The 576,716-nt window shown below is 44.4% G+C and overlaps 6 protein-coding genes and 1 long non-coding RNA gene across 20 annotated transcripts; 5 read left to right on the forward strand and 2 right to left on the reverse strand.

Moving 5' to 3' along the window:
* Positions 1–3,884: 3,884 nt before the first annotated feature.
* MTA1 (metastasis associated 1) lies at positions 3,885–73,150 on the forward strand. 4 transcript variants are annotated; one of them, XR_014222300.1, is made up of 20 exons: positions 3,885–4,163; positions 24,274–24,341; positions 26,685–26,778; positions 28,740–28,866; positions 28,995–29,058; positions 31,051–31,168; positions 33,354–33,456; positions 38,495–38,594; positions 39,471–39,659; positions 42,375–42,449; positions 44,460–44,518; positions 47,847–47,962; positions 51,393–51,544; positions 51,681–51,870; positions 52,698–52,787; positions 53,506–53,658; positions 55,295–55,330; positions 62,518–62,587; positions 62,708–62,739; positions 70,765–70,889. XR_014222300.1 is itself a non-coding variant. In XM_082234395.1 (20 exons), the coding sequence occupies exons 1-20, from the start codon at positions 4,136–4,138 to the stop codon at positions 72,672–72,674; spliced, it is 2,085 nt and encodes a 694-aa protein (XP_082090521.1). In that variant the 5' UTR covers positions 3,885–4,135; the 3' UTR covers positions 72,675–73,150. The 4 variants fall into 4 exon arrangements, 3 of the variants coding, with proteins under 3 accessions (XP_082090521.1, XP_082090523.1, XP_082090522.1); XM_082234395.1 differs by lacking the exon at positions 62,518–62,587 and adding an exon at positions 72,536–73,150 and having other exon boundaries at positions 70,765–70,916; XM_082234397.1 differs by lacking the exons at positions 62,518–62,587; positions 62,708–62,739.
* Positions 73,151–96,760: 23,610 nt separating this feature from the next.
* ENOX1 (ecto-NOX disulfide-thiol exchanger 1) lies at positions 96,761–393,850 on the forward strand. Of its 7 annotated transcripts, none has more exons than XM_082234427.1 (18): positions 96,762–96,863; positions 170,138–170,241; positions 251,881–251,966; positions 260,849–260,940; positions 280,023–280,137; positions 280,615–280,752; positions 302,929–303,102; positions 304,233–304,439; positions 310,052–310,285; positions 318,398–318,610; positions 331,261–331,367; positions 337,898–338,018; positions 365,286–365,470; positions 375,116–375,223; positions 381,555–381,614; positions 388,087–388,189; positions 389,985–390,070; positions 392,956–393,850. In XM_082234427.1, exons 5-18 carry the CDS (start codon positions 280,128–280,130, stop codon positions 393,085–393,087), a joined length of 1,878 nt encoding a protein of 625 aa, XP_082090553.1. In that variant the 5' UTR covers positions 96,762–96,863; positions 170,138–170,241; positions 251,881–251,966; positions 260,849–260,940; positions 280,023–280,127; the 3' UTR covers positions 393,088–393,850. The 7 variants fall into 7 exon arrangements, with proteins under 7 accessions (XP_082090559.1, XP_082090553.1, XP_082090557.1 ...); XM_082234431.1 differs by having other exon boundaries at positions 280,618–280,752; XM_082234432.1 differs by lacking the exon at positions 280,615–280,752.
* On the forward strand, positions 384,258–386,282 carry LOC309538970. Its single transcript, XR_014222563.1, has 2 exons — positions 384,258–385,472; positions 385,798–386,282. It is a non-coding gene; the product is annotated as an uncharacterized lncRNA (long non-coding RNA).
* Positions 393,851–416,795: 22,945 nt separating the features above from the next.
* On the reverse strand, positions 416,796–437,621 carry DNAJC15 (DnaJ heat shock protein family (Hsp40) member C15). 2 transcript variants are annotated; one of them, XM_082234700.1, is made up of 6 exons: positions 437,451–437,621; positions 428,272–428,323; positions 427,608–427,681; positions 425,295–425,371; positions 421,040–421,110; positions 416,796–417,046 (listed from the first exon to the last, which is right to left on the reverse strand). In XM_082234700.1, the coding sequence occupies exons 1-6, from the start codon at positions 437,544–437,546 to the stop codon at positions 416,976–416,978; spliced, it is 441 nt and encodes a 146-aa protein (XP_082090826.1). In that variant the 5' UTR covers positions 437,547–437,621; the 3' UTR covers positions 416,796–416,975. The 2 variants fall into 2 exon arrangements, with proteins under 2 accessions (XP_082090826.1, XP_082090827.1); XM_082234701.1 differs by lacking the exon at positions 437,451–437,621 and adding an exon at positions 437,083–437,101.
* Positions 437,335–475,509, forward strand: EPSTI1 (epithelial stromal interaction 1). 4 transcript variants are annotated; one of them, XM_082234627.1, is made up of 13 exons: positions 437,335–437,401; positions 438,413–438,596; positions 452,972–453,030; positions 454,515–454,598; positions 456,851–456,924; positions 457,768–457,851; positions 459,161–459,234; positions 465,743–465,836; positions 465,998–466,081; positions 467,608–467,681; positions 468,764–468,866; positions 472,531–472,579; positions 475,076–475,509. In XM_082234627.1, the coding sequence occupies exons 1-12, from the start codon at positions 437,350–437,352 to the stop codon at positions 472,546–472,548; spliced, it is 984 nt and encodes a 327-aa protein (XP_082090753.1). In that variant the 5' UTR covers positions 437,335–437,349; the 3' UTR covers positions 472,549–472,579; positions 475,076–475,509. The 4 variants fall into 4 exon arrangements, with proteins under 4 accessions (XP_082090753.1, XP_082090754.1, XP_082090756.1 ...); XM_082234628.1 differs by lacking the exon at positions 465,998–466,081; XM_082234630.1 differs by lacking the exon at positions 437,335–437,401 and having other exon boundaries at positions 438,556–438,768.
* Positions 475,510–519,629: 44,120 nt separating this feature from the next.
* FAM216B (family with sequence similarity 216 member B) lies at positions 519,630–528,290 on the reverse strand (the record flags this gene model as incomplete). Its single annotated transcript, XM_082234717.1, is given in 5 exon segments — positions 519,630–519,716; positions 519,719–519,768; positions 522,052–522,172; positions 525,852–525,987; positions 528,081–528,290. Coding segments are annotated over 4 exon segments (357 nt in total). The 5' UTR covers positions 525,951–525,987; positions 528,081–528,290.
* Positions 528,291–534,180: 5,890 nt separating this feature from the next.
* On the forward strand, positions 534,181–547,203 carry LOC309538782 (snaclec coagulation factor IX-binding protein subunit A-like). Its single transcript, XM_082234684.1, has 6 exons — positions 534,181–534,288; positions 535,560–535,645; positions 537,518–537,744; positions 540,321–540,458; positions 544,879–545,014; positions 546,834–547,203. Exons 2-6 carry the CDS (start codon positions 535,585–535,587, stop codon positions 546,914–546,916), a joined length of 645 nt encoding a protein of 214 aa, XP_082090810.1. The 5' UTR covers positions 534,181–534,288; positions 535,560–535,584; the 3' UTR covers positions 546,917–547,203.
* Positions 547,204–576,716: the final 29,513 nt, after the last annotated feature.

Below are 576,716 nucleotides of genomic sequence, written 5' to 3' on the forward strand. Positions count from 1 at the left end.
AGGGAGGGGGTGAGGGAATTTCAGTGTGTTCCAGTTTGTTTCATTTTTGTGCTTTGGCATGGTTCCCGGACAGAAAGTTGCAATATGGTTCTTTAGCAAGGCCTGCGACAATGGGCTCTGTTCTCGACCTTGTTGCAATCTTTTTGGTTACAGCAAGTGGAATATGCTTGAAGCGAAAAAAATATGCTTGGCTAGTGCCTTTTAGCTGCTGAGAAAAATGATTTTAAAAAAGCTATTAACAAAGAAATATCAGAAATAAGAAATGTAGTTCTTCAACATCATTATGCTTTAGATGTGATCCTTGCTTCTAAAGGTGGAATTTGTGCCTTAATTCATTCTCATTGCTGTATGTATATAACTGATCAATCGACCAATATCTCTGCTACTATTGATTATATGGAACAAATGATAGCCCATAATCCTTTGAATCCACCTGAAGGTTTTGATCCATGGGATTGCTTATTTTCTTGGTTGCTGTCAGGGGTTCAGGAGCAGAGACGCAGAGAAGGGAGGAAACAGAGAGCGAGGGGGAGGAATACGAAGGAGGGATGAGTGGGGATGACGACCCGAGATCCCCGAGCCTGTCCAGTGAGTCCGGGGATTCCCAGAAGGGAGCGCCAGCGGTCAGAGCAAGGGGGGAGAGCAGGGGGAAACCCCAGGCAGAAGGACCCAGAGACGTTAAGGAGAGGCGCAGGAGATGGAGCAAGGCTAGGGTATTAAGCTGGTGTGCTAGAGGCGGAAACTCAGAGACGTAGGGCTGCACATTGCAGTTTGAAAATGGAACCTGTATAACGTGAACGCTGGTAGCGTGGTCCTATGTGAGCTGGGACTGGGTAGCAGCCCTGACAGTTGCCTAATGGATTATGGTTAAGAAAAATATTATTGATTGTAATTGCATGTATTGCTGGTTTCATCATGGTGTGTTGTTGCATTCAATGCATACCCTCTTTGATTTCCCAATGCACTGCATGGTGGTACCGACCACGGCCCACCACAGGGGTTACAAGAGGAGTTTATGTTGCAAAGTGTAGACGCTTAGGCAATGAAGTGTACGATTTGGACTAATGGTCCCTCTTTTCCTCTAATAATATAAACAAGAAAAGGGGACATGTGGGAAAATGATTGCTTGTACATGAGAGCATGAGCAAAGTTCTTATTGTTGCAGGGTGATTTCATAGCTAGAAGCATCCTTGGAGCATGAACAGCGCGTGAACAGCTCGTGCTGTCCTATATGATTGGCTAACGTAGCATGGCCTGATGCTAGTGCGAAGGTCCTTATCTTCTGGCTTAGAACAAATTGCTTGCTTGTATTTTGTATCTTTCTGATTTCACACAATAAAAGCTGTGCTGCATTAGCCCTAAGAGCAGCCATATTTCGGAACCTATCATGGTGTGAGACTGATTTTTCTTTGGATGCCGAGCTGCAACTCGACAACCCACCCAATGTTCAATTTCCTAGGAATGAAGGAGACTGTAGTGCCTTTAGGATATGTGGCTTACTTGCACACATATACACATCCTGAGCCTAGAGTGGAAGGGCTCGCAGCCTTAACTCCCCATATGGTCTTGCTTCATCCATACAGTCATACCTCTTGTTACATTTGGTTCAGGTTACGTTTTTTCAGGTTGCGTCCCGTGGTGCTGTAAATAAAAATATGCCCTTTTCCCTTATGGGGTATCCAAGAGCCCATATAGAGTCCTTACATAGGTTCCCTATTGGTAGGAGAAAATAACAGAGGTCAACCAGAGAATATTGAGAAGCAAAGCAGCTAGTAAGCTTGATCTTTATTAATCTGTTGCAACAGGGTGCTCCCCTCACACGCAGGAGAGGAAGAGGACCCCCAGAATTGCTGTGCAAGGGCTTATAAAGACTTTTGAAATTCCCATCCTCTAGATCAAGACCACCCCCAGAAACATTATGCATACATCACAGAAGGGGTGTAACCTAAGACCACCCCTCAGATACATCCCACCTACATCACAGAAATTTAAATGTTGTTTTTCTCCTGTCACAGTTTATCTCCTGTCTGGCAAGTTGCTTGATTGGATTTCCTGGGGAGCCTGGCCATTCTTTTGTAGTGGTAAAATACTTATTTCCTGGGCCAGGTCACAGGCTCACACCTTATTCATATCTTTGAGACAGGATTTGTGAGGAAAGAGACAATGGGGAGGCTTTTCCAGTTTAACCTTGCAGAGAAAGGATTTGGTCAGTTTAGGAATCAAAATGGTTTCAGGTTGGTCTTCCTGTGTTGATCTATGTATGTGCAGTTATGAACATTACCATATATCTAAGACCATAAAATTCCTATCACAGTGGCGACCCGGAAGTAACAGAACGGGTTACTTCCGGGTTTCGCCACTCTTGCATGTGCAGAAGTGGCAAATTGCGACCTGCACACACGCAGACACTGGTTGTGTTCTGCTCATGTGAACGGGGCTCCGGAACGGATCCTGTTCGCAACCAGAGGTACCACTGTATATGCACAGCTTCGGATTGCAGCGGAAATCAAGCATGGCTCTTCGTCTCAGGCTTCTGCCTGCCTCCTGCTTTTAGCCCAGCTCATCCACACCTCAGCTCTGGCCTTTGTCCACCTAACTACTAGCCAGGTGAGGGAGGGGGCTCAATCACCCACCTATTTGGTCCCCCACAGCACAAAGCAACCTCCTTTCTTAGACTAAGGGTCCCTAACCGTGGCTCCTTTGACAATGGAATCCTTCCCCCCACCCCAGCCCAAATTCACCACCTTACATTTATGCAGTGGCGTAGCGTGGGTTCTCAGCACCCGAGGCAAGGCAAGTAATTTGCGCCCCCTAACCCGTGGATTTTAGCACTCGAGTCTCTTCCGCGCCCCCCCAGATGTTGCGCCAGGTGCAGGAGGCCCCCCTGCACCCCCCACGTTACGCCACTGCTCCCACCACAAGTCTTCAGGACAGCCATCCGAAGGCTGGCGCGGGGAGGTCTCTCCGCCCCACTGCCAGGCTTCGGAGCATCCTTCCGAAGGCTGGCGCGGGGAGAAGGTCTCTCCGCCCCACCGCCAGCCTTCGGAGGAGGTCCGAGGACAGTGGGGTTCCTGCTTCCTCTAGGAGGGCCGGCCAAACATGCCCCCCCAAATGTTGCGCCCGGTGCGGCCGGCACCCCTGGGACCCCCCACGCTACGCCACTGCATTTATGTATTGCACCCCACTGCTTTCCAGTGAATCAAGCACAACTGAAGAAACAAGGCTCGATGGCTAAATGCAGACACCAAATGGAACACTTTTAATACATAACAGTGTAATTTTTTTAATATTTAAGTTGTCTGTTTTTTTGTGCACCACTTAGAGATGTTTTAAACATATTAAGCAATACAGAAATTAAACAATCAAATGGCTAAATGTCGCGATCCAGGCTGTTTTTGGAAAACAGAGGTAAGGCCAATGCTTTTTTTTCTGGAGGGACGCAGGGCTACGCGCACCCCTAAACATATTGTGAATCTAAGTTTGGCCTCATTGAGGGGCGGTATTTCAATATGGGTAGGAAAATGAGAATAACCCTAAACATTTTTTAAAGAAAGAAAGCACTGGGCGAGGCCATCTTGGAAGCACCCAGCAATCTTCCAATGCACATCCTGGTTCCGAGGACGTTTGCCCAGGCCCTCGGGATTGTGCCTGGGGTTTCCATGGGCCTCAGCCCACCTCAGGACCCCATAAGTAACTGAAGAGAGGGGGAGGCTTGGCCTTCAAAAGTGGCCTTTTGCCGGGGAAGACCCTCGACCGAAGAAGGCCGGGACCCGGCAAGGGGCCAGCCACGACCCCTTTCCCCCAGGGAAGAAGCCCTTCCCACGGCAAGGGTGGCTGGGGGCAAGCGAAGGCGCCCCGCGGGGCGACACTCCCGGCGCCTTCGCAGCGAAGCGCCTTCCCGAGCCGGCCTGGCGGGCGGGCGGGGAGGGCCTGGCGGCGTCGGCGGGCTCCTCCCAGGCCCCTTCCCCCTCCTCCTCCCGACTGGTCTCCTCCCTCTTCCCCGGTCTCCATTTTCCAGAGGATCCGGCGCCGACGGCAGCGCAAGCAGCCGAGGCAGCGGCGGCACCGGCAGCAGCAGCGGAGGCTTCAGCATCACCGTCGGCGCCTGCCGGGCCTTCCTCGCTCCGCCGCCGCTATGGCTGCCAACATGTACCGCGTCGGAGGTGAGGCCGGCGCCTTGCTCCCCCGACCCTCGCGGCGCCGGGGCCTGGCGGGCGCGCCCTCGAGGGAGGCCGGCGGCGGGGTGGGGGGCAGCGAAGCCCGTCCTTCGCCCGGGAGGCTTCCCGAGGCGAGGGAACCGAGGGAGAGGGCGAGGCAGCCAGAGGGGGCGCCGGCTCCTGGCTTGCATCCCCCTGGCCGGTGCGAGGGATTGGGACCCCGGGGCGAGCGGGGAAGGAAACGCTGCCTGCCCGCGCTGGTTTGCCTTTCTGGGTAGGGCCCGTGTCAAGCCCAGAGAGGGAAGGTGAAGACATGCGGGGAGTAGGTCCAGCAAGACCAGGCTCCGTCTTCCCTGGGCATCGCCTGGGAAGAGGGGCCAGCAGGCGATCTGCAAGCTGCAAGGCATCCCTTCGGGCTCCTTCTCAGCTCCCTCGCCTGCCAACCTGCCCTTGCAGAGCTCCAGGCCCCCCAGTCCATAATACAGTCATAGGTAAAGGTAAAGGGACCCCTGACCACTAGGTCCAGTCGTGGCCGACTCTGGGGTTGCGGCGCTCATCTCGCTTTATTGGCCGAGGGAGCAGGCATTCAGCTTCCAGGTCATGTGCCCAGCAATGACTAAGCCGCTTCTGGCGAAACCAGAGCAGCACACGGAAACGCCGTTTACCTTCCCGCCGGAGCGGTACCTATTTATCTACTTGCACTTTGATGCGCTTTCGAACTGCTAGGTTGGCTGGGACCGAGCAACGGGAGCTCACCCCGTCGCAGGGATTCGAACCACCGACCTGCTGATCCACAAGCCCTAGGCTCTGTGGTTTAAATACGTTTCAGGATAAGTATTTTCGGGTTGTGTCCTGCGGCGACCCAGAAGTAACGGAGTGCGTTACCTCCAGGTTTTGCCACTCGAGCATGTGCAGACGGTCAAAATGACCCCATGGCAGAAGCGACGAAATGCGACCCGCGCAGACGCGACGCCGCCTCTTACGTTCCATTTGGGATGTGCACGGGGCTCCAGAACGGATCCCGTTCGCATCCCGAGGTACCACTGTATTGTGCTCAGGGTGAGATGGCATGGGAGACAGAGGCAGCTGCTCTTCCCAACCCACCAACTTGCCTGCTTTCCTAGGCGTGCTTCTTCTCTGGCGATCACTCGTAGTCGTCCATAAACCCGGTTTTAACAATGAGTCCGCAAGTGACTGTGGAGGCCAGTTCTGGATCCGCACGTCCTTCCACAGTGGGGACATTGCTTTCTAGGCAGGAGTTGATCACGGTGTGGGTTTGGCAAGCGTGCTTTCCTCTTAGCATGTTTCTCCCTTGCGTCCTGAGTTTGAGTGTCTTCAAAGCTCGTGACACCTTTGGTAAAGGTCCAACGAAGTTGATGTTGAAGTGCAGGCAGCCTTTGCCCTCCTTGGAGGAGGTTGGGTGAGGGGTAGCATTGTGCAGGACCCCCAGAGCAGGGGATACAAAGCAAAGGGCTCACACAAGTGCAGCCTGGGGGGGGGTACTACACATTACAGTGGTGCCCCGCAAGACGAATGCCTCACAAGACGAATGCCTCGCAAGACGGAAAACTCGCAAGACGGAAAACTCGACGAAAGAGTTTTCTGTTTTGGAGGTGCTTCGCAAAACGAATTTCCTATGGGCTTACTTCGCAAGACGACAATTTCTTGTGAGTTCCTGCTGGGTTTTTTTCCTCCCCCCCTTTTTCTAAGCCGCTAAGCCACTTATCAGCTGATCCGATCAGCAGATAAGCCGCTAAAAGCGCTAATCCGCTAATCCGTCAATGGGCTTGCTTCGCAAGACGAAAAAACCGCTAGACGAAGATAATCACAGAACGGATTCTTTTCGTCTTGCGAGGCACCACTGTAGTAACAAGTTTCCCGCACCCACACGAATATACCAGGCATCGTTGAAGCCCTGTTTTATTTTTCCACATATTCGTGGTTGTTGTAGACAAGGGTATCTGCCTAACAGTGGGAGCCTAACCAAGGCTCCTCAAAAGCTAGTCCTGTTGAATTCAGTGGGGTTTTCTCCCAGGTAAGTGGGGTTCAGATTGTAGCATCAGTCACACACTGTGTAGATCCACTGTAGATAAACAGGGTTAAATTACACACATCAAAAGTCCATTGATTTTATAGGTCTACTCTGTGTGTGAGTTAGTCAGATAACACCCAGGGCCTTTTTTGTAGTGGGACCAAGGCAGGGATTGCCCTGCCAGAAGCTGGCCATATTGCTGCTCACCTATTTAGAAATTAGAATTTTGACTGCTGCTGGCTTCTACATCAAGGTATTCAGCTAAGTTTTACTGAGAGCAGACCCACTGAAATTATTGGCCATGACTAATTTGGATCCATTAATTTCAATTTATCTACTCAGAGAAAAAAGTTAGTTTACCTTTTGTTTTGATTTGTTATTAGCTGTTTGTTAAATTTAATACTTTTTTCTCTTTAAAAAACTGTGTTTTAAAAGATTTTTTACAGAAATGTCATTTCCCTAGTTAGAGAATATCTATTTGAAGGAGTGTGAGAGATCAACCTGTTGTTAGCATAAGAGTTTTCCTGTAATACATACTGGAGGCAGACCCTGACTTGAAATTGTTTTGGGATGCAGCCAGAACATTGACTTCTGAGATCTGCCTTATGGCCCAGGGTCTGTTGAGACACTTGCTTTTTTGCAGTCAGGTAGAGAAAGCAAAGTAGGTGGGGCTGGAACTCTTATCCTGCTTTTTTCTTCTTTCATTCCTTTCATATTATCTGCTTTCATTCTGTTCTGACACTGTGTTGCATTTATTTATTTGTTTGTTTAGTATTTATATGCCACTTAATCATTAGCATCTCTAAGCGGTGTACATAAAATTACAAAAAAGTGTGTTGATTTTATGGTAATTGTTGAGGGTGTATGAGTGGGAATGCTGCTGAACTGTGATTCTTTAATTTTATTCATTTATATCCTGCCTCAATACCAGCATGGCTCACAGTTAGGTTTGTCATATTCTAGTTCTCCAGATCCTGGCAGCTTGATTTATATATTATGTAAATCAAGTGAGGATTTGGGAAATTACGCTGCTTTTCTACTCCAGAGTACTCCTTCCAAACTCTTTATAACAAGGAAACAGATCATTTGGCTTATTTCTGTATATATCTTGCAGGTGAGAACGAGGGCTGGGCGATATCTGGTTTTCAACATTGCGATATATCACCACCCAAACATTGTTTTTTAGTGATATATCACAATGTCTGAAACATGGAACTATGTAGGGTGTGTGTGAAGTTTGGGCGAAGGAGCAGTCATTGGAGAACATGTGGGTGGGGTGGTGGAGATCCTGCGAAGAAGCAGTCAAGGAGATTAACAGGTATGTGCTATGTGCACTGTGGATTCCTCCCCTTGCTTGCGTTTGGAGGGCAAACTCCTTCCACTCCTCCTTAGACAGAAGAAATCCAACTTCATTGCCTTCATTGCATCTCCTAGGAGCCACCCACTAGAGCTGTTCTGTATGGTCCAGAGGTTGATTACTCCTGACTGTGGGGGTGAACCTCTGGAGCACACAGTAACTAGCTGTAACTGAATGGCTAAATACTTCACTGATAAAGTTGCTCGGTTCTGTAGTGATTTAGATGCTGCTATTGTAACAGTACCAGCTGAGATGTCCAATGCAATGTCAAGTCTGGTGTGTGATCATTTCAGTTGATGTGGGCTGAAGATGTGGACAGAATACTTTAAGTGATGTGCTTGATCACCTGCTCATTAGATCCTTGTCCAATCTGGTTTATTAAAGCTACCCAGGGTCAGGTTGGTGATTGGTGATTGCTGCTCAACTATCCCACCCTAGACCCAACAGAGTAACAACTATAGACCAGTCGCCAACACCCCTATCTTGGCAAAGGTGGTGGAGAGGGTAGTTGCAGAGCAACATCAGGTATTCCTGGAAGAGACTGATTATCTCCACCCTAATCATTCTACCTGGACACTGAGGTCCAGCGCCGAGGGCCTTCTGGCGGTTCCCTCATTGCGAGAAGTGAGGTTACAGGTAGCCAGGCAGAGGGCCTTCTCGGTGGTGGCACCCACCCTGTGGAACGCCCTCCCACCAGATGTCAAAGAGGAGAACAACAACTACCAGACTTTTAGAAGACATCTGAAAGCAGCCCTGTCTAGGGAAGCTTTTAATGTTTGATGGATTACTCTATTTTAGTATTTTGTTGGAAGCCTCCCAGAATGGCTGGGGAAGCCCAGCCAGATGGGCGGGGGTATAAATAATAAATAATAATAATAATAATTATTATTATTATTATCGGCAATCTGGGTTCAAACCTGGTTTTGGAACTGAAACAGCCTTGGATGACCTTTATCGTGAGAGGAACAAGGGGAGTGCGACCCTATTACTTCTGCTTGATCTCTCAGTGACTTTTGATACCATCGACCATGGTATCCTCCTGCATTGACTCAGTGAGATGAATATCTGAGGCACTGTTTTACAGTGGTTCTGTCCCTGTCTTCAAGGCGGTTTCCAGAGAGGTGCACTTGGTGAATGTTCCTTGGCCTCCTGGCATTTGTGCTGTGGGTGTTCTGCCGGGTACTGTTTTCTTTCCAGAGCTATTTAATATCTGTATGAAGCTGTTGGGTGTAATCCTTAGGAGTTTTGGAGGGAGGTGTCACCAGTATGCTGATGACATGCAACTCTACTTCTCCGTAACACCCAAATCAGGAGACACTGTGGAAGCTGTGGGCTGGTGTCTGAACGCAGTGATGGACTGGATGAGGGCCAATGAACTGTGCTTGAATTTTGGGAAGAAAGGCTCTTTGGGTGGGTGGTTCCCATGTTTGGGCAATTGGCAAGTTATCTGTTCTGGATGAAGTTTCTCTCCTTCTTTGTCCCTAAAGGCCCAAGTGTCCCGTGTGGTTAGGAGACCTTTTACCAGTTTCCTGTGGTTCACCCAACTATTGCCATTCCTGGACAGGGATAGTCTGACCACTGTAGCTCATACATTGGTAGCCTCCAGGCTAGATTACTGTAATGATGTCTATGTGGGGCTGCCCTTGGGTCTGGTTTGGAATGCTGCAGCCAGAATGCTGTTGGGACTTTTGGTCAAGAAAGTGTGACACCATTGTTAAAACAGCTTCATGGGCTGCCCATCTATTGCCAAGCCAAGTTCAGGGTTCTTGTTTTGATTTTCAAAGCCTTGGACAACTTGGGTCCAGAATATGTTAGGGATCTCCCGAACCTTTATATTCCAGGTCGACCACTGAGATCACCTGCAGGAGCATCTTGAGTGAAGTGGTGAGGCTCATTTGACAATAATGAGAAATCAAGTCTTTGGTCCATTTCTGTGGAATGCCCTGCCAATATAGATTCAGTGGGCACCTTCTGTGCCACTTTATGTCTGCTGAAAACATTTCTGTTCCTCCATTCCTGTGCTGGCAGTTAAGAGCACACCCCCCCCCCCCGTGGTCTATTTAATTTCTTTTACTTTTAAACTTCTCTTTTTAACTTCTTATGAAGTTATTGTTTGGTTTCATGTTTTTATACTGTTGTAAACTGCTGTGATATATTTTTTATGATACAGCAGTGTGTGTGTGTGTGTGTGTGTGTGTGTGTGTATATATATATATATATATATATATATGCTTTCGTAGATTTTCACGGGTACAGGAATGCAGGTTTTGGTGTCTTCGGGTGTCTTCCCGTGTAAGAGTCGGGGTGTCTGTGCGACGTTTCGACGAGGTCTCACTCGTCATCTTCAGGCTGGTGCTTTCGGCTTCTTGTTACTGGAACAGAGCAGAATCTGGTGTTTGAGTTCCTATAAATACTGTTGAGGGGTGTGGTGTATAGCCTCCAACGTTCTGGGCAGAGAGGAAGTTCCTAGATTAGTGTGCCTCTTCTTCTTTTGTTCCTTAATTACTTGAGGGATATCTTGAGTGATTTCATGAGTGATATTCTGAATACCACTGGGTGGGTCATTAAGTGTAGATTAGTTGCTAAAGCTTTTGTGTCTTGACCTCTTGAGCTTGTGAAGAGTTTTTCTGAGAAGATGGCTGTGCTGCATTTAGTTGTGCTCTGGCTTGGCTTCGTGTATAGGGGCGAGCTGTGGTTTTGTGCCTTGTGCCAGCCAGATCTGTGTAGGGATTGCAGGGGGGTGCAGCATCCGGAGGTGCCACTATAGTTTGGCTACTGGATGGAGTCTGTAATATGTCTGTGGAGAGGGTCTGGGTTTGGGTCTGGTGTGGTTGATTGGTGACGGCGTTCTGTGTGCCTCTGGTTCTGGTGTCGGTTTTTGTGGGGAGGGCTAATTTCCAGATGTCTGGCAGGCGGGACGTGTCGTCACGCTTGTTCATGTTGTGAGGGTGTTTCTCTATCTCGATGGCTTCCATGATTATTCTCTTGTGGTGATGTTCCATGTTAAAGAGCAATTTGGAATCTGCAAAATTAATTTCGTGTCCTGTTTCTTTCATGTGTTGGAAAAGAGAGGAAGTTTTTTCTTCTTTTTTGACGGCATTCTTGTGTTCTGCGATACGCGCATTTATTCGTCTGTTTGTTTGTCCAATGTACGTGGCTGGGCAGACTTTGCAGGGTATTTCATAGACCCCTTGGTTTTCCAGCTGGATTTTGTCTTTTGGGTTTCTGAGGATATTGGCTATTTTTTGGTTGGTGCAGAAGGCTGTTTTGATATTGTGTTTATGGAGGATTTTGCTGATTTTGTCTGTAGTGCCCTTGATATAAGGAAGGAGGGCCATGCCATTGTTTTCTTCTGTGTCTTGGTTTTTGGGGGGTGTTTCTTTTTGGATTAGCTTCGTAACCCTGTTTTTCTGGTATCCATTGGCGATTAACACATTTGAGAGATTCTGTGACTCAGTTGTCAAGTGGTCTTTGTCAGCCAGGCGTTTGGTTCTGGAGATGAGAGTCTTGGCTACGGAGTTTATTTGTGCAGGGTGGTGGTGTGATTGTGCATGTAAGTAGCGGTTGGTGTGTGTTTTTTTCCGGTAGATAATATATATATTATGCAGGTTTTGGTGTCTTCGGGTGTCTTCCCGTGTAAGAGTCGGGGTGTCTGGGCGACGTTTCGACGAGGTCTCACTCGTCATCTTCAGGCTGGTGCTTTCGGCTTCTTGTTACTGGAACAGCCTGACTCCAGCTTCTTCGGCTTCTTGTTACTGGAACAGCCTGACTTCAGCCTGTTCCAGTAACAAGAAGCCGAAAGCACCAGCCTGAAGATGACGAGTGAGACCTCGTCGAAACGTTGCCCAGACACCCCGACTCTTACACGGGAAGACACCCGAAGACACCAAAACCTGCATTCCTGTACCCGTGAAAATCTACGAAAGCATATATATATTATATATATATATTATATATATATAAAACTTTTAAGTGTGAGGCAAAAACATTCCTCTTCTCCCAGGCCTTTACGTAATTGAACAATCTGTGGCCTTTTAAACTTTGTGATTTTGTGTATGTGTATGAGGGTTATTGCTTTGTTTGCTATTATGTTACACATTTTTGTGTTTATACTGTAAACCGCCCTGTGATTCCCAATTGAAACTTGATATATAAATTTAATAAATAATAATAAAATGATATACTGGTGAAATTACCCCATGTAAATTGTTGCCATTAAGAGGACTGCTGCATGTTAGGATTGCTGTCAAAACCACTTGTGTCTTCATAGCAGATGAATAAAGTTCAGGATTCCCTGACAAATGTGTTTACTGCAGAGTAATTGTAGCGTGTTTTATTTATTCAGGTGCTTCTTCCCTGGTCTTCAAAGATAAAAGCCGTCACAAGGTGACTTAGAGTATTAAGCTAGTATAAATGCAATGCAAAGCAATAAAAATTCAGGATAGAAAACAATTGCAGTAAAAACAGCTGTTTAAAATAGAAAAAGAAGACAGTCAAAAGGTCTTTTGAAGACCATACTTAAAAACCACAAGGGAGGGGGCTTTGACAGATCTGCTGTAGAGTGAGTACCACAATAGCAGTGCTACCACCAAGAAGGTCTTGGCTTCAGTGTATCTCTCCACTCCCTGTTTTTGTCCTGCAAACTTTCAGAGATTTTCTTGATGACATTTTTCTTTGTGCTGCAATGACAGCTTGTGGAGGAGACCAGATGCAAGAGCAAGCACTTAAAAGTCTCTTCTCTCATGTTCAGTTACTGAGATGAAGCATTTTTTGATGTGTGTTCCACAAGAACAAGGCCATCGCCTTACCTTCCTCCAAGCATTTGGCAAAGCTATACTCCTATATGATCATTGCAGATGGTGACAGCAGCCACGGAATTAAAAGACGCCTGCTTCTTGAGAGAAAAGCAATGACAAACCTAGACAGCATCTTAAAAAGCAGAGACATCACCTTGCCAACAAACGTCCGTATATTTAAAGCTCTGGTTTCCCCAGTAGTGATGTATGGAAGTGAAAGCTGGACCATAAAGAAGGTTGATCGCCAAAGGATTGATGCTTTTGAATTATGGTGCTGGAGGAGACTCTTGAGAGTCCCATGGACTGCAAGAAGATCAAACCTATCCATTCTGAAGGGAATCAGCCCTGAGTGCTCACTGGAAGAACAGATCCTGAAGCTGAGGCTCCAATACTTTGGCCACCTCATGAGAAGAGAAGACTCCCTGGAAAAAATGTTGGGAAAGATGGAGGGCACAAGGAATAGGGAACGACAGAGGACGAGATGGTTGGATAGTGTTCTTGAAGCTACCAGCATGAGTTTGACCAAGCTGCAGGAGGCAGTGGAAGACAGAAGTGCCTGGTGTGCTCTGGTCCATGGGGTCACGAAGAGTCGGACACGACTAAACAACAACAACATACTCCTATATAGTTGGAAGATGTAGTGGCTGGGGAAACCCAGTCAGATGGGCGGGGAAGAAGAAGAAGAAGAAGAAGAAGAAGAAGAAGAAGAAGGCCTTGATTGGTTGATTTCAAAGCTGCACCTCTATCTGGACAGGGATAACCTAACTTCCATTGTCTATGCTCTGGATTACTGCAACACAGAAGTGGGACTGTCTCTGAAGATGGTTCAGAAACTTCACCTGGTGCAGAATTCAATGACCAGGTTGCTCCCAGGGCAAGACGGTTTGAGCATATAACACCGAACCTGGCCTGACTGCGATTCCAAGCCCAGTTCAAAGTGCTGGTTTTGATCTATAAAGCCTTAAATGGCCCAGCACTGGAATACCTCAAGCACTGCTATAAACCAAACTGGACCCTGCGATCATCATCTGCAGCCCTTCTTTATGTGCCCCCTCCACAAGAGGTCCAGAAGGTGGACATGAGAATGGGCCTTTTCTGCGGTGGCTTTCTGTTTATGGAAGCTCTCCTAGGGTCTCCTAGGCTCATCTGGTGCTTTTGTTACGTAACTTTAGACACCAGGCAAAAATATTCCTCCTCTCCCAGACCTTTGGATGATAGTGAGGAAGTAGAAGAGTAGCTGAATTCTGGTATATAGAACTCTGTAACTAGTATTTGAGTTTACTTTTTTTCTTACTCCCACCCCATCCTTTTTTCCTTTTATGTAGTGTCTTTTGGATTGTAAGACTGAGGGCAGGGACTCCTTTATTAATCTGTAAGATGCTCTGGGAAACTCCTCAGATGTGGAGTGGGATAAAAATGCTCTAAATAGATAAGTAAAATAAAGTTCCTTTGTCTAAGATCTCTAAGGTTACTGTAATACTTTGAACAAAGAGGGGAGTGGATTTAGAATTGGTAGTTAGAATTTATACACTCTGTCAGGGAACTGACATCGGAGGAAAGGGAAGTGTTAAGGCTCCCAGAGACTGGGAGAGAGTCAACAGCCAAAGCAGGGACCAGCAGGGGGAGCGCCGGGTCTCTGGAGGAGGGTCTCAGTAATGCTGGGAGAGACGCAGCAGCCCAGGCAGGAAGCAGCAGGGGAGAGAAAGGGGTGAGAGACACTTCGAGCGAAAATAGCGGGGAAGTGTCAGAAGCAGCGGCAGGGAGACCCATGCTGCGCCGGAAGCTGCCACGTCGTGAGTCCAGGAGACGCGTTTCCGTTAAGGAACTTCTTTGCTGGAAGCGCTTCCGCAGACAGCCACTGTCAGACTCTACTAGTGACTAGAGCAGACATGTCTGAGGAGCTCTGTCACACACAGAGGTTTGTGGGGTCGCACAAACTCTGAAGGGGCACCATTTTAAGCACAAGCAGCTAACCATCCCCTGATAGCAGTCTGACAGTCTCTGTACGCTGCCTGTGCAGGAGAAAGCATCATGAGCAACCCAGTCGGAACCGGAGACGCAGGGGTTGGAGCTGGTCCAAGCTTGGAGGAAAGGTATCAAGCTCTGGAAGTCCAACTGGCGCTGCAGACGGCGAGGCTCGAGGAGAGAAGGGCTCAGGATGCTGACAAAAAGGGGAGAACCACTCAGTTCCCCAGAAAGGTACCAGGATTGGTGCAGAAGTTTGGGGGGGACCCCAAGGATTACCATGCCTTTAGGACTGAGATGCAATATGCCCTGAATGTGCAGTTTGATGAGTTCCCTGATGAGGAATCGCGAGTTGCGTTCGTAATTGGGCATCTTGAGAAGGGGGCGCGGGACTGGGTTCGACCCCTGATGGCAACGCACAACGATATCCTAAAGGACACTGAAATTTTTTCGTGCAATGGATATCATGTTTTCCAGCGATATTGAGGAAGGGTTGGTACGCAGACAGCTAATGGCTTGCAAGCAGGGAAGCAGATCTGTCCGTGAGTACTGGACTGAATTTACCATGCTGATTCACAGATTGGGGTGGGATTTATCGGTGGCACCCATTCAGATGCTATTTGAAGAAGGTCTTTCTTCAGCTGTGAAAGATGAGCTGGCCAGGAGCCCCAGGGCGGGGTCTATGGATCAGTTGACCAAATCTGCGCTGACCATTGGAGCGCGCCAGGAGGCAAGAGCCTTGGAGAGGCGGGAAGGGAGAGGGGAACGTTGGAAGGAGTTACGCATTCCAGACATTCCTGAGCCAGCTTTCCCGCCGGCAGAGCCGATGGAAATCGGAACAGCCCGCGCGCGCGCAGTTTCAAAGCCCAGTGAGGGGGCGAAGAAGGAGGGAAAGGGAGCCCGGAAATGCTATCTCTGCCAACAGCCAGGCCACTTTGCCAGAGTCTGCCCCCAGAGGAAGGAATGGCAAGGGATGGTGGGAGCTGTTGAGGGGGAAGAGCAGGGAGAAACGGAGCAGGTAAAAGCCAACGCCTGGTTGCCAGCAGGGCACTGCAGCCGGGCCAAAGAGCAGTGAAAGTGCCCCTTCCCCAAGTGCCAGTGCCAGAAGCTCCTCGACCTGCTCTAGTGATTGAAGTGTCGCTAGAGCTGCAAAATGGACACCCCCTAAAAATAAAGGCGCTGTTGGACTCAGGCAGCTCCTGCAATTTCATGAGCAAGGAGTTTGCTGCTGAACACCAGATACAGACTATCCCTTTAAGCAACCCCCTGCAGGTGACCACGATTGATGGCAGGGAACTGTTGGGAGGAGGCGTCAGCTTGCAGACCGTCCCAATGATAATGAGGGTGGCAAGGCACACAGAACTGATAGCGTTTAATGTGGCCACCTTGGGAGGCGCTCCCATTATTTTGGGAATGAGCTGGCTAGCCCTACATGATCCGCTGGTGGGCTGGCATCAAAGAGTGGTTTCCTTCGGTTCAGCACATTGCTTAGAACACTGCAGGGGGGAAAAGGGGTCAGCAGGGGCCCAAGCCACCCTGGCAGGGACTGAAGTAATGGAGAAGGGGAAGGTGCCACCACAGTATGCTGATCTCAGCGACGTGTTCAGCGAGAAGGAAGCTGACCAACTACCCCCGCATAGGCCCTTTGATTGCCAGATCAACTTACTCCCTGGAGCACAGCTTCCTGTAGGCAAGTTGTATGCCATGTCAGACAGGGAGATGCAGGAGTTGCGAGCGTTCATTGACAAGAACCTGAAAAGAGGCTTCATCAGAGAGTCCAAGGCAGCGGGGGGTAGCCCAGTGTTTTTTGTGGATAAAAAAAACACGGACAAGCCGAGGCTGGTATGTGACTTTCGGGCCCTAAATGCAGTGACAGAGCCGGCGGCTTTTCCTATGCCCAGGATTGATGATATTTTGACCAGGGTGCGAAAAGGAAAGATTTTTACAAAGCTGGACCTAAGGGGGGCGTACAACCTGATACGTATAAGGAAAGGGGATGAATGGAAGACCACCATGTTCACCCCTTTGGGGGCATTTGAATATCTCGTTATGCCTTTTGGATTACAAACAGGCTCCGCGTGTTTTCAAGCCTTTATGAACCATGTACTGGGGCCTTTGCTCTACAAGAATTGCGTGGCCTTCTTAGATGACGTGTTGGTGTATTCGGAGAATGAGGAGCAACATGTGAGAGACGTCAGAGAGGTGTTGAGCAGGCTGCAAGCCAACAGACTGTGGGTGAAACTGGAAAAGTGTCAGTTTCATACCAAGGAGGTGGAATTCCTGGGGTACCGCTTGTCAGACAAGGGGTTGGCCATGGACCCCGGCAAGGTTCAAGCGGTGCTGGAATGGAAAACACCCAAGACCAAGAAGGATGTGCAGAGGTTCCTAGGGTTTGGAAACTTTTATCGTAAGTTCATCCGAAACTTCGCCCACCTGACGGCGCCCATCACGGACTGTCTCAGCAGCAAAAAGAAGTTTGTTTGGACGGGGGAGGCGGAGCGAGCGTTTGAGGAACTGAAAAGGGCCTTCGCCTCTGACGAACAACTTCTACATGTGGATTTACAAAAAAAGCTGAGGGTCGAAACAGACGCTTCGGACAGAGCCATAGGGGCGGTGCTGCTTCTGCAGCCGGGGAAGGAGGGGTCAGAGTGGCGACCGTGTGCCTTCTTTTCGCGAAAGCTGAACAAATCTGAGAGAAACTACACGGTGTACGACCGGGAACTTCTTGCGATTTATGAGGCCTTCCGGAGATGGAGGCATCTACTAATTGGTGCACAACAGAAGGTGCAAGTGTGCACGGACCATAAGAATCTAGAGTATTGGAGAACTGCGCGAGTGCTCAACCAAAGGCAGTTGAGATGGGCCCAGGAGTTCTCCAAATTTAACTTTGAGATTTGTTACGTACCAGGCCCGGAGAACGTTAGGGCGGACGCTCTCTCATGCAAACCTGAATATTTGGAGGGAGAGGGTGCACCCGAAGAGACCCATGTTATTCCCGAGGACCGCTGGGTGTGTGGGGCGGCTTTGGTGGGGCAAAGGGAACTGGTAGAGGGAACGGTGCAGGATGAATACGCCCAGGACAAACTCAGGGGTCTCAGGAGGGAGGGAGACAAACCCGGGGGTTTTGAGGAGAGAAACGGGGCGTTGTACTACAAGGGAGCGTTATACATACCTGAAGGGGAATTGAGGGAAAAGGTACTCAAGCAACTGCACGATAGCCCCACAGCAGGGCATTTTGGGCAACACAAAACCATGTGGCTGGTTACCAGGGAATTCTGGTGGCCCAAGGTCAGGGAAGATGTGCGTGAATATGTGAGAGGGTGTGACCGATGTCAACGAGCCAAGGGGGAGAGGCGGGCACCGGCAGGTTTATTAGAACCACTACCCACGCCGGAAAGACCATGGGAGGCAGTGGCAATAGATTTCATGACTGATCTGCCCAGGTCCAAAGGGAAGACAGCCATTATGGTTGTGGTAGACCTGTTAACCAAGATGGCCCACTTTATAGCCTGCTCACATGCGGTCACAGCAGAAGAAACCGCTAAATTGTTTGTGGAAAATGTGTTTAGGTTGCATGGTGCCCCCTTGAGGGTGGTTTCGGACCGAGGGAAACAATTTACTTCCAGGTTCTGGAGGAAGCTCATGAGCTTATTGCATGTAGAGGTGAATTTTTCCACTGCCCGTCATCCAGAAACCAATGGGCAGGCGGAAAGAGCTAATGGTGTCCTCCAGCAATATTTGAGGTGTTATGTGAATGACAGAGAGAATGATTGGGTGGAGAAGCTGGCGTTGGCAGAATTTGCCTATAACAATGCAGAGAACGTGTCCACGGGGATGAGCCCTTTTTTGGCCAATCACGGGTGTCATCCCCGAGCCTTCCCAGGGGGGGAGGGGGAGAACTGGAGCGTTCCTGCCGCAGAACAGTTCGTTGAAGAAATGGAAGCGATCCATCGCCAGCTCCAACTTAATTTAAACAGGGCGAAGGAGGAATATAAGAGGCAGGCAGACAAAACCAGAAGGGAAGGGGAAAGCATTAGGGTGGGGGACCAGGTGTGGCTGTCCACCCAGGGGTTACCATTTAAAGGAGGTTGTAAGAAGTTAAGACCTAAAAGACTGGGCCCATTTGAAGTCACGCAACAGGTCAACCCAGTGGCTTTCAGACTCCGGTTACCGAACCACATGAAGTTGCACCCAGTGTTCCACAGATCATTGCTGTCACCGTATATAGGGGACAGAGAGGGGAGGGTCAATAGGGGACCAGCTATGGAAGAAAAAGAACACAGCTACCATGTAGCGGAGATTCTCGATTCCAGGTGGAGGGGAGAGCAAGTAGAGTATTTGGTAATGTGGGAAGGGGAGCCGGAGTCGGAAAACACCTGGGTCAGGGCAGAGGAGGTAGATGACGAGGTTTTGATTGAAACTTTCCATCAGAGATTCCCTAGAAAACCCCAGCCAGTGGTGAGGTTCCGGAGGGAATACTTCGCCACCACCGACGACGAAGAAGAGTTGGAGGGGTTCGCTGATTCCGAGGTGGAAGAGGATTCAGCGAGTCGGAACGAAGACCGATGGAGGGAATTGTTCGAGACGTCGGAAGATGAAGAGGATTCTTTTAGGGGTTTCAGCTCCTCACCGCCCAGAGGAGAAAGTAGGGGCGGGGAAGAGGGGGGCCCTGGAGGGGAGGTGGATGTCAGGGAACTGACATCGGAGGAAAGGGAAGTGTTAAGGCTCCCAGAGACTGGGAGAGAGTCAACAGCCAAAGCAGGGACCAGCAGGGGGAGCGCCGGGTCTCTGGAGGAGGGTCTCAGTAATGCTGGGAGAGACGCAGCAGCCCAGGCAGGAAGCAGCAGGGGAGAGAAAGGGGTGAGAGACACTTCGAGCGAAAATAGCGGGGAAGTGTCAGAAGCAGCGGCAGGGAGACCCATGCTGCGCCGGAAGCTGCCACGTCGTGAGTCCAGGAGACGCGTTTCCGTTAAGGAACTTCTTTGCTGGAAGCGCTTCCGCAGACAGCCACTGTCAGACTCTACTAGTGACTAGAGCAGACATGTCTGAGGAGCTCTGTCACACACAGAGGTTTGTGGGGTCGCACAAACTCTGAAGGGGCACCATTTTAAGCACAAGCAGCTAACCATCCCCTGATACACTCTTTTGGGTGTTCCAGGTTCTACTTAAGGCATGTAATTTTCAACACTCAATACTCTGATAAAGTTCTATGTCAATTTGTAATAAATTTTGTTTTTATTGGTATCTGTGATGAATATTTTAGATTATTCTTTGTATACTGCTTAGAGGCTTTCTCTCAAGTAAGTGGTATATAAATTTGGTTAAATAACTTTATATCCATGACCAGTAATACAGTTCTGACAGTATTATTATCCCCATATTGCAGGTGTGGGGCTGACCGGTTGACAGACAGCTAGACATTTTCCGCAGAAAGTCACCTTAACCATCAAAGGCAAGATTTCATGTGGATGTCTGTGGATCTTTTATCTTGCTCCCAGAGACAGCCAGGCAGCTCCTGTTTCAAAAGAACACTTCACTCATTACATATAAGTTGAAAACTATATATACTCTCACCATAAACACCACATCTATGAATAATGATTCCTGATTTCTTTCTAACTTTCCAGCACTAGACAGATTTAAATTTTTGGTGTCTCTCCAGTCCTTTCTGTGAGGACAATCACTTTACAGCACGCTAATGGTCTGGTCAGGAACAAATTGCTAGGGGTTCCAGAGCCAGGATAAATAAGAAGGGAGACAGTGGGCATACTTGTTTTGTGTGGTCAGGAACAAATTGACAGAATTTCAGCTACCCACTGTCTTCTGATTTCCTTTGTGCTCGAATTCCTGCATTTCATAGAATCATAGAATCATAGAGTTGGAAGAGACCACAAGGGCCATCGAGTCCAACCCCCTGGCAAGCAGGAAACACCATCAGAGCACTCCTGACATATGGTTGTCAAGCCTCTGCTTAAAGACCTCCAAAGAAGGAGACTCCACCACACTCCTTGGCAGCAAATGCCACTGTCGAACAGCTCTTACTGTCAGGAAGTTCTTCCTAATGTTTAGGTGGAATCTTCTTTCTTGTAGTTTGGATCCATTGCTCCGTGTCCGCTTCTCTGGAGCAGCAGAAAACAACCTTTCTCCCTCCTCTATGTGACATCCTTTTATATATTTGAACATGGCTATCATATCACCCCTTAACCTCATATCATATCACCCCTTAACCTCCTCTTCTCCAGGCTAAACATGCCCATTTACCTGAGAGAATTCCATAGGAGTTACTTCTGAGTAGGTGCAGTTAGGAGTGCAGCTTTGGTCCATTTGTTGCCCAGTCTACTCTAGCAGAACATGGGTTATGTTGAGAGAGTTTTGTATGATGAGGTTGCAGGGGCAAGAGAGCATTTCAATGGTTGAATCTGGAAGTTTAAGCCTTGATAGTGTGTCAGGCCTGAAGGTTTATCTGCAACTGGTGTAACCTCTCTGTATCGTGTACGTGTACAGTGGTACCTTGTTTTGAGTCTGGGATCCGTTCTGGAGCCCCGGACACTCAACGAAAGGGATGCTCAACAAAGCGCTGCTCTGCGCACACACGCGGAACAGTTTGTGCTTCTGCGCATGCTTGAAGTGCGATTTAGTGCTTCTGCACGTGCGCTAGCGGCAAACCTGGAAGTAACCTGTTCCGGTACTTCTGGATTTGCTGCGGACGTTCGCCAAAATGGACGGTCAACGGAGTGAAGGTTTGCAGAGGTATTACTGTATCTAATACACACAGAGTTAAATAAGTTCATACTGTAGTAACAATTTTTTTTTTATGGATCAGCACTGCCGGAGGAAATTAATTTAGAACAATTTATTTAAACTTCTCCATTTCTCTTATGGCTAATTCTGTATAAAACCACAAGCTATATCTTCAATATCATTTTATTTGTATGTTGCCTTGCTTTCTGCCGTGCTTTATTATTTACTGCTTGAAAGAAAGGCAACGCTCAAGGTGGCTTACAACATGACAAGATTTACATAATTGCCAACATAACAAAAATCATAAACAATAAACAAAACACATCAAAAGGTACGCAACCAAATGGAAAACAATTTCCACATAAATCACAAAATCTAAAACTAAAAATACATCTAAAAATAAATATATATAATATATATAAGCATGGCATGCACAGCAAACAAACACAGCAACTTCTTTATTCAGGGATCTCCTCATACACTACAGAGCAGAGGATTTCTTCAAAAGCTGCACTTAGACTCACCTATTTGTTGCTTGCTTGCAGGGCTGTCCCAAAACATTTTGCTGCCTGAGGCAAAGGACAAGATGGCAACTCTCCCATTCTAGTCACAAAAGCTGACCTGACTGGTAGCTGAACATGACTTCAACACTGACAACACTACTGCATGATTTTTTCCTGTTTTTCCCCCAAACAGCTTTGGGGAAAAACTGAAAAAAACTGGTTCCCCCCCTTCCCCCCCCAGTTTTTTTCCAGGCCTTCCCATCTCTAACTGCACCTAAGGGCAGTTTCAGATGTGGCAGCAGAGGCCACCTAGCATACAAAGATTGGGGGGGGGGGGCTTCCTGTTGGTATATGCTACCTGAGGTGGTTGTCTCATTTTGCCTAAGGATAGGGCTGTGACACAGATTGCCTGGCTTTTGGGACTTTCTGATGCATAAGTGACCAAAATGAGCTAAACGATTTAGCATGGAATAATGAAAACATTATAGTCAAACAGCAGGTTGGACATCCGAAGGAGTGTGCAGCTTTTTGAAACTGTTTAGGCACCTAGCACATTATTTTCTTAATCTACCATTGTATTCTACAGCATTCTTATCTCCTGCTTAAATTGTTCTGCTGTGCTTTATTATTTACTGCTTGAAAGAATGCTTCAGGCACTTGTGTGTAAACCTCCGCACCCTGGCAACTTTTCATTGCGTGTTAGTGCTCTTAATGTAATCTTTGTGGCAATTTGTAAACTTTTGATACCCCTTAGTATGTGCCAGTGTTAGGTATGTGCACACTGCAGGCATGTTCTGTGCAGTTCGTCCTGCAAATGAATACATGCCAGTGGTTTTGATGTCTATTATAGCCAGTTTCCATGGAATTATAGCATTGACTCTTAGGCTCTAGGTGAATGTTTTCTTGTAACTTGGATGCATGAGCTGCCACTAGGCATGTGGCATGTCTTTACATCAGATATGTAATGAGACTTTAAAAAATGATGACCTATTCCTTTTTTAAAAGGCCCTTTTATTACAAATTGATATACTGTATTTTTCCATGTATAAGACTAGGTTTTTAACCAAAAAGTTAGGTTTGAAATTGGGGCTCGTCATATACATGGTGTTTTCTTAATTTGGAATCCCCCAAAATAGGGGGCGTCTTATACATGGGAAAATACAGTATTTATTGGTTTGTCTGGCTTACTGTTCATGGTTTGTTTAAACCAGGGTGGGGGAACCAATGAGGAGGGGAGAAATAAAGTTGTCTTTTGAAAACATTGCAAGTAACTGTTGTTTGCAAAAGACACCTTTTGCAAACGGCTTTCAAAAATTCCCTCCACCCCTGTAAAATGGGGCGATGGGACAATTTTTGCCAAAGGGAGAAGTCTGGTGTGCAGGCAGTGCTTTCAAAGGGCAGTCTTCTTTTGAAGCCTGATCTTGCTGTCATCTCAAAGAGGAACAGATTCACAAAGGCTTTGGGGAGTCTCTCACACCAACTCCATACCACCCTGCCTCTGAGATGGCAGTGGGATTAGTTTTAAAAGGGAAGCAGGGGAGGAGCTCACTGTATTCTCAAAGGTTGGCAGAAAGAAGCAGTCGATTCGAAGCACCGCACCACTCACCCCACGTCGCTCTGGATCCCCGAAACCGGGTTTCCCCGCGAGTAGGGGAGGCGCAAAAGGTGCCAGCCGAATCCCACGTCCACAGCCTTCTCCCGCCTGTGGTTTTTAGTGGGTCTCCGCCTCGCCGTGGCGGTCCAGACCCTGATTTCCATGGAGCGGATTCCTCCCGATCAGAGGAAATCTGTCATTGCTGGAGGCGCTAACCCGGGATTCCCTTTAGGAGTTCCCTCCCTTCTCTTTTAAATCTCCCCTCTCCCCTTAATCTTTATTCACAAACTACTGTATTTTTCTATGTATAAGACTAGGTCCCCCCGCCCCCAATATGTCAAAAATCACTGGGCGTCTTATACATGGATAGTGCCGAGGGTGGACTGGCAATTGGTTGTTGCTCCCAAAATAGGGGGCATCTTATACATGGGGGCATCTTATAGACAGAAAAATACGGCAATTTAATCTCTCTCTTTAGATCCATTCCTGGAATCATCCTCTAAAACCCACACATCTGTATGGGTTTATTATTATTTATTATAAGTCTTTTTATATGGTCTGTCAATGATATTCCCATCGCAGTATGCAAAAGCAATCCAGCAGGTTTTTTATTTATTAAAAATAAAAAGATTTATGCTGAGTTGTTCTCTGCCAAGAATGGTTTTTGACCTGGCAAATGGGCAAAAGTGTCCGTCTGAGTGAGAAGGGTGGGATTTTGAGCCCTCCGTTGCTGGTCAAAGCATTCATGCAGACTGGCTGCTGTTTCTCTCAAGTGATATCACTGCCTAACTGTTGTGGGAGGACCAGAAGAGGGCAGGTCCAAGCTAAGCTGCCTGTAGACCAGAATCGATGAGTGCGGGAGCAATTTGGGGAGGAATATGGGTTGGAATGGATTTAATGTGTCATTACTTCCTGACGCCATGGGGAGTGAGTGATGCATAAGTATTGGTAGCGGGGAGGATATAACTGCATTTGATGATGGCACAAACAAGCTATCTTTAAAGGTGGGGTGAATGTGTGTCTCTGGGAGGGGGTGGGTAAAAAAAAAAGGTATTCATTTTTCCTTATTTATAAGCTTTAGGTGTCTAAAACTTGTACTTCAAGATTGGTTTTTTCCCCCCTCCCCAGATTATGTCTACTTTGAAAACTCTTCAAGTAATCCATATTTGATAAGGAGAATAGAAGAACTCAATAAGGTAAAAAAAAAAAAAACCAGTGCACTCAGTGACTTTTGAAGGTATCGGCTGTACTTGTTAGCTTTGCTAACAGTTTTTATAATTTTCAGCTAACTCTCAATTACCTTTTTGTAAAGTGATAGGATAAAAAAATATATTGAAATAGGGGGTCAGCACATGGAAGGAAGAAGCAGGCAAACTGTCCCTAACCCATCCCCACTAATCCCCCTGGCTCACCACCCAATATTCTGCCACGCAGCACAAAACTTCCAGATAAAAACCTGGCAAACCAAAGGCTTAGGCCGCCTAGCAGACATTTACAAAAATAACAAACCCACATTGACACAAGAAATACAAGACAAACTAGGAGATACCCAGATACCCTGGCTAATAATAATAATAATAATTACCCAGATACACCACCATTTACATGCCTTCTTAAACAATACAGTGGTATCTCGGGTTACATACACTTCAGGTTACATACGCTTCAGGTTACATACGCTTCAGGTTACAGACTCCGCTAACCCAGAAATAGTACCTCGGGTTAAGAATTTTTTTTCAGCATGAGAACAGAAATCTCGTGGTGGCGGCAGCGTGGCAGCAGCAGGAGGCCCCATTAGCTAAAGTGGTTCTTCAGGTTAAGAATGGTTTCAGGTTAAGAACAGACATCTGGAACGAATTAAGCACGTAAGCAGAGTTACCACTGTACAGTAGTGCAGTGGTGTCCAAACTTTTTTCAAAGAGGGGCAGATTTGATGAAGTGAAGGGCCATGGGGGCCAACCAAAGTTGTTAACCTTTTTTTAGGATTGAAGTTTTTTTTGGGATTTTACCCTAAGAAATAAACTGCCACAGAGGCCGGATTAAACTGACCGGCGGGCCGGATTAGGCCCCCGAAACGGACTTTGGACATGCCTGCAGTAGTGAAGTCAGCAGCAGCTAGGCCCATGATAATCTTTGGAAACCTCCTCCTAACAGCAAAGGGGCACGGCAAGGGGATGGTATCCACAATATACAAAATACTGCTCCAAAATCCCACAAAACCCATCAACATAATCAAAAAACAATGGGAGGATGACGTAGGCCCCACCCAATGGACTAGCATGTGGTCTAAACCTCCCTTTAAATCCATCTCAGCTAAAAGGAAAGAACTCAGATTGTACCTAACACAAAGGAAACTAGTGCTGATACGCTCAGGAGTCTCACCAAAATGCTGGGGAGGCAACGCCTCCACAGCACATACCTCTCCATGTGGTGGGATTGTCCTGAAATCCAAAATCTTCTGGACATCAGTCATGCAAGAAATATGCAAATAACTTTGCGGCTGCTTTGGGGTTATTCATTGTCCTATTTTGAAGTGAAAGTGTCTGCCACATTTAAAAATGTTTCCCATTCATTTCACTTGGACATGCTGCTCAGTTTCCCTTGTAGGAATACGAACAGCTATAGTTGTATATGGTTATAGCAAGACGAAATTAATCCGTTCCGCGAGTCTCTTCGTCTTGCGGTTTTTTCGTCTTGCAAAGCACGGCTATTAGCGGCTTAGCGGCTTTAAGAAAAAGGAAACAATCTCGCAAGAACTCGCAAGACGTTTCGTCTTGCGAAGCAAGCCCATAGGGAAATTCGTCTTGCGGAACGACTCAAAAAATGGAAAACTCTTTCGTCTTGCGCGTTTTTCGTCTTGCGAGGCATTCGTCTTGCAAGGTACCACTGTATGAAATAATTGCATAAATATAAAAAGTCCATAGTGCTGACTCAGATATATGACAAAAGCTTGCTTTAAGTAAATCCTGTTCATAGACAGTCCTATAAATAGCCCTGTACAATGGCAGCTTATACATAGTATAAATATTATATCAATTTCATTGAAAACTGGCCATTTGTGTGATTCTTAGTGCCTTTCATAATTTCATAATGATTAATCGAAATGAGTAATTGAAGCAACCAAAACAAGAGGTTACCGGACAGCATGGATAACTGTAGGAACTCTGTAACTCTCCAGTTCAGGTTGAAGTTAATGTGTCTGATTTCCCCCAGAGCTGATCTCTAGGTTTTAATTAGAAAATTGTCTTAAGATCTATAGTAACAGAATATAGTTTGATGTTTAGAATATTACATCGGACCTTTTTCCTTCACTCACTAATGATCGTGTGTACTAATACGCAAAGAAAATTAATCAAAATGAAATCATTTGGTTGCAAAGTACATTATAAATTGAGTATTATAAAATTTGCATTCTGCTTCATTTTGGTTTTTAGTATTGGTGTTCTGTGGTGTAGTTAGTAATAAAGCATTTATATGCCTACCATTTAAGCTTCCCACCTGAAATTAAATTTTTATTATTATTTTGCTCACTATGACAGACAGCCAATGGAAACGTAGAAGCAAAAGTGGTGTGTTTTTATAGACGGAGGGACATCTCAAGCACATTAATTGTACTGGCTGACAAACATGCAAGTAAGCTTTCTATATTATTAACTTAAATTATAAACTGTTTACTTAGTTTTAAATAACATGCTAAAGGGAGCTGCTGGATGGAATGCAGTGTTGTGCTCTTCCAATTGTTTTGTCTGCACAAATGTTTAAGCATGCCAGACAGAATGATTCCCCCCTCCCCACTCCTCATGTTCCACCCTGGGGCTTCTCTCAGAGACTCTGAGATTACATCCACAAGCTCCCTTGGGGGCAGCTCATTAGGCCTTGGAGATTTGAATTCATTTAAAGTAGCTTGGTTATCCCTTACCACCTCTATTCCTGTCTTGGGCTGCAGCTCCTCCCTTCCATCATTTATTCTGTTATCACCAGATGGGCATTGCTTTCCTTTTGGGTGAAGACAGAGGCAAAGTAGGTGTTGAGCTGTTATCTGTTACCCAATCGCATTTCTTCGTCTTTTCCACTACTCCTGCTACTTGCTTGTTCTTCATCCTGCTTCAAATACAGCTGAAAAATCCTTTGTTTTTAACTTCTCTTGCAAGTCAGAGTTCATCCTGAGCTTTGGCCTGCCTGACATCCCCCCTGCAACTGTTGTCTACTTGCATATACTCCTCCTTTGTGATTTTTCCCCCTTTCTTCCATTTCTTATACATGCCATTCTTAACTCTCAGCTCATCTGTAAATTCCTTATTCAGCCACACCAGTTTTCTAGATGCCTCCCCCTTTTCTTCTTGTTGGAATTTTCTGCCTTTTTGCCTTCAAGATTCCACCTTTAAGAAATCCCCATCCATCTTGGACTTCCTTTTCTTTGAGTATTTCTGAGTATGGGATCTCACCCAGTAGTTCCTTAAGCTTTCTGAAATCGGCCTTAAAGTCCAGAGTGCATATCAAACTACCCTCAGCTTTCCTTTGGCTTTGTATCATGAGACCCAGGAGAACATGATCACTTTCTCCCAAGGCTTCCAGCACTTCCAGTTCATCAATCGGTTCCTCTCTGTTGATGAGGACCAGGTCCAAGGTAGATGATCCCCTTGTTGCCTCTTCAACCCTTGGGAAATGAAAATTTGTCAGCGAGGCAATGGAGGAATTTGTCAGACCCTACATTCTTGGCAGAGTTGAGTTCCAACAGATAATGGGGAAGTTGAAGTCTCCCATTACTAATATATATCTCTTTTTTGAATGCTTGGTAATCTGCTCTAGGAAGACATCATCCAAACCTTCAGTCTGTCTTGGTGGTCTATAGCAGACACCTACAGTAATGTCACTGTTGTTTCTCTCTTCTGAAATGTTCACCATTATGCTCTCAGTCTGCCTTCCATGCTCCAAGTCTTGGATCTCTTCACATCCTTTACATATAATGCTGCTACTCCCTTCCTGTTTGGTCTATTCCTTTTGATAGGTTATACCCATCTCAATTTCCATATTCCTGCTAAACTGACAGGACTTGCTTCTGAGTAAACTTGCATGGGATTAGACTGTGCATGCATAGATCTGTCACAGTGTCTACATGTCTGTCAGCTTGGTGCCACAGCAGCTGCAATGAAGCTGTAGGCAACTACTATGTTTTCAATAAGTCCTAGAAAAAGTGGTGAAATAGGATTTCTGTTGAAGTGGTTGGGCTCTAGGCTTTAGCAGCTGCTTGATTATGTCAATATCTGATGCCTCCTTTGAATGACAATCTTTTGGGCATGTCCTAGCCCAGTAACCATGAGACCAAGGTAGTTCACAAATTATGCAGTGAGTTCACTAATTCTACTTTCTTTGCATCCCTAGAATGCACATGCAAATCATGACCTGAAGCAGGAGATAACAGGGTTGCATCTTTTTTTTTTTTTTAAAGGTGGCCATTTAGCAATGTTCTGTTACAAGAATGATCTGATGCTATGCTGGGTAGTTAAATTTAAATGTAAAAATTGCATCTGGCAGTGCATTGAAGTACTATTTCAACCGTCTTCACAGATTAATGTTCTTTCATCTTCAACTAGGAGAAATGGAAGAAGAGATGGAAAACCCAGAAAAGATTGATTTACCAGAGAAACAGAAACATCAACTGCGACACCGAGAACTGTTTCTCTCACGTCAATTGGAATCCTTACCAGCCACTCATATTAGGTCTGAATAATTAAGTATAATTTTTGTGTAATGATTATTAATAAACCCAAGAACATATTTGTATTTTACGTAATGCAGGCATTCCAAATGCCCTTTTTTCTCTTCTTATTTTTCTTTCTTTTTTTTAGAGGCAAATGCAGTGTTACACTCTTAAATGAAACAGAATCCCTTAAATCCTATCTGGAACGTGAGGTAGGCACACATATATGAAACTGAAAATCTTCCAAGTTGTTTTGCCACACTTGTTTAAAGCACTTGTCCACTGTTTAAAAGGTAAAGGACCCCCGACAGTTAAGTCCAGTCACGAACGACTCTGGGGTTGCGGTGCTCATCTCGCTTTACTGGCCAAGGGAGCGGACGTTTGTCCGCAAACAGTTTTCCTGGGTCATGTGGCCAGCATGACTAAGCCGCTTCTGGCGAAACCAGAGCAGCGCACAGAAACGCCGTTTACCTTCCCGCTGGAGTGGTACCTATTGCTCTACTTGCACTTTGACGTGCTTTCGAACTGCTAGGTTGTCAGGAGCTGGGACGAGAGCTCACCCTGTCACGGGGATTCGAACCGCCGACCTTCCGATCAGCAAGCCCTAGGCTCAGGACCAAATGGCATGCTCCACCTTCCTCCTTGGTTTCCTGGTTCATAGCCCTTTGCTGTGGCATCCAAACTGCACCAACTGTGGCGTGTGCAAATCATAGCTTGCCTCTAAACGAGAATTAGAAACCATGGTTTGAAGGTGGCTTCTGCCTTTCTAAAAAAGCAAACCATAGTTTGTTCGATTCAGATGTAATGGCAAACTGTGGTTTGTTTCAAACCAGGAAGCTGTGGCGGAGCACAATGTGCAGTGGCTTCTGGGAGCACAATGACCAAGTCATGGTCTATAATAATGCTCTGAAGTGGGACTGTATTACCACCATCTTGGGATCGTACTATGAAGAAATACCACCTAATTTACAGGTGGGCATGGCTGGGAGTTCTCTAGTGTATTTCACTTTTTGTAAAATATAAAGTTCTAAGATACTACTTTCGTCTTTTCTGAGGCTTCAGGAGCTGTGACGGAGCTTCTATAAACGTTTAGACTCCCATGTAGTTTGTTTCGGCATAACTTCTTAGTGTTGCATATGAAGGCAATTCTTTAAATAGTCTATTTGGCATTTCTTGAACATCTCTGGTATATTTGGTACATTCATGAACATCTCTTAGAAATCACTCTGCAAATGGAGTGATGTGGTCTCCTAGGTACGTTAACTTAAAGGTGAGGCTTTATGAGGGAGGAAGTTCTCTTACGATAAGCAAGGTTGACGCCTTGTCTAAAGGAGAGAGGGATTTTTCCATAACAAAAAGTGGAAATGCTAACTGATCAGAGGTATGGGGGACAATGTAGAAGGGACAGAGTTAAGGAGCAAATGAGAGGTTGTCTGCAAAACCGAATAAGGAACTTTAGTGCCAAGTGCAAAACTGGAGTGCCAAAATGTCCTAACCTGAAGAAATGGAAAAGAACAACCAGTTGATTAGGTGCCAAATAGAAGTGTGTGCCTGTGTTGGCAAATGGAGCAAGTGTCGAAGTGTTTGTATCCTACTGCTTCTCTCCATAGATGAGAGTCAATTTAATTCATTGATGATAGTAGCTAGGCATGCTTGCTCAAGCATGCTTTGCACAACCACCCATAGAGTGAAGTTTGAGGAACCAAGAAATGGAGAAACAAGTTCAGGGGGGCCAGCAGGACTGTGTAACCCCACAATATTCTGCAATTTTTCTGCCATTAAGTGCCAGCAATCTGTTTCATTTCGCGTCGAGTAGAGCTCATCGTTTTTGGTCAAATGGTTTTCTGGTGCCTGCATAGCTATATCTAGCTGACTCCAAACATGGAACAGGTAGCATTTCTGAGAATGCTACCTTGGAGAGCTTGGATTGGAACATCCTGCCTAGCAACTTAAATTTTACTTTCACAATACACACCTGCATTTCCCAATGTATTTGGTGCACATTGCTGTCTCCTTCCTAAAATGGTAATTTGTAAAAGGTAATTTTTATTTTTTTCATGACTACATACTTTATATGCATTTGATTTCTCACCACCAGGTTTTCTGTTGTCATTTGATGGTGCAAAAATTGTTAGGAGTGGCGCTATACTCACGATTCAAGTGGTTGGAAATGCTATAATTTTTACTTCCCTTCCTGTCCCCAGGACTTCTTTTTTTATTCACTGGTATATGATCCACAGCAGAAGACTCTTCTAGCTGACAAAGGAGAAATCAGAGTTGGAAACAAGTACCAGGCTGATGTAACAGACTTACTGAAAGAAGGTAGTTTCATTTCTGCATAAATCCATAAAGAATTCATGTTGTGTTGTGGAAGGTTTTGGGAACTGTTGGGCTCTAAGGTTTCTGTTTGAGGAACTGCGGAATGCTCTCACAGCCTCTATATCCCATGATGTGTTACACTAACTAGTCCTTTCATGTTGTCCAAACATACATAGTTTCTGTAATGGGACGTGATCTTGGTTTACCTCTGTTAAAATATTTTTACTGTGTAGTGTTTTTCTAAAATGTTTCACAGCAGCTTCCAGCATTTTAAAATAATTCCAGAATAAGAAACACAGACATTTAAAATTCAGATTCAACTTTACACTAAGCTTAAATCTGAAAAATTCGGAATAAATTATATGGAACACTCTTTAAAAAACACAAAAAACTTTTGGACTGGATGACATTCAGTTAATAGGATGGCACCTCCCACTGGAGAAGGATATGCAGCCCCCTTCAAGTGTTTTGCTTGGGGAGAAGCTATTCCACCCTCCAGATCTTCCCTGCCTCTAGTCAGGTCGGTTGGGTCCTATGTTCTAGGCAGAACTTAGCATTTGTTCACTCTTGAAATGGTTTTTGTTTCATCTTGAACTTTTTCTGCCTTGCCTTAAATCCTCTTCTGTGTATGTTGTTTATCTGTCTTCTTGATCATCATCATCATCATCATCATCATCATCATATCATCATTGTTAGGTTAAAGAAGGGTGTCCTTTCTTTAGCTTCCTTTTCCTGTAAGTCTGCAGATCTGCTGTGTTTTTCTTGTGGTTTTTCCCCCCCTTTTCTTTTCCCTGGCACTTTTTACCAGCATGAGACTTCCTCTCGTGGCACCTAGCACCCGGGGCTCGCAGGGAATGGAGCTAGCACAGAGAGTTCGCTAACTCAGCCTTCCTGTCAGGAGGGTTCTTTTGACTTCTCCCCTCTTGTGTTATTAGCCAGCAGTTTTTTGTGAATGAGGGGCGGACATGACGCATCGCAATCTTAAATTCATCTCTGCTGCACAAGAGAGGAGGAGAGAGACAAATCAGGAACACTCCTGCATTCTATCTCTCGGACCACTGTACTATTCTGCAAAGTTTGTTGCTCCAATAGCAAGCTTGCCTTTGTTGTCATTCTCCTTGTCAGGGAGTGGGATCTCATTTAAAAGATCAGCAGGTGTGGTCAGCTCTTTTTTTGGATCGGAACTGCCATTTTTTGTTCACTTTGAGCAGGAGATACCTAATGGTTCTGTATTTCCAAAGCTTTTGTGTACATGAGAATTAAGTGGGTTCTTTGGGGAAATGGGGCTGGCATATGAAGTGCTGGATAGTTGGATGTGTACTTTTCACTCATGTTATAGAATCATAGAATCATAGAGTTGGAAGAGACCACAAGGGCCATCGAGTCCAACCCCCTGCCAAGCAGGAAACACCATCAGAGCACTCCTGACATATGGTTGTCAAGCCTCTGCTTAAAGACCTCCAAAGAAGGAGACTCCACCACACTCCTTGGCAGCAAATTCCACTGTCGAACAGCTCTTACTGTCAGGAAGTTCTTCCTAATGTTTAGGTGGAATCTTCTTTCTTGTAGTTTGGATCCATTGCTCCGTGTCCGCTTCTCTGGAGCAGCAGAAAACAACCTTTCTCCCTCCTCTATGTGACATCCTTTTATATATTTGAACATGGCTATCATATCACCCCTTAACCTCCTCTTCTCCAGGCTAAACATGCCCAGCTCCCTTAGCCGTTCCTCATAAGGCATCGTTTCCAGGCCTTTGACCATTTTGGTTGCCCTCCTCTGGACACGTTCCAGTTTGTCAGTGTCCTTCTTGAACTGTGGTGCCCAGAACTGGACACAGTACTCCAGGTGAGGCCTGACCAGAGCAGAATACAGTGGCACTATTACTTCCCTTGATCTAGATGCTATACTCCTATTGATGCAGCCCAGAATTGCATTGGCTTTTTTAGCTGCCGCGTCACACTGTTGGCTCATGTCAAGTTTGTGGTCAACAAACAGAAGGTTTACCTTCTGCGGAGGTAAACTCTTCTTGGCAATACTACAAAAGAGACAACCGTAGCATTTTTCACCAGTGAACGTTAAATGTTTTCTGTAGTTTCCAAGATTTGTGGAAGGCAAGCTCCTCATCAGTACGCTATTTGTTTTGCCAGATTGCCTAGATAAACCCTTTTTTTTATTTGAATTTGTTTAGGTGAAGATGATGGCAGAGACCAATCAAAACTTGAAACAAAAGTTTGGGAAGCATTTAATCCACTAATAGACAAACAGATAGATCAGTTCCTTGTAGTAGCACGGTAAGGAGAAAAACACCACAATTTGCGTCTTAATCTGGTTATTCCCCCGCTTTCTGATTATACTGTTTTGTTTGCCGTTGCATCATTATGGTAATTATAATCTTAATGTTTATATACCATTGTTTTGGGATTGAGTCATTCATTAGCAATGATTTGATTTGCTAGTAAAGCAGATAATTCACTGATCTCTTCCACTGTGTCCCCAAATGTTCAGTAAGTTTGCACAAGGGCGGTCTCTGTACTAAGGCCGTGTCCTGATCGTTAATGATATAGTCAACATTAATAATGTCTTCACTGCAAGCTTTTTGGAAGTTGTTACTGAGTTTTAAATGTATGGCTTGTAGCACTTGCATGCATCGGATTGGGTGGTGTGGATACTTCCCACATGGAGGAATGAATATAGGTATATTGCAAATGATACTTGACTGAAGGAGGCAAATTTTCATTCTTCAGCTTGCTGCTGTTCTAAAACCATTTGTGAATGGAAATCCTCGCAATAGCAAATATTTGCTCTGACCTTTCCTGATTCTGTTGATTTGAAAGACTGCTAGTGGTTTTTCTGTATCCTTCATGCAAGTGTGAACATTCAGTTAGCAATAGTTTTCAGGTGTGTGGCATATGAAATAATTAGAAGGAAAGGAGATGGGAGTTGCAGTCAGGCATGAGACAAGGAAGTAGCATATAGATGTAAAGCAAGATGTTTGGAGAACTGTCTTGAGGGCATTAGACTTCATCTGATGCAGTCCCTGGTTGTTGAGTTCTGTCATTGGCTTTATAGAGCATTGTCCTTGTATGGCATGAGATTGATATGTGCTTTGAAGAGCATGGGCATCATGAGCATCACAGAGGTCCTTGAAGGAAAACAAACAAATGTTAGCAAATGGTACTTGGACAGAAAAGTGTATTCATCAGTTGCTAGTACCTTTTTTGGATTCCCTGATGGCAATTCAACTTGCTCTAGGCATAGGCCTCTAGTAAGGTTTAAACATGCGATAGGTGCCTTATTCCACATTTAGGCACTGATTTTGTATATTCTCACTTCTTAAACTGTGATTTTCTTCAGGTTTCAAGCTCATGAAAATGAATTTCATCAACTTGGGGGAGAACTTAAAATGAGGTTACATGAGATAAATAAACAGAGGTCCTCCTTTTCCCTCTGGTAGTGGTAAACAAAAAGGTCAAGGTGTACATCCTGTACAGAACTCATTGCCACAAGCAGTGAATGCCAAAGAAGTCATTTTGTCACTCCGGCAAGTAGTGTGCATAAGCCATCATATTGGAAGACAAGATGACGGTTTTGAATTAAAATTTTGGTCAATATTTCAATCCGCCACCTGGGTTAGAAACCAACATTGCATGAACTAAGGTGATAGTCACACTGGATTCAAAAAATTTATGGTCACGTTACACAATTCTTCATTATTACATAACCAAAAGATGTGCAAAATTGCTACATCAGTTGTGTTCTGTTTTCAGATTACTTTGACATGAAAACCTCAGATGGAGCTGATAAAAGACTCACACTTAAGCAAATGTTTCGGTGGAGCTGCTGGCAGCATGGAGTCCAGCAAAGCAGAGGAGGTAACGACTTGTAATCTACGAACCTACATCAAAACATAAATATGCCTGCTAGAAATGTGCACATAGGCAATCATTTAACACAGGACAGTTGCTGAATTTGGCACATTTCTGGCATTCTGATTCTCATGCTAGTTATTCATCCCTGATAAAGCACAGAGTATATTGACTTCACTTGTGCGTTCTTCCTCAAGTTATGGAAGCAGTATGAAAATCAATGGGAGATGCAGCAAGAGTTCTTTAGCCACATTCCTTCTTGCTTTGCAGACATCATTTCTAAATGCAACAGCTTTGTTGCATTGATTCAGTGTTCGATAGCATCAGAATCTGATTCTTTGCTTGGACTGAGCAGCCACACAATGAAGTTATCAAAATAGGCCATGCATAGTGGTGCAATATTACTTTCAAAATATCGGTGTAATCTCTTCTGAAAAGAATAGAAGTTTGGAAGTGGCCGAGATCTGACCAATCTCACACAATACAATACAGGCAACACCCAATTTGTGCGGGAGTTGCGTTCCAGGTCCTTGTGTGCAGTGGCAGAGACTTACAAGCCCACCCCATTCTGGTCCCTTCCCCTTTTCCTGCCACTTCTGGGTTTGCGGTGATGCGCGTGTGCACGGTTGTGCATGCTTTGAACGTGCGCAAAACGGTTGTTGCCTATACAATGCCGGATTAGTCATTATGGCGCTGCTGTTGTCTGAGGCAGTTGTTTCATATCATACAATGGCTGCCCAAGTGGGATTCCAGCTGGATGACTGTGAGAGTGTTTGTTTTGAGCTCATTGGATATATATATATATATATATATATATATATATATATATATATATAATGTTGCAATTGACTCAGCAGTCCTAACGGCTGGGTATTGAGCATATTTGCCTTATCTTCTTTTACATTAACACAAAAGGGTTTTATTTTGTTGGAAGCTGTCCAGAGTGGCATATAAATAACAGACATTAATTAATTAAAATTAATCTCTATTAACTGCAAGATACAAGTTTCTGGCTGGGAGTCCATAGTCGTGCAGAGTCTTTTGGAGTTTTAAGTTCTGAAAACCAATATAGCACACAGATATTCATCATCTCAATAACTTTTCTGGCTTACCCTGAGGATGAGCTAAGCACCTAGATTTTGAATAAAATAGGTAAGGGTCCACCCGCTCTCCCACCCTGAAGTAAGAGGACATTGAAGGACAGAGCGGAAGAGCCTGAGGCTATGAGCCAAGCACTTCAGAGAAGCCCTCTGTGTGTATAACCTGGAGTTGCAGGTCTTTACTATACAAGGGTATGAGAAACAGGGAGCACCACTTGTATCTGAAAATGTTTCACATGTTAGACAAAGAAGACAAAATAAAATTACAAGCTTCTTCCCCCGAGGGATGAAGTAGCTGGCAGTGAACGTACATCTCAATCTCCAGCCGCCAGTCTTGTCTATATTGACTACAGGGGTGCAGCGCAAGAGGCTAATTGGGGATAATGTGTCATTAATCTGGCCATGGAGATGGCTTTGGCTGAAAACGCACTAGCTGCTGGTAGGATGCAACCAGTGGAGCGAAGGGAGCTATTAGATGATCTCATGTTAAAACAGGTGAATGAGCTGGCAAAGTGCCATACTCAAGAGAATGAGACTTCCCTACCTAGAGTGGAGCAGAGGGAGGAGAAAGGCATTAACTTACTATTTCAATGGACCAAGTATATCACAAAGGAAGAGGAAGTATTAGAATGTATTCAGTATACTGGATGAAAATTCTAGAAGAGTGTCAAAAGCCTGTAAGGAAATGTGGCACCAAAAAAGGGAATAAAGTCTCTATATATGATCAACATACCTCTGTCTCTCCCCCAGCAAAAGTTGATAAGGAAACGGCAGAACTATCTCAACCGCTGTCACAGCCGTCAAGTCTACAATATTATGCTGATTGGGATTTACAACTAATATGTCAAAATAGGGCTTTTGTATCTACCCAAAAGAAAGTGGGCTGCTCTCCCAGAGTGAACAGAATCTTGTCTAACCAATATATCACAACCAGCAATCACTGGCTTATATATGACTATCCAAGTGGTGGTGTTCTGCTTGCACAACTTTCCTATTTCTCACAGTTTGGAAGATTAGTAGCAGAAGAATTGTATTTATTTGGTGCTTAAACAGTGGTTGCCATGAAGCTTGTGCTTTTCAAGGGATGGCTAACACCTTCATCTTTCAAGTACATTGTTCAGACTGTACACACTTTCAATGTAAAATAGCACCGTTAGCTCACGTTATAGTATTATGTTAAGAAAAGACTGTCTTCTTGCACAGTCTCCACATGCAGATAAAAACATACAACTTCTACTTCTTCCTCCTGCCTTGCTTAGGATGATAATGTGCCTCAGCAGCTATTAGATCTCATTCTTCTCTGTCAACTGGTATTGCACTGAATGATTCAAATGACTCATATTCAAATGACACTTTTAACTGCCTTTATAGCGAGCTGCTGGAGGTATTTTTTTTTTTTTTGCTTGATAATGCTTGTTCTTTTTTCACTTGATGATGAAGAAAGGGTTTCACTTTCAACTTGTATCTTGTATGAATTTCTTAGTGATCTCTAAATGTGCGTAAAATAATTGTAGCAAAACCACTGGCCATTGAGGCTTTTGGAATGTTGCACTGTAGGATTAAAACACCGTGAAAGTTGATGGAAAATACATTTATAGGAATTGTTGGTTTCAGCAGCTGTCCTTTGTTAAACAGATTCCTAGTTTTCATCAGTACAATTCCAGCAGGTATGCTGAGGCTGGTGGTTGAATGTGATCGTACTTCACTGACACCATTATGCATGTTGTAGATTCTGAGTCGTAGCTCCCATGGTTCACTGGACTCAGCGATGCTACATGACACATGACGTTTGCTAAAGAGTGGTGAGGGCATGTTTCGTACTGACAACCTGCATTTAAATGTTTTCCTTCTGAGGGAATCTCAAATGGAATAAAGTTGATGTAGCAAATTTCCATTCTTTTGGAGTATGCAAAAATGAATAATAAAAAAACATTTGCAGCAGCCATCTGTGAACCCAGTATAGCTGTGATGATGGATACGATTGGTCTTCTTGGTTTCTACAATGTTGACGTTGTCATCTAAATAAGTTCCTAACCTGATGAGGGAGTGAGCTGAAACATGGCATTTGTGACATCTGTCTTAGATTCCGGTACACACACTACTTATTTTCCCCAGATAAAGGTAGACAGTTTTCTGCGATGACAAAATTGAGAGGGGTTAGGCAACGGTCGCTACTATGTGTGGGGAAAATGTGTATTATCATTGAAGTCAATGAAAATGTAGCAAAAATGTTTTTTCCCCTCGTACAAATAAATGATACATACGAAATTGTTTTTGAAAGTGCTTGCTGTAAACTTGTTACTTTCTTCGCTTTGTGTGTGTTTTCTTGCACGGAATGTCAACCTTCTCTTCGTTTTTTTTAGCTCTGTGGGTACATTTGCTCGCGCTCTAGACTGCAGCAGTTCTGTTCGGCAGCCAAGCTTACACATGAGTGCTGCAGCAGCATCTAGGGATATCACACTGGTAAGAATTTAAGAAAATAAATCCTAATGCTGGATTTTCAGTTAAAAGTAATACCTCTATAGCATAAAGGCACAAAGAGAGTAATATATCAGTTTGAAAACACTGGAAGAGTCCTGAAGCATTTTACATTGGTGTCGGTTGTGTGCTTAAGAGACAGTTCACTTAGGAGCCAATTGGAGCTGTGAATCTATAACACACACAAAAAATCTACGATGTACATAGTAACTTTTAAGCTTGTGATCATTTACAATGCTTATTTAAATGATTTGTATGACTGATGTGGAGTTTATTAATTGGGAAGGGGTTTCCTGTACCAGTTCAACAGAATTTAATCCCTACTCATTGGTGTTCACCGGGTGGTTAAATCCTGTCCAGTTGGGAAGTTCAGTGCAAACCACTGAACCACTGCTCCAGTGAAGGTTTCTTCCTTAGTTTAAGCAGTACTTTGCCCATGTTAAAACAAGGGGGGGGGGGCTTTGTTTTAGCAGCAACTTTGGAGTCCTGACCAGATGTCATTGTGACGTTGGGTGATTTCGCCACCCACCTGTCAAATTTGGCCTGGTAAGGATTTGGCCTGTGGAGCCAAAAATATTCCTCATGCCAGCATTAGAGGAGGAGGAGGAGGATGATGATGATAATAATAATAATAATAATAATAATAATAATAATAATAATAATAATAATATATTCCTTCCAGTAGCAGGTACTCTGGGTGGCTTACAGCACATATAAAAACATAATAAAACATCAAACAGCCCCCTGATATGTATCAGTCCCCTAGTTTCATTCATAGCTTTTTATTTTGAAATGTGGTGCATTTTTTTATGTAGTGGGAACTTCTTTTTTTACACTTTGTGTTTGGTTTGTTTTATGTAGTTCCATGCCATGGATACTTTGCACAAAAACATCTATGACATTTCCAAGGCAATTTCTGCCCTTGTGCCCCAGGGTGGGCCTGTCTTGTGCAGGGATGAAATGGAGGAATGGTCTGCTTCTGAGGCAAATCTCTTTGAAGAAGCCCTTGAAAAATATGGAAAGGATTTTACTGATATTCAGCAAGATTTTGTAAGTAGGCAAACGGCATTGCACATCTAGAAAATCGTGGACAGCATTCTCCAGTTAAAGGAATTAGGGCAGTATTCAACTAAAAAAGTGTGTAAGCAGAACATCTTCCATTTGTGCAGTGGCAAATTCTCTTCTCCATGTGTCCCATGCCATTTCCAAATTGCTGCTATAGTTTAGGGATACTGAGTTACATGCTTGGGGAATAAGCCGAATGCTGTGGACATAGCGCATCTTGATTTAAGTAAGGCTTTTGAAAACGTCCCCCATGATATTCTTGCAAGGAAGTTGGTAAAATGTGAGCTTGACAATGTAACCGTTAGGTAGATTTGTAGTTGGTTGACTGACTTAACTCAAAGACTACTCATTAGTGGTTCATCCTCATCCTGAAAAAAAGTTAGAAGTAGGGTGCTGCAGGGTTCTGTCCTGGGTTCATTGTTGTTCAACATCTTTATAAATGACTTGAAGGAAGGATTTGAGGGGCTGCTCATCCAATTTGCAGATGACACCAAACTGGAAGGGGTAGCTAATGTCACAGAAGACAGAATCATAATTCAAAATAACCTTAACAGATTGGAGAACTAGGCCCAAACTAACAAAAAGAGTTTCACTAGGGACAATGTAAGTTTCTGCACTTAGGAAGGAAGAATCAGCTGTACAAATATAAGATGGAAGACTCCTGGCTTACCAGTAGTACATGTGAAAAGGATATAGGGACCACAAGCTTAGCATGAGTCAACAGTGTGATGCAGCAGCAAAGAAAGCTAATGCCATTCTAGGCTGCATCAACAGAAGTCTAGTGTCCAGATCAAGGGAAGTAATAGTACCACTATTCTCCCTTGGTCAGACCACACTTGGAATACTGAGTCCAATTCTGAGCACCACAATTTAACTCATAGAATCCTAAAATCCCCCTGCAATCCAGGAATCTCAACTAAAGCATCCATGACAGATGGCTATTCAACCTCTGTTTAGAGTACTGTGTCCAGTTCTGGGCACCACAGTTCAAGAAGGACACTGACAAACTGGAACGTGTCCAGAGGAGGGCAACCAAAATGGTCAAAGGCCTGGAAACGATGCCTTATGAGGAACGGCTAAGGGAGCTGGGCATGTTTAGCCTGGAGAAGAGGAGGTTAAGGGGTGATATAATAGCCATGTTCAAATATATAAAAGGATGTCACATAGAGGAGGGAGAAAGGTTGTTTTCTGCTGCTCCAGAGAAGCGGACACGGAGCAATGGATCCAAACTACAAGAAAGAAGATTCCACCTAAACATGAGGAAGAACTTCCTGACAGTAAGAGCTGTTTGACAGTGGAATTTGCTGCCAAGGAGTGTGGTGGAGTCTCCTACTTTGGAGGTCTTTAAGCAGAGGCTTGACAACCATATGTCAGGAGTGCTCTGATGGTGTTTCCTGCTTGGCAGGGGGTTGGACTCAATGGCCCTTGTGGTCTCTTCCAACTCTATGATTCTATGATTCTATGATTTTTGAAACCTCCAAAGAAGGAGAGGTTTGACTCACCATCTTCTGGAAGGTGTGCAGAGGAGGGCAGCCAAGATGATCAAGGGTCTGGAAACAGTTGAAGGAGCTGGATATGTTTCGCCTAGAAAGAGGAGACTGAGAGGACGTATGAGAGCCATCCTCAAATATCTAAAGGGCTGTCACATGGAAGATGGAGCTAGTTTCTTTTCTCCTGCTCTGGAGGGTAGGACTCCGGCCAATGGCTTCAAGGTACAAGAAACGACTAAACATCAGGAAAAACTTTCTGACAGTAAGAAGAAGAAGAGGAGGAATTTGGATTTGATATCCCGCTTTATCACTACCCGAAGGAGTCTCAAAGCAGCTAACATTCTCCTTTCCCTTCCTCCCCCACAACAAACACTCTGTGAGGTGAGTGGGGCTGAGAGACTTCAAAGAAGTGTGACTAGCCCAGGGTCACCCAGCAGCTGCTTGTGGAGGAGCCGAGACGCGAACCCGGTTCACCAGATTACGAGTCCACTGCTCTTAACCACTGCACCACACTGGCTCTCAGTTGGTGTCCGACAGTGGAAAGGTCTTCCTAGGGAGATGGTGGACTCTCCTTCCTTGGAGGTTTTTAAACAGAGGTTGGATGGCCATCTGTCAGGGATGCTTTAGTTGAGATTCCTTCATTACAGAGGGTTGGACTAGATGAACCTCGGGGTTGCTTCCAGCTCTTAAGATTTTAGGATTCTATGAGTTCTGACACCATTTCCCCAGCTGGAAATGCATTGTGAAAAGCCAATGGTGATCAAGGCTTTAAAGGTTTAGTCTTAGGAGGCTGGAACAGATTAGACATTGTACTTGTTTCTAACATCATCTAGAACATTGTACCTGAGGCATGTTGGAAATCATATGACTATGTGTGAGATGCAGCCCACAGGGCCTCCATACTGGGACTGAAACCACCCAAGTTTGGCTCTGCAGTACATCCTTGCACAGCAACTAGGTTGATAAAAACAGCTTTCACTGGTGTTTTATAAGCCTAATTGCAGCATGGGGAAGGTGAAGGGGGTTGTACAAAGCTAGATAAAGAAGAGTTAACTCACTTCTTCAACATCTAGCTTTGTGGCAGTTGGGTAGCTATATGCTTGGGAACTTCTGAGTTCTGACTTTTTGCTATTAAAGTCTTTTGTTCCCAGGATGATGTAGATTTGAGACCTCATGGGCTTTTTTGGGTTTTGTTTATACGTGTTCTTAGCTTCCATGGAAGTCCTTAACCAGCATAATTGAGTACTACTATATGTGGAAAACAACAGATCGATATGTTCAACAGGTAAGAACAATGTAGTTACAGTTCTCAAAACAGATGCTTCTAACTTCTAATTGCAATCTATTGTAGTAGTCATTATAATCCTATATACTCAGTTTTGCTTTGATGGATGATTTGAAACTTGTAACTCCTTTTTGAGTGGGTGAACATGACTGACAGATGTCTCATTAAGGTATTAATGACTTTGGGTGGATCTCTCCTACTCAGAGATCTCTTCTGGAAAAAGCATCGGAGGGTCATTTGCCACTGAGACTAACAAAAAACTATTGTGTTCAGTATGTTTTTAATTAGCTGTTTCTTACCTATTTTCTTATTATTGAAACTTCGCAATGGAATTCGATATTTTCCCACTGTCTTAGCAGATAAATTATTTGAAGTCTTATGGTTACATGTGTCTTTAGGAACATGCATATACTGTATTTTTTGCTCTACAATATGCACTTTCCCCCTCCTAAAAAGTAAGGGGGAATGTGTGTGCGTCTTATGGAGCGAATGCAGGCTGCATTGCTTTCGCTGAAGCCAGAATAGGAAGAGGGATAGCCGCGCAAAGCCTCTTCATCAACATTTGATTCAGAATATTTTTTTTCTTGTTTTCCTCCTCTAAAAACTAGGTGCGTCTTATAGAGCGAAAAATACGGTATACCAGATCTACACATGAACCCCCAAGCACAGTGTAGTGTAATGGTTAGAGTTTTGGACCTGGGAGACCAGGGTTTGAATCCCCACTCAGCCACGAAGCTCACTGGGTGACGCTGGGCCAGTCACCATCTCTTAGCCTAACCTACATCACATTAGAATCATAGAATCATAGAGTTGGAGGAGACCACAAGGGCCATCGAGTCCAACCCCCTGCCAAGCAGGAAACACCATCAGAACACTCCTGACATATGGTTGTCAAGCCTCTGCTTAAAGACCTCCAAAGAAGGAGACTCCACCACACTCCTTGGCAGCAAATTCCACTGTCAAACAGCTCTTACTGTCAGGAAGTTCTTCCTAATGTTTAGGTGGAATCTTCTTTCTTGTAGTTTGGATCCATTGCTCCGTGTCCGCTTCTCTGGAGCAGCAGAAAACAACCTTTCTCCCTCCTCTATGTGACATCCTTTTATATATTTGAACATGGCTATCATATCACCCCTTAACCTCCTCTTCTCCAGGCTAAACATGCCCAGCTCCCTTAGCCGTTCCTCATAAGGCATCGTTTCCAGGCCTTTGACCATTTTGGTTGCCCTCCTCTGGACACGTTCCAGTTTGTCAGTGTCCTTCTTGAACTGTGGTGCCCAGAACTGGACACAGTTCTCCAGGTGAGGTCTGACCAGAGCAGAATACAGTGGCACTATTACTTCCCTTGATCTAGATGCTATACTCCTATTGATGCAGCCCAGAATTGCATTGGCTTTTTTAGCTGCCGCGTCACATTGTTGTGAGGATGAAATCATAGAATTGTGGAGTTTGAAGGGTCATCTAGTCTAACCCCCTACAATGTGGGAATCTCAAATAAGCATCCCTGACAGATGGCAATCCAACTTCTGCTTAAAAACCTCCAAGGAAGGAGAGTCCACCACCTCCAGAGGGAGACAGTTCCACTGTCAAGCAGCTCTTAATATCAGAAAGTTCTTCTTGATATTTAGTCAGAGTCTCCATTCTTGTAACTTCTGCCTTCTGTGTTCTTACATCTATTGCCTTAACTAAGTGGTGTGCAATTGGTTCAGTTTCTTTGCAGGGCTCTAGCCATGATTAAAATCTGTTGCTTTAATTTCTTATGGTGTGAATTCATTTCTTTAATGTACTGATTGATATTTTCAGCCCTGCTGATCAGTAATATTCAGAAACTACTTTATAAATCCATGATGCTAACATAAAGGGATGAACTGCAGCCCTTGTTTCCTCAAGGTGAATTGATTTTTTGTATACCTAGAGAGGTATTTGTTGAGAACAGGAAAATGTATCAGATTTAGTTATAATTTGTATGGATTGCTTTTATGTTCTAATTTTATTTTATTGTATTGTATTCAGAAAAGGTTGAAAGCTGCAGAAGCAGAAAGCAAGCTAAAGCAAGTATATATTCCTAATTAGTAAGTGCCTGTTCTTATATATATTTACAGATGGAATGCAAATATTATAGCCATTCTTACTTGTCTTGCAAACTTATGTATGTGAATTTTTAACCATGAAATAGATGTTACATTCTCTAACAGGGCAATCCAATGCATGCCTACTCTGAAGCAAGTCTGATTTTCTTCAAGGGATCTTAGTCCCATGGATGTGTGTACAGAACTGCAGCATAAATTTTGTAATGTTTGTTTCTGCTAAAAAGCTACACTTGTCTCAAAACCTCAACCAAAACAGCTTTGATTCTCCTAGGGATCCCAAGATGGATTGTACAAATGCAGGCTATCATCTCTTGTGAGACAGGGCATTGTATTTGTTCTGTACTAAATCGAAAATGAAGCTATGGTTAGAGAGAGGAAAACAAATTTTTGATCCATTGCTGTACATGGGTGAGGGTGTTTTCATCCCCTCCCAGATGTGCACAAGGGTGGGCTGTGTTTGTGACAGTGGCTTCACATTTTAAACCATTAATATGAACATTCTATTAGAGATTCAGGTAGTAGTAGTAGTAGTAATAATAATAATAATAATAATAATAATAATAATAATAATAAATTTTATTTATATCCCGCCCTCCCCAGCCAAAGCCGGGCTCAGGGTGGCTAACAACAATAAAACAGTACAACACAACACTCTAAAATCATTCATTATAAAATTAATTCAACCATTGGGCCAGATAGGTAGGTAGCCGTGTTGGTCTGACGCAGTTGAAATAAAATAAAAAAATAAGAAAATTATCCAGTAGCGCCTTAGAGACCAACTAAGTTTGTTCTGGGTATGCACACTTCTTCAGATACCCGAAGAAGTGTATCTGAAGAAGTATGCATGCACACGAAAGCTTATACCCAGAACAAACTTAGTTGGTCTCTAAGGTGCTACTGGACAATTTTCTTATTTTTTTATACTATTAGAGAAGAGCATAAGGAAGGACTGCTCTTCTCTCGCTCTCGCTTACTCTCACGCAGGGCTGCAAAGGCAAACACCAGCCAGAAGCTCTCGATCCTTGGGAAGGGAAAAGAGGAAGAACTAAGCAGGAAAATAACTCGGAAGGGGAAAAGGTATCCAGGAATTTCCGGCACGTTCGGGCTGTTACAGGTTCAGACATTGAATACATTAGAAAAGAATGGAGTGGCTCTAGAATGATGGTTTCCAAACACGCAAAGCTTGTTTTAAAAAGCCTAGTGCTGTCCTCCATGAATTTGTCTTATCCTCTTTTAAAGCCATCCAAGTTGGTGGTCAGTTCCACGGTTGAACTAGGTGCTGCACAAAGAAGTATTCATGTCAAGCTCACTGATCAGTAGTTACCTGGTTCTTCTTTCCCCCCTTTTTGAAGATGGCTCAGCGCCCAGGGAATTGGTGTTGGGACACTGAGGAGAGGTCATAGGGAGAGACTTGGGGGGAGGAGCTGGATGTTGAAGGAGCAACAGGGTTTAGTGGGCAGGAAGAGACAGGGAGCAGCAGTTCAGACTCTGAGGCTGAAGCAGAGGAGGGAAGTCAAGAGGCTGCAGAAGAATCCATGGAGTCTCCCCCTCCTGCTGTGACAAGCTCCCCTTCCCCTTGGTATCCCAAGAACACACAGGATGAGGAGGAGGGCAGAACAGAGGCCAGAGGTGCATAGACACAGCTTGAGACTGCATGGGAAACATCTGGGAGAGGAGAAGCAAGTTTCAAGTTTTATTGCGGCCAAAGCCAGTAACACTAAACACCACAAGATCAAACAACAAGAAATCAACAACAACCTCAGAAAAAGAAAAAAGAAAGAAAGAAAGGTTACACAAGGGAACTTTGCGGTGTGCCATTCAACAGAAGAGATTTACGCTTCCTAATTACTAAAGTACAAAATTTAGCCACCTCATATGATATTGAGCTTGAGGAATCTTCCAGGAGGTATTTTCAAAGAATTTCGGGGGAGGATTCCAAATAATATTGAAGGGGTATAAATTTTGATAGAAGCGGTAAAATAAGTTGAACTCGTTCTTCACTATAAAATTCGCAAAATAAAAGAATGTGTGTGACAGATTCTACCTTATTAGACATACAAGGGCAGAGACGCGCATGCATTGGAACCCGCGTGAATTTGCCGTACAGCACTGCTGATGGCATTGTCTCAAAGTGTGCTCTAGAAAAAGCCCATCTGTAGGCTTCATTAGTGATGTTAGTTAAATAAGGGGCAGCTGCAAAATTAGGCCAAGCTAATTTTATAGGAGAGGAGAAGCCTTAGAAAGGGTGGAAGGCAGGGACCTTCAGTCCTGGCAACTGCTCCATAGGAGGAAGACCTGCTGGGGAGCGTTGTTGAGTTTTATGCCGTTTCCTTGAATAAAGAGTCAACTTCACTGACAGCAGAGCCGTATGTCTTTTGTACTGACCTCCGTCTGACTCCAGCCCTGACAGTTATTGTTATTATTGCTTCAAAACTAAAACTAAAATTCAGGAATGAAGATAGCTATTGGTTTTTCTGTAAATTGTTGATCTTCTGTCGCTCTTTGAAAAATGGATCATGTATTTAATATACTATAATGTAACACTGGTGCAGTGTTTACTATTTATTTCTTTATTGCATTTATTTATATCCCGCTCTTCAGAACACAAATCTTTCCAAACCAGGTTATAGGAAGCATTAAACATTTTTTAAAAAAAGCACAAATAATGAAAGCCAATCAAATCATTTCCAAAGTACAATTGATAGTAGAACTGCTGGAAGGGAGGATATTTGCATTTTGTGAAGAACAAATAAAGTTTGATAAAATATAAGTAAACAAATGTAATACATTGTTTTTCTGAGATGTAGATGAAAACTCAATAATGGCTGTGGAACTTCTGCAAGTCTAAACTGCATGTATAGCTTTTAGACACCTGTTCCTTCTCAATTATGTAGTTCTTGAACTGTTTAGCACTAAGAGATTTGACTGGGGGATTGACAGTTTCATTTGGCAGAAGGGGGGGGGCTGGGTGCACTACATTCTTCTCTAAGTTAGTGAAAATATTTTATGTTAGAACTATTTAGAAATGGGAGGTACTCAATATTTATTTACCATGTCTGAAGTATCAGAAGGTTGCATGTTCCCTTGGTTTTTGGCATCCGTCTGTCTCAGGAGACAGTGAAAGAGTGCGCCTTCGGGGGTGAAGTCAACCCATTGGAGAGTTACAGTACCTGCTGTGGCTGTAGAGGCCGATAAAAGGAGAGACATGTTTTGTTGCAGCGGGGGCAGGTGAAGGCATTTCTTCAGGTGGTGCTGATGGCATTTCTTCCCATAAACTAACCACCCATTTCCTGTTTTTCATTTCTTTAAGTAACAAGCCAAACCCCAACCAGATCAATGTCAATAATATCAAGCCAGGAGTGGTAAATGGTACAGGAGTTCAGGCACAGAACACGGGAACGGGACGAGCCTGCGAAAGCTGCTATAGTAAGTGATTTGTGAATGTAGCCCTGTGTGCAAGAAAAAGAAGCCCATGAGGGTATGCAAGTCCAATCTTATGTGCCCTTTTCTTTTTAGAGTAGACACATACAGTTGTACCTTGGAAGTCGAACAGAATCTGCTCCAGAAATCCGTTTGACTTCCAAAACGTTTGGAAACCAAAGTGCGCCTTCTGATTGGCTGCAGGAAGCTCCCGCAGCCAATCAGAAGCCGCAGAAGCCCCGTCGGACGTTCAGATTCCAAAGAAAGTTCACAAACTGGAACACTCACTTCCAGGTTTATGGCGTTCGGGAGTCAACACATCCGAATACCAAGGTGTTTGGGATCCAAGGTACGGCTATTTTAAATCTGTGACTCAGGGCCAAACACTTACCACCTCCCCTCTTGTCTTGCTTCCTGGAGAAGCCTGGCTTATTGACTATGCCAAGTTGCTAAGAAAAGCACCACTAGGACAGGAAGTGGTTGTATGATATGGGACTGGTCCTATCACCATGTCTCCTGGCATCATTTGGTGCAGTAATGGAGGAGACTTAAGGACAGGGGGGTTGCCATCTGAAGCCAGGAGAAAGACTACACTCAGATATCCCAGAAGGAAGAGGAAGCTGAAGATGCTAGAATCCCAGCATATCTATACCCTTAAAGCAAGCCTGGCAGGTGCAGATTCCTCTTAGGGAGAGCATATGGAGATTTCTAAATCTGACATATCTGGGACCTGAACTGAACTGGCAACCCTTATCACAGAATAGTAAAGGTAAAGGGACCCCTGACCATTAGGTCCAGTCGTGGCCGACTCTGGGGTTGCGGCGCTCATCTTGCTTTATTGGCCGAGGTAGCTGGCGTACAGCTTCCGGGTCATGTGGCCAGCATGACTAAGCTGCTTCTGGCAAACCAGAGCAGCGCACGGAAACGCCGTTTACCTTCCCGCCGGAGTGGTACCTATTTATCTACTTGCACTTTGACATGCTTTTGAACTGCTAAGTTGGTAGGAGCAGGGACCGAACAACGGGAGCTCACCCCGTTGCGGGGATTCGAACCGCCGACCTTCTGATCGGCAAGTCCTAGGCTCTGTGGTTTAACCCACAGCGCCACCCGTGTCCCTTTTATCACAGAATACTATCAAGCTATTGATAATGAGAGGATACTGAATGAAAAGGAGGTTTTACCTAGGAGCAAAGCTTTGGCATAATTTCTTAACTTGTTTAGTTTCATTTATATGTATTTCTTAACCTAGAGTGGATCACAAAGTGCCCACAGGGAAATACCGTATTTTTTGCTCTATAAGACTCACTTTTTCCCTCCTAAAAAGTCAGGGGAAATGTGTGTGCGTCTTATGGAGCGAATGCAGGCTGTGCGGCTATCCCAGAAGCCAGAACAGCAAGAGGGATTGCTGCTTTCACTGCGCAGTGATCCCTCTTGCTGTTCTGGCTTCTGAGATTCAGAATATTTTTTTTCTTGTTTTCCTTCTCCAAAAACTAGGTGCGTCTTGTGGTCTGGTGCGTCTTATAGAGCGAAAAATACGGTACATAATCTAAATCAGTATCGCTTGGTCAAAATTGGGTTGGGGTGGACAGAGAGTTCAAGCAATGTTTTAACTTGACAAGCACAACACTCCTGCTTTTGTTTCTTAAAGCATCCTAGAATAGAATCATAGAATCATAGAGTTGGAATACCATCTCCTGACATATGGTTGTCAAGCCTCTGCTTAAAGACCTCCAAAGAAGGAGACTCCACCACACTCCTTGGCAGCAAATTCCACTGTCAAACAGCTCTTACTGTCAGGAAGTTCTTCCTAATGTTTAGGTGGAATCTTCTTTCTTGTAGTTTGGATCCATTGCTCCGTGTCCGCTTCTCTGGAGCAGCAGAAAACAACCTTTCTCCCTCCTCTATATGACATCCTTTTATATATTTGAACATGGCTATCATATCATATCCTTCTGCATCCCTTTCTCACTCCCTTTTCCCGAGGAACTATAGCAGGCTCTTGACCTCTGCACAGAAGATTCTCAGGTCAGGGTTCCTTACTCCACTGCCCATGCTAGACATGGAAAGATTTCCCAGCCCATTGTACCATTTTATACTATGGGGTGCTCACTCTTGCCATAGAGCAGCTAGTCCAGGTTTTTAAAAAACCACAGCCAAAACCACATCCATTGTCTCACTGCTGAATTATTTGCTTCTTATCTGAGATTATAGATGCGCCTTTAGAAGTAATATTGATTTATCCCAGCACAGACCTTCCAGACGGTGGTGCCATGACTCCACAGTGAACATTGCCTTCAAATTATAAAATTGGTGCAATTATCTTGCAAATAATTATTAACGGGATGGTTGCTCGCCTTCTGTACTTATCTCACCACAGTGGTACTGTGAAATAGCTTCTAATCTCTTTATATACCAGTTTGCTGAGTAAACACACAAGGGGAGTAGAGCGAAGAAGGTAATCTTCCAGAGTATTATGCTAAAAATAGGGCAGTACTATGGAGGCTGCACTTTCTCACTTCTTGTTTTGAAAGTCAGTAATCCTTTTTTGTTATTAAAAAGGAGGCACTGCAGAAAATGTTGTTCTTTGTTTCACATAATGAAGCTGTGTGGTTACAGGTCTTGACTGGTTCTTCTAGTTTTCATAGAAGATTGAGCCATAAATTTATTTGCTAGACTGCTGCATCTACGCAACGCAGTGCCACAAAGTCTACCCAGCTTTCCATGTAGCTGTGGGAATAATAATAATAATAATAATAATAATAATAATAATAATAATAATAATAATAAATTATTTCTACCCCGCCCATCTGGCTGAGTTTCCCCAGCCACTCTGGGTGGCTCCCAGTCGAGTGTTAAAAACACAATACAGCATTAAATATTAAAAACTTCCCTAAACAGGGCTGCCTTCAGATGTCTTTTGAAAATAGGATAGCTGCTTATTTCCTTGACGTCTGATGGGAAGGCATTCCACAGGGCGGGCGCCACTACCGAGAAGGCCCTCTGTCTGGTTCCCTGTAACCTCACTTCTCGCAATGAGGGAACCACCAGAAGGCCCTCGGCACTGGAAAGAGCCTTCTGAAGACCAATGCAGTTTGTCCTGTAGGTATGGGGGGGGGAGTATTGCTAGTCAACCTGGGAAAGATGGCACAGATTGAGCAAAAACACTTGCAGAAACTGATCCCCATTTCCAGAACAAGCTTAAACGTATCATTTTCTAAATGTGCTATTAAAATTAAGACATTAGTATGTTTCTGAACATGGCAAAATACTTTTCCTATTATAACACAAAAGTAAGCCTTTATTGCCATATACTGTAAAAGCAAGCTGCTGTCATATATTGGAAAGCTAGGTTGTTTATCTTTTGCAGTGGCAAAGAGTCTCAACAGATATGGCATGCAAAGGAGTCCTAACTGATATCTGCTTTTGCTGTTCCCAGTGACGCAATCTCACCAGTGGTATTCTTGGGGTCCCCCGAACATGCAGTGTCGTCTGTGTGCATCTTGCTGGACCTACTGGAAGAAATACGGAGGCTTGAAAATGCCTACACGGCTAGATGGAGAACGGCCGGGGCCGAATCGAAACAATTTGGTAGGCACATTCAACCATATTCCGTTAGTAAATCAATCCGCAGTTCACCACTGTGGTTCCTTAGGCCAAAAACAAAAAGATAAGGCAAGGTCCAAGGTGGACCAAGGCTCCTCCTCACAAATTTTCCTTTTCCCAGAGTCCTCACAGTGGACCCTTGAGGAACAATGGGAGCCCCAAGTTTGCCATGAAAACGCGACAAGCTTTCTATCTCCATACCACAAAGCTGACCAGACTCGCCAGACGATTATGCAGGGACGTCTTGCGTCCGTGGCACGCGGCACGACACCCTCATTTGCCTATCAACAGTGGAGCAATCAAAGCCGAATGTGAGTCTTTCTCGTCCTAATTGCATGATGTCAGCTTACATGCCTGACAAGAGTTTATGCTATCAGAATTGTGGTAGGAGTTGAGTTGAGCTGAGTTGAGTTGAGGGAAATGGGATCTAAAGAAATCAGGCAAACTCTCTGACTCTCTTGACCTCTCTATGGTTAAGAGCAACTGGGGTAGCAGAAGGAAGAAAAATGGGGGAAGAGAGTAAAATAGCTTGTCAAGCCGTTATAATGCTGTAACATGCTCACAATTGGCGCTGTCAGCCCTGTAGCACAGTAGTGGGGGTAGGTGAAGAAAACTCCTCAGTTTGTCCTCACCAAGCCTGTAAAAGTACATTCCATTTTTTTCTTTTTTCTTTTTTTTATTATAAAATTTTTATTGGTTTTTCACAGTTTTTATAAACACAAACAATACACAATACATACAAACAAACACACAAACAAACATGTATAATTTCATATCCCTTTTTCCTAAACCTTACTTCGCCGACTTCCCCATACCTCCCCTTTCTACATCCCAATTTCCAAAATTATTTCAGCAAATCCTAACACTTGGTTTTATCAAATTTTTCCCTTATTCTTTTCTTTTACTTAATCTTTGTAAAAGTTCATTCCAAGCTGGGCAAGAGTACTTTTTTTAAGGGCTGGGAATATACTCCCAACATTGTGATTTAGGCCTAATTTGTATTAAATATTACTTTTTGTGCATTTCTTTTATGTTGAAATGCTTCAGAAAACTCTGGCTTTGTTATCAAGAAGGCTGTTTGTTAGGTTTTTTTGTTAGCATGTAAATGAAGTCTTATTTGTTCCAATATTGTCCTCAGGTGCATCTCGTTTACCAGAAGCTTCAGAAGATTTGTTGCTATTAAAACATGTTGTCAGAAAACCTTTAGAAGCAGTACTTCGGTATCTAGGTATGACCCGTATACATGCATTTTGGTGGCTTCAGGTATAATATTATTCACTAGCAAAAAGTGTCATATTTGACAGGCAGAAGAGGGTTAACCCAGTCTCCCTTCCCATGCTACCAACTCTGTTTCACCAGCTAATTCTGCCCACACCACAACATTGGCCCTAACTTTAATTTTCTCCATAGGAATAAACGACATTTCGCTTGTACTGTATGGGAGAAAGTCATGGGATGCCCATAATATACAGATTGCACCTTACCACTATTGATCCCAGTCACTAAGCCAGCAGCCCTTGTTTGCATGTTCCCTGGGCTGATGTTTTTTCTTGCTCGTGCTAGATGGAACAGAATGTCAGGATATAAATATCATACAAACAGAAGGATATAAGTGACAATGAGAGAGAGAGAGAACCACACACAAAATAACACAGATCTTGGAAGGACACCCTTGTTTTCAAAAGCTTTATTTCCTTAATATCTGCACATGAGGATGTCACTTTCTTGGCCTAAGTGTCTATGCGCTGCTTCTAAGGCAACTGTAGGGTCTGATTCCTGATTCAGCCTCTCTCACCTGCTCACATATTTTGTTCTTTTTTAAAAAAAACGTGGCACCCCTCTTCTTCCTGCTTTATTCATGACTGGGTCAAAGTTGGGTTTAAAAACAACGGAATCTGCCACTGTCCTTTGTAATATGCTCCTAATATGCTGTTCTCACCATACAGAATCTCATCCCTGCTCTCTGAAACCTGATCCTGCTAAGAGTTTGTCCGGCTCCCTCAACAGTGTGCCTTGTGCTAAGTTTACGCCAGTGATTAACAATGGATCTCCAACGATCTTGGGGAAAAGGAACTACGAACAACAAAATGGGATGGATGGTGAGTATTTTCCGGTGCTAATGTGTTGCCAGTGTTTGCAGGTTAATTTTTAAGTCTGCAGGACTAATTGTCTTGGTGGCTTTTCATTTTCAGTGTTGCTAATATTGCATTTGTCAGAACTGTTTAATACCTACCGTACTTTCTGTTTGAAAAATGTGTTCTTCCCAATTGCCATTGCCAGATAGTGCTTCAGAGCTTTCCACTTTTTGAATATATAGAAATAGCTATAGGGCAACTCCTGTGTTTTATCCACCCTTAAATATCATGGCTTCTGATCTTTAAAATCTAGCCTAGGATTGTTTAATTCATCGGAGAAGAAACAAGTTAGTAGTGTGGAAAAAGAGAGCACCGAGCACACTTAGACTTCATTGTGCTGATAGTAGTTCAGAATCCTTTTCTTTGCTGGAAAAAAATGTGTTCCTTTTAACTATATACAATTTGCCTTAACCAAAATATGAAGGTGGGAAGAAACTTATGTCTAGAACAATGTCCCACAAAACATGGAAAACTGACTCCTTTACACAAACATAAATTTGCCTCCCTTTATTTGCTGGTGGCGGCTTTTAGCATGATCTGCTTGCAGGTGTTACAGAGCAGTTGCATGAGAATGCTCTGGCCAAACAGGCTTGAGTGGCCAGGATTGCTTGGCCAGACCCCCAAAGGGGGCCACAACATACTTAGGTATGTAATATGCAGCACAATTTTAGTGGGTTTGACTAGTGTTGAACATTGCGAATGCTTTAAAGTAATCTGCAGTAGTTCTAAGAGAAATACTGTAGTGGACTCTGCGCTGACGTGCAGCGGGGGGGGGGGGGAGATGCCACGGAAAGCAATTTTAATGTGTAAGTTTGTTACATTGATTGATTGATGAATCACTTGATAAAATTGATTGCTAAAACATCCCAAAATTATTTAGCAACCGAAACCTATATTAAACCAAGTCCAAGTCCAATACAGACTTGGATAAAAGCTCTGCTAAAAAGCTTTGTTGGAAAAGTAAGCCATCCAATTTAAGGTGCTAAAACGATTAAGTCAGTTGTTATGCATAGCGAAGCAAAATTCAGCTGAATTCTTTTCATGGAATTATAGAGTTGGAAGGGACCCTCCCCCCCCCGAGGGTCATCTAGTCCAACACCCTGCAAGGCAGGAATCTCAACTGAAGCATCCCTGACAGATGGGGTGAGCTCCCGTTGCTCGGTCCCTGCTCCTGCCCACCTAGCAGTTTGAAAGCACGTCAGAGTGCAAGGAGATAAATAGGTACCACTCTGGCGGGAAGGTAAACGGCGTTTCCGTGTGCTGCTCTGGTTTTGCCAGAAGCGGCTGAGAACTGTCTGCGGACAAACATCGGCTCCCTCGGCCAGTAAAGTGATGAGCGCCGCAAATCCAGAGTCGTTCGCAACTGGACTTAACTGTCAAGGGTCCTTTACCTTTACCTTTAAGAATATGGAAGTTGTTGAACGTTCCCCCCCCCCCAACCACACAACCATAGCTTCTGCTATCCTAGATGTGCTATCCTGTTAAATTTTTTGACAAAGCAAGCAAACACCTGCACAGATAACATGTCATTTGTTTAAGTTAAGCTTGTGAAATAATGCAAATCTGATTGTTGATCTTTATGTTCACTGTGTTCTACCAGGCCCCGTGAAGAAGCGCCTTTTGATGCCAAGCAAGGGTAAGATTACGGAGTTGTTCTCGGCTTGTGCTTCGACAGTGTAACCTTTTCTCGATTCATCCGCTGACTTTTCAAGTTTGCTTCTTTGTGCTTGTGACCACCCATTTCGTATTGTGTGTACATGTTGTTTTTGTGATTTCTAAATACATCGCCTCCCTTCATAGTTTCCCATGCGGTATTAATGCACCATTATCAGTTTAACTGCCGCTGATAAAAATATCCCGATTTAGCAACCCTTCTGACGTATGTTTGAGTTTTGGAAGGTCTCTAGAGGAAGGGTTTTTCATGATTAGAGAGCAGCCACCCAAACCTTCGCTGTACACAACCTTTTGCACAGAGGTGGGGAACCGTTTTTTCGACTGAGGGCCACATTGCCCCAGTTGAAAGCTGTTGGGGGCCTGACCTGGATCCAAAGTGGACAGGGCCAGACACGGGCATTATTGCATGCTGTTAACACACAACCAGATATGTACACGCACATACAGTCTTAACATATGCACAGACATGCACAGTTAATACAGGGCTGCATCTTCTTCCCTGCTCCTACAGATTTTTTTAAAACCCTCCTACTGAAGCCAAGAGGAGTCGTCCCCCCCCCCATCCTAAATATGGAGCAGTGGGGTCTAAATGTAAAGCCTAAATGTGGAGCAGGGTGGAGAGGGCGGTTGCAGATGCAGAGATAAAGTTTAACCCTTCCTTACCCAGCTACAACTTTCCCAGTGCCACCTCGCACTTAAGCTTCATTGGTAAGTTTTTAAAAGCCTGACTGTGGTGCCAAGATAAGGAGGCTTTGGGCTGTATCTGGCACACAAGACTGGTCGTTCATCGCTCCTGCTGTAGTTTCTTGGGAGATGTGGTAGCTTCAGGCATCAGTGATATTTTCTGAGGTGTGCAAGGCCAAAATTATTTAAGACTTTATAGGTGAAGAGCAGCAACTTGAATTTTGTCCAGAAGAAAATCTGTATAGGTGGAATTCTGCCTTGGGTGACTGTTCTGACCAAAAGGGTGAGATGTACATTTCAAAATAAAGAGTCTTGCAAGAGGATAGCCACGCTTGTCTGTTGCAGGACGGTTTGGCAAACCTATTACAGTGGTGCCCCGCAAGACGAATGCTCGCAAGACGGAAAACTCGCTAGACGAAAGAGTTTTCCGTTTTGGAGGTGCTTCGCAAAACGAATCTCCTATGGGCTTGTTTCGCAAGACGAAAATGTCTTGCGAGTTCCTGCGGGTTTTCCCCCCTCCCCCCCTTTTGCTAAGCCGCTAAGCCGCTAATAGCGCTAATCCTCTAATCCGTCAATGGGCTTGCTTCGCAAGACGAAAAAACCACTAGACGAGGAGACTTACAGAACGGATTCTTTTCGTCTTGCGAGGCACCACCGTATAGCACAAGCTGCCATGGATTCCAGTGTACTTCGCCTGATGCATGAAGATTCATCCTCAGCTGGCAGGAATATGTGCATATAGGTGTAGAAAAAATGTACAAAAAGAATAGTAAGCATTAATCAAGCTTCCATTCTTAACAGCTTTAATCAGCAACTAAGCTGTCATTCCTTGGTGACTCATCTTGGTATGACACTTCAGAAGAAGTCTTCATTTCTTTCTATCAAGAGTGTGTTGTGGTAGTAAAGCCTCAAGAACAAGCAGTACGAAGCGTAATTGTTTTTGCCAATAGGCAGCGTATGGCATAATTGCAACCCAATGATTCAGTAGCCCCATAAGGCCGAGAAATGCACTGACTAGGAAAGGGATTGCTTCTCACTTTAGGTTGGAATAGAATACGCTCATCATGATTACCTCATCCATTCCTTGATTCTGTTTCACTGACTAAATGAGATGAACAAGGTCTCATAGAATCATACAATTGGAGAGCTGGAAGGGACCCCAGGGGTCATCTCGTCCAACCCCCTGCAATGCAGGAATCTCCGCTAAAGCATCCAACCTCTGCTTGAGAACCTCCGAGGAAGGAGAGCCCACCACCTTCCGAGGGAAGTCCGTTCCACTGCTGAACAGCTCTTACCATCAGAAAATTCTTCCTGGTGTTTAGTCGGAATCTCCTTTCTTGTAACCTGAATCCACTGGTTCAGGTCCTACCCTACAGAGCAGGAGAAAACAAGCTTGTTCTTCTGTGAGAGACAGTGTGGTGTAGTGGTTAAGAGCGATAGGCTTGTAATCTGGTGAACCGGGTTCGATTCCCCGCTCCTCCACATGCAGCTGCTGGGTGACCTTGGGCCAGTCACACTTCTCTGAAGTCTCTCAGCCCCACTCACCTCACAGAGTGTTTGTTGGGGGGGGGAGGAAGGGAAAGGAGAATGTTAGCCACTTTGAGGCTCCTTAAAGGGAGTGAAAGGCGGGATATCAAATCCAAACTCTTCTTCTCTTCTTCTGTGTAACAGCCCTTGAGATATTTGAAGATGACTGTCCCATCTCCTCTCAATCTCCTCTTATCTTATCTTGAATTGCATAAACTCACTTTTTAAACTTTAGCCACCTTTTGTGCAGGAGGGATATGCAACTCAACATTAGTTTTAAAAGAATTAATTAGAAATTTATGCGCGCACACAGTATCACAAAATATCAATCATATAGAGGAGTAGCGCTAAAATAATAAAACAGAAAGAGCAATCAGTTAAATTCTTTGAGCAGGTGTCTCTTTAACATCTGAAGGCCTTGATACAAGTTCCACGATCGAAGAAGATACCGTGGGCATCTACTAGGAGCAGAAAAGTTAGACAAGCTATATTCTTTACAGTAATAGATCCATGCTTGGTGGACTTTGGGAGGTCATTTTGCATTGTGGGGGTCTTACAAAAAAAGGAGCCAGCTCCTAGTAGCTACTCGCCATCGATTCCTCAGCTGTGGATGGACCTACGGAGGAGAATATTTGAATGAGAGATGCTTAAGATACCCAGATGCCAAGTTTAGGGCTTTAAACTTTAAAACCAGAACTCACCATCAGATTTTGTGGTCTAATGCCTTCTGCATATGCTAGGCATGAAATGAGGTTACCTCCAGAAAAAATGGAGTTTTGTATACTTAAGCGTTGCCACCAGTATGGGAAAAACAAAAAGACCCAAAATGGCCTTACATAAGATCCGTGTTTCTATAACCAATGGAGCATTGAGGGCAGCTGAGTATATTCATTCATTTATTTATTTCATTTATTTTATTAGTTTCTATACTGCTCATCATCTGAGGATCACAGGGCGGTTTACAGTATCAGTTGTGGGAAGCCCAGTAACTGAGTTACTGGCAAAACTAAGCCCTTTTTAGTCCAACTGATTATATCAGAAATTGGGGTTTGTCCAGTAGCATAATTTAGGACTAGCCTGTAAGGGAGTGGAAGGGAGCCCCAGCTGAAAATGCACACTCCCTCCTTGGCAGCAGAGCATAAAGGAAAACAGGAAGCAGCGGAAAAAAAGTTTAAAGTTGATGGAAGTTTAGCAGCTGGAAGAGGAGGCGAGGGCAGTACAAGATGTTCTGGAACATAACTGGGGCCACCCCATCCCATCTGGGCAGCAGGATCTACACGGACGGCACATCTGCCCCCCCAAGGGAACGCATTGCCTTTCACCACTGCTGTGGCAGAGGCAGCTGTGATGCTCTTCTTGAAGGCTGGATCTGTGGCCTCTGCTGCTGCCATGCACAGGCGCACCAGCACTGCAGTGGCCATCCTGTGTCCCGTGCCCGAGCTGTGGTGAGATAATTGGGAGAAGGGGCAAGATGGCACAGGCTCACTGAGGCTCCAGCCGATACTGGAGCTTAAGCAAGGTGGAAGGTACTGTTACAAGGGAGGAGGAGGAGGAAGCTGGAGCTAAGCGGGGCCAGGATCTATCACGGCTGAGCCTCTTTCCCTTCCCCTCCCAACCAGAAGTGCTGCTTCATTTCCGAAGACACATGTTACTTCCACAGTCAAGGCAAAGGCTGCCTATTGGAGAGACTGAGATACATTCAGCCTGGGGAAGAAATTTGAGCTGCACATCCACTGGCAGGTTTGGGGTAGGGAGAAGAGTCTCAGGTGAAAAGCAAAGTTCCCAGGGAGATTCATAAGGGACGAGGCAGTTCTAAGATAGTCTGGTTCCAGGCAGTTTAGGTTTTGATCAGCATTCTGGCTTCGCTTGCATTCAACCGTTTGAGCAATGGGCATTGTCTTTTGCACATGCTTGGGTCTCATACATTGTACCCCTCTCTCCTGGGGCCACCAGAAGTCCCTGAATTGTTGTTGTTGATGGATTGTTCTGTACACTCTGAAATGCCGCTCCATTTTTGGAGCAATCCATCAGCACACCAAGAGATGTCAAAATCTGCCCAAGGAACTCTGTTCAGTCCACGTTGTTTGATCTAGCCACTAGAGGACAACTTGCTTAGCATGGAGCTGTAGCGTGAGTGGGTTTATCAGAATATTGTCCAGGTTGTAAATCGTGAACTGCTAGAACACTTAAGAGGAGTGACGGAGGCCTAGCAGCCTGAGCGTGTATTTGAAGTAGCCGTAGCAGGTTTGGAAGGCCAGTTTTCACCCATCGTCATGCTCCTGTGATCAGTGTATATGGCGGCAGGATGTAACTGGTCAAACAACCGTTGGATGAGAGGCAGCCTGTGGTCTTCTTTAGTGCCTGATGCAGAGATGTAATTCTCCGGATCTGCTCTTGCTTGCTGGAGATATCCTTGTGTGAGATGCTAAGGATCTGATGAACCATCCAGAATGGGGCTGTATCACCAGCCAAACATCACAATATAGTGATACATTGGGAGGTTGAAAAGTGGAGGAACAAGCTGCATTGGCTCCGGCGCCTTGTTAATTCTCCTTGACCTCACAGTTGGCTTTTTGATACCATCAGCCATTGTTTCCTTCTGGAGCGGCTGTCTGAATTGGGGGTAGTGGTTTCCGGTGGTTCTGGTCCTACTTGGATGGTCGTTCCCAGAGGGTGATGCTTGGGGAGTGCTCTTCAGCCCCGTGGAGCCTTCCAGGTGGAGGTCCTCAGGGCTCAATTTTATCCCCCGTGCTGTTTAACATCTACATGAAACTGCTGAGAGGGGTTATCTGGAGTTTTGGAGTTTGGTATGGCAGTGGAGTTTTCTTGCCTCCGTGATGGACTGGATGAGAGCCAATGAAACTCAATCCAGATAACACAAAGGCACTGCGGATGGTTCCCTAGACCAGATGGCTGGGAGATTGCCTGCTCTTGATGGGGTTTCCCCTGAAGGAGCAGGTATGTGGCTTGGGGGTCCTCAGTGGGGTTGCATGCCTTCTATCAGCTTTGGCTGGTAGCCCAGCTGCACCCCTATCTAGACAGGGACAGCCTAAGTTCTGTTGTCTATGCTCTGATACTGTAACCTCTAGGTTGGATTACTGCAAGGTGTGACACATAGGGCTGCCTCTGAAGGTGGTTCAGGAACTTCAGCTGGTACAGAACTTGGCAGCCAGGTTGCTCACCGGGGCAAGACGGTTTCAGCATATACCGTATTTTTTGTCCTATAGGGCGCACCAGCCCATAGGACGCACCTCTTTTTTTGGGAGGGGAAATGAATAAAAAAAAATTATTCCTCCCCCGCCGCGGCTGCCGCCCCAAGCCTTGCGCACTCCTGCCCGAAGCACGGGGCACCCTCCGGAGGGCTCCGCGTGCTTTGGGCTGCAGGCTGCCTCCCCAAGCCTCGTGTGCCCGGCAGGACCTCCTGCCGGGCGCGTAAGGCTTGCGGACACTCGCTGGGGCTGCAGGCTGCTGCCCGCAAGCCTTGTGAGCCCGTGGGAACTCCCGCCGGGCTTGCAAGGCTTGTGGATAGCTTCCTGAAGCCTGGAGAGTGAGAGGGGTCGGTGCGCACCAACCCCTCTCACTCTCCAGGCTTCAGCGAAAGCCTGCATTTGTCCCATAGGACGCACACACATTTCCCCTTCATTTTTGGAGGGGAAAAAGTGTGTCCTATGGGGCGAAAAATACGGTAACCCCAATCCTAGCCCAACTGCACTGGCTACCAATTAGTTTCTGGGGTGGCGTTGACCTATATAGCCTTAAACAGCTCAGGACCACTATACCTCAAGGACCGCCTATCCCCATATGAACTGACCCAGACCCTGAGATCCTCCTTTGAGGCCCTTCTTCGTGTGCCTCCTCCACATGAGGTCTGGAGGGTGGCAGCACAAGAACGGGGTCTTTTCTGCAGTGGCTCCTTGTTTGCGGAAAGCTCTCCTCAGGGAGGTTCATCTGGCACACTCGTTATATATCTTTAGGTACCAGGCAAAAACCATTCCTCTTCAACCAGGCCTTTGGCTGATTAATAATCTACAGCCTTTAAAATGTGTTTATGGGAGGGGGAGTTTTTGTTTTGTTTTAACTATTTATGTTGTGCTTTTATTTTGTGAACCACCCTGAGGGCTGTTCATAAAGGGCTGTATATAAATCTAATAAACAAATACATACATACCTTTATACATACATAACTGTATCTGTGGAGAACTGCTACTTCATAAACCCCCAGAGGCATCTCACAAGACACTGTTAGAAAAAGGATGCTGGACTAAATAGATCTGATTCAGAGGAGGGACGGGCATATATTTGAATCAGTTGGTAGGTTGCTATGTGACTTGCAGTAAATTGCCAAGGCTCCCAATTCTTTGACAATAGCAAAAACAGAAAGGCTCCCAGTGAAACCAGGAATGGATTGTTGTGTGAAAGGAATGTGAACTCAGTTCTGGTACTAAACACCTTCCTTATGTCCAAGACACAGACTGAAACACAGTAAAGATTTCTGCTCCACTCCCCAGACTTTTTTTTTTTAGAAATAGGATAATTCTTCACTGATAAACCACATATAAAACTGATTTTATGTCCAACCAAGAGAGAGAAAACTATTTTTAAGAGGGCAGGAGTTGGATTATTAATTCAGATCCCTCATTTAACAATGCCTCAGAGAAAATGGCTCAATGCCTGCCTCCTTTTGAGGCTGCCTTGCAAATGGCAGGATTTTCCCAATGTTTCCCAGAGGAAAATGTGAGTCTCTGTTAAGCTGAGCTGAGCTAAACCTCAGCGTGTCAGATAACTAATGGTAGGCAGGCTGGTTGGTTGGTTGGCCGGTTGGCAGGTAAGGAAGCCAACAAGCGCTTTCCTATAACAACTGCACACTTTCTCCTGCTGCTTTCATTGCCATTAATAAAGATGGACAGTATATTTAAATATTTTTGCAATTATTTTTAGATCACTTAAGGAGCTAATCTCATACATTTACCAAAGAAAGCAAATGTGAAAGCGTTTCCTGTTTTGGAAAGTGAGTCATTTTCAAACATTAGCCATGCTGTTTTTATTTTTGTGCTTTCTTTCTTTTTATTTTTTCTCTTTGGAAAAGCAATGGTGTCTTACGAGCTCTATTCTCTTTCCTGTTTGTTAGGTCTGCCCAACCACGGACAAACCAGACAAATGGTAAGAGAATGTTCATCTAAAAAAAGATACAGTAGACCACCATCCCAAGCAGAAAGCTCTAAGGCAGGGGTAGCCAATGTCGTGCCCTCCAGTTGTTGCTGGACTACAACTTCCATCAGCCCTAGCTACCACAGTGAATGGTCAGGGATGATAGGAGTTGTAATGCAACCTCTCGAGGGTATCTCATTGGCTACCTCTGCTCTTAAGGTGCACTTCTGCCACTGCTTTTCTTAGCTCTTACTGCATTCTTTTTTTAATTAAAAAAATGGCTCTGTCTATTAAAACAAGGAAGGAACCAAATAAACAAGGAAGGGACCAAATAAAATGATACACTAAAATGGATAAACACCTTATGTTTGACGAGATCTTTTTACCTAGAAAAAAATTATGAAAGTGATTGATGTTAGTACCTGGGCAAAGTGTTCAGCCCACATATTTTTGTAAGTTTTACAGGGGGGATGCCCCTCCCCCAAGATTGTATTAATTTTTATAGAGTGTGTAGTTCTAATTTTGCAGGGGAGGGGGGGATCTTATCTTTAAAATCAAGGTGACCAAGGCTTTGTTGGGAAACTGTGTACATGCAGCTACTCACACAGAGTCAGTTAAGATAAAAAAATTCCTTCCAGTAGCACCTTAAAGACCAACTAAGTTAGTTCTTGGTATGAGCTTTCGTGTGCATGCACACTTCTTCAGATACACAGTGTGCATGCACACGAAAGCTCATACCAAGAACTAACTTAGTTGGTCTTTAAGGTGCTACTGGAAGGAATTTTTTTATTTTGACTATGGCAGACCAACACGGCTACCTATCTGTAACTAGAGTCAGTTAAGGTTTGGCAGACAGCCAGAAGGCAATCTGAAGGAGTAAGTCTGCCTGGTGATAACAGAGGCATGGGTACAGCTCCATGATTGGTCAAGCTCTTTCAAGGGAGTGATAATTAATGGCCTACTAACTGGGATGTGTTCAGTGTTCAGAGGTTCAGTGGTTCAGTGTGTCAGTGAGTGTAGGAGTTGTGAGTCATGTATGAGAGAGCTAGCAAAAGATCCGTAAATAGTCCACTGTATATAATAAACACCTAACTATAAGTTCCTGGTTCCTGCTTCGTCTATCCTGCCTGCAGCCAAGTTGCCAATTTCTTCTGTGGATTCTGCGTGTACTCTGCTAGGTTTGGCTAAGGTCCTGCAACTAGTCAGAAAGTTGCGAAACACCCAATAGATTTTGCCAATAGGCTTTTCTTCCTTCCACTAACAATAAAAAGCCTTGCCACCATTTCAAGCAGTGGTAGCCCAGTGTCATTCCTAAATCAGAATTCCCAGGAAATTACCGTATTTTTGCTCTATAAGACTCACTTTTTCCCTCCTAAAAAGTAAGGGGAAATGTGTGTGCATCTTATGGAGCAAATTCAGGCTGTGCAGCTATCCCAGAAGCCAGAACAGCAAGAGGGATTGCTGCTTTCACTGCGCAGCGATCCCTCTTGCTGTTCTGGCTTCTGAGATTCAGAATATTTTTTTTCTTGTTTTCCTTCTCCAAAAACTAGGTGCGTCTTATGGTCTTATAGAGAGAAAAATACAGTATGTTATGACGTAGAGCTTGCTCACCCATAACACTAAGGCAAACCATGGATTAACACAAATGCACGGGTTCACGGCCTCTTTATTCATTCTCTGGTCCTTGCCACTGCTGCATTGCTGTTGACTAAGCTGTGGTTTGACTTAGTGTGTCAAAGCAGAAATACTAGATGTTTGTTAAAAAGGGGAAAAATACCTAGTATGGATTTGGGTTATTTAATAAAATACTAGAAAAAGGAGATTTGCCTAAATCCTGGAAACCAGGCAGAGTATTTGTGCTGCTCCAACTGAGAAAGGATTTAGTCTCAGAAAGACCCATAAGCTTAATTAACCAGGAAATCAGCAGTATTGATAGCTAGGTTTAAGTCCATAGCTCATTATTTATCAGAAGAGAAGGCACTTAGCAGATTCTGTGAGACAGGTGTTAAAGTTTATTTGCGGCCAGCAGATCATTATAACATTTTTAACAATTAACAATAACATCAGTAAAAAGTCACATTAATACAACTGAATTACACAGAATTATAATACTGAAAAATATATGTATCAAGCAACCTTAATAGATCAAATAAGGATGGCCATATTAAAAAAACTTTGCCGCTTGTCTCATGACTGACACATTGGAACCCCGAAGGAAAGTGATCATAAGAGAGTCAAAGCAGATACAAGGGTTGGGCTGTATAATAGGATATATTAGGTCTCTCCTAGCCACGTGATAAAAACTACAGAAAGAAAGGACATCAGTGCTACCTCAGCATTGTTACAAGGGCAACATCTATTGTTCATTGGAGTTTTATTGTATCTGCCATCTAATAAATTAGAAGGGAGGGATTCAGCCTTGGCACAGAGAAAACTTTCCTATAATTCAGGGCATTTCATCTTTGCAGGGGAAGTATGGTAACCCCAATGACTGAGGGGAGCAGGGTCTCTATGCAGTAGTTTTGTAGCCTTATTGGGGTCCACCGATTGGGTCTGCGTTGTTCCCGGACAGGAGGAAGGAAGTCAAATGACACCGAGGGTAGGTTCAGAGAAAGAGTTCTTTATTTCTGCTCTCCGGAACAGCAGAAAGGCACTTGCGTGGTCAGTCCACAGCAAGTCCAAAGAAATGAGAAATTTCATGCAGTATATATATCCTCCAGGCACCCTCTCCCTCCTTCCCCAGGAATCCAACCACGTCAGCCTATACACGCAGGTTGACATCACATATGTTCCTGCTCCGGTATTCTTAACCATAAAAGGGTATTCCTTCCTGTACTTCTGACCATAAAAGGGTATTCCTGTTCCTACTCTTATCTTGGAGCAAGAGGTCACCAACTCCTAGAACACACTCTGGCACTGTTCCCGGACTAGGTCTGTGTGTCAGAGTGTGGTAAGATAAGACCCAGACATGTCATCCCTACTCCACTGGAACAGCCAAGGTCATCCTTGCCGTCACAAACTGATAAAGGAGAGGGCTCTGAGCACTTGTTTATACAGCCGGGTTTTTGTTTATACATTGACTCAGAGCTCAAGTTAATGGATTTTAGCCAAGGAAAAATAGGGATTTTGGTGCCCGTTTCAAACTGCCTGCACAGTCAGTTTTTGGGTTTGGGAAACCCATTCCTTCAGTTTTTAGTTTTTTCATAGAACTGTGGAGTTGGAAGAGACTACTAGGGTCATCTGGTCCAACCCTTGGAAGCTCCTGAAAACCTACATCCAAAATCCTCTGTTTAACCACTGATTTGGCACCCTTTAGGTCAGGGGTCAGCAAACTTTTTTGTGGGGGGGGGCGGACTATATTTTTTTTGGGGGGGGATGAACGAATTCCTATGCCCCCACAAATAACCCAGAGATGCATTTTAAATAAAAGGACACATTCTACTCATGTAAAAACACGCTGATTCCCGGACCGTCCGCGGGCCAGATTTAGAAGGTGATTGGGCCGGATCCAGCCCCAAGGCCTTAGTTTGCCTACCCATGCTTTAGGTTCATGGTCAACAGGTAAGATGGTTATAGATCTGTTGAGGTGAAGGTGTTAAACATCATTCTCATACGAGGCCAGTATCGGTTTTCACACTGAATGCTATAAAGACTTTGGCAGTGGGCCTTCCTACCTAAACCACTGACCGAGATAAATTTTGGAGCCAAATTTATGATTTTGGTGAACCAGGTGTCTTCACCATAAGATGGAGTTTGTGTCTATGGCTTGGGTTTCCAACCACTAAGTCTCACTAGAGGCAGCAGGAAAATGTCTCCCTTGTCGCCAGCTTTGTTATTGACTATGGTGGTGGAGGTTTTAGAAGAAGCAATTTACAGATCAAAGGAAAAGCTCACAGTGTCAGTATCTTTGCAGAGCCTGCCCTGAGCAATTTGAAAAAGGAAATTAAGGAACCTGAAAATCCTCTATCGTGATTTATCCTCATAGCAGGTCTACATGCAGACGAAGATAAATCAGATCTCTGTTTCAGCACCCCACGAGCTGAAGTTGGTGAACTTTGGAAACATTCAGGGCTACAAATACAACAGCATTCTCAAGTTTTAGGGAAGAAATCTCATTGTGGGTTTCAAACGGCTGAAAAAAGGAAAGAAAATATTGATCCAATAATGGAATAAAATAACTCTTTCATAATAGAGGAAGATTACTACCACCAAAATTACATTACAGTGGTACCTCAAGTTACAAACACCTCAGGTTACAAACTCCGCTAACCTGAAAGAGTTACCTTGAGTTGAGAACTTTGCCCCAGGATGAGAACGGAAATCGTGTGCCGGCGGCAGCAGCAAGAGGCCCCATTAGCAAAAGCGTGCCTCTAGTTAAGAACAGTTTCAGGTTAAGAACGGACCTCCGGAACGAATTAAGTTCGTAACCAGAGGTACCACTGTATTGGCAAAAGTTATTTTCCTGTTTCATACATTACTGATTGAAATTTATTCTGACAGGCCTTTGCTGCTGTATTAATTTTTAATTAACCAGCCACTTTAATTAGCTGTATTTTTATTTTTACATGATGTTGTATGTTTTGATGTTGAACACCACCCCAATATTTTGTTATTTTGCGTTATAGACATGCTTTTATAAATAAATAAATAAATAAAAAATTCTAGGGTGTGATTAAAAGTGGAAAGGAAAGCTTATGGAGTTTAGTAATTCTAGCAAGAGGTCCAGAATTTGTGTGTGTGTGTGTGTGTGTGTGTGTGAGTGTGTGTGTGTGTGAGAGAGAGAGAGAGAGAGAGAGAGATGCATATGAGCTGTGTCCACCTATAATAGTTTACCTGGGATTGGGGAATGATTTCATTTGTTATTAGACAGCAACAATATTGTTGGCGGTGTGGGCAGGACTGGGAAATCACAGTTGACTTCCCACATCAAGCATGAGGTTTCAGGTGCACTCCCTCTAATTTGTGTAATGCACATTTGTGGCTGGCACCCACAGCACTTTCTCAAAATTTGAAGTGTGTCCACAAGTCCCAAAAGGTTGGCAACCCTTGGAGTATACTACTCAAATGGTTATTAAGCCTAATTTAGAATCATAATTACATCACATGAGTTTCCGTGGAGCTCACTTTCCTTCTTTGAAAACTATCCCTTTTATGTCTGTTATGCTCTATTCTTTCAAGGATTAAAAATTCCCTTTTGAATTCTGGGAAAGGAAGCAATTGATACGGATTTTACCACTGCTTGTCTCATCATTACTTCCTTTTTCAGACTATCCTCAATTCATCCATGCACATAAATCTCAATATTTGGTCTAGGCTGCACACAGAATCGGAGATCTACATGTGAGGAACCAAGTCTAGCTTTATGAAGCTAGACTAATGGAACTAATATGAGAAAGGCAAATTGGTTTCAAAAAGTAGCAGACTTTACACAAACAGTATTTGCCACAAGTGGCGCATGATGCCCACAGAGAGATAAGACTTGGAGCAATCTGCCCATACAAATCGCATCAGCCAGAAATTGGCGCACCGAGCACCTCTGTGAAATTGCATTACATGGGCGGCAACATGTCTTTTGTGCTGAAGAGGGTATAGAATCGGAGAATCTTTCTTTCACTTCTGGGCTTGTCCACTAGGTCAAGCTGTCTTCGAGCAAATATTATAGCCAGATCCAATGTTTGCACTCCTTTTCTGAACTCTGACAAAACAGTTCTTTCATAATAATTTTGTCTTAATGCTGTTAGCAACTACTTGCAGGGACTCCTTGTTCCCCATTTTGCATTTGCGCAACCTGTTATTCCTAAGTGCAGAACCTTAAGATTTGTCCCTGTTGAAATTTGTGTTGTTAGTTCTGGCCCAGTTCTCCAATCTGTGTTGTTTTTTTTTTTTTTGTGAATTTGCATTTTATTTATTTGTTAACATTCTTATATTACATCAGTAAAAGTTGCCATATTACATTACAGGACTTACTATAATATAATTTCCAACATGTATACAAAAATTATATACAAATATTATATACCAAGAAAGAAAATGAAAAAGAAAAAGAAAGAAAGAACAAAGAAAAAATAAAAACAAATTCCCCCCCAAAATCATATACATACCAACACACTAGACTTCCTGTCTATCCCATTGTATATTCCTTTTTTACAAATGAATGTACTCTTATTATTGTATATTACTTTACATTTTATCTAATACATTCCTATATCAATATGTGTACTTAGTCTTATTTCTCAACTCAGTCTCACTCCAGCATCAATCAAATGCTAGCATAGATAGCGAACCTTTACTGTATTTTTGAACATATGTTTTATATCTATCCCACTTTTCCATACATTTTTGTTTTGAATTGCCTCTCAGGGTATTTGTTAACTGCTCCATTTCAGCAAATTCTTGTAGCTTGTAATGCCAATCCGTTATTGTCGGGGCTTCTTGTTCCTTCCACCCTTTTGCCACCAAAGTCTGAGCTGCGGCCGTTGCATATAAGAACACCTCCCTAAAGGCCTTCGGGATGTCCCTGCCAACAACGCTTAACATCATCTCGAATCCTGACTCTTGTCCTCTGTGGCATTAGTTGCTCCTCATTTTAAAAGTCTTACTCCTCTCCTACAGGGGGTGCCCCCCAGCTCTTCCGACCAATAAGATCTAGAATCAGTTGGCCAGGTTGATTCCCTCTCCCAGGTGGGCATTAGCCTGGCTTAAAGAAATGCTGGGGTACATTAGAGCCTTTCTTCACAGTTGTGACCTTAGATGTGACACCCCCAACTACGAAATGTGTCAATGCTGTAATTTCAACACCCAACCGTGTTTTTATTTCCACCAGCTTTTAAATCTTCTGTATGTTGCTTATATGCTGAATGCTGTTTGTTTTCTGTGCTGCCGTCTACTTTTATACAGTCAGTAGTGCAGGAGTCTCTTAATCTCTGGGTCATAGATTCAGGCCCCAAGCTGGGGAAAAGATTCCTACATTGCAGGGGTTGCGATCGTCGTGGTCCCTTCCAACTCTCAATTCTGTGATTCTACACCAGGAGGGCACAATGTCTCTATGGTGCTACCTATTCTTTTGCTGCTACTTTTATGCTTTTGCTTTTCTAAACTGTCCTGGGAACATGATGAACACATATTGAGTACCCTTCAAACTACATGAGAGAAAACAGTATTTTTTCTTCTTCTTCCCATAAATCTCTGCATGCAAGGGAGGCAGGAGGTTATTTTACCACTTCAGCTGTTGGGGATTAGAATTGGTTCACCCTTCTATTGACAGTCCGCGATGGAAGGCGAGGTAGTGCCCCCTTGAATCCAAACAATCTTTCTTGGTGAGCTTACTGGGGTTGGTACTGTTTGCACACCCAGCAGCCTTTCGTTTATTTTTTCCGTAAGATTTTATTCAAGCTTTTTCATAAGAATGTCAGATGAAAAAAATAATGTGAATAAAAACAAAAAAACAGAGAAAGGTCCTCTCTCAAAGGTCCTCTCTCAAAGGTAGCTCTTTAATGCTTGTCACCCACAGATAGTGGTGGACCCTCCCAACACCCCCCCCTTTATATAGGGTCTCTGCTGTGCTCCAGTACAGTCGGGAGAAATTGGACCCCTCCAACTGCTAAAGCTTTGCCTCCTGTCAGGGATATCTCACATGATCCTGGATGTTCCCCTGCCTCCCACCAGAGCAGGAATTTACAGCAAGAAAAGGTCTCATTTTCTGTCCATTTAAGAGATACAGTGGTACCTCTGGTTGCGAACGGGATCCGTTCCGGAGGCTCGTTTGCAACATGAAAAGAGTGCAACCCGCAGCGATGCGTCTGCACATGCGCGGGTTGCTATTCGCAGCTTCTGCGCATGCGCATGACATCATTTTGCGCTTCTGCGCGAGCGGCGAAACCCGGAAGTAACCCTTTCCGGTACTTGCGGGTCGCCGTGGGACATAACCTGAAAGAACGTAACATGAAGCAAACGTAATGAGGTATGACTGTACTTGTTCCTAAAGTGGTTTCTGCAGGGACCCATAACGTTTTTGTTGTTCTTTATGTATTGCGTTAGGGACCAAGTCGAAACTTGCTACTCAATGGGAAATCATACCAAACAAAAGTCCGGTTAATCCGTGGTGGAACCATGTTTCCAGTGAAAAGGAAGAGGATGAACTGGATTGACGCTCCTGACGATGTTTTCTACATGGCCACCGAGGAAACCAGGTAGCATGTGCACGTCAGTAAGAGTCCGTTCTGTGATTCTATGAAGAGCGATCAAATGTAATTTACAATTGGTTAACGACTGAGCTTCTGAAAAGATGGAGTAAGATTGAAATGAATCAATAGTTTCTTCATTGAAAAAATTAGACCTGGTGAAATGGCTGTCTTCAACCAAAAGTTGAGTCCTCCTTAGCCCGCTGTGCTGAATTTACCACTTACAGGTGAAACTCGAAAAATTAGAATATCGTGGAAAAGTTCATTTATTTCAGTAATTCAACTTAAAAGGTGAAACTAATATATGAGATAGACTCATGACATGCAAAGTGAGATATGTCAAGCCTTTATTTGTCATAATTGTGATGATTATGGCGTACAGCTGATGAAAACCCCAAATTAACAATCTCAGAAATTTAGAATATTGTGAAAAGGTGCAGTAGATATTCAATCCATAACACCTGCAATGGGTTCCTGAGCCTTTAAATGGTCTCTCAGTCTGGTTCAGTCAGAAGCACAATCATGGGGAAGGCTGCTGCCCTGACAGTTGTGCAGAAAGCCATCACTGAGACCCTCCATAAGGAGGGAAAGCCTCAAAAGGTAATTGCAGAAGACGTTGGATGTTCCCAAAGTGCTGTAACGAAGCACATTAATGGAGGGTCTCAATGATGGCTTTCTGCACAACTGTCAGGTCAGCAGCCTTCCCCATGATTGTTCTTCCTACTGAACCAGAATCTGTCCATCATGACAGATGGACATCCAACCTCTGCTTAAAAACCTCCAGTAAAGTTTTACGAAACATACTTTAGCAAGCAAGCAAAGTTAAATGAGAATTGGATAGTAAAACAAGTGCAATATAATACATAAAACACATATCTAAGTGGCACATGTTGTGAGGCCAGACACACAGGTTTTCATGAGTTAGGAAGCTTTTGATGCAAACCTAATGCTGTATTGAACATAACAGGCTTATCCATGCTAGACAGCAGACCTTTCATTTTGTCAATGTCACTAAGGATGGCAATCGGCTCTAAGAATTTCTTTAATAATTTGCCATTGGAATTCAATACAGCTTTCAGCATAACATTGCGGCGGAAGACAGAATTGGGATTCAAGTTAACCTTAATGGTTTGAAGAACTGAGCCCAAACTAACAAATAGAATTTCAATAGGAACATCTGTAAGGTTCTGCCCTTAGGCAGGAAGAACCAGATGGACAAATATAGAGTGGGGGACATCTGGCTTGCCAGTAGTACATGTGAAAAGGATCTAGGGCTTAACTGAGTTAACTGATGCAGCAGCCAAAAAAGTAAATGCTATTCTAGGCTGTATCAACAGAAGTCTAGTGTCCAGATCAAGGGAAGTAATAGCACCATATATTTTTTAGGACCCACCCTATTTTGGTGATTATCGGTTGTTTTAAACTGCTTTTACTGCTGTATTTTAAATTATTGTAACCCGCCTTAGGGTGAAAAGCGGAGAATAAATTAAAATAATAATAGAACAAAGGAAACAGCATGTTTATGCAGCCCCCTAACTGAACAGATCTTGAAGCAACTGATAAAAACAGGAAAAGAAAGTTACAAGTATCTAGTCTCGTGACAAGGTTTTCTTTTCATTCTCTGCCAGGAAAATCCGGAAGTTGCTTTCTTTCTCTGAAGCGAAACAAGCTGCAAGACGGCCTTACAAGCCTATTGTCCTCTGGCCAGTAGCAGGTTTACATCTACAGCAGCCTGTGAATGATGAGCCAATAATCATCGAGGACTAAAACGAACCTGACTAGCCCTTGAAACACTGATGGAGTTGCCAGAGAACTTTTCCCAACTCCCACATACAGTGCTGTAAGTTCTGTGGCCACAGAATGGGAATCCGCTGCTGATGAAAGAGAAGGAACAAAACTGTGCCAAGACGGGTCCAAGACGGAAGTTGGGCCTGCTCTGATTCTTGATGGCCACAGATGACACACGCCTGCTCTTTCTCCTTTAGCAGATTTTCTTTTGCTTGTAGTTTATTCTGCTCTTTTTGTAAGCAAGTGGGAAGCAATGTAAATGTAACTTATTGGAGACACGGATATTCCACATATTCTGTTTTTTCTCTTTTCGTAAAGCAAGACCCTCCATTTTATGAGACGGTTGTGTCGTGTTCGTGTGTTTCTGTCAACAGTACCATTTTGTGTTTATTCCTTTGTAGATAAAAGTGCCAATGTGTGTCTGTTACACCTGGAAATATAGGATTTAGAAACCAGCTACAGGTTTGGTGGGCTTTTTGCTCCTGGTTCCTTTTGGTTTTAGGAAACTTGTGGCAGTTTTGCCTCTACATGGACGCATGACAGGGAGTTTCAATGGACAGTAGGAGTATTCTGCTACAAGGGGCCCCCTGTGCATTTAAAGCTGTCCCTCATCCCAAGTAGGAATATTATTCTTGATCTCTCTGCGGTTTCATGTATAGCATGGGTGGGCAACCTAAGGCCCGGGGGCCAGATCCGGCCCAATCGCCTTCTCCATCCAGCCCCGCGGACGGGCCGGGAATCAGCATGTTTCTACATGAGTAAACTGTCCTTTTATTTAAAATGCATCTCTGGGTTATTTGTGGGGCCTGCCTGGTGTTTTTACATGAGTAGAATGTGTGCTTTTATTTAAAAGGCATCTCTGGGTTATTTGTGGGGCATAGGAATTCATTCATTTCCCCCCCCAAAATATAGTGCAGCCCCCCACAAGATCTGAGGGACAATGGACCGGCCCCCTGCTGAAAAAGTTTGCTGACCCCTGATGTATAGGATTGATTGCAGTCACAACAGCAGCCACACAGGGAAATCTAGGGGGATCTCTTGTCATGATGGAGTTTTTTTAGTCTATTTTGCGGGTAGGGAGTTAATTACAGAGCCTTTACTTTTAAGTTGAGAAATACAGTGGTACCTCGGGTTAAGTACTTAATTCGTTCCGGAGGTCCGTTCTTAACCTGAAACTGTTCTTAACTTGAAGCACCACTTTAGCTAATGGGGCCTCCTGCTGCTGCTGTGCCGCCAGAGCACAATTTCTGTTCTTATCCTGAAGCAAAGTTCTTAACCTGAAGCACTATTTCTGGCTTAGCAGAGTCTGTAACCTGAAGCGTATGTAAGCCGAGGTACCACTGTACCTCACTTTCTGTGTTCCAGTATTTTCCCCAGCATGGCTGCAATATAGCAGGCATTATTTAAGTCAGTGTTTTTCAACCTTTTTTGGGCAAAGGCACACTTGTTTCATGAAAAAAATCACGAGGCACACCACCACTATGTGCGGAGAGGGAGATGTCAGAGCCCCGCTGTTCTCTCTGGGGAATCGGATGAGAGCAGACCGCCTGTCCGCTCTCATCCGATCCCATCCGATCTGATCCCCACCCAGGACGGATGGAAAATAGGGTGGACACAGTCCAGTGCCCTCCTAGTGGGCGAAAATTTGACTTTTTTTTTTTAAAAAAAAAATCTTTCGGATTTTTCAATTTTTCCCACGGCACACCAGGCAACATCTCGCGGCACACTAGTGTGCCGCGGAACAGTGGTTGAAAAACACTGATTTAAGTGTCCTAGTTATAGGGGTCTGGTTTTCACCTTGGAGAGAGGCACTGCCATTCTCCAGCAATTTTGGGTTATGTTTGGAAAGTTTTCTTCCCAGCAAGAATGATACTAAGGTTTCCTCTCAGCTTGTCTTGCTGACAGGCAATATCTGGCTATATCAATTTGAATTTTACTTCAGCATCTCATTTAATTTGTGAGAGAAATGCATGCTTTCAGGCAGGGACTCATTCCATACTTGTTTGTACACTGACCCAAATCCTGGACAAAAAAGTTTCTTGAGGAGAGAAGGCCTTCACCTCCAGCTGGAGCTTCCATGGCTTTGCTTCTTCCTTCTTCACCAAAGTTACCAACAACTGCTATATTTAATAGATCTGGACCTCAGTGGTTTTACATCCAGAATAAAAGGTGTTCCTCCTCTGAAGGAGACAGCATCTCTCTCCTTTGAAAGCCTGTGAACATTTCTAGTGAACCCTCTCACTTCATCATTATATGAACCAGAAAGACAGCTCTGACTTTCTTTTATAAAATTATACAAGATTAATTTAAATCTAAGCCAAATCTTACTGCTAGAATTTCTGCCCATGACTTGTTAAGCATCCTCGTCACATATGGAGAACATTTGCAAGAAGAGCATTATACTTCTTACAAATAAATTGTGTTACAGGAAACTTGTTGAGCCTCATGGGCACAAAACAAAATAGATTTCAAAACGTAACATAAAATTCAGTCACACTTTAAAAGGTTTTAACGTATATACATAAAGAAATAAAATAAAAGCCTTAAAATATATACCCAAAATTTAAGTTGTCACAGATGTCATCAAATTTTTAAAAATTCATGAATTATTCAGAGAAAGAACACAGACAAAACTCGGATTAGGACCAGGCCAAGATATCTGCATTTAACCAAGCAAAATGCCCTACCCACTTCACTATACTACAGTGGTACCCCGCAAGACGAACGCCTCGCGAGACGAAAAACTCGCAAAACGAAAGGTTTTTTCGTTTTCGAGTTGCCTCGCAAGACGAATTTCCCTATGGGCTTGCTTCGCAAAACGAAGCTTGCCCCGGGGACAGCGGGTCTTCTCTTTTGAAGCAAGGGGCTGCGGGGAGATCGCTTCTCCCGGTGCTCCGAAGCCAGGCGGGGGGAGGGAACACCTGCCCCCACCGCCCGGCTTCGGAACGCTGCTTCGAAGCGAGGTGGGGGGGGGCGGGAACACCTTCTGAAGGTGGGCGGGGGGCAAAAGTCTTTGTCCCCCCTGCCTGCCTTCCCAGGGGCTTTTAAATCGCCCCGGACAGCGGAGAAGTCCTCCGCTGTCCTGGGGTTTTTTAAAATGCTGGGGGTGGGAAGAAAAGCCCTTGTCCCCCCCCCCCTTCAGAAGAGGTCCGGGGACAGACTGTCCCCGGACCTGGTCTGAAGGCGGTTTCCCTAGGAACGCATTAATTGATTTTCAATGCATTCCTATGGGAAACCATGCATCGCAAGACGAAAAACTCGCAAGACGAAGAGACTTGCGGAACGAATTAATTTCGTCTTGCGAGGCACCACTGTATAGTAATCTTGCTTGTCACAGAGCATAATAGTTGTGTTAGGTTATTGTTTATTCTTTGTTACATTCCTTGGAAAATCAATAAAAAGAGTTTCAAAAAAGAAGACAATTTTATACTTAGAAATATTAAAACCAGAGCAAAGTCTCTTCACCTGAGCTTGCCTGTTTCCCTGGCACATCCCCGTCAACTGTCGGTTGTGATGGTCAAATCAGAGATCTGCATATCTATACCTTCGGGTATAGGGCGGTATTTAAATTAAATATCTTCATGGTATCAACAGTTGAATACTTCCATCCACTGATGAATTAATATTCTTAATGCCTCCAAAGTAATATTTATCATAATCCATGTGAGAAGAAATCCTGAATCAATTAACCACTTATTTGATTTTGTATCACAGTTATTTAAAGTTAGACTCTTCCCGTGCAAAAGAAAATAGCTTATTTTGATTCCCTTGGGTTGCTTTAGTGAAGGGGATTTTGCTGGGTTTGGGGCTTCACAACAATTCGATATTTGTCCTCCTTCATTACATCTGAAAGCCTTGGCTTTTTTCTGAAATTGGGTTTTTCGTTCCTTTCTCAAACGAACAATGACATCAGTTAGGGTTACTTTTGCCTTTGTTACTCCAAAAAGTAGCAGACTCTCAGTACATCATCCACTTTAAAATCTGCTTGTTCAAGTTCCTCAATAATGGCTAGGAACTCATGATTGTTAGTCTTTCTTGGACTCAAGCTTTAATTTGAATAGTTCCTTCAAGCTGGATGAGAATGTGTGCTTGTAAATACGAAAGACTGGTAAATTGTCAGTCATCTCGGTAGCAGTATCGCAATGTTTAGCGTGGACCATCTGGGTGTCTGAAAAACTATCCAAATTAATAGACACTGCTATGTCATTCTGCTGTTCCCATTTTATTAATTCTGCACCAGCTCTAGGCTTTTCTTCCTCAATGCAAGCTATAATGCCTCTTACTTTCATAATGGTTTCCAACCTGTTCCACTGAGTAAAATTAAGCAGTCTGCAGCTTTGAGCAGCAACAAGATTTTGGCTGTCTTATCGTAAAAAGAGACACTTCTAAAAAAATCTCCAACAAAGAAAAAAAAACTTCTGCCTACTGCAGAAGAGGGAGAAAAATCTTTCTCCACTCTAAAAAAACAAGTTTTTAAATTCCTTCAACAAGCTGAAACCCTGCATAATATTCCTCACTAGAATCTCAACAAAAGATTCCACATTCTGAGCCCATAACCTGTGTAGTTATTTGATTAGTTTAGTAAAGAAGAATTTGCTGGATCCCTAGATCCAAATGTAAGGCAGAATACTCCCCAGTAAGAGAGAGCCCCAGGAGAGGTTTTAAAGCAAAACATGCAGCAAAGCATTTACAGACCCTTTAAATATCCTGTTTTAATGCACTTTTTAAATTGTTCATCACTAAAGGTGAGGGGGCGTAACCTAGCTGAGTCTAGGAAAACAGCTTACTCTATGGTCTTAACCCCTTCATGCATTAACTAGAGCTAAGCATGCTGAATGAGGCTGAACTTCCCACACCAACTTCCTAAAAGCCAGGAACTCTGGAGACCAACACACCCTGAGTTTCTGAGACAGTTACCTTATAAATTACAGTGTAAAGGCAGCCCAAACTCCCCAAGTCTCCCATATCTCAGAAGAGCATGCTGGACTTTCACAACACTGGTCCGAAACTTTCAATAGCATGGACTCCATGTGTCTCGGTACAAGGGGATTCTAGAACCCTGAGGTTGGCAGACACACACACACACACACACTGCAGTGGTCAGATTAGGAAACTATATTGAAAAAAGTAGGGGGAAAGCAGGCAGAAGGTTGGAACAAGACTACGCAATAAACCAGAGCCCTGTGGCTCTAAAACTGGACTAATCCTAGCCTATTCATTGCAATATAGCTGTTCGGTTTACTCATAATCAGCAAAGATGGCCAGCTCTATAAAAAGTCTGGTCTGGATTCCAGATGTTGGGAGGGATCAATCAAGGCTCTCTTCCCCTCTCTTTGGACCCTTGACCCTTGTTGGAGAGTGGAAGGCCAGAGCTCAGGTCCTGCCCATCTCTCAGGTATGGGGTGTGTGGATATGATATGATATGTCCAGTCTCTTTGTTTTCAAAAGAACTTTACTTTCAAAAACATATAACTGAGAAGAACATATCTACAATCTCCTGCTTATTCACTTTGTTCCTTATAGAGAGCACAGGTTTCTTCCTAGACAGACCATACCGCCCTCGGAAGCATCCAGGGAAACCTCTCCCGGTAGCCATTCTACTCACATAGGCACACCCAGACGGAAGAAACAGAAAAAGCTGATAAAAACGACAGTTCCTGGAATAAGAGTCACAACAGAATGGAATGCCTCTCCCATGTGACTCAGCCAATCACATGAGAGAGCTACTGCCAAAAGAAAAATGCCATGCAATAAAATACACAGCAATTCAATAGAAGCAAACATCCCCATTTCAGGAAATTAAACTATTATCCTAAAAAGGTGGGCATTTGATGAGCCTGTTTTGCATTTGAAGAGGAGATATGTGACAAGTTGGCTTAGAGAAAGCACAATGTAGTACTACAGTTCTTGTTTGGCTGTTTTGGTCTGTTTGGCATATTGTACAGGCGATGGAAATCAAGATATTTGTTGAGTATTATCCTGAGGCATTTCTGGGTTGGGGGCACTCAGGAGTTATCACCCAAAGCAGGTGACTTTAACTCTAACCTTGACACTTGACACCTAAGCCTGATAGTGATCTCTCATCCCTATACCTTGACCATCAACCACTGTCCCCTTGACCATGGCCGAAACCATAACCATAAACCCTAAGTTTGTTTCTGACCCTAAATCTAACCTGAACCCTGACCCTTGAACCCTAACCTTTAACCCTTAACCCCCAGATCCTGACCCCTGACCCTAACATTGCAGTGTCTCAGATATTAAGCTGATGGAATATGGGTTTCTCAACTCCAAAGTTTACTGCGTATTTATAGCTGTTTGCCTTCCCATTTAATTTGCATAGTCCATATGACATTACCCTCAAACATCACTAGTCATGCTGCTTTATTGGGTAAATTCAAGTTTACCCAATAAAGGGACAATGCAATAAGGTGGGGAAATCTGGGGTGACAGATTATTTGTTTCAATGTTTTGGGAGGATAGATTATCACTTTTTGCTATTCCTCTTTTCATACCTACTGCTTCCTCAGTGTTTTCATTTCTTTTTCATCCTGCTCATAACTATTTCAGGGTCAGGGATAGATAGATAGATAGATAGATAGATAGATAGATAGATAGATAGAGATGTCTTTAATCCCTCAGTTTTGCACAAAAACAGAAAACTGCCAAGGTGTGTGCTGATTATTTATATTAATTTGCATACCACCCTATGCCCATAATTCTCAGGGCGGTTCACAGAATTTACAGCTGGGCCCTGAACATTTGTAAGAAACAAAGGGTGTGCACAGTTATCTACATGCAGGACCCATTGATACTTAATTGGCTTAAAATAACTCACAAGTGAGAAAGTGGGAGAAGCACAGAAGGGAACACCCGCTGGCAATGAAAGGGGAAATGGACGAAGTTGCTCCTCATCTAGGAATTAGAATATTATTATTATTATTATTAGTAGTAGTAGTAGTAGTAGTAGTAAAGAAAGAAAAAGTTTTGCTGTTGCAATTTGTATCTTGGGCAACAGATGGCAGTGTTGTGTTGTAATGCTGCTGAGTTATTGTGGAGGGATTACCTTTCAAATCAGTACAGGCAGGATTTTTGGAATTGTGATTTTTGCATCCTGATAATGTTTGAAATGCTAGCATTTTTGCATTGTACTTTTTTGAGGGGGGAAGCATTTTTTAATGGTAATTTTTGGAAGGGTTTTTTGGGGGGAGGTTGGGGTTTTTGATTTTTAAAATGGCTAATAGCAATTCAGTTGTTGATGAAAGCCCCCAATTGCCTAAGGTAACCCAAGGCAATTGCAGCACAAGAAGATGGAGGTGGGGGGAGCAGCTTTGACTGACTATATGTCTTAGAACACATTAAGAAAGCAAAATCCAGTGAAGGTAAGGCCTCAAAATTCTGGCAGCAGCAGAACAAATGAGCAGTGTCTATCTATCGTCTTAGATAATATCACAGACACCTCCCAAAGAAGGTGAGGCTGTTGATCAGATGTACCAAAACTTAGAAAAAGCATATGGATTCTCCAGCAAGTGTGAGAGATTTACATTATCTGAAGCTTGAATCCAAGAAACATTGTAAGGTAAGGTAAAAGGTAAAGGACTGTTAAGTTCAGTCAAAGGTGTCTATGGCAGGGGTAGGCAACCTAAGGTGCATGGGCCGGATCCAGCCCAATCACCTTCTCAATGCAGCCTGTGGACGGTCCGGGAATCAGCATGTTTTTACATGAGTAGAATGTGTGCTTTTTTTTTTTAAAAAAAATATTTTTTATTAACTGGCCAATCACATCAAATTAAATCATATCACATAAATTCCGAATTACAAAGCCGAATTTTAAATTTTGTTGGGGGGACCCATATTTCAAGATCCGAAGGGGGATTCTGATCATCTTCTTGCTGCTGCGTTAATGTCCCAATCAGTCCAAATCAGTCCAAACAAAGTTCATAGTTCTATCCCATCTTATCTTGCTGTTTCCACATCACACCTTGTTCATATATTTTCTCTTTTTTCTTTATGATCTCTTCTGATAGTCTCCTTAAGCCGATAAACACCAATAGTAATAATAGTCCTGTGTGAATTTTCCATTCTTCCAATCCTCAAATCGAGATGGTTTCCATTTTTCGTCTCCTTCATAGATAACATCACTCTTTCCATCATAGTCTCGTAAAGCTGTCGCTCTTAAGTCCCACTGAGGAGTTTAACCCACAATATATAAACAGCTCTATTTCTCTCTTTCTCCTCCCAGACTCAAGACCTCCGACAGAACTTCCCAATATGGCGACGGCATTTTTAACTGCGTCATTCCCAAGCTCTTACACATTCCACGCTCTTCTTAAAACGTGCTTTGGTTCGAAAGTTTATCTCCACACAGCCTTAAATCCACAGCTTAAGTCCTTAAAACGACATTTCTGACTCATAAGGGGAAGGGATTCTTGTTTAATCACATAGGGAAAGAAGGAAGAGTTTTCCCCCCCTCCCCCATCAGTCATTTGCCGTACCTTGTCTTGGTGAATCTTCTCATGTTTTATTCTTATCTTGTTTTGTCAGAGATCTCTTCTGTTAGCAGTCTTTACTCCCCCTTCTTTCTTGAAACATGTGCATAGAATGTGTGCTTTTATTTAAAATGCCTCTCTGGGTTATTTGTGGGGCATAGGAATTCGTTCATAATTTTTTTCCCCAAACTATAGTCCAGCCCACCACAAGGTCTGAGGGACGGTGGACCTGCATATGGCTGAAAATGGTTGCTGACCCCTGGTCTATGAGGTGCGGCACTCATCCTGCTTTTCAGGCCGAGGGAGCCGGTGTTTGTTCACAGACAGTTTTCCGGGTCATGTGGCCTGCATGACTAAACTGCTTCTGGTGCAATGGGACACCGTGATGGAAAGCAGAGCGCACAGAAACGCTGTTTACGTTCCCGCCGCAGTGGTACCTATTTATCTACTTGCACTGGCATGCTTTCGAACTGCTAGGTCAGCAGGAGCTGAGACAAAGCAACGGGAGCTCACCCCGTTGTCGGGATTCGAACCACGACCTTCCGATCAGCAAGCCCAAGAGGCTCAGTGGTTTAGACCACAGCGTCACCTGCATCCAACATTGTAATAAACATGTGACACAGTTCCTGACTGTTATTGAAAAGCTAGACATTTCAGAATGCAAAATGGATGAGGAACACAACATTTGTTATCTACTAGGATCCCTAGGACATAAATTTAGTATGTTTACAGCTCACATGGACACTTTACTAAACTAATCACTCAGTTATGTCAATGGACACCTGAGGGGAGAATGTGTGGAAAGGAAAGCACATTGTCCAATTAGGAACGACTCCCCACACAGGAGTCGTTCCCAACTTATCCTTTTGTTTGGTGCAAGGCAGGGATGGCCTAAGAACTTTTGCTGCCTGAAGTGAACCAGAAATGCCCCCCTCACCTGGTATTCAGATATAGACTGCCCCTGAACATAGGGGTTCCATTTCAGCTAGGCCATTTAACAGGCTTTGCAAGACAACCCTGTGTCTGTATGCTTCTTGCCTGCTTTTAAAGCTGTTTGACCTAGCAGCCAAATCTTTCCAGTTGGAAGTAGACAGATGCCCTGTCTTGGCCTGCACAGGATCTCCTCTGCCCGTCCCACATGGAAGAGCCACATGGTTGGGAGTCTTGGGTTGTTAAAAGCCCAGCCCCCCTCACTCTGGCCCACCTTGAAGGGGGTCCACCTTGCCTTCTAGCAAAGTCGGCAGCATGAATTGGGGGTGGGTGACCTGGGCTGAGATTGCACGCAGACAGACAAGGCACAGTGGGTCCCTGGTTTTTATTTTTAGGGGGTGCTTCATGACTCCACATGCATCCCTCTCCAAGTCCACAACCTCCCTCCTGCCCTTTGGCCCTTGCTCCCCTGCCTTCCTCCACCCATCCCATCACCAGGAAGGCTGCCTTGCCCCAGGAGTGCCATGGGGAGTTTTGTGGCCAGCTCCTCAGCTGCCGGGCTCACTGTGGGGGCTGCCACCTGCCCCTGTGAAATGTACTCGGAGTCGTGTGGATTTCATGCTCTTTATTCAGCTCAGAGTAGTGAGGAATGGAAGTTCCCCCGAAATGTCTGCTTTATATACAGTGGTGCCCCACAAGACGAATGCCTCGCAAGACGGAAAACTCGCTAGACGAAAGAGTTTTCCGTTTTGGAGGTGCTTCGCAAAACGAATTTCCTATGGGCTTGCTTCGCAAGACGACAATGCCTTGCGAGTTCCTGCGGGTTTTTCCCCCTCCCCCCTTTTTTCTAAGCCGCTAAGCCGCTTATCAGCTGATCCGATCAGCAGATAAGCTGCTAAAAGCCGCTAAAAGCCGCTAATAGCGCTAATAGCGCTAATCCGCTAATCCGTCAATGGGCTTGCTTCGCAAGACGAAAAAACCGCTAGACGAAGAGAATCACAGAACGGATTCTTTTCGTCTTGCGAGGCACCACTGTACATTATTTACACAATGAGCCCCACGTGATTGGCTAATTCCGGGATTCTCCTGTAGGCCAATCAGGTTGCGGATTCACTTCCACCCGGAGTTGGATTGGCTGGCTCCTGCGAACCAGTCAGACTGCTGCATTCTGAATCCTATTGTTCTAGGACCAATCAGACTGCTGCATTTTGGATCCTCTTCAACTCAGTACATAACACCCTGCATCCATCTCAGCCTGGCCAGGTAGCAGCTGAGCACAAGACAAGGAGTGCAAGGCAGTGGGGCTCCCCCAGACTGGAGCAGAGTGACAGGTCCCAAGACCAATAATGGCTGAGCAGGCAGACGTACCTGGCCCCACGCAGCCAATCTGTGCCTGGGGGGTGGGATTTCCTCAACTGGGCCTCAACCCCTTCCTTGTGCCCAGGTGTGCAAAGGAACCTCCTTTGAGAAGGTGTCAGAGTCTGTCTACTTAGCTCCACCCCAAAAAACATTCTTGAGGGTGCAAATAATATTATAATTGAACTGTTTAACCGCTAGTTTTTATTTCTTGGGTGGGGGAGATGTTTTCAAATTTTGACATAAATCCAGCAGGAGAAATTAAATTAAAAAATGAGATGTTTTGCAATGCTAGCTTAGTCTCTTCTGGTGCATTTCGACTTTTAAATCTAGACCCGTTCTCAAAACTGAGCAACATTGAGCATCTTAACCATAATAAAAGACAGAAGTTTGTTACAACATAATTAAAAGAGATAGTAAACCGCAAATGAACCTGAACAGAAACATTGCATTCTAATAATTGCTAGATTAAAATGCCATTTCTTTGCATTAATTACCTTGTTATTCATGCCACGGTTCAGAAATATGCTTTGTTTTTTTTGTTCTTTTATTCTTCTGTTTCACCCTTCCAATATGTAATACCAGTATTTGTTTAGCCTATATTTTATAAACTATTGCCTTAGGTAACTGACCTTATTTTCTAACATCCTCGTTTTGCTTTGTAATCTTCCTGTTTATACATTTTTATTTGCATTTTAATAAAACACCAAAAGATGCTTGAACCCAGCAACTAAATTTAAAACTAATTATCATCCTGATGATTCTTTATAACAATTCAGGAGTAATTAGCTACAGTAGTGGGTAGTACTGTGAGATGCTTGGTACTTTAGTGGGAAAGAATAATGTAATAAAAAAAGGATTTAGAGGTCCCACTCTGTACAAGATTCACATAAGGCAAATCCCACTTCTTAGTGGTTCTGTAAGCAACAGTAATTTGGCTGTTTATCAGCTATTTATTTCCCCAGGACATATTCTTACATTATTTCCTACCTAGCCCCCTGAGAATTACAGATGAAGGGTGGTATACAACTTATATAATAACAACATTTATTATTAATTCTGTTGGGAGCCACCTGGAGTGGCTGGGGAAACCCGGCCAGATGGGCGGGGTATACGTAATAGATTATTATATTATTATAACAACAATAATATTCTAATTTCTAGACGAGGAGCAACTTTGGCCTTTCCTATTTGCAGCATCAATAGGTTGGGATTGAGGGGTGCATGGCTGCCGCATTTCCACACTGCCTTCCCTGACCGGCCTTGCAAGGCTCAGATCTGGGGAGGGTGGCGTGAGGAAGGTGCAACAGTCATGCCGCTCAGTGCTTGTGCTGTTCAAGTGGCGATGGGCTCTTTTCTTACATGCACCTTCCCCCTTTTGCCTACTTAAAGCTTCTTTAATAAACATCTTTAAATTGGCTATCAAAGGGACCGTCCCCCCCTCACATAGAATCATAGAATCCTAGAGTTGGAAGAGACCACAAGGGCCATCGAGTCCAACCCCCTGCCAAGCAGGAAACACCATCAGAGCACTCCTGACATATGGTTGTCAAGCCTCTGCTTAAAGACCTCCAAAGTAGGAGACTCCACCACACTCCTTGGCAGCAAATTCCACTGTCAAACAGCTCTTACTGTCAGGAAGTTCTTCCTAATGTTTAGGTGGAATCTTCTTTCTTGTAGTTTGGATCCATTGCTCCGTGTCCGCTTCTCTGGAGCAGCAGAAAACAACCTTTCTCCCTCCTCTATGTGACATCCTTTTATATATTTGAACATGGCTATCATATCACCCCTTAACCTCCTCTTCTCCAGGCTAAACATGCCCAGCTCCCTTAGCCGTTCCTCATAAGGCATCGTTTCCAGGTCTTTGACCATTTTAAGTGGAGAGGCTTAATGGCCCTGGACCCTTTGGCTTCATGCTATTGCTTTCCCAAACCTGGTGCCCTCTGTAGGATTTAGACTACTGCTTGCATGAGAAGTTTTTAATGTCTGATGCTGTATCATTTTTAATATTCAGTTGGAACCCAGCCAGATGGGTGGGGTATAAATAAATTATTATTATTATTATTATTATTATTATTATTATTATTATTATTATCCAAAACACTGGGAGACAGGGCTGCATTAACTATTAGGCAAAATAAGCCCATGCTTAGGGCATCAAAGGAAAGGGGGCATCATATAAATGTTCCATTGCCAACTTTACCATGGACCATAAAGTGCAGATGAACAAAAATAAATATTATTTATACAAATATACAAAAATAAAGATTTTCCATCTTGCTGTAGGTTTCATTTTTTTAATTATTTTATGGCTTGCTGTTGTTTATGTTTTGAATTAGATATATATGAGGGCACCAAAATCTTGTAAGTGCCATTGGCCTCTAAACGTCTTAATCCGGCCCTGTTAAAGGTAAAGGTAAGGGTAAAGGGATCCCTGACCATTAGGTCCAGTCGTGGCCGACTCGGGTTGCAGCACTCATTTCGCTTTATTGGCCGAGGGAGCTGGCGTACAGCTTCTGGGTCATGTGGCCAGCATGACTAAGCCGCTTCTGGCGAACCATAGCACCGCACGGAAACACCTTTTACTTTCCTGCCGGAGTGGTACCTATTTATCTACTTGCACTTTGACGTGCTTTCGAACTGCTAATTTGGCAGGAGCAGGGACCGAGCAACGGGAGCTCACCCCATCGCGGGGATTCGAACCACCGACCTTCTGATTGGCAAGTCCTAGGCTCTGTGGTTTAACCCACAGCGCCACCCGCGTCCCCACCCGTGTAAAAGAGATTTGACAAAGGAAATCAAGCTCCCCCAGGAGAGCGCTAGGAATGTGAAGGATGCTCCCTCATCCTGGGAACTAAAATAAATCCCTTGGAGCCTTAAGAACTGCCCTCAACTCAGGGTTAGAGCAAAAGGAGGGCTGGGACAGCAAATTTCAGTTTCGGGACACCAGAGCTGTTCCTGGTCTCTGTTCCTCTTTTACAACACACACTTGGTACTTTTAGGTATTTTGGATTCACAGGCTATCCACTCTGCTCCTGCCCCATTCCTCTCCTTTTCATGATGTCTTTATGACGTTTTGGGGCTACTTCCAGGTTTGGCACTATGCGCTCGTGCATGATTGCGCATTGTTCAGATGCACCTAAACTGGGAGTTGCCTGTATTCAGTTTGGGAAGACAAATAAGGGATTAAGCTGAGGAGATTGTGGTTTTGCCACAACTCTATTTGTCATAATATGTCTCCCTGTTGCTCTCATACGCCTTCATCTCAACTGAAGACGGACGTTGTGTACATCCATTCAAGGAGCAATGGGGATCGGTTCAAGCTGGCACATTTCCATGCCAAGAGAAAAGTATGGCAGGTTCTTAACTGCAAGATGTTTGGTTTTTGTTTTTTTTGCAGATGATGCAGCCTTGACAGTGCACTCTGAGGAAGCTCTACAGAGACTCATCAACCATTTTGCCCAAGCCTGCATGGAAATCAGCTTCCCAATCAGCGTAAGAAAGACAGCGTAAGAAAGCTGGTCTGCTGTAGTCAATCTTGGGTCGGGATATCACCAGCACCCCATGTTTCACCACTGGTGACCACATGCCTGAGGTGGTAGATGATTTTGCCTGTCTGGGCTCCACCATAACCAGCAACCTCTGCATTGATGCTGAGCTGGAGAAGCATATTGTTCAGGCAGGTATAGCAATGGTTCACCTCTCTAAAAGGTTATGGAATGCTAATGACCAACACCACAATGAAGTTCTACCAAACCTATGCACTGAGCACGCTGCTTTATGGAAGTAAATTGTGGGCAACTCGCATATGCCTCAATGCCTTCCATATGTGCTGTGTCAGGAAGATTTTGGGCACCATATGACAGGACAGAGTCTCAAACAAGAAGGAAACAGGTGGCCTGGAGAATTCTCAATGGACAGGAGATTGCTTGGAAGGAATGGGTAAAAGTGCCATTGTGTTATGATCTATTTTATGATCTGTTTTAAATGCCCTCATTAACTTTTATGGTATTCTTTTACACATCTATGATGAGATGCCTCTTTCTAAGGGGGGGTGATGTTATGAGTTTGTGGGCTGGGACTAGATCCCCTTAAATGTTTTATGATTTAGTAAAAGTTAGAATTAGTCAATGTTTGATTAAACACAGAAACCTCCTGGATTTAGTTGACACCCACTCTTTATAGAGAAGCCATCTGAGGAATGAGCCATCATACTGGACAGTGCTGCACATGTTCTTGTGGAAGAACACAATCATCTTGTGGAGCTTAGATGGGCATCCTATCTAGTTGAGCAGTGTGAAGAGTCATTTTTGTCTGACGAGGTCAAAGGTCTTCATCAGGTCTATGAATGAAACAGACAAGGGGTGCGTCTCTGCTCTCTGCATTTCACCCGCAGCTGGAACAGGGAGAAAATCATGTCAACTGTTGGCCTCTGGGCCCTAAAGCCACAATGTGAATTGGGATAGACCGTGTCAGCGAGTGACTGTAATCTGTTGAGAACTACACAGGCAAAGGCTTTCCCTATGGATTCCACAGTAGTTGTTAGAGTCGTGGCGGCCACCTTTGTTCTTGTAGAGGGTCACAATGATGGAGTTGAGTGTGTCTTGTTGCATGGATCCTGTTTCCCCAAACTGCTAGAGGTGCTCATGAAGGGGTGTTATGAGGAAGAAACTGAGGCTGACTTTCAGTTCTTCTGTTGCGATTCTGTTCTTTCCTGGGATTTCACCACATGCCTGAGAGTCGATGGCATTGTCGAGTTAGGTAGGTACAGTACATCCAGCTCTTCTAAGACAGGCAAAGTCTGGATGCTGTGACGAAGACCATGGTTTTCCACAAGGACTGTTCTTGATAGTGCTCTGCCCATCACTTCAACTGCTTGCTGAGGTCTATAATGATCTCTCCAGACAAGGTTTTGGGAGGTGGAGTTTTTCTGACTGTTGGTCCAAAGGCTTTCCTCACACCTTCGTACATTTTGCAAGTGCTGCCAGGGTCAGCAGCAAGTTGAATGACACAGCTTTGGCCAGTAGTCACTGGCACATCATCTAGCAATCTTCTGGACATCCCTTCTTTCATATGGCAGCAAGTGTCTTCTCACAAGGCGCACACCTGTAGTTCACAAGAGCTTTGTGAACTTTGCAGTGATAACAGGCTCCATGTCCTTCATGCCAGCCTCAAACCAGCTGGGGATCTGCTGCTCTCTTTTGGCCAAAGAGTTCATAGCTGTGTTGTAGGTTTCCTCTTTGAGGTGGTTCCACCTTGCTTTGACTCTGCCTCTGGGGCAGTAGAGGTTTTTTTAAAAAATGTATTTTTATTAAAGATTTTCTTGGTTTAAAAAAGTATGTGCAATCTCTCTCTCTCTCTCTCTCTCTCTCTCTCTCTCTCTCTTTCCTCCAAGTAACATTTTTTACAGATCAGTTTCATTTGTTGAGACATTAGGAAGAAGAGGGGGAAAGGGGGGGAAGATGGGTGGGGGTGGGATCGGGTGGCGATGTTTGTATTATACTTAATATATGTGGGGTTTTGTGCAGGTTCTCTGCTATTCACTTGTGTTCCTTTGGTGGTGAGAGAGGTTGGGGTTAGCCTAGGGTGTGGTTGTTCATTTGTGGTTGGCTGTGGTGGTCTTTGTTTTCATGCATGAGGTGGGTGGGTGGGTGTTTTGGATCAGGTTAGCCATACTGATTTGTATGCTGTTGGTGGATTTTTGTCATTGTCCTGTTGGGCTGTGTATGTGATAAATGAGAGCCATACCGGGGTGAAGGCGTTTATTGGTTTATTGGTTAATTTTTCTAGTAAGGCTATTCGGTACCATTGGTCCATGCTTACTCCTGACAGGTCTCTCCAATGTCTGGTTATGGCATTTCTGGCTGCTGAAAGTAGGTGGGTTATGAGTTCTTTGTGGTGTAAATGGGAATTATTGTCTTGGAAGATGTTTAGTAAGGCCAATTCTGGGGTGATTTCTAATACTTGCTTGGTTATTTTACATATTTCTCATATGGCTGTTGTCCAGAATAGTTGGATTTTGGGGCACTCCCACCACATGTGGAGGTATGTGCCTATGGAGGTGCTTCAGTAGAGTTTGTTCAACAGAATCAGAGAACTGTTTACAAAGTTCAGGTATGACTTTTCTGGCAGTGCTGATTTGAGGCTGCCACTTTCTGCTTTGTGATATGGGTCCTCTTTGGCTGGAGAAGGGTCTTGCTCGCCACCAGGGAGTGATCCATGTCATAGTTGATGGCCTGTCCCTGTAGCCCTGCCTCTACCTTGCTTACTGAAGTTGTGCGGCAGCAGCTTCTGGTGAGATCTTGTGAGAGTCCCACAAGCTCTTGCCGGAAGCCACTGCTTCTCTGGCAACAGGGGTAGTTGGGGTGCCCTACAAGGGCATTTCTCTGTGGGATTCTGCCACCAGGGTGAAATGGTCCCTGCTTGTGATGATACTTTCTGCAGATTAGTGGAAGGCAGAAAGTTTACCTGAGAAGACTTTAATCCGCCTTCTTATTCCCCACGGCTACAGAATTGCCTGCTAGTAATGGTTTTTGTCCGTGCATGTGTGTGTAAATAACAACATGGGTTATTTATACTGTAATTCCCTGGCCTACTTGACAAGTGGATTAGGAAGGAAATGAATGAGAAATTAAGTACCTCCAAATGTCCAGCCCTTCCCCAAGCCCATGTAGGATGATAATGAAATTAGTCTGTTAGTTTTATACTTAGCAATTTGGCTTGCCTAAGTTCCTCAGGAAAGATAATAGTCTGATGAAGCAGGAAACTAAAAACAAAACCTGAATGTGGAAGTTCAAGTAAGCAAAATTAAATGCGGTGAAATCATTAATTTATGTACCGCTATAACACCTGCACCCCCCGAAATAAAGACATTGGTAATTAAAGTCTCATCGCCCCAAGACAGCAGAAACCAACTAAATAAGTGACAATTTATCACTCATCCCTCCAGGTGCCCTGAATCTGCAGGGGGTGGGAGGTGGGGTGGGGAGAGCTGTGACTTAACACTGGACAAAATCTGTGCTGAGTACAAGTTACTTGTGGGTAAACAGTATAAGGTAAAAGGTAAAGGACCCCTGGATGGTTAAGTCCTGTCAAAGGTGACTATGGGGTTGCGGTGCTCATTTCACTTTCAAGCCGAGGGAGCCAGCGTTTGTGCGCAGCTTTCCGGGTCATGTGGCCAGCATGACTAAACCGCATCTGGCACAATGGGACACCATGACGGAAACCAGAGCACATGGAAATGCTATTTACCTTGTCGCCGCAGCGGTACCTATTTATTTACTTGGTGTGCTTTCAAACTGCTAGGTTGGCAGAAGCTGGGAGAGGGCAACGGGAGCTCACCCCGACGCGGGGATTTGAACTGCCGACCTTCCCAAGAAGCTCAGTGGTTTAGACCACAGCATCACCTGCGTCCCTGTAAACATTATAGGACGATCTTGTCCACGGGGAAGGGCACGGATGGGGAATATGGTGCTATTTTAAGTTGTATAAGGAGCCACCTATTTAATCCCACAAACAGTTCATTGCAACATCTCAGCAGCACATAGCAGTTCTAGTGTGGAAGCAACTTATATGTGCCATGGTTATTATGACTTATACATATTCCTATAGATTTATGACTTCCATCAATAAAATGTCCCCCCAGGAGACAGCTGCTTTTCAGCTGAATATATCACTATTTATAGCATATCGTTGTTTACTGTTGCAATCACATTCCTACAGTAATTATTGCGGCAGGTTTCTTTTTCTTCATTTTGCAGTGGAAGCCAGGAACATAATTCCGAACATGGGACAAAACACCGATGTTGATCTTCACGTTTTAGCAGTTCTCAAAGTGAGGGGAAGAGATGTACAGTGGAAGTTCAGAACTTATTGTTGCTTGCATAATGAAAGCTATAGTTCTGTGTGTGTGTGTGTGTGTGTGTGTGTGTGTGTGTGTAAAAAGAAAGACAAAACTCAGGAAAAAGGTGGGGAAAGTAAAGCTGTTGGTGTATTAGCATGCGCTGTGCATAACAAGCAAAATTTAAATCATGACATTAAAACGTTCTCTGACAAGCTGTCAAGATTATTACTAATTATTATGAGCACACCGTGTCTAAAAGCAGCTAAGTAGTTTGCAGGCAAACATACATTCAAAACATCTCAGCAATCTGAAGAAAGGGAATGGGCGCTGTTACAAAAACACACAGAACTACTTTGATTTTGATGAATCAAAATTCCTTTTGGACAAACATGCAGCTTCAAGGATCTGAGCAGACAACTTAGCAGCTCTCCTATTCTTGTAATTCTGATTGCTGTAGAGGCCCTTTTTCTAGTGCCCTATCCACTCACAGTTCTGTCTCCTTCCCCTTGTTGACCATGTACATGCTGTGGCTTTTGCTAGGACAGGATCTGCCTTGATCAGTGTACGGTGTGGCAGTGCCACTTCCATTCTGCTGGAGCTTCGGCCGTCAGTATTTCTGCCTTTGGGTTAATGCTTACTATTTATCGTCCCAAGACTGCACTCGTGGGGCAGGGGAGAATAAGTTGATTCTCTTGGCATGGACAGGGTCACATGATTTTGCTATTCTTTTTTTTTTCTTGGTCCATCTCGCCCGCTCTCATGTCCAACTTGCTCAAGACCTGAATTTCTTTGCTAGTGCAACATTACGACTCACAATGTTCCACTAGTGCTACTGACCCGGTTCAAATTTTGCATTGCACGGAGAGCTATGGGAACAAGGCACTGGTGATTCGAAGGGCTAGTTAGCTGAAATAAATTATCTTTCTATCTCTTCACTGCCGGAATATGCAGAGCAGTTGAAGATATTAGACAACCATCTATATCAAGGCACATTACCACAGGAATAAGAGTTCACCAAAGAAAATGTGGAACTTTGTTGTTATAAGTGAATGATTCAGGTCTGCTATTTTCTTGGCGCTATACTTAGTTCCACAAACACTTGCTTATTTTGAAAAAGGAGCAATTGATTTTACAGTTAATTTAAGTATGTCTCACATCTTTCGGAATGCTTGATATAAAGTTATATTCTGGTGTGTATTAGCAGGACAGGGTATATGGTTAAGTTGTGTAGGATTATTTTTTCTGGTACAAAGAAAATGAATTTGCATGTCTAGTAGCAATTGCGCCTTGTTTTCAAAAATCAATTATTCAACTTGTCCCCCCCTTTTAACAGTAAATGGATGAAAACTGACGTGAGTCTTTCCGTCCTGCACCAATTCACCTTGTTTCTGACAAAGAAATGCCAAAATGAAGATTAAGTGGGTCCCATTGTGCCTAGCAAGGGGTTTCCTTTTCCCTCCAGAGCATAAGCAGTTAACTCACACACCTTAAAGCAGTGAATTAGGTTTGAACGCTTTGCCCTTTACATGGATGTCCTTGAGTTGCTCAGTGTAATTTGTGTCAGTACTGTTCCGTTGTCACTGCACCAACTGAAGCCGTGACACGTAGCTCTGCCAGCCAGCCAGAGGGAAAAGCCACACAGAGAGAGGCAAGACAAGCCAGTATGACTTAAATCAGGGAACCCAGTAGCATGAAAATTACTTCGGTTGCAAAAGGGTGGGGGTATAAATCAGTTACCCAAAATGTGTGCAACTTTTCTGACTATGTTTTAATAATGCTATAATACTAAACCCACCCTCTCCCTGCAAAATACCTAATGGGAATACAAAACATAAGTATTATAATGCTCTACCAAATAAGCCATCACATAACCATAAAAAAGCACATTATGGATTCAACACAATGATCACAAGTTGTGCCAATAACCGACATAAAATATTACTGCAGACATACATAACTTGTGGAGCCTCATTTTTGGAAAACTAGATGTTGTATAGTCAAGAGAACCTGTAAAACTTTCCCCCCTCCTCCTATTAAAATAGCACAACACCTATGAATATACTCCTAACCAGAGGTGATAAGAACATACATATCTTGAATTTTAATATACTGCTTTAATCTCCTTTTTTTAAAGTTCAGAATGAGTCTTGTCATCCTGGCTTTCTGCTGGACACAGTTTGTATTATGCTGTTGCCACTCACCCCAATCTCTGAGCCGTGTGAGATCCCAGGGGTTCCAGGCACTTACCTAGGGTTCAGGGACACAGGTGGCACTGTGGGTTAAACCACAGAGCTTATGGCTTGCCGATCAGAAGGTCGGCGGTTCGAATCCCCGCGACGGGGTGAGCTCCCATTGCTCGGTTCCTGCTCCTGCCAACCTAGCAGTTCGAAAGCACGTTAAAGTGCAAGTAGATAAATAGGTACCGCTCCGGCGGGAAGGTAAACGGCATTTCCGTGTGCTGCTCTGGTTCGCCAGAAGCAGCTTAGTCATGCTGGCCACATGACCCGGAAGCTGTACGCTGGCTCCCTCGGCCAATAAAGCTAGATGAGCTGAGCGCCGCAACCCCAGAGTCGGCCACGACTGGACCCTTTACCTTTACCTAGGGTTCAGTTTCCTTGGAAATATCACAATATATATCACAATATATGGGTCATTAACTGGAAGCGTAGGTAACCTGAAGCGTATGTAACCTGGGGTACCACTGTATTGGTGTCAAGTACTATCGAGAAACTAAAATATTAGCCACAACATGGATGAGCAACAAAACTGTGGATGAGCAACAAAATTATCATGAAGTGGGAGTATAGATAAGATGATATGGCAAAGAGCAATATTGGAGAGAGCACAGTGTGTCCTTCAGGCAGTTAATACTAAATCCTGGCAGCGGACTTATATGAACATAAGCATCTTACAACTTCCTTGGCATTTATCTTCCCTTTCTTGTTCCCTTTTTTCTTTCTGGACATATAAGTGAATGTGGGAGAAACCTTACAATACCAGTCAACACAGCAATCCACCAACGAATCAGTTTTTAATTCCACAAACTTAAATGGAGATTGTCGTTTGGAAAAGGAGAGAGATATTATTTATCGCTGCTTCAACCCAAGAAGCTTTGTTTCCCAGCTGTGTTTATCTGCTCGTGGTGTCTTGAAATGTGCTCTGCTTTGAGATCCTTTTATTGTGCGCAGGCCTGAGACTGCCAGACGGAAAGGAGCCAGAAGAGGGACAGGCAGATTCTTTGGCACTCATCGCCATCTCAGCCCTTTCCCCCTTTCCCCCTGTGGGATCACACCGCCAGACTTCCAGGATCCCTCCCTTAGTGCCTCATCTATAATTTAAGACATGATTTACACTGTAACTCAGCCAACAGAACCCAGAGCATCTTTTACCTTGCTTATTAGCTAATGAAGCCTCACTTTCCCTTTGTTGCTGTGGTTCTGCTTGGCTACATTGGCCACGGAGTGCCTGGCTTTTATGCAAAGACTAAGCAAAATGCCAAGAGTCTGTATTAAGGAAATACAAAGTAGGAAGACTCAAATAATAATAATAATAATAATAATAATAATAATAATAATAATAATAATAATAATTTATTATTTATACCCCGCCCATCTGGCTGGGTTTCCCCAGCAACTCTGGGCGGCTTCCAACCAAATATTAAAAACACGACACAGCGTTAAACATTAAAGACTTCCCTAAACAGGGCTGCCTTCAGATGTCTTCTAAAAGTCTGGTAGTTGTTGTTCTCTTTGGCATCTGGTGGGAGGGCGTTCCACAGGGCGGGCGCCACTACCGATAAGGCCCTCTGCCTGGTTCCCTGTAACTTGGCTTCTCGCAGTGAGGGAACTGCCAGAAGGCCCTCGGTGCTGGACCTCAGTGTCCGGGCTGAACGATGGGGGTGGAGACGCTCCTTCAGGTATCCTGGGCTGAGGCTGTTTAGGGCTTTAAAGGTCAGCACCAACACTTTGAATTGTGCTCAGAAACGTACTGGGAGCCAATGTAGCTCAAAGCAATCTTGGAGACTAAGTGGTGTCAAAGAAAAGATCAGAGTGCTTCCTGCCCCTCACTCTTCTGCTTCCTGATCTATTAAAGAAGCTCTCACATGTCATTCTCGCAAGGTCTCTGCATCTGCTACTGAGTGAACTACCTCCTCTTCCCCAGCCTGCTCTTTCACTATTGCTTTCCCAAACCTGGTGCCCTCTGTAGGATTGGGACTACTGCTTGCATGAGAAGTTTTTAATGTCTGATGCTGTATCGTTTTTAATATTCAGTTGGAACCCAGCCAGATGGGTGGGGTATAAATAAATTATTATTATTATTATTATTATTATTATTATTATTATTATTATTATCCAAAACACTGGGAGGCAGGGCTGGATGAACCATTAGGCAAAATAAGCCCATGTTTAGGGCATCAAAGGAAAGGGGGCATCAAATAAATGTTCCATTGCCAGATTTACCATGGACCATATGGTGCAGATGAACAAAAATAAACATTATTTATACAAATATACAAAAATAAACATTTTCCATCTTGCTGTAGGTTTCATTAAAAAGTAATTATTATTTTATGGCTTGCGGTTGTTTATGTTTTGAATTAGATATATAACAGGGCACCGAAATCTTGTAATATGCCTCTAAATGTCTTAATCCGGCCCTGTTAGGAGGGCTCCAAATTGGGGAGGGCTGCTTTACTAACTCCAGCTACTGAGATTGCAAGGGCGTGGGGTCCCACCTTTGGAAAGGACTATTGCTGGGGAGGGAACGGGGAAGCAATTCCCAAGGCAACTTGTTACCCCAAGATTTTGCGTCCGCCTCACCTGCCCTCTGGGCAGACTGGAGGGCTGGAGACCAGCTTCCTGCAACCTGGCAACTGCCCGGCGGGGAGTTCTAGCCCGAACCATCTGGCCGCCTCCCGGGTACCGGAGCCCGGACGGGGAGCGCACGCCAGGGGGAGCCGCGCGCTCGTCTTGGGCGGCCTTCGGCGCCCCGTATGCGGTGTCTCTCTCTCGTTCCTCCCTAAATCCAAGCCCGTTTTACTCCCTTCTCCGGTTTTCTCTTCCACAAACGAGGCAGGGAGTTTCCTCTGCGCCCCCGACGCATTTCCAGCCCGATGCCGAGCGAGGGATGCTCGCCTCCCGCAACCCGGTGGGCGCTCCCGCCAGGTGCGCGCCTCGACGGCTGCCCTTCCCACGCCCCTCCTCTCCGCCTGAAAGTGCGCGGCGGCGGCGCGCAAGTCCCTCCCCGGCTGCGCGGACTCGCCGGGGCTCCTTTGTGTGCGCTTGGCCGCCGCGCCGGAATTTCGCCCCGCTCCCTGGCAGACGGCGAGCCGGAGAGGGAGGGAGGGAGGGAGGGAGCGGGGCCGCCGCGGCTCCTCCTCCGGCTCCTTCGCCCAGCCTCCTGCTCCGCCGACCGCCTGCCTGCCTGCCCGCCCGGCCGCCCGCGCTGCCGCCGCCTCCACGCGCGTCGCCGGAGCCTGGCGGGCGGCTGCTCGGCTCCTGGTCGCCGGATCCCGGAGGCGCCGCGCCCCGCGGGGGACCCTGCGCGCAGGTAAGGGCGAGGGGCGGCCGGGTGGGCGAGGGGCATCGTGCCGCGGGGAGAGCGGCGGCGTCCCGCCTCGCCCGCCAGGGATGCTGCTGCTACCGGGCGGGCGGGCTGGTGACGGGGCGGGCGCCTTGCGCGGGGACAGGCGGAGGCAGCGCGCCCGGCAGCTTCTCTGCGCCGGGAAGGCAGGCAGGCAGGCAGGCAGGCAGGCGGGCAGCAGGCCGGGCCGGGCAGCGCTCCGCAGCGGGCCGACCCCGGACGGGAGCCTCTGGCTGGCTCTCCGCGTCCCTTGCGCTCCTGCCTGCGCCCGGGCGTCTCCAAAAGTTTCTTCTCTCGCGCGCTCCGCTCCGAGCTTGGCGTGCGCCCCTGTGCGCGCAGCGGAGACGTCCGAGGTGCCCGAGCTCTTGCGCGCTAGGAGGCACCGTCCCGGGAAGGGCTCCTGCGCTGCGCAACCGGTGGCGCCGCCGGGCTGCTCGGTCGCTTGCCTTGGGTGGCGGGAGAGGGCGCCGCACCTGCCCGGCAGAAGCAGGCGACGCGGGTCCGGAGGAGGAGAGGTCCGGGCTCGGGGAGGAGAAGCCGACGGGGGCATCTTCTCCCCCTCGAGCGGAAGGTTCTAGGCTCTGTTCTGTGCCGCTCAAGTTCGACAGTCCTGGGATGCGGGGCGAGGAAACATTATTGGAACTGTTGCCCATCAGAATAGACCATCCTGGGCTAGCCGACCTGACCTGCTAGAAAACAGCTTGCTCAGTTTCTGTGTTCTCCGGGCTTCCAGAAAGCAGTGTTTTAGGGCTGCAGCCAGGAACCCAGATGCCGAGGTGTGTTACACTGGATGATTGTCTAATCTGGAATAATGTAGGAACACGGAAAGAGAGAATCCGCAGGACGCATAAGGAGGAACTTCCTCCATTTCTTCCCCTTTCATGGAAAGATGCCCAGTGGATGGCTATTGCTTGGCTTCAAGAAAGGACATCTGAATTTTGGGGCTGAAAGATTTGGCACAATCCTCTGCTACTTGAGCTCTCTGAAAAATTACTTAGTTTTTTTTTAAAGGTTACATATGTGCACCCCTGCACGTCATAGCTTTGTTTTGCTTTGTTTAGAAAATGCTTTGTTTAGAAAAGGCGTTATTTGTTTCCCCCTCTTGGATTAGATTGCAGCAATAAAAACCTAAAGTACTAAGTATTCATAACAGGAAAAAGCCTTTGAAATGGCAAGAAAAGTGCCTGGCAGCCAGCTCCAGAAATTATAGGTTTCGTTGGAGTGGAGCTCTTTCTGAAAGTTGGGAGGTGAGGAGGCTGGGTGACGCTTTCTTTGGATGTGCTGAGAGGGCTCTAAGCTCCCTAGCAGAGCACCTGCTTGTATGTAAAGGGCCCTGTGGATCCGTACCATGTCTGATTAAATGATGATGAGATAGCTGGGTTAAAAAGAAATCTCTACCGGAGACCAGATAACACTTTCCTTTTGAAAGTCGACAATATTGGGCAATGGACCAGCTGTCTGGCCGTGTGGTGGGCTTATTATGTTGTTAAACCCTAACGTGTAGTCTTCTCCTCTAAAGGAGACCCTATGAGACTCTAAAGTCCCATTGAAGCTGGTGCACCTAAAGCAACTGTTGCCAAATAAATGCTTAAAGCTGGCAGACTTGTGCAAGGTTCTAAATAATAATGTAATTCTGCCCTTGCAGAATAAAGAAGAGTTGGCCAACCATATGCTTATGGACAGCACACTAGCAGGACATAAAGACAACCATGCTCTCCTCCTGTTATTTCCCAACAACTGGTGTTCGGAGGCATGTTGCCTCTGATCCTGCAGGTGGCACATAGACATCATAACCACGGATTAGTAGCCCCTTGTGTACTTTTCCATCATGAATTTGCCCAGTACTTTGTCGGTGGCCATCCTCACAACGTGTGACAATGCATTCCCCAAGTAGGTGTTGTGTGGGCAGCACTTCTCTTGTCTGTCCTGAATGTCCAACCTTTTAGCTTTACTCCTTCACCCTCTGTTATATTGTATGAGAGAGAAAGAGAGAGGAAAGCACTTTCTAGCTGCTGCTTCTGCTCCTCCCCTCCCCTTTCTTGTCTTTTTGCTAAACCCCAAACCCCTCAACATTGCAAGCTTTCCTTGAAGGGCAGTTCTTTACCATGTAGATTATACTTTCCCTCCTCTACTGGACAATATTTTGCATCTTTTGAGGATCAATGTTCTAAGGAACTCAAATTTAGGTAGAATGCTTTAACCAGCTATAAGCTCAAGAAAATCTCTGCTTGGCATTGTTATCATTTTCTGTGTGATATTTGCCATCGTGTGGGTAAAACTCTACACTGCTGATCAGGAGCGGACAGGTGTCCCATTTTGCCACTTGAAGTGACATGAGAAAGTGCCCCCACCACTGGTGGGGAAGTGGCGCTGCCATCAGCGCACCAATTTCCAGCGAGCTCTCGCACACGGCTCCCAAAATTGCTGCTGATGTTGGCACCATTTCTCCAGTGGTGGTGGGGGGCAGTAGGGAAAGGTGGGGTGCCCACGAGTGACCCTCAGGGCCTTTTTGGGCAGCCCTTGGCAAATTTTGGCCACCCCCCCCCAGTGATGGCCAAACTTGGCCCTCCAGCTCTTTTTGGACTACAACTCCCATCATCCCTAGTTAACAGGACGATTGGTCAGGGATGATGGGAATTGTAGTCAGCTGGAGGGCTGACTGGCCATCACTGTCCCAAGTGCTCACAAATGATTGCAGCACTGCTTCCAACCACTGTAGGATAGAGCAGTATTCTCTTCATTGCCCCATTGCAGATCTGTAGGGAGGAGAACTCACCTAGTGATTTTGTGGTGAAGCTGAGATATTAACTTACTGGCTCTGCTTCACACACTCTCGGCCTCACCCATCAAGTTTTGACCCCATTGTAGACTGTATCACTGCCTTGTTTGAAATAATTATTTGGTCAGTTGTGGTTGGGAATGTTGACCAATCTAAATGGCATATTCTGTGGATGCTGTTTCACATCCAGTGTTGACCACTGTCTTGATGCTGGCTGAATTGCTTATCTTATTTGATGCCTACTGAACGTGAAACTGTTGGGAGCGTTCAAAACTAAACACAGCAACTCCCATTTTCAACAGGCTTGTATTTAATACTTGTATCATGCATTCATTTATATGTAACATAGCGTGGTTATAAGGAATAATAGAAAGCAATAAAAGGTTTGTGCCATGCAAGGGAAAGAAGAATTCCGTTTCCTTGGACAAGTTAGGAAAAGAGATATATTGGCTCTTTAAAAATGTATCGCTGTTGGTTTCAGTGACCTTACTTCCAGATATTTCTGAGCTTCCCGGTTACATTTCCAGCTCCAGGGAATTATCAAGTTCTTATTTAGCTTACGATTTTAATAATGTTGCCCCATCTTTCCTCACCCGCCTCCTCCAGTGACCCTGTGTTGAGTTTTAGAAAGAATCATTGCCAGACAAGCTGGGCGATAGTTCACAGGATGAGGTAATAGGATCTTGTTTCTTAGTAACCACCCACTGAGCTCAGAAAGCAGAACAATGCAAGGTGAAGCCCACCCTCCTCCTCGCGGAGTCTGAGATTTCCAAAGTCAAAGCTCATCCTCACTGGACTGAAGAAAATTGGCTGAAGCAAAAGGATGCAGGGAACTTAGTGCCACAATTAAACAGCGAAAACTTCAGCTAGTTAAAGCTCAGTCCATAATCAAAGTGTCAAATTCAAAGCTTGAAACGTAAACATTTGCAGAGTTATATATTTTTCTCCAGTCCTGCACATGGAAACAAAATTAACACTGTAGGTACGCACGGGAGATTCATGTATTATAATAACATTCGTATTTAAAAACAAACTGAAGTATCAGCTCAGGAGAAGGAATTTATTTACTACCTGCGGAAGTGAAGTATATGTGCATTGGAAATTCATAACATGCATTCTGTCCCTGTTACCAGGTGCCGGTTTATTTACAATGGTGTTGCGTTCTGCTTTCTTTTCGGTATACCCCTCCGGCACCCTCTCTGTTAGCCCCTGTCACAAACTCTGTGTGTCCCTGTTTTCCTTTCCCTCCATTCTCCTCCCCCTGACATGGAGCTGTGGTTAATACTTCAAACCTGGTACACATCTTCCACCATTTGTGGGTGCATCTTCTTTGGTACTTCCGTGTGCATTGGGTGTTGAGGGGGGGCTCTCCCATTTCTTCTCCTTGCACCTGGGCCCTCTTACGATACGATAATCTTTATTGCCATTGTCCCATACAGAACAACAAAATTGAAAAAAACTAAATCTACCTAAGATATTCAAAACCAGCAAGCCTGCTCTCCCAGCTATCCCAACCTGGTTAGTCCCCTAAAAACTCTGATACCCCATTTTTTAAATACAATATACTCCCATAGAGCAGTGGCGTAGCGTGGGTTGTCAGCACCCGGGGCAAGGCAAGTAATTTGCGCCCCCTAACCCGTGGATTTGCGCCCCCTAACCCTAACCCCCAGATGTTGCGGCCGGTGCGGCCGGCCCCCCTGCACCCCCCACGCTACGCCACTGCCATAGAGACTCCTTACACTGCGTTTAAAACCAAAATCTCATTTGGATAGAAACTGTTTCTCAGGCGTCTAGTCCTAGTCTTTATAACCCTGTACCTTCTTCCAGAAGGCAGAAGCTGAAAGAGAACTGTGAGCCCACCATGATGGCCATGGATCCAGCCTTACCAAGGAGCTGGTTGGAGCAGGGGTCAGCAACCTTTTTCCGCCATGGGCTGGTCCACCGTCCCTCAGACCATGTGGTCAGCCAGACTATATTTTATGGGAAAAGAGAACAAATTCCTATGCCCCACAAATAACCCAGAGACGCATTTTAAATAAGAGGACACATTCTACTCATGTAAAAACACGCTGATTCCCGGACCGTCTGTGGGCCAGATTGAGAAGGCGATTGGGCCGCATCCAGCCCCTGGGCCTTAGGTTGCCTACCCCTGGGTTGGAGCGAGGGAGGCATTTGGGGTCGCATCCGGTCCCCCCCACTTTAAATGTTAGGGTCTGGTTTGGCTCCTGCTTTAGTCAGTGCTAAAACTCCAACCGGATGAGACTTTGATCCTGAATCATGCAGGCATTTGATATAAATCATCTGTTTTCATTCTTTTATGTCTGAGGCTTGAGATACTAACCAGAAAAATGTTTCTTGGCACTGGGCTGTAGGTTAACTTCACATGCATTTAATGTGCATTGCTATTGATCATGAAGAACAAAGGCAGGCATTTCATACTATGTCCTGTCAATCAAGCCCAGCAGCTGAGTTTTCTGGTTGCCAATTTGCAGCTGCTTAATGGTCCTGAGACTGTAACCTTCTAGGGACCTTGCGCTTGCAAGCGGAGCTGCTTGTTTAAGCAGCGCTAGAAATTCCCCAGGCGTCTTTTGCGACTTGCCTGGGTCCAGTCGTGACTGTGGGGGGATCTCTGGATGGCCATGTTGACGACAGACATCTCCACCTGGCTGACCCCTCCAGCTTTCTTAAGCAAGTAAGCAGAAGAGTTTATTTACAGCATTCATATCCCACCTTTTTCTCCAGGGAGTACATGGTTCAGTGGGTCTCCTCTGAGTAAAACAACGCTCTTTACTTTTATCAGAACTGGAACTGTGCCTTCTGTTCTAATGTCTAAATAGCCGTCCCAGGAGTCTGCTGTTCAGTAATCACCCAGTTCAAAGTTGGAGTCAACTCTTTATTAGCAAAACCACAGTCTCCACAGACTTGGTGGAGTGTCAGGCCTAATGAGCAGAGCAGCTTGTTCCCGGCGATCTTGTAGAGCTTTACACACCACTTGAGCCAACTGCTGCCAGGGAGGCATCGCTTCTAAGACCCACCATTGAAAGGAGAAGATGTTCCAGAGCTGGAGGCATCTGGAAGGTTCTCCCCTTCCATGGTGAGTGGTCCATTCTGAAGAGCTGAGTGCCTCTCATGGCTGCCTCTGTGCTGCCTAGTCGTCCTTCAGTTTTCTGCGTGCTGAAGAATTGCCACAGGATGTCTTATCCACAAGAGGGACCGAACTCTTAGGAGTGCTGAATTTGCTTGGACTAAGCCACCACTGGAGCAAGATGCCTGCATTGCAGGATTAACAGGGTTCCTTCCAGGTCTCTAATTCTATGATTCAGTCTGTTTTTGACCCCAGAGATACCTCTTCTGCATCTCTCCTGCGTCACTTTATTTGATGAAAAGGGGGGGAAACGAGCACGGTGTTTTCACTATGCTGTTAACATTCCACCTCAGATCCATAGATGATTTAATTCAGTGACTGTTAAGCAGCATGGAGGTGGACAGGGGTGGCAACTTGAGTAAAAATATGTGTTTTTTTTGGGGGGGGGGCAGGTGAGCTGCACCTCATGTACCAGTAATTGATCGCATGATGTGGTCCATGCACACCATTTCAATGGCAATGCCACCCAGACTGGCTGTGGCAACCCAAGTGAGATTCATATTTTAGCATTTTCTTTTTCCTGTCTTCTCCTTTATGCCAGATCGTTCCAGAGATCCTTTCCAATGAAAGCATAGCCTCTCACACCACAACCTCCACTGGTTACAAGTTTCTCACCTTGAAATATTCTACCTGAAGGAGTGCCTCACCCCCATCCTTCAGCCCGGACACTGAGGTCCAGCTCCAAGGGCCTTCTGGCGGTTCCCTCACTGCGAGGTTACAGGGAACCAGGCAGAGGGCCTTCTTGGTAGTGGCACCCACTCTATGGCACACCCTCCCATGAGATGTCAAAGAAATAAACAACTATCTGACTTTTAGAAGACACCTGAAGGCAGCCCTGTTTAGGGAAGTTTTTAATGTTTGATGTTTTATCGCGTTGTTGTTATTATTAATTATGTTGGGAACTGCCCAGAGTTGCTGAGAAAACCTAGGCAGATGGACGTGGTATAAATAATAATATATCACCACCACCACCACCACCATCATGAATTGGACTGCAGTGGTCAGGGGTCAGGGCCCAACTTCATCTGCTCCATGGAAAACCATGAGTAGCCTGGAGAAGAGGAGGTTAAGGGGTGATATGATAGCCATGTTCAAATATATAAAAGGATGTCACATAGAGGAGGGGGAAAGGTTGTTTTCTGCTGCTCCAGAGAAGCGGACACGGAGCAATGGATCCAAACTACAAGAAAGAAGATTCCACCTAAACATTAGGAAGAACTTCCTGACAGTAAGAGCTGTTTGACAGTGGAATTTGCTGCCAAGGAGTGTGGTGGAGTCTCCTACTTTGGAGGTCTTTAAGCAGAGGCTTGACAACCATATGTCAGGAGTGCTCTGATGGTGTTTCCTGCTTGGCAGGGGGTTGGACTCAATGGCCCTGGTGGTCTCTTCCAACTCTATGATTCTATGATTCTAGGACCAGCTTACAGATGCCCCGTGTTGGACCCCAGCAGCAACATAGTCCTTGCTTTCAGTCAGTCACTTAAGCAAGTGTGCCGTGTTGGTGAGGAGCAACAGCTGCTTGCTCATCTGCGTTCCCTCTCCCTTGGTGTGGAGGATGTGGAGCTGCTGCCACAGGTGATGGCATGGTGCTGACTGCAGGGGCTATTCAGTCCTTGTTGCCGCTCAGAGAGACTCTAATGGCAGCGGAAGCTCTTCAGTCTTGTAGTGCCTGATGATCCTGATCCTAGTCCTGAACGCTAGGTCTCTGGGAAATAGTCTGCATGTTGAAGGACAACTTCTGCACATCTCAGATGATGCCACTGCCAGAGTTTCATCTTAATAAAAGCAACAAGCATGGTATTCTACACAAGCAGAGGTGGATCAGTTATGCTAGTTTTAACAGTTTTGCTCTTTTACATTTCCCACAAAGTTCTTCAGGTATCAGGATGCCGAGTAATGATGAAACCAAGGAAATAATGAGCCGCATGCTGCTGTGATGGCCTCATCAATTGATTGAAATTATTGAATGTTTTTGCTGCAGCAAAAGAGGGATCCAGTATAAAAGGATGGGCAGCTGTTTCACGTGGCAACACCCTGCTTTCCTGTATACACAAAAGCATGTACAATGTCAGGTATAAAATGCAGTTTTTTCTTTATGGAGCAGCCACACATTTTCCTACATGACCTGGCTTTGATGCAGTGTTAGAAACTCAGATATATAAGCTATTTGCCAAATGGCACCGTAAATCTAGATTACGGTCGCCACAAAAGAATGTCTAGGCACCATTATTGCTATTATTAGTAGTATTTTCATTTCTATTCTGCTTTTATTTTGTAAAGAAAAAAATCTCAAGGCGGTTTACGACGCATTAAAACACCGGATAAAACAATCCAGAATAAAACAAATTCAAGCTTCAAGGAAAATATTTGAGCTCCTCCTGCTTTCCCCATACTGATTTACCTGCTCAATTTATATAGCTGCCCCATAGTACTCCCAGAAGCCAGGGTGGTGTATTGGTGAGAGTGTCGGACTAGAAACTGGGAGATCAGGGTTCAAGGCCCCACTCTGTCATGACACTCACTGGGAGACCTTGGGCCAGTCACAGCCTCTTAACCTACTTCACAGGGTCGTTGTAGGGATCAACTGAGGAGAGGGTGAACCATGTACTCACTGGAGAAAAGGGTGGGATATAAATGCAATAAATAAGATCTTCTGCTTACCTGGAGAGGCCACCAGAGATCTCCAGGTGGTTGTAATTGGACCCATGCCAGTTGCAAATTGTGCCTGACGCCTGGGAAATTTTGAGCAGTGCTCTGATAATAGCTCAGAAAGAGTGATCTAGACCTATGGCCCAATGGAGGACCAAGCAGAGGAAGAACCAGCAATGACTATGTCAGACTCTCAGTCTCCTTTGAACCTTTGCTCAGTTAACAGACCCTTTTGAGAGAATGAATCTTCAGCCCTTTTTCAGCTCAGCACCTGATCTAGTTTCAGCTCGGACTCAGGTTCCAGCCACTACACCAGCTGTGGCCTGGTACATGATCAAAAAATGGGGATCAAAAGCATTACAGTAATTCAGCCTGGAAGTTCCCAGAACATGGATCACTGTGCTCAGGGTCTTCCTACCCATGAAAGGTCTCAACCGAAGCTCATAAGAAATGCTGTGTGACTCCTCCTGGGTCAAGTGATGAGCCTGTTCCTTCCAGGGGAGTGCTGCTCCATCCAGAACAGGTAACACACCAACTTCCTGGACCTTGGAACCACCAACATACAGTGCCCTAGTTTCTCACTATTCATCCTCAGTAGGGGTACTCGTGTTTGTGTGAGTAGAACAGGCTTAACAATATTTTGCTATATTAATTAAATCCAAATATAAGATAATGGAAGTGGTTTAGCAGAACCATTCTTCAAAATTTGCCGTACACGAAGACAACTCTGAACGCCTTTCAGAGATGACGCTTTTTCAATTAACTCTGTGTGCCATGATGAACACTCAAAATCTTCGGTGAATAATGTGTGACACACGTGACTTTGTAGCCACGATCTCTTGGATGAGTGGTTCACTGTAATGAACACTGTACTTCTAGGGAGGAGGCACATTCATCTGTATAAACAGAAAGAGGGGCCGTAACTCTTGTTGACACGTGCTGCACAAAGCAAAGTTGTGACACCAGTCAAGCAGTGGCTCAATGCCAGGATATAAATATAATCAGTGCGGAGCTATAATTTGCATTTTTCGCTCCTTGATGAGAATGCCACTCAATAAGTCCTCGTTCTTGTGAACAATGTGCCTATGATTGCAGGCTCCTTTCCTGGAATCTATGCTTCCTTATCTGTTACCATGAGACATGAGCCCTAAGGGACTTGGGTTGGGAGCCTCTTCATTGAAGAAAGGCCAGCAAACCTATACATCCAGACAGTGCGAACTCCATACAGCTATTGTACCACTCTGTTCCATAACTGCTTAATCATACGGCACTCTCAATAAGTTGAGTGTTGCCACTATTCTCAAGTGGAGAGAGATCCACTTTGTTGTTATTTCCCATTAAAAGGTAAGGGGTAAAGGACCCCTGACAATTAAGTCCAGTCGCGGACGACTCTGGGGTTGTGGTGCTCATCTCGCTTTACTGGCCGAGGGAGCCGACGTTTGTCCGCTGATAATTTTTCCGGGTCATGTGGCCAGCATGACTAAGCTGCTTCTGGCAAAACCAGAGCAGTGTACGGAAACGCCGTTCACCTTCTCGCTGGAGCAGTACCTATTGATCTACTTGCACTTTGACGTGCTTTCGAACTGCTAGGTGGGCAGGAGCAGGGACCGAACAACGGGAGATCACCCCGTCATGGGGATTCGAACCACCAACCTTCCGATCGGCAAGCCCAGAGGCTCAGTGGTTTACACCACAGTGCCACCCGCGTCCTGGGTTCACATTAACTGCAATTGACTCTCCCATGGATGGGAAAACAGTTTTTTTGGGGGGGGGATGAGTTTGGGGGAACAAAAGGCAGAAAGGGAAATAGTTAAATAACACTCCTCCCTACCATTCTCTTGCTCTTGCAACCTTGAGGATGTTTTTCTTTTAAAAATTGTGAACAGTTTCCTTTTGTAAAAAAGAGCAAAACACCCTCCGTTGTACGGAAGGAATCATACAAGGGAGCGCCATGTGTAGTTTGGCCCTGAGTTGAAATGTTAACGAGGTTCCTCCACCCTCCCTTGAAACCCATTTAAAAGTTATTTCATAAAGATTGTTTAACTAATTGGCTTAACAGACAACATCTGATCCTGATAAATGGGCCATTGGCAGGTGATAGAACTGTTACTGCTGCACAACATAAAATGGTTTTATAATCCCTTAATTGGCAGGCCTTTTAATTTAGGCTGTGCTGGTATTTCTCCCCATATCTCCCTGTGCGCTGTGGGGTGTGTGCTCATGGGGCGTGGTGATGCTGCCTCCATAGAGCTAAAGATTGAAGGTGTGAGGTGGGGCTGCAGATCTGTAGACTTGGGGCAATACATTAGGCATTGGGTCAAAGAAGTAGAACTCAGTTTAGTTGAGGGTCACTGCAGCATGCCTTAGAACAGGCAGCCCCAAACTCGGCCCTCCAGATGTTTTGGGACTACAACTCCCATGATCCCTAGCTAGCAGGACCAGTGGTCAGGGATGATGGGAATTGTAGTCCCAAAACATCTGGAGGGCCGCGTTTGGGGATGCCTGCCTTAGAAAGTAGGAATAAAGCTATAATTCTGTGCACCAATCCTTAAATTGGGAAGTAAGCACCACCGAATTTAGTGGTACTTGCTTCTTAGAAAACATACTAAGGTTTGGGCTCCACAGGATGGCATTTCTGACCCCTTCCTGTTGCAGCTGCTTGGAAGGGCGGCAAGCAGTGGTCCTTGTATGGGATTTCAAATCTTTGCAGTTCTGCGCCGAAGTTGAATGGACTTGTTTCGATTTCACCCTATTTGGGGCTTATTTGATCTCTGCTTTGACTGGGTAATGGCTTATTTCATTTTTATTGTTTTATAATACACATAACTCCTTGAAATTTGCACTCACATCTATTGTAACATGACCTTTTTTATTCCATACCTCCCATGTGTACAGTGTTCCTGTCTTCCTTTTTTTCTTGACATGCACATGATTAGTCAATTTAGCCATCGCTGGTACATTTCTGTTCCTCTCCTTTCATAGTTGCCATAAAAAAACACTTTTGCCCTTGTGAAAATGATATATGAAATAATATTCCTATGCTTTAGCTTAATTTTTTCATAACTGATAGCAAAAACAACAATGGGTCCATTTTTAAATTAAAATTAAATCAAAACCAATAATCCAATAATTTTTGAGAGCTTGCAAGTCCAAAACTTTGACTCTACTGGACGTGGCTTGTACGCTATGTCCATGTGAGTTTGGTGCTTCTTGTATCAATGCTCGGTGCATCTCCTAGAAAGTGTTTTGGGGAACCCCTAAACCTCTTAGGGGTTTGTCTCACCTGTGCTTTCTTGGACTTGCCACTGCTGACCCGCCTTGCTATATTTCCTTAGCGCCATTCACACACCTGCTCCCAGAGAGTGGAATTCAAATAAGCATTGCTTGCAGCAGACCCACTAAGCCAGGTCAGGTCATTTAAGTGGGTCTGCTCCCAAGTAAATCTTCGTTGAATACCACCCAGTGTTTCACTTGTTTCTTCCTCTCTCTGGTTAGTGGAGCTCCATACGGCTAAACGGCCTTATTGTGTAGAGACCAGAGCGCACGGCATTCAGGGAGGCATTTATTATGATAGATGGCTGTGTAAATTGTTGAACAGGGAAAGGAAAACAAAGGGAGATGTCGACAAGGCTTAATTATAACCATTTAGTTCCTCCAGTGTTTGAAGAAGCTCCTAATATTTCTGAAGATCTGTGATGTGTTCCTGCTAGGTGCTGCAGAAGACCTTGGGGTTAAAAGGCTTTCTGACTTTTGTATGGACTTTCTCAGGGACGCGGGTGGTGCTGTGGGTTAAACCACAGAGCCTAGGGCTTGCCGATCAGAAGGTTGGCGGTTCGAATCCCCACGACGGGGTGAGCTCCCGTTGCTCGGTCCCTGCTCCTGCCCACCTAGCAATTCAAAAGCACGTCAAAGTGCAAGTAGATAAATAGGTACCACACCGGCGGGAAGGTAAACGGCGTTTCCGTGCGCTGCTCTGGTTCGCCAGAAGCGGTTTAGTCATGCTGGCCACATGACCCGGAAGCTGTACGCCGGCTCCCTCGGCCAGTAAAGCGAGATGAGCGCTGCAACCCTAGAGTCGGCCACAAATGGACCTAATGGTCAGGGGTCCTATGGACTTACTCAATGACCACGACTTACATTACATTTGCTGTGTCCCAACTAATGGACCTATTTATGCCGAAGTGACTGACGATGTGGACGTCATGTATTGGCAAGATCCACCTAATGTACCCCATCAGTGGAAGACCTGCACAAGGGGGCTTCTTCCCTCTCCTCTCCTCACCCCTCGCCCAAATTGGCTCTGGCAGGGAAGAGTGCACCAAGGAGGGGTCTCTTTCCATGTAGCAAGCTGATGTGCTTGCGCAGACAAAATGTTCCATCTTCTGTGATTAGCTTGGATGGACCTTATTTTTTTTTAAAAAAGGTTTTGAATTGTATGATAAAGTTATGCTTTGCTGGGACTTAAATTTTTATAAATTAGCTTGCTTCTGCTCATCGTCGGTTACACTGGTTTCACGCTGTTCAGCCCAATGTGTCTGATATCTCAGGAGGAGGTTGAAAAAGCTAAGCTGCTTGCAGGCACAAATATAGCAAGCCCATAACTTCTGCCAAAATCTTCTACCACTGTTAAGAATCAGAAATTCTGGTGATGATGATGATGATGATGATTCATTATTTACACCCTGTCCATCTGGCTGGGTTTCCCCAGCCACTTTGGGCAGCTCCCAACATAATAATAATAATAATAATAATAATAATAATAATAAAGCGATGAAACATTAAAAATGTCCCTAAAAAAGGCCTACCTTCATGTCTTCTAAAAGTCAGATAGTTGTTTTTATTATTATTATTATTATTATTATTATTATTATTATTATTATTATTATTTCCTTGACATCTGGTGGGATGGTGTTCCACAGGGCGGGCGCCACTACCGAGAAGGCCCTCTACCTGTTTCCCTGTAACCTCACTTCTCACAGTGAGGGAACCGCAGAAGGCCCTCGGTGCTGGATCTCAGTGTCCTGGCTGAACGATGGGGCTTGGAGACGCTCTTTCAGGTATACTGGGCTGAGGCCATATATTTGGCTGGCCAACTTTTGTTTGTAATGCCCTAGTTTGGTTTATATTGGTGTGACCCGAAACACATGGAAGTTAAGCCCGTTTATTCAATATTAGGGAGCACTCAGGCAAGTGAGAAAGGTCTGTTGAGTTTGCACACTTCAGACCCCAAACTGGTGTGGAACAAATCCACCTGTGACTGTTACTTCATTTTGCAGCTGTCGCCTCCTTTTGCAGCGTTTGGGAGTGTTTTCGGGCTATTCTCAACAAACCTGAAATGGTGACAAGAGAGAGGCCTTTGCAGTGGTGGTTATTCGCTTATGGAATTCTCTCCCCAAAGAGACTTGCCCTGGCACTGCCATATGTTCATTGCCAGGAAAATGGCCTTTGGGTGACTTCTGACATCTGTTCTGCTGCTGCTGCTGCTATCTGATCAGTCTTAAAGGTTATCATGTTGTCACTGTTTTGCCTTACTTAAGGATTACAATTCTGCAGCTTGCCTCTTTGAGGAGGGCAGTGTTATTACCTGAACAAGGTATTACAGAAACTTAAAACAAACAAACACCTGGTGGTTTTTGGAATAAAGCATTGTAACGTGGTTTTAAATGCTTTTGTTTTTTCCCTGGGCGAAACCAAATTAGTAGTTGGTGTAATTAACGCATAGTAAATCATCTCCACGCCAAGAAAAAAAACCCCCGTAGTTTTTATTCCCCAAGAAACCAATTTCATGTCTTACTGTTCATGTGTTCAAAAATAGCTTCCCTGTTCGCTCAAGATGCTTGTGCAATGTTTTGCGAAGGGCATTTCAATTCCAGCGTAGAAGCGTCTCGCAGACTTGTGGAGCGGAGGACCAAGGAGGACTATTTCGACTTGATGGACTAAATTTGACACTTGGGTGAGACTGGTGCTGTTCGCCTTCGAAAACCCCTTTCGCTCCAACCTTAAAAGGGAAGTGGGAGGAGGCTTGCAAAGTCCCCGAGACTGGGAACATAAAGGGAATCTCCTCCCTCGGTTGCCTCCGCTGAGTGATCCCACTGGGAACAGGTATGCACAGCCAAGGCAGTCCATGTCCACTGAGTGATCCCACTGGGAACAGGTATGCACAGCCAAGGCAGTCCGTGTCCACTGATGAAGGCTGATGGGTGGGTTTGCATGGTGCTGGGAAAATGGCCTGAGGGGCCAAAAAAGACCTCTCTGGCACCATGAGCTAGAAAGGCAATGGGGATGGGCACCTGGTTAGCTACCCAATATTCTGATGAGCGGGATGTGGGTGGCACTGTGGGTTAAACCACAGAGCCTAGGACTTGCCGATCAGAAGATTGGCGGTTCGAATCCCCGTGACAGGATGATCTCCCGTTGCTCTGTCCCAGCTCCTGCCAACCTAGCAGTTCGAAAGCACATCAAAGTGCAAGTAGATAAATAGGTACCGCTCCGGCGGGAAGGTAAACGGCGTTTCCGTGTGCTGCTCTGGTTCTCCAGAAGTGGCTTAGTCATGCTGGCCACATGACCCGGAAGCTGTACACCAGCTCCCTTGGCCAATAAAGCGAGATGAGCACCGCAACCCCAGAGTCGTCCGTGACTGGACCTAATGGTCAGGGGTCCCGTTACCCTTTACTTATTCTGTCCCCAGCTGTCCCCACTGCTTACCACTCTCTCACCTGTCCTGCCGCACTCTGTGCTCCCCTGTTGCCGCTCCCACCCTCTTGCACTGCCGGTCTGTCTCCACTGCCATTGGACGCTGCTCAGTGTCTAAGCAAGTGGCTTAAATGCCGCACATAAACAAAAGTCTCTTGCCTATTCTGCCGCACTTCCAACAAACTAAACATTAGTTTTGCTCTCTTGTGAATTATTTACCCTCTGGGCAGAATCCTAAGTGGGGTTGCCTTCAGTGAGGCAACATCAGAAAAGTTCTGCCTTGTCTTGTGTCCAGAACATGTGTGTTTTTGCGCTACTTGCGCTCTTATTTTCGGAGGGAATTGGTTCTTCCTGCAGGGGACTGCAAACTGTCACTCTCCCTATGCAAAGTCATCCTGTTTTCGTCTGCTACGTGCAATACCCCAGTTTTCTTGTGTTGGAGGAAAGAAGAGTGGGTTGCAAGTTATGTGATGTGTGAAATAATAAGCAGTTGGTTTTTTTTTAAAAAAAGAAAATATAGCATGCTTAAAAAAAAGTCAGGACATTTTGCTATATTTGGAAAGACTCTTTGTTTTTGTCTTAAACTTTTTTTATCAGTAAAACTGTTAAATAGAACTGAACGCTGACATGAAGGGTAAGGGGGAAAGTGAAGTTGCATTTGGAGAAAATGGAGTTTTCCTCCAAATAAGTTGGGTAAACAACACGACTTCCATTTTCCCCCTCCTGAAAAAGCTGTGATCTTATCTCTATAATTGAAAATAATCCTCCAAAGGCACTTTTTAACTGGAGTTACACAATCGCCTTTTAAATCAACTGTTATCTTCCACTGAATTTCACCGCAAATGCTACTGCTTGCACTTGGGACTTGTAGAACAAGCCAGGCCCAGCGACCGAAACAGGTAAAATCCTTATGCTAGACATAGCGCCTCTTCCCAGTCCTGGAGTGTAGACAAATAGTTTTGCCGGTGTTGCCGTTATACGTTGAATTTATGTCAGCATATCTTAATTGCTAGTTCTTGCCAGGCAGAAACACACGGAACTCTTCAGTCTGATATTGATTTTTTTGTGCTTTGTAAGATTTTAGTTAGAAAGGCAGTACTGAGTCCTAGAACATCCAAAAGTTCTATTGGTTTATTTGACTCTGATATAACTTGTGAATGTTCATCCACGTCCCAAACACTTTGCGTTCCCTGGAAATACCGTATTTTTCTGTGTATAAGACGCCCCCCAATGTATAAGATTACCTCTATTTTTTTAACCCAAAATTAAGAAATTAAGTTGTTTAGCTTTTGGGGAGGTTGGGGGAGGTCACTTCCGCCAATCGCTCACCTGCCTGCCTGCCACTGCCGATCGCTTGCCACAGCCACTGCTGATCTCACACCTTGCCGCAGCCTCCAATTGTCTGCCCGCCTTGCCACAGCTGCCAATTGCCTGCCCGATTGCCGCAGCCACAGCCAATCGCCAGCAGGCCTTGCTGCAGCCACCAATCACCCGCCCAATCGCCACTGCCAATCTCCTGCTTGCTGCTGCCATGAATCGCACCCCCCCTGCATTCACTATCCGTGTATAAGATGACACCCAATTTTTGCCTTTTTTTATTAAAGCAAAAAGCATCGTCTTATACACGGAAAAATACGGTAGTTTGTTAGGGCGGCATTCACACAAGGAGCTGATGATTTCCTTGAGTTCCTGTGGGAATATTTCTAATCCATGCTGTGTCCGTTCTCTCTCCCTCTATGGTTTCTTCCCGAAACTGGTGCAGCCAACCAGCAAAAGACAAAGGAAGATCTGATTTGTCCTGCTCCTCCATTTGTACAATCTGTCTTCCTCCCTCCATGGTTTCCAAAATTGCTGCAGCCAACCAGCAAAACACAAACAAGTGTGGAAGTGGGCAAACTGGCTGTTCAGATATTTGAATCAGCCAGACTGGATTCACTTAACATGCAGCGATTGCTATGTCTTCGTGTTAGAATCACTTGCTTCTCTTCTGTTTTTCTTTTTGGTAAAATAATAGAAGTGATCCCATAAATAGTGGCTGTCTGGCAATGAAGGTGTGAAGCCAAGGCGGTTCCTACTTCTAGAGTAGGCCCACTGTAATTAATGAACAGGTTATTTTTCAGATTTTGGAATTCCATTGCATCCTGCTTCTATTGCACGCTGTGCTGAGTTTTGTCCTCTGTGTCGCTGAGAACTCTTGCGCTCTCGGTCATTTGTTCTCAATACCCAGAGATGTAGTAAAATTTCCAAAGGTAGGATTCTAACTGTGTTATCTTGGTATGACTGCTGCAGAGTGCAGATCTGGCTGCCTTGGACTGTGGTAAAAATGAATGATTGTCAAGGCATGTTCTTTAGCCATTCATGAAACTGTAGAACAGAGGCCTTCTGTTTTATGATACTGGCGGATAGACTCACATTCTCAGTGATGGTTGCATCTATTGCAATCGCCTGTTGGAATGAAAAGTGGGGAAACCTATTGGGTGCTTTATTCAAGATGAAGTCTTCTCCCCAGGACCTAATTTTGAAAAGAAAAAGCTTACCTTGGCTTCATGGGGAGTGCTACTTCCTGATTTTCTGAGCTGAGGTGCTCAAAAGAAGAGATGCCTGCAATGTTGTTTACATGTGCTTGGGAGGAACATCTGTTTGGGATGGAGGGACATGCATGATATTACCCCAATTTCAGTGATTGTAGGATGCAGAGACCTGGCCATGGGGGACGAGTACATTTCCGAGCACAATACAAAGTGTTGGTGTTGACCTTTAAAGCGGCCTTGGCCCTTATACCTGAAGGAGTGTCTCCACCCCCTTCGTTCTGCCCGGACACTGAGGTCCAGCGCCAAGGGCCTTCTGGCGGTTCCCTCACTGCGAGACGTCAAGTTATAGGGAACCAGGCAGAGGGCCTTCTCAGTGGTGGCACCCGCCCTGTGGAACACCCTCCCATCAGATGTCAAAGAAATAAACAACTACCTAATGTTTAGAAGACATCTGAAGGCAGCCATGTTTAGGGAAGCCTTTTTTATGAATCATTGTATTTAAATATTCTGCTGGAAGCCGCCCAGAGTGGCTGAACAAACCTAGCCAGATGGGCGTGATATAAGTAATAAATTATCATCATGATTATAAATTGCCATGGAAGAGGAGGCTGTTTATACATGGCTTTTTGTCCCTAGCCAAAGGCGGGGTTCCTGGGTACTCATCTCCTTTGTGCACTCATCTGCTGTGCATTCCGTTGCTCAACAGCAAATCGGTGCATAATAACACCAGCCCCCCCCCATGATTTGATTACGGGTGAGGATATTGATCTGGCATGTATTACTGGGACCTGGGTGGCTGAGCTTGGAGATGTTGAGATGACCCAGCTGTGCCCACTCCAATGCTCAATGCGGCATCAGCAGCGGCTGTGATCTGTAGAAAGTCCAGCTGTATCCCTAGGAAGCCCCTCTATCTTGGAGCTGGCTGTTATTGTGTTGTGGTAAAAAGGTAAAGGGACCCCTGACCATTAGGTCCAGTCGTGGCCGACTCTGGGGTTGCGGCACTCATCTCGCTTTATTGGCCAAGGGACCCGGCGTACAGGTCATGTGGCCAGCATGACTAAGCTGCTTCTGGCGAACCAGAGCAGCGCACGGAAACACCGTTTACCTTCCCGCCAGAGCAGTACCTATTTATCTACTTGCACTTTGACGTGCTTTTGAACTGCTAGGTTGGCAGGAGCAGGGACCGAGCAACGTGAGCTCACCCCTTCACGGGGATTTGAACCGCCAACCTTCTGATCGGCGAGCCCTAGGCTCTGTGGTTTAACCCACAGCGCCACCCGCACCCCCTGTGTTGTGGTAGTTCCTTTGAAATGCTTCATGGGAAATGATTGATAAATGAAATAAAGATTAAATAATGTGAGCTTCCTGAATAGAGATCAGGGAATTATCCGAGGCTCAGCTCTTGTGAAGCCAAAAGGAAGGTCTCATGAAGTACCTTTAATTTATGTGCATCTTTTGCAGATCTGTGAGCTTTTAACTTGGATTCTGGAATGGGTGGCATAAAACATTCCCTCATAGAAAAGTGATAAACTTGCTCCTTTTTTTGTTAGTACTTCTGTAGGAATAAGCCTGGGTAAGACCAGCCAATGAGACTTCCCTTAACATGAGAATTATGTACCAGTGAAATCCTAAGGTGTGGTGTTTGGGCTTTTGTGACTAGGATAAGGAAGAAGAAACTATGTAGGAAAATGCTTTTGGGCGCCTACGTTTTGAGAGATTCTTTCTTTACTTCTCATGCAGTTGTATTTTGAAAGACAACACGATCAAATTCAAAGTTGCATTTTTGAAGGCTCAATGTATTCATCTTGGATGGGGAAAAATATTAAAGATGCCCATTTCTTCTTTATTTTTGCATGTTGCATACGGCAGATGGTTGAATTATCCCAGAATGTGTTTCTTTTGATTTTTCTCTGCAAAAGGTCACTGGTAATTGTGTGTGGGTCATTGTTTTTAATCCTTTTAAATAGAGATGGTAAGTACCAAGCTTGTAACAAACAAAGTTCAAGTCAGGCTAGCAGTTTTTAAATTCAGAGCAAGCTACAGAAATGCTAGGAGTAATCTTTTGTGCCCATCATTCATAAATTGCAATTAAGTAGTATATATGGTATATCCCCCTCAAAATTAGACTAATCACACTGGGTAGTTTAGCACCATGGAGAGCGATTTCATGACTGAATATGGGTTCAAGGTTGAGGTTAGTTTCTTTCTATTAGGCCTCAAGCCTATTTTGGCAGGAGCTGATTTCTTAATGTATGAAAGGAATGAATATCTTTTAATTTAATAATGAAAAAGTACTGAAGGCTTCAGAGTCAGCACTGATAACTCCTTTGTTACAAGCATAATTAAATGTGAACTGACTGCTGTTTGTCCTCTGTGAAGCTCTGAAGTAGTAAGAAATGCCATTTCAGAGGTCATCGTTTTAGAGGACAAATGTGGTCATTTAAGTCTGTTCCACCATAGCCATCCACTTTAATCCTTACTTAAAACAATTCCAATATATTGACTAGTATTTCAGTGGACACATGCAGTCCACAATTATTATTATTTTTAAAGTGAACATCATCACCATGTTTAACGTGGAAATATAGTCAACTAAGTTTAACTCAAGAGTAGACCACTGAAATGAATGATACTGACTAAATTGGGTTTGTTAATTTCTGTAGGTCTATTCTGAGTAAAACCTCCTCAAATAACACCTCGTGTATATTGTACCCAAACATGGAATCTATTTTCTGTAAAAGTCCTCATAGGTTTACAGCTGCGCCAGACATTTCTGCTGATTTTAAGGTTTTGAATGCAGATATCGTCTTTCCTTCCCAGTCCTGCACCTGCAATTGACGACAACCAAGAGGTCTATTTGATGTTAAAATACAATTGTCTGTTTTTGGGGTTGCATGGGCCTTATGTTCTTATACAGTGGTGCCTCGCAAGACGAAAAGAATCCGTTCTGTGATTCTCTTCGTCTAGCGGTTTTTTCGTCTTGCGAAGCAAGCCCATTGAAGGATTAGCGGATTAGCGCTATTAGTGCTATTAGCGGCTTTTAGCGGCTTATCTGCTGATCGGATCAGCTGATAAGCGGCTTAGCGGCTTAGAAAAAGGGGGGCGGGAGGGAAAAAAACCAGCAGGAACTCGCAAGACATTGTCGTCTTGCGAAGCAAGCCCATAGGAAATTCGTTTTGCGAAGCACCTCCAAAACGGAAAACTCTTTCGTCTAGCGAGTTTTCCGTCTTGCGAGGCATTCATCTTGTGGGGCACACACTCTCCCCAAGGAAGGAGATTGACACCTGTGGTCCTTTTTTTGGTAAATGGAAAATGCCTCTCTCATCCCTTCTCTCTTCCTGTGCATCTCCAACTTCTCTGTTGAATTTGTAGGTAATTTTTAATTAAATAGAACACACACACACCCCAATGTTCGAAATTAGTCCAGCACAAGGTTCATTTTGCAACTGAGGATTCCCTGATTGCCAGCACTTCCAGAAGTCTTGTTGCATTATATAGTGACTGACCGAGACTCAGGATCAGGAATAAAATTGCCACTGCTGACCTCTGAGGAAGCAGGAGGAGAAATGTCTCCCTGCCCAACTCCCAAGAGAGATTGATGCTGCGTCAGGCCGGCTGAGAGGTGATGTGGGGCAGGCCGCCTGTCAGCTGGCCTTGCAGATCAGGCAGGCGGGAAGCCAGCATTCCACAATGCAAAGTACAGGGCTGCTTCCTGCTTGCTCATCTGCAAGGCCAGCTGACAGGTGGTGTGCGGCATGAGGGCTCTCATATATATATATGTATGTATGTATATGTGTGTGTGTGTGTGTGTATACAGACACACACACACACACACACACACACACATATGTATGTATATATGTACAGTGGTGCCCCACAAGACGAATGCCTCGCAAGACGGAAAACTCGCTAGATGAAAGAGTTTTCCGTTTTAGAGGTGCTTCGCAAAACGAATTTCCTATGGGCTTGCTTCGCAAGACGACAATGTCTTGCGAGTTCCTGCTGGTTTTTTTCCCTTCCCCCCCTTTTTCTAAGCCGCTTATCAGCTGATCCAATCAGTGGATAAGCCGCTAAAAGCCGCTAATAGCGCTAATCCGTCAATGGGCTTGCTTCGCAAGACGGAAAAACCGCTAGACGAAGAGAATCACAGAACGGATTCTTTTCGTCTTGCGAGGCACTACTGTATACGTATATGTATATATGTATATGTATATATATATATATATATATATATATATATATATATATATGTATATATATGTGTGTGTGTGTATATATATATGTGTGTGTGTGTGTACACACACACACACACACACACACACACACACACACACCATTTCCAACAATCATTTAACATAACTTCTTATCTTATACAGTGGTACCTCGGGTTAAGTACTTAATTTGTTCCGGAGGTCCGTACTTAACCTGAAACTGTTCTTAACCTGAAGCACCACTTTAGGTAATGGGGCCTCCCGCTGCTGCCACACTGCCGCCAGAGCACGTTTTCTGTTCTCATCCTGAAGCAAAGTTCTTAACCTGAAGCACTATTTCTGGGTTAGCGGAGTCTGTAACCTGAAGCTTATGTAACCCGAGGCACCACTGTACAATATTTTAGACTTCTGTCAACAACCTCTGAAGATTTCCCATTCTTTATCACTTGTTCTGCATTTCTTAATTTCTCTCTTACTTTTAATTATCATAGTCTTCCTTGCAATATTTCACAAAACCCTCCTTACAGAACTTGCAATCCTACTAGTGTAATCTGTTTATTACAATTGCTTTTCCAATAGTTCAAATATTTACTCCAGTCCTCTAAGAATCTCTGGTCCCGCAGGTTTCGAATCCTTCCTGTTAATTTATCCAATTCTGCACAGTCCATTAGTTTCATTTGCCATTCTTCTTTCGTCGCTAATTCTTCTTGCTTCCATTTCTGTGCCCATAATATTCTTGGCACGAGGGGTCTCAAGTAGCTCTGTAGCTTGTGATCCAGGGAAGCAGGAAAAGATAGTCTAAAATGGAGTGAAATTCAGTTTACCCCTCTACAATTGGAGAGGATAAGCGAAGGAAAGGAAACAGTGAACATGAAAGAAACCAGATCGGAGGGAAAACCAAGTGTCTGACATTTCCGAAGGGCGAGACGATTCCCCAATGACTTGCAAAGAGCTCGCTAAGGTGCAAAGATCAGGGCTTCTAGCCCTTTCGCCACTTTCTAGAGACCCAGCATAACAAAAGCAGAAGCCAAGGCACGCTGATCGCCTGATGGCGAAAAAGAAACATCTTACTTTGCTGATTGGAAATCTCCCTTCCCTCAAGCTTTGGGAAAGCGAGTTACTCGCAGACAAAGTGTGTGTGTGTGTTTTAAAAACATTGCATCTCTGCAAGAGTCTCTGTACAATCATCTCCAAAGCAAAGCTTGGCTTTCCAAGCACTTCCAAGGTGATTTCCACAAGAAGCACAGCGGCTTTGCAGATTGGGCAGACAGGAAGCTTGCCTTCATATTGCACTCAAAGGACGCAATGGATCCAATAGTAGAAAAACAACCCATTTCTAGTGTGAAAGTAACCTTAGGGCAGTGTTAATAATTTATTCTCTATATAAATATTTGCACATATGTGCAGAACACATGGGAAGACCTTCCTGGTGAAATTGATTTATGTACAAGCACACAGAAAACCGCATTAGTCCACACCGATGCCTGTTACTACTGTTGAGGAATTGACGATGGTCCAGAGGAATGGTCTCAGGCTGGAGGATTTCAACACTGCAAACGCAATTAATTTGTGGTGAAAGGATGTTGCTATAGGACATATTAGAATACTGGACTTAACAATAAAGAGTAGAGTATTTTTGAAAGCGGAAGTATTTTATTTATTTATTTATTAAGTGTACGTACCGCCCTTCATCGTAAGACCTCAGGGTGATTCGCAGAAGTATAGTCCCAAGATCTTTATTGCATAAACAAATTTAAACATGCAAGTTCAAATCTAGCCCAACAATTTACATAATTATAATACATATACACATATATGTATACATATACGTATACATGCCGGTGTTTCTCGGAAAATTCTGGGAGAGAGAGGAGATCCCAGCAGGATCTGTTGTTGTTTAGTCGCTTAGTCGTGTCCAGCTCTTCGTGACCCCCTGGACCAGAGCACGCCAGGCACTCCTGTCTTCCACTGCCTCCCACAGTTTGGTCAAACTAATGCTGGTAGCTTCGAGAACACTGTCCAGCCATCTTGTCCTCTGCCGTCCCCTTCTCCTTGTGCCCTCCATCTTTCCCAACATCAGGGTCTTTTCCAGGGAGTCTTCTCTTCTCATGAGGTGGGCAAAGTATTGGAGCCTCAGCTTCAGGATCTGTCCTTCAGTGAGCACTCAGGGCTGATTTCCTTCAGAATGGATTGGTTTGATCTTCTTGCAGTCCATGGGACTCTCAAGAGTCTTCTCCAGCACCAGAATTCAAAAGCATCAATTCTTCGGCGATCAACCTTCTTTGTGGTCCAGCTCTCACTTCCATACATCACTACTGGGGAAACCATGGCTTTAACTATATGGACCTTTGTTGGCAAGGTGATGTCTCTGCTTTTTAAGACTTTTTAACCTGGAGCAGGAACCGGCAAGCCACTCCAGTATCCCTGCCAAGAAAACTCCATGGACAAAGACAACAGCAGACTTTAGGGATGCCAAAACTATAAATCTTTTTTTATTTTTATTTTTTAATAAATATTTTTATTACATTTTTCCAGATGAAGATATACAATACAGAAAGATAAAGAAAACAAGAAAAGAGAAGAGAGAAAAAGAGAAAAAGAAAAAGAAACTCATTGTTTCCAAAGCTTGTTTCAGTCTTCCATCGAACTTCCCCACATCTCCCGCACAATGCAATCTTAATAATAAATTTGTCAGCAAATTATAACCTTGTTTCATGTGTTTCTTTTGTACTTTCAATTGTATTTTAAGTTTAAATTTCTTATTATCCATTTACTCTATAAACACATCTATTATCCTTTTTAAACATTTAAACATTGGTTCTTTCATTGATATTATCTAATTTCATATATATTCCACTCTCATTGCTGGGGCTAACCTTCTAAGTCATGCGAAATAAAACTATAAATCTTTTTTTTAAAAAAAGGTGATGGTACAGATTGCAGTTGAGTTCCAGGTTGAATTCCACCGTGGCGTCTCCGGGGGGGGGGGGGGCTGGGAGAGAGCCCTGCCTGAAATCTCGGGCAGCTGCTGCCAGTCCGTGTAGACAGTACAGTGGTACCTCGGGTTACATACGCTTCAGGTTACATACGCTTCAGGTTACAGGGGCAAGGCACGCTCAAGTTTCCTCTAGCTTACATATGACATCAGGCACTGGAGACTTCAAGCTGCTCCTTGAAGGAAGAGTTCGTACGGCACACACTGTGTCCTTCTGAAGCTCCCTTTGCTGCTAGAAGTCACGTTTTTATGATTTTAGTGCCTTTTTCTGCCACCAGATTTAAAAACTGCTAGTTTTTAAGTGGACGCGGGTGGCACTGTGAGTTAAACCACAGAGCCTAGGACTTGCTGATCAGAAGGTCGGTGGTTCAAATCCCTGTGACGGGGCGAGCTCCCGTTGCTCAGTCCCTGCTCCTGCCAACCTAGCAGTTCAAAAGCACATCAAAGTGCAAGTAGATAAATAGGTATCGTTTCCGTGCGCTGCTCTGGTTTGCCAGAAGCGGCTTAGTCATGCTGGCCACATGACCCAGAAGCTGTACACTGGCTCCCTCGGCCAATAAAGTGAGATGAGTGCCACCTCCCCAGAGTCGGTCACGACTGGGCCTAATGGTCAGGGGTCCCTTTACCTTTACCTAGTTTTTAATAATAATAATAATAATAATAATAATAATAATAATAATAATAATAATACAGTCATACCTCGGGTCGAATACGCTTCAGGTTGAGTGCTTTCAGGTTGCGCTCTGCGGTGACCTGGAAGTAACGGAGTGCGATACTTCCGGGTTTCGCCGCTTGCGCATGCGCAGGTGGTCAAAATGACGTTGCATGCATGCGCATAAGTGGCAAATCGCAACCTGCACACGCACAGACGCGGGTTTCGTTTGCTTCAGAATGCGAATGGGGCTCCGGAACGGATCCCATTTGCATCCTGAGGTACCACTGTAATAATACAGTGGTACTGTCTTTTTCGCTCTATAGGACGCACTTTTCCCCTTCAAAAATGAAGGGGAAATGTGTGTGCGTCCTATGGAGCGAAGAAGCCATAGCCCCGCGACCCTCTCCCAGCTGGAGAGGTGACGTGCGGCTATGGCAGGAGCCTCTATAGCCGCGCGTCACCTCTCCAACCGGGAGAGCGCGCGCGGGGTTAAAGAAGCCATAGCCCCACGACCCTCTCCCAGTTGGAGAGGTGATGCGCGGCTGTGGCAGGAGCCTCTATAGCCGCGTGTCACCTCTCCAGCCGGAGAGCGCACGCGGGGCTAAAGAAGCCGTAGCCCCGCTACCCTCTCCCAGCTGGAGAGGTGACGCGCGACTATGGCAGCAGCCTATCCGCTGCGCGCCTTTCCGCTTCTCCCCAACCTGCTCTTTGGGGCTGCTGGTGGGCTTCCCCCCGCCAGCCCCAAGGAGCAGGTCAAAAGGAACCTGAAGCCTGGAGAGGAGAGGGCTCGGTGCGCACCGACCCCTCTCCAGGCTTCCAAGGTAGCCGCCTGAAGGCGACTGAACTTGTTTTAGAGGGGGAAAACAAAAGGGAAAAATTCTCCCCCTCTCTGTGCAACGCCTCCTGCCGCTTCGCTGAAGGGGCGCTGGGCAGAGAGGGGGAGAATTTTTTTTCTTGTTTCCCCCCCTCTAAAACAAGGTGCGTCCTATTGTCCGGTGCGTCCTATGGTGCGAAAAATACGGTGCCTCGGGTTACATACGCTTCAGGTTACATACGCTTCAGGTTACAGACTCTGCTAACCCAGAAATAGTGCTTCAGGTTAAGAACTTTGCTTCAGGATGAGAACAGAAATCGTGGTCTGGCGGCACGGTGGCAGCAGGAGGCCCCATTAGCTAAAGTGGTAGTTTAGGTTAAGAACTGTTTCAGGTTAAGAATGGACCTCCGGAACGAATTAAGTACTTAACCCGAGGTATAATAATAATAATAATAATAATAATAATAATAATAATAATAATAATTATTTATTTATTTATTTATTTATTTACACACCCCGCCCATCTGGCTGGGTTTCCCCAGCCACTCAGCAGCTCCCAACAGAAAATTAATAATAATAATAATAATAATAATAATAATAATAATGAAGCGATGAAACATTAAACATTAAAAACTTCCCTAAACAGGTCTGCCTTCAGATGTCTTCTAAAAGCCAGATACACTCTACCTCCGCTTACGTATCCCTCTGGGTACGTAAACATGGGGATGCGAACGTGGCAAACCTGGAAGTATTTTTCTGGGTTTCGCCGTGCACGCATGCGCAGAAGCACTAAACCGTGCCATGCGCCATGCGCAGAAGCGGTCCTCTGGTTGCAAATTCCTCAGGATGCGGCCAGACCTTCGGAACGGATCCCGTTCGCAACTGTAGGTACCACTGTAGTTGTTTATTTCCTTGACATCTGATGGGAGGCCATTCCACAGGGGGGCGCCACCACCGCGAAAGCCCTGCGCTGTACCTTCCCCAACTATTACTACTGCTATGGCCGGCATCAAACCCATTTGGACACTTGTCTGGCTGCAGTTTGCATTGGCCTCTCTTGTGCTGCAACAACGCAAACCGCTTTAAAGGCACACAGTGTAGCAATACTTGCTGCCTGTGGAGCTTACAATTAACTTTGTCCCCTGCACAGGGGCAGCTGTTAATATTTGTTTTCTTTTCTCTTTGATTCTTGCCAAAGACATTTTGACTTCACATTTACAAAAATATATATATTTTTAAGCTATTATGTGGATTTTTGCTCTTAACCGCACATCAGATTTCCAATACATATTTGGAGAGTAATTATGTGATGTTCACGCTGTGGCGTGGGTTTCTTATCTCCTTGCCCCAACTCCAGAGCAACCAGTGGGTTTTCTGCTATGACACTGGCAGGCAGCAACCAAAAGCCATGTCCCTGGCCGCCAGCCACTAGCAGGGTGGCTCAGAAGCAGGGTGAATTTGATTTAAATTAAATTGATTTAAATCACTATTTAAATCATGATTTAAATCACTAGTCAGTAAGACTTGATTTAATTTTTTTTATTTTTTATGTAACAGAAAGACTCATTCTTGCTGGTATAATCTTAATATTTACAACCAGAGGAAGGTTTCATTTTTGGAATATTACATTTTCAGAGTAGTTTTTACAGTTATATCAAAAATTACTGATTTGGTTATACTGTTAGAAATACACTGACAGAGAATTATGAAATCACTGTGAGGTTTAATAAGTTAACTGTTTATATTTGGAGAACTTTTCTGCTGTACTTTATTGGAAGGAGAAAAACAACCATTTTCTTAATAACAATTTAAGCAATTTATTTAACTAAAGCAATAACATTATTGCATATGCATCCGTGTTTGTTAACTGATGTGGTTAAACTTTTTTTTTTTAAAACCCTGTTTAGATTGAAAAACAATTCCTTATTTCCTGATGAATAGCCTTTGGACTATAATGTAACTTAAATAGAAAACTATCTTTAGAAAGATTTTTTCTCCAAAAGCATTTTATATTAAAAATCTGATTTAATTTTTTTTATAAAAAAACCCACACCATAGATTTTTATCCACCCTGCTCAGAAGCAGTGGAAGATTCCTTTTATGTGCTCACAAGCAAGGCCAGTGGGTGGGGTCCCAGTGGGTCCCAGACATCTGTGGGGCGTCCCATGGAGGAAGCACTGAGACAGAAGAGCAGAGAGCAAGGTGAGATATCTGGGGCACCCCAACAAAAGCCGGCTAGGGGGACAAAGTAAGATTCCTTGTGGAAGTGTCACAACTAATAATAATAATAATTTATTATTTATACCCCGCCCATCTGGCTGGGTTTCCCCAGCCACTCTGGGCGGCTTCCAAAAGAATATTAAAATACTGTGATACATCAAACATTAAAAGCTTCCCTAAACAGGGCTGCCTTCAGATGTCTTCTAAAAGTCTGGTAGTTGTTGTTCTCTTTGACATCTGGTGGGAGGGCATTCCACAGGGAGGGCGCCACTACCGAGAAGGCCCTCTGCCTGGTTCCCTGTAACTTGGCTTCTCGCAGTGAGGGAACCGCCAGAAGGCCCTCGGCGCTGGACCTCAGTGTCCGGGCAGAATGATGGGAGTGGAGACGCTCCTTCAGGTATACTGGACCGAGGCCGTTTAGGGCTTTAAAGGTCATCACCAACTATTTCTAAAATGTCTGTTGCTTTTAAGTGCGGCACTTCTTGGCTTCCCAGTTATATTATCCTCAGTAAGTACATCATAGATCTTAGATGATAGTCATCTTAGCACTGGACTGTGAGGTCATTCTTTTTTATATATAATCAAGTTAGATTTCTGTTTATTACATATGTCACTGAGGTTTTTAAGATACAGTATCTTATCTGAAAATGCTTATTAAAATAAATGTCCATGCCCTCCCATTTTATTACAGATTTCACCGTATTGCAGAATTTGATTAATGCATGGGAAACCCAATGCAATTAAGAACCAAATGGTTTCCAAATATCATTATCACTGAGGAAATGCCTTCAGATCATATTTCTTTTTGTAAAAAGCAATGACATTAAAGGCAAAAACTTAGAACTTGCTCTGTGTGGCTTAGTGTAGCATACTCTTGATTAATAGGGTTTTTATTCATCTGGTTAAACCTGGAGAGAACTGTTATGGCAGAACTATAATCAAGTGGTAGCATGTTAGCAGCTCCATGGAACTGGAGGATATTCCCCAAGCATCACCCTCTGGGATCGACCATCCAAGTGGGAACGGAGCCACCACAGATCTGTGCCACCTACACCCAATTCAGACAGCCTCTCCAAAAGGACACCATGTCTCTCTCCCAACAGAAGTCATCGTACAGGGTGACCAAAGCAGTTTCTGTGCCAAAGCTAGGCACAGACGCTTGATTTAAATGGATCTAGAACAGGGGTTGGGATGCGGGTGGCGCTGTGGTCTAAACCACTGAGCCTTGGGCTTGCCAATCAGAAGGTCGGCGGTTTGAATCCCCGCAACGGGGTGAGCTCCCGTTGCTCGGTTCCAGCTCCTGCCAATCTAACAGTTCGAAAGCACAAGCACGTCAAAGTGCAAGTAGATTAATAGGTACCGCTCCAGCAGGAAGGTGAATGGCGTTTCCTGGCACTGCTCTGGTTTACCAGAAGTGGCTTAGTCCTGCTGCCCACATGATCCGAAAGCTGTACGCTGGCTCCCTCGGCCAGTAAAGTGAGCGCCGCAACCCCAGAGTCGGCCATGACTGGACCTAATGGTCAGGGGTCTCTTTACCTTTACCTTTAGAACAGGGGTCAGCAACCTTTTTCAGCCGTGGGCCGGTCCACTGTCCCTCAGGCCTTGGGGAGGGGGGGGGGTCTGGACTATATTTTGAAAAAAGAAATGAACGAATTCCTATGCCCCACAAATAGCCCAGAGAGGCATTTTAAATAAAAGGACACATTCTACTCATGTAAAAACATGCTGATTCCTAGACCGTCCGCGGGTTGGATTGAGAAGGCGATTGGGCCACATCCTGCACCCGGGCCTTAGGTCCCTGATCTAGAAAAATCAGCTTCTGAAGGTCACCAGTGGAGATGTCAGCCTATCAGAAAAAGGAAAATAATTTTAAAAATAGGTTCAGGTAGGTAGCCGTGTTGGTCTGACGCAGTCAAATAAAAAAATTAAAAAATTGTCCAGTAGCAACTTAGTTGGTCTCTAAGGTGCTACTGGGCAATTTTTTAATTTTAAAGGCCGAAATATTGGGAAATTCTGGAACAAGAGGGAGATAAATTGAAATTGCAGAGCTTTGAAAAATTAAAAAACAAAGTGCGAGATTGGCTTCACTATCAAATAATGGAGGCATACAATTTGGACAAGAAAATTGGCTTCCAGGTGGAAAAATCAAAACTGGAAACAGAACTGTTAGATCCTAAAGTTAAGAATTTGTCAAGAATGTATAACTTGCTGTTGAAATGGAATACTCAAGATGAAACAGTGAAATCTGTTATGATTAAATGGGCACAAGATGTTGGACATAACATTATGATGGCTGACTGGGAACAGTTATGGACCACAGGTATGAAGTTCACGGCATGTAATGCCTTGAGAGAGAATATTATGAAAATGATATACAGGTGGTACATGACCCCAGTCAAGCTTGCAAAAATTTATCATTTGCCCGATAATAAATGTTGGAAATGCAAAGAAACTGAAGGTACATTCTTTCACCTTTGGTGGACGTGCCCAAGGATTAAGGCTTTCTGGGAGATGATCTATAACGAAATGAAAAAGGTATTTAAATATACCTTTCTGAAGAAACCAGAGGCCTTTCTCTTGGGCATGGTCGGCCAAATGGTGCCAAAGAAGGACAGAACTTTTTTTATGTATGCCACAACAGCAGCAAGAATACTTATTACAAAGTACTGGAAGACACAAGATCTACCCACCCTGGAAGAATGGCAGATGAAGATGATGGACTATATGGAACTGGCGGAAATGACTGGCAGAATCCGAGACCAGGGAGAAGAGTCGGTGGAAGAAAATTGGAAGAAATGTAAAGACTATCTACAGAAATACTGTAAAATTAATGAATGTTAGAATGATGTTGGAATGAAGCTAAGGGGTTTTTAGCAGCAAGGTTATAAGGAGTATGTAAAAATGGATTGTTAACAGATGAGAATATACAGTTATTACATATTAAGACAAAGGTTTAAGATAAAAACAAAGAGGGAAAGGATTTGCTGAATTAACTTACTGAACTGGAATACAAAAAAGGGGAGGTGTGAGGAGGTCAGGGAAACAAGTGAATGAGAGACAAGATATGGAAAGATTGATTTGTTTTTAATTGTTTTTCCTTTTTGTATTTTGTACTCTCTTTTTTCATTCTTTTTTCTTTTTTTACTTTTTCTTTTCCTTTTTCTTATTATTACTATTGTCATCAACCTTTTATTCGACCGTCAGTCAGAAAAAAGTACAATTGTCAATACACAGTTAAAACATCCAAGAAGATTTTAGAGCTTAGCCAACACTAAAATGGGCTAAACAGATAGCCCCATATCAATACAGTCAATTATAGTCTTGCGGCGCTTAAAAGCTAAAAAAAGAAATTTGGCCACCAAGGAAGGTGTAGCTCTGGCGACATTATTCAGCAAGTGTAAAACCTGGTTTTCTCCAGGTAGGGAGCTAAATTGACGTAGAAGTGGGTCTATAAAATTTTGTCTAAGCTCTACATAAGAAGGGCAAGTCAAGAGAATTTGTTCAGTGGACTCAACTACACCCATGGCACAATGACAGGTTCTCTGGGCGTATGGTACTCCCCTGTACCTTCCCCACAATATCGCAGAGTCGAGGACATTTAATCTAGCCGCTGTAAAAAGTCTGCGGTATTCCACATAGTGGATTTCTGCAAGGTAGGGGGCTGGTATGGTCCGATAGATCTGGTCCCCTAGGAACATCCCTGGTTTTATCTGGGCTATGTCCTCTTGTCTAGCAATGTCACTCAGTCTCCGGGAGATCACAGCTCTAGCTTGATTGTACGTCATAGACTCAAAATAAAGATGAGACAATCCGCAGGATTGTACCTCGTTAGTGACCTCCCTTTCCCACGATGATTGGAAATCATCCCTCAATATCAAGGGGGCAATACCCGCTGGTTTAAAACAAAGCTTGAGCCATAGCCAGAGCTTCGTCTTCAAGGCCACATACCGTAGAGCTTGCCAGCCAACCTCTAATCTCATAACTGCACCCGCTACCGAGGGGGGAATCCTAAGGATGGCTCTAAGGAATCGCGTTTGGATAGAATCCAGTTTCAAAAAGTCCCTACGGGAGCCTAAAGAGATGCCCACCAAAAGAAGGGGGAGGACTTTCATTTGAAAGAGTCTCAAAGCTATCTTCACTGAATCAGCCTGATTCTTAGCATATAGAGATCTAATCTGGATGGCTGCTTTAGATGCATTAGTTGTTATATAGTCTCTATGGGCCAGAAAAGACCTATTTGACCGTATTACTTGTCCCAGATATTTAAAGCAGTTAACCTGCTCTAGGGGGATCCCGTTCATCGACCATCGATGGAGTCTCGGTCGGGCAGAGAAGACCATGATCTTGGTCTTAGCATAGTTGGGTTGGAGCTCATGCTGATCACAGTATTCATGTAGAGCTTGCAACATTCTCCTCAGTCCAATAGGGGATCTAGCAAGAAGTGCGGTGTCATCCGCATACAGAAGAACATTCAGAGATCGGCCTGCTAATTTGGGGGGGTGGAAAGCATCGTTGGCCATGTGAGTCACCAGTGAGTTAATGTAAAAGTTAAACAATGCTGGGGCCAATAAACAACCCTGTCTTACCCCTCTAGTGGTGGTAACGGGGTTGGAGACTAGGCCTTTATTGTCTAGCCTGATTCTCAGAAAGGTGTTTGTATGGAGGCTGATAATCAGATGAAGGAGACAACGATCGATATTTGTTGCAGCCAGTTTTGTCCATAGCTGCTTTCTAGAGATCCGATCAAATGCCTGCTTAAGGTCAATAAAAGCCACATGAAGAACCTTTGGGGCTTTGCCGGCATACTTTTCCGCCAGGTGATTCAAGGTTAATATTTGGTCTGTAGTAGATCTTCCAGGGCGAAAACCCGCCTGTTCATTGGCAATGATATTGTCGTCCTCCATCCATTTCGATAGTTTGTTTAGCAGATACCCCGAGTAGATCTTCCCAATGACAATCAGCAAGCTGATTGGCCTAAAGTTGCTCGGCTCTGTACATGGGCCTTTCTTATGTATTAATACAATCAACGCAGAGCTCCAGCTTGAGGGAAATTTTGCTGTTTTGTTTATATGCGTATAAAGTGCTGCTAAAAGTGGGATCCACCAATCTTTATTTGCTTTGATGGCATCAATGGATATAAGGTCATCACCGGGGGCCTTGCCTGCTTTAAATCGATCTATGAGAGTTTCAACTTCAGGGCATGTAACTGGGTCCCAATCGGGCAGTGCTTCTGGCTCCACCGTATCTCCGCAGGCATCATGGGCTGCATACAGATCGGCAAAGTATCTTTCCCAAGTGTCAGCTGAGATGTGGGGTTCTATTCTTGCAAGCGGCCTACCCAGGTATCTGGAAATTAACTGCCTATTGCAACTTCTTTTTTATTTTTGAAACTTTAATAAATATCTTATAAAAAAAATTAATTTTAAAAATAGGTTTTTGTGAGGTTTGCCAAAAAACAGTCCATGCAGCCCTACTCATTGCAGTAGATCTGATAGTCAAATGGAAAATTGCCCCTTTGCAACCATGTGTAGGAGGCTTCTTCCGTACATCAAGCCCCACCACTGGTCCACTTAACGGTGTACTACTGTTTCTAACTGACGGTGTTCTGCAGGGTCTTTCCTAGCCCTGCTAACCGAGTTCTGTTTTACTAGCAATTCCAGTGACTGCCGCTAGGACCCTTCTGCTTTCAGAGGACACTTGGGATCCAGATTCCTTTCTCAAGGGGAGCAGTTGCCATGAGACTGATGTCTGGATCTTGCCAAACCATTTAATAACAGCAGCTTGTTCTTTGCATGCACACCTGCAGTCAGCTTGACAGAGAGCATCGCTGCTGTGTTAGGCAATATTGCTGTTTTTATTGTCTAGGGACAGTAAAAACTTTGGACCAACTTGTGTTGATTTAAACGTTTGTGGATCTGTGGGGCTCTTCAAAGGCTTAGTTGGACAAAATGCCCAGTGCATGCTGCAAAATCTAAAAATGATGAGTACCTTTGATTAACTGAGCTGTACTCTTGCCTGGAAGCTGATTGTAATAGGAGCTGGGCATGGCTGAGTGGCTTCTTCATTTTGGTTTTATTTCTGCTAAATAAATCCTCATATGGTGTATTACACCATGTGTTGTTCATCTGAGGTTGTATTTACCTAATTTTAAGACCTGCTAAGGAACAGATGATTGTTGTTATGTAAAACTGCTAAGTTGTGGGTGAACATGTCAGACGACACAGTGATTCTTCAAACAGCTCTTGTTTATTCACAGGCCAGAACAGAACTGAACTGAAGGGTTCAGCCGGCCTCCTTATATAGAGCTCCACTACAACGCAACTGTAACACTTTCTGTAACTATCCAATCACTGAACGTCACTTTCAATCCCTTATTTGCATATGTGGACCTGAGTGAAAACTATCTACAGTATCCCCCTGCTGGCCCAGGGGGAGAACTTCAGTACATAGCAAAAACCACAGAATTCAAAGAGGATGTACTTTCTTTTCCCCATATCTGCATACAAAAGTTCAAATTTGGAGGACCCAGCCATAGTGCTTGGGGACTGGAATTCAAACAGTGAAATGCTCCGGTTCTCCATAATCATTCTGGCGCAAGCATTTCTGAGTTCCAAAATCATTTCTAATAAATTGAATGTTCTAGCAATCTTTTTTTATAAAAAAAATAAGGAAGGAAGGTAAATGGCATTTCTGTGCATTCTAGCACTCGTCATGGTGTCCCGTTGCACCAGAAGCAATTTAGTCATGCTGGGCACATGACCTGGAAAGCTGTCTGTGGACAAACGCCAGCTCCCCCCTAGGCCTGAACGCAAGATGAGTGCTGCATCCCATAGTCACCTTTGACTGGACTTAACCATCCAGGGGTTCTTTAACTTTACCTTTACCTTCATCCTTCTATGAAAATATGGGCCACAAAATAGAGACTTTTAATCATCTTACATAAACCCAGAAAACTGAGGTCAGTGTAAGATAAAAGTTGGCAATTAGGACCGATAATTAGCCTGCAAGTTATCTTGCTGTTGCATATTATGTGAGCGTCCAAAAGTGTAATGCGTGATTTTTTTACATATATGCTGCAATCCTTGGGCAAAATGGGGTAAGCTAAGGACAGCATGTCAGATATAATTCTCATCCTTAAGTCTGATTCTGCCTGCTGTTGTGGATTTGTCAGACCTTTAATACAAGTATTGTGCTTTTTGAATTTTAAAGCATTTTTTTATTGGATAAAATCTGCTACTAAAAGACAGTCTTTGCCTTCTGTGTATTTTAAAGTTACAATTTTCACATTAAAGAAAACGATTGGCATGGTACAACGATCACAAAAAACAATTTTAGTGTCCTTTCATTTTTGACAAATACTACAACGTGTCTTGTTGGTTGCAAGTTCGGTGGAAATAATCAGTTGGCTCAACTTGTATCTGTGTAGCTCTGTTTCATTAAAGGTCAACCTTTTTACCAGATAATAATCTTAAATGTCAAAATCGCATATAAGTGTTGAGTATTACCTAGATTTCAGTATCTGGCTGAATGAATTTTGAAAACTGTCCTAGCCTCTTTGAAAAATGCCTACCATGCTACAATCCAGGACATAAACTTTGCAGGACATAAATCGTGGCATGCCATGTGTAGTTCCTATGTATCAATTAAATTGTAAAATGTGGTACATCTTACATTGAAGACCAGTGCTCAGATGTGTTCCTAAATTCATATTAGATAGATTTGCAAATAAATTTACTCTCCAGTTACCATGGAAGGATAATAGCAGGTCTGCCTCTATGGGCCAAACTAGACTTGATGATGGTTTGGCTGTCAACCAGATATTGCATCTCATCTCTGTTGAACTTCACACCTCTGGTGTGGGCACATTCAAGTATTTGTGTATACGGCCTAGGACCCTTGTACCTACGGGACCGCCTCTCCTGGTATGTCCCACGGAGGAACTTACGATCTTCAAACAAAAACATCTTGGAAGTCCCAGGCCACAGAGAGGTTAGGCTGGCCTCAACCAGAGCCAGGGCTTTTTCGGCTGTGGCTCTGATCTGGTGGAACGCTCTGCCACAAGAGACTAGGGCCCTGCGGGACTTGACATCTTTCCGCAGGGCCTGCAAGACAGAGCTGTTCCGCCAAGCCTTTGGCCAGGGCACAGCCTGACTCCCTCCTTTGGCAATCTTCACAGAACTCTAGCCCAATGGTTGCCATCAATTTGATTTGAATTAATTTTAAAATTAAATGATTTTAGAATGTTGTATTATTTTATTCTTGTTAGCCACCCTGAGCCCGGCTTCGGCTGGGGAGGGCGGGATATAAATAAACAAATTATTATTATTATTATTATTATTATTATTATTATTATTATTATTATTATTATTATGTAATGCTCTATGCTGTCTTGTCTGCAGCAGCTACGATCACCTGCTATGATGTGGACACCCAGGATGTCTCCAACAACCCCAAAATTATTCTGCAGGAAGACCTCAGTGGCTGATTAAATGCCAAAAGGGAGCAGATTTAAAACCACAATGTTCCTATGGTGTGTTCACCATACATAGTTCAGCTGCCTGATGTGTTGGACTGGGGGCCATTTGAGAGAGACCCATGGTTGTGTGTTCAGGTCCCCTAGCCACCCTCTAAGTAAATCACAACTCACACAGAGATTCTTGTTTAAGGTTTTTGGCATAATTTTGGCCACAACTTTTATTAAAATACATAATGTGAGTGTTTGCTTAGACATTGGTTACGACTATCTGTCCGCAACCCTGCGAAAGTCAGTAAGGGAAAACATTTTGGGGAGAGAAAGGAGCTGGGCGCCAGACCCTCACCTCTCCCCGAATGCTCCCAGGGGCTTGCGCGGCCCAAGCCCCACGCCAGGGATTCGGACAAAAGCATGGTGAGCCTCTGGATTCCTTTAACGGAATACCCTTGCAGCAGCAGCATTGGAGGGGCAGGCACAGCCAATCCTTACCTCTCCACCAACCAATTTTTAACCAATGCCTAACCACAACCTTACAAGTTGTGACGATTTGCTACACAGTAGGCAAAAACCAAATGGCACCAGCCAGTCTGCCAAATGGACAAAATTCCTACCAGGCCCCTGCCCCAAAAGCAGACGATCCCACAAAAGACCCAAATTAGGGAGGGTGGCCGGGTGACCCGATGCATGCAGCGAAAGAGAACGCACCACGCTACGTGCAAGAATATATAACCTACGGGCCATCTCACAAATTGGTAACATCAAAATCTCCCCAACAACCCAAAATAGCCCAGTCACAGGCATGGCCATCTAAACGAACCCGCCCAGCAACCAAAAGGGGGTGTCCTGCTGGACCCCACCGCAACACGTGCTCTCCATGAAGGAGAACATGCTTGGTCGGAGGATAGGGCTGGATGATACCTGGAGTAAATAAGGTGGAGAGGAAGAAGCAGCTGAGATACATTGCCCAGCCCTATCTCCTCTCTCCATATTGGCCCCGCATTAGCCAGGTATCCTCATGGCAGGGTTCCCAGCCCCCACCGTGCACAACACAGCACACAACCCTGCCTCTTCAAGGCAGGTTTTCAGCCTCCCGGCAGCCAGCCAGCCAGCCCTCTGCAGCCAGCCAAGCAGACGACCAGCAACACTGTCAGCAAGCTGTGCCGCCCCTTACCCTGCAACTCCCCGCTTGAGGACCGTCCAAAGGATCGTGCCCTGATCAGAGAGGCACTGCTGGCCTTCCCGGGCAGTGCCCCCGCCTGGAGATGTCAGCTCCGGCTCACATCAAAGTGTGCCCCTTGTCACTTGCACAGCCACTGGGAGCCACCCTCTGGAGCCCCTGTCCGTTTAAGACCCTGGGGTGTAGCACCCACCCTGGCGTGACCGGAGGTGAGGAAGAGAGACTTGAGCACACGAGCAGTCTCTCTTCCCCCTTGTGATTCCCAGAAACTAAATCTCAAATTCTGTAGACTGTTAATTTGAAAGACAAAATCAAATGTGACTTGAGTGTTTAAACATTTAGCCCAATTGATTACTGATAGGGCTATTGTCCATTTACGTTCAAGTATGGCAATTTTGGCTGGCTGGTGGATCAGGAGGAAAATAAACTGATGTCTGGCTAATCCATAAATTTTGAAATTTTAGGCACTTAACAAATTAATGAGGCGAGACAAATGCAGCATCTTTAGACTTACACGCTATTAAGAAACTCTTACCCAGATTAGAATTTCATTAATTGTCAATTCAGCAAGACCTTCTTAAATCAAGCTGTTTCTAGTCTCCTGAAGAATAAGCCTCAATAAAGAAAAGTCACTGAGAATTATGTAAGCCACAAAGCAATTTCAATGGTAGACCATTTCTTGGGTCTGAACCTTCCAGACCTTCCAGACCCGCAAGGGTGTTTTTCTTGTGTCAACAGACTGCGCCAAAAAGTGCCACATTCTGAACTCATATCAGAAAAAGGAGAGGCAATCACATGCAGCCACATAAATTACATTCAATTGCACTGCAATAAGGGTTCCCAAATTTTTTACCCCCAGGGCTCACTTGCATAGCTGTCAACCGTCCCTTATTTGGCGGGAAAGTCCCTTATCCCAGCGCTGTGTCCCGCTGCTGTCCCTTATTGATGATGTCCCTTAAATTTCCCAAGTTTCAAAGGAAGCAACTCCTCTCCCTCCCTCCCTGCCGGCTAGGGAGGAGGGAGGCTCCAATTGTGTTGCTTGGCTGCGTTGCTCACCCAATAAGGAGTCTAAGAATGACTGGGGGGGGGAGCTTGCATGCCTTGTGTTGATCAAATCGGCCACATTGCCTGGGGACTCGCCTTTGCTCAGCGCTTCCCAGCGGAGAGGTGACGGTGGTTTTCCTTGCTGCATCCCCTTTGCTGGGTTGCTGCGCTGTGGGAACCACCACTTGAGGCTTCGTTTGGCTGCTGGTTGACTAAAACCCCTTATTTTGGCTGCTGGTCCCTTATTATTTTTGAGGCTGCTGGTCCCTTATTTTCAAATCTGTAAGTTGACAGCTATGCTCACTTGAAATGGCTGAAAATTTCTGAGAGCCACCAGTCACAAAATGATGCTGCAAGGACAGAACCATCCATAAAATGGTGGCAGACCCAGGCGGAGTTTGGCATAATCAGCTACTAATTACATATACAATTTTCTACCAATATCTAATCCATCTTTGGAAATTGCTTATGGATGCTTATGTAACCATTACCAGTTTTTGGAAAGAATTACATTTATATTGAAAGTAATTAGGGGACAAGCAAAGAATGATCCCCCCCCCACCTTTGTCAACGATAAAACTCATTATATGTGGGGCTGTATGATTTGAAGTAAACTACTTTTTTGATAGATGTACTATCTTTGGGTATACATTATGAGTCGTGTTGAAAATTGTTATTCTACCGTACATGGGGATATCATTTCAGAACCCAGAGTATCCAGAGGAGTCCAGGTCCAAATGTCTTGTTCCTTCAACAAGAGCAACAAAAATTCTGCAGTGGATCAGAGTGACATCCAGGAAAATATTTCAGATTCAAATGGCCAAATTTAGCATTCGATTTTAAGAAATAAATTTTAATGCTGGTTAAAATAGAATAACTAAAATCCACCAACTGGCTAATAATACCACGTTCTTATTATTTAATCCCTAGCTTCTATGTTATTAAGATATTACAGTGGTACCTCAGGTTAAGTATTTAATTCGTTCCGGAGGTCTGTTCTTAACCTGAAACTGTTCTTAACCCGAAGCACCACTTTAGCTAATGGGGCCTCCTGCTGCCGCCGCGCCGCCAGAGCACAATTTTTGTTCTCATCCTGAAGCAAAGTTCTTAATCTGAAGCACTATTTCTGGGTTAGCGGAGTCTGTAACCTGAAGCGTATGTAACCTGAGGTACCACTGTGCATGCTTCTTAAATGAAGACCTAGGTGTCAACTCTATGGGGCTGGGATGTTCTCAGCTCCCTCATCACCATAAGTTGGGATGGAGCTGAGCTCCCCCAATCTTGAGGGGTTGGACCTTGCTGGGCCTCCCTGTTCTGGTGCCGGGCTTCGCCAGGCCTTGCAACCTCCTCCCAATGCATATGATGGGCTCCCCCAATGTGTGGTAGAACTCAGCATGCTTGAAGGAAGATAATTTTTAGCCAAGATAATTACTGACATCACTTTCTACTGATGTCTAATCCATTTCTGGAAAATACTTATGACTGCTCCTTTAATGACTATCAGATTCTGGAAAGATTTAAAGGGTGCCATGTTGGACGTGGGAGAGTCTGGGGGTTAGGTTTAGTGGGAAAACTTGCATATAAATTGAAAGTAATTAGGGGACAAGCAAAGAATGATTATTTTGCTACTTACTGTACCTTCATTGGAGGCTCCTAAGTAGAGTCTCTTGCTTTAGTTGAGACTCCTGCACTGCAGTGAATGGACAAGGTCTCTTCCAACTCTACAAGTCTATGGTTCTACTGCGTGAGGAACAATGGGACATCCTTATGATACTTGGAACCAAAGAGTTGGTTGTGGGGGATAACTTCATGTTGCAAGGGGTTATTGGGTGGGTTTTTTTTGTTTTGTTACTATGGTTATGTGTTTTTGTGTTATTTACATTGTAAACTGCCCCGTGATCCTCGGATGAAGGGCGGTATAGAAATAAAATAAAATTGTTATGTACTGAAGTTCTCCCCCTGGGCCAGCAGGGGGATACTGTAGATAGTTTTCACTCAGGTCCACGTATGCAAATAGGGGATTGAAAGTGGCGTTCAGTGATTGGATAGTTACAGAAAATGGTTACTGTTGCGTTGTAGTGGAGCTCTATATAAGCAGGCTGGCTGAACCCTTCAGTTCAGTTCTGTTCTGGCCTGTGAATAAACAAGAGCTGCTTGAAGAATCGCTGTGTTGTCTGATATGTTCACCCACAACTTAACAAAAATAATAAGGTATGTGCCTGTGTTTATTATTCTCATTGTGTTAAAAGAGGGGGATAGACCTTTGCTTGTGGATATGATGCAGAAGAGATAAGTGGAAGCAGAGCTTTGAGTTATACAGCGTTGTTTGGTGCAGATACAAAGGATGACAGGTTCCAAAGAGCCCAATTTCTGCAAGAGGATGGGGAGTTTTTCAGTGTCTGCCAGGTCACTGCTGAGGTTGATAAACAAAAGATAAAAGTTGTTACCTGCAAATCTGAGACCTTACTGTGCTCCAAAACAGAATGTGGCTTATGAGAGACTTATGTTCTTCTCCAAAGATCAAATGAAAGCATTTATCTTTATGTCACAGATTTAGAGATGCTTGTACAAATTTGTTTTGGGAGCAAAAGAGACTCTGAATCCATGTAAACATACATTGGTTTGGTCTAGAAGTTGCCACTTGACTCATTATCTCTGTTTCACATAGAGAGGGCTAAGGCTGAGAAGGCGAATTGCCCAGGTTGTCCCACTGAAACAGTGACTCCGTTGGGGTTTGAACCCAGATCTGATTGTTTATTCCTGTTATCGAACACAGCATTCGGATGATCCGTCTCAAGCAGAGTGGTTTCCCTTCAACATGCAGAGCTTTTATTGATTCCTCTTTCCCCAGGGGCTCTTTCCAAAAGCTTGGGCTTAGTTCACCCAAAGTGATTTATTAAGAACCAGCATGATTTGGTCAGAAAGATTTATTGAGAGATAATCTGATAGCAAATGACATCTATTTCGAGTAGTACAAGAATGGTTTTGTCGTGCTGCTGTGTTTGCCCTGGGCCTTTAAGCATTTTATAAACTCTCAAGATAGTTATCTCTTGCTCCTTCATTTATTATAAATGTGGGTATTTGTTCCACACTTTGATTTCTGGTTGTAGAATTTAGCACACACGAACCAATAGGGGGTTGTTTTTTTCTCCCTTTAAAAACATGTTGAGGCTGTTCTAGGAAAGATGCCTTTCTTCTGGACCAGGGTGTGAGGAGGCTGTGGTCCTACACATGTTGCTGAACAGCATCTCCCATCAAGCACCCTCAGCAGGGCTGATGGCACCTGGAGGGCCATGATTCTCCCATCTTAGAGAATTATGACAAAATGTAAAGGTAAAGGGACCCCTGACCATTAGGTCCAGTCGTGACCGACTCTGGGGTTGCGGCGCTCATCTCGCTTTATTGGCCGAGAGAGCCGGCGTACAGCTTCCGGGTCATGTGGCCAGCATGACTAAGCGCTTCTGGCGAACCAGAGCAGCGCACAGAAACGCCGTTTACCTTCCCGCCGGAGCAGTGCCTGTTTATCTACTTGCACTTTGACATGCTTTCGAACTGCTAGGTTGGCAGGAGCAGGGACCGAGCAATGGGAGCTCACTCCGTCGCGGGGATTCAAACCACCGACCTTCTGATCGGCAAGTCCTAGGCTCTGTGGTTTAACCCACAGCGCCACCCACGTCCCTTCTATGACAAAATATATTAGCGTCAAAATTACCTTTCATTGGACTTTGCCTTATGTCAGCAGAATAATCTGTGGCTATGGTGCAAATTTGGTAAGTCCTGCATGCATTATGGGGGTTATAGCTTCTGGGAGAAAATTTTGGAAACTCGTTTAGAAAGAGATCTCAAAGTAGAGTTCCGTTTCCCTCACACCTCTTTTAGCAAATCTTGGGAGAGCGTATTGCATCCTGAAGTGAACAGTTGCCTTCTCACTTGTCTTAAATCAAGCGATCTACTTGCTACCTTCACCCGCCTCTCAGTTTTCCTTCTCTCCTCCCTCCTTCCTATTCCCTCAGCACATTTTCTGCCACTTTGTCTCCCCTCCATCCCAGCAAACACCAGCTCCACTCATTCTGAGTTTTAAGCATTTCCCCCTGACCCTTTCCTCAGTCTGTTTACTGCTTTCTCACTTCCAAATGATCTCACTTTTGACCGATAGCCACTGAGAGAACAAGGAAGGCACTGTCCCGGGTTAGGAAACTGCTCATGATCACAGAGGTGGAGCCTGAGGGCTTGCCCTGCTTCCCGCATGCGAAGACAGGCTCTGGTGGATTGAGCAGAGAAGACCAATTGTGGGTCAAACAGCGAAGAAGGTGATTTCCGCACCTTCACTGGAAAGGAGGGCAAATGGGGCTTGTCAACCTGGGAAGGTTGCCACCAAGGTTGCCACTGATCCTAAACGTCTGTCTCCTTAGTTAGGGATAGCCTAACTAATGTTGTCTATGCTCTGGTAACCTCTAGGTGAGATGACTGCAATGCATTAAACGTAGGGCTGTCTCTGAGGGCTTATGAGAGCCTTCAGCTGGCAGCCAGGTTTTCAGTGGCCAGGTTGGCTCACCAGGGCAAGATGGTTTGAGCATATTACACCCATCCTGACCCAACTGCACTGGCTGCCAATTTACTTCTGGGCCCAATTCAAAGTGCTGGTTTTGACCCATAAATCCCTAAATGGTATGGGACTGCAATACCTCAAGGATTGCCTCTCTCTATATGAACTGACCCGGACCCTGAGATCATCCTCTGAAGTCCTTTGTGTGCCTCCTCCATGAGAGAGCTAGAGGGTGGCAACATGAGAACGGGCTTTCTCTGCAGTGGAAGGCTTTCTATGTCCTTTTAAATGTCTTTGTGGGAGTGGGGTTATTGGTTTGTTTTTGAATTCATTTTATTGTGCTTTATGCCTCATTTTGTATTTTTCTCTTGTGAACCACCCTGTGGTCTTAATAGCAGCAGCAGCAGCAATAATAATAATAATAATAATAATAATAATAATAATAATAATAATAATAATTGATAGATGGTCAGGGAAGGGAAGGATGTTTAATTGCTGGAACAGGGAAAAGGCAGGGCAGCCAAACAGCGACAATTTCAACAAAACCCTTGTATCCACCTGCATTTCATGGTAGCTGCACTTAGATTTGTGCATCTGTCTCTCCTTGAATTATCTCCATTATCTGATACGAGTATGGGGCACTTCAGATTCCCCTCAAACCCTCTGAAAAAAAATGATGGGGGAAGTGATTAAAAACTCATTGAAAACAAGGAGTGGTTTTATACACAACAATTTGATTTATTCTCAGCCTTCCCCTCACCCCCAATGAGACACAAAGTAGCTTACTGATAAAAATAAGAACCACTGAAAACATAGAATAAACCAATTTAAAAACTAATAAACATATATCTTCTAACACATCTGTTAAAACCATGCCAATAATTACAATAAAAACAGCATGGCACTAGCCTTTTCATTAAAAGCATTCATTTCCCAAGAGCCCGTTGGAGCAGGAACATTAGGAAGAACTTCCTGACAGTAAGAGCTGTTCGACAGTGGGATTTGCTGCCAAGGAGTGTGGTGGAGTCTCCTTCTTTGGAGGTCTTTAAGCAGAGGCTTGACAACCATATGTCAGGAGTGCTCTGATGGTGTTTCCTGCTTGGCAGGGGGTTGGACTCGATGGCCCTTGTGGTCTCTTCCAACTCTATGATTCTATGATTCTAAGAAAGTCTTCAGCTGCCAGCAGAAGAACAGTGAGGAGGGATCCAGTTCTGCAGGGAGGAAGTTCCAAAGTCCGGGAGCAGCCACTGAGAAGGCCCTCTCCAAAACTGGCTTTTGCATTTCCCAAATCAGTGATTTGAAAGTTTTATCTACGTTAGCTCGGTTTGATATAATGGCCCGCTTCTATGCGTGCAAAGAGCGCAGGAGTGGCTCAGAGAAGTAGCTGTGTCATGTCTGAAGGTTCAGAGTCAGCCAAGGCTGCATGTCCATAGACTGCAGTAACTATGGCAACGCAAATGGAGAAGTTCATCAAGCTGCAAAGATCACAGACATGGAGAGCTGAAACCTAAGACAGCCCTGCTAATGCGTCCTACTCCCATGACAGCTTGCGGGTGGTGTCAGCTCCCACGATAGATTGGCCCTGACCCTTGCCACAGACCTCATGGATTAGATTCCAGTAATATATTCCAGTAATATAGGATGGTGTAATAGTAGAAGCAGAGGACGGCTTGTGGATCTGAGAGACCGTTTGTGATGCAGAAGCTACTGGGATCTTAAATGCTCTCGCAGGCTATTATAATCTGGGGTCACTGCTGGGAACACATCTTCCTGGTGTTTAAAGGAGTTCACTGGCTCCTAATCCATTTCCAAATATATAATATTAACCTATTAGCATACCTTCATTGCTGGGGGCTGGACTATATGCCTCTTGGGGTCCCTTGGTTGCCCTGGAGATTTGAAATCATTTAAACCCTGAACTGTTTAATGCAGCCAGAGTTAAGGAATTGGAGAGTTTCAATCATAGGATCGTAGAGTTGTAAGGGACCCTGACGGTATTCTTGTCCCAATTCATATTGTGAAATTTAATGCATCCATTCACTAAATAATATCTTCCGTCTCTCAGCACCAATCTGGAGCTGACCATGGTTGCTTTTAAATGAAATTTAAAATGTCGAAAGATCCTACCACCTATCTCTTGTGTCGTGTGTACATTGGCCAGAAAGGCAAAAGGAAATAGTTCCATTGGAAGGTATTTGAGAAATAGCTGGTAGAACACAATCCAGCATGTGATAACATTTCAAAACAATATTCTAACCACCAGTGTGCTCCAATGCATTTTTAAAATCCTAGTAGCTTACAAAAACTAATCTCGCAATGTGCCAAAGTAATTAAACCAAAGTAAATAATCTCCAGTGTTCTTATTCCCCACAGAAATTGTTTAATATCTTATCTTTCAAAGCGGGTTTCCTGTTTATTCATGATGTCTGTGAAAAAGGTTCTTCAGTATGCAAGGAACAAATCTTGTTCCAACAGGGCAAGAATGTCTCTATAAACCATTCTTGGGTGACTAGTTCGCTTTGAGAATTGCCTTACCTCCAAGTATACTGTTGGCAGGGACAGGCAAGGGCAAAGGAGCCTGGCCCACGGGGAAGAATCTTCTTTTGTGCAAGTTCCATGGAAATGAATGGGACTGAGCCACACTTTTGTGCTGCTCCCACTCATATCTGTGGAGTTTGGTGCCAGAAATTGCCACTGGATGTCCATCGTTTTGGCACATATTCCCAAGGCCAACATTGAATGCCTTACCCCAACACCCATGGATCAGTATAGGTACAAAAATGTATAAGGTTCTACCCATCTTGTGGTAGCAATTGTCTGTCAATGAATAGCTATATTTATGATGTTTAACTTTTTTTGTTTTGTTTTTATTTTTATTTTTCTCCACTCTGCCTTGCAGCCCATAAAGAACTCCCAAGTTTAGGTGGGAAGTTATACAGCAATGAAGTGTACAGATGGCCATTGAAACAAAACCAGTTAAAATAATTCCTAAGACAACATCATCATCATTATTACTATTACTGTTACTATTAGTAGTAGCAATAGTAAACCTCAACCAACTCTATGGATGTACAGTGGTACCTCGCGTTACATATGCTTCAGGTTACATACGCTTCAGGTTACAGACTCCGCTAACCCAGAAATAGTGCTTCAGGTTAAGAACTTTGCTTCAGGATGAGAACAGAAATCGGGCTCCGGCGGCGCAGCGGCAGCAGGAGGCCCCATTAACTAAAGTGGTGCTTCAGGTTAAGAACGGACCTCCGGAACGAATTAAGTACTTAACCTGAGGTACCACTGTAACTCAAATCAGATCTGATTCTTATTCAAGTATCTAAAAGAGAAGAATATGCTTTCAACTTGGATAGTACTTTCAAGTAGTCACATACGTTATTTTGTTCCAATTTGCACAACAATACTATAAAGTAGGCCAGTTTTATCACGCAGCATTTTTTTTGGGGGGGGCAGTGTCTTAGGAAAGGGACTCTAACCTACCAAACGCATTCATAGTGGAGGTGAGTCTCAAATCAGTAAAGCATGTTCTCCTTCATGGAGAACATGGGTTGCTGTGGGGTTAACAAGACACCTAGCTGTTGCTGGGCAGGTTAGTTTGGATGGCCACCATTGTGATTGGGCTCCTCTGGTTGTTGGGGAGAGTTTGATGTTGCCAATTATTGATTGACAGGTTTTAAATTTCCTGCACGCAGCGTTGAGCTTCCTCTTTTCTCCACGTGCGCCAGATCACCCGCCCACCTCCCTACTTTTAGGGCTTTTGAGTTTGACCTTGCTATGCCTGTCCTGAAGGAGCGTCTCCACCCCCATCGTTCTGCCCGGACACTGAGGTCCAGCGCCGAGGGCCTTCTGGCGGTTCCCTCATTACGAGAAGCGAAGCTACAGGGAACCAGGCAGAGGGCCTTTTCGGTGGTGGCGCCCGCCCTGTGGAATGCCCTCCCATTGGATGTCAAGGTGATGGACAACTACCTGACATTCAGAAGACATCTTAAGGCGGCCCTATTCAGGGAAGCTTTTAATGTATGATATTTTAGTGTTTTTTGGTTTCTGTGGAAGCTGCCCAGAGTGGCTGGGGAAACCCAGCCAGATGGGCGGGGTACAAATAATAAATTATTATTATTATTATTATTATTATTATTATTATTATTATTATTATGATGGTGTCATCTGCTTTTGGGGCAGGGGCCTGGTAGGAATTTTGTCCATTTGGCTGATTGACTGGTGCCATTTGGTTTTTTGCCTACTGCGTAGCAAATCGTCACAACTTGTAAGGTTGCGGGTAGGCATTGGTTTTAGAAAATTGGTTGGTGGAGGGGTAAGGGTTGGCTGTGCCTGCCCCTCCAATGCTGCTGCTGCAAGGGAATTCCGTTAAAGGAATCCAGGGGCTCACCATGCTTTTGTCCGCACCCCTGTCAGGGGGCTGTGTTGTTCTTGTTGTTTAGTCGTTTAGTCGTGTCCGACTCTTCGTGACCCCATGGACCAGAGCACGCCAGGCACTCCTGTCTTCCACTGCCTCCTGCAGTTTGGTCAAACTCATGCTGGTAGTTTCGAGAACACTATCCAACCATCTCGTCCTCTGTCGTCCCCTTCTCCTTGTGCCCTCCATCTTTCCCAACATCAGGGTCTTTTCCAGGGAGTCTTCTCTTCTCATGAGGTGGCCAAAGTATTGGAGCCTCAGCTTCAGGATCTGTCCTTCCAGTGAGCACTCAGGGCTGATTTCCTTCAGAATGGATAGGTTTGATCTTCTTGCAGTCCATGGGACTCTCAAGAGTCTCCTCCAACACCATAATTCAAAAGCATCAATTCTTCGGTGATCAGCCTTCTTTATGGTCCAGCTCTCACTTCCATACATCCCTACTGGGAAAACCATAGCTTTTACTATACGGACCTTTGTTGGCAAGGTGATGTCTCTATTTTTTAAGATGCTGTCTAGGTTTGTCTAGGGGCTTGGGCCATGCAAGAGCCCCTGGGAGCATTTGGGGAGAGGTGAGGGTCTGGCACCCAGCTCTATTCTCTCCCCAAAAATGTTTTCCCTTACTGACTTTGCAGGCTTGTGGTACAAAGGGGGAAGGAGGGAAAACGGGGCTGCAGTTTAAATAGAGGTGGGGACCAAATAGATGCTGTCTTTAGGGGTGGGCAGCAGCTGACTGGAAAGACATGGCGGCAGTGACAATTGTGGCAATGGGCTGCCCTGTGGGTGGCAGATGGGGGCCAGGCAACCTTCTGCCCATAGCTGTCAACTACAGATTTGAAAATAAGGGACCAGCAGCCAAAATAAGTGATCTTAGTCAACCAGCTGAAATACGAAGTTAAAAGGGAGCAGATAATTTTGGAGAGCAGCGCCGGTTTTTAGCCCTTCGTTTCCAGAGGTTGCTGCTCAAGACACCAACTGATGAAACCCTGCAATTAAATAACTACAAGCAGCAACCACTTTTCACGCAAAACGAAGCCCAAGCTACAAAGATGCTGCTGTAGTTCTGTATCTTTTCTCTCGTGCTCCATCTGCAGCTCTCAGTTCCATCAAGCGGAGCGGGAGGAAGAGGGGTGGGGAAAATAGCGCCCAAAGTAAACCCGCAGATCAGACCATCTACGCTAGACTACCACTACAAATCTATGGGAGAAGCGCTTGCCGTCCTTCCTCCGCTTTCCCCCTCTATGGTTAGCCCTTGGAACACCTGCCCGTGCCTCCGCCTCCTCTCTCTGAACTGCTTTCTCTGTGGTTGCCCTCGCTCTCCTCTCAAGGCTCCTCAGTCCCGGTGGGGAGGGGCTCCCGGGGGCCAAGGCTGGTGAGAGTAGGCCGGAGGGGGGTGGGCCAGGCAGCCAAGCAACACAGTTGGAGCCTCCCTCCTCCCTGGCCAGCAGGGAGGGAGGGAGAGGAGCTGCTTCCTTTGAAACCTGGGAAATTTAAGGGACATCATCAATAAGGGACAGCAGAGGGACACGGCGCTGGGATAAGGGAGTTTCCCACCAAATAAGGGATGGTTGACAGCTATGCTTCTGCCCCTCCTGAGCCACGTGGCTCATTCTTGTCGTCTTCACTGAGGAGGTTTTTACAAGCCATAACTCTGGCCCTTTGCGTTGCACGAAAATAAAAGGTGCTACGTAGACCTTGACTGAGTCTGACTAGAGCTGCCAGTTTTCCTTCTGTGAGCATTTCAAGAGAAAGAGCTTTCACTTTCTCGTGAGGCTGTTTTCGCTGCTGAATTTGCGGTTTGTGGACAGCGGTAGTTTGTCATAGAGGGAGTGAGTGGAGATGAGGAGCCGGAAAATGAACCTGTGTTTTGCTATTGTCAGCTGTTGTGTCTGGTCAGCAGCAATGCAATAATGCGTAATGGCTGCAGAGAGCAACCCTTGTGGGCTCCAGTCCTCCTGCCTGTGAAACAGCAGATTTGGGGGCTGGGAAGGAGGGCATGGTAAACAGCAGGAAAGATGGCCTTGGGGTCCGCAGGAAACACTCAACCTTCTCAAGAGGCTATTTTAAATGGTTGGTTCTAGACCAGCTTTTTTCCGTCTTCTTCTTTAAATTGACCCATTCTTTGAATGCTGTGGAAATAGCAGAACCAAAGAATCATCTGAAGACAAGTGAAGCAAATGGATTTCTGGCAGCTTAAAGTGTATAGATTCTTATTTTTTTTTATATACTACTTGGAAGTTTGAGACTTTGGAATTTGAAATTTCCAAGTCTCTATGTCTTGATGAAGCTTGTAACTTTGGCTGGTTTGTGTCCACTGGTACCTTTCTGTGTATGATCATTTGAAACCATGTTACTAAAGCAATATTGCATTTCCTGGGTCCAGAGAGCAAGAGACTGCTGTTTGTGGCAAGGAGGCAAACAGTAAGAGGAGAGACTTTTAATCCTCCCGTCACCTACAGCTGCCCCCTCCCTCCTGCTAGCCTTGAGCCTCTCACCATTGGGCAAGCCAGCCCCAGTCTAGTGACTGCTGTACCTGCTGCCAATCTAAATCTCCTGGCAGCAGCAGCGGCAGCTACAAGTTCATGAATCAATACCAGCACCTTCAGTTTGAACTAGTAGCCTTTAGACCACGGGTAGGCAAACTAAGGCTCGGGGGCCGGATCCGGCCCAATCGCCTTCTAAATCCGGCCCGCGGATGGTCCGGGAATCAGCATGTTTTTACATGAGTAGAATGTGCCCTTTTATTTAAAATGGGCCGGATTTGGCCCCCGGGCCTTAGGTTGCCAACCCCTGCCTTAGGCAGCAAAACATCATGGGCTGCCCCTGGAGCTCACTTGTCTTTGCTGTGATATTAAGATGTGTTGATTATTGTATTTCTTGGCTCATTCATCACCCCTTTGATTAATCTGACTTGCTTGAATTGCACAGCAGTTATTGGAAGCAGCAGAGGTGGTGAATCATTGAAATGTCTTTTGCAATTGTTTTATGCACTTTCAAGGACAATAAATTAGATTGCACCCCCACCCACCTACCACCACAACATACACAGTTATTAGATCCCATTTTAGAAAGAACATTAAAACATGACAAACAATATCAACAGCTTCAGAAAGATTAATTTTTGTAAAAAATCTATCAGGTTTCTGAATGCCTCTACCCATTGTAAGGGCCTCAGACTGTCCATATCAAGTTCTTTAACGTCTCAAAAAGATACAGACAGCTATGTTGTATCTTCTCCTCTCGATCTTCCTTCTTTTTTTCTTCTGTATACCTTTCCCTTCAACACATTGTATAAAAAATTTGCGTAATCTATTTTACAGATACTATCTGCATCTGTATCCACTAATCCATCATTTCCTAATAATCTTACAATGTATTTATCTCTTGTTTTAACCTTATTGTTGTCTAATTTCCCCCGGAAAATTGCTCATTCTGTACATGTAAACCAAAATGTTCTGATATTAAATTTTCTTCAAAATGAATAGAAAAGGTACTTACAAAAAAGAAATATTCCCGTAGGAAATAATGGAAATTGTCAGCTCGTTCTGCGAATGCTTGTCTGATGAATGATTTCTGGGGAACACCTTGTGTCAGGAAAGTGAGACTTAGAGAAGTTGTGGAGGATACAAAATACCTGGATATAATAGCTGGGCCTCACCTTCCCTCTTCTTCTCCTCCTCCTTCCTCCAGATGTTAGGCAACTGGCCTGTGAAGGGAGTTGTGAAAATGAAGTGATTAATCTTTTAGGAAACATTGTAGTGTATAGGAGCTTTTATGACTTGCATGTTGTGTGGGTGTAGAGTATTTGCTAAAAGGAAGAGGACTTTACACTCTACCATATATCCCAGTGACTTAGGACCGCAAACCATATTGGAACATTATATTTCCCCAAGCTTACCTTGTTTCTTAACCTCCCTAATCCTGTCCTTCCATTTTGACTGATTTAAAATATTGGAAGTATAAAAGAACAATATATATCATATTTTTCGCTCCATAAGACACACCTGACCGTAAGACGTACCTAGTTTTTAGAGGAGGAAAACAAGAAAAAAAAATATTCTGAACAAAACAGTGGATGTATGATTTTTGTGGTTCATACTATGGCCACAGACATGTGATTTGATGGTGAGTTTGGCGTAGCCCAATGCAAAAATCCTGAGAATCCATGTGGATCTGTGCTTTGTAATCACGTTTTTGTGCCATTGCGGCACCACGCAACAGTAGATGCGTGGCTGTAGCCATGGACATGCTATGTGATGTGATGGTGAATTTGGGGTGACCCAATGCAAAAATCCTGAGGGGTCCCTGTGTCACAAAACACAAACAACACAAAGACCCACGGGATGTGAACATTCATTTTGTCAATCGCTTTGAGGTTTTTCTTTACAACAAGCAGTATATAAACTAATAAAATAAATGAAAATATACTATAATGTACTCAAAAGGCATATAGAAAAGAGAATAAATACTGATGCAGATAAGACAATAAACAATACATGACAGAACAACTGTTGTGGATCCATTTCAACGAATGCATCTTTTTCAAATATGTCCCAACAGATGTTGTCAATAATGGAGCTTCCAGAATCCAACAAAACATCATTGTAGAGATAGGGAAGAGGTTAGCGTGTTCTCATACCTCCTTCAGATCCACCCTATCTCTGAATCCATAACCCAACATCCGCTGGGTGGGCCCTGCCTTCCAGGAACCCCCGGGAATAGAAATTCAAGGTAAGAATTTCCATTTTCCCTCAGAGGTTCCTGAAGGGCATCACTGAGAGTGTCTAAGGTTATCATAGCTTGAACGTGCCCAATCTAGTCTGATTTCAGAAGGTAAGCAGGTTCAGACCTGGATAGTGGTTCACGGTAAGAATTTCCATTATGTTTGTTTGTTAGGGAAAATATTATGACCTGTATCAAACAGGGGTTGGAACGATAACTCTCTCCCTTTCTTGGCCCCAGAATTGCCTATAAAGCATTGGCCTTTAGGGCACAATCATTTGGCAAGACCACCTGAGTTGAGTGGCTTAGGATACAGCCAGCATCAAGTCCCCATCCCTGCTCACCTGGATACACCAATGTAATTTGCTCAACTGGAGCTCAGCAGATGGAGCTGAAGGTAAGTTTCACAGAAAGAGTGTTCTGGGATCATGGTGAGAGCAGGATCAAAGATGGGGGACTTTGGCTGGACCCTAAGCCCATGTACCTCAATAATACCCCCGCCATATTGCTCTCCTTAGAGTTAATTGGATGCACAGTTGAAATTACAGAGATTACAGCATTTAGCCACCACTTAGTAAGCCTAAACACGGTTTATTTTCACTTCCCCTTGTGATAACTTCAGAAACCACTTGCAAAACGAATTAGTTTCCATTTCCCAGACTATATAATAGAAGGGTATGTCAAGCTCATTTTCTAAATGTCCTCATTCCCTGCCCATTGTAATTAAATTTTAAAAATTAATAAGAGTATTAGTGCAAGAAACCTAGTGCATCAATCCTCTCATCCTTTTCTTGAATTGCTTCGGAAGATATATGTAAGAACGTTTTTTTTTTGGTTTCTAAATCTGGATGAAGGAAGCAGAACTGATGCACACAGCCAAAAGGAACGCCTTTAATTATGCACAGATGGTCCCATTATTTCCATTAAAAACGTGTTTCAGATTTCTTATTCCATGCAGTCCAGCAAACAGAACAGCACTGCCAAATCTGTTACTTTCATATATTTAGATATTAATAAATGGAGAAGGTAAATCTAAGACTAGATATGGAATATGTGGCACTTGAGAAACAGTGCAGTGCACACACTACTATACATGTGTCATCTGCTGAAATAACCTATGTGGAAACATAAAAACGGGCTAAATAATAATAACCAGGGCTTTCCCCCCTGGGAGTACAGTACTGTACTGGCACCTTACTAGAAGAAAGCACCAATAATAACAATCGTTTTGTATAACAGCATTATTATACCTTTAGTTTTATTTTCCATTCTTTTCCTCATGCTCCCCAGCATGGATTTTGCCTTTCCTGCTGCTGCCACACGCTGGGTTGCCTTCATTTCCGCCCTCCCCACCAACCTGCCGTGATCACTGGCTACTTCTGTGGGAACCATGTTTGTCTTTCTTGCTTGCCTTGTTCACATACAGTGGTACCTCGGGTTACATACGCTTCAGGTTACAGACTCCGCTAACCCAGAAATATTACCTCGGGTTAAGAACTTTGCTTCAGGATGAGAACAGAAATCATGCTCCGGCAGTACGGCGGCAGTGGGAGGCCCCATTAGCTAAAGTGGTGCTTCAGGTTAAGAACAGTTTCAGGTTAAGAACAGATCTCCGGAACGAATTAAGTACTTAACCCGAGGTACCACTGTATAGAGGTGGGGGGAATCTGATTTCTTTTATATACATTTTTATTGGTGTTTTTTTACATATCATTTCCAACAATCATTTAACATAACTTCTGATCTTATACAATATTTTAGACTTCCGTCAACAACCTCTGATGATTTTCCATTTTTTATCACTTATTCTGCATTTCTTAATTTCTCTATTACTCTTAATTATCATTAACTAATCATTCTCTTCATAGTCTTTCTTGCAATATTTCAAATACTCCTCCTTACAGAACTTCTTGCAGTCCTACTAGCGTAATCTGTTCATTACAATGGCTTTTCAAATAGTTCATATATTTACTCCAGTCTTCTAAGAATCTCTGGTCCCTCAGGTTTCAAATCCTTCCTGTTAATTTGTCTAATTCTGCATAGTCCATTAATTTCATCCGCCATTCTTCTTTCGTCGGTAATTCTTCTTGCTTCCATTTTTGTGCCAATAATATTCTTGCTGCTGCCATTGCATATAAAAACAACTTACAATCCTTTCTGTTTATATCATCTCCTACAATGCCAAGTAAAAATGCTTCTGGTTTCTTAATAAATGTATAGTTCAACATCTTTTTCGTCTCATTATATATCATTTCCCAGACGTTTTTCACTTTTTTACATTCCCACCACATGTGATAGAAAGTTCCTTCCTTTTCTTTACATTTCCAACATTTATTACTTGTTTTATACATTGTAGCTTATTTCACAGGGGTGATATATACCACCTATACATCATTTTCATCACATTTTCTTTCAAAGCATTGTGGGGGGAGTCTGTTTTCTTGCACCAAAAGCGGGCATCAGAGAGCTCCCTTTTCTCACCTCACCATATTCTGCCACTTTTGGTCCCCAGTCTAGATTGGTGCCATTATCAGAGCTGAGCTGGGAAGAAAAGTCCATGGAGCAATGGATCTCAGAGAGGGAAAAAAGCCAATGCAATTCTAAAAAAGCCAATGCAATTCTGGGCTGCATCAATAGGAGTATAGCATCTAGATCAAGGGAAGTAATAGTGCCACTGTATTCTGCTCTGGTCAGACCTCACCTGGAGTACTGTGTCCAGTTCTGGGCACCACAGTTCAAGAAGGACACTGACAAACTGGAACGTGTCCAGAGGAGGGCAACCAAAATGGTCAAAGGCCTGGAAACGATGCCTTATGAGGAACGGCTAAGGGAGCTGGGCATGTTTAGCCTGGAGAAGAGGAGGTTAAGGGGTGATATGATAGCCATGTTCAAATATATAAAAGGATGTCACATAGAGGAGGGAGAATGGTTGTTTTCTGCTGCTCCAGAGAAGCGGACACGGAGCAATGGATCCAAACTACAAGAAAGAAGATTCCACCTAAACATTAGGAAGAACTTCCTGACAGTAAGAGCTGTTTGACAGTGAAATTTGCTGCCAAGGAGTGTGATGGAGTCTCCTACTTTGGATGTCTTTAAGCAGAGGCTTGACAACCATATGTCAGGAGTGCTCTGATGGTGTTTCCTGCTTGGCAGGGGGTTGGTCTCGATGGCCCTTGTGGTCTCTTCCAACTCTATGATTCTATGATTCTGTGATTCTAGGAAAGTGGGAGGGCTGATCTCTCCTCATCCATGCACAACCTTTCTTCAATAAAATTAACCGCCCTCCCCCATGTCCTCGAACAGGACAAAATGGTCAGTTAACAAATGTAGCTGCCTCCTTATATTTCGCGAGGCCCTTTCTTCCACAGAGCATAAGGAGTTTTGTATAGATGTCCTGTCCTGAGGAGCAGTTTGCTCTTAGTGCTTTTCTTGACACTCATTGGCATTTGAGCTCCATGAAGCTTAAGCAAAAATCATGATCAATACCTGTACGACCTGAGGTCATTTCTCTCTCTCGTACTGCTATTTGTATGAGAAGAAAGAGCAATAGTGCAATGTTGTTATTTCAACAACCAATTGACTATTTTTTAAAACATTGTGGTTGTGGCAGGCTTTTCATAACATACCGTATTTTTTGCTCTATAAGACTCACTTTTTCCCTCCTAAAAAGTAAGGGGAAATGTGTGTGCGTCTTATGGAGCGAATGCAGGGTACGCAGCTATCCCAGAAGCCAGAACAGCAAGAGGGATTGCTGCTTTCACTGCGCACTGATCCCTCTTGCTGTTCTGGCTTCTGAGATTCAGAATATTTTTTCTCTTGTTTTCCTCCTCCAAAAACTAGGTGCGTCTTGTGGTCTGGTGCGTCTTATAGAGCGAAAAATACTGTAGTTTGCAGTCCTTAGAGTTAGAGGAGTGTGTTTGATAGTAAGCCTGTTTCATTGCTTCCTCCTTTCTGAAGAGTGTAGATAGGACCAGGCAACTCTGTGTAGCACTAAGGGCTACACCAGTAATATGCAGCCCTTACCAGCAAGACCAGGGTGGTACATACTGGGGTGGCAGATGACTCCATTGTGGCAAACTGTCCATATTGTGCTAGATTTTCGAAAGGCAGTTTAGCTGCCAAAATGGCCAACCTAAAGTCAGTGCTTTCTTGCTCCTTGTGGCTTAATTGGACAAATTCCATTAAATCACCCAGAAGCCTCTAGCTTCTGATTTTCACAAAAAGGGCCACGATGGACAGTCAAGTAAGAGTTCTTTATAGTTTTGGAATTTGTTCCTGTTCAGAATTTTCCTAACCTGAGTATTTTTGAGTGAAGGTTCATTCTAATAAACCTTAAGTTTCCTAAACATAAAATAATTCTGTTGATTAAATTATGGGGGGGGGGGGCTAATGGGTTGTTGTTTTTATTTTTATTATGTATTTTGTGGTTTTATATCTTGATTTTATTCTGTGAACTGTCCTGAGACCCCCGGGTATAGGGTTGTATATAAATTCAGTAAATAAAAATACAAATGATGATGAGGAGGAGGATGAGGATGAGGATGATAATAATAATACCTGCTACATTTGTTTTAAAATGATGGGAAAGTATGCACATATAATTACAGTATATAAAATGTGTTAGGGAGTGCCTAGTTTAAAACCATAGATTCCTCAATACAATTAATTGCTATCTTCTGCTATCCATTCGCATTCTTACTAATTAGTAAGTGCTTTAGGTGGCATAAGTTTCTAGTTGATTTCATTTCCTCTTAAATATTTGCCTTTTGGATTATTTTCTCTCCAGATGCATTAGTCTGGCTTTCCAAAGCGGAATTTTTCTTCCAGTTATTCTCCTGCTTCGCACCATTACATGGTTGGTTTAAAATGTGATTACTCCAATTCCTTTAGTTTGTGGCCTCATTCAAAAGGCATTACAGTTAAGTAGAAAGTGTGAACATACTTTGGAAATATTGTAAACTTATTTCTTCAACTATCACCAAAGTGAAATTGTTGCTTAAGTCTACTGGGAAGATTTGCCATGTTCAGCATTGGAGCTGTGTTGGGCCATTCTGAAATCAGGGACCTTGTGACAACGGCCCAAATATGCTTAGGTTTTTTGTGTGTGTTGGGTGTTGAGGTTTTGCTTTTCTGGAGTTGCTGTTACATAAACACTGGTGACTTGTTCCTGCCCTTTGGTTTTCATTTTCCTGCTGTTGGAAGGGATTGTAACACCCTTGCAAATATGTCTGCAAAATCTCCTGGCCTGCCTACCACACATATCAGTGTGAGTCATTTGACAACAGGCTGAAAGGAGAAAAAGAATCTCATTTATTCCCGTTTATCGTAACTTCCATGCCTGACCATCTAGAAGCAATTGATAAGCCAAGGGTGAGTGTGTTTATTATTCACACTAGGGAAAGCACAAATGATTTTTTCTTGCCTCAAACTTGATGCTTGGTTTTATAATATATTTCTGCCCTCCTTACTGACTCTTGCACCATAATATTTAATTCTGCATATGCCGCTTCTTCCAGGAATTAAGGCTGCCAGTACTTTTCTCTCTTGATAATCAGCCATAAAACAGAGTTAAACAGCATGTCTGAAAAGTAACACTGTTGTTTGCAGGGAACTGTAGCTCTGTGATGTCAACACCCTTAACAAACTACAGTTCCCATGATTCTTTGGGGGAAGCCATGACTGTTAACATGGCATAAGAGTACTTTACATGTACAATGTGGATGTGATTCAGTTCTCTGTGGCCCCTAGCCAAGGTCTTTTTCCCTACTACTGTGTGTTTATACTAAATATTGCATTATATATCTCCTGACACACACACAGAGATATCTATTAGATAACACCTTCCAGGAAAAATATGTCGAAGTTACTGCTTGGTGACAGTAATACAGCCATTTTGCATTTTTGAAGCAAGAAATTTTCCTCAAATTTTTAAGGTAGTCATACTGGTGGAATTTATTCTCCAACCTCCTGAAGTATTGAAACTTCTATCAGAGCTTCCTATCACACCATTTTATTTATCTTTGCCTACTAAGTTTACTCTGGGAGATGTTAACAAGTGTGGTTCACAACATAAAAATACAAAAAGAGCATACAAAAGTACATAATAAAACAGAAACCAACACAGATTCACAACATTTATCTGTTGAAATTGTACTCGGTTCAATCTTCCTATCTAATGTGTCCTCTTGTTGCAGTGGGGGTGAGGCATCTGATCAAGGCCTGTATTTTAAAATGAGCTTAAAGTTATATTTGCAAATGTTTGTATGTCTCATGCCAGGCATAAAGCAGCTGGCTAAGTACTTTGGCAGCTGTTTATCTTCCTGCTCTGCTGGACAAGGGCCCCCCTGATTTATAGCAGTAGCAGGAGACAAATTTCTCAAAGTTGTAAAAGGGAACTACAGGCTGGGAGCAAAGGTTACACTGACCATACAAATTACAGAATACAATCAAGCTGCAAAAACACTAATTAAGAGTTGGTAAATAGTAAGATTTATTGTTTAACAGAAAATAATACCATGTGCCTCCCATCAGACTCTAGCCATATCTTCCTAAGGTTAAAGGACAAGAGCTAATGGGAACAGCAGCTGGCTGGGAAAGGGGGTTGTAAATTGAAGAGGTTGCTTTTGAAGCTATTTACTGAGTTCCTTTTCTTCTATAAAGCTATGTTATGTATGAGATTTATTGGCTTAATGTAATTATGCAAATGATTTAGAAAGTAATAAATGTTAGATTCTTATGTTAGATCCTTATTTCATTGATGGTGTGTGAGAATGTGAACCCAAGATCTCGGTTACCATGAGCCATCTGTTTTAGCCATCTGTTTTGGAGTGAAGGGGCAATAGGGCAATAGGGCAAAAGGTGATCTGGTAATTAAGGTGCCTTGTCGAGGCAAATGTAAGATATATGGCTACTTGTCTGCCATTTATAGATAGAAGGAAATATAGCTCTTTGTCTCCCATAAAATGTAATAGGAAATGGGTGTATCTTTTATGATTGGTTCTAGCAAACAGCCAATAGGAATTTCAACCAGGCTGATTGGACAGAGGCAGCCAAAGGAGGAGCAAGGGGGCTGGGCTGAGGAAATATAAGTGCTGGCCATCAGGGCTGGAGTGGGCAGAGCTTTTGGTAACCATATACCACTGTGCCTATCATTTATTTGTCTGACATATAAATTATTATTTTAATTTCTCTATTGCTGCGTTGAATATTTCATTCCAGCTAAGCGTTAACCACAAGCAGGGTGCTACAGGGGGACTTTTGTTAAAGTGTAGCCCAGTTTGTAGAATTCAGAGGCAGCAAGAAAAAGGAAGTAGAATGGCTGTTCCCACTGAAGAATAGTTTGTTTCAGGTGTGCAGTCAGGTAGACCAGGGGTCAGCAAACTTACCACGCCTCGGGCCGGTGTCTCCAGCGGCAATCGCACGGCGGGCTGGAGGGCGGGGGAGCACATGCCCATACGTGTAAGCACACGCTATTTCTGGTGCACTTCCGGGTCGGAGGAGCACTGGAAATAGCTTGTGCGCATGTGCGCAGGCCTCCTCCGACCCAGATTTGCATAACGCTTGTGCATGCACACAAGCTATTTCCGGTGCTCCTCTGACCCAGAAGTGGGCAGCCACGCAGCACAGCGTCGGTAAGAGCGGGCGGCAGCAGCAGGCGGCGGGGGTCGCCATGGACCGGATAAACGAGTCCCTCAGGCCTTGGTTTTGAGACCTCTGAGGTAGACCATTGGAGGTTAAAGCTGCAACACCTACAGACATTCCTTGTTTTTCCAGAAAGAGGTCTGCATAACCTGAAAGCATTAAAATGTAAATGACTGAAATTTCCCAGTGTAAGATGGAAGGGCACACAACCCACCAGTATGTTTTCCTCTTCCGCCTCAATAAAATGAGCAACTATACTCTTGCTTCTTTCAGTGAAGCTGAGGCATGAGACATTTCTGGAGAATTGTCTGCAAGCATCTCCCCAAGTTAACTCAGACATCTGGAGGTGAATTTAGGCCAACTTACAAACCCATGTGGAAAACATCTGCTGCGCTTTCTCTCTTGGCAACTGTTTATGCCATTGTCTCTTGCTCTGAAAAGTCTTGGCTGTGTCTGCACCATATATTTAAGGCACACGACTTCCCCTAAAGAATTCTAGGAGCTGTGGATTGTATTCTTTGAGATTGTATTCTTTGAGAAGGGTAAGCTGTCAAGAGGTATAGAGGCAACACCCTCCAGTCTTTCATGCAAATTTTGATGACATACATATAGGAACCCCACTGCATTGATTTCCTTAAATATTCTATATTACAGCAATGTACCAGAAAATATGTATTAATGCAATGATCTTTTCTTTGCAAATAAAAGTAAGCCTTTTCTTTAGAAATAAAACAACAACGAAGGGCAGAGAACAGCTTCTACATGTTCACTTCCTGCCTGTGACTGTAGTGAAATGCTTATAATCTTCCCTTCTAGGAGACTAAAATACTGGTTCACTGTTTTGTGTAATGAAATTATCTTGAGAAAACCAACAAGCTTTATTTCAAAAACAAATTGGATTGCTGTATCTCTATAGATTTCCTCCTAAGTCTGTTCCTTACTGAAGTGGTCCCAGGCATTTCCTATAATCTAGCAATTTGCATACATTCATTAAGCTAAGTGACGGGGGCATTTGAAGAGGTTTTTGTTCGGTGCCTTACTGCATCTTTATGCCAAGCAGTGTTTAAAGGATGTGGCCTTCAATTTGCCAGCATTTATTTTTAAAGTCCAGTAGAGGCGCTTGGTAGTTGAACATTAGAGAACTGGCGCAGCATAGTGGAGTAAGAGACGGAGCTATGCATTAGAAAGCTCTTGGTCTGCATCGGACCTCTGCATGTTCTGGCTAGACGGCTTATGGCAAGCTGCTCATTTATCCTCAGACTCCAAACTTCACTTTGGAGATAATAAGGTGAAGGTAAAGGGATCCCTGACCATTAGGTTCAGTCGTGACCGACTCTGGGGTTGCGGCGCTCATCTTGCTTTATTGGCCAAGGGAGCAGGCGTACAGCTTCCGGGTCATGTGGCCAGCATGACTAAGCTGCTACTGGTGAACCAGAACAGCGTACGGAAACGCCGTTTACCTTCCTGCTGGAGTGGTACCTATTTATCTACTTGCACTTTGACATGCTTTCGAACTGCTAGGTTGGCAGGAGCAGGGACCAAGCAACGGGAGCTCACCCTGTTGCGGGGATTCGAACCACCGACCTTCAGATCGGCAGGTCCTAGGCTCTGTGGTTTAACCCACAGCGCCACCCTTTTGGAGATAATACTCACCTTCTATACATGGTTTTATGAAGCATTTGGAGCACTGGAAAGCACAATGCAAATAGAGCTTTTAACAACATTAGTTTAGAAATGGAGAAGAACATTAATTCTCAGCCGGCTTCATGCCTAGCTTGGCATGCCAACCACCTAGTTGTTTGCTCACAATGGGAGACCTCCTGGCAACTGCATCCAGTTCAAGTGGCCTCGTTCTTCCACAGACTCTTTGGTTGAAACACTTCTTCACCCAGCATATAGTTCAACTGGAATTTGCTACTATATGAGGGAGTGATGTCCCTCAACTTGAGTGACTTTAAAAGAGCCTTAGACAAATTCATGGAGGATGCTGTTGCTGGAAGTGTGCTTCTGAATACCAGTTGTTGGAAACCACAGGAGCTTGTGAGCTTTCCATAGGTATCTGGTTAGCCACCGTTAGAACAAGATGTTGAGTGAGATGAGCACCAGCCTGTAGCATGGGCAGCTGAATCCCCAAAGTGCTTCCACTTTGAACCATGGTAACATTCCCCCCATTTCTGACCAAACTGCAGGAGGCAGTGGAAGACAGAAGTGCCTGGCGTGCTCTGGTCCATGGGGTCACGAAGAGTCAGACACGACTAAACAACAACAACATTTCCCCCACTTTCAGCAATGCAGTGATTTTCTAGTGGTCTTAATGACCCGGGGTTTATAAAGCTGCTTGCAGAATAAAACCAATTAATACTTAATACAATGGTTTGTTTTTATTCCTACTTGTATCTCACTCTACCCCCAGGGCTCAGAGTGATTAGCATGAACAAACGTGTTTCCCCATGTTCAAAGATGGAATTTGCTGCCAAGGAGTGTGGTGGAGTCTCCTTCTTTGGAGGTCTTTAAGCAGAGGCTTGACAACCATATGTCAGGAGTGCTCTGATGGTGTTTCCTGCTTGGCAGGGGGTTGGACTCGATGGCCCTTGTGGTCTCTTCCAACTCTATGATTCTATGATTCTATGATTCAAAGATGAGGCCGTGGACTCCGCAGAAGTCGGATGGGGGAGACACATTTCTTCTACATTAACTCTACTTTCCCAGAGGACTCAGCACAAGAAAAGCCCATCTGACCACCATGTTCCCAGCTTGAGAAAGTCATGCTGCCATCATGTTTCCACACCCTCGTGTTCCCACTGGAACCCTTTTCAAGGCTTGTGTGTGTGGACCATGCTGAATAGTAATATAAAATCAATCTAATACCCTTGTGGCCTGGATCTTCAGCACATCTGAGATGTATCTGAGATGCTGCCTGCAGGCTAAAGAGGAGGGATTGACCTGAGAAATAGGCATGAAAAGAAATGTTTGTGCTGGGGAGGGGGAACAGGCCAGCCTAAGTATTATTGTTACTATTATTATTTTATTATTTCCCACCCTTCACCTTAAGGACCCAGGCCAAGTTACAAGATGGAAAGCAATTTAAAACAATTAGGAAAAATAAAAAATAAGATAGGCCCTAAAAACATGCACATTGAGTATCAAAAGCCACTTAAGAGACTGTTGTAGTTAAGGGGTATATAAATTGCTTAAATAAATCCATGGTGAATTGAGGAGTGTCAATGAACAAAGGACAAAGGTTTGTGGCTCCCAGTGAGGGACTCCATTGATTCTCTGAACCAAATAGCTACCGCACGGCTGAGCTTTCTGTAGGCAAATGCCTTTCTGCTTTTCATGTTAACTTCAATGGAATTCTCTTTGTAGTCCTTATATTTCTCATCTGTGAAGTTCTGTCACTGTGGGGATTCTGTAAAAGGTGCCACAAGGTATTCTGTCGTTTTTGTTTCTCTCTGTGACAGTTTTTGAATGTTGATCTGAATTCAACATTAAACCTGGAAAAATGGTAAGCAGGCATATGGGTTTTATCATCACTGAAGTACAATCTCAGATTTGTGTTCGCAGTGACTGAGCATAGAAGTATAAACTGGGGAGGAAGATAATCTGTAAGCACAGCACCACCGAATGTCTTGTAGCTCCTGGAATGTTTTCTAGCCTTGGTAGTTCTAAGGAAGTGTCCTATCCCCCAAAATTAGATCAAGATTTGTGGAGCCTTGGGGGGGTCAAATAACTTTTCACTCATGCCTACATGCACCATTCTGCACTCAACCACTGCAGATATGGACTGTACGCACATAAAAAAAATAAGTTGGAATTGGCATGCCCAGTCCTATAGCTAGGATCAGACCAGAGGGTTATTTTTTCCTGATTGCCCCCACCCAGTGTAACAGAAGCTGAGTGAAGAGGGTAAAAAAAAGGAAACAGTTATTTCAGATACTTTTGGCCTTGGCAGGTTAACCCTGTCCACCCCTTCCACCATTTGACCTTATCCCGTATTTGAAGAATCTTGTCTCTTTCCGTCATTGTCAGATGGCTGGTGTGGGGAAGAGAACATTGACAATATGGCGCAGTGGAGGAGACCCAGAGGGAAACTGCTCTGTATAGATCCTCTAAGGCACTTTATTTTTCACATACTCTAGGGGAAACTGTGGTGTTATAATAGAGGGCAGCTTGAATTTTGGTTTGCAAAACAGGCATAATTTTGAATGTGTAGTTTTCTATCCTTTATTCAAAAGCAACATTTCATCTCCTCTTTTATTAACTTTTCAGTTGTCTTTGAGAAAGGCTGGAATGTTGTTATATTATTGGGTGGTAAAGCTAAATAAATAACTACTAGGAGCTTTGTGCAGGACATATGTGAGGTGATTTGGTTCAAATCCAGATTTGGTGCCTTGTAAATCAGCCCCCACCCCAGATCTGAGGTGCTTTATAGGTTGGCTGAATTCCTCTCATCAGTCTGAGCCCATATCTTCCTCCTTCATCCATTCCTTTCCTTTCCTTTTGACAGAAGTGGAGGAAATTTGCAGGCCTGTTAGCACCTCTAGAATAGATATAGCCTGTTCAATTACCAGCAAATAGATCCAGGGGGTTTGTGCTCAACACATTTAAATTAATTTTTTTAAAAAAGAGAAGCCTCTCTAACATTTTGGGGCAGAATTAGATGAAATTTGTGGGCATGAATTGTGGCAAATTTCAGAAAAATGTCTGTTGTGGTTTTCCCACATGGACCGTCATTATAGTTTTTGGGATCTACTCAATTGCCCCCTTTCATTATTGGGAAATTAAACATTAGCTATAACTCTTGTTTTATTTTGACAAAAATGGATGAAATTTGCAGGATAGCTGCAGTGTTTTTTCTGCAAGCTTTTTGGGGTGTTTAAACAAAGGTTCACTTTCAGACAAATTTCCTACAAAACAATGAAGGAGCCCCTGGGGCTATTTGTCTGAAAGTAGCATGAGAGAAGGTACCCTTAGGGATGCAGTCAAATAGCTCCAGGGGCTAGGAAGTTTCTAGGAATTTAGAAACTTGACCTGTCAGTCACAATAGAGATTTCACATTGACCTCTACCCACCCTGTCCTGGTATATTCCTTAGGCTTAAAGGAGACCAAGTATTTTTGCTCTTTGAAAACTGTCCCTGTCCTCAAAGCACTGGGATTGGTACGTGCTGGTAAAACCATCCCTTCTGGTTACAAGCTAGACCTGTCAGTCACAAAAGAGGTCCCTCCCACTCTTGATCCTCCTTAAGGCAGAGTTGTAGATTTTGATTTGGCAAACTTCTTACATCTCTCCACATGTCCTAGCCTTAACAGTTAAGCTGAGAAACATCATTTCACTATTCACATAGGCTTGTCTGTAGCTTTTTTTATTTCAAGAGAAAAAGTCAGGATCACCGAGGCTGCAAAGTGCTGAGGGGTTTCTGCCACAACACATGCCTGGCCTGTACAGATTAGCCCCATTTTGTAGAAGTCCCAAATCTTCCCAAAGCACCCCACCTTTGCTCATTATTTAGGGTTCATATCAATCTTTTGCACATCTAATATGTAGCAAATAAGGAAGAAGAGATGTTGCAGACTGGCTTGGATTGAGTAGGCTCAGTGGACTCAATGGACTTACCCAAGTGTAATGGAGTGTGTGAATGTCTCTGCCACTATTTGTACTTGATGTACAACATGTTCTGCTGTAAGAAAGGATGAAGCGCAAGGAGAGATTATCCAGTCTTTTTAATTCAAAAAGGATTTTAGGATCTAAGTAGCTTCCCCTCTCCCCACATAGATCTAAAGAACAGGTGGATTTGATCACATTCATTTGATCTCTAGAAGCTTAAAAGGGCCAAGAGTTTAGGCGGAATGGATTATTTGTAAGAAAAGACTAGAGTTAACCAGACGAAATCTGAGATTAGGTTTGTTCGTCTTTAATAATATCGTTTATATTTCGCCTTTCATCTTGCTCTCAGAGATCATTGGTGTAGGAATGTATCTGGTTTTTTTTTTTAAAAAAATGGGAAAATAAGTGGAATAGAGAACTTATCAGGAAAGGTAGTTAGCTTCAGTCATTCTTAGATTCAGCTGCTAGCTTGACCCCTGTTGGGCACCTCAAAAAAATGAAGTTGGATTGTCATGTTTTCCTCCTCAGGCAGTCCCAAATCAAGGGATGTAGCTATTGTGGTTTTTTTTTTTGGGGGGGGGGAGAGCCTATTTATTTTGAATTACCAATTTATTTTGAGGAGGATCTATAGGAAATATGAAACTTACGTTGGCATCATTGAACTACCTAAATTTGGATCAGCTTTCTTTCCTCACCTCCCAGATTTGTTTAACAACATCATTCTGGACAGGACAGTCACAGAGATCTTGCACAAAAGTCACCTTGTGGTTATCCCAAAGCCAAATAAGAGCCTGGAACCTCAGGGTGAGGTTAGATGGATTTGTAGCTTGTTGACTTGACTCAACCCAAAGAGTTCCTTATCACCCTGGAGAAATGTGGTCAGAATACTGCCTGTCCATTTCCTACCAGGGCCAGAGACTTTTTGTTACTGAAAGCTTAAAATCTGGACCATTTCATGCCTAAAAGGATGCATGCGTCTGAAATCTCAGCAAAATCTGGTTATTTGGGGGAGCGCTGAATTGTCAGAGTGTCCAGATAGTTCCTATTCCTAAATGTTTGGCATAAGATTTGTAACAGAGTTTGAGCAGAACAATTGAACCCTATGGGCTACCGTACATCCTCTGGAGCGTTGGGAAAAGGGATGTGTTGTACAAAAGATAACAATCATGAATGCATTTTTTCCCTAATCTTTAAAAATATGTGTTTAGCAAATTTCCAGACATTTGAAAGCCACTGGAGTTATGCAGTGGCTGAACTGATGTGAAGCTATATGTGGGTGGATTTCGTGAGGACAGGTTTATTTAAATTCAGAAAATAAGATATTTTCCATCATCTCAGCATTGTCAGTCAGGTAAAAATTAACTCAATTATTTATCAGTCATACATCTGCTAATGAGTCCTGACAGTCTAAATTGACTCTCTGTCAGGAACTCTGTCGCCAACTATTTTGTAATACCAGCAATTACCCCAGAAGGACGTAGTCACTCTAGTCTTTATAAATGTAAAGCAAATGCTTTTTTATTTTTGTAATGCTTTCAATTCTAGGCTGCTATCAACTTAATTACATTTAATTAGTTTGACAATAAAGAGCCACTGTCTTAATTCCCCAGCCTAGTTCTTGAAATTCTATTCCTAAGAGAAATGGCTCGGGCTGCTGATTTACAGCTGAATAGGTTTTTGCGTGGGATAGTGGATGTGGAGCTCACTCTTCATGGCTGCCATCTCATTGTTCCACAACTAACATAACAAAAGCAAAAGTCTCTGTATTCTTGCTTCCCGCACGCACTACACATTTTCTCCAGAAGCTATTGATTACTAGTGTGAGATGGGCACTTTGCAATATGCTAAATTTGAAGGAGTTTCCCAGTAGTGATGTATGGAAGTGAGAGCTGGACCATAAAGAAGGCAGACCGCCGAAGAATTGATGCTTTTGAATTATGGTGCTGGAGGAGACTCTTGAGAGTCCCATGGACTGCAAGAAGATCAAACCTCTCCATTCTGAAGGAAATCAGCCCTGAGTGCTCACTGGAAGGACAGATCGTGAAGCTGAGGCTCCAATACTTTGGCCACCTCATGAGAAGAGAAGACTCCCTGGAAAAGACCCTGATGTTGGGAAAGATGGAGGGCACAAAGAGAAGGGGACGACAGAGGAGGAGATGGTTGGACAGTGTTCTCGAAGCTACCAGCATGAGTTTGACCAAACTGCAAGAGGCAGTGGAAGACAGGAGGGCCTGGCGTGCTCTGGTCCATGGGGTCACGAAGAGTCGGACACGACTAAACAACTAAACAACAAACAACATTATCAGTAAAAGAGTTTAAAATAATCATGTTCTAAAATCATGCCGAAAAACTAGGATACAGGGAAAGGGGGCGGGGGATAGCTTGCTGAATAAGACAGGAACAGAGCTAAGGCTCTAGTCCCCTATAGGAAGGTAACCAGAAGGGCAACATGGTCAGGCACGAGGCCAGTCCAGACGTTTGGCTGTAGGGGGTGAAAGTGGTACCCAAAGGAAAAGGGAAGCCAACAAGAGCCACTTACTCTAGGAAGAGAAGGTGAGGTGGTCAGAAGAAGAAGGGAGTTTGTAGAGCTTTGTAAAAGTTCCAAGAATCAGAAGAAAAGAGGAAATGGCGAGGATAAACGTTTCATTTCGACATTGAGTTGCTGTGGATAGTGAGGGAAGGAGAATGCGAGATTTGGGACTGAGGCGGCCAAAGAAGAAGAAAAGAGCATCGCGTGGGGAAGAGAGAGAAGTGGTCTCCTCAGGAAATGGGGACATGACTGAACTTAAAAGCAAATGCTAGGCTAGGGGAAAGGGAGAAGAAAAAGTGGGGATTTGGCCAGTTGATGGACTTGCTAGAGATGGGAGATTTAATAATACAACCATAGAATGGTAGAATTGGAAGGGACTCTGAGGCTCATCTAGTCTAACCACCTTCAATGCAGGAATCTCTACTAAAGCATCTGTGACAGATGGCCACCCAACCTTTGCAAAAGAAAACCTCAAATGAAGGAGAGTCCACCACCTACTGAAGTTGTCCATTCCACTGTTGACCACCAGGAAGTTCTCATGATGTTTAGTCAGAATCCCTTTCTTGTAACTTGAAGCCCTTGGTTCAGGTCCTACTCTCCAGAGCAGGAGAAAACAAGCTTGCTCCATCTTCCACATGGCAGCTCTTTAGATATTTGAAGATGGCTATCATATATCCTCTCATCCAGGCTAAACATACCCAGGAACCCCCAGCTGTTCCTCTGTGGCTTGGTTTCCAGACCCACGATCATCTTGGTTGCCCAGTTTTCCTGTTCTGTGAGGTCAGGGAGAGAGAGGAAAGAGTGATATTTTAGGTGATCATATTTTGGCTTAACATTTCCAGAAAGGAGTCTAATGCTCTTTTGTTTACTTTAAATTTACAAATGATAATGGAAGATAGCATAGATTTGATGGGTATTAGTAAGAGGGTATATTAATTATAATTGATCCTCTACAGAGCCATGTGGCGGGGTGAGGGGTTAGCACAAGGGGAAAATGGCCAGCATCTGTTTTTTTAAAACACAGGGCTTATACATAAAGAGCCCCAGTAGCAGAGTTAAAATGCCTTTTGTTAGGCAGATTTACTGAAGCATTGGAGTTGGTTTTTAAATCTTCTTTTGATAACGTTCCAGCTCCTGAAGGCAGCTGGCTCCCTTTCCCCCCTTTTTCAATAAAACGGACCACAGACTGCAAGGTTAGTTTAAAATGCTTTACTCACAGTTACTAGGTCTCTGACTTGCATTTTCCTTAATAGCAGTGATAAGAAATGTATGTAAATGTTCTTTGTTAAAAATGCAGCAGAAGCTGCCTCTAAAACATATCTAAAGCAGAGAATGCTATGTTAAGGCATGTCTGCTCTGTTCCAATGTTGCTTGAGAGAGATCGGAGAGACCAAGAAAAAGTCTCACATCTTCCCCAAAGTTGAGTGTGACCTAGGCGAGTGTTCTCTAGAAATTTACAGCTCTGTGGTCCTTAACCTCTTCATTTACTAACTAGCAGAAGCTTGCATTGTTAGGTTTGCCAGGCAATCTTCCACAAGATTCATGTTGAAGGAAACAGTAAGCAATGGATTCACCAGGAGCGATTGCAACTCAACTTGCTTGGAGATGCCTGTGTGGATTCTTGTAGCGGGAGGAGTAGCTGAGATTTTATTATGATTTTATATGTCCAAGTTTTTTATTCAGGGTCTCTGGGCAGAGTCACAACAAAGGACTTATGCAGAGGTAAACAAAGTATAAACTCAACTACCTTAATGATAGGCACATAAATACAGTCATACCTCAGGTTGAATGTGCTTCAGGTTGAGCGCTTTCGGGTTGCGCTCCGCAGCAACCCGGAAGTAACAAAGTGCGTTACTTCTGGGTTTCACTGCTTGTGCATGTGCAGACGCTCAAAATGATGTCACACGCATGTGCAGAAGCTGCAAAACATGACCCATGCATGCGCAGACGCGCCGTCACATCGTACGTTCCATTCAGGATGCGAACGAGGCTGCGGAACAGATCCCGTTTGCATCCCGAGGTACCACTGTATGTGCATAGCAGCTGGAGGCCGAGGAGAGGACAGAGGGTGAAGAACTGAGAGCTGGGCCTTTTCCTATACAGTGGTGCCTCGCAAGACGAAATTAATTCGTTCCGCAAGTTTTTTCTTCTTGCAAATTTTTCGTCTTGCGAAGCACAGTTTCCCATAGGAATGCATTGAAAATCAATCAATGGAGACCGTCCGGGGACAGAGGGGACGCCACGGGCCTTCCCCTCTGTCCCTGGACCTGTTTTAAAGCAAGGGAAGGGGCAGCGGGTAGAATCGCTTCTCCCCGTTGCCGCCCCTTGGTTCAAAAGGGGTCCGGGGACAGAGGGGAAGGCACGTGCACGCCTTCCCCTCTGTCCCCGGAGATTGCGGGGCTGGCAACGGGGAGAAGCGATCTTCTCCCCGCCGCCCCTTGCTTCAAAAGAGGTCCGGGGTGCGGGGGCAAGCTTCGTTTTGCAAAGCAAGCCCATAGGGAAATTCGTCTTGCGAAGCAACTCGAAAACGAAAAAACCTTTTGTCTGGCGAGTTTTTCGTCTCGCGAGGCGTTCGTCTTGCGGGGCACCACTGTACTCTGGAACACCTGGGAAACTCAACAAACCTGCTTAACTGGGTGTAGGGAGGGCAGCTGAGTGGGACATAGCGGGGGGGGGGCAGCGTGAGCAAGGACCACCCACCTTGGGCCTGCCCATAGAAGGCAAGTTTCCAGGAACTCTTGTCGTCGTTAGACTTTTGTGGGTGAGCTGAGAGCTTGTTTGGACCCTGGTGGCCGAGAGGGAAGGTGTGTCAGAAGGAAAATGAATTGAGATTGGGATATAGATAGGCAATTTTGTTTTACTGTAACATTTTTATATGTAACTATATTTTTTAAATATTTTGTCAGTTGTTGCTTCAGCTTTTTGTACACTGCTTGGGGAGATATTTTTTAAATATATTAAGCAGTATAGAAATTAAGCAATGAAAAATAATCAGTCAATAGATAAGGGGTTTACATAAGTGACCCAAAGCAGTAAACCGGGGCACTGTCAGTGCAAAGCCAGTCCCAGCAGAACCTCTCCGCTGGCTCACTCTCAACACTAGCAGGTCTCCCTGAACCTTGATCTTGCTGTCAGCTGCAGAGAGAAAATTGTCTCTGTTCATTCACCTCAGCTCTACAGCAGTCTTCTCAAAATGGCTGCCTGTGCCAAAAACTCTGTAAAAAAATAATAATAATGGAAATTCTCAGTACAGTGGTGCCCCGCAAGACGAATGCCTCACAAGACGGAAAACTCGCTAGACGAAAGAGTTTTCCGTTTTGGAGGTGCTTCGCAAAACGAATCTCCTATGGGCTTGCTTCGCAAGACGAATATGTCTTGCGAGTTCCTGCGGGTTCCTCCCCTTTTTCTAAGCCGCTAAGCCGCTTATCAGCTGATCCGATAAGCTGATAAGCCGCTAAAAGCCGCTAATAGCGCTAATCCTCTAATCCGTCAATGGGCTTGCTTCGCAAGACGAAAAAACTGCTAGACGAAGAGAATCACAGAACGGATTCTTTTCGTCTTGGGAGGCACCACTGTACCCTTATATCAGAATGCCCTTGTGAAGTTTGCATCACAAACTAGGCTTGATTTTGGGCCACTGCAAATTGGACATAATTCCCAGGAATCTGAAATATTTCCATATTAGTTTATGGTGTGTGGGGTAGCATCATAATAATACAGAAAAGGGAGTTAGTCACTTTAGGCGAATATTGCACACACCAAAGAGAAAGTATCTTGCAGTGGCAGTAGGAGTTAATTTCATTCTCATCACGAGAGTACTCAGAGGGAATAGCGCCTTGCCTTAGCTCCTGTGTTATTTCCAATAAATATGGAAATAATGTCTCAGTACTTCAACCTGTTTGGAGATCTCATGGGAAATATCACAAGATTACGTGATGAGTTTGAAATTAATCCATGGAACACACTCTAGTCCTGTTTCTGTGTTTGCTTGCAGGGGACAGTAAATACCTTTGTCCAAACTTGGCATTGCACTTTGCCTACAATAAGAGTATTTATTTACATAAATAATGGAAAAGTAGAAAATGTAGCTTTACAAAATCAACGGACAACATCACATGGCAGTGTGCTGGTTTTATTTCTCTATTTGGGTAGCTTTGTTACTACATTGGCCAGCCTTCCTTTTTTAAGAGCTATTCCTGATTTGTTGGTTATTTCTTAGGTTGTGTGTGGGTGTGGGTGTTTCACGACAAATGAATAAGAACTATAGGAGAAAAGAGAGAGAGAGAGGTTTTTGTATGAATATATGCTTCCAGGAGGTGATGGTATCTGCTCCTGTGCTGTTTCTGGTCACACACACTTTTCTTAAGAAATGTTCTTTTTATTTCAGGTTTCACTGGAATCTTGGGTGGTTTCTCTTGCTGAATACAAAAATATATCTTGCTGAAAGTAACTGGCTGAGAAATATCTTCACCTTAGAGCCAGCATTGAAAAGTAAGTGGTCAGAATTATTCCTTCCAGTGATGGCATTTAATATATTAGTACTGTTGCTGTTGTCACCAGCATTGTGAAATGTGTATCTGTTTCACAGCACAGGAGTTATGCCCTTTTAAGTAAATGGCTCTGTGTTGTTTGACAGAAAAATGAGGTATAAGTTTTGACAACCATCACCACCACTCCCTCCCCACCGAAAACATTTTTGCGTGCTTGCAGGAGGCCTTGCTCAAGGTCATCCTCCAATGGCACTGGACACCAGTCAGGCTGGCAAAAATTAATCCCTCCCTTTCCCCTTTATGTTGGGAGGACTGTGGAAAGCTTGGTTCATTTGTTCATGTTTGGTGAGAATGCCCTTACGTTACAAACTTTTGGGATAGAGTATTCTCCATGATATCTGCAACTGCAGCCCAACCCCTTTCCCCAAATCCTGCCTTCACCCAACTATCTTTGGACATAGACTTAGTTTCCACCTTGTGCCCCAATGAACTAGTAGGCTTCCTACTGACCGCAGCACGATTAGCGATAGCTCAGCAATGGAAGAACCGGACAGAAATACCCTTAAAGATATGGAAAAATAATATCTGGGATACAGCAATGTCTGAGCATCTCATCAGAGACAGGAGGGCAATTGAAAGGCATAACAAATAGAGACACCTTCCAAGAAACATGGACCCATTTTTTTTTATTATGTTAATGGCCAAAATCAAGACCTTCTTATCCCAAGTGCTCCATATTCTCAGTGGAGGGGTTACTTAAAGTAATATGTTTGAATGCTGAATGTGTATGTCCAGAGACAATGGATAAAACAAACACTGCTGGATAAATGTTGTATTTGTGTAAAAACCAGTACAAAATTGTTTAACATCAACCACCTATTAATGGAAGATGCACATTGTGAAAAATGGTTTTGAACAACTACACAATGTTTCCAGGGTTGTATTATCTTATGGCTGAAATAGCCAGAAAAGTAGAAAAAATATGGCTGGTTGTGAGTGAATTCTTTGCCACAGAACAGCTTGCAGTCGTGGTTTTGCTCAGTTCCCTCTTCTTGTGTATGCTAATTTGCCCTTCCAAGCATTTTTATGCCAATCTGCCTTGTATGTTCATCTCAACAACAATAGCATTTTGGAGTGAAAAGGAAACCGTGCTTGTTTCCCCATTATAGCAAAAAGATTAAAAGAAAATCTATGCATATTTCCCCCAATCAAATTTGAGTCTTCTGTCTGTAGGAAACAGACATTCTGTTACAAATGGGGTAAAACCCATGTTGAATTGCACTGATAAAAACATCTCGGCAAAAAATGGATCTTGTGAATAAGGTTGCAGTTCTCCTAGCTTCATGTGCTATATGTGGTTGTCTCCCATACTTTTGCAAACAGAAGATTATTTAGAGCAGAAAGAAACCAAAAAGTAAATGAAAAGGCAGGGATTGACGGCCTCCTTGGAAAGCCTGCAAGAACAGGTTATTTTTAGTTGTTGACAGCTTTCAGATGCCTTTAGGGTGCTGTAGGGAAGAGGGAGACCAAATGTGCCAGGGAGCCATGGATCTGTGTTGCAGAGAAACAGATTTAGGATGGCAGTGAGAAAATACTGCATGTTAAAATGAAAACAGAATGTATTATGCAAGGTTGCAAATGGGAATGGCACATTTTATTTTTAGTAATTAAAAAACTTAAGATTTTGTTTTCTGATTAGTTTTAGTGAATGATGAAAGCTAGCTTATGCTTTTAAATAAAGGGGCTGCACAGAACTATAGTTCAGTAGTGGGGGCAGCACTTGGGTCTGGCTGATCATGTTGGTCAGCTCTTATCTATTGCGTTTTGCTCATTCTTTCCCACATTTTACCCTATGTCCGAAAACGGTACCTGTGACTGTCAGGCAAGCAGGGAGCACACCGCCTGTTCCCACATTTGCGGCGGGACCCCCACCCCAAATCCCTACAAGACAAACAGCTGGACAACTAGCTCTTCTTTGCCTAGTAAGCAGTGGCGTAGCGTGGGTTGTCAGCACCCGGGGCAAGGGAAGTAATTTGCGTCCCCTAACCCGTGGATTTGCGCCCCCTAACCCGTGGATTTGCGCCCCCTAACCCGTGGATTTGCGCCCCCTAACCCCCAGATGTTGCGCCCGGTGCGGCTAGCCCCCCCTGCACCCCCACGCTACGCCACTGCTAGTAAGGATCTCAAAACTAAGCAGGTCAAGGATTGTTCTAGCCCTCCATTCTGTGCCTCACCTGTGAATTCAGAGGATAAACAACTCAGGCCTCTTATACCTGGAAGACCACCTTCTTCCATACAGACCCTCCTGGGCCGAGGGCACCCACCTGGTTGTTCCACTACCCTCAGGTGCTCAGTTTGGGGGGCAGTAGAGGACATTCTCTGTGGCTGCCCCTAAGCTGTGGAACTCCCTCCCCACAGAGATACATCAGGCATTTCAATATAAAGCTGTCGCCGAATGCTGAAGACCAACATACACACCTCTTTGCTCTGGCTTTTGACCCTTGAGATGTATATTTTAGGACCTGCCTTCTTTCTTTCTTTTTTTTGCTGATACAGCAAGAAAAGAAATAAAGAGAAAACGCAAATAACAAATTACACACAGAAATAACAATAGATACTGAATTTTCTTAACAAACAATAAGACATAAATTGGTCTTAACACTAAAGACCCAACCTCCCGTCTGTTCCATATTTTGATTTCATATAACTTATTGTCAGTACACACTTTTATCATTATTAAACTTTTTCTTAATATATCTTAATTCTTATATCTGCCCTGCAACTGTTACTGAAGTTCCTCGAATGCTGCAACCGAATTTAAACTACTATATTTCAAATATTCTTTGAAAACCTCCCATTTTGAAACAAATTCCTGTTTTGATTTATTCTTTATTTTTTCCAATAGACCGTCTAATTCTGCATATTCTGTCAGCTTTTGGATCCAGTCTTGCAATCTTGTATAGAGGGAATTTCATTAACTCTTATTTCTGTTTTTAACATGGTGTTTAATGGTTGCAACCTGCCCTAGGACCCTGGGGTGGAAGGTGAAGGATGGGGGAAATCACCATGTCCGTCCTCTTCCTTCAACGTAGGCAACAATTTTGTTGAAGGAATTAGGCACCTGCTCTACTTTATCAGTGATGTGTATTAAACAGACATCGTTTCTCCCATCGTGTTTGGCTTGGCTGTAATAAATTGCAGACAAAGGAAGGGAACGGTAATGAAGCCATGTGAGTGCTGTGGCTTTCGCTGGAGGGGGAGGCCAGCTTTTGTAGCCTGAGAATGATGGCTCAGGCAGGTGGTGACCTGCGACCAGGCTCCCTCACTGGCATAGAGCTTGCTGGCTAATTACTTGTTTTGTGTACATCCCATTCTTCCTGCCGAGGGCAACGACGTTTTCCCTTCTCTTTGGCCTACCTTACGGTGTGTAAGCTGAAGGAGGCGGAAACAATTCCTGCTTTCAGCCTTCGTCCACACCAGTGTTATTTATTGCACTGTACAGCGGGGTCTGAATAGTGTTGCTGAAAAAAAGAGATGATTATATAGGATGTCATTGTCAGCATGTTTACAAGGTCAGTGTGTCAGCTCATTATTAAAGGAAATTCAGGATAACAATAAAGGGACATGGGTGGCGCTGTGGGTTAAACCACAGAGCCTAGGACTTGCCGATCAGAAGGTCGGCGGTTGAAATCCCCGCAACGGGGAGAGCTCCCCTTGCTCGGTCCCTGCTCCTGCCAACCTAGCAGTTCGGAAGCACGTCAAAGTGCAAGTAGATAAATAGGTACCGCTCCTGCGGGAAGGTAAACGGCGTTTCCGTGCACTGTTCTGGTTCGCCAGAAGCTGCTTAGTCATGCTGGCCACATGACCCGGAAGCTGTACGCCGGCTCCCTTAGCCAATAAAGCGAGATGAGCGCCACAACCCCAGAGCCGGTCACGACTGGACCTAATGGTCAGGGGCCCCTTTACCTTTACTTAAGGATAACAATGAGCAACAAGCTCAGGTGAGTCCACTTTCATAGGCCTTGGAGAGGATCCAAAGGAGCGATAAGCTGATGCAAGTAAAATCATGCATGCAAGCAAGCCATGGGCATCATAATTAACACAAAACAGTGTTGTTGTTGTTGTTTGTTTGTTGTTGTTGTTTGGTGCTATTTTAGTGCCCTAAGTGCAAACAATGTAGTACACATCTGTTGAAAAGATGGTAGTGATACCACTCTTGAATTTTCATACTTTTCCGTCTTGCAGGCCAATCTTATAATAATAATAATAAAATTTTATTTATATCCTGCCCTCCCCAGCCAAAGCCGGGCTCAGAGCCCCTTGGGGGTTCACTTGGGCCCCCCTGGTTCTTTCCCCCAAACCACACCTGGCAGCCCGTTACCAGTGATGTCAGATTATGGGCAGGATGACAGGGTTTAATCCTGCATGGGCTACACTGCCCAGTTCTCAGCTGGGAACAGGACCATACTGCCTATCAGCTCATCATTTAAAGAAGAAGCACAGCACCATTTGAAACAGCCCCCCCTCCTTTAAAGAGGAGAAGAGGCTCATTCAAAGTGTCATTTTAAGTCAGCCACTGAGCTTCCAATGTTTGCAAAGTGTCATTTGAACTATCCTCTTCCTCCTCCACCCCTTTTCAAGGGGACTTTGCAAAACAATGGAGGGGCGTTTGACAGGTGGGCAGGCCGGTCCCACAGCTGCCTCCAGACCTGGAGGAAGAACGCACTCTGCACGCGCTCAGGAGCGCATCTCGACGCTGCCCACCCACCGGCGTTTTTGTTTTTTAAAAATATTTTTATTAAAGTTTTCTTGGTTTACACAGGTATGCGCAATGTCTCTTTTTGCAAGTTACATTTTCCATAGGTCAGTTTCATTTGTTGAGACATTAGGGTTACATTAAAAAGAAAAAAAGGGGGGAAGGTGAGTGGGAGTGGGGTCAGGAGGCGATGCTTCTAATTTACTTAATGTATGTGTGGGGCTTTGTGTCAGCGTCCTTTGTGCGGGTTCTCTTGGCTATTCGCTTGTGTTCCTTTGGTGGTGAGAGAAGTTGGGGTTGGCCTAGGGTGTGGTTGCTTGCTTGTGACTGGCTGTGGCGAACTTTGTTTTCGTGTGGGAGTGGGGCGGGTGGGTATTTTTGAATCAGGTTCGCCATATTGATTCGTATGCTGTTACTCGCCGGCGTTGTTGATGAGCAGCAGCCGTTCCATCAGTCCATCCCCGCAGAGCTCCCAGGTGGCAGGCACCACACGCTGCGGCCTGTCATCCAAGGCCAGGTTGGCAGGCAGGCTGCGCATGTGGAGTGCTAGGCAGGCGGCACACAGCTCGCCCTCCAGCTGCTCCAGTGCGGCCTTCGAGCATGCCATCAACAGCAGCGTTGAGCCGGGCGCCGGGCAGGCTTGCCAAGCAATGGCTGAAGCCCTGCGACGCACCCGTCACGATGCCCATGGCACGGCTCAGACCAGCCTCCTATCCGCTAGCCTCTCCATCCATGGCCACAACGTGTTTACCTCAGCGCACAGGCGGCGAGGCTTACGGAGCCAATCTGAAGCTATGCCAGCGCTGTGGAAGTCAGTCTCCGCATGGCGAGGCGTCCGTGGCTTCTTTGCAAGGAAATGCTGTGCCGTGTCGGTTTAGCTCAGTGCGGGGACTGACCAAGCGGGCGGCAGGTACGCGGGCAGGATTTACGAGCCCGGTGGGCCACATCCAGCCCCCGGGCCGTAGTTTGCCGACCCCTGCTCTAGTATTACCGTGGTCTTGGCCACACCACATGCACCCATTTACTGGCCTTGTTGTGCCCCTCATGTCCCAGCTTTTGCAATGGACCCCTTTGTCAGGGCACCATCTGGCTTCAGAGTAATCTGGCTGAATTCCCAAAGGGTCAAAATTTTGATGAGTGTGAAGAGCTGTCCACTCTGTGGGTACTTCCACAGACTACAGGAAACATTCGCTGGCTGAGAATTCATTCCACACCTCCCACAGTTCGGCAGACTGAATTTTAATAGCGGAGATGTTCAAAGCCCTGAGCTGACCTTGTTGAGACATAAGGGGTATATACTGAAACCTCATTATAGTGGAATTATCAGGGAAGTAAAGAAATCTAGTTTCAGATATTTCTTGTTCTGCCCTTTGCGATAAAGGGGTGGGGACGGGGACTGAGTAATAAGATTCCAGCAGAATTGTGTTCTGGCTGCAATGTTTTCTCTGCATGTCTTAGTTTTTTAAGGCCTTTTAAAATGGTCCTGTGGAAATAAGCATTTCATGTTCAGCAGCTTCCCTCGATGTGATGTTCTGGTGGAGTTCTGGTGTGTCTTGCATTGCAGGCCACATTTACTGTGGGAGGAAAAATCCTTTCCCTAAAGGTATTTTCCATGACAAGGATTGCATCAGTTTAGAAATAAGAAACCATACTTAAGCACGCAGTCCAGTTATTGGGGGGGCTTTTGCAGCACTCTTCTATGCAGGCCTGTGGTTTTTCTAAATTTGTTTTGTTTTGATAAAGATATGTATCCCAGTCACCATTTTGAAAAAGTCAGAGGCAGAAACAGATTCCATACTGCTTTGGATAGAACGGAGACACACTTAAACTGAAAAATACAATATATTGTGATCCTTAATGGTATTGGCATCAGGTAGAAAGAATCAAAATTGATTAAAAAAATAATATTGGGCTTGCCTCACAATAGGGGAGGGGGGCATAACTTATTAGTAGGGGACATATTTCACAAGTAGAAGGTTCCAGATCCAATCCCTGTGATCTACAGGGCTGGGAGAGATCCCTGTCTGAAATTATTGAGTAGATGTGAAGCCTTATTTACCTAGGGATCCATTAGCCACGCCACCCCCGGACCTCGGAGGGAACAAAAGTACCAGGAAAGCAAAATCTTCTTTGGAGAAAAAGAGTTTATTGAAAATCTGTGCACAGAGATAATCTGTACCCAGAGACAACCAGCTGGATAGCTCCTGAAAATATTCTGGCTGTAGAGCAAGACACTTCAGCAGACTTTCTTATACTTGTCTGAACACTCTTCCCCCTCCCACACCTTCCCCAGACTTCCCCTATATGGAACATCCATATTGCTTGCTAAACACATTTTATTGCTTGCTAAACATTCCTGTCTTTCTGCTAACCAAGCACTCCCTCCCCTCTCCTTCATACACGTGTCTTTTCTCATTCTTGCATTAGTAAGCATAAGACAGGAAAAGGGGCCTCTTTAGCAACAGGTCTGGTTGGTTATTGCTTACAGTAGCAGCTTCTGCTAGCCAGCAAGGCAGGAAATGAACTTTTGTCCTGCCAACCAAATTTAGCAAAGAGTCACTGGCGGCGTGCTAACTGTCTGGCCAAAATTTGCAGAAGTTGCAGAAGCACAGGATTAGCACAGGAATTTACTGCAGATAGTATTTGAGAGCAACCTTTCTTAGGTACAGAATACAAAGCACAGAAAATATTGAGAGAAACCTTTCCCATCTCCCTTTACTCCCTCCTCTTCTTTTGAACAATCTATCACTTAGATTCGTTCTGGGGTAGGGGTCTATATTCTCTCATTACAGCAATCACGCGAGGTCCCACCATGCGAGACATCATCTTTCCCATCATATTCTGCAAGCATTGCATCAAGCAGGGAATACAAAAGCAAAGAAGCAATAGAAGCATTATTGGGCCCACCAGCATGGTAAATATTCTCCCCATCCATCCACCTGGGAAGATGCTATCCAACCAAGACATATCCCAGCCCTCCCAAGTTTGTACAGGGACATGTGCCACCTTTTCAATGTTAGCCGCCATATCACGGATAGCCTCGCCATGGTCTGAAACGTTGAAGCAACATGCTCCATTTCAGCCATTTGTAACCACCTATTGTAGGGGTTATGGGCACCCCACTTAGTCATCAAACGGGAAATGTCGGCAAGGGAGGTCGGGGGACTTTTTCCTGCCTGTGCCAATACACATGTGGGCTCTCCAACTAAAAAGAAAAGGAGAGTCATCAAAGGTATAGATGGATTACGTTTCTTCCCACAAATACGATACCGTTCATGCCAACAGAAATACGAGAGCATCCATATGACAAGGGCGGGACATATCACTCCTACCCACCAAACCCAATATCTCCATGGTTCCTCCCACCAATACTCGGGGTTCATTTCTAGTTTTCTTTTACTGCTGAAGGGGCCCACTGATATTCGTATTCAATTATTTGCCGGGCCTCAGGGGTGCCTCTCTACCTTACTTCGGAAGCTCCTACCACGTGGAGCAACTTCCCAACTGAATATATCCACCCCTGCAACGGCCTGACACACGGGGTGACTATATCAAGGGGTTCTGGTACCAATATCAAAAGTCCTGGTGGTGCCTCTAATTGGCTGGAGAACAAGTGTCTACGTTGGGGGCGCTGCCTGCGGGCGCCCCTCCCATCCAATTCTTCACCGTGCGTAGAGATACCAGCCTCCGGAGTGATATCAGCAAGGCAGTTGTCACTGGAGGGGATCTTCAGGATGCTGAGACACAGTCCAATTTGAAGCAGCTTTCTTCACTTGAATGTGGTGGACCCAAGGTGTGACGCCAGCGACCTTCACAGCTGTGGGTGTGGAGAGCAGATGGGCCCTTCCAGCACGGTTGCAGTGGTGCCTGGGACCAGTCTTATCCACACCTCGTCACCTGGCTCAAACTGGTCACGCAAGGAGTTCGGGCCTGGGTCCACCTGTTGAGAGAGAGAATCTCGAGAGAGAGACTGTACATAATTGTTTAATTCCACATCTTGAACAGGGATAGGTGAAAGCATGCGCACATAAGGAACCGGTCTTCCAAACATCACTTCAAAAGGGTGACAAGTGAATACGTTTCAATGGGAGGCTACAGACTCTGAGCAAAGCCAAGGGCAACATGGACACCCAATTAGACCCTGTTTCTTGGGTCAATGGGTTTTCAAAGTCCTGTTCATCCTTTTCACTTTTCCAGAACTTTGGGGCCTATATGCGGTACCCACCATCTTCCTTCTTCCCTGGCAACAGTGGGGTGTTTCACTGTGATTGGCATTGTTTCAAGATTCCATGTTGAAGCAATCGCTTCAAATGCACCCACATTCCTTCAGCTGCCTGTTGTGGGATGGGGTATTGGTTTTTTATCCTCCGCCCATAATCCAGGGTCAACATCATGAAGCAGGCTAACAGGGAGGATTCCCTCCTCTTCTTTTACCATCATCAAGCGCCAATGGTCTCTCAGGGGCATTTCTAAAGAAAACTCTCCTGCTGGTCCAATTGTTATCATTACTTCCCCCATTGGTTGGAAGGAAATCTGGGCTTGTAATTTTGTTAACAAGTCTTGGCCCAAGAAAGGAATGGGACACTCTGATATATACAAAAATTTGTGCTGGACTATTTGACCACCTAAACAGCAGGTAACAGACTGCATTGTGGGTTTTGTTACAAGCACAGGTAAGGCTGAGTGGGCGGCTCCCTTGGTCACCTTCTCCTACCTGTAATAAGGTAGCTGGGTTAAGGGCTATGGTAATAACAGCATCTGGCACTTCCTCATTTTGATAGGAAATAGGTGCCTTTCATGTCAAGCAAGGCTGGGACACAGTGGTTTTATTATCCCTACAGCTGCCGCCCCTCTTTAGGAGGCTTGGCTTACATTTTACCTATCAGAGTTACCATAATAAAACCACAATACATGCAATTATAATCAATAATATTTTTCTTAACCATAATCCATTAGGCAACCAAGAAAATAACCAATCTCATGGATCAAAACCTTCAGGCAGATCCAAAGGATTATGGGTTATCATTTGTTCCATATCAGTTATATACATACAACAATGAGAATGAATTAAGGCACAAATTCCACCTTTAGAGGCAAAGATTACATTTAAAGCATAAAAAGTTTATAAAACAACTTCTCTTATTTCTGACATTTCTGTGTTAATAATTTTTAAAGCCAAGATAATAGAATTAAACAAGGCTTCGGTCGAATTTGCCAATCTATCCAAATCACGGTAATTCATCCCTACACCTAAGGAGGGAAAAAAAAAAATATCTAGAGATGGCTGTTCCTGTATAATGAGAAATAGGTGATTATACTTCCCTTCTGTTACGCAAACGAACCTCTGGGAGCTTATCTATTTTATATATCAGGGATATCAGTATGCCTAGAGTGTAGGTTCCAGAAAAGGCAAAGGGGATTTCTTTGTAGGCCCTTGTGCCACAGAGTAACCATATATCAGATTGAGGCAAATATGCAGATTTACTGCTCTTTCTCATCCTGTTGAACCAAACATAAAAATCTCTACAAACAGCCTGTTGTTCATAAGTCTTGTAGGTTGTGACATTATTAACTAAAACTTTTGGCCTATCACTCATAGTGGTAACATTAAGACAACAAGAAGATCCATTAACATACTCATATGTCCAATTACAATATGGATAATGACCTAAAAATATACTTCTATTATGATTAAAACGAAAACAAAGAGACGCTATTTCAAGAAGCGATAAAGACATAGGAGGTGAACTTGTACGATCGTCCTTCATATTATTGCTAACCTTATATGAAGCATTTACTGGAATGCTAGAATACCACCACCAAAGGAAAGGTTCAAAGCTTTGAGAAGCCTTTTTTTTTTTAATCATTTTTTCTCAGCAGCTAAAAGGCACCAGCCAAGCATATTCCGCTTGCTATTCGCCTAGTTTTTTTTTCTGTGGTTAGCAGCGCATCCATCAAATACTGCACATCATTAAAGGTGGGATTATAAGTTTGTTTGTTTGTTTTTTTTTTTAAAAATCCCTTCAAACAGCTTTATGATCTTTGCTGGATTCCCCTCAAAAGAAGGGTTCTGATTTCTCCAATTACAAACATCTGCACTTGAAAAGGGCACATGCTGGACTGTGTAGGTCCGTGGTGCCCCCGCTTGTCCAGCTGGGACAGGGGCTGGCGGGTCATAAACCCTCCGAAGGGGCATTACTCCGGCTGCCTGATCCTTCCTGGTTTTCTCATACTGTCTGTGAGACATAACTTTCTTCGCCGCCTGTCCCCACTTCCTCTTTTCAGGGGTGCAGCATTTCTGCTGCCTCAACTAACAAGGGACTCACATCCAACTTCTCCCTCAAATGGCTTTACAAACTGCTTTAGTCTCTCTTTCTGTTTTTCTGTCCACATTTTTTTTTCCCGCAGGTCCTCCTCCCCCTACACCAGCACCTCCCTGTGCTTCTTGATTTTGGCCTGGGGGGGGTTGTTGGAGGGGCTGTCGGTGGAGTGTAAGGTGGTGGCTTAATCACTCCCCTCCTCATCTTCTGGGTCTTCTAACACCAGAGGCTTCACTGTACAAATCCTGTTCTGTGTGTTGCTGTCACAGCAAGACTTTAGCCATGGCAGATTCTTTTCTACATTGGTCTTCCATGTAGAGATATAGGGGATCTGGTCTGGGTGGACATTTAATATATTTTGCCACAGGGGGTTGATTCGCCACAGGGGGTTGATTAATTGCAAATCAAAGCCACGCAGTTCCCTGGGTCGGCAAGTCCACCTCACATAAAGTTCTGAGTCTCTGTTTTTTCAATTTGAATCCCCAAATCATCACTCTTCGTGGCCGCTTTCCAGTTATTTAAAAAACATTCCAGAGGAATACATTGGCTTGCTCCAGACCCTATTTTTCAGATACTCCGCTCCTAACCGGGTTTCAAAATTCTCTCACACTCCACATGCTACAGATTGTCAGAAAATGCACAACCCTACAATCGCTCGGCCAAGGGGACACTAAGCCTTAGCCCTCATTCAACAATTCATCCACTAGAGTATCTGACACACAACATGCCAAAAAAAACACACACACATACAATTCCCTCTGCCCCATTCCCTTTCCCAAACCTTACTGGCACCCCATTCCCTTTCCCAAACCTTACCAATTCCTTTCCTGGTGGCACTCTTACTGCCGGGCACTTGTACTGCCACGACCAGGTGAGGCTGATCAGGCCTCTGGCCCTTTCCCTCGGGCCCCTAGCCCTTTCCTTCGGGCTTACCTTTTTCCGCTGCGGACCTGTCCCCTCGGCGCCGTCCTGTCCTCTTGTTCTCCCTCAACTAGATGTCTCCACTCCAGAACAGTGTGGCTGGCTCCCCCCACGAAACAGGTGGGGTGCGCACGGGAGCCTGCAAACGCTGCTGAGCTGTTCACCTTGGTTGAGCCTGGCCCTCCGGTCCGTATTGGGGAGGGGGCTTATCCCGGACGAGCCCCCAGAGAGATGAAGCCTTATTTACCTAGGGATCCATTAGCCACGCCATCCCCGGACCTCGGAGGGAACAAAAGTACCAGGAAAGCAAAATCTTCTTTGGAGAAAAAGAGTTTATTGAAAATCTGAGCACAGAGATAATCTGTACCCAGAGACAACCAGCTGGATAGCTCCTGAAAATATTCTGGCTGTACAGCAAGACACTTCAGCAGACTTTCTTATACTTTTCTGAACACTCTTCCCCCTCCCACACCTTCCCCAGACTTCCCCTATATGGAACATCCATGTTGCTTGCTAAACACATTTTATTGCTTGCTAAACATTCCTGTCTTTCTGCTAACCAAGCACTCCCTCCCTTCTCCTTCATACACGTGTCTTTTCTCATTCTTGCATTAGTAAGCATAAGACAGGAAAAGGGGCCTCTTTAGCAACAGGTCTGGTTGGTTATTGCTTACAGTAGCAGCTTCTGCTAGCCAGCAAGGCAGGAAATGAACTTTTGTCCTGCCAACCAAATTTAGCAAAGAGTCACTGGCGGCGTGCTAACTGTCTGGCCAAAATTTGCAGAAGTTGCAGAAGCACAGGATTAGCACAGGAATTTACTGCAGATAGTATTTGAGAGCAACCTTTCTTAGGTACAGAATACAAAGCACAGAAAATATTGAGAGAAACCTTTCCCATCTTCCTTTAGATGAACTAAAGGACTTACTCAGTATCAGATAGCTTAATAGTGGCACCCTAACTCCCTCCGATTGGAAATAAGGTTGTCTCTACCAGTACAGTCATACCTCGGGTTAAATATGCTTCAGGTTGAGCGTTTTCAGGTTACGCTCCGTGGCCACCCGGAAGTAACGGAATGCATTACTTCCGGGTTTCACCACTTGCGCATGCACAGACACTCAAAATGATGTCACGTGCATGTGTAGAAGTGGCAAATCACGACCTGCGCATGCGCGGTCGCGGATTGCATTCTACTCAGGATGCGAACGGGGCTCCGGAACGGATCCCGTTCGCATCCAGAGGTACCATTGTACTTACATTTCAGTGGCAATGGAAGGTGTGCTCCGTGTCCCCACCCCGGTCTTTGGGGATGAACAGGACAACAAGGCTGAATGACTCCCACAGGAGGAAGCTAACTCAGACTGAGTTGGGTCCATCTATCTTAGCACTGTCCACGTTGAATGGAAGAGCCTGTCCAGGATTTCAGGCCGGGCTCAATCCTGCATGCAGAACAGATGGTCTCCTAAGCTTTGGGCCTTACCAGATTCCAAGATGTTCTTATTCTGCGGTGTAATATATTTTAATCCGATTTCTAAATTGTTGCATCGGGATTTGATATGATTATTTATACACTTTAAAATTTCTCTCTTCTCCCAGGGATTTGATGAATTCAGAACTGATGAATTCTGGTTGATAGCCTATTGGATGAAATGTTCTTGCTGTTGACCTTTTTGTTGTTTTTTTTCCTGCTGTGTTGGTTCATTGAATGGTTTTATTGGGATATATTTTATGTGTGTTAATCTTTTTTTAACAGACTGCTGTCTGTAATGAGACAAATGAATAAATAAATATACTGCCCTGAGATCTATATAGCTGAAGCCTTCCATCATCCCTAGTTAAGAGGACCAGTGGTCAGGAATGATGGGAATTGTAGTCCCCAAACTGCTGGAGTGCCAAGTTTTGCTATCACTGCCTGATGGGCAGCCTAGGAATAAAATGAAATAATCTTCAGTCTATAATAATTAAAGCCAAGATAAAATTATCCTTGAGGCATGTGACTGAAGGACAACACTGACAAGATTGGCTGCTTTTAAACAACCTTAACTTTAGAAAAAACGCTTTGCAGCTGGACTAGTATCCAAATTTAACTATCCTCTAATTCATATACAAGCTGATTAAAACAACTGTTGGCATAAAGGTACACACACCATTGTCCCACACAAGATACAAATATCCAGAAAGGCTTCCTGCAGTACATCTGGTTTTCTAATCTGTTGGCTACTTTTCAGATTTGGATGAAAAAGCCCATACGGCTAACTATGATAATTAAATCCTCTATCAGACAGCTCAACTAATATTTCACACAATAGCAGCAGTGTAAAAACCCTGGTAATTCCCAGACCTGGTCATGTAATTGGATTAAAAATCTTGTTAATTATTATTATTTTTGAAAGCAGCTGCTTTTTGAAGTTTGGTGCCTTCTGGTGACTGCTGTTACCCTTTCCCTTCCTGCTAATGCAAATAGCCAAGAAGTATTACAGCTTCCTCGGAGTTCTCACACCCACATTTCAGTCTGGATAGCTATATTATCCAAACAGCTGCGCCTCTTTTATTTTCCACGCTAATTCAGCTGAACAGAGCAGGGTGGACACAAGAGTAATGTTTAGCAAACAATGACCAGACTCAACAGGAAAGTATTGGCCTGCTCTTCCACAGCCCCCTTTTAATAAGTTTTTCACATGAGAACCTCATGCACCTATCTAAATCTCTTAAGTGGACTTTTTAAACCTTTGACTCTTTTCCTTAGAGGATTGGGGACAAAGAACGCTCCAGTAGCCCTTAACAGCAACAATTTGTTGCATAAGCATTTCTGAGATGTTACATCACTAGAAACTCCCTTTTCAGCTGTTGTTCTTCAGTTTGTGGGTTCTGTTTCCCAGAAATAGTGAATAAACTTCCGAGGCTGGAGGCCCTCTGTGGGTTTGTCTTAAAGCAGCAGTCAAATCGACCACAGTGTCAGGGGCGGGCTGGACACTGAAGAGCGGTGGCTGGATATTGAGAAGAGGGCACCAGGAGAAGCAGGGGTGGAGACTGACATGGAAGACGGGATCTTGAAGAGGGAGAAGCAGAAGCACACAGAAGCTGAGGTTGGGAAGATGGCCTCTCTGTTGCTGCAACTGTCTCATCAGATGCGCATCTAGGGGTAGCTGAGAGACGTAGGACTGATAGACTGAAGCCTTTCCCTGACTTGTAAGTGTACTTTTCCCTATAAAGAGTTACCGTATTTTTTGCACCACAACACTCACTTTTTTCCTCCTAAAAAGTAAGGGGAAATGTCTGTGCGTGTTATGGAGGGAATGCCTACGGGTGGCATGCCTACGGATTTTCCTCCTCTAAAAACTATGTGCGTGTTATGGTCAGGTGCGTGTTATAGAGCGAAAAATACGGTAATTCCTTTCTCTCAACATCCCTTGTCTGACAGCGCTAGGACAAACAGGTATCTGAAGCTCCTGAAGGTTCAAGAAGGACCAACAGGGTGTCTTCTTCTTCTCTCTTGATGCAACAGATCCATCCCATTTGTGTCCCACCCTTTCTCCACGGGGCTCACAGACATTTATGGGGAGTTATTCCCCTTCATCCTCACAATGGCCATCTAAGGTAGACAAGATAGAGACACATCAGCTAATGGTCACCCAGAGAGTAGAGAAGTAGTGTATGACCATATGACTTAGATTTTGGATGTCAAGGAGATGAGTAATTATATAACATTTAGGAAACACCTGAAGGCAGCCCTATATAGGGAAGTTTTTTAAGATTTATTGTTTTGCTATCCTTTTATATATGCTGGAAGCTGCCCAGAGTGGCTGGGGCAACCCAGTCAGATGGGTGAGGGACAAATTCTTCTTCTTCTTCTTCTTCTTCTTCTTCTTCTTCTTCTTCTTCTTCTTCTTCTTCCCCTTCCCCTTCCCCTTCCCCTTCCCCTTCCCCTTCCCCTTCATTCTGACCCAGATTACTACCATGGTGTGATCTTTTGATAATCCAATGATTCTGTTCCCCTTTTAAAAATGGCAATAACAAGCCTAATAACTTGTGAGGCTTATGATTGTAAAATGAACAGTAGTGATTCGAAAATGAATAGTAGTGTAGTTCTGAATAGAATAGTAGTTCTGAATTAGGCCACTTGTACCGTTCGGCAGTAAATAAGATCCTTTCTTTTAACTATTTTAACATGTTTGGAGTAGTGTGAAATCTATTTTGCATTTAAGTGGTTCATTTTGCGGCTGATTTTAATTGGGAGACATTAAGACAGTAGCAAGATGGCTCTTAAGAAACCATCTGGAAAAGGTACGCCCAGCCCTTCCTTTGACATCTGTTTAGTGGCTGGGGGAGGGACATCAGCTTGTCAATCTACCAACCCCACAAAGGCTGCTTTCCATCTCTTTCGTTACGTGCAGCAACAGTTTTGAATTCATCAGGAACAGAACTTAAGAAGAACTGGAGGTGGGAAGAGAAGATAAAATATAAGAACAATATGTAGAATATGAGGGAAATGAGAAATGTGAACAATTTCATTTTTTATATAAAGTGCTTTTTCCCATAGATCTAATATCTGGAACTGGTTTCACAGCAGTGAGAAATGTGTTGGCATTTATCCATCTTTGTGGAATGATGAATCTGCACTGTCCCTTCTGGAAGGTTTTATTGGTTTCAGCTTCATTTCCTCTGGTGAACAAAGAGGCTGAACCTGGACTTAAAGGCTTGCCGTAAGAAAGTCACCTCTATAATTCCTGTGGATAAATCATGAGAGGCACTTACGTTCTTGTCTTCAAACTTGTCCCAGAGCTGTAGAAACAAACAATCATGGGTTTGTGTGCTGCCCCAGGGTTTGTGATGTCCCAGTAACCAAGACTTCCCTGCTCAGTGAAATCTGTGTCAAAACCTCATGGATTACATTTGCAAATATCCTTAAATCGACTCTTTTGGTGTGCCATAGCTCTTCTGATTGCTGGATATCACAATATAACGCAAACTGGGGCTAATCCCCAGTTCAGGAGCCTGAGACAGCTCCAAGCCAATTTTGTTGCCCCCTAAGATTTGGGAAACAGGAGCAAAAGGGTTTTCTAAAAAGTAGACACAGTGGTGCAGTGGAGAGTGGTGCAGTGGAGAGAGGGCACCAATTACCCCCTCCTAGGTCATCAAATTGATAATCTGATGAGTAGAAAGAGGGAAATAATCCCCACTCCTCAGTTAATTTGTGCAGATCAGCTGAGAAGGGGGACTGTGTGTTGCACGTGTGCGCGTGCGTGCATGCACAAATGTGCAAGAGAGTATGGGTAGCTGCACCCCCTTTTTGCTACCCCTGCTGTAAAGCATTCTCCTGCTAAGAATCACCTTCCTTCCAAGATGGTACACATGTAGAATTACTACTAATAGACCACTGTCCGATCATATTACTGATACAGTTAACATCAGTGCACACATCTTGAATTAAACAGGTAAGTTAATATAAGCCCTCTAGATATCCAAATAGGGATCCACATGAAACCATCCTGAAGGAATGGGTTTCCCAAAACCCAAAACTGACTGTGCAAGCAGTTTTAAACTGCACCAAAATCCCTATTTTTCCTTAGCTAAAATGCATAAACCTGAGCCCTTGAGCAAATGCATAACAAGAACACAGCTCTCTCCTTTATCAGTTTGTGACGTCAAGGATGACCCTGACTGTACCAGTAGAACAGAGAAGACACGTCTGTGCCTTATCTTACGTCCTGACCACAAAGACCACAGATCCGGTCTGGGAACAGCGCCAGAGTGCGTTCTCGGAGATGATGACCTCTTCCTCCAAGATAAGAGTAGGAAGAGGAAGATCCTTTTATGGTCAGAAGTACAGGAAGGAATTCCCTTTTATGGTTAAGGATACCAAAGCAAGAACATATGTGATGTCAACCTGCTTACATAGGCTGACGTGGTTGGATTCCTGGGGAAGGAGGGAGAGAGTGTCTGGAGGATATATATACCGCATGACTTGCTGCATATACTTTGGACTTGCTGTGGACTCACCACGCAAGTGCCTTCTGCTATCCGGAGAGCAGAATAAACTCTTTCTTGGAATCAACCTCAGTGTCATTTGACTTCCTTCCTCCTGTCCCGGAGCAACGCAGACCCAGTTGGTGAACTCCAATAAGGCTACAATCCTATTTTGGGATGCAGCCAGGGCTGTGAGGCCCTCAGGCCGTTCTGTAATAGATGATCCTCACAGGCTCAAAAGTATAAATCTCTTGGCCACCATAAATTATCTGTCTATCTCGGAAGACAAACCATTGGAGAGTTGCAGAGCCTACTGTGGCTGTACAGGAGAGACATGTTTTGTTGCAGCTGGGGCAGGTGAAGGTGCTTCGATTCAGTCATCTGCAAGGGATTCCCAGCCTCCATGTCATGTTTGCAGACATCTTTGTAACAGAGAATTGGTCTGCCAACGGGCCTCGTGCTTGAAGCCATAAAGCATAAAGGTAAAGGGACCCCTGACCATTAGGTCCAGTCGTGACCGACTCTGGGGTTGCGCGCTCATCTCGCTTTATTGGCCAAGGGAGCCGGCGTACAGCTTCAGGGTCATGTGGCCAGCATGACTAAGCCACTTCTGGCGATCCAGAGCAGTGCACAGAAACACCATTTACCTTCCCACCGGAGCGGTACCTATTTATCTACTTGCACTTTGACGTGCTTTTGAACCACTAGGTTGGCAGGAGCAGGGACTGAGCAACGGGAGCTCACCCCGTCGCGGGGATTCGAACTGCCAACTTTCTGATCTGCAAGTCCTAGGCTCTGTGGTTTAACCCACAGCATCACCCGCGTCCCTTTTCTCATAAAGCATATCCTTGGGGAATTGGCCACCATAATGGTTTACAAAATCCACTTTCGTTGCCCACCTGCTAATGCTCATATTGCAGGGATACAATTTAAAAGTACGCAAACATATGCAAATAAAAAGGATTGCGCTACCAAATTGATGTGTGAAACAACTTCAGACCAAAAGCAATTTATCGCATTGTGCCTCAAAGAGGAATCCTCAGTGCTATAGCTTACTTCCTGTGCAAGCACTGCGGAGTTCAATATATTCAAAATATTAATTTTTGATGAGTCAATCTCAATTTCAGGTCCATGGGAATATTCTGAAGCAATTTGCCATTGTTTGGGCTGTATAACACCTTCTAACTCTCTGTTCCACATTTCTCTAAGTTCCTTACCAATGTCCATTGGACATTTACAGACTGTAGTTATTCGTTTTGTTTTCTGTAAGGATCCAATAATCTCTCCAACAGAATAGAATCACCCAAAGCAAATGGGCTGTAAATAGACGCCAGCAGATGTTTGTAACCAAATATATTGCCATTCCGCACTCATTGGAAATTGATACTTAAGCTGTAGAAAAAGAAATGATAAAAAGCTTGGTTCACTCCAGAATGGTTTAAAATATGCCAACTCTGCAACACACTAGCTGGTCTTGCACCTAGATTAACACCTAGCTTTTTGTATATGCATAAACATGAGCTCTACCATTTGAACTTTCACCTCCTAAAGAAAAGGGAGGGAAATACAAGATGGGCGACACCTGGCTTGAGAGCAATATATGTGAAAAGGATCTAGGAGTCTTGGTTGACCACAAACTTGACATGAGCCAACAGTGTGATGCGGCAGCTAAAAAAGCCAATGCAATTCTGGGCTGCATCAATAGGACTATAGCATCTAGATCAAGGGAAGTAATAGTGCCACTGTATTCTGCTCTGGTCAGACCTCACCTGGAGTACTGTGTCCAGTTCTGGGCACCACAGTTCAAGAAGAACACTGACAAACTGGAACGTGTCCAGAGGAGGGCAACCAAAATGGTCAAAGGCCTGGAAACGATGCCTTATGAGGAATGGCTAAGGGAGCTGGGCATGTTTAGCCTGGAGAAGAGGAGGTTAAGGGGTGATATGATAACCATGTTCAAATATATAAAAGGATGTCACATAGAGGAGGGAGAAAGGTTGCTTTCTGCTGCTCCAGAGAAGCGGACACGGAGCAATGGATCCAAACTACAAGAAAGAAGATTCCACCTAAACATTAGGAAGAACTTCCTGACAGTAAGAGCTGTTCGACAGTGGAATTTGCTGCCAAGGAGTGTGGTGGAGTCTCCTACTTTGGAGGTCTTTAAGCAGAGGCTTGACATCCATATGTCAGGAGTGCTCTGATGGTGTTTCCTGCTTGGCAGGGGGTTGGACTCGATGGCCCTTGTGGTCTCTTCCAACTTATGATTCTATGATTCTATGATTCTATGAAAGCTTCTCTGGAGCCTTACTTTTAAAAAATTGGCAATGCTGGAGATTGAATCTTGAGCCTGCTGCAGACCAAAGTTGTTTTCTGTCACTAGGCTATGGCCCCATGGGATCCAGCTGCGTTTATGCGAATGGCTATAAATATTTAAAAACCCAACCAAATTTTATTGGTTTACCTATTAGCCTGAGGCAAATATGATTGTCATAATGGTGGGCTATGTGTTTTCCTTTCTTAATTGTTTTTTCACAGTAAAACTGTTTTAGAGTCTGCTTTAGCATAATGTGAAATGGCATTGTGTGAAACAGATAATTCATGGCACTGAGGCACTGGAAGAAAATTCTGCATCTCTCTTTCCTGGCGCATAGAGAGTAGCTTTCCTTTTTATGCGAGACAGCAATGAAAATGTTAAGCAAGATTAAATAGCTGCAATATGGTGAGTGGAATGGCTGTCAGATTGTTTCGAAGGGTACCAAGGTGGATGCTTAAGCCAGAAATAAGGCTTTCTTCATTATCTCCTCCTGTTTTGCACTATGACCAAATAAAGCTGTTTCTATTCTATGGCAAATATTTTGTAGCACAGCTACAAAATTAACTACATTTTGTGATTTATTTTTTAAATACATAATGCTCAAATTCAACTGATATTGCCCACACATTTTCAAGTGTATATTTGCTGCTAGAATGGATAGATCAGGCATAGGCAAACTTGGCCCTCCAAATGTTTTGGGACTACAACTCCCATGATCCCTAGCTAACAGGACCAGTGGTCAGGGATGATGGGAATTGTAGTCCCAAAACATCTGGAGGGCTGAGGTTGCCTAGGCCTGGGATAGATACAGTGGTAACTCAGGTTAAGAACTTAATTTGTTCTGGAGGTCTGTTCTTAACCTGAAACTGTTCTTAACCTGAAGCACCACTTTAGCTAATGGGGCCTCCCTCTGCTGCCACGCCGCTGGAGCACAATTTCTGTTCTCATCCTGAAGCAAAGTTCTTAACCTGAGGTACTATTTCTGGTTACAGATAGGTAGCCGTGTTGGTCTGCCATAGTCAAAATAAAAAAATTCCTTCCAGTAGCACCTTAAAGACCAACTAAGTTAGTCCTTGGTATGAGCTTTCGTGTGCATGCACACTTCCTCAGATACACTGAAACAGAACAGAAACCCTATTTCTGGGTTAGCGGAGTCTGTAACCTGAAGCGTCTGTAACCTGAGGTACCACTGTACTTGATTTTAAAAGAAAGAAAAAGCTGAGGCTCTCAGGAATCTGAATTCTGTTCCCAGTGGGAACAGCTGGGAGTCCCTCATGACCCATGGCTAATAGAAGTGAGGTCTGACTTGACTTAGCAAATACAGAAGCCTGCAAATAACCTTCATAGCGTCGCTGTGCATTCCTCCTGGATGTGTTCCACTGCGTTCCACTTGAATTTCAAGACAGGCACTCCTGCGAGTGCCACCTTGGTGGCAAATGCCCAGCAGCAGAGATGCTAATTCGCAGGCATTTCATCCGTCATTTCAAAGGAGAGGTCACTCAGATAAGAAAAATGAACAGCATGCTGTAGGCAGAGCTGTGACATTCGATGAGTCCTTGTCTCTGGGACCCATTAGCATGCAAGTTGGTGTGGTTTCTGTCTGAGCAGTCGGTGAGCATTGCTTGACCCAGGCAGTGAGCCTTTCAAGCAAGTGATGTAGCAACTAATGCCATTCAAGCTGTGTGTGTTTTTCCCCCCTTTGGAGCAATGCTTGTGTACGTGTTTAAACCTCTCTGCGCTTGTGTGCCTCTTAGAATAAGCAGATCACGGTGTTTAGATGCAGAAGTAACGGAATGACTCAGCCGTATCTGTAATGAGGATGGTGTAATATTTTTGTGTCCCCAAGGCATGAACTGATTGCATATGTCAACTGGAAACCTTTTCTCTAAGGGATACCTGGATAATTATCTTTAGCAGCTGCCAGAACTTGGATTCCATGAGGACTCAAACAACCCACAGCGGATTGAACCTGCCTTGACATCACCGTTGCCACAGTGGGAACCGCAGCAAGGGCTGCAGCTGAAGTACTGGAACTTTTTCTTTCCCCAATACAAAGGCCAAATGTTATGCATGCATCTTTCTCTCCCCGACATTCCTTAAACAAAGAAGACAGTCAGAAAATCTCTGCTGGAGCTCCAGCATCCTGTTAGCAACAATAGCCAACCAGATGGTTTTTGGAGGGTTTATGAGCAGAGCATGAAGGCAGCAGCCCTCCACTGCTCTTTGTCTCCTAGCAACTGACATTTAGTGGCACATTGGCTTGGAGCACCGAGGCCTTATTTACCTGTCATGTCTAATAGCCCTTGATAGACATCTCCTCCTCTTCCTTCAATTTCTGTCATGCCCCTTTAAAGGCATCTAACAGCGGCCACCACTATTTCTTCTGGTAGCAAATTCCACAGGTTAACTAAGTGCTCTGTGAAGAAATCTTTTTTTTTTAATTTGCCAACCAATTTTATTTGGATAACCCCACATTTTAACATTACAAGAGGCAAATAAAAAATAAAAAAAATTCACTTCCTCCTCCTTGTGCATCATTCTATAAAAGCTTTTGCAGAAGATAAGCCTTGGGTGCTGGTAGGAAGACCTGGAAAGTAGCAGTGGCCAAGGAAAGGGGCTGCTTAACCCTTTCCCTTCCTTCCATTTTCCTGCTCAGTCTTTGCATTTGCTGCTCCACATCTTCCTCCAGGGATAAAAGAAAATATCAGAATAGGAAAATCTCTGTTCTATTGGAGAAAATAAGTTTGGTCAGATGAACAACTGGGGGTGGGGGGAGGTCTGGAGGATTAAGCCATCCCTTGCATGGCCGAGCTCATTCTGACCTTCTGTTTGCAATTTTTGGCTGCTAATGTATACTCGTCTTTTGGGATTTCTCCTTTCTTCCATTTCTTATACATGCCCTTCTTAAATCTCAGCTCATCATACAGCCTCACTGGTTTCTTTAGGTGGCTCCCACGCTTCTTTGATTACTGGAATTGTCTGCACATGTGCCTTCAATATTTCACTTTTAAGAAACTCCCATCCATCTTGCACTCCCTTCCCTTCGAATATTTCTGACCATGTAGCTCCTTAAGCTTTTTGAAATCAGCCTTCTTAAACTCCAGAGTGTATGTCCTCAGCTTTCCCTTGCCTCTGTATCATGAGATTCCTCCTGAGGTGGAGGAACTGTAAGTAAAGATAAAGGGACCCCTGACCATTAGGTCCAGTCGTGACCGACTCTGGGATTGCGGCGCTCATCTCGCTCTATAGGCCGAGGGAGCCAGCGTTTGTCTGCAGACAGCTTCTGGGTCATGTGGCCAGCATGACTAAGCCGCTTCTGGCGAACCAGAGCAGTGCATGGAAATGCCATTTACCTTCCCGCCGGAGCGGTAACTATTTATCTACTTGCACTTTGACGTGCTTTCGAACTGCTAGGTTGGCAGGAGCAGGGACTGAACAACGGGAGCTCACCCTGTCATGGGGATTCGAACTGCCAACCTTCTGATCAGCAAGTCCTAGGCTCTGTGGTTTAACTCACAGCGCCACCCGCATCCCTGGAGGAACTGTACTGTATTCATAATGACGGTGGGTGTCAGGTGAAAGACTGGATTACGGCTTTTGAGGTTTTGTGGCCTCAAAGTTGTGCAAGTGTTACTTCCCACTTTGCCCAACAGAGGAGTCTTTGCTCTGGACAAATTTGCATGTGGTTGTTCAGAATACAGTGGTACCTCGGGTTAAGAACTTAATTCGTTCTGGAGTTCTGTTCTTAACCTGAAACTGTTCTTAACCTGAAGCACCACTTTAGCTAATGAGGCCTCCTGCTGCCGCCACATGATATCTGTTCTCATCCTGAAGCAAAGTTCTTAACCTGAGGTACTATTTCTGGGTTAGCGGAGTCTGTAACCTGAAGCGTCTATAACCCGAGGTACCACTGTATGTGCAAAGGCAGTCTTGAGAGCATGAATGCAAGTATGCATGCAAAGCTGAGCTTCTTCCTGAAAATTTTCTGCTACAAGGGGCGGGAAAGTTTACTGATATTGGAAAGACCAATCAGTGCACTCACAAGACTATTTTGAGTTTCATTGAACTGAAAGCCGACAAGTGCCACGGCTAGAAAGAAATGTTTACTTCTTTTGATATGTTATATGTTTGAAAATGCACTCTAAGATGCGTGCCGTAGGCATTTCAAAGAGAATATATGGAATATAATTGAGGAGGCATTCCTTTTATCCTTTTCAGTTGTGCATGTATATGCTTCTCATGCATCAAAACAATTTATGGAGGCCTCTTCAGGCAGGAGGTTTTGCCTTTGTGTTTTCTGCCGTTGGCCCTAACATGATTCCGAATGCTTATTCTGGTGGCGGCAGGGTGGGGAACCATTGTGCCAAATTCTGAATACTGGCCCCAAAATGGTTACGTTATTCCCATAATGTCACCAGATGTACTGATCCATGGGTCACACTTACGTAATTCTTCTCCTGGATTTAGTAAAACTGTGGAAGAAGTGCAAGATTCTGTAAGACTCTAGCACAGATCTCTGTGTGCTCAGCTTTTTGGTGCACAGCTGAACTGTGGCAATTCCACCCAAATCACCATTTCCTATGCCGAGTGCTGGATTTGCGTATAAGCTAAACAAGCTATAGCTTGGGGTCCCACTCTCTTGGGCCCCCCCCAAAAAATTGAAGGAAAAAACCCTGGATGTACATTTCCAAAATATAAGATAAAAAACAAATAAAATAAAACCTACATACAGCAACAGTGTTTTGTGTTGTGTAGGCTCCTATGATGTAAATAATGGGCCCTGCCTTCTAGCCTGCTCCCTAAAATATCACTGGTTTGCTCATTTCTATATATAGAATGCCTACATTCTGCATGGACTGGTTGCATGGCAACGTCTGCAAATGGCTTGAGATATCTATTAGGTCCATAAATTACCATATAGCATAGATTCAACACAAAAACAGGGACAATTTGATGTTGACAAAGGGCAGCTGGACATATACAGTGATACCTCAGGTTAAGAACTTAATTCATTCTAGAGGTCCGTTCTTAACCTGAAACTGTTCTTAACCTGAGGTACCACTTTAGCTAATGGGGCCTGCCGCTGCTACACGATTTCTTTTCTCATCCTGAAGCAAAGTCCTTAACCCAAGGTACTATTTCTGGGTTAGTGCAGTCTGTAACTTGAAGCATCTACAACCTGAGGAACAACTGTAAAGGGCCCCTTTACCCTCAGTAGCTTGGGGCCTCATCAAACCTAAATCCGGCCCTGCCTCTGCTTTTTCCAACGCATAATTAGTTACCTGTTAATAACTCTACACCACACGTTTCTATAATATATGATAACCAGCTATTGTGTACATAAACTCAAACCCTGCAAAATGCACAAAGACACCCTTGTGTGGGATGGGTGATGAACAAATGTTGGAGCACTGTCTTCTCTGGGATGTCCCCACTTGCTTGTTCTGCGAATTTGCCCTCTTTCGAAGTTAATCTTGGTTTCAGAGAAGTCTTCTTCGTTTCCTTCCACTTTGTTGGTCCTTGTTTGTTTTCTCTCTGTTCCTTCAGATCGATTCACTTTGTTTCATGGATTCTAGCAGGTGACTGGCTTCCAGCAATGGAAGGATTGCATTTAGGCTTTTTTTTTTGGGGGGGGGGGTTGTAACTGTTAGAAGAATATTCTTGAGGGGGTTGAGAGTATAAGAGAAAAAAGAATTGCGTACCTTTCCAACATTGCTCCGATGAAAATAGGGACATCCTAAGGAAAAGTGGGACATTCCGGGATCAAATAAGAAACCAGAATGCCTTCTCTAAATCAGGGACGTCCCTGGAAAATAGGGACACTTGGATGGTCTGGAATTTATTTTTATTTTAATAGACCATAAAAACAAATGGAACACCTCCTGGAGCTTCTGACTTGGAGGGAAACATTAGTTTCCACTATTTTTTCAAGCAGTTCCTTCCCCCTGAGGTTGTGGTTTTTATTCTTGAGAGTTGTTTTTTCCTTTTTAATTCATTCATTTTGTGTGAGCTAATTGTTTAAATTAGGGTATATTAAAAGAAAATGCAGTAGAACTATTTTTTAAAAATCTGTTGTACATCTCAGTGAAATATTTCTTACACACAGGATGTTGTTGTTTCGTCGTTTCATCGTGTCCGACTCTTCGTGACCCCATGGACCAGAGCATGCCAGGCACTCCTGTCTTCCACTGCCTCCTGCAGTTTGGTCAAACTCATGCTGGTAGCTTCGAGAATACTATCCAACCATCTCTTCCTCTGTCATCCCCTTCTCCTTGTGCCCTCAATCTTTCCCAGCATCAGGGTCTTTTCCAGGGAGTCTTCTCTTCTCATGAGGTGGCCAAAGTATTGGAGCCTCAGCTTCACGATCTGTCCTTCTAGAGAGCACTCAGGGCTGATTTCCTTCAGAATGGATCGGTTTGATCTTCTTGCAGTCCATGGGACTCTCAAGAGTCTCCTCCAGCACCATAACTCAAAAGCATCAATTCTTTGGCGATCAGCCTTCTTTATGGTCTAGCTCTCACTTCCATACATCACTACTGGGAAAACCATAGCTTTAACTATACGGACCTTTGTCGGCAAGGCGATGTCTCTGCTTTTTAAGATGCTGTCTAGGTTTGTCATTGCTTTTCTCCCAAGAAGCAGGCGTCTTTTAATTTTGTGACTGCTGTCACCATCTGCAGTGATCATGGAGTCCAAGAAAGTAAAATCTCTCACTGCCTCCGTTTCTTCCCCTTCTATTTGCCAGGAGGTGATGGACCCTTGTCACATACTTTTTTAAAATTTCAATTCAATACTTGAAACATTTAAACATTTTATCATTAATCCCCCCCACTTCTTCATTCCCCATTAGCTGTACACATCCCGATTCCTTCTTAGACTTTTACTTAACCCTAACATATTTCCAAAATGTCAAGTAGAGTTACTCTCCACTTTGTCAGCCCACAAAAATCGTTAGTTATAAATCAATAATTGCACAAATACAACTTATCCCTCCTGCCGTTTTCCTTGCGCAAAAGTCTTGACAGGTGATAGTAAATAAGAAATTAGTCTAAGTGTGCCTTTTACCAGTCCCAACTAGAGCCATATCTTGGTCAGGATAACCTGGCCATGGTAGTCAGCTCAACAGCTTTGCCAAAAAGAAAGCTCAACACCTTTTCTGCCCAGATATTCGTTGTTTGGAATACGGCAACCCAATCTGTGTGGGGCTATCCTTCCCTCTGATCTGGAAGCTCCAGCTAGTGCAGGATACAGCAGATGGTCTGCCCCAGATGGCTGGCAGCATGTAGCAGCCTTGCTAAAACATAGGCCCATATGTCACCAGGACAGGATGAAGGTTCTAGTATTAATATACAATAAAAGGCCCTGAGCAACTTCAATCCAGGATACTTCCTGAGCCCTTATTCCGCAGCTTGATCACTGATATCGATAATCCACAGGAGCACTATAACTTTACCCCCCATCACCACCACATTCACCCCCATTTCTTGACTAATAGTCAGTCACTTTATTGCACATAGCCAATGGCTACTGCAATGTACACAGAATCGTTCAACAATTAAAAGAAAATATTGGATTGATACAAAAAACTTAAAACCTTTATATTATCAAGACATTACCTACTCTAAACAGAGCTAAAAAGCATCTTAATATACAAGTTGACGTTAAACAATAAAATTTATAAGCTATCACATGGCCACTAATATATTAAAAATAATGTTAATTAGTATAATGCATTTCTCAACTAGAAGTTGAGCATTTAGTGCCACCACTCCCATTCTGTAGAATATTCTTCCAGCAGAGATTCAGAAGGCATCCTCATGAATACTTTTTGTGTGTGTTGACAGGCCTATTCAGGGGTTTAAGCTTTTTAACAACCTGCATTGTTTTTAATGGTATTTTATCTCTTTTGTAAATCATTTTGAACACTGCCCTGGGATTTTTTTAACGAGAGATGGTCCATATATATATATATATATATATATATATATATATATATATATATGCAGGTTTTGGTGTCTTCGGGTGTCTTCCCGTGTAAGAGTCGGGGTGTCTGTGCGACGTTTCGACGAGGTCTCACTCGTCATCTTCAGGCTGGTGCTTTCGGCTTCTTGTTACTGGAACAGAGCAGAGTCTGGTGTTTGAGTTCCTATAAATACTGTTGAGGGGTGTGGTGTATAGCCTCCAACGTTCTGGGCAGAGAGGAAGTTCCTAGATTAGTGTGCCTTTTCTTCTTTTGTTCCTTAATTACTTGAGGGATATCTTGGGTGATTTCATGAGTGATATTCTGAATACCACTGGGTGGGTCATTAAGTGTAGATTAGTTGCTAAAGCTTTCGTGTCTTGACCTCTTGAGCTTGTGAAGAGTTTTTCTGAGAAGATGGCTGTGCTGCATTTAGTTGTGCTCTGGCTTGGCTTCGTGTATAGGGGCGAGCTGTGGTTTTGTGCCTTGTGCCAGCCAGATCTGTGTAGGGATTGCAGGGGGGTGCAGCATCCGGAGGTGCCACTATAATCTACACTACACAACTAATCTACACTTAATGACCCACTACACAACTAATCTACACTTAATGACCCACCCAGTGGTATTCAGAATATCACTCATGAAATCACCCAAGATATCCCTCAAGTAATTAAGGAACAAAAGAAGAAAAGGCACACTAATCTAGGAACTTCCTCTCTGCCCAGAACGTTGGAGGCTATACACCACACCCCTCAACAGTATTTATAGGAACTCAAACACCAGACTCTGCTCTGTTCCAGTAACAAGAAGCCGAAAGCACCAGCCTGAAGATGACGAGTGAGACCTCGTCGAAACGTCGCACAGACACCCCGACTCTTACACGGGAAGACACCCGAAGACACCAAAACCTGCATTCCTGTACCCGTGAAAATCTACGAAAGCATATATATATATATATATATATATATATATGCAGGTTTTGGTGTCTTCGGGTGTCTTCCCGTGTAAGAGTCGGGGTGTCTGGGCGACGTTTCGACGAGGTCTCACTCGTCATCTTCAGGCTGGTGCTTTCGGCTTCTTGTTACTGGAACAGAGCAGAATCTGGTGTTTGAGTTCCTATAAATACTGTTGAGGGGTGTGGTGTATAGCCTCCAACGTTCTGGGCAGAGAGGAAGTTCCTAGATTAGTGTGCCTTTTCTTCTTTTGTTCCTTAATTACTTGAGGGATATCTTGAGTGATTTCATGAGTGATATTCTGAATACCACTGGGTGGGTCATTAAGTGTAGATTAGTTGCTAAAGCTTTCGTGTCTTGACCTCTTGAGCTTGTGAAGAGTTTTTCTGAGAAGATGGCTGTGCTGCAAACTCTACGGTCTCCCCAAGATACACAAAGAAGGAACACCACTCAGACCAATAGTCAGCTCCATAGGCTCACCTCTACAAAATCTCGCTAAATTTCTCGCTAAGCAACTTCAGCCCTATGCAGAATCCATCGCTTCACACGTTACTAACTCCTTCCAGTTCATAGAAACAATAAAGAAGCAATACCTACATCCCGATGACCTTCTTGTGAGCTTCGATGTTGTATCTCTCTTCACTCAAGTACCCATTAATGAAGCCTTGACAGCCATCCAAAACAAATACAATCCCCCCAAATACATCCTGGACCTGACCAACCACTGCCTAACCAACACGTACTTCATCCACAATGGACAAAGATACAAACAGATAGAAGGAGCACCTATGGGATCACCCCTCTCACCAGTCATCGCAAATTTGTACATGGAACACTTTGAAACCAATGCTTTAGACAAGTCAGAACACAAACCCAAACTTTGGCTCAGATATGTTGACGACACCTTTGTAATTTGGCCACACGGGAAAGAAAAACTAGATAGCTTCCTCACACATCTCAACAGCCTACACCCCAAAATACAATTCACTATGGAAATAGAAGACAACAACCAACTCCCCTTTCTTGACGTCCTAATCTACAAAAAACCTGATGGCTCCCTAGGACACACTATCTACCGGAAAAAAACACACACCAACCGCTACTTACATGCACAATCACACCACCACCCTGCACAAATAAACTCCGTAGCCAAGACTCTCATCTCCAGAACCAAACGCCTGGCTGACAAAGACCACTTGACAACTGAGTTACAGAATCTCTCAAATGTGTTAATCGCCAATGGATACCAGAAAAACAGGGTTACGAAGCTAATCCAAAAAGAAACACCCCCCAAAAACCAAGACACAGAAGAAAACAATGGCATGGCCCTCCTTCCTTATATCAAGGGCACTACAGACAAAATTAGCAAAATCCTCCATAAACACAATATCAAAACAGCCTTCTGCACCAACCAAAAAATAGCCAATATCCTCAGAAACCCAAAAGACAAAATCCAGCTGGAAAACCAAGGGGTCTATGAAATACCCTGCAAAGTCTGCCCAGCCACGTACATTGGACAAACAAACAGACGAATAAATGCACGTATCGCAGAACACAAGAATGCCGTCAAAAAAGAAGAAAAAACTTCCTCTCTTTTCCAACACATGAAAGAAACAGGACACGAAATTAATTTTGCAGATTCCAAATTGCTCTTTAACATGGAACATCACCACAAGAGAATAATCATGGAAGCCATCGAGATAGAGAAACACCCTCACAACATGAACAAGCGTGACGACACGTCCCGCCTGCCAGACATCTGGAAATTAGCCCTCCCCACAAAAACCGACACCAGAACCAGAGGCACACAGAACGCCGTCACCAATCAACCACACCAGACCCAAACCCAGACCCTCTCCACAGACATATTACAGACTCCATCCAGTAGCCAAACTATAGTGGCACCTCCGGATGCTGCACCCCCCTGCAATCCCTACACAGATCTGGCTGGCACAAGGCACAAAATCACAGCTCGCCCCTATACACGAAGCCAAGCCAGAGCACAACTAAATGCAGCACAGCCATCTTCTCAGAAAAACTCTTCACAAGCTCAAGAGGTCAAGACACGAAAGCTTTAGCAACTAATCTACACTTAATGACCCACCCAGTGGTATTCAGAATATCACTCATGAAATCACTCAAGATATCCCTCAAGTAATTAAGGAACAAAAGAAGAAAAGGCACACTAATCTAGGAACTTCCTCTCTGCCCAGAACGTTGGAGGCTATACACCACACCCCTCAACAGTATTTATAGGAACTCAAACACCAGATTCTGCTCTGTTCCAGTAACAAGAAGCCGAAAGCACCAGCCTGAAGATGACGAGTGAGACCTCGTCGAAACGTCGCCCAGACACCCCGACTCTTACACGGGAAGACACCCGAAGACACCAAAACCTGCATTCCTGTACCCGTGAAAATCTACGAAAGCATATATATATATATATATATATATATATATTAAATAAACAACCTACTTCACAGCATTACTTCAATGACATAAAAAAGCTAATATTGTTAATCACTCTGCACACTGGAAAACCCTGTAGAAATTATTGTTCATTTCAGCTGGTCCCAGATTTTGCAGCTGTTCACAAAAGCAAGGTCCTGACAACTACTGGTTTAGGAGTCGCTGTCACTGTGCATTCTAGAAATCTTTCCATGAACAGACTGCACATTCCAGGGCCTTATCAGCCAAGAGAGGCATCGATCCAATTTGCAGGTTACAGCCTGATTCTCTGTAAGCACTTGGAAAGTCTGACTGAGTGACACTTGCTGAACTTGGCACAATAATGCACTTTCTCTGTCAAGCTTTTTCTGCACTGAGTTTAAGTGAGCAAACCCTTTAAAATCCAAGTGTCACTAGAGCTGGAGGACAGTCTTTTGTTTTATTAACAGGGACATAGCTGCTTGTTCCTGCCTGATGCTTCCATCATACTATATTCACTGCATTACAATCCAGTGTGGTGTAGTGGTTAAGAGCAGTGGACTTGTAATCTGGTGAACTGGGTTCGATTCCCTCTCCTCCACATGCAGCTGCTGGGTGACCTTGGGCTAGTCACACTTCTTTGAAGTCTCTCAGCCCCACTCACCTCACAGAGTGTTTGTTGTGGGGGAGGAAGGGAAAGGAGAATGTTAGCCGCTTTGAGACTCCTTACAGGGAGTGAAAGGCGGGATATCAAGTCCAAACTCCTCCTCCTCCTCCTCCTCCTCCTCCTCTTCTTCTTCTTCGTACGTTGCCATTAGAATCTGCCCCCCAACTTGTGTAATAACACACATTTAGCTCAAACAAATTTGATGATTCCTCTTTTATATTTAGTTGTTGTTTAGTCACGTCCGGCTCTTCGTGAGCCCCATGGACCAGAGCACGCCAGGCACTCCTGTCTTCCTTTTATATTTACCTGCCTTTAAACCCACTTTCATATTCATGTTTAAGAAAAAGATGAAATTTGAAGTAATATTATGTTTGAATTATAGTGATAAGTATTGGACAAAAATTATTTGAAGTTTGAGACATAATACTTGAGAAGCACAAATTAAGAGTTGAAACAAGGTAATAAATTGCTGTTTATAACTTTAATATTGAGAATGCAGGGAAGGGAGATGTGAGGAAGTCCAGTTAGTTATGCAAAAATGTGTTATGAATTGTTATGATGTTTTTTATTATAGGTTCATGTTTTTGCTTTTGTATGTTTTTTCTTGTTTGTTTTTGTCTGGTGAAGGGATGGTATATGTTTGGTGACTTTTTTTGTTGGAAATTTGCAATAAAAAATATTTAAATAAACCCACTTTCATATTCAAACAAAATTTGGGGTCCAATTGCAAACCACAATTTAAGAAGGATGTTGACAAACTGGAATGTGAGCAGAGGAGAGTGACCAAGGTGATCGGGGGTCTGGAAACAAAGCCTTATGAGGAAAGGTGGAAGGAGCTGGGCATGTTTAGCCTAGAAAAGAGGATACAGTGGTACCTCTGGTTACTTACTTAATTCATTCTGAAGGTCCGTTCTTAACCTAAAACTGTTCTTAACCTGAAGCACCACTTTAGCTAATGGGGCCTCCCACTGCTGCCGCACTGCCGCTGGAGCACGATTTCTGTTCTCATCCTGAAGCAAAGTTCTTAACCCGAGTTACTGTTTCTGGGTTAGCGGAGTCTGCAACCTGAAGCATCTGTAACCCGAGGTACCACTGTACTGGGAGGAAATAGGATAGCCATCTTCAAATATCTCAAGGGGTGTCACATGGAAGAGGGAACAAGCTTGTTTTCTCCTGCTCTGGAGGCTAGGACTCGAACCAATCAAATTATAAGAAAGGAGATTCCAACTAAACATCAGGAAAATCTTTCTGACAGTAAGAGCTGTTCAACAGTGGAACAGTCTCCCTCAGGAGGTTGTGGACTCTCTTCCTTGGAGGTTTTTAAACAGAAGTTGGGTGGCCATCTGTCATAGATGCTTTAGTTGAGATTCCTGCATTGCAGGGTTCTGGACTGGATGATTCTCAAAGTCCCTTCCAACTCTACAATTCCATGATTCTACAAAATCTTAATTTGTTTTTGTGTTACCTATTAAAATGTTTTGTTCATTTCCCTGCAACGTCAATAAAAGGGGTGTGTGCCTTTTGTTTGAAAGCCTCTTTGTGGTTAAGTAAGAACAGAGACATCATAGTGTGGCAAGCCATCGACTGTTTCCATTACGGATGGAATTTCAGTTGCCACAAAACGCTGTGTTTTTTCAAAAGCACTTCTAGTTTTTACCATCTATGATATCTGCAGCAAACAGGATGTCATCTGCTAGCTCCATTGACACAGCCTTGTGCATATTTACTGCCTTGCTCATTGAGAATGTGTTATGTTGCTGAACTGAGCTTCTCCTCTCTCTGTTCCCATTTCCCCTGCTTTTTTGCCAATGATTCAAAATGCTAACCTGTCTAGCATTTTGTTTTGTGCTTCGAGTTTCCCTTTGTAAACCAATTAGGTCTTTGCAATTTAAATGGTGTTTTATTTGCCAATGGGGAAGCATCTTCCTTGGTCGACTAAGGTTTTCTTCATCCTGCAACTGCTGCTTGATATAATGATTTATTAAGGTACTAGGAGAAATATTGATCTGGCTAATAGCTTCTTCCTCGCTGCATAATGTTTTACATTTTACTCAACTGAAAGGGCCCCATATTCCTTCTCTCATCCTCTGATTGACCATAAATGTTTTGGCCTTTCCCCCAGCAATTATCACACTTACCAAAGAGGTAGGTAAAAGTCAAGTATCTGTAGGCTAAATTAAAAGAGTCAGTGCATCCAAATAATGTCCTGTGCATAAGGGATAGAATCCTTTGTAAGATTAAATAATGTTTCTATAGCATTCCAAAAAAGAAGATGTTGCTTTCAAATTACCATATTTTTTGCTCTATAAGACTCACTTTTTCCCTCCTAAAAAGTAAGGGGAAATGTGTGTGCGTCTTATGGAGCGAATGTAGGCTGCACAGTTATCCCAGAAGCCAGAACAGCAAGAGGGATTGCTGGTTTCACTTCGCAGCGATCCCTGTTCCGGCTTCTGAGATTCAGAATATTTTTTTTCTTGTTTTCCTCCTCCAAAAACTAGGTGCGTCTTGTGGTCGGGTGTGTCTTATAGTGTGAAAAATACGGTACCTTAGCACTAGAAGGTGTACCAGTGCAGAATGAGGCCTCGGCAGGGTTGCCTGGAAAAGAGCTTTGTAGGCAGAGATCTGAACATCTTTTTCACTCCAAGAAGCAGCTATGTGCTCAAGTCAGTATGCTGGCTCAAGACGGCTCAAGATGTTTAAGAAGATTTATGCTAATCAAACTTTGGTCTACAAATCCTTCCCGCTTCCCCAATTTTCAGAAAATTACTGGTTGGCAAGCCGCCATGAGGAGGCTCAGTTCTTAAATCTGCACAAGAAATGAATTTGGGGAGCTTAGGAAGTGAAATATAGGATTGGAGGTTCAAACCACCCCTCTGTTTTCTAAGGACCAAAGTGTACATTACATGCAACTTTGGGATAGGTTTGTTTTGAGCAGAGGAATGTGGTATTTCCTGCTGACCATTCGTCCACTCCAAATTCATTTCCCCGACATGCCTGACACCTCTTGGCACAGGGAGTGGGGACAACTGGGGTGTGTGTGGCGATTTGAAATTGGAAAATGTCCCATTGGGAAAGTATGGGCCCTTGGAAGATAAAGGTAGTACAGTAGGACCCCTGACCATTAGGTCCAGTCGTGGCCGACTCTGGGGTTGCGGCGCTCATCTCGCTTTATTGGCCGAGGGAGCTGGCGTACAGCTTCCGGGTCATGTGGCCAGCATGACTAAGCCGCTTCTGGCGAACCAGAGCAGCGCACGGAATCACCGTTTACCTTCCTGCCAGAGCAGTACCTATTTATCTACTTGCACTTTGACGTGCTTTCAAACTGCTAGGTTGGCAGGAGCAGGGACCAAACAATGGGAGCTCACCCCGTTGTGGGGATTCGAACTTTCCTAGGCTCTGTGGTTTAACCCACGCCGCCACCTGCATCCCAAAGGTAGTACAGTAAGGTAAAGGTAAAGGTACCCCTGCCCGACAGGGCCAGTCGTGACCGACTCTAGGGTTGCACGCTCATCTCGCTCAAGAGGCCAGGAGCCGGCGCTGTCCGAAGACACTTCTGGGTCACGTGGCCAGCGTGACAAGCTGCATCTGGCGAGCCAGCGCAGCACACGGAACGCCGTTTACCTTCCCACTGGTAAGCGGTCCCTATTTATCTACTTGCACCCGGGGGTGCTTTCGAGCTGCTAGGTTGGCAGGCGCTGGGACCGAAGGACGGGAGCGCACCCCGCTGTGGGGATTCGAACCGCCGACCATGCGATCGGCAAGTCCTAGGTGCTGAGGTTTTACCCACAGCGCCACCTGCATCCCTATAGGTAGTACAGTACATGCATATAAAGTAAGTCCATGTATAGGACAAGCTGAGCCTAGGAGCTAACCAGGGTTCTGAAACAATCAGCAACCAGGAATGGGGTTGATTGGAATTAAGTACAGTATGATATGTTTGTCCACATTCTGTAAATGAAATTCAATTCATTTTTCTGCAATAAATACTTTTGGCAATTTGTAATAAATAATTTTCTTTTGAAAATATTCATTTGGTTCCAGTTACACTTTAAAATTGTTGCTGAGTCTCAACAGGACCATTCAGAGCTGTGTTTTATTGTGGAGTGGATTGTAGCTCTGAAGAGGCAGTCACGTGGGCTCATGAGTAGCTCATCTGTAGCTGGTGGCCTCCTTAAAAGGGCTTCTGTCTGGGGTCATTTGGGAGCCCCACAGCCCTTTGAAGCCTTTTCTCACTTCTGGTTTTAACCCACTGTCATTCCAGATTGTAATACCAGCCACTTGCCAAACTTGTTGTTTTTTTGATGTTCTGCCTCAGTTACGTTTGACCTGACGTGGAATAGTTTCCTTTTTGTAAAGCTCACCAGAAGAAAATGTAATGAACAAGTCCCTGTAGGGTGATGTGATCTAAATCAAATTCTTCCTCTGAGTGCTTCATATGGAGCAGCTAACACTAACACAGTCACATATTACTTCCCCCAAAATATTGGGTAATGTTGGTTTTAAAAAGCAGAGGACAAGCAGTGAGTACTGGGACATAAATAAATATTAAAAGTACATATATTGGCAGTTGTGATCATATTTCCCGTGTGCCCAGTGCATAGTTGCCTAGTATGTTAACTTTTATTTTTGAAAAGTTATTATTGGGGGGAAATTGTTACGGTGTAACAGGTCTCCCTATATGCAGACACATTCCGGAGTGTGTGTGTATTGGGTTAAGGCTGCAATTTTAACCCCACTGGGAGGAAGCCCCAATGACTTCAGTGGGATTTATTCCTCAGTATGCATGGATGGGTTGGCACTATAAGTCAATAGCTTCCCAGGGAAGAAAAAACAAACCACACCACTCCAGGCTAATCCTGTGAAAACAAGCAGCTCACAGGCCTCCGTTCTGCTGCTCCTTTCTGACTTTTCAATATGGATGATTGTCAGCTGCCTTCTGTTTGTATCTCACCTGCAAGAGGACAGAATCCTGATGGGCTTCTGCATCTTTACCAGAAGGAGGCATATAGCAGCTGCTACACATTGGTGCATGTTGTTAGGAGCGTCTGCTTTTAAATAAAATAAACACTGAGAAATGCTTTCCAGGCTGCCCAAAATCTGACCTAAAGAATCTATTGAAAAATCTCTCTGTTCCCACCTCAAGACTGCAGAGCCTTAGAAATTTATTTTTCCCTCCCTTTGAGTTTTGTGTTGTTTACCATCAATCCTGACGGAGAATTCTATGTAATTCAGAATTGCATATGACACCAATGAATTTTCGTTTAGCCTAATATAGTTTCAATATCTTTGGATATTTTACAATGGATTCACACAGCTACCTGGGATTTTTTTTTTTTAAGGTAATTTGGAGACTGTCCACAGGCCTATTTGGGCTTTTAAATTTTAGGTCATTTTGGCATATATCTAATGTTTTAATTGCTGTTTAACAAACATCAGCTTGGCTTTATTTGGAAGGCGTATTCAGAGACGTATGAAATTTTGCCTTGTCCCATCTTCTTGGTTCTTAAATAACCCTTCGGACATGAGGTAAACAACAGTGGCAAACAAAGGAAGCTGTAAATCTTCCTGAGCTAAGTCTGGTGCTCCTAATTGCTTCGAGGTAAAATCAGGCTTTTCTCTGCTGTTCATAGTTGACCTAGCAAAAGATCACTTAATTTTTCTATTAAGACTGAGTGCGGCATAGATTTTTGTTGTTCCTAGCAATTTTTTAATGGACCTAAGCAGCCAAGAAGGCTTTTAGGCAGGTATGTTCTAGCCCAAAGGCCTTTGAGATTAGCTTTTAATGCATTCAGCACATAACCTTCCGCATGACATTTCGATTTCTGTTAAGTACAGCAAGCGTTCAGAGGTGAGGCTTGTCTTTCTGCAAACTATTCAATACTCTAAGCAGTCAAAGATATCAGACTATGGGCACAACTAGCTATGCTTCTGTTCAGCTCATATTTATTTCAATGGGACTTGTGCAAGAGAATTTCACAGAGACAAATGTTCAGTTGTCTTGCTTTGTGAAACCTTCAGAAAGCAAGGGCTTAGCCACACTTACTTTCCAGGCACAGTCTGCGCTTCAAAGTTCCGTGTCTGAGCATTTTATTTTGTTTATTTTTTGCTCCAGAGCTTTCCCCATGAAAACCCAGTCTTTAAAGCTCAATCAGAGTAAACAGCAACCTGCAGAAAACTTGAGTGGACATTTGCGCCGATTAAGCTTTTCAGAGTAGGTTTTCATGAGGAAAGGAGCTTTTGAACATGGATCTGTGCCTGGAAAAAGTTCAGCAAAAGGTCAGTGTGGAAAAGCCCCAAGTGATGTCCTGTGAATTTCAAATGCATTTGGGGAACAGGGGTGGGGCGCTAGTATTTTCAAACTGTGATGCTTGCTTCATTCTGTATAACTGTGTATTATAGTTAGAGACTTTGGAAGACTATATAAATAGGCTTGTTGGGTATCCTGATAAGCTAGAAAACACGGCGGAAATTAGCTGTCTTCCACTGTGTCAGGCCACTAGCACATTGGCCTGGATAGTATCTTGTGTGATTGGCAGCAGCTGTCAAATTCTTTCGGTTGTGCTGCCAGGGGCTAAAGCAGACATTTAGCACACAGAACAGGCATTCTGCTACCAAGCTATGGCTTGCTCCCAACTCTGTAGATTCTGTCTCTCTCCCCCCCCCCCCATTTTCTTTCCTGTTGGCATTAGGTGGTGTCACACACATACCCCATTTCCCAGTTCATCTTAATATTTTTTTTTAAAAAAATTAAACTTTTTTTCAATTTAGCCCTTCATTCTTTTTGATTTCACAGTATCGTTGTTGTTTAGTTGTCTTAGTTGTGTTCGACTCTCCGTGATCCCATAAACCAGAGCATGCCTTGGAAACTCTCACTTTCTTCTCAAAGCTTCTCCTTTTTTATGTCCATGGAGTTTTCTTGGCAAAATACTGGAGTGGTTTGCCAGTTCCTTCTCCAGGTGGATCACATTTAGTCTAAACTCTCGGCTATGACCTGTCCGTCTTGGGTGGCCCTGCAGGGCATAGCTCATAGATTCTCTGAGTTCTTCAAGCCCCTTCGCCACGACAAGGCAGTGATCCATGAAGGGGTCACAGTATCATACAATTATATATATATATATTCCATCAGATTAAAATGCCTTTGTAACCAAATGCATTTTACCCTAGTACTAAAAATCTGAACCTCTCTCTTGGGATCAGGATGTTCTATAGCTGGAACATAAGCCCTCCAGCTATTGAATGCTGCTAATAAATAATAATAATAATAATAATAATAATAATAATAATAATAATGATTTTTATTTATACCCCACCCTCCCCAGCCAAGGCTGGGCTCAGGGCGGCTAACAAGCAATAATAAAAACAAGTTGAATGAATACAACTTAAAAACAAGATTAAAATACAACATTAAAATATTGAAACATTAAAATATTAAAATGCAGCCTCATCACAGGAGGAGAAAGGAAAAAGAAAGAGGGGGAGGGAATCAGATTAGCTCCGAGCCAAAGGCCAGGCGGAACAACTCTGTCTTACAGGCCCTGCGGAAAGAAATCAGATCCTGCAGGGCCCTGGTCTCATGAGGCAGAGCGTTCCACCAGGCTGGAGCCAGTGCTGAAAAGGTCCTGGCTCTGGTTGAAGCTAATCTAACTTCCTTAGGGCCCGGGACCACTAGGGTGTTGCTATTTATGGACCTTAAGGTTTCTCGATAAAGTTTTCAGCAGAAGATGTCAAAGCATTGATATGAGGAGAGGCACTCATGGGGCATCTTGAATTGGGCCCAGAAACAAGCAAGTCAGTCAACTGAATTCTTTCAGATTGTAGACCTGGCTGTCATAGTCAACTTGCCAGGACCTGCATTTTGCAGCAGGTCTTTAGTGGCAGCACCATCTACAACACAGAGCAGATACCAAAGTAGGAGGTTACAAGAGCATGGCTCATCAGGGGTGGTTGAAGCTTGCTGTCAGGGAACTGACATCAGAGGGAAAGGAGGTGGTAGGGCTCCCAGAGACTGGGAGAGACTCAACAGCCAAAGCAGGGACCAGCAGGGGGAGCACGGGGTCTCTGGAGGGGAATCTCAGTAATACTGAGAGAGACGCAGCAACGCAGGCAGGAAGCAGGGGAGAGAAAGGGGTGAGAGACACTTCTAGCGAAAATAGTGGGGAGGTGTCAGAAGCAACTGCAGGGAGACCCATGCTTCGTCGGAAGCTGTCACGTCGTGAGTCCAGGAGACGTGTTTCCGTTAAGGAACTTCTTTGTTGGAGGCGTTTCCGCAAACAGCCACTGTCGGACGCCACCAGTGACTAGAGCAGACATGTCTGATGAGCTCTGTCACGCACAGAGACTTGTGGGGCCGCACAAACTCTGAAGGGGCACACTTTTAAGCACAAGCAGCTAATCAACCCCCTGACAGCAGTCCGACAGTCTTTGTACGCTGCCTGTGCAGGAGAAAGCATCATGAGCGACCCAGCAGGAGCCGGAGCAGGAGGAGCTGATCCAAGCTTGGAGGAAAGATACCGAGCATTGGAAGTCCAACTTGCGCTGCAGACGGCGAGGCTGGAGGAGAGGAGGGCGCAGGATGCTGACAAGAAGGGGAGAACCACTCAGTTCCCCAGAAAGGTACCAGGATTGGTGCAGAAGTTTGGGGGGGACCCCAAGGACTATCATGCCTTTAGGACAGAGATGCAATATGCCCTGAATGTGCAGTTTGATGAGTTCCCTGATGAGGAATCGCGAGTTGCTTTCGTAATTGGGCATCTTGAGAAGGGCGCGCGTGATTGGGTTCGGCCCCTGATGGCAACGCACAACGATATCCTAAAGGACACTATGAAATTCTTTCGTGCAATGGATATCATGTTTTCCAGTGATATTGAGGAAGGGTTGGTGCGCAGACAGCTGATGGCTTGCAAGCAGGGAAGCAGATCTGTCCGTGAGTACTGGACTGAATTTACCATGCTGATTCACAGATTGGGGTGGGATTTATCGGCAGCACCCATTCAGATGCTGTTTGAAGAAGGTCTTTCTTCAGCTGTGAAAGACGAGCTGTCCAGGAGCCCCAGGGCTGTGTCGATGGATCAGCTGACCAAGTCTGCGCTGACCATTGGAGCGCGCCAGGAGGCAAGAGCCTTGGAGAGGCGGGAAGGGAGAGGGGAACGTTGGAAGGAGTTACGCATTCCAGACATTCCTGAGCCAGCTTTCCCGCCGGCAGAGCCGATGGAAATCGGAACAGCCCGCGCGCGCGCAGTTTCAAAGCCCAGTGAGGGGGCGAAGAAGGAGGGAAAGGGAGCCCGGAAATGCTATCTCTGCCAACAGCCAGGCCACTTTGCCAGAGTCTGCCCCCAGAGGAAGGAATGGCAAGGGATGGTGGGGGCAGTGGAGGGAGGAGAGCAGGGAGAAACGGAGCAAGTAAAAGCCAACGCCTGGTTGCCGTCAGGGCACTGCAACCAGGCTCAAGAGCAGTGAAAGTGCCCGTACCAGAAGCTCCTCGACCTGCCCTAGTGATTGAAGTGTCGCTAGAGCTGCAAAATGGACACCCCCTACAAATAAAGGCGCTGTTGGATTCCGGCAGCTCTTGCAATTTTATGAGCAAGGAGTTTGCTGCTGAACATCAGATACAGACTATCCCTTTAAGCAACCCCCTGCAGGTGACCACAATCGATGGCAGGGAGCTGTTGGGAGGAGGAGTCAGCTTGCAGACCGTCCCAATGATAATGAGGGTGGCAAGGCACACAGAACTGATAGCGTTTAATGTGGCCACCTTGGGAGGCGCTCCCATTATTTTGGGAATGAGCTGGCTAGCCCTACATGATCCGCTGGTGGGCTGGCATCAAAGAGTGGTTTCCTTCGGTTCAGCACATTGCTTAGAACACTGCAGGGGGGAAAGGGGTTCAGCAGGGGCCCAAGCCACCCTGGCAGGGACTGAAGTGATGGAGAAAGGGACGGTGCCACCACAGTATGCTGATTTCAACGATGTGTTCAGCGAGAAGGAAGCTGATCAACTACCCCCGCATAGGCCCTTTGATTGCCAGATTAATCTACTCCCTGGAGCCCAGCTTCCTGTAGGCAAGCTGTATGCCATGTCAGACAGGGAGATGCAGGAGTTGAGAGCGTTCATTGACAAGAACCTGAAGAGAGGCTTCATCAGGGAGTCTAAGGCAGCGGGGGGTAGCCCAGTGTTTTTTGTGGATAAAAAAAACACGGACAAGCCGAGGCTGGTATGTGACTTTCGACAGTTAAATGCAGTGACTGAGCCTGCGGCTTTTCCCATGCCCAGGATTGATGATATTTTGACCAGGGTGCGAAAAGGAAAGATTTTTACAAAGCTGGACCTGAGGGGGGCGTACAACCTGATACGTATAAGGAAAGGGGATGAATGGAAGACCACCATGTTCACCCCTTTGGGGGCATTTGAATATCTCGTGATGCCTTTTGGATTACAAACAGGCTCCGCGTGTTTTCAAAGTTTTATGAACCACGTGCTGGGGCCTTTGCTCTACAAGAATTGCGTGGCCTTCCTAGATGACGTGTTGGTGTATTCGGAGAACGAGGAGCAACATGTGAGAGACGTCAGGGAAGTGTTGAGCAGGCTGCAAGCCAACAGACTGTGGGTGAAACTGGAGAAGTGTCAGTTTCATACCAAGGAGGTGGAATTCCTGGGGTACCGCTTGTCCGATAAGGGGTTGGCTATGGACCCCAGCAAGGTTCAAGCGGTGCTGGAATGGAAAACACCCAAGACCAAGAAGGATGTGCAGAGGTTCCTAGGGTTTGGAAACTTTTATCGTAAGTTCATCCGGAACTTCGCCCACCTGACGGCGCCCATCACGGACTGTCTTAGCGGCAAAAAGAAGTTTGTTTGGACGGGGGAGGCGGAGAGAGCGTTTGATGAACTGAAAAAGGCCTTCGCCTCTGACGAACAACTTCTACATGTGGATTTACAAAAAAAGCTGAGGGTCGAAACAGACGCGTCGGACAGAGCCATAGGGGCGGTGCTTCTTCTGCAGCCGGGGAAGGAGGGGTCAGAGTGGCGACCGTGTGCCTTCTTTTCGCGAAAACTGAACAAATCTGAGAGGAACTACACGGTGTACGACCGGGAACTTCTTGCCATTTATGAGGCCTTCCGGAGATGGAGGCATCTACTAATTGGTGCACAACAGAAGGTGCAAGTGTGCACGGACCATAAGAATCTAGAGTATTGGAGAACTGCGCGAGTGCTCAACCAACGGCAGTTGAGATGGGCCCAGGAGTTCTCCAAATTTAACTTTGAGATTTGTTACGTACCAGGCCCGGAGAACGTTAGGGCTGACGCTCTCTCACGCAAACCTGAATATTTGGAGGGAGAGGGTGCACCCGAGGAGACCCATGTCATTCCCGAGGACCGCTGGGTGTGTGGGGCGGCATTGGTGGGGCAAAGGGAGCTGGTAGAGGGAACGGTGCAGGATGAATACGCCCAGGACAAACTCAGGAGTCTCAGGAGGGAGGGAGACAAACCCGGGGGTTTTGAGGAGAGAAATGGGGCATTGTACTACAAGGGAGCGTTATACATACCTGAAGGGGAATTGAGGGAAAAGGTACTCAAGCAACTGCACGATAACCCCACAGCCGGGCATTTTGGGCAACACAAAACCATGTGGCTGGTCACCAGGGAATTCTGGTGGCCCAAGGTCAGGGAAGATGTGCGGGAATATGTGAGAGGGTGTGACAGATGCCAACGAGCCAAAGGGGAGAGGCGGGCACCGGCAGGTTTATTAGAACCACTACCCACGCCGGAGAGGCCATGGGAGGCAGTGGCAATAGATTTCATAACTGATCTGCCCAGGTCCAAAGGGAAAACAGCCATCATGGTGGTGGTAGACCTGTTAACCAAGATGGCCCACTTTATAGCCTGCTCACATGCGGTCACAGCAGAAGAAACCGCCAAATTGTTTGTGGAAAATGTGTTTAGGTTGCATGGCGCCCCCTTGAGGGTGGTTTCGGACCGAGGGAAACAATTTACTTCCAGGTTCTGGAGGAGGCTCATGAGCTTATTGCATGTAGAGGTCAATTTCTCTACTGCCCGTCATCCCGAAACCAATGGGCAGGCGGAAAGAGCCAATGGTGTCCTCCAGCAATATTTGAGGTGTTATGTTAATGACAGAGAGAATGATTGGGTGGAGAAGCTGGCGTTGGCAGAATTTGCCTACAACAATGCAGAGAACGTGTCCACGGGGATGAGCCCCTTTTTGGCCAATCACGGGTGTCATCCCCGAGCCTTCCCAGGGGGGGAGGGGGAGAACTGGAGCGTTCCAGCCGCAGAACAGTTCGTTGAAGAAATGGAAGCTATCCACCGCCAACTTCAACTTAATTTAAACCGGGCGAAGGAGGAATATAAGAGGCAGGCAGACAAAACCAGAAGGGAAGGGGAAAGCATTAGGGTGGGGGACCAGGTGTGGCTGTCCACCCAAGGGTTACCGTTTAAAGGAGGTTGTAAGAAGTTAAGACCCAGAAGACTGGGTCCATTTGAAGTCACGCAACAGGTCAACCCAGTGGCTTTCAGACTCCGGTTACCGAACCACATGAAGTTGCACCCAGTGTTCCACAGATCGTTGCTGTCACCGTATATAGGGGACAGAGAGGGGAGGGTCAATAGGGGACCAGCGATGGAGGAAAAAGAACAAAGCTACCATGTAGCGGAGATTCTCGATTCCAGGTGGAAGGGAGAGCAAGTAGAGTACTTGGTAAGGTGGGAAGGGGAACCGGAGTCGGAAAACACCTGGGTCAGGGCAGAGGATGTAGATGACGAGGTTCTGATTGAAGCCTTTCATCAGAGATTCCCTCGTAAACCCCAGCCAGTGGCGAGGTTCCGGAGGGAATACTTCGCCACCACCGACGAAGAAGAAGAGTTGGAGGGGTTCGCTGATTCCGAGGTGGAGGAGGATTCAGCGAGTCGGAACGAAGACCGATGGAGGGAGATGTTCGAGACGTCTGAAGATGAAGAGGATTCGTTTCGGGGTTTCAGCTCCTCACCGCCCAGAGGAGAGGGAGGGGGCGGGGGGGAAGGGGGCCCTGGAGGGGAGGTGGATGTCAGGGAACTGACATCAGAGGGAAAGGAGGTGGTAGGGCTCCCAGAGACTGGGAGAGACTCAACAGCCAAAGCAGGGACCAGCAGGGGGAGCACGGGGTCTCTGGAGGGGAATCTCAGTAATACTGAGAGAGACGCAGCAATGCAGGCAGGAAGCAGGGGAGAGAAAGGGGTGAGAGACACTTCTAGCGAAAATAGTGGGGAGGTGTCAGAAGCAACTGCAGGGAGACCCATGCTTCGTCGGAAGCTGTCACGTCGTGAGTCCAGGAGACGTGTTTCCGTTAAGGAACTTCTTTGTTGGAGGCGTTTCCGCAAACAGCCACTGTCGGACGCCACCAGTGACTAGAGCAGACATGTCTGATGAGCTCTGTCACGCACAGAGACTTGTGGGGCCGCACAAACTCTGAAGGGGCACACTTTTAAGCACAAGCAGCTAATCAACCCCCTGACACTTGCTAAAGGCACTCCATGCCACTGGCAGAACCTGGACTTCTGTTAATAAAACTGGATGTAGGAGTACTCTCAAACTCTGTGCTTTCACAGGCAGCACAGTCACTTCTAAAGCAAGACATGGCTCAGTTTCCTGGACTTGTGCCGCAGTGCCTCTGTTTCGTCAAGGTTCAGTTTCCTTTATTAGCCGTCATCCAGCTCAATATAGCATCCAGTCAGAGCTCCAGTATCCCCATAGCCTTACCTGATTCAGATTGTAAGGAGAAACAAAGATGGTGGACAAGGCCAGTTTCTTCGCAGGGTTGCCATATTCCAAGGATACTGCCCCACTCTTCGCCTGTATACTTGTTGCCAAGCCCCATAGCAGTAACATCAAACAATTCCCCCCCCCAAGTGCAGGCATTGTGCTCAAAAGTCAAAACAGGGTCGACCTACCTACCTGTAGAAACAGAAGCACCTGTCTTTTATAATATTTCTTTATAATATGGCACCATCATTGGCTGATTGGGACCCGATCCCAGATCAGCTGTTTTGCATTGGCAGCAGTAGAAGGAACATGGGGTGCAAGTCAGGCCTCAGGTGCAGAAACAAGAGCAGTCTAAGGATGTCCACAAGAATATAACAAAGCTTTAGCTTCCTAAAGAGGAAGGTGAAGTAGAAGAGTTTCTGGCCCAAAAGAAGGAAGGTATTATTTGGGAATTTTAAGTATGGAAACTGAATGCATTCTACACTTATATGTGTATGTTGATGCTGTCTGTTGTTTGAAGCAGTGTTAGAAACTGAGATATGAAAGCTAGGAGCTAAGTGGCACCTTAAATCTATGTTATGGGCACAACCACAGCATAGCTAGGAGTGCTTTTTTAATAACAAGAATACAAAGCTGAAAATGAATGAACTGCAGCTAAAATATTATGTTCATTTTTCACATGGTCTAGTCCTTCCCCTGCCCACTCACCTAATATTCTCAAGAGGGTCTCTTCTCCAGTCTTCAGAGGGTAGCTGGAAGTGGGGAGGCAGAAAAACGCCCTCCTTTCCTTCTACTTTGCAGTTTTAATCTGAAATCTTAGGTGCAGAACTATGCCCAAAGCTCAGAAACTGCTCGTGCTAATGAAATTCCCTGTCGCAAAATGCGCCTAGAATAATATGAGTTTCGAACACTGGTTTTAAGTGCAGTGGTACCTTGGGTTAAGAACTTAATTTGTTCTGGAGGTCCGTTCTTAACCTGAAAGTGTTCTTAATCTGAGGCACCACTTTAGCTAATGGGGTCTCCTGCTGCCATTGCACCGCCGCCACACGATTTCTCTTCTCATCCTGAAGCAAAGTTCTTAACCCGAGGTACTATTTCTGGGTTAGTAGAGTCTGTAACCTGAAGTGGCTGTAACCAGAGGTACCACTGTACTTCAGTACCAACGGCATAATTTGTTTTCTAATTACATGCTAAAAAAAACTTGGAGTGAGATTTTCATGTGAAATCTTGGCTGTTTCATGGGGAAGAGCAGGAGAAGGCCACCATTACTGAGCAACAAATGTAGCATAGCGTAGAATACAGGACAATAAACCAGCTCAGCCTTCTTCAGCTCTTTCTACCTCTGCCTGTCTTCATACAAAGCGTGTTCTCCTTCATGGAGAGCATGGGTTGCGGTGGGGTTCACAAGACACCTCGCTGTTGCCGGGCGCGTTAGTTTGGATGTCCACCATTGTGATTGGGCTCCTCTGGTTGTTGGGGAGAGTTAGATGTTGCCAATTATTGATTGACAGCCTTAGGTTATATATTCTCTGCGTGCAGCGTTGAGCTTCTTCTTTTCGCTGCGCGCATCGGATCACCCTCCCACCCTCCCTAATTTTAGGGCTTTTGTGTTTGACCTTGCTATGCCTGTCATGGGGTCGTCTGCTTTTGGGACAGGGGCCTGGTAGGGATTTTGTCCATTTGGCTGATTGGCTGGTGCTATTTGGTTTTTTGCCTACTATGTAGCAAATTGTCACAATTTGTAAGGTTGCGGTTAGGCATTGGTTTTAGAAAATTGGTTGGTGGAGGGGTATGGATTGGCTGTGCCTGCCCCTCCAATGCTGCTGCTGCAAGGGAATTCCGTTAAAGGAATCCAGGGGCTCGCCGTGCTCTTGTCCGAACCCCTGGCAAGGGGCTAGGGCCGCACAAGAGCCCCTGGGAGCATTTGGGGAGAGGTGAGGGTCTGGCACCCAGCTCCATTTTCTCCCCAAAAATGTTTTCCCTTACTGTCTTCGCAGGGGTGCGGATGTCAGTTCTGTCCCTGGGCGGGGACAGATAGTTGCAACCAACCAACTTACATTTTGTATTTTAATAAAGTTGTGGCCAAAATTATGCCAAAGACCTTAAACAAAAATTCCTGTGTGAAGTGTGAATTCATTTGGGGGTGGCTTGGGGACCTCAAAATGGAATAGAGGTGTCCTGCTTCCCAGTTTCCAATCACACGGGCCTTGCTCCACACTGTTAATGTGGACTCGGACCACCTTTGGCCTGTGCAGTTCTACAGCAGGTAGCAGAGAAACAATGACATTAATTAGTCAGAGATCTTATAACCGAATCTTAGATTTATATGATTCATGTAATCCCATGAATTCATGTGATTGATGTAATCACAGCAGGCTAAATTACACAGCCTTCTTTAAAAGCAGCAGGGAGCCAGCAGTCTGAGTAGCAGACCTTTAACTATGGTTGAGACCAGATATTATTTAAAGTAGATATATACAAATGCCAAAAAAAATATTACTTTTTCCCCCATTGGAAAGGCTATAAAATGCATATTGGTCTCTAGCCCCATTCATCAATGTCTTTATAGTGTAATTACAAATCCTGTGAATGTTGGGATCACTAAATTGAAATACAGAGAGGCGTTTGGAAAATGGTGCCCTGTCAGCACTGTTAGTGCAATAAATATGAGCCACAAAGTAAACGCAGACTTTGAAGCTGCCTAAGCAGGCGTCATTTTTCTTTTTTCTTGACATATGGTTCTCTGCCCCCTTTCTTTATCATTTCAAGGTTATATTATGTCTCAGTTTCGGAGAGTTGAGGAATTACCACAGACCAAGGGGGATTTTTCCCCCTTTTGTTTTGCAGCTATTCTAAGCTTTATTTCTGCTCCAGATTGCTCCAGTAATCCCTATCAACGTGTTGTCATCTCTCAACTTATAGCTGACATAGGAAGCAAGGAGGAGGATCACCTTCTGCCAGAGGTCATGGCTATCACTGCAGAGAGAAATAGGTGGTGGTTGTTGTTTTCCAAAACAGGCATCCTGCATGTAGCTCTCTTCAGCTAAGCCCTTTATCCTATAGTGTAGCTGCTCCAAAGGCTGGTATAATTTTGCTCCACCCTGTTGCTTCAGGCCATTTTCTCTCTAAACTGAGAAGCCCAGCACTCTTCCAGGATTGGTGCCTGGTCAGAAGGAAGGTTCCTGAGCAAGGGAGATGCAGGGGGCAGGATCCTGCTTCTTTCCCCCATGTGGCCTTTTCTCCTAGAAGTTAGGACCTACCCTCCATTTTGTATATGAACAAGGAAGGCACGTGAACGCCAGAAATCTAGGTTGACTCATACAAAATTAGGCACGGATTTTGGGCACAACTTGGTGTCCTACTCCATTTGGAATCCTGGCCATCTTTATTGTAAACTTTCACTAAACTGACAGGGCTCAAAATTGGCAGGGTTGAGGGTGAAGAATGGGCAGAACGACCTCCCTTCGTGTCCTGCTTTTAAATCGGCTACTAGCAAAATGTCAATCCTTATAACAGATCAGGAAGAGACGGGTGCAAAGCCAGTGTGGTGTAGTGGTTAAGAGCAGTGGACTCGTAATCTGGTGAACTGGGTTCGATTCCCCGCTCCTCCACATGCAGCTGCTGGGTGACCTTGGGGCAGTCACACTTCTCTGAAGTCTCTCAGCCCCACTCACCTCCCAGAGTGTTTGTTGTGGGGGTGGAAGGGAAAGGAGATTGTTAGCCGCTTTGAGACTCCTTCGGGTAGTGATAAAGCGGGATATCAAATCCAAACTCTTCTTCTCCTTCTTGTTTCCAGTTCCAGTTTTGCTTTACTTTTCTCTTTCTGGCAGGAGTATGTTTTCCATATGATGGGGAGCTGCCTGCATAGCAGAACTTACCTTGGAGCCAACTAAAACAATCAGTTCTTATTCGTATAGCTCCGCCTTTCATCTGCTTAGCCCTGGCCAGGTTTGAATTTCTTGACTCATGCTAGAGGAGCCCTGTTCAGAAATTTGTTTTATATAGAGAAAAATGCATGAAGGGGGAGTTGGAATTGCACTTCCAGGTCCCACTCTTCCATATTTCCCTGTAACTCCTTCACAGAGAGCTTTATGCACAGACTCTGTGTGTCCAAATTGGACCCAATGGATACCCATAGAGGCCCAGCACAGAAAGGACCATGAATGTGTGGAGTTGAGAGGGCAGAGCCAGTATGTGATGTTCTGATTTTCCCTTCCATATAAATATTCATAACTACAGTGATACCTCAGGTTAAGAACTTAATTCGTTCTGGAGGTCCGTTCTTAACCTGAAACTGTTCTTAAGCTGAAGCACCAATTTAGCTAGTGGGGCCTCCCGCTGCCGTATCACTGCTGCTGCGCGATTTCTGTTCTCATCCTGAAGCAAGGTTCTTAACCCGAGGTACTACAGTGGTACCTCAGGTTAAGTACTTAATTCGTTCTGGAGGTCTGTTCTTAACCTGAAACTGTTCTTAACCTGAGGTACCACTTTAGCTAATGGGGCCTCCTGCTGCTGCCGTGCCGCCGGAGCACGATATCTGTTCTCATCCTGAAGCAAAGTTCTTAACCTGAAGCACTATTTCTGGGTTAGCAGAGTCTGTAACTTGAAGCGTATGTAACCTGAAGCGTATGTAACCTGAGGTACCACTGTATTTCTGGGTTAGCGGAGTCTGTAACCTGAAGCGTCTGTAACCTGAAGCGTCTGTAACCCGAGGTACCACTGTACAAGGATGAAACATCTGCATAGAGTTGGTGTACAGGAACCAATGGTTTTGGTTTTTCTAATATTGCAAAACACTGACCGTTATTTATTTGATGCATCTGTTTATGTGGGGACTGATAGGGAGAAGCTGTAGGTATGTGGGAAAGAGGGGTGAGTTCAGCTCTACCCCCATCTTTGCCCCGTGTCTGGCTTCTTCCTAGCAATGGTTTCAGTCAAGAGACTGACCCTTTTGCTACCAATTTCCACGGTTGGCATTTGATGGGAAACAGCGTTTGAGTCAGCCAATTCAGTTTTCAGGGGTGGTTTTTTTTTTTTGTCTCCCTCCGAAACCTACAAAAAATTCTAGACCAAATATGTGAGCACGCCACTAGGATTAACCAAGTATCTGCTTCCTGGAATTTGGCTTAAAAGGTCAAAAAGATATGCATTGTTACCCCATATCTGCTAATTACATGCAAAGGCAAACTCAAATCAGCTTTTCTCCATGTGATCTGTCATTCAAGAGTGCATTACAGCTGATTTGGAATTACTGTATTTTCACGAAAGGCCTTTGCAGGTCAAAGTAATTGGCAAGCTTTGCTGGCTGGAAAAGCTGGGAGGTCAGGGACTGTCAGCAGTTAAGAAATATATGTTTCTGGAGGAAGAGGCATTGCCCCTTGAAAATCTTTTGGGTGCATGAAAGTAAATTGCTCCTTTCCCATTCCTTCTATCTCTTCATTCTTGCACAGCCCAGGCATTAATTCTAAAAATACCTTCAGTGTCTTTCAGGCCTTATCCCTTTAGCCAGCTAAGAGTGCCATGTTCAGGAAGGGCACATTTTCAGAATCCTTCTGAATAGAAAACTGGCAGTGGAAATATTTCATCCCCCCCCAACTCAGTCTAATTTTAGGTCTGTCGGTGTTGTTGTTTTTCAAATCACCTGGGATTCAACCTAGTCAGTAGAGACAAAACCGCATTTTCTCATTAGACCTTTTAACAAAGGCCTTTCGCTTCCCAAACTTTTGTCTGGACAAAAGTAAGTACCGTATTTTTTGCTCAATAAGACTCACTTTTTCCCTCCTAAAAAGTAAGGGGAAATGTGTGTGCGTCTTATGGAGCGAATGCAGGCTGTGAAGCTATCCCAGAAGCCAGAACAGCAAGAGGGATTGCTGCTTTCACTGCACAGCGATCCCTCTTGCTGTTCTGGCTTCTGAGATTCTGAATATTTTTTTTCTTGTTTTCCTCCTCCAAAAACTAGGTGCGTCTTGTGGTCTGGTGCGTCTTATAGAGCGAAAAATACGGTAAATAAGAGTTGGAATAAATAAGCAGTGGCAATTAGGCTCTTTCAAATAAGTTGTTGGTGGACAGTTGGGAATAAACAGGGCAGTCACTTAAAAAATAGTCATCACCTTCATGATGGAAGAGTAATAATAATAATAATAATAATAATAATAATAAATTTATTTATACCCTGCCCATCTGGCTGGGTTTCCCCAGCCACTCTGGGCAGCTCCCAACAGGATATTAAAAATGGAATCAAACATTAAAAACTTCCCTAAACAGGGCTGTTTTCAGATGTCAGATAGTTGTTTATTTCCTTGACATCTGATGGGAGGGCGTTCCACAGGGCAGGCGCCACTACCGAGAAGGCCCTCTGTCTGGTTCCCTGTAGCCTCACTTCTCACGGGGAGGGAACCCCAGAAGGCCCTCGGAGCTGGACTTCAGTGTCCAGGCTGAATGATGGGGATGGAGACATTCCTTCAGGTATAGTGGGCCGAGGCTGTTTAGGGCTTAAAGGTCAATACCAGGGGTCGGCAACGTGCGGCCCATGGGCCGGATGTGGCCCACGAAGACCGTTTTACCGGCCCAAGAGCCGCCCCCAAACCAAGCTAAAACTAAAGTGAAGCATTCCTTAGTGTTCAGTGTTCCCCAATACTGAAAAAAACAGTAAGTTTATCTGTAATACATTGTTTTTGACATAAGGGACAGTTGTTGCCAGCTGAAATGGGTTTGCCTTTTAAATGCTGTCATTTTAAGGAAGGCAGGAAGCAATTACTTTTTTCTCTTGTAAGCAGTGACCTGCACCAGCTCATTTAGGCAATTGACACCTCTGCAGACAACAGCTTATACTTTACACAGCAAATGAGTTTGGATTTTTCAGTGAGCCAGAACATTTGAAGGGCTGGTATTCGCTGGGAGCTACTTCATAGTTATTAAAAATGGCAGCTGAATTTTTACAATGTCATTTGTAAATCAAGGTGGAGTTGCACAGGGCATGTTGTTGCTTGTGGTGGTTTTTTTGGTTTCCATCCACACGTAGCTCGTTTATAAGAAGAGGGTGGAAACCTGAGATTTACTTAGTTTATGCTGATAAAGATAACATGGGTCAACAAAATACAACAGAATAAGGCTGTCTAGGGTGCTATGGTTTTCCCAGTAGTGATGTATGGAAGTGAGAGCTGGACCATAAAGAAGGCTGATCAACAAAGAATTGATGCTTTTGGATTCTGGTGCTGGAGGAGACTCTTGAGAGTCCCATGGACTGCAAGAAGATCAAACCTGTAATGTGTATGGGCTGCTCGTGCGTAAGTTGCCGCCTCTCCAGGCATTGTTGCCTTGCTAAACCTTTCAGTCTGGGCAGCCCTTCACTTCGTGGCTGCCTCAGTCGCTAGCAGGATCCGTCAGTGGGCGTTTCTTAAATCTTTTCCAACATAAAAGTTGTTTGACACCCAGTCTCCTCCTACTTTCTCTGCGCGGAAGTCTTCTGTGCAGGGTGGGCGTGGGTAGCGGAGGACCCGTGCTCTCCCCACTGGTGTCCGGTGAAGAGTCCTGGAGCCCTCTCGCCGATTCCCCATCAGCCCCTCTATATCCCTGGTGTTGCGCTGATTTGCTTCCCCATCTGCGGAGCTGACTCTCTCCCTGCTGGGCCCTTCTCCAGCATCATTTGAGAGCCTTCCCTCCACCTCTAGCTCCGATGTCAGTTCCCTGACAAAACCTATCCATTCTGAAGGAAATCAGCCCTGAGTGCTCACTGGAAGGACAGATCCTGAAGCTGAGGCTCCAATACTTTGGCCACCTCATGAGAAGAGAAGACTCCCTGGAAAAGACCCTGAGGTTGGGAAAGATGGAGGGCACAAGGAGAAGGGGACGACAGAGGACGAGATGGTTGGACAGTGTTCTCGAAGCTACCAACATGAGTTTGACCAAACTGCGGGAGGCAGTGGAAGACAGGAGTGCCTGGCGTGCTCTGGTCCAGGGGGTCACGAAGAGCTGGACACGACTAAACGACTAAACAACAACAACAGGGTGCTTTGAACTTCTGTACAATGACCAGAGGGACGCGGGTGGCGCTGTGGGTTAAAGCCTCAGCGCCTAGGGCTTGCCGATCGAAAGGTCGGCAGTCCAATCCCCGCGGTGGGGTGCGCTCCCGCTGCTCGGTCCCAGCGCCTGCCAACCTAGCAGTTCGAAAGCACCCCTGGGTGCAAGTAGATAAATAGGTACCGCTTACCAGCGGGAAGGTAAACGGCGTTCCGTGTGCTGCGCTGGCTCGCCAGATGCAGCTTTGTCACGCTGGCCACGTGACCCGGAAGTGTCTCCGGACAGCGCTGGCCCCCGGCCTATAGATGTGAGATGGGCGCACAAACCCCAGAGTCTGTCAAGACTGGCCCGTTCGGGCAGGGGTACCTTTACCTTTACAATGACCAGAAAGCTGAATTGAATCAACTTTTATTTCTGGACTAAAACTGAACCTGGGCCATTATTTGATTATTTTAATTTAGTCTGAACCAAAGAAGAAATCTGGTTGTCGGTTCAGAGTGTAGGATTGACAATACTAATGAGATGCAAAAATCTTTGTGGCCACCCAGAAGGAATGATGAGCGCATAAACCTGATATCCGGATAGGCCTTTCATGGCGTATTGTCCTTTGCTTTTGTACTCTCTCCTCTGGGAATCTGCAGGCAGGAGAGAGGCTTGTTGGTTTAAGGCAGTGTTTCCCAACCACTGTTCCACGGCACACTAGTGTGCCGTGAGATGTTGCCTGGTGTGCCGCGGGAAAAACTAAAAAATTCGAAAGATTTTTTTAAAAAAGTCAAATTTTCGATTGGGGCGCCGTCACTAGATGACCCCTGGGGTTCCCTCCCTCCCTTCCTCTCTGCGCCTCCCTCCTCCTCCTCCTCCTCCTCCTCCTCCTCCTCCGGGGAGGCCCTTCCTGGCTCTCGGCCAAGGCTTGGCGGCTGCCACTCACTCACTCGCTCGCCCACCCGTCCCTCCATCCCTGCACCCGGCCTCTCCCCCTCCGTCCCCGGCGCGGGGGCTGCCGGGATCCGTAGTCCCCTCACCCTTGGGCTCCGCGCCCGCGCGGGGTGCGCGAACTACGTTTCCCAGCGTGGCCTGGCGGGCCGGGCATTTTGTTTGAAGCGCTCTTCTCCCGGCCATGGAATGAGCGCAGCGGCGGCGGCCGGGCGGGCAGGGGCTCTTCCGCACAGACCCCGCGCAGCCTGCCTGCGCCCCCGCAGAGATCGGGCGGCAGGATGGAGCCCGGGGATCCCCGCGGAGGCGGAGGCGGAGGCTGCCCCCCAGGTAGGGCTGCGTTGGGGGGGTTATTTTTGCAATGCTGCATCCGCGCCGGAGGGGACGCATCGGACCGCGGGGAGACCCCTTGGCGGGCGTGCAAGGCAATGCACACGTGCAGGCGTTGCATGGAGTGCAGTGCAATGCAATGGCAACGCGGCGCCCTGCATGCATGCATGCAACTTCCACCGGCGCTCCGGACTTGGCAGGTGAGGGGGGTCCCCAGTGGGTGGCAGAGAGAGCCGGGAGGGCGAAGGGGAGCCGGGGGGGAGTAGCGCTGCTCCCCGAGCCGAGCCCGGGGGGAAACTTTGGCGTCGTTGCGCCGGGTGTTGGAAGCGGAGGCTGGCGGGGGCCCCTCACCTGCAAAACCTGGTCGCTTCTCATATATTTCGTGCATTGCATTCATCGCCCGCTTTCTCCTCCAAGGAGCTCCCGGGGGCGTGCGTGGTTCTCCCCGTGTTATCCTCGCAACAACAGCCCTGCGAGGTGGGTCAGGCGAGTGGCCCAAGGGAGCACCCAGGGATTGTCCTGGCCAGGTGGGGTGATTTGAACCCTGCTCTCTGCCCGGTCTTCGTCCTCATTTAGCCCCCACATGTGCATGACTGTGCATGACTGAGGTTTCCCCCCCTCGTCTTAGCTATGGTGTGAGTCTGTGCTGTTAATTAATGGGGTTCTGCCTTCGGAGAAGATGAGCCAGCCCTCAAGGAGGTGATTATGTAATTTGCTAGCAATTCATGTCCCTCCCGGCGTGACGCTGCGCGCTGACGTCACGGGGCTGTAATGGTGGTGTGCCTCGAGATTTTTTTCATGAAACAAGTGTGCCTTTGCCCAAAAAAGGTTGGGAAACACTGGTTTAAGGCTGCATTTCAGAATAGCAGGCTGATTATAAACTACCTGGTAGTGGAAGGGGGTGGGTAGGTAATATTACTGTGCACAATAGGTTGTCTTCCCCATAGCCTCTCTGTAGCCATCAAAAGTGTGGCGAAAACCTTTTCTTCCTATTGCAAGTGGTGTGTTTGTGTATGTATGCAACATATGCATGCACACTATATGCAGTTCCTTGCAGACAGGAGGTGGCATTGGTGATGGCTGATCCTGCTGAGGGCAACAGTCTTCCAGTTACCGTATTTTTTGCACCATAACACTCACTTTTTTCCTCCTAAAAAGTAAGGGGAAATGTATGTGCGTGTTATGGAGGGAATGCCTACGGGTGGCATGCCTACAGATTTTCCTCCTCTAAAAACTACGTGCATGTTATGGTCAGGTGCGTGTTATAGAGCGAAAAATACGGTACCTAATGGTGAAGAAAAAGAGCTCCATGTGACTTGCTCCCCTCTGCTTCTACAAATCTGCATCTTAATATTCATGATAGTTACATTTTCCCACTTGATTTGAAGCTTAACCAATTTAGATACAGTCAGGGCTGGATTTAGGTTTGATGAGGCCCTAGGCTACTGAAGGTAATGGGGCCCTTTATATGTCCAGCTGTCCTTTGTCAACAACACATTGTCACTGTTTATTGTGTTGAATATACAGTGGTACCTCGGGTTGAGAACTTAATTCATTCTGGAGGTCCATTCTTAACCTGAAACTGTTCTTAACCTGAAGCACCACTTTAGCTAATGGGGCCTCCCGCTGCCGCCGCACAATTTCTGTTCTCATCCTGAGGTAAAGTTCTTAACCCGAGGTACTATTTCTGGGTTAGCGGAGTCTGTAACCTGAAGCATCTGTAACCCGAGGTACCACTGTATGCTATATGGGAATTTATGGACCTAATAGGTATCTAAAGCCATTTGCACATGTTGCCATGCAAACAGTCCCTGCAGAATGTAGGCACCCTATATATACAAATGAGCAAACCAGTGATATTTTAGGGAGCAGGCTAGCAGGTGGAGCCCATTAGTTATATCATGGGAACCTACACAATACAAAACACTGTTGCTGTATGTAGATTTTATTTTATCTTATATTTTGGAAATGTACATCCAGGGTTTCTTCCTTTAATTTTTTGGGGAGCTCCAAGAGAGTGGGGCCCTAAGCTATAGCTTGTTTAGCTTATACGTAAATCTAGCACTGGGTACAGTCATACCTTGGAAGCTGAATGGAATCCGTTCCGGAAGTCCATTTGACTTCCAAAACGTTCGACTTTCAACGCGTGGCTTCTGATTGGCTGCAGGAGCTTCTGCAGCCAATTGAAAGCTGTGGAAGTACCACCAGACGTTGGGCTTCTGAAAGAATGTTCAGAAACCGGATCACTCACTTCCAGGTTTGCAGTGTTCGGGAGCCCAAACATTTGACTGCTAAGGCGTTCGTCAACCAAGGTTTGACTGTATTTAAAACTAATTTCTGACCTGAACGCAATAAAAGTGGAGCAGTTAACTTGAACTGAATCCCAAAATATACCGTATTTTTCGCCCTATAGGACGCACCGGCCCATAGGACGCACCTAGTTTTCAGTTGGGGAAATCAAGGGGAAAAAATATTATTTCCCCCCCACAGCTCTGGGAGCGGAAAAAGTGCGTCCTATGGGGCGAAAAATACGGTAGTTGATTTACCTTGATTGCTGCCACCTTTTGGTGGCTGAAAAGGGGAACATGTGATCCTTTTTATTTTTTATTCTTCTGCATCTCTTCCATGCTCAGATAAGGTGGACACTATTCTTTCTTATGGGACTCTGATCCCACAAAACAGGGAGCTTATTAAACCCCCAAACTGCTTGGGTTTCTCCCCCCTCCCACAGTTCTTTTTACCAATATTTCCTCCAAAATCCAATATTTAGAAATGTTTAGCCAAGGATCTAAATGGCAGCATAAATATATGTCTCTGATCACCACAGGACGATAAACGCATCAAGTGGCCTTTAAAAGGCGATTTAACATCCAGCAATTTACAGCTCCAATAAGGTAATGTTCCAGGGACTACGAGGTCCAAAAAGCAAAATTGTAAAACTTGATTTAAGGGAGGAAATAAATAGTATCTGTTCTGAAGCCTCAGACTCTGAAATGGCAAGGCGGGGGGTGGGGGTGGGCTACATCAGCAAAAAGGCAGGAAATCAATCAGCTCTCGATATGGAGGCTGATGGAGAGTCAGATGCTTACATGGACAAAATCCAAAAAGCGCTAGTCTTGGACTGGGCAATTGCTCCAGCCCCCTTCGAAAGACGATTTGGCACACCACTGGCAGACCTTAAGGAAATCTCCAAAACAGGCTAATGAAGCTACGAATTGAAAATCAGTCTGAAATTCAGTTGCTTCAAAAAGCAACTGATGACCAGTCACTTAAGCCAGAAGAAAAATTGGACGGAGACAGGCAGAAAAACCTTAAACTTAATGGTTTACCTGGAGAAATGGAAGGGGGAAGATAATGGTTTCATTTATAACCGACTAGCTACTGACCTTGACACACAAGGATTTTGCGTGGACGCCTAGAGTCCCAGTTACGAAAAGCAGAGCAGGTGAGGTCCCAAGGGACATTGTGATGCAGTTTGAGCACTCCAGGCTCAACGATACAGTCTTCAAAGCCCTTGAGAATATCCGGAATATAAAATATAACGATTCCACAACTGAAATCTTCCAAGATATTAGCCTTGCTACTCTCAGCAGGAGTTTGAGAATGTAAAAACGTCCATATATTCTGGACCAATGGGGTCTTTGATATCATTGCTAAAACCATTAAACACCCTCTCCCTCCAAATCCAGCGTTAGCCTTGCTTTCATTTAACATAGATTCTGACCTCACTATTCAACATAAATATTTAGTTTTCTTTCTACAGACGGCTATCTCAGAGTGACAAACTGGGCTTAGAAGGGTAGCAGAAGGTGTTACAAAGAGAGATACCTTTGTTGAAACCTAGGCTCCTTTATTTTCATATGTAAGGCAAGAATCTAACAATTATCTCTTGCCAACTACTCAAATTTGTATATGGAGAGGCTATATTGAAGGTTAATGTCTTAAGAATATGTTTGAAATGACACTACAAACTGAATGTAATTTTTTGTGTGTGGAGATTGTATTATATAGCTAGACTTGTACCCAGTTATTCTTGTGAAAAGTTTTATTATTTTGGACAATAAAAAATTTACTGAGAAAAAAGGGTTTAGAAAACACAGCAACCTGCACTGGAAGCCACACCCTTTAAGCTCATAACAATAAGAAAATATTTTTCCAGTGGTTGAACTAAGTGGTTGTTGATCTTTTCTATAAAAAGCAATTTAGTTAGCACAGGTTTTTTTTAAAATTGTTTTGGCCATTCTAGAATATAAAAATCTGTAAGCAAAAACCGAAAGAACTATTGGCAACTACTTTTCATATGTTTAATGCATTTTCTGTATCTCTCTACAATTAATTCTGGCAGACTCCCCTTTCCTCTGTGTTGCTGTTTCTTTGAGTCCCTTCCACTGCAGTATTTCCTGCTGTCTGCCCTGTCATGCCTGGAACCTATGACATTTTTCTGGAATTGATATTAGGCGAACAAATTAGCCCACACAGATTAGTTCAAGAGCCCCGTCACTGTTTTCTCTCCCCTGGCCTTGATAAGGAAACCAATTAAAAGCCATGAAGCATGCTTAACGACAGTGCTAAATGGGCCACATCACAAATTAAAAATTCACCATGTACAAAGAAAGTTATTTACCGTGGTTTACTTAAGAAAATAGTATCCATTATTTTTATTCCTGCTTTTAAGGGCCACAACCAGGAAGACAAATAAAACCAGGAGACAAATAAAAGTGGAAGAACCCTGTTTTTCACCTTACCTGCATGACCTTCCATTTCCCCTCTGGATTTCTTCCCAAGAAGCCCACCTGACTGATAGACTGCAATTGCGGACTGTCAGGCAGGCATACCTTACCACCCATTGCACTTTGCTCTTCCCCAGTTTTTCTGTGCCAGATATTGAAAGGGATCGATAACTTTCCAGCCTTCAGTTCTGCCAGTCTCTCAACAGTGTCCCTAACTGATACAGTGGTACTTCAGGTTACATATGCTTCAGATTACATACGCTTCAGGTTACAGACTCCGCTAATCCAGAAATAGTGCTTCAGGTTAAGAACTTTGCTTCAGGATGAGTACAGAAATCGTGCTGCGGCGGCGGGGCAGCAGCAGGAGGCACCATTAGCTAAAGTGGTGCTTCAGGTTAAGAACAGTTTCAGGTTAAGAACAGACCTCCAGAACAAATTAAGTACTTAACCCGAGGTACCACTGTATATTTATTCACTTGTCAGTTTTTTTTATGTGCAACTTTTCTCCCAGTGTAGAACCCAAGGCAGCTCACAGCATAAACAAAAACAAGGAATTTCACCCATCCACCCATGAGACGCCTTTGCCATCTCATGGGCAGAGACCAGCAGCTCCAAAAGGAATGGTTTGGGGCTGGCTCAAATGGGGAGTGGCTCCAGCCGACGGGGGGTGGGGAATGTATCCAGGTGGATTATGGGAGGCTGTGTAGAACAGGAAAGAGTGTGGCTTTGAGATTTTTGGAGAAACTTTTATTATTATTATTACTTGGTAGGGTGTGCCCATGGGACGCGGGTGGCGCTGTGGGTTAAACCACAGAGCCTAGGGCTTGCCGATCAGAAGGTCGGTGGTTCGAATCCCCGCGATAGGGTGAGCTCCCATTGCTCAGTCCCTGCTCCTGCCAACCTAGCAGTTAAAAAGCACGTCAAAGTGCAAGTAGATAAAGAGGTACCGCTCCGGCGGGAAGGTAAACGGTGTTTCTGTGTGCTGCTCTGGTTCATCAGGAGTGGCTTAGTCATGCTGGCCACATGACCCAGAAGCTGTACACCGGCTCCCTCACCCAGTAAAGCAAGATGAGCGCCTCAACCCCAGAGTCGTCCGCGACTGGACCTAATGGTCAGGGGTCCCTTTACCTTTAGGGTATGCCCTGGGTGCCTTAATTCTCATTGTGTTGGAAAATAGAGAGTTTTTTCTGTGGACAAGGGAGTTCCAAGTTATTATCTGTCTCTCAGAGTGGACCTGTACTGTAACACCTCCATGAACGTCCGCCTCATCTAGCGTGCATTCCGGCGAACGTTTGCGGCAAACCCAGAAGTACCGTGCATGCGCAGAAGTGCAAAGCGCTCCGCACACATGCACAGACACGGCACTTTGCCCTGCGTCCTTTTTGGCTAGCGGCCGGGGCTCTGGAACGGATCCCGGTCGCAAAACAAGGTACCACTGTAGTATCATTTGGGTCAATGGTTTCTCTATAAATCTATTCCAACCCGGTCTTTACCAATTGATAATTCTGTTGATTAGTAGCTCAGTTTTGCAGTAGCAAATGTGGTTCTAATTACAAGCAAAATATGAGTCTGATCTCATGTGTGGGAGATATGCAATCAAATCTAACAAAGCATCTTTTTGCTAGTTAGCATCTGAAGGGGTTAAGACCATAGAACCGTATTGCTTATAGGCAGACTCGGACCATAGAAACATAATTGTAGAGAAGGCTCTCTGTGATGCTGTTTCTCCTCCTCTCCATATTTTTTGCTCTATAAGACTCACTTTTTCCCTCCTAAAAAGTAAGGGGAAATGTGTGTGCATCTTATGGAGCAAATGCAGGCTGCGCAGCTATCCCAGAAGCCAGAACAGCAAGAGGGATTGCTGCTTTCTCTGCGCAGCGATCCCTCTTGTTGTTCTGGCTTCTGAGATTCAAAATATTTTTTTCTTGTTTTCCTCCTCCAAAAACTAGGTGCATCTTGTGGTCTGGTGTGTCTTATAGAGCGAAAAATACGGTATATGCCTGAAGCTGTTTTTGCTGTAAACACAAGTCTATTACCAGCATTGACTAATAATTCTGTTGTTGCTAAGGACAAATGCTTGACTGTGAGTAAACTATATGTTTTAAACTTACTTTTCAGTCTGTAGCCTACTTCTTTGATAAATGGGGTGACAAAGGGGCAGACCAGTCTAACTGCTAACTGTGTTGCTTTCAGTTAAGATGGGATTTCAACTTAGCTCAGCCCCGTGCTTTTAAACGCAAACTGTAAGCTGATTCTTTTGTCTGTTAACCCGCATACATGGATCTGTAAGAGGGATAAAAAAACCATCATCACAGACATGCGAAGCGAGAAAAGGAGAGGATCGAACCGTAATAGTCAACACTGCGCTTTGGTCAAATCCTCACCTTTTTGAAAGAGCTTTGATCTCAAATTTAGAGAAAACGAATGGAAAATTTTATCATTTGAAATGTGTCAGAAAAAGGGCCCTGCAGTTCCTTCTGCAATTCCTGAGATGATCAAAGAGATATTTTTAAAAAGACACAAAATAAGGCCCATTGCTGGCTGAGGCCCATTCTCTGTGATGTGGTAAACCTGTGGTGAGGAAAGCAGCTTATGGAGGACATGGAGGCACTTGTCTTTTTGATGTGCGTATTTCTAGCCAGGACTTAGATAGGAAGCTTTGATTCTCCACCTCCTGCCACTTCCAGGAGAATCCTCAGAGCATCATTGTACACTTACATCAGAATATACTGGCCAGGGCTGTTGCTACCAGAGCTCCAGCACCCTCCTGACTGGCAAGCCTCTCCAGGGCTTGTCCTTCATCCTGCCTCCTGGTACCTTGATCACAGACTCTGACTCTATAGTCCCATTATTATTACCCCCAAGCACTGCGGGTGGTGCTGTGGGTTAAACCACAGAGCCTAGGACTTCCCGATCAGAAGGTCAGCTGTTCGAACCCCCGTGACGGGGTGAGCTCCCGTTGCTCGGTCCCAGCTCCTGCCAACCTAGCAGTTTGAAAGCACGTCAAAGTGCAAGTAGATAAATAGGTACCACTCTGGCGGGAAGGTAAACAGCGTTTTCGTGTGCTGCTCTGGTTCACCGGAAGCGGCTTGGTCATGCTGGCCACATGACCCGGAAGCTGTCTGTGGACAAACGCCGGCTCCCTCCGCCAATAAAGTGAGATGAGTGCCGCAACCCCAGAGTCGATCACGACTGGACCTAATGGTCAGGGGTCCCTTTACCTTTACCTTACTGCGTGCTTCCTCCTTCAAATCCCATTTCTTCCACCTTCAGATCCCGTTTCTCCTCACATTTCTCACCATCTCTATCCCCCTGTGTTGCTCACTCCATAAGTGTAATGGAACGCATCCCAGCAATTTCTCTTCTGCTTCTCTTTCTCTTCTGCTTCTCTCTGCTTTCCTCTTCCTGATTCCTAATCAAGGTCGTACCTCTCTCTCAGCTCTTCTACACGGTCTCACCTCTTCTACTATTTCAATCCTTTTTTTATTGGGTTTTTGATAATTTTATACATATAAAACAAAACCATTTCAAACATTAGAATACAAGGTTCTTTTGAACTTTCAGACTGTTAGGATATTTCCGTTCCACCTTAAAAGGAGGCAGGATGTTTGTGTCACAGCCTGCGTATTTCCTGTTCACAGGATGTTTATGTTTTGCTATTGCTTTCATTTCTCTGTCGGTCGGAGACACTGACTCAGAACGGTCATGTTTTTCTTTGTTCTGATCAACGCTAAATAAAGTCTGTAAATATGCTCTCCTGCTGTGCATCTTCTGCTGTGTGCATTATCTGCTGATAAAGAGTGTGCACAAGCCCTGGAATGTGGCAAGGTATTTCCAGGAAACTCGTGTTGCTAGAAGCTGCGTGACTACAGGGATCGATGGATCGTCCGGCAGCCGGCTTGGGGCCATGATGGACTATATCTCCCTGGCAGTTTCCCAACCCTCCCTCCATGGGTTCCATGTTTAAGTTAACCTCATCTTTTACCTTTATCCATCTATTATATAACCATAATTCCCATAGCCTCCTTTCATCTTTCTGGTTACCTGCCACCAGCCAGACCTTGTTTCTTGCAAGTGGGGTTTCCTAGGGCCTCCCAGAGGCACAACACAATCACTGCTGCCTCCTCACAAGGTTTACTGCAGGGGTAGACTACCTAAGGCCTGGGGGCCGGATCCGGCCCAATCGCCTTCTAAATCTGCGGATGGGCCGGGAATCAGTGTGTTTTTACATGAGTAGAATGTGTCCTTTTATATCAAATGCATTTCTGGGTTATTTGTGGGGCATAGGAATTCGTCCACCCCAAGAAAAATATAGAGTTCTGCCCCCCACAAGGTCTGAGGGACAGTGGACCGGCCCCCTGCTGGAAAAAGTTTGCTGACCCCTGAGTAAAATGGTTGAATGAAATTATTTCAGAAATAAAGGAGTGCTCTTTCAGATTTTTGAAGAACCACACTTCCCAGGTTTTTCAACCACACACAGAAATATGAATCACGTGGAATATGGGAGCAGTGTGTGCTTTAAGAATCTGCTGGGACTGTCGCGTTCCCTGACCTTGACCCACACTCAAGCACAGAATAGGGCACTGATTAAAGCTTTTTATACCTACCGCCCACTAATGCATCTTTCTTGATGGTAAAATTTCCTTACCGCCCACCAGTGCTCAATGGAAGGAGGATTCAGCTTGTGCCAGAGAACCCCCTACCGCCCACCTAGAATCCTGAAACGCCCACAAGTGGGCTGTGTTAAGTTGTGGGTGTACATAGCAGACGACACAGTGATTCTTCAAACAGCTCTTGTTTATTCACAGGCCAGAACAGAACTGAACTGAAGGGTTCAGCCAGCCTGCTTATATAGAGCTCCACTAGAATGCAACAGTAACCACTTTCTGTAACTATCCAATCACTGAACGTCACTTTCAATCCCTTATTTGCATATGTGGACCTGAGTGAAAACTATCTACAGTATTCCCCTGCTGGCCCAGGGGGAGAACTTCAGTACATAACAGGCTGTAGGGACCAGGTTGACAACCCTCTGGAAGGGCCACTGCCTCCCACTCCAAGTCCTTCCAGTCCAGAGGACATTGCTTTACTCCTCAAATTTGGAAGACTTGCTCACAGAGTAAGACCCCATCACCCCCATGCTGCTAGTAATGTTTAAATGTTTAAACACATGTTTAAAAACACACCGTGTAACCTAAAACCTCCTTGTTATTTAAAACTCTCCATTCCCCCCCCGACCCTTAAGAAACTTGAGCAATTTACTCGTCACTAAATATTTAAATATAAAAACGTGAGGAAAACACACATCTTTTCTGCTAGACAAAATGTTTATAGTTCCATGGCTCTATTGGACATGGATATGGAGATTGGTTTATTTTGCTATATTTCTGCGATTGCTGGCGGCTGCCTTGAACATGTTTTGTCAGAAGGATGGGAAACAGGTTTAACTTAATAACTAATGTTAAAGTACACCTCTCTTGGAGATATTTCTGTTAGATCACTGTCCTCCTGAGGGATGGATGGGCCTGTATACCTGAATGGAATGAAAGATTATGAGTTCTTGGGAGGGAGGGATGAGTGGGTTTGTGTGTGTGTGCAAGAGAGAGAACAGTGTTTAGCATAGTTTTAGATGTTATGTTGCTAATATTGTTTTATTGATTATAATTTTTTTATTGATGATTTGTTAATTATATAGTAGGACTTGCACTGTTATTGTGATGTATAGCCTATTTTTTTAGTTGCTGGTTCACTAATAGTGTTTCATAGAATGCAATTATTTTATTGATGTTTAGTTAATTATATTATATGATTTATGGGGTACTTGTGGTGTTTTGTCAGGTTATTGTTTTTAAGTTGCTTTGGGATTCATGTGAATGGAAAGTGGTGTATAAGTGCAATCAATCAATCAATCAATCAATCAATCAATCAACCAGACACAAACATTTAGGTAAAGGCAATGGCCAATTTGTTCCTGACCCCTGCATATTCACAAGCCCACTCTGCCCTTCACACCCCATTTTGCCCCCCCCCCCCACCTTACCACTGTTAGGATATTTCCGTTCCACCTTAAAAGGGAGCAGGCTGTGAGTCACAGAGTCTGCGTATTTCCTGTTCACAGGATGTTTATGTTTTCTGTTGCTTTCGTTTTCTCTGTGTCGGAGACACTGACGCAGGCAGTCATGTCTTTCTTTGTTCTGATCAACGCTGAATAAAACTTGTAAATAGTGCTCTCCTGAGTGCGACTTTTGCTGTGCATTATCTGCTGATAGAGTGTGCATGAGCTCTAGAATGTGGCAAGATATTTTCTAGACACTCATGTCGCTAATTGCTGATACTGTGTGCCTACGGGAGATCGATGGATCGTCCGGCAGACGGCTTGGAGCCATGATGGACTTTGTCTCCCTGGCAGTATCCCAACAACCACCACCCCTGTCCCACCCCCTTTTCCAGCCATTTCTGGCATGTGTGCGATCCCACGTCAATTGGACATGCGTAAATCGGTTGCCTATACTTAACTACTTTCAAGGGATGGGTGGTCTCCTGTGGAGACAGAAGGGACAGGATCCTACCATTCTTCCATAAGGCTCTCCCACAAACTAGAAGGCCAGTTTGGGACAGTGTCTAGGGTGATTCATTCACACTTTAAAAACATGTATTTTAGCAGTTCTGCATCTCCATTCTTTCTATCAATCAGTTATATAGAACCCACAGCTGCTACATAATAAGCATTCTTAAGCACACTTCCTACTTAAATTTAACATAAAAAGGATTGGGAGTTTTGTTCACTTCAAAGGAGTTATTCTGACAAAGGCCTGAAAACTGAATTTGTGAATCAAAAAAAGCTCCCCAGTGTCTTTCCCCCTATTTCTAATGCAAAGCAGTGTGATAGAGCTGATACTGTGACAATCCTCAAACCTTTTCCTTCAAAAGGAAGTCAAAGGGAACCATTCCAGAGTAAGAATTTAGAGGATTGCTGCCTAAAGCAGTTAAACTTATTCTGTGATGAAAAAGAATTTAGATTAGCATAAAAGCAAGTAAATGTTTAAGCAACCCAAGGAAACCTTGGGTACAACTGTATCTGCAGTGTCTCATTATAAAGCCCTAGTGAAAGAAATATAAGAAATATAAATGCACATTCTCTCTTATCTTGAACTCTGTTTAGATTTTTCCCAAAGACCCATCAAGACTCTGTTGACACAGACAGCGTTCCTTCTTTATCTGGCAAAAATATAAGACTCACAGAGCAATACTTGCAATAGTCCCACCACATCTGAACTACTGGAGCAAGTCAAACTACAGTGACTTTTGGTTGCAGCAACGACATGATGGATGTTTGCTTGACTCTCTCCCAATGCATTGAAGGAATGCACGGAGAAGCTGAGGTTTGCCCTGCCTTTTGCCACTGCCATCTGCCATCTGCACATGTCATGCTGCCCACCAGTTGGTTCATGTGAAGATGCAACTGTGTCTGCACAGTTCTCCGTAACAGGGGAACACCATCAAACACACTTTCAGAATATAATGGGGAGGGAGGTGTTCCAGTAAACCAGGGGTCAGCAACCTTTTTCAGCCATGGGCCGGTCCACCGTCCCTCAGACCATGTGGTGGGTCAGACTATATTTTGGGGGGGAAATGAATAAATTCCTATGTATTTGGAATCCTGCCTCTTAGTGACACAATCAGTCCTTCACAGCTGTTTATTTCTGTTCAAACTGCAGATGCAGTGCAGATAGAAGATGTGGATTTTGTTCATTATTTCATATCATTGAAATTATTCCGTAGAATGCAGTTTAAAAGCTGCTACCATTGCATCTATGATGAGTTACTTCCAAGTGTCTATAAAGAAATAATAATAATAATAATAATAATAATAATAATAATAATAATAATTTATTTGTACCCTGCCCATCTGGCTGAGTCTCCCCAGCCACTCTGGGGGGCTTCCAACAAAGATTTAAAATACATTAAAATGTCACACATTAAAAGCTTCCCTAAACAGGGCTGCCTTCAGAGGTCTTCTAAAAGTCTGGTAGTTGTTGTTCTCTTTGACATCTGATGGGAGGGCGTTCCACAGGGCGGGTGCCACTACCGAGAAGGCCCTCTGCCTGGGTCCCTGTAGCTTTGTTTCTCTCATTGAGGGAACTGCCAGAAGGCCCTCGGCGCGGGACCTCAGTAGAACGATGGGGGTAGAGACGCTCCTTCAGGTATACTGGACCGAGGCCATTTAGGGCTTTAAAGGTCAGCACCAACACTTTCAATTGTGCTCGGAAACGTACTGGGAGCCAATGTAAGGTCTTTCAAGACCAGTGTTATGTGGTCTCGGCGGCCGCTCCCAGTCACCAGTCTGGCTGCCACATTCTGGATTAGTTCCGGGTCACCTTCAAAGATAGCCCCACATAGAGTGCATTGCAGTAGTCCAAGCGGGAGATAACCAGAGCATGCACCACTCTGGCAAGGCAGTCTGCAGGCAGATAGGGTCTCAGCCTGCGTACCAGATGGATCTGGTAAACAGCTGCCTTGGACACAGAATTGACCTGTACCTCCATGGACAGCTGTGAGTCCAAAATGACTCCCAGGCTGCGCACCTGGTCCTTCAGGGGCACAGTTACCCCTTTCAGGACCACGGAGTCCTCCACACCAGCCCACCTCCTGTCCCCCCAAAACAGTACTTCTGTCTTGTCAGGATTCAAACCAGCTAGCACCCCCGTCCTCAATTTTTGCCTGTATTCTCAGTGAAATAAGGTGGTTAAATGTGAATATTGTGTTCTGCTTACTTAGTTTTACTTCCAAAATTTGCATGGTCGGAGGAACTTCCAGAAGAGGCTGGTTCAAATTCTGACATTTCTAGAGGATTGTCATTTGTAATCGGGTGGCTCTCACTCTCATTATTCAACAGCTAAACAGGGGTGGAACTTGAAGTCTCAGACAAGTGATGGAATGAAAAATCAATTACCAAGTGAAAAAATGCTTTGGTTGTTTCCCAGTCAACGTTGCAAAGAAGTTTTGGTGAAATGTCACACATCGGATATTCCATCTGCACTGAAAATAGGGCATGTTTTCTCGGCCAAGTGTAATAATTGAAAGTATCCTGCGTTTTTTTAATCGTTTGCCTTTTTCTTCCCTGTCTGCCAATGTACATGTAACATACTCCAAATGACTTAATTGCATTAGAAGATGTGTTCTGCATTAGGCAGCAGCCTGTGGGCTTTCATTGAAGAGAGACCCACAAAGAGCACATTTATTGCAGTTATAACACTATGAATTACAACTGCCGGTATTGGACCAGGGGTGTGAGGATTTGTTATGTTAGAACCAGCTAGTGTCCCTCCTCTCAGATTTTGCCAATACTCTCACCAAAGGGATGTGGTTAAAGTTTACTTTATAGCTTTAGCTGGAGAAGATATTTGAAGCCAGTGCATTTCCAAACCTGGCCATTTAATTCCCTGATGCAGCCAGAATATTCAAAATGTCTCTGTAAGAGACAGGCACTTTCATAGCTGTTAAACGTCAAGTGGGGAGGGGAGTCTTCCAGTTTTCTTATCTCCAAGAGTTGGTGAAATTCACTCTCACTCCCTGTAGCAACTTTAATGTTCTGGGTTCACCACTGTGTAGTATTCACTTAATCCCCAAAGACTGCAAAACTGAGAAAGAACAAGTGCTTTCTGTTGCTTTTACTGCTCAGCCAAAGTCCCTATCAGTGAAATAGACGTATGGTAATCTCCTCCAGTATCCTGCATATGTGATAATGCGCTAGAATGATCATTCCCAGCCAGAGGGGCTGTTCCATAAATTGATGTCAAAAGGTGTTTGTGTTCTCATTTAATGGGGAAGGCTGCAGTAGTCCTAAGTGGAACATGATCTAGAATGCGGGTGGAAAGCTGCACATTTGTAAACAGTCCATAGTTTAGCATATAGAATCATAGAATCATAGAATCATAGAGTTGGAAGAGACCACAAGGGCCATCGAGTCCAACCCCCTGCCAAGCAGGAAATATGAGACTAGGTGGGCAAGGAGGGTAATAAGAGATCATTATTTATTGTAAAAGGGACATGGGTGGCCCTGTGGGTTAACCCACAGAGCCTAGGACTTGCCAACTAGAAGGTCAGTGGTTCGAATCCCCGCGATGGGGTGAGCTCCATTGTTCGGCCCCTGCTCCTGCCAACCTAGCAGTTCGAAAGCACATCAAAGTGCAAGTAGATAAATAGGTACCACTCCGGCGGGAAGGTAAACGGCATTTCCGTGTGCTGCTCTGGTTTGCCAGAAGCAGCTTAGTGATGCTGGCCACATGACCCGGAAGCTGTACGCTGGCTCAGTCAGTCACAACTGGACCTAATGGTCAGGGGTCCCTTTACCTTTATTTATTGTAAAGAAGAAAATAATGCTCAGGTGAAAGAGCTTAGGGCAGCTTTGGTTGATGTATGAAGGCATGTGAAATCCAGCTGGCCCCTTTGCGGAGTCCACCTGGCTTTGCAGCACTTTGCAATGGCCACCCACATTGCAAGCACCTAAGAATAAGCCATAAGCACCTCCCTCTTTTGGCCAATAGCCATAGTTGTACAGGAGGTAATGTTGGCTGCCAGAACCTGCACCATGAATACTGTAGTGCAGCCAGCGGGGGTGAAACGACAGCCCTTCGTGGGGCTACCTTTGAAGGTGACCTGGAAAGTACAAGTAATCCAGAATGCGGCAGCTAGACTGGTGACTGGGGGTGGCCGCCGAGACCACATAACACCGGTCTTGAAAGACCTACATTGGCTCCCAGTACGTTTCCGAGCACAATTCAAAGTGTTGGTGTTGACCTTTAAAGCCCTAAACGGCCTCGGCCCAGTATACCTGAAGGAGCGTCTCCACCCCCATCGTTCTACCCGGACACTGAGGTCCAGCGCTGAGGGCCTTCTCGCGGTTCCCTCATTGTGAGAAGCACAGCTACAGGGTACCAGGCAGAGGGCCTTCTAGGTAATGGCGCCTACCCTGTGGAACACCCTCCCATCAGATGTCAAAGAGATAAACAACTACCTGACATTCAGAAGACATCTTAAGGCAGCCCTGTTTAGGGAAGTTTTTTATGTATGACATATTAGTGTATTTTTGGTCTTTGTGGAAGCCCCCCAGAGTGGCTGGGGAAACCCAGCCAGATGTGCGGGGTACAAATAATAAATTGTTGTTGTTGTTGTTGTTGGTCTCTAAACTCCCCTCAGCCCCAGCCAGCAGGGTCAATGGTCAATGGTATTGGGAGATACAATCCGCAATGTCCGATAGACCACAGAAGCTCCACTTCTGCTTCATTGCATGCTGAGATTTAAGTCTGGGGGAAAATATTTGTGCGACATCTGGACTGCAACTATAGAGGATGACTGGAAGCAATGGGCCTTGAAGTATTTGGCAACACTTGCGCAAATTAAATCTGCATCATAGGGTGGCAAGGGAAGCAAGGAGAAACAAAAGCACATTTCTCTGTGCTCAAACACCCACATACACCCCCCCACTGTTTCCACATTGGTCTTTCTCGTGGTTTCAGCCCCTAATAATTGTACACAAGAAGAACAAACCTCTCCATTCTGAAGGAAATCAGCCCTGAGTGCTCACTGGAAGGACAGATCGTGAAGCTGAGGCTCCAAAACTTTGGCCACCTCATGAGAAGAGAAGACTCCCTGGGAAAGACCCTGATGTTGGGAAGGATGGAGGGCACAAGGAGAAGGGGAGGACGGAGGATGAGATGGTTGGATCGTGTTCTCGAAGCTACCAGCATGAGTTTGACCAAACTGCAGGAGGCAGTGGAAGACAGGAGTGCCTGGCGTGCTGTGGTCCAGGGGGTCACGAAGAGGCGGACACGACTAAACGACTAAACAACAACAACAACAACAATTGTACACAGGGAAATAGAAGTTCTAAAGTAATGAGAGAACATACGGCTTGTTTACACTTCCAATCCTAGAAACTATGGGTCCATGTGGTTTTCCGCTTGACCCACACTTTCTAGGCACGAGTCCAAGCAGTTTTCCCCTTGCCCCACTCCTTTCCCAGGGAAAAACCGCTTTTTAGCTCTAAATTGGAGCAAACATCAATCTGGAGAGAACCCGCATTGCCATTTGTTCCGACTGAGTGCTCAAGAGCTCTTTTCCCTGGAGAAAGCAGCGCTACACAAAGAAGTGTGCATAAGCACTAACTTGAGAAGCACTTCAAACAGAGTTCTCTTAAAGTTGTCCTACTCAGCCTATTAGTATGTATTAATTTTTGGTGCGACTTTTAAACTTACCTCATTATAATAATTGCTCTGCCTAATGTGCTGGGAGATCACTGGATTTTCATATTATTGTTCAGACCAGGGTGCAGAAACTACCTGCAGCCATTTGACTTGTTTGCATGATGCTCTGCTGATGTTTTTACATCAAATTCTTGGGTGGTTTTGGATTGGACCCCTTCCAGCTGATTTCTTGGATGCCAACAAGCAAGAGGCGTTCTTTATCCTTCCAAGTCAGTCTTACTCTGTCCAAAGCCAGAAAGAAAAGGTTGCACTTTGTGTGGTTGTGTTGGGTGTGTGTGTGTGTGAAGAGAAAACCTGAAGTAGTTTTCCAGGTACAGTGATACCTCGGGTTAAGAACTTAATTTGTTCCTGAGGTCCATTCTTAACCTGAAACTGTTCTTAACCTAAGGTACCACTTTAACTAATGGGGCCTCCCGCTGCCACCATGCTATTTCTGTTTTCATCCTGAAGCAAAGTTCTTAACCCGAGGTTCTATTTCTGGGCTAGCGGAGTCTGTAACCTGAAGCGTCTGTAACCTGAAGCGTCTGTAATCCCAGCATAAAGGGATGAGTAGAGTCTGCCTCTGCCTCTGTTTGTGCCAGTCACCTCTGTGCACAAGTCACGGGCTTCCCACAAGCATATGTTTGGGCACCATAAGAACACAGTGGCGTAGCGTGGGGGGTGCAGGGGGGGCCGGCCGCACCGGGCGCAACATCTGGGGGTTGGGGTTAGGGGGCGCAAATCCACAGGTTAGGGGGCGCAAATCCACGGGTTAGGGGGCGCAAATTACTTGCCTTGCCCCGGGTGCTGACAACCCACGCTACGCCACTGTAAGAACAGGTTGGGACATGGGCCTGATCCAGCAGATACTTACCATATTCTCATGTTCTTATGACCCTTGTGGCACCACATACCGTATTTTTCACTCCATAAGACCCACCTGACCATAAGAGGCACCTAGTTTTTAGAGGAGGAAAACAAGAAAAAAAATATTCTGAACGAATCAGTGGATGTATGATTTTTGTGGTTCATGCTGTGGCCACAGACATGATATGTGATTTGACAGTGAGTTTGGGGTAGCCCAATGCAAAAATCCTGAGGATCCATAGGGATCCGTGCTTTGTAACCATGTTTTTGCACCATTGTGGCCCCACGAAACAGTGGATGTGTGGGGTTTTTTGGTGCAGGTTGTAGCCATGGACATGCTATGTGATCTGATGATGAATTTGGGGTGACCCAATGCAAAAATCCTGAGGATCCATGGGCTTTTACCTCCCCCCTTCCAGGCAGCCTCCTTTATCTCCCTTATCTCCCTCCCGATCGCTTAGCGATCAGCTGCTTCCTTTCAACACTCCCTTCCCTCTTGTTTGCCTTAAGTGTCTTTTCCTTAGCTGGAACAGTTTTTTTGCTCCTCCTTTTCTTCTAATTCCTCTCCTCATTGCTTTAGTCTTCCTGTCTCCTCTCCTTGCAAGTTCACTGTCCTTACCTCCCCCCTCCCAGGCAGCCTCCTTTATTGCTAGCGTCCCTTATCTCCCTCCCTGATCGCTTGCCAATCGGCTCTGTTTCAACACCCACTTCCCTCTTTCACAAAAAAAAGAGAGAGCATGATCTGCTTTTTACCCGTGGGCAATTAGGCTCCAGGGATCACGCATTTGCTCCATAAGACTCACGGACATTTCCCTTTACTTTTTAGGAAGAAAAAAGTGCATCTGTAATAGGTATGAGTTACTTGTGCGTAAGCTGGTGCCTTTCTCGGTTAATTTTGCCTTGTTAAACCTTTCTGACTGCACAGCCCCTTCTCATCGTGGCTGCCTCAGTCACTGGCAGAATCCGTCAGTGGGCGTTTCTTGAACCTCTTCCAACATAAAAGTTGTTTGACACCCAGTCTTCTCCTCCTCTCACTGCGCGGGAGTCTTCTGCGCAGGGAAGGCGTGGGTAGCGGAGGACCTGGGCTCTCCTCACTGATGTCCAGTGAAGAGTCCTGGAGCCCTCTCTCCAATTCCCCTGTCTGCCCCCCTTCATCCCTGGTGTTGCGCTGATTTGCTTCCCCCTCTACTGAGCTGTTTCTCCCCCTGCTGCTGTGTCCTTCGCCAGCATCATCTGGGAGCCTCCCCTTCGCCTCTCCCTCCGATGTCAGTTCCCTGACAGCATCTTATCGAGCAAAAAAATATGGTAACTCTTTGGCAATGGTGATAGGTACACCAAGTGCCCCATCCGCACATAACCGCCTCAGAAGTCCTCAAAACTCTGAGCCTGTGTGTCTCTGGTTTACCAACTGCACAATGTCACTTCCGTGACGCCACCTGAGTGAAATGCACATGGAGAGGTTCTGGGTTCCCCAGCAATCTTCCTTCTGTGTGGCAAATGTTAGCTCGCCTCCGTTGGCATCACTCGAGTCCTCGCCAGTAAGAATGGTGGCTAGGTGGGCATGACCCATACTATGCAGGCTGTAATCTCTGGTCTCTGTTTGGCCGCAGTTCAGAAGTAACTTTCCTTCACTCGCAGCCTTTATCAAATGTACATTGTTTTATGTCCCACAAACATCCTTTGTACACAGCAATGAATGATCTGTATATGTGCACAAACTTAGGAAGTAGTTTGCTAAAATTAACATTTAGGAGGCAGGCATCACTAGTTATTTCACACGTTATTAACTTATATTACAATTCAAATAAGCTTACAGCTGGCAAAAGGAAGTCTCTTTTGTAAAGTGATCTCAAACATAATAGGCTTAATCAGAGATAAATTAAATTAAGCAGCCATGCATACTGCAGCATATTAGCACTGAGTAGGTATTAAATACACTTTCTGCTATCAGTTGCACAAGCGAGGATTGTAAGCAAACAGAAGATAACAGGCTCCAGTAAATAAAGTTTGTTAGAGAAGCCCTATTCCTGACAACACCTTTTCTCTTTTCTTCTTCTCAATGTGTAGCAGGGTCTTTGCAACTAATGTTCCCTTGTATCTGCAGCTATGCTCGAACTTCACTCCCAGGCAATTAGCCAAAAGCAGAGCAGACAGAACTAATGAATACCTAGACAACAGATGTTCAGCATGTTTCCTGAACGGGAATTTTTTCCAAAGCAGTTTTTTAAAATGCATGAACGAGTCATAGCTACTGATGTGGAAGATGATCATGGCAATTTGCAATTGTTCTGAAAAGGGACTTAATGATTAAGCCTTTGCAATGCAAATAGTCCTAGGGGTTGGGAGATCCCCTTTATGGATCCGTCCTCAAATCCAAGCCATGGCAAGCGAAAGGGGCTGCTGCCATGTGAAGCTGCTGCCATCTGAATTGGTTTATCACTCCCAGCATTGTGTGTTTGGCCAAGCACTGATTTCTTCTTTTAACAAGAGATGCCAGAGAGGGAACATGGGACCTTTTGTGTTCTATGTGCCACAGGGTTATTAGCTTATTGTGTCTGCTGTGGACAAGCTTCACAGATATAAATATGCTACTCCAAAAGATAAGGATTTATAGATTTAGGCCATCGTGACTATGGGCAACTCCTAGTTTGCGTGGGAGTTGCGTTCTGACACACTGCGCATGTCGGTGGGGCTGGTATAAGCCTGCCCCATTCTGCCCCCTTCCAGGGCCGAAAACAGTGTGTGTGTTGGTGGTTGAGTGTGTGCTGGGTGCACAGGAGCCTTGGTCTGTATTACGGACTGTTAAAGAATAATAGAATTGCGTGTCGAGGTCCCCAAGCCACCTCCCTAAATAAATCACAATTCATTTTTTTTTAAAAAAAGATATTTATTAAAGTTTTTAAAGTATAACAGTAAAAATGAAAAATAAAAAGAAACATACAAAATAAAAACAGTTAAAAAAAACAACATTGATTTTCCATAACATATCTTTCTTACACTTATTTCCCCGGACCTCCTCATACCTCCCTTTTTTGTATTCCACTTCTGTTTGTTAATTCAGCAAATCCATACCATTAAGCTTTTACCCTTTTGCAAACCTTTTTTCCTATCTCTTAAAGCATTACAGCTGGAAACCACTTAGTTTCTATCCAACATTCTTCTAGCATTCATTAATTTTACAATATTTCTGTAAATAGTCTTTAAATTTCTTCCAGTCCTCTTTCACCGACTCTTCTCCCTGGTCTCGAATTCTGCCAGTCATTTCTGCCAATTCCATGTAATCCATCACCTTCATCTGCCATTCTTCCAGAGTGGGTAAATCTTGTGTCTTCCAATAAATCACAATTCACACAGAATTTTTGTTTAAGGTTTTTGGCATAGTTTTGGCCACAACTTTATTAAAATACATAATGTGAGTGGTTGCTTAGGCATTGGTTCTGACTATCTGTCCCCGCCGAGGGACAGAACTGACTTCCAGATTCCAGTGAAAGCAGTAAGGGAAAACAATATTGGGGAGAGAATGGGGCTGGGCACTATACCGTCACCCCTCCCTGTGTGCTCCCAAGGGCTTGCACGGCCCTAGCCCCTTGCTGGGATACGGACGAAAGAATGGCAAACCCCTGGATTCCTTTAACGGAATTCCCTTGCAGCAGCAGCATTGGAGGGGCAGGCACAGCCAACCCCTACCCCTCCACCAACCAATTTTTAACCAATGCCTAACTGCAACCTTACAAGTTGTGACGATTAGCAGAGTGATCGCCACAGATGCTGATGGAGGCAGCAATAGCATCTCCTTGCTTAGTTAGAGCATCTTTTTGTGAGAAAGAACGAGACATAGCATCACTCAGGCCTTCCTGACAGGAAAAAGACCGTATTTTTCGCTCTATAAGACGCACCAGACCACAAGACGCACCTAGTTTTTGGAGGAGGAAAACAAGAAAAAAAATATTCTGAATCTCAGAAGCCAGAACACCAAGAGGGATCGCTGCGCAGCCTGCATTCACTCCATAAGATTCACACACATTTCCCCTTACTTTTTAGGAGGGAAAAAGTGAGTCTTATAGAGCAAAAAATATGGTACATGCGTGGCAGGATTCAGGCAGCTTGCCTTGCTCATTCATCCATCTCTTGGAAACCTATCAGTTGTGCATTGAGAGCTGCTAAAAGTTCCCGAACGTGACCTTAAAATCTTTGGAAAACATCTGACATTCTGTTGTGTTGTGCACACTTAAAGCTCAGTGTAAGGTGACAAGAGCATTAAGCTGCCCACAGAGCAAATTGTGTAAGTAATCTTTTATCTGTGCTGAGCCACAGGTACAATGATTGGAAAATTAAAGTGCCTGTGAACTATGCAACGTTTTGAAATGATTAATGAAGTCAAAGCTATGCAACTATTTCTGTCAACATGCACTTCAGACAACATGCACTTCAGAAAACTGTAGAGAAAGGGTAGCGTTCTGCTTAGCGCTTATTTGACTTGAAAATTCCCCACTTAAAATTATTCACAAACACTTAAATTATTTAACTGGTGCCCTGCCTTATTTCACCCTAATGTAGAAGGAAACCCTAGCAATGCTAATTACAGTATATCAGCTGTCGATGTTACAGAGTAAAAGTCATATTAGCAGTAATTTTTGCATGGACTGCTCAGTATTATGGCAACAACAGATCAAACAATGTGAAACAAGATGGTTCTGGGGCACTATTAAATACTTGCATGAAATACTGGTGAAATATTTTGGCCCACCCACCCACAATACTGTGTTGTTGCTGTAGATTATTAATTAATAATATACAGCAAATTTAAATAAATATATCTGTCACAAGAGGGCCAGTAGCAAGTTGATTTCCATACTGAAATGTCTTCATGATCCAGGAAAGGTCCTAAGACAGATAATGGAACAACTGGTCTGTGAGCACTTAGAAAAGGATGCTGTGATTATTAAGTCCCAGAATGCATTTCTCGAAAACAGTCATGCCAGACAAGTCATATTTCTTTTCTTTTCTTTTCTTTTCTTTTCTTTTTTTGATAGAGTAACAAGTTTGGTGGATCAGGGGAATGCTGATTCCAGTAAGGGTTTTGATAAATTTCCCATGATATTCTTGTGGAGGAGGATGTAAAATGTAGGCTGGATGACGTAGCTGTTAGATGGATTTGTAACTGGTTGAATGACTGGACCCAAAGAATGCTCATTAATGGTTCCTTGTCATCCTGGCAAATCTGACAAGTGGGGTGCTGCAGGGTTCTGTCCTGGGTCAGTTGCTGTTCGACGTCTTTATAAACGACTTGGGTTAACGATTTGGGGGTGCTCATCCAATTTGCAAATGACACCAAACTGGGAGGGGTAGCCAATGCCATGGAAGACATAATTGGGATTCACGTTGAACTTAATAGATTGGAGAACTTATCCAGAACTATCAGAATGAATTTCAGTAGGCACAAATGTCGGGATCTACACTTAGTAAGGAAAAACCAACTGCACAAATATTAAGATGTGGGACTCCTGGCTTACCAATAGTACGTGTGAAAATGATCTGGAGGTGTTAGTAGGCCACCAACTTAGCATGAATCAACAGTGTGATGGAAAAAGATAAAGGTAAAGGGACCCCTGACAGTTCCAGTCGCGGATGACTCTGGGATTGCTGCGCTTATCTCGCTTTATTGGTCAAGGGAGCTGGCGTACAGCTTCTAGGTCATGTGGCCAGCATGACTAAGCCGCTTCTGGTGAACCAGAGCAGCTCACAGAAACACCTTTTACCTTCCTGCTGGAGCGGTATTGTCTACTTGCACTTTGATGTGCTTTTGAACTACTAGGTTGGCAGGAGCAGGGACTGAGCAATGGGAGCTCATCCCGTTGTGGGGATTTGAACCACCGACCTTGTGATCGGAAAAGCATTAGCAAAAACTAGTGCTATTCTAGGCTACATCAACAGAAGTGTAGTGTCCAAATCAAGGGAAGGAATGGTACTGCTCTATTCTGTCTTGGTCAGACCACACCTGGAGTACTGTGTCCAGTTCTGGGCGCCTCAATTTAAGAAGGATATTGACAAGCTGGAACATGTGCAGAGGGGGGCAACCAAGATGATCAAGGGTCTGGAATCTAAGCCTCATCAGGAACAGTTGAGGGAGCTGCATATGTTTACCCTGGAGAAGAGGAGACTGAGAGTAGATAGGTTGTTGTCATTTAGTCGTGTCTGACTCTTCATGACCCCATTGACCAGAGCACGCCAGGCACTCCTGTCTTCCACTACCTGGTCAAACTCATGCTGGTAGGTTTGAGAACACTGTCCAACCATCTCGTCCTCTGTCGTCCCCTTCTCCTTGCGCCCTCCATCTTTCCCAACATCAGGGTCTTTTCCAAGGAGTCTTCTCTTCTCATGAGGTGGCCAAAGTATTGGAGTCTCAACTTCAGAATCTGTTCTTCCAGTGAGCACTCAGGGCTGATTTCCTTAAGAATGGACAGGTTTGATCTTCTTGCAGTCCATGGGCCTCTCAAGAGTCTCCTCCAGCACAAGAATTCAAAAGCATCAATTCTTCGGCGATCAGCTTCTTCAGCTCATTTCCATACATCACTACTGGGAAAACCATAGCTTTAACTAGACAGACCTTTGTTGGCAAGGTGGAGACAAAAAGCAGTAGATAGGATAGCCATCTTCAGATAACTAAAGGGGTGTCTCATGGATGATGAAGCAAGCTTGTCTTCTTCTGCTCTGGATGGTAGGACCCGAACCAATGGATCCAACATACAATAAAAGATATTCTGACAGAACACCAGGATGTACTTTCTGACAATAAGAGCTGTTCAACAGTGGAACAGTCTCTCTTGGGAGATGGTGGACTCTCCTTCCTTGGAGGTTTTTAAGCAGAGGTTAGATGGCCATCTGTCAGGGATGCTTCATTTGAGACCCCTGCATTGCAGGGGGTTGGGCTAAATGACCCTCGAGATCCCTTCCAACACTACAATTCTGTGGCTATAAAATTGGCTTAAGTAGATTCTTGCAGCAGTTGTACTGATCAGATGCTAACAGTCTCAAAAGCCCATTATATGAATTCATTAAGTACTGTTAATGTACAATGCAGCACAAGATATTCAAGGCAGAGGCTGGGAGTGTTTATATAACAGTCTTTTATTAGCCAGAATAACATACAAGATGTGTTTTAAGGTCGCAAGGTTCTGTTATTTCCTTGAAGGCTGTCCTCTTCCTTGCAAAAAGCAAAGAAGCAACCCCCGATTGCATGTACAGAATGTTAATTTCAGCCTCAGTTTCACTCGCATTATTGAGCCTCCCTCCTCCCTCTCTGCCCCCGGGCCTTAATTTGTTTGAGGGCTCAGCTAGTATTCATAAAGCAAAGAAAAAGAGTTTAAGTAGCTCTAAAGGAAAAAAAAATCCATATTAGGGCAATATCCTTATTAGGCCAACCATACAAGTGTTCGAGTTCCCCAATACCTAGACTAAATGTTAAGAAAAATGGCCAGGGGAGGGGAGGAAGAGGCTGCTAACGATAGTTGGGTTTAGTAAGCCATCTCTGTCTGTCTCTGGTAACTTGGATTTGGGGAAGAGCTTGTAGGCATTCAGATGAGATGCTTGCAGGTTTCATGACTGATCTTCCATGCACATTTACTGCAGCTAGCTTTTACTAGCCTCTGTCCTTAGGCGATACAACTTTGCTAAGTGGAGAACAGGAATAAAGAGAAACTAGGCAGCCCTTAGATAAAGAGAGGCGGAAGGCAGCACAGGTTTTAAAAGGTCCATTTCGAACACGATTGCAGTTGTACTCACTCTTCACTCGACCGCCGCTAAGGAGCCACTCGATGAATTACTTTTAGATTTACCTTTCCCACTTTTCCATTTAACCCTCTTGGTTTATTGAACCGTGGCAATGTCTGGTGACGTTATCCATAACCTCCGACATTCCTCAGATGAAAATGGGGACATTCTGTTCTACATCAGTAAAAGTGACGATAATAATAGGGTGAAGCACACCAGAAGCCTGGCGCCCTTTTGGGGGGAGACAGAGGAAGTAGATGAACCCATCTTTTGAAACCTTTTCAGCATTCACCCATTTTATTCTTTATTTTGGGGTGGGTAGAGCAACCGCCCACACAGGACGACACTGGAAAGCAGTTGCTCATGACAAATCTCCTTAGATTTTCCTCTTCAACTCAGCAGGAAACTGAGATATTTCTTTCACAGTTAGCTATTTAAATGCTTATTGTAGAATGTTTTCTTTGCCTCTGTATAGTTAACATTCTACAACCCATATCAAGGATGGCTTTAAAGCAGACGTAGGCAAACTCAGCCCTCCAGATGTTTTGGGACTACAACTCCCATGATCCCTAGCTAACAGGACCAGTGTTCAGGGATGATGGAAGTTGTAGTCCCAAAACATCTGGGGGGCCGAGTTTGCCTATGCCTGCTTTAAAGAGAAGGATTTAGGATTTTTCCAACAAACCTAACATTTGTATCTTTTTCTTTTCCCATAGATGCTGCAATTGCAAATCCAAAGACTGCGCTCATCCCAAAAGAATGCCCAGAAGTTTTCACGGCCAAAAGGAAGAAATCTGTGTAGGTAGGTACTGTGTAATGTTTTTGGAACATTCCATGGAACAGCCCCTGCAGGCAAGGGAAGAGACTAATAAAGAACAAGAGGAATTCCTTCAAAGCAGGTTGTGTGTAGGGAGGAAAGGAATTTATGCAGCATAAGAAACCTAGCTCGGGTCTGCAGTGTTAACCGGTGTGGCTGCATAAGGAGCTTACAGATGAGCTGAGATTTAATAAGGGCATGTATAAGAAATGGAAGAAAGGGGAAATCACAAAGGAGGGGTATACACAAGTAGCCAACAGTTGCAGGATGAAGATCAGGCTGGCTAAAGCTCAGAATGAGCTCAGGCTTGCAAGAGAAATCAAAAATAATAATAAAGGTTTCTTCGGCCGTGTCTGAAGTAAGAGGAAGAGTAGGCAAGTGGAGAAGACGGAGTAATTTTATTGGGTAACAGAGAGAAGGCAGAACCGCTCAACACCTCCTTTGCCTCTGTCTTCACCCAAAAGGAAAGCAATGCCCAACCCGGTTATAACAGAATAAATGATGCAGTGAGCGAGCTGGTAAGGTGTTGCTGTTTAGTCGTTTAGTCATGTCCGACTCTTTGTGACCCCATGGACCAGAGCACGCCAGAAACTCCTGTCTTCCACTGCCTCACGCAGTTTGGTCAAACACATGTTGGTAGCTTCGAGAACACTGTCCAACCATCTCGTCCTCTGTCGTCCCCTTCTCCTTGTGCCCTCCATCTTTCCCAACATCAGAGTCTTTTCCAGGGAGTCTTCTCTTCTCATGAGGTGGCCAAAGTATTGGAGCCTCAACTTCAAGATCTGTCCTTCCAGTGAGCACTCAGGGCTGATTTCCTTAAGAATGGATAGGTTTGATCTTCTTGCAGTCCATAGGACTCTCAAGAGTCTTCTCCAGCACCATAATTCAAAAGCATCAATTCTTTGGCAATCAGCCTTCTTTATGGTCCAGCTTTCACTTCCATACATCACTACTGGGAAAACCATAGCTTTTGCTATACGGACCTTTGTTGGCAAGGTGATGTCTCTGCTTTTTAAGATGCTGTCTAGGTTTGTCATTGCTTTTCTCCCAAGAAGCAGGCGTCTTTTAATTTCGTGTCTGCTGTCACCATCTGCAGTGATCATGGAGCCCAAGAAAGTAAAATCTCTCACTGCCTCCATTTCTTCCCCTTCTATTTGCCTGGAGGTGATGGGACCAGTGCCGATGATCTTTGTTTTTTTGATGTTGAGTTTCAGACCATATTTTGCACTCTCCTCTTTCACCCTCAATAAAAGGTTCTTTAATTCCTCCTCACTTTCTGCCATCAAGGTTTTGTCATCTGCCTTTTACTAAAATAGCCTCAATGTAAAAAGCGGGCCTGTTATTTCCACAGCCTGTTGGTAGCAATGTTTAAAATAATGCTGTTCAGAACATAGTGCTGTGTGAGCAAGAGACATACTATACAAATGAAAATAACCTGCCAGAACAGTGATCCTGAAAACATAGCCTCATAGTTCTCTCCGTACTGTCACCAAACTGTAAGTGGAATAAAACAAATCTCGTGGATTTAAAAGGTCTGGGTTGCTCCTTGATATTTTCCTCATCTTTACTTGTCAGTTTCTCCCTAGCTTTTTTCTAAAACCTCTCCTATATACCAGCATTATTCTTAAAGCCAACACATTGCATTACTGCCCTTACAGGACAGATGAGATTATCTCTCACAATTTCATACCAAAAGAAAGTAGATTTCCGTTTTTCAGACCATTCATCCTCCCCTTGATTTCGATGTCTGTTCTTAAAATATTAGTTCACTCCTTGTTTTCATTCACTGACACATAAACACACCTTTGTGTATAATTTGTTTCCTTTCATCAAGAAATCCATCTCAAATCCATACCACTTTTATGTTGTTGTTGTAGTTGTTGTTTGTTGTTTAGTCGTTTAGTCGTGTCCGACTCTTCGTGACCCCATGGACCAGAGCACGCCAAGCACTCCTGTCTTCCACTGCCTCACGCAGTTTGGTCAGACTCATGTTGGTAGCTTCGAGAACACTGTCCAACCATCTCGTCCTCTGACATCCCCTTCTCCTTGTGCCCTCCATCTTTCCCAACATCAGGGTCTTTTCCAGGGAGTCTTCTCTTCTCATGAGGTGGCCAAAGTCTTGGAGCCTCAGCTTCAGGATCTGTCCTTCCAGTGAGCACTCAGGGCTGATTTCCTTCAGAATGGATACGTTTGATCTTCTTGCAGTCCATGGGACTCTCAAGAGTCTCCTCCAGCACCATAATTCAAAAGCATCAATTCTTCGGCGATCAGCCTTCTTTATGGTCCAGCTCTCACTTCCATACATCACTACTGGGAAAACTATGGTTTTAACTATACGGACCTTTGTTGGCAAGCTGATGTCTCTGCTTTTATGTTAGGATTGGCATTTGCCACTTCCAGGCATCTTTGTCTCTTTGCAACTGATGTTGCATTTTAAGCCCTTTGACAGAGCCAGCTATTTTCATTTGCTGGCTGACAGCTTCTCCAGTTCCAGATGTCACAGATGTATGTGGGTTGCAGAACTGAGACCATTGCAAGGAAGAATTCTGCCATCCTCCACAGACATGGCCAGCGGCAAAAGATATGCAGCACACACTTTCTGTAAATGTTGCCCAAGGACCACTTCCAACCACAAATTTGGTCCTCCCTTAAAGCGGGCACGTATTGCAGTGAGACCTGGAAACCAACGCCCTGTGTTGTGGGTGGGTACGATTGGTCAGCCACAACACCCGATTGGTAGGTCCCTCGAAGCTGGGTGCAATCTGGCCAATGGGACGTTCAAGGGACCTAATTATGCCCATGCACGTGACCCAGAGCTTTCTCTTTCGGCGCGTGCATTCGGAACACCCGCCCACCTCTCCCTGCTTTTAGGGCTTTGCGCTTGACCTTGCTATGCCATCATGTGTCATCTGTCGTTGGGACAGGGGCGCGGCAGGAATTTTCCCCACTTGGCTGATTGGCTGGTGCCATTTGGGTTTCGCCTGCTGCGTAGCAAATTGTCCCAACTTGTAAGGTTGTGGATAGGCGATAGTTCAGGTGATAGGGATGGGAGAACACCCTCGCCATCCTTATGTGAAGGGTATTCCATTAAAGGAATCCAGGGACTCGATGGTTTGGTCAACCCCTGAGAGGGGCTTGTGCCCATGCCTGAGTCCAGGGGGACATTTGGGTGGCAGAGTTAGCCTGTTCCCGCCTTTCTGCTTATCCAGGTGTTCACCCTTGGCTGACCTATGCTGGTGCCCTGGGTCAGTGCTACTTGCAACGGTGCAGGGAGCTAGTCAAACCAGAGCCTATGCAACCAGTCACTTTCTGTAATCAATAATGTTGTGGCCTAAATTCTGCCAAAACCAAAAACCAAAATTAGAGTCATGTGTGAATTTATTTAGGGGAGAGGTTTCTGGGTCTGAACATGCAAAGGTTCCATATGAATCTGCCATATACATTGTTTAAGTCAATATATATATATACCCTCACAACATGAACAAGCGTGACGACACGTCCCGCCTGCCAGACATCTGGAAATTAGCCCTCCCCACAAAAACCGACACCAGAACCAGAGGCACACAGAACGCCGTCACCAATCAACCACACCAGACCCAAACCCAGACCCTCTCCACAGACATATTACAGACTCCATCCAGTAGCCAAACTATAGTGGCACCTCCGGATGCTGCACCCCTCTGCAATCCCTACACAGATCTGGCTGGCACAAGGCACAAAACCACAGCTCGCCCCTATACACGAAGCCAAGCCAGAGCACAACTAAATGCAGCACAGCCATCTTCTCAGAAAAACTCTTCACAAGCTCAAGAGGTCAAGACACAAAAGCTTTAGCAACTAATCTACACTTAATGACCCACCCAGTGGTATTCAGAATATCACTCATGAAATCACTCAAGATATCCCTCAAGTAATTAAGGAACAAAAGAAGAAAAGGCACACTAATCTAGGAACTTCCTCTCTGCCCAGAACGTTGGAGGCTATACACCACACCCCTCAACAGTATTTATAGGAACTCAAACACCAGATTCTGCTCTGTTCCAGTAACAAGAAGCCGAAAGCACCAGCCTGAAGATGACGAGTGAGACCTCGTCGAAACGTCGCACAGACACCCCGACTCTTACACGGGAAGACACCCGAAGACACCAAAACCTGCATTCCTGTACCCGTGAAAATCTACGAAAGCATATATATATATATATATATATACCGCTTGGTTGCAGGAAACCTCAAAGTAGTTTAGAGAACACAACTCAACTGCTGATGGGGAAATGTGTTATTGTTCAGTGCCAGCACTAACGAAGAGTTTAAACGAATGCAAGCCCAAATGTGGGCAATTTAAACAAGAAAGGAAAGTGGGAGGCATCTAAAGAAATTGGTGTGGCTGCGTAAGGAGCTTATAGATAAGTTGAGATTTAAGAGGGCAATATATGAGAAATGGAAGAAAGGAGAAATCACAAAGGATATCACAAAAGAAAAACAGAGCCCAGTGTGGTGAAAACAGAATAAACAATGCAAGGAGGAACCTGCAGCCCATGATAAGAAAAGAAGCAGTAAGGGAACATCCACCTACTTTGAATGAATTCAAAACTCCAAGGGTACTAAAGGAGCTTGCGGATGTAATCTCAGAGCCTCTGTCTACAATCTTTGAGAATTCTTGGAGAACAGGTGAGGTCTCTATACATTGGAGACTGGCAAATGTTGTTCCCATCTTCAAAAAGGAAGAAAAGAAGACTCCGGTATCTACCGACCTGTGAGCTTGAGATCGATACCAGAAAAGCTCATAGAACAGATAATTCAACAGGTGGTCTGTGAGCACTTGGGAAAAAATGCTGTGATTACACTGGTACCTCAGGTTACGTACTTAATTCGTTCCGGATGTCCATTCTTAACCTGAAACTGTTCTTAACCTGAAGCACCAATTTAGCTCCTCCCGCTGCCGCCACCGCACAATTTCTGTTCTCATCCTGAAGCAAAGTTCTTAACCTGAGGTACTATTTCTGGGTTAGTGGAGTCTGTAACCTGAAGCATATGTAACCTGAAATGTATGTAAGCCGAGGTACCACCGCACTGAGACCCAGAATGGGTTTCTCAAAAACAAGTCATGCCAGACAAATCTCATTCCCTTTTCTCATTTCCTGCACCTATTGACCTCCTACTTTGCCACATGCCTGCTGTGTACCAACCTACATGCTGCCATGTGTCCACCCGCAGTTGCCTGTGAATCTAGGAAGCAGGCATGTTGGTGGCACATAGCAGAGGAGGATGTGGTGGTGATGGGGGACATTTTCTGTCTTGCCTCTAGTGGCAAAACATCCTGGGCTGGCACTGATCCATTCCCACCCCACACCTCTCTCTCTCTCTCTCTCTCTCTCTCTATATATATATATATATATATTACCATGGGATCTCACTCAATAGTTCTTTAAGCTTTTTGAAATCAGCCTTCTTAAAGTCCAGAGTGCACATCTGAGTACACTCAACTTGCCCTTTCCACTGTAGAACGAATCTCAAGAGGACATTATCACTTTCTGCCAAGGTTCCCACTACTTACACCTCACTGATCAGTTCTTTCCTGTTGGTGAGCATCAGATCCAAGAGAATCAATCCACTCGTCATTTCTTTCACTTTCTGGGGAATGAAATTGTCAGAATGGCAGTTGAGGAATTTGTTAGGCTTCCCAATCTTGACAGAGTTTGAGTTCCGATAGAGATCAGGGTAGTTGAAGTGAAGTCCCCCATGACTACTGTATCTCCTTTTTGAATGTTTGGTAATCTGCTCAAGGAAGGCAGTCATACTCCCGTAATGAAGTCACTATTGTTTCCCTCCCTCACAATTTTTACCCCAGTGCTCTGTGTTCTATGCTGCAAACCATAGATCTCTACATATGTATACACATCCTTCCTGTTTTGTATACCTTCTGAATAGATTATACTGCTCAATTACTACCTTCCAGTCTTATCCCACCAGGTTTGTAATGCCTAGTAGATCATATTTGCCACCCTGTGTTCAAGAGATCAAGTTTGTCTTTCTTATTTCCAATGCTCTGTGCATTAGTATAGAGACAACAGAAACAATGTGCCATTCCTTCCAGCTGTTTCCTTCTTGTTTTTTCCTGTCCATTAGTAGGTTCCTTTAGCAAGACCTCAGTTTCCAGTACATCAGTGAAGTTATTGCCCTCAGTACTTAGTGCCCCCCTATGCTCTGAAATATTGTTTTATTGGCTTTCATCTCCAGGAGTTGCCTCCTCAAAGATAAACTATTTTTTCAACTTATTTCTAGCTTTGCAATTTTGAGAATTTACCCCAATTAGCTTTTGCAATCTTTGAATAAATACTTCAGGTTTGAATCTGTGGGTAAAGCACTGAAGCAGTTTGTGGGACGTCATTTCCCCCTATTGCTTCAAATTCAGGGTTTATGAAAAGTAGGCTATTGTGAAAAATAGCTATATTTTATCAGCTTTTAATGTGTTCTTAAAAAAACACTGATTACAGAAAGGTCAACAATGTTTGATAGCAAAATCTTAAAAGAAAAGAGTGTTATCCCAAGGTAGTTAACACAAAAAACTGAACTCCCTTTGTGTTTCATAGTTTAAACTGAAGAAATTATACAGTTAAGGAATTCATTAATCCAACTTTCTATCAGATGATTGTTGATTAACATAGGCTAATTCTTCCCATAGTAACTGAAAGACAAATGGGGCACTCTCTTGAAAGGATTAAATAGATGTGATATATTTTAATCTCCAGAAAGGATTGGATAGATTAGAGAACATTGGTTCTTCCCTCTAGCTGGCTCTACTGCTCTTCAGAAGTTGATAAGGTATCATTGAAATAACAAATAATATTGAATTCACGCTTTATAAACTGAGATTGCACATTAGCAGGGGAATAGATTTGAATAACATTTAATCCATCTCCTCTCTTGTCACATGTAATAGTAGTAGTAGTTTTATTATTTATATCCCGCCCATCTAGTTGGGTTTCTCCAGCCACTCTGGGTGGCTTACAGCATATATAAAAATATAATAAAACATCAAACATAAAAAACCAGAATATCTTATATAGACTGTAAATAAACCAATAAATCAAATAATAATAAGCAGTTTACAGTTATACCCAAATTAAAACAACTGCCAACCCCAACTAAATATTTAACCAACAAAAACAAAACAGAGGAACCAAAATTAAAACCATTTAGAACATTTTAGCCAGTTGCCTCAACCCAAGAGTTGTTCCAGCAATGTCCCAGGAGCCTCATTTAGCTGTTCAAGGTGAGTCTGGGCATTGCCCTTTAGGCTAGATGGAAACAGGACTTGGAGCAGGAAGCGGTCTTCCTTCCAGCATTCACGGCAGCAGTATAGTGAGACACCATCTTTAATACAGCCATAAAAGGTAAAGGTACCCCTGCCCATACGGGCCAGTCGTGTCCAACTCTAGGGTTGTGCGCCCATCTCACTTAAGAGGCCGGGGGCCAGCGCTGTCTGGAGACACTTCCGGGTCATGTGGCCAGCGTGACGAAGCTGCTCTGGCGAACCGGCACCAGCGCAGCACATGGAAACACTGCTTACCTTCCCGCTAGTAAGCGGTCCCTATTTATCTACTTGCACTTAGGGGTGCTTTCGAACTGCTAGGTGGGCAGGAGCTGGGACCGAAAGACGGGAGCTCGCCCCGCTGCGGGGATTCGAACCGCCGACCATGCGATCGGCAAGCCCTAGGCGCTGAGGTTTTACCCACAGCGCCACCTGCGTCCCTCAGTCATACCTCGGGTTAAAGATGCTTCAGGCTGAGCGTTTTCAGGTTGCATGCCGCAGCAACCCGAAAGTAACGGAACGGATTACTTCTGGGTTTTGCAGCCCACGCATGCACAGACGTGCGAAATGACGTCACGCGCATGTGCAGAAGTGGTGAATTGTGACCCGCAGACACTGGTTGCGTTCTGCTCAGGATGCGAACGGGGCTCCAGAAGGGACCCCGTTCACATCCAGAGGTACCACTGTAACAGAAATACACTCAAGGGCATCACAACTGTGCCAGTTAAGATAAAATAAGAGATAAGATAAGATAAGATATTCTCCATCCCACTAACACATTTAAAAGGCTAAAACGTTAATTGGGACACGAGTGGCGCTGTGAGTTAAACCACAGAGCCTAGGACTTGCTGATCAGAAGATCGCGGTTCGAATCCGCGTGACGGGGTGAGCTCCCGTTGCTCGGTCCCTGCTCCTGCCAACCTAGCAGTTCAAAAGCACGTCAACGTGCAAGTAGATAAATAGGTACCACTCCGGCAGGAAGGTAAATGGCATTTCCGTGCGCTGCTCTGGTTCGCCAGAAGCGGCTTAGTCACGCTAGCCACATGACTCGGAAGCTGTACGCCGGCTCCCTCGGCCAATAAAGCGAGATGAGCGCCGCAACCCCAGAGTCGGCCACGACTGGACCTAATGGTCAGGGGTCCCTTTACCTTTTAAAACGTTAAACATCCAAATGGCTGCTTGGAGAGAAATGTAACGAAGGTGGCAGGAAAAAGCGGTGCACCAACAGGGGGCCACCACAGAATCTGGTCCACCACTACCTGCTCAAGAATCTTGCCCAAGAAGGAGAGATCAGCAACTGGCCGGTAGTTACCGGTACTTAGATTTTCCAAATCTAGGGAGTGTTTCTTAAGGTGTGGTCTTATCCCTGCCTCCTTCAAGCAAGCAGAGACCATCCCTCTTGCAGGGAGGCATCAATCACCTCCCTGGCCCAGTTAGCTGTCCCCTCCTTGCTAGCTTTTATCAGACAAAGGGGCAAGGGTTCAGAGCGCTGACCAATCCAAGCACCTTGTCCATATTCTCAAGCCTTTCAGCTCATTCTCTGTTATTGTTTCAGGATCATCTGCACAGAAACAGAGAAGCTGTAATAAAGCAGCCCCTTTTCATGGAACTCCTGAACTGGAATTGATGAAAAAAACTTGGGAAAAGGTAGGAATTGAAGTAAATAACAGTCACAATTGTATCTTGACAGTGCATTAAATGTTCTTTTTGCGCTTTTCACATTTCATTTATGGTGTACACTTAATCTGATTGCCTTAGGTTACCTGTAGGTGGTATATATTAATGTCCCAACGAAATTTCTGCACGAAGAATTATTTTGGAAAAGAAATTTTTTTGCTTCAAAAAGTGAACATGCAAATCAGTGGAATGCATGCAAAGTCCTATATTTTTAGTTTCCTGATGTGGATTTGTTATATTGCGACCAGGGACGAAACCAGTCTGGTCTGGGGCTATTAATTTGTGTAGGAAATTTTTTTAGGCGGCTAGCCAAGATTGATGTGAATATCTTGTAGTCTTGGTTTATTAATGAGATTGGGTGGTATGAGAAGTCCTATATTTTTGTAAACATTTATTAACTTTGCAAAATTTATTCAAGCTACAATATATGAAATGTGGCTGAACACCCATGCTCCTCTCCTAGGATATGTTGACAGACATAGTTTGAAATGCATCTTTACAAACATAAATACTTGAAACTGGTTCTCCCCAAAAAAAACCCAACACTGAATTCCTGTGAACATTTTATTGAGAATAAATGCAATTGTTTCAGTGAGATTGCCTAAAAATTTATATATGAATGGGCCATGAGATACTGGGAATTCCTGATTCTGTCCCACTTAAACAGTTTCACATAGAATCATAGAATCGTAAAGTTTTTTCTTTGCAAAGTTGTTGTAAACGTTTAACAGCATATTTATTAATGTGGTGCAGCTGCACACTTTACCACTCTCTCTTAATATGACCTCAGGAAGAATCCTATACAGTGGTGCCTCGCAAGACGAAAAGAATCCGTTCTGTGATTCTCGTTCGTCTAGCGGTTTTTTCATCTTGCGAAGCAAGCCCATTGATGGATTAGCGGATTAGCGCTATTAGCGGCTTTTAGCGGCTTATCGGCTTATCGGATCAGCTGATAAGCGGCTTAGCGGCTTAGAAAAAGGGGGGAAGGGGAAAAAACCAGCAGGAACTCGCAAGACATTGTCGTCTTGCGAAGCAAGCCCATAGGAAATTCGTTTTGTGAAGCACCTCCAAAACGGAAAACTCTTTCGTCTAGCGAGTTTTCCGTCTTGCGAGGCATTCGTCTTGCGGGGCACCACTGTACAGTCATACCTCGGCTTGAAGTAGCTTCAAGTTAAGTATTTTCGGGTTGCGCGTTACATCTGGGTTTCGCCGCTCGCGCATGCACAGGCACTCAAAATGACGTCACGCGCATGCGCGGAAGTGGCAAAACGCGACCCACGCATGCACAGACGCGCGGTCACGTCTTACGTTTACTTCAGGATGCGAACGGGGCTCCTCCCGCTCATATCCAGAGGTACCACTGTACAGTCATACCTCTTATTACGTTTGGTTCAGGTTACGTCTTTTCAGGTTGCGTCCCGCGGCGACCCGGAAGTAACGGAACAGGTTACTTCTAGGTTTCATCGCTCGGGCATGCACAGATGCTCAGAATGAAGGCACATGCATGTGCAGAAGTGGTGAATTGCGACCCGCGCACGCGCAGGTTCCCGTTCGCAACCAGAGGTACCACTGTATTAAGATGCACTGGGATTAGCGGGGTTAGGATGCAGAAATTCTGCAGCTGAGTTTCCGGGCTCTGCCAGCTTAACTCCTTCCTTACTGGATCATCCAGAGATATTCTGGGTGTCGCCCCATCCCATCCCAGCTGGGATCCCAAGCCTGTTCACTTGAGTCACATGAACTGAGACCACAGCCAAAATTAAGCTAGCCAAAAGCGTGGTGTTCCTTGAGTACCGTTTTAAAGGCTTGCTTTTGCCCTCTGCCAGGCTTAAACTGACTCAGCCAGCCGTTGCCCCGCTCTTGAATGGAGTTTGGATATGCTGGCTTTATTTATGCTGGCTTGCTTTACGCCAGCTTCTTGTGTATAGGATTCCTGCCTTAATGTGCTACACAGCTAAAGATGCAAGGTTACTGTAATGGAATCGCGAGACCGAAAATGACGCTTAGCCATTTACAGGTCTTTAAAGCTAACTATGCGTTACATAAAGGTCCGTATAGTTAAAGCTATGGTTTTCCCAGTAGTGATGTATGGAAGTGAGAGCTGGACCATAAAGAAGGCTGATTGCCAAAGAATTGAATTTGGTGCTGGAGGAGACTCTTGAGAATCCCATGGACTGCAAGAAGATCAAACCTATCCATTCTGAAGGAAATCAGCCCTGAGTGCTCACTGGAAGGACAGATCGTGAAGCTGAGGCTCCAATATTCGTTTGCTACTTTGCATGAAACAAAAACAAAAGGAAGCCAGCCAGCGCTTCTGTGCATACATGTGCTTAATTTAAAACATAACTTGAGGAAGCTGCCTTCACTCTCTCTTTACTAACCATTTCTTTCCTAAATGTGACTGGGGCTAGATCTACATTGATCTGTAAAAACACTTTTTAAAAAACCCGTAATATGGCTCTCAATGCAATTTTCCATTGATGATGGATTGCTGCTCTGTAGTGCCCTCTGGTGCCACATTTTTATAATGCATTTTAACGTTATAACTGACCAGTGTAGATTATTCCTGGGTAGAATCTCATTAGTCAAGGGGAGTAGAGTCCTCCAGATGTTGTTTGACTTCAAATCCCACCTGTCCCCACTCCCAGTGACCAGGGATGATGAGAACTGGAGTCCAACAAAATATGGAGGGCACCATGTTGAGAAATGTTGCCCCAGACGCTTTTGTCTCTCTTCACCAATTGCTTTAAAAAATGGGCCATGTAAAACATGAGCAAAATGCTGTGTATGATTTGAATATTATTATGGTGAAGTTTCTTGATTATGTACTTGTGTAGTGCATAATTTTTATTTCCCCCCTCCAAATCTCTGATATTGAAAATCTACCCCTTTTATCGCCCTGCCCTCCAGCTCTTTGCTCAAGTTTGTTTCGGGCAAATTATTGTTCGTAGTCATCACTTGTAGAGCAGGATAAATGTACTAGCCAAGAAACTAGCCAGTTTCTTTTTTAAAAAAAGTCATTTGTCAAGGGGTGATTGTTGCGTTACAGCTTCTACATCCTGCACAATCTTTTTTGAGTGATTACACAAATGGACACAGTAAAAATAAATTGCGTGCATATATTGTGTGAGTTCAGTTCGGTGTCGAACGTTTTATACAGGTGGAAACGGAGAAGAGGGGGAATTTAAAATGGGGATGGGTTTGGTGTTGTCTCTGTATTCTTACAGAATTCCCAGGTTTTTAAAGAAAATATACAATAGCATTTGTTCTTGCATTATGTAGTCAGATAATTGAGGGCCTGAGGAGGAGCTGCATCCTGCTCATCTCTTTCGATAGGCTGAAAATTGGAATTGCGGTTTGTTTCTTAGGCTGGGCTGCTGTGCTCCTTCCCTTTCCTTGGACAGATTTTTTCTTGTGTGCATTTCTGAGCTTTCTCCGGAATGCTTCTTGCTGACTTCCTCAGTGCCCACACATTTTCATTTCCTTCTCTCTCACTTCCTCTTACTTTCCCCCCCATAAAATGTTAAACCCCAGGGGGCCCAAGCCTGTTTTTTATCATCAACCCATCCAAAGACTCTTCTTTCTTCGATCTAACTTATCTATATTTATAAGGTTACTTCTTCTCAAAGGCAAATTTGCGTCTGGCTAATGCCTTTCCTCAGCAGTCTTTCGGAAGCAATGATAAATAGTACGCTGTGTTAAACCTCCTGCTGATCTTCAATGGTTGCTGTTTTGTCAGCCTTTGGGTTGCAAATAGTGAAGGATAAGGGATGGACATGAGGTTTCTAGGCAGATAATCTGATAATCTGAATACCTGCATTGGGGCCCTGGTAACACACTGAAACCCTGATTTATCCGTGAAACAAACACAGTTCTGAGAGTTAAGAGCCAGTCCTATGCATGCTCACTCTGAAGTAAGAACCACTGGTTTTGGTGAGACTGTTGTAAACAAAAATTGCCCTTTTCCCCTATGGGGTATCCAAGAGCCCATATAGAGTCCTTACATAGGTTCCCTATTGGTAGGAGAGAATAACAGAGGCCAACCAGAGAATATGGAGAAGCAAAGCAGCTAGTAAGCTTGATCTTTATTGATCTGTTGCAACTGGGTGCTTCCCTCACACGCAGGAAAGGAGGAGGACCCAGAAAAATGGTGTGCAAGGCCTTATAAAGACTTTTGAAATTGCCACCCTGTAGATCAAGACCACCCCCAGAAACATCATACATACATCACAGAAGGGGTGTAACCTAAGACCACCCCTCAGATACATCATACCTACATCACAGAAATTTAAATGTTGTTTTTCTCTTGTCCTTGTTTATCTCCTGGCTGGCAGGTTACTTGATTGGATTTCTTGGGTAGCCTGGCCAGTCTTTTGTAATGATAAATACTTAGTTCCTGGGCCAGGTCACAGGCTCACACCTTATTCAAACACAGACAGGATTTGTGAAGGAAAAGACAATGGGGAGGCTTTTCCATTTTGACCTTGCAGAGAAAAGATTTGGTCGGTTTAGGAATCAAAATGGTTCCAGGTTGGCCTTCCTGTGCTGATCTATGTATGTGCTTGGTTGATACAGTGGCGTAGCGTGGGGGGTGCAGGGGGGGCCGGCCGCACCGGGCGCAACATCTGGGGGTTAGGGTTAGGGGGCGCAAATCCACAGGTTAGGGGGTGCAAATTACTTGCCTTGCCCCGGGTGCTGACAACCCACGCTACGCCACTGGGTTGATACACTTATGAACATTACCATATATTTAAGACCATAAAATTCCTATCACAAGACTCACTGTAGAATTGAAATCTAGCAGTGAGAGGCTTGTTCCATCTGATGTATATTTCTCTGTTGTCTACCATAGTTAGGCATTTGTGGATAAAATCATTTGCATCAATTGTGGTCAATAAAAATACAAGGATGTATTCCTTGTGAAATTTCTGTAAGAACCTGGAGCTGGGGGACTTGTCCTCAGAGGCGTACCTAGTGGTTGGCGAAACCAACCCCCACTGGGGGCGCAGATCCAAGGGGTGTGTGTGCAAAAACTCACCCCCCCAAAAAAATAAGGGACTTGTTGATTCTGTGTTACATGCCCCTCCCCAAAAGTAATAAATAACCTTCCCATGTTTACAAGATTTTGTACTCTTATACAGTGGTACCTTGGGTTAAGAACTTCATCTGGAGGTCCATTCTTAACCTGAAACTGTTCTTAACCTGAGGTACCACTTTAGCTAATGGGGCCTCCCACTGCTGCCACGCCGCTGGTGTGCAATTTCTCTTTTCATCCTGAAGCAAAGTTCTTAACCCGAGGTACTATTTCTGGGTTAGCGGAGTCTGTAACCTGAAGTGTCTGTAACCCGAGGTACCACTGTATAGGATTTTTGGACTTCTCCTAGAGCAAAGCACCATTTATCCAGCCTGGAGTCAAGAAGAAAAGGAGAGATTGTCTAATGGGGAGGAGGAGAGTCCCTGCAGCCTTTTGCTCCTTCTTTGGGTTTTGGGACTCCAGCAAGCAAAGCACCGTAGCTCTGGGCAGAGTTAAGGGGAAGGGGAGATGAAGGAAGCAGCAATAGCACCAGATCCGGAACCCTGTACAGTGGTGCCTCGCAAGACGAAAAGAATCCGTTCTGTGATTCTCTTCGTCTAGCGGTTTTTTCCTCTTGCAAAGCAAGCCCATTGACGGATTAGCGGATTAGCGGATTAGCGCTATTAGTGGCTTTTAGCGGCTTATCTGCTGATCGGATCAGCTGATACGCGGCTTAGCGGCTTAGAAAAAAGGGGGGACCAGCAGGAACTCGCAAGACCTTGTCGTCTTGCGAAGCAAGCCCATAGGAGATTCGTTTTGCGAAGCACCTCCAAAACGGGAAACCCTTTCGTCTAGCGGGTTTTCCGTCTTGCAAGGCATTCGTCTTGTGGGGCACCGCTGTACTTGGGGAGTGGGCGGCGAGGCCATATTCAGCCCACAGGGCAGGGGAAGAAGCAGCAGCAACTGTGGCTGGCAGAGTTGCAAGGCTGCCTCGCCTTTGCTGCAAAAGGAACCGCTGCCTTTGAGGAGCAGGTGGTCTAAGCAGGTTGTCAGCTGAGAACTCCCAAGCAGGGCATCCCCTGGGTCCCTCCTTCTACAATTGGGTGAGCAGCATGTGTGCCTCTCTCTCTCTCTGTTTGTGTGTGTGTGTGTAAGAGAGGAAATGGCGAGGATTTCTCCATCCCATAATCTACTGTAGTGGTTGGGAGTTACTCGTGCGTAATCCTGCTCCATTTGAGCATCGGATTGCCTGGTTAAACCCTCCGGACTACGCAGCCCATATTAGCGTGGCTGCCCTTAGTCACTTGTAGAATCTGTGGGCGTTTCTTAAAGCGTTGCCAACATAAGAGTTGTTTGACGCCCAATCGTTTCCTCCTCTCACTGCGCGGGAGTCTCCTGCGCAGGGTGGGCGTGGGCAGCGGGGTGCTTGGGCTCTCCTCGCTAACTTCCAACGAAGAGTCCTGGAGCCCCTGCACCTCCCTGTCCCGTTGCTCTCCTGGATCCCTGGTGTTACACTCATTCTCTTCCCCTTCCTCCCGGCTGAGTCTCCCTCTAGCGCTTGGACCTTCCCCTGCAGAATCAGAGACCCTCTCCCTCTCCCGTGCCTCTGATGGCAGTTCCCTGACATCTACACACCACACATTTTAGGCAGCTTGCAAAAAGGGATGGAGAAGTATTTATTTCATCATTTACCACATTTCTCTTCCAAGGATATCAAGGTGGTTGGTCACATGGTTCTCCTCCTCCCCATTTCCTCCTCGCAACAACCCTCTGAGGTAGGTTAGGCTGAGAGATGGTGAGTACAGTCATACCTTGGGTTACAGATGCTTCAGGTTGCGTTTTTTTGGGGGGGTTACGGACCGCCGAAACCTGGAAGTACTGGAACGGGTTACTTCCGGGTTTCGGCGGTCGCGCATGCGCAGAAGTGCTAAATCGCACTTTGCAAATGCGCAGAAGTGCCAAATCGCAACCCGTGTGTGCACAGACGCACCGCTGCGGGTTGCGAACACTGCGGGTTGTGAATGTGCATCCTGCATGGATCACGTTCGCAACCTGAGTGTCCACTGTACAGTGGTACCTCAGTTTAAGTACTTAATTCATTCCGGAGGTCCGTACTTAACCTGAAACTGTTCTTAACCTGAAGCACTACTTTAGCTAATGGGGCCTCCTGCTACTGCCGCGCTGCCGGAGCCCGATTCCTGTTCTCATCCTGAAGCAAAGTTCTTAACCTGAAGCACTATTTCTGGGTTAGCGGAGTCTGTAACCTGAAGCGTATGTAACCTGAAGTATGTAACCTGAGGTACCACTGTATCTCCAAAGTCACCCGGTGAATTTAATGGCTGAGTGGGGAATTGAACCCTGTGATCTCCCGGATCCCTAGTCCATCATTCTCATCTGTTCTGTAGATGAATGAGCCAGTGGAGGTTTTTTTTTTGCAGCTTTTGAATAGTTTGGAATCGTTTTCTGAAAGAAAGAGCAAGCTGTTTCTGAAGAGAGCCGAAGTCCATCTAGGACACAGCAAAGGCATATGCTTATGTAGGAATCTGCTTCTCCGACTGAACAGGTCCACCTTGGGGTTGTGGTGCAGCTGGATGGTGAGTTTGAAGTTTAATGGGTCAGATCCTGAGGCAAGAAGTGCTTTGTTCCCCACCCCACTAGATGGGTAGATTGAATGCCCACTGGCAGTGGACTCTCAGTGATTCACGTTGAAGAAAATGGAAAAAAATTAAAGATTATTTACAGAAATATTGTAAAATTAATGAATGTTAGAAAAACGTTGGAATGAAGTTACATGGCTTTAGTAGAAATGTTATAAGGAATTAAGTATAAATAGATTAATAGAGTACTAAAGGAAAAAATAAGGTTAATATGAGTTAAGATAATTATAGGATAGAAAACAGAGGTAGATGGAAAGGAATTGCTGAAATAATTAACAGAAGTGGAATACAAAAAGGGAGGTGTGAGGAGGTCGAGGAAATAAGTGAATGAACGATGGGATAATGAAATTTGATTTATTTTATTGTTGTTAGTTTAATGTATTGTATTGTATGTGTTTTTTCTTTTTTTTAGTGTTTAAATTTTTTGGAAAAGTAATAAATATTATTTTTTTAAAAAAATAGATGGGTAGATTGAATGCCCACTGGCAGTGGACTCTCAGTGATTCACATTGAATTTGGGGAGGTGGCTAAACATTTACTGTCCCGTCATTCTAGTTCGATTTAGGTAAAAAGTAATGCGAAGAGAGCTGCTCTTTTGTTCTTACGGTTTCTGATACACAGAATTAGGAGTGGGTGGTTGAGAGTCTCCTCTGTCTAACTTCTAATTCAGAACTACCCCAGCGCACGGATTCTGGCATGCAGTATCTGTTGCTATTTCTGAATCTGCGGGACCTTGAAGCTTAGAGGAGGAGAGGGCAGAACAAAATATTTGAAAATTGTTGTATTACACCATTACCTAATATCAGTTACAAAATGCCCAAAGCTCATCACTTGAAGAAATCTTTACTAATCAACGTGTCCTTAGAAAACAGACAGGTCAAGTGCTACCTGAGTATTGCTAGGTAACAGACTTGACATTTTTCTTCGTCTTGTGGCAGTTAAGGAGAGAAATGCTTAAAATACCATTTAAGTTGCTCCCTGTAGCGTAATTACAGCCTTTTCAGTAAGTGAAGTAATTTTTAAATTATAGATTAGTCCAGTCATTTAATTTGATGGGAACAATTGTGGTTAATTTTACAATTCCTTATGCTACCAAAACAGTGACAAAAATGGTTTTGCATCCGCCTGCCTTTGCTCTAAAATGTCTACTAAAACAGGTGGTTGGTTGTGTGTTGTTGTTGTTTTCAAATTAGAAAAAGTCAAAACTTACTTTTATTGAACAAACTTCTTAAGAAAGATTAATTCGGGGAGCACAGATCAAAAAAGGGAGGCAGAGCCTGCATCTCGTCCTGCTACTACAGACTTGAGAATGTGCAAGTGAAGCCATCTTGGAAATTTTGAAACGCTTTAACAAAAGGACTTGTGGAATGTGTGCGTTTGCTGTGCAGCACCTCCTATCGAAGACAAACGCTGAGTGGTAACCCTTCTTTCTATTTGCCAATCTTATTTATTTATAAAAGTATTAATATATCACAAACTCATCTAGAAAACATCTAGATGGTATGCAGCCTATATAAAACTACAATAACCATAAAATGGGATAAGGAACCTGCCAGTTACATAAAATTCAACTGACTTAAAAGGTCTTTTGCAGTCAGATGTGCAGGTGATCTATCCATAGTAGGCAAAAGTCAACAACAACTACAAATAGGCTGTCAAATCTGCAGTTTTGTAATGCTTGTTGTAGTGGTGCTTTCAGTAGTGTTGAAAACTCTTCATAATCGATGAATCCAATGCATATAAGGTGTTTTTAAATCAATATGTTAATTGATTATCTGTTGTGGAATATCTTTTTCTAAATGCTGTTTGTTCATTGGGTTGATATTCATCTAATTCTTATTAATTTCTTGGTTAGTAATTATTTTGGTTAGCAACTTGTGTATATGCAACAAGAGGCTTATTCTTCTGGAGTCATTGGAGACAGCACTTGTCTTTTGCACATACTCCGTACACAATCAGGAGCTATTGCATTTTCTCCCCCTGGTTTCTCTCTGGTCTTCAAACAATGTGTGCGCGCACACTTGAGACTCCCACCTCCTGTTGTTTTCCTCCCCCTCCCTCCCTAGCAAAATCTGCTTTTGGATGCTACCAGTGTCTGTTCAGTGAGTCAACTAATGGCAGGTGCCTCCTTTGTAGGCTGAATGCTCGAAAGAATAGGCTACGAATTTGCCGTGTCTATTTTACTCTTCAGGAATCAATTGCAGCAGGAACGGTAACCTCGTGAGGTGAAGGTGATACTGAAATGAAACTGTTGTTCCCGTTCCGAATTGCCATCTGCTTCTCTTATGGTACATTGAATTTCTGTTCTGCGTCTCGGCTTAATTACAGTACATTTAACACAAACATGACCTGGTTCAAGCAGATATTGTAGGCTTTTACACCCTGAAGCATCTCTACCTGCCCTGTAGCACAGCCTAACGTTTTCCCAACTCCTTGCACGTTTTTCAGACAGTTTGCATGTACAGTGGTACCTCTGGTTGCGAACAGGATCTGTTCTGGAGGCCCGTTCGCAACGTGTAAAGCCCACAACCTGAAGCACCGTAACTGCGCAGCGCGATTTGGTGCTTGTGCGCATGTGCGAAGCGTGATTTAGCACTGCGGCGCATGCGCGAGTGGCGAAATCCGGAAGTAGCCCTTTCTGGTACTTCCAGGTCGCCGCGGGACGTAACCTGAAAAAACGTAACATGAAGCAAATGTAACAAGAGGTATGACTACAACCACTGGCGGAGGAAGGGGGGCGGGCTGCCCCATGTGCCATCAATGAGGGGGGTGACAAAATGCAACTCAACGCTGCCTGTGGAACTGAGCACGGTTGAGTTGCATCATGATGCATCCCCTTCCCAGCGATCAGCCAGGCTCTCCCTGTCCGTCTCGTCCATGTCCCGCCTTTTCCTCATGAGGAGCAGCACAGCTTTGAGCATAGCTGTCAACCGTCCCTTATTTGACGGGAAACTCCCTTATCCCAGAGCTGTGTCCTGCTGCTGGCCCTTATTGATGACGTCCCTTAAATTTCCCGGGTTTCAAAGGAAGCAGCCCCTCTCCCTCCCTCCCTGCTGGCCAGGGAGGAGGGAGGCTCCAGCTGTGTTGCTTGGCTGCGTTACTCACCCAATAAGGAGTCTAAGAATGACTGGGGGTGGAGCTTGCATGCTTTGTGCTGATCAAATCGGCCGCATTGCCTGGGGGAGGGAGAGGAGCTGCTTCCTTTGAAACCTGGGAAATTTAAGGGCCTTTGCTCAGCGCTTCCCAGCGGAGAGGTGACGGTGGTTTTCCTTGCTGCATCCCCTTTGCCGGATTGCTGCGCTCTGGGAACCACCGCTTGAGGCTTCGTTTGGCTGCTGGTTGACTAAAATCCCTTATTTTGGCTGCTGGTCCCTTATTTTCAAATCTGTAAGTTGACAGCTATGGCTTTGAGTGCGGCCACACGCACGCACTAAGGGGGTGACATTCAGCACGCCGCCTGCCCATGACTCCCAAGCCTACCCCAAGCTGTCGGTGGAAGGTGGGGAGCTGTGCTGCTTTGCTGGTGGTCTTCCCCCTTCGTTTTGACAGCCTGGGGGAGGCTTGAGAGTTGCAGGTAGGCGGCGTGCTGTTGCCCCCCTACTCCCGGGCTGCTGGAGGAGGGCAGGGCACGGCTTTATTTGACGGGGGAAGGAGGGAGGGGGAAGAGGCGGGATCTACATCAGATAGCTGCCTGTGTGGGAGGAAGGGGGAATTTCAATGTGGGAGGGTGACCAAAAAAAAATCCGCACCGGGTACCACCTGACCTTGCTACACCACTGTGTACAAGGGGCTGAATCAGTGGATTGTAAGAGCTCCAGAGAGTCCTGTTGGGATGGCCCTTCTAGTTTGTCAGCAGATTCTGACCAAGGGCAACTGCTGTTTGTGATTCAGAAGCGAGAAGCACATTTTGGGGGGAAAGACTGCGCATGTACAGAAGACTATTCGTGTACAGCGAGAATTACCATAGAGCAGCAGCACATAGCGAGCCTACTTTTGAGCATCAAGCACAGGACTAGCCTACTTAAAGCATATGAAAGCCTCAGCTGCATAGCTAGACTACGCAAAGTCTGATTAGCTAAGTCTGGCTACTATTTGGAGGTGTGCATACATAATAGTACAGGAAGAAACAAAGGCTAAGAGGGTAAAGCTAAGCCCTCCCGTTGGAGTGCCCTCATCTCACCAGTGTGCCCAACTTTGGCTCATGGGATGCCAGGCAAAGGTAGCCTGCAAGAGGCCCTGTAACAGCAGCCTGAGCAAACTGTAGAATGAAAAGCACCGTATTTTTCGCTCTATAGGACGCACCAGATGATAGGACGCACCTAGTTTGGGGGGGAGGAAATAAGGGGGGGGGATTCTGAATCCCAGAAGCCAGAACAGCAAGAGGGATCTGGCTTCTGGGATAGCCTCTTGCTATTCTGGCTTCTGGGATACACGCTGGGATAGCTGGTCTAGCTTTGCGCGAAGCCTCCGCAGGGCACGGGGAGCCTTCATCCCCATGCCCTGCGGAGGCTTCTGGGACAGCCGGCGAAGCAGCGCTCCTTCTCCCTGTTCTGGCTTAGCCGTGCAGCCTGCATTCGCTCCATAAGATGCACACACATTTTCCCTTACTTTTTAGAAGGGAAAAAGTGCGTCTTATAGAGAAAAATACGGTAGCGATTTTTTTTAAAAAATCAGATTTTGTCTGAGAAGACAGAAGCTTTGCACGCTTATGTAAAAGGCATACCAAGAAGATAAGCAGTGAGCTACTGCGATCTTTGCAGCTGGGTTGCTTGCCATTGGCAGCTGAGAAATGCCTTTTTATGCTAGCTAGACAATTGCTCTTGGGAGATGCCTCTGTGGCAGAAAGTGAGAAGGTGCTGCAGGGAACACATAACAGGATCCTTCATGTGATATGCAGATCCGGCTGCTGAGTAAACACTTCGCAGGAGAGACAGCAAGAGGTACCTTAAATCACTGAATAAAGTTCCAGAGATTTTTTGATTTTTTAAAAAAATCATACCCAGGAATAGGAAAAATACAGACAACCCGTGAGTCCCTCCTCTCCATTTTTAAACTGTTTTAAGTTTTAGCCTAAGCTTTTAACTGTGATTCATTGTTGGATGACTTGTCCTTTACTTCAGCTAATTTTCTCTGGTGATGGATAAACATTGCTGGGTTTTGTTTTGTTTCTGGAGCATTCAGAAGAATTTTGAGAAATAGAAAGGACTGCTTGGCTCAGGACAGAAAAGTGAGATCTGAGGCAGTTGTGAAATTTTACCTAGTTCTTAGAGCACAGTAACACCCAGATCTCAGGGTTGTAGTCTTGTTTTTGTAAAAAAAAGAATAAAGGCAGTAAAAATATATATGAAAATTTACTATTTTGAGCTTCACTACAAACTCAAAAACATTTGACAGTAACATGTAGAGTTCTACTTAATTTATTCATCCTGATTCAGGTATGTGCTACTGATCACGCAAGTATGCACTACTGCAAGTCCTGCATTGCAGAGTATCATGCCCCCGTGCATTCCTTAATTTTTTAAAAATGTGAATCAACCATATTTCAAATAGAGCATGCATTCTTAAAGAGAGAGAGAATGTAAGTATGCTTGCCCTTACCTGGCCCAGTGGTGTTGCGGACTGGTGCTTCCAGCCCAACGCAACCCAATGATGGGTGCCCCTTTGGGCAGCAGACACCATCTATCAGAGAATAGAGTGGTACTATTAGTATTGTTACTATTACTATTATTAATCTCGCCTAGGAAGGCATCGTCCAAGCCTTCAGTCTGTCTTGGAGGTCTATAGCAGACCCTCACAGTAAGGTCTCTGTAGTTTCCCTCTCGTATAATTTTTACCTATATACTCTTGATCTGCCTTCCATGTTCCAGGTCTTGGATCTCTTCACAAGTGTATTCATCCTTTACATATAGTGCGACTCCTCCTCCTTTCCTGTTTGATCTATTCCTTTTGAACATTCCAGTCATGAGTTTCATCTCACTAGTTTTCAGTAATGTCTACTAGATCATATTTGCCATCCTGTATTAAAAGCTCTAATTTGTCTTGCTTGTTTCCCATTCTCTGTGCATTAGTATAGAGACAACTGAAACCATGAGTCATTCTTTCCAGCTGCTTCCTTCTTGTAGTTTCCTACCTTGCAGGTTTCTGGAGCACCACCTCAGTTTTTTGTGCATCAGTGAAGTTCTTATCCTCAGTGCCAGGTTTTCCCATGTCTCCTTACCCCCTAGGATTCAGTTTAAAGCTCTCCTGATCAGGTTTGTGAGACTCATAGCAAACACAGTATTGCCACCCACTGTGAGGTGCAACCCATCTCTTACCAGGAGTCCTTCCTTTCCCTTCTGTTTTTTAACAGAGGCTTTTGTATGTATTGTATTTGGAACTCTAAAGATAGAAACCAAAATGTTTATTTAATATTCAAAAGGAATCAAAACATAAATCCAGCCACTGGTGATGCAAAATGATACAGCTATTTTCCCCAACAGGTGACAATTACCACCTGACGGTTTTTCTATTCCAGTGCTATGTTTTCTGCAGTCATGTTTATTCATAGCTGTTCCATCCAGAATTTCCACCTCTGGATTGGGACCCATGGCAATAAGTAAGATGAACATGTGAATGCCATCCGTGGGCACAGCATTGCTTCCAGTGGCCTGTTTATCTGGTGCACAAGTAAAACTGGATTGTGGCAAGTGCGTTCTGTTTGTTTTGTGGCAAATCAGGGTATTTGACATGCTTGGCTTGCGTTATATTAGTTACTGTAGATATGCCATTAGCCCAGAATTTTTGAAATCTTGATGGAAAACATACATGTAAAGAGACACAAATGTACATGGCAAAGCCCCTGGTGGTTTCTATTCCAAAATTATTGTTTCAAGAGAGTTTGGGGTGAGTGGGGGAAATGTGTTTTTCTCTCTGGGTTCTGTTCAGACTTCTTGTCTGTTAAATGAGAAAACAGTATAATTTATTCAATGAGCATCCTTTACCTTCAAGATTGTAGAGTGATGCACATTTTAGAACCAACTTCTAGGCAGAATGAAAAATGGAGACATAGTAGTTGAGATATGGTGGCATTTTGTGTATGTGCAATGACGGGATCTGCTTTTTTTTTATCACCAGCACAGCGACCAGCAGGCTTGCAAACCTACTTCCCTCTGGGTGATGATTTTGTACTGCATATGCTTTTGTTATCACTATACTGGACTTCCATAATGCATCATGTAATGGAATTCCAAATTGTGCTATTTTTAGATGCAGGTTTAGTCTGACTGCAGCTGCCAGCATGATAAAATAAAAATAAAAAGAGCCGCACATTTGACACATGTTGAGCGCATCCACCAATTAACAGTGGCCAGGATTTAGTTTAAAATAGTGCTGGAATAATATTTAAAGGAGCACTCAAGGCAGCAGCTATTTTATCTTGCAGGTTGCTGTTTTGAGACTTTTTATGTCTTCCTGTGTTCTGCTTCTTGAAGGAAGTTTGACTTACATCTACATTATCAGTGTTCTATTCAGAAACTGGGGCAGTCATACGGCTTTGCTGGAATTGAGAATAACACATCAACACACAACTTGCTGAGAACTAAATTGCTATTTTGTCTCTGGAATTATGAACACTCTCTATAGATTGTGTGTACCTGTTGCCTACATTACAATATTGGCAAAAACTGCATAACCCTGTGCTTTGCTAGGCCATCGGGGGTAGCTTGAGCTTGCGCGAGTCATAATGGTAATGATTCTCTGGCAAATTGATGCATGCTACTTGCAAATGGAACATGGTTAGAAGCTATTTCCCTGGGGATGCCGTGATGGACCAAAACTGCTTTCAGCTTTGCCACTTCCAATCTGAATCTCATCCCTCAAGGGCCAATAATAAGGTGAGTGGAGACCCAAAGATTGGCTCTTTCCTAAATCAGAGACGCTGTTAGGTGGTGAGTTAAGGGAGCCAGAGCCTCACGATGTTTGCGCTGGGCTCCAGATCAATCCTCTCGTCTCCCATTTTGCATTTATACACTTTGTTTAACAGGGCAGGGGGGTGCTATACAAAGCCACTTGCCATCTTAATTTGCCCAGAGGTACTTCGTTTAGATTTAGTATGTACATTAGCAGCAGTTGTTGCCGATAGATTACAGGCGGGGCAGAGGGCCCAATCCACATATCCTATACTGGCCCCAGAAAATCTTGTTGATACCTCAGCAAGCTGCCAGCAAGAGCCAGTTTCTTTTTCTTTTAATTTCTGAAAGCCTGAACTAAATTGGTGGCTGAAATTTTGTTCATGGCCCTGTGCCCAGAATCATTTGAGTACCCGTCAATGCCCTCCCCCTGGAAAACTCAGAATATTCCCTTTTCACTTTATTAAGGAGACTTTCTGGTTTCACACTGGGCTTGCCAGCTCTCAACCAAGAGCTCAAAAGTGTACGGTCACCTGCCGGTCTTCTGGCCTGTTGAAGTAATACGGAGGTGGATGGGTGAATTGGGCCACCCAGGCCTTAGCTTGTGGTTGTCAGCTGACACAGCCCCATTGAGTCTTCGTTTCATCCCGAGAGCTTTGGTTTGAAGCCTTTGCTGTCTATAAAAAACCAGCAAGGTAAAAGCTGTGAACTGCGCCGCATTTCTAGCTACAGGCCAAATGCTTTATTCATAATGCTGCAGAACGTTTGTTTAAAGAGTAACTAACACGCTGTTTGTGACTCTTGTCCTAAAACAGAACATGCTGTTGGCTTATGGTGGTTACATTCTACAGTGTGTTCCCCTTGCAGGCATGCTGATGCAGATTTAGTTTTCTGCCACAAAGAGGAATATAGGTACCTAATTTACAAAGGTTCATCATTCTTTACTTCAAGGCTGACTACTCACCTTTGCTAGGGATCATTTACCCTCAGCTCACCAGCGACTGGGGACACATTGACTCGGCTGGGTTGTAATTTTGAATCTTGCTCTTTCCCTAACAATAGGATCTGTACAGCACAAATTTAGGTAAGCATGACATTACACATGTGCAGAGTGTCATTATCTCCATACTGAAGATCATCTGTTACTCTCTGCACATCTGTGGTCCGAGAAAGAGCTTCTGCGTAAGAGAATTCAAGTACGATTTTCAGACAAGATTGACTCTGTCCCTCTTATTTAGAAAAACGCCCGTTTATGTTTAGTGGCACTTACTCCCAAGAAAGTGTGCATAGAATTGGTTGGTGGATGATAAAAAAAAAGCTTGATGCCCCCACCACAAACCTAGCCTTTGGTCCTGAAACAAAAACCAGTGGGACTGATAAATTAAAAATACAAAACTAACCCAATGGCAGGATTAGGTCTGCAGGACAGCACTCTGAAAGTAAGACCTCTAAGGCTGCAATTCTCAGTACGCATGTGAGACCAAATTCAACATAATGGAGATTACTACGGAGTCAATACATACAGGGATTGGACTGAACTTTACAGCAAAAGATCGGCTTGCTTAATTATTCCATTGAAATCAACAGGAGTTGAAATGCTTTAATTGATATCAAGGTCACCTCTTTTTCTGCCCCAGCCCTGTAAGTTTGACTCTGGGGAGATTCAAAGGCATCTATGTGAGCAAATGCAGCCTCACTGACTTCGTTTAGGCTGCAGGTGAAGAATGTGTGTGGATCTGTTTTTTTACTGAAATGGTGCATTTGAGGAGACACTTGAAGAAAAAAAAAATGTGTAACAGTAGCTGCAAGTTGGTATTTTGGAGAATGGAGTGAAAAATAAATAAATCTTCTCCTGAATTGAACTTCCAAGAATATCCATCTGCTTTCTTTTGACAGAATGGAGATGAGAATCCCTTTGAGGATGCAGATCCACTGATCCCAATCCACTTCTATCAAACCAATCTTGTTGCTTTTAAAAAGCCCTGCTATAGAGTGGGACTTGCAGCCAGGGCCGTCTTAAGCGTATCCAGCACCGTGGTGCAAAGATCCCTCCGGCGCCCCCTTGGCAACTCCAAAACAAGGGAGGGGGCGGTGGAAAATGTCCTCTGCCTCCCCCACCACCCTGATCCCCAGCATGGTGGCAGCGATCAAGCAGGAAAACGTGCTGGTGGACATGCTCTCCAGTGTTGGGGCACCCAGGAAGGCTGCGCACCGCCTTTTGCCAGGAAGCAGGAGAAGGACAACGACCGGGAGCAGGGCTGACTTTAGAAGATGCAGAGGCTTGTGAGGGAAGCAGCTTCCATTCTAAGCCTCTGTGGGGATTGCTCTCTGCCTACGGAGGCTTGGGAAGGAAGCTGCACGTCCGCCAGTCATATAGTTGGTGGGGCGCAGCTGGTGGGCGTGCAGGGAAAGGGGAGGCTGCCAGCAAAGCAGCTCCCCCACTGGCTAGGGTGCCCCTGAGAGGCCGGCGCCCTGGCGTGATGCACCACTAAGACCAATGGGAAAGACGGCTCTGCTTGCGGCCAAATCCTATGAATGCTTACCCAGCTGCAAGTCCTACTGAGTTGAAAGGGATTTGCAGCCTGATCCTGTGCAGGCTTACTCGGAAGTAAGTTCAAAGGGATTGCAGCTTGATCCTAGTTCAACTCCACACTGTTTCACAGGTCCCTTCCACTGCTGCCTCCTCCTGCCCCCCCCATCAACCGCTGCTCCGGAGGAAGGGGAGCTCAGAGCCTGGTCTGCCGCTGAAGTGTCCGCCTCAGCCAGGCACATGGTACAGCCAGCTTTGCACCCCACTGTTTTTTCCAGGGCTTAAGATTTGCCAGGCTCAGTAGTAAGGCTGGATGAGACCCAGCTGAGCAGGGATGGGGGAGCTACACCAGTGTTAAATGCAGTGGGGTTTATTACTGGATGCAGATGCCCGGGACTGCACTGTTCAGGTTTTTATGCAGTACAAATACCATTACGATGCCAGCGTATTTAAAAAGAAACTGGCCGTCGGTCAATTGTGTGGCACCCCATCCTCAACTCTAAAGGATGTTAAAAGTTATCCCAAGGTGGTTTTCCCTTCCTCCCCCCCCCTCCTTACTGTGCTTAGCAGGCAACAGTTTTCTTCAAGCTTTCAGTATCAATTAATATTTAACTTTTTACGAAAATTCATTTGTGGCCTCAAGTCCGCCCATCCAGTGTAAGCCAGCTCGCTAAGGCTGCTGTGCAGGTGCTGATAAGACGTAAACTGCTGAGAGGTTGCTCAGCCCAGAGGCTGCGCATTAAACAAGTTATTATATAGCACTATTTGTTCTGTTCTCAGGCAGCAAAGCAGGGGTGGGGGTGGGGGTTGTTGCCTTAACATCCTTTCTGATGCCTTCGAAAGGTGCGTGGTCAAAACTGCTCTGGAGACCCAACTTAGACTGGAAGGTGGATTGCCCACCACAATCTGCCTTGAAGAGATATTTTAAAGCAGTATTTAAATTGTTGTTTTTCTTTTTCTTCTAGAGCATACCCATTCCAGGGATGAAGAGCGCTTACATTTCAGGATGTTAAAACAATAGCAGGTGAAGAAGTGAAAGTGGAACTAGCTGAAGAAAACCTTCTAGAACCATGGCCACAGGTGAATGCCTCCATGTGATCATCAGTGGTGTTTTGTGTCTGATTTTATTCATTGCCTCAGCGCTGGATTTCAGCGTTTCTGCTCTTAATCAGAATGTGGTATCTCCCTGAGATTTGCCATCTTGACCTGGCTCTTTCTTCCTGGCACCTTGCTAATGTCTTTATTTTGGTGCGAAACTGAAAAGCATTCTAAATTGGTTATTCTTGCAAATGCATCAATGTCCTTGGGAATTTGTTTCCATAGGAACCTTTGCCCTTATTGGATTAGGTTTCTTTGTGCACTGGTTTTTGTTGGTTGGCTGCTGTGCTGCAAGTTTCCCCACAGATGATCAGGAGAGAATGACTAACAAGAAGTCCTAAAAGCCCTACGCTGCAGCAATCGGACAGATTATTATTTTTGTTTTTTTGCTAATTTGCAGCTTGCCATCCTTGCTTCTTTGATTATGAACTAAGAAGGTGTTTTTACCCCCTCCTGCAGCAGCAGATGGTGTGGGCAGCATAGCTATAGATACCTCGCAACTTAACATGTCAGTCACTGAACCAGCAGCCTGGGCAACTGCAATGAATAACCTGGGGATGGTTCCAGTGGGACTGGCTGGACAACAGCTGATGACGGGTAAGATTTTCATTGAGATCTGTTGCACTGGTTTATGGATTTTTTTAGAACCCTAAGCTAAATGTCTAATTGTTTTCTGAAGGTGCATGCTTCTTTTTTCAGTGTGCTTCTGGAACACTCTCTCCCCCCCCCCCAGGCATAGGTTCCCTTTCTTAATATTGTGAAGAAAGTGTTTAATCTCTTGGTATTAACAGCCATCTAATCCACGAGACATCTTAAAGTTGGTGGAAGCTGACAAAAGCCCTTGGGGAAATTTGAATCTTTAAAGCCTCCAAATAATCTCTAAGACCTGTTCTGCATTGAATCCGAAAGAGAAGCCTCATAACAGATAGATATATTTAACATTTTTAAAAGCTGTTTCCCCACCCCCACATGGAAGCCTTTGCTAATATTCTGCCAAGGAGCAGCATGGGAAATTGGCTAAAAGCTTCTGCAGAGAGAGGATGAGCATTGTTAGGCTGACACAAGAAAGTACAGCTATAAATAGAGACATTATAAAAATCTGAATCTCAGATACCTGCCTACACCATCAGGTGAGTGGACCTGAGAAAGAAACCCTTTTCTTATTCACTCTTCACTGAGACCTTTTTCTTCACACGGTAGCCTCTGTAGCTTGACATTCCACTAGTGTCTTCTGCAGGAAACACGAGGGAGGTTGAAATCTCTTGACCTACAGTGGTCCCATGATGGGTTCCTGCAGCACTCACTTCTCCCTGCACACATTCCTGTACTTGGCATTGCACACGTCCCCTTTATACTTCGTGCATTTACTGCAATACACCTTGGCTCTTTAACATCCCCAGACTGCATGACTTCAGTTGTGAAGTGCTTTTGAGTTTCCAGTAAAGGGCAGAGATTGGGGAACAATCAGAAGGAAGATTTTCATTTCTGGCTCTCTGACTGCTTATGAATGGGTTTGGGTTCACTGGGAGAAGAATGAGAAGATCAGGTTCCTAGCATCTCCAAGTTACAAAGCTCTTGGGTACCAGGCCTGGGAAAACACTCCTGTCTTACACTTTCATAGAATCATAGAATTGTAGAGTTGGGGTCACCTACTGCTGATGGCCATCCAACCTCTGCTTAGAAACCTCCAATAAAGAAGAGTCCACAACCTCCCAAGGAAGACGTTTCCACTGTTGTGGCGTTTGCCCATTCTTTTGGAAATGTCTGTACAGGGGGAGAGAAAGGGTTAATTAGGTAGACCAATAGAAAAACCCAGAGGTGGAGCCTACCTGTTTTAAAAAAGGCTTAGCCAGAGGTTTAGACAGTTGGGGGGGAAGCAGTTGGAAGACAGATGGAAATAGAGAGACAGCTAGTGCAGGTGGTTCTTGTGTGAGGGGAGGTAGAAGTGTTAGAGAAAGGATAAAATAAAGCTAAGAGGGTAAAGGATAACAGCATTTCAAATGCATTTAAAGTTTATTTGTGTTTGCAATAAACTACAATCTTTGTTGTTAACTTGAGAACCAGACTGAGACTAAGTGTTTTACCGGGGAGAACCTGGTTGGTGGTAGCGGATTAGTGGTAAGAACAGAGATCAACTATTACAGAAGGATATTTTCTTCATTGGTACCACAGAAAGGTTTTCAATAGGCGCTTAAAGATTCAAACAGAAGGTGCCTGATGAATCTCTATTGGCAGAGCATTCCACAGGATTGGGCCAATGGCCCTAAAGGCTCAGTTTCTTTTACTTTTTTATTGAAAAGAAAATTACAAACTGAACACCTGCCTCCCTCTCCCCTCCCACAACCCAAAGGCATAGTTCAGATGCAAACAATAATAGTTTATACAAGCACTAAAGTGAGGAGAGATGTGAGTGTTGCTCATATTAAAAAATGTTAATATAACTAGATATTATGGAAAGTAGCTTAGTTTCTTGTTCCTGTCGTATGAGTCTTGCCATCTTGAAAGATGAGCAACAATGCTTCTGCAGATGACCTCCACATTTGAGCTGAGATATAATGGTTCAGGTGTTCCCTAAGGTACCCTGGACCTAAGTTGTGCAGGGATTTGTCTATTAATTCAAAGACCTGGAACCTGACTCAGTATTAGATGAGCAGCCGGTACAAACGTTTTAACTGTTGTGTCACACTTTGCCAGCCCCCATCAGCATTCTGCATCAACTGGAGCCTTTGAACCAGGCCCAAGGGCAGCCCCACATAGAAACCGTGGCAGTAATCGAAGCTTGGGGGATTGCTGTCAACCGTCCCTTATTGGGCGGGAAACTCCCTTATCCCAGTGCCGTGTCCCACTGCTGGCCCTTATTGATGATGTCCCTTAAATTTCCCGGATTTCAAAGGAAGCAGCTCCTCCCCCTCCCTCCCTGCCGGCCAGGGAGGAGGGAGGCTCCAACTGTGTTGCTTGGCTGCGTTGCTTACCCAATAAGGAGTCTAAGAACGACTGGGTTGTGGAGCTTGCATGCCTTCTGCCAATCAAATCGGCTGCGTTGCCTTTGCTCAGCACTTCCCAGCGGAGAGGTGACGGTGATTTTCCTTGCTGCACCCACTTTGCCGGTTTGCTGCGCTGTGGGAACCACCACTTGAGGCTTCGTTTGGCTGCTGGGCTGGCTGGGCTTTCTGCCTTTGGCTCGGGAGCTGGTTGACTAAAATCCCTTATTTTAGCTGCTGGTCCCTTATTTTCAAGGCTGCTGGTCCCTTATTTTCAAATCTGTAAGTTGACAGCTATGGCTTGGGGTTCCCGATGCATGGACTGCAGTGGTCAGGCTGTTCAACCTATCTGAGAAAGAATGGACTTCTGAAATTTTATTTGCTGGTCTTTTAGAGTTGTATCCAATTAATTCGTTGCACTTGCAGAATGACTTTCATTTATGTGGTGGAAGTTCTTCTGCCCTTGCACACCCCCAAATCTGTCCTGGGGTTTTCCCCAACTCTCCAAAGTTTGATGTTTGCAGCGAGAATGTGAGGAGAAGAGAAAGGGAAGTTGTCTTGTGCAAACACAAGTCATTCTGCAAGAACCATGTCTTTATTAGATTCAGCCACTAATTTTTTTTCAGTTCAGGGTGTTTGATTCAGTAATAATTTAAGTGCTATATTTTGAAAGTAACAATCCAGAAGTGAGCATGGTGTGGTGATTATAATACATGTCCCATTCAAAAATTAATGTTTCATGATATTGAAATTCTTGACCCTGGGTCTGGGATTTATTGCTAGTTAATTGTAGACAGTGGGTTAGTTTGTGCAATTGTCTAGTTCTCGATGAGTCGATAAATTTGTTTCTGGGCAGAACCACTTCAGGCAAGGGTGTAGCCAGGATTTTTGTTTGGGGAGGCAGGCTGTTTGTTAGAAGGGGCAGGCCTTCTGTGGGGGTGGGGTTACTTATTGGGGGGAGATACACCCCTGCCCCCCTGGCTACACCCATGACTTCAGGTGAGGGCTCACTTGAACGTTTTCTCCCTGGATACTATTCTATTTGTTCAGCTAAAAACTATTAAAATAATATCAAGTTAAAAGCACAGGAAATGGGCAGCTAAGGCAGAAGTAAGTAACTGAAACAGCGTGTGTGGTGAAAAGTTGAGAGGCACAAGCAATGTTAGAATTCCTGCTCCATGATTGCAGTCATGGGATTGTTGTCTATTGACGGAAGTCCAGCCGTCATTAAATGGTGCTGTATAGCATTTGAATAAAGACACAGTGAGACAGCAGTATTTTCAGGATGGTATGAGCAGCTCCTTTCGAACTTCTCTCCTCTCCCGTAACTTTTATTATCCTTTGTTCTCTCCTCTCGCATGGCCGTTTGCCAATGTCTCACATTACTTACATCCGGTCATGGCTTAAACCCACCCATCGCCATATAGGGTAATTACTGCCCAGAGGGGGAACATAACTCCATATAAGGCTATGCACTTAATACACTGCAAGGCACGGACATGCAGGTCACCGAGGTCAGCGAGGGACCAGGTGGCGCTACAAGCCTTTGCTCCCACATGCCCTCTTTCTTTATTTTATTAATCGGAGTCGTATATATCAGTACCAATATGGTTATATCGAGCGCGATAGGCGACTCTTTTGAGGCCAGATGCAGGCCGCTGACGGGAGAACCATGCAGTACATATAGAAATTAAGGAAGGAATACATTGGATACAGCAACACAAAATAATACAAATAACTACTATAATGATCACTAAAATCAATAAATGTCGAAGCCAACTTCCATCCGGAAGCCAAGAATATAAGAATTCTGATTCCAAGCTGCATGGTAAGCTTTCTTTCTAGTTTATTAGCCATGCACTGGTGTCACTCCTATAGCACTGAGATTGGTCACTGTATGTTCCTGTAAGAGAACAAGAGCTATTAAAAGTGAAATTCAATGCATATTGACAGTTTGGATATATGCCCCATGATTCTTTTCCCTCTTTAATTTGAAAATAAATGGGGGCAGGCTCATGGAGGGTCAATTGTACTGGAGGCCAAAAAGTTTGCTTAGGGGATATAATATTAGTAGATTAGCCAAAATGCTGAGTTGCTGAGGTCTGTTACGCATGATGCGCAAACTCTGTGGATCCCTAAGTGTGCCGGTGTCTGTTGGCATCGGTCACTGTGATGTTCAGGCTGAAGAAAGCTTTTGAAGCTCCCGAATGATCAGCCAGGAGGGAGGGAACATGCCAGTCGGGCATGTGTCTCTGTCAGGGTCCTACTCAAGTGTAGCAAAAGGCATGTTCCTGGAGTTCCAAACATGGTCTGGTGTTCTAACCAAACTAAGTCTTCAAGAATTAGAGGATGAGGCAAACGAAGACCACTTTAGAGAAAAATTGGTGTGTTCGAACCCTTGATGCCACACACATGCAGACTCAAATCCTTAAAAAGCCATTCAGCCAGAAGGGTTTTGAAAGTGTTTATTGCAGCTGATCACCTGGTTCCATAAGGTAACAACATATGGTGGTGTAAAATTGTGCCCATATCATGATACCCAGCTAAGTCATACTCTGAGTAGATCCATCAAAATCAATTTTATAGGACAAAATAAACTCTAACACCACATACGTAATGTCTGGAATGATGGCTGTCACCTCTTCTGTAGTCATAATTTGCAATGAGGATTAAAATCCCCACTTCATCCATAAATAGTCATTAAAAGGAACCCCTGCCTGCCCTGTATGATCACATATTAGGGGATAATTCTTCTGTGTTACATGATTTCCACCCATTTGGATGTACATTTAAAGTTTTTGTCTGCCAGCCTCTGTCAATGCAGCAGTAGCTTGATCACTTTATAGCCTACAAGGGAAACTCTCTGAACAATGGAAAGGCTTTAAAATGGTGTGCAACTTCTGGTTTGTTTTTCTATAGCGCTCTTGGGACATAGTTTGCTTGGCCTTGATGGCGAATCAATTTCCAGCACTGCTAGCCTTCCAGGACTCAAAGTACCCTATATAATTCCTTATTTATTAGTGCTGTAAAATTGGATTTTACATCTAAGCAAATGTCAAGGTTTTAAATGGTAGCAAAGTTTCCGATTGTATAGAATCTCTTTTGCTATTTGCTCTGTCGGTTGCTTTCTTCTTTATGTTGCGTACCCTCTGAAGTTGCCACACATTTAGTAATCAGTGTATGCAGTTTAATGCTAGAATATGATTTAGACCAGTGTTCCCCAACCCCCGGGCCGCGGCCCGGTGCCGGTCCGTGGATCAATCGGCACCGGGCCGCCCGAGGAACTTCAAATCATTTCACTGTGGCGGGCGGCCGAGGCGCAGAGCATAGCGCCCTCTCAAGCCCGCCCATTGTGTGACAATAGCATATGAAAATTCGCTATTGTTACACTGATGCTCCTCCTGGCCAATCAGGGAGCGGGTCCTCCCACTTCCTGATTGGCCGAAAGGCAAACCTCACACCATTGGCCGAGGAGGAGGCGCCACGGGAGGACTGAGGACTTGAGGTCGGAGACGTGGGGACTGAAGAGAAGCTGCCGTGAGGTAAGTGCACGGGGGGGGGGGGACTCAGCTCAAAATAAGTGGGCCACGGAAAAATTATCAAACATTTACCGGTCCGCGGCGATAAAAAGGTTGGGGAGCACTGATTTAGACAACGCATAGTTCCTTAACGATGTAGTTCTTAGAACTGTTAAACGCTGATTAGTATATCGTGCCTAAAATTAGGGTTGCATAGATGAAGTTTATGTATGGAAGTGAAAGCTGGTCCATAAAGAAGGCTGATCGCCGAAGAATTGATGCTTTTGAATTATGGTGCTGGAGGAGACTCTTGAGAGTCCCATGGACTGCAAGAAGATCAAACCTCTCCATTCTGAAGGAAATCAGCCCTGGGTGCTCACTGGAAGGACAGATCGTGAAGCTGAGGCTCCAATACTTTGGCCACCTCATGAGAAGAGAAGACTCCCTGGAATAGACCCTGATGTTGGGAAAGATGGAGGGCACAAGGAGAAGGGGACGACAGAGGATGAGATGGTTGGACGGTGTTCTCGAAGCTACCAGCATGAGTTTGATCAAACTGCGGGAGGTAGTGGAAGACAGGAGTGCCTGGCGTGCTCTGGTCCATGGGGTCATGAAGAGTCGGACACGACTAAACAAGAACAACAAGATGAAGTTTTATTAAATGGAGATTAATGAGCCTAAGTTACCTATGTCCATTAATTTCCGTGTGTCTGCTCTGAGTAGGACTAGTGTTAGCTACAACCCTAGCTTACACACAGTTTGATGTTGTTGTTCTAAATTAACTTCAGTGGCTGAAACATTTTCTGGCAGGTGGCCGTCTGCCATGGCTGTTTTAGCATTCCTGCATTTCATGGGGTTGGACTAAATGACTCTCAAGTCCCCTTCCAAATCTGCAATTCTGTGAATGATCGAAGTAATAAAAAATATTTGACACGCATTTTTGTTAAATATTAGGATTTGTTTCCTTAGGCTTCATAGTTGTACAGTGGTGCCTCGCAAGACGAAATGAATCCGTTCCGTGATTCTCTTCGTCTAGCGGTTTTTTCGTCTTGCGAAGCAAGCCCATTGACGGATTAGAGGATTAGCGCTATTAGCGGCTTTTAGCGGCTTTTAGCGGCTTATCAGCTTATCGGATCAGCTGATAAGCGGCTTAGCGGCTTAGAAAAAGGGGGGGAAGGAAAAAACTCCGCAGGAACTCGCAAGACATTTTCGTCTTGCGAAGCAAGCCCATAGATTCGTTTTGCGAAGCACCTCCAAAACGGAAAACTCTTTTGTCTAGCGAGTTTTCTGTCTTGCGAGGCATTCGTCTTGCGGGACACCACTGTATAGGCTTCATCTGGCATTCAGCTGAACACGTGAACAAAGTGTGGGCCAGGGCAAGGGTCAGTGCCAGACTTACATATAAGCTAAACAAGCTATATTTTCAGGCCCCACTCTCTTGGGGGGCCCCAAAAAAATTAAAGGGGGAAAAACACTGGATGTGCATTTCCAAAATATAAGATAAAAAACAAATAAAATAAAACCTACATACAGCAACAGTATTTTGTGTTGTGATGGCTCCTATGATGTAAGTAATGGACCCCGCTGCTCCCCTGCTCCCTATAATATCACTGGTTTGCTTATTTCTATATATAGGGTGCCTACATTCTGCAGGGACTGGTTGCATGGCAACACGTACAAATGGCTTTAGATACCAATTAGGTCCATAAATTCCCATATAGCATATATTCAACACAGAAAACAGTGGCAATTTGTTGTTGACAAAGGACAGCTGGACATAAAAAGGGCCCCATTACCTTCAGTAGCTTGGGGCCTCATCAAACCTAAAGCCGGCCCTGGCAAGGGTAGACACCCAAATCCTGCCCTCCATGTTCTCTTCCATGCCATGCCCCTCCCCATTGCTGGCATTCCCCATGATGCACATGGAAGGTCTGTAAGCAGGTTCGCTTTGTGTTTGCTTGAGCAGAAGTAGACCAGCTTTACCTGCTGAGGTTGATTTGAGCACATCATTGGATAACATAAGTGTCAAGTTGTGGGTGAACATATCAGACGACACAGCGATTCTTCAAACAGCTCTTGTTTATTCAGAGGCCAGAACAGAACTGATCTGAAGGATTCAGCCAGCCTGCTTATATAAAACTCCAGTACAACGTAACTGTAACAACTTTCTGTAAGTATCCAATCACTGAACGTCACTTTCGATCCCTTATTTGCATATGTGGACCTGAACTATCTACAGTATCCCCCTGCTGGCCCAGGGTGAGAACTTCAGTATATAACAGTAAAGCCAAGGAGAAGAAGGCAAAGAAGGAACTTCTTTGTGGTGCCCACAGGTCTTCTCTAGAGAGGTCTGCTGTAGCCCAACACTATGGGTCTTTTGGAGATATATTAAGATGGTTTTGTTGTGAAGCTGATTTAATAATTTGTGTAGAAAAGCAGGTGCTGACAAGTGTTTTTCGATAGCAATTTATACATCCATGAGGAAAGTCTTCTAACCCAACAGCAGCTGAAACCCAATTTGGATTATATCAACCTCTCTCCCAAATCTGTCCTAGTGAAAACTGCTGAGACGTCGTTGCTCCTAGATTATTCACATGGTTTTCTGCTCGGTTTTTTTGCTTGAAAATTGCTTTTTAAAATAAGCAAATATCCTTATATACTTGCAACAAATGGTGCACACATGCTTCACTGGCACGGAATCATCAAATCCTTTTAACTCTAATGATGTTACTCTTGTTTCTGTACTCTTCTAATTCTGTTTCAGCAATGTCATCTGAGTTTTTGTTTGGCCTTCCACTCATTTGTATACATTATGTGAGGAACAAAAGGAACCCTCCAAAGCATTTTTATTTCACTTGTAATCCATTTACAGTTGGGAAATGGCTATCCTTTGTTTGCCTCTTCCTGGAGTGCAGATCCACTCTACAGAGCTGAGGAGAACATGTGTTTTTGGGTGTCACAGTAACTGTATGAAAAGCATAACTTTGTTTGGTTTTTCATAATCAAAAGAACTGGTTTTTAAAAAGCATGTGCTGGCTTTTTAACCTCTTCCCAAGATGGAAGAAACGAACTTGCTGTTTATACAAATATGAAGTTTAAAGCCACAAAAGAGCAAGCAGATTCTCTGAATTAATAGCAGCCAGGAGGCACTCTAGCAATGCTCAAGGGTTTTGCTATGTCTCTTGGGGGGGTTTCCTTACTGTTATCTTGGAAGCAGCAGAGCCCATCTGCCAGGGCACAACAAACAGCTTTTGAGCCCTTTTCTCTCTTGCGAAAGGAGCCTGTTACGTGTTGCTGCTGTTTAAGTAACGAAAGAGAAGTCAGTTGCGCAGTTCTAACTAGAATCTTCGTTGTAAACCTTTTTGTCGCTCTTGCAGAGACCCTGGTGGCCAAGCCATTTGCTCCAGGATTCCCTCAAACTAAGACACTACTCTCTGCCCACCCCTCACCCCTGTAGCAAGAGGAGTACATTTACTCAGCTCATTGGTTGCTAAGTGCAGAAAATAGAATCAATTTCTGAGCTCTGTACTAAGAAAGACATTTGCTGGGTGGGTGTGTATGTCTGTCTGTCTGTGCTTTCTCTCAGTTCCACTTCAAAGACTCGAGTGCTGAAGGAAGCACAGTCTGTTAAGACACTGATGTTACCTGTGTGAAACCTTGCTCAGAAATTTTATTATTTATTATTTGTTTACGAATGAATGAATGATAGCAGGGACATAGAAGTCCTGTTCTAGCAATAGGGGAACTTATTATAGGGGAACTTATTATTTTCACCTCTGTGAAAATAGAATTCTTGGTTGCATTATTTATTAATGTTAATATTATTATTTATTAAATTACTGTACACCCATCCTTCCTCCAAGGATCACAGGGCGGATAACAATAGAAAAACACAAAAATATATACAGTAGTAATAAACAAAACAACAACATCCCAGGAACTTCCGGGGAGGAAGACGGTGGATTAGTCATTGACCGCTGACACTTCTGTCAGCGGAAATAATTATGCAGTGATCAAAAGCAACCAAGGCATAAATCTTGATTGTCAAAGCTCCCTTTTGAGATAAGCAGGGCATCATGGATTAACCTCTTATGCTCAGAAGAAGACATTCATCAGGATACAGTATAATGGCCAACAAGAAATGGGACTGGAGTATATGGAATTGGGTGTGAAGATATAACAAATAATTATGGACTACCACACTGTTGGGATTTGTTGGAACCCTTGTAGAGAAATTCATAATACTGGGTCAGATAAGAACTATGATTGACATTTAATGATAATAAAAAATGAAGAGCTTCTTTTGGACTTTTTTTTTGGGGGGGGAGGTAGATGCAAAAGGACTGGGAATGAAGATTGAAAAACCTTCGTCTAGCAGATGGAGAAAGAGGTGGACAATAGTACAGCCAGATGTTATCTTGGAGTGCATATTCTGAACATTTTGAATAATTGTTACATACATAATTGGCAGACAGAGAATTGGCAGCTCCTCTTATTTCTTTTTCATTAATTCCTTTTCTATCTTCCTTTTCTATGATTTTCCTTTATACTTACGTTTTGTTTTGTAAATTGAAGTTCTCTATCTTGGAATAAGGAAGATAACACCCATCGTCAACAGTTTTATGCTCCCATTGTGAGTTTAACTCATATGTGAGGTTTCTAATTGTTAACCCTTTAGGACATTAAGGAAATAAGAGAGCAGGCTAAAAATTCTACGCTCTAGTGGAGAGCTGCAAATTGGTTGCAGATTTTGTCATTGTGATGATTTTTCACAATACTTGGGTTCATCATCTTACTGACCTATACTTTAAGTCTTTTACATGCAGATTTCAGAAAAGTGTCATGATGAACCTCAGGCAGTATTTTGGAGAAAATACTGCTCACCAGTTTGGTGGAATATATGTAGTTTTAAGTGTTTTTAAATAATGAAACACTCCAGTCACACTTCTGTTTCTGTTTCACAACTTCATATATGCTTTATTTTATTCCTATTCTTGCTTTCAAACTACCCTTTTCTTTTCTTCTTGTAATTGTGCTACTAAGATGAATGTAGATCAGCTTAGTTTTGATTACCATAAATTCAAAATGGCAACCATTTTTGCATTTATTGTGAACACAAAAAATTGGAAACTCTTAAAATGTAACAAACCCTTAGGTAAAAATGTAGTACATTTATATGTATATGTATATGTATATGTATATGTATATGTATACAGTCATACCTCGGGTTAAAGTTGCTTCAGGTTAAGCATTTTTGGGTTGCGCTCCGTGGCGACCCAAAAGTAACGGAATGCGTTACTTCCGGGTTTTGCTACTCGCACATGCGCAGACGCTCAAAATGACGTCACGCACATGCGTAGAAGCGGTGAATCGAAAATCGACCCGTGCATGTGCAGATGCGGGTTGCGTTCGCTTCAGGATGCGAATGAGACTCTGGAATGGATCCCGTTCACATCCAGAGGTACCACTGTATGTATATGTATATGTATATGTATATGTATATGTATATGTATGTAACAGTGGTATTAAATTGAGGAAATGTTGAAACCCTACCCCTCTGAAAACCCTAAACGGTGATTCCTTAAACGGGCACAATTCACGTTAAATATATATTGGTCAACTTCCAGAACATAGATTGCCACTGGGAGCAAACCGACACCTGCAGAGGCCTTCTCTGGTACCTGTGGGGTCCTGTGTGTCCCCCGGTCAAATTAGGCTCAAAAGAAGCCCCTTTCAAGTCTAATTGTGTGGGGGGGGGACAGTTTGAGGAGGAGGTCACAGCTGGGGAGGGAGAGTTCTTTGAAAATGTCCCTGTGCCTCAATTAGGCTTCAAAGAAACCTGTTGGTTATATTACAGTGTAGATTTCAGATGTCACAGCCCAAAATGGCCCCCACTGCAATTAAACTTGAAAGAAGCCAAGGTCTACTCTTGACTACAGCTCAGGGTCATAGCTGTCAACCGTCCCTTATTTGGTGGGAAACTCCCTTATCCCAGCGCTGTGCCCCGCTGCTGTCCCGGATTGATGATGTCCCTTAAATTTCCCAGGTTTCAAAGGAAGTAGCTCCTCTCCCTCCCTCCCTGCCGGCCAGGGAGGAAGGAGGCTCCAACTGTGTTGCTTGGCTGCGTTGCTCACCCAATAAAGAGTCTAAGAACGAATGGGGGGGGTGGAGTTTGCATGCCTTGTGCTGATCAACTCGGCTGTGTTGCCTGAGGACTCGCCTTTGCTCAGCGCTCCCAGCGGAGAGGTGACGGTGGTTTTCCTTGCTGCATCCCCTTTGCCAGGTTGCTGCGCTGTGGGAACCACTGCTTGAGGCTTCATTTGGCTGCTGGCTGGGCTTTCTGCCTTTGGCTCAGAGGGGCTCAGAAGTTGAAAATACCTGTGGTTGGAAAATCCCTTATTTTGGCTGCTGATCCCTTATTTTCGAGGCTGCTGGTCCCTTATTTTCAAATCTTAAAGTTGACAGCTATGCTCAGGGTTAGAGAGGAGAGCGCTTCACCATGCCAAGTCAAGTCCAGGGTGGAACGAAGCAGCTGTGATCCTGCACATTAATGATCTTACTTCCAATGTATGGTCAAACTCTGCTAGAAAGGGTTGCAACATTGCACTCCCTGGCCAGCTTTTGGCCTGTCTGGTTAAAAAGCTGAAAGTCAGTAGATACTGTTTACTTATCTTTCTGTGTATAGATTGGGTCTTCTTCTTCTTTGTTTAGGGATTAATTTTGCTCTTTAAAATTGTATTTTATTGATATAGTTTTTATTAAATATTTCAAAGATTTCTGTCCTGTCTTCCTATAAATATGCTAATTATCCATTCTGAGCCACTTAGAGCATCTGGGAAATAAGTCTTTAATATTTTAAATGCAAATAAAGACTTATTGAAGCATTTTTATTATTATTACAAATAATTAAAAAGGCATCCTTATGCAACAAGACAAATATGACAATACTCATAAGTGACACAAATACATTTTTCTTTAAAAGAATTGTCTGCCAAATGAAACCTCTGTGACATAATTTGGTTTATTTTTTTATATAAAAATGGTATTAGTAATTGCATTATAAATTGGTATTGTTATAATGAGGCTACTATTGGATTGTAATTGAAAACTAATCAAAATTATTATTAAGAAATATTTTTTTAAAAAAACCTGCCCCATTAAAGTGGCTAATAGTTTTTTGTTGCTCATAAAATCAGCACGTTATTGAAATCACTGTCAAAGTGAATCATATATAAAGTTTCAGAACCAACGGGATGACAAATAATACTTTTTATATCAAATTATTATGCGTTGTAGTCCTGGGGGATGATGAAGACAGACAAGTAGGGAGGATACCAAAATGAAAGAAAAGAGGGACATTCTAACAGCAGTTTTGTACATCGAAGAAATAATTAAGTAGAAGATGTATCATCAACATGCTGCAATCCAATCAGGATGAATGCTCATTGATGTATAACCTCCCCACAAAAAAATATCAGAATTAATGCTCAATAAAGACTGAATAGAATTTAACCTACATGTATGCTTTGAGTGGGCAAATCAGGAGGACTGCTCAATAAATAGGTTGTCTGGAGTCTGGATTTAGCAGTTACTGACAGAGAGCTAAACATATTTTAAACCTAGCATCACAGCTGTGTTCTTCAAAATATGCTGTTCTGTTTTAAAGTTAAAAGATTTTCCTTCTGTGAATAATGAATAATGAAACCATTTGTTGTTGGAACATCTAACTGCTGCATTTTAAAGAGGTGATTTTTCTGCTGTATGGCTTACTTTTAAATCCCATTGCAGAACCTAAAAATGAACTTCGAGTGAGCCATTTCTCTTTTTTACAGATATTTATCAGTTTTTCTATATCTATGCAAATAAAAAAAATATTTTGTGTGTGAACAATGTAGAATATGTACATTCCCAGGCCAAGTTTGCTAAGGTGGTGAAGTAACTTCTTTCTTCTGTGCGTCCTTCCTTGCCTACACAAGTAACTTCTTCTCCTTGCTGGCCTTATCCTCTGTGTTCTCACTTCCCCCTCTTCAGCCATTGCAAATGCCTCACTTTGCTTGTGAACTGGCCAGTGTGAGCTGAAGTCCTTCCAGTTGGAGATTTCGTCCATTGTCAACACCAGTCTGGGAGATGAAGAGGAAGCTGAGGTGGCAACTGAGTCTTGATTGTGTGTTCCTTGTGTTGTTTGCTAGCGATGGCTTGGGGATTCTCCTGGTGCGCTTTCTATGTGAGCCTGGAGAGGTGGTCTTGAGTCTAGGATTTTAGGTTTCCAGATTCACTGCTGTGAAATTGCTACATCCATGTCAAGTCCTTCTCCAGCAGCCATTGATTAGGCCCAACGCATAAAAGGTCACATGTGGAATTCATGTTTCTGCCCTTCTGAAGTCATTCAAGTGAACGGTGTGGTTGTTTCCTGCAGAAGCAAAGAGCTCATTTGCTTGGTGAATGTAGAAGATTTTCCTTAAATTAAGTTCCAGTGCCATACTTTGTGTACCACTAAGGCAGCATATCTAAGAGCTGCAATGTATCACCTAGAGATACCACCTGGGCAGGTTTATAAGCTTCACCAGCTGGCTTAACACATACCCTCCAAGTGTCCCTATTTTGCAGGGACCGTTCTGGATTTACTAATGGTATCCCAGCTTCTAATTTTATCCTGGAATGTCCCTATTTCCTCTGCCAGTGCTGCCACCACAAAGGTCAGGGAAGAGGATGAGTCGGTGTCACGTTCTGGTTCACGGGCGATCGAAGTCCTGGCAGGGGACATCAGGACCGGGGGCAAGATGGTGGGGTGGGAGCAGGAACGGGGTCCAGAAGCCAGGAAGTCAGGAAGCCAAGAGTCCGAGGGTCAGAGAGCCAGGAGTCACAAAGTCAGGCGTCCGAGGATCGAGGATCAAGAAGAAGGAGTCAAGAAGCCAAGGTTCAAGGATCAGGAAGCAAGAAGCCAAACGCAGCAAGGCAGGAAGTGTGTTGCTGTGGCAAAGAGCCAATGGGAAATGCTGACCTTATATCCCTCCCCAGCTCTTGCCTCCAGGTGCTGTGAGTTACCAATCAGCCTCACCTGTGAGGCTGGCCTTGCCTCTTCAGAACAAACTGAGGAAGGCCCCAGTCCTGCAAAGTCCTATTGGTTACAAGGCCTGGCTCCTGCACGCACTCCTGACAGTCGGTGCTTGTTCTGAGCTGCAGATTGGCAGTTGCAAGGGAGCAGGTGCCTGTCCATGGCCGTTGGTGCCAGCCTCTTCTCTTGGGCAGCTCATAGTGGCTGCTGGAGAGCAGGCGAGGAGGAGAGGCTGCCGGCGCTGAGGCCCAGTCCCGTGTGACGTGCCGGTTTTGAGGGGCACGCAGAGGGCAGGACCACCTTGCACCCACATCTAATCACTGCTTCTGGAATCTGGCCTTTGGACTAGACTGCTTGCCTCTTGCTCATCTGCTCACCGGCTCCCGATTCTGGAACCTGACCTTTTCTCTTGTCTTTTACTGCGTTGCTTGCCTTTGACTCATCTGCTCATTCTCTTTCACCTCTGAAACCTTGACACTTGCCTTTCTGGGACTACACTACTCTGGCTTGTTCCCATCTGACATCGGGTCTCTGGTCTTGGAGTACTCACCTCTGGCAGAGCATGGCACATTGTGATGCAGATGTGAGTCTAAAGCTGGGTTGTCTAGCCTCCCTCTGTGCATAGATATCTCGTGCTGGATTGAGTTGAAAGGCTGGCTGTAGCCAAGGAGATGGGAGAAGGATGTGGTTTATTAGATGATAGTGTTGGATGCTGAGAGATGAAGCTTGGGAGAACTAGCTCTGCCAGGAATTGCTGCCTCTCACTCATTGTCAACTTTTAAAAGAATAAGCAGATATGTATATAATTTCACATTGTGGCAGAATTTCTCAGCAGAGGCTGTTCCTGAAGAGATTGCTCACCACTTCCCACTTCTTGAAAAAGATGAAGCAAAGCACTGAATCACGTTGCTGTGGAATATCTGAATCATGTTGCTGTGGAATATCTGCTTGATCTATTAAAAGCGTCCCCTCTGCCTGCAAATAATTGGGGAGATGTAATCTAGAATTTTACCTCAACTCAAAAACTTTAAATTGATGCAGGTTTTCCAAACTCTCAAGAAACTCCAAATTCAATGTCTTTGCATCAAGAAATAGTAACAGTTGCTAAAGAAAACAATTTACCATCTGGAAGCCGAGTCGGTTTCCTTTGTGTGTTATTTTCGAATAGAACATCCAGAGACAAAAATGTATTGTCAGTACCAGCAAGGCTGAGAATTTCACCATATGTTAACGTCTCACTCAAAGGAAAAGGAAGCAGCTCTCATTATTTTGCTGCTTACTCAAGATGCATTTTTAAAAATTATTGATGGAGAAAGGCAAACATGGGGAAAAAATTAAGAAAAGATGTGGAACTTCTCATTAGACCAAACAGCAGATAGAATCAAAACTTGCTCATTCTGAATTTTGATCCAAGTGTGCCCAATTCTACAAATTGGTCTCCAAACTGGTGCCTTCCGGATGCTTTGCTTTAACTCCCTCAACATGGCCAATTGCCAGGGGTGATGGCAGTTGCAGTCCAAAATCATATCTGGATGGCACCTGTCTGAGGATGGCTAGACTAGAAGCTATTCTGTTTCCTTGATCAGCTGGTATTCATGGGACCATAGCAGGAGTTTAGGTCCTAGGCAGCTGGGTGCCACAGACCAAAGCAAACTACCGTATTTTTTGCACCATAACACTCACTTTTTTCCTCCTAGAAAGTAAGGGGAAATGTCTGTGTGTGTTATGGAGCGAATGCCTGCGGGTGGCGGGGGGGATCTGCTGCAGTCGTGAGCAGAGGATCCATGGTTCCCCTTCCTTCCCTCCCCCGTGGTTACAAAGCATGGATCCACATGGATCCTCAGGATTTTTGCATTGGGCTACTCCAAACTCACTGTCAGATCACATGTCTGTGGCCACAGCATGAACCACAAAAATCATATATCCACTATTTCGTTTAGAATATTTTTTTCCTTGTTTTCCTCCTCTAAAAACTACGTGCGTGTTATGGTCTGGTGCGTGTTATAGGGCGAAAAATACGGTACCAAAATATGGTATATGCATGGGGGAAGCAGTGAAACTTAGGCTTAATGCTTGGGTTCAGATAACAGGTGTGCCATACAGTTCAGTCAAAACTAAACAGTTGTGAACCCCATCAATTTCAAAGGGAGAGATTAGCATTTGCCAAATCTCCCACAATTCAGTAGGACAAGAAAAGTGCTTGCTTTTGGCTGCATTGCGTCCTATGTGAGTGGTGTGTCACTTCAGAAAAGTGGACTTGTGAATATCTGCTTGTGTTAATGGAAATAAAAAGTATGGACACTGAAGTCCTTTCAAGTGTAATGGAGTGCTTGTTACTATTTTGCTTAGAAGATTCACTTTGCAATGGAGAAGGTCATGTTTCATTTTTAAACCTGAATGAAGTTTGTGGCATCAAGGAAGGTTCATAAAAGTAGAATCGTAGCTTTGGCTCAGCCAGAGATCTCCCGCATCCTAACTTGCTTATTTTGGCTGATCTCATGTTAGGGTTGTGTCCCCCCCCCCACTTTTTAAAAACAGGAACCTTAGGTTTTAAAATGTGAATGTACAAATACAAATGCTCACTTCCAAAATGTATTCTAGGGCTTTTTAGAGTTACTACATTATAGGGAATCATAGAATCATAGAGTTGGAAGAGACCACAAGGGCCATCGAGTCCAACCCCCTGCCAAGCAGGGAAGAACACTGTCATGTGGTTTCAGGACAAGGCATAGTTTTTATTTTCAAGCTTTGCTCTTTTTTGTTGTTTATTAGTTCAGCCACAACTCCCAGGCTGCCAAACCCTGGATTTTTCATGTTACCATTAAATATTGCTGCATTGTGATCCGAAAGCTTTTGGGAATGCCCAAAGAGCTCGCCATTGCCTCTGAATAATTGATGGTATCAAATTGCTGCAAAGTGTTGCCAGCAGAAGGATCCGAAAGGATTGTTTCTTAAGAAAGAAGCAAATTTCATTTTTCTAACCCCCCCACACACACAAAGAAAGGGCTCATGAAGTTGCCTTTATAGTATTCAAAAATATCTGCTGTTTTATGTTTTATCGTCGTATAGTTTTTGCTGCTGTAGAGCAGACATCTGATTCACCTTTGTAATGATGGGGGAGGGGGGAGAAGGGAGGGGGTAGGAATGACTTTCATGCAGTAAAAAGCACCCGCCCTACTTCTCATCAGTCTCCCTGGCAGTTATGACCAAGGTTGTCTCAGGTGTGGTGTTGGGGGTTTTGCGGTTTGGGCCACTTCAACATCCACACTGAGAATTCTTCAGGTCCTGCTCAGGTATGCATGGCCTCCCCAAATGATCATTGGTCTAATGCATGGATAGACAAACTGTTCGGTAGATTTATTGCTTTATTGTTCGGCCCCCAGCCACGCTTCCCCTGCGAGCCTCTGTAGCTTCTGTTTACGCAGGGTGGCTTTGTAGTGGTCGTAAAGCAATTAGCAGAATTACGCAGCGGTGTGTGTCGAAAGAGCAGTAATCAAGTCCCACACGTTTCTTCTGTCCTAATATCCCTTTATTTGCTCAAATCAATATCTGCCATCAGAATCAAGCTGCATCTTCTCCCTCTGTTTGCAGCTACACAACAAAAACTGCTTTCACTTTTTCACTCAGCTCACAGCCTTCCAAGCTGCTTTCGTCACATCCTGGCATACTTCCCTTGTACGCGCCTCCTCTCAGCCTCGAGACACAGAAGGTTAACCCTTCACTACACCCAACACAAACTAAGGCCCAGGGGCCAGATCTGGCCCAATCGCCTTCTAAATCCAGCCCGCGGACGGTCCGGGAATCATCGTGTTTTTACATGAGTAGAATGTGTCCTTTTATTTAAAATGCATCTCTGGGTTATTTGTGGGGCATAGGAATTCGTTAATTTTTTTCCCTTTCAAAATACAGTCCGGCCCCCCACAAGGTCTGAGGAACAGTGGACTGGCCCCCTGCTGAAAAAGTTTGCTGACCCCTGGTCTAATGCATAGAGCAGAGCTTTCCAGACTTTTCACGTTGGTGACACACTTTTTAGACATGTATCATTTTGCAACATTCAGTTTTGCATCATTCTGCGACACAGTTAATTTACTAGCAAACTGGAGGTTAAACTAACCCCTTTCCAGCCCTGGGAGTTGTGTTTGACACACTAACGTGTCGTGACACATGGTTTGGAAAGCTCTGGCATAGAGCAAGTCATGCCCTTGATTTTGTCTTCACTCCGGGCGGGGTGGTCCTGGAAATTGGAGGGTGGGTTAATATCACCCCATTGTCATGGTCAGACCACTTCCTGGTGAGGTTTGGCCTTTCAGCAATGATTCTCAACCTGCAGGATTTGGGAACCAGATATATAATAATAATAATAATAATAATAATAATAATAATAATAATGGCTTCCAACTAAATATTAAAATACAATGGTCTGTTACACATTAAAAGCTTCCCTAAACAGGGCTGCCTTCAGATGTCTTCTAAAAGTCTGGCAGTTGTTTTTCTCTTTGACATCTGGTGGGAGGGCGTTCCACAGGGCGGGTGCCACTACCGAGAAGGCCCTCTGCCTGGTTCCCTGTAATTTGGTTTCTTGCAGCGAGGGAACCACTAGAAGGCCAGATAGAATGGTCCACCTTTGGAGACTGGTCAAATCTGATGGAGTCCTGACTGCTCCGGGCAATTCTAAAATGGATAGACCAGGTGATCCTGTTGGGGCCTTTGTTTCACTATGGAATGGTGAGACCCATAGAGCCCTTGACACGACTGAGCACTCTCTGGTGCCGTGGAGTCATTTTGCCTGTTGGTATCCTGAGGAGCTGCGGTAGATGAAATGGACTTTAATTTCAATTTTTTGAAAAATTTAATAAAATATTTAAAATCAAGGCATAGATCTCACTTAGGAACTGATTGATCACAACTTCAGAGTTGTGGCGCTGAGGACAGTGAAGAGATCCTTCTTCACTGCCTCCATTGCAAACTTGGGGAACTATCCTGCAGAGTTGTTCTGTGTTATCTGGAGGCTGGTTTCTCCTAACCAGATGGCTAAACACTTTGCAGATAAAACTCCTCAGATGCCGCTGTTCTAACAGTGCCAGCCGAGGTGTCTTAACGCAACGTCAAGCCCATTGTTGTCGGATTAGTTCCAGTTCATACAGCCTTAGGATGTGGACAGGATATTTGCAGCAATGTATCCAACCACATGGGATGCAGGTGGCGCTGTGGGTTAAACCACTGAGCCTAGGACTTGTCAATCAGAAGGTCGGCGGTTCGAATCCCCGCGATGGGGTGAGCTCCCGTTGCTCGGTCCCAGCTCCTGCCAACCTAGCAGTTCGAAAGCACGTCAAAGTGCAAGTAGATAAATAGGTACCGCTCCGGCGGGAAGGTAAACAGCGTTTCCGTGCGCTGCTCTGGTTCGCCAGAAGCGGCTTAGTCATGCTGGCCACATGACCTGGAAGCTGTACACCGGCTCCCTTGGCCAGTAAAGCAAGATGAGCGCTGCAACCCCAGAGTCGTCCATGACTGGACCTAATGGTCAGGGGTCCCTTTACCTTTTTATCCAACCACATGCTCATTAGATTTCTATCCTTCCTGGCTTATTAAAGCTGGCCTAGATGGTGTGAATGGGTCAGAAGAATGGTAAATGGATACTTGCAATGATGGAGTGATACCCACTGTTATTAAAGAGGGTGGTAAAAGCCTACTCTAGACACCCAGTGAAGCGTAAGAACAACAGACCGGTCACCAACACTCCTTTTTGGGCAAAGGTGGTAGAGAGGGTAGTCATAGGGTGAGCAGCCTCTGGGACCTCATGACCAGGACATGTCAACAGGGCTGTTTTCAAGGGTTTGGTGGAGGAGACTGTGTCTTTTGGATCAAGGCTGGTTGCTTATCTTTTTTTAAAAAAAAATTTATTCAAAATTATAACAAGACATATTATCCAAAAACATATCATCCTTGTTTCCCACCCCCATTTTTCCTCCCTCCTCCCTCCCACACAAAACCCACCCACCCCCACCCCACCCCCTGACTTCCCTCAGTTCCAGTCTTTGGTTTCTCTAAGAATGCTGTTTTCTGCATGTTACAAAGTTGTATAGATCCTCAAACTATTTAGCTGATTATTATCAATTAAAAGTTTGTGAATGTTTATTCAAAACCTGCCAAGGTGTCCAGTTCGCTTTGTTGCGTCTTCAGATACTTTGTAAAGGGTTCCCATTCATTCTTAAAGTCACAGTTATCCTTGTCCTGCAGCTTATATGTCAGTTTTCCCAGTTCTGCATAGTCCATCAATTTTTCTTGCCATGATTCTTTAGTTGGGGTTTCTTCAGTCTTCCATCCTTGTGCTACCAGAACTCTTGCGGCCATTGTCGCATGCATGAAGATGTTTTTCAACTTTTTGGGCAGGTCTTTCCCTACAATCCCTAATAAAAATGCAAGGCTGGTTGCTTATCTGAGCTGTTTGCGTGGGGTGGGGAAACATATAGATCACCTGCTTGCTTTTGTGACTTTTAAACTCTTGTTAGGGAGTTAGCACCATGCAGCTGCAGACCTCAGAACACTCTAAGGTGGGTTTGGAAGGTACAGTGTACAGAACGATTCCTGCCATTCCCCAGAGGGGACAGAGACGAGTGGTGGTGGTAGTTGACTCCCTTCTGATCGAGATAGAGGCACCAGTGTGCGGAGGAAACAAGATGTCCCGGGAGGTGTGCCATCTCCCAGGTGCAAAGATTCATGATGTGACAGAGAAGATGCCAAGTCTTATACACAACCCCTTCCTTCTGATTCATGTGGGTACAAGCGATACTGACAAAGATTATCCATCTAAACCTTTAATTAAAGCAGTGATACAGTGCAGGATAAAGTTTAGCTGGACGTTTTCCCTCATAGGCACCAGTGAAATGAATTGAACCTGTACAAGAGTAGCGCCATTTTTTTACACAGCTGTCAAGAATTTCGCAGAACCATGACCATTAATTGTACTATCCAGTACTATCCTAAATTTATATACACTTTCCTTCTTCCTGCATATTTGGGTTTTCTCCCCCCCCCCCAGCCTCTTGCCTCAGTGCTTGGCTGAAACGCCGAAGGGGGTTAATGTAAGGTTTAGGTTTTGGGTGCATGTGAGCAAACAATGATTTCTTAACAATAAATCTAAAGCAAGATGATCTCCGCAAGAAGGCCAAAAGTCATTTCAAAGGGGCTAAAGCAAATATTTTATTTTCTACGTTTGCAGATTCAATTTGTGTACGAGGCTTTGATCCAAACATCAACATGGTCACCGGAATAACTCCAGTTAACCCCATGTTGTCAAGTATGGGATTAGTAGCCCAGCCGCCACCAGCGGAGGTGCCTGTCATCAAAGAAATAATTCACTGCAAAAGCTGTACGCTCTTCCCTCCAAATCCAAGTAAGTGTGCTTGGTTAATTTAATTATTGCTCCAAATTGCTAGTCCAGTTCAGGCTGTCCCAATCAGTTTTTACCCAGGGTAACAATGGCAATTTAGTTATCCCTTCACTTAACGTTTCCACAGGGAAAAAGACTTCACAATTTGGATAACATGAGGCAAACTTCCTTCCTTCCTTCCTTCCTTCCTTCCTTCCTTCCTTCCTTCCTTCCTTCCTTCCTTCCCTTAGCACAGCTCTGATATATTAGCATCCCACAACATAGGGAGCGTTCACTTTATACAGTGGTACCTCGGGTTAAGTACTTAATTCGTTCCAGAGGTCCGTTCTTAACCTGAAACTGTTCTTAACCTGAAGCACCACTTTAGCTAATGGGGCCTCCTGCTGCCACCGCGCCGCCAGAACACGATTTCTGTTCTCATCCTGAAGCAAAGTTCTTAACCCGAGGTACTATTTCTGGGTTAGCGGAGTCTATAACCTGAAGCGTCTGTAACCTGAAGTGTATGTAACCCGAGGTACCACTGTACCTTGGTCTATGTACCTCAGGGCTGCCAGCATCTCTCCAGGGCTTCACAAACAAGGGGACGCTCCCAGGCCTACCTGGAGATTGAAGCTGGCTTCGTCTTCTGCACACCAAGCCGATGTTCTGCCACTGAGCTGAAACTTCTCTGCAGGTCCAATATTTGCCCCAGTCCCCGTCTAGGGAATCCTCCCTCGCTTATTGCTGCAGCCACGGGTTCAGTCTTCACCCCCTTTTAGTAGACTCTTCCCCCTCCCCCGTCAGGTTTTTTGTGATAGGACTTTTATGGGATAGGTCTTGTGTCATTTTGATTTTATTTTTTTTACCTTTTGTTCATTGTGATGATCTTCACCTGAACAAAAAATGCTTTGATTAATTGGGAGCTGATAAAGCAAACAGCACTGAGCACATAAGTTCCTGTCTTAATGGCAGAAATGTGTGGTGTCAGCTGATTAATATTTTAATAACCAAATAAGTTCTGTGAGGACTTGATCTGATTAGATGCCTTTCTGATTATTCAATGTTAAACTTTTATTTAAGCAATTTATTTTATGTCTGAAATGACTTATGGGGCTGAATAGGAAAGCAAGTGAGAACTTTAATTTTTCTCTTAGATCTTCCGCCACCTTCCACAAGAGAGAGGCCGCCTGGATGTAAAACCGTGTTTGTTGGAGGATTACCAGAAAACGCTACTGAGGAGATTATTCAGGAAGTCTTTGAGCAGTGCGGTGACATCACAGCAATTCGGAAAAGCAAGAAGAATTTTTGTCATATCCGTTTTGCTGAAGAGTTCATGGTTGATAAAGCCATTTACCTTTCTGGTATTTGTCACATTCTTTAATGGGTTTTCTTTGCGGCTTCTCATTTGCATTTTGCGATGTTGATTTGCTGTTATGTTCTTTAACCTTTATCGTAGCAAGTGTTTGCAAAGCTCAGGAGTTTGGGACAGAAACTGCAAGGGCACAGGCACAATTCCTCTATCCCTAATGTATGGTCAAAATAAAAAAAATTCATTCCAGTAGCACCTTAAAGACCAACTAAGTTAGTTCATGGTGTGAGCTTTCGTGTGCATGCACACTTCTTCAGATACACTGAAACAGAAGTTGTCAGATCCTTCTATATAGTGAGAAGGTGGGGAGGGGTATTACTCAGAAGGGTGGTGGGAATGGGAGATTGGCAGATAGCTGAGATGAGCCTGTTGACGACTCTTAACGACTGTAATAGGTCTTACAGGAAAAGGCAAGGGGTGAGAAGGTGAGAAATGGCTTAGTCATGTATAATGAGATAAGAATCCAATGTCTTTGTTCAGACCAGGTCTCTCCATGGTTTTAAGTTTGGTAATGAGTTGCAATTCAGCAGCTTCTCTTTCCAGAAGTCATTTCTCACCTTCTTACCCCTTGCCTTTTCCTATAAGACCTATTACAGTCATTAAGCAGGCATGAAAATTGCCGTGTAGACAATGGATCAGAACTGGGTCATTGATGCAAGTGGATAAACCAGGCACGCTAATGAGCAAGATCAGAAGAGACGAGGCTGTAAACATGGGGTATAAATATATCACTTTGGGATATGTCCATCCGTACTTAATGTGCACATCTGTGGTTGTGTTATTGAATAGGTAATGACCCCAGTGTAAGACCTGGTTTGCACGTGCAGCAAAATGAATGGGAATGAGGTAAAAGTGAGTCAAAAGGACTGTACCACTTAAGACATCATCATCATAATACCTTTATTGTCAATGTACAACCTGTGTACAATGAAATTAACCAAGCCTCCCTCCCCACCCCACACAAACACTCAGTCTCATTGCACTCTGTGTGCTTGTCGCACAACACACCAACCCCGAAAGTCAGTTGCACTATATTATTTGCCATTCAGCACCCTAACAGCCCACGGATAGAAACTGTTTTTTAGCCTGTTGGTACGACTGGCTATACTTCTATATCTCCTGCCTGAGGGTAGAAGATTAAAGAGCTGCTGGCCAGGGTGTGAATCGCCCCTGAGAATTTTTCTCGCTCTCCTAAGGCATCGATCCCTTGCGATGTCATCTAGCGGGCTCAGGGGACAGCCCATGATACCACCCTCTGTAAAGACTTTCTGTCCGTGGACCAGTAGAAGGAGGTCATCAATTGTTGATTAACATTGTTCTTTCGCAAGACCCTGAGGAAATGGAGTCTCTGTTGGGTCTTCCTAACCACCTGAGTTATATTGTTTTTCCAAGTGAGGTCTTCACTAAAGTAAACTCCCAGGAATTTAAAGGAAGAGACTCTCTCCACACAACCCCCCCCCCAATATACAATGGGGCTAGTTCCCCTCTCTTCCTCCAAATGTCCAACACCATCTCCTTTGGGATGCTCCTCACACTGCACATGCAAACCAGGTCCTACAATGGAATCATGAGGAGAACCCCTCATAACCTATGTGAGGATCCCAAACTGTTACTGCATCGTATTACGCTAGAATACTCATTCCATCATATCTCAAACAATACCAGAAAGAGGAAAATAGCTTTGTATTTACTGGGTCTCCTCCCAGGCTTAATTTTCGTAAAATAATGTAGCAAAGTTCTAGCTTCTAGTGTGACAGAGAAGCTGCTGTGGGTTTGGCAGATGCTTTGTTTTAATTGCACTGAATTACTGTTTTTCCTAGATGATCTTTATTATGTTTTCAAACATAAAACATTCTGAAGAGTGTAATTTTTCAAGCCTGTAATAGACAAGAGACATAAAAATAGAATACATAAGTTATTGCGACTACAGTCTTCATGTTACATGAGGATACAGCCCTGTTGCTGTCGTTGACAGTATAAAGGTGGATCACACACCACTCCCAGATATGCTCTGCTCACAGAAATCCCACACACGCCATTGAGGTTTCTGATGTAAACAGGGCCACACGCAGTGGCGTAGCGTGGGTTGTCAGCACCCAGGGCAAGGCAAGTAATTTGCGTCCCCTAACCCGTGGATTTTAGGTAGGGGCAGAGAGCTGCAAGTGTGAGCGCCCCCCCCCCGATGTTGCGCCCAGTGCGGCCGGCCCCCCCCCCTGCAACCCCCACGCTACGCCACTGGCCACATGGATTGAGTTCTCACTACGTCTTTCATTTACTTGCCAATTTATGCGATCGTATGTGGGGGGAAATCATCAAAAAAAGGAAGTAGCAGGCTTGCTCCTTCTTCATTGTGACAACCCTTTCAATATTTGAAGATGGCTCTCATATCTCCTGTCAGTCTCCTGTTTTCCAGGCTAAACATACCCAGCTCCTTCAATCGTATTGGTTTGTAGACCCTTGATCATCTTGGTCGCCCTCCTTTGCACATCTTGCAGCTTGTCAACATCCTTCTTAAATTGTGGTGCCCAGAATTGGACACAATATTCCAGGTGTGGTCTGACCAAAGCAGAATAGTACTATTACTTCCCTTGATCTGGACATTAGGCTTTGGTTGATGCAGCCTATAATATCCCTAGCTTTTTTGCTGCTGCATCAGAAGGTTGACTCATGTTAAGCCTGTGGTCCACCAAGACCCCTAGATCCTTTTCACATGTAAGCCAGGTGGTCCTCGTCTTATTTTTGTGTATCTGGTTCTTCCTTCCTAAGTGCAGAACCTTACATTTGTCCCTACTGAATTTCATTTTGTTAGCTTGCGCCCAGTTATCCAATCTGTTAAGGCTATTTTGAATTCTGATTCTGTCTTCTGTGGCATTAGCTACCCCTCTCAGTTTGGTGTCATCTGTAAATTGGAGGAGCATCCTCTCAGTTCCTTCAACCAAATTGTTTATGAAGACGCTGAACAACAATGGGCCCAGGACAGAACTCTGCAGTACCCCACATGTCACTTTTCCCCAAGATACTGAGGAACCATTAATGAGTACTCTTTGGGTTTGGTCAGTCAACCAGCTACAAATCCACCCAACAGATCCAACAGATCCTACAAATCCACTCTTCCAGCCCACATTTTACCATCTTACTCACAAGAATATCATGGGGGACTTTGTTAAAAGCCTTACTGAAATCAAGATACACTATGTCCACAGCATTCCCCTGATCCACCAAGCTTGTAACTCCATCAAAAAAATAAATAAAATGAGATTCATCTGACATGAGGTATTTTTGAGAAACCCATGCATTCCTGCAGAAGATTTTAAAGGTTAACATTTCATTGAAGACAGAACTTTTCCTGGTAGGAATAATGGAAATACAACTAGAAAAGGACCATGGAACATTATTTCAATATATGATCACAGCAGCAAGACTTATATACACAAAAGTAGAAGGGTTCATCATGACCTACCATGGAGGAGTTGATATGTTTAATTACAGAAAAATCAATGTTGATATTTACTAAAGATTGGAAACCTCTTGTGGACTTTTTGCATGAAAAAGAAAAAAGAACTTGTTATATCTGGGTTCTAGGAAGAAAATAGAAAGTGGAATCATTGGTTGTTACATTGGAGTGGGTGATTAGAGTATATGTAACTGGCAAAGAATCAGAAGTTCTCGTTTTTTTCTCTTTTCCAATTTTTACTTATTTCTCTTTTTTTCTTCTTTTCCACTTCTTGGTTTGCATTTTATGTAGATTAGGGTTTTTTATCTTTGATATATTAAAAAGATTCTAGGTATTTGATATTAACTTTTGTATATCCTTTTTCAAACTTTAATAAAATATATGGGGGGGGATAAGCAAAGACTGATAAGTAAGCTATTAGGCAGCAATAAAAAGTTCATTTTAATCAGGGGTGTCAGTTTATTGTGGAGTTGTTGCTGCTCCTGAAGGCAAGTTTTATGCAGCATCCACATGTTTTCCTCATTAAAATGTACCGTACTGTTTCCCCATTAAAACCAGTACTGTTTCCACAAAGAACCATACAAGTTTTTATACACACACACACACACACACACACACACACACACACCCAACAAGTGGTGAATCTGAATTAAAGATGTGGCATTTTGATGAGGACGTTGTGTGGATGATGCAAAAACTTGCATGGGTGTGCAGCACCAAGTCCGCAATAAACTGCTGTGTGGAAGCACAGGGATCACATTCACAATATCAGTCTGTTTTCCTCTATTATTGACAGCGCATTTGGCTCAACAGAAGTGTTATGTGCCTTCAAAATGCAGATGGGTGCATTTCTTTATTTAAGCCATTGTTAACCATTTTTTAGTCCAATGCAGGGTTTCCTAAACTTGGGTCTCCAGTTGTTTTTGGACTACAGTTTGCATCTTCCCTGACCACTGATCTTGCTAGCTAGGGATGATGGTGTTGGGATTTTCCATTTAAGTTGCAGACGTGTGAGATTGTTACATGTCACATGTCTGTTTCCATTCCAGCACAGTTTGCTGGAAACTTCCGCTGTGTATCGCTTTTGCTTTTGACTCTCTCTCTGAGGAGACGGAAAGAGAGACAGCATGTTTCTTTGTCCTGATTTATGCTTAATAAATCCGTAGCTTGTTAGTATGTTTCCACAAGCCTCACACCTCTTCTGTTTGCGCAGTTGGCTCTGCTGATAAAGTGTTCTCAGGCTTTGAAGCCTGAGTCGCTGATTTACGTCGCGCCTGAGGTCGGGGGATCGTCACGGCTGGAAGGGCATGGTCCAGCTGGGGGTTAGCCAGCTGGCTTCTCGACCCCCGAAGGATGCCAGCAGATGGGAGTTGTAGTCCAACCACAACTGGAGACCCAAGTCTGGGAAACCCTGGTCTAATAGTTACAAATAGCAATAAGAAGGCAGGCCCCGCTCTCAAGTTAACAGTCTAAAATATGACATAAATGGTGAAATATACTCAGAGTCAAGAGTGGATTTCATGCTCTTTCTTCAGCTCATAGTGGTGAGGAGGAATGAAAGTCCCCCCAAAGTATCTGCTTTATATACATTATTTACACAATGGGCTGCACATGATTGGCTAATTCCGGAATTCTTCTGTAGGCCAATCAGGTTGTGGATACTTCCATATGGGGCTGGATTGGGTGGCTCCTGCAGACCAATCATACTGCTGCATTGTTCTAGGACCAATCAGACTGCTGCATCTTGGATCCTATTGTTCTAGGACCAATCAGACTGCTGCATTTTGCATCCTATTCAACTCAGTACATAACAAATGGGAAAAGGTGCTGAGAGAGAGGAGGAGGTGAGAGAGAGGAGGAGGAAGACATCAAACTCAGACAATGGGTTTCACATATGGAGTATTTGTAGCAGCCAGTTCAAGGAGTGAAGCAGCTAAGCTAGCTGAGAGAGCCTACAACCCTCTCTTCTTCTTTATATCTGGATGGAGTGCTGTTGACTTCTTGTTTTCCACATAATGAAACCACTGTTTTAATAGGCAGGCTTCAAGCAAACCAGCAAGAATAAATGCTAACTCATTGACAGGATGCGACACGTATGGACATAAATAAAGGAAAGGAGACCTGACGTGGTTTTTGCTTGTTGTTTCCAGGTTATCGCATGAGATTAGGATCTAGTACGGACAAGAAAGATTCAGGCCGACTTCATGTTGATTTTGCACAGGCAAGAGATGACTTTTATGAATGGGAATGTAAACAGCGGATGCTGGCCCGAGAGGAGCGTCACAGGCGCAAAATGGAAGAAGATCGGATGCGGCCCCCCTCTCCGCCGGCCATTATGCATTATTCGGAACACGAAGCAACTTTGCTGGCAGAAAAACTGAAAGGTAACGGGACGTTTCCCAGCCATGTTGTCGATAAATCTACAACTCTGTCACAATAAGTTGTGTGCATATTAATGGGTAACAAAACAGGTCTCGCTCTTAACTTCCCTATAGCTGTTCAGGTGTGATAGTGCAGGCTGTAAAGGTAAAGGGACCCCTGACCATTAGGTCCAGTCGTGGCCGAGTCTGGGGTTGCGGCTCTCATCTCGCTTTATTGGCTGAGGGAGCCGGCGTACAGCTTCCAGGTCACGTGGCCAGCATCACTAAGCCGCTTCTGGTGAGCCAGAACAGTGCACGGAAACGCCGTTCATCTTCCCGCCGGAGTGGTACCTATTTATCTACTTACACTTTGACGTGCTTTCGAACTGCTAGGTTGGCAGGAGCAGGGACCAAGCAACGGGAGCTCACCCCGTCGCGGGGATTCAAACCGCCGACCTTCTGATCGGCAAGTCCTAGACTCTGTGGTTTAACCCACAGCGCCACCCGCACCCCTAGTGGAGGCTGTGGCCTGTAGCAAAAGAAGCAGGCATACCAAACAAGACACTCTGCCTCCTCTCTCCCACCACTGCTGCCACATGGGTCTCTCTCAATTTGTGTGTGTGTGTGTGTGTTTTAAAAAATAAGTCTGGGAACAAACATTTAACCAAATGCATGTACCGTACTTTTCTCTGTATAGGACAATGTTGTTGTTTTTATTTTGAAATTATGTAAAAAATTTGGAGTTGTCTTATACATGGATAGTGCATAGAGGGGATGTGGGATTGGTTGCTGCTGCGAGCCGGAGATTGTCAGTGGCTAATGGGTGTGTTATTGGTGGGTGCGGCAAGGGCGGGTTTTGATTGGCTGTCGCTGCTGCAATTGGGCGGGCGACTGGCGGTCAGTCAAGTGAGCGAATTTTGGGCAATCCCCCTAAAGAAAGCTCAACAACTCTGGGCAATCTTCCCCACAAAAAGCTCAGCAACTCCATTTTCTTAATTAGGACTTATACACACACGGTGTGTGTGTGTGTGTGTGTTATACATGGAGAAATACGGTACATGTGCTTAAAAATAATGGCAATGTGTTTTCCTTTCGCACATGATATCCTGAATGCACTTAGGGGTGAATAATGCAAAGACAGTCAAGATGTTTGTAACAGTTCTTGTTTATTATATGCTATCTATTGTAAAATTACATAGAACGAAATAAAAATATAAGAATAAGAAGAATAAGAATAACAACTAAAGATGCACACCTGGTGGGTAGGTGTAAGATAATTAACTGCTCAGCTTCCAGATTCTTGTATCTGTCACTGTTGTTCACAACGTGGGAGGCAGTTGGGTTCATCCCACAAGGGATTCACTGCTGTCCTCCTCCTCCTTCTCCTCCTCCTCCTCCTCCTCCTCCTCCGAGGTTGCTGATTTCAAATACTGTTAAAAATCACACAGCACCTAGGCAGTATGGTAACATTTCTACAACAGACAGAAAAATGTTACATGGTCCGCCAAGTCCCTCAGCAATTTTCAAGTGGTCTCTGGTGGAAAAAGGTTTGGGAACCGATGCTAAGCTCATACAGAACAAGAGGCATTGTCCAGGGTCATGCGGCCAATGAGATGGCTGCAATAGGGAATACCCAGCTTGATAAATGCGCAGTGCCAACTTTGTAGGCAGAAAGGACCAATGGGTTAGTTCATATTTGTGTGCTCAGATTCAGAAAGCTCCCCCCTAAATAAATTCACACATAACTCATATTTTTGGTTTGGTTTTTGGCAGAATTTAGGCCACAACTTTATTGATTACAGAAAGTGTCTGGTTGCATAGGCTCTGGTTTGACTAGCTCCCTGCACCTTCGCAGGTAGCGCTGACCCAGGGCACCAGCATAGGTCAGCCAAGGAAAGCCGGGAACAGGCTATCTCCACCACCCAAGTGTCCCCCTGGACTCAGGCACGGGCACAACCCCCTCACAGGGGTTGACCAAACCATTGAGTCCCTGGATTCCTTTAATGGAATACCCTTCACATAGGGATGGTGAGAACATTCTCCCATCCCTATCACCTGAACCAGAGCCTGTCTGCAACCTTACAAGTTGTGACGATTTGCTTTGTGGCAGGCGAAACCCCAATGGCAACAGCCAATCAGCCAAGTGGGGAAAATTCCTGCCGTGCCCCTGTCCCAACGACACACGACGGCATAGCAAGGTCAAGCGCAAAGCCCTAAAAGTAGGGAGAGGTGGGCGGGTGTTCTGAATGCACTTGCCGAAAGAGGAAGCTCTGGGTCACGTGCATAAATAGGTCCTTCGAACCGTTTGGACTGCGTCCCATTGGCCAGATTGCACCCAGCTTCGAGGGACCTACCAATTGGGTGTTGTGGCTGACCAATCATACCCACCCACAACACAGGGCGTCGGTTTCCAGGTCTCACCGCAATATGTGCCCTCTTTAAGGGAGGACCCGATTTTGGTGGTGTCTCCGCAGCCCCTGCCCCAGAAGGGCTGCTGTTATTCTATTGATTTTGGTGGCTATGCAAAGATGTTGGATCTAACAAATACAGCTTCTCTGAGTGTCCCCCAGCAGTCACCCCTCTCAAGAGGGTGGGGAGTTGCAACATGAGAACTTTATCTGCAAATTTGAAGACCTGAGGTTCAAACATTTGAACAGATATTTTACATTGGACACCCAGATGGTTGACTTTCATCAGCTGATGGCATTCAAATATATAAATCATGACTTTCAAGATAAGTCGGACACGGAGCAATGGATCCAAACTACAAGAAAGAAGATTCCACCTAAACATTAGGAAGAACTTCCTGACAGTAAGAGCTGTTTGACAGTGGAATTTGCTGCCAAGGAGTGTGGTGGAGTCTCCTTCTTTGGAGGTCTTTAAGCAGAGGCTTGACAACCATATGTCAGGAGTGCTCTGATGGTGTTTCCTGCTTGGCAGGGGGTTGGACTCGATGGCCCTTGTGGTCTCTTCCAACTCTAGGATTCAATGATTCTATGATTCTAAGTCTGTGTTGCAAGGTTTTAATGGCACTTCCCATAAATATGTGTATGCTTGAGTAATTGACATGCTGCCATCAGTGCAATAATTTCCTCTAAAATATATTTTACAGTTGGAGAAGAATGACTTTTTTAATATAAGAAAGTGCTCCAGTATACTAAACAACAACAAAAAGATCAGTTATGCAAATCAATTATACCTAAGAGCATTTATATAAGCAACAAAGCATTATATATTTTTTATTTTCGTTCCTCTGAAGTAATATTTTTGAACAGTGTCAGCTTGACTCTGAAGGAAAGGCTGCAAAAGGCTGGAAACCAAGCTTAGCTTTTAAATTGGATTCTATTATTTGCGTTCCAGAAGATATCTCCAGCAGACAAAAAATAAATTTACTGTCAGGGATCCAGGTGAACTTACAGAAGCTGAGGAGGAGGTCTGCGTTCTATTTCCAACGAAGATAATTATTTCAGCATGTAAGCCACTGGGCAGTCGGCTCATCAATTTAGAAAGCAAGGAGTGAAGATGAAATTAGGATTTTAAAAATAACCTGTAGAGAGGGCATTATGTTAGGTAATGTAGTTGAGCTGTGAATAATTTCCCTCTAGCACTTGTTAAATTGTTAGCAACTTGTATCTCCTAATTACAGAACCAATGAAGATTTTTCTCCTTGTACAGAACCGTCAATTAACTGTTAATAGGCTTGCAGGCCCATGCAGCTTGCCGGTGATGTGGACCTAGATTTTCCTGTGAGCCCTCAGGGAATTTTCCCAACCCTGCAATGTTGCACACACAATTGCAGCCGAGCTCAGCAACAACAAATGCTGTTTCCATCCAATTAAATGGTTTTGCAACTGTGGAAACTTTGCTACCTGTTTAGTGATGATTATGGGTTTTTTTAAAAAATCTCATTTTTTAAATAAACAGTTGCCTCTTGAATGTTACTACTGAGTGTCCTATAGTGGAATAAGAAATGTGTGGAATTATATATATATAATTTTTATTAATTTCAACATACCAATTATTATACATTCCACAGAACTTCACATCTTATACAATCTTTTTGGACTTCCATCAGCACCTCTGATGACCCACCATTTTTATCATTTCTTCTGCATTTCTTAAATTCCTATTGCCTTTAATTATCTTAACTCACAATCCACCTCTTTAACCATTTTTGCAATAATTCAAATAATTTACCTCACAAAACGTCTTGCAAACTGACAAACGTAATCTGGTCATCACAATTACTTTTCAAATAGTCCGTAAATTTACACCAGTCTTCTGTGAATCTCTGGTCCCGCAAGTTTCGAATTCTTCCGGTTAGTTTATCCAATTCTGCATAGTCCATCAATTTCATCCTCCATTCTTCTTTTGTCGGTAATTCTTCTTGCTTCCGTTTTTGTGCCAATAATATTCTTGCTGCCGTCATTGCATATAAAAACAACTTACAATCCTTTCTGTTTATATCATCTCCTACAATGCCAAGTAAAAATGCTTCTGGTTTCTTAATAAAGAAATGTGTGAAATTTTTAATATGTTGACTTTTGAAATGTCAGTGTCGTGACAATTCTTATTTAAAAGTCTACTGCAGAATTAGAGTTCTCTTATTAAATTACAGGGATGGATCTCATGCTCATGGTGGTTCCCGTTGGGAAATGACACATGGTTAAATTCTGTTGTGTTGGGTTTGAAGGTGGGGTTGCAGCTGTGAGTGGTTGGCAGCGAGCTTGAGTGCTCGGTGGCGGTTAGGCATTGGTTTATGGTTTGGTTGGTTGAGGGGCATGGATTGGCTGTGCCTGCCCCTCTAATGCTGCTGCTGCAAGGGATTCCGTTAAAGGAATTGGGGGCTAACTATTGCTTGTCCACTCTGTCAAGGGGGCTCGGGCCATAGCAATGAGCTCCTGGTTGCATTTTGGGTGAGGGCTGGTTCCCTGCTCCGCGTAACCCCCAAGTGTATTCCCCCATTCTGACTTTCGCATTGTGCGGAATGTCAGTCTGTCCCCCATGGTGGGGGCAGATAGTCGCAACCAATGCCTAAGCAACCACTCACAAATGTGTATTTTAATAAAGTTGTGGCCAAAATTATGCCAAAAATCTTAAACAAAAACTTCTGTGATGTGTGAGTTATTGGGGTGGATCTGGGGACCTCGACGCACAATTCTTATTTAAAAGTCTACTGCAGAATTAGAGTTCTCTTATTAAATTACAGGGATGGATCTGGACAGAAACACGCAAAAGATGTGCTCTTTTGTTCAGACCCATTTCTACCATTCTCTGCCTTTTAGTCTGCAGCCTTCAGGTTGTTCCTGCAAAGACCAACTTGATTGGAAAGCGCTGTATAATAAAGATACCTATTATAATAATAAAAATCACATTTTCTGTTCACTTTAACCTCATTTCCAGCTTAATTTCCTCAGTTTACATGTTACTCTGTGCAGCAAATGTCACATGAGAATAACATTTCTGAGTTTTTGTTTTTGAGAAAGAAAAAGCAGCTTTAGAAGGCTGCAATTTCAAGTGATGTAGTGGTTCGACTCATGTTTCCCTTTAAAATAGCTTCCCTGTTTTCTTTCCTTGGGCTCCAGATGAGGAGGGGCAAATGGTGAGGTAGAACGAGTCATTTATAAGGAATACAAAGCTGCCGTCACTCCGTGTCACTTTGCTCCATTTTTCTTTGAAAACCGAATGGAATGTTTGAGGTATTGCTACCATGTGGGAGCTCCTCCCTCCAGATGGGCGCATGAGGCAGTGGTGCAAGGAACATAGGAAGTTGCCTTGCGCCAAGTCAGACTCTTGGTCTGTATTGTCAGAGGCCCTCCAGTGTGGTGTAGTGGTTAAGAGCAGTAGACTCGTAATCTGGTGAACCGGGTTTGATTCCCCGCTCCTCCACATGCAACTGCTGGGTGACCTTGGGCTAGTCACACTTCTCTGAAGTCTCTCAGCCCCACTCACCTCACAGAGTGTTTGTTGTGGGGCAGGAAGGGAAAGGAGAATGTTAGCCGCTTTGAGACTCCTTAAGGGGAGTGAAAGGCGGGATATCAAATCCAAACTCTTCTTCTTCTTCTCCAGGATAGGGTTGCCACCCATCCCTTAAAAACAGGATTGTCTAATTTTTGAACATCAGTGTCCCCTGTCCTATTTGGGGTGCCTTTTGTCCCATTTTCAAAGTCATGAAAAAAAGTCACCTCCGCCAGTGGCCTGGTCCACCTTTATCTATGTCATCCTGGCAGGGTTGAAATCATGGGACAGGGAGTTACAGCTAGTCCTAGTTTTCCATTGAATGTCCAAATTACCTTTCCTGTTGGTACCAGTGTGCCCAGTTTGGTCCGAACTTAAAAATGAAAAGCATAATGATGGTGGTCAACAAAAGAGGCTTAAAGATTGTCTCAAGGCAAATCTAAAAAAATGTAGTATAAACACTGACAACTGGGAAACACTGGCCTACGAGCGCTCCAGTTGGAGAACAGTCTTTATCAAAGGTGTCATGGGCTTTGAAGACACTCGAACTCAGGACACAAGGGAGAAACTTGCTAAGAGGAAGGTAAAGGTAAAGGGACCCCTGACTGTTAGGTCCAGTCGCAGATGACTCTGGGGTTGCGGCGCTCATCTCGCTATATTGGCTGAGGGAGTCGGTGTACAGCTTCCTGGTCATGTGGTCAGCATGACTAAGCCGCTTCTGGCGAACCAAAGCAGCGTACAGAAATGCCGTTTACCTTCCCGCCAGAGCGGTACCTATTTATCTACTTGCACTTTGACGTGCTTTCAAACTGGTAGGTTGGCAGGAGCTGGGATTGAGCAACTGGAGCTCACCCCGACACGGGGATTCGAACCGCCGACCTTCTGATTGGCAAGCCCTAGGCTCTGTGGTTTAGTCCACAGCACCACCTGGTATGCTTGCCAAATCCACACCGTGATCAAATCCCGCCCGGAAACCAATGACCCCACTGTGGAAGGACGTGTGGATCCAAAATTGGCCTCCAAAGTCACTTATGGACTCATTGTTAAAACCATGTTTATGGAAGACAATCTTACTCGGCTACAAGTGATCACAGAAGAAGAAGAAGAAGAAGAAGAAGAAGAAGAAGAAGAAGAAGAAGAAGCAGCTCAGTTTGTAAAAACAGTCTTTCAATTTGTGCTAAAATTTTCTCCCTGTTATTTTTTAAAAATGAAATATTTGTGGAATTAAATATTTAAATGAAAAAGTGATTTAGTCAAGTTAAAAATGAGTTAAAATAGCCCCACTTCCTTTTTGATCAACACCAATTTAGTAGCATGTTAATTTCCCCCACCCCTGCAAATATTTTCATTAGCACTGGAAGACTTTTTTTTACCCACCTTTTAAAATATTAAAGCCAAGTGATTATTCAGTGGTACCTAAATAAGATGTCCTTAGCACAAATTAAAGAACCAAATTATTAAAGGCAATTGAAAACATTGATTAAAAAGCTCAGAATTGTCCCTTCCCAGTGCACATGCCAATGTCATGCTCATTAGTGAAGATAGCAGCGCGCGCACACACACACAGAGTTATCCCCCCAGGAAAATCAATTACGATTTGGCAGCTCAAGACATTTGGGCACCTGAGGTGAACTACAAATTGCTGCCCACTCCCCACCAGGGAAGAAGGGGTGAGTGAACAAGGGAAAAATAAATATATTTATTAAGATCTGCTGCCCCTGTGGATCCTGCTGCCTGAGTCGGTTGCCTCACCTTGTCTCATGGGTGGGCAGACCCTGGCTCAAAGCTGCAAAGCTAGAAGGCTTCAGGGTCAAAGCACTTGGTCACTGAAAGCGCTATAGACAAGATAAATTAATAGTTTACATTTAAATGATTCTTCATCTTACTCTGACTGTGAGCAGGGAGAGCCTTAAAAATCCTTATCATATAATTATTCCCAGAGTGAAGCTGTTTCATATTGCTTTATTGGATGAAAATTCAAGCCACAACATTTTACAAGACTCGTAGTAATTAGGACTTTGGATGACAATTTATAAAGTTTTATGTTAGGGTGTTAAGTGAAGTCTAGTGTAAGAAACATCATAAATGTTATTTATGAGACGATTAATTCATAAGGGCAGAAGTGTATTCATAGCACAAAGCATGTAACTGTAATTTAACTTCTTGAATTGATTGTAGATGACAGCAAATTTTCAGAAGCTATTACAGTGCTGCTTACCTGGATCGAGAGGGGAGAGGTGAACCGCCGGACGGCCAACCAGTTCTATTCCATGGTGCAGTCGGCAAATAGCCACATCCGCCGACTCATGAACGAAAAGGCAACTCACGAACAAGAAATGGAGCAAGCCAAGGAGAATTTCAAAAATGCCTTAACGGGGATCCTCACTCAATGTAAGTAACACCCGTTAGTCTTCTGGTGGTAGTGGTGGGGTGTTAGGTAATCGGTGGTGGTGGTGTTGTAACCCTGAGGGTAAGTAGTTTTGATATAGTCCCTTTCACTGTGGAAGATCAAGGACCATTCATAAGATTTTACTTCTCAAGGTGAGCAACGTTATCTCAGTGGTGCTGTTGTCGTTTGTCAGTAAACTCGAAGCAATGGGAAATGTAAGGAGACTGACCGGGCGATTCCTCTGTCATCTGCTGTGAGCAAGCCCAATTATTTTTGCATTGAGATTCATCTGATAGCATCTTGGAGTTTTGTAGGAAGTGGCACTTGTTTTCACTCTTTTGGGAGGGGATTGCAACTAGACAAACAATAAAAAGATGTCTAGCTTTAGGAAACAAGAGTATATCACAGAAAACCCAGCCGCCTTTACTGAGCATCTCAGCTGAGGCCCAACTGCTCTCTTTGCCCTCAAAAAGTAGAAGGACCTCACGTTCTGCTACGACAAAGCGGTACCATATTCCAGAGGAGGTGGAAGCCGTCCCAGTTTACCTGTCAAAGCAGGTCTCACCTGATTCCTGTGGATGTGATTTGTTTTAACTGTTTTTTAGTTTTGTATTGTAAATTGTTGTCACCTGCTTAGGGATTTGCTGGTGAAGAACAGGTGGTATTATTATTATTATCACCACCACCAACAACATGATATTTTATATATATTGGGGATCCTTATAGATTGCCAGGTGGCAGAAAAATCTGATAAATTGGCAGTACGAATTCTGCCTTGTGTGCAACAATTAATTATCCAAGGGGTTTGTGTGTGTAAAATATAATCAGTTCCATAATCTTAATGGGCCTTCCTCATAAAAAATAATCAGAATAATTTCTTGGCAGATTCTTTTCTCCTTTTTTGTAATAAGAAGTACTTCCTGCCCCTTTAGTTATGAACATTAAAGCCAACTTTTATTTCACTTAGACCATGTGGAAAATAGCTTGGATCCAGTAAAATGGTAGACAAATCACCTCAGTAAAAGCTTCTCCGTTATCCCAGCATGGAGTCACCTTTTCAGAATAGCAGAGGTTAATCCCCTGTTTCCACTGTTCCCCCCACAGAGAAAATGTGATAACCAAGATTTACCGTATTTACTAGAGTCTAATGCGCCATCAAATCTAATGAGCACCTCAATTTTCAGAAACTTGAAAGCAAAAACAGAAGAGTAGTTGCTGGCGAATGTAAATGTGCCATCAAATTGAATGTGCACCTTAATTTTTGCAACATAATTTGGCCACAAAAGGTGAGCATTAGATTCGAGTAAATACAGTATAACTTAGCTATCATTAGTCACCACATAATTATCTTTGTCGGCAGAGTGTCAACAAGAGATGTCTAGTGTGCCACCTTCCCTCCCTGAAAGTCCCCCCAAGCCTATTAAGTGTGCCATATCACCAGTGTAAGGCATCTTCCAGAGTTTTACTAAAAGATTGCCTATCTTCAAGAAGCTCATAGTCAGAAGGACATAGCCAGACAAAGGGACATTATTTATTTCAAGACATTATTTCTTTCAAAAGAATGATGAATATGTGTTAATGTTTTTACTAATCAGTATTTAATTAATTTAGCAATCAGTAATTAATCTTTCTTAGGTTAATTATCTGTAACTTCAACCTTGGTATGGTTTAGAACAGTGTAGAATTTGTTTTTCTCTACCAGACCCCTTTTCTTGAAGCTTTGCCTTTGTAAGCTAGGCTGAATGGGAACAATAAAGTACAATAAAAACAAAATAATAAAGATTGAAAACGTTTTATATCTAGACTCTACCTGCTTTCTTTAGTGTGTTGGTTAGGTGTTAGATTCTTGTTCCCTTTTTTAAATGTAACATGGGAGTTTAATGGTCTTGCTGTGTTTGAGATTTATCTGATGGGAAGAGTGTCTTCAAAGCCTTGTGTGACACCCGCCCGCCCACTGCTTTTGTTGTAAAATGGAGCACATTTTGTGTTGAAAGCATTCCCCAAAGATTTTCCTGGGGACATCCGATACTCCTCTCTCTTTCCTCGTTATCCTGTTCTTCCAAAGTGTAACAAGAACCGCCACTTCATTTCTGGTCGGAGATGCTTCTGAATTATTGATCTCAATCCTCAGAACATAGGATGGTACATGTTTTGTTATGGAGTCTGAGGCAGATGGAAGGGAAAGTATTCCCCAGATATCACAGAGCTATCTTTGCCATTGTGCTTTCTCATTCCATGAAAAGCCAATGCAGAGAACAAGCTGTATCAACGGATCAGAACCGTTCATGCAAATACCTTGGAGTGGTGGGTTAGTCTGTGAGCCAGAACTCTGATATTGGGCTGACTGGTGCCAAGCAGAGATGAAACAATGTTTTTTTTCTTCTAAAAGCTTATTGCTTTTATAAATATGCATGCTGGATTTCTATAACTTTCAACTTTATGAGGTGCTCATTTGTATTCGAGCCAAATAGCTAACTATCCGTCAATTTCCCAGTTATTTGTTGGGTGCAGGGCACTGGCAATTTTAGGGCACAGTGAAATCTTGTTGAAATCTGGGTCCTGGTTTACAGATTAGGCTCTTGCAAGATCCAAGGAGTGTCAGTTTACTCACTTGAGTAATGATCCAATTGCTAGGTAGATGGAATTGCATGGATATTCCCAAGAAAAAATGGTGGTCATTGGTCTCTGCCCATTGAGCCCTCCTGCCAGCCTTTCCCTTGAAAAAGAGCATTGGGCAGGGGAGCGCCCCACATGAGTCCAATACTTCCTCTCTCCCACCCCCTGGCAAACCTGGTCTTTCCCAATGGTGTGCACCCTATTTGACTTGGCTGCTTAAAATCCAACAGAAGGGCTGGGCAGTGCATCACATTGGGCACCCATTAGGCCTGGGCAATCTATCGATATATATCGCTCAGAACTGGTATGAGGACTGCGGTGTCAGCTTCACTCAGTGGTATATTGCTGGTGAAACTGCCACAGCTGCTGAGTCCCTCTGCTAGCAGCGTCCGCTGGAGGGACTCAAGAGTTCCTGGCTATTCCCCCCTCCCCACCTCCTTCTCTCTTTCTGTCAATCACACATCCTGGTCCAAACTGCAGCAGGCTTAGTGAGTTTTGCAGGAGTTCCAAATGATATTATTATTATTTTGCAGGAGTTCCAAATGATGATATTATTATTATTATTATTATTATTATTATTATTATTATTATTATTATTTAAATTTGTATACCACCTTTCATCCACAGATCTCAGGGCAGTTCACAACATAAAAATACAGTATGAAAGCACAAAATGCATGATAAAAGCAAGAACAAAAAAATGCAAACAAACCAAAACCCTTTCCCTCCCATTTCTTTCTCTGGCCTCCACTAATGCCAGCAGTTTCTCATAGCCATATGGTGTGTTCACATGAATCTGCACATTCACCTAGTTCCCAGAGAGTTGGGGAATTTGGAAGTTGGGCCAAGCAACAAATGATTGAGAAACGCTGACTGCACTGCAATATTGTGTCACTTCACCTGAGGATAATTGTAGACTTGGGACTTAAGATTTCCACACACTCTGTCACCAAATAATCTCTGTTGCAAAGCCGTGTTCTTTGGAAAACATCACCCTTTCTGCTCCAAAGCTGGCCTGCAGACACCAACTCATTAATTATCGTATCTCACCTTGACTGCTATAATTCTTTCTGCCAATTCGGTTGTCAGGCTTCAGCTTTTTCAGAACTCAGCCGCCAGCTTCTGACTAGGATCAGATTGGCGGCGTAAATCCCCACTTTCATGGGATCTGAACCTGGGCTGCCATGGAGAAATGAACCTGAGACTTCACAAGGCGAATGACGTCCTGACATTACCGCCACCCTCCACTCTCTGATCAGAGCCCCATTTCTGACCAGGGCTTGGTCAGAGCTCAAAGCAAAGTATAGTGGCTCTGGGTCTCCCTCCTTCAACTGTCAGTTAGAAAGACAAAAGGCCAGAATGGAGAACTGAGTTATGTGAGCTGGATGCAAAAGCTACAGGCTGGGAAGGCAGAGAGAGAGAGTTGGAGAGAGGCCTAATTTCTGCTAGAACACAAGCCGGTGAGCTTGGGAGAAGCAAGACCCTCTGGCTCAGGTTGTATATATGTCTAAATAAAGATCCTAAAGACGCCACCGTCCCTGCTGTACCTTAAACACAGACCCTGAGTAAGCACCTGGAACCACTGGAATCTGGCACTGCTCAGAGATTGGGGTGGCATGCAATGGTATCTTGAAAAGGGCTTGTTTTAGGTTTATTTTATTTTTTTAATATTTTATTAAGTTTTCGCAATAGAAAAAAACATTCAAAAAAGTATGCAAAGACAAAGGGGGAAAAATCACAAAAAATACAATACAAAAATACAAACATTGAACATATCAAAAGGAAAAGAAAAAAAAGAAAAACACATATAATAACAAAAAACAGAAAAAATTCCCTCTTTCTTAATTTCTCATCTTCAATTATTTTTTTTTAAAAATATTTTTATTGCTTTTTTCCCCAGGTACAGATGTTAAGTCAGATATATAAAAGAAATAACAGAAAAAGAAAAGAAAAAGAAAAAGGAATCCATCTTTCCAAGACATTTTTTTCATAACCAACCGGACTTCCCCACATCTCCCGCACCCTGCATTCTTTTCTTTTTTAAAAACATTTTTATTGCTTTTTTAATTTCTCATCTTCAATTAACTTATTTTCCTGACTTCCTCACGTCTCCCGTTCTTGTATCCCTTTTTAAAAATTAATTTAGCAAATTCATATCCTATTAATTTATCTGTTATTAATCCAATCTTACATTTTACTTTATTGCTAAAGCCCCTGCGATTCATTTCGATGTCCTCAACATTCAAAGATTTTACAATATTTCTGCAAATAAATTTTAAATTTCTTCCAATCTTCCTCCACCGACTCCTCTCCCTGGTCTCGGATTCTGCCAGTCATTTCCGCCATCTCCATATAGTCTATTAGTTGCATCTGCCAGTCTTCCAAGGTGGGTAGACCTTGTGTCTTCCAATGCTTCGCGATGAGAATTCTTGCTGCTGCTGTCTTTTAGGTTTAAACCAGAGTTGGCAGTGGCCCCTGTCTTTTGTTCACTCATTTCCCCACCCACATATAAAGAAATTAGAGGAGACATACGCCCTCTTCCTTTTTGTAAGGAGATGCAGGCCCTATGCTCTGTCACGGAAGGTTCCTTTTCCTCAGCCCAACTCGCTTCTGGTAAATTTCCTGAGGTGTTCCTCTCGTCAGCTTGGAGGAAGAATTGAAGTGCGAATGGACAAAGCTCCTTTTAACCAGAAAAGGCAGGAGTAGAGTTAACCACCCAGACAGAGCTGCAGCTTCCATCAATCTGGGGTTATCTGTTTCTGAAGGAATGCAAGAAATGTGCTATAGCCTGCTCTATACATGGCGCTGGCTATTCCAAATGCCTCTCTGCTAGAGCTACCCATTGGCGCTGAATGGTGGCAAACCATGGTGAAGTTATACAGGGGAGAGTTTGTTTACACATGCATACAATCGAAGCCTGTGATGGAGGGGTTAAGATCATTAACACCCCCCAAGAGGGTATTGCTTCTTGCCACAGCCTTGGATTCATGCAGAAATCAGTCACAGCTCTCTCTCTCTCTCTCTCTCTCTCTCTCTCTCTCTAGTTTCCCAGCCTGCAGAATTCTTCCAGCTTCTAGTTCACCCTCTCCCTTCTCAACTGTGGCTTTTGTCTTTCTAACTACCATCCATTTGCATCTGGCACCAAGCCACCATCTTTGTTCCATTAGTGGCTCACCAGGTAGCTAGGCATTAGAAATGTCTCAGCATTCAGCCTGCCTACCCCCCAGCAAGCCTATCACAATACAGTTGTGTATTGTGTATTTCCATTTATCCATACAATTTACAGAAAATAAAGTGGTCTTCATGAGAACATATTCTTGCATCTTCTATCTTCTCAGGATACTCTAAGGGGGAAATTGCCTTTCAGTGCTTCCGTTATTGACAGCAAGACAAAATGTTGCATCTGGCTAATGAAAATTTTATATGACGTTAGATTAATCAACAGATGCTTGTTGATGAATATTTAACCATGCTTATTGCATAGCACTTCTGCTGAGTGATGCTGCCCCTGCGCCATTCTCATTAAGACTCATTATACCCTTTTCCCTTCTGAAGCTTGCATTCGTGTGCGCATCACTGTTTTCCTTGCCCAGAAACCCTTGAGATCTCTTACTGGTTCAAGACGGGTGTTGCTTCCTTCAAACATGCCAGTTTCCCCCCTCATAACACAATATATTCTGTGAGTCACAATCCAGTTTGTGAAGCAAGACTTTATTGGCAACATGAAGGCGAAATGCTAATAAAGTAATGCACTGATGCTGCGATGTGTGCATTTAAAATGCAGGTGAGATGCCAAAGGCAGCAATTCCCTCAAGTCATCTACTAAGGTATCCAATCTCTTATCTCAGACAGGGCATGGCTGGACCCTGACTTTTCCCAAACTGCTTAAACCTTTCATTCCTCCTTATCCTTGTGTGAAGTTCTTCATCAAAATAACATATTGCTATTGTTCTGATATGCTTGGAACTGAAACAGCTGCTAGAGATCAAAGTGGTCTTTAGAATAGAAAATAAATCATAATGATATAGACCTTTTCAACCCAGCACTGATGTGCAGGGTGTTCTATAAAAAGCATTCTCTGTAGCATGAGGGGCATTTTGCAAAAATCTTAGGCAGTAACGTAAGAGGCAGCCTTTTTTCGGCAGTCTTGGGGGATCCACGTGAGAAGGCTGCAAATGCGTTCATTCGGTGATCTCTGATTATTTGTCATATTTGCCAGCATTCCTCTCGCTGTGGATGTATCTGAAACAACATCAGAAAATAGCATAATCTGATTTTAGAAGTGAAAACAAGCACAAAATGCTTGAGCGGTTCCGTTCCTTCATGCTCTGGTCGATATCATGTTGTGAAGCCATCAGTATGTGGTACCTTCCTGCAAGGCTGAACTACCAGCCTGCCATACCTTTAGAGCAGGGGTAGGCAACTAAGGCCTGGGGGCCGGATGCGGCCCAATTGCCTTCTAAATTTTGCCCGCGGACAGTCCGGGAACTTTTTTACATGAGTAGAATGTATCCTTTTATTTAAAATGCATCTGTGGGTTATTCGTGGGGCATAGGAATTCGTTCTCCTCCCACCCTTCAAAATATGGTCCAGCCCCCCATATAGTCTGAGGGATGGTAGACCGGCCCACGGCTGAAAAAGGTTGCTGACCCCTGATTTAGAAAATGCCCACCAGACCCAGGCCCAGTTTAGCACTGCCAACAACATTGGCCCTTGCAGAAGTGGCGGAGAGGGAAACAAATTAAAATTACATGCAGGCAGGACTAATGCCTCTGTTTGCATTAGTATGATCTTTAAACCAGGTGTCGGTGCTGGTAAGGATACTCTGCAGCCCCCAGCAGGCTGTCACTGGCAGTGAAATTTGCAGAGCACAAGAAATAGTAAGTCTCTTCCGCTGTTCATTGCAATCAAGCCTCAGCATAAGACTCCACCTCCTTCACTTTCGGTTGCTGCAGGGATTTTCTCTCAGCTGCAAGAGCCTTTTGCGTGATTTCCAACTCTCTCCGGACCTCAGTGCAAATGAGATAGCTCTGTTACACTGGGGCACGTTGAATTTTTCAGCTTTCAATTTCCAAAAAGGAGAGGTGCCAAAGGGTTGTAACTTGACTTGGGATTTCAAAGTATTTTTTTGCTAAATTAATATAATTTAGTTTTGGTTGGTAAAGGGCTACATAAAAATACTGACTTTTAAACATTTTTGTGGAATTTCTAACAATTTTAAACTTGTTCATGAAAAAAATTATGTAAAATTGCATAAAAATCATTAGAAACGATTGCCAAGTACCTGCAGTTATCTTATATATTAATACTTTTTATTTTTATGTATTATGCATATTTTATATTAAATTGCATGTTGCACACACACACACACACACACACACACACACAAACTTGCTTTCACTGAAGGCCAGAAGACAGTTTCTACTGGACCACATCAGATTGGCTAGCCAGACCTGCCAGAGTGTAACAGACAAGTCAAAAAGCACAAGCGTCAAGAAGACGGGAGAAGGTGGCTTTCTGAATGTAAGCAGAGAAGAAAGCAAGCAGGATGCTTCAGTGCCATCAAATGAAATAATTTTCTATGCTCATGAAAATGAAGAACAAATAGCTGATGCCCAAGGTGGAAATGATGGAAGTTATGAATTGGCTTTAGGAAAACCAAGAACGCCTTCCATAAAAAGGCCAACGCAATAGAAATACGTAATGTTGCTATTGCGTTTGCCTTTTTATGGAAGGCGTTCTTGGTTTTCCGTTGCAGGATTCTATTAGCGCAAAATTGGAAAACCCCAAGTATCCCGACTATCAAAGATTGGCAAATTAAATTATTTGAGTATATGGATTTAGCAAAAATGATGCAGAACATTAGACAGCAAAAAGGTAGAAAGTTTATTGATGAATGGTCTAAATTTATAACATATACAGAAACAAATTCTAGAGATATAAAAATCACAGTAGGCGTAATATAACTCTTGCGATGTGCAGATGTTATATAATGAAAAACTGCAGATTGGATTTAACATTTACATAACCCAAGACCGAGATGGAGGGAAGTCAACTGTTTTTTATTGTAATGTTTGTTTTTTGGTTGGTTAAGGTGTTTCTGATTTGGCTGATGTTTTCTTTTGTTTTTGGTATATGTTTGTTATTGTTCCTTTTTTGTTGTTGTTGTTTGGTAATAGAAAATGAATAAAAAGAACTTTTTTAAAAAATACATAATGTTGCTGGGCAGAGCATCAGATATAGCGTTGGCCTCCGTGCTACAGCTGCCGTAATCACAGCCTCTTTTATGGATGCTGACTTGATCACTGAAGAAGGCAAAAGACTTGTAGCTGATCACAATAAAATCAAGAAAAAGTTATGATACCCCTGGATCAAGACTTTGATGGTCTTTGTCAGAAGCATGAAGTTTGATGATCTTTGTCGGAAACGTGAAGTTGACGGCATCTTCTTTGATGACCGCACACCATCTCAGAACAGCTTTGTTCTGTGTGCTATGAGCCAGCTGGAAGATACCTCTCTCTACCTCTTCCCTCTAGAGCAGCAGTTCTCACCCTGTGGGTCCCCAAATGTTATTGGACTCCAACTCCCATCATCCCTGAGCTCTGGCCTTGCTAGCTAGGGGTGATGGGAGTTGTAGTCCAACAACATCTGGGGACCCACAGGTTGAGAAAGGCTGCTCTAGAGAAAGGCTCAAAGGGAGAAAAACCATCAGATGTTATTGCCAATAATCTTGTAGATTTCATGAAGAAGGGCATTGATAAGCACCTGTAGGCGATTGGAGGTGATTCTACCAATGTTTACACTGGCTGGGAAGGTAGAGCCATGCATTGGGTAGAGGTCAAGCTTGGTCATAAGCCGATCTGGTTAGTTTGTGCCCTCCACACCAACAGGTAACATTGGCAAGATGCTAGATGCAGCTACAGACCTTGAAATTGATCATTCACCAAATCAGAGAGCTAATAATAATAATTTATTATTAATACCCCGCCCATCTAGCTGGGCTTCCCCAGCCACTCTGGGCGGCTTCCCAAAGAATATTAAAATACTGTAATACATCAAACATTAAAAGCTTCCCTAAACAGGGCTGCCTTCAGATGTCTTCTAAAAGTCTGGTAGTTGTTGTTCACTTTGACATCTGGTGGGAGGGCATTCCACAGGGAGGGCACCACTACCGAGAAGGCCCTCTGCCTGGTCCCCTGTAACTTGGCTTCTCGCAGTGAGGGAACTGCCAGAAGGCCCTCGGTGTTGGACCTCAGTGTCCGGGTAGAACGATGGGGGTGGAGACGATCCTTCAGATATACTGGACCGAGGCCGTTTAGGGCTTTAAAGGTCAGCACCAACACTTTGAATTGTGCTCGGAAACGTACTGGGAGCCAATGTAGGTCTTTCAAGACCGGTGTTATATGGTCTCGGCGGCTTCCCCCAGTCACCAGTCTAGCTGCCGCATTCTGGATTGGTTTCTGGGTCACCTTCAAAGGTAGCCCCACGTAGAGCGCATTGCAGTAGTCCAAGTGGGAGATAACCAGAGCATGCACCACTCTGGCGAGGCAGTCCGCGGGCAGATAGGGTCTCAGCCTACGTACCAGATGGAGCTGGTAAACAGCTGCCCTGGACACGGATTTGACCTGTGCCTCCATGGACAGCTGTGAGCCCAAAATGACTCCCAGTGAACTCTTGCTTCACTGGGTTTCATGTAACATGTTTGACATGCCTGAAGGCAATTCCAAACCAGGTTGTAAAGGACATGGCTTAAGCTCCATACAAAATTCTGTGAGTACAGAAGTGCTGCTTCCATGGAGCAAGTCTCACTGAAGTCAGTAGGACTCACTTCTAAGAGGCCATTCCTCTTAGAAGTGCGGCTGGAAGTACATGTAATCTTATGCTTGTTCAGCATTTAGATTCACACTTCATATTTGACAAAATGTGTCATAAATGAATTCCTTTTCACATGATTTTATTTTTTTGAAAAATTCTGTGTAAGGTTTGATTTGTGGTTGGTTTATCCTAATATATGAAAAATTGGGAAAAATGAATTTCTTTTGGTCTAGTGCCTTAGGCATGGGTTGAATTGCACATTTCTATACGGTAAGGCAAGGTATCCAATTTTAAATTCAGCTCCATAGTGTGGGGTCAGTACTATTTGCAGTTACTTCTCACAGATAGTGGAACTCACTAATATTTGCATTAAAAATTGCTCTCTGCAGAGCTGAGAATTAGTGGGTTGTCTTTTCAGCAGATGACTATTCTAGTTTCATTAGAAAAAAAAATTTCACAACCAGAAGTTTGGCCACTACATATTGCCAAGCAACTCTCTTCAGGGCAAACATGGAAACAACCATCTGTCTATGGTAATTAAAATACTGCAGTATTTTATTTTTCTACTTTCATGCATTGAAATCTTTGAGTGATCACAGAAGTATTTATAATTAATTCTAACACCTGTAGAAAAGAGCTCTCAGCCATTTTCATAATCAGAAATTTCAAAGTTCAAGGGTTTCAGCAGAAGAATCATAATGTTCCAACTTGAACATTTCCGTTCGGAAAATGGTAGAATATCATTTCCTTGCATCTTCAGGAATATTTTCTGCTTGAATCTTCTGTCACTAATTAATTACACACAGATTGTTGATTAAGTTTAGTGCTCTTTGCACTTATGATAGACAAAACAGAATTATGTCTGGAATCTAAATCTCCTTGTTAATAAACTAGATCCCTTAATGACAACCTTTCCACATTTTCCTATACTTCCAGTTTAATTCAATAAAGCTGTGAAATAAATACAGGCCACTAAAGCAGCTAAATGCACTGTACCAATCACTGGAAAGTGTTGCTTTTTTGTTTTTGTTTTATTTTTACTCCGTGTTGCAATCAAATTATCTCCTAGACTGCTTGCAACGCATTGCAGCAAAGCTAAAAGCTACCCAGCAACACCTTGACCAATGGATGAGGCCAGACTTCTCCCATTGGCGCGCCAGGCAGGGGCTGGCCAAGCCCACAGTTACCTGGTGGGTGGGGCCGCAAACTCCGTCCACCTGTTGGGAAGGGGTGAGCAGGAATTTCTGCTTCTTCACTGGCCAATGGATGGAGCCAGGTTGGTCTCCCCCTTGCTACTGGTGTTCTTCTTGGGAAACAGGGGGTTAAGTCTCCCAGGACCCCTCCATGCCCTGGTCAGACTGTGCTTCCCTGCAGCTCCAGGCAACTGACAATTGGAGCTGAGCCTTCTTTCTGGCTGCAGCAGATGGGGAGTCATTTGACCAATGGCTGCAGCTACAGGTAGTCTTCCTATTGCTATAAGGTTCTTCCTGGAAGAGGGAGGGATGCAACTTCCCCGGTTGGTGGTAGAAGCCAGAGTGTCTTTCACCTCTCTTCCGAAGTCCCAGGGCAACTCACAGTTTTGTCCGTGAGATCATTTTGCTCCCCTGGCTATCAGGTTTGACATTCCAGAATTTGATTTGCAGCAGCACATTTGCTTGGCAGTCACAACGTTTCCTCTCTGGAAAATTAAAATAGGATTTGAAAGCTCTGCTGTCCCCGTGTCTGCAAATATCCCTCATGTTTAACTCTTAATGGATCCCTAAATCCAACTCATAGTGCCTGCATTGTGCAGCTTCGTTGTGTGGAATGATCACTTTGGTTCCTGTGTTAAGTAAGATGCTCACAAAAAATGAGAAGCCGTTTTTTAAATGGACAGGTAACGTCCAGGTGAGAGGTAATGTCACGAGGTGGTTTCTGTGGCCTAGGCTCAGGCGGCAGCCTGGACAACGTCTGTTTAGAGTATAGTCAGAGAAATTGCATGCTTATCTTTCAGTAATCTGTGTACAATTTGTGTAGACTTAAGTTATGGAGACAGACATGAAGGGGGACACCTCCAACAATTCTGAAATGTAAGTACAGAAAGACACTTGATTGGATGGATATTGGTGATGTCGTATCAGCAGTGACATCATCCATAGACTCCTAGTGTCTTTGCTTTTGCCTTTCTCTAGTGCTCACAACATAAATTGCTTGTCTTGTTTGACTTCCTTGTTCACCAAAGTTGAGCAGATTGTGGCCGTTTTCAACGCCTCCACCAGACAAAAAGCTTGGGACCATTTCTCGAAAGCTCAGCGCAAGAACATAGACATTTGGCGAAAGCACTCTGAGGTGGGTGAATTTCTTCTCTTTTATCTCATAGCCTGGACTAAAGCAAGTGGGGAAGCAAGTTTGTCTCCAGTTGGTTGTGTTGCATTCAGCAATATCTAGTTGCTGCAATTTTAGAGAAAAGCAATTAAGAACTGGCTAGACAACCTCTTAAGAGAGTATCTGTGGGTCCTGTTCACCTCTGTAACGATGTAAGTTGAAATAAAACTACAGTTTTATTTCCTCCAAGAAGCCTGAACTGCCTGTAGGAGCATATTTACCACACCAAAACACTGAAATGATGGAATTAGCCAGGCCACTTTAAAATTATTGCTTTATCTCTGCCCATAATTTACAGGTATATTGAAATTTTATTCTATTACTGAAAAGTGTTGTGACAAAACAGTTTTCTCATTTCTCATTACTTTCCATATTAAAATGGTTTTCCTGTTGAGATATATCCAGATTTCTTAATAATCAGTCTAGACAAAGCGAAGGACCTGTCAGGTCTGGGGGTGGTTGCTCTTGAGTAACCAGGCAGAACCCTGACCTGTCTTTTACAGGTTTTATTGGTGCAAACTCTTTACAGTGCAAACCCCCAAAGTTCATGTCCGTCTCAGTCACTTGCAGATTCTGGGGGTGTCCCTTTCCAGTCCCCCCCCCAGCATAAGAACTTAGACACCCAAATCTCCGCCTCCCCTCCTTATGTTTCACCCCTCTGCGCAAGCAGGGTGATGGAAGCAGCGTGTGTGTCTCCTGGCCAAGCCTTCGAGCTCTCCCTTCACCCAGCTACCCCTCTCCCCCTCGGCTCCAGGGAAGGTGTGGCTTTCTCCACTGCCGGACGAAGAGCTGCTTCTCAGAATCACCGGAGGCTGTCTGTATCTCTCTGCCTCCCTCCCCCATTCCAGTGGCAGTCCCCTGACAGGACCCATCTCCCATTTATTTTTTGACAAAATAAAAATAAATCATTTGCATTGGCCACAACCTAATGAGCTATTTGAGGTTCACCCACGGCCCTCATACTATAGAAAATTCCAAACTTTGTTTCTTTAAGAAGCAGCCTGGCAAGGTTGCATTAAAATATTTTGTGGTGGGTCTTTTTTCCCCTTCCAAACTTAGAAAGCAACAAGATTTTCTAGCATCCAGGTAACAGGAGAGACCAGCTTCTTTTCTCTGCAACAACCCAGCTACCGTTTCCAAGTAGGGTTGCCAACCAACTTGCAAAAAAAAAAGAAGGGGGAAAAAAAAGGCTGACTGGTTTGGGGGAGTTTCCTCTGTCCCAGAAGGTAGAGCTAATTTTCCTAACTAATTAAAGTTTGTTTTCCTAATCAATCAATTAATTGAACACCTGCAAACTGGGTAGGACCATACAGTGGTGCCCCGCAAGACGAATGCCTTGCAAGACGGAAAACTCGCTAGACGAAAGAGTTTTCCGTTTTGGAGGTGCTTCGCAAAACAAATCTCCTATGGGCTTGCTTCGCAAGACAACAATGTCTTGCGAGTTCCTGCTGGTTTTTTCCCTCCCCCCCCTTTTCTAAGCCGCTAAGCCGCTTATCAGCTGATCCGATCAGCAGATAAGCCGCTAAAAGCCGCTAATAGCGCTAATCCGCTAATCTGTCAATGGGCTTGCTTCACAAGACGAAAAAACCGCTAGACGAAGAGAATCACAGAACGGATTCTTTTCGTCTTGCGAGGCACCACTGTACACAGAAATAGAGGCTGTGCGTAGCACTAGTTCACTTAAGTAAAATTCAGCTGGTTGGCCTGTCTGCTCATTGTTTGCCTGGGCTCCCTGGGAGTAGCATCACGACAAGAACTTTGTTTAAATGGTCATGCTTCGTTTGCTTTAAATTCAGTATAGAACGCTATGAGACTTTTTTTTGGTAAAGTAAGTACCACAATGTTTGTTTCTTCTCAGTTAAATCTTTTGAATAGTATACATCAATTTGCTTAGCACTCTGTTAGTTCAGCATGTCAGTTATTAACATCACAGTCCTCTTAATGTTTCCTTGCCTAACAACAAAAAAGTTTAGAAGGTAAGATGCATTTATTTAATTATTTTATAATATATTTGTAAAAGAAGTGTTGCATGTTTATAGCTTGAAAAGGAATAAAATTATGCTGTGATCTAAATCATTTGGGTAACATTTTAAGTGCCCATTAACAAATGCTAAATTGAACAGTGGATGCAACAAACGAATGAATAAACGGATCCCTTATTATCTCTGCTGTTATGGTGCATATCAAATGGCTTCCTCATAATGGGGTCCTTCATATATAATGGTATCCTTGATTTATTAGCAAGGGTAGCACTAAGAATTCATACAAGGGGCAACAATGGCATCAGATTTTGTTAATCTGGAAGCTGCTAGTTGTTGCTTTTCTAATCTGCCACAGATATATAAACTATGAAGTTTGTTTGCTTTACATATTAGCTGCATTGGCAATATTCAAGAGGGAATTAATTTGTTAGCATCCGAATTTTTCATGCGGCAAAATGCACTGAAAAAGTCTTTCGAGTAATGTAAATCTACAAAACATCTTTGCTTAGTTAACAATGATGCTTCTCCTGTCTTTTGTTGCTGTGTTATCTGAAAGCAATACAGAGTTTTGGGGGGCTGGAATAGCACCTTAGGAGGAGCCCGTGGTTTGGATCTATAGATCCCACAGCATGAGCAGAAAGCCGCTGGGTTTGCATGCTTGGGAAGCTGGTAGTTTATCTTCTGCTCGGAAGCGATCTCTGACGTTCTGCTTTTCAGAGGGCACTGGGAGTTTGAAGAAAGGTGGGGCGGTGATCCTCACCCAACAAACAAAACTGCCTTCCAGTTGCTCAGTGGGATCTTTTCATCACAGCCAATCTCTCCAAGTCAATATTTACGTTTCTTTTAGGTGACTTCTTGCCTTTCTGGTGTCTCAGAGGAGACCCTGTTCCCTTTGTTTTCCCCGTCTTTCTCCTTGACATAAATGTTTCATGGTCCGATCTGGTGGCCAGCTGTTCCACCCAGGCACATAATTGGCATGGTCCTCCGCTGACAACCCAGCCAGAAGGCCAGGGGGGATCTGGAGCTAGCCTTCATTGGTCTTGATTCAGCACCTCGAATTATGTGATGCCAGCATATTGTTTTAGTATTCGGCTGCATTAAATAATTCCTTATTTTTGTTCGAACTTCATCACATATATTACCTCCTAATTGGACTTCTTCCTGGCATTGATTAGGGTTCAAGGACATACTTTTGACATGTCGTATGCCCCTTCCCAAAACACTGTATCACAAACTGAGCAGGCCCTCAGTGGTAAAAGGAGCTTGCTATGCGGCAGGGAAATGCCAACCTCTTTATCAGGATACCTTTGACCTGGGATGTAGAGCAAATGATTTGCATGCAAGTAATTCCAGGTTCAGGGACGCGGGTTAAACCACAGAGCCTAGGACTTGCCGATCAGAAGGTTGGCGGTTCAAATCCCCGCGACGGGGTGAGCTCCCATTGCTCGGTCCCTGCTCCTGCCAACCTAGCAGTTCGAAAGAACGTCAAAGTGCAAGTAGATAAATAGGTACCACTCCAGCGGGAAGGTAAATGGCATTTCCGTGCGCTGCTCTGGTTTGCCAGAAGCCGCTTAGTTATGCTGGCCACATGACCCAAAAGCTGTACGCCGGCTCCCTCGGCCAATAAAGCGAGATGAGCGCCGCAACCCCAGAGTTGGTCATGACTGGACCTAATTGTCAGGGGTCCCTTTACCTTTACCTAATTCCAGGTTCAAAACCTGGCATCTCTAGTTAAATAATTTCTGAACAGCAAAGACCCTTACATAAGACTTTGGAAAGCTGCTGCCATCCGAGGAGACAATACAGGGTTAGACGGAGCATTTTTTCTCATTCAGGATGAGGCAGCTTCATTTTGTTAACCCCTTGGGGAGGGCTCATAACTCGGGAGTAGGGCAAACCTTTGCATACAGAATATTCACTCCCCTTCTTATCCACTTAACTGCTCATAGGCCGCAGATTTGAGAAAGGCCTATGGTCTGAGACTCTGCCAGTCAGAGTAGGCTGCCCTGCCTAAGTGGAACACTTGTCTAAGTGTAAAGACAACTTCATATTTTCACTAGACTGATTCCTCTTGGGTGCATAGTATTCCTTGAGTAGTTATGTGAATCCAGCGCTTAATGAATCTGGTTCCCTATGAGGGTAACATCCATTCTTAACAATATGCCTATCACGATGCAGATATCGGTGCATTATTCCAAAAGGCCCTTCCACAACTCTCTCTGGCTGTTGTTTGTGCATCTTAGAATGCAAGTGTGGTTCATCGCAGCAGAGATGGTTAAGCTGCTGCCCTCCAGATAGTGCTAGACTGCAGCTGAACAACATCCTTGACTATTGGCCATGCTGGGGGGCCACAGCTGGCCCAGCCCTGCCTTGGGCCCCCCACTTGCTGTTTTTACAGTGCCAGAAACATTCTGCAACATCCAGGTATTTTTATGTAAAACATGCATCAATCCACGTCAGAGCCTTTGCGGTGATTACTACTCACACCTTCGCTATAATGGGTTAGATTTATTGATGAACTCTGGGTGCGTCTCTCAGAGGAATTCTCTCAGCTTCTCATTAACGAATAAATAGCATGTTCTTTCGGTAACATTTATCCCCTGAAAGTGACTTCTCTTCCTTGTTTCAAAGATTTCAGACCACCTCTGTGGGAATTGGGCTCTTTGTTGATAGAAAAATTAGCTGTCTGCCGACTGAAAAGCGCTACACTAATCACTGGGCTTGCATCCTTGTGTTGCGCCTGACAGTATTATTAGGATAAAATAGAATTCCCTCAATCTTCCTTTTGCTGCTGTTAAGGAAGGCAGCCATTACACATGCTCTTATGCTTTTCTGTGAGAACAAAAGTGATCTGAGCTTTTCTAAAGCCATACATTTGCTGACTGCATTCCCTGCCAGCCTTTCCTCCCAGCATCATCTCTGCTCAATCAATCCCGCATTTATTCCAACCCCTTTCGGCGATATTGGCTGTTCAACCTCACATTTATTCCATAAATGCACACGGTTTCCGCAGAGGATTAGGGGCTCCATCTTTCTACTTATGGTGCACTATAATCTGTCTGATACGGACAAAATTTTAGAGATACATTATGTGGAAGATGGGATCCTGCTTCCTCAGTATGGAGAGCATACAAAATAGGTGAGGCAGTAACTCTTATTGGAGCACCTTATGTCAAAAGACAATGGAAACTTTCACATTGCTCAGAACTACCAAATACGACCCTAGTATTCAACACAGAATCTGGTAACTGTCACAATATCCCAAAGATCTGAAGTCTGTAAGCTTCAGGAGGACTAGGATGTTGTGGTGGTGGTGGTGGTTTAGTTGTTTAGTCATGTCCGACTCTTCATGACCCCATGGACCAGAGCACGCCAGGCACTCCTGTCTTCCACTGCCTACCGCAGTTTGGTCAAACTCATGCTGGTCGCTTCGAGAACACTGTCCCACCATCTCGTTCTCCATCGTCCCCTTCTCCTTGTGCCCTCCATCTTTCCCAACATCAGGGTCTTTTCCAGGGAGTCTTCTCTTCTCATGAGGTGGCCATAGTATTGGAGCCTCAGCTTCACGATCTGTCCTTCCAGTGAGCACTCAGGGCTAATTTCCTTAAGAATGGATAGGTTTGATCTTCTTGCAGTCCATGGGACTCTCAAGAGTCTCCTCCAGCACCATAATTCAAAAACATCCATTCTTCGGCGATCAGCCTTCTTTATGGTCCAGCTCTCACTTCTATACATCACTACTGGGAAAACCATGGCTTTAACTATGATACAGTTTGACTAGGATACAGTTTACAGTTCTTTGACTAGGATACAGTTTACTAAACAGGTAGTGGGAATTCTCCCACTCTGGGTACCAGTACTTGTTTAACTTCTTTTATAACTCAGAACAAATTGTTGGTTATTTGGGCAAGGATCCTAAGATTTCTGGTGCAGAATTCCAGAACCCTTGGTTTGATGGACAGCAAAGTCAGTTACTATGAACAAGCACAACACACACACACACAAACAAACGAACAAAAGTTGAAACTGCAGCAAAGTATTTGGCATAGAGCAATTTTCCCTCCCACGGCACTCCTGGTGTATGCCCATCACAGACCATCAGCTGACACTCTGAAGAGATTGGCTTGTGCCCAATATACTTGTGGCAGGAAAACTATTCAAATAGCTTTTACTCATCATTTAACTGAAGTGCTTTAAACGTATTTATATGTTTATGTTATAACTGATTTTTATATTAAGATGTATTATTGTTTCGTGTAACATTTTGATATCTTCTTGAAAAACAATAAAATTAGCTGACTGCCATTTCACATTACAAAACATAAAATGACAAAATGAAAAATTACCACTTAAAACCACATATCAATGTGTGTGTCTCAATCTAAATCACTTTTAAGTCCTTCAGTGTTTTTTGTGGGGTTTTTTAAGGGTCTTGTCCTGTTTATAATCGATGAGCTGTCCAAGAAACCAGTATAACTCACCAAGTGAGGTTTGGGTCTTTGTCATTTTTAGGAACTCAGGAATGCTCACAGTGAACAGCTCATGGGGATCCGGCGGGAGGAAGAAATGGAAATGTCTGATGAGGACAGCACTGACAATCTCAGTAGTAAAAAACTAAGAGTGGATGAATCAGGTAAAGCTGCAAACAGTTTCTTGCAATATCAAAGGGATCTATTCAAATTGTAAATGCTGTTTCTTCTGCTGCAATCGCGGTGGGCTAATACTGTTTGAGAGGAGCCAGCAGCACCTTCCACAGGCCAGAAAATATGACGGACACTTAACGTTTTTGTCAAACCCTGACATTTCAGCTGTACAAACTGGCACCAGACTTTTACCCCTCAGCAAAAGTCTGCCGAAACAACAGGTAAAGGATTCCACTTTCTGAGAACATTTGTGCATGATTATATAGCTAATTAAGAGGCGGGCAAAGTAGAAAATGGACTCTGGGACAGCCTATTGATTTGTGAGGAAATGTTTGTGGGAAGTGCCTTAATGGTAATCGTTCCTCAGGTTCCTGCACATTTGCCCTGTTATCAGCTTAACGACTTGGGAGAGATGCATCAATACTGAGCCTTCCAACTTTCTACCCTAAAAGACAATTCCTTGCTAGAAAGTGATTTTGTGTCTTCAAATCAGAGCTGGGCTGTATATGTGATGTGTCCAAAAGTGCAGTTCTGTGATCCCTAGGAGAGTGGCCTTAGGACAGATTGGATCTCTCTCTCTGATGTCAGAGCCTCCCTTCCTACGACCTTCTCTGAAGTTCTGGACTAACCAATATTAGAGTTCTAACACTGGGAGGCCCCCAAAGAGAGAGCGTTGAGGTTGTGCCAGTAAACAGTGAGTCTCTGGGAGGCCTTAAGTAGAAGAGTTTGGATTTGATATCCCACCTTTCACTCCATTTAAGGAGTCTCAAAGCGGCTAACATTCTCCTTTCCCTTCCTCCCCCACAACAAACACTCTGTGAGGTGAGTGGGGCTGAGAGACTTCAGAGAAGTGTGACTGGCCCAAGGTCACCCAGCAGCTGCATGTGGAGGAGCGGAGACGCCAACCCGGTTCCCCAGATTATGAGACTACCGCTCTTAACCACTACACCACACTGGCTCTCAAGTCATTGTCCCATGGCACGCTGGCTAAGCATGGGGGAGATTTCGGCACACCCCTTCCCGAATTGCTCCCTCCCTATCAGCATATATATCACTCTGCACAATCATTTTAGGATGGCCCTGCAAAACAAGGCATTGCACTGCTGCTTAAAAACAACAATTGAAACTTGCGAAATGAAAAACAATCTCCAATGAGACATTCATTTGAGGCTCACGTGCAATGCAATCTCCACCGGCATCTTATGCCTGCAGTTGGGTAGTTGTGCTGGGGTGGGTGTTGAGTTTTGGGGTGGGTGGGGTTTTTCCAGTGTTTTTTGCCTTTCTGATTCATTTTCTGTTGTTTGCATTTAGTCTTTCCTAGGAAGAACATTAGTCTTCTAATACTTCTGTAAGTAGATTAAGCAGAGAGTTTGAGATTTGCCCAGGGCTTTTCAGAGAACATCTTAACTCAGCAGGTATATAGATTCTATTAATAATAATAATAATAATAATAATAATAATAATAATAATAATAGCCCTGCATTTCCCACCTGAAATCCATGCCCTTGGCATGGCATCCATGGTGGTGACATGGTTAAGATCAGCAAGTGCCCATTGGAAAGTTATCACTTGATTCCCACTTTTATTTAAACTAAATAAATACTATCCCTTAGTTTAAAACATACTTGGCTCACCAAGTTAAGGGAGCTGAAAGCAGATGTGAGAGAAGCCTGCTTGGCCTGGTTCCTTTATGACCAAGATTTCAAACCTAGATAGCAAATTATATTTTAGTTTCCCCTAGTTGCGTCTCAAGGTCCCCAAGCCACCCCTCAAAAATAATTCACAAATCACACGTAATTTTAGTTTAAGGTTTTGGGCACTCCCTCACTGCGAGAAGCCAAGTTACAGGGAACCAGGCAGAGGGCCTTCTCGGTAGTGGCGCCTTCCCTGTGGAACGCCCTCCCACCAGATCTCAAAGAGAACAACAACTACCAGACTTTTAGAAGGCACCTGAAGGCAGCCCTGTTTAGGGATGCTTTTAATGTTTGATGTATCACAGTATTTTAATATTCTTTTGGAAGCCGCCCAGAGTGGCTGGGGAGGCTCAGCCAGATGGGCGGGGTATAAATAATAAATTATTATAATATTATAATTATTATTATTATTATTATTATGGCCACAACTTTATTAAAATACAACATCTGTGAGTGGTTGCTTAGACATTGGTTATGACTATCTGTCCCCCCGCCTGGGACAGAACTGACATTCCAAACTCCATCGGACGCCAGTGAAGCGAAAACAATGTTGGGGATCAGTTGAGCTGAACGACAGTCCCTCACCGCTCACCCAACCAGCTCCCCAGGGCTTGCCGGCCCTGGTCCCATTTCAGGGATTGGACGAAATCGTGGCAAGCCCCAGGATTCCTTTAACGGAATTCCCTTCCAGCACCATTGGAGGGGCAGGCACAGCCTATCCTGACCCCGCCACCACCAGTTTATTTATAACCAATGCCTAACCGCAACCTTACGAGTTGTGACGAATTGCTAAGTAGTAGGCAAAAACCAAGTGGCACCAGCCAATCAGCCAAATGGACAAAATTCCTACTAGGCCCCTGCACCAAGGCAGACGACCCCATGGCAGGCAAAGCAAGGTCAACCGGAACACAGGGCAGGCGGGCGGGCGGGTGATCCGATGCACTCAGCGAAAGAGAAAGAGAAACCAGAGTGCACCAATATTTAAAGACTATGGTCCCACCCACCCAATTTGTTACATGCAATTTGCCCCAGCAACCTGGTCAGCCAATCGTTGCGCCAGGCAATACCCATGAACCTGCCTGACAACAGAGGGCTGGCTTGGCGGCCCACACTGCAACACGCACTCTCATTTTATGGAGAACACGCTTTACCATCAGAGCTCATCCACACTTCCTTTTGTGTCGCCCTGTCTAGGCACAGGTCCAGGGTTTCCAGGTCTGTGTCCAAGCAGATTTTTCTTTTTTGCCTTGCTGCTTTCCTCTTGGCAGCCCGCCAGAAACCTGATTGCTGTTTGCTCTGATTCAGCAGTAAAATGCAGATTTTCCCGGAGATGATAGCGGCAGAAGATGAAGAAGGAATGCTCAGACAGAGACCTGGAATGAACCCCAAGAGAGGCTTAACTGTATATTTGACAGGTCTCTAATTCTGAGGTACAAATCCGTATGGCTCAAATTGAATTCATTTTTAATTTTATACTTGCAGTTGCTTCACATTCTAGGAGAGAAGCAGAACAAAACTAGCGTATTTTTTGCTCTATAAGACTCACTTTTTCCCTCCTAAAAAGTAAGAGGAAATGTGTGTGCGTCTTATGGAGTGAATGCAGGCTGCGCAGCTATCCCTCTTGTTGTTCTGGCTTCTGAGATTCAGAATATTTTTTTTCTTGTTTTCCTCCTCCAAGAACTAGGTGTGTCTTATGGTCTGGTGCGTCATATAGAGCGAAAAATACGGTATATTTTTTAAAAAGTGAGAGCAAAATTATTCTTCCTAAGCAAGCGGAAACAAAATAAGTATGGGATTATATTCATTGTAGAACTAACTACAGAAGAATATTCAGGCATGATAAAAATATTATGCTGTATTGCTGCAGTTCAGGGATCTCCTACAACTGAGTTTAGGTTTTTTCCTAATCCCCTGGGCACCATGCACGAATCATCTCCATGCCGCACCTTCTCTAAATTTGTAAAGTTGAAATCCTAACTGATGATAACAGAAAAATGTAGACCCAAACAGAACTGGGAACCTGGCCCTCAGTTCAGAAGAACCTGAGGAATCCCATCTCTGAGTAAATAATATCATAGCGCTTTCTGCAGTATCAAATCTTGAGATTTATTATCTGATCACAACAGCTTGTGGTTTTACCAGTCAACTGAGACAAGTTTGTCACATTATTACTTGATAACTCGCCCCCAACTGAATTTGCTCTTAGGCATTGACAATCCTAACAGCTGTTTGCCACATCTTATTACCACATGGAACACAGGTTTATTGGATGAGATCCTAAAGTCCTTTGTTATCTCTCACACAGCTTATGTTCCCTATCGTGTTTTTAATATTCTGTTGGGAGCCAGGTGGATGGGGTATAAATAATAAATTGTTGTTGTTTGTGGTTGGGGAGAGCAAGAAAGAGGCTATATCTTTTCCCCCTCTGGACTTCCCCTCACCTTCTGTCTTCAAATGTTAGATGCCCGTTCAGTTGCGCTAGGTGCAGAGCCTTGGGGGCATCTCAGGGAGCGCTGCAACTATGATATAGAATGGACGGTGAGATGTAGGGGACACCGGATTTTGGCATTGCACAGGACACCACTGAAATTGGAGACCCCAAAGTCCGTAACTGATGCTGATCTCCTGAACCCCCTTTCCCCCATGTTTCAGGCAAGCTATTCACATTTCCCCTCTCTTTTTAAATAGCTTATCATTCTTATTCTTCAAAGAGTTTTATATGTTTGAAAGTATCCATGAGCTAATTGGGAGAAGGCTGCTTCTCGGTTGTCACAAGGCCCTTCCAGTAAGACCTTTCTGACCACAAACTGGTTTCTCTTCGGCTTCAAGCAAAGGTTGAATGTCTGACCCAAATGGGCTGTGAGTGTGGTGCTAGAAGAACTATATTTAGAATGTAGATTTCATATTCATTCTGCATGAGCATTTCTAGGGCATCATGCAAGCAGTTCATGGTGTGGACATCTTTTCTGTAAGGACTTGTCCTTCATTGGGCAACGTGTTTGCAGCTCCTTTCATGGCAGAGTTCTTGGTTTTCTCTTTCAGTTCATATCACCTTGTTTGTTATTATGCCACACAGTTAACCTTTACTGGTCCTTGACTGATTTACTTAAAGATTCAGGTACCTGTTCTGTGCTGGGTCACTAATCTAGACCTAGGACAGCTATTTAGGTTGGCCTAAGGCCATTTTGGGACGTGGGTGGCACTGTGGGTTAAACCACAGAGCCTAGGACTTGCTGACCAGAAGGTCGGCGGTTCTAATCCCTGCGACGGGGTGAGCTCCCGTTGCTAAGTCCCAGCTCCTGCCTACCTAGCAGTTCAAAAGCACATCAAAGTGCAAGTAGATAAATAGGTACCACTCCAGCGGGAAGGTAAACGGCGTTTCCGTGCGCTGCTCTGGTTTGCCAGAAGTGGCTTAGTCATGCTGGCCACATGACCCGGAAGCTGTACGCTGGCTCCCTTGGCCAATAGTGATATGAGCGCCGCAACCCCAGAGTCGGCCACGACTGGACCTAATGGTCAGGGGTCCCTTTACCTTTACCTAAGGCCATTTCGCCCAAGACAGGAAAAAGTCAGGTCTCCCAGCTTGCCAACATGTCTCTTCTGTAATTTTATTTGGAGGAGAGATCTCTGTGTTACCCCTGGAAAGCCCAAACTCTGGGGGCCACGTATAGCTGTAGCTGCTGCCAGACAACTGTCTTCTACATATCTGCATGCATGTGTCTCCCTTTGAAAGTGACACAAAAGGTGGGACTCATTCCATTGTGGAAATGACAGGGATTATCTTGTCTGCAACAACGGAACAGTCCTTACCATAGTAAAGGCATAAAGAATGCCAGGTAAAATATCATTTGTGTTTGTGTAGAAAAAGCGAGTTAATGTGCCGTAACAATGGGCTATTTGGGGTGCATTCATCTATTTGGGGGGACGACGACCCAGTTGACCATTCTTTCTAGATTTGCTTTCTTTCATTGCACATGGAGCCATCTAGTTTGCAGAACAGACATTCATAAATAGTTGGTCCTGATTTAGCAGCAACGGATTGGATATTTTTTGTGGGTGGGTTTCCAGAGTGTGACCACAATGCAGCAGCTTCTACAGAGCTAAGGGTATTCATTTGTAGGTTTGGAGCTGCAAGTCAGAGGTGATTCCCAGAGGGAAAACATCCCATTTGTCTTTTTTCATTTTCACCAACGGCATGTACTTAGCTAAAATGGTGATTGTCATAACAGAAATTCTGCCTCATTTCCATTGCTGCTGATAGAGAGTGGAATGAAAAACAAAAGTGGCTGCTTGCATAGAAGACTTTGTTTAAAAAGAGAAAGAGAAAAGAATGGGCCGCCGACCAAATTAATTTATATAAAAAGGGAAAATTAAGGCCTGGCTACAGAAGCAATTATTCTGGAAGGAAGAAAGTCACGCCAGCCATAAAAACTGTAGATCAAATACCATCTTGTAGGATCTCGCTCCTCTACCTTTTGGCACTGAGAGCAAAGATCTGGAAGTAAGAGACCCTGAAAGTAATTTTAAGAATTATTGAAGTGCAGCTGTGTGCAGGCAGCAAACCAGAAAGATTTTTACCCCTAGGATATATTTCTAATTTCCCATGTCGTGGAAGGGTAGTATTCTTATGTTCCTAATGTAGCAGAGGCACACGGAGGTCGCCTATTACAGCTCCAATAAGTGAAATGCTTTAGCAAAAAAATGGTATTAAATCGTGGGGGGGTGTGTATTTTCTAACAGAAGGCCACAAAATGAAGAGCCAAGAGCATCACTGGCCATGAACTTGCTTGACCACTGTCAAATATTTTGGGATAAGCCCCTGGGTTATTTTATTATGTTCAGAGCTTGGCTGTCGGGTGAAAAGTGGCTACATGCAGGTATCAACAAATCATCATCAGTCCAAAGTCGACAGAAAAAAATTGTATGAGTTTTGCAATAACAGTAATAATAAATCCCCTGACGTAATGTATTTGTGTGGGGTATTTTCCCTAAATAGAGGCACGACTTTACATAATTTAATTCATTTTTGTATGCTATGTTTGGGTCACAAATGTCAGATGATAACTGCATCACCCCTAATTATTTCACTGTATTAAGGAAGCCTTGGCCATCATAAGTAGATATGTGGGGGTTGTTTTTTTCCATTTCTCCTGTTCAGCACGGTTGCATTAGCCTTTTATTAAATGAAGGGGCATCTGGCTTAGACCTAACTATAGGCCACACTACCTTTTCTACTTGGTTCACTGAGAGCAGAGGAAGGGGGGGGGAGAGAAAGAGAGAGAGAGAGAGAGAGAGAGAGAGAGAGAGAGAGAGAGAGAGAGATGGGCCCGTCCACAAAGAGTGGGGTGAATGTATGAGGCTGCCTTAGTGAGTTCTACTGGCATGTACAGTGGTACCTCGCAAGACGAATGCCTCGCAAGACAAAAAACTCGCTAGACGAAAGGGTTTTTTGTTTTTTCAGCTGCTTCGCAAGACGATTTTCCCTATGGGCTTGCTTCGCAAGGCGGAAACGTCTTGCAAGTTTGTTTCCTTTTTCTTAACACCGTTAATACAGTTGCGACGACTTCGAGGAGCAACTCATAGAACGCGGTGTGGTAGCCTTTTTTTGAGGTTTTTAAAGACTTCGGTGATTTTTGAAGCTTTTCCAAAACTTTCCCGACACCGTGCTTCGCAAGACGAAAAAAATCGCAAGACGACAAAACTCGCGGAACGAATTCATTTCGTCTTGCGAGGCACCACTGTAATGTCTCCTGAATGGCACAGCTCTCCAAGATCTGAAATGAGGGGTCTTTCCCAGGAAATTGCAGAATGCACAAAGAAGTATACATTACGTACAAAAGAGACACAAAACTTTTGATTCCTGAGTATGCTTTCTGAGATTCCTTCACCTGGATATGCCAAGAACTGAACCTGTGACTTTCTATAGGACATGTGTATTCTATGTTTGTGGTTCCTCCCCATGGAACACAACAGAGAATACAATCTAAAACATGCAGGGTCCAGCCTGCTTAGATTTGTACTCTGGATACTAATCTTGGACTCTTGAACCTTGGTCCTTCATCTTGGATGATTTCTTGCCAACACATAGAATCATAGAATCATAGAATCATAGAGTTGGAAGAGACCACAAGGGCCATCGAGTCCAACCCCCTGCCAAGCAGGAAACACCATCAGAGCACTCCTGACATATGGTTGTCAAGCCTCTGCTTAAAGACCTCCAAAGTAGGAGACTCCACCACACTCCTTGGCAGCAAATTCCACTGTCGAACAGCTCTTACTGTCAGGAAGTTCTTCCTAATGTTTAGGTGGAATCTTCTTTCTTGTAGTTTGGATCCATTGCTCCGTGTCCGCTTCTCTGGAGCAGCAGAAAACAACCTTTCTCCCTCCTCTATGTGACATCCTTTTATATATTTGAACATGGCTATCATATCACCCCTTAACCTCCTCTTCTCCAGGCTAAACATGCCCAGCTCCCTTAGCCGTTCCTCATAAGGCATCGTTTCCAGGCCTTTGACCATTTTGGTTGCCCTCTTCTGGACACGTTCCAGTTTGTCAGTGTCCTTCTTGAATTGTGGTGCCCAGAACTGGACACAGTACTCCAGGTGTGGTCTGACCAGAGCAGAATACAGTGGCACTATTACTTCCCTTGATCTAGATGCTATACTCCTATTGATGCAGCCCAGAATTGCATTGGCTTTTTTAGCTGCCGCGTCACACTGTTGGCTCATGTCAAGTTTGTGGTCAACCAAGACTCCTAGATCCTTTTCACATGTACTGCTCTCAAGCCAGGTGTCACCCATCTTGTATTTGTGCCTCTCATTTTTTTTGCCCAAGTGCAATACTTTACATTTCTCCCTGTTAAAATTCATCTTGTTTGTTTTTGCCCAGTTCTCTAATCTGTCAAGGTCGTTTTGAAGTGTGATCCTGTCCTCTGGGGTGTTAGCCACCCCTCCCAGTTTGGTGTCATCTGCAAATTTGATCAGGATGCCCTTGAGTCCATCATCCAAGTCGTTGATAAAGATGTTGAATAAGACCGGGCCCAAGACAGAACCCTGTGGCACCCCACTAGTCACTCTTCTCCAGGATGAAGAGGAACCATTGATGAGCACCCTTTGGGTTCGGTCAGTCAGCCAGTTACAAATCCACTGAGTGGTAGCATAGTCAAGACCGCATTTTACCAGCTTCTTTACAAGAATATCATGGGGCACCTTGTCAAATGCTTTGCTGAAATCAAGGTAGGCTACATCCACTGCGTTCCCTTCATCTACCAGGCTTGTAATTCTGTCAAAAAACGAGATCAGGTTAGTCTGACATGACTTATTTTTCAGAAATCCATGCTGACTATTGGTGATCACAGCATTCCTTTCTAGGTGCTCACAGACTGTTTGCTTAATGATCTGCTCCAGAATCTTCCCTGCTATTGATGTCAGACTGACTGGGCGGTAATTATTTGGGTCCTCTCTTTTCCCCTTTTTGAAAATAGGAACAACATTTGCCCTCCTCCAGTCTGCCGGGACTTCGCCTGTTCTCCAGGAATTCTCAAAGATGACTGCCAGTGGTTCTGAGATCACATCTGCCAGTTCTTTTAATACTCTTGGATGCAGTTCATCTGGCCCTGGAGACTTGAATACATCTAATCTAGCCAAATATTCTTGTACTATCTCCTTAGTTATTCTGGGCTGTGTTTCCTTTGCTGAATCATTTGCTTCAAATTCTTCAGGTCGGGCATTGTCTTCTTTATCGGAGAAGACTGAGGCAAAGAAGGCATTGAGGAGTTCAGCCCTTTCTGTGTCCCCTGTTTGCATTTCACCATCTTCTCCTCTGAGTGACCCCACTGTTTCTTTGTTCTTCCTTTTGCTACGAACATACCCATAAAAGCCTTTTTTGTTGCTTTTAACCTCTCTAGCAAGCCTGAGTTCATTCTGTGCTTTAGCTTTTCTGACTTTGTGTCTACACGTGCTGGCTATTTGTTTGAATTCCTCTTTGGTGGTTTCCCCCCTTTTCCATTTTTTGTACACATCCTTTTTTAATCTTAATTCAGTTAAAAGTTCTTTAGATAGCCACCCTGGTTTCTTTAGGCACCTTCCATGTTTTCGTCTCATTGGTATTGCCTGACATTGTGCTTTTACTATCTCCGTCTTAACAAACTCCCAGCCATCATGAACTCCCTTTCCTTTTAGTATTGCTGTCCATGGGATCTCACCCAGCACTTCCCTAAGTTTTATGAAGTCGGCTTTCTTAAAGTCAAGAAATTGAGTCCTAGTATGCTTGGCTGCTACTGTCCGCTGTATAGTAAACTTCAGAAGAGCATGATCACTCGCGCCTAATGATCCTTCCACATCTACCCCACTAACCAGGTCATCAACATTGGTTAGGACCAGGTCTAAAATGGCTGTTCCTCTTGTTGCTTCTCCCACTTTCTGGACAATGAAGTTGTCTGCAAGGCCAGTGAGGAATCTGTTTGACCTTATGCTCTTGGCTGAGTTTGACGTCCAACAAATATCCGGGTAATTGAAGTCCCCCATTACTACTATCTCCCTTCCTTTTGCATGCTTGGCCATCTGTTCCAGGAAGGCATCATCTATGTCCTCCGTTTGGCTTGGGGATCTATAGTAAACTCCCACAATGAGGTCTCTGTTATTCTTCTCTCCCTTAATTTTGACCCAAATGCTCTCACTTTGGCTTTGAGGTTCTAAATCTTGGATCTCTTCACAGGTATACACACCCCTGACATATAACGCCACTCCTCCTCCTTTCTTGTCTGGTCTGTTTCTCTGAAATAGATTGTATCCCTCCATTATTACATTCCAATCGTGGGACTTATCCCACCAGGTTTCAGTGATGCCTATTATGTCATATTTAGTTTGCTGTACCAAGAGCTCAAGCTCATCTTGTTTATTTCCCATGCTTTGCGCATTAGTGTACAGACATTGAAGTCCATTAATCATTCCCCCGTGTCTCTTATTTAAGGATTTTTTCCTCCCTCCACTAGGTCCGCGTGCTGTTTGCTCCATTTGGTCTATGACATTTGGATGATCATCTTCATTAATTGATAGACTCCTACCTTCAGGAGCACTGTCTCCCTCCCCCACATTAGTCAGTTTAAAGCCCTCCTGATGAGGTTTCTGAGATTTTTGGCAAAAACATTTCTCCCAACCGTTGTGAGGTGCAGCCCATCACTTGCCAGAAGTCCATCTTCAAGAAACTGCAGTCCGTGATCTAAGAATCCAAACCGTTCCTGTTTACACCATTTGCGAAGCCAGCTGTTCACTTCCACTATTTTCCCCTCTCTCCCTGGGCCACGTCGTTCAACTGGGAGGACAGACGAGATGACAATTTGTGCATTTAGTTGCTTCAATTTCCTGCCGAGAGCCTCGTAGTCTCTTTTGATCTTCTGGAGGCTATTGCTTGCAGTGTCATTGGTTCCCACATGAACCAAGAGGAAGGGGTATTCGTCAGTGGGTTTTATGATTCCTTGCAGTCGTTCAGTTACATCTTGGATCTTAGCCCCTGGGAGACAGCACACTTCCCGAGACATCTTGTCAGGCCCACAGATCACTGCTTCTGTTCCCCTCAGTAGGGAATCCCCTATCACCACTACACGCCTCCTCTTGGGTTTGGTCGGGGTTCTTCCGTGAGCTGTCCGTTCCAAGGTCGCCTGCACATTCCCTGAGGACTGACTTTGCTTGCACATTCCCTGAGGACTGACTTTGCACCATGCATCGTGCATCATTTTATTTGCATGCCGCCTTTCCATACTTCAAACCACGTTCAAGGTGACTTACAATCTGAAAAAAATTACAAACATCGCAAAAGTGGTGTTGTTTAGTTGTTTATTCGTGTCTGACTCTTCGTGACCCCATGGACCAGAGCACGTCAGGCACTCCTGTCTTCCACTGCCTCCCGCAGTTTGGTCAAACTCATGCTGGTAGCTTTAAGAACACTGTCCAACCATCTCGTCCTCTGTCTTCCCCTTCTCCTTGTGCCCTCCATCTTTCCCAACATCTGGGTCTTTTCCAGGGAGTCTTCTCTTTTCAAGAGGTGGCCAAAGTATTGGAGCCTCAGCTTCACGATCTGTCCTTCCAGTGAGGACTCAGGGCTGATTTCCTTAAGAATGGATGCATTTGATCTTCTTGCAGTCCATGGGGCTCTTAAGAATCTCCTCCAGCACCATAATTCAAAAGCATCAGTTATTCGGCGATCAGCCTTCTTTATGGTCCAGCTCTCACTTCCATACATCACTACTGGGGAAACCATAGCTTTAACTATACGGACCTTTGTTGGCAAGGTGATGTCTCTGCTTTTTAAGATGCTGTCTAGGTTTGTCATTGCTTTTCTCCCAAGAAGCAGGTGTCTTTTAATTTTGTGACTACTGTTTTAATTTTGTGACTGCTGTCACCATCTGCAGTGATCATGGAATCGCAAAAGTAGTCACAAACAATAAATAAAATGCACCAAAAAGTACACAATGACCCCCGCCCCTAAAAATACCCCAGTCCAAGAGTCTGTTCAGCAGCCTCAGCTTTGGCAGCTGAAGTCAGTCAGAGCCCATGGGAAAATGGAACTTCCAGGACTCACAGCCAAGATGGTCAAGCATCTCAATACGATATTGAACCTCCTCTACCGTTAAAAGTTTCCATTTTTGAAGAGGCTGGTGGACATGGCTCAGTCTGGGACCAAACAACCTCCTCTTCAACCATCCCTAGTTGTACTACTTCAGACCACAGTCTGATGTGGTCCAGCCCAGTCACAGATATCTAAGACAGGGACTTGGGTTCTCCTTTCTTCCCCAGAGAAGTTCTGAGAGCTCCAGCCAAGTGCAGGGAGGACATCAGTTCATGCACCCATATCCAGTCCCATCACCAGTTGCCAGCTGGTGTTCCAGGCTAGAGCAAAGGCCTTCTAGAACCTCCTCTTTTCTGTGGGGTGGGAGGAGGCTGCCCCAGGTGTCCCCTTCAGGAAAGGGAAGTGCTGTAGGCCCTGTCAGTAGCTAAGCCCTGTTCAGGCATTTACCTGCCCCACCCCACCCCACAGAACTAAATGAGGCAGAGGGCAAGGCATGTTCTCTCCCACTGCATTCCCATTGCTCAGCCCCATCAACTTCCATGAATCGGAAGGGTAACTAGAGGAGTTGTACTGGGAACCTGCTCTCCTCATTGGGCTCCCCATATGATTTATAACCCTGCCCAGTTAGGTTTTGCATTGTGCCGGGAGCTTACATGGGTAGAGCAGACTTTAATCCAGCAAATGGCTCAAAAATTACTCAAGGGAAATTATTCATCGACTGTAAATAACGGAGATTGATGGATTGATTTTCAGGGAGCTCACAGGTTGGAGACAATGTTCTGGTTCAGAAGGTTAAAGAAAGAGAAAGAGACTTGGCTATTTTTTTTTTTAAGGTTCTGCTCTAAGAAGAACTGACAGAGAAAATGAGGGTAGAAGAGGAAACATATGTGATAACTGGGGGATAGATGAATATTAAATTATAGAGTTTGAGATCCTAAAGCAGGCATGTCCAAAGTCTGTTTCAGGGGCCTAGTGTGGTTGGTTTAATCTGGCCACTGTGGCAGTTTATATCCTGGGGTAAAATTCTCCCCAAAATCTCCACAACTTCAATCTTAAAAAAAAAAGGTCAACAACATTGGTTGGCCCTTCACTTCATCAAATCTGGCCCTCTTTGAAAAAAAGTTTGGGCACCACTGAAGAAAGAGAGTAGCGAGACAGAGTCTAGGCTTTAGAACAGCAGGAGCCTAAATGAAATAGGAGATAAAGGAGGAAATTGAGATTTTTGGCAGTGCTAAAACAGTTGTTTTGAAATGTGTTTTCTTGAAGGTGTTAAGAAATGTGAGAGTGGCCCCTGTCTAAAATGATTTCAACAAGGGACATCCTGTTTTGGGGCAGGGAATCAGACTGCATCATCCATCCAGCTGCGGGATCCTTCTAATCCACTCAGAAATGCAAAAACCCTCCAGTAGAAAGTTGTCATACTTTGGCAGGCTGTTTTAGGACTAATTCTAATACTTTTCATGGTCAGTCAGTGACCGCTTACATATAGAAAATGAGCATTAGCTTGAATTATTCATTCAAGAGTGCAGGATCCAGGAGAGAAGATAACAGCTACTTCACTCCTCTCTGGTTGTATTGCACTGAGCCAAGCCTTGGTTCAACTTCATGTGTCATCTCAGCCAAGACTCCCAGTTTAGATCCTGGACAAACCACAGGTTGGAAATCGCAGAACACAGAGCTTGCTTACAGCTCAGGGTCCGTCTGGAGAGAGCTAAACCTGGCTTTGAGCCAGCACAGCAGCAAAATCACCAGGGAAGAATGAAGCAGACGCAATCTCCACTCCCAGAACTCACATGCTCGTTCATTCACGTTAAGCTGTGGTTTCGCTTAGTGTAACACGTGAACCAAACCAATGGGAGTTTCATTTGAGAGTAAGTTATTAATGTTAAATAACTTCTGTGCGGGCAGCTACAAAATAGCTGACTTGAGGCATCTGGTCTGCTAAATGTGGATATATTTAACATTCTGAGCTGAAAGAGAACATCTGCGGGAAACTGCTCAGTTTGTAATTTGAGTGTTATAAAATGGATGCATTCATATATGAATCGTATTTATGAACGTTGGCGATATTACGAGCAGAATCAAAAAGGAATCTCAGACTTGGCTCATGAGTTCTTACGAACTAACATTACAAGTGCAATCCATTCTCCATATTTAGAATTTGGTTATTAGACTATAAATTGTTGTTAGTTTCTAACTTTTCATTGTTCCTTTATTTTTTGCCATGTAGGTGTTATAAAACCATTTTTTAAAACAACAGCTTGTCCATATGGATGCATTCATGGAATGACAATTGGGGTGGCAGTGGCAAAAAAATATTTTTAAAGAAGAAGTAGAGGAAGAGAAGAACAGGACACTATCCTGATAAGGATGTGAATTGTTACTTCCCCAGTGATCAGATTGATCATTTCATGAGTGGGGAGGGGGCAAGAATCAGCTGTGGAGGAGGGGCTGTGTGCAACCGAAAGGGTGAGGCCCTTGGCAAGTGAACCTGGCCCCCAGGTCAAAGGGGGCTAGGCATCCTTGCTTTGAAATTAGGTGCTCTCTATTTCAAGGTACAGGGGACGCAGGTGGTGCTGTGGGTAAAAGCCTCAGCGCCTAGGGCTTGCCGATCGAAAGGTCGGCAGTTCGAATCCCTGCGGCGGGGTGTGCTCCCGTCGTTCGGTCCCAGCGCCTGCCAACCTAGCAGTTCGAAAGCACCCCCGGGTGCAAGTAGATAAATAGGGACCGCTTACAAGCGGGAAGGTAAACGGCGTTTCCGTGTGCGGCTCTGGTTCACCAGAGCAGCGATGTCACGCTGGCCACGTGACCCGGAAGTGTCTTCGGACAGCGCTGGCCCCCGGCCTCTTGAGTGAGATGGGCGCACAACCCTAGAGTCTGGCAAGACTGGCCCGTACGGGCAGGGGTACCTTTACCTTTACCTTTATTTCAAGGTACATATCACAAAGCAGGCAAGGGACACAAAGCACACAAGATATTTAGGGCAAAGCAGAGACGGCTCTTCAGTGAAGAGCTTTTGTTGTGTAGCAAAGTTCCTGACTTCAGCATATCAAAGGACACCGTCATACTTCAATTCATCACAGCAATGAAAGGTTTATTAACCTTATTCTTGTTTTTTTAGAGAAAGGGAGAAAGAAAATAGAACTTTCAAGGAGACATATTTAATAAGGGCTTTGGGAAAATTGACGGCCTAACTACAAACTGTATTGAGACGCCTGTGGTGCTTTGATGCCTTTGAACTGCCAGGAAAGCCATTATCTAGATTACATTTTATTATGTTTTCTGCTTTTTCATCCTGATAAGGTTTAATGCAGGATCATTACATATGAGAATAGATTTAATCCTGTTTTCTTAGCAGGCTTTAAGGACACCAAGGGGATTATTCATATAATAAGATGCAAGGTTGCTATGGAAAACTCTATAGCAACCCAACATCTTCACAAAAGCAAGCAGCCACTTGTGACAGCAATCTAAATGTACATTTATTTTAGTGTCATTTTTATCGACACTCTTAGTCTCTCATTTTGACAAGATGCTAAAATATATTTTGCTGCCTTTGCTTGAACAAAATTAACACTGTAGTCCTGGAATAGAAACAGTTCATAAAAATATTGGGAAATAATAATAATAACAGTGGTTTAGCAAAATAAAATTCTAAACTAACATAAAAAATGCTTTATTTCCCCCACAAGAAAATATTGCTACTTTTTCACAAGTATTATCATTTATCATTTATTATTTACCTTGCAGTGATTTACTTCATAATGAAGTGTGATGTAATAGTCAGAAAACCTGCTACTAAATGTTTGTGCTGGCTAAATTGCCTGGCATCAGTGGCATCAATGCATACGGTTTGAAATTAAGAGGCCCTGGTAGTTATATACTAGATACTCATAGTTAATAATACATCAAGCCTCAGGATAGGGGTGTAACAGATCACATCAGCAAGGCATGCTCTATCTAAAATAAAGCACTGATTTTCAAGGTATGAAAAAGTGACTTACTTTGACAGAATCATGCCCTAATTAAATGGCTTTCTTCTTATACCATGAGCAGTGTGTGGCAAAATATTTTAATGAGGAAATGAATTGTAATGGATTTTATGCACTTCTGAAATATATGGTTTCTAGCTGTATTCCAAGTTAATATCCAGCTGTTCCCCATTATGCTAGGTGATGTTTTCCCAGTGCTCAACCCCACACATCCCCAGTTAATTCATTCTCCTTTCCACACAAAAAGTCCAAAAGGGATTCTCCAGTTGTTATTATTGTGAAATGTTAAGAATAGTCTTCCTCCAGTCCAGTATGTCGAATTTATCTCCGAAAAAAATCCAGCATCCATTATTAGCATAATAATCCATAGTTATTTACTAGTTGTATATTAATTCCTACCCAATTCCATATCTTCCAATCCCTTTTTATGTTGGCCATGATTTCCCATCCTAATTTAACAGGAGAGAATGAGAAAAAAGAGACTCCTCTTTCTATTTATTCCATTATTTTTCCAAGTATATCACCATCCCCTCCCTCTAAATTCACTCTAAATTGTGTACAGAATCCTTTCTCTCTCAGTTCTATCTCTGCCATTTCAAAATGTTTCTTAATGTCTCTGTCAATGGTTTCATTATCATCCCCTCCATTTCATCATCTGCTGCCTCCCGTTTTACTATTCCACTCTCATGTTCTGGCAGATGTTGATCAGTACACACCCACACACACCCTCCGCAAAGGCTCTGTGTATTCTTTGGTCTGGTCTTTCTCCGATCAATTTCCATTCCCCATTTTATCCGTCTTATCTCTGAGGTCTTTCAGTTGCTCATCCAATAATTGCTGCACAATACCAACAATCAGTGGTGTGTTTTGTTAGTTTGTTAACAGTCTCCACCTTGAAAACTTGCATCTGTCTCTTTCAGAAGTGCCTTCTTTCCGCAGATGAAGTTTCATTTTTGCCAGCACTGCACAAAAGGGACAGAGAGTTAAAAGTAATATAAAATGAAGATTCTTAACCAGAACTCTATTATCCATTCATGATCTTTCTAAGACAGAAAAAAATTAGAATAAGCTTTTTGCTTTATTTTTCAGTCTGTTTGTTAATGCCTCTTCTTATGCCAGCAGTCAGTCTGCATTCCAGTTGAACTATTAATTGGCAGACCAATCACCACAGTCGTAATTCATCCCAATCTCCAAAGTAATTAAAAGAAGGGAAGTTTAGCTGACCTGATGGCCTGAGGCTATTCAGGACTATTATGTGGTGTCTGGGCATGATGGTAGATTGGGAGGGAGAAATGGTTTCCACTGAATGGAAACCTTCAATGGCGCAGACTCATATCACCCAACTTACCACTGATGGGAATGTGCCTGGCTCCAGTAAACACACCATTGGTCACCCATGTTAAACTTCCTTTGAATTCCTGCCCTTACCCGTCCCACCCTTGGCATGATGTAGGCTGAAAGGTGTAGGGGAGGGTGCCCGTGGCTGTCCCAAAATGGCCTGATAGGCCAAATGGGGAGGTCTGCTGGGGCAATATTGCTCTGTGGGGTGGAGGTTCCCCACCCCTGTTGTAGTGGGGGGTTGAAGCCAAAGGTGCTGTGACTCTGCTAGAAGGCAGACTAGTGCACTTCTGTCTGAAAGCCAAAACGGGCCGGGCATTATTTCGGGCATGTCCAAAGTCTGTTTTGGGGGCCTAATCTGGCCCGCCAGGAGGTTTACTCCCGCCCCTGTGGCAGTTTATTTCCTGGGGTATCCTAAAAAAAACCAAAAAACCTCAGCAACTTCAATCCTTAAGCCTCAACAACTATGGTCGGCCCTTTGTTCGGCCCTCACGACCCTTCACTTCATCAAATCTGGCCCTCTTTGAAAAACGTTTGGACACCACTGCATTATTAGATTTCTCTTTTTGTTAAAAGCAGCTACAGTGGTGCCCTGCAAGACGAATGCCTCGCAAGACGGAAAACTCGCTAGATGAAAGAGTTTTCCATTTTGGAGGTGCTTCGCAAAACGAATCTCCTATGGGCTTGCTTCGCAAGCCGAAAATGTCTTGCGAGTTCCTGCGGGTTTTCCCCCCTCCCCCTTTTTCTAAGCCGCTAAGCCACTTATCAGCTGATCCGATAAGCCACTAAAAGCCGCTAATAGCACTAATCCGCTAATCCGTCAATGGGCTTGCTTCGCAAGATGAAAAAACCGCTAGACGAAGAGAATCACAGAACGGATTCTTTTCGTCTTGCGAGGCACCACTGTATAGGGGATATCATACTCGACTGGGACTGGGACACAGGCTGTGGGAGTTAAACTCCCCCCTCCTCAGTGCCATTTCTCTAATTTTATTCACCCCTCAAAGCTGCTGTTTGATCAAGGCCAGAATATCTGTGGTGCAACTGGAGCAATTGTTTTGTTATTAGGATGGTTTGTCTTATTACTGCACTTCATAAGCTTTTTTAGCTGAAAAGCTCTGTCTATTGCAGTTGTATAGTATACAAAAAAAAATTAAAATACTGATGCTTCAGGACAGTGGAGGTTCCTTCGCCCCTGGTGGCTACAAGCCTAAAATAACTCCTTAGGAATCAACTGCCTGGGCACACTAACCTGAGCATAAGCTCAATTGAACACAAGTGGGATTTATGCATCTGGAACATGCAGTCATCAGGCCAGATTCAGATTGGTTCAAGCCTTGAGGCTGTACTCATTTGGGAGGAGGCAGAAGAACATGACTCTGTATCGTACAAAGATGCATCGCTCCCGTAAAAGGAACCATATTATTATTATCATTTATTTATTAGTTCATCAATTAAATCTCCACGCTATCCTTCATGTGAAGATCACAGGCCACTTTATTGTAAAGGGCAGTTTACAGTATGGCACATGGTTTCTAGCGATTTCATGCTCCCTTAGCTATCTTCACAACAGGAGAGGAGGTGAGCAAAAACAGAGATGAATTAAGTGAAAGAAAGTTTAATCTGTGTAACGACACATGTTCAGAGTATTTTCGTTTTTGTTTATTAAAGTTGGCAAAATGCTGCTTCCTGGTGTTTTGCTGAGAGTTGTGAAACTCTGCCAGCTCAAGAATATTTTATTGTAGTCCACAAAAGCTTATGCTGTAATTAATTAGTCTTTAGACTTGCTATGTGGAACCTTTGGGGGGAGAAAGAGGGCCTTTTGGGGTAATTGCACCAGGGCCCCCAACCACTGCATTTGACTTCCTGGAGAAAACATACATTTAAAGGTGGACATGTGTCCGGCTTTACAGAGGATAGTCCTCTATTAGAAGGTGCTCTGCATTTAGTGTAGTTTCAAGGGAAATGATGCTAAGAAGGGGAGGCAGGCAGGACTCGGAATTTGCCCGTCAACCGTTTGCACCAGGACAGGCCAAGCAGGCAGTCGAGGGCACCTGGTCACAGTGTCTTCTCCTATCGTATCTCTCCCTTTGGCCAATGGGAGCTGTCACCCAGAAGATCTGGAAGGCACCAGCTTGGAGAAACCTGATTTAGAGGAAGGCGTTTCTGGTTTTCAGGGCATTTTATCTTTTTATCTCTGTCCTGGCAGCAGGGAAAAAAAGAGAGAGGTGAATTTGGGCCTCTGGTGTGCCTTAATGTACCGTATTTTTTGCTCTATAAGACTCACTTTTTCCCTCCTAAAAAGTAAGGGGAAATGTGTGTGCGTCTTATGGAGCGAATGCAGGCTGCGCAGCTATCCCAGAAGCCAGAACAGCAAGAGGGATTGCTGCTTTCACTGTGCAGCGATCCCTCTTGCTGTTCTGGCTTCTGAGATTCAGAATATTTTTTTTCTTGTTTTCCTCCTACAAAAACTAGGTGCGTCTTGTGGTCTGGTGCGTCTTATAGAGCAAAAAATGCGGTAGTTTTAGAACTGCATATGCCCTAGCCCAGGGGTGCTCAAACTTTTTTGAAAGAGGGCCAGATTTGATGAAATGAACATGCGTGAGGGCTGACCAAGAAATAAACTGCCACAGGGGCCAGATTAGGCCCCCAAAACGGACTTTGGACATGCTGGCCCTATCCGTATTTGAGAACAGCTCTGAAATCCTCTAAAGATTCCACCATGACTTGAGATGACGGGAGGCTGTGCCTTTGTTGTGCTCTCCCTATCTCTCTCTCTCTGCCTCTATTCCTTCCATCCCTCTAAATCAGTGGTTCCATTTGGTGGCCTGGGGGGGGGGTTGCCTATCCCAACCAGGGGGTCTGCGGCACCATTCACATAGCAAAAGCTACCATAGAGAAATCAAGAATGTCAAAAGTAGGGGGTCCACGGCTTGGCTTTTGAAAAACAGGGATTTACGGACCCTGACGGTTAGGTCCTGTCGCGGATGACTCTGGGGTTGCGGCACTCATCTCGCTTTACTGGCCAAGGGAGCCGACGTTTGTCCACAGTTTTTCCGGGTCATGCGGCCAGCATGACTGAGCCGCTTCTGGCGAAACCAGAACAGCGCACGGAAACACTGTTTACCTTTCCACCGGAGTGGTACCTATTGATCTACTTGCACTTTGACGTCCTTTCGAACTGCTAGGTTGGCAGGACTTAGCTAATTGGGAACCACCGCTCTAAAGCACACAAACACACACCCCTTAAGACCTTTTAATTCTGCAGATGTTCTTAAGAATCTGCTGTTCTTTCCCCCTTAATAAATATTTCTTCCCCCCACCCTTCTCTTTAAAAATATTTGAATAATTTTATGTGATTTTGGTATTTAAAAAAATGTTCCGGGAGTCTCCAGGGTATTGTTTGGTCTCGTAAAATACCCTAAACACCAACTGTTGGGTAGGCATACATATATATATGGCCTGGATCAAAAGCATTGCATCATTTGAGATGTGGGGGGCTCTGCTATTTAGAGAGGGGGAATTAAAATCCCAGAAGACCTCGGGCATGTCTAAAGCAGCATTTTAGATCTTCGCCTTTGGTTTCAATCTAGGTAAAATTGGTTGAACTGAAGTCCCATTCAAGTGGGCCAGAAGTTTTCCCACGGCAAGTATTTCCAGCTCCTTAAGAAAGCTTCCCACACAGTTGGAGATTTATGGGTTTAAGACAACAGAAACATAATAATTAAAACAAAATACACTATAGGCTTTTTTTAAAATTCACTCCATTATTAATCACCTCATGAGATGGCCCCAAACTGCTCCATTTCTCAGCTGAAGAGAGGCAAAGCACTTTATGTTTGATTAATGGCACTTGAGAACTTGAGGAAAATGTTCATGTAATTTCTGGGTGAGAATAAAACATTACGATATGATGAATTAACCTTCTAAAGAAATTGTTTAAAATCATGCCAACAAGTGTGGGAAATCTTTCTTTCTCTGTCTCTCTCTTTTTTTTAACCAACCACAGAAAATTATATCAATTATGAGGAACTAATGTTTCCATACTTTACAAAAGATATTCTCAAGTAATTTTATTATCCCAAAATGTCTATTCTTTTCCAAGCATAACTTCAAAAAAAGTAAGCAGGCCAACAGGGAAGGAAACTAAAGGCACTTCCAGGCCCTTGCTATATTTGAGGGGTTGAGATTCAGTTGTATACCAACCAATTCAGATTGCACAATTAAAGGGCCTTCTAGACTGGTATTTCACTGTGGCACATTAGAGTTAGTTGTGGATATATACTGATTAATAAATTATTCCATGATGTGTCCCTAACACAACCACATTATTCCTGTCATATAGCATATAGCACAAAAAATGCAGGACAAAAAAAACCCCAGCAGTGTAGGTGGTATGACTTGTTACAGGATTTCAGCAGGAAATTACAGGATATGGACTGACTAAAAATGAAGCAATTATATGCCTGCCCCAACACATTTGCAGGCACAAATAATATTGAAAGTGGGGTTGTATATGACTGCCCTGATCCCACTGTGACCACAAATAATCATGAATGTGCAATAGAAAGAACGTCTACAGGGGCCGAAATTGGATTTGGTGCTCTTGTGCAACAAAGTGGACTTTTTGCAGTACAGAAAGTGATGGAAAAGTGCAAGAGAAAGTGTGGGATAACAATGAGGAATACAGGTGATCAAAAAATAATATTTAATTCAAAAGAATGGCAAAGTTAGCCAGGAATTTCAGAATGCATCCGTGGTTTTTTGAATTCTTTTCTCTTTACAGTACCTCATCTTCTATATAACATTTGTACCTGGGCAGGACATCTATGACCTGTTGTTGTACATTATGCAGTACTCATCTTGGCACTGTAGATTGATGGCCTCTTCTGACACCATGTTGCACGACATTATGACATTGTGTCCTTTGTTGAGACGGCGATGGTATATTACAGTGTCATCTCTGTAGTCACTATAAATATTTATGCGTGTCAGCTTCTGAACATCTCCTCTTGGCTCTTTTCTCATATTTTTGTGTTGATAACACCTGCTTCAGCTTACTCCTTTTTGATGGGCTGGCTCTGATGGGGCATTTGCAAATATTATTTTACTCTGGTTCAGGTTATCATACATTTTAATACACATGCATGCATCTTTCTGAGTGGAGACTACTAAACTGAGGATTAAAACTTGTTAATTTCCCTGTCATTCCATGAATATTTCATTGGCAGGATCTCAGTCCCAATCAGAGCGCCCGGGGATTCAGACTTGATGGCAATTCCTGCTCCTGCTCCATCTCTCCTGGGTGCCTGAGAGATCAGTGTAGCTATAGGGTGTGCATCACTCGGGTGTCTCAATCTGTCCTTGGGGTCCCCTGCATTAGCTGACCGCTGCCCTTTATCTCACAATCCCTACCCCTCTCCTCCCCTTGTGAGCCAGTGCGCTAACCTGCCCCCATCCCCCTCTTCACCTCCTTCCAAAAATGGAAGTCCTTGAGAAATTGCCTGCTGCTAATGAATTGCGATGGTGAGGAATTAATTTGAATCCCTCATACATACTAACCTATGTATGTCACCACATCCTATTAGCATTGCTTCCCTGAACTGTGATCGCTGCTTACAGCTTCTGTTGTGAAAGTAATTTGAAGGGTGGCTCACAAATATCTTCCTGTGCTGCTTTGTACAGTGTTCCAGGCAATTATTTTCCACCAATACTTCCAGGGATGCAAAACTGGTAACCATTAATAGCACCGTGTTCCTTTGTTTTGATTTTCTTTCTAATAAGAAAGCTTGTTGGCAATATTCAGCATGTTTAACAAAGAAAGTTGATGTCATTCAACATGATGTTTCTGGATCCGTGCTTAGCCACAAGGTTCAGGCTTCCAAGGACCTCACATGGGGCCTCGGAACAAAATAAAGACAAATCTCACATATGGCCCTAGGGGCATGGTAGCATGATATGGAAGGCAGTCGTACCTTGGAAGTCGAATGGAATCTGTTCCGCAAGTCTGTTTGACTTCCAAAACTTTCAGAAACCAAGGTGTGGCTTCCAATTGGCTGCAGGAAGCTCCTGCAGCCAATGGGAAACATTCCCGGATGTTCATGTTCCAAAGAATGTTCGCAAACCGGAACACTCACTTCAGGAGCCAAAACGTTTGACTCACAAGGCATTCGGGATCCAAGGTACGACTGTATACAGGTTTTATCTGTATGTTGTTGATTATTTTACTGTTTTATGCACATAGCTAAGAGATTTTATTTTTATTATTGAGCAGTTTACTGCATTCCTTAATTGAATAAACGTTGGTCTGCATGCTCCTCTGACCGGAAAGGAAAATAGACATTGGGAAGCAGATAGGCTGAAGGGCCAAGAAGAAAGAGATATTAGGAGGCAGAAGAGCTATGGAAGAGGTACACACAAAGCAGAAGTAGCTAAGAGATGGAAAAGTAAGCAACTTATTTTAACATGCCACCCTAATCTCGGCTGAGCGTCTGCACAAGATTCCAGGAGGTTCCAGACTCGCACTCAGAATTGTATTTCTGTTGGGAAATTGAGGCACAGCGGAGATTAGCATCTTTAAGAAATATGGTCTATTTACACATATTTACTATACCTAAAGCCTTCAATGGAGCAGGTGCAGAACACCCCAAGATTGTCTCTCATCGCCGCTTCCATAGCTCCAGCAGCCAGTCCTGCTCCCAGGTCTCTCGGGGCATCTTCCTCCAGGCAGCACCGCATGAAGTTGTTGTCCTTTCTCCTCCCCTTCCCAGCAAACTTTGTAGAAAACAGCTCCTCCCCATCTGTCCACTTGTGAGCGTCTTGCTAAGCTACTGCACTTGGTTTTGGAGTTTCCCTATGGAAGCAAGTGGGTGGAGCCATCCTCCCAACACCAGACCTACTGCTTCTTACCTTGATGGGTCTGAGCTGGTGGTGAGGTCATCTCCACGTGACCTGCCCTGCAGGAACCCTAGGTTGGTAGGCACTGCTCCCACCAGGGCAATTGCCCTGCCCCAGCCCTTTGCAAGTAAGCAGCAGAGATGTTGGTGTCATGGAGGCAGTTGCATGTGTCTGTTGTGCCCCACTAGGGCTTACCACCTGCTTTCAGGCGTGCCTGCAAAGCCTTCCCAGTTTGTCGTAAGAAATACTTCAGCATTCAGCTTTATGGTTCTGCAAGGGGAAATGGACTATTTTCTGAAGTATGTTCCCATGCCTTTTGAAGTTCCTGCTGCCTATAATTCACGTATACTGCTCCTGTCAGATGACAATTAAAGATTCCATAATATAGAATGTGAAAATTACGCCATCACTGGCGTGAATCAATAACGTGCCCTTACTTATGAATGCTCATGCAATTGTTTGCAGTTATGAATTTGATTACAGCTGCTTTATAGTGATGTGAATTCACAACAGTACCAGAATAAATAATGTACAATATTTATTTACTAAGCCAAACAGTCCTTGATGTTGCCAAAAGGAAAGTTTTTTTCTGGAGGAGCGTAGCAGTGTCCCTAAAATGCTAGATAACACATTTGCTGTCCTGTCTATATTTATGCTCAAATAATTTATTTAAATAATGTTGCTGCTGCGATCTTTATAGCTTCCTGCATTTTGCCACACAAATTTCAGTCTACACTGCAGACGGTGCAATTCATTTGCTAAATGTAATTTCCATCTCTGCATACTAATCGATTTCCTCACAAACACCTGCTATCTGTTATGATAATAAAGCTGCCATTCTAAATTGAAAAGGGGCCAAATTCAGCTTCCTAAGGAAATGACTTAAGTGTCTTTCAATGCTACTAATGCAGTAATGCTTCTGTAGTGCCAACATTTTTTTCCAGAGCATTTGCATTTTATATCACTTGGTTCTGTTCCATAATTTCTCTGTCTATGCATAGCCCAATGCTGAGGAAAGAATCCAAAGGGGGAAAATCTTAGTTTTCATCTGCAGGCTTTCACTCTAGTACTGACCCGCAGTGTGTGTGCAAATCGGAAACAAGGGCACGTTTCTTGGAGACTGGATACTGACCAGAAAATCAAGATATGCATATCCCCCAACTGCTGTTTTAGATTAGGCATATTGTGCACATTCTCCATGAGGTCTGGGGAATGTGCACAACGGCTGGTTGTTATGCACATTAACCGCTCACATTATTCTCAACATATATGTGTATAGGGCTGTTTTGCAGAAGATAGAGAGACTTGCCGTATTTTTTGCTCTATAAGACTCACTTTTTCCCTCCTAGAAAGTAAGGGGAAATGTGTGTGCGTCTTATGGAGCGAATGCAGGCTGCGCAGCTATCCCAGAAGCCAGAACAGCAAGAGGGATTGCTGCTTTCACTGCACAGCGATCCCTCTTGCTGTTCTGGCTTCTGAGGTTCAGAATATTTTTTTACTTGTTTTCCTCCTCCAAAAACTAGGTGCGTCTTGTGGTCTGGTGCGTCTTATAGTGCGAAAAATATGGTGTTTTGTTGCTGTTTTTGTTGCTTCAGAGGGCAAGATTAGAGCCAATGAATGGAAACTTCAGGAAAGCAGATTTCAGATCAACATTAAGAGGAACTCTCTAACATTAAGAACTTTTCAGTAGTAGAATGGACTGCCTCAGGAGGTGATGTGTAAGCAGAGGCTGGATACTCATCTGTCAAGGCTACTGTAGTTGCATCCTGAACCACAGATCCTGCACTGAGCAAGGGTTTTGACTAGATGATCTCCTTGCTTCCTTCCAACTCTATGGTTCTATTATTTTCCCCAAAGATGCAGCTGATAGAAATTATCAATCAATGTCATTTTGGGAAAAGTTTTGTTAAACTTGTACAGCAGAAACCACGTGAAAGTTTAACCTGTGTTCATAGCTATTGTCTATTTTTCTAGCGAAAGAGGTGCAGGAACGCCTCCCACTTTCTCTTATAACGGCAGTGGCGCTCACCTGTGAGGTGCCAGGACTGAGCTCCACTGAGCTCCAGCTGGAAAAGAAAGCCCTTCAGATTGCACAGTTCTCTGGTTTTCTTTCAGTTTTGTGCTTGGAGTGTGTGGATGGGGTGGAGATGTCCCTCCACGTAACCCGAAATGCTTTTACCGGCACCCTCCTAGAGAGGGATGCTGGGTTCAGCCTTCCAGCATTGAGCCCCATGTTCTACCTGCCAAACGTTGAGGCGGGACAAAGTATCGCAAACCATGCTGCAAAGACCCTGAGCCAATCCAAGTGGGGCTTGAAGTCACCACCAATCAGCTGATCAGTGCTGACTTCAAGCACCGCTGAGACCAATAAGCGATTAGGAGCTCCCGAGTGGAACCAATCCCAGTGGAGATTGCATCTGGCACCAAATCTAAAATACACCAGCCCCACTTTCCAAGGAACAATTTGGAACACCTTTTGAGGCTGTCTGTTGCAGAGGAAGGAAAATGAAGCAGAAAAGCAGGCCTAAACCATGGTTTGCCTGGTGTATGCTTGAAAGCTCATACCAGGGTTTGAGTTCTAATCTGTGGTTGGCAAAACCATGTTCTGTTGTGATGTCTGAATTAAGCTTCTTTCATGGTGCCCATCTGCGTTCCGCTGCAAATTGGCTTATGTAAGATTATCTGCTGGCCTGCCAAGCAAATGAATTTCTTGTTACCTGTTGAATGCGATCCCATTATATTAACTCGCAGAGTGTTTCCCTTCTTTCAGCCTTAGCTGCTCAAGCTTATGCACTTAAGGAAGAGAACGACAGTCTCCGATGGCAACTGGACGCTTATCGAAATGAAGTTGAACTCCTGAAACAAGAGAAAGGGCAGCTCTTTCGAACAGAAGAAAGTTTGACAAAGGACCAGCAGTTGCAGTTCTTGCAGCAAACGTTACAAGGCATGCAGCAGGTATTCCTTTACCAGAGGTTTGAACTGTTTTTAAAATAATCCTCCCAAACTGACGCATGCTGGGGGGGCATACGTGCAATTGAGAGCAGTCACCAGAAAGCCCCTGCCAAATTTGGTGCAGTGCTCTGGAAGAGAACTGATTATTACTTCTGTAACCCAAACAATGGAGAAGCTGGGTGTGCTCATTATTTAAAATTTAACACATAAAATTTCAAAAGAAAAAACCTTTAAAATTATCTTTCTTTTCTTTTCTTTTCTTTTCTTTCAATATGTGTATGTTCCCCTCTGGGGTACAGGGAGTGTGCATTCACAAATTAAGATTTTAAAATGAAGGGGTGTCAAGTGTAATTAAATGCCAGGGCGGTATTTCAAAAGAGGAAATAGACTGGCTGATATTTATCCATCTGTACATGTTATCAGACACGTTTTTTGAAACTACATGAATTCTGCCGTTGGAGCTGTGCAGCAGAAAGCACCAAGTCACTAAAATAAAGGTGCAGAGAAAAGAATTCAAAATTGCTGAAGCATCGGAGAGTGTATTCCTAGTTGTTTGTGAACGTGGAAGTAGTAACCAACAAATGCCCATTGACACTTGTTGTCCTCCCATTCTCTGTGGCAATTTTAAGTACAATGGGTGGCCTAATAGGTGGAGAATTGTGCTTTACTAGGAACAAAATAATGCTTGAGTATGGGGGAAATGAGATATCCCTACAACCAAGTTCCAGCTGGGAAAAATACATTTGTATTCCTCTGCCATTTTAATTCCTCTGCAACTGCTGGGATAAGGATGTTTGTATCTACTTCAGCTGCACATAAGGACTGCACATTATTTCTGCAATTATCTAATCTTTTGGAAAAGCCCTCTATCTGAGGAAGAAGCCTATCAGCGAAAATAAGTGCATTTTTTTCTGTTGAAAAATAAGGTAAATATGGCAAAACTGGCTTATTTGCAAGCTACTGCTCCCAGCTCTTCTTTTCTCTCTCTTTTCTTTTCAAGATTTCTTCCTACATTTAAAGGACTAGGCAATCAAAAATTGTATTATCATTTTTTTCCCTTGGGTATAAAAATGGCAACCCTTGCAATTGATATTGTCTGGAAATGAAAATCCATTTGATTTAAGGGCAGTTCAGGCGTTGCACTTATACTTTTTTGAGATAATTCTCCTCATAGAGCTACGTTACAGTTTAATTTCTCACCCAGTGTGAGATCTCTAACAAACAAATGGAAATAATGTCCTGTATCCATGGGAACAAATGAGATATGCTTTACCTGATCTCATGATGGAACTGAATGAGGAAACTACAGAATTTAGCTCTGAAAAAAGCATTCGAGGCTTATCTGAGCCATTCCTTTGACCTTAAAAACAGGTATTCCATCCAGCTCACATCTAAATTAGGAGCAAATTGTTTTTGGCATCTGTCTCAAGAGACAATAGAGGAATGTGCCTTCGGGGGGGCGGGGTGAAGTCAAACTGTTGGAGAGTCACAGCGCCTGCTGTAGCTGTAGAGACCAATACAGGAGAGGCATGTTTTGTTGCGTCTGGGGCAGGTGAAGGCGTCCAGTTTCACTGGTGCAGAACAAAATTTGCAGCAGAAGGTTCTCATGTCCCATAACCCCTGTGCTTTCACAGGTGGTTATTATTCCTTATTACCCAAATTGTGGTCACAAAGTTCAGGTAAAGTCAAATCGCCACTGCATGAAATTCAGCACCTCCTCTTTGACCCCAGCCTTCTGCCTCCAAAAATCTCTCTCTCAGCCATCCACTGCTTGCCCAGAACTGTACAGTCCCTTTTGGTTGGGTTTGTTTCTGTTTTTCTCCCCGTCTTCTCTTCTCCAGGATATTCTGCTTCCGCTCTAACAGGCTCCTTCCATCTCCTTGTCCCTTCCACGGGCTTTGTCTCTCTTAGGGGTCAACCTGTTGCCCCAAGCTCACAAGAAAACAGAGTACTAATTCCTGCAGTTTTCCGCAAAGTTTTTTTCTGTCCCTACTGCCTTTTCCTCCTTCCCTGCCAACACAGCATGCCTAATCCAGTCCCTTGCCCTTGAATGAGTTTTTCACCTGCGCATGGGAGATTGCATTGCAAACTCAACTGGGTTCTCAAAAAAGAGTCATCTGCACTGCCCAATATGATAAATTTATAGAAAGATGGCCCTTTTGGAAACGAAATGTGGATTATAATATTCTTTACCTCCCTCTAAAGGTAACTTTGCAAAGGTGGGGAGGGGGAGAATATACGGGTTTTTTTTATAAGATTTTATTTTTCCTTTCCCATTTTGCAAAAAGTCTAAATAAGAATAAGAGTGCTTTTAAAAGAATGGCATTAAGGAGAAAATAATAGTGGCTGGGCTCTGTGAATGGATCTGTAAGCTAAATGGATTGTGGGGGTTGTAATGGGATACGGAGATTATTGCCTCCCGGTTTCTGATTCATATCCTGCTCGAGGGAAACAGGATTCAGGAGAGGTGACTCACCTGAATGAGTCCTTCAAGGACTGCTTTAAGAACCTGATGGCAAGCTTTTCATTTAGTGTCCATTCATAATGGCTTTTGAGAGAGTGAGAGAGAGACAATATAAGGTTGCAGTTTCCTATATCTCATATTGCTACTCCAAAAACTGGGAGCAAATCTCAAAATGTAATGTAGAATTTTGTTTTGCTACTGAATAGCTGGTTATATATTATTATTAAACCCAGTTACCATTTCCCTCTCAAATTGGATCATTTCACATGAGGTGTCATCTATAACCTGACAGTTATTAAGATTCTCAGGTTCTGTTGTTCAGGGAAAAAAACCTTAAAACACTAGTGACAAAAAATGGCAACAAATCATTCAGTATGGATTGCAGAATATTTCCAGAATAAATGTTGCTTCAGCAGCACATACACTAAAATTGGAATGATACAGAGAAGATTAGCAGGCTAAATGTCATGCAGGGGAAATGCATTATATTCTAAGCTGCTGTGTTATTCTGTAGTAAGAGATGCACATTTCAAGTCAGAGTTGGCAGATAGGCGTTTCTTGAATTGGGGCAGGAATGAGGCAGCAGTAGCAGAGCAACTTAGGGTGGCGCTGTGGGTTAAACCACAGAGCCTAGGACTTGCCGATCAGAAGGTCGGTGGTTTGAATCCCCGCGACAGGGTGAGCTCCCGTTGTTCAGTCCCAGCTCCTGCCAACCTAGCAGTTCAAAAGCACGTCAAAGTGCAAGTAGATAAATAGGTACCACTCCGGCGGGAAGGTAAACGGCGTTTCTGTGCGCTGCTCTGGTTCACCAGAAGCAGCTTAGTCCTGCTGGCCACATGACCCGGAAGCTGTCTGCGGACAAACGCTGGCTACCTCGGCCAATAAAGCGAGATGAGCGCCGCAACCCCAGAGTCGGTCACGACTGGACCTAATGGTCAGGGGTCCCTTTACCTTTACCTAGCAGAGCAACTTACTGTCATGATGTTTACTGGACTCATATGTGAGCCCTGGATTTAAATCAGGTGAATGGAGTCCATAGGGGTGGGGTGAATTGAGATAACGCAGGATAAGACAGATTGGCAATAAGGTATATTATTATTACTTATTCAATCTGCATACCGGTCTTCATCCTAAAATCACAGGGTGGCCCACAACATAAAAAATACAAGTTGAGAACACAAAATACATCATAAAAATAGGAACAAAAATAAACCAATAACCCCCTCCCAGAAACACATTTAAAAGGCTATATATTGAGGATGAGGCAGTTCTCTTGCCCATAGATACTCATGACTTTTTTTATCAATGCACAGTCAAGTTGTGACCTCACTTATTTTGTATATGCTAATAATTTCATACAGTGGTTCTAGGACTGCTGGTGGTTCACGGTTCATTAAAGGTCCTTGAAACTGCTGAGAATATTGGGGGAGAAAAATTCTGTGGCATGTCCACTTTAAGTATTCATATTTATTTTTAATTATATTTATACTGCTTCTAAGTGGACTCCGGAGGCTCTCACAAGATTTCAGATGCCCCCCCCCGAGATTTTGTAAGAACCTCCCAAAGCAAAGTAAGCAACCCTAGCACTTAAAAGCTCTCTGCCTTGCTTAGGGCAGGGGTGGGGGGGGGGTAAGAACCATTCAGTGTGCCTTCTCTGAAATAAAAGAAACAATACTGTTAAAAATTATGGCATCTAGCACTGCCATTACAATTACTAGAACAGGCAGAAAAAATTATTAAGTCCACTGAAACACTTGAAATTTTTCAGTTGGTTCATCGGGGGGGGGGGGAGTTTGGGAACCACAGACGTATTTGATATACGGCGCTGTGGGTTAAACCACAGAGCCTAGGGCTTGCCAATCAGAAGGACAGTGGTTTGAATCCCCACGGCTGGGTGAGCTCCCGTTGCCCGGTCCCTGCTCCTGCCAACCTAGCAGTTCGAAAGCACGCCAAAGTGCAAGTAGATAAATAGGTACCACTCCGGCGGGAAGGTAAACGGCGTTTCCGTGTGCTGCTCTGGTTTGCCAGAAGCGGCTTAGTGTGCTGGCTGCATGACCAGGAAGCTGTACGCCAACTCCCTCGGCCAATAAACCGAGATGAGCGCCGCAAACCCGGAGTCGGTTATGACTGGACCTAATGGTCAGGAGTCCCTTTACCTTTACCTTTACATGCTACACAATATGGGGACGCGGGTGGCACTGTGGTCTAAAACATTGGGCTTGCCAATCAGAAGGTCGGCGGTTCAAATCCCCGTGACGGGGTGAGCTCCCATTGCTTGGCCCAGCTCCTGCCAACCTAGCAGTTCAAAAGCACGTCAAAGTGCAAGTAGATAAATAGGTACCGCTCCAGCGGGAAGGTAAACGGCGTTTCTGTGCGCTGCTCTGGTTGTGCCAGAAGCGACTTAGTCATGCTGGCCACATGACCCGTAAAAACTGTTTGCGGACAAACATCGGCTCCCTCGGCCAGTAAAGCAAGATGAGTGCTGCAACCCTAGAGTCGTTCCCGACTGGACTTAACTGTCAGGGGTCCTTTACCTTTACCTTTTACATACCACACAACAGACCACAAAATCTCAGAATCCTGTGTTTAATATATATTAGCGAGAGGGTGCCCTTGTGTCTTTCATTGAGGCTGGTCTGAAAGGGACACTGCAGATGGCGGGGAGAGAAACGTTGGTTTGTATTTAAAGGTACGCATTTGCCTAGTTCTGAGAAGCTGCAAACCACAATATGCCACCAGTTCAATGAAATATTCTTGAGAATGGCAAGGCCTGCTATCAAATCAGTAGGGTATGCAAGAGTAATTCAAATGTACCTGGTCCAGTACACCCCAAAGCCCCAGATTACTCTTATTCGGTTGTAGCTTCCTATATAAGTGGATTGTGTTTGCTCATTATGCGTACCAATTATCAGATGAACTTACACATTCTCGTGTTTAGAGGGGATAAGACATTGTGGCAGAGTGCTACTAGCAACAATTCACACAATCCTGCATTGGCCTTTGGAATTTGTGTATGCTTGGGAGCATTGCATGGGTGTTAGCATTCTGGGCCATGCTGACAATATTCATTGCAGAGGCTTGAGCAACCCAGCTTTTGTCTATAGTGCTTTCTATATTTAATGCTTCAAAAACACTCAAGATTGGTTTTGAGATGGTGATGTTTCTGTGTTGTATTTATGAGATCTGAGACATGGGATGATGGTTGCAGGAAGATAATGAGCACAGGGTTTCAAGAAATCAGCTAAAGATAATTTTATAATTTCTAAGTGCTATTGTCACCTTTTTGAATTACTCTGTAAACAACAGCAGAGACTTGGGGGGGGGGTGTTTTCTATTCATCTTAGAATCCCATTGCAAGAGCTTTAGCTCTAACAAGGCTCATTCAATCTACCCATCCTGTGGCAGCATCCAGGATCTACAGCTTACAGCCCCCGGCCTTGATTTGCTTCGCTTCTTTCCGCCCTTTTCCTCCCCCCATCTGCACTTCATTTGAGCGTTGGCGAGAGCATTAGTATTGCAGCACCCCCTAATCAGCTGCTCATTCACCAAAGGCTAAGTTCCAGTGAAATCGTTGGGGATTACTTCCCAGTAAACCAGCGTAGGATAATTTAAGTAACTTGAGAATTGTCCGTCTTTGACCAAATACTTCACCATACATTAAAATCAAAAACATTAAGAAGCTTCATGGTTCCATATTCTGTGAACAGCCCTGAGAACTGCAGGTATAGGGTGGTATCTAAATTCTAATGATGATGATGATGATGATAGTTGAAGGCAGTGGATTTTGCTTTCACTTCCTTATTTGTAACAATTGTCCACTCATTAATAGCTTTGAAGCTGACCTTTCCAAAGGCTTATCTAAAGGAAGTGGTGTTGGGGGGGGGTGAGTGTTTGGACCCTGGGCTCTCACTTGTGGGTGTCTCAAAGCTCCGTCCTCTCCCCAATGCTTTTCAACATCTATATGATACTGCTGGGAGAGATCATCAGGTGGGTTGGGCTGGGTGCCAGTGGCGTAGCGTGGGGGGTGCAGGGGGGGCGGCCGCACCAGGCGCAACATCTGAGGGGGGGCGCTAATCTAGTGGAAGAGACTCGAGTGCTAAAATCCACAGGTTAGGGGGCGCAAATTACTTGCCTTGACCCGGGTGCTGACAACCCACGCTACGCCACTGCTGGGTGCCCACCAGTATGTGGATGATACTCAGCTCTACCCAATGCTATTTTTCTAGAAAAAGAGGTGCCAGAGCTCACCATTATTCTCCTAGAATGGCAATGGTGCCCACCTGAGAGGTGCTGGAGCTGAGCTCCGGTGAGCTCCGACTGAAAAAAGCTCAAGTTCTACCTTTCTTTAAAATTGGAACCAGTGAAGGTCCTGTGTGAGTGCCTGGAGGTGGTTGGAGGATGAATGGCGGCTAAAAGATTGAGGTTGAATCCCAACAAGACAGAAGTATTGTTTTGGGGGGACAGGGGGCCAGTGGGTGTGGGGTACTCCCTAGTCCTGAATTGAGTAACTGTGCCCCTGAAGGACCAGGTGTGCAGCCTTGAGGTCATTTTGGACTCATAGCCGTCCATGGATGCACAGGTCAACCTGTGTCCAGGGCAGCTGTCTACAAGATCCATCTGGTACTCTGGTTAAGGCCCTACTTGCCTGTGCACTGTATCACCAGTGTAGTACATACACTGGTTATCTCCTGCTTGGGCTATTGCAATGCGCTCTACGTGGGGCTACCTTTGAAGGTCACTCGGAAACCACAACTAATCCAGAATGCCGCTGCCAGACTGGTGACTGGGAGCAGCCACTGGGACCACATAGCACCTGTCCTAAAAGGTCTTCTTTGGCTCCCAGTATATTTCCAAGAACAATTCAAAGTGCTTGATGTTGACCTTTAAAACCCAAAATGGACTCAGCCCTGTATGCCTGAAGGAGCATCTCCACCCCCATTGTTCAGCCCGGACACTGAGGTCCAGCTCTGAAAGCCTTCTAGTGGTTCCGTCACTGCAGGAAGAGAGGAGAGGGCCTTCTCGGTAGTGGCACCCACCCTGTGGAACACCCTCCATCTTGGTCTCACTAATGTGGACCAAAAGAAAGCAGAGCAAGACATTTTGCACCAGCTTGGCTGCAGGAATTGCTGGAAGAACGCAGTACAGGGCACCATCCAACCGTCTTAGGGCTCCACTCCAGATTTGTGTAGGGTTTACTCCTCAGCTTTTTACTTCTCCTGAAGATATCCCACAAGGCACTGGAGGTTTATGATTAGAATTTTCCTTCTCCTGCATGGGCTACATTCCCAGGTTGAGAAGCCCCATCTTCTTGGCCATTGCATCTGCTATTGGTCTCATCCGCTCAAATTGCTGACGCCTGTCTTCACATGCAGGGAAAGTCTCTAAGTCATTGAGGGTTTGAGACCCATTGGCTACCCTCACCTGGTTTAGATGGCCATTCCCAAGGTGTGGCTGCTATCGCATGCTGACAGCTTCTAGGAGCCACAGGTGAGAGGTGAGTGGAGGGACCAAAAGTGGATAAACTACCCCAGATGGAGCATGGGTCCCTTGCCAGAGGTACCACCCCTTCTGCTAACACCCCATACACCCCATATCTACATGGGTCTTTGCAATACACACAAGTTGGCTGCTTCATCCATGTTCAAATGGCACAAGCAGCACCATCAAGGTGGAGCTCTGGCTGGCAGGGCAGCCCAATAACTCCTGGGTTCCCAAGATCCCCGTGGCCTTGAGATGCCCAACCTTTCTCCAAATCTGGTCCTACCATCCTCAGTGTGTATTTCTCTATGCCTGTGACTACATTCACTGGTACACCCTGGCACCCTCCACTTTGCCATCACTGCCCAGGCACATACTGCCCCCCTCGTTAGAATACCATTGTGGGCTGAGGAATGTGTTTTCAGGGAAACCACGTGATAAAAGTCTGCCTTCATCCTGTTATGTGGTTCCATACTGGACTAGTCAATATGACGCCCTTTTTAGAAAGCTTAAGAGTTCCCATCATCAGTAATCCAATCTTTGGATAATTCCCAGCAGCAGTTTCCTTTTTTGCAGGCTTTGTTCTCAATAGCAGCTCGGGAAGAAAAGCCATATTTGCCTTCTTGGCAACTCGGCATTGATAATAAATATAATAATAATAATAACAATTTATTTATACCCCGCCCTTCCCGGTTTAAAAACAGGGCTCCGGGTGGCTAACAGCAAATATAAAACATTGATTAAAATGCGACTTAAAAACAGCATAAAACAGCATGGAATACAACATAAAATGCAGCATCAATATCAATAAAATTCAAAAATTCAGGGGACATTTTCTGGGGGAGGGGGAACCCCAGACAGTAGACATCAAATGATCACCAGGGCTAACTGGCCAAGTTGGTCCTACTAGGGCCAGCAAGGAGACCAGGGAAGAATTCAAATGTGGGGTCCCAGAAAGCGTTTCTTCATAGAAGAGGAAAGGGGGAAAGGGAATAGAGGATCAGGCTAATTTAAATTGAAGGCCAGGCGGAATAGCTCTGTCTTACAGGCCCTGTGGAAGGAGATCAAGTCCTGCAGGGCCCTGGTCTCATGAGACAGAGCATTCTACCAGGTTGGAGCCGTCACTGAAAAAGCCCTGGCCCTGGAGGAGGATAGTCTGGCTTCCTTAGGGCCTGGGACCTTCAAGCTATTATTATTCATGGACCTTAGGGTCCTCTGTGGGACATACCAGGGGAGGCGGTCCCAAATGTTGCATTTCAGATGCAATTGATGCATTTCAGATTATGGCTTTGGACAGAATGATGTGGCTGTGGCCCAGTGACTAATTATATTAAAGGACTGCATTAGTAAATTATTTAGGGGCTGAAGTGTTTACCTCGGTATTATTAAAACCAGAGTGTCTACAAATAAGGCTTTGGCTCAGATGGATGTGACAGCTTCTCTGCAGATGGCATATCCAACCAAGAGTTTGTGTTCTAATGTGTGGTTAAGCTATTTGTTACATTAAGAGAAGTGCCTTTCTCTGCTGAGTGGCAGAAAATGCAGACAGAGATAATTTACGTCTTGTTCAGCTTAGACACAACAGTCACAGCAATAAAAACAGAAAATGAACAGTGTTGCTTGCATGAGACTCTGCAATCGTGAATATTTATTCACAGGCTCAGGCATCAGTAATCAGAAACATCTTTTTTATTTTTCCCGTGCAGCAATTGTTGAAAATCCAGGAAGAATTAAACAATAAAAAGTCAGAACTTGAGCAAGCAAAGGAAGAGCACACGCAAACCCAGACGATACTGCAAATTCTCCAAGACCAGGTGAGTGTGAGCTCTCTTAGCGGACTTGGGTTCATTGTGCCTCGGTACTGAAAACCTGGCCCAGTAGCACTTGAAATTAGTGCAACACAGATTTCATTGTCTCTCTCTTGTTAATCACATACGATCCATGTCCTTACAGTTGTTTGCATATGTAACTGGTTTTAAAGGAGCACACAGTAGAGTTGAAGAAGACAGCGTCGAAGCATAATGGAGCCCTGCCTCTGTGGCAGCGGGAGATCTTTAATCTCATCCCTTGTAGCACATTTTCCTCCGCACAGATACCAGCAATGCCTGAGTGTTTTTCTATCTGAAGACAAATGGATTTGGGGAAAGCTAAATATGCCGGAAAAGCAAACGTATTTCAAATAAAACAGCCATTTCTTTGAAGACCAGTAGCGGGTAAAATGAGTTTAGCATCTCCTGTCTCATTCATGCAGATGCATGCGTGCAGGAGAGTGAATCATGATGACAGCAAAAGATCCCCAGTGTTTCTCTACACTTCCCCAACAGTGGCAGGAAGCAAGCCTCTTATAAACTTAAGGATTCTGTTGGAGACAGTGTTCTTTGATGCTGTATGATGCTGAAAAGCATGCTCCAGGGTGAGATAGTTAGAATCATAGAATCATAGAGTTGGAAGAGACCACAAGGGCCATCAAGTCCAACCCCCTGGCAAGCAGGAAACACCATCAGAGCACTTCTGACATATGGTTGTCAAGCCTCTGCTTGAAGACCTCCAAAGAAGGAGACTCCACTACACGCCTTGGCAGCAAATTCCACTGTCAAACAGCTCTTACTGTCAGGAAGTTCTTCCTAATGTTTAGGTGGAATCTTCTTTCTTGTAGTTTGGATCCATTGCTCCGTGTCCGCTTCTCTGGAGCAGCAGAAAACAACCTTTCTCCCTTCTCTATGTGACATCCTTTTATATATTTGAACATGGCTATCATATCACCCCTTAACCTCCTCTTCTCCAGGCTAAACATGCCCAGCTCCCTTAGCCGTTCCTCATAAGGCATCGTTTCCAGGCCTCTGACCAGTTAAGTCTGTAGTAAGGGGATAACCTAATGATTCTGGAATAAAGTATTGAACACAGTTACGTACAGTGGTACCTCGGGTTATAGACTCTTCAGGTTACAGACTCCGCTAACCCAGAAATAGTACCTCAGGTTAAGAACTTTGCTTCAGGATGAGAACAGAAATTGCGTGGCGGCGGCAGTGGGAGGCCCCATTAGCTAAAGTGGTACCTCAGGTTAAGAACAGTATCAGGTTAAGAACGGACTTCCAGAACGAATTAAGTTCTTAACCTGAGGTACCACTGTACTATGTTCATGTGCTATATTGGTGTTGGAAGTTTAGAAATGCTTATACAGTGGTGCCTCACAAGACGAAATTATTTCGTTCCGCGAGTTTTTTCGTCTTGTGGTTTTTTTCGTCTTGCGAAACACGGTGTCGGAAAAGTTTTGGAAAAGCTTCAAAAATCACCAAAGTCTTCAAAAACCTCAAAAAAGGCTACCACACCGCGTGCTATGAGTTGCTCCTTGAAGTCAAGTCGCAACTGTATTATCGGTGTTAAGAAAAAGGAAACAAACTTGCAAGACGTTTCCATCTTGCGAAGCAAGCCCATAGGGAAAATCGTCTTGCGAAGCAACTCAAAAAACCAAAAACCCTTTCGTCTAGCGAGTTTTCCGTCTTGCGAGTCATTCGTCTTGCGAGGTACCACTGTATTGTCAAGATTGCCATTGTCCATATTCTTTTCTCTCTCCAAGACGGTCAGACTAGCCAGGGAAGGGATAGCCTGCCATGTGTATAAATGTGTCTGCCCCACCCTAAATCTGGGTGACAGGTATTTTAAAAAATAAAAACAAAATGTGCCTCCTTCAGGCAACTTTCACTAGTCTGGCCCACTTCCATTATCTGAGCCATGCCGGAAGAAAAATGTGTGTGGTGACAAGAGTCCAGGAAGGTACATTGTGGAAGAGAAAAGGTTCAGCGCATTCCATTGTCAATAATGGATCCCACCCACTGCTTTAGGGTAGGGACCAAATATGGCTGCCTGGTTCACAAAGACTCAACAGAAACCCCTCATTTTATGCTGGGAAGAGGTAGTCATTTGCCAAAGGTGTTTTGGCTAGCAATGAAAGGCAGCTGCGTCTTTGCCAGTTTGGTGCCAGAACTCAGGCTACTGATTACTTTCAGCATTTCAGAAGCCAAACAACGTTTACCTGGCAACCATGTCCCTTGCATGGAAGGCCCTCTATTTCCCAGCGTAAAATCCAACTCAAGTTTGTCCTGTCACCTTTCAAGCCCTTTGCTGCACACCTTAAACTTTTAGATGACACACTCTGTGATGCACAAGAAAGGTCCCACAATCAAAAATATTGTAATTTAATATCATCATCAATCTTTATTACAGTCCAGAGACCCAACAAATCGTTACAAAACAATGCACAATTCATACAGCCTACCTCCGGGTTAAACAAGCATTTTTGTTCAAAAGATAGGGATCATTGGTTCTTGCAACCACCGATAAAAACTTTGCAATTCTAATGTTCTATCATTTGTCTGGTCTTCCAATAGGAACCTGACATAGTGAGCCTCTGATTTTCCCGGGAAAGGTACCAGCAAGGGTAATATCCGTTCAGCCCTGGCTTGCTCGTATTTCGCACAGTGCAGCAAAATATGTTTTATGGAATCGATGTCTTGAGCACATGAGCAAAGTCTTTTCCTTTCCTTTCCTGAGATATTCCTTTCCTGAGATTTTCATGTTTTGTGTTCCAACCCCAGGGGGAAACACATGCCCATGTCCCTCCCCAGAGGAGAGGATGGCAACCCCTAAACATTCTTCTCCTGGCTTGTTAATCTGAGATCAATGTAAGTTGTTCGTTGCAGGTGTTGAAGTCTTAAGTGGGTCAACACAAATCTTGCCTGTTACAGGCACTGAACAACATAACAAGAGCTCTGCAAGGTGTGTTGCCTATTTCCAAAGCTTGAGGAAAGAGACGACAGATTTTTTAAGACAGCAAGGAAAGCCAGAAACTGCACTTCCTTTAGGCAACCTCATTGCCTCACCATATAGCTGTGGTTTCAGGCAAGTTGTAATTGGTCAACTGAGAAATTGCCTGCATAGAAAAGGGCTGGGAATTAAACATTATGTCATTGTAGTTGGAGCCATTTTAACTGAAGCTGATAAAGCTTTGTAATTTTGGAATCTAATTGAAGTTAATTCATTCTTGATTATCGAGAGATTAAGCAGCTGCCTGAATTAAACAAGGGACCATGTTTGATAACTTGCCTTAATGACGCAGCCGAGAACTTTCACACGTGCTCTCAGCAAGGCTTAGTGGACTCTTGCAAAGATGCCGTTCCTAATACTGAAATCTGAGCATCTGCAGCAATGAACCTTCTATACTATCTAATATTCCACAGATTTAGGCAGGGGCATTCTTGCACATATTTAACTACAGGATATGCAATATTTTTTAATTGCTGTCCATTTATTCTCCTTGTTAAGGATCTCAATTGTTTTGTAATCTGTTGGTTAAAACCACATTCATTATACAATCCATTTGTTAGGATAAACAGTCTGGGGGTAAGTATTGATCCAGCACTGAAGTGCATTTTCTTTTCTTTGGTTAATATGCCAGCTGGGACCTTTTTTGGATGGAGACAGCTTGGCCAGTTGTCTAGACTACTGCATCGTATTGTACATGGGGCCACCTATATAAATGGTCCAGAAACTGACATTGGTCCAGAACAGGGATTCAAGATTATTAACGTATTTTTCACTCTATAAGACGCACCAGACCACAAGGCTCACCTAGTTTTTGGAGGAGGAAAACAAGAAAAAAAATATTCCGAATCTCAGAAGCCAGAACAGCAAGAGGGATCACTGCGCAGTGAAAGCAGCAATCCCTCTTGCTGTTCTGGCTTCTGGGATAGCTGCGTAGACTGCATTCACCCCATAAGACGCACAAACATTTCCCCTAACTTTTTAGGAGGGAAAAAGTGAGTCTTATGGAGCAAAAAATACGGTAGCTGGAATGGGTGTTTTGACCATATGCCACTTGTGCTTTTTACCAGCACTGGCTCCCAGTCGATTACTGGACTGCCACCTAATTTAAGCCGCTGAAAAACCTTAAAGCCCTAAACAGCTTGAGACCAGGTTAGCTGAAAGGGCATGTTCTCCCATGTATACTTACCCAGACTTAATACTGTTGCTTGAGGGCCTGCAGAGGCAATCCTAATAGCCCCAAGATGGGCTGGAGATTTTTAGTATGCAGACCTAGTGAAGCTGGTGGCTGGGAAACATTTCTTCACCTCCGCATCCAGCACCAGTTTCCAGACTTCCTGAAACTGACCACTTGAGGACTGAGCAGGAGCTGCTAGCCCATCAGGTCACAAGGTTGGCCTCCAGGAGAACTCTAACAGGATTTACCAGCTTATCTGGTAAGCTAATACAGTGGTGCCTCACAAGACGGAAAACTCGCTAGACGAAAGAGTTTTCCGTTTTGGAGGTGCTTCGCAAAACAAATTTCCTATGGGCTTGCTTTGCAAGACGACAATGTCTTGCGAGTTCCTGCAAGGTTTTTTTCCTCCTCCCCCCCTTTTCTAAGCCGCTAAGCCACTTATCAGCTGATCCGATCAGCAGATAAGCCGCTAAAGGCGCTAATCCGCTAATCCGTCAATGGGCTTGCTTCGCAAGACGAAAAAACCGCTAGACGAAGAGAATCACAGAACGGATTCATTTCGTCTTGCGAGGCACCACTGTATACTGGTAGGAGGGCCCAGCAGCAGCTAGGGAGGCTGACCACCTAGATATTCTGCAGGATGGATTAGCAGCACTGGCAGAGGAAGAGGAGTGCGGGGGGAGCGCACCGCCCCCAGCAGCCCGATCCCAGTGGGGCGCCATCGCAGCTGCCCCCCCATCCACGCTGGGTGCCATGCCCCCGGGACGCATGCCAGCCCCGCCCCGCCACTGACTAGAAGTGGGTCTTCAGCCAACAAGAGAGAAAAGCAATATACAAAATCACAAAATCTTCCTCATCCATGATCATTGGCCGTGCTAGCAGGAGCTGCTGGAGTCCAGCAGTACAGTGGTACCTCGGTTTACAGATGCTTCAGGGTACAGAAGCTTCAGGTTACAGACTCTGCTAACCCAGAAATAGTACCTCGGGTTAAGAACTTTGCTTCAGGATGAGAACAGAAATCATGCTCCGGCGGTGCGGCAACAGCGGGATGCCCCATTAGCTAAAGTGGGTTAAGAACAGATTCAGGTTAAGAACAGGCCTCCAGAACGAATTAAGTACTTAACCCGAGGTACCACTGTATCTGGAAGGCTACAACATCCCCATCCCTGCCCTTTTGCCTTCCCTGAATGGCAACCCTGCTTCCATGGTGTGGTGTGGTGTTTTCTTTTATACAGTGGTACCTCGGGTTAAGAACTTAATTCGTTCTGGAGGTCCTTTCTTAACCTGAAACTGTTCTCAACCTGAGGTACCACTTTAGCTAATGGGGCCCCTGCTGCCGCTGCACGATTTCTGTTCTCATCCTGAAGCAAAGTTCTTAACCCGAGGTACTATTTCTGGGTTAGCAGAGTCTGTAACCTGAAGCGTCTGTAACCCGAAGTACCACTGTATCACCATCGTATTATGGTGCTACTGACAGAATTGCTTTGGCTGTCCATTCTCTACCAGACTATTTTCAAGGTGCTGTTATTGGTGTACAAAGCCCTACATGGCCCATGACCATGCTAATATCTATAAGATGGGTTGATTTCCCTCTCTCGCTTTCTCTCTCAACGTCTTGTAGTCACACGGAATCTGAGAGATCATTCTGTTTGCAACCGTTTGGGAACTAAATGAGCTGCTCTTTCTTCCTGCAGATGTTCCCCTGAGAAGGAAGCCTATCGTAGCATGTCAGCCTTTTGAACCAGCCAAAATATATTGCTCAAAAGTAATCATTAGCTAACTGCAATTTAGCAAGCAGCAACTTGCAACCACAGCAAAGTTTCAAATTAACAGCAAGAGGAATGGAAAATGCAATCATTTATTACTCATAAAAGCCAATTTTACATACTTTTTATGCCCTGAGACTGCTTTCTAATCTTATTATTTAAAAAATAATGATCCTGTCTCAGAATTTGCTTCCTTTTATTGTTTTTATTTTCAGCTAACCTATTAGCTTCAAACTAGTTCCAGCAAAAGCTGAAACTATATGTTCCATCTGTTTTGCTCATTGGGAGCTGTATAAAAAGCAGTGCTCCAAATAAATCAACGATAAGTATGTGAAATACTCCAGTAAAAAATTTTTTTTATTATTTTTTTTGTCTTCACAGTTAAAAAAAAACACCAAGGAGTTTGCAGAAACTAATGGTCGTGACGAATCTCAGGCAAATGTAGGTACAACTTTGTATTTCTTTGTCAAGATCCCATGCTTACTATTTGCACTCTGAAATAAAAGTAACTGCATTGAGTTAATGGCTAGGGAAACACCTGCCTTTCCTTGGAATCATAGGTTCACTTCCAAGCATGCTTATTTCAAGACAAATGAACTGAATTTCCCAATCTGCCTTTTGGAATTAACACGTCTCTGGTAAGAAATGGCTGTCCTGCTTTGTAGCATTCATCACAACAAAGCTTTCTTGTTTTTCACTACTGAAAAATGTATGGGACCTAGAAGAATTGTGAAGAATGAAAAAAACCAACCTGCAGCTTTCAACATTGAGTTTTCAGAATCCTAGGGTCCCCTCTTTAATTCTCACCCCCCCCAAGCAGCTTTCTAGACCTCATAGTAGCAGTGAAGTTTCAGGGCCTAGTTACATTTTAATTATTCTGGTAAAGGTAAAGGTAAAGGGACCCCTGACCATTAGGTCCAGTCCTGGCCGACTCTGGGGTTGCGGCGCTCATCTTGCTTTACTGGCCGAGGGAGCCTACATTTGTCTGCAGACATCATCCGGGTCATGTGGCCAGCAGGACTAAGCCGCTTTTGGCAAACCAGAGCAGCACACAGAAACACAGTTTATCTTCCTGCCGGAGTGGTACCTATTTATCTACTAGCACTTTGACGTGCTTTCGAACCGCTAGGTTGGCAGGATGAGGGACCGAGCAACAGGAACTCACCCCATTGCGGGGATTTGAACCGCTGACCTTCTGATCGGCAAGTCCTAGGCTCTGTGGTTTAACCCACATTCTTTCACAACTTTCTCAGGGCAGTTTACAATAATGCAGTAAAAACAATAATATAGTAATGAAATACAGGCAAGAACACTTACAAATCTAAAGCAACAAATGGCAGAGCAGAAAATGGCTTGTGGAAGCCATTGGGAGCAGAGATGTGCTGGGATGTCTTCCCCTTCTCCATTCCAAATCCCTCTCCCCAAATCTGCCTTTCCCAGGAAAAGGATTGATTTTGCAACATGCAGTCCTACCCTTAAAATTGGTTTTCTAAAGACCCTGAGCTGAGTTGCTTGCCATCCATACCTGATTTTCTGCGCAGGGGGATTCCTGCTTCCCGTTTCTTCCTTCAGCTGCTCCCCATGTGACAAGGACTGAGGAAAGCAAGAGTGAAGACGAGTGGGACTCTCTTCCAGGAGACTCTGTCTGGGCTTGTCAGCAAGTCACAGATGAACATGATAGCTCTGCAGTAGCACCCATAGTCCCTGAGGAAGACAGAAAATCTGGTCATCTCAAACCCTTCATCCTCCGCTTGTAGGGATGATGATGATGATGATGATGATTTATTTATACCCCGCCCATCTGGCTGGGTTTCCCCAGCCACTCTGGGCAGCTCCCAACAGAATATTAAAAACAGAATCAAACATGAAAAACTTCCCTAAACAGGGCTGCCTTCAGATGTCTTCTAAAAGTCAGATAGTTGTTTATTTCCTTGACATCTGATGGGAGGGCGTTCCACAGGGAGGGCGCCACTACCGAGAAGGCCCTCTGCCTGGTTCCCTGTAACCTCACTTCTTGCAGTGAGGGAACCCCCAGAAGGCCCTCGGAGCTGGACCTCAGTGTCTGGGCTGAATGATGGGAGTGGAGACACTCCTTCAGGTCTTCCTTCATCTAGGAGCTGGGAAGAAGAGGGCGGTGGGTCTGGGGCACAATCTCTCTCCTGCTTAGCTTCACAGCATTTTCTGCCTTTGCACTCTAAAGAGAAAGTGCTTTGTTGCAGATTTAGAAGTGGTTCCAGAGAACTATAACTGAGAAATAGGGGACATAGGCTCCAATAATAATATTAATAATAAATAATGCTGAAGGTTTCATTTGCTACAGTAATGAGCATCATTGATGGATGAGAGCCCTGTAAAGAGCATTTCAAGATTAATACTTCTTCTAAAATGGTGGTTAGTTAATATGCAACAGTGACTTTTTGGGGGAAAGCTTTCAAAAGTACATTTATTACTAAGGAAAGTTTACAGTTCTTTTCCCCTCGAGGCTAGTCTCTAAATCTGAGCAGATCAAAATGCCCTGAGAGGGAAGGATTTGGTGGCTCGTGCTTGGTTATTAGTGGTTTCTGATGCATTTAATGGGATTAGTACCTATTTGATACAGTTGACAAGTTGGATTTAGCAAATACCCTCATATTCAGCGCAAGATCCGTGTGGTGTTGGCAAAGAAATGCAGAGATGCCTGTCCCATATTTTAAAACATCTGTGAGAGGGTGTTACTTAAACTAGTATAAAGAAGTGCATTCCAGACAGGGCTGACAGCCAAACTGTCATCGTGTGCACAACAAAGATGCACTGCAAGAAATGCTGATCTTTTAGCGTTGCTGTGCAGAAAATAATCCTCCTCAGGACCTGTGAAGCTCCTCCTAGCTTGGAGGTGGCTTTGGTAAGCATCTTTGCAGGGCAATCATCTTTGTTCCTTTTCCTGTTTAAAAAAATAAAATAAGATTGCAGGCAAATGAGACAGGCTTCTTTAGAGAAGCACATAGTTGCCAGGGGAGATGCTATTGCCCTTTCGCTTCTGCTGGACCAATTTGCTCCATTACCCTACCCCCAAGTCAAGGCAAAGTGGAAAAGGAAATGGTTTGTATGTCTTTCCCTTGTTTGGTGGTTGTTTGGTGCTGAGAGCTAGCAGCGCAACATCTCAGAGCAGGCAAATCTAAAAAAATGTAGTATAAATAACTGGGAAACACTGGCCCATGAGCGCTCCAGTTAGAGAACAGCCTTGACCAAAGGTGTCATGGGCTTTGAAGACACTCAAACTCAGGACGCAAGGGAGAAACGTGCTAAGAGGAAGGCATGCTTGGCAAATCTACACCGTGATCAACTCCTGCCCGGAAACCAATGTTCCCACTGTGGAAGGAAGTGTGGATCCAGAATTGACCTTCACAGTCACTTACGGACTCATTGTTAAAACCGTGTTGATGGAAGACAATCTTACTTGGCTACGAGGGATCGCCAAAGAAGAAGAAGAAGCTCCCCAGATATTGTTGGATCCCAGTGTTCCTCAGTCACAACCAACATGGCAATTTGGGCATTGTAGTCGGACAGTATGAGAGGCCACCTTGACTGAGAGGATTTTAGTATATAGCAAAGGGCTGTGGGTACAGGAAGTTCTGTCTCTTTCTCTTCTTGCCTTTGGTGCCAGAGTTTTTCATTTGATATGAAAATCCTTCATCTAGACTATTTCATGCTCTATTTGTTTTGTTTCATGATCAATTTTGACATCTGTAGTTTTAGATTAGAGTGTTGTGGTGGTTCTGGTTTCCCATGATGAGAGACAAGGAACAGATAAAACAATAATAAGCTTTTATCTATAATATGGTCCAGCAGAGTTTCATCTGGCAGGTCGGGCGCCCCTAGCGCATCACGGCCTGATCCAAGGTGCGTCACACCAGGAGCACTACCACCATGCAAATACATGGGGAAATATTGAGAAATGAGTCCCCTAAATGCATGTTTGGGTTAGAAGGGGGTCCTGAGTTTTAAAAAGGTTGAGGAATACTGTAGTAAAGAAAAGAGGAATCTTTGAATCTCTGTATTTCTACCTTCATTTTCACACCACAGGTTCTAGCAAGGTGGAACATTGATAAGGCAAAACTAAAATGTTAGCTAGTTTGAGAGTAATTTCTAAAACACCCCAAGTAAAAATGTGGAGGCTCTGGCAATGATCATGGTTTGTTCTGAGAGGAGCCACATGATGAATTAAGTCAATCTGGACATGAGCTGGTTGTGTTGAAAGCTTTGATCCAGTCGGCTCAAGTTGTGACCCATCGAGCCCAACACTGCCCAGCAGCCATAAAGGTAAAGGGACCCCTGACCATTAGATCCAGTTGTGACCAACTCTGGGGTTGCAAGTTCATCTCACTTTACTGGCCGAGGGAGCTAGCGTAAAGCTTCCGGGTCATGTGGCCAGCATGACTGAGCCGCTTCTGGTGAACCAGAGCAGCACACGGAAACGCCGTTTACCTTCCTGCACTTTGACATGCTTTTGAACTGCTAGGTTGGCAGGAGCAGGGACCGAGCAATGGGAGCTCACCCCGTGGCAGGGATTCGAACCACCGACCTTCTGATCGGCAAGTCCTAGGCTCTGTGGTTTAACTCACAGCGCCACCCGCGTCCCATATAGTGACCGGCAAAATGCTTAACTACTGCCATGTTCTTTGCAGTCCAAGCTGGGGGGGAAGGGTCGGGTGCAGGATGTTGTAACTGTGATGTAGTGAACTGAGGAGAATGGAAGGCAAGAGGTGGGAAGGGGCACTGAATTTTAGCCTTGCACAGGGTGCCACTGAAATTTGAGACCCAAGTCGGCTCCACTTCCTCATACAGCCACAACGGTTTCTTTAGATGCCTCCCACTTTTCTTTCTTGTGGGCCTTCGATATTTCACCTTTAATAAACTCCCACCCATCTTGGACTGCCTTTTCTTTGATTATTTCTGACCACGTTGGGATATCCTGTGTTTGGGCAATATTTTTTACAATGCAGTCAATAAATTAGAGATTTATAGAGATGCCTGTAAATTAGAGATTTCTCGCCCTTTTACTGGACTACAGTTCCCAAGATGCTGTAAACGGGAACCTTGCAAACTAAACAAGTTTCAAAACTGTTTTTTTTTTTAAAAAAATGTAATATAGACTATCCTAGACATCAACATTGATTTAACCTGTTGATTCTGTCGTTATATATATGAGCCATTTTCTTGCAAAAACAGCTTTTGGTAAATGCCTTTTCTCAACTGAACGCTTTTCAAACAGAGGTGCTATAGTTTATTCAGTTTGTTATGGAATTCTGAAGCTATGACCATCTCTACAAATACAGGTGCTTCAGTGTTTGGGGCGGGGGGGAGCCCATATTATCTCTGCAGCAAAGGGAGCAAAGACAGATGACAGATAGGTTCCCTTGAACAACTCTTATTTATTTTAATGGTGTGCAAAAGAACTTCCCGGTGGATTGGGCTCAGCGTATGGTAATGCTGAGTCCGTGAGCAGCAGAGCAACAGGAACGGGGTTCTTTGCTTGCCTCTGCTGCGTATTATTCATAACAGAGCAAGAATAACTTAAGTTCAAGGCTCTGCCTGACAGTTGTGAAGCTATTTCACGAATGGCTGGCCAGCTGCATATGGAAATATTGGTTCCAGCTAGCTGCTTTTCACATTGTTTGAAGCAGCCTCTCACCCGTTGCCTTCTGCAGCAAGGAAAGCTAAACAGAAGGGGACTCTCAGGCCTCCTGGAGTGGATCTCAGGCCCCTGTGATGTTGCTCTGCTGGCAAGTCTGAGCAAGTAACCAACCCCCCAAACAGCACATGTAGGAGAAATTGCAAAGCACAACGGCCAGGTCACGTTGGTGCTGACCTTTAAAGCCCTAAATGGCCTCGGTCCTGTATACCTGAAGGAGCGTCTCCACCCCATTGTTCTGCCCGGACACTGAGGTCCAGCACAGAGGGCCTTCTGGGGGTTCCCTAACTGCGAGAAGCCAAGTTACAGGGAACCAGGCAGAGGGCCTTCTCGGTAGTGGCGCCCGCCCTGTGGAACGCCCTCCCACCAGATGTCAAGGCAATAAACAACTATTTTACTTTTAAAAGGCAACTGAAGGCAGCCCTGTTTAGGGAAGTTTTTAATGTCTGATGCTGTATTGTTTTTAATATTCTGTTGGAAGCCGCCCAGAGTGGCTGGGGAAACCCAACCAGATGGGTGGGATATCAATAATAAATTATTATTATTACTGCTACTTCATACTCCATTTGAGGATGGCTTGGCTGGAGTGGCTCCTTGTTCTTAGTGTAGCTCCAATTGCAGCTGCTTAAGCCAGGGGTGCAGATCATCTGGCCCATAGGTCAGTCGTGGCCTGCTAGGTAGTCCAATTTGACCTGCAAGGCCATTTTCCCCAAGCCATGCTCACCAGTCCATCAGCCGACGACATGGGTGACATCAGCGGATGGAGGCAATGCAGGATTCCTGCATTGGCTGTACAAACCTGTTGCCTCAGTCAAGGCAGCAGGATTTCAGGGTGGATAATAATCTGCATTGTTTTGCTGCTGCAAGAGCAATGCATGAGACAAATTGAATTACATTCTTCTTACTTGCCTTGATTGTGAAATCATCCATGGTAATCTTGAGGTCTTAGCTAAATTTGCTGAGGAAGGTAGCAAATCCTAAAGAGACGATCACACAATCTGGACCTTTTCCTTCCTCACCTCCGAGAAAGAAAAAAAAGAAGAGACAAAGCTGACCTAGTTTGCAACTGGGAACAGAGAGCTTCCGGAAACAGATCAATAACTTATAATTATCTTTCCTGTAGTTGTAAATTAAAGTAATGATCTTTTTTTATTGAGATGAAAAATGCCAGCAATACTTATTGAAATGGATAAATCCTACATAAGCACCTCTTTTATTTAGTTTTGTTTGTAAACTTTATAGGAAATCAATGTGTTGACGGTACCAGTGGTCAGCCAAGACAGAGAAAAAAATCCTGAGAAGCGAAGCCAGCCACTAAAATCAGAAAAAGAGGCCCTGTTGATAGGTAAGGTGACCTGGGCTCCATTTCTGAATCATAACATCGCCTGCAGCAAACGAGGGGTGGCTGTGCAGGAATTAGCGGCCTTGAAACTATGTCTTACTGTGTGAGAGACAAAGAATGTCATTGTGACCAGATACATTTGGTGACAGTGAATAACACTGCAAATGAAAACATCGTTGCAACATTAAGCATAAGTGTAAAAGAATTAGATCAGTAGAAATGGCACAATCAGTGCAGAGGTCACAGGCGTGTCCTAATAGTTTGATTCACCCATTGCTTTTTTTAAAAGGATAAGTATACCCTACAGCAGCAGCAGTTCAGGTTTTAGTGGAGACTGGGCAAATGCAAAATGACAGCAGAATAGTTTTGCTTCCTTCCTTCCTTCCTTCTTTCCTTTCCTTTCCTTTCTTTCTGCATATACCCTTTGGCTTCTCAAACGCGACCTGTCCCTGGCTCTTTTAGATTTTTAAAAAGGTGGGTTAAGAACCACAAAATGCTTGTAAATACCTAAAACTTGTTCTACTCTCTGATAGGTAAAGATAAAGGAACCGTTAGGTCCAGTCATGACCGACTCTGGGGTTGCAGCGCTCATCTCACTTTACTGGCCGAGGGAGCCGGCATACAGCTTCCAGGTCATGTGGCCAGCATGACTAAGCTGCTTCTGGCGAACCAGAGCAGTGCATGGAAATGCCGTTTACCTTCCCACCGGAGTGGTACCTATTTATCTACTTGCACTTTGATGTGCTTTTGAACTGCTAGGTGGGCAGGAGCAGGGACCGAGCAACGGGAGCTCACCCTGTCACGGGGATTCGAACCGCCGACCTGATCGGCAAGCCCTAGGCTCTGTGATTTAACCCACAGCGCCACCTGCGTCCCACTGACTCTGTTACCAGTCCTCAATAGTTGAGGTCCTCTCTCCTCTTCACCAACTTGCCCGTACAACATCCCTTTGTATGTCCTCAGCAGTTTGGAGCCAGGCAGAATAGGTGCACATGCATACAAAAGAAATCCAGAAGAAAACCAGTTTGCGTCAGAGAGATCCCAGCATTTTGGCCAGGGAACCAAATGTCAGATAATTCAGGAAGAGTAGCCATTTTAGTCTGAGGCAACATCATGACAATAATCTGGTGGCACCTAAAAGATGCAACTAGTTTTTATGTGGACTGTATCATTTGATGTGGAGAAAGATAAAGGCAGGGAGAGGATCTCTCTGGACGAAAGCACATACTACCAGCTTCTTCTGGTAAGATGTGATTCTTTTTTCTTTTTCTTTTTTTTACTAAGAAATAAGTAATACAGATAAGACAGACAAAATGGGTAGTTTTAAAATGGAAAAATAGAAACCCGCCTGGAAAAAATGTTTCTGTTTGCCCACTAATCTGGATTAAACACAATCCATGCTGAAATTATTAGAGCAATTCAAGACAGTGCAATTTTGGATGCATTTGGTATCCAACATTTTCATGACAAGAACAACTGAAGAAGAAAATGCACAATATTCTCATTTCCATGCCTACAATTTTTTATTGGCAAATTAAGCATTAAACTGAGAGCTGAAACAAATGCTTCCAGAAAGTATTTGCTGTGAAATCTTCCCCTTCATCTTGGTCAGCTGGTTGGGAACCGTAGTCATTGTTGAAAAGTGAGTGATTGCTTTTAAATGTGGTCGTCCTAATTGTTTAGCAGATATAAGTGACCTAATTTTAGTAAGAAGCAGGCATGGTCATATGCAAACCTTATTTTGTTTTGCCATGTTCTGTTTGGCCTAAGGAAATGTTTTGTGTTTGTTTTAATACAGGTATCATCTCTACCTTCCTTCACGTCCATCCTTTTGGAGCTAATATAGAATATCTTTGGTCTTATATGCAGCAGTTGGATTCCAGGGTAAAATTGAATTCACTTTTATCAGTTTTGGGGTTATAGAAATATAAGATTGCGTGTAACTGTGTGGAGCAGATGCAGGACAGAGGCAGAAATCCTACCCATTCTTGATCAAAGAACTGTCCAAAAGATGTATTGAGTCTCATTCTCTACTGTTTTTGCTGTAAAAGCAAATTGATTAATGGGCACCCTTACATACTTAGCCAGGAGCACCATTAAGATGATTCAATCTGTCTACACAGTCCAGCCAAACATTTGTCACAGCTGCCCAGTGAACTTGCCCCTAGGGCAGGGGTCTGCAACCTTTAAGACAAAAAGAGCCACTTGGACCCGTTTCCGAAGAAAAAAAACCTGGGAGCCACAAAACTCGTCATTATAAAAATAACTTTTTTGTCACTTTTTTATTATTTCTTTGTTTGACCCCTCAGAATTACGCCTCCTCATAGAAATAAACATTAAATTAACAAGTTACCTTTTTTTGTGTGTGTGTTCTTCACTCCCCTTCAAAACAGTGACCAGCGTACATGCCCCCTTTCAATGCAGTGACCAGTGTACATGCCCCTTACAATGTAGTGGGCGGGAAGGTGACGTCGGGACAGTGCGTGACTAATGCACGCACCGCCCCCATGCGACGTCACAGCCAGTACAGCGCCCGCCACAGTGGGGGGTGTTGGGGCGCACAATGCCGCAACAAAGGTGTAAGAGAGCCCCGGAGCCGCAGCAAAGGTGTAAGAGAGCCACATGCGGCTCCAGAGCCGCGGGTTGCAGACCCCTGCCCTAGGGGGATGAGCCACACTACCTGCTGAAGGGAAGGGAGGAACACCCCCGACAGCTGCCTCTCCCAGTCTTGCCATTTTGCCACCATCCGTTTTAACAGGAGTAGCCAACATGGTGCCATGCTGATGCTATGAAGCACAACTCCCATCAGTTTCAGCCAGCATGGGCAATGCTCAGGGGTTGTGGGAGTTGTGCTCCAAAGCAATTGGATGGCACCACATTGGCTAGTCCTGTTAGACTCAAGTTAGGTAAGATTTGACTACCAAAAGTGTTACCAGGATATCTGTTGCTCCACTCCCTTCAGACACCAACCTAATTTAGATACAGTGGTGCCCCGCAAGACGAATGCCTCGCAAGACGGAAAACTCGCTAGACGAAAGAGTTTTCCGTTTTGGAGGTGCTTCGCAAAACGAATTTCCTATGGGCTTGCTTCGCAAGACGACAATGTCTTGCGAGTTCCTGATGGTTCCCCCCCCCTTTTTCTAATCCGCTAAGCCGCTTATCAGCTGATCCGATCAGCAGATAAGCCGCTAAAAGCCTCTAATAGAGCTAATAGCGCTAATTCGCTAATCCTTCAATGGGCTTGCTTTGCAAGACGAAAAAACCGCTAGATGAAGAGAATCACAGAACGGATTCTTTTCATCTTGCGAGGCACCACTGTATGTGCTTCCAAGCAGGAATAGCTTTCCCCACTGTTACCAGGACAGGGATCTTAAATCCATCCCTAGTTCATTCACAGATAAATGCCAAGTGAGCCAGTGTGGTGTGGTGGTTAAGAGTGGTGCACTTGTGATCTGGTGAACTAGGTTCGCTTGCTCCTCCACATGCAGCTGCTGGGTGACCTTGGGCTAGTCATACTTCTCTGAAGTCTCTCAGCCCCACTCGCCTCACAGAGTGTTTGTTGTGGGGGAGGAAGGGAAAGGATGTTGTTAGCCGCTTTGAGACTCCTTGGGATAGTGATAAAGTGGGATATCAAATCCAAACCCTTCTTCTTCCCTGCACTGTTTGCTGCTGTTGTGACGGGTGGAAAATATATGCATTTCACAACAAAATAAAAGCGGAGGTGCAGCCATTAAGCCCTGGCAGAATCGGCAAATGTCACGAAAGCTTTTGAACCGTGTTCTCCTGGCGGGAATTTCTGAGCGTTCAGGCTAGGACAGCCAGGAAAAGGTTCCCATGTGTCAGAGGCAGCAAACGTGGCTACAAGGTCCCTTTCAATCTTACTCAAAATTAAGGTGTAATGCATCAGAGTAATATCTGCACTGGGTGATTTGCAGAACTGCCCACCTCTCTGCATGAATTCTTCCGAGGGCATTCAAGGAGGGCAGATGAGAGAATGTCAGTGATGCAAACAGAGCTCTGCCTCAGCCATTATGGCAAGGGTCCCCAACTTCTCTGGGTTCAGGCGTACCTGGAAGTCTATGAATTGTGACGGCAATATATCTAATTAGAGCTACACAAAGGGCAGTCCCGTTCTCAAGTTGCCACCCTCTGGACCTCTTGAGGAGGTACATGGAGAAAGGCCTCAGATGACGATCTCAGAGTCTGGGTGGGTGCATACGGTTCATTGATCTGACTAAATGTGCTCATGAATGCAGTTCTGCTCCTCTCAGCTTCCCAAAGGTACTTAATCTCTTAAACTATTTTGCCTGTTCTCCCAAACACACCTGGCCAGTGGTGGGAGCAGCCAACAGCAACTTGTAGAGAGAAGAGAGGAGGGAAGTCCATTCCTCACCACCACCACCACCACCACCTGAAAGGCGCAGTGGCTTTTGCAATTTGTATTCTTCCCAGGAACTACTGCAAATGTTTTCATCTGAGCTGCGGAAGAATTTTGGGGCTTCAACCCTTGCCTCTTTTCTGAGGCAGGTTTTAATGACCTCCGAAGTTCTTATTCAGACCTGTCTCAAGAGCGTTCCGTAGACATCTCCTAAGAGAAATACAAGAGATATCCCTTAATTAATGGGCTGGGGAGATGTATCAATTAATGGCATAAATTGCCCTAGACAAACGATCATGAGAACCCACCCCTGGCAGGATCTGAGCATATCCATCAATTATTTGAGATCGCAAATGGAATGTCTTTTGCTGTGTTTTCTTCCTTTTCCTAGATCTCTGCAAATGAAATAGAAATGCTTTTGATGAGGCTTCCACGCATGTTTAAGCAAGAATTTTCTGGAGTCGGAGCAACACTGGAGAAGAGATGGAAGTTCTGTGCCTTTGAAGGAATTAAAACAACTTGACTGTGGACGGGAATGGAACTGTGTCGGGGGGAGACTGGTGGGCATGGCAGGGGCGAGCGGAAGTATTAAAGGGCAACCCTTAGGTTTGGCATACACCTTCCCAGAGTGCTGCAAGCCTGGTTTTAGTTGCATTTGTGGTGTCCTCTTGTGAAAATGTAGTTGTGTGCCAGTTCCAATAAAAAAGGGGAGGGGGGGAACAAGACTTCTGAAATGTGACAGTTCTGTTTCCTATGAAAACTCGAAATTAGCTCACTGAGCAAACGGGAAGAATTTTCGGTTACTAAGCTCAGCGATATAAATGTAATATGTAGTAGATCTTCCTCAAGTTCCATTCCTGAGAGTCTTTCTGTTTAGTAAGAATACAAAAGTGATTTCACAGTAAGAGAAAGTATACCAAAAGCAAACTTGAAAATGTGTCTCAACGGTTATTGTATTTTGTAAATTAAGTTATCTCCTGTACCAGGGACTTTTGCCTTATTGCTAGAGGCCTGAAAAAAATATGTGATTGGATTCCTTGAGAATGCTTTATCCAAAATATTATTTTTCTATTGTAACTATTCTCCGTTCTAAGTTCATTTAACATAGATTGCATATCGATTTTCATAAACATGTAAATAACGGAGGAAGTCAGTGTTATTGTATTGTATTTGGTATGTAACATTCAGGGTTATTGCATCCAAAAATAAGTATCCAGTTGCATTACTGTTATGGATTTTATAGCAAATATATTAATTTTTCCCAATAAATAGGACTTCTACCATAATGCCTTTTTCACGAGCTGTTATTTGATCCCATCTTATTAAAAATCCCAGTTCAGTGTAATACCATTGCTGTCTTTCTGCTGCAGCAGAAGCCAGAGTTCCCATTCATTCTGATGCTGTGTGTTAGACGTCTGTGTTCTAGTAGGGACAGAATAAAGTAATGTGAGACAGGATCCGGGGAGTGAGAATGGTCACCAAAGAAGCCTTCACATTACCTATTTTTTGCTGAAATGAACAAATTCTATCTTATCTAGCATTCATCATTCATTTAACATATATGCTGCTCTTCATCCGAGGATTACAGAGCAATTTACAGCATAAAGGTAAAGGTAAAGGTACCCCTGCCCGAACGGGCCAGTCTTGACAGACTGTGGGGTTTGTGCGCCCATCTCACATTTATTGGCCGGGGGCCAGCGCTGTCCGGGGACACTTCCGGGTCACGTGGCCAGCGTGACATCGCTGCTCTGGCGAGCCAGAGCCGCACACGGAACGCCGTTTACCTTCCCGCTGGTAAGCGGTACCTATTTATCTACTTGCACCCGGGGGTGCTTTCGAACTGCTAGGTGGGCAGGCGCTGGGACCGAACAGCGGGAGCGCACCCCGCCGCGGGGATTCGAACCGCCGACCTTTCGATCGGCAAGCCCTAGGCGTTGAGGCTTTAGCCCACAGCGCCACCCGCGTCCCTATTTACAGCATAGAAACACACAAATACATAACATAATAACAGGATAGTCCCTATTTACAGCATAGAAACACACAAATACATAACATAATAACAGGATAGTAACCCACCCATCCCCACAGTTTAAAAGGCCATAGATGGTTTAATCAGCCAAATGCCAATGTTGCTTTAAAACTTCATCATCCAGATTTCCTTTTTAACTTAAAAAACACAGTATGAAGCATATACATTGCCACATTATGCAGGATATCTAGAAGACCATCAATAGTTGTTTATAGCCTTTTCAAAGTAGGCTGAAGAAATATTTTTGTTGCCTTAAAGTAAGAATTGTCTTTTTCTGAAAGCATAGTGTATTAGAATATTCTATTCAGAGAGAGAAAGAGAGAGTGAAGTCTCACTGAAAGGTAGAACCTTGTTTTGCAAAAAATAATTAGAAGTGAAAGACCCCCCTTCCCTCAGTAACAAAAGGATCGTTACAAAAGGTCTGCAAACATGTTTGTTTATGGTAATTTCCATGTGAAAATTATAGGGAACAACTTATGGCAGCCAGTTACATCGGTTTCTCCTTGCAATTATGACAGTAGAGGGATGTGTTAGTTTCTATTTTGAAAAATGTCCATATGGAAAATTTACTGCATTTTGGCCTCACACATTTGGAAACACCTGCATGTGGCATCCCCACGACTGGACTCGGCTCATTAGTTCTTATTTTAATCAGCAAAGGGAGGGGACTATGTTTCAGGGGCAAGAGACAGCAAAAAAAATTACACTACAGGCATATTTGCTGAAATGATGCCAGGTGGTAGCTGAGAATCAGCAGAAGAGTGACAGTGTTTTCATTTTCTTTTTCCCCCTTTTTTTGGCAATGTGCAGTTTGGAAGCTGAAGTCTTATTTGAACATGTGCCATGCGGTATAAGAACACAAGGCACACTTCTTGTCCCCACCACCTCATGCTACCATCTGCTGTAGCTACAATAAAATATCTGTTTTATTGGACTCCCATTGCCATGGAACCACGGGAACCGCCCATTTCCAAATATATTTATTTCCACCCATGAAGGAGAAAGGGAAGCGTTACTGTGATGGGAGATTTCTACAGTACAAAAATCTAGAGGAAACTTCCACTTCCCCAGTGACTTCCCATCAAGTATTTAGTGAGCCACAATATTGTGAAATCAGCTCTCAGTATCCCTCCAGGCCTACTAAACCTGATCTATTTTGCATCTGAGGAAACAACATGGGTGGGCTCGTTCCATATTGCTTGCTCTCAATGGGAGGGGGGAAGGAAACTGGAGGAAAAAGAATGCCAAGACATGGCTAAAAAGCAACACGGGCAGCTGGTGTAGTCTTTGTGCCAAGACGATGAGGTACAATCAGCTCACCCCTGGCTCACATATTGCCCACCTGGTCTTAGGCAAACCACTTTCAGCACAACTCCTCCCGTCTGCAGCGCAAGTCTCCTCCACCTGCTCAAGGTGTGCTGTGCCTGTGTCAGGCATTTCGGAAGAGATGCTTGCTTAGCAGAGTCGCGCACGCACCTGCCCTGTTCCTGCCTCTCAGTGCTGAGTGAATAACTACTGGGCTCACAGACAAAACGGCTTATTTATAGATTGAATTGAAATACTTTATTGTCACTTGTACAACTTGTATACAGCGAGATTACACGATTGGGAGCTCAGAGCCACAGCGTAGGAATGTGCCGCCATCTTGGAAGACAAACGGGCTATAAAAGTAATGGTTATTTTATTAACTGTCATGGCCGCCCCGAAATCTCCGTTTCAAAAGAGAGAAACTAGTGGTGCTCAGAACCCCCTACATGAAGCAACAAGCAAAACACACACACACAAAACCAATAAAAAACAAAGGAGTAAGCAAACACACACACACACACACACACACACACTCTTAAAAACAACAACGGAAGGAGCAAGATGTCTGGTGTTACCATGTTGGAAACCCCAAGTTAAAATCCGAAGACTTTATCAAATAAGGGAATCACTGTGGAGTGGAGAGCTCCTGTGTCCCCTTTACGTGGCTGGATCCTTTGGGCCTTTGCTCCAATCTGGAACCCGGCCTGACACACATTCCAAACCATCCCTCGAACCTTACACAAATGCTGAGTTTCAATAGGTTTATTCCTCGGCACAGAGGAAGCTGCTGGGGTCAGACTATTTGAGCATTCGCTTTGGCTGGCAATGGCTCTCCCTTACCCTGAAAAAATGGAGATAATTTTTCCTTGCTAGCTCGCTCCCAATTTACAATATTGTAAGAGTGTTTGTTCTGCTCATGGTTTTATTTCTTCCATTTCATACAGATAAAAGAAGGGAAATATGAGTCAAACTGCTTAGTCCGAAGTAAAATAACTTGCTTTCATCTTCTCTGGGAGTTTCTGACCCAACTCCTTAAATCCCTTCTTGCCCCCATTGCCTCCCAGTCCAGCAAGACTCATGTAAGTCATTCAGCTGCTTCTTGTTCTCCTCTGCGTCAGGTGCCTTTAATTAGTTTGTTATGTAATTTGTTTTCCTGGAACTCTTATGAGTAAAATTAATTGCAAAGGAGGGAGGATCATCTTAACCCACATAGTAAAATAAGTAAAATATGTATAATGACAATGTTCCATGTACAACACATTTACATGCAAATGACCACCCATATAATTTACAAAGAAAGCCAGAAGCCAGCAATTGCAGGGGGAAACCCATAAACAGGGATATAAATTCACAACATGAATTAGCCCAGAAAGATGAAAGGCAACTTGCAGGCGGTTATTTAACTCCTGAGAGAAGAGCGGCTACCAGCTCACCGGCATATAGATTTGCATCCCGATTTCTCCTATGTGAAGGGGCAGAGGGAGTTCAGCCCAGCGCATGTGGCTCTCACTCTGATAGCAGCCACAGAAAACGTCTTTGGTCTTAAGACAGATGGTTGGCATCAGAGAACTGCGTTTCCCAGCTATTACAACACTCTTTTTACATCCGTGCAATCTCATCCTGCCGGCCTCGCACATTTGCATAACAAGGAACGTCAGATATCCAAATCTTAAGAGACAGTTTCAAGTCAGCAAATTCTGTGGTTTGCTTTGTTTTTTGGGGGAGGTGGGGGCTGAGAGACAGATATGCTGAGCACCGCAGCATGTGAATGTATGTAGCAGAATACACACTATGGACCTTGTATGGATGGTTCCAGAAAGATGCTTATGGACAAGGACACCAGCAATGAGGATTCAGGGCAAGCCCAAGGCAATCTTTCTAATCTCTTGGTCTATTTGTGAAATTTTGGCAACGTGAACACATTGAGTATAACTGACAGTGAACAGATTTCTGTAGTTTTGCATCAGTTGAAGTCCTGTTGTGAAACATTTTGTAACCAAGCTACTGTCTGAAGTGACGAAAAGATTTGTTTCTAAATAGGCAAGAGTTTGTATAATTCAAAACTTTGCATCAAGGAAAGTTGGTCACCCAGCTGTTTTGTATCTGGCAGAATTAGGCCCCTCATGACAACTGAGAAAGCATCACCTCACTGAGCTGAGAGTAGGATGGGAAAAGTGACAGTCACTGAAGCCAAAGGTCAGCACAAAAATATTTTAAAAATTGGTGCAAATACAAAATATCAGGGGCAAGACAACCAAAATATATTTACTTAGATTGGTCACCTCAGCGCAATACAGCACAGTGCCCAATGGAAATCCTCTCTCTTGCAGATTTATTCAGAAGCTTTTCTAGGTATTGCATAATTGTAAGATATGTATTTGTCCAAGTCAGCAACACAAAGCAGATCGTATCAGAATCAGATAATTAAACATTGCCATGAATCAGACTCCTAAAACATTTTTCTCTAGGAACCTGACAAAAAGGACAGAATACTACACAATGGACTGCTAGTGTATCGTGTCCACAGTCACAAAAGTATCATTCTAGCTGTATACATCCTTACATCTGCTGTCTGCGTATATGTACTGGAAATGTCTAGAAATGCAGTTTCAAGGTGTGGAAGGTCATCTCCTCTAAGTAACATTGTGGGGCATCATCAGCCCAAAACAATGGCTAATGTGAAGCAGGAGGGAGGGGACAGGAAGTGTTAAAAAAAAAGGACATGTCAACAACTGGCTGGCTAAGGAAGCCAAGATGGAGATGGACTCAGAGGAGGAAAGGATAAAGCCCTGCTGCTGAATGGATTTTTGATGCCGTGCAACTCAATGTCTCTTCAAGTAACACCAGCTTGCTTCTTGTGTTGCTCCCTTCATTTGTTACAACAAAACAAGAATGGAGTTGATTTCCAGTCCTTGGAAGTGGAAGCTATAATAAACCTGCTAATCGTTTAGGTGCCACAAGACTTTCTGCCATCTTATTGAAATTTTCGTTAGTTTCTTTCTTTGCATCCCTCAAAAGTTTTCTTTACGTGAAAATGTATGGCAATTCTAGCCTCAGGTCTTAATAACTTTATCGACTGTGTTTCTTCAACAGCTCCAGTTTTTCAACAGAACATTTTATGCTGGTGAGAGAGGATCCCCACAGTAGAACTTCAATTTCCCCGCTTTGGGTCCCATAAACAGCTCTTCAGACGCCCCTGAAAAATGCCCTGAGTCATTCTGAAATGCTTGCTTCCTTCGCAGGCCCTTGCTTGCTCCACCTGAGTAGCAACTTCCTCTTCTTCCACTGCCTGCAAAACCCAAACTACAGTGACTATCGTTGGCAAAGACGTGGCAATCCTGAGGCACAATGGCCTCCAGACCCAATTAGGAGAACAAGAATCCCGTGAGCGATCAATTAGAGAACCTGCAGATGCAAACAACCTGGCAGCCGTAAATCCCTCCATTTACAGGCAGCTGTTGTGTTTTAATTTTTTGTGTATCATAAAAAATACAAAGAAATGGATCTAATATTGATCTGGCTTAAGGGGTGAAGGCTGGTTCAATTGAAGAGTAATGAGAAACTCATTTGAACTCAAGTGGGTGTTTTTTCACGTTCTTCCTTTGCAAGCAGTATTTACATAGCAGTGTTCGTAGGACTGGCTCGGAGTAAAGACTATCTACAGGAGGGTAGAGAACACTGAGATATTGTGAGTTGGCTGGCTTGATCACAGTCCCACGTTTTGTCATCTCCACGGGTCGCTCAAACACATGCAGCTTCCAAAACCCGTGGAGAGTGGAGACCAGTGAACGCATTCTGCTGCAGACATTACTCCTCCATCCATGGGCGTTGGCAGGGACCATGCAAGTGTGTGGAATTAGGAGGCCCAGTCTCACTCTCCCTCATCGAGAGAGGGGTTTAGAGTGCCTGCATAGAGCTTCTGTCTCTCTTTCCGAGTGTGTTGCTATGGAAGTGTGATTCCCTCCCTCCCTCCCTCCCTTTCTTATAAGGGAAAAGGGAGTTTGAACCTAAGATCCAGCACTGCCACTTCTTCTGAGCCAGTGTGGTGTAGTGGTTAAGAGTGGTGGACTTGTAATCTGGGGAACCGGGTTCGCGTCTCTGCTCTTCCACATGCAGCTGCTGGGTGACCTTGGGCTAGTCACACTTCTCTGAAGTCTCTCAGCCTCACTCACCTCACAGAGTGTTTGTTGTGGGGGAGGAAGGGAAAGGAGAATGTTAGCCGCTTTGAGACTCCTTCGGGTAGTGATAAAGCAGGATATCAAATCCAAACTCTTCTTCTTCTTCTGCATCATGGCGATTCAACTCCTACCAGCTTCCGTGACTTTCTTGATTCCACCCCTAATCTAAATGTTTTCCCTAATCTAAATGGCATGCCCGTCCTCCATCCCAAAGCACACATTAATTTGTATGAAAGAACTGTCACTGCCAATTGCATCTGACTGAGGTTCTCTGGCCTTGTTTGATTTTAGTGAATTCTCAGGTGCATGGGAGATCTCACGGCCTCAGTGGTTTGAGGAGCCCCTCCATGGATCCCCAACCCGACCTCCTGCAGGCAAGGCTCAAATCCAGCATGCTCATTAACACTATCCACGGATGGATAAACCAAACAGCATCAAGGCCTGAAGTGAATAAAGGACGCAGAGTGGGGGCGAGCAAATGGAAGGAACAGCATGTGGGAAAATCACAAATGTTAAGCAGTAGCACCAAGCAAAGCTGGGGTTTTTAAAAACTGCTCATACTCTGTTTTACAATTCCATCCACTTTTAATGAGGGTGAACTTCTGCAGGAAATGTGGCAAAAACATTTTTTTAAAAAACCTTGCCATCACAATCAACCCAATTATTTTTTAAAATGGTAAAAGTAAAAACAAAACAAAACCCTCAATTTATTTTACAAAAAAAGAGACTCACTGTTTGTCCAGTGGAGCTCACTCACACAAATATTGAAATAATGAAACTACAAAGCTGGCCCAGAGCTTTGCTAGTGTGCAGGTGTGGCCTTCAAGGAAACAGATCTGAGCATGCCCAGAACAGACGTATTGGTTCCTGGGTCTATCAGGATTGTCATCATGACAACAGGAGGCTGGGGAAAACTGCTAAGAGGCAGTAGCTCCATTAAGCAAGGGTGGAAAAATTTGTGGCTATCCAGACATTCTTAAATTACAACCCCACCATCCCTGACTGTTGGCCATGCCAGCTGGAGCTGATGAGAACTGAAATTCAACAACATCCGGAGGGCCACAGGCTCCTCATTCCTGCTGTAAATAATGCCTCATACTAGGGGCACACAACGGCAGTTTTCATATTTCCTAGAGATGATTTAATTTTTTAGAATTCAACACACGGGATAACAAACTAATGGAGACTTTGCCAACTCAGCAAATCCCTCCCAGCAGGAGCAGGAGGAGATTTTATTCTGCTCCGTTTTACTTGAGATGTTGTCATAGTCTCAAAATCCTTCCAACTGATTTCCCTTGGGACTTTTAGAACTTGTAATCCTCTTTATCTAGCTCCACTCTAATTACTTCTGTTATATATTAGAAATTAGGTTGTGGTTTGAAATGGACATTTTTTTGGTCAACTGCTCTGAATTAAATGGGAAGAAAATATGGCTTCGTTCTAGCTTCTCTGCAGAACACCAGGGGGCACGAAATGCTAAACTGTCCATTGGCCAGCTGCCGCCACCCACCCGCTTTTTCTGGTTGTGAGTTGATAAGGTTGTGAGAAGCCCCAAAATGGAGAGTAGACTGAAGCTTTTAAACCAAAACCCTTAATCATCTTGGTCTGTGTGAACTTATTTTTTATATTGCATTTATTTATTGATTTTATTTCATGAAATTATACACCCCTTGATTGTAAAATCGTCAAAGCGGGTTACAAAAAAAAAAAAACAACCCACCCACCCACACACTAAAATTCAGAATGACAGGAACATGGCTGTGATTAATGTAGCAAACTGAAAATGGCCAGCCTTAGGGGCTCCTTGTCTTCACCTCACAGCCCTTGGTATGGAGACCTTTCATGACAAAATCCTCCCCACTTCCATCCTGTTATGTACTGAAGTTCTCACCCTGGGCCAGCAGGGGGATACTGTAGATAGTTATGCAAATAAGGGATCGAAAGTGACGTTCAGTGATTGGATAGCTTTAGAAAATTGTTACTGTTGCGTTCTAGTGGAGCTCTATATAAGCAGGCTGACTGAATCCTTCAGTTCAGTTCTGTTCTGGCCTGTAAATAAACAAGAGCTGTTTGAAGAATCGCTGTGTCGTCTGATATGTTCACCCACAACTTAACACATCCCATGCAACCAGATGATGTTTCTCTGTGCGGTGGGGCATGAATTCAATTCAGTTTGCATTAAAACAATATGGGAACTTAAGCACAGCCATGCTTTGAAATTCACACTTCTCCGAATTTTGCACTGCCATTCTGGAACCAAACAATGTTTACAGAAGAAAAACAATACAAACTTAAGGCCTTTGCAGATGATTTGGTTTTGACATTACAGGAGCCAGAAACCAGTACAAAAAGAGCTTTAGAGCTAATTTCTGAGTTTGGTCGGGTGGCGGGATTCAAGTTGAACAAACAAAAAACTAAGGTTTTGGCAAAAAACTTGACATCTTCAGAAATAGATGGGTTCCAGAAGGAAACAGAATTAAATGTGGTTACAAAAGTGAAATACCTAGGAGTTAATTTGACTGGGAGAAATTTGAATTTATTTAAGGACAATTATGAAAAATGCTGGTCGGAAATTAAAAAGGACCTAGAAACTTGGTCAAGATTGAAACTTTCCTTGTCAGGAAGAATTGCAGCAGTTAAGATGAATGTATTGCCAAGAATGTTATTTTTGTTTCAGACCCTTCAGATCGTGGACAGAGTGGAATGCTTTGGAAAGTGGCAGAGGGACATCACGAAGTTTGTCTGGCAGGGCAAAAAGCCCCGAATAAAATTTAAGATATTAACAGATGCAAAGGAAAGAGGGGGGTTTGCCCTGCCGGACTTAAGATTGTATTATGAAGCTGCATCCCTCTGCTGGATGAAGGATTGGTTTTTGCTAGAAAACACTGATGTCCTAGATCTGGAAGGGTTTAACAATGCTTTTGGGTGGCATGCATATCTTTGGTACGACAAGATAAGGTTTCATAGACTGTTTAAAAACCATATTGTCAGGAAAGCTCTATTTATTGTCTGGACTAAATACAAGGACTTACTTGAAAGTAAGACCCCGAGGTGGTTATCACCGACGGAGGCTAAGGCCATAAAATTACGCAACATGGAGAGTGGCTGGGTAAAATACTGTGAGATAATAGAGAGAGATGGTGATACTTGGAGGTTGCAGAGTTTTGAAAAACTGAAAGGAAAGGTGCGAGACTGGTTTCACTATGCCCAAATTTTAGAGATATTCAAAAATGACAAAAAAATTGGTTTCCAGGTGGAAAAATCAAAATTAGAGACAGAATTACTTGAACCCAAGACGAAAGTGCTTTCAAGAATGTATAACTTGTTGCTTAAATGGAATACACAAGATGAGACAGTTAAATCAGCCATGATAAAATGGGCACAGGACATTGGGTACAACATTATGTCTGAAGACTGGGAAAGGTTGTGGACCACCGGTATGAAATTTACGGCATGTAGTGCCTTAAAAGAAAACATTATGAAAATGGTATACAGGTGGTACATGACTCCAGTCAAACTTGCAAAGATATATCATTTGTCTGATAATAAATGTTGGAAATGTAAGGAGGTTGAAGGAACATTTTTTCACCTCTGGTGGACATGCCCGAGGGTGAAGGCCTTTTGGGAAATGATTTATAATGAGTTGAAAAAGGTGTTTAGGTACACCTTTTGTAAGAAACTAGAGGCCTTCCTCCTGGGCATTGTAGGCCAGAGAGTGTCAAAGAAAGATAGAACTTTCTTTTTATATGCAACTACAGCAGCAAGAATTCTTATAGCCAAATATTGGAAGACACAGGAGCTACCCACGCTGGAAGAATGGCACTCGCAGCTGATGGACTACATGGAATTAGCTGAAATGACAGGCAGAATCCGAGATCTGGGAGAGGAGGCAGTGGAAGAGGACTGGAAAAAATTCAAGGACTATTTGCAAAAACATTATAAGTTATATGAATGTTGAGAATTTGCTAAGCTTTCGGGAAAAACATGCTTCAGTACTGAGATTGGTGAATGATGGAAATTAAGTTATGGCTTTGAAAAGTATAAATTGCAGAATATATAACTAAATGAAAACACAGAAACATACAAAATAAGGTATTAATTTGCTGTTTATTTTTATTGCAAAGAAATCAGGGGATGGAGGACGTGGGGAAGTCCGGTTGATTATGAAAACTGATTTGAAAAAGTGAATTTTTCTTTTTCTTTTTATAATTCTTTCTTCTTTCTGTAAAACTGCTTTTGTTGTGTTACTGACGATGTATTCTTACCCTGGAAAAATAGCAATAAAAAAAACTATTTAAAAAAAACAAATAAAAAAACAAACAAACAATGTTTACAGAAATGCCTATATTAAGGGGGAAGTGTAAATAAAAATGAATAATTGAATGATAGTAAATGGTATACAAACATGTGCTTATTAGGAGAAATTCACATTAAAATGCTGGTGGATTCTGTAAGGATTTTTTTTAAAGGAGATTACTGCAGATATGTGGACGACAATTAAAGATTGGAAAAATGAGAAATTAAGAAAACCTAAATTAACAGATGCATCTGCCCCACATTTCAAAGAAGTGCGTGTCCAGCTTCTCAAATCTCCGGACAGGCCTAGAAAAGACTCATTTCTGACAATCTGGAGAGAGTTGGCACCAGGCAGCTTCTCTGTCCTTATCCATGTGTCAATGGTCCTTTCAGTACGGCCACACAAACTTGCTGCCACCCCAGCACCAACATGCAAACCACGCTGCTAGTTCCTAGAGGGCTATAAAAGACTCTTGTACACCTGTAAAGCCTGGAGTAATAGCTTTGATTTAATAGAATCAGGAGCTGGAAAGGAGAATTTGCTGTTGCTGGTGGCTGCCTCAAATGTCCCTTGTCGGAAGGACAGGTCACAAGCTTAACTTAATAACTAAGAAGTACACCTTACTTGGAGGTCATGAATGAGACATTTGGAGGAGCAAGTGTGTGCGTGCGTGTGCATACATAATTGTGTTAAGCTTATTTTTAGTTGCTCTTTTCTTAATACTGTTTTATACTTTTACATGCTTTGTTGATGATTCATTAATAATATAATAGGATTTATGCTGTAATTGTGATATATAGACTATTTTTAGTTGCTGGTTTGCCAGCAGTGTTTTTATACATGGCAATTGCTTTATTGTTGTTTCGTTAATTATGTCATATGATTTGTGCTGCACTTGTGATGTTTTCTTAAGTTATTGTTATTTATTGTTTGTCAGCTGCTTTGGGACCCATGTGAAGGGAAAGCAGCATATGAAGTCCAGGACCCTTGTACTTACGGGACCGCCTCTCCTGGTATGCCCCATGGAGGACCTTAAGGTCCATAAATAGCAACACCCTAGAGGTCCCGGGCCCTAAGGAAGTCAGATTAGCCTCAACCAGAGCCAGGGCCTTTTCAACACTGGCCCCAACCTGGTGGAATGCTCTGTCTCATGAGACTAGGGCCCTGCGGGGTCTGATTTCTTTCCACAGGGTCTGTAAGACCGAGTTGTTCCGCTTGGCCTTTGGCTTGGAGTCAATTTGATTCCCTCCCCTTCTTTCTTTTTTCCTTTCTCCTCCTGTGATGAGGCTGCATTTTAATGTTGTATTTTAATCTTGCTTTTAAGTTGTATTCATTCAACTTGTTTTTATTATTGCTTGTTAGCCGCCCTGAGCCCGGCCTTGGCTGGGGAGGGCAGGGTATAAGTAAATTTTATTATTATTATTATTATTATTATTATTATTATTATTATTAACCACCAACTCCTTTGCTACAACCTGTTCTGCATAAAAACATTCCATCTATTTATGGGTTTAGTTCTACTGGAATAAGGCTAGTACCATGGTACCTTGGGTTACATACGCAGCGGGAGGCCCCATTAGCTAAAGTGGTGCTTCAGGTTAAGAACAGTTTCAGGTTGAGAAAGGACCTCTGGAACAAATTAAGCTCTTAACCCGAGGTACCACTGTACATCGTTTCCTTAGAAATCCTCACCTAGGCTCCTCTTTGCAGCAGTGGCGTAGCGTGGGGGGTGCAGGGGGGGCCGGCCGCACCGGGCGTAACATATGGGGGGCCCGCTCGCACTCGCAGCTCTCTGCCCCATCTGGCTCACTCTCTCTCTCTCACTGCAGTGCTGGCTGTGCGAATCCGATCCGAGCCACCGGGTCGCTGCCCACTGTGGAGGGGGTGGGTGCCAGGCGTGCGGTGCGGAGAGAGAGCGAGGGACTATCTGGGGGAGGGACAGTGCAGCGGCCGCCCAGCGCAGCGCTGAGTGCGGGAGAGAACCACACCAGACCAGACCAGGCAGCAGCAAGAAGAAGCTGGCAGCTGCGGCAGGTTAGGGGTTTGGGGGGGCGCAAATTACTTGCCTTGCCACGGGTGCTGACAACCCACGCTACGCCACTGCTTTGCAGTCTTTTAATAATGAAATATGGAGGTTTATTTTAGGCTTCCATATCTTACGGAGCTGCTTCCTTCTTTTCTGAGCTGGTTGCCTTTTGCGTTTTCCCTTCCTCTTTCTGCCTGTGTACCCATAACTCATCCTGGTCTTCTCCACATCTTGGGGGACATCCCTTCAGCAGTACCCTGGCTGCCAATTGTCACGGAGGGGGAGGGTTTTTGTTTTGTTGTTTTATTTAATTTATTTATTTTATACCCCCCTTCAGCTGAGGATCACAGGGCAGTCTGTAGTCTAAAAGCACAAGAATGCTATGGCACAGTAACAAGAAGGCCATAGATTGTTTAATTGTTGATGTTGTTTAGTCGTTTAGTCGTGTCCGACTCTTTGTGACCCCATAGACCAGAGCATGCCAGGCACTCCTGTCTTCCATTGCCTCCCACAGTTTGGTCAAACTCATGCTGGTAGCTTCGAGTACACTGTCCCACTATCTCGTCCTCTGCCGTCCCCTTCTCCTTGTGCCCTCCATCTTTCCCAACATCAGGGTCTTTTCCAGGGAGTCTTCTCTTCTCATGAGGTGGCCAAAGTATTGGAGCCTCAGCTTCAGGATCTGTCCTTCCAGTGAGCACTCAGGGCTGATTTCCTTCAGAATGGAGAGGTTTGATCTTCTTGCAGTCCACGGGACTCTCAAGAGTCTCCTCCAGCACCATAATTCAAAGGCATCAATTCTTCGGCGATCAGCCTTCTTTATGGTCCAGCTCTCACTTCCATACATCACTACTGGGGAAACCATAGCTTTTACTATATGGATCTTATTGTTTAATTAGCCAAAGGCTAAATAAGTGGCTTCTTTTTGCCGGGTACCTAAGGATATGTAACGAACACACCAGGCATACCTCTCTTGGGAGAGCATCCTACAAGTTGTAGCCCCAGAAAATCTGGAAGGCATCAGGCTGACAAAAGCTGCTGTTTCTGAAAATGAACAGTTACGGTCTCAAGTGATTTCTGGAAGTAGTGTTGACCTTTACAATGAAAAGAACTTTACCCATGACTATGTATCTCTGTATCTCTGTATCTATGTCTATATCTATCTTCTAGCTGCTAAATATTTCCCCTATGGAACTAGTCATTTGTACTCCCCTCTTTTCAAATGTCTCGTAGTGATATAAATGGTTTGCTTATCATTAACAAAAGCAATAAACCTCTCAAGAATTGGTTGTTGACAAACACACTGCTATTCTGTTTAATATTCAGTAGCAAGTCCTAAGTGCTGAAAATCACCAATTTATTGCAGATTATTGCCTGAATACATTTCAGAAGCAAATGCAGATCATTAGAGCCAACAAGATAAAGTTTAAAATTTAAAAAAGCTAACTAAAGCTACTGATTTTCACTGAGCCAACTAGTGACATACATTTTTTTTTATAATTTGAATGTTAAATGAAGCTTTGTTCATTTAAGGATTGCTGTTATCTACAAAAAATAAGCTCTAACCCCTTCCCATTTTTCTTCAGCAGTAGAGAAAACAGTTATGCATTTTAAAATGGGTGAAGATTTCACATCTATGTGTGTGTTTGTATATGCATATATCACAAGAGAAGCATACATCTAACGCAGTCTGCAGTATGCTAGTGAACTGCACTTACTTCAATAGCAAAAATATATTCCGATGGATCGTGCCATGGATGCCACCTTTTCTTGCAATGAATGGCAGGGACCTTCCTCACCATAGCAACTACGCTTATCTCCAAAGAACGTTAGTCTCCTGCATTAGCAATTTTACATCCTTAAATATAAGAAGCAGTTGCATGGCATTTGCCTAGATTATATTGTTTAATATATATACAGTGGTACCTCGGGTTAAGTACTTAATTCGCTCCGGAGGTCTGTACTTAACCTGAAACTGTTCTTAACCTGAAGCACCGCTTTAGCTAATGGGGCCTCCAGCTGCTGCCGCGCCGCCGGAGCACGGTTTCTGTTCTCATCCTGAATCAAAGTTCTTAACCTGAAGCACTATTTCTGGCTTAGCGGAGTCTGTAACCTGAAGCGTATGTAACCCGAGGTTCCACTGTAAATATATATATAATATAGTGTGTGTGTTTTCGCTCTCCCAGCACTTACTAATGAAAAACTGAAAAATACGGTGAGATAATTGAAGAGCTAAGAACATACAAATCACACCACCCCATCATTAATGGGGGGGGGGGCGAGGAACAGAGGCCTTCTCTCACTCTGATGCTCTCTTTTCACATCTGATCTCCCTGTTGTTGAGAACATTTGCTAAGTGTCTGACTTTTTTTTTTTTAAAAAAAGGCTGTGAGCGGGGAGGAAAGCAGGAGGAGAAAAGATGAAAGACTGCAGAATTTCTCCTGATTGGCATAATATCTCATTTTGCATGGCAAATCTGAATAAACTCTTATGGTTCACTCTGCCAGAAAGCTTCCTTTGCGCCAGAGGTTCCCAAATACCTAAATACTGTGGACCTCCGGTTTTTCAAAAGCCAAACCATCGACTCCCTACTATTGCTATCTCTTTGGCAGTTTTTGTCATGTGCCGTGCACCCCCCGGGGACCACTGAACATCCGTTGGGAACCAGTGCATTAAAAGAAGCTTGTAGACAAGCACGGCAGGCCTTGTCTCATCATCCACCGTAATCTCAGTAAATGTCCAAAGGGCCATGGATGGAGGGCATCAAGTTTCTCTTGTTCTTTTTGCCCTAAAGTTTCCTCTCTCGGAAGCCGCACCTCAAGGCACAGAACAAAAATTGGGAGATAATCGGGGGGGGGGGGTTGAGTTTGGCGAAAGCCCCACTCAATGCCATCATGTGGCTGTGTGCTTCTTTGTGGCAGAGCACATCTTTCCACCCCAGCGACGGGGGGGGGGGGGAGAGAGAGAATTGATTTCCTTATTTCCTTTCTCATACCTTCCAAGTGTCCCAATGTAATGTGCTTGGATTTTTCTTAATCAGCTGAAATGGTGCTTACTATGTATCTATGTATCTCGATTTTCCTGTAGCTAGTCTTTCTTTCTTTTTTTCTGGCAATCATTCGTAGCCGAGTAAGATTGTTTTCCATAAACACAGTTTTAACAATGAGTCCGTAAGTGACTGCGGAGGCCAATTCTGGATCCACACGTCCTTCCACAGTGGGGACATTGGTTTCTGGGTGGGATCTGATCACGGTGTGGATTTGCCAAGCATGCCTTCCTCTTAGCACATTTCTCCCTTGCATCCTGAGTTCGAGTGTCTTCAAAGCCCGTGACACCTTTGGTAAAGGCTGTTCTCCAACTGGAGCGCTCGCAGGCCAGTGTTTCCCAATTGTCAGTGTTTATACTACTTTTTTTAGATTTGCCTTGAGACAGTCTTTAAACCTCTTTTGTTGACCACCAGCATTACGCTTTCCATTTTTAAGTTTGGAATAGAGTAGTTGCTTTGGAAGACGATCATCAGGCATTCGCACAACATGACCAGTCCAATGAAGTTGATGTTGAAGAATCATTGCTTCAACACTGGTGATCTTTGCTTCTTCCAGTACAGTGGTACCTCAGGTTACATACCCTTCAGGTTACATACCCTTCAGGTTACAGACTCCACTAACCCAGAAATAGTACCTTGGGTTAAGAACTTTGCTTCAGGATGAGAACAGAAATTGCGTGGTAGCTAAAGTGGTGCTTCAGGTTAAGAACAGTTTCAGCTTAAGAATGGACCTCTGGAACGAATTAAGTACTTAACCCGAGGTACCACTGTACGCTGATATTAGTTCGCCTGTCTTCCCAAGTGATGTGTAAAAAATTTCGGAGACGCCGTTGATGGAATCTTTCGAGGAGTTGGAGATGGCGTTTATAAGTGGTCCATGTTTCACAAGCATACAGTAAGGTTGCTAGTACAATAGCTTTGTAAACAAGCATTTTGGTTTCCCTGCGAATGTCCCAGTCCTCAAACACTCTGCTCTTCAGTTGGGAGAAAGCCACACTAGCAGAGCTCAGGCGATGCTGGATTCTGGCATCAATGTTGGCCCTTGTGGAAGGCATAGCTGTTAACCGTCCCTTATTTGGTGGGAAAGTCCCTTATCCCAGTGCTGTGTCCCGCTGCTGTCCCTTACTGATGAGGTCCCTTAAATTTCCCGGGTTTCAAAGGAAGCAGCTCCTCTCCCTCCCTCCCTCCCTGCTGGCCAGGGAGGAGGGAGGCTCCCGCTGTGTTGCTCACCCAATAAGGAGTCTAAGAATGACTGGGGGGTGGAGCTTGCATACTTTGTACAGATCAAATCAACCGCGTTGCCTCGCCTTTGCTCAGCACTTCCCAGCGGAGAGGTGACAGTGGTTTTCCTTGCTGCATCCCCTTTGTCGGGTTGCTGCACTGTGGGAACCACTGCTTGAGGCTTTTTTGGCTGCTGGCTGGGCTTTCTGCCTTTGGCTCAGAGGGGCTCAGAAGTTGAACATACCTGTGCTCTGAAAATTCCTTATTTTGGCTGCTGATCCCTTATTTCCGAGGCTGCTGGTCCCTTATTTTCAAATCTGTAAGTTGGCAGCTATGGGAAGGATAACTGCCTAGGTAGGAGAAGTGATCGACAGTCTATAAATGGACTAAATAAAGCAAGTAATGAAATGCACCTTCATGTCAGTAACTGCAAAGCAGCTACAGGAATGTATGGATGCAGATTGCTTCAGGGCCTTCCAATGCTATCCATATGTTCCTCTGGTCAAAACGTGTTAAATCAATTGGAATACACGCAGCACCTCCTCCTGCCTTGGTTTGTAATAATATCCAGCCTGAAAGGGATGGGGCATTCTGGTAACATCTGCAGAATGGTGCTTATTATTACGTAGGTGGGTAGGTAACCTCGACTGGCTAGACGCAGCGCAAAAAACAAAAGCCTAATTGTGTGTCATCAACATACATAGGTTGCAATTGAGCATGAAAACTACTTGCAGATGTTACATCTTGCCGCCTTCACACCTGGTTTGCAGCAGCCTACAAATTCCCAGGGCCTTTGCTGAAGTGCTGTCTTCATGCTAGAAACGGCGTTTCAACACTCTGTGGAGAACACAATCAAGAAAAAGCAGCACCCTACCTTACTCCCAAGATCCAAGGAGGCCTTCAGCTGTTGAGCACTTTTGTATACAGGGAAAATGTAGTATTAATTCATCTATTTCGGTTCATCTGGGCAGGTGTTTTTCTCCCTTTTAACGTATCAGCACAAGCCGCATTTGCGCCCTTTGGTTCTCATCCCCGCTACCAGAACTGGATCTGCAATTCCCCATGTTAAAATCCTGAAGTTCTTCCACTGGAAAATGTAAATTAAGAGGGCATGCAGAGGGTCAAGTGGGGAGGCCTCTGTTGGTGCAGACTCCTTAAGGATGCTGCTGTTGGGAATTCCATTCCACCCTTTGCTGCAGATATGTGGATTGTTGCATGTCACATGTCACAGATTGCTGGTGTGAGCAGAACTTCCGCTCTGTATTGCTTTTGTTTCAGTCTCTCTCCAAAAAGATGGCAAGGAGAGAAGCCATGTTTTCTTTGTCCTGATTTATGTATAATACAGTGGTAGCTCGGGTTAAGAATTTACCGTATTTTTCGCTCTATAAGACGCACCAGACCACAAGACACACCTAGTTTTTGGAGGAGGAAAAGAAGAAAAAAATATTCTGAATCTCAGAAGCCAGCAAGAGGGATTGCTGCGCAGCGATCCCTCTTGCTATTCTGGCTTCTGGGATAGCTGTGCAGCCTGCATTCGCTCCATAACACACACACACATTTCCCCTTACTTTTTAGGAGGGAAAAAGTGAGTCTTATAGAGTAAAAAATACGGTAATTCATTCTGGAGGTCTGTTCTTAACCTGAAACTATTCTTAACCTGAGGTACCACTTTAGCTAATGGGGCCTCCTGCTGCTGCCATGCTGCCCCCACATAATTTCTGCTCTCATCCTGAAGCAAAGTTCTTAACCCGAGGTTCTATTTCTGGGGTAGCGGAGTCTGTAACTGTCAGTGTTTGTAAGAAGCAAAAAAGGTTCTGACCTCCCTTTGTCGCCTCAGCCTGGTCCTCGGACCCTTGTCGGCTTAAAAGCGTCCACGAGAAAAATATCCTTGCAGAGTACTTTCTGCTTTTATTATTAAAAGTCTTTCTGCAAAAGCGACTGATCAACACTACCAGCTTTCACTAACCAACCAACCCAACCAACAAACTAACATTTCTCACTCTATATATACAACCCGGTGCAGGCCGCTGACTCATGCTGACCAAGCTTTTTTAAGCATTAAAGAAACAGTGGCCATTTTAGCAGTGACAGTAACCTGAAATGTCTGTAACCTGAAGCATATGTACCCCGAGGTACCACTGTAAATGTGTAGTTTAGTATCATGTCCACACCTCAAGCCTCGTCTGCTGTGCAGTTTACACTGCTGAGTAATGTGTGCTCAAGCCTGCTCTGCCGCTTGAGTCACAGATGCACATCAGGGAGGATGACTGATGGATCTCTGCAGCGGCCAGGCTGAGAGGGGAGACACTCCAGCTGGGGCTAAGCCAGCTGGCTTTTCATCCCCCGGTTCCGACAGCTGGGGACATCACCTCTAGGTGAAACTGTTTTCTGTGAATGCAGAATGAAAGCCAAGGAGGAGCCACTCACATTCCCTAATGTCTCATCAGACTGCTGTTTCTCCTAGTCTAGTGGAGGAGAAGCTGCATTCATGGAAGCCATGGGATTATCTGGAAGCATCCTTTGGCCGTCCCTAATGAGTATGGAAGTGAGAGCTGGACCATAAAGAAGGCTGATCGCCGAAGAATTGATGCTTTTGAATTATGGTGCTGGAGGAGACTCTTGAGAGTCCCATGGACTGCAAGAAGATCAAACCTCTCCATTCTGAAGGAAATCAGCCCTGAGCGCTCACTGGAAGGACAGATCGTGAAGCTGAGGCTCCAATACTTTGGCCACCTCATGAGAAGAGAAGACTCCCTGGAAAAGACCCTGATGTTGGGAAAGATGGAGGGCACAAGGAGAAGGGGACGACAGAGAATGAGATGGTTGGATGGTGTTCTTGAAGCTACTAGCATGAGTTTGATCAAACTGCGGGAGGCAGTGGAGGACAGAAGTGCCTGGCGTGCTCTGGTCCATGGGGTCACGAAGAGTCGGACACGACTAAACGACTAAACAACAACAAATGAGAATACCAGAATCTGCCAATCCTGGTTTCTCTCTTTCCCATTTCCCCCGTTCTTCCCATTTCTTCATATTTGTGGATTTTCTTTTAAAGTGCTGATGGAAATTTGTCAGCATTTTAGTGCCAGTTTCTCCAGATATAGAAATTTGGAAATGAGGCTTTGCCTAATGTATACATTTTTGCAATTTCTCCTGATGTTAAGTGCATTATATATGCATTTTATGCACACTTTCCCCTAACACACACATTTTGTACACATTATTTGGTTGGAGAAGTGAATCACACAAGATGGATACGTGCAAATTTTGAAGGATACCTGCATTTCACTATGTGTATTGTTTCAGGAAGTGCAAATCTGGTAGGTTCACATTAATATCCAGCCCAAATCTAATTTATCCTCAAGATCTAGCAATGGGTAATAAAGTTTCCTGCAACACAGTTTGCCCATTTATCTCTCCATCTTCCTGCAAAGCCACAGAGGTTGTGGGGATGGATGAGAGACAACACACAGATCACAAAGGGTGGTGTTTTATATGAACAACCTTTTCCTTAGGATACTCAGGAATTCTTTGTAACTTGCAAATAAGTTGGTGTGGAAAGGGTGCCTTGAATGCTGCAAGTCTGAAAACCTTTAATCCATTGTGTTGCACTGCTAACCCCATGTCAGAGCTTCCCCTGTGTTTTCTGCCATGTTATCAGAAAAATAAGTACTGTAAGCTTCCTAGCTGAAAAAAACAAGGGGAAACAGCTTTCAACTATTCTTCACAAGCTGCTAGAAATGACTGGCAGAATCCGAAACCAGGGAAGAGAGATGGCGGAAGAAGATTGGAATAAATTTAAGGATTATCTTGGGAAATATTATAAAATTTGTGAATGTTAGATTGATGTTGGACTGAATTTAAGCGGTTATTAGCTGTAATGATTAGGATAATTGAGGAAAAAAAGAAGAAAGAAAGGTAAAATTAGGTGAAAATTAAGGGAGAGGATTTGCTGAAGGAATAATCTGAATTGGAATACAAAAAGGGGAGGTATGAGGAGGTCCGAGAAATAAGCTAAAAGAAAACAAGTGACTGAGATTATATGTGTTTTTTTATTTTTCTGTATTTTTGTTTTTTGTCTTTTTTGTATAAACTTTGAAAAGTGAATACATATATTTAAAAAAAAAATATTCTTCACAAGCTGCTATTGCAAAATAAAGTAGCCCTCTCTCCTGGCATCCAAAATATGACCACCCAAAATATGTATGTGCATTATGCATCTGGGAACCATACAGAAAATATAAAAAAACTGGAAAAAGTGTGAGCAAAGCATCCTGAAGGCACATATGCCAGGAGGCAGATAAGCTTCCTTGACCCTGTTAAGTATCCCTCTAAGAGATAGAGGGACCCCTGGCTGCCAAAGTGTCAAGGCCAGTTAGCAGATGGGCAAGTTCAGCAGCAGGGCGAAGAGGCCACTCTGCCCAACAAAATCCTAATCCCAAAAACAATTATGGCGGTAGAAAGCCAACAGGGTGTGGGCAGGGGCAGCCCGGGATGTTTTGCTGCTGTAAGCAAAATGCCCCACCACTGGCCTTGCAGATCTGGGCCCCCTCCCTGGCCCTGCCATCATGAACACAGAGTTTGGGAAGTTTAGGAAACTGCAGAATTTCTTGGGGTTTTTTAAGGCTATATTTTCTGCCATCAACAATATCAGCAGCTCTTTTTTGAACAGAATCTGGGTGGCCAACAATTAAAGCAAGAGCTTTGCTCAGTTAAAGTATATATATTTAAAAATACTACTATGACTATTGAGTGTTTTCCTGCTCTGTGCTATATGGAATTGGGCAATAACCAACTCTGGGAAGCAGCTTATCAAGATGTTTTAGACTATTCTCATTTTCCAGAACTGAGCTCTGCTTTGACCTTGAACAGGTGTCAACTAAGAGGTTGTCTCTTCTGGGTAGACTCCAAAAGGGACCTGCAACCCATTAGAAACACCAATTCTCTCCCCCCGCCCCCGGTATCCAATCTTGAGAACAGAGCATTTCAGAGCTAGTTAGCTGATCAAACTCACCAGCTTCCCTAATAAATGACTTTAGTTAGCTGCGTTTCCAAAAGCTGCCCATTGCAGTCTTGCATGGCTGCTACAAGGTCTTTGCATTTGTGGTCAACCTCAGTTGGAAGACATCACACATTATCTGTAAGTGTGCTGGAGTGAACACAAGTTTCAGAAAGCAGTACAGTGGTAACTCGGGTTACATACGCTTCAGGTTACAGACTCCGCTAACTTAGAAATAGAGCTTCAGGTTAAGAACTTTGCTTCAGGATGAGAACAGAAATCGTGCTCCGGCAGTGCGGCAGCAGCAGGAGGCCCCATTAGCTAAAGTGGTGCTTCAGGTTAAGAACAGTTTCAGGTTAAGAACGGACCTCCGGAACGAATTAACTACTTAACCCGAGGTACCACTGTATCTATATCGCTCTCTGAAGCCCTTGTTCACTCCACCAGGCAGGCACACCCCAACAGAAACCGTCTGTTTCTTTGGAGTGACAATAATACCTTCTTGACACACAAAGTGGCACTCTATGCACTGGCTGCAAAAACAAAACCATGAAAAAGGAGTTAGATAACATCACTATAAATTGTGGTGATTCAGGAGTTCTATTTGAAATCAAGCTAGATTTGGCTTTGCTGGTGTCTCTGGTAACCTCTCTTACATAATAGATGCTGGCTCATCGATGCTGGATGTTGTTTTTATCGGTACAGTGCTGCAGGTTTAGTATGGACTTTGGCTAGAATAATAAACTTATACAGCGGAACCTCAGGTTAAGAACTTAATTTGTTCCAGAGGTCCGTTCTTAACCTGAATCTGTTCTTAGCCTGAGGTACCACTTTAGCTAATGGGGCCTTCCGTTGCTGCTGCTGCGCCGCCGTGCGATTTCTGTTCTCATCCTGAAGCAAAGTTCTTAACCAGAGGTACTATTTCTGGGTTAGCGGAGTCTGTAACCTGAAGTGTCTGTAACCTGAGTACCACTGTATTGTACCACATTATCTCATAGGGGAGGTCTTCCTCACCCAGGCTGCCATTGCTGATGTCTCTCACTGTTTTGGCTCCTAGAGGCAGATGCAAGGGCCGGGGGGGGGGGGTTATTACCCATGCAAATATACTTCCTACAAGAACGGCACATGTGAGGTTTCTAATACTGAAAGTGAATTTTATTATTAAGTGCTTGGAATTACAAATTCAACTTTCTGAATACACTGTAGCTGAAGATCAGATCCAACATTAGCACCCAACACAAAACAGAAAGCTGCTTTACAGGAGTAAGCTGAATGATCTACAATGCTTCCTAACGAAACAGAATCCTGGAGCCCTAATGTTTACTGCTTGATTCCAACAAATCTTTTGCTTCATTGATTTTCGTTGCCAAGTAAGGAGAGCCACCTAAATAAAGAGAAGAGAGAATAAAGTGAAGACTACATAATGCTGGATTTAACAATAAGCCTACTCCGCAGTTATGGAAAGCAAATTTCACATGTCATCTCACCAAGTTTCATTAACTTTCTAACAAGAAATTGACACAAGTATCACAATGAACCACAATCCTAAGGGCAATTAAACTGCTTTTTCTGCGCAATTCTATCTCTGTCTACTTGGAAATAAATTCCATTAGAGTCCACTAGGGTTCAACTTACTCCCACGTATAGTATAGCATATGACACAAGACAACTGACTTTCCTAAATCTATTGACTGGCTAATGTCTCGTTTTGTTAGGTAATGGGTTCTCTGGAATATCCACAAGCAAAATTTTGGAGTGTTGCAGTTCAGAGCCTTCTCAGCGGTGGCACACCATTTGTGAAACCCTTCCCAGTGAGGCCTACCTGGTGCCAACACATTTTCAGCACCAGACAAGATGTTGTGTTTTCCCAGGCTTCTTAATAAGCTGCTTGTGTTTTGTCTTAGCCGACCCGGAACTTCTGCTGAAGAGCAATATAGACATCTTTTGAATGAATGAATGACGTGAAGCACTGATTTCTTCAAAGTCATTCCAGTCCAGTGCTGGGCTTTGAAGTCTATGTCAGGGCTGAGGAACACTTAGAACCCGGGGGCCGTATTCTCTCATGGGAAGCCTTTCAGGGGCCGCATGCCAGTGGTGGGCAGAGCCATGGATGAGGCTCTTCACCAGGTGCTGAAGTTCCCCACTCCTGACCTAGAGGCAAGGAAACACTGCTCTCCATCATAAGAAAGTTAGGATTGCTTTCCCAAGATCAATTCCACAAGGACAGATATATCGTTGTGCAGTAACAGCATCAAATCCTCCGACCACAGGCAGATTAAGGTACCGCACCATGTTTAATTTATTTTTGACAGCATGCTTTGAAGGAAACTCCAGCAGGAATATTTTAACGTAGAATCATTAGGTGTGCACTGCAAACATGCCCCATTTTTCAGTTAAGGCACAGGCATACCAGCCAAATGCGTCACATTAATGCTGTTAGGCACAGAATACTGCCTCCTTCTTCCCTGTCCTCAACGCTGCCACTGCTTTCCAGTCCATCTAACAATCTGATTACAGTTCAGCAGCCTCGATGTTTGTTTTTTTCACTCTCCTCGAGTGCCAACCATCTGCCTCCTGCCACTGAAAATAACAACCAAAGGTCTGTTGTCAGGAGCTCACCGTGCAGCAACAAACACCTAGATGTTTTTCTGGGACAACGTGCTTTCCGCTGCAGAACGTTACAAACAACCTTTTCTAAGCATCTGCTCGGAGGAATCACATACAATAGAAATTCCATCTACAGATTACTATGCTATGAGAACCCTGCACTCGGTTCCCTTCTTTTTATAGTTTTTAATCCACGTGCTGACCCCTCTGCATTTGGGGTCTGGAGGGAAGGAAGGAGCAAAGTTGTGCAATGCTACATGCATATAGGCCCCTGCATAGAATAAACACCATCTGAAGCATGATGCCGCAGGATACATGAAACCTTGCATGGGCAAAGACATTTTGTACACCCCACATCTTATATAACATTATGTTAGCATCAGAGAAGCAAGAAGACAAGTGGGAAAGATACAAGACACTCTGCAGCACTTTCACAGCAGGAATCTGAGCATGCACACAACAAAATCCTAACATGCATTCTGAAATGAAGTCCATAGTGCCTTTACACCATTTAACAGGAACAGAAAAAACCCACAAATAATTAGTACATGTCGACAGGATACAGCTTCTCAAAGTGAGGTGTCTAGATCACCTTTGGTTAATGTGGGGAGGGAGAGGGGGCTAGAAAATTGGGCGGATGTTGCTATACAGGTGGGCTAAGGGAAAGAAGAGAAAAACAAGTGAAAGACGAGGAAGGAAACTATGCTCTGGTGAGGTGGAAGTGGGGTATCTTGTGGGTAAAAGGAGAACCCTGAAGCCCCAAACTCTGAAGAGGGGCAGGGAGTGTTGCATTGCACATGCTCCTGATAAGGATCTCGACAAACAGGAACAGAAATACCTGGTAGATAACAAACATATCGTGGAATACGGATGTAACAGCAACAACACTTGTGATTCTTTGATACTGTATTATGATCTCCCATCAGGAGATTTTACCGTAGTCACTAATCAATATATTTTTATCTGTGTCTAGGAACGTGTAAATATGTACGCCAGAAACTTGCCCCAACGTTTATTCAGGTATATAATGCCTGAATACACAATATTACTCTGCCAGAGCAATGCTGTAAATTGGCTGGTCTCAAATCTCATTGCTGAAAGTGCAGTAACTGGGAGAATCCCAAGCAGATGATGTTCCTTATCTGTGTTAGCCTTGGAATCACTAAAGAGCAGCATATAGCTTACACAGCATAGAGATTATTACCACAGCCTCTCAAAATGTCCCATGCAGGCACATATTACAACTGGCTATAATACGGCCTCCGTCAGAGGATAATAGGCATGGAGACAGAACAAAAATACAAACTAGGCCACAGATATGAAAACATGATATTATCTACATTTGTCAGCTGTGTATTTTCAACTCTTCTAATATTTGCATCTAATGTTATTTCACCGTTGCAATTGCTTTTTCAATTTTTCAAAGCAAACCTCCATTAAGGAAATTGGCATTGTGCAAGACATTGTACCTGCAGCATTCCCACGGCTGCTCTTGGAGCTGCCACAGCTTCTGCTGATGACAATGATTGATGTCTAGGAAGTTGACTGATGCCAGCAGAAGTGTCATAGTCAAGACCCACCCCCTAAAAATGATCAGAATGAGCTTGACCTCCTGTGGGAAACTGGAATGGAAAAATCCCATGAAGGTCGCTTGGACAACTGAAACTTCAAGCTGGGCCAAGAGATCTGATACATGTCCAGCCCTTTTATGTCTTGGAATGATGGGTGGGCTGGATGTAACGGAAGGAAGGATTGTGCCCGGTGCTGTCTCAAAAGCATTCTGCACATGTGTAAGTGGGTGCTGGGGAGCCATTATAGCAATTCCCCCTTCACTGCAGCTGAACTGCAAACCTCTTCCCTTTGCCCGTGATTCTCCAAGGTTTTAAGCAGCAGTGTTTTGACCACAGAATTACACTTGTTTGCCTCCAAAAGCATTTTCTTCCATCACTGTCTCGTTCCTGCATCTACAGAGTAAATCCAATTTTATTGATTTATTTAATGAATAAATTACTAGTAAAAAGAGGGGCAGGGAGAAATAAGAAATGGCGGGCTCCACACCTTTCACCTTAATGAGGTCAGAATTAATTTTATACTCCTGAAATGAGAAGGAATAAACTATAAATCTGTCAACGAGATATAAACGTCTTCACTTCCCCCCTTTTGGCTTTTTAAATACTGTGCAACTCTATACCATCTGTTGTATCAAAGTACAAACAGCAACGAACATATGGGCTTTCCTTCTCAACCAGCTGTAGTGTAGTTAAAGTTATAATAAGAGCTTTTTGGGGAGATACATACATTAAAAACCTGGCTAGTCAAAACATCTGTGTCTGGTTTTATAGTTTTTAAGAGCGCTAAAATCTAGTACATACATTTGTATGACATTCTGCTCAAAAATGTGTTTGTCTATTTATGGCTGCACATACTCTGTTCATATAGACATGGATTTTTGCAGCTTCATGGTTAATGTTTCCCCTTCTTCAAAAGCAAGCTACTTCACACAGTGGTTCTTCACGCTATGTTTGACAGCTACTTAGTTTGTGATCAAGTAAATGACCACAAAGGCAGCTATGCATTCCTTCCTTTGGATCACAGAGACCAGATGCAAATCTGTCTCATACTGCAGGCAACACTTCCAAGATATGTCTTGAAATGCACTGCAGTGAATTTGTGAAGTTAGTGATTAGCGTTTTGCTTCATACACATGTGAAGAGAGAAGGTCTGGCAGCACGTTACCTATCAACTAATATTTATGAAACGCAAAGCTTACCTTTATCAGGGTGATTCAAAAGCATGATTCGTCTGTGAGCATTTCTAATCTTGGCCTTCCCAGCGGATGGACTGTAAAGATCAATTTAGAGTGTTTATCATAAATAAAGATTCTTGCGGGCTCTAAATTAGCAAAATTGTTTTCTTCTGATAAACAACATCTAGAGGTAGTTACAGGTAGGTAGCCGTGTTGGTCTGCCATAGTCGAAACAAACAAAAATCCTTCCAGTAGCACCTTAGAGACCAACTAAGTTTGTTCTTGGTATGAGCTTTCATGTGCATGCACACTTCTTGAGATATCAAGGTATCTGAAAAAGTGTGCATGCACACAAAAGCTCATACCAAGAACAAACTTAGTTGGTCTCTAAGATGCTACTGGAAGGAATTTTTATTATTTTGTTTTAACATCTAGAGGTATTTGCCATCTGGTGGGGAAGCGACAGTATTACATCCTTGAAGAATGAAGTTTCAAAGTAATCCATAGCTTTGCGTTTTGGGGATCTTTTGAGAGTGGTCTACACACATTTACACATGAGTATTCGCCTGTGCTGATCAGTGGTATGAGACACCTGCAAGCAGTGCCAACAGTCAAAACACACGGCACTGACAGAAAGTGTCTTGCTGGAGCATGAGATGGAGAAATCCCCTCCTAGTGGTGCAGCAATAAAACTGCTAGCACATTTGCAAAGCTAAGCAGGGTTTCAAATTGGATGGGGGACCGCGTGTTGAGATTCCTGCATTGCAGAGGTTTGGACCAGACGACCCTCGGGATGCCTTCCAACTCTTACCATTCAGTGGTCAGAGTGGACTATCAAATCAGGCTGTAAGAGTACATCTTCTTCCCAACAGGTCCACCAGCCTGGGCACTGCTGTGTTGCAGCAGCCCTGTTGGGAATATCCAGCCCAGAGATCTATGGCAGGGCCTCATCCCCTCTGTCTGTTGTTCGGATAGCTGCTGTTTGTGGGGGGCAACTGGTGTATCCTCTTCAGTGAGGCCATCACAAAGTTTACTCCAATCTGTTTGTCAGAGCTCATGTTTGCGGAAGAGTAGCCTGGCTGGGGACGCAGGTGGCACTGTGGGTTAAACCACAGAGCCTAGGACTTGCCGATCAGAAGGTTGGTGGTTCGAATCCCCGCGACGGAGTGAGCTCCCCCCTGCTCCTGCCAACCTAGCAGTTCGAAAGCACATCAGAGTGCAAGTAGATAAATAGGTACAGCTCTGGCGGGAAGGTAAATGGCGTTTCCGTGCGCTGCTCTGGTTTGCCAGAAGCGGCTTGGTCATGCTGGCCACATGACTCGGAAGCTGTATGCTGGCTCCCTCGGCCAATAAAGCGAGATGAGCACCGCAACCCCAGAGTCGGTCACAACCTGCCTTGTGAATTTCAGGGAAAATCCTTTACCTTTAGCCTGGCTGGGAGTAGGGCTGATACCCATAAATCCAGGTCTACATGCCTGGTGTGTGGGAGACTGAGTGCTTGTTATAATGTGCTTGTAGGCACTGGGCCGTGTAGTTTAATGAACTGAGCAGAATGAATGATCATGGGCTTGGAGGAGGAGGTTGGGAGGCTGCTTGGCAGGGCTGGCCTATCAGGTAAAATATTGAGGGGTGGGAGGGGGAGGGAATGGGTCACATGTGCTGCCGGGGGGAGGAAATGTCCCCAAATGACTGGTTGACCCATACAGAGGCTATACATTCAGTCTACACAGGACTCCTTTTGACTAGCTCATGTGCACAAAGCATAGATTTTAAGTCATCCAAGTTCTGAATCATGTAGCATTAAACATGTGCAAAACTGCAGAAGTATTACTGAATGTTTTTAATACGGGAGAATTAGTACCCAAATTTGCTAATTTCCCCCTTCCATCTTCATCCTTTTTTTTTTTTTTTAAAAATGATATTTATTGAAAATTTTTGAAATTACAAAGAAAAAAGAAAACAAAGAAAGAAAAAAGAAAAAACAAAGAAAAAACAAACCACATCAAGCAATACAAATTCAAAAAAACAAAAATACACCGCAAACAAACAAAAATAAATCCATCATTCTCAAATCCTCAACTCTCATTACCTTCTTTCTTTGACCTCCTCCTCCTCCCTTTTTTTGTATCCTGGTTGATAATTATGCAGCAAATCCTTTCCATATTTCATAGTATTCTGTCATTACATTACCTTGATCTATTTTCATCTTATCTTATAGAAAACCTTAAAAACCTAAAACTTAAATCTTATTTTTACCGACTTCTCACAACCACAATATTCTTACCTAATTCTTTAAACATTTTTGCTAGAGCCAAGTAATTTCACTCCAACATTATTCTAACACTCCTCAATTTTATAAAACAATCTTGGTAATAAAAAATGAAATAAAAACAATCCAGTCTTCAATCCAGCGTCCCTTCCTCCTGGTCCCGGGTTTTGTCAGTCCTTTTTATCCCATCGATCTAGCGCATTAACCTGGTAACCTTATATCCGAGGCCCTTAACTCTATTCCATGTCCCTTCCGCAGCTCTTCTTCATATTCTCCTTTCACTCGTGGGAACTCCAGCTTGGTGATGTTTTTGACCCTTTTCAACAAATCAGCCCCTTTTCCATAGTCCAGACTCAACTCCATGTGGTATTTAAGAAGATGTTTCAGAATCCCTCCAAAATTGAGAGCCCCCACAGCTTCAAATATCTCACGGCCCATTGCCAGACTCGGAAAGTCCAAACATCCCTGCATAGGGGGGTCTATCCAACCCCCCATTTCCAAACCAATCCAAACTTTATCTTTCCAAATCTGGCTTTTTCCAAGTTCATTTGTCAAGTCCAAAAGCTCTTGTTCCTGCAAGGCCGCAACTCCCTCCATCTCTGGCGCCCAAGATTCAGCAACGTCCTCTTCTCTCATCTGCTCTATCAGGACACACTCCTGATCTAATTGCTGGGTGGGCTCCACATAGTTTCCCACTGCCTGTTCAAAAATTCTGGCCGCATTAGTCATCAAATCCATCTTCTCACTTAACTGTTCCAGTAGGGCACTTGTTTTACAGAGAGCACACAACAGAGCCTCTGAATACATTGTCCTGCAAGGTCACAAGTCCATTCCCACGATTGTAATCAGAGACAGCTGAGAGCTCCCTGGAATTGGTTACAGTTTCACAGTCTCCCTCTACGGGGAGAACTTCTATTTGTTCTTGCAACAAAGTATCCTTTTTGAGATATTTTGTCAATATTTGTTCCTTTAAAGTGTGAAAGGAAACAGTGTAATCACTATGTTTCTCTTCCTTTAACTATCTGTCAAAAATGTTTATCTCTGGTCAATGAGCTTCAAACGTCAGTCCTGACACCCCACTCCAGGATCAGGATGGTGGAAAGTTACTTTACTTTAAACTCACTTCTGCAGGTTTAAACAGTCCAAAAAAGATCCCCCTTCTTCTCCTGCTGCCGAAGGGGGGTTCAACAATTTTAAATGATGAAAGCCAATCCTTTAGAAGCGATTTTCTGAGCTCTAGTTTACATTGTCTTTGCTTTATACTGTCTACAAAGAAACGGAAGGCTGACTTCCTGTTTAGACCTTCCCGTTTCAGTGCCAAATTAAAGTAAATTTTTAAGTCCAATTCCTTTCTGCTCGCAAGTCTTTATTTAAAGTCCAATTGTTCAAAGTTTAAGTACTCACGGGTGCTTATTTTAAAAGCCAAATTGTCCCAGGAAAAAGGCAGCGCTCTCCGGCAACGGCTGTGCGGCTTCGCTCCACGAAAATAGCAGTTGACTCACAGCACAGCGCCACTTCCCCCTCTTCACTTCGGAGCCCGTTAGTGGGTTCCTTTGCGGGTTGGGGGGGCGCTAAGGGTGCCCGCCGAGTCCCATGGTCACAGGCTTCATCTGCCTGTGATTTTTAGCAGGGTCCCCGCTTCGCCGTAGTGGAAAAGACCCGTTTCACGCAGAGCTAGTCCCTCCAGTTCAGAGGGAGTCCGCCATTGCCGATGGCGCCACCCCGGAAGTCATCTCCATCCTTTTTGTACTGTCCAATTTAGTATAAACCACTTATTTATTTTGTAAACTATTTTGAATTTATTGGCAGAAGTATACAAGTATATAAAGGTAAATAAATACCAAGAGTTCTTTCAACAAAGCAAACTGGGTAATTTTTGAAGGCCACTTCTTTGAGTGTTTTTTATCTTTAATAAAACTACTGGATAAGATGGGCCTACCCCACATTTCACACCACTTTTCTTTCAGGCTTTGGCACAGAATAGATTCTGTTTCAATGCAAAACACTTACCTTGTGCCTAAAATAAGACTAGCTTCTCGATGATTCATTTTCTGTTCAAATCCGCCTTTATAATAGGAAGAAAGATTCTGTATGGGAGAGACAAGATGAAGTAATTTGATCTGTGTGTGAGGTATAATGACCTTGATTCAATTTTGTAGCCAGGGCAAAAAGTGGCAGCTAGGCATCTCAACGTTTTGTCATGCTGCAGTCGCACGCCATTGCTCTCAAACGAGCTGCGCTGCCTACCAATAACCGATTGGGCCAAGTTTAAGGTTTTGGTCCTCACCTGTAAAGCCCTAACACAGGCATAGGCAACCTCGGCCCTCCAGATGTATTGGGACTACAACTCCCATGATCCCTAGCTAACAGGACCAGTGGTCAGGGATGATGGGAATTGTAGGCCCAAAACTTCTGGAGGGCCGAGGTTGCCTATGCCTGCCTTAACAGTTTGGGAGCAGGTGATGTAAGGGAGCATCTTCACCTCTCTTGTACTATTCAAGTGTTACAGTCAGAGGAAGAGGCTTTTCAGTGATGGCACCCTTCTTAATAAATCACCTCCCCTCTGAGCTCAGGCAGGTGCCAACACTGATGAAGTTTTGATGCCTACTAAGAATATATCTTAGGGGGACGTGGGTGGCGCTGTGGGTAAAAGCCTCAGCGCCTAGGGCTTGCCGATCGAAAGGTCAGTGGTTCGAATCCCCGCGGTGGGGTGAGCTCCCGTCGTTCGGTCCCAGCTCCTGCCCACTTAGCAGTTCGAAAGCACCCTTAAGTGCAAGTAGATAAATAGGTACCGCTTTATAGCGGGAAGGTAAACGGCATTTCCGTGTGCGGCGCTGGTGTTGGCTCGCCAGATGCCGCTTAGTCACGCTGGCCACGTGACCCGGAAGTGTCTCCGGACAGCGCTGGCCCCCGGCCTCTTAAGTGAGATGGGCGCACAACCCTAGAGTCGGACATGACTGGCCCGTACGGGCAGGGGTACCTATACCTTTTAAGAATACATCTGTGTTCCCAGGACTTAAGTGTTTAGTTCCAACAGACTGTTTATGTTTCAGCTCTGCCCTGTGTATATTGATTTTAATGTGAATGGTATATTTTATATATGGAGGCCTCTGCCTCCAGACTGATGTGGCAAGTGGTATGGAATCATAGTTAGAAGGGGCCCCAAGAGTCATCTAGTCCAACACTCTGCAATGTAGGAATCTCAACTAAAGCATCTCTGACAGATGGCCATCCAACCTCTGCTTTAAAAAGATCAGATTTGGTTTTGAAATATGATCAACGGAACAAGACTTTTGCTGTTGTTGAAGAGTTATCATTGCTAGAGGAGATAAAATCATATTGTATCTACTGTAAAGTAGTCATATTTGACACAATAGCTGAGAGAAAAAAGTAAGTCATAAGGTCTCTTTGTAGTTTTCAAAAATGATTCTTAACTCCTATGTCCTAAAGTATTAGTAGGGCGCTCTTTCCTACGTTTTGTGTGATTCTGAATATACTGAACTTCTATTTAAAGCTGTAGCTTTAATATTGATCAAAGTCCCTTTGAATCTAATTTCATTTGCATTGAGGGATCAAAAGATTTCCTCCAAGCGAACTAGTTGATCTGGAACCTGATTTATACAACTATACTGACTAAAACTGGAAGGATGCACTTATTCGCTCTGTAGAAATGCATAGGAATTACGCATAGTAATGGTTTACTATCTCAATCCATTATTTGAATGCACAATTTTAAAAAAGATATGATTGGCAAGACCTAGGGAAAACATGTGTGCACAGAACGAAAAGAAGGGGGGAAGTTAATATGGAAGACATGAAAGGGATAGTTGAACTAAAATGTTCATTTTTCTTAAAACTTAATTCTGCTTTTTACGCCTGTCCTCTTGCCTTTTCTAAACAAGCTTCTTAAAATTGGCTATTGCCTGCAAGACTCAAGGAGATACTGTCATGCTCATCTGCCCTAGACCCTTTGGCTCAATGCTACATGAGGTATAAGTGGGATTTGACAGAAGAAAGCTAACTACTTTGGATTCTAGTGAAGGACAAGTAGGCTGGCTGCTTGCCTTGCACCCCTAGGTCTCACTTCCATCCAGGACTGGAATAAATGTAAAGGAAATGTGGTAACCATATACCTGAGAGTCCCTTGACTGCCTGGCCAACCCAGACTTACAGCCATGGTGGGACAGGAAGTGAATGAGTCCCTGTTCTGTTATTGTAGTCATCACCTAGTTGGGTCAGGGTTAGGTATACTTATCCTGCAACGTTATCTCTGTCTCTCTCCAGCTTCTAATCTCACCAGAGAGACCTGAGCTCTAAACTTACAGCGGCTGAAATTTTCCTTGCTGTTTCCGTGATTACTTGTTCTAGTGGTTTCCAGAGCTGGAATGCATAACGACCTATAAAATATTGAAACAAAAGGCAATTTAACATCTGTTCATCTGCTAAGCAAGCATGCAGCAACAGTAATTTCTGCAAGAAAACAGAGAAGAACCCAATTTTTCATCTCATTTGTCTGAAGGTCCAAATTGTTGCCCTTTCCTGATTCAAAACGTTCCCTGAGTGGCTGCTTTTGGAGGCAAGCCCAGCAATGCACCACGATGAGCTGGCAGGCACATCTCCCATTTATAGCATCACCAGGAAAGCTGTCTTTTAAGAGAATCATTAGGAATAGCAAAATTCTTAGGTTAATAAGCAAGTCTTTTATAAACCTGCCTTGTGAATTTCAGGGGAAATCTTTCTACTCAAATTTATTTCCTTGGTTGGGAAGCCTCCTGCTTAGGATACTGGAGAGTCACTGGTAGCTAGAGTAAGCAATCCAGGGCCCAGCGGGTCCATTATAAATATAGAAAGTATAAAATATTACAATATAAAAAGAAGTTCAAGTCCTTTTCTCATTAAAACACATTCCATTACTATTCAGTTTGTCTTAAGAAATGCAGTAATGGGTGACACATTTGTTTCTAAACACCCACACACCCAAACTTACCAGCAAAAGCAATGGCTGCAACACCAAGGCCAATACTTATCATAGATCGAGCCTGTTTAAAATAATAACATAATAAAATTATATAGGAATGCATTAAGTTGCAACTAGTCAAGCTGGCAATACATATAACAAACAGTGGAGGAAAATACAAAAGGAGTCAAAGTAATTTTAAATATTGACACCAGATTTATAGGTGTCAATATTTAGTATTTTAATATGTTAATATGTTTTCTAAGGCACAGTACATACAGCCCTGCCCATAGCTCACTAGGCAACTTCCTTTCCTTTCCCCACAAAATCTTCCCTGCAGCACTATCTCACGCCTGATGTAACTGGATTTTCAGCAGACTGAACCACACCTCGCGCTTCCAGCCACTGTTAGACATTTCCCAGGCGCCTTGCACCCCCAGGTTTCACTTCCACCCAGGACGCTTTTTGTGACTGACAAGGGTCCAACTGGGACTACATGGAGATCTCTGGCTGCCAGGTTGGCAACAGACATCTCCCTCTGGCTGGCCTCTCCAGCTTTCTTAAGTAGGTCAGCAGCAGAGCTTATTTATTGCATTTATATCCCACCTTTTTCTCCAAGGAATACAGTGGTACCTCGGGTTACATACGCTTCAGGTTACAGACTCCGCTAACTCAGAAATAGTGCTTCAGGTTAAGAACTTTGCTTCAGGATAAGAACAGAAATCGGGCTCCGGCAGCAGCAGGAGGCCCCATTAGCTAAAGTGCTGTTTCAGGTTAAGAACAGTTTCAGGTTAATTCATTATTATAATTATAATATTTTTACATAATAATATATAATTATTATATTTAATAATATACAATTATTATATTTAATAATATTATATTTAATATTATTAAATTAATTTATTTTAAATTAAATTAAATTTTAAATTAAATAATAATAATAATAATAATAATAAAATAAAATAATAATAATAATAATAATAATAATAATAATATAATTACTATACTTATAATTCAGGTTAATCCGACCTCTGGAATGAATTAAGTACTTAACCCGAGGTACCACTGTACATGGTCGCCCCCCCACCCCACTTAATCCTTACAACGGCCCTGAAAGGTGGGCTAAGAGGTTGCTACTGACTCTTAAGGCATAGCTGTCAACTTTTCCCTCTTTTAAAGGGAAATCCCCATATTCCGAATAGGATTCCTCGCAAGAGAAGGGAAAAGTTGACAGCTATGCTCTAAGGTCACCCAGTGAGCTTCATGACAGAATGGGGGTTTGAACCCTGATCTCCTCGTCCGACACTCTCACCGCTACACCCCACTGGCTCCCTGTAGTCCTTCTGCTATGGAGCAGCTATATAAACTGAGCAGTTAATAAATATGGGGAAAGCAAAATGTCACTTTGTGAAAGATCCGAAATATTTCCCTTGAAGCTTGAATTTGTTTTATTCCAGATTGCTCTATTGGATGTTTTAATGTGTTGTAAACCGCTGTGATATTTTTTTCTGTAAAATATAAAGCAGTATAGAAACCTAGAAACGAATGATCAATTTCACAGTTTAAAAAAAGCGTTTGGACATTACACTAGGTTTAAGGCACCATTTGGCAATTAGCTTATACACCTGAGTTTCTGCTTCCAGCAATTTCCATACTTTGGGAAACATGGAACCATGACGGTTTATTACCAAGATTCTACACATTTTATTTTACTTTCAGACCACTCTTCAACTTCCATATCACAAAATATAAACATTAGATTTAACAGGATTAAAAACACTGCATCCAACCATTAAAAAATAAGCAGGCTTAGGGTTGCACACATACCCAATGCCTGGGTTGATAATATGTGTTTTAAGCTGCCACTGAGAAATCATTGATGAGGGATAAAATTGTACCTCCAAAATGGTGGAACATCTACATATGAGGTGCCATCATAAAGAAGACTGTATCCTGAATCACCATAATATCAGCTATACCCATTGGTAGGATATGGCTTCCCCTGAAAATAGCAAGGCTTGGATTGGCAGATACGGGGAGAGGCATTCATGTACAGTCGTACCTTGGTTGACGAACAGAATGCGTTCCGGGAGTCCATTCAACTCCTGGAACCATTCAAAAATCAAGGTGCGGTTTCCGATTGGCTGCAGGAAATTCCTGCAGCCAATTGGAAGCCACGGAAGCTGCATCGGACGTTCAGCTTCCAAAAATTGTTCAAAAACCAGAAGACTCACTTCCGGTTTTTGATCATTTGAAAGCTAAAACGTTTGGCAACTAAGCCGTTCATCAAGCAAGGTATGACTGTACTTTGTTTCTCAACACACCAGCAAAAGTAATAGTTGCAACACCAACACCAGTGGTGATGAAGTCGTTCAGGGCTTTATACATTAAGATCAACACCCTGAATTGGCCAGTGCAACTCCTGAAGAGTCCCATTTGTTGTACTGTTGAAAGCACTTGTGGCTGCATTCTGCAACAGCTGCAGCTTCCAGACCCTATTCCAGGATAGGTCCACATAGACTGTGTTAAGAGTCACCTAGCTTGGAAGTTATTAAGCCATGAATCACTGCAGCCACGTTACTCTAGTCCAGGAAGGGCTATAGCTGGCAAGCCTGATGCAGCAAGAAATAGGCCCTTCAGCACCAAATCCATCCGGGCCTCAAATAACAAAGCCTCCCATTTTCAAGTTCAGTCCTGTTATTTCAAGGGGAGCACAACTCTATCAAGAACACTATACCACTGCAATTCAGTGTGCTCTATATGGGGCTGCCCTTGAGGCTACTGCAAAATTCAACAGCTTGGCTGTTCATGGGGGCAGTATATCACCATCGTATTACGGTGCTACTGAAAGAATTGCATTGGCTGTCCATTCTCTACCAGACTAGTTTCAAGGTGCTGTTATTGGTGTACAAAGCCCTACATGGCCCATGACCATGTTAATATCTATAAGATAGGTTGACTATGTAGGGTAAGACCATCACCACATTCCACAGGAGAGGATACCCTGTAGTTCCAACCCATTAGGAGCGTCATTGCACACAATTGCACCCATTGTTGGAACGGGACCTTCAGTGCAGCTGCAACCACCTTTTGGTACCTGCTAAAGACATTCCTCTTTCAACAAGCCTTCTAAATGAAGATCTTTTCCCTAGTTCCTGTCTGCACTGGATTTGAAGTGATTTTACATATGTGCTGTTATTTTAAACTGTATCCATTGTTTTTTAAAATTGCTCTTATATGCAGTTGACCCACCATCAAAGGCAAAATCTTGCAAAGTCAGGAATCCTCAGAACTTAAAGGTCTACTGCCAGTAAGAACTATAAAACCATTTATGTATCCCCAGTGGTGTTTCCACAAACTGCAGTATGAGAAATCTTGCTATAAACATGGATTCAATGAGAAATGCAAGGTCACATTTAAAACAATTTTTAAAGTGTTCAATGACAGCAAGACCCAGCCCAAATCCTATAGCACTATTCAATTATTTTCTTGCCATATGTCTAATTTCTGCATCGCTTGCTTCTGCATAAAGAGATTTAAGGTTTTTGTATCATCCACACATACAGTTGCTGAACATTTACAGCTGCATATTCTTGCATGGCAGGAGATTGGACTAGATGATCCTAGATGATCCTCAGGGTCCCTTCCAACTCTACAATTCTCTCTCTGATGCACTAATAATATTGATTTCACAGAAAATAAAATTGTTAAGACTTTCTTTTCCTAGTCACATGTAAATAAATAACATGTGGAACTATCAATAAAGGTACTCAGTACTGTTCTAAGCTAAAATGCAAAAGAGCTTTAAAGGTGCTGCACTTAATTTAATTGAAGTAAATTGTAACTTTTCTCTATAAACTCTTTGTGAAATGATAGTAACACTTTCTAGCATACAGATCTTTAAACAGGATGAACTTAGAAATTCTAACAAACTTCATCTCACCTGTTAACATGGCTACACTTTATGGCCCTGCATAGAGTGAATATGCTGTACTGATTCAGCGCTTGCTTTCATTCCCTAAGAAATCACATTAATATTCTTTAACACCCCAGCAGATGCACCACTTCAAGTGATTACAGTTCGCTGTTGGAATTCTTGTCATGTTTTGCCTGGTTACAAAAACCTAACTCATCATTTTAAAGACTAATTCTTTCCACTTGTATGGCATCTTTAATCTAAACCTCTTGAAGCAGTTTACAAACATTAATTCTTACAATAAGAGACACAAGGTAATTAGATTGTTCATTTTGCTAATGGGAAAAGGCTATGTTTGCTGCCCCTGACCTCCAATCTATGCCAGAAGAAAACAGGTACTTTGTGTTAAGTGATCAAGAGGTTCATAGTATATTAGTACAAAACTAAAACAGATAACAGAAGTTGATCAGGAAGGGACTGGTGGTTGAGTGGCTCAATATGGCAGCAAACAACTAAAGTAAATGTCATTTAGGTTTCTGACCTGCTCTATTGATCTCTGCAATGAAAGAATGATATGCATCCCAACCCTGCAATTAAAATGTTTACATAATACACATTTTTATTCGCCTACAATCTCCAAGCCTACCATGACATTTCATTTTGATATATTCCTTCCTAAATCATGCAGTCTCATTGGAGCAGTGTTAGAAACTCAGATATGTAAGCTATTTGCCAAATGGCCCCTTAAAGCTAGGCTACAGGTGCAACAAAGGAATGCCTAGTCACCATTTCTTCTTCTTCAATATTACAAAGCAAAACATGAATCTTGTATATTGTCAACGTTTTAATATATTTTACAATTCAGTCACACATTTTACCAATTACAGTAAAAAAAATTGAAATGTGAATTAATGCATAATTCACATCAGTGACACATTTTTAATATCACATTTTAAATAGCAATTTTTAACTGGATACCACATAAATAAATGGGGCTCAGCCACAGCAATAGTGACCAACAATAAGTATTTATAAATACCAGTATGTATATCTATATATACTCTTAACACAATATGTCGCAGCTTCAGCAAGTACTGCAGTCACGGTTAAATTTGCCTATTAAATCAAAATTATTGGAAGAACGGGCCTAACAGCACAATTCTAATCATTTCTAAATAGAAATAGATGTTACTGAATTCAAAAAGGCTTACTCTCAGACAAATGGGATTGTGATTCATTATTTTTGAGCAGTCTCTCCAGCAGCATGTTTATGATTTGCAAGATAGCAGTGGAAAACTACCTATGTAAATGTTAATTCATTTTGCAGACCTTCCTTTTAATATCCAGAATTTGAGAATCTCTTAAAACATAAAGATTAATGTAAGCCCTATCCTCCCTCTCTCCCTTGATGGCTGCCATGTCCACTAAGTAATGTTTTCTTGTATAAATACACCTAATGGGGCTCCAGTATTAGGGATTCATCACAATAAAACAACAAGGAGATGCCAGACCTATGACACTGTAGCCTAAGCAAAACAAACATTTGTAGGTTACAGTTGCCTTCATCAGATGCATACAGCAGTCTGACAAAGTGGGCTGCTTAAGTCTTTAAAATAGTAAAGGTAAAGGTACCCCTGCCCATACGGGCCAGTCTTGCCAGACTCTAGGGTTGTGCGCTCATCTCACTCTATAGGCTGGGAGCCAGCGCTGTCCGCAGACACTTCCAGGTCACGTGGCCAGCGTGACAAGCTGCATCTGTCGAGCCAGCGCAGAACATGGAACGCCGTTTACCTTCCCGCTGGTAAGCGGTCCCTATTTATCTACTTGCACCTGGGGGTGCTTTTGAACTGCTAGGTTGGCAGGCGCTGGGACCGAACAATCGGAGCGCACCCCGCCGCGGGGATTCGAACCAACGGCCATGTGATCAGCAAGTCCTAGGCGCTGAGGTTTTACCCACAGCGCCACCCGTCTTTAAAATGCCATAGTATTAATTTGCAAGAAAGAGTGGTATACAAACTTAATATAAATTTATATAATGTAATATAACATGACTATCCCTCAAAATGCCCATTTTGTATTTACGCTTTTTCATCAGCTTATCAGCTGTGACAGAAAGGTATGTAACATGTTCTAGGTAACTTTCTGGGTATAGGAATGCCATCTTTTTCCTGGCGAGCACCTGCGGCTGCAGCCTATGTAGATCAGGTAGAAATTCAACTGGTGATGCTTATTTTATCACCATATGTCTGAAATGGGGAGGTTCCAGCAATCTGACCTCTGCCGGTCATCAAGCTGTCACAGGTACAGAAATCCTGTCATTAAAAAGTTGTAACTGTGGGTGGGAGCTTGTTTCTCAAATAAGAACAAAACCAGTTGCTTTAATATATTTAACTATGTTAAATGTGTAGGAGGAAGAAAACAGAAGTGAAAAACTGGACTGCAGAATAGAAGAATTGGCTTCAGAAATGGGTTGGGCAGGTGAAAGCAAGCTTAGTAACTGAATGGTGTAAAAGGCAAAATATTTGTATGAGAAACCAAAGGGTTGGTGCTGTGGTGTATTTATTGTAATTAACTATGTTTTAATAGATCATATAGATATGTTGTTCTATTTTTGTTTAATTGATTTCTAATGATTGTCCCCCCCCCTTTTTTGGCAGTTTCTATTTTATCTGTAAGTCACTCTGAGTTCCTATCTGGGGGGGAAAGCAGGATATAAACATATAACAAAACTTACATCTATCTGGCCACTGGAGCAAATACCAAAGCCTCACAAGCCAATCCTGTTAAGAACCGGTGCTATATATCTCTAGTTAACAAACCGAAAGAACATTTCCACTTTTCTTCTCACCTATCTGCACAAATCAGTGTGCCATGTGGCACGATGGGTTGACAGGTGTAAGCACCCTATAGAAATATTCTGTTATGTTTCCATGAAGTCGTGGAAATTCGCATAAGGAACTGCCAACACCAGAAACCCCAAATGGAGAAAGTGCCCAGATGCTCGCAACGCTCATTGGGCAGAATCGGGTGGCGAAGTTGGGAAGAACACCCCCCTCCAAATTCCCCCCCCCCCAGCACCAGTTTGGGCGTAGGGCAGGGATAGGCAACCTAAGGCCCAATCGCCTTCTCAATCCGGTCCGCTGACAGTCCGGGAATCAGCGTCTTTTTACATGAGTAGAATATGTGCTTTTATTTCAAATTCATCTCTGGGTTATTTGTGGGGCATAGGAATTCATTCATCCCCCCCAAAAAAAAAAATATAGACCGGCCCCCCACATGGTCTGAGGGACGGTGGACTGGCCCACGGCTGAAAAAGGTTGCTGACCCATGGAATAAGCAATGGTCAGCAGCTGCAAGAGACGAGCCCCGAATGTTGGTGCTTGATAGGTATGTGAGCACAAGTGACTATGAGAGCGCATGTGAGAGAAGGGCTTTCCTAGTGTCCTCCCCTCAGACTCCTTTCCCCTGTTGGGGGAGAACATAGAGCAACGGAGACAACTGTGTGGGAAGTTGCTATGGCACTCCCTGTGCAGTGGTGGTTTGTGCTGCTCAGACTGTCTTCCTGCAATACCAAAAGCACCATGACTGTGTCCTCCGCGCCATGCTGGTCTCCTGTACCTTTTTTATAATAATAATAATAATAATAATAATAATAATAATTTATTATTTATACCCCGCCCATCTGGCTGGGCCTCCCCAGCCACTCTGGGCGGCTTCCACAGAAAACAAAAATACAATAAAATATCAAACGTTAAAAACTTCCCTGAACAGGGCTGGCTTAAGATGTCTCCTGAATGTCAGGTAGTTGTTTATCGCTTTGACATCTGCTGGAAGGGCGTTCCACAGGGTGGGCGCCACTACCGAGAAGGCCCTCTGCCTGGTTCCCTGTAGCTTTGCTTCTCGCAATGAGGGAACCGCCAGAAGGCCCTCAGTGCTGGACCTCAGCGTCCGGGTAGAATGATGGGGGTGGAGACGCTCCTTCAGGTATACTGGACCGAGGCCGTTTAGGGCTTTAAAGGTCAGCACCAACACTTTGAATTGTGCTCGGAAACGTACTGAGAGCCAATGCAGGTCTTTCAAGACCGGTGTTATATGGTCTCGGCGGCCGCCCCCCATCACCAGTCTAGCTGCCGCATTCTGGATTAGTTGTAGTTTCCGAGTCACCTTCAAAGGTAGCCCCACGTAGAGTGCATTGCAGTAGTCCAAGCGGGAGATAACCAGAGCATGCACCACTCTGGTGAGACAGTCCACAGGCAGGGCGAGACAGTAAGCTGCAGGGTGCAAATCAACTAACATTTTGCTTGCTTTCTGATTCACTCTCTCTATAGCTCATCTCAGCCATCTTCCAGGTAGGCTTCTCCACGAATGACTTGTCCACTACCTCATCCCAGCAGGGCTCGGGGTCTGCTCTCAGCCCCTCTGAGCTTCCGCAAGGGCAGATGCCAGCCTCCATCACACTGCAGGCATAATGGACACACAACATCCCAACCTCCAAGCAGGGCAAGATTCCAGGAGTTCCAGGCACATACCCAGGGTTTGCGTTCCCCTTGGAATTGGGGACATGTGTACAGTGGTACCTCAGGTTACATACGCTTCAGGTTACAGACTCCGCTAACACAGAAATAGTGCTTCAGGTTAAGAACTTTGCTTCAGGATGAAAACAGAAATCGTGCTCCGGCGGCGTGGCGGCAGAAGAGGCAGCTAAAGTGGTGCTTCAGGTTAAGAACAGTTTCAGGTTAAGTACAGCCCTCTGGGACGAATTAAGTACTTAACCTGAGGTACCACTGCACTTTTATTCAAAATGCATCTTGGGGTTATTTGTGGGGCACAGGAATTCCTTCATTTTTTTCCAAAATACAGTCTGGCCCCCCACATGTTCTGAGGGACGGTGGACCGGCCCACGGCTGAAAAAGGTTGCTGACCCCTGGCATAGGGCAGGGGGGTCTCTCGGGCTTCCTCTCATGAGACTGGGGGGAGCTGGGGGGGGGTTCCCTTTTCGAAAGGGCTTCAGTTTAACGGCCGGCCGGCCGCCTGAGTCAACGGCCGCCGCTTCTCGCCCCTCGAGCACCAGCGGGGTCTGCAAGGGCGACGGGGGGTCCTGCGCCCCCCAAGAATGACGAGGGGCGACAGAGAAAGGAAGGCCAGCACGAGGCCTCCCTACTGCGCAGGCGCGGTCGAGGGATGTCGCCATGGCGACAGCCGGGCGCTCGAGTGGGCGCCCAACTCCAGCTAGGCCGCAGGGTGCGTGCGCACGCCGCTGAGGCACCCCTATCCGACCCCGTCCACTCACCAGCCCCTCGTTCATGCCGGGCCCGCCGCCGCCGCCGCCCTTGTACTCGGCGTAGCGAAGGCGCTCTCCCTCCGAGGCGCCCTTCGCGCTCCCCATCGCGGCCAGGCAAAGCGAAATGGAGAAAGCGGCGGCTACGGGGCGCCGCGAGGGACAAACTCGGCACGCCTCTCTTCGCTTTTGCCATCCCATGGACAGGGGAAGCTGCACTGGGCATGCGCGACATCAGTCAGCCGCCTCGAGCCCCTGCTGGGGAAAAGGCGGCGTGTAAACGAAATGCGTAGTCGAAACAAAATCTTAAAAATCCCGTAGCACCTTAGAAACCAGCTATGTTTGTTATTGGTATGAGCTTCCGTGTGCATGCACACTTCTTCAGATACACATTTCATGTGCATGCACACGAAAGCTCATACCAATAAGGTGCTACTGGAAGGAATTTTTAAAATTTTGTTTCAACTGCGGCAGAGCAACTCAGCTACCTACTTGTAATGAAATACGTACTTATCATGGGGATTTTAGTGCTCTGGGTTAGCGGCTGGCAACCCTACAAAAGAGATGCAAGAAGAATTAAGTCATTCTGCTCTAGGTGCTTAGCATGGGACTGATAAATGCTCACTCCGTTTTTCAGGAGGCGTTCACATGGTATCAAATCTGTGTTCTGGATTTTCCTGGTGTTTCTTCCCCTATCCCCCTGTAATGACCCAGCTTGAAAAGGCCTGCCATGAAGGCTAGGGGACCCTTCTGAAGTGTAAGACAACCCTGCCATCTTTCCAGACTCCTCCCAGTCTGCTGAGTTTACCTTAAACACCTATTTACTTCTGATCCAAAGCAAACCTTGTCTTTCTAATGATGTAATGGACAAAAATCAAGTAAGCGCACTTAAATTAACAAATGCTTTCAAACTAATTACGGTAAATAATCACTGAATGATCAGGTGAATTTACCCTTCCCCCTCACCACCACAGAAGTTATGTCATGCCACTGGTATGAATGGAATATCGCAAGAAGTTCGCACAATACCTCCCAAGATTGTGGAAAGCATCTTACAGTTTTACCTGAAGAGCAATTATTGGATAATGCTGGGAGCCACTCATTGACAGAAACTTCCAAACAGAATGTTGGGCTCTGGGAAGACGGCAGTTGGGACAGGTGAGCTAGAGAAGCTCAGTGATGTGCTTTGTATGTTGCCAAATCTGGCAGCAACCTGTTGACTGCTTGTATAAGTGTAATAGATGTCGAGTAAAAGGCCTCAGCATCGGTTGGTGCCTTTGCGCACAAAAACAAAGAAAGATCCCAACGTGAAGAAAGGCCACAAAATGGGGTGAGTTTTGACTTGCCACACAAATGCCAACACAACAAAAGAACCCGCGAGTTTGTTGTGTTTATGATAAAGGCTTAGGCGCCTATCTCCCTCAGGATGCAATGCAGAGTCCAAAAATTTCCCTCGGCTCAATTCGGAAAGACTCGATGCTACGAACTTTATGGACATTTCTCAGAGCAGTTTCAAGAGTTCTCACCTGGGTTGTAAGGTTGGTGCAGAGACACTAAACCTTTGGGCTGGATTCAACTGACCGGTCCCACACCAGGACTTCAGCTAGTACAACAGGACTTCTCCCCCTGGTGCCCCCAAATTGTCTTAAAGATAAATGTAAAGGGACCCCTGACCATTAGGTCCAGTCCAGAGATGGGACTGCGGTGCTCATCTCGCTTTATTGGCCGAGGGAGCCGGCGTACAGCTTCCAGGTCATGTGGCCAGCATGACTAAGCTGCTTCTGGCGAACCAGAGCAGCACACGGAAACGCCGTTTACCTTCCCGTCGGAGTGGTACCTATTTATCTACTTGCACTCTGATGTGCTTTTGAACTGCTAGCTTGGCAGGAGCAGGGGCTGAGCAACGGGAGCTCACCCCGTCACGGGGATTCAAACTGCCGACCTTCTCATCAGCAAGTCCTAGGCTCTGTGATTTAACCCACAGTGCCACCCACTTAGGGGGAGATTATTATGTTGGGCAAGCTCAAATGGGAAACATTTGGGAAAGCGTGGTGTTGAATTTTTCCCCTTGACACCTGAGATGTATATTTTTAGGACCCACTCAAGTTGGGATTGTAATTTGTTTTATACTGCTTTTTGTTGTTGTATTTTACATTGTTGGGAACCACCATGGATCTTCTGGCTGCGTTTGCCCTGCACTCACCCCACAGTGCCTGCCATTGTGCGTACAGTTGTACCTCCTTTTGCGTCCCGGATCCCGACGAAAGGGACACTCGACAAAGTGCTGCTCTGCGCATGCACGAAGCATGATTGGCCGACCCGAAGTAATCTGTTCTGGTACTTCCGGGTTTGCCACGGACGTTGGACGAAATGGACCCTAAACAGGGCGGACTCAAAATGAGGTAACACTGCAGAGCCATCTGGATTTTAGATCTGGATGGTAGACAACATCCATGTAAAATGCCTGCAGCAAACAAGAGGTATCACTAGCCCAAATATAGAGAAGAAATGTAAAGAAGAAAAGAGTGGTTGGGGAAACCTAGCCAGATGGCCGGGGTATAAATAATAAATTATTATTATTATTATTATTATTATTATTATTATTATTATTAGTCTACTTGGTTGTATGTGTTGTTTTCACAGCTCATAGCCACTGAGAGTTTTATTTAGAACAAGGGGCTAATATGAGTTTGCCCCTGAAAAGGGAACATATTTCAGAGGCCATTTTCTGTTATTAGTTTAGTCACTTGAGCACGAGACTCTGAAGCCCAGGGTCGTGGATACAAGCCCCACATTGGGCAAAAGATTCCTGCATTGCAGGGGCTTAGACTAGATGGCCCCTCATAGTCCCTTCCAACTCTACGGTTCTGTGATTCTGAGTTTTGCACGATGATCTACAGAAGAACTCCAGAAATAACTGTTGGGACAAAGCGTACTTTACAGGTTTGCAGGAGAACATCTGGTGAAAATGGTGCTCAGAAATAAATCTAGCCGTTACAAAATGGACAGGTTCATAGTCTGAACCAGAATATCTCTAATGTGAAATGAAAAGAACTAGAGTATATTTCCCTGACGGAAGAAGCTGTTTTCCCTATTGCCCAACAACCACACCTATTTCTGGATTTATTTGTTACATTTTAATCCTACTCCGTCATCCCAGGTGTTCAGGGTGGTCATATGGTGTCTTTGCCCCTTTTTAAACCTCCGAACAGCCTTGTGAGGCTAGGATGAGTAATATTGTTGATTAGTCCAAGGTCACTAGGGAATACCTAGATTTCAAATCCTATATTCAATAGGATTCAAGTCCAATAGTTACCCACTACAGCACCACTACAACACATTTAGGGTAGGGGACTAGACCCAACAGTAGCAGATTCGTGTGCCAGAATTTGCCCACGGATTTCTTATAAAGGGGGTGATTCAAAGTTCAGCAGGAGAGGGAGGAGAGCTGAATTCTACCCCTGTTGAATTTCTACCCTCCTGCTGCTTCTCTCTGGCTGTCATCTTTTGAGGCTCCAGTTCTGAAAGTAACCCATAGCAGAAGAAAAATGGATAGGGAAAACCAGGAGGAGGGCATGTAAAGTGCTCAGTTCAACCTTCCTGCCTGCCCAATCTGTGCTTTAAGTTACTTCTCCAACTTTATGCGGAATTGGTCAAACTGCATACCGAAACAAATGCTGTGTACCATCTAGTTTTGCCCTTAAGGTCTCCTTTCTTAAGCAGGATTGCCACACACATCGCTCTTCTGTGTGGGATGGGAGCCCCCCCCCCACAATTATGGGGTTCTGTATGCCAGAAAGAGCAGCAGACCACCACGGCTCCCATTTCCACGCCAGAAAAGTCCCCACCAGAAATTCTTTCTGTGGTGTGGCTATTAAAAGCACAGGGGGAAAAGACGTCACCTGAATTATTCCAGAGAAATGTGTTTGCATACAGCAGTCTAGAAAATTGCAAGCCATTTTCAGAGTGTGTTCCTATTGACATTCCTATTGACTTCAGTGGGGCCAAACTGTATTTGCTTCAGCAGCAGAAATTATGTGGGTGAACTTATCTCCTGGCTGGGAAATAAGTGGAGGGAAAAGACTTGCCTGCTCTGCGTCAGGCTGTTGTTAAAGGCACAAAGCAGGCCCAGTGGTTTAACGTTGTGGGTTAAACCACAGAGCATAGGACTTGTTGATCAGAAGGTCGGCAGTTCGAATCCCCGTGACGGGGTGAGCTCCCGTTTCTCGGTCCCTGCTCCTGCCAACCTAGCAGTTCAAAAGCACGTCAGAGTGCAAGTAGATAAATAGGTACTGCTCTGGCGGGAAGGTAAACGGTGTTTCCGTGCGCTGCTCTGGTTCGCCAGAAGCGGCTTAGTCATGCTGGCCACATGACCCGGAAGCTGTATGCTGGCTCCCTCGGCCAATAAAGCGACATGAGCGCTGCAAGCCCAGAGTCAGTCACGACTGGACCTAATGGTTAGGGGTTCCTTTACCTTTACCTTTTTAGGCCCAGGAAAGTGAAAGGAAAGGCTGGAAACCTTGGAGCTGGCAAAGGCCTTACCCGGTAACCATTTCCAGGTTACCTTCCCAAACATACTGCCCTGCACAGCTTGGCTCTGGCAAAGTGAATGTCCTTTCCACATCATGCCTACTAGGCAGGTTTGCTCAGAAGTGCCCCCCAGCATCTAGTCCCCCCCCTTAATTCTCCCACATTGAGGCTACAGTCGTCAACCCACATCTTAGGGCGCAAGGGACCATAGCTGTCAACTTTCAGATTTGAAAATAAGGGATCAGCAGCCTCGAAAATAAGGGATCAGCAGCCTCACCTGTCCCGGGGAGAGTCTACGGGATATCTAACAATCTGGGATAGCAGTGGGAAGCAGCTGGAAATGGCGCTGAAATAAGGCAATTTCCCGCAAAAAAGGGAAGGTTGACAGCTATGCAAGGGATCCACAGAACTCGCACCAAAGCACCGTGCCAATAGGATTCTTCCCTGAGCCGCCACTTGCAACTCACGAGAACGCTGGTCCCAGTCAACAGGCAGTGTGCCTCAATGAGCACAGATCGGGCTTGTCCTGCCCCTCTTGTGCCACACAGTGCCAGGAGGGAATTTAGAGAGGCAGAGCTGAGGAAAGTGGCACCTGCCAAGGGGCTGGGCCTCACTTGCCTCCTCTTTGGGTGGGTGTCGTGGGGAGCCCTCCTTGGCCCCTGGGCTTCCTCTGCGTGGAGGCAGCACGCAGGTCATACAGCGCCAGCCAGCCATGCCTGCCCAACAGCGAGTCCTGTTGCATTGCATGGCGCCTGTTGTTTAGTCGTTTAGTCGTTCAGTCGTATCCGACTCTTCGTGACCCCCTGGACCAGAGCACGCCAGGCACTCCTGTCTTCCCATGCCTCCCACAGTTTGGTCAGACTCATGCTGGTAGCTTCGAAGACACTATCCAACCATCTCGTCCTCTGTCGTCCCCTTCTCCTTGTGCCCTCCATCTTTCCCAACATCAGGGTGTTTTCCAGGAAGTCTTCTCTTCTCATGAGGTGGCCAAAGTATTGGAGCCTCAGCTTCAGGATCTGTCCTTCCAGTGAGCGCTCAGGGCTGATTTCCTTCAGAATGGAGAGGTTTGATCTTCTTGCAGTCCATGGAACTCTTAAGAGTCTCCTCCAGCACCATAATTCAAAAGCATCAATTCTTCGGCGATCAGCCTTCTTTATGGTCCATCTCCCATTTCCATACGTCACTACTGGGAAAACCATAGCTTTAACTATACGGATCTTTTTTGGCAAGGTGATGTCTCTGCTTTTTAAGATGCTGTCTAGGTTTGTCTTTGCTTTTCTCCCAAGAAGCAGGCGTCTTTTAATTTCGTGACTGCTGTCACCATCTGTAGTGCTCATGGAGCCCAAGAAAGTAAAATCTCTCACTGCCTCTATTTCTTCCTCTTCTATTTGCCAGGAGGTGATGGGCCAAGTGGCCAGGATCTTAGTTTTTTTGATGTTGAGCTTCAGACCATGTTTTGCGCTCTCCTTTTTCACCCTTATTAAAGGGTTCTTTAATCCCTCCTCACTTTCTGCCATCAAGGTTGTGTCATCTGCATATCTGAGGTTGTTGATATTTGTTCCGGCAATTTTAATTCCAGCTTGGGATTCATCCAGCCCAGCCTTCCGCATGATGAATTCGCATATAAGTTGAATAATCAGGGAGAGAATATACAGCCTTGTCATACTCCTTTCCCAATTTTGAACCAATCCGTTGTTCCATACCCAGTTCTAACTGTAGCTTCTTGTCCCACATAGAGATTTCTCAGGAGACAGATGAGGTGATCAGGCACTCCCATTTCTTTAAGAACTTGCCATAGTTTGCTGTGGTCAACACAGTCAAAGGCTTTTGCATAGTCAATGAAGCAGAAGTACAGTGGTACCTCGGGTTAAGTACTTAATTCATTCCACAGGTCTGTACTTAACCTGAAACTGTTCTTAACCTGAAGCACCACTTTAGCTAATGGGGCCTCCTGCTGCTGCCGCGCCGCTGGAGCACGATTTCTGTTTTCATCCTGAAGCAAAGTTCTTAACCTAAAGCACTATTTCTGGGTTAGCAGAGTCTGTAACCTGAAGCGTATGTAACCTGAAGCGTATGTAACCTGAAGTGTATGTAACCAGAGGTGCCACTGTAGATGTCTTTCTGGAACTCTCTAGCTTTCTCCATAATCCAGCGCATGTTTGCATGGCGCTTACTCGCAGGTAAGCGGGATCCAGGCTGGCCCTGCAACCGAGCCTGCTCAGCGGGGGCGGCCCCGCACATTTGGGCCCCTGGGGGGGTGTGACTCCATCCTTCATGGAGATCACCTGTGTTCCGCGGCAGGTGAGGCGAGGGGGCGTGTGTTCGAGGGCGGGGCGTGTCTTGGCGGGGAAAGCGAAAGTAAAGCGCCTGCGGCAAACTTTCGATTTCGTTTCCTGCGGCTGGGCGAGGGAGCAGCTGTTCTGGGCGCGCGTGTATCCGCGAGCGGAATCCTTGCAGCCGGAGCCATGAGCTGGACGCCTTCGGCCTCTCCGTCTCCCTTGCCAAGGGGCGCCTCGCCGGGCGACGCCTCTGCCGGCCCCCGGGATGGGGGCGCTTCGGGGCCGGAGGGCGGGCAGGAGCAGCGGCCGCAGCAGTAAGTAGCCCGGGCGCCGTCAAACTCCCCCGTCTGAAATAATAAGAGGGAAAGATAAGCAGAGCCGTCTCATTCCAGTGACCCATTTCGTCGAAAGGAGCTATTTCTTTATTCATTTCTTTTTAAAAATAATTTCTTACTGAAGACTTTCTTGGTTTGCAAAAGTACATGCGTTGCTTCTCTTTTCAGGTTGTGTTTTCCACCGGTCAGTTGCATTCATGGCGATTGTATTGCATTGAATATTTCTTGCTTTCTCTGAAGCTCATTATTTTCTTCCCTTCATTTCAATAGGGACCAGTCATGTCCGTCGGTATTGGCAGCTCCCCTTGTTTCCTATCCACTCTCGACTTGTTCCCAGTGGGTGGCATTTATTCGTTTGTTTATTTATTTAGTGTAGCGCTACTTCGTTGTAGTGTATCAAACTCCGGTGTTAGCCGGCACAGGCCTGTCATTAAGAAACCTAGTTGTCAACTGCCAAATAATATATTTCAGGAACCTCTTTGTGGTCACAGGAGATTTTGGGTTGAATTTGTAAAGTATCCTGGATAAAAGGGCCCTTACAAAGTCCAGTAAACTACTGCGGTTTTCAAAGTATGCTGCCATCTAATGTGAATGATGCTAACAAGGTCTTGTTACTGTACTACCAGCCCTATTATAATACAGTTTGTGCACACTTCCACTTCTCCCTCACCTAGAAAGCACGGGTCCCTGTGGTTTACCATTTGTCCCACAGCAATCCATGGAAAAACCTGTCATTTTCCGCTGAAGTGGAGCGGATGGCGACCCATTGAAACCCGGTTGACATTTTCTCCAGTTGAGTGGCAATGAGGGGGCATCCCTGTGCAGGTTAATTCGGTACGCAAGCTAAGACCCTACCTGCCCGCGGACTGTCTCGCCAGAGAGGTGCATGCTCTAGTTATCTCCCGCTTGGACTACTGCAACACACTCTACGTGAGGCTACCTTTGAAGGTGACCCGGAAACTGCAATTAATCCAGAATGCGGCAGCTAGACTGGTGACTGGGAGTGGCTGCCGGGACCACATAACACTGGTCCTGAGAGATTTGCATTGGCTCCCAGTATAATAATAATAATAATAATAATAATAATAATAATAATAATAATTTATTATTTATACCCCGCCCATCTGGCTGGGCCTCCCCAGCCACTCTGGGCGGCTTCCATAAAAACCAAAAATACAGTAAAATATCACACGTTAAAAACTTCCCTGAACAGGGCTGCCTTAAGTTGTTTCCGAGCACAATTCAAAGTGTTGGTGCTGACCTTTAAAGCCCTAAATGGCCTCGGTCCAGTATATCTGAAAGAGCGTCTCCACCCCCATCGTTCTGCCCGGACACTGAGATCCAGCACCAAGGGCCTTCTGGCAGTTCCCTCATTGCGAGAAGTGAGGTTACAGGGAACCAGACAGAGGGCCTTCTTGGTAGTGGCACCCATCCTGTGGAACACCCTTCAGATGTGAAGGATATAAGCAGCTATCCTATCTTTAAAAGACATCTGAAGGCAGCCCTGTTCAGGGAAGTTTTTAATATTTAATGCTGTAATGTTTTTAACACTTGATTGGGAGCCGCCCAGAGTGGCTGGGGAAACTCAGCCAGATGGCGGGGTATAAATAATAAATTATTATTATTATTATTATATATTAAGTGTGGTTCAGCCCTAACTGGCATGTTCCTGAGTCTTTAGGAGTCATTTTTCGGAAGCAGCCAAACTGCTTCTACAGGTATGAAGAGTAAACCAAAAATCAGGTCTGGTCAAAACTTCTGTCTCCATTGAAGGCGACCAGCTCTCATGCGCAAAGCATGTGAAACCTCCTTTGGTGTAGCGTGTAGACATTTCTCATCTTGCAAAGGGGAGTTTGGGAAGCTTTGCAAGACCATGCCCTAATTAGAAACTTGATTGAGTCATGCTCTGGAAAACTCCCATGGCTACATAGCAGGAAGTAAAAATATGAAGTGTTTAGTAAATCCACTAGCTCAGTTTGTTGTGGCATTTCCAGTACTCAGTTTTTTAGAAGCTTGAATACAACATTAATTGTCTCTTAGGACATGGGTGGCACTGTGGGTTAAACCACAGAGCCTAGGGCTTGCCGATCAGAAGGTCGGTGGTTCGAATCCCCGTGACGGGGTGAGCTCCCGTTGCTCAGTCTCTGCTCCTGCCAACCTAGCAGTTTGAAAGCACGTCGAAGTGCAAGTAGATAAATAGGTACCACTCCAGTGGGAAGGTAAACGGCATTTCCGTGTGATGCTCTAGTACACCAGAAGCAGCTTAGTTATGCTGGCCACATGAAGCTGTATGCCGGCTCCCTCGGCCAATAAAGCGAGATGAGCACCGCAACCCCAGAGTCGGTCACAACTGGACCTAATGGTCAGGGGTCCCTTTACCCTTTACCTTTTAGGTGCAACTACTCAGTCCTTGTGTGTTGCTGTTTTCGAATACATTCTGAAATCGAGACAATCCACAAAATTGGAACAACAAAATGCACTCTGCTTGTTAGCTCAGCTTTTGGTTAATTGGAATTGGGTTTTGAATAAACTATTGGGGGCTTTTTCACTAATCAGTTCATGATCTGATCACCACCTCCCTCAAGCACTCCAACAGCATTATTCTGAGGTCTAATGTAGATGAAATGAGAGTGCCGTTATCATAGCTGCCAATGCGTACTTTAAAAGGCTGCATGGGGCTCCAAACTGGATAAATAAGGGCTGCAGTACTGAGAGTTTATGTGAGAATCATTTTTCTCCATGTAATTTCGCTTAATCTCCTTCCCTGAGCTGCTTTTTGCCCTGCTGAGTTATTGGGAGTCTTCCGGACCCATCCAACTGGGTCCTGAGAAGAAGCTGTTTCCCTAAGAGTTTGATTGTTTCCGCTGCAGCGTGAGCAGCATGGGAACCTAGGATGTATTGTTTGTAGTCAATGATGAGCATAGCTTCCTGCAAAAATGCCCTACCAATTCAAAACAGGCTTGTACTGTATTAAAAAACAAAAATGTACAGTGGTACTTCAGGTTAAGTACTTAATTCGTTCCGGAGATCCGTACTTAACCTGAAGCTGTACTTAACCTGAAGCATCACTTTAGCTAATGGGGCCTCCCGCTGCCGCCGCGCCCCCTAAGCACAATTTCTGTTCTCATCCTGAAGCAAAGTTCTTAACCTGAAGCACTATTTCTGGGTTAGCGGAGTCTGTAACCTGAAGCATATGTAACCTGAGGTACCACTGTATTTGAAAGCTACTTTTTAGTAAAGTTGGCCCAGTCGTGGCCGACTCTGGGGTTGCAGCGCTCATCTCACTTTATTGGCCGAGGGAGCCAGCGTACAGCTTCCGGAGGTCATGTGGCCAGCATGTCTAAGCTGCTTCTGACGAACCAAAGCAGCTCACAGAAACGCCGTTTACCTTCCCGCCAGAGCGGTACCTATTTATCTACTTGCACTTTGATGTGCTTTTGAACTGCTAGGTTGGCAGGAGCTGGGACCGAGCAACGGGAGCTCACCCCCGCCGTGGGGATATGAACCGCCGACCTTCTGATCGGCAAGTCCTAGGCTCTGTGGTTTAACCCACAGCGCCACCCGCGTCCCTAAGCTACTTCTTACATTATTACAAAATGTGCAATCCACCCTTCGTCCGTATCGGTATCGGGGCACAGTGCCACAAACAAAATAACCAAACCTCAGAAATGGAATTTCACAAGCATAACAAATTAAGACTGCTAAAACCATCAACAGCACAGCTGGGTTAAGCAATTAAAACTAAAACTCTGAAAATGCCTGGATGAGGAAGTATCCCAAAGCGACAGAGTTGGTGCCAATCAGACCGCTTTGAGGAGAAAGCAGTCTGTACCCAGAGTGCCATTGCCCATTAGGGTCTCTCATGTGTTGTCACGTAATGGATTTCCGTAGATGGTGGAAGCTGAAGAAGATGCCACTCCTCAGCCCAGATGAAAGGCACAGGCAGGCTTGAATAGGGAGAGGTGGTCCTTGACGAGTGTTGTCTAAGGCTTTAACATGCACCTTCAATTGGTCCAGGAAGTGAACAGGCAGACAATGGAGTAATTCTTCTAGAATTGGTGTCCTGTTGTTGCATCTGACTGAATTGATTAAAAACGTAGCAATGGCAGCCTCACGTGCAGTGTGTTAAGTAAGGCAGCTGGGAAATGACCAGAGCACAAGATACAGTGGTACCTCGGGTTACATACACTTCAGGTTACAGACTTCACTAACCCAGAAATAGTACCTCGGGTTAAGAACTTTGCTTCAGGATGAGAACAGAAATCGTGCAGCAGCGGCGCAGCAGCAGGAGGCCCCATTAGCTAAAGTGGTGCTTCAGGTTAAGAACAGTTTCAGGTTAAGAATGGACCTCTGGAATGAATTAAGTACAGTGGTACCTCGGGTTACATGCGCTTCAGGTTACATACACTTCAGGTTACAGGCTCCGCTAACCCAGAAATAGTACCTTGGGTTAAGAACTTTGCTTCAGGATGAGAACAGGAATTGTGCTCCGGCGGCGTGACAGCAGCAGGAGGTCCCATTAACTAAAGTGGTGCTTCAGGTTAACAACAGTTTCAGGTTAAGAACGGACCTCTGGAACGAATTAAGTACGTAACCTGAGGTACCACTGTACTGTGGCCAAACACTCTCTGTCCAGAAATGGTCCTAACTGGGGAACCATCTGAAGCCAAAAGAAGGCCACAAAAGACATTTTCATCTCTAGGGACAATGTTGGATCCAGGAGTCCTCACAAGTTATGTAGATGCTCCCTGAGAGAGACTGGAGTCCTATCAAGACCAGGCAGGGCACCTAAATCTCAGGTTGGAGAACTATCTCCGTTTTGTCAGTATTTGGTTTGCTGGTCTCCTGCTTTGACCAGTAGAGCCTATAGTCCAGAACCCCCAGGTCAAGTAAGTGCAGTTTTGAGGTTGCAACGGGTAGGGCTGGGAGAGCCGGAGCTGCTTTTTTGCTGTCGCCAGTGCTGGGTCCGGTGGCAGCCTGGGCCTGACTCTTCAATGCGCAGGGTGCAATCCACCCCAGCGCGTAGCGCATCATGGCCTTCGGATGTTGCCAAGGGGCACAGGGCCCCTTGGCAGTGTTGGCCGGCTCCGCAAGGGGTGGGGTCATCTGGTGCTACTGACATGCATCTAGTAAATAACAAAGTGTCTCCTCAGAAGAATGTTGTTGTTGTTTGGTCGTGCCCGACTCTTCGTGACCCCCTGGACCAGAACACGCCAGGCACTCCTGTCTTCCATTGCCTCCCGCAGTTTGGTCAAACTCATGTTCGTATCTTCGAGAACACTGTCCAACCATCTTGTCCTCTGTCGTCCCCTCCTCCTTGTGCCCTCCATCTTTCCCAACATCAGGGTCTTTTCCAGGGAGTCTTCTCTTCTCATGAGGTGGCCAAAGTATTGGAGCCTCAGCTTCAGGATCTGTCCTTCCAGTGAGCACTCAGGGCTGATTTCCTTCAGAATGGATAGGTTGGATCTTCTTGCAGTCCATGGGACTCTCAAGAGTCTCCTCCAGCACCATAATTCAAAAGCATCAATTATTCGGCAATCGGCCTTCTTTATGGTCCAGCTCTCACTTCCACACATCACTACTGGGAAAACCATGGATTTAACTATACATACCAGAAGAAAGCTGCACTGAATTCAATGGGCCTTACTCCCAGGTGAGATTGTGTGGATCTGTCGGGTTTTATCTAGGCCAGGCCTCCTCAACCTCGGCCCTCCAGATGTTTTGAGACTACAATTTGCATCAACCCTGATCACTGGTCCTGCTAGCTAGGGATCATGCACTAGAAAGATTACCTTTGGGGTCCCTTCCAGTTCCATGATTCTCTGTTTTTCTGCTTCAACATTATTTCATTATGTTCCTATCATTTTATGTAATTGTATTTTGTATAAATTATAAAAGTATAAATAAAACATCTACTTACAAGCAAAGCATTTAAATAGTTACCTTTCTACCGGTAGGATGGGGATAGCCAGGATTTTTCTTGGAGAGAAGGCAGAACCTCAGATTTGTATTGACTTTTTTCCTTATTGGGGGGCAGCTGCCCCCCTGCCCCCCTTGGCTACATCCATGGGGGGGCACAGGAAAGAAACAAGGTCAGAAGGGGGCCCCATTCAGGAAAAGGTTGTGAAACACTGGTGTACACAGATCAGATGCAAGCTGATATTGATAGTTTCTTACAGCAACTCTCTAATGAAAGCTATAAGAACAGTCAGCCTGAGAGGCAACCGCTTGCATTTCTGCAGGGCGCAGAAATTACATAATTAGGTTGTACAGATGTTAAAATCCATTTGCTACACGTTCATGTGCCTAATTAACTGAAAACGTGTCATATAGAAAAGGGTCAGCAAAGAGATGTATTGTGCGAAAATGCAGCAGTTTTGCAACAAAGGTAAATTAGGTCAAACTGCCACATTGCATTTTTAATCCCCCTCCACCAAACTCAGAATATTGCTGAGTTTAGATGCACTATATGTTATCATCACTCTCTAATGATGTACAATAAACGGGGATATCATACTAAAAGAGGAAATCAGGGTATGTGCAGTCTAGTCTTTGGGTATCTCTTTAATTCTCTGCTAGTGTTTGGCAACCCTTTCCTTCTGTGCTCCAACTTATAAATCACTTTGGCTTCTCCTTTCCATACAGGTGTCATTGCTATTCTTGCTGACTTGCAGAGCTATCATACAGAGTGTTAAATGTATTTGGATCTTGCCTTGACAGATTGTGTAGAAGGGCTCTTGTTCCCAGGCGGTGTTCTGTAAGCGTCTCACAGAACTGAGCGAAGGCCTCTGTCTGCATAATAAAATAAGATTTGTTGCCTTTTCCCCGTGTGCTGACATTTCCTGTGTATGCCACAACTTTCTCATATCTTAAAAAAATGCTAGAATCTATCTTTTGCTATTACCAAAAGCTACATAAGCCTTTAACTTTGATGCCATGGAAATGAAATGAGAATCTGGTCAAGCTGTGACAGAGTTCTGCTACTGCGCTTGGCAGCAGACATTACGATTATGATCTAAGAAGTTTTGTCCTGGGAAATAAAAATACATCCTTCCGACTTCAGAAGCGTCTGTAAGGACACATTCACCACTCGTCTTCCTCTGTAGCAGGGAGAAGGCAGCATAACTTCAGGTAGGGTGGTGGTGGCGGTGAAGGAAAAATTTGTTTTCTGTTCGAAGTACCAGAGAGGTTAGAATAGGTAAGGAAGCAAATAGAAGCGCTAGGGTAGCCATTCTGAAAATGCTTAAGTTCATATTTCTTCTGATAAATACTAATTAAAAGAAATATAAATGAACTATTTATATATTACTTACTATAATTATTTATGGCCTGTGTTTCAGGATAATGCTTCCAAGGCAGTATACAATTAAATTGATCCCAAGGGAGTCTTTTTTCTTTTCTTTGGGGCTTCTCTTTCTGGAGTCTTCTTTCAGATTTATTTAGCTTCATACATTTCGGGAGAGAAGCAGCTGTATCTTTTCATAGCTGGCAAAATGAAACTACGGATGGTATTGAGCTGTGGCTGTGTACACATTAATGGCTTAAATGTTGAAGTAATTTACCTTCTCCCTCTGAATTTCAATTCACATTTGCCCTTTGCTGTACACACCAGAGAGGGGTCGGGGATGTCATCACGCAACAAGCGTTGCCAGAACCCCTGTTTGTGAAGGTGTCACCTGTGAATGCGCCATCATCTGAACATGCACAATGATTCTCTCAAATGCACACACCAGATTCAACATGAGAATGTGGCCCAACTTTTCTAGTTGCATTGAAGCACGTTTGAAGAAAAACACAGCAAATACCAGTGGTTATCTAGAACTCCGCCCCTCCAGATGTTTTGAGACTACAATTTCCATCATCCCTGAACAGTGGTCCTGTTAGCTAGGGATGGTGGGAATTGTAGTTCCAAAACATGTGGAGGGCCGGAGTTTGCCTATGCCTGATCTAGAAACTACAAAATCGGTATGGATTGTAGGTAACGTGTAAATATGGCTTAAAAAATAGTGGGAGTGCACTGGATAGCAATGTGTACTCTATGTGTACCCATGTTTTTACTCAGAGGAGACCCATTGAAATTAATGAGCATGACTAACTTACACCCATTAATTTCAGTAATTCTACTATAAAACATTGGTTTTTTTACTCTTATGAAATATGGTTGCCATCTTTCACAGCAACCATCACCATTATTTTCCATTGAGGGGAAAGACTGGATCTGTGCAAGAAATAGTTTTAGAGGGTGGCATATGAATGTCCTTGTCTCAAATGAAATAAATACAACTAAAAATCTACAACAATCTAAAGATACATCTAGTGAATGCTAGATAGTAAAGTATTTTCTCTCTCTCCCTCCCGTGTCTCTTCTTTCAACCTGCAACCTCTCTAGTCTGGGTGCCTTTGCTGTGATTCCTCCAAATCCAGTAAGGAGGAATCAGTTACAGAAAAGTAAGTACGTGATCCTGTTGACGAACCTCTTCATAGTGTATCAGTTCCTGGGTTGTATGTTGCCTTTGTGGGCAGGAATAGACACTTGCTCACAAGTCTTTCTTCTTGCTCACAAGTCCTGAGAAAAGGATGGGTGTCGGTAATCTAGAAAGTTGCAGATGATGTATGAAAGTGCCTCAGACCATCTGGGCTAGATTAGTAAATGGTAACAGGCAGCTCCTTATGTTTCAATTTTAACAAAGTGCACCTGCTAATTGGTGTGCTCTATAGCTTTTTTCAGGACACGGATGGCGCTGTAGTCTAAACCACTGAGCCTCTTGGGCTTGCCGATCAGAAGGTCGGTGGTTCGAATCCCCTTGATGGGGTGAGCTCCCATTGCTCGGTCCCAACTCCTGTCAACATAGCAGTTCAAAAGCACGTTAAAGTGCAAGTAGATAAGTAGGTATCGCTCCAGTGGGAAGGTAAATGACATTTCCATGCGCTGCTCTGGTTTCTTGTTCCCTTGTGCCAGAAGCGGCTTAGTCATGCTGGCCACATGACCCGGAAAAACTGTCAGCGGACAAATGCCGGCTCCCCCAACCTATAGAGCGAAATGAGCACTACACCCCCAGAGTCGTCTGCGACTGGACTTAACTGCCAGGGGTCCTTTAAAGGTAAAGGGACCCCTGACCCTTAGGTCGTGGACGACTCTGGGGTTGCGGCGCTCATCTCGCTTTATTGGCTGAGGGAGCCGGCGTACAGCTTCCAGGTCATGTGGCCAGCATGACTAAGCCTCTTCTAGCAAACCAGAGCAGCACAAGGAAATGCCGTTTACCTTCCCACCGGAGGGGTCCTTTACCTTTACCTTTTTATAGGTTTTTTCAGCTAGAGAATATTTTTATTGGGCAACTCATACGTTATTAAAGTAAAAACAAACATATGGCCTTTTCAATTCATTTGCACGTGAGTGGATCTGATGAGATCTTTCCATTCTGTCTTGAAAGTATTATGCGGACTACAACCTCACTTCTGCATTTTGTATATCCACTGAAACACTGACTGAATTGGATCTCACTCCTTTCAGTACTGCAAGACTTCTGCCCCTGTGGTCAGGGTATCATGACCGACTTAAGCTATTACAGTGTAATCCTACAAATGTGTTGTTGGAAGCAAGCCTACACCTTGCAAGTGGCCTTAAAGTTCACTCTTGAAAATTATAGTGCCCTGTAGAAGTCATGGGCGTTGATGAGTGGCAGAGCTTTGCTCTCCAGGGCCAGCCCACCCACGAGGCAAGGTGGGATGACTGCCTCAAGCAGCCGAAGCCCCTGTGGGCACCTTGCCACCAGCGTGGTGACACATTCCCATTTTGCCTCAAACAGCACTTGAGTCCACCAAGTGACCACTGACACTAACCTTGTGAGACGTGGGGGCCATTTATTTTCTGCCTGGCCTGATACCTTTTCCTTGCAGTATTTTGACTCTTTGCTTCACTTACCATATTTCAGTTGCTACCAAAGAGTTGGAAGACCTGGAGAAATGGAAGGAACGGCACAGGCCGGGGCTAATTACCTTGACACCCCAGAAACTGGGTAAGTGAACAAGTGGGGGAAAGGGAAATACATTTGAGATGCTGTGGTTTTTTTTAGCTTATTTTGAAGAATTCCGATTGTTTCCCACTGTTTGATTGTTGTGAGAATTAAAACTTCCTCTCTTTGGGGAAATGGAAGCTTCAGTGGCCAGATCATCAGGCTTCTATAACTTTGAAGCTTTATATCACACACTTGGTAACCTTCAACAAATAGTGTAGGATTTCCCATAATTATTGAAATATTCCATGTCCACAGCTGACACCCAGGCAGGCAGCTCCAGTGTCTAGCTGATCTACAGAGCCAGGGATAAAAGCAAATAAGATCACAGAACTCGTTGTCTCTTCCGTAATGGAGTCCCAAGCAATAACTAGCATGGGTTTATAAATAGTTTGTGCCTGAAAAATATGATTGGAACTGCTTATCACTTTGCATTAAGTGATTGTGGCCATGTTAGCATTTTGCCCTGAGTCAACCATATAATGTACTTCATAAACGTACCTGGAATATCAAAATTTCACTATTGAATAGCTTGAATAAACTGACGGAAGTGATGGAAAATAGCAATGATGTGTTGAGTAGAGGCAGAAGCCCAGAATATCTGCTTCAAACATTGACTAAGCAATAGTAGGGTAGCTTCCACATGAGAGCTCTTCAGTGTTGCAGAGGCATTCTGCTGGAAGCAGAATTTAATACTGTATAGTGCTACATTCTGCCTCCTGGAACCTTCATTTCCATTAGAAGTGTCCTTTCTCATGCCTAGGGACGCGGGTGGCGCTGTGGGTTAAACCACAGAGCCTAGGACTTGCCGATCAGAAGGTCGGCAATTTGAATCCCTGTGACAGGGTGAGCTCCCGTTGCTCGGTCCCTGCTCCTGCCAACCTAGCAGTTCAAAAGCACATCAAAGTGCAAGATGATAAATAGGTACCGCTCCCATGACCCAGAAGCTGTACACCGGCTCCCTCGGCCAATAAAGCGAGATGAGTGCCACAACCCCAGAGACGGTTCCTCTGTACACCGGCTCCCTTGGCCAATAAAGCGAGATGAGCGCCGCAACCCCAGAGTCGGTCACGACTGGACCTAATGGTCAGGGGTCCCTTTACCTTTACTTCTCATGCCTAAGATCTACATCAAGGGTGGCCTGAAGTGAAGGACATGAGGCAGGAGTTGATAATGCAAGTGAGCTGTGCACAGGTGAGCTGCAAGCAAGCTGCCGGCCAGCTGCGTGGAGGCTCCTTTTATTGACACAATATGCAAACCCAGACAGATACATTTTGGGCAGTGACCTTTACACATCTTCCAGTCCCAGGATTGTGGGGTGGTACAAAGTTATTTTGGCACCTGTTTCCACCGTGTCATTTTCCCCTTGCAAAATGTATGACGAAAGAGACAAAGGTCTCAGAGACAAAGGGTACAGCCAGGACACCGCAGACTACTGAGACCGCAAAAGATTGGACAGAGGGCACGATGTTCAGACAGCTGTGGCCTTATCTGTGAGGGGGAGTGTGCTCCACACCCCAAGGTCACACGTGCAGGCAGGCTGAGGCTGCCTGCGGGTGGGGAGTGTGCTCCGCACCCAGCGGTCATCCCTACAGTGGCCCCCCTCTCAAGAGACTGCGATCTACTCACAGAGTTAAAAACTGGCAGTGATCAACCCCATTTTTGGGGGTGCAGAGCAAAAATGTTGAGCTTTTTTTAAGGGGAGCGAAAGTTTCTGAGCTTCTTTGGGGGGTGATCTACCTGTAGGACACGTCTGATCTACGCCATTCAACAAAGGCCTCTTCCAGCATTAAGGAAAAGTTACCTGTCTTTAATGTTTACTTGTTTTACGGGGGGGGGGTGTAGTGGTGAATAGCCTCTGCCATGGGCATCCTTCAAAGCCTTCCCCAGTGTCTGTCCTGGGGTGGGGTTTGTAAAAACTTGGGAAGGAAAAAAGGCAAGAAACTCAGAAATTAAAAGTAATCACCCTGCAGAACAATACAGGGTTAAATGCCATCTCCCTCTCCCAAACTAACGGATAGTGCTATGTAGAGAATTAAATATATTGTCCTAGGTGGGGTTTTGTCTCCCTGTTGACTTTCAGTGGGGATGTCCTGGATACGTCCCTGCATCTGCAAGCTTTTTTTTGTAGCCATAACCATTGTGTCAGCAATTAATCCCTCAGCTAGCATACAATGTAGTTTAATGCTGCCTCTGATAATGTCATTTTGTTGAGAGTGAACTTCAGAACAGATGATGCATTTTTGTATTTATAGGTGGAAGAATATCGGAGGCCGAAGTGAGGCAGAAACAGCAACTTGAGCACATCCAATCTAAATACCAGCAAAAGGTCAGGCAGGATGCGACTGTCGGTTCCTTGGTCACAGCGTGGAACCAGGAGATGAATTTGTTTGCCGTACCTTAACTTTTTAATTTTTTTTGTAAAGGAAACAAGTGCATGGAAACACTGGTCACAAGAGGATAAAATTCTGAAGCAGAAATTTCTGAACTCAATAATTATCCTTTACAGTGGTGCCTCGCAAGACGAAAAGAATCCGTTCTGTGATTCTCTTCGTCTAGCGGTTTTTTCGTCTTGCGAAGCAAGCCCATTGACGGATTAGAGGATTAGCGCTATTAGCGGCTTTTAGCGGCTTATCAGCTTATCGGATCAGCTGATAAGTGGCTTAGCGGCTTAGAAAAAGGGAGGAGGAAAAAAACCAGCAGGAACTCGCAAGACATTGTCGTCTTGCGAAGCAAGCCCATAGGAGATTCGTTTTGCGAAGCACCTCCAAAACGGAAAACTCTTTCGTCTAGCGAGTTTTCCGTCTTGCGAGGCATTCGTCTTGTGGGGCACCACTGTATTTTTTTATTTTACAAGATTCCTTAACTGCTGTTTACCACAAGGTCCCAGGGTGTGTCGTGTGTCTATTAAAAAACAAATAAAGCTGTTACAGCCATAAAACACTCTATTTACTCGAATCTAGTACTCACCATTTTTTGGTCAAATTACGTTGCGAAAATTAAGGTGCACATTGGATTCGATAGCACGTTTACATTCGCCAGCAAATACTTTTTTTTTGGTTTCGAGGTTCTGTTTGTCAGTTTCCTCCCTGAAATGTGAGAAGTTAGCTTGCAGGTAGGTGTCTGGTCTGTAAAGTGACAGAACTTTTTTTTTCTCTCTCTCTCCTTGTAGCTGAAGAAAGAAGAATATGAAAGACGCAAAAGAGAAGCTGAAGAAGCTGACATTTTAAAAATGAAAATGATCCAGAGAGAGAAAGTAAGAAGACCCACTCAAGCCATTTTAACATTTCCCCCCCTCATGTACCCCTTGCAAATGGGTGTGTCCATCAAACAAGCTGACGCTACTTGATAGAAGTATAGTTGTAATTACTTGCCAGGACGCGGGTGGCGCTGTGGTCTAAACCACAGAGTCTAGGGCTTGCCGATCAGAAGGTTGGCGGTTCGAATCCCTGCGATGGGTTGAGCTTCCGTTGCTTGATCCCTGCTCCTGCTAACCTAGCAGTTCAAAAGCACATCAAAGTGCAAGTAAATAAATAGGTACCGATCTGGCGGGAAGGTAAACGGCGTTTCCGTGTGCTGGTCTGGTTCACCAGAAGTGGCTTAGTCATGCTGGCCACATGATCCGGAAGCTGTACGCCGGCTCCTTCAGCCAGTAAAGTGAGATGAGCACCATAACCCCAGAGTCATCCGCGACTGGACCTAACAGTCAAGTAATTTTTGATATAACTGTAAAAACTACTCTGAAAATTTATTATTGCAAAAATGAAACCTTCCTCTGGTTGTAAATATTAAGATTATACCAGCAAAACTGAGTCTTTCTGTTAAAAAAGAAAAAAAAAGATTTAAATCAAGTCTTACTGACTAGTGATTTAAATCGTGATTTAAATCAAACCCACCCTGGAAGAAAGTCACTGTTACACTTGTACATTTTTTCATTGTCCTGTGTGTCTGGTTTTAAAAAGGCCCTCAAATGAGAGCAAGTATAATAGTTAGCATCTGCCTAGATCCCTACTTGGCTACGGAGCCTGCTAGGCTACTCATAAGTTTGAGATTTCAGAATAAAACAGAGAAGAAGCCATGTATGCCACCCCGAGCCCATTGGGGAAACGGCAGGATAAAAACGCATGAAATAAATAAAATATATTTACTAGTACAGTGGTACCTCGGGTTACATACGCTTCAGGTTATGTACGCTTCAGGTTACACACTCCGCTAACCCAGAAATAGTGCTTCAGGTTAAGAACTTTGCTTCAGGATAAGAATAGAAATTGGGCTCCCGCGCGGCGCGGCGGCAGCAGGAGGCCCCATTAGCTAAAGTGGTGCTTCCGGTTATGAACAGTTTCAGGTTAAGAACGGACCTCCGGAATGAATTAAGTACTTAACCCGAGGTACCACTGTAATAAGGGACAAGCAGATTGCAGAAAAATATGACTGCAGAGAATCAATATTAATTTTATACCTTTGGGTCTTCTCTCGGCATGTGTGTGTTTAGCTTCTGGGTGACCTCTGTTAATTATTTTTTACCTGCTGAGATGACACCTTGTTTTGATGCTTTCCTATTATAGGCCAACAAGCTTGAAGAAAAACAAAGGCAACAAGAATGGCAAAGACATCGGATGTTTGCTGAAGACCACTGCTTGTAAGTTGAGCTTTGCCTTCAGCCTGAAAGGTGATGCTTTTTGCTTCCTGTGCCCAGACGACTTGCCACCAATTCCTGATAACAAGCAAACAATATCCTTCAGTTCTTTTTCTGTTTTTTAAAAATATAATTTTTATTAATTTTTACATATTTTTATCATTCATACAACAGAACTTCACATCTTATACAATCTTTTTGGACTTCCATCAGCCCCTCTGATGGTCTTCTGTTCTTATCACTTATTCTGCATTTCTTAAGTTCCTATCGCCTTTAATTATCTTAACTAACAGTCCCCCTCGTTACCTTTTTTTGGGGGGGGCAATATTTCAAATAATCCACCTTACAAAACTTCTCACACACCTACAAGCGTAATATGATCATCACAATTACTCTCCAAATAGTCCGTAAATTTATGCCAGTCGTCTGTGAATCTCTGGTCCCGCAGATTTTGAATTCTTCCTGTTAATTTATCTAATTCTGCATAGTCCATAAGTTTCATCCTCCATTCTTCTTGTTTCCAATTTTGTGCCAGTGATATTCTTGCTGCCGTCATTGCATATACAAATAATTTACAGTCCTTTATTTTTATATCATCTCCTACAATGCCAAGTAAAAATGCTTCTGGTTTCTTAATAAAAATATCCTTCAGTTCTGGCAGTGTCCTTTTGGATTCAGGCTCCTATGCTATAGTTGAATAGTCCTGTCCCCTTTTCCTTGTTACATGACATTTCACTCGGCGCAGTGAATGTGTGACCTACTGTTCTCCTTCAGGGTAGGCTAGCTTCTATAAAGCATGATCACCATATGGTTCCTGTCGACACAATGGCACCTGAGGTCTTGCCCAGTTCCTATGAAGGCTCTGACCCCACATCTGTTCCCTGGTCCCTTGATGATGAGGTGGGGAAGATGGTTAGCTTTTTAATAGAGCGGAAGGGGGAAGTTGGAAGAGCGACATTCTTTCCTGCTTCCTCTTTCAGTTCTATGTGCTTTTCAAGGCTTAGATTAATTTTACAGGATCTGATTCTCAGCATCCCCTGCTATAAATAAATAGTTGCAAACTAACACAAGGCATCGGAAAGGTAGCTATGTCCTCTTGCAGAATCTTGGAAGTAGATAAAAGGGTCCTTGAAGTTTATGATGGACAGAGTGCAGTACTGCATTTTTCTAGTAAGATAAGAAAGATAAGGTCATTGACAGATCCTTGGGGTGGTTCATCTACAGTCCCTGAACAGGTCGGAATATGTTTTAGCTTATTATTTTCAAGGTTATTTCTTCTGACACTAAAACAGGTTCTAAATTTTTGAACTGTATCCAGCTTATGGAATAAATTACACGTTTTAAAAATTACTGCACTACCGAAACATTTTTTAAAAAAATATTGGGAAATATTCAGAAGAGAAGAGTTATAGAATATAAATATATAATCAGAGACTGCTACAACAGAATAACCATCCAGGACCTGTCTCTGAATATAAAATGCCATTCATTACTCAGAATTATCAAACCTATTACTAGCAAATAAAAGCTGATGATTGAAGTTAAGAACTCCATAAACAAAAATAAAAATCTGTCTAATTATAAACATGAATCAAACTTAATTTTAATAATATGACTGTCCCATTAGGGTAATAAAATCAAAGGGAACGTTTGAGAATTGTTCTAATATTAAAACAGATTCTCATCCCATTAGATGGAGCAGTTTTTTCATTCACTGTAAATTTCTATTTTAGCTACAGCAAATAAACAGTTCTCCATATTTGTAGGAATCAGACTAAGAACCAAGGGCAGATGATTTTCATGTCTGCTGGAGTTATTGAAAATTCTGTCTTTTTGCAAAGAGGTTTGGATGATTAAGAGACACAAGCCTGATAGATTCACAGGTGACCTCTTTTGAGTATTCCAAATGGGCTCCCAAAGGGTGTTGGCAGTAAATTGCATCTTTAATTATGAAACCATGTTGCCAAAGGACTTGAATTTTTCAGTAACTCCGCTGTCCACAAAAATCATTTGCCTCCGGTTCTTGGCAATATCACAATAAATCTGGAAATGTTGGGGGTTGCATTTGTGTAATTTTAATAGGTGTAAGGTGTCCTCTATAAAGGTAAAGGTACCCCTGCCCGAACGGGCCAGTCTTGACAGACTCTGGGGTTTGTGCGCCCATCTCACATCTATTGGCCGGGGGCCAGCGCTGTCCGCAGACACTTCCGGGTCACGTGGCCAGCGTGACAACGCTGCTCTGGCGAGCCAGAGCCGCACACGGAACGCCGTTTACCTTCCCGCTGGTAAGCGGTACCTATTTATCTACTTGCCCCCGGGGGTGCTTTCGAACTGCTAGGTGGGCAGGCGCTGGGACCGAGCAGCGGGAGCGCACCCCGCCGCGGGGATTCGAACCGCCGACCTTTCGATCGGCAAGCCCTAGGCGTTGAGGCTTTAGCCCACAGCGCCACCCGCGTCCCAAGGTGTCCTCTATAGAACACCTTAAAATCTTGTTCCCTAAGAGCAGTGACTATACAGAGAGTGTTTAGCTTCCTCATTGGAAACAAGTTTCTGCATTTATTAAATTTAGTCCTTTCTCAGTCATTTTCCAATAGAAAAATTCAGGGGCATGTGTGGAGAGGAGAATGCAGGCCAGTTCCATTGCACAGCTCAAACTCCTTGCACTAGGGGAAGTGTCTAGTTGGATAGCAACTGAGGATTAACCCTGTTTTACTCTCAGCAGTGCAACCTACAGCTGTGCAGAGCCTCTTTGATTGCTCAGCGTAGATCTTGAACTCCAAACTTTTTAGCTACCGTATTTTTCACTCTATAAGACACACTTTTCCCTCCTAAAAAGTAAGGGGAACTGTGTGTGCGTCTTATGGAGCAAATGCAGGCTGCACAGCTATCCCAGAAGCCAGAACAGCAAGAGGGATTGCTGCTTTCACTGCACAGCGATCCCTCTTGCTGTTCTGGCTTCTGGGTTTCAGAATATATTTTTTCTTGTTTTCCTCCTCCAAAAACTAGGTGCGTCTTATGGTCTGGTGCATCTTATAGAGCGAAAAATACGGTACTTTGTCTGACCATTTATTGTCATTATTTAAAGCCTCCCCACTACAGTCAAGAGTGTGAATCCACTGCAAATGGAAATATCAGCTTGTTTCCCTTGTATGGCAGAGGTCCTTTTCAGAGGTACTAGATGTGGTGGTCAAGCTGTCTCTTGCAGGATGGCAGGAGGCAGAGTTGAATACAGCTGCTGTGTATGTTTAATATTCTGCTGACCATCTGGTTTTAGTAGAACTTTGCCAAAATGTCGCAAGGGTCTGGTGTCTTCAAATGTAGGATATGAACCTTGCCAATGGAGACCTTTTAAAATTGTCTATCCACGTAACTATTCCGTGTCGTAGAATTGATTACTTACGATTCCAAATAGGAATGCCTTAGGAGCAGGGGGGGGGGGTTTCAGCCGGAGTTCGCAGGAGCTCAGCTCCAGCACCTCTCAGGTGGGTGCCATTGCCATTCTAAGAGAATGAGGGAGGAGTCCGTGGTGACTTCTGGCACCTCTTTTTCTGGAGAACTAGCACTGCTGAGGAGGAATGGAGCCATTGCCGATCTCGCTGCTTTGTGGCTGTTGCTAAACGGCTGAAAACCCATTTCCTCCCCTGAAGCCCTCTCATTGTGTCAGCACTCTAAAGCTTTCTAACTAGGTCTGCTTGCTGCTATGCCCAGTTTTGTTTTTGCCCATATGGGCATGGTCAAGTATTGATGGCTAACCAGCAGAAAACTAGGCTCCTGTAGGCAACCTCTTGAGCATCCTAATGAAGGCAGTTTGAATGCCTGTGAGGGCGCTTTCTAATTGTACCCATTAATCTGCCCATTCAAGCTGGCTGAAAATGTAGAAGCAGATTGCCCACACAGATGGCTTGCATGAGTCAAAACCCCTGCAATATACACTTCATGGCTGTAATTTCCTATGCGCTATGGGATTTATGTCAACTGTTTCAAAATAATAAATGAAATCTTGATGCCTGAAATTGCCTCCAGCAACACACTAATAGGTTAGTGTAAAAAGAAGGTAGGCAGGCAGAGAAGCCAAGTCTACCAGCCAAGAAAGAGACGTGAAATAACATTAAGGTATTGGCAATAAAAAAAAAGCTGATTGGAAAAGTTAATGAGAACTGAAATAAGATGATGCCGTGAAATTTTCTATTGATCTTTTTCTGCCTACTTGCTATCAAGGAAAATAAGGTTAGATTACCAGATACTTGCACCGTTTATCAAAATTCTATCTCTCTGTGTATTCGTTCCACTCTTGAGGGGAGAGAGAAATGAGTGTTGGGCACTGATCAAGTTTAGTGACTTGATCTCCATCTTCAGGTTCTGTGAAGGGCCAGATGAATTATTTTGGGGGTTTAGAGAAAATCAAAATATTAAGTTTTTTTAAAAAGCATCCTGTTATGTACTGAAGTTCTCGCCCTGGGTCAGCAGGCGGATACTGTAGATAGTTTTCACTCAGGTCCACATATGCAAATAAGGGATTGAAAGTGACGTTCAGTGATTGGCTAGTTACAGAAAATGGTTACTGTTGCGTTCTAGTGGAGCTCTATATAAGCAGGTTGGCTGAACCCTTCAGTTCAGTTCTGTTCTGGCCTGTGAATAAAGAAGAGCTGTTTGAAGAATCGCTGTGTCGTCTGATATGTTCACCCACAACTTAACACATCCCTTATAAGAAATGAAAGCAGGACATTGTTCTGACAATGATTCAACAATTCTGCCATCTCCCTAGGATATGATGAAAATGAGAGAGCAGAATCTCATTGGTAAACTGGAGACATCTCAGCCTAGATCTCTAAATGACTTCACTCAGCTGTTTCATGTAGATGTTCTTGCTGAGATTTGTTCTCCCCCCAAACTGGAGCTACCTGAGCATGGTCAGAAAAAGAAGCCCTCTGTGTTGCATTGCTTCCCAATTCATTTTCAGGAACTTGATAGCTAACAAGCAAAAGTCAAATGAGGCTACATTTTAATATTTTAATGTTCTATTTTAATTTTGTTTTTAAGTTGTAATCATTCAACTTGTTTTTATTATTGCTTGTAAGCTGCTCTGAGCCCGGCCTTGGCTGGGGAGGACGGGGTATAAATAAAAAAATATTACTATTATTATTATTATTATTATTATTATTATTATTATTATTTTGTCTTGTAACCATTGCATGCCTTTAAGCCTTTGTGCGCAATGTTTTATGCATAGTCCCCCAGATTCTGTCTTCCAAATACTGCAGTTTTCATTGCACCTCTTTTGCAGCATTTAGTTAATTTTGGGTGGTATTCAACTCAGTTATGTCTATAAATTTGAATCGGTTGACTAAATTGAATACCACCCCATATTTTTGTATTCATTTTAGTTATGGCCATCTTTCTGAAAATTGCCCTTGGAATATAATTCAAGGATGATATAAAAATTCATTTTTTATTTCTCTTGTGACTGAGCAACAGGAAAGCCATCCAGCTTAGTCTGCCACAACTTTAACTAACTTTAGATGAGCAGGTTTTGGATGAAACATTTGCTGCTGCACATCCCATGTTTTCTGTGGTTGAGTGTGAGGAATATAATTTTGCTTCTGCTATATCCAAGATGGAAAAACACCTCGGATACGTGGTTCCACATGTTTTAGTATGGCTAATGATAGCTTGAATTCAAGCTGTCCTTGACCTCTTTTTAGAGGTAACTTAAAATAGAACAGACTGTTTAGATGGATCACAGAAATGGGAAGGTGGGAGAACCTGTGAGAATTTTCAGGCTGTTGGACAAAATGAATGGACTTGTTTTGAGACAAGTGGAAACTACTGCCTGCTGAATGGCAGAGTGGAGATAATGGAGAACAGGACTTTACTCAGTGTCCAATGGGTTCTTCTGCTTCAGCATGTAATCCAAAAGCAGGTGTGTGGTTGTTTGGCTATAAACTCGAGAACAAATCTTGGTTGCAGCTTATGGTTTGTCTAAAGTGAAACAAACCATGAGGCTGGCTTCAAATGGCCTGCTAAGCCAAACTTTGGTTTAGCTCATAGCTATGCAGCAGCAGCAGGACTGCGGGAAGAGCAGAACTCCGGTGTGGTCATGCTAAACCATGGTTTGGCTTAGTGTTACATGCAGACCAGCTCGGCGTGAAAGAAGTTAGCTGGAGAAGAGAGATTTGGGTTGAGAAATCAGAGTGGTTTCTACATGGCAGGGATAGAAAGAACAAGGAACAGACTATATTGTAATTTTATGTTGTGAACTGCCCTGAGATTGATGGGTGATATACAACTTTAATAAATAATAATAAAACACCTTGCTGACAGCTAAGTAAGCAGTTCTCTTTTGTAATCGGCTATTTTCTTTGGCATCTTACTTTCTGGACTCTTTCTGATCTTTAGTTCTGCTTGCTGTTTCTTGGTCCTCTTGCAGATCTAGCTACAATCCAGGGTCTGATAAAATGCTGTTCCTAACACCCTGAAAGCTCTGACGGCCATATTTGTATCCATCTTACAGAAAAAACACTGAATTGTTGCACAGATTGGATGCAAGCCCATTCAACAGAACACCTTGTCCAATGAACCACCATAACCTCCAGCCTACCGCCTGGGTAACTGCTTTGTGTGAATTTCTTTTGTTTAGCAAGTGTGGATTGCCCTTTCTGTTTTGAAAACCATAAGGCCTGCAAATTACATAAACACGGTGTCAAGGTCTAAATTCTAGATAGTTATTAATGTATATCTTTTTTGCACATGATTTACTTTGCAACAGACCAGGAGCCAGTCATACAAGCAAATGCAAAGGGAAGAAGAAAACAGGAAACTTCAGCAGATGAAGGAAGAGCAGCGAAGAAAGGTGAAGAGCAGCAGCAATCATAGAACAAGCTTTTTCCATAGCTTATTCTACAGCTGTTCCCTTGTTTTGCCCATGGTGTCTTAAAAATGAACAAATTTATGATGGCATAAGTTTTAGTGGATTTTGTGGAGTCCACTTCATTAAATGCAGGAAAATAGTCTCCTGAATTGCAGGTGTGAACCTGGTTGGAGAGGTTTGCAAACAGTGAGGTATCAGGGATAATTTCGAAGGATCCTTGTGGAGCAAGTTTCAAACACTGTTTAGAGGACATCTTGGGGATGTCCTCTATTATTATTTTTTAAGAATTTTTTTTATTTTCAATGCAGAATCATAACAAAAATTACAAACATTGAATCCAAAATAATACTATACAAACAAAATTCCCCGGAACATATAGGGGAAAAAAAACAAAACAGAAAAGGAAAAGGGGAAAAAAAACCACACAAAAAAACCAAAGGAAACTAAACTAAACAAAAACGAAAAAGCACACATCTACAGAAAAAAACACCATATCATTACGTACATAAACACAAATTGGGGGATGTCCTCTAATTAAAAACTATTATGTTTTTAATTTGTTAATTAAATTTGTATACCACCCATCCTCTGAAGATTGCAGAGAAATACAAAATGAGAACACAGAATACATAACGAAACAAAAACAAGCTAATAACGGCCGCCTCCCACAAACAAATTTATAAGGCTATAGAATGTTAATTAGCCAAAGGCCTGGTTATAGAGGAATGTTTTCGCCCGGCTCCTAAAGATATGTAATGAAGGTGCCAGGCAAGCCTACAATCCTAAAGGTATTATCTGCCAAGCTTTTTAAAAAAGAAAAAAGAAATGTGGTTAGTGTTGCACATTTAACACTGCCATGTAGGTCTAGTTTTGCTTCTGGGAGAAAACATCAACTTGTATACTTTTACCACATTTTTGAAATCCAGAGGTGATTACTTCTTGTACTGGAGGACAAGTGCAGAGTTCCATACTGTTAAGTTGTGGGTGAACGTATCAGACGACACAGCGATTCTTCAAACAGCTCTTGTTTATTCACAGGCCAGAACAGAACTGAACTGAAGGGTTCAGTCAGCCTGCTTATATAGAGCTCCAGTACAATGTAACTGTAACAACTTTCTAAAACTATCCAATCATTGAACGTCACTTTCGATCCCTTATTTGCATAACTATCTACAGTATCCCCCTGCTGGCCCAGGGTGAGAACTTCAGTACATAACACATACCATAGAATTACAACTGTTTCCCCTAAAGTTTTTAATGTGCCTGAAGCATTGGAGGATTCCCTCCTTCCAAGGAGACCCTTGCCAATGCTTCTGTGACGGTTGAGAACACTAATTTGCGTACCAGTGATAACTTGACAATAGTGGAACCGGTTGTGTTGGTGTGGCTTGGCAGGGCCTTTGATAGTGAAGTATAATGCTAGTTTATTATCACAGGATAATTGCCTATTGCGTGTTCTGCATGACTGTTAAATGTTAACTCACAGTTTTTTTGCTTTTTATTGTCAGGCTGAATTGTTGGAACTTAAGAAAAGGGAAGAGGAGAGAATAAGAATGAAAGCGCATCAGAATGAGCAGAGGAGGTAAAATGAGTGGAAGGAAGCCTGTGACTTGTCGTGTGAAACGTTTTTTAGGTTTGAATTCAGATGGCAGTTTTTATGTATGCTTCATATAATATGACAATTGGTTATAGTTCTGTAGAGCACAGGAGTGCTTTGTGGACCAAAGAACAGGATATAAATGTTGTTGTTTTAAAATCTTCTGAATAAGCTGCATTAATCTTTTCCCCATACCAAAGCTTCCAAGCCTTTTGCTGTGTCTCATGTGAAGTGTGTAGGAAATCTGGTGGAATGCATTGCCCAAAAATGCCCATCACTTTTATTCTAAACAAATATAATGGGTCCCTCCCAGCTACATTTCTTGACTCCGAAGGAGACTTCATGTATTTAATCTTTTGTTTTCCACTTAAGTTAAGAGAATTCATGCGACTAACTCAAGCACTTCCTTGTATTACAGCATACCACTGGATTTTTAAAAATCAGGTTCTGCGCTGATAAAAAAGCAAGGTTGGTTAATGAGTATCAAGAGCCAAGGGACGTGGGTGGCGCTGTGGGTTAAACCACAGCGCCTAGGACTTGCCGATCAGAAGGTCAGCGGTTCAAATCCCCGCGACGGGGTGAGCTCCCGTTGCTCAGTCCCTGCTCCTGCCAACCTAGCAGTTCGAAAGCACGTCAAAGTGCAAGTAGATAAATAGGTACCACTCCGGCGGGAAGGTAAACGGCATTTCCATGTGCTGCTCTGGTTCGCCAGAAGCGGCTTAGTCATGCTGGCCACATGACCCGGAAGCTGTACGCCAGCTCCCTCGGCCTATAGAACAAGATGAGCGCCGCAACCCCAGAGTTGGTCACGACTGGACCTAATGGTCAGGGGTCCCTTTACCTTTACTTATCAAGAGCCATATTGTAAAAAGTTGCCATTATAGTCATAGGTAGCTTTGCAAAATGAGGAAACTGTGGGTTTCAATCGAATATAGTCTTCAGGCTCAAAAGTTACCTGCACAATTGGCTGTTGTCATGAGAAGCAAAGCAAATTTCTGTACTGAATTCAATTTCATAATCTCTGCCTTTTGCAAGATTCTGTTAATGTTCATTTCCTTATTTCTAAGGGTGAATAATGACTTTCTGGACAGACTACAAAACAATAGTCAGCCAGGTGGCGTGTACCAATCTGGATGTCTTGGGAATATGCCTTTTATTGCTGACAGCTGGGTAAGTAACAAACCTCATATTTCAAAATCCTGAAGAAGAAAAACAGTGAGGTGTTTTAAAAAAGTCACGCTACCTGAATAGCCTGTGTTAGTAATGTTCACTGTCTGGTGTGGGCATGGAGCCAGGCTGATGAATATAAATTCAACAATCGCTTTCGAGGAGAAAGGAATCGGGACTTAAAACAAGCTTATCTAAACACAAAATGACAGCTGCCCACTTCTGCAGAGTTTAGATTGCCTTGAATGTTCTGTTTTATCACTCCTTCTGTATACCACAACAGAAAGGGATCTTGAGAAAATGTGTTTATCTGCGGAGGCAGAAATAATAGCTCATATATAAGCATGGCAAGCAATACAGTCTGTTCAACCTCTAAATATAAAATGTTTAGAAGTTGTTTAAGGGGGGAACATTTGGTGCTCTACTATCGCAGCTTCTGCTATTTTCACCTGCTCCAAGTAGTACAGGCTGTTGGGGGGGGCAGAAGAACTAAAATGCAGGTGTCCAATTCTCTGAGGACTGAGAAATAGGGGAAAGGGGGCACTGATCCCCCTAATAGTTGTGACCTTGATGGGTCCTGTCCGCACCCTGGCATTTGCCTCGGCGTACCTACTGCTGACACCAGGCCTGCACACAGCTCCAAATAAAGTGTTTTGTCTTTATTCCAAACATGCCCTGCTGCATCCCCGTCGATCTTAGAGGTACATTTGCTCAGAAGCATGTCTTTCCACCTCACTGTCTTACCTTCGAGCCCCAAAGAAGATTATCTTCATGACTGAAGTGGCTCCTGTTTTTCCTGTAGCATGCTTGAAATGGCTTGTGGAGAAATTGTTCGTTTCTGAAGTCATACCTCGGGTTACAGACGCTTCAGGTTGGGTTTTTTTTTGTTATGGACCACCGAAACCCGGAAGTACTGGAACGGGTTACTTCCGGGTTTCAGCGGTTGCGCATGCGCAGAAGCGCCGAATCGCAACCCGCGTGTGTGCAGACGTGCAGCTGCAGGTTGCGAACGGTGCGGGTTGCGAACGTGCATCCCGCATGGATCACGTTCGCAACCCAAGTGACCACTGTATTTTGTTTTATTTAATTTTTTAAAGAAAATATTTATTGGATTTTCACAAATTATAAAAACACACACAATACACAATATACACAATACAAACATACACACACAAAAACAAACAGACACGTATAGTTTTGAATCCTTTTTTTCTTAAAACTTACTTCACCGACTTCCCCATACCTCCCCTTTCTGCATTCCAATTCCCAAATTTATTTCAGCAAATCCTCCCCCTTAATTTTATCCAATTTTTCCTTTTCTTTTCTTTTACTTAATCTTTTACAGCTGTAGTCGCTTACTTTCTATAACCACAACATTTTAACACTCATTAATTTTACAATATTTCTTAAGATAAATTTTAAATTTCTTCCAATCTTCTTCCGCCGTCTCTTTCCCCTGGTCTCGGATTCTGCCACTGTATTTTGTTTTAAAGGAAGGTATAAAGCAGGGGTCAGCAACCTTTCAGCCGTGGGCCGGCCCTCAGACCATGTGGTGGGCCGGACTATATTTTTTTTGGGGGGGGATGAATGAATTCCTATGCCCCACAAATAACCCAGAGATGCATTTTAAATAAAAGGAAACATTCTACTCATGTAAAAACACACTGATTCCCGGACCATCTGCGGGCTGGATTGAGAAGGTGATTGGGCCGGATCTGGCCCCCGGGCCTTAGGTTGCCCACCCCTGGTATAAAGGAATGCACACACTTGAACACTGAGGGTTAACTGACTGCAAACTTTCTGCTCAGAGATTGGAGGAATCAGCAGGCAGACTGCAGGTTTAACTGACCTTACAGCATTGTCAGCAATGGGATTGACTTTGCTATCCCTGCGGATTGAAAGCTGTTGAGTTGTCATTTCAGTATCACCGCTGCAGGAAGGAAAGAACAAGTATAAGCACCAGATACTGGAGAATTTTAGATAAAAGGGGTTTTTTTGCAGTGTATTAGGAGACAATTAAAAAAAAACCACTCATGGCGTAATAAAATCACAGAGACGAGTGAACACAATCCTAGATGTATATAGTAGTGTTTAGATGGTAAAAATTAGTGTTTGGGGAGATCATCGGACCAGAAAGGCAGCGGAATGTCTGGAGGTTGTCTAAGCAGAACCAGGATGGGCGAGAAAAGCCACCAAGTAGCAGCAGCTTTGTCTGATTTTATTCTTCTTTACAAAGTCTGCTTCGCTGCGTCAACTTGTTCCACTCCCGGTTCTTTCTCCAGCCTCTTCTCCTCCAGCTGCGGCAGGACTTGCTTTTAGAGGCAGGCACCAAATTGCGCAGAGAACTCTTGCAAAATGTATCCTAGGATGGAATCTCCCTCCTTGGAGGTTATTAAGCAGAGTTTGGGCATGCTAAATTTGATAGCGCTGTAGTCACTGCTCCTACTTGGTTGAACAATATCTTCCATTTCTTGCCAGGTCCTGAATGCCACTTAATCTTAAATCAAGGGTTTCTGGCCCTCTGCTTGGTTTCACGGCCTATTGTTCTAGGGCACCTTTATTTAGGGTATCTAGAAATTTTGTGTTATGTACTGAAGTTCTCACCCTGGGCCAGCAGGGGGATACTGTAGATAGTTTTCACTCAGGTCCACATATGCAAATAAGGGATTGTAAGTGACGTTCAGTGATTTCTGTGTTTCAGCTCAGTGATTCAGCTCTGCTCAGAGGGTGGCCTCATCTGGCTGTGCTCTGTTGTCCATCGATCCCACCTTCGTCACCAGTGTTAAGTTGTGGGTGAACATATCAGATGACACAGCGATTCTTCAAACAGCTCTTGTTTATTCACAGGCCAGAACAGAACTGAACTTGAAGGGTTCAGCCAGCCTGCTTATATAGAGCTCCGCTACAACACAACAGTAACCATTTTCTGTAACTATCCAATCACTGAACGTCACTTTCAATCCCCTATTTGCATATGTGGACCTGAGTGAAAACTATCTACAGTATCCCCCTGCTGGCCCAGGGTGAGAACTCCTATTTGCATATGTGGACGTGAGTGAAAACTATCTACAGTATCCCCCTGCTAGCCCAGGGTGAGAACTTCAGTACATAACATTTTGCCTCTTAGTTGTGACTGGAGCATGCGAAGTTAAGTGAAGACACTGCAACACTTCTCCTTTGTGTGACTCCTTCATTTCATCATCCATTTAAAGATCACTCTGGGGATTTTAGTCGTGGGGGATGAGGATACAACCACTGTACTGAATTACTCTTGGATCTCAGTATTGCCACCCAGAGTAATTTTGTGGCAGTGTTTGCCCTTTCTGGGATTTCTAGCTTGTTAGATTCCATGTCCTCTTTGTTGCACACCCTTCCCTGGCTCTCCTGTGCAGTTTGCATCCAGAGATAACCGTGATCCATTGGTTCTCCCCATTCCACCAGGTTTCGGTCATGCCTTCCAGATCTCTGCACTCCTTTAAAACCATACACCCCAATTCACCTGTGCTGATTCAGGGGCATCCAGTATTAGCACACATGCATATTTTACTCTGTAGTACTTTGACCTCTTCCGTATTGTTTCCTTGCAACTTTGATCCCCTTACGCCCTTTGTAACTAGCTGTTGTGCAACAGCATAAGAATGTACTAATATATGATTTTTTATAACAGCCTGAATATTTCCAGTAAAAATTGATCTACGGAACCCAAACTACAGAGGGTAAGTGGGTTGTTTTTTTTCCTCCTCTCAAAATGGAGCTAGATTTCTATTAAAACATTATGTTGGCTGCCTGAATTTCTCAGATAGATAGATAGATAGATAGATAGATAGATAGATAGATAGGCAGCTTGCCTCCAGGTATGTGAATGAGAGGTGTTCTTACAGGTATACGGCATCGCTGTATGGGCCTGCAGGCCTACACTTGTTGCCAACAATATTGCCCTGTATGCAGGGACTCATACAGTTTATCCACACTTACGATTGTCCCGTGACTTCTTCTATTTGTCCCGTAAACTCAGTGTTTGCTGCTGAATTGGAAAAGGCCTCAATCCGCAGAAAACCCATGTCGGAGAGGCCACTCTCTGATGCTGCGGTCCTCGCCCAGTAGCCAAATACAGGCTCCAGTGGGTGAATGTCCCGGGCAGCAATCGGGGAATGCAACACTCCTGGATCAAGGGGAATAATAGGCCTGCTCTGTTCTGCCTTGTTCAGACCACACCTGGAATCCCGTGTTCTGTTCTGGGCACCACTATTTAAGGAGGATATTGACAAGCGGGAAGGTGTGCAGAGGATGTGAAGAGAATCAGAACTTACAGGATTAAACAGTTCTGAGTGACGTCTCACATTCTGAGGCGTGATTATGTTCACATATGGGAATGTTCTCTGTGTGTGAGTTTTCTTTCGGTTTTGACCGAGGGGCGAAAGATGTGTGCTATTTCGCCGGGATTATTTAAGATGTTTTGCTACACAATTAAAGACTGTTGGAGATAAGCAACAAGCCTGCGTACAGCCTGGTTTATTACCCACACACTGCAACAGTCTCTGCTGAAACGGAAGCTGAGAGAGAGCTAGGCACAGGAGCGCAGTGTGGCGCAGCAGAATGTGCCGGACGCCATCATAAAGCCACAGAGGAGGGCAACCAAGATGGCCAAGGGTCTGGAAATGGAGACTTGATAAGGGATGGTTGAGGGAACTGGGTATGCTTAGCTTAGAGACGAGGAGACTGAGAGGAGATAGGATAGTCATCTTCAAATATCTGAAGGGCTGCCACATGGGGGATGGAGCAAGCTTGCTTTCTCCTGCTTCGGAGGGTTGGAGTCGAACCAATGGCTTCAAGTTACAAGACAGGAGATTCCGACTAATAATCAAGAACTTTCTGACAATAAGAGCTGTTCAGCAATAGAATGCGCTCTCTTGGGAAGTTGTGGGCTCTCTTTCCTTGGAAGTTTTTAAGCAAAAGTTGGGTGCCAGAGATACTTTAGTCAGGGTGGATTTTATTTAAATCACTAATCAGTAAGACTTGATTTAAATCAATTTTACAGAAAGGTTCAACCTTGCTGGCATCCTCTGAATATTTTCAATTAGCTGAAGGCTACATTTTTGGAATAATAGTTTTTTGGAGTAGTTTTTACAGTTATATCAAAATTGCTGATTTGACTATGCTATCAGAAATACATAGACAGATACATAAACAATAACAGATAAGTTATTGTTTATTATTTGGACAGCTTTTCTGCTGTACTTTATTGGAAGGAGAAAAATCATAATTTCCTTAATAACAGTTTAAACAATTTATTTAACTAAAACAATAACATTATAGCATATGTATCCAGGTTTGTTTACCAATGTGGTTAAACGACTGTGAATGAGCCTTAACAGCCAGGAGGGTTCAAGGATGCAGAGAAGGAGAAGCCCAGGTCTTAAAATGGACACACTGCCAGAGTTTTCATTTATCAGACAGAGGAAGCATACATTGCTGTTGATCAACTGTACATTTTGGAGTTCGTTCTTTTTACTTTTTTCAACAATAGACTTTGGACCAATACGGGTACAGTGGTACAGTGGTACCTCGGGTTAAGAACTTACCGTAATTTGTTCTGAAGGTCCGTTCTTAACCTGAAACTGTTCTTAACCTGAAGCACCATTTTAGCTAATGGGGCCTCCTGCTTCCGCTGCACCGCCGAAGCACAATTTCTGTTCTCATCCTGAAGCAAAGTTCTTAACCCGAGGTACTATTTCTGGGTTAGCGGAGTCTGTAACCTGAAGCGTATGTAACCCAAGGTACCACTGTACCTTGGTTTGTAACCATTTTGGATTACAACCATGTCAAACACAGAAGTGTGTGTCCATTTTTTGTATTACAATTATTATTATTATTATTATTATTATTATTATTATTATTATTACAGCCCATTTTTTGGAGGCCCCATTGGCGAAAGCGTGCTTTGGGTTACAATCTGTTTTGGTTTACAACCGGACCACTGTAACGGGTTATGGTTGTAACCCAAGGTACCACTGTACTTTTGTACCTTATATTTAGTATGAAATACATTTTGAATTATATGTTTCTTCTGCTGTCCTTTGACTAGAAAGGGTATTATATACTTTTCACATCTCAAACATGGAAAGCTTCAAGCTTTCCTTACCATTCAGCTCATTGGCTTTAGGGTTTTTTTTTCTGAACATGATAGCACTAATTCCAACTTCATTTTACAGGATTCCAGGCATATTATCTTGGAGAAATTATCTTGGAAAAAGCTTCAGGGATCTATTCTTCCTCTGCCTGCACATCTCTCATCGCTTTTTTTTTTTTTAGCCTTGCTGGTTTGACCTGCTGTCTTTCCTCTCCAGCTTATGAGTATTTCAAGCTATTGATTATGGTGCTGCTATTAAATCTCAAAGAAATTGTTTCTCTCACAGCTTGTCTTGCTTGTTGTGGCAGTTTTTCATCTCTCAGAAGTTTTATGTCCATTTACTCTTGACTAGCACACCATCTGAGCTGCAGAAACCTGGCAGTTCCGACATGTGTGTACATGCTCATTTTTAATGTCACTGAGAGAAAAAGTATTTTTTATACTGTATGTTGTAACTGGTTTTAATTCAAAACTCCTCTAATGTGCAAAAGCATAATAAAATATTAGATAAATAAATTAACAGTGCCATGGTCATTTGTACCACCTGATACCTTTTTGATGTTTTGTGTCTTGTTGGGGAAAACCTTAGAAGAACTCCAAATATGTTTATTTAGCAGTCCTATGGGATAAACAATACTGGACAAATGTTGTGAGGAAAGCTTAAATAGCTGATAGAAATATTGTTAGGTTATTTAAGAAATAGAGAACTATAAATACAGGGGAGAAGAATTTAGATGTTGTAATAGCTAAGATACCTCAAGCTGAGGTATAAAAACATAATAAAACATTACACATTAAAAAGTGCTCCTATACAGGACTGCCTTCAGATGTCTTCTAAAGTTTATATAGTTGCTCATCTCCTTAACATCTACTGGGAGAGTGTTCCACAGGGAGGACGCCACTACTGAGAAGGCCCCCTCTGCCTGGTTCCCTATAGCTTCACTTCTCACAGTGAGGGAACCACCAGAGACCCTTGGAAGGTGACCTCAGTGTCCAGGTTGAGTGATGGGGGTAGAGATGCTCCTTCAGGTATGGTGGGCTGAGGCCATTTAGGGCATTAAAAGTCAATACCAACACTTTGAATTGTACTTTGAAATGTACTGAGAGCCAGTGAAGATCCTTTAGGACTGGTGTTACATGGTCCCAGTGTCCACTCCCAGTCACCTATCTAGCTGCTGCATTTTGGATTAGTTGTAGTTTCTGGGCTACCTTCACAGGTAGCCCCACATAGAGCACATTACAGTTGTCCAAGCGGGAGATAATTAGAGCATGTACCCCTCTGGCGAGACAGTGTGCAGGCAGGTAGGGTCTCAGCTGGCATACCAAATGAAGTTGGTAGACAGCTGCCCTGAACCTGTGCCTCCATAGACAGCTATGAGCCCAGAATGACTCCTAGGCTATACAGCTAGTCTAGGCTTCCTCAACCTCAGCCCTCCAGAGGTTTTTGGCCTACAACTCCCATGATCCCTAGCTAGCAGGACCAGTGGTCAGGGATGATGGGAATTGTAGTCTCCAAACATCTGGAGGGCCGAGGTTGAGGAAACCTGAGCTAGTCCTTTAGGAGCACAGTTACCCCATTCAGGACCAGGGAATCCCCCACACCTGCCCACCCCCTGTCCCCCAGAAATAGTACTTCTGTCTTGTTGGGTTTCAACCTCAATCTTGTAGCCACCAATCCATCCTCCAACTGCCTCAACATGCTCACACAGGACATTCACAGCCTTCACTGGTTCCGATTTAAATGAGAGGTAGAGCTGGGTATCATCCGCATACTGGTGAACACCTAGCCTAAACCCCCCTGATGATAACAGTCATAACATAATAGGGCCAAAAAGGCAGGGAATACTAGAAAGACACAAGTTGGTCATGAGCCTCTTCCATGCCATAAGCCTTTCCCAACCTTGGCACCCCAGATTGTATTGGACTACTACTCCCATCATGCCTAGCTCACAGGCTCAGTGGTCAGGGATGATGGGAATTGTAGTCAAACAGCATCTGGGCACCCAAGCTTGGGAGATGCAGCCATAATGGGACCCACCTGGGCAAGGAATTTTGAGATAAGTCAAATGAAAATGATAAGGATATACACAACACCTGGAACAAGACTACGCCTTACTGGACAGCAGGAGCTCCTGGCTTGGCAAGAGTCTTGCAAATTGGCTTGCCAGGGCAGCATGCCAACTTGTTGAAGGTGGTATACCATTAGATATTAACTGATATTACGGATATTAGGGACGCAGGTGGCACTGTGGGTTAAACCACAGAGCCTAGGACTTGTTGATCAGAAGGTCAGCGGTTCAAATCCCCGCAATGGGGTGAGCTCCCGTTGTTGGGTCCCTGCTCCTGCCAACCTAGCAGTTTGAAAGCACGCCAAAGCGCAAGTAGATAAATAGGTATCGCTCCAGCGGGAAGGTAAACGGCGCTGCCGTGCGCTGCTCTGGTTTGCCAGATGTGGCTTAGTCATGCTGGCCACATGACCCGGAAGCTGTACACTGGCTCCCTCGGCCAATAAAGCGAGATGAGCGCCACAACCCCAGAGTCGGTCACGACTGGACCTAATGGTCAGAGGTCCCTTTACCTTTTTACTGATATTAACTTATTGTATCTTTATTTTTATGTGGAAATTGTTCAGTTTGGTTATGTAGTTTTTAATGTGTTTTATTTATTTTTATGACTACTTTGCTATGTTTGTAGTTATGTAAATATCTTCATATTGTAAGCCGCCTTGCGCATTGTTTTAACTGTGGATACAAATAAAATGATGATGATGATCATGATGAGAATAGGCCATGTGCATTGAGGTGAAATGTTGCTCATAAGAATTGTATTAATGAACATCAGAGTGAACAAAGCATTAAAAAGACATTTTGTGTCTGTCTGATCTTGGGTCTGTAAAAAGGAATGCATGTGGCGATTGGCAGCTGTATAACATCTTTTAGTATAATCAGGCTATTTAGTGATCAGTAACTTCTGGAGAAGTTAAATCAAGGAGCGATTCACCTGCTGCAATGGGGCAGGGGATTCCCTTCTCAGGGTTCCTTGAGACTGCGACTATTTTGTTCGATGGCTTCAAGTGAGGATATTTCACCCCTCCCATACCCAAGAATCTCCTGACCATCTCCTGATGGTCTCTGCCGACTCTCCACAGAGAAGAGGAGGTGTGTCCTGCCTATTTACTTATTCTGCCCAGCAACATATCTGTGTGTGTGAGAGAGAGTCAGTCAGTCAGTGTATCGGAGAGAGTGAGAGTGTTAGAGATCCTAGAGATAAGATTGCTGCTAAGAGCAGCTGCAGACTCAGTGTAGCATTGATTTATGCTTAGAATATTCAGCTCTGTATATAGTTTTGTATCATAGTTGTAGTTACAGAATAAAAGGAAGATATTTTACAGAGCTGCTCTCCGAGTGGTTTATACTCTGCAAGACTCTGCAAAACTCTGCTGCGCAACGACTGTATTATTGAGACAGTGAATCCGGTGCTCCCAGCTCTAAGCTGTGAGTCCACAGCACTGTGACCTGTTCCTGTGAGAAGGAGGTCTCTGGCGGTGCTACCCAGCTCGCCTAGCCCAGTTGGGGTTGAGGTGCATGAGTCCAGTTGGCGCACTGGCTCTAGGGCGATGCTGACATCAAGCATAGGCCGGAAATGATCGGTTTGCTCAAAGTCTTCCGTCACCCTAGTGCAACAAATCCCCCCTTTTAAAAATAAAATAAAATGGACATTTTGCATTTTGTTAAGAGATGTGGAAATGCACAGAAAAGGATGCATGGATAAAGTATTGATGGGAAGACATAAGCGCCTCACAAGCAAATTGAGATGAATAGCAAATAAATCCGAATGAACACTCAAGAAAGATTGGACACAGTTCCATCTTTGAATGCAAATTTGGACGAATGGCCAGAGAAGAGGTCATCTGGAAGAATGTTCAGTTTTACTTTGTAGCAAATGTAGGGTTGCTATATTTCAGAAAGTGAAAATCTGGAGAGAAAAGTTGTTGAGCTTTCTTTGCAAAATCTTGGGGAGAAAAGGAAGTTTGTGAACTATTTTTAAGGGAAATCGCCCAAAATGACACTACCGACGTGGGTTGCCAGATGTCCGGATTTTCCTGGACGTTTCAGCTATTTCCGCCCAGACACATCTTCCGACGGCCAATTGCCAACTATGTCCGGTGTTAAGTTGTGGGTGCACATATCAGACGACACAGCGATTCTTCAAACAGCTCTTGTTTATTCAGAGGCCAGAACAGAACTGAACCGAAGGGTTCAGCCAGCCTGCTTATATAGAGCTCCAGTACAACGTAACTGTAGCAACTTTCTAAAACTATCCAATCACTGAACGTCACTTTCGATCCTTCATTTGCATAACTATCTACAGTATCCCCCTGCTGGCCCAGAGTGAGAACTTCAGTACGTAACATCCGGGAAAATCCTGATGTATGGCAACCCTCAGCAAATGTGTTTCTTCCGGCAAAGAAAAGTACGGGGCCTGGGCATGAGATCCCAGAAGAGAAGCCACATATCTAGAATGCCACTGAACTGTTTGATGTTAAGTAGGTAACGGAATAAAATTCCACAAGTACAACTTGCAAGTGATTTTTTTTTTTTAAATCTCAAGTCTCCTTCAGCTTCACCTTTTTAAAATGTGGAGCTCTGATTCATTTCCTTTTTAAATGCCTTGTCTGGTCAAATGCATTGGTATTCCCTCCCTTCTCTGCCTTGTACAAGAGCCAAGAAATAGGGAGAGCTGGAAATGGAAATGCTTCCCCCTTTAACTTAACCTGCCGCATCATTAAAAATGGCCCCTAGGTTCTCATTAGGTGCAGTCAGGATTCAAAGCAAACTTCTTATAAGCTCTGGATACCTTTGGCACCCTCTAGTGCCATTGAGGCAATTGTACACCTGTCATTTTAAATGTGTGTCTGAGAAGCTGGTCTGGGTTGAAGGCTCAAAACTGGAAGCTTGCGGGCAGAGAGATGGTGCTGATTTTGAATGAAATGCAATTTTGCATTATTTAAAGGCTTCATACGACCATTCATGTGATGAGCGGTCCCTGCTGCATGGAAACTTACCAATGCGGAACTTGTCTAGTCTTCCAAGGCTAGTAATAAATGCTCTTGTTAAATTTTATCAGTCATACTGCGAGCTGAACGTGCTTCGGGTTCAGCGCGTTCAAGTTGCACTCCATGGCAACCCGGAAGTAATGGAGCGGGTTACTTCCAGGTTTCACCGCTCGCGCATGTGCAGATGCTCAAAAAAACCATCACGTGCATGCGCGAAAGAGGTGAAACGTGACCCGCAGACATGCCGTCACATCTTGTGTTCCATTTGGGATGTGAACGGGGCTCCAGAATGGATCCCGTTCGCATCCCGAGGTATCACTGTAGTACTTCACTCATAGAAACAATGCGCTCTCTTCAACAGAATCATAGCTTTGTAGGATGTTTATACCAGATCAGGTGCACATCAAGTGCTTGTGAAGTCAGCGGAGGTCCAGCTTCAGGCATGCTTGGAGGAGACTGGATATTTGGATGCATTTGAGTCTGGCTTCCAACTTGGTCATGGTACTGAAACTGCCTTGGTCTTCCTGGTTGATGACATCAGTTAAAGAGAGATTGGGAGAGTTCAGCCCTGCTTTTGATACTGTTGACCACGGCATCCTTCTGGGGTATCTCGTGGAGGTGAGGTGGGGTTGTGGGCATTGTACTTCAGTGGTTCTGCTCCTCGTGAATGGTAGCTCCCCTGTGCTGTCCTTCAGGGTCTCATCTTGTCCCCTGTGCCATTTTAACACCTATGTGAAGCCGCTGGGAGCTCTCACCAGGAGTTTGGGAGTGAAGTGTCACCAGTCTGCAGATGACACCCAGCTCTATCTCTGTGTCATGTGAATCAGGAGAGGTGACTGAGGTGCTAGACAAGTGATTAGCTTCCTAAACGTCGTAGTCCCGTCATCCCAATCCAGGTCACTTCAAGCTAAGCTTAGCTAAACTGCCTGGGAACGGTAAAAGTAGTAGCCCAACACTCCAGGGACCCAAAATTGAAGAACATGGAACTGTAGACCTGAACTGGTCTAATAATTATTGCCTCTCTCCAGGGGCGTCTTGCTCATAGAGGCAAATGGCACGGGGCACCCAAGCGCCAGGTTCTGGAGGGCGCCCGGGAAGAGGTGAAGGCTGGGTGTGGTGCCTCCCGGCATCAGCTCGCTGCCCTTGCCCACCTCTTCCCCGCCAGAGGAGCCACCCTCCAGCTGCTGCCTGCCTCCTCCAGCCCCGCAAAGCTGCCAACAGCGCCGTAAAAAGGTCGGCAACTCTGGGAAACGTGTGTGTGGGGGGGGGGATATTTGCACCACGGCGCCAGATATACTTAAGATGGCCCTGCCTCTCTCCAAAGAACTCTGGGAATTGTAGTTCTGTTTTTAAGGGGGGAGTCTAAGGATCCCCAACAGAGACTTATCACCACCCTCCCAAAATGCCATTCCCTTGAATCTTTGGAAGAAGTCATGGTGACCGCATGTCTTACTTTATTCTCTCCCCCGCCCCCCAATGTTATTGAATCTTTTCATCAGACAATACAATAAAAAACCAAGCTAATATAATAAATAAATAAGAAAGAGTGAAGAAAACACTTCACTCTTAAAGGTCGTTCTTAACCCTTGTCTCACCCAGAAGGGGGTGGACCACACCAGCTCTCACCTGGGGACTTCCCTTTCTACTTCTACTGGGAGATCTTCCTTTCCCTGCCTCTCACACAGGGTCCTTTACCAGACAACCCTCATCTTCATGTATGTACAAGAAGAAAAAGAAGCAGGAACATAAAAATAATGAAAAGGGGGGGGGAGAGAGAGAGAGAGAGAGAGAAATGGCTTGGGATTCTGCACCTATCAGTTATTTATATATAAAGATTATTCAAAGTACAGGCAATGACTGATTAACGCGTGCCTGGAAGATGCATGATCGTGCGCACACAGTGCCGTACCCAGAAGTGACTGAAAATGTCACGAAAAAGTCATGAAAAGGGCAGAACAGGGTGGGCCACACTAATACATGCTCTGGTGACACATGGGCCAGGAACGGAACTCCTGCACAAAATGGTCATTGACTGTATTCAGAGAATACAGAGTATACAGATGGTATCCAGTTGTTTCCTTCTGCTAGGTGATATTTTCCCAGTCTTTGGACCCAGACATCTCAAGTTCATTCATCTTCCCTTCCACACAAAATGTATAAGAGGAGTTCTCCAATTATTATTATTATCGGTAAATGTCAACCATAGTGTTCCTCCAGTACAGCATAATAATGACTTTACATCCAGTGTTGAGAAACAACAACGCCTTCATCTTTCTTCATACAGAAGTCTCTGTTGTGGTTATATATTAAAACAGCAACCCATAGCTATTTGCTTCTTGTATATTCATTGATTCACTCCCAGTTTGATACCTTCCAATCCCATTTCCTGCTGCCTGTGATTTTCTGTCTTAAATTGGAAAAAGGATTCCCTTCCATTTCTGCTTCTTCCATTCTTTTTCCAGGAGTGCCCTCGATTTGAAGGGCTGTCCAGTTTAAGCCTAAAGGTAAAGGGACCCCTGACCATTAGGTCCAATCGTGGCCGACTCTGGGGTTGCGGCACTCATCTCGCTTTATAGGCCGAGGGAGCCGGCGTACAGCATCCGGGTCATGTGGCCAGCATGACTAAGCCGCTTCTGGTGAACCAGAGCAGTGCACGGAAATGCCATTTACCTTCCCGCCAGAGTGGTACCTATTTATCTACTTGCACGTTGACGTGCTTTCGAACTGCTAGGTTGGCAGGAGCAGGGACCGAGCAACAGGAGCTCACCCTGTCGCAGGGATTCGAACCGCTGACCTTCTGACCGGCAAGTCCTAGGCTCTGTGGTTTAACCCACAGCGCCACCCCTGTCCCAGTTCAAGCCTAGTTTAGAGATAAACTAGAGGGGCATTCAAGCTGCCCATTCACAGTGACTGAGAGGCACAAAGCACATCTGGTCACAGGTTTCCCACTATGGTTGAGATGCATTTCTATTTAAATGATAGTATTTTTTTTTTAAGTATACCTATAGCATATGCAAAGTTTAGACAAAATTGTACCCTCTCGTTTCTCAATGCACACGAGGCCACTCTGCATGAAAATTAGCAGTACAAAACTATAAGTTTTCCATGTAGAGATGACCTCAGATATTGCCTTTTTGCAAGTTCCACAAGATGCCTTTTAATTCAGGCCTTTTATAGCAGCATCCCACTTCAGCTGTGCATCACTTGACCTTGCATGCGAAGATGGGGAGTAACAGGTCAAGTCTCCTGCAAGGAGAGCTGAATACTGATTTGTCTAACCCACTTTTGCTTTGCTGTGCTGATGACACAACCTTGATGGCAGAAAGTGAGGAGGAATTAAAGAATCTTTTAATGAGGGTGAAAGAGGAGAGCACAAAATATGGTCTGAAGCTCAACATCAAAGAAACTAAGATCATGGCCACTGGGCCCATCACCTCCTGGCAAATAGAAGGGGGAGAAATGGAGGCAGTGAGAGATTTTACTTTCTTGGGCTCCATGATCACTGGAGATGGTGACAGCAGCCACGAAATGAAAAGACGCCTGCTCCTTGGGAGAAAGGCGATGGCAATCCTAGACAACATCTTAAAAAGCAGAGACATCACCTTGCCAACAAAGGTCCGTATAGTTAAAGCCATGGTTTTCCCAGTAGTGATGTATGGAAATGAGAGCTGTACCATAAAGAAGGCTGATTGCCGAAGAATTGATGCTTTTGAATTATGGTGCTGGATGAGACTCTTGAGAGTCCCATGGACTGCAAGAAGATCAAACCTATCCATTCTGAAGGAAATCAGCCCTGAGTGCTCACTGGAAGGACAGATCCTGAAGCTGAGACTCCAATACTTTGGCCACCTCATGAGAAGAGAAGACTCCCTGGAAAAGACCCTGATGTTGGGAAAGATGGAGGGCACAAGGAGAAGGGGACGACAGAGGACGAGATGGTTGGACAGTGTTCTCGAAGCTACCAGCATGAGTTTGACCAAACTGCGGGAGGCAGTGGAAGACAGGAGTGCCTGGCGCGCTCTGGTCCATGGGGTCACGAAGAGTCGGACACGACTAAACGACTAAACAACAAAACAACAACATCCTTTGCTCATTTTTTATTTTTTATTTTGGACTGCACCACAATAGCAGCAGCAATTCCACCATGCTGCTATAATCAATGTAGAAAAGGAGAAAGAGCAGGGAAGCTGGGAAGCTGTCAAGGGCTTCTGTGAAAAGTTCAAGGTGTGTGAGCAAAATAATAACTAAAGCTAATGGAAATATGATCTTAAAAATTAGGTTCGGTATCACAGTGTGACTGCGCCTGTCAGTGCCAGATTTACATACAGGCTTCCCAGGGCCCAGGGTTTCATAATCTAGGGGAACCTCAGCCTCTGGCCCTTTTAAAATAAAAAATAAAACACCTATGCAACCTGCAACAAAATGTTCCCCTGTGTAGTGCATCAACTCATTCATACATCTACCAGCTTGTTGGTTATATGAGGCTGATTAATCCCACATGTTCATCAAGTTGTTTGGGAGAACCTACTCCCCACTTTTAGAGGCTTAATTTTTTTTGTGTGTGTGGGGCAGTGGCACCTCTGCAACTTTGAGATTTACTCAAGCCTGCAGAAAGCTGCTTCAAGTGCCTAGATGCAGTGCCAGATTTATGTATATGCTAAACAAACTACAGTTTAGGGCCCCACTTTAAAGGAAAAATAAACCTGGATGTACATTTCCAAAATATGATTAAAAAGCACTATTAATATACTTGTTCTTAATTGTATTTCAGTTCAACAATTATTTTGATAAAATACATATTTTGTTATGCGCAAATGGCTTTAGATACCTATTAGGTCCATAAATTACCATCTAGCATATATTCAACACAAAAAACAGCGGCAATTTGTTGTTGACAAAGAACAGCTGGACATATAAAGGGCCCCATTACCTTCAATAGCTTAGAGTCAACGAGGTGAAATGCTGAGATGGGAACAAGTATAGCTGAATTTTTAGGGACGCGGGTGGCGCTGTGGGTTAACCCACAGAGCCTAGGGCTTGCCAATCAGAAGTTTGGTGGTTCAAATCCCCATGACGGGGTGAGCTCCCGTTGCTCGGTCCCTGCTCTTGGCACCCTAGCCGTTCAAAAGTACATCAAAGTGCAAGTAGATAAATAGGTACCACTCCGGCGGGAAGGTAAACAGCATTTCCAGGCGCTGCTTTGGTTTGCCAAAAGTGGTTTGGTCATGCTGGCCACATGACTCGGAAGCTGTATGCCGGCTCCCTCGGCCAATAAAGCAAGATGAGCGCTGCAACCCCAGAGTCGGCCACAACTGGGCCTAATGATCAGGGGTCCCTTTACCTTTACCTATAGCTGAATTTAAAGGGTTCACAGGGACTGTACGTTGTCACTAGGCTTCTGCCATTATAGCAAAACGTGCATCCTCCACTTTCAAGCAATTGCATGAGTTTGACCTACTGGGTGCTTGGACATAAAAGATGTGTACCAAGATGCTACTCAGCTGGTGATGTCCCTTATATGCATTGCACTCTGGCTGCATTTCTGCTCTTTCAGAAAATTGTGCCTAATAATAATAATAATAATAATAATAATAATAATAATAATAATAATTTATTATTTGTACCCCGCCCATCTGGCTGGGTTTCCCCAGCCACTCTGGGCGGCTTCCAACAAAGATTAAAAATACATTAAAAGATGGCTATTTTCAGTGCTTTTCTTCTGGGGGGGGATGCAGGGGGGTGCATACCCCTAAACATTTTGTAACTCTAAGTTTGGCCTCATTGAGGAGCAGTATTTCAATATGAACAGGAAAATGAGAGTACCCCTAAACTTTATTTTAGAGGGGGGGAGCTATTTTCAACATTTGCAACTTGGTGCGTGAGAAAGAAATGGTGCTGTGCTTCCACATCTCTGCCCTGAGCTAAAGTCTTTTGCTTCCTTTCCAAGATTCTCTGCCATATTTTAGTTCTCGTTTAGAAAGGCTCTTTGCATGTCTGCTTATCTATAAAGAGTTCTGCTCAATGGCGTTTCAGCAGGCGATGAACTGACCGCAGCAGGAAACGCCAATACATTAAAAGGAAAGGAATCTCAGATGTTATACAGCAACTGCTTCATTCGCTCCCCCTCTTCCCGCATTAATTTGTCATTCAGTCTTTGGGCAGTTAAAGCACTGATATTTTAAAAGCTATCCACATTTTTATAAGCAAAAACTTACCACCTTATTTTCCCAGTTCTCATAAAGAATAGTTTCCCTTCCTTGTGGTTTTCGGGATATCTGCCAGGGTTCTCTTTAGCCACCCCTTCTATCAGTTCACTGTTTTCACTAGTTTAATACTCAAAGGTGATAACATAATCTGAAATTGTGAAAAGGGGAACAAAAATCCAGGTAAGTAACTGTCAGGGCCTCACCGCATCACTCCAGCTGCCAAATGGATTCACCCTGGAAGTTCCTATTACCATTGACTCTGGTAGTAATGCAGACTTTGTGGGGGTGAATTTCATCAGGCAACATCGCATAGCGCTCCTCCCAGCCACAATGCCCCTAAACGTCGTCACGGTTGATGGCAGAGAGCTACTGGGAGGACAGGTGGTACAGCAAACACCGCCTATGGTGATGCGTATTGGGAACCACCGCGAAGTCATCAGCTTCAACGTCACCCACCTGTCGGACACGCCCATAGTGTTTTGCATGAGCTGGCTGGATAGGCACAGCCCGGCATTAGCATGGTACCAGCGGCAATTGACCTTCTGCTCCTCCTACTGCGCAGAACACTGCATCCGGACCAGCCAGGAAGGGGAGGGGCAAGAGGACGAACAGCAGCCACACCTAGGCATGGTGCAAGCGGTACCCAACAAGTACAAGGCGTTTTTGGAGGTCTTCTGCGAGAAGGAAGCGGACAAGCTGCCCCCCCACAGGCCCTACGACTGCACGATTGACCTCCTGCCGGGGGCGACGCTGCCGACTGGAAAACTGTATTCCATGTCTGAGGACGAACTGCAAGAACTCAGGGAGTTCATAGATCACAACTTGAAGCGGGGATTCATCCAGGAATCCAAAGCAGTGGGGGGCAGTCCCGTGTTTTTCGTGAAGAAGAAAGACACGCCCCAACGCAGGCTCGTAGTTGATTATAGGATCATAAATTCCAGGACAAAGCCCACAGCATTCCCCATGCCCAAGATCGACGACCTGCTCGCGACGGTGAGGAAGGGACACATCTTCACCAAGTTGGATCTACGAGGGGCGTACAACCTTATACGCATGCAGGAGGGCGACGAGTGGAAGACGGCCATGTTTACACCTTTGGGCGCCTATGAATATAGAGTTATGCCGTTTGGTCTGCAAAATGGCTCCCACTGTTTCCAAGCCTTCATGCACCACGTGTTGGCGGGTCTCCTCTACAAGAAGTGCGTATGCTTCTTAGACGACATCCTGATCTTCTTGGAATCGCAGGAGGCTCATGAGGGAGACGTCAAGGAGGTCCTGCAGAGGCTACGGGAGCACAGACTTTACGCCAAACTGGAGAAGTGCCAGTTCGACGTGACGGAGGTGGATTTCCTGGGCTACAAGCTGTCCGACAAGGGACTCGCCATGGACAGCACCAAGGTCCGCTCGGTGTTGGACTGGAAGAGCCTGCGCAATCGGAAGGAGCTCTAGAAGTTCGTCGGCTTCGCCAACTTTTACCGCAAGTTCATCAAGGGGTTCACGAAGGAGATGGCGGCTATCACGGACACCCTCAGCTCCAAGAAGATGAAGTTCACCTGGACGGACCAGGCGGAACAGTCTTTTTGGAGACTCAAGCGTCTCTTCGCGTCCGAAGAACAGCTGCTACACGTGAACCCCGGCAAACCAATGAGGGTTGAAACTGACGCATCCGACAGAGCGGTGGGGGCGGTCCTGTTGCAGCAAGATCCGCAAGGGAACTGGAGGCCCTGCGCATTCTACTCCAGGAAACTCAGCAAGTCGGAACAGAACTACAGCATCTGGGACAGGGAGTTGCTGGCCATCCATGCAGCCTTCAAGGCGTGGCGGCACTTCCTCATCGGAGCCAGACACACTGTGCAGGTCTGCACGGACCATAAGAACCTGGAGTACTGGCGCACGGCGCGGTTCCTGAACCAGAGACACATCCGCTGGGCGGAGTTCTTTGCGGATTTCGACTTCCGGATAGAATACATCCCGGGGGACAACAACGTCATGGCAGATGCACTATCCAGGAAACCGCAGTATCTCGAGGAAGCGGCACCGGTGGTGGCCAAACACATTTTCGCACCGACAGCGTGGGCATGCGCTTAAGCCACCGTGGACCTGGACGCAGTGCGTCGCGCGCTGCAGACGGATGCCTTTGCGCAATCCAAGATGGAGGAGGTGCGAAGAGGCACAGCGAAGAACGACGAGTTCCAAATACACGACGGCCTGCTCACCCACAAAGGAGCTCTCTACGTGCCTGGAGACGACCTCCGAGCGAAGGTCCTGCAGCAGTTACACGACGCGCCCACTGCTGGGCACTTCGGCAAGGACAAGACGGCGGAATTGGTGGCCAGGGACTTTTTGTGGCCCCAGATGAGAGCAGAAGTCGCAGATTACGTCTCTAGGTGTGACACATGCCAAAGGGCCAAACCAGTGCACAGGAAGCCGGCGGGACTGCTGGAACCGCTACAGACGCCACTCGAACCGTGGGAGAAAGTGGCCCTGGACTTTGTCACAGATCTGCCCAGCTCGCGAGGCAAGACAGCGGTACTCGTGGTCGTAGACCTGTTCACCAAGATGGCGCACTTCATTCCTTGCGCGAAGGTGTCCACAGCGGAACAGACCGCCAAGCTGTTCATAGACCACGTGTTCAAAGTTCATGGCTTGCCACGGTCCATCCTGTCCGACCGGGGGCGCCAATTCGTCTCGAGTTTCTGGCAGAAGCTGCTGGGCATCCTGAACGTCAAGATCAACTTAGCGTCGGCACGACACCCGCAGACCAACGGACAAGCGGAGAGGGTCAACGCCATCATGCAGCAGTACCTGCGATGCTACGCGAATCAACAGCCCTCGACCTGGGTGGACTACCTACCGTTGGCCGAGTTTGCCTACAACAATACGAAGCACGGGTCCACAGGGGTGACACCGTTCTTCGCCAACAATGGGCGGCATCCCAGAACCTTCCCGGGGTTAGAGACGAAGGGGGAGGGGGAGCCACGGGGAGCAGAGCACTTCGCAGCAGAGTTACAGGAGGTCCATGAGCAACTCCGCAGGACCTTGGAACTAGCAAAACGCGCCTACAAAGTGCAGGCAGACAGGCACAGGAGAGTCGGGGAGGACATCCAGGTGGGGGACTGGGTCTGGTTAGCGGCCCAGGCAGTGCCGGCCAGAACGTTAGCTAAGAAGAAGCTCAAACACAAGCAGCTAGGGCCTTACCAAGTCGAGGCACAAATCAACCCAGTGGCCTTCCGGTTGACACTCCCGGAGGGCTCCAGAATGCACCCGGTATTTCATAGGTCAGTCCTCACACCCTACAAGGAACCCCACATGTTTCAGGCACCAGGGACCGCACCTCACCCACTCAGAAAGTCGCCAACGGGGGAGGGGTCACCGAGGGCGGCGCCACTCAACGAGGTCACGGAGATTTTGGACTCGAGATGGGGGGAAGAGGGAGTTGAATATCTCCTCGCCAGGGAAGGTACCCCGGCCAGCGCCAACAGGTGGGTGCCAGACTATGCCTTGGAGGAGCACTACCTCAAAGACGAGTTCCATGCACTCTTCCCACACAGACCTATGCCGGCAGATTATTTCGACGACTGGCTTTTCACACCCACACTTTCAGCCAGCACGTTCCAGGGGTTCTCATCGGCTGAGGAAACGGCGCCAGACACAAGCTCCCCGGAGGGATCACTCTCGGGGTCTGCCACGGACCGCTCTTATTGGTGGGACACTCAACCGGAGGTGGGGTGGCGCAGGGAACTGCTAAGGGGGCCCTTACACGCAGCATCACCCGAGGTAACAGGGGGAGAGACGGACATGGACGTGTTGGGGGAGGATCCTGGGTTCGAGCACGAGTGCAGAGAGATGGAAGCAGAGGAGATCGACGGCGACGAGCCCATTACGGACTGGCCGGATCCAGCTGGCCGGCTGCACGACGGGGGGAACGAACTGTATCCCGCACTCACCCCCACACCACTGGAGCACCCGGAACCCGCACCCGAAGAGGGGGAGGGGGAGGGGGGCTTCGAGGGGGGGATGGATGTCAGGGCCTCAGGAACAGAGGCACAGGGGAGAGAGGAAATGGAGAGCGAAGGGGAAGAATCGGAGGGCAGTGTAGGGGGGTATAGCAGTGACCCGAGAGATTCCATGAGCTCCTCCAGCGAATCAGAAGATTCCCAGAAGGAGGCGCCGATGGTCAGGGCAAGGGGGGCCAGCGGGGACTCCCAAAGCAGCAGCTGGAGATCAGGGCCAGCTTCCCCACCAGAGCGTAGTGGGGGGGGGGAGTCCCAGGTATCAGAGCCAGCATCTCCCCCAGCAGGGAGAGAAGAGGAGTCGAGACTGACCACACCTCCACTGGGGAGTGGGGGAAGCAGTGACAGGAGCAGTGTAACGGTCAGGAGGAAGGTTGCCGGCTGGGCGCGCGCGCCAAGTTCAAATGTACAGGCATGCGGGACAGCAGAAAGCCCGGATCGGGAACCAGGTCCTAAAGCCCGCCGGAGGCAGGGGGAAGACTCAGGGGACTCAGCGTCAGAAGAGTCTAGGAAGGGCGAAACCCCAGCTGACAGGAGGACCCAGAGGAGAAAAGAGCAGAGGAAGAGGTGGAGCAAAGCTAGGGTCTTAAACTGGTGTCTGGGGGGAGGAGACTCAGACGGAGCGGTCTAGAGTTTCAGACGTAGAGCTGCACGCTGCTGATGTGAAAGACAAACTGAACTTCAATAAAGACTTGTATATAACAACGAAGTGGCGTTGGTCCTTTGTGAGCTGGGACCTAGGGCAGCTCTGACAGTAACAAACAATGAAACGCCAAGGACACAGAACTTTACAAAATGATGTGCTTTTATGCTTCAATTTCTCATAATTTATGTGCTTCCCACATCCCAAAATACTCTTTTTGGAGAAGGATCCATACCGCCAGCTCAAGCCCCTGGGTTGTTTGCGATTCACTATACAGTGGTACCTCTGGATGCAAACAGGATCCGTTCTGGAGCCCCGTTTGCACCCTGAAGCGAACGCACCACACGACTGCGCGTCTGCGCATGTCACCGCTTCTGCACATGCATGTGAAGTCATTTTGAGCTTCTGCGCATGCTCGAGAAGCAAAACCTGGAAGTAACACGCTCCATTACTTCCAGGTCATCGCGGAGCGTAACCTGAAAATGCTCAACCTGAAGCACATTTAACCCGAGGTATGACTGTATGTACAGAAGTGAGAGCTGGACCATAAAAAAGGCTGATCGCTGAAGAATTGATGCTTTTGAATTATGGTGCTGGAGGAGACTCTTGAGAGTCCCATGGACTGCAAGAAGATCAAACCACTCCATTCTGAAGGAAATCAGCCATGAGTGCTCACTGGAAGGACAGATCCTGAAGCTGAGGCTCCAATACTTTGGCCATCTCATGAGAAGAGAAGACTCCCTGGGAAAGATCCTGATGTTGGGAAAGATGGAGGGCACAAGGAGAAGGGGACGACAGAGGATGAGGTGGTGGGACAGTGTTCTCGAAGATACAAACATGAGTCTGACCAAACTGCGGGAGGCAGTGGAAGACAGGAGTGCCTGGCGTGCTCTGGTCCGTGGGGTCACGAAGAGTCGGACACGACTAAACAACTAAACAACAACAAATGACTGTATGGGTAATTGCAAAGCATTTCATGGGGGAAAAGAATAGTCCTAATTAAACAAAAATTTCTAGTTGAGATTATCTCCTTGTGAGAAGCCCTTGTGCAGTTCAACCCCCCCCCCCGCCACCCCTGCCGCCGCCACCCCTCATGTGCTCAGCAACGAAGCTTTGCAAAGCCTTTTCCTTGACGGAAAGCCTTTGCAGAGCCTTAAGTCGCTGCTCCTCATCGCAGGGGTAGCAGCAGGGTCCTCAGGTGAGAAAACGTCTTGGGCCACCCCTGCCATGGTGGGGCAACTGCACGCATTCTTGGATGGTACAGATTGTTTAGATCCATTCCAATCTGGCCACGAAACTGAGTTGCCCATGGTCGTCCTGATGGATCGCCTTTGCAGAGAGTGGGGTGGAATACACACACACACACACAGTGAAAATGCTTTCTAAAAAAAGTTTTGAAAAATACATTGAATTTGGCATAGCTCACTCTCGCCCTCTAGTGTCACATTTGTGTATTGCATGTTACAACACATTTCAAATGTTTCATTTGCAGCTGTATAGCTGAGTCCTGCACAGGGGAAGTGCAAGTTTGCTCTTGATCTCTTGTCAGCATTTGATACCATTGAGTACTATATCCTCCTGGACCTGGCTCCAGGAAATGGGAATTAGTGACACTGTATCACAGTGGTTCCAATCCTACCTTTAGGACCAAGTCCCTGGCAGCTACATTAGTAGAAGTACATTAGTGTTCCTCCAGAATGCCCAATATTGGATTGGCATATTCACAGCTATTTATATACCTTATTATATTCTGCCTCCTTCCACATTCAAGTAGCTATTAAAACAAACATAAAAGCAAAATAATCATTATACAGCTTTTAATGACAAATAGGAGACCCAATTGATTTATACTAGGGTATTCTTCTCCTTTATTTGGGTTCTGCAATGGGCTCTGGAAGCATTGCACATGGAATATTTAGGTTGCACAGGTACAGCTAAGTACCTTCTTAAAGAACAAACAATCTTAAAAATCTGGGTTAAACCACAGAGCCTAGGACTTGCCGATCAGAAGGTCGGCGGTTCGAATCCCTGCAACGGGGTGAGCTCCCGTTGCTTGATCCCAGCTCCTGCCAACCTAGCAGTTCGAAAGCACGTCAAAGTGCAAGTAGAAAAATAGGTACCGCTCCGGCGGGAAGGTAAACGGTGTTTCCGTGTGCTGCTCTGGTTCGCCAGAAGCGGCTTAGTCATGCTGGCCACATGACCCAGAAGCTGTACGCCGGCTCCCTTGGCTAATAAAGCGAGATGAGCGCCGCAACCCCGAGTCGGTCACGACTGGACCTAATGGTCAGGCGTCCCTTTACCTTTACCTTATTCTTCTCCTTTATTCGGGTTCTGCAATGGGCTCTCGAAGCATTGCACATGGAATATTTAGGTTGCACAGGTACAGCTAAGTACCTTCTTAAAGAACAAACAATCTTAAAAATGAGGCAGACTCGAATGTGACCAGGTGTTTCTAGAAGGAAACTGGCTCCAGTCTGTGGGATGTGAAACTCAAGAGCCATCAAGTATAATATTCCTAGAGTGAACATGTTTACACATGGGGAGGAATGTTTATCCAGCCAGCAGGTAAACTTCCTGTTTCCTTCTGGGCTGGGACAGACTTCCTCTGCATGTGACTAGAGGTGTGTGTGGCCTCACCTGTGCAGGTAACAACAAAAGCACAGGGCAGTGCAGCCATCTCTCTCTTTGACTACAGTCATCGTAGAAGCAACATCTTCTAGCCAAGAGAGGACAAAGGGACTGTCTCCTTATGAGATAGTTTCCAGGTGTATGTTACTTTTCTAAGCCAAGTCTGCCTTCTGGGATCCGATTGTGAACAGAATGTGAGTAAAGTCTTTTTATACTTTTATAGAAGACTGCGTCGTGTCTTATCTTTTATAAGGGAATAAGGGGGAAATACCAGGACAGTTATTATAGAGGCTTTAGCGAATCTGAGCAAACGCATCCACAGCAAGTTTAAAACGGGGAATGTTACTCTGCTAAATTGTGAACTTGTTTACACAAGTTGGAAAGGCTAGAATCAAACAATATATCCTCTCCTGCATCCCTGAACATTCCCACACAATTGTCTACAGAAAGGGGAAATTAGCACAAACCAGTCAACAGAGATGTTGGGTCATGTCTGTTTGGACCGAATGCTTTTTAAAAAGCTCAGAAGAGGCTGCTCTGATTTCTGAATTAGAGAATTCAAACTCGGGGGGCGGTCACTACCCAATAATCCATGTGCTGTGCTACTTTATATAGCTACACAAAGCCTTGACCTGAAAGCCTGGGATTAGGAAAGGTATAAAATGTAAATCTCTTTGACTTTAGTGGAAAATTAGAATTCTATTAACAGCTCAGAGTAATTTTGGAAGTTTTATATATTGGATAATGCCACCTCCAGAAACCATCATGTGAAATGACTGCAGTGCCTCGCCCAATTTGCTCCAGAACGGGGCTGTGAGATCTGTGGCTTTCAAGTATCGTTGGTTTCCAAATCCCATCAGTCCCTGCAAAACCAGTGCCCAGGGGGATGGGAGTTGGAGACCAGTAACATGGGGGGGACGGGACAACGACAACGACGACACACAAATTCCACCACCTGGGATCTAGAGGTAGTGGATAAGGGCACCATCCTTCTCTCAGGATTATGAACTGCATTTATAGAAACCTTAGCAACAATTATGGGATATGTTAATGACATCGCAGGTGTTACTGTTGGCTCCCTGTAAGTTTCTCTGTTCTGTGTGCTGATATGCTACAGACAGAGTAATTTCTCGTTGTTGTTTGGTCGTTTAGTCGTGTCCGACTCTTTGTGACCCCATGGACCAGAGCACGCCAGGCACTGTCTTCTACTGCCTCCCGCAATTTGGTCAAACTCATGCTGGTAGCTTCGAGAACACTCGTCCTCTGTCATCACCTTCTTGTGCCCTCAATCTTTCCCAAGATTGATTCCCAAGGGTCTTTTCCAGGGAGTCTTCTCGTCTCATGAGGTGGCCAAAGTATTGGAGCCTCAGCTTCAGGATCTGTCCTTCCAGTGAGCACTCGGGGCTGATTTCCTTAAAAATGGATAGGTTTGATCAATGGTACATATTTAACGTTGGTGTTATGTACTAAGCTTGGATCCTAGAACAATAGGCAGGTAGGATCCTAGAATGCAACAACTGATTGGCTTGCAGGAGAAGACCAGTCAGGCTCCAGAAGTGTTAAGTTGTGGGTGAACATATCAGACGCTTCTTCAAACAGCTCTTGTTTATTCACAGGCCAGGCCAGAAGGGTTCAGCCAGCCTGCTTATATAGAACTCCACTACAACGCAACTGTAACCATTTTCTGTAACTATCCAATCACTGAACGTCACTTTCAACCCCCTATTTGCATATGTGGACCTGAGTGAAAACTATCTACAGTATCCCCCTGCTGGCCCAGGGTGAGAACTTCAGTACATAACACCGGCTTGCAGGAAAAGACCAATCAGGCTCCAGAAGGAAGTTAATCAGCCCATTAGGCTGGTAGGATCATAGAATGCAACAACTGATTGAGCTGCAGGAGAAAACCAATCAGGCTCCAGGAGGGAAACAGAATCAGCCAATCAGACAGGATTCATTGTGTAAATAATGTATACAAAAGCCTAAGGTTTGTTTTACAAGCTGCAATAAAGAGCATGAAATCACTGCAGGACTCCGAGTATATTTCAGTTATCCTTTCAAGTCATCAAAGCGCTTCAAGTGCATTATCTTGCTGTAGTCCTTACAACAAGGACGGTGGTATTTTTATCTATTTATTTTAATTTTTGTCCTGTATTTTGTATTTTCATACTGTCAACTTCCCTGTGATCTTTGGATGAAGGGTGGTTCATAAATTTAATAAATACTAACAAGTCTTATGGTATTTCAGTATTATATCCCCACATTTTACAGATCAGAAGACTGAGTCTGAAAGAGTGTAGTTTCTGTACAACCACCTAGTGAATTCCTGTGGAGACTTATTCAAAACAAGGGCTTTGCAATTTGTAGATCAGTCTCTCGGTCACTACTATAGTACAGGTAGCTCCCCACTTATGTGGGGCTTATGTTCCAGGTCCCTGCGAACATAAGCAAAATGTGCATAAGTCCTTGTGGCTCACGAGGAAACCCTTTCCCAGAGCCCAAAGAGGACACCCTCTCCAGGCTCTGGGGAGGGTCTCCTCGTGAGTTACAAGGACTTTCCTACTCTCTCCTCCCACTTCTGGGATCCTGGCGCTGCATGCTTGCGATGTCGCACGCAAGTAAGGAGTTGCCTGTAGACCAACTCTCTGAAATGCTCCTTGACAAAGTTACATTGATGTGCTGAAATTTCAGGTCACAGCATTAAGGAATCCATGATACTGACCAGGATCGAAAGAACAATTAAACTAGTTTGACTAGCTGCATTGGATTTGGATTTGTGCTTGTCAGACGGCAGCCCACCGTAGTGAATGATAAGCTACGGGGGAATTGTCTGCAGAAAGAACAAATGTCAATAATGCCAGCAAATGTATATCTGTAAAGCAGAAGGTTTGGTGGTTCGAGTCCACCTCGAATGGCTGTGGGCAGGATTCAATGACGCTACCATTCCTTCCAATGCTACAATTCTATGAGCCTTTGGATAAGCCTAAAATATATCCTGAATATATCACAACTTACTCTGCAATCCTGCACACACTCACTTCGGAATCAGCCCCAGTTAAGACAATGGGAATTACTTCTGAGTAAACATGCATTGGATTGCACTGTTAATCTAACCTAATAAGACGAAGCAGTGAGAGATTTTTAAAAATACTGGGACTTTTAAAAAGAGACGATATTTCTTGCCTTGGATTTTGATCAGATATCCGAAGGATCCATTAGCCACTGTTTCACGAAATCATCTAAGACTTGAAAATATGGTGAGAATTGCAATTCTCATGATTCAGAAATGTCAAGCCAGAACATTCTTCCTGGCTGAAAGAAGAGAAGCTTCCTAAAACCCTGTTTATAGTTCAGTCATTGCTAATATATATATTTATGTATAAACTGAAACAATGGCAGACCATATTGAATATTCATTTGGAAGGCTATTCATTTGGAAGGCTTAGTTTAAGTACCTCAAAGAGGTATATTGAAAGGCCCGCTAGCAATGCCAAATTTAAATCTATATTACCAGGTGGCTTGGTGGGTGTCTGTGAAAGCTTAGTTAAATCCTGAACGGAATAGGATTGTTATTCTTTTGGAACAAGAAGTATCAAATATTTGCTTTGAAATATCTCACTTGGCTGGATAAATAAAAGTGTACTCTTGGCTCAGTGAAATATAATAGTAAGCTCAATCATGGAAACCTGGAATAAATAAGCATTTTCTTATATTCTACATACATATAAATTCACTTTGTAATTCACTTAAAGAGCTACCCAGATTGTTAGGGTACTTTGATATAACCAGTGTGGTGTAGTGGTTAAGAGCGGTAGTCTCGTAATCTGGGGAACAGGGTTCGATTCCCCGCTTCTCCACATGCAGCTGCTGGGTGACCTTGGGCTAGTCACACTTCTCTGATGTCTCTCAGCCTCACTTACCTCACAGAGTGTTTGTTGTGGGGAAGGAAGGGAAAGGAATGTTAGCCGCTTTGAGACTCCTTAAAGGTAAAGGGTAAACGGACCCCTGACCATTAGCTCCAGTCGTGGCCGACTCTGGGGTTGCGGCGCCCATTTCGCTTTATTGGCTGAGGGAGCCGGCATACAGCTTCCGGGTCATGTGGCCAGCATGACTAAGCCGCTTCTGGCAAACCAGAGCAGCGCGTGGAAATGCTGTTTACCTTTCTGTCGGAGCGGTACCTATTTATCTACTTGCACTTTGAAGTGCTTTCGAACTGCTAGGTTGGCAGGAGCAGGGACCGAGCAACAGGAGCTCACTCCATCGCGGGGATTTGAACCGCCGACCATCTGATCTGCAAGTCCTAGGCTCTGTGGTTTAACCCACAGCACCACCTGCATCCCTTAAGACTCCTTAGGGTAGCGATAAAGTGGGATATCAAATCCAAACTCCTCTTCTTCTTTTTCATAACCTGGAGAGCTTAAACGAGGCATGCTCCCATCCAAGGCACTGTGATTTTATTAGGAGGAAATATTTGAAAATGGGGAAATTAGAGCAGTGCTCGTTAAAAACCTATAGTAGAAGCTAGTGCAGTTGATACAAACATGGCCAAGCAATGCACTGTTTCCTGCTTCTGAATACAATCAATGAAATCACCTTCCGTGATGATTCTCTGGTTTGTTGGAACTGTGTGCCTGGCAAGAACCTCCTTCTGTAGAACACATGAGTACTTCCTTGCTGGTTCATGAAAAGAAGGGACTACCAAGAGTTGGAGAGTATGCACCCCTTTTGCTGAAGCCCTCTAGACAAACAGGTTTGAGCAGAGTAGTGTAACAGAAATGTGTTCCCTCTGCAAAGAGACCTTCAGCTGAATTTGAGAGAACACAACAGTGGCTTCTGTGTGTGCTTTTCTCTCGGTACAGGTAAAACCTTTTGGGACAATAGCAGCACATGAGAGAAGACGTGTGCGGTTTTAAAAATATTCTGTTCTGGGTTGGCCTTGCTGCTCCTTGCTGCATGTTGTTAAGACACCCATGTTGAGCGGTGCTTGTACAAGGTCAAGAATGTAAGAAGAACTGCCTTGCTGCAAAGGCCTGGCAAGTCCAACTTGTGTTCTGCTCCCAGATGGAGACAATGGACCACTTGCAGAGTTTGGAGGTAGCTCTCATCCTTCGTTCTTTGCATAGGCACCCAGTATTTAGTACAATCGTACCTTGGTTTTTGAACAGCTTAGTTCTCATACATTTTGGCTCCCGAACGCCACAAAACTGGAAGTGAGTGTTCTGGTTTGTGAACTATTCTTAGAAGCCAAACATCCGACGGGGCTTCTGCAGTTTCTGATTGGCTGCAGGAGCTTTCTGCAGCCAATCAGAAGTCTCGCTTTGGTTTTCAAATGTTTTGGAAGTCAAGCGGACTTCTGGAATGGATTCTGTTCGACTTCCAAGGCACGACTATATGCTACTTCTTAGCCTAGAGGTCCTATTGAGCTACTATGACTGAGGGCTCATCTGCGCAGAGGAAATTTTAGGGTAGTGCCCTATATCAATACATTTAATGTGTGTGCATGTGAACACAGCACATTTTGGATCATTTGTTATTTTGCAGAGAGGGAAAGGACCACTCAACTGCGAATGAAGAACTATGGGGTATATGTCAGCACAGTTCAGAAGGGCTGCTGTTTATTTCCTAGCTCTGTGTCTCCCCTCACAGAACCCTGCTCCGTCCAACAGGTGGCAGTGTCTATTTGGCAATTTTATGTAACATGGAAATTACATGCGTATCCTTTACCACAAAGAACTAATGTACAAGTGAGAGGTGCTGAGCAGAACAGTTGCTAAATATTTCTGCAGAGTTTCCAACTGCAAGTCTTTAGAGTCATGCTTTGAAATAACGTGTTTTAGGGGGTTCGTGACACTTCTGTAAGAAAGCCTTACAGCAGAAGAAAGTTTAGTATTACAGTGGTACCTCGGGTTACAGATGCTTCAAGTTACAGACTCTGCTAACCCAGAAATAGTACCTCGGGTTAAGAACTTTGCTTCAGGATGAGACCAGAAATTGCGTGGCGGCAGCGGGAGGCTCCATTAGCTAAAGTGGTACCTCAGGTTAAGAACGGTTTCAGGTTGAGAACGGACCTCCAGAATGAATAAAATTCTTAACCAGAGGTACCACTGTACTAGCCCGTTGCTGAAGATGGGGATCAAAGGGCCAACTCAGACAAAGCAAGGACAACTCTCTTTGTTTCTTCATGTCTGCCCTGCATCTATAACGGATATGGAGAGTGTGGATTTTCAGAGGTTGCTCCACGAACTCCCATCATTATTGACAATTCACTGTGTTAGCCTTACAGCATCTCTTCAATCCATACCAAAAATACTGCATCCAAAAATATCCACAACTAGAATTGAAGCTCTGGGGCCAGGAGGAAGCTGGAGGACACGCGGGGAAGTGGCTGAGGCTGAGCTACCCCACAGATCAGCTGTTAGGCGGGGAGGCTGAGCAGCGTAAACAAAGCCCTGTTGTGCCTCTGGTCTCTTTGGGACGTCCTCCACCCTCACTGATGTCCTCTTCAGGCTCCTTGCAAGCCACCTACTATTTCCAGGTTTGAATCTATTTATTTAATTATTTCCAGCGCCACATGTATTCAAGGTCACACGTGCGTCAGTCGCATGTAGTTAAACCCTCACTGAGATAGCCTATGACCTCAAAAACTTAGAGCTTATCTGCACATCTTCACCTGCAAGGGGAACTGCTCTTTAGTGCTCAGTCGGAGCAAATAGCAATTTGGGTTTTCTCTAGATTAATATTTGCTCTAATTTAGCGCTAAAGAGCAGGTTTTCCCTTGGAATGGTGTGGGGCAAGGTGGAAACCACTCAGATCCACATCACATGAATTTTCATAATTAACAGGGCAGTTTAGTTTCGTCAAGCCATTGACCCTGGAAACAGTAGCTCCTCGTGGCTTCAGATGAATTACCTATATGAATCTGTAGTGTTCTTTATGCATGCACTTGTTTATTGTTCATCTATTCACCAATACACCAGAAATAAATAAAAATGGTAGCCAGGAAGGATAAAAACTAAGTAGGAAAAGAAACCTATATAAGGCATGTGCTTGCTGATTTGAGCTTTGGCTTGCTGGCTTGCATGCATGGATCTAAAAGCTAAAAGTTAAATATAACTGCAGCACAGAAGAATACAGAATTAATGAAATTCTACAGATAAATTTGATAGCATCCAACTTCATTTTAGCTCATATCATGGAACATTTTTGATTTTTACTAAATGCTTCTGTAAATCAAGGTTCAGTTCAAAGAGACATCCTGATTTAACCTTTTTGAATGGAAATATTTCACTATTATTTTCCATTTAAATTGAGCTAAAGGGATTTATTCTGTAAATCATATATATGAGCTTTAGTGAACAGACCAATATTGTTTCAATCCGTGGGTTGTTGTGCTTTTTCGACATTGTCTTCTCCCAACATTTGCTCTAATTGTCTCTTTTATCATCAGATCTGCTGCTGCTTTCAATAACTTCTGAGATGGAGTTTATCCGTGCAGCAACTTAAATCATTTGTTTTCTCATTTACTGAGCGCTGACTAGAGACTTCCCATGTGCAGTCAGTTGGATTGTTATGAGTTTGTAATGTCCCTGTTTTCTCCCAGGAAAATACAAGGATTTCAAAATAAAACCATTTCCTTCTGGTCTCTGGATAGAACAGTTGGCATTGTGCTGAATGCTTTTCTTCCTTCAGATGTGCTCCATTCAAATGCACATTCTGAAATGTGATAAGAATCTGCTCAGAAACAGAGCAGATGAGACTGCGGCTGCTTTGCTCCATCACAAAATCTTGCTGTGGGGTTGCCATGTGTCCTCTTTTTCCAGGACACGTCCTCTTCTTCAGGGGTAAAATTTGAGACAAACTGCATTTATTTGCTTTGAATGGCCATCATAGTGTCTTCTTTTTTGCTCGTCAGAACATTGCAGCCCTATATATGGAGTCATCCTGTTCAGGATTTCAGCGGCTCCAGTGCCGGATTTACGTATAAGCTAAACAAGCTATAGTTTAGGGCCCCACTCTTTTGGGGGCCCCCAAAAAAATTAAAGAGGAAAAAACCTGGGTGTACATTTCCAAAATATAAGATAAAAACAAATAAAATAAATCCTACATACAGCACAGCAACAGTGTTTTGTGTTGTGTAGGCTCCTGTGATGTAACTAATGGCCCCCCCTTGCTAGCCTGCTCCCTAAAATATCTCTGGTTTGCTCATTTCTATATATAGGGTGCCTACAGTCTGCATGGACTGGTTGCAGGGCAACATGTAGCATGCAGCTGCAGACTACAGTGCAGCACAGTTGAATGTAGGTCAAGCTGTTGCCAGTGGCAGAGCTTCATGCTCCAGCACCGGGGGGCGGGGGCACTTCACCTGCAGGGGCGTAGCGCCCACCTTGGGTGGGGGGGGCAGCCACGATGGCACCCCACCGGGATCACGCTGCCAGGGGCGGTGCGCTCCCCCCCCACTCCTTTTCCCCCTCCAGTGGCTGTTGTACCCGTTGTGATGTTAACATATGAGAGCGCTGGAGGTGAAATAGTTAAACAGGTTACCCAATCAGGACCCAGGGGGTGGAGCCAGAGGGACTATAAAACCAGCTCTGGGAGGGGCAAAGGGGGGACTTGGTTGGGAGTTGGGTGGTTGGTTGGAGTGGGAGTGAATTGGGATAGAGTCTGTGGGTAGGTTGAGTTAGTGTAGCGAAATAAGCTGAGTCAGGAACAGTTAGGGGCTAGGAAGACAAGTAAATAGCTGAGAGGCGGTTTGTGAGTGAGAGCAGGTAGCGGAAGTTATAGGACTGGATAGGCACCCCATGATTGTAATTGACTGATACCATTTAGGGAACCACACGCTTGTTAAAATGCAATAAATAAACAGAAGTTTATGTTCCAATTTAACCCTGACTGGACTCAGTATTGTCCCAGGAAGGGCCTGGGTGGTGGCAGCGAGAAATAAAATGGTGGCACAGGGATCAATAGACGGTGAAACGTCCAGGGACCCTGTGTGATCGGCACACCTGTTATCTAATATTAAAGAGTGCTTATAGACTGATGATCAGGCAGCATGGACTAAGGGTATGAGTCTTATGCCTACTGACTGATTTCATGTAATACACAATTTATTTATTTTGATCCCATTATAGAATTACTTTAGAAAAATATTCATCTTTATTATTTAGTAGGCCTATATTATTACAGTGGTACATCGGGTTAAGTACTTAATTCGTTCCGGAGGTCTGTTCTTAACCTGAAACTGTTCTTAACCTGAAGCACCACTTTAGCTAATGGGGCCTCCCGCTGCCGCCGGAGCACAATTTCTGTTCTTATCCTGAAGCGAAGTTCTTAATCTGAAGCACTATTTCTGGGTTAGCGGAGTCTGAAACCTGAAGCGTATGTAAGCTGAAGCGTATGTAACCTGAGGTACCACTGTATTTACTAGTACAGTTCCCTATTACCCCCACTTGCTACTATAATACTATATATAAATGTTATAATTATATTAATTATTTTACTTACTGACTTATAAACGGCCCCATTACCTTCAGTAGCTTAGGGGCTCATCAAACCTAAACTCAGCCCTGAGCGGCTCCATTGCGTTTTTTGCCCCATTTTCCTTTCCTCTCCCTCTCCTATAGTCACCCCCCAGAGATGGTTGATCCCTCCTACCTTTCAAGTCATTGGATCTCACTGTTGCCCAGTCCACCAACCCTACCCCTTTCAACATTCTGTGCCACTGAGTTCTTTGGGACTTCGGAGATTTCCCCCATTAATTGCTGTTGTTGTTTGAACAGCTGCAAAGATCTTCACCTTTTGGAATATGGCAATCCTAAGCTATGGTTTTCCCAGTAGTGATGTATGGAAGTGAGAGCTGGACCATAAAGAAGGCTGATCGCCGAAGAATTGATGCTTTTGAATTATGGTGCTGGAGGAGAGTCTTGAGAGTCCCATGGACTGCAAGAAGATCAAACCTCTCCATTCTGAAGGAAACCAGCCCTGAGTGCTCACTGGAAGGACAGATCCTGAAGCTGAGGCTCCAAGACTTTGGCCACCTCATGAGAAGAGAAGACTCCCTGGAAAAGACCCTGATGTTGGGAAAGATGGAGGGCACTAGGAGAAGGGGACGACAGAGGACGAGATGGTTGGATAGAGTTCTTGAAGCTACCAGCATGAGTTTGACCAAACTGCGGGAGGCAGTGGAAGACAGGAGTGCCTGGCATGCTCTGGTCCATGGGGTCACAAAGAGTCAGACACGAATAAATGACTAAACAACAACAAAATCTAGTCCAACCCCCTTGTCAGGGACTGGACTGAAGGGGATGAGATTGAGGAGGAATGGTGGAAGTCGCCCTCACCCTTCCTGAAACTTCCAGAGAAGAGGAAGGCAGTATTGAATTACAGCAGTGGTTTAGTCTTAATAGCACAAGGATGGAAGAATGAAGAAACCCCGACGACAGAACTGTGGCAAGAAAAATTGATGGGCTATGCGGAATTGGCAAAACTGACACACAAACTACATGACAAGGATTTTAAAGATGAATGGGAACCTTTTACGAAATATTTGAAGAAACAACAATACGAATTGGACTCTTTGGCAGGTTTTGAATAAACATTCACAAAATCTTTATTGGTAATATACAGACAGATAAATTGAGGATCTTTACAACTTTATAACATGCAGATAAAAATATATGTTGAGAAACCAGAGATAGGAGCTGAGGGAAGTCGGGGGTGTGGGGATGGGAGGGTGGGCATGTGTCGGGGGGGGGGAATCAATGTGGATGATGTAACTTTGATAAAATTATTGTGTTGAAATACTTAATAAAAAATATTTTTTAAAAAAGAATTACAGCAGTGGTGCGAGGAAGGTCACAGCTCAGAAAATGAATGAATGAATCTTGATTTGTGTCAACCATAGCAATAAAACAACAATACAACATACAAAGAATCAAAATTAAAAAGTAAATTGTATAGAATACAATTTAGGGTTTTGAATCAATAGTCAAACAGTGGATCTTATTCTAATTGCCCCAGCTAAAAACCTTGCGGAGACGCGCGAACAGAAGAGTTGGGAGGTGTTAGGAGAAGATAAAGAGGAAGCAGAGCCAGAACAGGCAACGGACACGTTATCACTGGAGATTATTTCTACCCCCCCCCTTCTCCCAGAACCCGGCATTCATTGAGAGTGCAAGAACAAAGGACTCAGACAATTAGCCCCTGGTGGCCACCGTCAGGGGAAGGGCTGTTGGTAGGATGGGGGGAGGAGAAACTGGCTACCTTCCTTTGTCTCTCGCTGTCATGATTGAATAAACTCATCAGTAAGAACTTCTCTTTGTTTTTTTCTGTTTCTTGCTGCCACTGGGGGAGAGATAGAATTCCCTAAGCCCTGACACCCCTGCAATGCAGAAATCCCAGCTAAAACATCCATGACAGATGGAGTGATCCAGCCTCTGTTTAAAAAACTCCAAGGAAGGAGAGTCCAACATTGTGGCGTTTGCCCTCCTAGGTGTGTGACATCCTACTGGGTTCATAAGGAAAGGGTTAACCAAATGTAAAATGACTAACCAATGGGAACCCAAGGGGCAGAGTTAACTGTGTATAAGGTTTAAGCACAGAAGTTTTTTGAGAGAGTTAGAATTAGGGTGGTTGAGAAGACAGTCTGGAGTTAGAAGAGAGAGAGAAGATAAGTCTGTGAGCTAGTCTGATGTGAGAGAATGAGAGCATTTGTTAAGAGGAGTCAGTCAAACAGTTGAGATAATCAGTCAGAAGGTATTAGGAAGGTATAGGCCAGTAAAGAAACTAAAGTTAAGATACTGAATATTATCTGAGAAACCATAAACTTGTTAATGCTTATAGAATAAACTTGTTTATTTGGTTCACTTTTAAAAACTGTCTGGACTCAGTGTTTTACCCGAGAGTAATGGGTTGGTGACAGCAGGGCAGCGAGCACAGTGGTGGCACAGGGATCGACAGACCATTAAACGTCTGGGGACCCTGTGTGATCACCACAAACATCTCTCATGGGAGTCTGTTCCACTGCCGAATAGCTCCTACTGTCAGAAAATTTTCCCCCAAATGTATAATCAGAATCTCCTTTCCTGTAACTTGAAGCCATTGCCTCAAGTCATATATATATATATATATATATATGCAGGTTTTGGTGTCTTCGGGTGTCTTCCCGTGTAAGAGTCGGGGTGTCTGTGCGACGTTTCGACGAGGTCCCACTCGTCATCTTCAGGCTGGTGCTTTCGGCTTCTTGTTACTGGAACAGAGCAGAGTCTGGTGTTTGAGTTCCTATAAATACTGTTGAGGGGTGTGGTGTATAGCCTCCAACGTTCTGGGCAGAGAGGAAGTTCCTAGATTAGTGTGCCTTTTCTTCTTTTGTTCCTTAATTACTTGAGGGATATCTTGGGTGATTTCATGAGTGATATTCTGAATACCACTGGGTGGGTCATTAAGTGTAGATTAGTTGCTAAAGCTTTCGTGTCTTGACCTCTTGAGCTTGTGAAGAGTTTTTCTGAGAAGATGGCTGTGCTGCATTTAGTTGTGCTCTGGCTTGGCTTCGTGTATAGGGGCGAGCTGTGGTTTTGTGCCTTGTGCCAGCCAGATCTGTGTAGGGATTGCAGGGGGGTGCAGCATCCGGAGGTGCCACTATAGTTTGGCTACTGGATGGAGTCTGTAATATGTCTGTGGAGAGGGTCTGGGTTTGGGTCTGGTGTGGTTGATTGGTGACGGCGTTCTGTGTGCCTCTGGTTCTGGTGTCGGTTTTTGTGGGGAGGGCTAATTTCCAGATGTCTGGCAGGCGGGACGTGTCGTCACGCTTGTTCATGTTGTGAGGGTGTTTCTCTATCTCGATGGCTTCCATGATTATTCTCTTGTGGTGATGTTCCATGTTAAAGAGCAATTTGGAATCTGCAAAATTAATTTCGTGTCCTGTTTCTTTCATGTGTTGGAAAAGAGAGGAAGTTTTTTCTTCTTTTTTGACGGCATTCTTGTGTTCTGCGATACGTGCATTTATTCGTCTGTTTGTTTGTCCAATGTACGTGGCTGGGCAGACTTTGCAGGGTATTTCATAGACCCCTTGGTTTTCCAGCTGGATTTTGTCTTTTGGGTTTCTGAGGATATTGGCTATTTTTTGGTTGGTGCAGAAGGCTGTTTTGATATTGTGTTTATGGAGGATTTTGCTGATTTTGTCTGTAGTGCCCTTGATATAAGGAAGGAGGGCCATGCCATTGTTTTCTTCTGTGTCTTGGTTTTTGGGGGGTGTTTCTTTTTGGATTAGTTTCGTAACCCTGTTTTTCTGGTATCCATTGGCGATTAACACATTTGAGAGATTCTGTAACTCAGTTGTCAAGTGGTCTTTGTCAGCCAGGCGTTTGGTTCTGGAGATGAGAGTCTTGGCTACGGAGTTTATTTGTGCAGGGTGGTGGTGTGATTGTGCATGTAAGTAGCGGTTGGTGTGTGGTTTTTTCCGGTAGATAGTGTGGAAAAAAACACACACCAACCGCTACTTACATGCACAATCACACCACCACCCTGCACAAATAAACTCCGTAGCCAAGACTCTCATCTCCAGAACCAAACGCCTGGCTGACAAAGACCACTTGACAACTGAGTTACAGAATCTCTCAAATGTGTTAATCGCCAATGGATACCAGAAAAACAGGGTTACGAAACTAATCCAAAAAGAAACACCCCCCAAAAACCAAGACACAGAAGAAAACAATGGCATGGCCCTCCTTCCTTATATCAAGGGCACTACAGACAAAATCAGCAAAATCCTCCATAAACACAATATCAAAACAGCCTTCTGCACCAACCAAAAAATAGCCAATATCCTCAGAAACCCAAAAGACAAAATCCAGCTGGAAAACCAAGGGGTCTATGAAATACCCTGCAAAGTCTGCCCAGCCACGTACATTGGACAAACAAACAGACGAATAAATGCACGTATCGCAGAACACAAGAATGCCGTCAAAAAAGAAGAAAAAACTTCCTCTCTTTTCCAACACATGAAAGAAACAGGACACGAAATTAATTTTGCAGATTCCAAATTGCTCTTTAACATGGAACATCACCACAAGAGAATAATCATGGAAGCCATCGAGATAGAGAAACACCCTCACAACATGAACAAGCGTGACGACACGTCCCGCCTGCCAGACATCTGGAAATTAGCCCTCCCCACAAAAACCGACACCAGAACCAGAGGCACACAGAACGCCGTCACCAATCAACCACACCAGACCCAAACCCAGACCCTCTCCACAGACATATTACAGACTCCATCCAGTAGCCAAACTATAGTGGCACCTCCGGATGCTGCACCCCCCTGCAATCCCTACACAGATCTGGCTGGCACAAGGCACAAAACCACAGCTCGCCCCTATACACGAAGCCAAGCCAGAGCACAACTAAATGCAGCACAGCCATCTTCTCAGAAAAACTCTTCACAAGCTCAAGAGGTCAAGACACGAAAGCTTTAGCAACTAATCTACACTTAATGACCCACCCAGTGGTATTCAGAATATCACTCATGAAATCACCCAAGATATCCCTCAAGTAATTAAGGAACAAAAGAAGAAAAGGCACACTAATCTAGGAACTTCCTCTCTGCCCAGAACGTTGGAGGCTATACACCACACCCCTCAACAGTATTTATAGGAACTCAAACACCAGACTCTGCTCTGTTCCAGTAACAAGAAGCCGAAAGCACCAGCCTGAAGATGACGAGTGAGACCTCGTCGAAACGTCGCACAGACACCCCGACTCTTACACGGGAAGACACCCGAAGACACCAAAACCTGCATATATATATATATATATAGTATTTTGCGCCCCATAAGACGCTCCGGCCCATAGGACGCACCTAGTTTTTTTTGGGGGGGGGAATAAAGAAAAAAAAATTTATCCCCCCCCCAGGTGCGGGAAGAACCAGGTCGGGGAACAGTGGGAAGGCACGCTCTGCCTCCCCGCTGTCCCCCGAGCTTGTGGGGCTGGTGATGGGGAGAAGTGCGCTGATCCCGGGACTGCAGGCAGCTCTGCGCAACCCTCAGAGCCGGTCTCCCGAGGGTTGTGCAGAGCTTCCTGAAGCCTGGAGAGCGAGAGATGTCTGTGCGCACCGACCCCTCTCGCTCTCCAGGCTTCAGCGAAAGTCTGCATTCGCCCCATAAGACGCACCCACATTCCCCTGTTCATTTTTGGAGGGGAAAAAGTGTGTCTTATAGGGCGAAAAATACGGTATATATATATATATATATTCTGTTCTGTGAACCGCCTTGAGACCTCTGGGTATAGGATAGTATATAAATTCAACAAATAACTAATAAATAAATAATACCCTCCAAAGCAGGAGAAAACAAGCTTGCTCCATCTTCTCTATGACAGCCCTTCAGTTATTTGAAGGTGGCTCTCATATCTCCTCTCTTCTTCTCTGGGCTAAACATACCCAGCTTCTTCAAGAGTTCCTCATAAGCCTTAGTTTCCAGAGCCTTGATCATCTTGGTTGCCCTCCTCTACACACCCTCCAGCTTGTCAATGCCCTCCTTAAAATGTGGTGCCCAGAATTGGACACAATATTCCAAGTGTGGTCTAACCAAGGCAGAATAGAGTGGCACTATTACGTCCCTTGATCTGGACACTAGACGTCTGTTGATAGGTGTGAAGAGAGCTTGATTTTTATGAGTGCGAGAGCATCCCCATCTCTTGTTGCAGTCAGGAGCGAATGGGTGTGTGTGTGCCAGAGGGGCTGTGCCCTGGGGGCAGATTTTTGAGGGGTCACAAAGCAGGTCCCCCCACCCCACAGGTCCCCCAGCGCACCCCAGCCCAGCCCAGCACTCCTTTCCCAGCGTAAAACTTTTGAGTTTTGCAGAATTCCTATTCAGGAGGAAGTGGTGGGAGCAAAATGCAAATCTACTTTTAAAAAAGAAGAGCAGGAAGGATGACGGGTGTCAAGTTGGCTTGGCTAGTTAGCACTTCAAAGCCACTGGAAAACAAAGGAAGTTCATTTGTGCGGGCATTTATATGCTAATGTAATTAGGAACAATGCTCTGTTCTTGCCTTTGTTCTGAAATATCATCTTGTTAAGTTTGATGTGCCTCTCATTACGGCTCTCATTTGAGCTGCACACAGTCTTTGTCTGTAATCTCACCTTCTCATTCTGCCTGCTTTCTCTCAGTGCTTTTCTCTGTATTAATAAGCCGCCTGAGTCACAAGACAGTTGAGACACGACACTCGGGTTGTCATCAGTGTAGCCCCATTAAAGTAAATATGAGCAATTAGGCTCTAGCCCAGGTACTTTGGCTTAACTGCCTCACATACGAATTGGGTTGTAAAACGCCTAATTTAGCACAGCCCATTTTTGTATTCCTTTTTTTTTACCAGTTTTGTCCCAAGTACTGTTGTAGGACATGGCTTCTTCTTGTTGTTTGCATTTCTATCACCAGATTATTCAAACAAGCGACATTAGCCAAGATCCACGGAGTGACTTTTTCACTTTTCCCAGTTTTTACACCTGTAATCACTTTATTTGCTCTTATGTTTTTGGCAAGTACTTCCAAGACCAGAATAAACAATAATGGTGATAATGGGCATCCTTGTCTTGTTCTTTTTTGGATCTTACAATCATCCGTTATCACCTGATTTATAATTAGTTTGGCTTTTTGTTCTGAATAGATTGCTACTATTGCTTTTAAAAACTTAGGACCGCTTCTGATTTGTTCTAACAGCTTTATCATGAACTTCCAAGAAACATTATTGAAGGCTTTTTCAGTGTCTATAAACATCATTGCCACTTTCTTTTCATTGTTAGCCTCCAAATATTCTATTATATTCAAAATAGTCCTTCATTTGTCTTCCTGGTAGGAACCCAGCTTGATCTTGATGTATATATTCATTATTATTTTTAAATCTGTTAGCTAGAATATTTGCAAACAATTTGTAATCGTTATTTAACAAGGGGATAGGCCTATAGTTTTTAATTTGCAGCAAATCTTTGTCTTGTTTTGGAATTACTGTTATATAGGCTTGTTTCCATGTTTCTGGGATTTTGCCTGTGTTCAATATTTCATTCATGACATCTTTCAATGGGTTCTCTAATTGCTCATTTAATTTCTTATAATATTTTGCCGTAAAGCCACCCGGGCCTGCAGACTTGCCATTTTTAGTGCTTTTCATTGCCTCAAGTATTTCTTGCATTCTTATCTGGCCAAGATCCACAGAGTGACTTTTGATGCACCCAAGGACTTGGATGAACATGCCGGGTTTATTAATTTCCCCCACATATTTAGTAGAGCAGAGGCCCCCAGACTGTATCGCAAACTGTTTAGGAAGTTCCACTCTGTTTCAAAAGAGGTTTGCCGTCTGGAATGGGACCACATTTCCAAACTTCCATCAGGTGTGTAGAGGGAACGACACACTGTTCTTCATATCTAAACAATAATATGTGTCTACCTGCTCCAAAGGTCCGTATATTTAGAGCCATGGTTTTCCCAGTAGTGATGTATGGAAGTGAGAGCTGGACCATAAAGAAGGCTGATCACCGAAGAATTGATGCTTTTGAATGATGGTGCTGGAGGAGACTCTTGAGAGTCCCATGGACTGCAAGAAGAACAAACCTCTCCATTCTGAAGGAAATCAGCCCTGAGTGCTCACTGGAAGGACAGATCCTGAAGCTGAGGCTCCAGTACTTTGGCCACCTCATGAGAAGAGAAGACTCCCTGCAAAAGACCCTGATGTTGGGAAAGATGGAGGGCACAAGGAGAAGGGGACGACAGAGGACGAGATGGTTGGACAGTGTTCTCAAAGCTACAAACATGAGTTTGACCAAACTGCGGGAGGCAGTGGAAGACAGGAGTGCCTGGCGTGCTCTGGTCCAGGGGGTCACAAAGAGTCGGACACGACTAAACGGCTAAACAACAACACCTGATCCATCCTTTTCTTTCTGGGCACCAAACAACTGAAGAATGTTTCATTTTGCTGAACGTTTTTGGTGTAAAGGTGCTGTAAGAGAGTGAAATGATCAAAGCTGAATCTTTCAACCTGTTATGTACCTGTTTCCATCCATTTTTAACCTTATCATGAGGAATTGCTGGCAAGGCCTCATAAATAAGCTGATTTCACACTGTTTAACTTAATCTAGCCTTTGTTTGATTTGATTTTCCTCCTCTTAAATGCAGATTGTCACTGCTTAACTTTTAATTTTAGTTACTGTATTTTTATGAGCTGACTTTTTATTTTGCTGTTCCCTACTTTGAGAACTCAAGTATTTTAAAAGCCACATGTTTTAAAAAATAAATAGAAGTACAATCCTATGAATGTTTACCTAGAGCTTACTGAAAGCCACTCACTCCCAAGTATGTGTGCATTGGACTGAAGCCTAAATATTTTAAAAATGGTAATCACCACATCTCCATAATCTGCTTCATGGACGTAGCCAAGGAGGGGCAGGGAGGAAGCTGTCCCCCCAATAAATAAAAATAAATAAAAATACATATCAAACAGAGGTTCTGCGCGCGCACACACACACACACACACACACGCTAAAAAAAATCCTGGCTATGCCCATTATCTGCTTGCTATATATCATGCAAATGCTGCCTACCGTATGCATATTGTTATTTTTAAAAATTGGGGGGGACTCCCCTAAAATCTCTGGATTCAATAAAGTGATTAGGATTTGAACAAAGCTCATAATTCCCAGCTTTATTAAATGTTGGAGTTCAATCAATGGATTTAGTAGCACAACAATACAGGCTGGACTTCTTTTCCTGACCAGGGAATCGCCAAGGATGGATCATTGTGACACAAAGGCAGAGTCATTAACCCATCAAGAAAACCACTTAGGCAGAAGTCTCTCAGCTGGACACAAAGGGAGGAGAACCTGCCCTGAGCTCTGGGTAATCAGCAAAAGACAATCCCAGAGCTAGGAGGGGATACTTTCCAGAATTGCAGTGGATGATGAAGTAAGTAAACAGTAAAAAAGCGTCCCTTTTGCAAGGAGGAGGGGAGGGCCAGGAATCTTCTCAAGTCTCAGGCTGAGACCCTATCTGCCCGCAGACTGTCTCACCAGAGTGGTGCATGCTCTGGTTATCTCCTGCTTGGACTACTGCAACATGCTCTACATGGGGCTACCTTTGAAGGTGACCCGGAAACTACAACTAATCCAGAATGCGGCAGCTGGACTGGGGACTGGGAGCAGCCGCCGAGACCACATAACACCGGTTCTGAAAGACCTACATTGGCTCCCAGTACGTTTCTGAGCACAATTCAAAGTGTTGGTGCTGACCTTTAAAGCCCTAAATGACCTTGGCCCAGGATACCTGAAGGAACGTCTCCACCCGCATCATTCAGCCCAGAAACAGAGGTCCAGCTCCGAGGGCCTTCTGGCGGTTCTCTCCCTGTGAGAAGTGAGGTTACAGGGAACCAGGCAGAGGGCCTTCTTGGTAGTGGCGCCCGCCCTATGGAATGCCCTCCCATCAGATGTCAAAGATTATAAGACATCTGAAGGCAGCCCTGTTTAGGGAAGTTTTTAATGACAGATGCTTTAATGTATTTTTAATCTTTTGTTGGAAGCCGCCCAGAGTGGCTGGGGAAACCCAGCCAAATGGGCGGGGTATAAATAAATAAATTAGTAGTAGTAGTATGGATATTCTCAATTTTGCACCCCTTTGGCTTGGTCCCCTGTGTGGGGTGACTCTAAATCTGATGCTGATTGTACATACGTGCAAATAAACCATATATCATAAAGACATCACAGACTCCGCTGGGCCTCATTTTCCCCAAAGGAAACACGAACCCTGGTAAATGTGCTTGCAATCCCTGGAATCTCACTTGTGGAGATGGGGGTTGCATGTAACAAGATCCTTGCTCTGTGTTCCTTGATCTTCCCCTTGCACAGATCTCTTTCAGCCTTCTGCTCATATCTGAACCTGAGAAAGGCTTGCGTCCTTACTTTCTCCCTCCCCATCATTACGTGCCCCAAGTTTTCTTCCTGTTTTCTTTAGGATCAGTTTACTAAAAAGTGCAGAAGGATGCAACTCAATTGCTGCATCGATGGGCAATATACATCAAATTGCTTTGGTAATGTCTAGAAGGTCTATAATCAATAACATTTCTCAATGCAGCACTAAAACATATTGCAAAACAATATACCCTGCATGAAAAAAGTACCAGGAGGATATAGCAATCAGCTACAGTTTGCATTTACTTCCACCTATTTCTCTCAGAGCAAAAGACAATAACCTTGTGCGGAAGGTTACAGGGAGCGGCATGAATTGGTGTGTGAAAATTGGGCCTTCTGAGGCCACAACCTCAAGATGTCAGGTCTCCACACATTCAAGGTTATACCTGCCTGGAATCTATGCATAGTCTCTTTTAAAAATATATATATATATATATACATTTTTATTAATTTTAACATACAAATTATAAAATGTACCACACAAATTATTACAAATACACTTTTTTTAGACTTCCGTCAGCCCTCTGATGATCTTTACCTCACTTGTCTTAACCTCACTTAACTTATCATCTTCCCCTTTCCATTTTTACAATACTTCCTACAATACTCCTCACAGAACTTGCAAACCTGCAAACGTCGTCTGATCATCACAAATACTTTTCAAATAGTTTGTAAATTTACTCCAGTCTTCGGTGAATTTCTGGTCCCGCCGGTTTTGGATCCTTCCTGTTAATTTGTCTAATTCTGCATAGTCCATCAACTTCATCCTCCATTCTTCAATCATTGGCAATTCTTCTTGCTTCCATTTCTGGGCCAATAGTATTCTAGCTGCTGTTACTGCATATAAAAAAAGCTTACATTCTTTTCTATTTATATCACTTCCCACCATTCCCAATAGAAATGCTTCTGGTTTCTTTGTAAATGTATATTTAAAAAAAAAATCAACTCGTTATATATCATCTCCCAAAAACATTTCACCTTTTTACATTCCCACCACATATGATAGAATGTTCCCTCTTTTTCTTTACATTTCCAACATTTATTGCTAGTTTTATACATTTTCGCTAGCTTAACAGGGGTGATATACCATCTATACATCATTTTCACCACATTTTCTTTTAATGCATTACATGCAGTAAACTTTAGAACTTCTTTCCATAATTTCACCCAGTCACTCAGCTGTATATTACAGTGGTGCCCCGCAAGACGAATGCCTCGCAAGGCGGAAAACTCGCTAGACGAAAGAGTTTTCCGTTTTGGAGGTGCTTCGCAAAACGAATCTCCTATGGGCTTGCTTCGCAAGACGAAAATGTCTTGCGAGTTCCTGCGGGGTTTTTTTCCCTTCCCCCCTTTTTCTAAGCCGCTAAGCCGCTTATCAGCTGATCCGATCAGCAGATAAGCCACTAAAAGCCGCTAAAAGCCGCTAATAGCGCTAATCCGCTAATCCGTCAATGGGCTTGCTTCGCAAGACGAAAAAACTGCTAGACAAAGAGAATCACAGAACGGATTCTTTTCGTCTTGCAAGGCACCACTGTATATCCAAAATCTTTAGCCCAAGAGTCTCTTCATAGTCTCATAGGAACATGGGAAGCTGCCGTATCAATGACCTGTCAGATCCTCGGTCCTTCTAGCTCAGTGCTGCTTGCACCCACTGAGAGTAGCTCTTCAGGGTTTTCCAGGAGAGTCTCTCCCAGCCCTTGCTGGACCTTCAACTGGACCTTCTATATGCAAGGCAGATGTTCTACTACTGAACAACAGCCCTTCCCCACAGAGGCATAGGAAGGGGGTGTGGGGGTACGGAACGCCCCGGGTGTCATCGCTGAGGGGGGTGACACTTGGCGCACCGCCCACTTGCAACTCCCAAGCTCCCCCTGAGCTGTCAAAAGGAAGGGGGAAGACTGCCGGCAAAGCGGCGCCGCAAAGAAAGTGGCACAGCTTTGCTGGTGGCCTTCACCCCTTCGTTTGGGCAGCTCGAGGGAGGCTTGGGAGTTGCAGGTGGGTGGCATGCCAAGGGAATGACATTCCGTGTGCTGCCCGCCCATGACTCCCAAGCCTACCCGGAGCCATTAATGTGGGGGGGGGGTTTGACAAAAAAAAATCCACCTTTAAGTACACCTTTCTGAAAAAAGCTGAAGCCTTTCTATTAGGACTGACAGGGAAGGAAATTAAATAGAAAATTAAATAGAAAGATAAAAATCTTTTTCTGTACGCCATGACGGCAGCAAGAACTATGTTGGCCCAGAATTGGAAGACAGATGCGATACCTACTATTATGGAATGGCAGGTTAAAATGATGAATTATGCAGAACTGGCCAGATTATCAGGAAAAATACGAGATCAGGATGAACAGAAGTTTCATGAAAGCTGGAGTAAATATTTGGTGTATATAAGAGACAATTGTAAAACCCTAAAGACACTGGCAGGGCTGGAATAACTCTAACAGCATATGGTAAAACAGTTAGACAAACAGAATACGCAATGTTAGGAAATATATGATACTTACCGATGGGGTGGAGGGAAGTCCGAAGCTTGGCAGAGCCAAATATATGTGTGGGATTTATTTGTATAATGAATTTATGTTTAATGAAAATTAATAAAAATTTATTCGCAAAATAAATACATAAATTTCCACACCGGTACCACCCGACCTTGCTACGCCTCTCCTTCCCTAATTCAAACTCCATGCCCTAGAAAAACGGAAGATACGGATCATGTTTTCAGGGCCTACTCACCCGAGGATGTTATGTGCATAGGCTCAGGTGCAAACAGGACCTTGAATATCTAGAGATCAGTCATGCAAGTGTCACTGGTAGAGCCAGTGAGTCCAACCCATATCACTGCCATGCATTCAGGGTATCCAGAGCTTTCTAAACTGTGTGTCACGACACGTTAAGTGTGTCAGCTGTAGTGTGTTGCACGAACACTCCCCATGCTCCTTCCAGGGCTGGAAAGGGGTTAGTTTAACCTCCGGTTTCCTAGTAAAACTGAATTACTGTGTTGCGAAACGATGTAAAACTGAATTACCGCGTCACGAAATAATGCATGCCTGAAAAGTGTGTCACCAACATGAAAAGTTTGGAAAGCTCTTGTACAATCTGCATACAGGTACTGCGGCAACACATTGTAGCAGTGAATGCATTAAGCTAAGGTTACCAGATTGTTTTCAATGAATCCGGGGACACTTTTCAACTTCAATGGATTTTGTATGGGGAGTGATTTGTAAATCCGGAGACTGTCCCCAGGTAACGGGGACGTCTGGTAACCTTGCATTAAGCCACATTGATTTCAGTGGAAATAACTACAGTCGTACTTTGGTTCTCGAAGAGAATGCATTCTGGAAATCCATTCGACTCCCAGAACTGTTCAAAAACCAAGGTCCAGCTTCCGGTTGGCTGCAGGAGCATCCTGCAGCCACTTGGAAGCTGCGGAAGTCGCGCCAGACATTCAACTTCTGAAAATCGTTCACAAACTGGAACACTCACTTCTGGGTTCTGATTGTTCGGGAGCCATTTTTTTCAGTAGCCAAGGCGTTTGAGATCCAAGGTACGACTATAACCTCCTGGATTGTGCCCCATGAATTGCTATATGCTACAGAATCATTCATATATTATATACAGTGGTACCTCGGGTTAAGTACTTAATTCTTTCCGGAGGTCCGTTCTTAACCTGAAACTGTTCTTAACCTGAAGCACCACTTTGGCTAATGGAGCCTGCTGCTGCTGCCGCGCTGCCGGAGCCCGATTTCTGTTCTTATATTGAAGCAAAGTTCTTAACCTGAAGCACTGTTTCTGGGTTAGCAGAGTATGTAACCTGAAGCGTTTGTAATCTGAAGCGTATGTAACCCGAGGTACCACTGTATATGATTAATTCAATGACATTTTATACAGAGAGGAAAATGGAAGCTAAGATTGTGACCTAAAATTTGCCAGTGCTGAAAACATCAATTGCAAATATGACTCGTGGAGGATACCATTACGGTATCCAGGTAAGGAAATTTATCCACACTGTAAGGAAGGTCACGTATGAATTGGACCCAGCTACCTTTTTCCAGGTATGGATGGAGAATTTTCAGCAACAGGCAGGAATCGGAACGTAAGCGCAGGCAAATCTAGGCCACATTGCACACACAACTAGCAAGAATAGAATTTTCTGGATGGTATCCTAGCCAGCCTGACTTTGTTGGATCAACATTAGACATTTTTTGGACTTAAAGAACAGTTGTAGGAAGAAAGTCGGGGGAAATGAGGGAAGGAATTGCGGCCAAATAACAGGCTAAGATATGGGGTACACGAAGAGTGAAAATGAAAGCTCTGAAATGAGGCACATCCGCTTGCTTTTATCAGAACAGCCATATTTCACTGACAACCAAACTCTTGCAAAGTTTTATGGCAGGACCCTGGAAAGTAACAAAGAAGAGAGGCATGAAACCTGGTAGAGACACACTTGGCAGTCAGGAGGATGCAGCTGGAATGAAAAGGAAGGGAGCTAAACCATTCCTTTAGCAAACAGCATTTCCATTGGGGATCTAATCTCATGTTTAACACGTCCAGGATTTTGTAGGAGGGATTCAAGTGCAGACTGGGGACTTTATGACTACCAATGAAAGTAGATTAAAAGCATTCTGCACTGAAAAGTGTGGGATGGAAGACTGGTGAAGGGAATGACATGTAAACACCCTGCAAGCGACTCAGGATGAATGCAGAACGAATGCTCGTTGTCATATAGCCTCCCCACATCAAAACAAACGCTCCGTAAAAACGGGATGTAATCTAACTTTCATGTAAGCTTTGTACAGTATGAGCAAATCAGGATGAATGCTAGTCAGTAAACAGGTCATCTAGAGGAACCCACTGGGCTGATGCAGAATGCATGGTTATGTGTCAGTTTCCGAAAAAGCACAGAAATAGAGAGTAATAAAGGTTTATGGAGCAGCTTTTTCAGAAAGAAATCCATCTGCCGGAAAACAACTGGTGACGCTTTTGACCTGTCAGCATACACATTGATATAAATTTTATTTGCATTTGTTACATATTTCATTTCTTATTTAAAGCTGGAAATTAATTTAAAGGTGTCAGAGACAACTTAGAGTGTCAGTTTCCATACACACCATCGTAACGCATCCAATGTTAACCTGTAATTTTCATTCTACAGTCGGAAGCTTTAAGCAATCTGTCCTATACCATCGCTCAGAGGGCCCACTCTGAACAGGCTCTTCTCTATAAGATGACATCGGTTTTGTACACATCTTTACCAAGTAGTTCAGAGCTGTGATTACAGATAAAGGTAAAGGTAAAGATACCCCTGACTCTTAGGTCCAGTTGCAGACAACTCTGGGGTTGCGCTCTCATCTCGCTTTATTGGCCCAGGGAGCTGGCTTCTGGGTCATGTGGCCAGCATGACTAAGCCGCTTCTGGCGAACCAGAGCAGCGCATGGAAATGCTGTTTACCTTCCCGCCAGAGTGGTACCTATTTATCTACTTGTACTTTGACATGCTTTTGAACTGCTAGGTGGGCAGGAGCGGGGACCCAACAACGGGAGCTCACCCCGTCATGGGGATTCGAACTGGCAACCTTCTGATCGGCAAGATAAGAGGATACAAATTCCTCCTCAGGCAAAATCTTACACTGAATCAACACTTTCATTTTATTTAAGCAAGTTTCTAGCCATTGTGTATATGTGTCTATAGAGGGGGAGGTCTGTACGTGTGTGTGTGCATGTGCACGCACACGTGTTTGAAAACAAGCAAGTTTAGGAACTGGAACATTCTGCATTCTTGGTGGTTTCCAGGTCTTGCTTCAAATATGTGTCCACTGCCCCCCCCCATTTATCCCGGGTCTCCTTATTTCACATTTACCCTTACCATTCCCCCCCTCCCCTCCATGGCACAAAATGGCAAATTCTGCAAGATTTCAAATATCTATTTTCATATATAATGCATGCAAAATTATGGAAATTTTGAGCGGTTTTTCCTAGAAGAGAGTGTGCATTTAAAAATAAAATAAAAACAGAAAGACGAGTTACCAGCTAGCTTTGTAAGCACCTAGCGCAACTTCTGGATGTAACGTTAAATGTCCAGTTCTCATGGAAGAAAAGTGATTCATCCTTTTTCACTGACTGTGAGTCATCTCTGGTTTCTTTGATTCACATTTAATTACAGAAACCGAGCTCTGCCTTCCTGGGGTCTGTCTTCAAGGGAGGTGCAGTTCCCAGCCTTGATTCCTCTGCGGGGTTTTTTAATCTTTCAGGTAGGATGCATAATATTTGACTTGCTGCTTTGTGATGAGCCCTTAAAAATATTTTTAAAGGAGTCAATAATGGTCAAAGGCACCCGTGCATCAATACATGGGGACGAGGGGGCAAGCGGTGCGTTATTCTGATGGCCGGTTATTCCTTTGGGCTGGCAAACGTGTCCAGGACAGCTGAACAACTGGTCTAGTGTCATCACATTAGTCAGCATGAGCAGGAGAGGCCATAAAAGTTGATGGAATGAATAGGGCTCCCTGCCACGCACAGAGCGTGGAGTCAGAAAATAACAACGGTAATTGCAAAAAGGAGTTGGTGAGCCTTCTGCTGTCAGCTGTTGTCCTGTGGCGATGTGACATGGTTTTCAATGATTGCAGGAGTGAAAGATGAGAAAGACCTACTTTGTGGAGCCTTAATTGTGAGATGAACGTTTCGACTCCCTCTTTCCTTTTAGAGCTGCTGTTTTGTCTTTAATTTACACAAGCAAGCCTCCTGACATTGGGAGCACTCAAATAGTTTGAAAGGGGACTAGCCTGTTTCCCAAAGTGTTGGGGAAAGGGGCAAGCCTTTCCTTTAAGAAAGATGGTTCTTAGCACTAGGTAGCGATAGTTACCTTGTTCTCATAATAAATCCAGTTTAATGGGAAGGCTGCCTCTAATTTAATCAATCAGAGTTTAGCAGAACATAAAATAGAGAATGCATACTTCACAGAATAATTACATCTGATTTTGCTCCCCTGTTAACTGCTTCTGTTTTGCCTGTGCATTTTTGTTATTCCTGTGACAAACAGGGCCATCAATAGGATTTTCTGAACTTCATATTTGGTTTGTCACTAGGGCCTTCGCATTAAAAAGCTTTGACAAAATAGTAAGCACTGCAAGGCTAAATCATTCGTTTGTTTTACACCTGCAGTTCTGAGGCTGGGACTTGCTCATTTCTATTCTATAAATCGTATTTTAAAACCCAGCCACCCGAATCAGCGAAAAAGAAAAGGAAGAGAAAATCCAGACCTGCTTTTCTGTGCACAGGTCTGGACTCTCCAGGTTTAATCATCTGCCTTCTCTGGGAAATGGCTCCAGGAGCAAGTGATTGCGCCTGTTTCTCCTACCTTACCGTTAATGCTAGAAATGGCAAGTCTGCATTCTCCTGCAGAAACAATACAGGGAGCACATACTATGGTTACCAGATATCCCCGTTTCCCGGGGACAGTCCCCGGATTTACAAATCTGTCCCCGGACAAAATCCGTCCCCAGAATGTCCCCGGATTTCATTTAATGTCCCCGGACTTATATTTTAAGTGTTATAGATTTATTAATAGCGAATGAATGTTGCGTGATTGGTTCAACGGCACAAGACACATTATATGGGGACTTCCAGCAAGGCAAAATGGCGGGTGTCACGGCAGCAAGCAGCTCCTGAAGCCAGCCAGAGACAACTGCGCTACCAGGCTGGCTCTGGGCTGCTGAGACTGCCGCTGCCACTCCCAAGGGGGAACTGGGGACACCCAGCGCGTCAACTGGGGGGGGGACCGCTGACCCAAATCGAGCCAGGAGCGAGAGCGCCCGGCTGACTGCCCAGCTGTTTAGGGACTACAATTCCCATCATCCCTGACCACTGGTCCCGCTAGCTAGGGATGCTGGGAGTTGTAATCCAACAACAGCTGGAAGCCCAAGTTTGGGAAACACTGACCTTTTGAATGCAAAATATGGCTTGTATCACTGAGCTAAAACCTTGAATTGGGAGAACACAGAAGCTGTCTTTTCTGAATCACAGAACTGATCACACAATCCCTTTAATGCTAACTCTTCATTTTGAAGTCTTTGTTCCTGAGTGGCTCTCCTAGAGAAGGTTTCCAATCCTAGTTTTAACGTCAAGCGTTTGGGAGACATGTGGAGGAAAGCCCCTGGTGTTTTGTGCGTCTGGGAGAAATGTGTTGGTTTGATATTTTTCTAAGGCTGCTACGAGAGCTAAACATTTATTCTAAAGCATTTGTCTTTCAGCTGTCTCTGTGTGTGTTTGTATCTGTTCTGCGGAGAGGAACCGAAGACAAACTGCACAGTGGATGAATGTAGCATAAATAACACCAGACCTACATCATTTCACTGCCTGTTCTTCCCCTCGTCCCTGCTGAGAACGGCAGAGCCTCTTGGCTGAAGACTGTGTGAACTCTGCCTATAAACCACCATGTGCTCCGGCTGTGTGTCTGATGTACCTTCATGGCCCATAAACCTTGCCTCATAATCCCCTCAAGTCTCCGGATTTTCTCTGCTGCTCTCCAATTTCTCGGAGGTGCTGATGCAAGGAGATGCCTTGGCTGAACACTCACCCTGCACGTTCTGGTGCTGGAGATTGATCACATACCGGCGGTACAACATTTCCCTCGGCGCTTTGCTGTCATATATTCTCATCATGCTGTAAAAGTAGCGCTTCTGTCCTCTTTTCAAATCCTGTCGGAACAAGGCCTAGACTAGTTACAGATGGCAAACAGCACCCCAAACCCCCACCACCACCCAAACAATGCAAAATGAGAATGTACGAGGACCCTGGACTTCCTTCGCTCCCTCTTTTATCACGGAAAAAGCAAAGCAACGGAGGCAGAAACGTGCTGAGGTAGAAAATAGCCAGGGCTGCAAAGCTAGATTATTATAATGTATTCTACATTGGGCTGCCTTTGACAACAGTCCAGAGATTGCAGCTGGTGAAGAATGATGACTGAATGACGCTTCAGCATGTGGTCATATAACCACCAATATTGTGGGATTTGAGCTGGCTGCCTGACTGCTACAGGGTCCAATTCAAGGTTTTAGTACTGGTTTATAAAGTCCTGGAACCTGGCTGTATTCCTCTCCCATATCATCCATCTCAGGTCTTACAGTTGGTGGTGAGAGTGGTTCTTTGTCACCCTGAGCGGTGAGACAAGCGTGGGTTTCTGCCATCAAGTAAAGACACCCCAATTCCCCCAGGCATTTGGGGTGAACCATTTTTTTTAAAAAATGTATTTTTATTAAAGATTTTCTTGGTTTACAAAAGTATGTGCAATCTCTCTCTCTCTCTTTTCCCCAAGTAACATTTTTTACTGATCCGTTTCATTTGTTGAGACATTAAGAAGAAAAGGGGGGGAAGACGTGGAGGGGGGAAAGGCGAGTGGGGGTGGGTTCGGGTGGCGAAGTTTCTATTTTACTTAATATTTGTGGCGGTGTCGCTTGTGCAGGTTCTCTGCTGTTCACTTGTGTTCCTTTGGTGGTGAGAGAGGTTGGGGTTGGCTTAGGGTGTGGCTGTTCATTTGTGGTTGGCTGTGGTGGTCTTTGTTTTCATGTGTGAGTGGGGGTGGGTGGGTGTTTTGGATCAGTTTAGCCATATTGATTTGTATGCTGTTGGTGGATTTTTTCATTGTCTCGTTGGGCTGTGTATGTGATAAAGGGAAGCCATACCGGGGTGAAGGCGTCTTCTTCTATTTGTCCCCGTGTCAGTTTCAGTTTATTGGTTAATTTTTCTAGTAAGGCTGTTTCCCATACTGTTTGGTACCATTGGTCCATGCTTACTCCTGACAGGTCTCTCCAGTGTCTGGTTATGTTTCTGGCTGCTGAAAGGAGGTGGGTTATGAGTTCTTTGTGGTGTAAATGAGCACTATTGTCTTGGAAGATGTTTAGTAGGGCCAATTCTGGGGTGATTTCTAATACTTGCTTGGTTATTTTACATATTTCTTGTATGGCTGTTGTCCAGAATAGATTTTGGGACACTCCCACCACATGTGAAGGTATGTGCCTGTGGAGGTGCACCCTCTCCATCATTTTGGTGAGGTTCCTGGGCATATTAGCACTAGTTTTCTTGATGTTGGGTACCACCTGTAGGTGAGGGCTGCCAGACCTTCGGGGTGGTCCTGAAGTCATAGAATCATAGAATCATAGAATCATAGAGTTGGAAGAGACCACAAGGGCCATCGAGTCCAACCCCCTGCCAAGCAGGAAACACCACCAGAGAACTCCTCTGGTCTGGCACCTGCCTTCCCCTAGATTGCAAGGTGGGCTTCAATCTTCTTGTCACAAAGACTGTGTGTTCAGCCTGCAAGCTTCACTTCTCATTTAAAGACAAATCTATCAAATCCACACACCCTGAAACAGTACATGAACTAAAACATAGCTGTCATTCAGGATTTTCACTTAATCTTATTATGTGGTACAGTTCTCCAAACAGCGTTCACAAAATGCACATATCCGAGGAAATTGTGCACTAATAGGAATGGATATTAATGAAAGTAACATGTAAAAATGTATAACATTTGGGATATAACGGTCTTCCATCCCTACTTCTCCAAAAAGCAGTAATTTGGGGAAGTCTTGCAGATGGCAGTGCTCACCTGGGAAATGGGGGAGATTGACAGTGGGCAATGGGACACTGGGCAATGTTGTTCTATGGTGGGTTTAGCACTCTGTTTCCTTATGAAACTCTTTAGGCCTGTGTGTGGCCCAGAAGCATTCGGGGGGGGGGGATTACAGGCATGTACACACACTCTCACATATTAAAAATAAAATAAAATAAAGGGGGGAGGCAGGGGCCCCTGCAGGTGCTAAGGGAGATGTCAGAGTGCAGCACATTGAGGATGGCACTGTGGAACAAGACAGGAGACCCACTCTGCACTAAGAACAGGAGACCTTTCTAAGCTAAGCTTAACAGATTTTTTTTTAATGAATCTGGGGACACAATAAATAAATAAATACTACACGTTCGGGACATTGATGCTGCAGCAATGGCGGTGGCAGTGAGCAGCCACTGTGTGATGGCCTGGGAATCCGATTCAGAGGATGAACCGGAGGAATCCCAGCCTGCAGAGGAGTCCCCGCCTCCAGGGCCGGCTGAACTGGGGCAGGGCCTTGATTCTGAGGCGCCTGCACCTGTGCCGTATCCTCAGGAGCAGGCACCAGGTGAATCCACTCTGGCTCCAGAGGTGGTTGAGGACTCAGTGCCTACAGGTGAGTCTCCCCCTGGGCCCAGTAACCCTTCAGCCTCTCCTGAACTGCAGAGGCTCAGGGCAGAGAGGCGAAGGGAACTGGTTTCTCCCAGGAGGAGTGCTCGCCTTAAGGCCAGGAGAGGCGGGTCTCCTGGGAGCCGGGACCGCCCCTGGCCTCAGAGAAGATAAAGGCCAGTCAGCCCGGTCCCAGGTTGCGGGAGCAACGTCGTTGTTGAGTACCTGTTCCTGCCCGGACCCAGATCTGACCCTCCAGTGTTCCTGTCCCCGCCCGGCTTCCTGCTTCAGACCTCGCCTTGCTCCTTGTGAACTGTTTCCAGGCTAGTGACCCAGGACCGGACTTTGACTACACCAACGGTAACCTTCCCCCCGGGACCAGCACACACTGTCTTGACCTCAACCACCAGGTTTCCTCTTCCTCCGAAACTTCTGTCTCCTTTCTCCATGAGCCTGGGCAGCCCCTGAGTTGTTGGTTCTTCGGTGGTGGTGGTGGGGAAGCAGTGTGCGGTGGGTCAGGCATGGAAGGCGGAGAAGGAGGGCTGAGAGTGGCGGCTCGGGCAGTGTGAAGCCTCCCTTCTCATCGGAGCAGCCCCAATCCCATTCCTACTTGCATGCAAGCAGGAGGGGGCGGGGATCCCTCAGCTGGGAAGGGAGGCTTCCCGTTGCCTGAGAGATCCCTGCCCCCACCTGCTTGCATGCAAGCTTGGATGGGCAGTGTGAAGCCTCCCTTCACAGCTGAGAGATCCCCACCCCGCTCCTGCTTGCATGCAAGTAGGAGTTGGGAGGCTGCTCCAATAGGCAGCATGAAGCCTCCCTTCGCAGCTGAGTTGCTGGGGTCAGGGAAAGTGGAGGCAGCCTGGAAGCTGCATCTTCGAGCTCCTGCACCACCATCATATGGGGACTTCTGAGCAGCTCCTGAAGCCAGCCAGAGCCGGCTGCTCAGATTGCAGCCACTGCTTTTCCCGGGGACAATAGATGAAATCCGGGGACATTCCGAGGATGGAATTTGTCCAGGGACTTATTCGCAAATCCGGGGACTGTCCCCAGGAAATGGGGGCGTCTGGTAACCCTATTCTAAGCACCAAGAACTGTTTTATTTAATAAAGGGGTTAGGTCGTGAGATTGGCACAGCTCTAATGTCAGCAGTCCTCCTCAGATACCTTCATTAAGGAGGTGTCCTGAGCAGATGAAGGGATGTGTATTCGTGGAAGTATAGGATCATGGCAGACGCTGGGCTTTCTTTTCCAGTTGTCTCCCATCCTTATCCTGTTTCCATGCAACAGAAGGTAAATCAACCTGTGATGACAGAGAAAAGTGAGTCAACTGTGAGAGCCAGTGTGGTGTAGTGGTTAAGAGCGGTAGACTCGTAATCTGGTGAACCGGGTTCGTGTCTCCGCTCCTCCACATGCAGCTGCTGGGTGACCTTGGGCCAGTCACGCTTCTTTGAAGTCTCTCAGCCCCACTCACCTCACAGAGTGTTTGTTGTGGGGGAGGAAGGGAAAGGAGAATGTCAGCAGCTTTGAGACTCCTTCGGGTAGTGATAAAGCGGGATATCAAATCCAACTCCTCCTCCTCCTCCTCCTCTTCTTCTTCTCATTGAGAGGCATGCCTTTGTTTCCTAAAAAGAACTATGTAGCCAAGGTGAAACTGAACAATTATGTTTAGTTTGCATCTCAAATTCCATTAAGGAAGGTTTTTAAAGGGCTTCCATATTTCAGGGACCCATGTGCTTATTTTATTCAGGAAGACCTGTGTGACTTGGCAGATCCTTGGGCCTTTCTGCACAGACTGATCACTAATTCTGTGGATTTTGATGCCAATTGTGCAAGCTATGAAAGTACTGCGTTTGTTTTGGTACCAATTATGACGTTTTCCCAAAAGTTACTTGTTTACTTCTTCTCCAATGACTTCAGGGCATGTGGTCCTCTTTCCTCCCAATTTTATCCTTCAGGCAATTTTTCAATGTCTGAGCCGGGTTGAGAGCTCCGTTTCATTTACGAGCAAGGGCATGAAGTTCTGTTTCCCCAGTCAAGTACTCTAGGCCCCACACACCTTGTCAAATGGTAGCAACCGTGAGGAGGTCTGTTGCCCCCATGGAAACTTCTCCTAGGTCTCTACTTGGCCACTGCAGGGAGAAAGGTGCTGCACTAGAGGAAACTTTCGTCTGATAGTCTTACATTGTGAATCTTCTCCAGTCCAGATCTCTTTGCTGTTTACTTTCTAGCCAGAGGACCATGCTTTATTTTATCTGTGTCCAAACACTTTTTGTTTTGCTCTGCTGCCTTCCCGCAGGAAAACCCGCTCTTTACTGCCAAATCGGAGCAAACAGCAATGCAAGTTTTCTATGGATTGCCGTTTGATCCGATTCAGCAGTAAAGAGCAGGTGTCCAAGGGAAAAGCACTGGGGAGGGGGAGCGCTCAGACGCAGACCTGGACAGCCCAGGCCTGTGCCTAGAAATGTGCAGCAAAGGTAAGTGTGGATGAGTATCCCTGGTTTAAGCAGCACAGTGACCGAATTGCAACCTTCTTTTTGCCCAAATTGGCTATTCCACAAAAAGGGATTATGAATAACGTTATTCAGTTTAAAATAGGTTCAGTCTATGCACAGTGACAAAATTAAAAGCCTAAAAAAACAACACACCTGAACCATGCTGAAAATGGGGTTCAAATCATAAATCAGCCCTCCTGGGGTAGCCACTCCTTCATTTTAATCTGCTTTAAAGGGTAAAAGGTAAAGGGACCCCTGACCATTAGGTCCAGTCGTGGCCGACTCTGGGGTTGTGGCGCTCCTCTCGCTTTATTGGCCGACGGAGCCGGCGTACAGCTTCCGGGTCATGTGGCCAGCATGACTAAGCCGCTTCTCGCGAAACCAGAGCAGTGCATGGAAACGCCGTAGTGGTACCTATTTATCTACTTGCACTTTGATGTGCTTTCAAACTGCTAGGTTGACAGGAGCAGGGACCGAGCAACAGGAGCTCACCCCGTTGCGGGGATTCGAACCGCCAACCTTCTGATCGTCAAGTCCTGGGCTCTGTGGTTTAACCCACAGCGCCACCCACGTCCCTCATTTTAAAGGGTACTTGTGAGAATAAAATGAAGGAGGAGCTTATAAAATACCCTTGAGCATAGGATTACTCTTGAACCCTTGGCATAATAAATAAGTAATGATAATGTCACCTAGTTACTAAACCTTATCATATAATTATATTTTCTACAATGATGATTGCTGAATATTCCCTTTTAATTCTGGCCAAAGTAATGCTGGAAACATCATGACACTTAAAAAAAAAAATCTTGCTTACTGAGGACTAAAATGCCCACCACCACCAATTTAAATTGTTTCAAATTTTACATGTTTAAATATACATAGGCTGAAACATTCAACTAACCCAGGTATTGCTTTGCAATTCTGCAGCCTCCTCCTCCAGATTGCTGGAATTTAAAAGATTCCATATGAAGTCAGATTCATCGATCGCAGCACTTTTTCTTCACGAGACAATTATTAATATTAGATTCGTTATCTCCCAGGAGCTTCAAGTTCTGTTGACAACTATCCTAGCAACCGGTGGGGGTGAGGGGGGTGGGAACGGAGCACGGCTGAATGCCCAAAGCAACCCTCCAATTGGTCTATTCATTTTGTCAACATGTTTCTCCCTAGTACACGCCTGGCCATTATGGATTTGGCTTTCTCCAAGCAACTAAACTAAACAATTGCCAGCCTTTGTGCGGTGGACATATGCTAATTTGCAAGCAGGAAAATGACACTAAGAAAAAGGCACACACCTTTTCCAACCGCTCACCTGAACATGTGACCTTCCTCCAATTAAATGTATTGTGGTTTGGAGTGAATATGTCAGGTGATAGCAGCACTCTGTACACAGTAGCTGATCTGAGGTTAGCATTTCATGCACGGAATCCATCACTTGATGCCGTAGCCTTTATGTGGTGAACATTCCTTTACTGTACAGTGGTACCTCAGGTTAAGTACTTAATTCGTTCCGGAGGTCCGTACTTAACCTGAAACTGTTCTTAACCTGAAGCACCACTTTAGCTAATGGGGCCTCCCGCTGCTGCTGCGCCGCCACTGCATGATTTCTGTTCTCATCCTGAAGCAAAGTTCTTAACTCGAGGTAATATTTCTGGGTTAGCGGAGTCTGTAACCTGAAGCGTATGTAACCTGAGGTACCACTGTATTTGCAAATATTGTTCTGTAACTCTCCCACCCAAACGCTGCAGAAAACAACATTTTAAGAAGTTCTATCCAAACAAGTGCACTGTGAGCCTCTGCTCCCAAATGCATTTATTTTTTCCATTTGCATGCTGTCGCCATCCGTCCAAGGAAATGAAGCAAACTGAGTTTCAAAGCAAAGTAAGGATTTACGTTCGGATTTCCTGAATATTCTGAAGTTCCTGCTGTAGTCAGTACAAAATTCAGAGCAACATGACCCAATAGTTTGTTTTGTTTTGTTTTGTTTTGTTTGTTCTTTAGATGAAAAGCCACCTTGGAAACTGCAACTGAGAATGAAAGACTGACAGGAGAGGGGCAGTTCTTTCCCACTGGCCATTTCATTTCTCTCTCTCTCTCTCTTTTTAAAAATGAAATTCAAAAACTTCATTTCATTTGTATATATCTGAGGAATACACTTCATGCATCTGATGAAGTGGACCACAAACAATTGCGCTATTTACTGAGCTACCAAGGGTCATGCCTAATTTAAGGTGCTCATATATGCACTGCCTAAAAAATAAAAGACACTCATTTGCATAAATTTGCACATGCTGATTTATATGTATGGATACAAATTTAGAAGTGAATGCGATAATTTAAATTAAATGCAATACATCTTACCACAGTGGGGTGGACCTTAACCAGGTGGCCTGTGGGCTTGGTCTTTTTCTCCAGGTGCTAATTTGATAGGCTGCTACTCTCCTTTCTTAAGAGGTTTTTGTAAAAAAAAGTTTTTAAATCTTTAAATCAAACTTGGCTGGGTGGCCCTTCAAACAGAGGACTCCTTCAAACAGACATCTGAAGGCAGCTCTGTTTAGGGAAGTTTTTTATGTTTGAAGTTTTATTCTGTTTTTACTGTTCTGTTAAGGGTGGCGGGTGGCGCTGTGGGTTAAACCACAGAGCCTAGGACTTGCCGATCAGAAGGTTCGAATCCCCGTGATGGGGTGAGCTCCCGTTGCTCGGTCCCTGTCCTGCCAACCCAGCAGTTCGAAAGCACGTCAAAGTGCAAGTAGATAAATAGGTACCACTCCAGTGGGAAGGTAAACGGCGTTTCCGTGCGCTGCTCTGGTTCGCCAGAAGTGGCTTAGTCATGCTGGCCACATGACCTGGAAGCTGTACGCCGGCTCCCTCAGCCAATAAAGCGAGATGAGCGCCGCAACCCCAGAGTCGGTCATGACTGGACCTAATGGTCAGGGGTCCCTTTACCTTTACTAATGTACTGTTGAAAGCCACCCAGAGTGGCTGGGAAAACCCAGCCAGATGGGTGGGATAGAAATAATAAGTTGTTGTTGTTGGCGGCCATCTTGGTGAAGTTTTAATTGGCCCTGTGGTGCTTAAGAATCATTTCTTCAAAACAGTTCCTCTACTTTCCACCCTGGTGGGAAGTCCATGTGTGACTGTAAAGAAAGGTGGAGAAGAAGGATTTTCTGCAGCCCTCTTGGCAAATATTTGGCTCTCAAAACAAATTCATCAGCTCAAACATATGTTCAATTGGTGGACTTTGTTTTGTGTGATCAGTAGATGCCACTCAAGGGTGTTCAGTCACCATTATGATTGTTGGAACAGGACTTAACAAATGGACATAAGAGCAGGAAACTGGAGCTTGAACAGATCCTCCTCTCCATTATTCAACATCCTGAAAGGAAAGTCGTTTAAGAGGGCAAGTGTAGATGCAGATTTTATCCCCTTTTTCCTTTCGGCCCTCTTCTCACACAGAAGCGGCAGCTCAGGGCAAACAAAGTAGATCTGGAGCTGGTTGGTGCCATTATGGTTGACCAACTGGGACTTCCTTGTCTGTTTTTTTCTAAAAAGCAAGGCATGCCAGACAAATCTCCTTCCTTCCTTCCTTCCTTCCTTCCTTCCTTCCTTCCTTTTCTTTCTTTTGAGTTACAACTGTGGTGGCTCAAGGGAATGCTGTGGACATAGTGTATCTTGATTTCAGCAAGGCTTTTGACATGATATTCCTCCATTTATATTCTTGCAATGGAAGCTGGTAAAATGTGGACTGGACTGTTAGGGTGGATCTTTAGCTGGTTGACTAACCAAACCCAAAGAGTGCTCATCAGACGTGCCAGCTTCCGAAGAAGAATGTGGGGGCTTGCGGTGTGCTGCACATGACTTTGGATGCGTTATTTCAGGGCACCAGAGGAGCTGGGGCAGAGCCAAGCATGGCAGCAGCAGCACACCTTCAATGGCCATGGTTCCTCTGCTGCTGCTGCCACTAGATTGGGGCCTACTGACTCCTTTTTTTTTATAAAGAAGATATTTATTAAGAGTTTTTAAGGTATAACAAAAAAAGTGAAAAATAAAAAACATACAAAATAAAAACAGTTAAAAACACATTAATTTTCCATAACATAACTTCCTTACACTTATTTCCCCGGACCTCCTCATACCTCCCTTCTTTGTATTCCAGTTCAATTTTTTAGTTCAGCAAATCCTTACCATAGAACTTTTACCCATTTATAATCCTTTTTTTTCATAACTCTTAAAGCATTACAGCTGGAAACCACTTAGTTTCTTTCCAACATCCTTCTAACATTCATTAATTTTACAATATTTCTGTAAATAGCCTTTAAATTTCTTCCAATCTTCTTCCACCGACTCTTCTCCCTGGTCTCGGATTCTGCCAGTCATTTCTGCCAATTCCATGTAGTCAATCACATTCATCTGCCATTCTTCCAGGGTGGGTAGTTCTTGTGTCTTCCAGTACTTTGCAATGAGTATTCTTGCTGCTGTTGTAGCATACATAAAAAAAGTTCTGTCCTTCTTTGGCACCAATTGGCCGACTATGCCCAGGAGAAAGGCCTCTGGTTTCTTCAAGAAGGTATATTTAAATACCTTTTTCAATTCGTTATATATCATTTCCCAGAAGGCCTTAATCTTTGGGCACGTCCACCAAAGGTGAAAGAATGTACCTTCAGTTTCTTTACATTTCCTGACTCCTTCCCCTCCACAGTAGTAGTAGGAGGAGGAGGAGGAGCTGGCCTGGGGCTGTGCTTGGCTCTGCAATTGGCCTCCTCTACCACTTTTGGACATTGGGGACAGTCCTCTCCCTGAAAATATTCAAGGGCATGAATAAGAATAAGAATAATATATTATTATTTATACCCCACCCATCTGGCTGGGTTTCCCCAGCCACTCTGGGAGACTTCCAACAAAATATTAAAATACAATAATCCTTCAGATATTAAAAGCTTCCCTAAACAGGGCTGCCTTCAGATGTCTCCTAAAAGTCTAGTAATTGTTTTTCTCTTTGACATATGGTGGGAGGGCGTTCCACAGGGTGGGTGTTACTACCGAGAAGGCCCTCTGCCTGGTTCCCTGTAACCTCGCTTCTCGCAGTGAGGGAACCACCAGATGGCCCTTGGCACTGGACCTCAGTGTCCGGGCAGAACGGTGCGCCTCCATGGACAGCTGTGAGTCCAGAATGACTCCCAGGCTGTGCACCTGGTCCTTCATAGAATCATAGAATCATAGAGTTGGAAGAGACCACAAGGGCCATCGAGTCCAACCCCCTGCCAAGCAGGAAACACCATCAGAGCACTCCTGACATATAGTTGTCAAGCCTCTGCTTAAAGACCTCCAAAAAAGGAGACTCCACCACACTCCTTGGCAGCAAATTCCACTGTCAAACAGCTCTTACTGTCAGGAAGTTCTTCCTAATGTTTAGGTGGAATCTTCTTTCTTGTAGTTTGGATCCATTGCTCCGTGTCCGCTTCTCTGGAGCAGCAGAAAACAACCTTTCTCCCTCCTCTATGTGACATCCTTTTATATATTTGAACATGGCTATCATATCACCCCTTAACCTCCTCTTCTCCAGGCTAAACATGCCCAGCTCCCTTAGCCGTTCAGGGGCACAGTTACCCCATTCAGAATCAGAGAGTCCTCCACACCTGCCCGCCTCCTGTCCCCCAAAAACAGTACTTCTGTCTTGTCAGGATTCAGCCTCAATCTGTTAGCCACCATCCATCCTCCAACCGCCTCCAGATACTCACACAGGACCACAAGGGCTTAGCCCCTAGGAGGTGGTACCCCTGGTGCTCATTAATGGTTCCCTATCCTTCTAGACCATAAAAAAGGCTGATCGCCGAAGAATTGATGCTTTTGAATTATGGTGCTGGAGGAGACTCTTGAGAGTCCCATGGACTGCAAGAAGATCAAACCAATCCATTCTTAAGGAAATCAGCCTTGAGTGCTCACTGGAAGGACAGATCGTGAAGCTGAGGCTCCAATACTTTGGCCACCTCATGAGAAGAGAAGACTCCCTGGAAAAGACCCTGATGTTGGGAAAGATGGAGGGCACAAGGAGAAGGGGACAACAGAGGATGAGATGGTTGGACAGTGTTCTTGAAGCTACCAGCATGAGTTTGACCAAACTGTGGGAGGCAGTGGAAGACAGGAGTGTCTGGCGTGCTCTGGTCCAGGGGGTCACGAAGAGTCGGACACGACTCAACGACTAAACAACAACAATCCTTATAGGAAAAATTGACAAGTGGCGTGCCTTTAAGTTCTGTCCCGGGCCCGTTGTTGTTCAACATCTTTAGAAACAACTTGGATGAAGGATTTGAGGGGCTGCCCATCAAATATGCAGATGACACCAAACTTGGAGGGGCAACGAATGCCATATAAGGCAGAATCAGGATTCAACATATCCTTAACCAGAATGCCTATCTGTCATGGATGCTTTAGTTGAGATTCCTGCATTGCAGGGGAATGGACTCTACAATTCTGTCATGAATCTAATTATAATTTATGGTTTGGGGGCAGATCCCGATAATCTCTACATCTAGTGAAGCATTAGAATTTGAGCAAGCGCATAAATTCATTGCAGTGATTTGGATTAGATTGCCCCTGGCAGACCTTCCAACCATAGCTGTCAACTTTCAGATTTGAAAATAAGGGACCAGCAGCCTCACCTGTCCCGGGGAGAGTCTACGGGATATCTAACAATCCGGGATAGCAGCGGGAAGCAGCGGGAAACGGCGCTGGAATAAGGGAATTTCCCACAAAAAAAGGGAAGGTTGACAGCTATGCTTCCAGCTCTGCCATTCTATGATTCTATGTGCCCTACATTGGTTGGTCTATTCTCTGTGTTCATACTCCATGGATGAATAAGATTCAAGTATGTGTTTGTGAAAGGTGTTAGGGATCGTCACTTAAACTAACAGTGGTGTCAAAGACAAGCCCCCACCCTCCTTTGCTTAAGGAGGAGAGTATATATAAAAATAAAGACATGCACTATTAGCCTTCTTGTGCAAAGGAAAAAGCTCCAGTCATCCAAACATTGGATAAATACTACTTAAAGTGGCTGCTGCTCATTACTAGTGTTAAAAGAAGGGAAGAAAAGGGAGCAATCTACAAAACAGGTATTTCTCTAAATAGACATTTCATTAAAATGCATATATTTATTTCAAACATGTGAAATAACTTCCAAGGTGGCATACAAATATTCCTCTTTATGGCGTCACCACCCATATCAAGGAATGGAGGAGAGATTTGATTCAGGTCTCCTTTGAATTCAAATCTATTAAATCTGAACTTTCCAAAACAATATGAAAAGTGAATCGCAGCTATCCTTCACAATTCATAGCTATGTCATGCAACTCACAACCAGTGTTTACATAAGTGCAAATGTTAAGGGAGAGAGCACTTAAACATGCATTTACTGGTGAAAACAATGTAATAACTAATATTAAATAATATTATGTTAGGATAAATTGCTTGCGAAAATTTGTACGTTTGTCGAAACGGTGTTTATTAGGATAAATTTGTAATAAAAGGCTGATGAAGTTCTGCAAAGGTTGTTGTTTTCTAAATCGCTAATTGCTGCAAAATCTGGAGAACTGCATTTAAGATTTGCAAAATGAGAGAGGACAAAAACTTTAGAAAAGAATGGGAAAAATTTGTAAGTTACTTATGAGACCACTGTAAGCAGATGGAAACAAACGTAGGATGTTGATTTCACTTGTAGTGTAAAAATTACCATGAATAATATGGTTTGATATAAAAATTGGAGTATGGATGAATATGTAGTGGTAGATGTTTAAAATGAGACACCATGGAGGAGATGGGGGGGAAGTCCTGAGATCCAGAGAATCTCTTTATATAGATACGTTTTTTATTCTCTGTTTGTATTTGTAAAACTAATAAAAATGATTTAAAAAAAAAAGATTTGCAAAGTGAGAAACTGAGAAAACCAAAATTGACAGGTCCTTCCATCTCTACCCACATCCCACAGATCTCCTATGTAACAGAAGATACGACATGGCATATTTAGTGCTCCAATCACTGAACATGTTCTGCACCTTTGTGCATTCCCTCTCCTGCTCCCTCTCTCTCTCACACACACACAGTGATGGATCAGGAATCCATTTTTTATCTGCTTTATCATCAGGCTTTAGGCGAGACTGCCACTTTACTGAAAATTTCGCTCACAATCTTGCAGTTTGGGAAATTCAGGTCATGTCTGAGTTGCACGTGTCTTCTCAATTAATCAACTAATTAACGTAAATTAATTTGAGAGATTCAAATGGTCTGAGTTCAATTTCAGGTACCTGTTAAAGTGGAAGAAGATGGGAATTTTGATCTTCATACATGAAAACAGGTGTTCACGCAAGCAGTCTTTCCTTCACTGTAGGTGAAAGTTCTGCTACCAACGGGCAATGAAGCCACATTCAGTTTTGATGCTCTACCTAGGAGTGCTGCTTCTCCCTGTATCTGAAGGTGAGATTAAAGTGCCTCGTGATCTTGATGTGAACTCATCTCCTGACACATCACATTGACTTTTTACTATATTCCCGCAGTGGTATAACTAGATACTTTTAGAACGTGGACTAAGTGGTTTGATTTGCACAGCCCTTTTAGACAAAATCTTTGCCCGGACATGCTCCTGTGTTAACAGAAGGTTATTGGCTGATAACCTGGGAAAGGGGCAGGAAGTGGACTCATCCTTTCGTCTTCCCTGGAGCCCAGCAAGCAGCGGGGAAGCTACGTCTGCAGTTGAGACAGAGGCCAGAGCTGTAGGATTCCCAGGGAATGATGAAGGAACCATGTTCCTCCCCAATGGAGGAAGCAGGGTCTACTGGGGTAGGCTGAACTGTGAAACTATGCTTACGACCCACTTCTGCATATGTAAATGAATGAAAAGTACAGTGGTACCTCGCAAGACGAATGCCTCGCAAGACAAAAAACTCGCTAGATGAAAGGTTTTTCCGTTTTCGATTTGCCTCGCAAGACGAATTTCACCTATGGGCTTGCTTCGCAAGACGAAAACGTCTCGCGACTTTGTTTCCTTTGTCTAAAAACAAAGACATGTTTTGTTTATAAAGTTAATTTATTTTCCCTTCAGTTTTTGAACTGCTCTTTACAGTATGTGTGACTTTAAAGAGCAGTTAATAAACTGTTGTTGTACCAAATTTGGCTTTGTTTGGACTTTTTTTGACCATAGGAACGCATTAATTGATTTTCAATGCATTCCTATGGGATTTCGTGATTCGCAAGACGAAAAATTCGCTAGACGACAAAACTTGCGGAACGAATTAATTTCGTCTTGCGGGGCACCACTGTACTACAAAAGGAGACAGAACTGTAGGATGTTGCGCCCAAAAATTCCTCACTGCTCTGGCAGTGAGTGAGGTTTGGGGTTATGCCTCGGTAAGTGGCTGTAATGATGAAATACTTGGATTGACTGGATGCTGACTGGATACAAGCAGCCTCTAAGGAAAATTTTGCATTGACCTCAATATTGTTCCAGGCCACCCAAATCTCTGCCAAGCAGTAGCAGGATTCCGGGTGTCTTGGCACTTAACCAGGGTTCGTGTTTCCTTGGGGGTAAATGAGGCAAGGCAGAGAACCTGTACCTTTAAGAATGATGGTTTACTCACACACCTGAGTTTACAGAGAGAGTTCAAAGCATTTACATCTCCAGAACGGCTTGTCTTTTCCAGCAGCACAGCATTGGATTCACAGGCGTCTTAAGCGCCATGCCCCTGTCTCTCTGTCACAGCCTGCTCCAGCCAGCCATCATAGTTGCTTCCCAGCAGTCCCCATGTGACGTTCTACCCAATTTCTCCCTTCTCCTTCTCAGCAGCACTTGCACAAAACAGCGTTTCCACTTCCAGTATCCCCCAGCCCCAGGCGCCCTGGTAACACCTGTTTCTCAGGCCCACTGTAAGACACCTTTTCTTCCTGTTGCTTACATCCAGCCAAGGGCAATCCTACCCCAAAAGCTCTAATCAGCCTTTTGCTTCTTCAGTGATCCATCCCCAGCAAGTCATTGCCAGGCTGCTAAATTCATGAGTTTGAGTTAGCTCAAATTCTAACACTTAACTGAATGTAGAGCTTATGGGGGATCTACCACCCCCCCAAAAAAAAATCTCATTTAGGAAGACAATATATAGGAATACTATAGTATTAACCTGTTGTTAATGTGTCTGCTTTGCAAGGAATAAAACCTGACTGAGCCATTTTGAAAGTGCTTCAGAGGAGTAGACTTGCCAACTCTTCAATTTCCACCCTATTTACGGTCTTCATCTTTTCTTTAAAAATGATTGGGGGTGTTTCTCATGGGGTGTCTGATTTTGTGCTTTTTTCCAGGCAATGGGCTTCTGGAGGTCAAGTCCCGTGAACGCCGGTTCTTGCTGGGAAACGTTTTTGATTGGAACAAGCCTCCTTCCGGGGACAATGAGGTCCCAGTATCCCGTGACTCCTCTGTGGTCAAGCCAGAATTGTTTTGCCAAGGTGGCTGCCTTGATGGCTGGATAAGTTACCTGGGCCAGTGCTACATGTTTGTTCAGAAACGAGAGACGTGGGAAGAAGCTGAGGTAGGAGCATCTTCAAAATGAAGATTTTCTTGGGGGCTCATCTTTAATAAATAATAATAATAAATTTTATTTATATCCCACCCTCCCTGGCCGAAGCCGGGCTCAGGGCGGCTAACAAGAATAAAATAATACAACATTCTAAAATCATTTCATTATAAAATTAATTCAAATCAAATTGATGGCAACCATTGGGCTAGAGTTCTGTGAAGATTGCCAAAGAGGGAGTCAGGCTGTGCCCTGGCCAAAGGTGGAACAGCTCTGTCTTGCAGGCCCTGCGGAAAGATGTCAAGTCCCGCAGGGCCCTAGTCTCTTGTGACAGAGCGTTCCACCAGATCGGAGCCACAGCCGAAAAAGCCCTGGCTCTAGTTGAGGCCAGCCTAACCTCTCTGTGGCCTGGGACCTTCAAGATGTTTTTGTTTGAAGACCATAAGTTCCTCTGTGGGACATACCAGGAGAGGCGGTCCCGTAGGTACGGGGTTCCTAGGCTGTGTAGGGCTTTAAAGGTTAAAACCAGCACCTTAAACCTGATCGTTTCCTTCCTTGCTTAGACTTTGTGCTGCATAAAACTCCTGCTGCCTGCAAGTCCCTGTTATGCTCCTCCCTTCCTAGGTTGCAGAAAAGAAGCAAGTCTCTACTTTGTTTTGTTCTTCAAGCATTTTTACAAAAAATACACATGAAAAAGGGAAAGGGGGCTGTGGCGTTCGAGTTAATTTTAAGTAGCACCCAGGACCAGTGGCGTAGCGTGGGGGGTGCCAGGGGTGCCGGCCGCACCGGGCGCAACATTGGGGGGGCGCGTTTGGCCGGTCCTTCGCAAGACGAAAGTCCATAGGGAAATCTCCGGGACAGCGGGGAAGCGCAGGCTGCTCCGAAGCCTGGCGGTGGGGCGGAGAGACCTTCTCCCCGCGCCAGCCTTCGGATGGCTGTCCTGAAGACTTGTGGTGGGAGCAGTGGCTTAGCGTGGGGGGTGCACCTGGCGCAACATCTGGGGGGGGGCGCGGAAGAGACTCGAGTGCTAAAATCCACGGGTTAGGGGGCGCAAATTACTTGCCTTGCCCCGGGTGCTGAGAACCCACGCTACGCCACTGCCCAGGACCTGCTGTGGGGTGTAAATGTTCTTGAATCAACTGGAAAGAGTCGCCATGGTGCTACTAAATTCAGAGCGTATGTGATTATTAAAACATGCAAAACAGTCATATCTAACTTAAAAAGAGGATGCTTCTCAGAAATTAACCAGGATTTACCTTGGTGAACACCTCTCTTCAGATCTTATGCATCTTCATTGGCTTTCAGTTTGTACCTAGGTAAAATTTAAGGCTTTGGTTTTTACCTTTAAAGCCACAAATGGTTTGGGACCAGGTTATCTTAGGACTGTATTCTCCCGTATGGACCTGCCTGTGGCGTTTGACAGAGCCCCCGGTCGTTCCACGGACTATTGACCCTGCACCACCACCGCTTATCTCTTCCACTGCCACCAACCAGGTTTCCCCGGTAATACATTCAGACTCTGTCAGGTTGTAACGTATTAACAAAGATTCCAGTTTATTGTGAACGCAAACAAGTTTTAAATACTTTGAAACACTGTAATCCAATTCACTCTCTCTGTCTCCCCTCTGTCTCTAACTCACTCGGACTCCTATGCTTCCCACCCACAAGAAAACAGCCAAACTAACTGCCAAAACCCCTGTGTTGAGCCTTAAACACAGTTAGGCTCCACCCCCGGGCTTTCTTATTGGTCAGCTTATTAACCCTTTCTCTCTCCCCAGTACGACATCTCCATAATGAGTGGGCAAACGCCACAGGGGCAGTCCTTCCCCCCTGCCAAAGCATCTTTCTTTCCCAGAGTCCAGAGGCAAAACACTCTGAGGAAAAGAAGATGGTGGCCATGACTGTCGGGAGCTTCAGTTTGCAGCAGTGTACCTGCGGGTGGCGCTGTGGGTTAAACCACAGAGCCTAGGACTTGCCGATCAGAAGGTCGGCGGTTTGAATCCCCATGACGTGGTGATCTCCCGTTGCTTGGTCCCTGCTCCTGCCAACCTAGCAGTTCGAAAGCACATCAAAGTGCAAGTAGATAAATAGGTACCACGCCAGTGGGAAGGTAAATGGAATTTCCGTGCGCTGCTCTGGTTCGCCAGAAGCGGCTTAGTCATGCTGGCCACATGACCTGGAAGCTGTACGCCGGCTCCCTCGGCCAATAAAGTGAGATGAGCACCGCAACCCCAGAGTCGGCCACGACTGGACCTAATCTTTACCTTATCTGCTTAGTAAAAAGGAAAGGAGACACAAAGGAAAGATTATGCAGTGACTGCTGCTGACGGGGTGCTGTCATCCACCCCACCCTTCATGTCAGGCCCTGGACCTGTGCCCCCTAATGGTACCATTGGGTGGCATAAAAGTGGCCCACTCAGTCTCCTGTAAGGGGTCGTTTGTGTTTCTGTGACTCACTGCTTCCATATTATTTCGCCCCTGTTGCATAAAATGGTGGTCATTTGCACAGAAATCCTCGTGCTGATTCTGCATTTCCTGAGGCATTTTCTCACCTTCTTCAGTTGCCTTCCCATTTCCAATTTACTTTCCAGAGAACTTGCCAGCGCAAAGTCCCAGGTGGACATCTGACTAGCGTCTCAAGTGCAGAACACAATGACTTCCTTGTAAGTCTGGCGACTTACCACGGACAACAGACGGCCCAGTTCTGGACAGGAGGAAGCCACAAAAAGGCAAGTCCAACTAGCAGAACACTAAAAATGGTAGCTCCACACCTCTCTGAAGAGAAGAAAAAATACAGTGGTACCTCTGGTTAAGAAGTTTAATTCGTTCTGGAGGTCCGTTCTTAACCTGAAACTGTTCTTAACCTGAAGCACCACTTTAGCTAATGGGGCCTCCTGCTGCCGCCGCGCTGCCACCACGTGATTTCTGTTCTCATCCTGAAGCAAAGTTCTTTTTTTTTAATATAATTTTTATTAAAAATTTTCATTATATCAATTCCAACAGCAAACAAATTTTCACAAATTTCAGTTTTTGGACTTCCATCAGCTTCTCTGTCAAACATCCATATTTTCCCATTTTTACACATTTTCTAAGTTTAATATTGCATTTTAATATTACTTTTTCAATCCTCTTTCTGTTTAACAAATATTCCTCTACCTTTCACAAAGCCTCTTTAAATCCCACTAGCGTTGTTTGTTCATCACATGTACTTTTCAGATATTCAGTAAATTTTTCCCAGTCCTCGATGAACTTGTGTTCCCGGTGATATCTAATCTTCCCAGTTAGTTTGTCCAGTTCAGCATAGTCCATAAGTTTCATTCTCCATTCTTCAAGTGTCGGTCTGAAGCAAAGTTCTTAACCTGAAGCACTATTTCTCGGTTAGCAAAGTCTGTAACCTGAAGTGTCTGTAACCTGAAGCGTCTGTAACCCAAGGTACCACTGTATACGGCACAGTTGCATTACCAAAGCAAAACATGGCACTTAAATGTTTTGCAGATACAATTTTTACCATTCTAACTCCTCTACCCAGAACTCTTCCCAGTGCTATAAGCCTGAGGGCTCGTTCACACTTCTGCTGCTCCCATGCTTTCTAAACACAGGTTCAAGCGGTTTTGCCTTTGCACTCTTTAGTGATAAATTGGAACAAACAGCAACCCACAGAAAAGCTAGTTGCTGTTTGCTCTGATTCAGTGCTCATCTAAACCACAGGTTTCCCAAGGGAAAGCAGTTGGGCAAACGAAAGTGTGGCTAATTAAGAAAGAGCTGTCAATCCTTTCCATGTTCTGATTGATCTCTAGGTTCATCACCCCTGTTCTATAGGTGGTTCCCCTTCAAAATGAGGGGCAGGACGATCCAAATTTGGGCACAGACACAGTGTGCACACCACACATTTCCTTGCCAAGTCATTCCCCCCCCTCCCTATACCACAGGCCAGGTGTGGGGCAGGTAAAGAGCTGACTCAGCCTGAAATATACTCAGAGTCGAGTGTGAAATTCATGCTCTTTATTCAGCTGGTAGGAGCAATGAATGAAACTTCCCCCAAAACGTCTAGCTATATATATATTATTTACACAATTGGCCCCACGTGATTGGCTAATTCTGGGCTGCTTCTGCAGGCCAATCAGGTTGCTGATTCACTTCATTCAAGAGCCTGATTGGCTGCTCCTGCAGGCCAATCAGGTCGCTGATTCACTTACACCTGGAGCTGGATTGGGTGGCTCCTGCGGACCAATCAGACTGCTGCATTCTGGATCCTATTGTTCCAGGATTCAGCTCAGGAAATAACACAGCCCAAGTAGGACAAAGTACAATCCAAGGGATGCGGGTGGTGCTGTGGGTTAAACCACAGAGCCTAGGAATTCCTGATCAGAAGGTCGGCGGTTCGAATCCCCGTGACGGGGTGAGCTCCTGTTGCTCGGTCCCTGCTCCTGCCAACCTAGCAGTTCGAAAGCACGTCAATGTGCAAGTAGATAAATAGGTACCGATTCGGCGGGAAGGTAAACGGCATTTTCGTGCGCTGCTCTGGTTCGCCAGAAGCAGCTTTGTCATGCTGGCCACATGACCCGGAAGTTGTACACCGGCTCCCTCGGCCAATAAAGTGAGATGAACGCCGCAACCCCAGAGTCGACCACGACTGGACCTAATGGTCAGGGGTCCCTTTACCTTTACCTTTACAATCCAAGGCTGCTGGGTCTTGCGGAGCCCTTTGCTGAGCACTCTGCGAGACACAGCAACCAACCGATCGCTGCTGCTTTGCAGCCTGTGCCTCTGCCTTTGCAATCCAATTTCAAATCATGTGGACAAAAATTACCACATGGTGTAACAGTGACCAGGAGTGAAACTGGGCTTTATTTCACCAGGGTCAAAGAGGCAGTTTGGCACACACACACACACACACACACACACAGCCCACACACATTTGCATACACATGCAAAGGGACTGGAAACCTCAAAGGCACTCCTCTGGAGGCTTCCCCCGGGGCAAAGAAATCTGGCTAGACATCCCCCCCATAGCTGTGGCACTGTAGTGACATCAGGTGATTGACAGGTAGGCAGCCTCACCCTCTTGTCCAGCCCTGCAGCAAGGAAATTATGTGCCCACTGGCGGAGGAAGAGGTGTGCGGGAGGAGTGCATCACCCCCAGCAGTGCAATCCTGGTGGGGCGCCATCACAGCTGTCCCCCCGCCCACGCTGGGCACCATGCCCCTACGGCCAGTGCCAGCCCTTTTCCCGCCTGCTCTCCCCCCCCCCCCGGTGCCCGAGCATGAAGCTCTGCCACTGTATGTGCCAACTCCTCTATGGTCTCCACCCCCATCGTTCTACTCGGACACTGAGGTCCAGCGCTGAGGGCCTTCTGGCGGTTCCCTCACTGCGAGAAGCCAAGTTACAGGGAACCAGGCAGAGGGCCTTCTCGGTAGTGGCGCCCTCCCTGTGGAATGCCCTCCCACCAGATGTCAAAGAGAACAACAACTACCAGACATTTAATAATAATAATAATAATAATAATAATAATAATAATAATAATTTATTATTTATACCCCGCCCATCTGGCTGGGCCTCCCCAGCCACTCTGGGCGGCTTCCATAAAAACCAAAAATACAGTAAAATATCACACGTTAAAAACTTCCCTGAACAGGGCTGCCTTAAGATGTCTTCTGAATGTCAGGTAGTTGTTTATCGCTTTGACATCTGCTGGAAGGGTGTTCCACAGGGCGGGCGCCACTACCAAGAAGGCCCTCTTCCTGGTTCCCTGTAGCTTTGCTTCTCGCAATGAGGGAACCGCCAGAAGGCCCTCGGCGCTGGACCTCAGCGTCCGGGCAGAACGATGGGGGTGGAGACGCTCCTTCAGGTATACTGGACCAAGGCCATTTAGGGCTTTAAAGGTCAACACCAACACTTTGAATTGTGCTCGGAAACATACTGAATTGTGCTTTGAATTGTGAAGAATTAGAAGACATCTGAAGGCAGCCCTGTTTAGGGAAACTTTTAATGTTTGATGTATTATAGTATTTTAATATTTTTTTGGAAGCCGCCCAGAGTGGCTGGGGAAGCCCAGCCAGATGGGCGGGGTATAAATAAATTATTATTATTATTATTATTATTATTATTATTATTATTATTATTATTATTATTATTTATGCAGAATGCAGCTCTGCTTGAGTGTGTGAACCAGGCTTTGAAACATGTTCCCACACTTCAGTGCTCATGTTTTCAGCTAAAGAAATCGCACATTCAGAATTAAAAGTCATAGTTGCCATTAATATTTGACAGAGAAGCCTTTCTAACATGGTTAATAATGGAGCAGAGCTTTAGGTGACATCTAATTAAAAGGTTTTGTTTAGATTCTTGGAATAAGCTGTGCTCACCGAAAAATGTGGAGTGGCAGATTCCATAAAATCTCGATCTGTTTGCAGAGAATCCATCTGATAAATTGCACACCGCACATTATTCATGCCCTTTTAAAGTATGGAAACCCCCACTTCATGCAAGATACTTTTGTGCGCATCCCTTTGGAAACACCACTCACACATTCTGTTTCAAAATAAAAAAATTCCTTCCAGTAGCACCTTAAAGACCAACTAAGTTAGTTCTTGGTATGAGCTTTCGTGTGCATGCACACTTCTTCAGATACACTGAAACAGAAGTTGCCAGATCCTTCTATATATTGCAACTCATTACCAAACTTAAAACCATGGAGAGACCTGGTCTGAACAAAGACATTGGATTCTTATCTCATTATACATGACTAAGCCATTTTTCACCTTCTCACCCCTTGCCTTTTCCTGTAAGACCTATTGCAGTCGTTAAGAGTCGTCAACAGGCTCATCTCAGCTATCTGCCAATCTCCCATTCCCACCACCCTTCTGAGTAATACCCCTCCCCACCTTCTCACTATATAGAAGGATCTGGCAACTTCTGTTTCAGTGTATCTGAAGAAGTGTGCATGCACACGAAAGCTCATACCAAGAACTAACTTAGTTGGTCTTTAAGGTGCTACTGGAAGGATTTTTTTTATTTTGACTATGGCAGACCAACATGGCTACCTATCTGTAACATTCTGTTTCAGTCGTGCTTGAATATGGAAATTCCTAAACAGTTTACCGAGTGGTGTGATGGTCTTCATTCAATTCCTGTTTGGTTATTCTGCAGGGATCTTCGCTGGAATGGACGGATGGCTCCGGGGCAAATTTCCTTCAGCGTCCACTGAGCTCAATTCTTCATGTTTTTGGGGAAGCAATTAACAGTTTTCTGCACAGTCGCATTTGCTTGAAGATAAATCTAGGAGGTACACTGTGATCCACAAATATGATATATGTATTTGTTTAGTTCATCCTAGAAAGCTAGGTTTCCTCCACTTTTCAAAATTCTAAGTATTAAATACTCCTCTGGTCACTTTCCCGGCAATTGATGCTTTAAGCAAAAGTGATATTTAACACTTTACATGTTGGTTGTGTTTTGTTTGCTTTGTGCCATTGAAATGCCATTGGATACAGCAGGCTGATGTTAATTTTAGGACATCATTGAGTGCAATTTGCATCAGAGTTCCACTGCAGAATAGAGTGAACTCCCTAAAAAGGAAATTTAGAGCTGATTCGCTCCCACCCTCCTCAAATTAGGCATTATTTTTATCAAACTAGTTCAAATCAGAGTTAAATGCCCAGCTGAACAACATTGCAGCAGTTGGTTGTCCAGGGATTTCATTTTGGGATAACATCTACATTCATCTTCAGTTTCACTGGTGAAAATTTGGTGGCTGCCATGTCTTGAGAAATTTGGCAAGCGTTAGCAAACCTGTTTTGACTTTCCTTGAAATCACTCAGTATTTTATTTCAGGATGAATATCCATATTCTCCTTAGGTGCAACTCACCTTAGGTGCATTTTCAGTCAAAATTGCTAAGTTTACGTTCAAATGCAAAGTTTACATTCTCCAGGCTCGTATGTTGCTTGGAACTTTTAAAAGTAGTTTGGCAAACCTATTGAGGACATAACTGGTGCTCCAGAAAGGCTTGGAGCACACAACTTCATCGGGGAGAAATTCCAGAAGAGTGGTCATATTACTCTGTTCTTTATGCTGGAGCAAAAGGGCTTTTATGATGGCCATATCATTCTGTGTGTGGTGGAAGTAATTTGAACATACATTTCTTGCCCTGAAAACAAATGCATTTTAGTGTGCCCAAACCACCTCTACCACACTAAAACTGTAACATCTCCGCTCCCCCTATATTAGTAAGGGTACCAGATGCATGTAAAGTGAGTAATGAGCTGCCCAAAGAAAATCACTCACCCATTTTGTGGCAGATGTACAATCTTCTCTTAAGCGTAAAACTCAGACAAAACAATTGATTCTTGTTTGCAGTGAAGGGAGCAGAACACAACCCTCGCTGGCTGATCATTTTGCCTATCATGTGGCTATTTTTCCTCTCTGCTCCCCAGAGGGTATTTTCAAGTTTTAATAAACTGAATGGGTTTAATATAACTTTGTAAGTTTATTAAATTAAGCTTTTGTCTAGTGCTTGCTTCGGCAGCACGTATACTAAAATTGGAACGATACAGAGAAGATTAGCATGGCCCCTGCGCAAGGATGACACGCAAATTCGTGAAGTGTTCCATATTTTTAGTGGGACGCGGGTGGCGCTGTGGGTTAAACCACAGAGCCTGGGGCTTGCCGATCAGAAAGTCGGCAGTTCGAATCCCCACGACGGGGTGAGCTCCCGTTGCTCGGTCCCTGCTCCTGCCAACCTAGCAGTTCAAAAGCACGTCAAAGTGCAAGTAGATAAATAGGTACCTCTCCGGCGGGAAGATAAACAGCGTTTCCGTGTGCTGCTCTGGTTCGCCAGAAGCGGCTTAGTCATGCTGGCCACATGACCCGGAAGCTGTATGCCGGCTCCCTCGGCCAATAAAGCGAGATGAGCGTCAACCCCAGAGTCAGCCACGACTGGACCTAATGGTCAGGGGTCCCTTTACCTTTACCCTTTACCTATATAGACAAGCTTAATTGAATAAACTTACAAGGTGCTTGGCATTTTTGATGAGAAGATAATATTTTTCTAATGAATTCTTGGATTTTATTTTGTTTTTTATTCACTACTTGCTTTTCTTCCAGGCCAGGGTAACTGGGATGGCTCTGATTGCAAAAAGAAGCTACCCTTCATCTGCAGCTACAAACCCAACCTGACACCCCCATAATCGCAACAGAAAAATAATACAACCTCTTCTACTTAACCTGCTTTAACAAACACGGACAAAATCAAGTTTTTTGCTTAAGTGCTACTTGCTAAATGTGGTCCAAATATTGACACATGCCATTATTTAGAGTTGGTACTACTTAAATAAAGTCTGGCTCAATTTGAGTGCTTAACAAGATCTATGTGCTACTTAACCTCCACGGGGATTTGAGGAATATTGATGAGAAACCTTTAATTTAAAAATAATTACAAATCATTCATTAAAACATTACTTATTTCACCATTTAATGGCCTGGCCATACATTTTAAATGCTGAAAACACTCTCCTTAGGCGTGTCAGATAAATCCATGAAGAGTTAATTGAATGCTGTTATTGGGTTTAAAGAAAAAAGAAATGGTTGTAGTTTTAATCATCAGTTCAAAGAAAAGTCACACAAACATGAAAGGATGTGCAAATCCAATGGAAAAATCATGGGTATATCATTGTCCGCACAAAAGATACAGAAATTTGTCAACAGCACTGCTGAATGCAAACTTGTTATTATGGTTATGTATGTTTAATTGCTTTGCATTATACATCACTGTGTCCTGTATAAACAGACAGCTTCCCTTTGTTTTTTTCTTAATTATAACTTGTGTATCATTTGTTAGACATAATAGATATGTCTGCCTATGTGAGGAACAATTCACAAAGATATTCTCCTGAGCAGCAGCCCATGGGAAGAAATAGGGCAAAGCGAGAACACATCTCTTTGTGCAACGATCTTGATGGATATCTGGCAGAGAAGAACATTGCAATGGATTGTGTTTATAGTCAACAAATGACAAAAGCGTTGAAGGGAATTACAAAAAAAAAATATGCTCAGAGGTTATCAGGATTTGGTGGTTATCAATGGTAGATACTTACATGTTTAAAGAATAGACACCTTTACCCTTATGGGCCTTATTGAAGTTAAAAATGAACAAAACACTGGATATGGATGGCATCCACACTGGAGTTCTTAAAGTAATCAAATTTGAAATTGCTAACCTTTTTGGAGAAATATGTAACATGTCCCTAGAATCAGCCTCCATGGTAGAGGACCGAAAAGAAGGTGATTTTTTTTTAAAAGAATTCCAGGAAGGATACGGGAAATTACAGGTGCATTAACTTAACGTTTGTTTGAGGAAAAGCGGTAGAAAGCATCATTATTAAAGATCAAAACACCAAGAACATACCTTGCTGAAGTAGAGTTGACCTGACCTCTCAAATATAAGTTCTGTCTAGCCAACCTTTTCAGGGTTCTTTGAGGGCCCATAAGTAGGTGATAACGGTGACCTAGAACACATCACATACCAGTGGCGTAGCGTGGGGGGTGCAGGGGGGGCCGGCCGCACCGGACACAACATCTGGGGGTTAGGGTTAGAGGGCGCAAATCACCGGGTTAGGGGGCGCAAATTACTTGCCTTGCCCCGGGTGCTGACAACCCACGCTACGCCACTGTCACGTACCATTAGAGCTCAGTGCCAGCAAAAGGCTGATGGCCTTCAGCTCTACTTCCCATTGTCCTTGGAGGCAGGTGAGGTTGTGCAGGTGGGGACCAAGTGCTCAGAGGCAGTCGGCAGTCAGCAAACACACTTCTGTAGGATTCTGCTTCAGTGGGTGCTGTCTGCCAGCGGGCAGACCACACAAGGCAGTCATCCATTTTTGTTTCTCAAGAGATACAGAAGGCCCCATTCCGAGAGAACAGTTTGCTCCCCTCAGAGTCCTTGAATCCAGTCACACTCACAGAATTGCAGAGCTGGATTCCTGCAAGGCAGGAATTGCAGCTGACTTGTGACTTCCAAGGTCACAGTGGAAAATCCACCCAACTCTTTCCTTCACCGTCATGACAAGTTAACCATCTACCGTATTTTTCGCTCTATAACACGCACCGGACCATAACATGCACATAGTTTTTAGAGGAGGAAAATCCGTAGGCATGCCACCCGCAGGCATTCCCTCCATAACACACACAGACATTTCCCTTTACTTTCTAGGAGGAAAAAAGTGAGTGTTATGGTGCAAAAAATACGGTATTTTACTCTCTCACTTGTGTCTGCCTTTCTTATTTCACAAATCTCACCTGTATTTTACACTTGTGAGATTTTGAAAGCTATTTACATGTGAAGTTTTCCCCTTACTGGTTTCTTAACCCTCTCCTTATCCAAATGGAAGTCTGATTTTTACTTCCTCTCCCCACAAGCATTTGTTTATTCCTGACAGTAGCAAAAGTTCATACCCAGTGGCGTAGCGTGGGGGGTGCAGGGGGGCGGCCGCACCGGGCGCAACATCTCGGGGTTAGGGTTAGGGGGCGCAAATCCACGGGTTAGGGGGCGCAAATTACTTGCCTTGCCCCGGGTGCTGACAACCCATGCTACGCCACTGTTCATACCTGAGCTAACACCCTGGGAAAGAATATTTCATCCGCCTCTGCTTAAAAGCTGTTTAATTCTCCACATTGCTATGCTCTCAAAGATGCTCTGCGCCTGAGAAGGAAGACACTTTCTGTAAGGGATGTCCCTTTTCTTTTAAAGTTGTTTGTGCAGGCTAATTCCAAATCTGTTTGTAGATCTGCACAAAGAAAATGATAAGGCTGTTTGCAGACTGCAATGTTCCTTGCAAAGTGTGAAGGGTGAGCCTGCAAAGGAGAAACAGATGAAAATGGTTCTGATCTGCTAATAGGATTTTTAAAAAAATCTCCCCAGCTAATCTCAGCTGGAACTCTTAAAAGCAATTTCACTTGTGTGACTTTTGAGGTAACAGTGAAAAAATACAAATAACATCCACCACTCTGGCATCATCTTGACCCTCTAAGCCATTTTTCCCATTTTACTTAAAGCCACCAGCTGGCCATATTCAGATGTCCTGATAAACTGCAGGGCATGGTTTACTGTGAATGAGCTCGTATACGCTTCTGATTCACTCCTGCTACACTCCCCCCTTGATGCCAAGATTTGTTCCTGACTTTTCAGTTGTGCTTTGTTTGGGTGAGGAGTGCAGCCAGGGTAATTGGGCAGTGTCCACAGCAAGTATGCCACATGAATCTCTGGTGATACTAGACTATTGTTGAAAGCCACCCCAATCTCTGAGTGGTGCAAGATTCCTGGGGTTCCAGGCTCTCACCCAGAGCCAGTGTTTCCTTCTGGAAATTAGGCACAGCAGAGACTGTGTTGTCCTTAGGATATATGGTTTATTTATGCATATATACAACCTAAGCCTACCTTCTTCTTTGGCGATCACTCATAGCCAAGTAAGACTGTCTTCCATACACAGTCTTAACAGTGAGTCCATAAGTGACTGTGGTGGCCACTTCTGGATCCACACATCCTTCCACAGTGGGGACATTGGTTTCCAGGTGGGAGTTGATCACGGTGAGGGTTTGCCAAGGTGCCTTCCTCTTAGCACGTTTCTCCTTTGTGTCCTGAGTTCAAGTGTCTTCAAAGTCCATGACACCTTTGGTAAAGGCTGTTCTCCAATTGGAGCACTCACAGGCCAGTGTTTCCCAATTCCCGGTGTTTATATTACATTTTTTTAGATTTGCCTTGAGATAGTCTACAAACCTCTTTTGTTGACCACCAGCATTACGCTTTTCATTTTTAAGTTTGGAATAGAGTAGTTGCTTTGGAAGACGATAATCAGGCATCCGCACAACATGACCTGTCCAACAAAGTTGGTGTTGAATAATCTTTGCTTCTTCCAGTACACTGGCATTATTTTGCCTGATTCCCAAGTGATGTGTAAAATTTTTCGGAGACAATATTGACGGAATCTTTCGAGGAGTTGGAGGTGGTGTTTATAAGTGGTCCACGTTTCACAAGCATACAGCAAGGTTGGTAGCACAATAGCTTTGTAAACAAGCATTTTGGTTTCCGTCTGAATATCCCAGTCCTCAAACACTCTGCACTTCAATTGGAAGAAAGCTGCACTCACAGAGTTCAGGCGATGCTGGATTTCAACATCAATGTTGGCCCTTGTGGAAAGATAACAGCCCAGGTAGGAGAAGTGATCAACACTTTCCAGTGTTACACCACTGAGCTGGATTTGCCTGCGTTGAGGTATAATCTTGATAGCTATCATGGAACATATTAATCAGTGATCTGTCCAGCAGTCATCAGCACTCATCATAGCTCTGGTAAGGAGCACATCACAGCGAACCTCAGCTTGGACAATTACATAGTCTCAGAGGTGCCAATGGTTCAACCGAGGGTGCCTCCATGATATTTTAAATTATTATTTTGTTGTCAAAAGAGTGTGTTGGTAAAAACAAGGTTGTGTGGTGCACATATAGTCAAAAGTAAGATTCTGTTCTGGTTGCTGTTGCCAATTCCTTGTTTCCCAATAGTTCCAAGCCGCAGATCAAAATCTAGCCCAACTTTTGCATTAAAACCAGGAAGATAATTTTATCCTCCTTAGTCATCTTTGATAGGATGGCATTCAGCTGGCAGCAAAAAAAATTCTTTAATGTTTTCATCTGCATCCAGTGTTGGTGCATAAGCACTTAGAATAGTAGCCTGTTGGCTTTTGGTGAGTTTTATTTGAAGGGTTGAAAGTCGCTCATTAATGCCGGTGGGGACTTCTGACTAGAGCGTCACAAGATCGTTTTTGATAGCAAAGCCTAATCCATGTATTCAACCTTCTTGTTCAGGTAGAGCTTTCCAGAAGAATGTGTACCATGGAGGGACTCATAGCATTACCAGCCTGCAACCCCTTCCCCTCTCAGTCACAGCACAGCCAGCTCTTACACTGCAATTCAAATAGTGGCTTTGATTTCTAGCTGACTCTGAGTTGAGGGAGGGGTCCCACCCTTTGCCATCTAGCTCAGAGCTTTTGGTTCCTAATGGTCCATTTCATTCGCCTTGTTCTCTTAATGGCTCATCACTTTTCCTTTGTTTTCTTAATGGACCATCTCCCAGGCAATCTCCTGAATATGGGAAGATGGGCCCAGGGATTAGGAGTCTGGTACCCACTTTAACAAACAGTTTAGTTTATTGTTAGAATGGTATACAAAAGACGAAGAAGTAAAGGAATCAATGATAAAATGGGCAATCAATATTGGGCATAACATTGAATTGGATGCGTGGAAAAGACTATGGAAGGAGGGTTTGAGATTTACAGGATGCATGGCTTTAAAGGAAAACTTACTAAAAATGATGTATAGATGGCATTTGACGCCAATAAAATTAGCTGAAATGTACAGAAAAAAGAAAGAAAATGTTGGAAATGTAAAAAGGCAGATGGGGACTATTTCCATATGTGGTGGACTTGCGATAAGGTAAAAAAAAAAATTGGGAATTAATTTATAATGAACTCAAAAAAATATTTAGATATACTTTCCCCAAAAGACCGGAAGCATGTCTATTAGGCTTAATAGGAATAGAAATTAAAATGGGAGACCAAAATCTGTTCATGTATGCTACAGCTGCCGCGAGAACCCTTCTGGCCCAAAGATGGAAAGTACAAGACATACCAACTATACAGGAGTGGCAGGTGAAGTTGACAGAATATGCAGAACTTGCCAAACTGTCAGGGAGGATCCGGGACCAGGGAGATCAAAGATACCAAAATAACTGGAGTAAATTTATCGAATATTTAAAGAAGAATTGTAAAAAGGTTAAGACACTAGCAGGATTGACATAATACCTCCAATGTATAATAGTATTATTATGAGAATGATGTGCGCGATAGAAAGGGGTTAAATATACCAATTGGGGGGAGGGAGGGGAGTCGTGACTCGGCAGTCAAAGGGAATGTATGGTGTTATTATAATTTGCTGGAAAAGAATATGTAAGGAAAACAATAAAAATTTACTTAAAAAAAAATAACAAACACAAGTCTTGATTAGACTCTAACACTTACTGGACCCAGATTTAGGGGATTCTGGCACCAGCAAACTCATAACAATATAAAGCTGGCTCACGTTGGTCCAAATCCAGTATTGTGACTGCACTGCTGTGAAGGATTTTCATGGGGAATGTGGTTTTGTGTTTTATTCATTTCATTGCTAGAACATTGAAGAATTAGGTCTCCTGCATTTATGTATGAGATGAAAATTTCCTATTGATTTTTTAAAATCAACAAATGTCAAGGGAAAAAGACATTGTTTAACTCATGACCAATTCCAATTTTGTAATTATATTTCCAAGATTATTAAAATAATATCTTATAACAGCGAAGGAAAATAAATGGCACAGTAAATTGTATCCTATTTTTGCTCTTATCTTTGTCCTCATTCCATTGTTTTGCATTGATATTATTATATTTTGTTAAAGCTTGCTTTCATTTTTCCTCGCTCTCTGGAGATTAAGTCTAGGTGAACAATACAGGGTTATCAAGACAAATTCAATTTCGCAGGATCCTAAAGGGAAATATTTATGAAAATGCTACCATTAGAAAAGATAAGATGCCCGTCTCACTTGTCTTCCTGTGGCTGAGATTATAAATCAAAGCTGAATAGATCAAGACCAACACTTTCTGAAGCAAGGCAAGGGGCATAATATTTCAGCAATGGAAAAGATTGTCTTTTATTTTACCAAATACTTTATTTTACCAAATACTTTTATTTTAATTTATCTGGTATTTTCAGTTTCTTTCTCCTCAAGCGATAAAATTAAAATTATTATACTGTTACATCTGGAAAGTCAAAACATTTAATACATTTAATTGCAGGCTGGATCTTCCTTAGTTGTTTCTCGACCCATCAGCAGTTGGCAAGGGATGGGATGGATCATACAAGACTCAATGACCCAAGCTTCATCTTCATCTTCTTCCTCCTCCTCCTCCTCCTCCTCCTCCTCCTCTTAGTTTTTGTTCCAAAGGCCTCCCTCCCTGCATTTGCAACTGAATACAGCTAGAATTCCTGCATGCTACACCTGTTGAGCAGGTGCCAATGAGAGAGGTCTCCATTGGTGCCTTAATTTTTTTTCTCTTGTTGATCCCTTCCTACAGAGGCTTAAATTATAAACCCTGGTGATCACTTTCTTGACACTGTTTCCAGAAGAGCTAGTGTTGCTAACTAAGCTGACTGCTGTTAATTTTAATTAGGGGATGCAATCAACGTTAGTGCTTTCTTTTGGTGATACACCCATGTTCATTGGGTTCTCCAATCAGGGTTCAAATTTTTCACAGTGGGACAGTGAGTAAAGAATAAACAGTGATAACAATTAAGATTCGAGAGCATAACAGACACAATTAAGTTCATTGGTGTACAATGCTTCATTTAGGCATATTATAATGTTCAATAGAAGGTAATGATACAGTATTATGAAATTTGAACAAAATAAAGCAAGGTGAAGGGATCTAAGCTGACATCTTTATCAAGCTTTATCCACCATGACCCCAAGGCCTTGTTGCTGGTCAGTCACCACTGGTTTCCTTCTCATTAAAGCATATGTGAAATTAGGGTGTGTGTCCCCCACATGTGTGACATTACACTTGCTGACCTCAAATTGCATTTGCATGCCTATGGTTTTGGGTTTCTGTGGTGTTGCACAAAAGATGACTTGCGTTCAGCCCTAGAAATCATGGGACACGCAGACGAAATCCTGAGACAAACAAAAGTGTGTCTGAGCCCTGCAGTCAGTGAGTAAAATCTCTTACCGGTAGGCCGGCAGCAACCACACCAGAAGAGACCAACTCTCAGTCTGATGCCAGCAAAGCACAGACCATCTGCTACTGGCTGGGAGACCAAACTAGGAAGACTCCAGGCAGCCCCTTCAGCCTAGTCCTCCTGTATCTATGGTCGCCTACAGAAGATGCTGATGGGGTGTGTGCTGAGAGCTTGTCCACACTGTGGACACTGCCAGTGTGGTGTAGTGGTTAAGAGCGATAGACTCGTAATCTGGGGAACCAGGTTCGCTTCCCTGCTCCGCCACATGCAGCTGCTGGGTGACCTTGGGCCAGTCACCTTGGGAGGAAGGGAAAGGAGAATGTTAGCTGCTTTGAGACTCCTTAGGGTAGTGATAAAGCAGGAATCAAATCCAAACTACTACTACTACTACTACTACTACTACTACTACTACTATTCTTCTTCTTCTTCTTCTTCTTCTTCTTCTTCTTCTTCTTCTTCTTCTTCTTCTTCTTCTTCTTCTTCTTCTTCTTCTTCTTGTCCCCTGCCTAGAAAGCACAGGTCCAAGCTGTTTTCCACAGGTCTGAGTAGTTTTGCCTTTGCCCCATTGCTTTCCCCTGGAAATTGGAACAAATGGCAATCCGCAGAAAACCCGATTGCTGTTTGTTCCGATTCAGCTGTAAAGATCCGGTTTCCCTGGAGGAAAGTGATGGGGCAAATGGAGGTGAGGATAAGCCATGAACATATGAAACTGTTCTTACTTCCTGTTCTCATTTATTTGCAGAGAACACCCTGGCGCTTGGGGTCCCGTGATGAACTAGCCAAAGGATTTGAGCAGCAGTTTGAGCGCAGCTCTCTCTCTGATCTGCTTCCACTGGTTCCCACTGGCTTTCATTAAAGGTCACAGAGCAACCAGTGGTTTGTTTTTTGCCCTATGCATGAACCCTCTGCAACAACCGTTTAGAGGGCCTCCTGCCTTATATTTTCTTATGATTTCATGATGAGTAACTCCCATAGCCATCATCCAAAAACACTCCAAGATTCAAATCAATTCCAGATGGAAGTCCACATGAAACCGCGGAATCTGCCTAGGCTTCCACCTCAAGTCATATATAAGCCTTATAATTCGAGCTTAATGTCCTGTTCCTTCTAACCACAGTTCTGGCTTGTCCAAAAGTTAGCGGACGTTTTTGGTAAATATTGTGGAGACTCTTGTCTGAATGTGGTGTGCTTAATAAAACCAGCATCTGACCCAACCAAGTTGGTCCATTGCTTTGCTTACTTTCCGACATTTACCAGATAGACAGAGGGACGAGCTCTTTTCCAAGGTGCAAGGAAAGCAGCGGGCAAAATAAGCTTCGCATGCGCCCCACAGTGACAAGAACATCCTTCTACGCCACACTGACGGTATCTGCCCTACGATTCAGACAATTATTTTTACACGGAGCAGACGTGTTTCCCACACAGCAATCCTTGGGAGTTTTGTTGCCATGTCAAGTTGAGGGAAATAACGATAGGAACAGCATTGCTTCTGGCTTATTTACTTGTTTTTAATTGTTTAAATTTATATACCATCCTTCATCTGACCATCACAGAGCACCGGTTTAGGCAATCTCTTTTTCTCACAAGGCCCTTGTGTTAAACTTGATTCATTTCATCCCATGGCTAGTGCAATGCACACCAGCCATGGCCCACTTTATTTTGTGAAAATGATGCAGTTCCCCCCGATTCTGCAAGATGTGCTGCGAGAACTCCTTTTGCTATTTGCAAATCCCCAGGCATCCACCCGCATGGCCTCAGTGGCGCGGTCCTTGGTTTGACTTGCAGAGTCTTGTCCTTTTCCTCTTCTGCCCACCCTCAATGCGGAAATAACCATTGCCTGTTTTCTTGCAAGCACAGTTGCTAGAAAATGCAGGGAAAACAGAAATATTTTAAACAGGACCAATGTTAGCTGCTTTGAGACTTCTTCGGGTAGTGATAAAGCTGGATATCAAATCCAAACTCTTCTTCTCTTCTTCTAATGGCTACCATCACCACCTCAAGAGAGCAGTTCCAAGAGATTCACATTTCTGCAACACAATAAATCTGACGAGGAACCAAATCGACTGTTGGGAAGTTGCCATTGGATCGGTTATCTTTTGTTTGCTACAAAAGATCTCTGCTACTAAATACTACTAAGTCACCTGAACCTTATCAGCTTGTAAACATTTGCAAACATTCATGAACATGCGAACAGGATGGAGCTCAGTATCAAGCTTGATATTTGCAAAATTTACTACCATCCCTAATTGGGGACACTCCATTGAACACTTTTCAACATTAACTCCAGACTGCAAAACAGGTTAACTGCTCGTGCTTTGCTGAAGTGGGGGGTTTGGGCCCGAGTTTCTTCTTGATATGCTTGCATGTGCCTTAAAATAAAATTGAACTTGTCTTTGGGAAGTCGTATGCAAGGACTACGAATGGTGTGCTGCATATGGGCTTGTTATTCTGGAATATGGAAGAGTCACATTTCATCTTAAGGAATTCAGCTGCCCCTGAAGGCCTTGAGCTCTGCGGAAGGAAGAGTGTTTCAGCGCATTTGGCACCATGCAGTTCTCTTGGGGTGGGAAGACAGGGAGGAATTAAAATTCAAGAGCCACCTTCCTTTACCGGAGAATAATTCCTTGCCATCAAAATCAGTGAGCAACCAATTAATTCTAAACTTCCTGCCCTCAAGCGGGCTGCGTTACCTCTTGTAAAATAATTTATTTTCAGCTTCCTTCATTTTTCCCTTTCTTTAATAAAGATCGAACAGAACTGCTGAATTCCATCATGTTGAAGACGGCCTTTATCAAGGGCGTTTTATATGCCAGGAGAACTAGACTTTTCAAACCATTCACCAGGAATAAAAAACGTTAATCATGTCTTTGTGGAAGCGGCTGTCAGAGCTAGTCAGCCTTCGGTTCAAAAGCTTCCAGGGCGCTGGTCAGAACAGAGCTTGATAAAATCACAGTGCTGAACTGTGCATGTTGCTCTAAACGCAGAAATATCTATTTTTCTGAACAGGGGGGAAGAAGAAGAAGAAGAAGAAGAAGAAGAAGAAGAAGAAGAAGAAGAAGAAGAAGAAGAAGAAGAAGACCATTTATATCATTTAAAATGTTGGTATTTGACATTTAAAAGGTTGACACTTCACATTTATCGAAACATGCAAATTTAGGCTCCCTGTCTGAATATGATGAAGAAATTGCTAGTGAGCATTGGGGGGGTATGCAAAACCCCCCCTTGTGGGACATGGGTGGCACTGTGCGTTAAGCCACAGAGCCTAGGACTTGCCGATCAGAAGGTTGGCGGTTCAAATCCCCGCGACGGGGTGAGCTCCCGTTGCTCGGTCCCTGCTCCTGCCAACCTAGCAGTCAAAGTGCAAGTAGATAAATAGGTACTGCTCCGGCGGGAAGGTAAACGGCGTTTCTGTGCGCTGCTCTGGTTCGCCAGAAGCGGCTTCGTCATGCTGGCCACATGACCCGGAAGCTGTACGCCGGCTCCCTCGGCCAATAAAGCGAGATGAGCGCCGCAACCCCAGAGTCGGCCACTACTGGACCTAATTGTCAGGGGTCCCTTTACCTTTACCTTTATGCAAAGCCCCTTACTTGGGAGCTGCTGTCTATTTCCTGGGCGAGGCAGGATTTGCTGGTTGGCTGTGCTGTTGTGGTGGGGAGTTGTGGCTGCATCGGCACAGCACCGGGTTTGTGTGGACATTGCTTTCTCCATAGAAGAGGGTCAAATGCTATATTTTGCAATAGTTCTCTGCAGGATTAATAAAGCCCTCCTGTTTAAAGGCCCTCAGATTCTCAGCTCAGCCATTAAACTCACTGGGTAACATTTTGGCCAGCTGAAGTCTTTTTCAGGTTCTTTTCTGTGCAATGGTGGTTTGGAATATATGGGAGAAGAAAAATCCACTTTATTTATTGATTTATTTCACTGAAAATGCTGCCATCTGGGGAAGGGTCATCTAAGCACAGAGACTTTCTAAAAGATGAAGAGCAACAGCAGACCAGTTTGCTTTGCACCTCACTCACACACCTTCAATGGCCCCCAAAAATGTGGAATATTTGACCCAGAACTAATAAAGTCCATTGAAAGCTACCACAGACCCAAAACAGAAAAAAAGCTAGTTCTGGGTATAAACCCATAAGTAGGGGTTCTTATAAGGGAGAAGAAAATCTCTCAAAACAAGTAACAAAGATTAATCAGAGCTGTGGGAATCTCATCAAAGAAAAAACAAACTCCATGTGAAAAATATTAAAAGCACCGATTGTTGCAAGTGTTTCTCTTTGTTGTTGTTTAGTCGTTTAGTCTTGTCCAACTCTTCATGACCCCATGGACCAGAGCACGCCAGGCACTCCTGTCTTCCACTGCCTCCCGCAGTTTGGTCAAACTCATGCTGGTAGCTTCGAGAAAACTGTCCAACCATCTCGTCCTCTGTCGTCCCCTTCTCCTTGTGCCCTCCATCTTTCTCAACATCAGGGTCTTTTCCAGGGAGTCTTCTCTTCTCATGAGGTGGCCAAAGTATTGGAGCCTCAGCTTCAGGATCTGTCCTTCCAGTGAGCACTCAGGGCTGATTTCCTTAAGAGTCTCCTCCAGCACCGTAATTCAAAAGCATCAAGTGTTTCTCTTATGTTCCAGTAAATTTGTTAAGAGACAGGAAGCAGAGTAGGGCAGCCCTCCCAGTCAGCGGCAGAGCAAGCTGATTGAGCGCCTGGGCCGGCGCACGTGCCCTGCTCCAAGGTGGTGGTTAGTTTTCTAAGCTTATGGTTCTCTCTGCAGCGGAACAAGCTGATTGGGTGGCTAGGGCGGCACACATGCCCTGTGCCCAGGGATGGGGCCAGCTGGGGCAGGACGCTCCACGGGGCCTCTGAGGAGTCTGCCTGTCTCCTCCCCCTTAGCTGCCCTACAGCTGAGGGGGAGGCAGCAGGCAGACCGTTTGGGCCAGCACGCGCCCAAGCCACGTGTCTCTCCCAGGAGAGATGCATGGCTCGGGCACACTGCAGGCCTCACAGTGAGTGGCGCCTGCCATTTGTCACCCCCCTCAGGGGTGACACCCGGGGCAGCCTGCCCCCACCGCCCTCCTTCCTGCACCCCTGCTCCTAGGGGAGGGCTGCAGAAACCAGAGTCCTGCAAGAATTGCTACTGAGCTCTGTGCTTCTTAACTTGTTCATAAATGATCTAGAGTGGGGGGGGGACATTTCTGGACCCCTGGATGCATTTTTGAGATAGTGCATAGAGAGGCTGGCATGATACAACATGGCTGCCTTGGTAGGCATGGCCTAACACAAAACCAGTGCAGCAATGGCAAATCTTTCCCCATAATTGTATTTGCATAGTAGAAAAGGCTTAACCTGCTAAGTTTCTACCTGCTAAAGTAAAGGTATAGGGACCCCTGACCATTAGGTCCAGTCGTGGCCGACTCTGGGGTTGCGGCGCTCATCTCGCTTTACTGGCTGAGAGAGCCAGTGTACAGCTTCCAGGTCATGTGGCCAGCATGACTAAGCTGCTTATGGTGAACCAGAGCAGTGCACGGAAACGCCGTTTACCTTCCCACCGGAGCGGTTCCTATTTATCTACTTGCACTTTGACGTGCTTTTGAACTGCTAGGTTGGCAGGAGCTGGGATCGAGCAACGGGAGCTCACCCTGTCGTGGGGATTTGAACGGCCGACCTGCTGATCGGCAAGTCCTAGGCTCTGTGATTTAACCCACAGCGCCACCCGTGTCCCTACACGGCAGTTAAATGCACAAGCCCTTCTTTAGGCTCGTCTGTCCTGGGGGTGGGCAGTTGCCGCCACCAACACAGATTCCTCCCTGTCTTGGTAGGGGACTCAAAAGTTGTCACCTGCACCCAGATGCCTTCTTCTGCACATGAAAGATTCCTGCGTTGCAGTCGGTTGGACTAGATGACCCTCGTGGTCCCTCCCAACTCTACAAATCTATGATTCTAGCAATATTGCTACTTCTTGATTGCTATGAAAGCAAACCTAAAATTGCTTCCAGCATATTTAGTCTACACCCCCCAAAAAAAGAGTCAAAGTAAGGTTGATGTGGGAAAACGTAGCCCATTCTGTTATAGGAATCATATTACATTATACAGTATGCATGTTGTGACATGGGCTTTTTAGAACAAAGGTATTAGTCAACTGCAAAGATGAAAGTTCAAATATTACCATGCCCAAACATATTGCAGATGTCCTGTATATGGAGGAAGAGAGAGCACATAGAGACATACACACCACTAAGTGTCTTTGGAGTCAGTTCAATTTAATCCCACCACAATACAACAGGAAATTCAGATGATAGATCAACAAAATCTGAGAAGATCCACATAAGTTAACACATTTCTGGAGCAGCTACTACAAAAAAAAGCAGCAGTATTTGGATAACCAAGGAATAATTAGAAGTTACCCTTTAGAATGGAGTACCGAGTGCGTAAACAGAGCGTGATACAAGAGACAAAGAGCAGCTTTCTCCTTGCATTCAGTATTTCCTATATTAAAATGTTTTAAACTTTAAAATGGTTATGTGGCTTGACATTTCAGTTCTGATGAAGCAACATAAAAGTCAAGTTGCTAAGAGTCAGCAATTCCTTACGGCAGTCCTTTGCATGCACTCTCTGGCTCACTTTGAAGGAGGCAGCTCACACAAGCTCTGACTCACCCTCCTTTCATCACGCCCGGCCTCAGTGCATCTCCACAAATGAGAGGAGAAGGAGGAGCAGCCCGTGACAATCTAGTGATGACTGCAAAGACTTTCCAACTGGTCTAGTGAGCCCTCAACCTTCCTACCACCTCACCCCAGCGCCCCTGCCGCTCTGCCCCTTCGCGTGCCACTGCAGATCTATGCCATGGGTGAATGGAAGAGCTCCAGGAAAGGCACTTATAGTGGACAGGTTCACAGTTGAGCTGGGACCTGGGAGACCTGGGTTCAAAACCTCACTCAGCCATGTAGCTCAGCTCACGATGTGACACTGGGGGAATTGCTATGATTCGATTTCAGGGACTGCCTGCAATCCTCTTTCCACTTACATGAGAGTAATGTTATGTACTGAAGTTCTCACCCTGAGCCAGCAGGGGGATACTGTAGATAGTTATGCAAATAAGGGATCGAAAGTGACGTTCAGTGATTGGATAGTTACAGAAAGTTGTTACAGTTACGTTGTACTGGAGCTCTATATAAGCAGGCTGACTGAACCCTTCAGTTTAGTTCTGTTCTGGTCTGTGAATAAACAAGAGCTGTTTGAAGAATCGCTGTGTCGTCTGTTATGTTCACCCGCAACTTAACAAGTAAGTTGCTCCAAGCGCCTCTGCTGCTTTCCACATTGTTCAGCGTAGTGGGAACTTGCTTCTTCTACATGTTGTATATGTGATCTCCACCCCTAGAAGATAGAGAGCAAAGCTTCCGCTTACTTAAGGCAGAATAAACCAGTTATCCTCGGTCTTGCTGCTGTTTATAAGAGGTTTTAGTTAGTTCAAATCCTAACTGGGCCAAATTGGCTTGAATGCTGCTTTACTGGGCAAAGAAAACAAGTTTCTTGCCTCCGAAAGTCTCTTCTTTCTATATGGAGGGATGATAAAAATAAGAACGGCACCTTTTTCTTGACCTGTTCGACTTTTGCCTTGTGTGCAGCTGTTACAGCACGGAATCTCTGCTTCTGGGGAAAATGTGATCTTTACAAGATAATGGGCAGGTATAAGGTTGCCTAGAGATTTGCTTTGTCTAGTTCCTATCAGAGGGCTGCACAAATGGATTTGTAACATAAATGTCCTCCCATAGGTGAGAACTGCTTAGGAAAAGCTTCTTTCCAAGAAAGAGAAAATGGATTTCCGGTCTATAAAACAGATTTATAGGCCTGCAGTGATTCCCAGTAGTGTGAGCAAGCAGAGTTAGGTGTGCTGAGTTCCCAGGTAGCAAGAAAGAACAGCCAGACTTCATGGCATTTTTCTCCAGGAGAGATAGACTCAAGCAAGGCGTGAGAGGTGGTGGTTAGTTTTCTAAGCTTATGGTTCTCTCTGCAGCGGAACAAGCTGATTGGGTGGCTAGGGCGGCACACATGCCCTGTGCCCAGGGATGGGGCCAGCTGGGGCAGGATGCTCCGTGGGGCCTCCAAGGAGTCTACCAGCCTTCTCCCACTCAGCCGCCCTAAAGCTGAGGGGGAGGCGTCGGGCAGACTGTTTGGGCAGCGCGGAGCCCACATGCGTCTAAGCCACCGCGTCTCTCCCAGGAGAGATGCGTGGCTTGGGCATGCTGCAGGCCCCACGGTGAGTGCCGCCCAGCATTTTGTCACCCCCCTCAGTGGTGACACCCAGGGCAGACCGCCCCCACCGCACCCCCTTCCTCCACCCCTGTCTCTCTGTAGTGGGCAGTAGCCCTGCTCTGCTCTGGTGGAGGAAAAGCAGATACAGTGGTGCCCCGCAAGACGAACGCCTCGCGAGACGAAAAACTCGCAAGACGAAAGGTTTTTCCGTTTTCGAGTTGCTTCGCAAGACGAATTTCCCTATGGGCTTGCTTCGCAAAACGAAGCTTGCCCCCGCACCCCGGACCTCTTTTGAAGCAAGGGGCGGCGGGGAGAAGATCACTTCTCCCCGTTGCCAGCCCCGCAATCTCCGGGGGCAGAGGGGAAGGCGCGCGCGCGCCTTCCCCTCTGTCCCCGGACCCCTTTTGAACCAAGGGGCGGCAACAGGGAGAAGCGATCTTCTCCCCTCCGCCCCTTGCTTCAAAAGAGGGGACAGAGGGGAAGGCGCCCACGCCTTCCCCTCTCTCCCCGGACCCCTTTTGAACCAAGGGGTGGCAACGGGGAGAAGCGATTCTCCCCGCTGCCCCTTCCCTTGCTTTAAAACAGGTCCCCTCTGTCCCCGGACGGTCTCCATAGGAACGCATTGATTGATTTTCAATGCATTCCTATGGGAAACCGTGCTTTGCAAGACGAAAAACTCGCAAGAAGAAAAAACTTGCGGAACGAATTAATTTCGTCTTGCGAGGCACCACTGTAGCTCGATCTTGATAGCATTGATCAGGGTTCAGCGAGGCTTTCTCCCATTTTCCATTTGATAACTATAACTATACATTATATATAATGTTAGTGACGAGACAGTTTTTCTTCCCATTCCATTTTTAGGTAGGAGACATATTTCAGCCCTCTTCTCATTACGATGATAGTGGGTTTTTCTTCTAATCACAAATGCTACCTCTTGAAAGCTTAATCTTTCTTGTTACGAAACCACAAAAGCATTAAATGGAGATGTCATCTTCTAAATCTCACTGACAATATTTAACCAACCAAAAGTATTTCTGAATTACAAACCTTAGGCAGCATTTGTGAACAAACTTCTGTCTTCCAGTTATAAATCTAGGAATAATGAGGTGGGTTTAAGGAGAGAGAGAGAAAACAGAAGTCAATTGTACACTGTGAATTGTAGCAGAGCAAATTGTATCACTGCAAGAGAAAGTTAATGACAAGTTAATGGAAACTACTTTTTTGAGTCTAATTCTTAATTTATTGAAACTCCATCACTTAAAATACATCCTAAATGAGGGAAGCTGTATTCAAAGGATGCAGCATCACAATTTGGAAAGCACTGAGGACCTAACGACACATAACATTAATGATATGCTTAGAAATCACTTCATGTGCTTTTAACAATGAGATAATGGGTTGGAGGAAGAGTCTGCTATCAAAATGGCAGCATGTGGGGAGAGGAAAATTATGCCTTCTCTTCCCAGCCACAGAATCTGAAAAATGCCCCACAACAGCAGTGCCAGTTAGCATGGGGGGGGACACCTCCCACTATGACAGAGGGGGGAAATTGTCCAGCCACATCTCCCATCACCCGTTGTGGACAGGATGAGGGCAATAAACTGAGTTGGAACCCCAGGAACATGGCGGCCACTTGACTGGTCTGAAGCTTCAGCTGCTGTCAAATGCTGCAGCTAGGCTTTTTGTGGGGGCAGACTACTGCCAGCCCGTAAAAGATGGTGCCCATCGTTCAAGGTTCTCGTGTTCATTTGAATGGCCCTTAACAGCTTGGGTCCGTCCAGGATATCTTAAGGACCGTCTGGTTCCATAGATCTCCGCGTAGTCATTAAGGTCTTCATGGAAGTCACTGTTGGTGGTCCCTCATAGTTCTGGTGTATAGCTCACATTCACCAGAAGCCATGGGGTGTGTGTCATGGGCCCAGTTTTGTGGGCCTAGTGAAGAACTGTCATGCGTCTAAGTTCCTGGCTTGATAACACAGCAAGCCTTGTTAATTAAAAAGGAGGATTTATTGCAAAAGCAAACAGATGGCTCCGGACAGCTGTAACATAGCCTCCAGCATCATCAATCAAGATGACCCTTCTGAAGACTGTTTCCGGTTTTTATAGAAGATATGGAATTTGTGAACCTTGCGTTGCTTGCTTTGTTTCTGGTCTAACAGCCCGCCCCTTAGTCAACTCTGAGGATGGATTGGCTCAGCTCCAACCTCTTCCCGGTCTGACAAACTACTTCCTTCTCTGTTCCCTCCTGATTGAACTTAGATTTAGATTTAGATTTAGATTTAGATTTAGATAAATTTATTGTCATTGTCCGTATATACACAGTATACACAACAACGAAAATCAAACACCCACCCAAAGACCGGGTTCACATATACATTTGCACGTATCTCCGAACTCTCATCCTATTTAAACATAATCTATAAAACATAACATAATCCAGAATATAGCATGACCTATTAAAAGCATAACATAACCTAAAACCTATCTCATTCCTTCTACTCCCTACTTACTAAACCTTGCAACTGGCCCTGAGATCGTTATTTAGTGCAATCAGAGCTCTTGGATAGAAACTATTCAGAAGGCGTGTGGTTCGTGTTTTCATTGTCCTATATCTTCTGCCCGATGGCAATAGTTCAAAGAAGTTGTGAGCAGGGTGGGTGGGATCTCTCAGGATATTACGTGACTTCTTCAAGATGCGAGACGTGAAGATCTCATCCAGGGTTGGTAGTCGGAGCCCAATAACGTTCTGGGCAATTTTAATTGTTCGCTGTAAAGCTTTTTTATCCGTTTCAGAGCTGCTCCCATACCACGATAATATACTATAGGTTAAGACACTCTCGATGGTACTATGATAATAGGACAGAAGTAGGTGCTGGGATAGATTCAGTCCCCTGAGCATTCTCAGGAAATACAACCTCCCCTGCACCTTCCTCACAACCATATTAATATTTGCAGTCCATGAGAGGTCCTCCGAGATATAAATGCCCAGGTATTTAAAACTACCAACCCTCTCCACTTCCTCGCCATTTATGTGCAATGGTAAAAATACACTTTTCTTTCTCCTAAAGTCAATTATGAGTTCTTTGTTTTTTTGGTGTTAAGCATAAGATTATTTTCTTTACACCATTGAATTAACCCCTGTACTTCTTTCCTATAAGCAGTCTCATCGTTCTCACTGATGAGCCCCACCACTGTTGTATCATCCGCAAATTTGATGATTGTGTTGGACTTATACAGTGGGGTGCAATCAAATGTGTACAGAGAATAGAGAAAGGGACTTAGCACGCATCCCTGAGGGGCTCCTGTGCTTAATACTAGAGTAGAAGAATAGTAAGGTCCCATTCTCACTGTCTGCGGCCTATCAGTCAGGAAATTCCTTACCCACAGACAGATCTTCTGATGTATACCCAAGTTGGTCATTTTAAGAAATAACCTGTCTGGCAGAATTGTATTGAAGGCAGAACTGTAGTCCACAAACAACAGCCTTGCGTAGGTTCCCTGTCGTTCTAGATGACTCAATACAGTAAGGACGGCGATGGAAATAGAGCTTTGGCTGGGTTCCAGCCCACTCGCAGTTGTTCCCTTATCAACTGGCATTCCAAGGGACGGGGGAGCTAGCTCTCTCTACGTTTCATCCTGTATGAAAGTTAACCCACTCTGTTTCTGGCTGCTTTCTGAGGCTGGCTGCAAACCTTCACTGGGAGCTGGCTAATTCCTGACATTAACTTTTTATTTCAGTAGACATTTTAAGTAAGTTCTCTGATCTTACGGTTGGTTTTTAACTGATTTTTATCATCATTGTGTGACGCGGGTGGCGCTGTGGGTTAAAGCCTCAGCGCCTAGGGCTTGCCGATCGAAAGGTCGGCAGTTCGAATCCCCGCGGTGGGGTGCGCTCCCGTCGTTCGGTCCCAGCGCCTGCCAACCTAGCAGTTCGAAAGCACCCCCGGGTGCAAGTAGATAAATAGGTACCGCTTACCAGCGGGAAGGTAAACGGCGTTCCGTGTGCTGCGCTGGCTCGCCAGATGCAGCTTTGTCACGCTGGCCACGTGACCCGGAAGTGTCTCCGGACAGCGCTGGCCCCCGGCCAATAGATGTGAGATGGGCGCACAAACCCCAGAGTCTGTCAAGACTGGCCCGTTCGGGCAGGGGTACCTTTACCTTTTATCATCATTGTATCTTTTTAAAGAGACTACTTAGAGACTACGGTGTCCACATCACAGACATGTTTTGCTTAAAAAATGAACTTTTGTGATGATTATTTCAATTAAAATTCACAAATTGCTGCAGAAATGTGGAGAACTGAGTTTAGGTTTGGAAAAATTAAAAACTGAGAGAACTGGAATTGACAGATTTGTCTATGACTACCCAGGTGTCACAGGCCAGGACAAAGAGGCGTGTCTTTAGCACACAACAAAAACTACATTGTGAAGGTGCTGGACACACTATTTATATTTTTCTTGTTGTCCTTATTGCCACAGGTGGTTTGCCCAAAAGGACCTGGAGACTACAGGGACAGAACAAGTGCACTGAGCTGTGTCAGTGAATGCATGTGTCCAAAAAGCTGGGGAGGGGGGAGTTCATTTCGGTTTCTTTTTGCTGTTTGACTTAAGTCCGTGTCTGCAAGATGGAGGCACCCTGGGATACTGCCAGGGAGATAAAGTCCATCATGGCCCTCAAGCCGGCTGCCGGACGATCCATCGATCTCCCGTAGTCACGCAGTATGAGCGATTAGCGACACGAGTTTCTGGAAACACCTTGCCACATTCCAGGGCTCATGCACACTCTTATCAGCAGATAATGCACAGCCAGAAGTCGCACTCAGGAGAGCATTATTTACAAGCTTTTATTCAGCGTTGATCAGAACAAAGAAAGACATGACTGCCTGCGACAGTGTCTTCGTCAGTGAGAGAGAAACGAAAGCAATAGCAAACATAAACATCCTGTGAACAGGAAATACGCAGGCTGTGACACAAACATCCTGCTCCCTTTTAAGGTGGAACGGAAATATCCTAACAGTCTTGACAGGGAATGTTGCAGCAGGAGCGTCACCGGTGGGTGATGACAGCCTTGTGCTACATTTATATAAGGAAAGGAACTGGGGGAATTTAGAACTGCATATATGTCCTCTCATTTCTCATACTGTACATTTTTCAAGAGTAAATAATATGAAGCAGATATTCATCGATAATGTACTTTTTGTCCTCAGCACCTGTTATATTGGCATAGTTGTATCGTCAAACTGCTCTCGACTGATATATCACAGGAGTTGCTGCTCAGTATTTCTGGAGCATAGCAGTTCCCATGTGTACATATTATGCTGTCCACATATAAATAAACCTATTTACAATAGCATATTGTTTACAATAATAAAAAGAAGGTATTTGATGCACCACTGCGTGGTTAGGAGGTACCACAGAAAATGTCCTCTACCAGGCCACTTCCACCCAATGTCTGAGGGCCGTGGAGCTACTAGGAGGACCTCATTCGCTGATCTTAACACCCAAGAGGATCTGTAGAGAAGAAAATATCTTTTCATAGACTCTATACTGCTTCATATAGCAACTACTGGAGAGGGGCTTCACTATGATGATTCAGATAATTTCTCTGCAGCTTCTAGCCATTCCAATGAACTTTGGAAGGCTTCCACATGGACCTTTAAGAGAGCAGCCTCAGTCTTGCCCTTTGAACAGGAGACTAGAGGTCGGGGTGATGAACATTTGGTCCTCCAGATATTGGGGCGCCATAACTCACCTCATACTTTCCTACTGGCCATGCTGGCTGGGACTGATGGGAAATGTAGTCCGGCAACATCTGGAGGCCCAGAGTTTCCCTCTCTGGGCTGCAGATATTCCAACAGTGGTGACTCTTGAGCTCTACTGCCTCTGATTCCTGCTAGATTAAAATTATCTAAGTAATTAAGGCAAATAAGACAGTCTAATGGAAACCTAAATTGTGGTTTGAGAACAACATAAGAATGATTAGAGGAAATGCAGAACCTATTAAAAGATTATTATAAAAAAGCAATTTGGAAGGATTATAATGGTAAATATTTAAATATCTTTAAGTAGCTAAGAGGCTGCCTATGCTAATATTTCTTTGGTAATCCAGATTTAAAAGCATTTTTGGAGATTTCTGCCACCTTATGTAAGACATGAGATAATTTATCATGGATAGTGCCTTCTTACTATTGTTTATGAGCGTTAATACACTGTTGGCAACACTGTGAAGGCTTTGCCTGCTCACTTCTCAATGCCACTCAGGACACACATTTTGGCATGACAGTTCCTGAGATTGAGAAGAGGGTTTTGATCTATGTTTGGAAGCAGCTGAATGTCGTTTTGAATCAAGGAGACTGACAGAACCGTTCCTAACGGCACCGATTCAGATGTGTCTGAAGATATTGTCTCCCAACCTGGAGTGCCTTCATTCAGTTTGGCAGGATGGAAAGCCAGCATGGAAGAGGCTTTGCTTGGCATTATTACACTCTGAAACGGTCAAATGGTCGATCCTTGTGTGCCAATCCTTAGCATTCTGAAGTGAGCAGTCAAACCATCTAAACAGTAGCAGCACCAGGGGCAAAAATTATGCACAGAAGGGACAAAGTGTTTTTCTCTGTGTTCTTTCCACATCTCTGAGAGAAAAATAACAATATATGTTAATGAGAGAGCCCATTGGGGTCAGGAAGTGGGGAGTGAGCCCATGTTTCTGGGAAGATCTCATGAGGGCCCCCAGAGCTGAGTAAGTAAAGGGTCTCCGGCCTTTCTGTATGTATGTATGTATGTATGTATGCATGCATGTATGTATTGGTGATCCACATATATCTACGATTGTGTACGTAAAAGCCAGCGTAAGTTGTGATCCTACAAAGCTCACAGGTTCACCAATGCTGGTCCCCGTAACAAACTTCGCAACAGGATCCCAAGCAATATGGCACCCTGACTGCTGGTTTCTAGATTACGTGGATGCCCTATGGTCAAAGTAGCCATTTAATGTGACACAAAACGCTGACCTGAGGGAATATTTCAAGTAATGCCCGTTCGCCAGACCTGTGAGTTAACTTGGGATGGGGTTAGAGAGGGAAATTGGCTAAAGGTATAATTTTTATTTTGTAATTATAGGTAAATGCAGAATAGGTAAAAAGTGGTCACAAAATTTAGCGAAGAACCTCAGTTTTAAGATTCTAGTCTTTACAACAGAGCATACAGGTGTGGAAGTGAAATCTTAGGAGCTGAGAACAAGATTTTGAGTGGTTGAGGAATGACTTTGATGTCCTGCATAGTTTCTTTAATCTAATAGCGGCACAAACTATGCACAAATATGTAGAATCTATACGAGTTGCAGAATAAAGGTAAAAGTAAAGGGACCCCTGACCATTAGGTCCAGTCGTGGCCGACTCTGGGGTTGTGGTGCTCATCTCGCTTTACTGGCCAAGGGAGCCGGCGTACAGCTTCCGGGTCATGTGGCCAGCATGACTAAGCCTCTTCTAGCGAACCAGAGCAGCGCACAGAAACACTGTTTACCTTCCCACCGGAGCGGTACCTATTTATCTACTTGCACTTTGACGTGCTTTCGAACTGCTAGGTTGGCAGGAGCAGGGACTGAGCAATGGGAGCTCACCCCATCACGGGAATTTGAACCACTGACCTTCTGATCAGCAAGTCCTAGGCTCTGTGGTTTAACCCACAGTGCCACCCGCGTCCCTATTTTTTGTGCATAATTTGAGTTAATTTGACACAGGATGTTGATGTGAGAATTTTTTCCTACATGATAGCCCTTTAACTTCCATCACTTACTGAATACCTTCCTTGGGCAAAAGGGCTTGCAGATACAGTGGTACCTTGGTTCCTGAATGGCTTAGCTGTCGAACAAATCGGCTTCTGAACGCTGCTAACCCAGAAGTAACTGTTCCGTTTTGCAAACGTTTTTCAGAAGCCGAATGTCCGACACGGCTTCCACTTGAGTGCAGGAAGTTCCTGCAGCCAATCAGAAGCCACGCCTTGGTTTTCGAACCATTTCAGGAGTCAAACAGACTCCCGGAATGGATTAAGTTCAAGAAACAAGGTACCACTGTACTACCATGTGTAGCTTGAGCTTGAGGAAATGGGCAAGAATAATTTTAGTAAAGGAGAAATGCTTGACATTTTTACGAATTTCTGTGTATGTGTGTGCAAAACGAAAGCTGATCATTGCGCGGGTCTGCTGCCAACGAAATCAAATCTTGGTTTCAAACTGCTGTACAATTTTTATTTACTGAGCTGTGTTGCACATTTATAGTAAACGGCAACATTTCCCTTTGCCTCACACATCAGTTCATTTTACAGAGACCATCAAATGTTTCTGCTTTCAGCATTGCAGCAGAGCCAGTAAGTGGAAGCTCCTCAGTGGTAAACAGAGTCACAGACTTTATTCTGCACCTTCAGCAAAATTGGAAGACTCTTATAATTAGCAGTAAAACTCAATGGAGTTGAAGGACAAATTTGATAACCGCGTAAGTGTTGATTCCTGCAATATTTTGTGCAGGTATAAACAGGGTGAGTCCTTTAAAAGAGACCCCATAGATACAGAGTACACATGTTCCACAGGGCCTCTTTTAAAAGATTCACCCTGTATATACTTAGATAACAGCACTCAGCAGCAGGAACCTGGCCACAGTTACTGCAGCACTCTCAAAATTCAGATTCTCTTCCATTACTCAGAAAAAGAACATTTTATTTTATGCAAATAAAGAGCTGCAGTCATACTTTGATTATAAAATATAATCTGAAAGGAAAATCTGGTGGGCTGACCTTCCTCTACAGAGCTTTATCTAATTGGGTCAATTCGAGCATTAAAAATCCCAGGGAAAGCAGTGCTCTTTTTAAAAACTGACAAAGATGGTTTCTTGCCTGCAGGGGCTGGTGTGGCTTCTCAGGCAGAGCGACGCAGCTCATATCTGCCTCCCACACACAAAGATACAATGCATGTGTCTGAACCCAGACACATGTCCAACATTTGCATGCATTCACACATGCACTACTGTTAAGTTGTGGGTGAACATATCAGATGACACAGCGATTCTTCAAACAGCTCTTGTTTATTCACAGAACAGAACTGAACTCAGTGGCGTAGCGTGAGGGGTGCAGGGGGGCTGGTCGCACCGGGCGCAACATCTGGGGGTTAGGGTTAGGGGGCGCAAATCCATGGGTTAGGGGGCGCAAATTACTTGCCTTGCCCCGGGTGCTGACAACCCACGCTATGCCACTGACTGAACTGAAGGGTTCAGCCAGCCTGCTTATATAGAGCTCCACTAGAACGCAACAGTAACCATTTTCTGTAACTATCCAATCACTGAACATCACTTTCAATCCCTTATTTGCATATGCGGACCTAAGTGAAAACTATCTACAGTATCCCCCTGCTGGCCCAGGGTGAGAACTTCAGTACATAACAACTACCAAGAGGTTTAGGATATTTTGCTAGAGTTCTGGCTTGTGATGGTTATGAATACAGGCAAGCTTCCACTTACGCACATTCAACATGTGCGTGACTGCGCACATATGCATCGCGCTGAACCCGGAAGTGACCCAAAAACACCATTAAAAGGGACGGGGCAGGGCAGGGGCAGAACAGGTACTCGCAGGCTTTTCTAAATGTAGGTGATTTCATGGAAGCACACGGTGCCTCGGAATGTAGAATTTCTTACCGGCCCTGTGGATGATTTAATGCAGGCCTTAGCTGAGAGAATCCATTTAAAAATATTTATTTATATTTTTATTTATAGTTTTCATTTATATGCATTTCAAACCTTTGACAATAGTTCTAACATTTCAAACCTCGACTTCCTTCCTCCTCTTTCTGCGGTTCCTTAAATTCAGTGCTTCTTTTTTCTAAAGAAAAAAGGGGTACTCTCATTTTCCTACTCATACTGAAATACTGTCCCTCAATGAGACCAAACTTAGATTCACAAAATGTTTAGGGGTATGCGTACCCCTTGCATACCCCCCAGGAAAAAGCCCTGCTTACATTTATTTTATCATTTCCCGCGTATTCTAAATTAACCTCTCTGCAGCAGTGCCTCTTCCCCTCCACCCCTGCCATATATGAAGGTCACCTATTCAAGTAATTAGATTCACATTTGAAGCATATATTAACATAATACTAGCAAAAAGGCCTGCAGTGATAGCTTTTTATCTTACAGCTGTATTATATGTATTTATTTCAGCAGCATTGATAATTGATTTGAACTGAATGGAGATTTGAGACCTGCTTCCTGGGCAAATATTTTCATATCTTCATCCTTTTCTCCATAGCATCTGAAAAATGCCTGTAAGACACTTGAATTCCTCAACTGTTTCAGTTCATTACAATTCACGGAGTAGTAGAAGAATCCAGATGATTGTTTCAGTCTTTATTACACTAATTTCCATTTTATAGCTCTCTCTTCAGTTATTTGTTTATGTTCTTAGAGATGGTTTTGTCATTTAAAAATATGAGCCATCTATCTAGTTTATCAGGCTGTGTCTCAATCTACAATTCATTTGAATGGTGTGAACATAGCTGTCAAGTGTCCCTTATTTGAAGGGACAGTCCCTTATTCCAGCGCCATGTCCCACTGCTGTCCCTTATTGATGGATGTCCCTTAAATGTCCCTTAAATGATGTCCCTTAAATTTCAAAGGAAGCAGCTCCTCTCCCTCCTTCCCCGTCGGCCAGGGAGGAGGGAGGCTCCAACTGTGTTGCTTGGCTGTGTTGCTCATCCAATAAGAAGTCTAAGAACGACTGGGGGTGGAGCTTGCATGCCTTGTGTGTGGCTAGTTAATGCAAGCTGAGGGGGGTTTTGAATGCTGGACGCCATTTTGTTGCATGTGCTGCTGCAAACTTTGCAGTGCAAAGCTAGGCCGGGGAGCCATCTTAGGTTGCGGCTGCATAGGCCTTGTGGTGCATGTGATTCAGATTCTATTCAGTTGAACCTCTGGTTACAAAGTTGGTTGGACAGTGTTCTCGAAGCTACCAGCATGAGTTTGACAGGAAGACTGGAGTGCCTGGAAAAGGTGAGGCTGCAGGTCCCTTATTTTAGCTGCTGGTCCCTTATTTTCAAGGTTGCTGGTCCCTTATTTTCAAATCTGGTGAATTACAAAAAAAGAAGAAGAAAAAGGATGGCTTGATGTTCAGGGCCAGACCAATATGCTTATGCAAAAACACTTTACACTGAATGTTTTAGCTGAGATTCCTGCCTCACTGGGGCCTAGACTAGATTAGTCCCTTACAACTCTACAGTTTTATGATTCTAAGCATAGGTAAAGGTACCCCTGCCCATACGGGCCAGTCGTGTCCGACTCTAGGGTTGTGCGCCCATCTCACTTAAGAGGCCGGGGGCCAGCGCTGTCCGGAGACACTTCCGGGCCACGTGGCCAGCGTGACGAAGCTGCTCTGGCGAGCCAGCACCAGTGCAGCACACGGAAATGCCATTTACCTTCCCGCTATAAAGCGGTACCTATTTATCTACTTGCACTTAGGGGTGCTTTGGAACTGCTAGGTGGGCAGGAGCTGGGACCGAAAGACGGGAGCTCACCCCACTGCGGGGATTCGAACCGCCAACCATGCGATCGGCAAGCCCTAGGAGCTGAGGTTTTACCCACAGCGCCACCCGCGTCTCGATTCTAAGCATATTTGCATGTAAAAGACATAGTGGATTTATGTGTCGGTATATTTTTTCCCTATAAGCAGAATATAACAGGGATCTATGATCTTGCCCACAAGCCCATCATTGGAACAGTCAGATAGTACCTTTTCAGGGAACTTTTCAACATATGTATATTCACAGGATGGCTTTCAGAAGTCATCCAGAGAATGCAAAGGATGAATTCACATTGGCCTGAAGATTGCCTTTGTCAATCTGTGAGCAGTGACTACATTATTACATGAGAACTGTTCCACAGCATTTGATATTTTCATTTACATACATTCATTCGAAATAAGATGGGTTTATGAAGCAATTCTATATCCTCCCACCACGCTGACAAAGAATTCTACGAAACACTAGTCAATATCCGGAATCACTGTTCAGTGTTAGACATCATATTTGCTGAATACACAAAACTTCACAGCTTGCTTTTCATCGTACAAAGTCTGGTTGTTGTTGTTTAGTTGTTTAGTTGTGTCCGACTCTTCATGACCCCATGGACCAGAGCACGCCAGACACTCCTGTCTTCCACTGCCTCCCGCAGTTTGGTCAAACTCATGTTGGTAGCTTCGAGAACACTGTCCAACCATCTCGTCCTCTGTCATCCCCTTCTCCTTGTGCCCTCCATCTTTCCCAACATCAGGGTCTTTTCCAGGGAATCGTCTCTTTTCATGAGGTGGCTAAAGTACTGGAGCCTCAGCTTCACGATCTGTCCTTCCAGTGAGCACTCAGGGCTGATTTCCTTCAGAATGGAGAGGTTTGATCTTCTTGCAGTCCATGGGACTCTCAAGAGTCGTCTCCAGCACCATAATTCAAAAGCATCAATTCTTCGGCGATCAGCCTTCTTTATGGTCCAGCTCTCACTTCCATACATCACTACTGGGAAAACCATAGCTTTAACTATACGGACCTTTGTTGGCAAGGTGATGTCTCTGCTTTTTAAGATGCTGTCTAGGTTTGTCATTGCCTTTCTCCCAAGGAGCAGGCATCTTTTAATTTCGTGACTGCTGTCACCATCTGCAGTGATCATGGAGTCCAAGAAAGTAAAATCTCTCACTGCCTCCATTTCTTCCCCTTTTATTTGCCAGGAGGTGATGTGCCCAGTGGCCAGGATCTTCATTTTTTTGATGTTGAGCTTCAGACCATATTTTGCACTCTCCTCTTTCACCCTCATTAAAAGGTTCTTTAATTCCTCCTCACTTTCTGCCATCAATATTGTGTCGTCTGCATATCTGAGGTTGTTGATATTTCTTCCGGCAATCTTAATTCCGGTTTGGGATTCATCCAGCCCAGCCTTTCCCATGATGAATTCTGCATATAATTTAAATAAGCAAGGAGACAATATACAGCCTTGTCGTACTCCTTTCCCAATTTTGAACCAATCAGTTGTTCCATATCCAGTTCTAACTGTAGCTTCTTGTCCCACGTAGAGATTTCTCAGAAGACAGGTGAGGTGACCTCGCTTCATTTAAAGATTTTCAGAGACTTTGAGACTGAAGATTTCTTTTTGTACTTGTTATGGTTTGAAGGAATTCTATAGATTGCCTATCGCATATCTACATGGTCATCGTGTTGCCTAGGTGATGCATCGTGTTGCCTAGGACATTGCTGATGCTCAACACACGGTTTGACAGATCAGTTTATACTATGCTGAAGAGAAGCAGGAATCTCAGCTAAAGCATCCCTGACAGAGGACCGGTCATCCAACTTCTTCTTAAAAGGAAAGAGATATCATCACCTTCCAAGGGAGTCCGTTCTACTGTCGAACAATTCTAGGTTCTCACCACATTGCATGTTATCTATTCTAAGTTGACAGACTCAATACCAAAGAATATACCATTTGTCCTTTAATTTCTCAATTTGCAACTTCCCTAAATTCCAGTGGGTATGATTAAAGAAATCTTTTCAGCCGATGTCAGTGCTTCTGAATACTGGATGAGCAAGTGTGCCTCGATCCAGGAGCTAGAAAAATGCAAACTGTGCTGCTGATAGAAGTAGTGCGACTCATGCAACTTGTTGGTGATTAATATACACAGAACAATAATTATGCATACTTTATCAACCATCTGAGAAAAACACAAAACATTAAACAAAGCCACAAAGTCTTGCAAACTACCCAGCCTAAAATGAACTTATAATGTCTGGTTTCAATAGATTTTTCAAATGCTTAACTCAGTCTTTTAGATAAGTTCATGAAGATATCAACAAAAGGTAAGTTCGGTGTTATTCACAATACCGAGAGATGCTAATAGAATTGTAGAGAGATGTT

The sequence above is a fragment of the Podarcis vaucheri genome, assembly GCF_965113315.1.
Source record: "Podarcis vaucheri genome assembly, chromosome: 8".
NCBI lineage: Eukaryota > Metazoa > Chordata > Lepidosauria > Squamata > Lacertidae > Podarcis > Podarcis vaucheri.

Excerpts from the sequence above, each read along its gene's own strand:
- MTA1 (XM_082234395.1), top strand. The coding sequence starts at position 4,136 with ATGGCTGCCAACATGTACCGCGTCGGAG. Across the intron at positions 51,545-51,680 it reads GGCCGAATCGAAACAATTTG|AGTCCTCACAGTGGACCCTT; the intron begins GTAGGCACATTC and ends TCCTTTTCCCAG. Across the intron at positions 51,871-52,697 it reads TGGAGCAATCAAAGCCGAAT|GTGCATCTCGTTTACCAGAA; the intron begins GTGAGTCTTTCT and ends TATTGTCCTCAG.
- ENOX1 (XM_082234427.1), top strand. Across the intron at positions 304,440-310,051 it reads TAAAGCCATTTACCTTTCTG|GTTATCGCATGAGATTAGGA; the intron begins GTATTTGTCACA and ends TGTTGTTTCCAG. Across the intron at positions 310,286-318,397 it reads GCTGGCAGAAAAACTGAAAG|ATGACAGCAAATTTTCAGAA; the intron begins GTAACGGGACGT and ends AATTGATTGTAG.
- EPSTI1 (XM_082234627.1), top strand. The coding sequence starts at position 437,350 with ATGGCGACAGCCGGGCGCTCGAGTGGGCGCCCAACTCCAGCTAGGCCG. Across the intron at positions 454,599-456,850 it reads CTTGACACCCCAGAAACTGG|GTGGAAGAATATCGGAGGCC; the intron begins GTAAGTGAACAA and ends TTGTATTTATAG. Across the intron at positions 459,235-465,742 it reads TTTGCTGAAGACCACTGCTT|AAAAAACACTGAATTGTTGC; the intron begins GTAAGTTGAGCT and ends TCCATCTTACAG.
- DNAJC15 (XM_082234700.1), bottom strand. The coding sequence starts at position 437,546 with ATGGGGAGCGCGAAGGGCGCCTCGGAGGGAGAGCGCCTTCGCTACGCC. Across the intron at positions 421,111-425,294 it reads AGTCTTATTTTAGGCACAAG|TCCATCCGCTGGGAAGGCCA; the intron begins GTAAGTGTTTTG and ends TGATCTTTACAG. Across the intron at positions 417,047-421,039 it reads TTTGAATCACCCTGATAAAG|GTGGCTCTCCTTACTTGGCA; the intron begins GTAAGCTTTGCG and ends CTCTTTATTTAG.
- LOC309538782 (XM_082234684.1), top strand. The coding sequence starts at position 535,585 with ATGAAGCCACATTCAGTTTTGATGCTCTACCTAGGAGTGCTGCTTCTC. Across the intron at positions 535,646-537,517 it reads GCTTCTCCCTGTATCTGAAG|GCAATGGGCTTCTGGAGGTC; the intron begins GTGAGATTAAAG and ends GCTTTTTTCCAG. Across the intron at positions 537,745-540,320 it reads AGACGTGGGAAGAAGCTGAG|AGAACTTGCCAGCGCAAAGT; the intron begins GTAGGAGCATCT and ends TTTACTTTCCAG.